The sequence below is a fragment of the Conger conger genome, chromosome 5 (genome assembly GCF_963514075.1).
Source record: "Conger conger chromosome 5, fConCon1.1, whole genome shotgun sequence".
NCBI lineage: Eukaryota > Metazoa > Chordata > Actinopteri > Anguilliformes > Congridae > Conger > Conger conger.
In genome coordinates this window covers 59,221,569-59,798,284 of record NC_083764.1, presented here as the reverse complement: position 1 = coordinate 59,798,284, position 576,716 = coordinate 59,221,569, and the positions used below count along the sequence as shown (strand labels likewise).

Below are 576,716 nucleotides of genomic sequence, written 5' to 3'. Positions count from 1 at the left end.
TCTGTTTCAGGGAACCTGGGACTCTGCATGATCAGGTCGTACGGCAGAGCAGGGAGTACTGGAATGCAGTGCATACTGTGCGTACGTGTGTGCGTGTGTGTGTGTGCACGCATGAGAGTGCGTGTGTGTGTGTGTGTGTGTCTGCGAGTGTGAATGCATGAGTATGTGTGAGTGTGTGTGTGTGCAGCTGTGTGTATGCGTGTGCATGTGTGTGTGAGTGTGTGCACGCATGAGAGTCTGTGTGTGTGTGTGAGTGTGTGTGTACATGTGTGCGTGTGTGTGTGCACGTATGAGAGTGTGTGGGTGTGTGTGTGTGTGTGTGTGTGTGAGTGTGTGTGTGTCTGCGAGTGTGAATGCATGAGTATGTGTGTGTGTGTGAGTGTGAGTGTGAGTGTGTGTGTGTGTGTGTGTGTGTGTGTGTGTATGAGCGTGTCCTGTGCGTCTGTGCGCTCGTGAGGCCTTACGCATCCGCATGTGTGCACAAGGCCTGTAAGAGCCCTATTTACCAGGGCAGGAGCCAGCACCAAACCATTCCACTCACTCATACACAGTATGTACACAGCACACAAGGCTGTTTCAAAGCTACGGTGCAGAAAGAACAGCTTCATTCACCAGTCGCTGTTGTGGAAATCACCCCATGGAAAACTTAATTAGATACCATATTTCCATGACTGTACCCTCCAATTGGCTTTGGATCAATAAAACAGCATAATAAAGCAAAATAAAAGAAAACTAAGGCTTCATAACTACTAAAATGGCTCCACTCAATGGAGCATGTGGAATATTGTAACCAGGCCTCAGTGGTCTTCTTAGCTGGCAGCTATGCAAGCCAATACAAACACACAATAACACACAGCTAAGCAAGTCAATACAAAAACACAGTAACACACAGCTAAGCAAGTCAATATAAACACACAGTGACACACATCTAAGCAAGCCAATACAAACACACAATAACACACAGCTAAGCAAGTCAATACAAAAACACAGCAACACACAGCTAAGCAAGTCAATACAAACACACAGTGACACACAGCTAAGCAAGCCAATACAAACACACAATAACACACAGCTAAGCAAGTCAATACAAAAACACAACAACACACAGCTAAGCAAGTCAATACAAACACACAGTAACACACAGCTAAGCAAGTCAATACAAACACACAGTGACACACAGCTAAGCAAGCCAATACAAACACACAATAACACAGAACTAAGCAAGTCAATACAAAAACACAGCAACACACAGCTAAGCAAGTCAATACAAACACACAGCTAAGCAAGCGAATACAAACACACAGTAACACACAGCAACACACAGCTAAGCAAGCCAATACAAATACACAGTAACACACAGCTTAGCAAGTCAATACAAACACACAGTGACACACAGCTAAACAAGCCAATACAAACACACAATGACACACAGCTGAACAAGCCAATACAAACACACAGTAACACACAGCAACACACAGCTAAGCAAGCCAATACAAATACACAGTAACACACAGCTAAGCAAGCCAGTAAACACACAGTAACACACAGTAAGCTGGCCAGCAATTGAAGCTAATAGTGGATTTAATAAGTAATGCACAGTACAGATTAGAAGTATCGTCACTTTCACAATTTTAGATGGAAAATTCAGCTGAACTGAACTCCTCCTCAGTATTTTGAAATCAGCTAGCTGGAAGAAACAAAAAACATTTTTACATTCAGATCCCTGGACTTTCCACCTCTGCTTCTAGGTAATGAACATGCAGGAGCGGATGCAGTGAGATATCAGGGGTGTAATAGGATAAGTTGGTGGAGGAGGTGGGGGCCATGAAGGAACAAACAAATGGAGTAAGATAGTGTGGGTCAGCTCAGCACTGTAGATGATGAGTTTCATACCACAAATCAAGGGCTGATGTGAGTATCATGTCCCCAATTAGACACAATCCTATTCACTCCTTTAAACCAGCTACTTTCATTCAATAGGGTGGGCTCTCTTTGAACCAGCAACCTTTATTCAAAAAGTCTTACTCTCACATCATTTGACACTGCACACACAACATCCTAAAATACGCACACACTGTAGCATCAGAGCGGGCTTCCTTGTCTCAGCACACTTTTAAAAAGGTATCCCGGACAGCTACATCCAACACGAAACCTTCCCCTCCGACAGTGCTTCCAAGACACTGCACAGCACGCACTCCGCTGGAACGTCCTGAGCTCTAATTAAGCCTGCGTGCGGCTGCCTGGTTTTGGGTTGCTATGTAAACATTTCCGCGTTGCCGTGTGTCTGAGGTTGCCAACCCTGTGGCCGGGTACACTGGCTGCCAGGGGGCCAGGGGCCCTGGGGCCCCCGGGGGGCCTGCAACTCGATCCCGGGCATCACATCTGGTCTGGCACGGCCAAAGGGCCCCTGCGGGGTTGGTCGACCGTGAGCGGAGGAGAGGAGATCGGAGCGGGGGGAGCCGGCGCGCCCCTCCCACAGCCATATACACAGAGGACTGCGGACCAATCGCGTCGCAGCCGTTGCGCAATAAGTTCTTGGCATCACCTCGTCCAGGACTCCGCGGAGTTTAGTGGATACAGATTGCGATTATGACTCTAACCTTTTGTTCGACGTTGCCTCCAGGGCCGGACTCGGGTTTCCACGAACGGCAGGGCCGTCTGAGAGCCGGGGAGCAGTCGAAAAAAAACGAAGAGCAGCCCAGAAGATGAGCGGCACCGCTGGTGCACCGCGCTTTCCGATCGCAAATCAAACTGACGGGACGGTTTTAATCGCTGGCGTGTCCCCGTTCTTTTAGGTGGCGCGCGATTGTTTCACAGCAACAATCCATTTCCTGCAGAGGTAGTGATGAGTTTGAAGGGTGTTTCCTGCTCCTGGTTATAAATTTACACTGGCACGTTCCACACTGGCTTTATGATAGTGACACATAACAAACGGGGAAAATATGCCCTTTCGAAATGTCAAGAAGTAAACCTAATGCAAGGTTTACTCATAGCTTCATACTGTGAATAGGGGATAGGTTAGAATCAGAGGAACATGATACATTTTGTTCGTAAGGAAGACCTAACATTATAAATTGTTCTCCTTGTGCTCTTGAGATAGAGACAGTAATACACTTTGGTAGGAAACATTTTTCTTCCTTTTAACAGATCTTCTGAACTTCAACACAAAGCTTTAACCGAGTTTTCTTGTCTTGCACTTTGCAGACCTCTAAAAACGTACAGGGAGTCACCAGAGAGTACGGCGTCGGCTCTGAACAAGGCGTACCTCCAGCGCATCCGCGGGCTACAGAGCCCAGTGAGGAAAGACATACTGTGGGAAGAAGAAAGAGGGGCGACCGAAGGTTCAGCAGCATCCATCCGTGTTCACTGAAACAGGACATTTTACAGTGTAAAGTATTGTGCAATGACGGCATGGAGGAACGCCTCGCCCGTCCAAAGCGTGAGTCAGATTGTTCGTGGTCACGTCTTTGTCTCCCAAGGACCCTACAGTGTTGTCGGGCGCCCTGCCGGAGCTGTTTTTGGCAAGTCAAGGGAAGAAATTTCTGGCTCCAGCCCTGCCGCACTTTTCTCCCCCCACGTGTGAGTATGTGCGTGTGCATGTGTGTGTGCACCCCCCCCCCCCCCCCCCCCCCCCCCAGTATTTACTTATTTATTTCTTTATCTGCATGGTACCAAAAGCTTCACAGTGGATGTACTTTATAGAGGACTGATTTTTTTGGCGGGGGCCCATTGCATGGCAAACGGGGCGGGGGGGGCACAATCATGGACAGGGAGCGAGACAGTCCAAGTAAGCCCCGGTGGTTCTGGTACTTTTTCGACGTGGAGCATACTGAGTGCCCCAGGGCAGGGCGTTACGTAAGAGCTCCTCTGGCAGATTTAGAGCTTTAATATACAGATGTGATAAAGCGGCCAGAAAGGGTTCTGCGCTCTGTCTTCGTACTTTCAACACGACTCCTTCTCTTCTCCACAGCTGCTCCACGCCTCAGCAGCGGCGTTCATTACTCACCGACAGTGTGGTCACCCAGCGAAAAACATGCAGTGTACGAGACATTTTAACTTGTCTCGTACACTTGTACGAGTGTACATTTTAACTTGTCTCGTACACTTGTACGAGTGTACATTTTAACTTGTCTCGTAACCTCCTGAGACCCAGAAGAAAAAGTCTTTGGAAAATGTATTTTAGATATTGTTTTTTACATAATACAAGTGTCTTGGATGACAAAAACATGTTGCAGTTAAAAATATTTTAAAAAAAAATTTTTTATTTAGTTTTAATTGAATGTCCTTTATGTTAAGAGAAACACTGTGTAGAGCTCAGAGAAGCCAACCTGCAATGTCCTCATTTAAGGACCCAGGAGATGAAAAAAGAAAACTTAAGCTAAAATTAAAACTTAAAATGACAGTAAATTTGCTTCTTGAAGCTAAGGACTAAGGGTATTGTATAGAGATGGGCCTCGCCGGGCTCAACCGTTGCCGGAACAATTGCCGAAAATGCGTATGATGTCACATCCTTCAGCGCGAGCCAAAAACTGTGACTATGATGGAGCAACGCCAGAGAGAGACACAAATCGCCAAATCTTTTTAAACCTGTACTATGCACAAATAAATCAGGAATGATTTAATTTCCCATGTTTTATGTATTAAACAAATAATGACTGACTTTTCCAAAATCTCACTTGTGATTCAGATCAACATCAAGAGAACATAATCAAAAACAGATTTCCAGGCTGTGGATAATTCTAATACGTATGACTCATTGTTAGGTCTCTGCTTATGGAAAGTGCGTGTGGGGGTGGGTGGAGGGATAGATTAATAAATTAGTATAGTATTTTACACCCCATTTCCCCAGAATTTTTTAGTATTTTTTAGTATTAGATACACCCAACTTTCCACAATCAACAAACGTAGCAATGCTGATTCAATTCGGCATTCACATTGTGAGAAAAAATTATGAAATCACGTTCAGAAGAAGGCGCGATATCATCCATTAGCGTACACTTCACAAACTTATTTTCACACATTAATGCTGGCAGTGACAGTGTGAGTCTTACATTATGTAGCATCCCTTTATCACAAAGAACAAACACACACAATCATTAGAAGATCCTAACATCGCAACCAAACCCACAGGTCATGGCAAATCAGGTACTGGAGGTCACGGCATGCCTACCTGTCAGAATAAAATGCTAGCAATTAGCCTATAAAGCTTGAGCCCCTCCAAGAACCTGCTGATACCCGAGACCCCGGAGCTTTTTTTGGCTGGGATCTTATGAGAACATGCCGACAGATCCAACCTGGGCAACAAAAAACCTCCTTTGATTAATTAATCAAATTTCCTTTGAGGTTTTATTTACAAGGGTTTCATGCCATAGCTGCGTCTGTCGGTATTCAAAGAATGCAGACCTTTAAATACTTCTGTCTGAGTGCACTGAGAGAGGCTGTGAATCTGAAGACTGAGGAACAAAAAATAAAGATATCTGGGCCCAAGGGACATTAGTGCTCAGGCCTTTGAACTCAGCCACTTTCTACTTAATGTGGCACCCGTTTTCTTATGAAAAGGCAAAAAAAAAAAAACTACGAATAAATTATATGCCACCTTGATTTAGACAGATGTGGCCTACCAGGCTTTAGACATGGAGTAGAAAGTGATGCACTGACATGCTCATGTGAAGAGGAAAAACAATGCTGACACCAATGATAATGTTCCACAGAAAGGCCTTGTTAAACAGTGAATGGAAAAGTTGACGATGAGCTCATAGCCTTGGTGAGGACAAGAACGCTGGAGATACAATTAGCTTCGCTCACAAACGGCTGCCACGCTCGTTTGCTTCACACTCACCCTCAATCTAGCGTTCAGCATCTTAAAAGGAGCTATTGCCATCTCTGCACAGCTTCTGCATGGGAAGTCAACGCATCTTCCTTGTACACCTATCCAGACGTATTTATCACACCACCATCTGCTGCCAAAGAGCTGAGAGAGACTCTGAACACGACAGAGGATCTGAGAGAAGATTTTGGTTGCTATTACAGTAGATCAAGAGAAGGAACACAGGACATTGTGCACTAGACAAATATGGTTTATGATTTCTAATTCATCTGTTGCATCATTTTAGGAGTCACCACAACCCCTGATGCTTGTTTTCCAGACCTTCCTCATGACCCCCCCCCCCTGCCCCGTGAAAGTTTCCAAGAGGCAGAGGCCTCAAACCCCAAAACCGCAGCTACACCTCAGCTATTGTTTCTACGTTGGGCTTGTTTCCCTCTAACGACGGTACACCGTCTGTCGTGCCAAAACAGAAATAAATTAGAGAGCTGAACATCACCCCACAAATAACATTCCCATCCATCAAGCGTGTACATGCACAGTCGCAACGAGGTCGGAGAAGTCACCGGAGGGAAGTCCGAGGGCTAAGAACGAGGCTGTCAGCAACTTGGAAGCGCCAATGTCTCAGCTTCAGCTATGTGAGGGAGGCTGTTTGGCGGCACACCCAGGAAGATGCAGTTCACAGAGGAAGTCCAAGAGAGCTGTGATTTGTGGAGGGGCTCAACAACAACAACCAAAAAAAAAACTTCTGTCTACGGCAGAACGAATACGCTGTCGTCAGCCGGTCGGATTCGCTCAGTTGAGTTGAGCGGTTAGGCGCCCTTCATGGCCAATCTGTCTGCTGTTCTCAAGTCCCTCATGACAACTCGAGAGAACAGCATGCATGCTTCAGTTATGGCTTCAAATCAGATAGTCATAAAACAGTTCTCTGCGAAAGATGCATCCCCACTTCAAATCCCAGTATGGTCAAAGTGGCTTACCATGAGTGCAGGCTTACTGTAGGAAAAATTGAAGAACTCGGCCAAAATAGTGCACTGTTCCGCTAAATAACAATCCATTTAAAATGAAACATTCCCATTTGAGAAAGTACCTAAAACAAACCCAAATAAAGTAGTCCACACCAACCAAGGAGGAATTGTATGATAGATGGGAAGAGCACAGTCAGAAAACCACCCCTGCTTTAGTGAGGGCCAGGTTCAGAGTGTAGCCTTGGTTTAGACATGTTTGTACTGCTTTATAAGTAATAAAATAACCCTTACCAGCAGAGACCATGCAGCAAAAGGAGAGGACTAAAGAGAATGGGATGACCCGCGCCGTCATAATGTTGAAGCTGCGCGTGTCTCGGGATGCAGAAAATGAGTTCTCCTCGATGGCAGCGTGGCGCAGTTTCCCCGCCGGAGAGCTCAAACTCCACTCTGCGAAGAAAAGCAATGAGACCAGAGTCAGCACACGCAGGGCCGCGTCAACACACACGACAGGAGGGAGTTAGAACGGCACGCCGAAACTCATTAGGACACGCAGGAAGGTCGAAAGGCCCCGCGCTCCGTCTGGAGAGGCCGATTACACCTCGCGTGCGTTTTTTCTCGCGGGCCGGCTGCTTTTGAGCCATGACTAGGGCGCCCTGAGGCCACCGGCACAATCCCGAGGCCGTGACCCTGAACGCGATACTCCGCGGCCATTCCGCGTGACGACAAATCCCACCGGCTGGAATTCACCGTCTCTCCCGCTCGGCCGAGTAAGCTCGTTACACGCCGGGTCTCGCCTTAACCGTCGTGACCACAAACTGGCCCCGCGGACGGGGGTTCACGTCTGGTCGAGCCCAGAGAGGCGGAGCGTTCTGAGCGATGTGGGGTTAAGCGCACACAGACCCCGGGCTGATAGTGTTGGCGCGGCTTCCCTTCATCTTAGCGCTCTTACAAAAAAAAAAAAACAAGGGACACTGTCAAACAATGTGAAGTGTTGAAAAATGTGTTGAGTGTGAGATTCCTTTTGAAATTCTCACATGCCCTCCCAAAGGGGGAGGACAGGCAATAGCTTGTTTTTGGTGAGTCAGTGGCCCTCCAAGGTGCAGGTGAAAGGCTCTGAAACGCAAAGGCTAATCATGGCTCTGCATCTAGGCTTTTTCAACAATCCATCCATGGCCTCTCCGTAGAAAAATGGAACACGCTGCCAATATAATCGCATTAAAATATAATATCGGGACCGAAATGAGATATTGGAACACTTCACAGCATCTGGGAAAACATCCAAATTATGGCCACTTTTTAAATGTTGCAACATATTTTTTAAGATATATCACTGTGAATGATATCATTACATTTTCCCAGTCCAGATATTCACAAATGTATTACATTTCTGTCAGAGCCCATCTGAGTTCTATCATCCCTGTTCCTGTTACAAAAGATGACAACCAGTCACCTTGACCCAGAAGGGAAGAGAGGAAAACTTAAAGGAAGGTCAGGACATCTGAAGAGGGTTTATTCCCCGAAACGTGTTGTAGCAATCATGACTGTGGGTATCTAGCCAATACTGCGTTCCATTGTTTGTGTTTTAGTGCATTTGAGCGGCAGTTGTAGCCGTGAGCAGAAATTGTCATTCAAAAAAAATGTTTCTTGGCTTGTGAACGAAGGTGACTCATTCCCATCTTTGTCTTTTTTGCAGTCTGAGTGTGCTTATATTTCATACGTATTCTTTCAGGCTTTTTCTGCTGCTGTATACAATTGTAACGCTTTTCACCAACACATCACAGAAAGCTTCATGTTTATCAATATCTTTAAAAAAAATGATTTTTTAAAATGTAAGGTAATTTGAGGAAGTTACTAAAAATGAATTATGTACATTATTGGCTGCATGTATTTATATAGCTTTAAGCTGGAATTTAAAATAACATTCAGGACAGTAGCTGTATGAACCTCCGTTATCTTCCATCGCCAGAATTTCTAACTGGAGACAGCACATCTTTCATAAAATCATTTAAAAAATTGAGGTAGAACTTACAGACGATCTCACTAGGAAACAATTCTGGCATCTTTAAGGGGGTTGAAGTTAAGCATACAGTACATAAAAAAAAGATTTACACATTTAGTCCATACTTAAACATTAATTTCAAATCTCACAAGGGCAAAGAGACACTACCAATTATTTTAGAGAATGCACATACCCTTCATTATAATGATATAGAGAGCGAGCATTAATGAGATAATGATCCAGTGAGACTTCAGAAGAATCTAACCGCGAATGGGGTTCTGCTCGCTGACCAGAGTACACATGAAAGTGTGGCTGGCTCTCGCAGTTTTTACAGCGCCTCTGGGATTACCATACAAAAGGCTCTTATGAAAGCGGAGAGCTTCAAGTCAAAAGAGGGCTAATTCCCGCCACGCGACTCCCAGATGTGGAGCTATGTGGAGCTCCCCCCCCCCCGTCAGTCAAATTAGATCCCGGGCAGGTGACCCAGGCTAACCCGCAAACCAGACCTCAACCTCATTTTCCTCATGCCCTGGAAGAGGCGGGTTAGGAGGAATTACGGGATGGCGAGAGTCCCACGATGCAAATAACAGCAGGACGACGACGATAAACAACGACTCCGCAGAGCGAACGGGAGGCTGAAGGAGAAACGGAACCCGGTCCACGGCCGAGTCCAGGTCCGCTCTGCGTTTCCACGGCGCACACCCTGCGCAGAATGCACCCCCGCGACACCCCGGCAGCGCGGCCTGCCCACGGCGTAACTGCCACAAAACACGGCTCCGACACCTGGCCCCTCGCCAGAGGGGTTACCCCGCGAATCCTGTGGAGCCACATCTCAATTGAAAGGTCACGTGAGTTGAGAGAAGCGCAAGCTTCCTGTAAACCGACACGAGAGAGAGAGACGCTCAACGGCGGAGCGAGTCATACTTCCCGCAGCGGCGTCTGTGGCCGCAGCCTGGCACACGACACGATGCCTGGCTTTGCAGTTCGGGAGGGGGCCTTGAAGAGGGGGCGGACTGGCAGCCCACACAGCTGCGGTAACGATGAGCCTCTCGCTGCCGGTGGAGCACTGTCATTTCAGAACATCTCCACAAATATTACACTTTCAGCAGTGGTACGGGGCCTGAGTAGCTGCCCCCTTTTAGCATTTGGGGGAAGAGCGGGGGGGGGGGGGGGGGGGGCATAACAATTGCCACTCTCTGGCTCACCATGTGAGCTGAGAAACAGCCAAGAAATTGCTCTATCAGATGAAACATTCACGTGAGTGTTTGACCAGCAGGTTTTTTTTCCCCGTATTGTAAGAGGGAGAAGGTGAACAGTAAATTTACAAAAAGTCCCCTCCCTCGTATAATCGCCCCTTCCAAGTTGCTACATCGCAGCGGTGCATGCCAACTACCTGCCATTCCCTAGATTTATCACCTGACACCAGCTAAAACCGAGGGCAATGTAAACGTCAAATTCAGCGGGATTTGCTCTCGCCTTACATGACTTCTGCAGCACAGTGGCCAGTCCTCCAATCTCACTTTGCTCTGCTCTGGAATATCCATTAAATAAGTAGCAGGCCCCAGACGGCACAGAGCTATACGCCTCTGTAAGAAGCCCAAATATAAAGGTACTTACAGCAGAAATAAAAGAGGTTTTACACAGCAGCTCAACTTTGTCTTACAAATACAGGGGCTTCAAGACCATTTTTCAACAAACATTTTGGCTAACGATTTGTTGATTGCGGAACACACCAAACTGAGGAAAATAGTTTTTACAACATTAATGTACTCCAGAGCCAAAATTAATCCTTGCCAGATTGTAAAATGAAATCTTAATGAAATCTTAATGAAATCTGATTTAAAGCTTAACTTCCCGGAGATGACCTTAACCCGTCAGTGCCGGAGACTCAACCGCTCTTGACGTGGTTCACATGGTAACAGCGTAGCCAAGAGCTTGTCGGCAGTGATGGTGGACACCTCTGCTGTATTTACCACAACAGGCTGTCACTGATAAACACTGGAGACAGCTCCGACCAGCCCGCCAGGTCCCTGAACTCCCACTGCTGCTCATCGACCCGCGAGAGAAGCAGCGGAGGAGCAAGCGGAGGATGCTACCACTCCGGCCCCAGCAGCGGACAGGACACAAATCCACTTGGCCGCAGAGAGCCTGCGAAAAACAGCTTGACGTGTTGCCTAAGCTCAGCCTAAACAACGTCAGGATTCGCCGTTTTCGGCAGCCAGCAGTTATGCGGGGATGTAACGTGTTTACAGTGGGACATCTGCTCGCGCGATAAACACGGCGCTGAGGCCTGAACGGACTCCGCCGCTCCGGAGGCTGGCCGCTGGGCGGTCTGCGCGGGTCAAGTGTTGCAGCACCTCCCGTCTCTCTCTCTATACAAAAACCACAGAATAAGTCAATCTCAACCAGCGTATTAGTCTTGTACTATTTTTTACCATACATCTACATTTTTATATCATTTGTATGGACACACAAAGAACATTTGTACAAGTTTACTTTTTTCTGGATTCTGCAGGAGGCTGTCTTTGATCTCTCTCTGTTACCACTTTGGGAACCAAGGCAACAGCCAGATGTAGCACTGTCTTATACACTCAGTGAGCACTTTATTAGGTAGACCTGTACACCAGCTTGTTAAAGCAAATATGTACTGAGCCAATCATGTGGCAGCAACTAAATGCATAAGCGCATGCAGACTAGGTCAAGAGGTTCAGCTGCATAATGAGCATATTGGCCTTTTTAAAAATCTTATTTATTTTACTTCTTTGCTAAATAAAACTGCCAAACAAGACTCATGAGTGTGACTCATTTCAAGATTCAAGAAGTCTGCAACACACACCAACACACAAGTGCAGCACACACAACTACAAACAGGGCCCCACACACGCATTAACATATTTTTACTGACTTACTGTATATCTATCTGTCAAACAGCATTGCTTTTCCCTTGTCCCTAGTGACTGTTCTCACACAAAAGCCAAAATAAAACAATATGTGAGTTTTTGGCAATATACCTACAACTGCATTCATGTGATGTATAATACATTTCATAATGTAGGCAGTGCTTGACCCTGAATTATGAAAACACATGGGCCTGAATGATGCAAGTTATTTTCTACCATAAATCTACATTTTTAAAAACACATAAAGAACACTGAACACGTTCACTTTTTTTCTGGTTTCTGCAGTATGCTCTCTTTGATCTCTCTGCTACCTCTTTGGGAACCAAGGCAACAGCCAGATGTAGTGCTGTTTTGGCCGTTTTTGGGTCGGCCACAGACCCTAACCCAGACACCCCTCCCGGCTCTGACCGAGAAGTGGGCGGCCTGTAGCATAGTGGTTAAGGTAAAGGACTGGGACACGCAAGGTTGGTGGTTCTAATCCCGGTGTAGCCACAATAAGATCCGCACAGCCGTTGGGCCCTTGAGCAAGGCCCTTGTCTCCTGCTTAGTCTAATCAACTGTATGTCTGGATAAGAGCGTCTGCCAAATGCCAATAATGTAATGTAAATGTGATGAAAGGGCTGCTGTGTGCTGTCTCAGTCACCCCGGGAGCAGGGAGCAGCTCTCATGAGTGAGTGACAGTGGAGCAGAACAGAGTACAGAGAGCCCTGGTCTCCAGGTCATGATGGGTCATCCAACACCTTCACGAAACTCTGCCACCAACGACCGTTTCTTTGGCAGAATACACTCTCAGAAATAAAGGCACCAAAAGTGCCTAAAAAGGTACAAATGCTTGTCACTGGGGTACCCTATAGGTACATAAAATTGTACCCCTAGCCAGCAATATATTATTAATTTGTACCTTTTTGCTCTGAAACTGTACTCATTTGTACCCTAAGACAAGATACAACACTTGTAGGGTATATTTTGGAACTTTGATCCTTCGTACCTCCATTGTCACTCTATTTCTGAGAGTGTATGTGCAAAATAAATAAATAACAGGAAGCAGAAAGAGGACAGCATGGCGACACAGTCATTTTCTCCTCTCTCCACTCACCCCTATCTGCAGGCTTGACCTTTCTCCCATCTCGCACCTTCTCTTCAAAACCTCATTCATTCACAGAAGGCTAGGGCGAGAGCCCTAATCCCCGCATGCACACATCTGCAGAGAGCTTTCTTCGCACCTAACAGTGGAACAGAGGTGGGTACGGAGCTGAATCGAGTTCATGTAGCGAGTCCCTAAGGCGCCTTTTCACCCTTTACTGTGCATCATTCAAAGGTTTAGCCGCCACAGACGCTGTATTCACGGAACCTACGAACCTTCCTGGGGACGGTCTGATCTCTCTCCATCGGCTGACAAGTTTGCAAAAACAATTGCATAGAGTCTCAATAATGTTTAAAACAGGTTGAGAAGTATTCATGTCTGCGTGTCCATAAGAGTTGGCGCCGTTATAAAGTGAGGGTTTGTGCAATCCCAGAAGTTTCTACAGAGACTTCCCGCAGTGTTCACTTTTTAACGGACAATAGGTACCGTAAATGAATGGAGAGGACCGGCCCATTGATCCTACGTGCAGGCTGGATGACAACGCGACAAATAAAAAAAAGCTATTGCTTCTGCGATGCATGGGTGACAATTATGGAGTTGAACTGTAAGTTAATTAATCTGAACAGATACTGAGGAGGATATTCAATTAAGCTCCCCGCTGCACATTTGAAGTGCCAGCAGACTCCTTCCTAAACCAGTCTTTCTTTACCCTGAAGAGAGACAGCCCTGTAATGCAATTCCGCTTCTTAATACTTCATTTTCCGATTTTCACTTCCTCTTGTTTTCATGAAATGGTATCACTTGAAAAGATAAAAGGGTCTGAATCTCCTAAAAAGATTGATGTTGATTAAGTAGGCTTCTGCGTGCTTAAGTGTAAACACAGGTAATCCCCTAATTATACAAGCGAATGCACAGTCGTTCATTCATGTGGCCAGAGAAGAACCCAGAGAAAGATGTATAACATCCTCTTACATACAGACAAAATGCAACGCTGCAATCCAGCATCAAAAAGCCTATACCGCAAGTTCAGTATTTTATGTAGACTATCAATTCATGTTTCATAGATTTTTAATGTAATGCAATCAATATAGATGCTTGGCTTAAGTTATAAAACAATACACGTTTTACATATAATAATATTTACTTCGGGTAAAAAGGTAGTTATACAAGCATTCTAACTTTCTTTTAAATATACAGCGGCTCTCGTGAATAAGTACTACCACATGGTAAAATGTTGCTCTGAATGTAAACTGAAATCGTCACCATGGCATTTTGCTTATCGCTGGCGTTGCCTCGAAAATATTTGGTATTGAAACATGCTTTTCAATACATTTGGTATTGATGAATTAACTAGCCATTGGCCATATCTACAAAAATGGCAATAAGAGGCAACATTATCTTTAACGGTATAAATGAGAGGACAAGAATAGGTACAAATCTGCAGGTGCTTAAATACCATAAGCTGCTGTAGGGAAAGCTATTTGACTTAATTTCCTTCGGAATTGGAAAGGCTTCTCCTGTGTAAACTACGTTTAGAATCCTTCAGTTTTCAAATTCTCAGTCCGCCGTATACTGTACACGCGCGCGTTAACACACACACACTCCAATGATACTATTGGAACGAATTTTGCATGGTTTTCGGTTACCGCTTCCTTGAACATAAATGACACTATTCGCTTCGGTAGGTTAAATTGCATATGTTCATTGTTCATACAAATTGGTAATTTGTATGAAAATTACCATATCAAATGTCATCGCTGTCGCCCTCACCATTCTTTTGATTTACCTGAAGGCACAGGTCACAGTCCATAGCCAACTGTGCCACCCGCCAACATAGCGATTCAGAGCTATTCATTCGAAGCAGTAAGATGAATTGCAAGTAAATTATTAATTGGAGACATTAAAGGCAAACTAGAATACAGTAAGCATACAAGTTTGCGAAAGTTAAAAATATGGGTAAGCTAGTCTACCTTGACATCGGAGACCGCGAGTCAAAATATTTACGCATCTTCCTTTAATTCATTGTAACTTCCATTTTAACAGATTCCGGCATATATTACATCAACTAAAGTGATATGGAGCGACAGCTGAACGCAAATAACAACATAGCTGAAATATTGCATTCGCCTACTGCACGTAGGGTATGGCATTGATATTTTATTGATCGACGTGGGATATGTCTCGCGTTAATTAACTTATCGTGTATTCCCCGAAATGCATTCATAGAAGCCTAGTTGCTAAATGCGGCAGTTGATGCGTTTTTATCTACGTTAACTCAGAAAAAGTACCTAAGTCTGTCCCACTTAAGCAATCCGTTCATGCGTGTTGGAGGCATGCTACAGTTGAGTGAACGTGTAGTCCTGGTATAAACATCAACGTTGGAATCAGTACAGTTAATTTGTCTCTTTGAAAACATTTAATATGTCCTAACTTACAACGAAAACGAAGGTCGACCCAGTACATAATTCAGAGGACGAGGACGTACCATGAAGAATCTTCAGAAATGTCAAAAGTGGAGCTCAGTTGTCCGGTTGTAGCAGATAGTTCCGTAGATGAAGACAAATCGAGCTGGTTCCTTTCCTTACAAGTTACAAAGCCCAGCAGAGTCTACTTGTACAAACATAAACAGTTCCGTTGAAATGTTTTTTGTGTAATAACGACCTACTCTCTCTGTTAATAAAAGTTGATGTCTAGTGATAACGCTCTGCTTTCACTACGGAGGACTACGGAGGTTGGGCGAGTAGATGATTACAAACTACATCAATCAAGATTCATTTCTGGGTTTCGATTGGAGAAGAGCAGGAAGGTGGGATTTGAAACGAACGCTCCTCCTCTTTCTTCTACCACCGGGTATGAAAAACTCCTTTCCAGATTATTTTTCGAAACAATGAATTCATATTACGCAGCCAAGAATATGCGATTCAAATAACAGCGATCGCAGGCTAAATGCCTCTGATTTGATCAGCAGGCTTCGCAAGCAGTGCGTCAAATACCGTAAGGAAACGTCAGTTGAAGAATGTCCGTTTATCTCCATTTAGATACTCGGAATAGGCTACTATGACATTTTCTGATAAAAGAATGTAATGACAACCTATACGTGATTTATGTGCATTTGCTGTAAGTTATTTCCACATTATAATTATATTTATAACATTATATATATTTTTTATTTCTGCCAAAAACGATTTAATGTTCATTAACTTATTTAATAAGGTGTTCTGAATGTAACTTTCATTGTTCAGTGTGAAATAAATCTAACTCATGTAGTAATAAAAAAAGGCGTTTGTGGTAAATATACAGCATGTAATCACAGGCTGCCCCACACCTTTCAGGGACCAAAAGCTAAAAAATTGTGTGGGCCCCCCTACCCTTTTCTTTGCAATAGATCGTGGAAAACCAACATAGAGAGTTTAAGATTGCAGACCAGGTGGGGGGGTGGGGGATGGGGGATGGGGGGTGGGGGCGTGAGCTGATGGATGGGGTCCAAATGCAATCAGGGACTGGAGGGGTTGCTATCATGGACCTGGGGTGTCTATTTCCAACATTGGTAAAAAGCCAAGAACTACCCCTTTTTCTGTAATCAGGGCCCTACATACAGTGCATATCTTGTAAATAAAATGAGGTTGCACCGACTCTGAGGTAACAGGGTGCCTGAAATCTCCCTCTCCTCTTATGTCTGGGCCTGGTTAGAGCACTAGACTTTTACTTTCAGTTGCTAATGTGCTCATGGTATGGACCACAACCATGTTAGACCATGCCGGTGTCTCCTGGAGGAAATTGCCTATCTACCTGTGTATGACACCATAAAAATCCAGCTTAATACATGGACCACAGAGTATGAAATCAGGGAAGGTAAAATGAGGAGTATTGTTTCAGGACCTGGACTGGGGATCAAAGGTTGCAGATTCTAAATCTGTGTGGGACACCGCTGTTATATCTCTGAGAATGTTCAACAGCATCTGTAAAAAATGCATACATGTACAATATATATGGAGCATTTGGGGGTTAGGTGTCTTGCTCAGGGACACTTCGACACAGCCTGGGCGAACCGGCAACCCCCCCCCCCCCCCCGTGTATATGTATATCCAATATGTATTTTGTAGCTTGTAAAAATATGTCTGTTTAGTAAAGCTATATAACATTATATTTATATAATACTAGCATATCTTTCTCTTCTCAAGTCTTTATCTTTAGTTGTACCACTACATATTGGTACAAGCAGTTTACAAGGTACAGTTTGTTAGAATACTCAAATGTTTTATTTTGAGTTTCCATGACCACAGACTTCATGATGATTCCAAATTATATCCTTGCCAATTTTTGTCAAGAAGCAAAAGAAGTTTTTTTTAGGATACACAAAAGCATGAGTGCGAATGAGATTTAAGACTGGATTTCAGGGTTTAAATTCAAAATCATCAGATTTGACATGCGGAATCTTAGTCAGGTCATGTTAAATCAAAATCTTTATCACATTCTTTGTGATGATCTGAAACTAAACATGCCTATGGACTTTCTGGGTCCACTGGGATTTGCATTTTATTATCTCTATATATATCCCACAGAAAGCATTTCGGAGCCATTAAAATAAATATATCATAGGTGTACCAGGGTGTGGTTTAAAACAAATAATTTGGAGATGAAAGTAAGGTCATTTGTTTACATTTGTGGTTTAACCATTTTGCAGTTGGATTTTTCCTTGAAGAAATACTGAATTTCAAATAAAGGGATCAACATTAAACTTAAAATTACACGTTTAAAAGGTACTAAGCATTCAGTCAATTGAAGTGAAATAAAACTATTTTAAAATGTACTTATTGCCTTGTAATTCACTTTTCTTAAAGCAGCTCAGTTCACAAGCATTGGGAGCGGTTTTTTATCAAGTGCCAATTTACAATCGGCACGGGAAAGTACAGCGTTTCTCCAAACAATAATAAACCCAATGCACAAAAAAAACACATCGCATACCTGTGGTTAAGAGCCTGTCAAAGTCATGCCATTCTGTATTTTTTGCAGAGTGATCATGAAGTATTGCAAATAATTAAACTGCTTGGCTGAATTGCCCAGGGGGAATTGGTTGTTGGAAACTGAGCTCTTCATTCAAGCCAGAAACCACATTCTAGGGGAACCATAGAGAACACACCCCATCACTCAGTGATATCAGTTTCTCGGGCCATGAGTCAACAGTCATGAAACGAGTTCATCCTCCCGCAAGCATATATCAAGTCGGTCTTGACATCAGTTCCAGTAACATGCCGAATTATTCGCCCATTGTTTAATTCTTCACAGTCAAGCACAGCAGAGCGGCAGTGAAGGGCATTGTCGTACAGGAGAATGTGGCTGTTTGGCAATTTTGATGGACGCAATCCAACAGTGCTGACCAATCAGAGAATTTCTTTGGGGGGGCAACCTTGTATTCCAAGGAAGAGCAACGCAACAGAGCAGCTTGCTGTGCACATCGTCAGTGCTGTTGAATTCTATGCACAAGCAGACGCCTGTTTTTAAAATGACCTGCTCAGTTTTTCATCTCAAATGCTCAGTGATCCACTTAAACAGTTTGGCCTTTAAGTAAAAGCCCTTCATCAACACAAGACTGGCCCACACGAAACTCCCTCGTACAGAGGTCAAAGGGCTTGTACTTTATCAGTTACCCAGAAGCTACCCCTGCTAGTCTTACAGGAATGTAAATTTAGCAAATTTGGCTTGCTTAGACAACTCTGGACACAGCTGTGCACTAGCTGTTGCTCAGCAGATTGTTTGTTGTGTGTTTTTAGAAAGGGCGCGCATTGAAAGTGAGTCACCTCTGAACATTGATATCACTCTCTAGAGTCCACAAAGAGTTTGGATCTTTTGGCCAGTGAATCATGTTTTTTGTGAGGAGTGGCATGTTTGTGAAGTTTCTGACCTGTATTTTTGTTTTAACTTAAATCACATACTGTAGGCTGTATAGTACTAGTTATTGGGCACTCACTCTATGTTTCCGTGTGTGTGTGTGTGTGTGTGTATTTGTTTGTTTTAGGATATATTGGATTAAATGGTTTTTGTGCTTTTAATACAAAAGTGTCTATACATAAATATATTTGTCCTTTCAGTGTACATATATTTTTATTTTGTGTACATTTTCCAAAATATGAATCTTCTGGATCTTTAGGAATATTTTTGACTGACTGCAGTATAAACTACTCATAGATTGTAGTTGAACAAGAAAAATAGGTTTTCTTTGAACACTTTCATGCTTTTAACAATCAAGCTTTAAGCATTGCCATGAATTTGTTCATATGCAGTGAGATGGGGTACATTTTGTTGATTGAAACTCAACCTTCTTGGACAAAGCTACAGTACAGCTAGCAATGCGCCAGCCGGCACAGCTGTTAACCATGGCTTAGTACTGGCATGATCAGGATTCAATTCTGGACCTTGGGAGAGCCTGTGCTTTTAAAAAATGACTGCCTGCATGGTTTGTCAATGCACATATTTACCAGTAAAACATTGCTTGCATTGTGCAGCTGTTAATTATGAAAAATGACTGTTTACCAGGCTATAAGATATACAATTTTATTATGACCATGTTATTCTCAGTTCTTGCCACAATAGTGCCCTCTATTCTGTAGACGCACAGAAACTATTTATAATTTGCATGCATTCTTGTGTACTGTCTATACAGTGCCCTCCAGATTTATCATTACTCCTTGCTAGCTAGGAAGCAAGTTTGCCAACATTATTTATTATCAATGTTTAGCTCACATATTGAACTATTCACCAATAGTAACTCATTGCACTACCTGGTCAGATGGAGCCAAACCACTTTCCCTTCATATTTCTAAACTAATTCAGACCCCTAAGGGATCACGGGCATGAGCAAAGCTTAATCCAGGGTTAATGTTAAGGCTTAACCTCACTCATAGCCCATTAAACCTCAAAATATAAATAAAGCAGCGGGAAAGGTACTGTCTGTAGGCTGGATACAAACCAGAGTTCTCATGAGTGAAAATATTGACCAGAGCAGACAATGAGTTATAACCCAGATAAGCTAAAATAATAAAACAGGATGAAAGACAATGACAGCAGAGGCAAAGTGCTGAAAACAACATTGCGCAACATTAATATTTAATGGGGCGCATGTTATTAAAACCAATAGGAAATCACTCCTCAGTAATTCCTTGGCTGCATTTTGTTTTGTAGTTATGTGTACTCAGAGCCATGAGTTAGCATGTGAACATCCGCTACACAACATGAGGTCAGCCCTGGAAAAGCAGAAAGAGGGTGATTCGTTCCCTTAGTGGGGGACCGGTTTCGAAACTCACAGCCGACCTACCCCAGCAACACACGCTGGGAAGATGTGGCTGTTGGATTTTGCTCACTTTGGTTTGATGAGAAGTGGTTGGGATTCTCCGCAGCGACAGCCCTTAAGTGGAAACATAACATGTGGCACAATGATGCAAGTCCCTTTGGGAGCCTTTCGTTTCTTCTCTGGTAGTGATGCAATGGCACTCATGAGTGGATCATTTCCCCCAGCAAATGGACCCCAAGCATAATTCCTGCCATTAAAATGCTGGGTTATGAGAAAGTTTTCTCACTCTGCAGTCAAACTTTACCTCAACTTCTCTCATAAAAAGCAAGGTCAGCATAGTTGAATATCAGTTACTCTGGAAACAGAGGAGATTGTTTTTCACATGAACAGATCACCACGTCTTTTGAACTAAGTCAGAAATTAGGTGTCACTTTTAGCCCTCCCCTGGACATATACACATACAACGTCTCATTAAAATTAGTTTAGTGCCATTCCCGATAACATAGTCACAGCAGGCAAACAAAACTAAACAACAGAAAAGATGACATCACTGCAAAAGTCATTTTTCTTTTAAATATACCAAAAAATGGCCTTTAATGGGGACTTTCCATGGGGTGAGCTCAAGAATGCTCTTAAAATGTAAACGGTAGGCCTATACACTATTTATTTAGAATATTTTGAAATATGTTCTTATTCTTGCTGTAAATGACGGCATTTACCCTACAAATGCTGCCTTTTTATAATATATTCATATGCAATGTATAATGCTGTATGAATTTACAATCACTTGTTTATTGTAGCTATTGATGATTATAACTCGGTTATTAGAGATGCAGGCTTGGACTTCCCAGTAGCCTACAATTACAGTAATTTGATTTGATTCCATTATTATCATGATCAATTTTTTTGATCACAAACCATTACATAGCCGGCATTGCTGAAGTGATATTTGAATATAAACACATCTTGCTACAAAAACAATGGCTGATATTATTGTAATAAATTACAACTACAGTACAAACCCAGTTGGCATTTCTCTGAACCGCTCTAGGCGTTCAGGTGAAAACATGTTTATGCGTGGTTGGTTGAAAATTGAGTTTGCAGTCAACGTAGCCTATATCCGGGGTTAACATAGTGTGCTTATGTCAAAACGCCTCTCAACCCCAGAGTTCCACCTCTCTAGAAGTCTAGTTTCCAGTTTATGATCAGTGGGGTGCTTCATGACACTGGTCTAACTGAAATGATTTCACCACATAATTCCTCAGTTAGTCACGGCAAACCCCTCAGTTAGTCAGCATCATCTTGTTCTGATTGACTTCAAATACGACGTGAACACAAGATTCAAAATAAGATGCTGTTAAAAATAGACAAAAACAGTGTATGAATTAGTGGAGTCCAAAGAGAACCACTGTCTTTCTCATATTTACAGCAATACCATACATAACTATTCCACCAGGACATATGGTGGCTTAATTAGGAAAGAAGAAAATTTTTTTTTTAATTAAATAATGAAATTAAATAAACGTGAATGATCCCTGGTTACTGCTACCGGCAAAAAATATCTGTTTATTATTTGAGAGGTTTGGTGTTTGGTGTCCTCCAGTGGTTCAAAATAAAAACTGCATGCTTGTAGAAACTGCTGAAAGAGCACTTGATATCTTTAATTTATGGCCGGTTCATTTTTAGCAGGCCTGGTGTCAGATAATCATATTAAAATGTTGATTCTAGTACAATCATATCCTCCATTCATTAGTATATACATGTGTGTATTATGTTTAGTCAAACCCCTACCTTCATATCTAAAATATGAGATAATTCATATCTCATAATATAGTATACTGTATATCCCAGGCATGATTTATTCACTGTTTCAGATCTTTCTGTATCTTTTTAGCTATGGTCCTAATACTATGTGCACGTATTGTGCACACTTTTGTCCTGCATTATGCATAAACTAGGTACAGAATTACTTGTAAGGCCAGCTAATGATGTGTAATGTGTATCTCGTATCTTGTATTATATGTATCTTTTGCTCTATCATCCTTCCATACCTGTGCATCATGTCAAGCATGTCTGAATTTACCTCTTGTAAGGAAGGGAACATTCCTGTACCATTGCTACTGTCTGTCATGATTCATGGTCACTAAAACAGTGAATGTACAAAACTCAATACTGAATTTAGTCATGTTTTTTTGTTGTGTCTTCATGAGAATGCAAAATAACTGGGAAGGCTTTGATGAGAAATTTCACAGTAGAATGTTTTTCCTTTCAAACAGTTTGAGCTTGCTTTGATGTTTCTGCAGTCTGTCCTCAAATTAACTTTTTGCTCCATTTTAGTTTCATTTCATAAAATATTTAGCATTAGGATTTTATTTTAGCCACATGTTTCTTTCTTTCTCCCAGTCTGAAGTCAGAGAAGGTGATGGTGTCTGCACATGTCAAATTGTGAAAGCACAGTCTACTTCTGCTCCATCAATTATGACCTACTGTTGTGGATTCCAGGTCCTATCTGTCAAACGTCATAGTCCAGATTCAAACAGGTCATAGCTGTCCAACGGCATAGTTCAGATTCAAACAGGTCATAGCTCTCCAATGTCATAGTCCAGATTAAAACAGGTCATAGCTGTCTAATGCCATAGTCCAGATTCAAACAGGTTATAGCTGTCTAACACCATAGTCCAGATTCAAACAGGTCATAGCTGTCTAACGCCATAGTCCAGATTCAAACAGGTCATAGCTGTCAAACGTCACGTTTCAAATTCAAACAGGTAACAGCTGTCCAACATCATAGTCCAGACTCAAAAAAGTCATAGCTGTCTAACGTCATAGTCCAGATTCAAAGATTGAAATACATACACTTTATGAGAATTAGAATGAATTAAAATGGGATGGTTACAAAATTGTTTTGCCACACCACCTGTTTCGCTAATAGCCAACCTCCCTATCACTTTGGCAAGAGCTGATATGGTGTGTGGTTTGATTTAATTGAGTTTGTGTCATGGGATAATCCGCAATGCTGAAGTATGCTTGAATGAATGTGCTTTTGTGGAGCAGCCAGATGATTCCTGTCACTGTGAGAACAGCAGTCAATCAATAACAACACAAAACAATCTACAAGAAATGAAAGCGAACAGGTCTCTATGATAACACATTGAATTTTCAAGTTCAAGTAGACATGCTTGGAATAAGAATTGTGTCTCGAGAGTAAATTGTAGGAAAGTGTATCAATAAGGTGAATTATTCAATCTCTCTGTTCTCTTACTGTCTTTCTGACTCTATGCTGCAGCAGGGGATGTTAGATTTGCATGGCTTCCCAGAATTCTGATAAGGCAGTTAACATATGCCCAATGATGATGATGATGATGATTAGGATTATTATGCTGCTGCTGATGATGATGAGGATGATGACAACAATTATCATTATTATTATTATTATTATTATTATTATTATTATTATTATTAAGAAGGGCTGTCATGTGTAGTAAGTCTTTTTTATGTCACAGACATTCCTTCTGTCTCTGTCTGTGTTCAAGAGTGAGTGGTGGTGGTGGATATGCCAGCCTATGGGCACTTAGACAAGTGCTCAGAGCTACCAGGTGGAACAGCTGGTCATGTTTTCATGGATATTAAGGTCCTTGTGGAGTGCCTGTGTCAGTCAGAACTTAATGCACATCCGATTTGTATTTGCTCCATTGCTAGTACAGTCCCGGCCAAAAGTTTTGTCGCATGAGTGGACAAAAGTGACAATTGCTAATTATCCAACTCTTAATTAGCTAATACAGTTAGGAAACAACACAAATGAATCATAAGTGTCTAAAGTTTATTTAGATACTAGCAAAACAAAAATTTCATAGATGCTTATAAGGTTTATTGCTTGATAATGATGAACAAGCCCGTTTCTACCTGGACAAAAGTCTTGTCGCAAATCAAATTATAATCAATAAATATTATCTTTCTCAAAAAGTAAATAAAATACCAAATGAAAAATCAGTCTAGTATTTCATCATGGACTATAAGTTAAGAAATTAATATCTTGTATGGGTTCCTTTGGCCTGCAGAACAGTTGCCATCCGGTTTGGCAGAGAGTCGTAGAGCTTGATGAAGTTGTCGAGGATGGCATGGAAGGCCACCTTGCAGGCATCCCAAAGCTCCTCCAAGTTCTTCTGATTGGTCCTTCAAGCTTCCTCCTTCATTCTTCCCCAGATATGCTCAATAATATTCATATCTGGAGACTGTGCTGGCCATCCCTGAAAGACCTTGATCTTCTTCCCCCTGAGAAACTTCATAGTGGAACCTGAGGTATGGCAAGGAGCTCCATCCTGTTGAAAAATCTGACCCCTCTTGTAGTTGGGAATGTACTGGGAGGCAAGAATCTGTTGATATTTGGCACTGTCAATGTTACCATCCACCTTACAGATCTCCCTGGCACCTCCGTATTGGATGTAACCCCAAACCATAATCTTTCCACCTCCAAATTTGACTGTCTTCTGGGTGAACCGTGGGTCCAGACGGGCCCCAGAGGGTCGTCGACAATATTGGCGGCGCTTGGGATGGAGCTCAACTGACGATTCATCTGAAAAATCAATTTTTCGCCACTTTTCTGCTGTCCAACCTTCCGTCAGGCTGTGGGCCTTGGCGTACGCAACACGGTTTCTTAGCTGTCTCTTGTTTAGAGCTGGTTTCTGGGCAGCAATACGACCGTGGAGACCATTGCGAGCAAGAGTCCGACGTACAGTTCTTGACGAAACAGATGTTGCTGGCTCTTTTTTTTTTACAAACAAATAAACAAACAAACAACAAAGCAAAAGTGACCAAACTTAACTATCCAAACACTGCTTACCTAGCCAACTAAAAATACTGATACACAAAGTAAATCACAGAAAGACAACAATTAAGGTTCACAGGGAGGTAGGGAGGGATGGGAGAGGTGCTGCTTGAAGAGGTGCGTCTTCAGTTTGCACTTGAAGGTGGGGAGAGATTCTACAGTTCTGACCTCAACGGGGAGTTCATTCCACCACCGTGGAGCCAGAACAGACAGTAGTCGTGAGTCTGAGGTGGAGGTTTGGAGAGGGGGAGGTGCCAAGCGGCCCGTGGAGGCTGAACGAAGAGGTCTGGCAGGGGTGTAAGGTCTGATGATTTTTTGTAGGTAAGCTGGGGAAGACCCCTTAACTGCTTGGAAGGCTAGCACCAATGTTTTGAATTGCGAGCCATGACAGGCAGCCAGTGGAGGGAAGTAAGCAGGGGGGTGACGTGTGATTATTTGGCAAGGTTGAAGACCAGGCGAGCTGCTGCAAGTTGGAGGGGTCTGATGGCGGACGCTGGGAGGCCAGCCAAGAGGGAATTGCAGTAGTCCAGGCAGGACAGAACCATCGCTTGGACCAGGAGCTGGGTCGAGTAGGGGGTGAGAAAGGGGCGGATTCTCCGTATGTTGTATAGGAATTATATTTAATTTTCCTTTGCATAATATCTGTTGGAAATACAGTATCTCCTGACTGCAGTGATCAATATGGGAGCCAGCTATCAAACTTACTGTCCCCCCCTGCAAATGGGGGGATTCCCCCGCACTTCATTGCCATCTCCGGTGCAGATTTCTGGGTTACGGGAGATTTCTGACCTCTCACAGGTATCAGGGAGCAGGCGACAAATTCCAAGAGACCCCTGGACCTTTTACCGATTCATTGGAGAGCGTTTGACGATTGAAAGAGATGGCCACAGGAGGGCGCCACTCACACTTCAGTCCGTTTAGGTCAATGGTGGACTCGTACAGCAGGGTTGCCTTATTTTCTTTGCCCATGATGACAAGCATTTTGGAACCACTTATCTACTGTTTTGTTGTCAATCACCTCCTAATTGTCACTCTGCCAAGTTAATTGGTGACCGGTGGGAAATGTATTTTTCCCATTTGATTCCTGCGTTAGCCTTTCTCATACAGTATAATACAGTATTCATAAGTTGTACATATCTGCAAATGCCTGCCGGGATCGCCTTGTTGTGCAGCGGTGTCTGTACCGGCCAGTGCTGATAATCTCTTACTCAGGAGTCAGATGGCGGTGTTCAGGTCTCACCCTCTGCTGGTGAACCTGACACGTTATCTCTTTACTGCCAGATAACGGTGAAATCCTCTGTTTTTCTAATGTGTCCTTAGGATTCTTCCCTTCGAAGGGCAAGACCTCAAATACCGCACACAGCTAATGTGGAAGGAGAGGGATGCTTCCGTGGGTCAGCCCGACATCATCAACACAAGCAAGGGTAATAAAACCAACAGGAATTGGCCACACAATATTGTTTTAGTCACTTTTGTGGGGGAAAATAAGCCAGCCAATAGGTGTAATGTGGCATCTGTTGAATTGCGTATGTTTCAAATCATTGATATCAAGACAGAGTTTTTATCTGCGGCTACAGATGAATTTGCCTGTAGACTTTCGAAAGATAAAAACATTTATAATCGTATACAGTACAGTAAGCTTTCCTGGATGAGATTTTATATGAAGTGCCTTAAAAATAATGATAATCATAGCATTAGTGAACATTATTCGGCTTGATTTGGTCCTTCTGTGCATCGTGTCCATAAATGTGTGTTGTTTCATAAAATAAGAAGGGAATAATCCGATTACATCTGTGCAACTGTTCTCGAACGAAACGGTCTGTTCTTTCAGATTAAGAATGTAGGCATACCAGTTGTGTCAGCAGGTTGTGATACTAAGCCTATAGGGGACCGTTTTAGTGAGTTGACACTTCTCCTGTCACGGTTTAAAATGCTTTTCAATTAACAATAATTAATGTAATAAGTGCCCTTTTGAGTAGCGTCGATAACCTCAGTGTGGTATTTGGAAAGCTGGGTTTCTGTGTGCCGTCGTGTTTGGGATTTTTATGGGGAAAAAGCGTTCCCAGTACGATCGTTTTTAGCAGGACTACTGAAATGCACCCCCGTGACTTGTTCATCCTGTCCAGTTCAATCGCACGTATTGCTTGTACAGTTTAGTGTTGGATGCAAGAGGACACTTCTACTGTGGGACAAGCTTAAAGAAGCTGATATTAGGTACGTTTCTATAACGTTTCCAAAACATGCATTCCAATTGCGGAGGGGATTAGATAACCCAGTTCAAAATGAGAGACTCGAAAGTAGGTCAGTCGTGGTGCTGAAATCCTTTCGGAACTTAATCCCATTTTAAAAATGCGTCCACCGAAATGCATTTATCCTCCACTCAAAGCCGCTGGTTCAAAATAGTTTCAGGAGCGATGCTGCTATTTTGCAACGCGCATGCACCATTTCCACAGGTAGCTTCTCGCAAGCGCCCTCAGAAATGGAGGGAAAATTTGAGAGTGGGAGGAGATGGAGATGGGAGGAGTTGGAGGTGTTCTCCCGCGGTCAGACTCTGTTGGAGAGAAAATTTCAAGTACAGGGTGAACAGTCCTCGGTTCGGAACTTACGTTCGTCCCTGGCTCTTTCGGCTCTCGAATAAAATCTCAAAATGAATCTCGTTAATTTTGGTCATTCCAACGCATCAAACTGGATGTAAAACTTTGACTATCCATCAGGAAAATGTTACCCAATATATTTCGCCGATTTTTTTTCCGACCTGTGGTCAATTCTTATAGTACGCCTACTTTCGACTTTTTATTTGCACTTAGATGAGTCTGTGTCTGTGTCTTCAGAGTCCACGCGCACAGTATTATATCACTGTTTAAAACATTAAACGCGAGGGACACAGCCAATGTATAGGTGGGGTCAAAAATAAGTTAATAGACACGGAAAAGTGTGGTAATTGGAAGCTTTTATTGAAACAGTTTTGCTTCTCATTGACACATTTTCCACAATGAAGCATATTGTACAATATGTTACTATGACATATATGGAGTGCTTAGTAAGGACCTATAGGCTGCAGTTCTGTTTGTTAATACATTGCTGTACATACAATAACTTATTTTAAACTATGACGAGATATACTGTAAGTTGAAAAAAAGATATAGGTTTTAAATGTATCCACAGCAAAAAGTAAGTGCTGTTATCCATTGTACATTATTTTAATGTTTGCAATTATGTGACATACTCACGCATTGTATACTGTTTGCAGTGTTCTCACACTACTTTGACTACTTTAGTGTGTTGTATAATTCTGTCCACTCCACTTGGTGGCAGTAAAAGACCTGAATTTGTTTCATATTGCATGCAGACCTTCACTGGTTTAGGACGAACCAGGCTAAATAACATCCACAAATCCTAAGAACTTCAAAGGTATTCTGTGTTCAGTATGGTAGCCTCAAAAAATTATAGGCATTGTAATTTCAACCTGAATATACAGTATAACTTAATGACTCAAATTATGCAATGCAATTATATTCACACTGTCTGCTGTCGTTATCACCAAATATTGCATTGTATCTTTCCTCTGACAAGAAAAACTCTAAAAATGAATTACACAATGTAGTATCAGTTTATGATTATGCTATAATTAGGCTACATGATAGTGATAGTACCCTTTCTTCACTCAGAAAGCAGAGTGGAAAGATGATGTGCAAATTGTGGTGATTTTAACACAAGAGTTCATACAAGAATAGCCACAAAACGTACTGTAATCTCACAGGATATGAATACACACCATGGGTAATTTTATTTTGTCATTTTGTCATTTTGTCATTGGCTCCATTATAGAGAACAGGAAGGAAAATCACATATACCACAGAAAAAGAAACCTGCAAAATGTACCTCACTGGAACTAATAGGCTTGCTGTAAATGGGAGAGAAATAATCCAAGTAGCCCGTCCACAGTGAAACATGCTTTGTCTTTTGTATGGCGTGCTAAGCTTACGTCTGGCTAGCCGGGAACATTCACTCATGCTGCGACCAACAAAGTAACGTTGTCCTGAAAAGGCCCCGAGTCAGTGTCAGCGTGGAAATGATTAATTTTGTTGCAGCAGTGAAATGCAAGAAGCCGGCGAGGAAATGCGTGAGACTGTGAGAAGTGTCCCTTGTACTGCTGCGAGTGGAAATGCTTTTTAATAACGCATGGGAGGTGCTTTGATCTGTCTGTATAGACGATTCGGATTCAGACTCAGGGGTGACATCGCTGCAGGAGACTTGGCTGAAGGCACTTCACATTGTGAATGCGATGTGCATTTGACACAGTTGTCCATGAATGAGACGAATACCGGGAGGCAAACGGAAGAAACTGCAAAAAGGGATGTCAGGTCATTTTTTATCAACTTTCATGCAATAAAAATTATTGTAATTACTATTTCTTAAATCTTACACTTACAGTGTAAGGTTTAAAGTGTAGCCAGTAAGAATGTGAAGTTATAACAGACAAATCAAGATAAAGGTTTGGACAAACCAAAACATTACACCATGCAGGAATAATACAGTACGTGTTATTACAGAAAATTAAAAACAATTCTCAAAAGTGATATAAATCTTGACACAGTGACTAGCCGAGATTTGTTTTGCATTTATCGCAGTTCCACAATCTTGGAGCCCATGGCTCAGCAGCTGTGCCACCTTTGGATCATGTTTTTGGGCAGACAGCAGAACACAATTTTTCAATGATCTCAGAAAGACTTACGGTTTACTGGGGGTCAGTAGGTTCCGGAAGATATTATGTCCGGTAGTGCCTTACAGATATTTCAAATTCAAAAGTATTTCAAATTCAAGTCCAGTCATAACTACGGTAGGGAAACCAGGATAGGCAGACCAAGGAGTTATGTGTGTGTCCTCTTTTTGTTCTAGATAAAACTGGTTTCATGATTCTGAGCTAGGTGCCACCGTGAGAGTCTGGCTATTGATATTACAGAAAAAAAGGATTATATTTCATCATTGTAGCACAGCTCCACCCATAGCTTTTCAATATGTAAATTTAAAAGGCAGCTTGTTTAACTTGACTGAGACATCCCGGCTTCCTTGCTGCACTAATTATGGCCTGGATCCAATTAACACTTGTCCTCATTGATTGGGAAAGAAATGTAAGCGTACTTTCTTCAATTCAAACACATTTCCATTTACTTTAACAACCATGGAACTTGAAAATGCGCAAGGAAGGAACTAAACCATAAAACCTGCAGTTAAATGTCAAACTTTAGAGCAAATGTTGACCTGAATTGTGAGATTGTACTTGTTTAGCTTTAACTTTGTTGCTTTCACATAAAAGTAGACACTTTCCAATCTCTTATTTTCATCTCCTTCTTCTTTGTCTGACCCAGGAATCTATCGAGGTCCACCATCTATAAGGAAATTCCAACCCGTTAATTGTTCCTTCTCAGGGCTAGGAGCCGAAGTTAGGAGAACTTTTCTTGAGCAAGAAAACATGAGCGCATCCTTTGCGGAAGTACTTTTTTGGAATGCGTGATGTATTGGCCCGGGATTCTACCTCTCCTTATCTGCCGCGCATATGCCACGCCTGTAACTGACGTAGCTTCAAAATCATATTTGAAGGAGCAAGGGTGGCCTCTAGCGTAGTGGTTAAGGTACATGACTGGGACCCGCAAGGTGGGTGGTTCGATCCACAATACGTAGCCACAATACGATCCGCACAGTCGTTGGGCCCTTGAGCAAGGCCCTTAACCCAGCGTTGTTTCAGAGGAGGATTGTCTCCTGCTTAGTCTAATCAGCTGTACGTCGCTTTGGACAAACGTATCAGCCAAATGTAATGTAAAAGGACATTTCATTTGCCTAATTGACATTTTCTTGATTTCCCCCATCTTTGTCACCTTTTCTCGCTTCCTTGAGCAAGAAACGGAGCAAGGAAAGGAAGAAGGAGGTGAAAAATGAGCTATTGGTAAGAACCCCGTATCTCTTCTTTCATGCCCTGCTCATTTTCCCTGCCTCTTCCTGACCATGTGACCAGATTGCAGGACTCAGAGATTTATGGGAAGGGAGATCCTCCCCCTGACGTGCCCCACAAAAGTGCATGAATATTTCATTTGCATTTAGCATGCGGATCCTGTTCCCTGGAGGACAGGGCCAACCACATTTAACATTGTAAAAATAAGACCAATAAAAGTTATTTTATTACAAGTGCTCCCTGCCTCAACCCAGCTTAATTGTTTTAGTCCCTTTGAATAATGCCTTGCACTGCCCAGTCATTGCAGTCATTGATGTGTCAGTTGGGTTGTCTAGTTGGGTTTTTGCACTCTGTCTGAAAGTGTGGCCTTCGCGGCCATCTGAAGTTGAAGTTGCAGCTCATGCATTAGACAGCAGGAGATTATATGACCGGCAAAGCTCCATTTTGCATCTTGAATATTTAAAGACTGTCATAAGTATTTTTAAATTGGAAATGTAGATGATGCCAGCAGAGCACCAACAGTGATGTTTTTTAAAGCGCCACAGTGATCGTGTGTGATCATGTGTAGCTATCATTCAGTGATGATGGTATTAATGCTATGGTTAGTGAAGCATTGCTTTTTTAGTATTTGTTTTACCTTGAGGGCTGCTCATAGTGATTGGAACAAATGCCTGCTTGCGAATGGTCGGGGAAACTTCTTTTTTTGCCTGACCACAAAACACAGTTCTTGTGATTATATTACAGAGGTGGATGTTAGTCACCCCGGCCAAAAAATGGTTAGGATTCATACAAAATTGCATTTCAGTTGTTGTCAGTTTCCATTAAGCACTACTGAAGCCAGAGAATCGACCCTACATGTGGTCACGATGACCAAGAGAATCCTATATCTTCATTCATGCTCGGTCAAACTTGAGAAACGCAGTTCAATTTTTTCATTTTTCATTGGAAATTTCCATTAAAGTCTTATATACGTTTACATCAAAAAGCCTATATCAGTAAGCTCTTCCATATGGTAGCAGTGATGCACCCAAATTAGGTTTGCTGTGGAGATCAAAAAGTTTCGGAAAATGCTGTGGGAGATTAAAGATTTACAACCATTCTTTGATAATCTAATCGATGTTCTACAGTGTACCTTGGAAAACATAATCTGCATGCATGTATGAATTGCATGTCGTGCTACACAAAATGCCTTCAAAACATAAGTATGGGATGGGTTGCAGGTGAAATATCCTACAAGAAATGATGGCAAATGTTACTCAAACTTAATTGTTCTTCTGCAGAGCACATGTGAATGTGAATGTCTCTATTTCCTCTGCTCGATGGCTGAAGCTAAATTGGGCTGGGATTGGTAGGATTGTGACTGAATGGGGGTTCTATATAGAAACGGCAGGTTGCAGCCAACAGTGGTACTGATTTAGCAGCAGGGGGCAACCTTTACTTTGGTGGAAGCGAAACATAAATGCCCCGGTAATGACACTTCGACAGAGAGAAAGCCATTTTTCAGTCTTGACTCAAGACAGGGGTCATTAAAGATTATAGAGAAGAGCGTGTTGGCTAAATTCCCCGATTTGCCTCGCTCAGTTCAGGCTATGTAATCATCTCTTAGTATGAATGACAAAATAAATCACACTTTGTTCACCTCCTGCTATGGTGAGATCTTTGGTACAATACGGGATGCTATCCAAGCCATCCGTTAGCATTGGTCAAGGTGAGACAATATGGTCGCACTGTGAAGTGTTGTCAGATCCTAAGATGAGAGGTGCTATATAGGAGAAGGTATGAAAATGCATGGAAGAATGCATTACTTTTCTACCAGTTCTGAGTGCTTGTTTTCAGCTATTCTGTACGTGACAAATTACATAATCTATAAACACATAATGACACAATACTGTTCCAACTATGCATATTGGTTGAAACTGATATTCCTTTTTAATGGTTGTTCTTATCCACATACACACTTCAACTTAATACCAAAATTTCAGTTTAAAATCTTCATTCTGAACACTATCAATACACTCTCTATGTACAGTATGTGTATGTGTGTGTGTGTGTGTGTGTGTGTGTGTATGTTAAAGGAGGTGGAGGGCGTTTATTCTATCCTGTAGAGGTGTGTATGTGTGCCTGTGTGTGAATGCTTACCTGCCTCAAAAATGTCCCTGCCACAAATGATATCAGCAGAAAGATATCAATTGTGATCATGTTTCAAAAACAAGGACATTCTGAGTGGTCTTGTACAAAGTAATGTACCTGCAATGTCCTTTGAGTGATGTGAATGTCAGTTGGAGCCACTGATATGTTAAAACAGGAGATCAAAGTGTCACAGAGTGACATTGTCGCTATTAATCAGACAGCTTCTGTCAACAGCGTTGGCCACCATGTCCACCATTGTGGACAGCATAATGCCAGGCCAAAATGCAATGTTGTCACAGTGTTTCTGTGATGTTGTGAGAATATTATAAGAGCTGGCATAGCTCTATTGATCCCCAGCTCACATGCCAGAGAGTTGTTAAACAACAGGTTCCCTACAGTCTGTTTTAATAAACCAATTTCATTATTTGATGTAAACGTACCATTTAATTTTCATTACTCGTGTTTGTCAGTTGGCCAATATGTAATTGTTCCCTCCACTTTCAAACTTTTTATCTTACAGTCTCATTATATATTTTTTAAATCAGACTCTTTCATACACAGCAAGTTACATGTGTGCCACGCAAAACTTCACGCGCAAATAAACAAGGGAATGAGGTTATTGTTTTGCCCCATTCACTCCGATGCCGTAGCACAGACATATTAGCGGTCTTGGGTTCTGACAGCGCGTCACAGACGTGTTAGCGGTTTGATCATTGTATGCTCCTTTTCTTCTCTCTGGGGCTGGTCACCTCGTATAAAAATAGGCCGAAGTACAGTACGTGATGTGCTTTGAAAATGAATTCATAAATTACATCTGAACGAGGTGTCATGCATTTCTGTAATGTAATGCACCCTTGACAATAAGCAATGAATAAGCCTATAACATAATGGTTGGCTGAATTGCATTTCTAAAAAAAAAAGAAAAAGAAAAAAAAGGATAAAAAAATGCAGGTGTTATGCATTATATAATTGATTATAATGTGCAGGCTCTGAAAGCTCTCACCCAGTTTATAGATAGCAGCTAGACAATATATACAAAATGACAGCATAGGAGTGGCCATGCATTAAGATTATGTTACATTAATAGCCTATGTGGTTTTCCTTTATTTCATAACAGGAAAAAATAATTGAACCCTTTGGTAACAAGTGTGACCTGTTTCTACAATGACAGACATGGAACATGCCTCAGTGTAGTCTTAACACTAGACTGTGTATTGGTAAAAGATTAGACCTACATAATGCATTTCCCAAAGCCTTCCATTTTGTCTTTTTAACTTTAGATGCATGATGCACAAGCATCAAACAAGCATGCAAAAAATACATGAATATATAAAATGCCTACATTTTTTCCCAAGTCTCAATGTCCTGATGGAATTACAGTATTGAAGGATTCTGGATACTGAAGAGAGTTCAAGTAAAGTTCAAGGCCACGGTATGTTATCCTATTCATAAGGGTCTTATCTATTTTAAACATGTACATTTCAGAGCAGCAAATATATTTCATTAGGATGCAGCCAACAGTGAGAAATGTCAATCTGGGCACCAGGCTTTGATTTCAGAATAAATTGTAGTGTACCATGTGGCGTGGAAATACACTGGGAGCAGTTCATTATAATGAGAGTTCCAGTCTCTATGATCTCAGAGGTTCACCGATTTTCTATCAGTGTCTGACCCCAACCATATGTTTCTATCGGGCTCAGTGAAAATAAGGAATGATTGTGTGTGATTGTGCATTAATCTGACAATACATCCACTAAATTACTGTTCTGAACATTAAGCCGTACATCACAAGCGAGCTCACAGAAAAATGTGTCTTGAGGAGCATGGCGAGGTACACTTTTCCTTGCCATCACTTGTGGTCAAAATGTAGGTACATGCAAGTGGAAGTGTGTAGCACTGTAGCAATCATGTGTCCCTGCAGACTCCATTTTCCCATTAAACTTGATTGACATGATTGCTGTGGATTTCTATTTGATCCTGGTGCCAAGCGTTCACCAGTCCTGTCAGCCACCCACAGCAACTGAACTCAATTATCTGTCTAGCTGGAAGGAAAGTTTGTTCTGAATCAAAGACAACGAGGAAAGCGTTTGATTAACACAGCCTGAGAACAGGGCTACAAAGAGGGTTCCACCCCCTCAGTAAACATGCAAAATATGATAAAAGAGACAAATGCGACGTTTTAAACTGTTTGTGCAGGCCTAATAGAGCGGGTGTGGGCAGGAGGTCGTGACCTTCTGTTCTACAAACTGCCGTGAAAGAAACAGCAATGCACCTGCCCTGGCATCCTTTGTTACTGGCTCACCACTTTGGTTCAATTGGAGATTTATTGTCCACACATCCATCTTGTAATGGACCAAAAACATGATGTGATAAATTCCTTCTTCATCCATCCCCATGTATTCTGCCTTATGTTGACAAAAAATAAGAAGCTGAGTAAAGCATTATAAAAAAATATAAAATATGATAATAAAGTCCCCTCCAAAAGTATTGGGACGGCAATATTGCAGCAGCAACAACTCAAATTGGGAGTTTGAGTTCAAAAGATGTACTTGAGATGACAGATCCAAATTTCATCTTTTATTCCATGGTATTTTTAATCTAGATCTGTAAAACAACTTAGAACACCTTTTGTATCAGACAAAATTTTTTAGGTAAGCAAAGGTATTGGAACATGTGATGAAACGTGCTTCATCTCTACATTTTTTTTTGTATAGCTGAATACCTATAATAAAAACCAAGCCAATACATTATAGTAACAGTATATAAAGACAACATTTTAGTCGGATCACAGAGGACTAAAGTGTATTGCACAGCAGGCGGTCTATAAGGCAGGAAAAAGACGGCCACCGGAGATGAGGCAGGACTGCAGCACCCATGTCTAGGAAATGGAAGATTTGAATTACATGCTTTCCAAACCCTGGGAAGCATTATATTGGTACTGGGGGGAGGTACGCTGCGGTATAATGAGGCGATCCGCAGGCTGTGCTCCGCTTGTGCCAGCCCACCATGACACCCCTCCCCCTCGCAGGTCTGCCAGCCATCTGCTGGCTATGTGACTGCATTAAACCGCTCCATCCTCACTCACCCGTGTTCACCTCCGAGTTAATGCACTCTCAGGGTACACAGTGTTTTTCCCTCATAATCAACTTTTTTTTTTTTTTTTTTTTTTACTAAACTAAATTTTATATGGAACCAGAAATGCTTGGGTTAAATATTGCTTGTCAAATGGGGTATAGCTATCTCTAGCATGCTCCATGCGACATCTTACTGTTAAACGGAGACTCTAGTGTTTCCTTCTGTAGGATCGAATGCCAGCATAAACCAATTTGGACACTATAGATCTAGTGTTGTTAGAAATAAACACACAAGAACATAATGTTTGAAGATAACAGGTAGCCTTTAATACCCAGCAAATAGTAATTTGAACTGATAGCTAATAGCAACCATTTTATCTCAAATCATTTTTGGGCAATTTGCACTATTGCTTGACAAAAGGAGCAAACGTAAGCAAGTGCATTTCATAACACATGGTCAAACACTATCTACTCATATTGTTACTTAACAAATCAGGACCAATTGCTTTGACATGATCAATATTTTCAAAAACAGATGACAGACGCAATAAAAAAAACAGAAAAAAAAACAAGTTGTATTTGTAAATCACACTTTCCCATTGCCCAACTAAAAGAACATATGAAATACACAACATAGCTATGACCCAAAAGTCAATCCAACAGAAAACTTGAACAAAAGACATAGCTTGCAACAAAATGATGGCAACTCAACTCATAAAATGCAGAGCTTTGAAATGGTGTCTTCAGGTGGACACAGGTGCACCTCATCAGCAATTCAGGTATTCTGGTCCAACCACACAGAGCACAAGCAAGGGAATGCAACAACACCCACATTTGTTTGCCTGTTTATAAATGTATTCTATCCATATTTTCAGTTCAGATCAGGAATTATAAGCAGTATATTTGCTAATTTAGGAATCATTCAGGAAATAACAAACGGATAGGCTGCTATTATAAACTAAGAATTCGCAATATGATATGCTTAAATACAACGTAACCAAAATTCACCATTGCTTATGTAGTGTGGCCTACTTCTTTAAAAATGCACTCATGTGGTCTGTTTCATTTAATCTGATGTAAAACAAATGCAGTGATGCATTCCGCTAGCCAAGGCAAACGTCCAGAAGCGGAGTGTAGGCTACTTCCAAAAGCCCAAGGCAGGAATCAGGAATCACAACGTGTCACGTGATGCAGGAGGCGGAACTAGAGTGCCTAGTAGCCAGTCGCTGCAAAGGCCAGGCAGCTCTCTATAAAAAAAAGGGAAAAGAGCACGAATAACGGAACGATACAGGATTTATGGAAATGCCTGCCGTGACAACGCTGAACAAGCGTGGAGGTTATGCATAAATAAAATAAAAACAAAGCACAAAGTGGTACCGCGTCTAGAGACAAAACTGGAATTCTACAATAGCCTGAACTGGCAACTGAAAATGGCCTGGATGTGGAAGGTAAGTCTTCCCTCAGATATGCCTTTCTCGGAGACTGCTACCAGAAGCAGTAGTTATTCCACTGTCGCTGCATTATTGGTTTTCCGCATATGCCAGTAAATATGAAAGGATAACGGGTCGAGCAATGATGTTGACTCATTTTCTAATTTCACACAGATCACGCAAAGCCCGACGAGCTTACGCATGAGTCGTATGTCCCCTGCTGTTTTTAGCATACCCTACAGTTCTCCGCTTATCGAGAAACAGCTGCGGAAACAATGTAACGGAAAAAAAAAATGAATTGGGGCTACACGGGGCCCCGTGGCTTTGGTGTAGTTTCGCATTGTTACACCCGAGTGTGAATTCTAAAGGCGGTGTTACGAGGATGTACAAGCAAACGAGGAACTGTGTCCTACTTTGAACATCATCTCATTAAAGGAATTCATCACTTATTTACTAAAAACTCACTCGTGTGTACAGTATTATGTCTTTGTGACCGTAGCCTACTGCTTTTGTTGGTTTGTATACATCAACACCAACAATTGATCGCGTTTCTGAGTAACATCATTTAAATTTACAAACACCTATTGAATTACAATGTTAAATAGACCTTTAATCAAATGCTATCGCTGGGGAACTACCTATGCACTGCATTCTTTCACGAAAAATCCACAAGTTGATCTTTTCAGTGAAGTTCAGTTCCAACTTCCTGGACCCAGGCTGATAATAACTGCAATCCATTGCCTTTACTGTACATTACTACCACCTAACTGAATATGTCCATATTCAGTTATTCAATATTCAGTGATATTGCACCTAGTTAACCTCCAATCCTAACCACAATGTCCACAATTTTAATCTTAAATCAGTTTATGCAATTTATTAGACTGAAATATCTTTATTTGTGTTTGTTCTGGCAGAGACAATGTAGTTAATGTTCATTCCAAACTCAGACATAATGAAAAAATGCAAATTCAAAGGAAAATGGAAGTAAAACGGTTTCATATTTAAAACCTATAGACCCACATGAGATGCAAACATCTGCTTCATATCATACCATGTACCATACCATTCTAAAACTTGGACACATTTTATGAATTATCAGATGTGCTGTATATGGTGCATTATATTGCCTTATCTTATAAGGCTACGGTCTTATTTATACACACACGTTCATAATTTAAGGTTATAGTATAATAACACACAGAATATGATGTATATGTTGGCATATATTGCAGCAGGTATATTTCTTACATACTGGATTTTATTTTATCAAAATGACTTAACATTATATGCAATTAATGAAATAAGGCATTAGACATGGAAATAGGACAATACTTTTTCATTTAACTGGGTGTGTAGTGAATAAATAAAGTGTGACAATAAAATACTTTATTCTGTAAATTACGATATTGGTGTCAACCCAAAAAGAATATGCTGACCTCAACTGTTGCCATGTCCAATTTCTACAGCAGAGCCCATTATATGATATTTTATTTGGCAGACTTGTACAGTAAGTGCATTCCAAAGGTCATTGGAACAATTACAAACACAGGTCAGGTAAAGTACGAGTCTGTCATAACATATGGGCTACCCATAGCCATGAACCCCACGTCTAGTTCACACATTACATTAATGGCATTTGGCAGAGCGACGTACAGTTGATTAGACTAAGCAGGAGACAATCCTCCCCTGGAGCAATGCAGGGTTAAGGGCCCAACAGCTGTGCTACACTGGGATTTGAGCCACCGACCTTCCATGTCCCAGTCATTTACCTTAACCACTACGCTACAGGCCACCCTTAGTTTTGAGGCTAAGTAGGTAAAGCTGTGGCTAAATCGGAAGGTCGAAGCGAGGCATGATTTTACAAGGAATTACAGTGTCGAGATCTTCTGCTACATGGAGGTGCGAGATGATCAAGATATGGTAAATGGTTGGCATTTATATAACGCCTTTATCCAAAGCGCTGTACAATTGATGCTTCTCATTCACCCATTCATACACACACTCGCACACCAACGGCTATTGGCTGCCATGCAAGGTGCTGTCCAGCTCATCAGGAGCATTTGGGGGTTGGGTGTCTTGCTCAGGGACACTTCGACACAGCCCGGGCGGGGGATCAAACCGGCAACCCTCCGACTGCCAGACGACTGCTCTTACTGCCTGAGCCATGTCACACAAGATATGGGGTGAAAGTGTTGCATGAAAGTGCTAATAGATGGGTAGCCAATAGCAGTGTTATAGGTGCTAATAGCAGTGTTAATGTTTGTCAAGGAAAAGTCTGAAGAAACGTGTCTTCAGAACACGACAGAAATACAACAAAAAAATTAAAAACTGAGCAGCTTGCGTAATGGTGAGAGGCAGCCACTTCTTTCAGTCTGGAGTCCTCAAACTGAGTTGTGCATTTGAGGATTTATAATTTATTTTATTATTATTTATTATTATTGCCCTTATACAGGTAGGCTTAAGATGCCTGTTAGCCAGGGGAGTAGACTGAAATCCTTCCTCCCTGGGTGACGCCATAGGCAGTTATGTGCTGCCCCACAATGCAATGTGGCAAAGTGCTTATTTCAGGTGTCAGGATTAAATTCCAGACGGGCGAGGCAAATCGAGGCCTGGTACTTTAATAGCTTGAGGTGCCACCTGACGGCGGTGATGAGATGTGTGTGAGTGTTTTATTTTTGTCCCTGAGAAGCCTTTTTTTCCATGTTCACCTGTACGTTTAAGATGGGTCTCTATTGATTTCTCTGTCTTAAGGTTCTGCAGTGCTGAGGGAATATTGGCATTGGCAGACAAAGGTGTGAAAGCTCAATATGCTGAACTAATACAATGCAACATGCACTGCAACAGTTACCCGACAATCCTCCTTACTGTCTTTTCTCTTGAACATGTGCTTGTCTCCTGGGATGATAAAATGGCAAGAATTCCTTGTAGATGCCACTCAGCTGATGCAAAATGTTGTAAGCAGGTGCTACCTTACCTTCTAATCGACAGCCCTTAATAATGTCCAAGGTATGTGTAGGTAGATCTACTTCACCCTCTTCTAATTTTCGGGAAAACATTATACAACAACGTGCTATCTAAAAGCGGAGCCAGCCAAATGCCTTTATTTAGAAGGTGTAAATATGTTGCTTACCGTGGGTGGCCTACTTATTTTTAACAGGATGCTTTTATAACCAAAGCAAATATAGGTCTAGGTGTAAACTGAAATACATTAAAACGAAGTTTCCTTTTAAAATTCAGTGGCTGCCATGGATAGTGACACACCCCAAAGGTATTTTTGAAATATAACATAAATCCAAAGTTATTTAATTGTAGCAATATTAAATTGTAGATCTACAGCGCATGCGTGAGAAAATAACACACAATTCTGCATTAAAGGAACAAGGGAATTCGCCCTGAATATTTAGTGTATTTTAATGTTGGTTTCCATTTTAATTAGAATGAATTCATCCATGAAAAGCAGTATGATGCTGGGACAGGTCGCTGGTCAGCTTCCTCTGTAAATTGTTCAAAACAGTCAGGCCCTTACTATTATTGGTAATTATACACCAAACGAGCCTGAGGCACTTAATGAGACGGGGTTAGAGATGGGGGTCTGGTGCTCTCGATTTCAGTGGACACAAATGCCTTCAGTGCACAAGAGGGGAACAGTGGCTAATTGGGAAAGATGAGATGCACTCCGTTTTAGCCCCATGATCCCACTTTTCAAAGCCGGACACATCCTGCTGATATTGATGCCACTTGGTCCGATTTTCACCCAACACCGGAAAAAATGTATCATTGATTTGAATTGCTTTGAAGCCCCTTCAGCAGATTGTGAAGGCAAGAAATATTAGCTGTTTCACATTACGAATGCTATAGGGAGTGCTAACTTTGTGAGTGAGTTTGGGTGAATTTCCTTAAACTTTGATGTCTGTGACCATGCGCTCCAACCGTAAACATTCCTTAATTGACAAGAGAAATTCCTGGCGAACAGAAAGCAAATGAAAGCAAGTGTTTGCAGAAACCTGTGCATCCTATAATTGGAAGTGTCACCTTTTTTTACACCGCTGAAACTTTTTCAATAAGAAAAAAAAACACTTTTTGATGCATTTCAGCAGAAATATATTTGCACACAACCTCAAGTCTATTGCAAAGTCTGTGTTGTCACAGATTGAATTGGGTGTATTGACTTTGCATTCTCATTCCATTGACAGGAGGGCAGTGCAGGCCTCCCACTGCCTCGACAGTTCCATGCTGAGTCTAATTTATTCACTGTGTGGCCTTTACAGATAAGGTTCTTTTTTTATCTGAGAGAGGCTCAAGATAGCACCCCTCAAAAGAGGGGAATACCCTCATGCATGGACAGAATAACGCTGAATATGTTCCCGCTCTTTTCTGCCTTATTGTAAGGCAGACCTGTATGTGCTGGGGGCCTTTCACATGAATGATTCAGAGTGACTGGTATTATCTCTCTGGTACCTCTCTCCCTGATGGCCATTGAGCCATCCTTAGTTCCGTTCACTGGGTCATCATTTTTTCATTATGCTAGTCCTGATCTATTAATAATGTATTTACATACATTTATATGTATGTACGTACTGTATGTTCAGTGACTAGTAGTAATAACTTTACCTTCATTAATAAGAATGCAACATTTCATAAGAATAGACATTGTTTATGAACTCACCTTGGAGTAATGCTAATATGGGAGCCATCTGCAATATCAGGACAGGGTACTCTTATAGTTAGGGAATATTGTATGAATATTATATCTGTAATATCAGGACAGGCTACTCTTATAGTTAGGGAATATTGTATGAATATTATATCTGTAATATCAGGACAAGCTACTCTTATACTTAGGGAATATTGTATGAATATTATATCTGTAATATCAGGACAGGCTACTCTTATAATTAGGGAATGTTGTTTAACTCCTCTCAGTGGTCACCCTCATGCCCTCTCAAGCCAGTCACTCCTCAGTTTAAAATTCACCATTAACTGGTTGAGTCTTTTCCTGTTTTATCATAATGCGAAAAGCTTTCATTTTAATGTTTTATTTACTGCTCTGTGTAGCCTCTTGCACTTGTATGATGGTTCATAAAGGCGTACTGAAATGCTGATGTATTCGTGTGCTCTTCCACATTTTATTTTTGTCATAAAAAGAGGTCACAATTTGCATATGCACATAAATGCTGTTGGCCGCATTTCTCCAAATGGCATCAAAAGGTGGATGTGGAAATCTTGTGGGTATGTACATGCACATACTGTATAAATGGTAACATTTGGGCCTCCGGCAGTCTGTAAAATTCAACCAGCCTTCTGTTGGTTTAGACGGGATTAAAAGGTTGCAGTGCGCCGGATTAAGCACAACCTCATTACGCTCTTCCAGCAAGTCAGAAGTTTCTCTATTAAAGGCAAGTGGTTTGTAGACTGCAGTCTACCTGGCAAATATGCCTCATGACCTCAATTACACTGGCCATGATTGCTGGTCCTCAAGAATAGCCCCTAAGTGGGTGTTTGAAGTTGCAGTAAAATGTTCCTGAAATTCAAGCACAAATGTCATCAGTTAACAGTGCCCTATTAAACTAATAAAATTAGTCTTCCACGTGGTCCACAAGGAAAAGTTTGCTAGTGAAGGTGTGTGCTGCCCATGTGTTATTCTGCATTATGTGTCCTTACACACACATGTGTAGATTTATTTATTTATTTATTACATGCATTGGATAATCTGTGAGCAGTGATCACTTTTAGATGAAAACAGAAAACTTGGTGTCTGAAAACAGAAAACATGAAACGGTGCATAGCAGCACTCTGGCTCCTTCAAGCACCATTGACTAACGGAGTATGTACATAATTATTCATTCAGTCAGGACAACTCACGTATTTAGATAAATATTCATACATTTTATTTAGGTTTGCCGCTAAATGAATCTGCTGTAGTGATCTGTGTAAAATTGTTCATGCGTGTACACTCATCCTTTTTTTATAGAGGGTATCAGTTTTTAATTCATGTTAAGATTTTATAGAGATTTTCCTGCGTAACACCGCAAGTTTACGTCAGTGTTGTGTTTGCGTCTGCGCGATTGGTCGAGTATGAGAACATGTATTTGCAGATGTCGAGCATCGGTCTCCAGCAGAAAGAGTTTCCTGAACGTGCACAACGCTCATTTTGTTTGTGCTTTTCTGCGAAATGAATAAAGTTGGTGTAAAACTGCGAGTCGCGTGTGGGGGCGTGTGAAAACGTGTGAGAATGTACGAACCCCAGACTCGTTGCTGGGGTCCTACCTGTCATTCCTGACTCCAGTGTCCCTGGCACAGCGCGGTCGACCTGGTGCCCGCTGGCTGTTGCTCCGAGTCTCCGGGAGGAATGTCAGCTTGGCGCTCGGTTTTTTCGCGGAGCTGACACACGGCACCGGGCCCCTTCGCCCTGTCCGCCACGGGTCAGGGGATCGGCCCGCGTGCTGGCGGCTAGAAGCGCTGCTGGACCGCGATGGCGTGTTTCAGAGCTGGGGGGGGGGGCGCGTGGTGTTGTGAGCGGCTGGATTAGACCCGGGTCCTGCTAGGGCAGCTGTCTCGGCACCAAGCAGCAGGGGGTATGCCACCTTACCAGCGGTGGCAGACGGTCCACTTTTCTGTGCCCTTTTCTCTTGATACACCGTGTAGTTGTCAATGTACTGTAACAACGGCTGAATTAAAACAAAAGAGCTAAAAGCTCAAAAGCTTGTTCAGTAATGGCTTGGGTGTTGGTCACGCACACTAATATTAGAGGAGAATCTTGGGGGGGGGAAAAGTGTTTATAAGGTTTAATTCTTTAAGTGGCATGATCACAAATATACATTCTAGAGCATTGACCTTTGAAAAAAAACATTCCAGAAATCTACTCTTCAAAGGGTTATTGAAGGATTCATTACATTAGATCTGCTGTAGTGATCACATTTGGCAGACGCTCTTATCCAGAGCAACGTACAGTTGATTAGCAAGCAGGAGACAATCCTCCCCTGGACCAATGCAGGGTTAAGTACCTTGCTCAAAGGCCCAACGGCTGTGCGGATTTTATTGTGGCTAGACTGGGTATCGAACTACCAACCTTGCGTGTCCCAGTCATGTATCTTAACCACTACACTACAGGCCTACACTACAGAGTTGAGTAGCTGGGTCAGCTTGTTATGTGTCATCGCCACTGGTGTTCTCACTCTGATCCCACTCTGATTTTTGATCACCAGGATGCGGTAATGTAAACTTAGCCAGCCCACAGTCCTCATCCAGCTTCTACCTAACCTTGAAGCCGTTTGCCACATGCTCCAATGTCCATGTAAATTGCACTAACAATGTTGAGCCTACTATTAGCGCTTCCTGTTAGAGTCCTCTTCAGTTGCCACGTTTGGCCAAAGCCTTGTGTTTTTCCAAGCTCTATAAAACTTTCCAGTATGTGCTGTGCGTTGGCCCCTGGTTGACCACCTAATTGAGCCTCAAAGTTAAAGGCATTGAGGTTACAATTGAGGTGACAGCGCAATGATGGAAAATTCCTATAGGGGAGTTAATGGTGTTGAGCTTTCTGCCATTGTCTTGGGGTCACTGAGCTGGGAACAAAGTGGCTGAATCTACTCCTAACAGACCGGCTGCTGGAGTCACTGGGGCCTGTTTGTTTACTGGGCCCGCATCACCAGACCAATTTTCCCCAGGGGGAAAATTCTGTTTCATTACCTCCTTGAAAATCCACTTTTTCGATTTGAGCTCTCCTACCTTCTCCTCCATCTGTAGAATATATTGTTTGCTGTTGTCTTATGAATAATGCAGTTATTTTCATTGCAGTGATCAAGATTTTTCACGGTTTTCATTTCCTGGGACAAATTTTATCATTTGCCCATATCCATGCGTGCTATGCAAATCACAGAGACTCCCTAAGGCTCAGAGGGAATTTGGCAGTCTGCCATAGTCATATACGTATACTGACTTTATAGTGCAAAAATCTGAATTAAAAATACTGCTTTGAAGTTTCAATGTGGGATGTAGATAATAGTTATTTGGGTATTTGGTTAACCCATTTAAAATGTGAACCAACATCTGGATCAATAGAACATTAACAAACAAGAATGCCGTCAAGACCATCTGAGCTTTTCATAAAAAGACATTGAAAGCTTTTTTCACGACTTCATGATTAAGTCACTTGGAACATAATGTATATTTTGTCAGTGCAAATGCTGAAGTAGTTCATCGACTGTTTTCCAATTATATGTCTTAGTGTCGCAGAATCGGTGGAAGAATTGGAATGAAGAAAACGAGTGAAAAATGAAAATGAAACAAGCTTTATTCACTCTGAAGAGCTTCTTATTTTCATCTCATCATTTTCTTCTCTTGACAGAGATGTTCATACTGTGGATGAGAAAAGGGTCATTTGATGCAGATAAGCGTAGTCTATTTTGGAAGAGTTGGACTCGCATAATGGCAGTGTGCATGATTCTGCACAATATTACATTACATGACATTATTGGCATTTTGGCAGACGCTGTTATCCAGAGAGACGTACAGTTGATTAGACAAAGCAGGAGACAATCCTCCCCTGGAGCAATGCAGGGTTAAGGGCCTTGCTCAAGGGCCCAACGGCTGTGCGGATCTTATTGTGGCCCAGTCATTTACTTTAACCATTACGCTACAGGCCGCATAGTATTGTGCTTACTGTACTATAGTTCACTACATGGCTGCTTGTAGCTTCTGTTGGTTTTATTGTCCAAAAGATTATATCCAAAAACAAAACTATACCCCTATTTTTGATGCCAAAAATGAAATATACTGTATTTTCTTTTTTTAAAACATTCACTAATTCAGAATGACTAGTTACCTGTTAATGAGGGTTAATGAAGGTTACTCATCAGCTGTGTTTGACACCTCTGGTTTAATCCAGAGGAGTTTAATTTGAGGAAGGCTTACAACAGCAGTGAGTGATACCCTTTGGCTTCCACACAGCACTGTCCATCTGGCAACAATCGCATAGGAGCAAAGCTTTGAAACCCTGTGCTCCACTTCAGATCAATAAAACCCACACTGTTCAATTTTAAGGAAAACACTGTTGTTTGTCAATGAAAGACTAATTCCAATAAAGTGGCTTCCCTGTAGTTGTGACCTGTAAATTCGCTAATTAAATGATGTCACCCTCAAGAAAAATGAATTACACATAGTTGTAAGGACCAAGGGATTCTGCATCTGTGTAAACCTTCAGGAAATTACCCAGCCGAAGGCAATTTCTGTTTAGACAAGGACACTGTTTTGTTGTCAAAATGTTTAACCACCACAGCCTGAAAGGAGAAACTGAGGCCAACAACTTTTCTTTATCTTTCATGTATTCCACAGGTTTTATGCGAGATAACATCAGTCGAACATGTAATTTCTTATCAGCTAAATAAACCGAAAAACAAAGAGCAGTAGGCCAGCTGTAGGCCTGTTAAGAGAACATACAGGGTGAAGCAACATCCAGAGAAAGAGAATTCTTGGAAATAGTGGGTTAGCTTGGTTTGGGTGAATTCCTCATACTCATACTCATATGTTCATGTATTCACATGAAATATATTTTTCAAGGCTGTGCCGAACGCAGAATCCAACCAATATATTCTCATTATATATACCATTGCCCGCCACTTGATACACCATAGCCTGCCATGGCTGGATCTAAGTCGGTAGACTGCTTTAGGGAGATGTAAATATGACATAGTTGGTCCAATGTTGAGTATTCGTGGATGTGGTGGGAAACTGTTACACTTGGCGGACTACAGCATGGTCAATATTGCTAAACAGTCTGTTTTGGCCAGCGATGCGTGCTACATATTAATAGCCAGGCAATGTTTTTAGTTTTTTGCCAAATATCTTTCTTCAGTTGTTTCTTTTTTGGCTCACTGATTTAAAAAATATATACATATGGCCAACACTAGACCAGCTGGCTCCTCAGTTTACTGAGGCTGACTGAATGGACTTGACTGCTTCAGTTCCTGTACTTCATGCACGTTTGGGATCGCGTTTACGTCCCGTGACCACCAAGCCATCTCACGTTATCGCCAAGAGTGTGCTTAAAGCAGGCCTGCTCACTTGTGCACACTCGCTGTGTGACCCATAAAAAATGCACTCTGTTTCCCTTCAGCACACTGCCAGCCAAAGGAATGTAAGGCAACACTTTCAAAATCTTAATTAAAAATACAGTATGTGAAGAATATTCATAAACATTGATATTGTTCGCTGTATTCAACTAGAAATAAGTAACTTATTGTGCTTGACTGATTCAGCTCAAAGAAGACCCATGTGACTGTTGATATCCCAAGCTGTTTTGCATTTGCATTTGTTTTATGGCTTAATTAAAAGGAGGCGGTTTAAAAAAAGCATCCATCTCTGTGTGGAAATGGCAATTTTTTGGATTGTTATCTTTTATCATTGTTGATTAATTTTATACTCAGATGTAGGAGAGAAATATACACTTCACACATTTCAATCTGTAATAAAATCAAGATATTAATCTTTGGGTTGGAAAAAAATGTGCAATGTAAATTCTTGAATTTAATCCAAAGATACAACATTATTTTCTGTTTTATTTGTTTACATGGACCACTAACCATAGACATTTGAATGTGCGATAAACATTGTTTGGCACTGCATAAACCCAATCTTATTAGTATTAATCATTACATTAAAAATGAATTGGCAAGTGGTGCAAGTGAACAAATCCCTTATTGAACTCAAAGGAACTTTGTCACAATGTTTCATGGTGTATGCGAAATCATGGATGATATATACTGTAGTTCAGTGTGGAAACTCTACTGTGCATGTTGAAGACATTTCTGCGGAAGTATACCACTGTGAGCGGTATCTGCAGATCCTCTCTATGTAAGCTAAGAAATTGCTGTAGCAGACTGATTGAAACATTGGAAGTACTGCAGAATATGTTTATTTGTCATTGTCATTTTAGTCTGGCAAGTAGACTGGAATGAGTGAATAAATGTGGTTAAAGACTGGAGATAGTTTCAGTGTTGCTTGCGCAGTATGAATTACACTGTAGCACTTTACTTCACGCTGTGTTGACATCTCAGGGTGGACTGTTGCTTTTAATTTATGTAAATGCTTGACTGTGCTTGAGTCAGTTTGTTCGTTCCTCAAGGGATGCATTTCCCTCTTATTTTCCATAATAAATGTATTACTGCCGACTGTTTAAAGGGCCTTAGGAAGTAGTTACCTTGTTGTGGTGCTTCAGCTGTACTTGCTGCGCTGCAAAATGCCCAGCATTAATTAAACTCTTAACAGAGTACATAGATAGAGTGGAGTCCAAAAGGAGTCCATACACATATGCATTTTGAAAGAGTTGATTCAACACTGAGAATTCTACTGGGTGCTGTGGGGAAGTTAGCTAGGCAAGGCACTATTGCTCATATTGTATTAATCAGGTAAATGCACTTCTCTCCTACAGTCTTTCTCATACATTGCAAGTTGTTCTGGATAAATTAATGTAATGGGAGGGGAGATGAATATGGGATAGTGATGATGTAACCTGATTGGAACATTGTTCACGGTCCAAAAGTTGATGACTAGGAAACCCAGAAATGTATTTACTTGGGTTGAGCGCTGCAATGTGTGGTCAGTGTTCATGTTGGCTCCACTATTAGAGGGCTACGCCAAACAAGAGACTCAAAGCTCTTATTCTTACAGTTATTCTTACTTACAACCGTTCCTACTTGGCTCTCCCAGGGAAGAGGTTGGGTCCCAGGAAGCTAGCTCCCACATCTGTCGTTAAAGGGTTTTAGTAGCCTCACCAGAGACAGATTTCCTGTTTGTGGTTGCTTGGTGTGAGAAGGGGCAGGTTTCCAAATGTTTATTTCATAAATACCTTTCTCCCGTGCGTACCCTCCTTCTCTGCAGAACCAGGGCCTTCAATGTTCCTTACTCTGGACATTGCCTCTTTGTAGACACTCTGTTTCCATTTCCTGTGTCCACAAAGTGGTCAAGATAGTCTGTGAACCTTTATTTAGAAATTTTTTTTTTTTTATTGAAGGTAACTTTCATTGCACTGTAATGTCTGCAGACGGTTTCCTTCAAAGAAAGACAGTCTGCTTGCTCTTGCAAGAGCAAGCAGACTGTCTTTCTTTGAGAATTCCATAGCGGGGATAAGTGGATGAGCACGTGGCCAGATAAGCCAGGTTCTGAGGGGATCCCCCTCGCGAGCTGAAACTTATGCACACCTGGCTGGTGAGAGCGTAATCTTATCCAGGCCGGTAGTTCCTGGAGATGTACAAGGAGAGGTGCTGAGGGCCACGGGGTCGGCCTTAGACCACGCAGCTGTGCCCCCTCCAGTCCTCCCCAGCTCCACAGGCCCCACTGGATTAGAAGACCATCTTCTCTCGCCCCTGGCAAAGCCCCTCACCCCAAAAGCTGTAGAGTTGCGGCTGTACAACCGCAGCGGCCAGCTCCGTTGCACAGACAGCATCACGGCAGCTTCTGCCTGACTCAGCACGTGCTGTTCAGCTCCGGTCACATTTTCAACTGAAGAAACCCAAGGGCCACAGCTGTCTGGACTGACATTAAACCAGGGGGATTTATTGTCCGAGAGGCCCGAGCAGCTTAATTCTTTTGCTCAGCAAATTTTATGGGGGCTACTTCTGCTCAGGGTTTTGACCCGCTGCCCTTTCCTGACACACGACGCGCTAAGAGATCGATTTGCCTGCCAAGCTAAAAGGCCGAAAACCTCACCGAGGCGACTCGTCATACCCTTGGTGCGGCTGCAGGGGGTGCTAGACGTTGACACGTTTTTTAAATTCTAAAAACAGCTGGTTTGACCCGTCCACATTACCTAACTTTGATCAGTTGGGTATTTCCGGAAAGAGAAAAGAAAATTGAAAGCCCTGGAGAGAGTTGCTGGGTGATGGAAACGTCAGTAGTGGAGAATGACCCCTGGAAGAATGACAATAGCCACTAAGGACAGGTAGTGTTTTTTGTAGGTACAGAAGTGTTTTTTGTGTTGGGATTTGACCAGTGGTCTTTGTCCTCTTCCGATGCCTCTGTGCCTTGGACAGATGGTGAGGTGACAGGAGTCATTCCCAGTATAAAGTGTCCCAGATCTCAGCGTTGCTTTAAAAAGCGATGATTAAATCAAACACACAAAGTTGGTCGTCTAATATGGCAGGGGATTTTAAGGTCATTCTCAAAGAGAAATCTGGACACAGACTTTAGAGAATGAAAGGATGGCTGTTCACTGTCTGGATGAAACACAATTGCTCTGAGGGAACGATTTCAGGGAAATACTCTGGCAGAGATCAACCCAGAGCAGGTAGCAGATTGTCCTGCTTTAGACTGTAAGCAGATGGTATTTTCATATGTTCTGAATATGGAGTTGGTACATAAACAGCAGTGCTTGCTTTTTACAATATTTTCATGTCAAAGATGATAACCTTCAGGGTTTATGACAAAAGACATTTCCATTTTGTTGGCATTTCTGTATCCTTACTAATGCAGCTGTGGATTTTGAAAGTATAAGTTTTCATATTGTTGTCATTCCCTTTATGATTTATGACATGTCTATTTTGAGTCTATATGCACTAACATCATTGGTCAGCTCCCTACTTTCAAGGCATCTATGCACTTTGAATGAAAAAAAAACCTGGGAAGATTATTGTTTGGACATTGGCTTGCTTCTGTGTCAGTCAAGTTAATTTCAACTTCTGAGGAGGCATCCTATTTTAAATGATCATTGTAACGGGAGATGACAATAATTTCTCATGTGCCTGCCACTGATCTTTGACAGACAATCTTTAACAGTTTTTTTTTTTCTTTTTCCTGGCGGGCTGTGAAAACCGTGCCATTACTTGTGAAAAGCAGTGCGTCGGTTATTTTGAAAAACCGCAGAAATCTCAACATTTGCTCTCCCAGTGTGCCACTGCAGATCATCTCGTAGGTCCTCTGATCTTTCAGAACACCCTGTGAGTCACATAGGAGCAGCGCGATCCGGCTCAGATCGTCTCCAGCTTCAGAGACCCGAAGGAGGATGCTCGGCTCACTCTGCAGAACCTGGGTGTGACACGACTACAGTACCACGAGGCCTTTTACCTAGGATTAGTGCGGCACATTTGAAACTGTAGATCCCTCATGTTAAGTGGTCCACAGTCGTTGGCGAACCATGTCATTTTCTAACTCATTTCACTTATTTATTTGGGCACTTAAATGATGACTTGCTCATTTTTATTTGCTTGTCTTTCCATAATCATATCTTTGGATCAGAGGAAATGTACACCACAGTTAGAAAAGTACAGGGCATGGCCTTTGGATGTACTGGCAAAGCTGGCATTACTATGCTGTTCTGTTTATTCGGAGTGTCTCCATTTGGGCCTTTCCCTCACAAACCGGAGGAGATGAGAAGCCTTCAAATTATCCATCCATCCATCCATTATCTGAACCCGCTTATCCTGAACAGGGTCGCAGGGGGGCTGGAGCCTATCCCAGCATACATTGGGCGAAAGGCAGGAATACACCCTGGACAGGTCGCCAGTCCATCGCAGGGCACACACACCATTCACTCACACACTCATACCTACGGGCAATTTAGACTCTCCAATCAGCCTAACATGCATGTCTTTGGACTGTGGGAGGAAACCGGAGTACCCGGAGGAAACCCACGCAGACACGGGGAGAACATGCAAACTCCGCACAGAGAGGCCCCGGCTGACGGGGATTCGAACCCAGGACCTCCTTGCTGTGAGGCGGCAGTGCTACCCACTGCACCATCCGTGCCGCCGCCTTCAAATTATGATGAATGTAAACATATGATAAATGTTTTTTTGTCATGTCTACCCGCCCAGGGCCATCTGACCTTTCTCGTACCAAATAGACGGGTGTTGTATGGGGAGGGAGAATGGAAGTTTCCCACTTTTGGAATCCACTTCTGGATCCACTTCAGGCCTTCAGAGTGAAGTCCCATTAAAGCCACACAGGTGAACGATGAACGATGTAGCTTAAGCTGTGCTGTTTCGCATTCATGGTACATACAGAGGGTGATGCTTCTGAAACATGGCATCCAGAGACATGAGCAAATCCGGCATAAAACGGGGTATTTTCACTTGACAATGAGGGGGTGGAGGGCTATTTTACAAGGAGTACCTGTAGCAGAAAAGATGTTTCTTGCAAAGTTATTGCATAGCAGACAGTGTCAGGTAATGCTAATCTCGTCTCAATATATTAAATGAAATTAAAGGAAATAATGTAGCCTACAGAAAAATGTACTGTGTGGCAATTCATGGGACTGTGATTATGATATATTACGCACATAAACCACGGTGCATTACTCACATAAAACAGTTGAAACCAGCTTAATGTTTAATAATAAATAAAAATCTAATAATAAATTCTATATACTTATAAATTCTGTTTGCCAGTCTTGCCTTATAATTGTGTTTCTGGCTCATTTCAGATTGTGATTTTGACTGTTAAGGGTTATGGGTAATTTAATTCCTGATGGGCACGTCCCTTCCGGTAATACTGGGTGTATGCTTGATATGGCTAACTCGGTTGAAATCGACCCACAGCAGAACACCGAGCCGCATACAAACGTGTTTACAGCATACCAATAGCGGTTTCAAAGTGTTTGTTTAGATCAGCGCTACTCAATCCACGTCCTGCGGGCCGCAGTGTCCGCTGGTATTTGCTTCAACCGTGCGGTACACCACCTGATTTCACTAATAAGCTTATTTTGTGAACCAAGCATGTAAAATAACTCATGAAATCAGGTGGTGTAGTGCACGGTAGGAGCAAATGCCTGCAAACAGTGAGGACCGCAGGACCTGGAGTTGAGTAGCGCTGGTTTAGATTCTGCGGTTGTGATAAACATGAGAAACATGGCAGTGACGTTTTCTGCAGCATTGTATTTTTATAATTTTTAATGTTTCATTTATAGCCTATTGAACTTGGGTGACTTTGTGTAAACCATGCTGTTGTTTAGGTTTGAATGTCATATTTGTAGTCCTATATTTTGTATTTCTTATGCTATGTTAAAATAAAAAAATAATAAAAGGTTTGCTGCACAAAGCACAGAAAACCATGGCTGTGGTAAGGGAGCAGAAATTTAGGCAGATGGGTCACGTTGAATTTAAAAGTCACTTTAATTTATTTAGTGCATGCAAAAAAGGGAAAATAACAAAGAGAAGATGGTATGTTAAACTAACCAGTTAAACTAAGTGCAAAGGCAGGCAACACTGTTGCTCGTACTGTACAATATTGTGTGATGATCCTTTTAAAAATGGATGGCAGGCATTCTTTAAACTGGAGAAAGAGCAGCTGGAGCGCAATATAACTGTTAAAGTACAAACATAGCCGCTAATCCAAAGTGAATATAAAAAGGCAGTGTTTAATTTTATGTAACTATATTTACAGTTATCCAGCTACAACAGTGTTATTATGGTGAAGACAGTACTTCATTGCTTTTACATTTCTGTATATACATAGTGTAATATTGGGAATTACAGTTGCATTGTTTCTGCATATTCAGGAACAGCACTATGGCAATATCCTTCCAAAGGTTATTTGCTCTTATTTTTACAGTTATGTGGCACGTTGAAACGTTTCTAACTGAAACTTTGGAATTATTTTTTCAGTACCAATGTTGGCACAGTACAATTAAACTTATTCCTACTGAAGGATGTATCGGGGCAATGTGGATGTATTGAAGCTGGAACCTGCTTAGATAAATACTGTTCTTTCATGCAGCTAGCTGGTAGATACATTGCCTGGGGGATCAAAAAAAAAAAGCATTTACAAAGGCTGACACAAGGCTTTTACAGTAAACATAACTGTTAATTACAGTACCACTGCCTGTAAAAAAAACAAAAAAAAAACATGAATTCCCTTTATATACGCAAGCTTGGAGGGCAAATCTATTTTCACTTTCAGACTTCCTTGTGATTAGTGTTTTTACCCCTTTGAGAGAGTAATTGTGTCCGTAAAGGAATGTTAAGCACATCAGAGTCTCTGGGCATCAGAGGGCCTTCAGCTCTGCCTGTATAGGTGACTTTTATACAACCTTCAAATGCATCTCCCACTAACCCATGCACGGAGCGTCTCGGCACTAAAGAGGGACTTTGATGGATTTCTTCAATTCTCTCTCCAGTGTCTGCTGAGTTTTGAGCCTTGAATAAAATCAGTTTCTTTTATTTTGGGAAGGAAAATTGCCTCAACATTAATTGGATTGCCGTGTTTATGGATGCCCAAGCAATCAAGTGGGACATATCTAAAGAATCAATGGAGCTTACGTTGTACACTAACCAGATGTAATTACACAGTTGTCTTATTTCTGCCAGTAGCAATATTGCTCCTTTGCTTGTTTCGTATTTTCAGTGTAGCTGACTGGTCAAAAGATTATGCAGTCCTATTATAAGTTACTTATTTGACCTGCACTGTGCTGACAGTGGTAACCTGTGGTGCCAATGCTGACTGTGGCCTTTTCAGATCCATTGCAGCCACAAATTGTGCCTTTATGAGTCTGAAATGTGGTTGGTTTCTGGGACCTTAGTGCTGGCGTATTTGCTGTAAGAAATGGTTAATGACACACATGAACAATCCCCGTGCCCGTCATTTGGACAGCTACCCTTTCTCCTCGTTTATACAGTCGAATACAAGACAGGGTTTTCTTTCTTTCTTTCTTTTTCCCTGATTTATATGCTTTCATGAAAAATGCTGTGGCAATCACTGCAGAGGTATCTGCTGTACAAACTGCCGTTCGCGGGGCATTCTTCACCATCGCCCTTTTCAAAAACATGACATGAAAGTGGTTTGACTGTCTACACTTGGATTATATCTCCTATAAATGATTGCGGGGCTGGTTATCTACTTGAATCTTGTATTTTGAAAGGACTGTGGGCTAGTCCACCTCTGCAGTGTCACTGCACATCGATCAGCCAGAGGAGAGCCCAGTCAGAGCTGACCCTGTGTTTACCGGCCTCTCCCCGGTGTTTGCTTTCATTAGTGCGGTCGCGGTTGATAGATTTGCGGAAATTCTTCCCACAGCCTTGAGTCATGTGGTCGAAATTGTTTGCCCTTAAACAGAACATCTAAAGAAGCGACACTTGTCAGGTATGTGAAAGGGCTGGCACTCTGGAAAAAGTATAAAACAATCCGTATTGACAAAGTTAGCTCTGTTTCATTTAATGTTTCATTGAGATGATCACAGTGTGATTATAATATCACTTTGATGTTAATATGCTGTAAATATGAAATTACATATACAACTGCAAAGTTGATATCATGCTTATTTTAGACACGAAAAGCGATCGGTGAGTCTGCTTGATGAAGGAGCGATCTACCCTGATAGTGGAAAATGCTTTGGTGTTTGAATTTATTTTGAATTCCCAGTCATGGGGAAAATGATATGTTCAATGTTCACTGATTTCTCTTTACCCGTGAAGGCCTAGTTTGTAAATCAAACTACTTAGCTCAGCTTGAAGGGAGAGGGAATGGAACTGATCTGACTGGCCCAAATGAGTATTTCTGCACATGTTTACCATTAACCCCCTGCTTACTTTAAGCTGTCAGTTTCTCAAATGAATTCCACTGCACTCCTGCAAGTGCCTCTCTTTAAATTAAACAACATGGAAGTGAGCCCCAAATGGTTTTAATAATTTTATTCAGAAGATGGAATAAAATCTGAGAATTCTGGGACATGATCTTCGGAGACCAGTTTTGTGAGGAAGAAAAAATAAAGAATTGTACCTGCTCCTGCACCTTAATTATAGTCGACTACATGTTGCTGCTTTCTGGACACGGAACAACAGAACTCCACTGGTGAGATACAGTAGCGATTACCCAGAAGGCCTTGCTTCCCTCACCGGCACGTTCCCTGAATTCAGTGCTGCAGTGCCAAGCCATCTCAAAATGATATGCGTGCATAAAAATAACTATCTTCTGACAGCACGACCAAATTAACATGCTTCTGTGCTGGGTTTAGTGTTGTCTGCTGGCACGCAACTGGGAAACGGATTTAGGCGTTGGTTTGCGTGCGGTTTTCCTGAATATTCAAATGCCTGCACCTCCAGGGTGGTTTCCTAGGTAGCGCGTACAGTACCGCCACGAAAAGGATCTCCATTTAAATCCGGCTGCCTCTTTTCAGCTGGGAAAAAGCCCGGGGAAGTGGTAAAAGGAACGAGGTTGTGTCTTATCTCAATGAGGTTTCGCTCTTTATGTACCCTTCTCCCGGGCTGTCAAAGTGCATTTTTAGGGTAGCGCTAGGCTCAGTGGTGTGTCGGTCCGAGAAAGAGGGCGGGGCCTGCCGGCGCGTCCGCGCTAATGAAAGGCAGTCGGTCCGGGAGGCAGGAAGTGGGAGAAAGAGAGAGATTCATAATGAGCCTGCCAAGATGGCTTCAGAGGAAGTGTTAGTACGCGGAGATGTGGAGGGCCAGTCCTCAGGAGTTCCTGCAGTGACATGCGGAGAGAACCGTTGGTACGGAATGAGAAGCAGTGAAGCCATCTGCATTTGAGGGCACAGCCAAAATGTCTGACCCAAGTCCAGGGCCAGTGTACAGCCAGGGATATTGCATCCGAAGGAAACACATTTGTGGTTGTCCGCACCAACACAAGCTTAGTTTGTGGGTTCAGGGCTAACTTCTGGAGTCAGTCAACATCGTTCCTTTGAATTACAAATAAATACAGGTTTTTATTCTTATTCACAAAATGCTATAGAGTGAAGAGTTTATCAAAAATGTATAAAATGCTAAACATTTGTATTAAAACAAACCAATGTTTACAAAGCATAGCATTGTCCTGGATTCACCCAATATTCGTCCTTAACTTTGTGTATTAACTTAATACACAAAGTTTCGCTAAAACTTTATTGAGTTAAATTGAATGGTTTACCTCACCCCGCTGTGTTTTTTAATGAGAAGAGTGAGACTGAGAGCGAATGGCGATTGAATTCAGCTTGTTGTTTTGCATGAACAAGGCTGATCCACTTGAGCCTCTGGGAGAACTGTGAAATGCCCTTCAGGGGTAAGAGCTGTGATTGTGTTTTTGAGTGGTGGAGTGGCACTTTTATTGTTAGTCTTTATCAAACTTCCATCGTTTTCCATTGGGAACGGCAGCCTTACAGGGCAGTCAGTGAGCATTAAGTGACCAGCTATTGACTTTGTGAGTTTTTCAGTTGGTCTGTAAACTGAGTAACCAAGCATGCTGGGAGCTGACCACCATTAGCTGCTCAGTATATTCCCACACCATGGCTGCCATTTTATATTTATTCAGTAGAGTTGTACTAGTGAGACCAATCATTGTTCTTGTTGCTGTACTGAAATGTTATCATCTTCAGTTAATGAGGAGCCATCAAATGAATGTTACATATTTATGAATTTATGATTCTTAAATTGCATCAGTCAAACAGATTCTGTCATAGTTGTAGAGCATTACAGCATTGCTGGCTTGTGGTTGACCAGTGTTGTTTTTGCCAGTAGCAAGGTGATTGCTGTTAACAGCAGACTTAACCTTTATCACAGTATAATTGCTTATGGGATTAGTGGGAGGTGTGGATATTGTTAAATGCTCTCTCTTGCAGAAAGAATTTTGTCCTTTGCTTCTGCAGTAAGGTAATGAGGTAATCTTTTTTTTTTTTTTTTAAATAGAGAATCATATTAAGCATGTGGTATTCTTGCTTCACGATGTTGGCACGCACTGTTTCAAGGCAGCTATTAGAAGGTGCTGGGAGGAGGCCATTTCAACAAATGGTTTTGGAAAATTAGCATGTGGCGAGCATATATCCCCCCTTCTGGCAGCGAAAGTGAACAGCGAATGGCAGACCTCGCTCCAAATGGTACTTTACACAATCCTCATTTATCCCGTGTTCTGCCGTACCTATTGCTCAAACAGGCAGTCTTGGCTCTTAAATATAATACTGATAATTCATCAGTTTTTAGCTTAATTTGAAAGTAGGCTGTCATTCGTAGTAAATTAGATTCTCAGCTCGAAGAGGCTCCTTGATGGAATGGACTCGACAACAATGAAAACTTTTACCCGCCAAACCGTTCATTGATTTGACTCAAATCTGAGTTTCACATATGCCAAGGCCTGATAACAAGTTTTATTGCACTCTACTATTTTCGTTTTAAGTTTAATTAGAAGTTTCATCATACCCTTCATTGATTTTTCTGAGTGCATAACATGGCACTGCACTCACTCTGCACTTTTTTTTTCCAGGTTTAATCTGTTTGAGTTTGTTAACCACACATTAACCTGACAGCCCTCCCATTTCTTCTGCCTGCAGATTGTTAATTAAATATAGAAAGGTTGATTTTGTAAGCAGAATGTGTTCCAGACAGAGGACTTTTCTGTGATGTATCACTGCAGTGTAATTTCTGAAATGTACTGCTATCTAATCACAATCAATGTGACATTACTGAGTGGGCTTTCCAACACCCCCAAAGGTCCAAGTCCCTGACTCAGGGCTAGAATCAATAAAGCATGTCCTCAACTCTGACTTACAAACAAATGCAAGTGTTGATGTTGGTTTTAACACAGCAGCATGAAGAGTTGCGTCACTTTCCAAAGAAGCTAGCCAATTCTTTGCAAATGAGAACCTTCTGTGTTTTATTTCAAAGAAGTGTCTCTTAAAAAATCAAATACAGCTAATCATAATGAAGTATGGTTTCAGTTTTTACTTAATAACAAAATATTATTCAGAAATACTACATATAAAGCAGGATTATGTTTACAGTATTAATATGGTGAAGGTATGCAATGTATTCTGACGATTTTCTTCAGCGAAGATGAGCGAGGTGAAATGCATTATTGTTAAATCACACACCGCCTGGATCATGTGCCTTGATGAAAAGGAATGCTATTATCAGCGATTTACAGTCATTGCCAACCTTTGATTGCACCAAGGTTTCCAAGGTTACAGTGATTAAATTTCAGCAGTTCAGTGGCTTTTATTCTGAAACCTAATATTCTCATTCTGTTTCATATCAAGATTTCTGTTAATAATATTACCTTTGGGTCATAGTCACTTGGCTTCCTCTGAAAATGTACATACTTATTAATATTAAATATAAAGAATATATAGTTATAGGCAGTAGCTAATGCTACATGCACTTAAGCCTATATATTAGCCTGTATAATAGGCTAATATTTATAATGTCTTTCATTAGCTTTTTTTGGTGTGTGTATATATAGAATATATGCCCAGAAAACAATGGAAAGGGATTTGTTGCAGACAGACCGCAAACTCAACAGAATGTTAGCATTCTCATTCAATCCATTCCTTGATCTTAGCCAGATAGTCATGGAATAAAATTGCTTATTTGTCTTCTTCAGACTAAAAAGACAGAGAACTCGGCCAATTCTCTGAGTGAATGAAGCATTTGACTCGCTCCCGATAAAGGCCTCTCATTTATTTATGGACTGAAATTCTTCTTCTTTTTTCTAATTTGGTTTGAAGGAGAGAAACCATTTATTTAGTTGCCTTGACGTTGGTTTAAGGGGTAGGTGGTTACGTCACTTTCCAAAAAGACCTTTACAAGTTGTTAACATGCAGGAAACCCTCCGAATGGTGTACAGAATGAGGGTAACATCCCCATAGTTACTTTGAATGGTTAGCAGTAAATAGTCATTTAGATCACGACTAAAATAGAAAACCATATCTACATCATTATGTGATATGGTTTTATTGATGTGCTTTGGAGAAAAATGTGTTCTGACATTTCTCTTGGGAAACTAAGGCGATTGCAATATTTGCACCAAATGAACAGAAAGAGTATCTGCTAAGTGCCTGAATTCTGACTTAATTAAAATTGGATTTTTAGCTGCTCACTGGACCATAGTGGTAGAAATAATGTGCTAAGAAGGCAATGTTTTTGCAATGCAAATGTAATTTTCTATCTTATGTAGCCGGGGCGATATCTGAGAACAGTTAAAGTGTTCTGTTTTTTCATGAGCCGTTTCTATTCGTTTATATAGCTTATTATTTTTAATTCCTCTTTCCGCACCGCCCGCTTACGCTTCAAACTGAGCATGAGTGGGTGGGGGGAGATGAAGCCAGCAGCGGGTAGCGCCATTGCCTCAGAGCAAGAAGGTCCTGGGTTCGAGTTTGCATGTTCTCCTCGTGTCCACGTGGGTTTCCTCCGGGTCCTTCGGTTTCCTGCCACAGTCCAAAGACATGCAGGTTAATTGGCGAGTCTAAAATTTCCCCTTGGTATTCCCCTGCCGTTGCCCTTGACCATGGCACTGGCCTCAGAACTGGGGTTGGTCCCTGGGCTGCCCAAGTAATTAGGTTGGGTTAAGTGCAGAGGACTCATTTTCCTTAGAAGGCAAGGATAAATAAATAATGCCTGGATGGTCAGAGAAGGGAGAGAGCCTTCCAAACAACATAAGGATCAGTAAACCTTCAGTTTTCATCTGCACTCAGTGACCTGTACACAAGTTAATATCAAATATCTAATCAGCCAATCATGTGGCAGGAACTCAATGCATAAAAACATGCATGCATGGTCAAGAGACAGACAGGAAGTTGACCTCTGGAGACACAACATGTCAAACCTTGAAGTGGATGGGTGGGCAAAAGACCAATATGTCTAAAAATAAGTCTAATACAGTAAATGTCTAATATAGTGGTATATTTACCACTTTTATTCTGGTGAAAGGAATACACTTCAGAAGTGGTCTAGATCTGAGGCTAAATACTATACATAAGACAATGTAGGACTGAGAACAAGAACTGTTTTAAAAGACAGAAGCAGCACAAAGTTTTCTAAAGGTCACAGTATCATTGTATAAGGATCCAGCTCCCTTCAACAGACTTTCAGAGAAATATTTAATTACAAGCAAGCCCCTCTCTGGAATTTGGAAAATGGGCTTTACCTCGGCGAGCTTTGTGGCTTCAGAGCTGTACAGCGATTACTCTACACCCGAAATAAACCAGAGTGGGCTAAATCTGCGCTTTAAAGCATGGTTTAATCATGGTTTAATTGAAAATCCTCCCCTCTGGTAATGCTGGTATTATCCTTACGTAACGTTCACGGATAAAAAAAGGCTAACGGTAAGCTTACAAGGGTCTTAAATTGGACTCCTTGATTTGACCTGAATTAAGTTCACCCAAATCTGTATCTGTAATGAATTTCTGCTTAAGACTTTAGCCATTAACTCAGGAGGAAATTGGTTGTCGACGGCAGAGTGACGAGCACTGTAGTGTCAGCGGTGGCTGGTGGTGGAAGACCAGGCTGGACTGCTAGTGGAGCTCTGCATGACAAGCCTGGTTTTAAGAGGCGACCAATCAGATCACTTATTCTCCCTCTCTGGGCTCACGACAGGCTTCAGTTGGAATGCTGCAAACTGACATATTTTTTATTATTATTATTATTATTATTAATACATAAGTGTTGTGATTATTTATAATTTTTAGAATTATTAAGTTTATCGACATACCGTAAGAACCGGGGCACTTTTATAGGAGCTGTAAATGCTTTTGCGACTCTGGAAATGTGCAGAATACAGAGCAGAGGGGTAGTATTTCCCTTTTTTTTATCTCCGCGATGATCATTTAAAACGGACACGTACCGGCACAGTTTTCAATCAGACATTGTTGAACGAAGTATGAAAAATGGGCCTTTTTCCCTTTTAATAGAGGCCCAGCTCATTTGAGATCTCACCGAGCAATTTCCAGCTCCACCGCTCCACCAGACTCCTTACCCTTCAGACGTCAATATTTCCCCATATTTTCCCAAATTCAATCACAGAGCCAGGAGGCAGGGCCCAAGAGGCCGGCAGAATTATGATGCCCCGGTATTCGGGGGACCAGTCCGCGATGCAGTCGTTCGGCCCGCGAATGGCAATGGGGGGGGCTGCGGCCTCGTGCGGGCCGAGCCCAAACCCAAACCCGGGCCTCGGCAGAACAAGACACGGAGAAGTGCGTATGCAAGTCTTCCCACATCCCCGTCTGCTGATAAACAGACATCAAACCCTGGCAGCAGGGTCGTAAAGAGTCTCTCGTAAAATCACAGAATGCGGCGAATCGATTTTCCTGGCCTTTGCCAGGTCCTTGAACTTTGCGGGGAAAGAAGTAATTTTTTGGGGGAGGGGATTCTGCAAAGCCACGGTAATTGCAGTGGGAGGCGATGAGCAAATGTGAACTGTTTTAGAACCGTCTGTCACTTCCCTGTGGTGAAGGCTGTTATAGAATGAGAAATATGCGATGTACACAGTAGAATCTATTCTCCTCCTTTCCGGGATTAAAACCATTAACTGTGATATTGCCGTCCTCCTATTCCGGTGGAAGATGATCTCAATGATTAAGAGTTAAATTCTATTTTAGTGTATGGCCATTATTCTCCACATAGCGGGAAAGTAGAATGAAGCACTGCCGGGCTCACTCTCATTTTTCCTTCTACTATAAGTATGCTCATTATAGTGGAATTGAGACTGGACAATGGCACAGTAGAGTGCTAAAAGTGGAAGTTTGGAAGGTACAGTATGACTCCGGGTTCAGGCAGGTTTGCCAGTGTAATTTCACTGTGGATGTACTTTCTGTCCTGCACTGTTCTCGCCATTCAGCTTCTGAAAAATGAATGTGCAACAAGCAGTTTAATTCATTATAATACTGGTAATCGCAGGAGTTTCAGACCATGCAAATAGTGCCCAAATCCCCTGAAGTCTACCTTGAAAGGTGTGTTGGGGAAATTCGTCTGAAAACATAGTTTTCCTCTACCAATTTCCTCTACCATTTACCAATCTAAAAATTCCTCTACCAATTATTTCACACTGAAAGTAATTGAACCTCCCCGAAAATGTAGCTTGTGACACTGCAATTACTCAAAAAATGTAGCTCAAACTACTGTGTAAACAGTAAAAAGCTCAGTTGGGGAAAGAGAGAGGGGAGGCTGTATTTTCCAAGTTGTTGGTAGTTCCTGTCGTTAATTGCACTTAGAAATTACAAAAAAAAAGTAATTAACCACTACAATCATCACACCCATTTTTATGTGCAGTCATTGATCTGCAAGCAATCTGGTTGTTCTCTTTTGTCTATCAAATAAATAGTGACCTAACTGCATGTCAATATTTGCTTTCTGCTTTCACTTTCATTTGGAAGAGAAGACTGTAACATAGCCATGCCAATTAGGTTGCAGGTTGGTGAATTGGAAAAAAAAACATTGCTATTTACAGTTTATATGAAAACGGCTAATTGGGATGTTTCTTGCAAGCTCAAAAAGGGAGTTTTCAGAAATTCAGTAAATTCTGGCATGGTCCTGTAAATCATTTGCATGTGTTCTTAACTCTTCACACCCTTATGGGGTAGAGATTGCATTGACAAGTGCTCTCGTTCATCTACTGACAACAACAATATGCAGCTGCTGCACGATAGTTGACAAGAGATGATGACAATGGACTTTGCAATATCCCTGGTATGTACATTGCAATCAAGAGGTTGATTGCAATCAATCGATCACAGACATACGCCTGCCATCCTTACCCCCGTCCAGCTGGTAGAGAAGAAAATCAAATGACAATACAGGCCTTGAAGTACTATGAGAATTCAAATACATTTCACCTACTGAATTATGTCTGGTTTTTTTCAGCCAGTCTTTGTCAATGCAATTATGAAATGGAAAATCCATGCTTTTTGTTAGAATTTAATTCAGGTGGAGAAACACCCATATTATTTGTGCCTGTGTGCTATAATTGCACTCTTGTTGAAATACTGAATAACATAGCTAATGAACAGAGGACACACTCAGGCCTACCCAAACAGGTGATTGCCAATCAGATAGATGGATTTTTGTTCCACTAGCCTGTTTGGAAGTTTGTCTATTTTCCTTGAATAAGCTCCTCCATTTTCCATTTTTATCATTCATATTATAGATCATTACTGTCTACTGTGGCCTGTGAATGACTCTTCAGTAGAATCAGTTGTCTTCTGGCACTTCAGATAACTGAATTGTGACATGCTATACACTTGGTAAAGTGCAGTTGGTCTGCCCGCAATCTAACTGGTTCTTTCTTCTGCCAGTCCAGCTTGTTTGATCATTTGACGTAGTTCTAAGAAAATCCACAGTGGCTTTGATGTGGGAGATTCACGTCCCCTTTGACACCCGACACTTTCGCTGATAGACACCCAATTTCTCCACAGCAGATGAAATCCAGAATGACCTACTTCATGCTGTCAAGTCACTTGGCGCAATCTGCTAAAACCTACCTTACTCTTTACCAATAGATTATTTCTATACCTGGAGCTCAATGTCAACATGTTCATCCAGAGAGAGTGTGTATGTGTATGTGTATGTGTGTGTGTGTGTGTGTGTGTGAGATGGGGCACTATTAAGTCTTCTTCAGTCTCCCTTATTCCCTTGTAATCCACACCACAATCGTGGATATCCTCCAATTTGTGTCTTTCGAACAGCAGTTAGGATTTTTATCCTCAAGGCCTGTACACCAAATTGAAGAGTAATGTATTTGATCTTAAAACACAGCCTCTTCCCTTACCCGTGCTTGAAAGACACACAAGTGGGAAAACTTGATCCTTAATCATTATTGCCAAAGACCAAACGTTCGTAAGTGATTCAAATTCGTGTGTCAGTTGCTGTACACCTGTGGCAGGGGAGCAGAGACCAGCCGGGTTCGACAGAGACCTGAAAGGTGATGGAGAAACAGCAGTGAATTGCGCTTGACGAATGGTTGAGTCGTTATCAGAAAAGGTTTATTGTTCCACACATGTGCTGTTCCTTTTCCTCCCTTCCATTCGTGTGTTTAAGATGACTAATGATGAGGTGTTAGCATTTGGCATCCCGGTGGTCAGTCATCAGCTTCGAGTACATCATTGTAGTCCAAACCGCTCATGAATAGGTGTCACAGTGAAAAATGTGCTGAATGCCGTTATCTCAGTTTAGCCCTGTTAACACAAAGGGAGGAAGTACGTACCCTTGTTTTGACCCCCAAGTGTAAAAAAAACTGTTCTTTTCTTTTGGATTTCCCGTTCTTTCACTGTGACGGTAAGAAAAAAACATTGCCTTCGCAATCCTCTTTACTCAAGAACAGGCCTGGGGTTTCGGTAGATAGTGCCTCCAGCCAAGACCCTTCTCTTTTCTTGTGATGGGTGGAGTAAATATGTTAGTGATCATCAGACAGTGACACATTGAGCCTTCACAATATTCGCCTGCCTTTTAGTATTGACTGAATAATATCACTTCACTCAGTTGAGATAATTCCACACTGCACGATTTTAAAAAATCAATTTATTACGCGTTGCACAAGTTTTGAAATGGAGAAAAGTTTGCCAAACCAAGTTGAAAGAGACCGGATTGTAATAATCTATCAACTGGCAGCGGAGCAAATGCACTTCGGAGGGACTGTCAATATTTGAGGAGTCCGTGTTAATTTACTTTGAAGTGAGAAATCAGCGAAATGAAAGATGTCAAACACCGAACATGGTGTCTGGGGTGAGTGATCTCTGCGCGTTTCTCCCATAATCCCACCAATGCTGCATCTGTACAGAAATGTAAATCAAGGCTCAAGTTTACACAAAGGACATTGAAATTCTGATAATAACGCTTCTCCCTGTCTGCGAGAGGAGTCGCAGACTCGCCGCAGTTACGTAGATGTGGATTTAATTGCATTCTCAGGTAGTGTCCGTTTGATTTATTGTCCGCTGAACTGATTGAGAAGCAGGCCTCGCCTTTCCGCCCGGACGTGTTGTTCCCAGAGATTTTTTGTATTCCTCCATTTTGGGGGCATTACTCATCTCAGACATTCCCTCTCCTTTTTGCAGAATTGCAATTCTTCCTGCTCCTGGACAGTTTTACATTTAGAGACGGATAAATCCATTCCGGGGCCATCTCTTATGTCAGGAAACTCGGAAAACCAAGAGGCTGATTGCTTTATCTCACCTAGAATGTGGAATTCTAATTTCTCTCTCAAGACCAAGAGGTGTGTGCGTGTGCCCGCAAATGAGAAAATGGAATTGCGCGGCTGCCATCTTAGGCCCTTCACTTTGAAATATGCAAATCTCAGTATCGGACAAGCCAGGAGGACGCAAAGCTTCGAGTGAATGAATACTTCTGTATTCATTGATATAATCAATTTCCACTTCTGCGTTTGAGTGCCAGTTTAGGCCATGGAGGATTTCCGTGGAGAGGGGAACGCTGAGTGTTTCATATGGCAGCGGGTCTCCCACAATTACCGGTCTCCGTCTCTCATAACCCCTTTTCTCCTCTTTGCTCTTTTTCCAGAAGAAGTCGGTCATAGCCACCAGTCTGATAGTGGCCGTCTCCCTCTTTGTTGTGGTGGTGAACTACGCGGAGAAGCCCTACGTCCTCCTGCAGCCGGTGTTCGGGGAAGCCTTCAGCAGCCACTGGGTGTTCTCACGACAGCCGCACAAAGCCTCCAAACCCCACCCTGGCTATGTCAGCATCCCGAAACAGGAGGTGAGAGGGTGTCTGTGTGTGTCTGTGTCTGTGTGAGAGAGAGTTGTGCATGTGTGTGTGTGTGTGTGTGGTTATCTGTGTAAGGGGTTGGGGTTTCTTCACAAACTCAGCTTGGGAAGTCTTGGTAAGCAGTCACCAAAAAAACACAACATTGTACCAAAGAAAAACAGCATTTACCTGTCAGTCAAAGTTAAGGACATATGTTGATTGAATTCAGGCCGGGTAAATGTTGAATGATTTTCACAGGTGTCCGGACATGTACACCGTGTGTGTGTGTGTGTGTGTATATATATATATATATATATATATATAGAATATGAAAATGCTCATACAACCCATTGCAACCAGAACCATAACAATGGTCTCCATGGCAGTAATGAATGTACAGTACAGTTCATCCATCCATCCATCCATTATCTGAACCCGCTTATCCTGATCAGGGTCGCAGGGGGGCTGGAGCCTATCCCAGCATACATTGGGCGAAAGGCAGGAATACACCCTGGACAGGTCGCCAGTCTATCGCAGGGCACACACACCATTCACTCACACACTCATACCTATGGGCAATTTAGACTCTCCAATCAGCCTAACGTGCATGTCTTTGGACTGTGGGAGGAAACCGGAGTACCCGGAGGAAACCCACGCAGACACGGGGAGAACATGCAAACTCCGCACAGAGAGGCCCCGGCCGACAGGGATTCGAACCCAGGACCTCCTTGCTGTGAGGCGGCAGTGCTACCCACTGCACCATCCGTGCCGCCCAGTACAGTTCAGAACCATTAAACACTCTCTGCAGCCATTCACATCAATGCAACTGGTGGTGCTATGAGCTTCTTTTCTATTAGCGAGAAGGCTGAGTCTATTCAACGCTCCCTCTGTGAAGTTCACTGCCGTCTAATTGTGAGCCCAGTGAATCTCCAGTCTGCTCATTTGTTGTCATCAACCTTTATTCCTGCATTAAAGAGGACATGGCAATAAAATGAAAGGTTTTACAATTTATACCATGGATTCAGTACTCCTCATACACAAGGAGCTGTTATATATTACAGCTGTAAAGAGACCAAATTAATAAATTCAACTACAGGGCTGCCTGGAATGAGAAAAATTAGTCTAAATTTCTCCAGATATAGATCCAGACAGTCCACTTTAATAATGCAATGATTTCAATATACCAGTCTGTTTACTCTGATATAAACAGCTGCCCTCGTGGACCAAATGAAAATACACACAACAGCAGAACCAAATAGATCAGATAATGGAGGTTGTGTGAAATTGGCTGTGTTGCAGCCATTTTAGCACTTAAATATATGTTAACAACAAGGGCGTATTGATTGACGGCCAGGATATTTTCGGTTTCCACGTGTGAAATTAGACTATATTTGGACGGTATTAGTTTTACCGCTGAATGCAGAGCAATGTACCTCATTACTGGAGAATGTCCGTCATTTTAGCCCCATCCGAATACAGCATCTCAGTGATTTTTACAGACGACGTGCGCGCCCACGCCTACCTACTGCAATTTTCACTGGAAAAACAGCCCATGTTAAACCTAATAGAAATTTTTTGCTGGGAAGGTATTGTCCCTTTGTCTGATACGTTCTCGGTGGTATTTAGTGGGTACTTGTTACAAACCTCTTCAAATATTGCCTTGGTATGGTTGTGTACCATTTTTCGAATGGTCATTGGTAGCAGCATTCACCCCACGCTAAGACCCAAGGTCTCCTCTCTACTCCGATTGTGTGTTTCCTGCTACGTGGCGATGACAACAGCGGCAAGGCCGCTCCATCTCTGTAATTTTGGAAACCAATTACAGAGATCTCTTATCCCGTTCGAATCGGTCATTTATATCGCAGACGTCCGGTGATAACAAATAACGTTGTCCTGATCTCGTCCGAAACGGGCTTATGAGAGCCCGGTCCTCTGTGCTCAGACATGCGTTTTCTGCATTGCATCTGCTTTCCATTTTGCCGAGATTGATGTCCCTCATCAGCGCCACATTCCTGCCCTGCAAGCAGCGTTGTTGATGCTTTTCCGTGATTTATCTGCCAACTTGGGCCGCCGTACCTATTTGTTACGGAGAATTACGCCCAGAGAACGTTTCGCTTTAACAAAGTGCATGTGATTACGTGTGATTGAGAAGCCAAATTTAAGGTTCTGACAGAGCTCATAATGGTGATTATGTTCATACCTCCCTGCATAAAGGCAGGGGCACAATCCTTGGCCTAACCGCGGTGACAGATGCCATTCTGTTGATGGGAGCTATGGGAGATGAGTTATGGGTGACCGGAATCCTATTAAAAGCAAAGCAGCGGGTAGCCTGGGTCCACAGATCACGGGCGCGCTGTAGCCACGGTTACCTGCAGAGCTTGTGATAACAATGGCTGACTAATGACTGCATGTGGTGATGGCGGGCGAGTCTCTGCCTCAGACCCATTACTCCTGCGGCTAGCAGTGCGTGCCACCACTGACCTGAGCTCAGGATTCTGCCAACATTTTAATCGTGTTAAGATTGGACCCCGCTTTTATGTTAAAGCGGGGTCCAATTGAGCCCGGCAGTTTAAATAAACACACAATTATTGTAATAGACATATTTTGACATTTTGATTGTTGCCTTCTTCTTATTGTTTCCCAATAAGACATAAATACATTTTTTTTTTTTTAAAGATATTTTTTAGGCCTTTTTCAGCTTTATTGGACAGTATACAGTATAGAGAGACAGGAAGAATGGGCGCGAGAGAGAGGGGAAGACATGTGACAAATGTCAGACGGTCGGATTCAAACCGCCGACGTCGCGGCTCGCAATGAGCATGCGGTCAGTGCTCTACAGGCTGCGCCACTGAGACACCCACATAAATACCTTTTGACATAAATGAGAACCATCTAATTTTAGAGCCTGAGGTACAGTAAGTGAAAGTTTGGCACCTGTATGGGAAACTGCCACCACAATCATCCACAAAGAAATCCGAGATAAAAATAAAAACGGTTGTATATTTTCTTACATTTTATACAGTTACATAGGGTCAAAAGAACTCCACACAACACATTTGCATGCAAAGTTGGTACAGGATTTAGCATAGCAGTATATTTATTCCATTTTTACCATTTAATGCCACCAAATTAGAAAAACCATACTGTATCAATATGAAACAAGGTTAACTGGTTTTTAAAAGATGTCGAACACTAAACATAATAGGAGAGTGAAATAACATAACATATAATAATGGCAAGAACAGACCATTCAGCCCAACAATGCTTGCCTTTTCTTACCACTGAAATGTACCTCCTAATATATACTGTATTTTTGCTTACATATGTTTGGTGCAAATAAAACGATTATATCCATCACCCACATTGTGTGACCACAACACAAGATCGGCACAATTTTCCTGAATGTGCACAATGAAGTGCTCAGTGTAAACTCGTATAAGAGAGTTTATACGAGTCCGGGAGAAAGTCCTGTCAGAGCTGATTTAGCACTGAACATTTTACCGCACGGGCATCAAGAAATAAATAAAGGCCTGTCACTTGGGAGAAGTTTGCGAGAGAAACGCACGCGTTTACAGCGCAGACTCGCGGCGAGCAATAACACGCTTCATTTGCGCGCCATTGCCCGCGCGCGCACCCTCTGCCCTCTCCGGCTCGGACTTTGTTAAAGCTTCTTAACACGCGGCCGCCGGAACATTCTCAATCCCGTTCCGGAGAAAAAGGTCCTGGAGTGACCTGCCTACAAATGCCCCCCCCCCCCCCCCCGTGTCTCAGGGACAGGGGACAGAATTTGCATTGTAGAATTTATGCAAATGTGCCCCGGCATCTATACCCTTCTCCGCTCCTCTTGTCGCAAGCCTTCTCCGCTTCCGCGTTGACCTGCCACTCGTCCTCCTGCTGCTCCTGCCACTCTTTAGGGGTGGAGGTTACCGAGCAACCGCTCGCCTGAGCAAGTAGCTTTTACAGGCCCTCCCATGTGTAAATGTTTAGTAAAAAACAGAATATACTGAAAATATATAATATGTGTTATAGAAAAATGATGCATTGTAGAATATTGTTAGAGAATAATTATTAATATATCACTCTTAGATTAATGACATTTTTTTTAGCATTTTAATTTATATAAAAGGGGCCACGATCATGTACAAATAAATGTTTTCTCTCTGTTTCATTTAGTAGAACATACTAATCAACCTGTACGGTTTTACAAACCTTTTGCATATGGGCTGTTCACTCCAATCTACTGTAGTCTTTTCCCTTTCTGGAATCATAGCAGAAACGCAATTAATGTCCGCGACTAAGTTGACTTGTGGAAGGACAGGTTGAGGACATCGGAGCTAACTGCAGCAGGCGTGATGGACAGATGGATAAAAATAGGGTTCTATTTTAAACTCACGGCTCACTGAACACAAGCTTGCAAGTCTGTGCCTTCTTCACACCTCTCTCCATAGACCTGTATTCAATCAACATTGTCCTGATTCATTTGTGAGCTCAAAGTAAATACCTGATGAATACTGATTGAATCCAAGTATGTCGGAGTAAGTATGTTCTACCTCCGAACAGAATAATGTCAACGGTTACTGTTGATGGTAATATAATTTGATTAACGTCATTAACCCAACCTGACCTTCTCCCATCCTTTCTTTTATGCAAAAACAATAGCCTACAGCACAGGTCACCGGGCTACACTGTGTTAGAACATGGACCGCTAGGAATTAGCCGCATACGTGCTGAAGGCCGATCAGGTTTATGAGCGCGTTGTAAAGAAATCTCTGAGCACAGCTATGAGCAGCTCCTTTGCAACTGATGGCCCATCACAGTGATGCACTGATGAAGCTCCTGGGTTATATTCAAGAAAAAGGTTTTATATTTTGAAATATTTCGCCAAATTGATTTAGTCATTGGCAAAATACAGTACTTTCAAGGAGGAGTCCAAGGACCCTCTTTTGAAAACCTACAATAAGCCGTACTGTAGGTGAATCACAACGGTATTAGTCCATGTTATTCATAATAAATAAATATCCTAGCTACAACCTTTGCAAATATTTTACTTATGACTGCTTTAGCTCATTTGACTCATATTTCTAGAAATTGGTTTTGCAGAGGATTTCTTAAGTAAATGTCTAGGGTACAAGAGAGAGATTGAATAGGACTTTGGTGAATTGAGAGATGAATACATTCTTCATGAAACTCGTAATTGAATAACTGAGAAATGGTGGCTTCTATGACAACTTACGGTCCACCTTCCAACCTTATGGTTCTGGGTCTCTTTAAATTTCACTGGAAAAAAACCCAGTGAAAGATAAAATGCATCCCCATTCCTGTTCATGTAATAAGCTTCAATTTCCTATGGTAAGTCACTGGTCAAGCTACTGGGTTTATGGCTACTGTTTAGGGAAGTGCAGGAAGGAGAGGCATCTCACTGAGGTATCGGGCAGGTATCAGGTCTTATCCCAAACCTAAGAAGAAACAGTGCTTTAGAGCACAGGTGTCAAACTCCAGTCCTGGAGCGCCACAGTGTCTGCTGGTTTTTGGGATGTTCTCGGCACCTGTTGGCTACAGAAATCACACACCTTGTTCTCAAGGCCTTCATTGACAGCTGATTGGAAGGAAACCTCAAAGACCTGCAGACACTGCAGCCCCCTGGGAACTCAGTTTGACACCCCTGCTGTAGAGGAACTGGACTGTGACTCATTTCTGGGTCCCACCCTAAACCTCATTGGGTTTCTGAGCTCACGCAGGTGAGATGTGTCAAATATCTTGCGGCTCTTTGTCCACTTAAGTTTGACCAGCTTTCCTTCCTGTTGTTAAGTGCTACCAGCTGCTGCATCATAAGCCATAAACGTCTCTGATCAAATATCACACAATATTTTGTCTTCCCAGAGTCTTCGATTTAGCAGATTTTTCCACTTATATTACGGTACATTCTCATTTTCATGAACTGCGAGACTGCACATTGACCTAAACTAGATTTCATATGCTCTCACATTACTTTTGAAATGTCTAAATTAAATGGTACTGTTTCTGGATTCAGTCTTTTATGTTTATGTTATGCAGAGCATGATTTGTAGTAAGATTAATGTGGTTTAAATATCCTAATTGCTGTGCCTGTGCATGGCATGCACACTGTGACAGAAATGACAGAGCAGGCGGGTATGGGCAATACTTACTGATTAAAGGCTCAGTTATAGATTTTCCATAATTGCTGCTCTTACAGGAGCAACCAAGTGCCACCCGTTCCAATTCCACATCGCTGTTAATAATAATAGTAATAATAATGCATTAATCATCATCAATCATCATCATTGTAATAGGCTGGAGTAGAATTTCTCATATAACACCCACACAAGTAAAAAATCAAGGTCCCATATTGTACACCTTTTCAGGGTTTTACTTGGGTTTTTCCTTAAGACGTATCCATAAGACGTATCCTCATATCCATAAGACGTTTGCGTGGTATTAATTCCAAAAACAATCTCTACAGTTTTACTGTATGTTCATTCATCTGGCTGTTTTAGTGACTCTGTCTTTAAAGGCTCATTGATGTCAGTGAACCTCTGTTCGCCTGAGCGAACCGCAGTGAGGCCAAATTCACGGAACTCCAAACCGCTTGTTCAAAAACACAATTTCAGATTGTGTGGCTCTATTTTGGGACTGTGTGTTTTGATACTTTCACAGTGTCTTTTAGCACCTTCAACTCTTTTATTATCCACATTAAGGGAAATGTAATTTTCCAGAATATGGGAACTTTAGCTCAAAATACATCTAAGTAAAGAATGATAATGGTAGCATCTGAGTTGCATCATCCGAACAGAGCAGTAAGGGGAACACTGAAAAGGTAGCAAATAAAAAAGGTAGTGAAGCAATAGCAGGCATCTCCACTCTCCTGGCTTGTCCAGGAGTCTCTTGGAATGTGTCACCTGCTCCCTGATATCTGCAAGTGGTCAGAAATCTCCCGCAAATCGGCTATCTGCACCACAGGCTGGGGTGAAGTTTAGAAATTTGCATTATCTCGTCGAATAATGACGAATATTCATTTAGGAACTGTTGTGCGATGGAATCTTCCCCAAGTGGTGTAATTTGCAGGAGTAACCCCTCCCATGGGTCTCCACTCCCCCCCCCCACCCCGGTTCCCATCTTGAGGGGACCCCCGCCCACCCCGCTAACCATCTCTAGGGGACCCCCCCCCACCTCAGTCAGGCAATGTGCTGAGGGGGGAACCCTTCCGGTGGGTCTCCTGGAACGAATGTCTGCAAGGGTGAGCTGTCTTCAATAGCGTGTTTTTATTGTGGCTTATTGAAAATTGTTCACTGACATGTGCATAACTTCCTTTGTATTCAGTCAAATGTTAGAGCAGCATATTAATCCGGGTGCTTGATTGCCCCTTCAGCGCGGTGGCTCTAGTCTAGAGCAGAGACCCACATCCTGTCGGCAAGCCCGTAACCTTTTTCGCATAAGCTTATTATTCACAAGCAGGCCGTTTGCTTTCAGAATCTGAGCCAGTAACGGGAGATGCTGATTCCCTCCGACCGGCCTATTATTGACTCCAGCCACGCAAAAACCACAGGATGTTTTCCTTTTTTACCCCGCCGGTTGTCTTTCACAGGAGCAAGCGGAACAAATAAATATCCAGTACGGCTTCGTGCTGCAACAGCTAGCTCATTAGTATGCAGTTTTTTTTACACCAGGGAACCAAGTCTGATTTTGACATCATCTAGTACATTCCACACATGCATTCACCTGGACCTGCTATCAATCCCATTGATATAGCAACCGAAGGGGAACAAATGCTCAATAACTGGTGATCAGGTAAATCAGAGGACAGGAGGAAAGCAGTGAAGGAGATACTGAGGATGTGGTCCTGAAGGACCTCTGGGCATTTACTTACCTTTCAGGGCCTTGTGGATACCTGTGCCTTTCGACTCTGGTAGAATACAAAGTGCTTTATCGATCCCCAGTGAGAAAATTCATGTTACCACTAGCAGAAGACATACATTCAAGACATATGTTTTGTATTGCTGAACACATGCAATCATCTCAGGAAGGAGAAATGAATCCCAGAAGCTAGTTTCCATAAGATTAATATATACATTTTTGAATATATCATATTGTACATAAAATTAATGTGCCCTATAGTTTATGGATTAAAGCACAGCGTGTCAAACTTACTGTGGTGGATGTGTGTAATCTAGGGCCCATATGGATATACGTTCCTGCTCTGTCATCTGTTTTGCAATAACATTCCATTTGTGCAGTGTTCTGGTCTCAGTTAGGTATCTGAAAATATACATTTGATGTATCCGAGACACACGCATATCGTATTTCCTGGAACGACATTGCCTGTGATACCATTCTGCTGACTTCAAACCGCTTCGAGTGATGTTTATTCCCCCTTCCATTTGTGGAAATGGCGGTATCAAAGCCATCGTAATAACGATGAACTGTGTGTAGCCCGTCAGCCCAAACCCAAAAGCATTTGTTGTCAGAACAGCGGCCAGAAATCGAAATGTCCCAGCAGATATATGCATGCGCACTCATGGCGTAATTTTCATTTCATTTACATGTAGATTTTGCGCTGTCGCGTTGCTGGATGCAGGGCAGCGAGAGTTTCAATGGAAGCCATCACCTTAAATGAGAAGGAAATATGGTCTTTTCCCTGGGCCGCAGGATTAATATGGTGTCTCATACATTGGCACCGTGGGGTTTCCGCCACGACAGCTCCCGAGCAATCAAACGGCCAGACATTCCTTCACCCACATCCCGCAAAAAAAGAAGCCTTTTTCCCCCCAAACCTGCTTTGATAATAAATCATTTTGTGTCCAATCCCCGTGGATGCTCAAACAAATTAGGTTAACAGTGGAAATAAAAAATGGGCTTCCTTCATACCGCAGCCCTGTACCTCTGGACTCTGATTACATTTGCATCTGCTTTAGAATCACCGCAGTCCGTACGCTTAACGCTCAGGGATCGTCCTCCACTTCATTTTTAACTTTTTTAGCTAACGACAAAAGATAAATTCCTGCCAAACCGAGTATTGTTTATGAGTAGTTTTATTAACTATGTGTGTGTTTTTTTTTTTGTTTGTTTTTTTTTCCATTGCAATGTTTACTTACTGCACCATAATCTTGTTCGTGGCCCCAGCCCAGCTAAATCCAGTTGGCATGTCTGGGTGATGTATGGCTCCACTTTAGAGAGATATTCTGAAATATTATGTTTATTTACTTTGTGTTTGAGCTTTAGAGGAGCATCATGTTCAGAATGCTAGTGAGACCCATTAACTTCTACTTCAGTGCTTTAGTGTTGATGCATTGATTTATTCAAAGAGTGTAAAAATGGAAATATGCCTTTTTAAAACATTTTCCATGGGCTTACTTGGCTCTACACTGATTTATTTATCTGAATGGCATTTCATGGTGAAATCCAGGCTGACCAAATATTGAATGTGACCTATGTGTGTGTTCATGGCATTCACCAACTGATACAGCTCCCAGGTAAGTGAATATTTATAAGTACTCTAATAGTGGTTCACATAATGTACAATACTGTTAAATTCATAGCTAATTTAATTAACTAAATTAGTCTTCATCACAGTGAGAGAACAAACTTGGAATTGAAAGGAAAGGAAAGGAATTGTTGCCAACAGATGCAGAAGAGTTACTGTACAGTCATGGCAGGAAAGACTGTATCTAGCACATCTTTATATGAAAATTGGCAGGTGCTTACAGTCAATATCATGGCTCAATATTGTATACACAAGGCACAAGTGTCAAACTTATGAATGTTATCGCAATATTGGAGTGCAGCGAGCCAGACCAGAATAATTTCCATATATTACACTTATACGTTCTCATACACATACACACACACACACCACATGCTCAAATTATGTTATTTTTCTTACAGTCGATTTTCAGTATCAGTTGAAGACTAAATCCACATTTTTAATCCAGTCAGCAACGGGAGATGAGGGATTGAAGTTGCCAGGCCTGAATAGTCCCTGTGAAGTTGAATAGTCCCTGTGACTTTCAGAGCTTGTGGCATTTTGGAGCACATTGCAGCGCTGCCAAACCGAGTCACCTCAGGGGTTAACGCATTCTGTCGTTTTCCTTCATGGGCTTCCAAAAATATAAGTGCCTACTGTATAATCTCACTTACAGTAAACTCACTTCCTTCTCTCTGCCCACTACTGCTCATATTCAAATAATAGTTATTACTTATTAATCAGTAATGCTTGTATTGAAATGAAGCTTGAGGTTAAAGGTGTTCAAAGGAATTATTTATGATGATTGTTTCTACTGCATTGTTGTCGGTGGCTAGATGGCCTATCTTATATTTAATATGGGAACTGTATTCAGCCTAGAGATGTACTTTATTTTCATTTTGCGTGAATTCTAATTTCCAGGAATTCGAATGTTTTTCTGTACGGAATTCCACGCCATACTCATTAAGGTGACTAATTTCAGAACCAAGACATTATTCATTGGTGAGTGATTATTTACAATGCCAGCATTAATGAAATTAAAGACTATGAATATTCATGTAACAACCGCAGGAAGTAAACTTAATTACAGTGTGAATTTCTGCTGATGTGCTACGTGGCAATTTGATTTGAGCCTGGAATCCGTGACCAAGAATACTGGTGCCTGAGATAGGGGTGTTCAGCATGCAGTGCAGGGCATGCTGTCTGTTCAAAAGCACAAATAAACTGAAATAATCACAACAAAAGCAGTATGGTGCTTAGTACATATCATTAATGTGGCTGTTTAATAAGATCGGTCTTGGCAGGAGAGTTTTAGATGTTATATTTCCAGCCATTGCCGTTTGATATTAATAGCGCTGTTCATCATGGAAAACAGCTGGAGGATGTCCATAGCCAAGGAACAGATAATATTTGCATCCAGTCAAAGGGTAGAGATCACTGTTATACCAAGTACTCTGCCTCTGACCTCATTAACACAAAAAAACAACAAAGAACATAATTAAATCTTTCTTTTTAATGTGAGTATGACACTAGTACATTTTGATAAGCATTATATACTGTGTATATATCTTTTTATTGAGGTATAAAACATAGTGTTTTCTCTTGTGTGTCCTACATTTTGTTTTTGCTACTTGCCCAGTGATATTATGTCTGCCTTCTTTAATTATCTGCCTCTTTACCAAATACACTGCCGGGTGACATTTTTATAGGTATGTGGATGTAATTGCTCTTGTAACATTTAGTAAGCACACAGTATCTACAGTCCAAGAAAGAGGAGTCCATAAAAACACAATCTGATGGGAAAACATTTTATCAGACTGGCATTTACAGTAAATAGTATATGGTTCTGTGTCACCAGAGTAAATATCAGCTTCACTTCAAAAAAATGCACGGTGAAAAAACCACGGTCAAGTAACTGCCATACACAAGTGAAGGGAAAAACAACCTCCCTCTTTGAGCAAACCCGTCATTTAGACACTGAACACGCCGTATTGCCAGTGCAGAAGTACCTTGGGTGTGGCCGGACAGTGACCTTGAAAGTCTGGGTTCAGGCACTGTTGTTATCACAATCTTGTTTCCATTCCAGTCGACCGCCTCTTAGAGGTTTTGTGCTTTATTGAAAGGGTTTTGTTCTCTCTCTTCTTTAAAAAAAAAAAGGAAATAAACAGATAAACTGGGAGGTACTGTCAACCACAGAAGGAAGCTACCATTAGCAAGAGCCAGCTATCTGATCTCTTTGCCTGCTAGTACATCTGACTCCATTTAATGCTCAGTTTGGGAACAGAGACACTGCCATTTCCTCACTGTTGATAGTCTGCAGTAAAGAATATAGAATCTTGGTGGTCAAGGGTGGTGTAGCCAGCAGAGGCACTTGCTCTTAATTCAGAAACGAGCCTGTTGGTCTGGATAAACTCTTGGCTGTAGCAGTGACAGTTGTGGTTAGCAGTCTCAAGGGACAATGAATAAAAGGCCATTATTGTTGTCAAGGGGGGGAGCATTTTCTGATTCATCACTCCTTAGCAACGGTGCAGCAGTCCTATAAAACTTACGGTATTGTAGCACGTATGTAGAGAATAGCGGCATTACTTTCTTTACCTTGAATATTCTTTTTTTTCTAGTTTATAAAATCCCTCATGAATTCAGTAAAGGACCACTTGGATTAGGACAGATAAACACTTGGGCCTGAGTTGCATCTATTAGCATACATTTTCGGAACATGAGTAGAAAGAATACAAAAATGTCTGCTGTGCATTGCACGCATTTCACCCAATGTGAGTGCAATGAAAGGCCGCACAGTGTTGAAGATGACATTATTACATTACTGGCATTTGGCAGACGCTCTTATCCAGAGCGACGTACAGTTGATTAGATTAAGCAGGAGACAATCGTCCCCTGGAGGAACACGGGGTTAAGGGCCTTGCTCAAGGGCCCAACGGCTGTGCGGATTTTATTGTGGCTACACCGGGATTAGAACCACCGACCTTCCGTGTCCCAGTCATTTACCTTAGCCACTACGCCAAAGGCCACCGAAGATGAAGGTGGAGCTGCGTGAGGAAGGTGAGCGAGGAATGGATGGAGCTGAGCTGTGGGTCTGAAGGCAGTGATGAGGTTGATCCCGTGTGTGATGTCTGTGGCGGGCACCATGGGCGGAGACCTGCGTGATTCTGTTCAGAACGTTCCCTTATTATGCTCACTTTACTATTACTGCTATTCACAGTACACTTTGGCTGATTTCAATGTAGCTAGATTTTCATACACATAAAAATGGACTGAATCATTGCACACCCAGAGTTCTTGGAATTATATCGTGTGCTTTGCCTTAATTGGCTGCTTCAGTGAGCCATCATTTTCAGCTCTTTTATCCTTGCACGCTGAAGAACACGCACGTATTTCACTTTATTTCAGGTGCCGATAGATACTTGGCAGCCGTAGGAAATGCAGCAATGATCATTTGAATTCACTGCATTTAAATGGACTTGGATGACATGATCCAACCTCCCACAGTGAGGTGAAAGGGAGAGATTTGAGTGCATGCGACTGCGCTTAACAGTACCACGGTTTGATCTGTAAGCCTGCTCCAACCTCATTATAGGAACGTATAGATTAGGAGTCTCTGCGAACAGGCCAGCGCTAACTGATAGCCTTTTCCCAGTGCGATTCAAATAACGGAAATGATTAAATTGCTCTTGGTTTGTCTGTGAGGTGACAGCTGGGCATCTCTAATTGGAAGTGGCAGACAGAGTCGTGCCATTTGATTGGCTGTAGAATTCATTTCATTTGGCATTGGGTCACATTGTGGGGTCTGACACCTGTCACATGTCTTGTTGGGTTTGACGTCCAACAAATTAGTCATGCAAACGGAGGTAGGCGATGGTAAAATTCCTCGATTCTGTATATCAGGGAACGCAATTGCCTGATTTTTTTTTTGGTTTAATTCAGTGTCACAGTGATTGTCCCTACATTATTTTTAAACTTCTGCAGATACAAGTACCCCGTACCTGGAAAAGCTTGACACTTCTCCAACGGCGATGCTCTTGAGCAGAGTTTGGGCTCATTTATATTTCCTTAAAGCCTTTATCTCCATCCATCCCTGATGAAGTGCAGGGCCGATACGCACAGAGAGTAACTGCTCCGGCTTCAGGCCGCTCTGCTGCTGCGCCCGCAGGATTACTGCAGGAGTGAGCTCCGCATTATCTGTGCCAAGCACCAGTGCAGATTCCCCTGGCTTTTATGTGCACTTATCCATTCTGAGTTTATCGCAGGCTCGAAAGGCACACGCCCATACCCCCAACATCCCCCCCCCCCCACCCCCCACCCCGCATATTCGCCTTTTCACATCACCAGGATATTTCCCTGTCCCCTGTCTACACATTGCACGTCTTTTTCTGTTTCGTACTGTGTAATTATTACACCAAATGTCTCAAAATGAGTAGGTGGCGCGGCAGAAGAACCTGTGTTGACTCTTATGGCATTGTGTCTATTTTAAGGTATTTGTTTTCACTGCACGCGGCACAGATGGTGCAGTGGGAGGGGGGGGCACGGGGGGGGGCATGGGGGGGGCATGGGGGGGGCACGGATGGTGCAGTGGTAGCACTGCCGCCTCACAGCGAGGAGGTCCTGGGTTCGAATCCCTGTCGGCCGGGGCCTCTCTGTGCGGAGTTTGCATGTTCTCCCCATGTCTGCGTGGGTTTCCTCCGGGTACTCCGGTTTCCTCCCACAGTCCAAAGACATGCAGGTTAGGCTGATTGGAGAGTCTAAATTGCCCGTAGGTATGAGTGTGTGAGTGAATGGTGTGTGTGCCCTGCGATGGACTGGCGACCTGTCCAGGGTGTATAACTGCCTTTCGCCCAATGTATGCTGGGATAGGCTCCAGCCCCCCTGCGACCCTGTTCAGGATAAGCGGGCTAAGATAATGGATCGATCGATGGCTTTCACTGCTGTAAAGCACTCTGTGTTGTATGCTCAAAAAAGTGGTACAGAAATTAACGTATATACACATATATAAATGGTAGAAATGATCTTGGGTCCCCTCAGCTGGGACCTCACCATGATATAATAGCTTTGAATTGTGGGAGCAAAAGGCAGCCGTGTCATTCAGTTGGACGGCACCCCAAATAATTCCCTTCTGCTAAGCTGCGCTAAGTAAGAGAAAATCCCCCCAACACAATGGATGTCAGGGTCTCAGCCCGTGAAACGGAAGGTGGCTTTAATTGGGGTTAATATGCTCAGTTTGTTTTGAGGAGATTAACTTGCCTAAGTGAATGTCATAATAATGTTTCATTTGCTTAAATTAAGGAGATGTGATGACATTTGACACCCTGAAATATCTTGTTTTGCAACTAGCATTGTAAATGTTCTCACAATCCCCTAGTTACCAAACTGTTAGAAAAAGAGAAGCAAGTGAAAAGCGTGCTGAAAATAACTTGTTAAGGCTGTGTAACCCACTTATTTGAATTTAAATCAGCTTTATTTATAAGGTCAGTCAGTGATGCATGGTGTCTTAGACTACATCTTGAAACTCTGAGCATCTTGTTTTCAGACTAATCTTTTTTTTTGTCTGATACATCTCAATTTTATGCACTTAAATTAATTCTCATCACACAGTCGAACCATACACGGTAATAGATGGAATTAATCAAGGCGATTCCAACTGGAACCCGGTTCCTGGTTAAGGCGAAACCAGGCCCGAAGAGCTTCAGATAAAGGGCGTGCGAAATCCCTGCTTCTAAATCCGTAGCTGTCAATAGAAGTCTCTGTGATATCATGAGATGAGCACATGGCAATACCTTTTTTTTTTCATGATGGAAAGGCTGCAGAAACATCCGGTCTGCAGTGTCTCAGCTGACAGTCACATCATTGGAGCTGGAGCTCTTAACAAGGATTAAGTGAGACAGGTGTAAGATAACTCAATTGCCACCTCCTTTGGCTTGGCACGCGTCCCATCCCCATCCGGCTATGAGATCGACTGTCGCATCCGGCGCGCTGCAGACGAACGCTTGAGAGTCTGAGACGGAATCACCAAACGGGTTTATCCATCTGCTATCCATGTAAATCTTCTGTCAGGCCAGTGCCACGTTTGATGAATCTCAAAGTGATGGGGATTAATGTAAGAAATTACCGCAGAGTTAATGACACACAGTGCAGTGCCAGCCTGCAGCTATTCTCCTTTCTCAGTCTCTGTTTATTTTGTCATTTATCTTGCCAATTGGCGTTCTGTGCAACTGCAGTTTTACCAGTTTACCACCTTTGCACTGTTTGCTGTTTTACACGCGTGTAGTTATAACATTCTTCAGGGTTTCCGTTATGGCGGCACGGATGGTGCAGTGGGTAGCACTGCCGCCTCACAGCAAGGAGGTCCTGGGTTTGAATCCCCGTCGGCCGGGGGCCTCTCTGTGTGGAGTTTGCATGTTCTCCCCGTGTCTGCGTGGGTTTCCTCCGGGTACTCCGGTTTCCTCCCACAGTCCAAAGACATGCAGGTTAGGCTGATTGGAGAGTCTAAATTGCCCGTAGGTATGAGTGTGTGAGTGAATGGTGTGTGTGTCCTGCGATGGACTGGTGACCTGTCCAGGGTATATTCCTGCCTTTCGCCCAATGTATGCTGGGATAGGCTCCAGCCCCCCTGCGACCCTGTTCAGGATAAGCGGGTTCAGATAATGGATGGATGGATGGGTTTCCATTATTTTGAATGGACCTTTTTTTATCTATAACTTGGCAAATGGTGGCGCATATGTTCAGCTGGCTGTTGCTGGCTCATCTGAATGAATAAATGTGAAGAACATTCTTTCTGATTTGTAAAGTTTGGTCTGTCAAATGCCATATTGTTTGCTTGTCAGAAGTTAAGCAGTGAGTGTTTTTGCTGTACTGATGAAAGGCTACGGCACAATTAACTTTGTTAAAATAATTTTTTATATTCAAATTATTTTCCATCATGGTTCACAGATGGCTAGGTGTCAGGAAATCTATGTTTATGTGATTGACACTATTCTCTGAGGGGGGTTTCATCATGCTTTCTTTCTCATGAAATTATGAGAAGAATAAGAATCAGCAGTTAGCATCTCATAAACATGATAAGACTGGCAGATAAGGGTCAGGTTTCAATCAACATTTGCCCTCAAATGTCCACCAAAATGATCTCATAAACACGATAACGTGTGATTGCCAGATAAGGGTCTGCTTTCAATCAACATTTGCCCTCAAGTGTTCTCCAAAATTACCCGTCCTAAAAAAAACCCAATTTTGATTGAATCCAGGCCTTTGGTACCGTACCATATAATTGAATCTTAACTAAAATTTGAATTTGTTTTGTCGGTCGAAGACCGCTGTGCGTTGAATGCACGACCGCGTTGTGAGGTCATCTTTTCCAGCGAGGCCATTGTTCCTGTGTCCTTCCGCAGCCTCTGAAGCTGAGCTGTGACGTGTGCAGCGTGGTGTCCAGCTCCGGCCAGATGCTGGGCCGGCAGGCGGGGGCAGAGATCGACCAGGCCTCCTGCGTGTGGCGGATGAACAACGCCCCCTCCAAGGGCTTCGAGCAGGACGTGGGGCGGAGGACCACTCTGCGGGTGGTGTCCCACACCAGCGTGCCCCTCCTCCTGCAGAGGCAGCAGTACTTTTTCGGGCAGAACAACGACACCGTCTACGTCATCTGGGGCCCCCTGCGCAACATGCGCAAAGACGGCAAGGGCATGGTGTACAACATGCTGCAGCAGGCTGTGGACGGCTACCCGCAGGCCCGCGTCTACGTCACCACGGACGAGCGCATGAACTACTGCGACCGCGTCTTCAAGGAGGAGACCGGCAAAGACAGGTGAGAGATGCTCCGGTATGCACCGTTGGACGCCCAGAACTCCCAGATTTGCCATTCTGGGCGTAAGACTTCCCAATTTACCATTCTGAACATACAAATTCCCAAGGTACCATTCTGAGCGTGAAACTTTCCGAGGTACCGTTCTGAACGTCAAAATTCCCCAGGTAACATTCTGAACGTCAGTCTACCCCAGGTAACATCCTGACAACACAGCAGTAAAGGAACAGGGCCTACAGTAGATTCAGTCAACTGACTAATTAAATACAATATCTTTTCTTCTTTCACAACGGGCCACTTTTGTTCATTGCTGAACTGGTGCTGAAGTGGTGATTTCTAAACTTGTATTTAACTGTAGATCTGTGCAAACTTGGACTGAATCCAGGCCCTCTTGTCTATAATGCAGCGTGATATCTTTAGTCATCTAAACCCCAAAGCTCACGGGTAAAACTGAATTCATGAACAAGACATTTCCCAAGAGCACATTCCAGAATTCATTGTGATGCTCATGTCATTGTAGGCATAGGTTTGCACACTGGTTGTCCTTGAGCTTGACGCTTTTAAAAGCGGATGAGTCAGCATCTCGTCTTAGACTTTCGAGTTTCATTTAGCCACAGCTTATTTTGTTGCATCAGATAAGGCGTGAGGTCAAGAGCTCTTAGCAAAGTGATCCCTACGTATGTTATTATGAAACTGCATTCGGTCTCTGTCACTGTTTACCCTGCAGCAATGACCTGTATCTACTGTACTGTAAAGCATTTCTTGGTTCCTTGCCTGAGCTTAGCCAGTAGGGCATTCCAGCACCTTGTCCTTGGTCTCTTCATTACTCACTCTTTGGCCGGTTTTAAATTGCATAAAACTATGCATATGTCTGTAGCCCTGAGGCCATTATTACGGTCACTGTTTAAACAAGTTTAAAAGTACAATAGGTAAAAGTTTTTGTGTTAAAATATTGGTATAAGACCATTGTAATTCCCTTCCTATCATTGAAAACGGCTAACTGACATGTTGACTCACCCTCTACCTGTGTTTATAGTCCTTAAATTCGGGTTTCAAAATATGCAGTTGACGGGCCGGCACTCTGTAACAGAACATCTATAGCTGTACAATAATTCAAGCTCATTGGTTGAAAAATGGTTCTAATTGCTGCAGCCAATGGCGTTTCAACTTCAGCGTGTTCACAGAGAAGGGGTGGGATAAACAGTGCTGTGGTTTGAGCGTATTTGTTTCTGCAATTCCTCTCTTGACCGTTAGAAGTCTGAAATTACCTATTCTACCTTTAAAGACCCCACATTTTAAAGACCAAAGGGTGGGGATAAATGTATGTAACCAACCCGTGTTAGTGCCCCTAGTACAGCTGTAGGTGATCTTACCCTGAATAGAAAGACTCTCTCCTGCAAAATCTGGTGGAGAATGTATTGCATTGTACACATTACTGGGCACTCAATATTACTCATCCCTTTATGATAATGTTTAAGTACAACTGTACCCAAAATGTGATTTAAAGTGCAGCGTATAATGTTGAACATGAATAGCTCACTATCCTCACCAAGGCCATTGAGCTGCAGGTATACGTATTATCCATTGCTTTCAAATAAAATACAGATATTATCACAGAATTATATTTCTCTATTATTGTATTAATCGTGCTCTACAATCTATATGGTGTACTGTTTATTATTCATGCTGTGCTTTATCCGAATAGCTTTGAAGTCACAGCGAATGTCCCACTTCCAGAAATGCCTATAATCTTCATGTGTCGTTTGTCTCTCTTATATCCGGGTGGAAACTTTGCGAATGACATGGCTGTGTCCAAATGTGCTTCCTCTGTACTGGCACACAACCACATAGTGTCCACCGGCTTCACTAAAAGAAAGACCACAATTCACACAAGATGCACAGTAGAAGTATCTGGACACGATGCATCTGGATCTGTTAGTCCGCTGTTCTGGTTTGGAAAAAGGCATTGTCCTGTCTTCACACCATTCAAACTTTGGACAGTGTTTCAGTGTTGGTTGTTTGGCAAACTCATCCTAAAATCATGTCAGCCAAATTTATTTTGGCTGCTGCTCTGTAATATCATCTGTTTGGCATGTAGAGTCGAGTTTCACTTGTGTCATGTTCTGAAATAACCTTCAGAAGTGCTCAGTGGGGTTGTACACAGGAACCTGTGATTATGTCTTGTTTGGGCTCTCAGTGGAAATTACAGCATTGAAATTCTAATTGCAGCTCTGTCATTGTAACATTGACCTTGATCTTTTCTATACGAGACAAGTAAAGCCAAAAAAGATTGATTCATTTGTCTATTTGCTTACAAAATGATAAAAAGTCAGCTAATTACAAAAGGCGATGGTTTGGTGTGGAACCATCAACACTGCCAATAGGAGGAGAATGTTATCCCTGAAATGAACAACTAAATACAACCGCTCATTGTTTTCTTTCCCAACACAGTTTGATGAGCTCAGCTGAGATTCATTTGCCCATTTGTGGATCAAAATGTACGCATTTGATTCATTTGAAAAACGAATGAATTAGGTGTTTTTAAAAAAAGGATGTCTGTGCAACCCCACTTTCTGGCACGGTACACTGACATGCTATTTTACAGGCATAATATGTGCATCAGAACCCAAACGTACCCCAAAATTCAATTGCCTACAGTAATATGTTACTTTTTAAAATTACATACAAATATGTCTCTGTGAAATTAAATCTTTTGGAAAATGAATATTTGTAAATCTAAAATGTGTTCTCTCATACTAACACACCACCAAAAAATAAACATATATATAATAAAGTCTAGGGTGCCAAAGACTTCTGCACAGTACTGTACTCATCATATGAATGGAAGGTTCACCAGACTTTGTTTCTCAGAGCGGATTTCATTGTACCTCTTCATTCGTGCTGCGCAGTTCCTCCCTATTAAAGTTCAGAAAGCCGCAGGCCCAGGAATCCCCATCTAGAAGGCTTTCCAGGTCTGCACAGGGTTAAATCTGTCTCGCCAAGCAATTAATTTATCAAGGTTATTAATGAGCAGGCCCTTGAAGGATGGCCCTTGCAAGGGCTATGGTTATGAGCCCACAGAGAAAGGGTTTGTGATAACTACCTATCTGCTGAGAATACAGCTTTGAACTGCGACTCTGAGATGGTTCTATTTATTTTCAGAAAGGGCCTGATTCAGTAGGGGGTCACTTTTAACGGTTCTTTAACAAGGGAATTTGTTTAATGCGTATTGACAGTGTTCCCTACCAAATCTGACAGAGTATCACAAAGTATATCCCAAGTATTCGCTGATGCTGTCTTTTCAGTAGCCAGCGCAAAAAGACTTGATCATTAACTGTTTAAAGTGCTGAACACTCACCTATAAATACTCACCCCCGTCAAAGGTGACTTCAGCCGTTACTTCCAAGTAATTAACAAATGGCACTCTGGCAATAATATCTGCTGCACATAGAGCTTGTTTTATCAGATCTTTTCTGATCCACTTTAGTGGCAATCTATGTAACAGCCTAATGTTAGTATTGGGAAATTGGATTTACTAAGACACAGTAATGTGCTGGCAGCGTTATGTGGAATACTCATTCAGTGAAATGTGAAACTTGATTGATAAATCTTGGCTTATCTCATGATTATGCACATTTAGACAAATGATTGTGTTGTTCATTTGGATCAACTCCAGTTGTGATCGCTACAATGGGGTCTGGGCCATCTGGAGATTGGTGTGTCGGTCCAGCACAGATTGGTCCACACTGCTCTCCATCCACACAAAATGCGTTGTTGTGACTCAGGCTAGAAAAGAGCAAAGTTTGTACTCGGACGGTCTTACAGAAAGTTTGCTGTGTCCTAATAGTCATAGAGTAGTACTGCACATTTAATGATCTGAGGGCTAATGTCAGAACTGTTCCACTTTGGAGTTTGTGGATATTGTTTAGACACATCACATACTGAATCAGTTGCCTGAAAAATTGAATATGCATATAGGGTGGTATAATATATAAAGTAAAGATAGGATGGTAGAAGTTGGGTTTCATTACAGTGTAATACTGTATCTGTCTGGTTCAATCAAACTCTTCTATATTCTCATTTAGAGAAAAATTAGCTGCAACATTTTTCCAGTGCAGCCAAGAGGTAGTGTTTGTAGTTGATTTTTATACACATTACTTTAACTTAACTTACTTGGACCCTGCATGCTTTCCTTGATCCTTACCTCCAAAGGAGGTCACATGGCTTTGATGCAAGGACAACACAAGTACATCCATCCATCCATTATCTTAACCCGCTTATCCTGAACAGGGTCGCAGGGGGGCTGGAGCCTATCCCAGCATACATTGGGCGAAAGGCAGGAATACACCCTGGACAGGTCGCCAGTCCATCACAGGGCGCGCACGCGCACACACACACACCATTCACTCACACACTCATACCTATGGGCAATTTAGACTCTCCAATCAGCCTAACCTGCATGTCTTTGGACTGTGGGAGGAAACCGGAGTACCCGGAGGAAACCCACGCAGACACGGGGAGAACATGCAAACTCCGCACAGAGAGGCCCCAGCCGACGGGGATTCAAACCCAGGACCTCCTTGCTGTGAGGCGGCCGTGCTACCCACTGCACCATCCGTGCCGCCCACAACACAAGTACAGAGGAGGAAAAATGGATCCTCCTTTCTCAGTGAAGCATCAGTTTCAAGCATTGTCGTTTACAGACGTGGCAGATGTGGAGAGGTGGATCCACAGATCCTTGGTCAGAGCTCGTCAAATCCTTTGAAGAGCATTTAACGGATATGACTGTCCTTAAAGATGGCGGACCTCGGTCGATTTCCGGGTCAGGAGATAAGGGCAGATAAAATTAGCAAATGGAACAAACATCAAGAATTGAAAGGGTCTGATATGAACACAGCATTCAGACAGGCCTTCACAAGCCCAACAATTATAGGAAACATTTAGTTAGTTAATTTACTGCTGCTAAAGCATGTTTTACCAGTTAGTGAAGCCAGGGGCGCATGCTTTCTTTTTATGATTACTTTATGGTTATTCACAGCAGGAGGTGGGCCTACAGCGGAGATTGTGGGGAAGGGTAGTTGGATGTGAAACATGATTGTGGAGAAGAGGAAGTTGTTGGGAGAGTGGCTGGAATTGAAAGGCTTGTTTGAGAACAGAATCCTGGAGGCCGTGAACCTCCTGCTCGGAGAATGAAGCCCGGAGGCCCCAGCATTCTCACTCTGACGTTATGCGCCCGGCATGTTTCAATGCATCTTTAGACACAGCTCATCTTTGTTAAGTGAGAACACTTGTTCGTGGCTCTCAGCTATGAGTCCCTGCCTCAACGAGGCATTCTGTGAGAGCACAAGGAGTCACGAACCCAGCAACGTGAAGAAAGGCCTGCACTGTTTACAAAGTGACCAACAAGATCCATGATGGAATTCATATTTAAATGAATGATGGAAGCCACATTTCAATTGGGTTTCTTATTTTTATGCATTCATTTTTCTGCATTTTTAGAGGGGTTAACAGCTGAGAATACACAAAGTGTATTGCACATACATACTTGACTGCACATACAATGATTTACCTCAATAAATGATGGTGCCCTTTAACCATAAACCAGGCAGGTTATTGTGAATAAGCTTGTCTGTTAAAGGAGGGAAATATTGTGGTGGATTTCAGAAGTCACAACTCACAAATAGCAGTTTGAATAGAGCTGCTATTCACACTGCTATTCATAGAAGCTGTTATATGCTGGAGAACATTTGTGAGTTTTGGCATTGAGTGTGTTTGCATTGCAAACTAGCCATCATAATCTGCTGTATACACGCGCATTTCTAAAAAGGTAATTGTCATGATTAGCTGCTCCGGAAACAGGGAATTACAGATCACCGTGATTTGTATCACCCTTTTCTTTCCACTGCGGCGTGTCTGGGAGACATTTTCCCAATACGTGGCGCAAGAGAGCAATCTCTAATAGCAGAACGGTGGTTCCGAGGCGCCGTTAGATCGTTTCCACTTCTTGTAGAGAGCAGACTTTCTTCACAGCCGATGCAGAGGTGCACTGCATCCCTTCTGATCAATGGACTGTCAGAACCCACGCCTCTGTAGCGTGGCGTGTCTGGGTGCCGCTGGTCGGTCGAATGCGAGCACGGAGGGGGGGTGAAGATGAGCCGACGAAATGGCCTCCCACCGATTTATCCGCGTCTGTGCTATTTCCCTTATAGGTATATAAATCTCCGACCTCAAAATTGTACGGGCTTAATTAGTTTGATGGCTCTGTGTAACGTTCGGTCTTCAGCCGTCAGCCGCATGACAGGTGCTGTGGAGGACTGCCGCCGGTGTTCTGAAACTCAGACAGAGCCAACTTTTCTCAAAGCACCCGCGGCTAAAAACCTGGCGTCTGTGCGTCAAGTTTCTCATTTTAAATCTGGCACTGCTTATTACAGTAAAGGCTGGCTGAAGAGAACGAGTATGCTAAATTTACATCGGTGTTTTCACTGTTTATACGTTCTGTGATTTTTCTGGAGGAACTGCAACATGGGCTTAAGTCTAGAAGGGGGGTTGATGTATTATTGCAGCACCAGAAGCGTGGTTCTTCTGTTCAAAGTGCACTCTTTGTGTATCAAGAGGTGTACGAGAATCAGCCTTTTGCATAATGCCTCATGAAGCAGATGGGTGTCGCATTTGAGAATCGTGTACCTTGAAATGAGTCTTCTGCCAGATGACCCTGACTGCAGTGAGTTAAACATTTGTATGCAGCGGGGAGATCGCAAACGTCTGTGGAGCCCATTTCTGAAAATGCGGCCCGGTACGTGTAGACTCGTTTCCCCAGCAATCACGCCGCGAGACGCTCGTCCGATTTCTGATGCTCTCAGAGCAGGGCTAAGTGTTTCCTTGGTGATGATTACGATTTTAATCAGCGCTGGAAACGGACGTGGCGGTTAGCGAGTTTGTTGGCGTAAGCCACGGTTCATTTAAAAATGAAACCGACACAAGCTGCGTACGAGGCACCTGCTGAACCCCTCCTTAGTGTCCTATGTCTGGAACCGAATGCTAGCAGTGCTGTAAAAATGTGTCACTTGCTCAGTCCTGCTCAGACCATACAGTAGCAGATGTATTCATGGTATGTTCCAGTAATGCCACCGGGTTTTTAATACACAATTACATTTCCTTGTTAGCATAGCATTAATTCACTCTTCGGGGAAAAAGGCCTCGTCCCTGCCCGTCATTTTTTGTGTCATTAAGCATAGGCTTACAGCGTACTCATTAGTTGGCACGAATATCGCTGGAAATATTCCATAATTTCAAACGTCATATTCCTGATTAGCAGAGGAAGCATCATGGATCTTTAGCAATGGGCTTAATAAAGCACATGACGAATGGTCTTCAGAACTGCAGTGTAGCATCTGTGTGCTGGCGCTAACACAAGAGTGAAGTGTCTTAAGTCATACTTTGATGGAAAAATCCACCCGATCATTCTCATTGTCTTTTGATTAATTTCTTGTATAGCATTGTAGCCCAGGGTGCTTTATGTATGGTATGTACTGTATATTTATTGGCAGTGCTCTTCTGTGCATACATTTTAAAGCAGCTCAAGCTGAGTATGGTGCACTGGTATTTGATGTCTGATGTCCTTGCTGCACGCACAGGACAGACATTTCCAGATGCTGACTCTAAATGGTTAGATTAACCTGTTAATGCATACGTTATTTGCCGGCCAGGGCTCGTATGGTAGCTGTGGCATATCCCGGGGGGCAGAGAGGCTCGTCGGCAGTGGAAGTGCTTTTCATTGTCGGAAAGATGTGCTTTGATCAATGATAATGTACTGGCTTGCTGTATCCAAAATGAAAGGAGCAGCGGATATGAATTTAAAGAGGAATTCAAATAACCCTTTGATGTTAATATTGTACAGTATAAATAAATGCAGCGTGTTAAATAAAGTCAAATTGGCGTCTGTTGCAGTGGGAGTTTCCGTACTACAGATCGTAGCTGCAGATATGTCTGTTTGTAATTGGACTGAAAGAAATAAATAACTGCCTTTCCTCATTCCAATTTTTACCATTTCTGGCAGTGCACAACCCCAGAAACAAGCCAATGGGTTTCTGAGACAAACTCGCAGCCAGATAAGATCAAACAACAGTTCACACTGAGCTACTGACAGAACATCTCCGAATGGCAAGAACATTAACAATCGGACAGTCAGTCTGTGTAAGACTTTATACGGAAATGCATGTCTGTAATTATTTGCTACCACACTTTACATCTTGCACACATGGATATTTTTCATTTAAGCTACAATTGCAAATGCAATTTCTCAAGTGAAAATGACCCTCCCACGCCATTCTTTTCACTCTCCTAATTAGAATGCTTTTATTTAGTGCAAATTTACCGATTATTCATTTTGTGTTGAGGACGTGATGGAGTGCTTTTTCCGGCCATTTTTAAATTATACCTTATCAAGTTAAACAGGCGGCATTTTGAATTCAGCGGCAGGACTGCCCCGGCGTGACAAATTTCCCTGCAATGAATCAAAGGGCCCTCCGCGGTAAAGCAGAATGATTGAATGTATGCTGAAGAAAATGTGCCATAATGAGCCTTTGTTGTCAGACTAAAAAAAACAAAGAAAAAAAACGAGAAACCGAAACAAAGAGAATTAACAACTTCAAGAAATCCAAATTACCCAAATCTGCTGTAAACACACGTCCCATGCTAACGCAGTGCTCTGCTCTCCTGCAATGGGGTGGGTCCTGGGCCTTTACGGCTTGTTTTTGAAAGTACAGAAAGCTCGAGTTGTTGTGAGTAGGGCCTCTTTGTCCGAGTCACCCACACTTTACCACCAGACACAGACGGCTCTCTGTGACCTTTGAGTTTCTCGGAGTATAATTTAACACATCTGCCACTGTCCTGCTACAATTGTGAATCTAGCAGGAAGCTTTTAGGCTGCAGGTCTGTGTGCCTCTAATGATGCCCTCGAGCGTCTTTGTTCATTTCTGTTTCCAGCCGCAGAGTCAAAAAACATCAGCAAATTAATTGCAACAAACAGTAGGAGCTGTTTCCTAAACGAATCCCCCATTGCACCACACTTATTAAAGATTCATTGAGCTGTGGATTTAATTAATACAATCCAACTCTGCTTTGAGGGTGTTGCAGATTTACATTTGGCTGTGCACCTTTAATGCAAACATTGTGGGTCCTGGAGCTGTTGATTAGTTTCAAAGATTCACAACTGGCTTTATAAAAACAAGGTTTCCATGTTATTTTCGGTGTACTTTAATCAGAGGCCAGCAGAGATCCAATGTGGACGATTTATAATTCCTGTCCATAACTTAATGCTGCAGCAATATGCAGGTTATTTAATTTGTGACTTAAATTTATTCAGTGTAATTAATCTCCTAGCAACATGTGCTTGTGCTGTTTACCCATGGGCTCAACATGATTTTTTTTATTTTTTTCCCCCAAAAAAACTTTTGTGCAATGTTGTGTCTGTGAACAGGCTGATCAGTATGCATGCAGGTGGAGTAGTTGGGGAATTGGGATCGTTGTGAGCCTGAGTCCCCAGTACGCACTGCTGCTCTACCCTTCAGCGAGGTGCTTAAGCTGAAATGCCTCAGGAAACATCCAGATGTGCTGTACAGTATGTACCGTACCGACCATCGGGCTACTTCCCAAAATATAAGCTGTTTCTTCTAAGCTGACGTGGATTTGCTCAACCAATATTTACAGCAATTTATAAGAAACTTTGATAGCAACAAAGTAGTCTCATTGATCTTTTTTGCAAGAGTTAACTGAAATGAACTGGTAATACTTTACAATAAGGTTCCATGAATTGGCATGAAGTAATGTAGTTGTTAACTAACTACTGCTGAGAAATTAATCTGTACATAATGTACAGCTTTGTTAATGTATTTGTACGTCATTAATTCATGTTAATAGTGTTTGGATAGTTAACTTTGGTGACTTTTGCTCTGTTTGTTTGTTTGTTCAAAAAAAAAAAAAAAATGGCCCTTGTCCTTATCTTTGTTGTACAGGTAGCAGTTGAAATTGTACTTCCCTCTAGGGTCTTTCAGCGAACTTATCCCTGGTTATGGGTATGCACTTTGTTGTACGTCGCTCTGGATAAGAGCGTCTGCCAAATGCCAATAATGTAATGTAATGTAATGTAATGTAATAACTATATTAGATGTGTACAGTTAGTTAGTATATTTGCTTATGGTTAACTAATTATATGTATCTGGTTTGCAATTGTATAAATACCATGTAAAAAATATGTTAGTTAGTTGTTAACAAATGCATCACCTAATGAAAAGTTAATTGCATGCTTAATTAATGTACAGCTCTGTTAATGTATTTGTACATAATTAATGCATGTTAACAACTACATTAGTTATTGCCAATTCATATTGGAATGAAAAAGGCAGTTAATGTATTTGTTATTTGTTGACTAATTATATGTGTATAGTTTTCTAATGTAGAAATATCATGTAACAAATGTGTTAGTTAGTTAACAAATGCATCAACTGATGAAAAGTTAATGGCATACTTAGTTAATGTATTTGTCTATCAGTAATTAATGTAAACAACTGCATTAGTTGATGCCAATAAGTAGCGATACTGCAGCTGAAGAAGGTAGCCTTCTGGAATGTTCTATTGCCTAGGCGTTTGCCGCGTGCCCGGAAGGTTCTCCTGGCTCCAGGTTCTCATCGCTCACGAATGGCCCAGAGCTGCAGGAACACAAGGTGCCAGATGGTAGCTCTTCTGCTGCTGGACACCGTGCAGGGGGAACACCAGACCAGCCCGATAAAACATCACCACGTTTGTGTCCGATGAAGTTGCCTGGACACCTCACTCTGTTTCGTTTTCACAGTTTGTTTAAATACTTCCCCTTCTTTTTAACCAAAATTTGGAATGCGCCGACCATGCTAATGCTATAGCGCATGCTGCTGCCTCCAATTACTGATTTAGGGCCGTGAGGACGAGTCTGTGCTCTCCCTCAACGCGCGTAACGTCAGCCGCTGCGTGCAACATCACAGTTTACATGTCAGATATGAGTTGGAGGAAGATGGTTGATGTGCAGCTCAACTGGCTAACCAGTGGGGGTTGCTAGTCCTCCTGGCTAACTGGGCCCCTCCTGTCGCTGGGTGATGCTAAAGCTAATTGTGCACCGCCCTTGCTGGGCAGCCAGCCACAGTGCATTGGTATGGCCCAGATTCAATACCATCTCTTGATAAAATCGGCCACCCAGCCGACCCTTACATGAGCACAGTAACTTTAATGTAAAACTGAATCCTGTCCCAGTGTAGCGTCTCTATGGAAACCAGTTGTCAATGTTCTGATATCCGGTATCGTTGGGATTGAATTCTCATAAAGTATGCCTCTGGGTTTTTGTGATAGTGTAAGTAAATGACATGTTGGGCTGTGTTTTCTGCTACATTTGGTGAGTCATGATGAATTGAAAGTCTTGTGCTTGCAGCCAGCATTGGGGGGTCTCTGTGATGTGCATATTCATAAAATATGACCTTCCAGCTGCTGTTCTCCCTAAGGCAGAATTAAGTCAGAAACAATGTTTGAGTCATGTTTAATTCCTAACAATGTCCTACTAGAACCAGCAGGAACATGGTGTACATTCAGAGCCCCTGTACTTGGAAGATATCAGGGCTTAATTACATTTGCAAATGACAGTGGTTGCAAAAGCTATTGCATGACATGCTTAGCTTGGACACCCCATAATTCCAATGGTTAGACAGTTGTCATGTTCAGTGTGGTGCTCTAAACTAGGCATGTGCTAGGCTTTTATGTTGTAACAGTCAGCCTTGTTCAGCTTTTGGTGCTTGTACTGGAAATCTGGGTCCCACTGACAGCCCAAATGGACTTATGGGACCAGTGACAGATGGCGGCTTGATGCAAGTCTGATGTATTTGTGCGCCAAGTTGTCCACACTCATCCTGCACACATCTTTTAGGACTCTGCAGAATGTGGAACTGACAATGCTGAGGAGCATTTGCAGAAGTCCAGCAACTCTTTTCTCCACTGCAATAGCCTAATAATAAGCTTAGCTTCTATAGCTTCACTGCTGATTGTTTTGTTTTTTTGTTACTAATTCCCAGTGGCAGTACATTATGATTATGTAATATGATTAATGAAAGTACCTTCTGAATGATTACTGAAACAATTTGATCTTATCGCTGTGTCATTTCTCATGGTACATTTACTTGTATGAGTTTAAATTGTGTCTATGATAAACTACCGTATATGGCTCAGATTTCTACCCAGTTTTACAGCTCCTATCGTATTCTACCCTAAAAGTCAACATCTAGAGTTAACGTTGCTGGTAAGAGATTAGTTGGGAAGAACATCCTTCACTGAAGCCATTGCTTTAAAAAAATACTATAAAAATCAAAGCATCCAATCTATTAACCACTAATCAGTCCATCAGCCATTGTTTTGATTTTCTTGTGTATCTTACTCCAGGTTATTTAATTCAAGGTTATGTGTTGTGTAAATGTATACCAGTCCAGGATGTTGACAGTGGTTACACCATGGCTGTTAGTGCTGATATAAATTCTACCAATTATTCTCTCCATGGTTGATTAATTAGCTTGTTTTCCTTTCTTTATTTCTTTCAATTTCGTTATGAAAATGTACTTGTTAAAGTGTCTTAAGATGGATAAACCATACAGTTGATGTTGGAGATTTTACAGTGGCCTTTATTCAGTTTTAGTAGATTGCAGAACTCAACTGTTAGTGAAAAAAAAAAACATTCTTCTTTTGAATTCTTTGTCAAAGTGAAGGACGAATGTTGGCTGTATCTAGGCCAGTGTCTCTCTGCTATCGACAGTGTGTGAAGCTGATTTCCTATGACAGTATTTCAGAAATCTCTACATCATTCCTCCACTCCTCTCCCTACAGGTTTGTAATGCATCAGTGCACACAGTCACTCTCTTAATCAGGAATACTGCGTATCTGCTAGCTCGTCAAAAGAAATGCACGATATAATGTGCACCACGATGATGTATTGCAACTGAACTGAATTTTTTATTTCTTTTTTACTTCCGTGGAAACTTTTAAAGTGTCCTAAGTTTACCTTCTGACGGCAGAAGAAAATACAGATGCACATTTTTATCCCAGCCAAAGTTTTAATTTCTTTTCGATGCAAGGGAAATTGCTTGGTGTTCTTCAGGGGTTAACCTTGCTTGCTGGATCCTGTTGTATTGTTTGATTTGGCCAGTTATGTGTAAACCTTTCTGCGGTTTATATTTTTTGCAGCTGAGAACTCAAGCAATCCAGTTAAAACAAAATGCCAGTCGTGAGCGTGTTTAACCTCAATGGTCCCAACGATAGGCCAAAACCAAGTGGGAGTTCTTAAAATGTGGTTTGCATAGCATGAGTCACTAAAATGAATGGTGAAGTTGTCTTCAGAGGAAGAAAATGAAAACTTCAAACTAACCAATTATTAGCATTTGAAATGCTGTTCGACTGCCATGCAAAACTGTGAAGTCGTCATTTTCTCCTTTTTTCTGTTCGATCTTTATTATTAGGGCAACACTCTCATTTGCTGTGGCAAACCTAACCCATGATGAATGAGAGCATTTATACATTTAATAAAGTGGAAGACTTTAGGAAATGGACAAGCCGATGAGATAAGTCTTTGTCTGTCACCGTAAGACCCAGGCCTCTGTTTGAACATTTGAGGTTTCTATTTAGACCTGCTAGCACCCATGATGCACTGCTGCTATCCATAGACAGATAGGGGAGGGGCTGGATCAGGAGTCCATCAGGATGAGATAGAGGCTGGATCAGGAGTCCATCAGGATGAGATAGAGGCTGGATCAGGACTACATCAGGATGAGATAGGGGCTGGACTAGATCAGGAGTCCATCAGGATGAGATAGGGGCTGGATCAGGACTACATCAGGATGAGATAGGAGCTGGATCAGGAGTACATCAGGATGAGATGGGGGCTGGATCAGGAGTACATCAGGATGAGATAGGGGCTGGGCTGGATCAGGAGTCCATCAGGATGAGATAGGGGCTGGGCTGGATCAGGAGTCCATCAGGATGAGATAGGGGCTGGGCTGGATCAGGAGTCCATCAGGATGAGATAGGGGCTGGGCTGGATCAGGAGACCATCAGGATGAGATAGGGGCTGGATCAGAAGTCCATCAGGATGAGATGGGGGCTGGATCAGAAGTCCATCAGGATGAGATAGGGGCTGGATCAGAAGTCCCATCAGGATGAGATAGGGGCTGGATCAGGAGTCCATCAGGATGAGATGGGGGCTGGATCAGGAGTCCATCAGGATGAGAGAAAAGACTCCAGGTGGCCTGGGGAGTCTGCTGAGGAGAAGCCAATAGTGTTGGCTGAAGATGGGATGAACATACTGGAGGGAGAAAACAAGAGAAAGGGGAGGATGTAGGGAGAGAGAGTATAAATTGGAGAGATGAACAGATGAATCTGAGGAGCATCAGGGCTGCCAGAACAGTGGTGTTCACTTTTCATTACATTACATTACATTTTATTTAGCAGACACTTTTATCAAAAGCGATGTACTGCCGCCTCACAGCAAGGAGGTCCTGGGTTCGAATCCCCGTCAGACAGGGCCTCTCTGTGCGGAGTGCATGTTCTCCCCGTGTCTGCGTGGGTTTCCTCCGGGTACTCCGGTTTCCTCCCACAGTCCAAAGACATGCAGGTTAGGCTGATTGGAAAGTCTAAATTGCCAGTAGGAGTGTGTGAGTGAATGGTGTGTGTGCCCTGCGATGGACTGGCGACCTGTCCAGGGTGTATTCCTGCCTTTCGCCCAATGTATGCTGGGATAGGCTCCAGCCCCCCTGCGACCCTGTTCAGGATAAGTGGGTTAAGATAATGGATGGATGGTTGTAAGGCCAACATACTGTATGTCCAGTACACATAGTATATAGGCCACGTCTGTGAGTTCCATACCAAGACAACTACAACTTGAGGAACTACAGTACAGTACGAGACAAATAAAAATTCAAAAGTTATAAGGTATAAAATTCAAGGGGCTAAAGCTAGGCAGGTGAAAAACAGGTGACTGTAGATTAGGGGACTCCTGCAAAGGAGTTATCAAGCTGGTCAGGCTGGATTAAGATCCTGATGCAGTTTCAGTCCCTGAAACAGTCCCATAAACTCAGGTCCTCTGGGATTAATTTAATGTCTCGGTGCACTCTTCTCATATGGCTGCTAACGAATAAACAGCCCAGTCTCCCTGAGTGTCACATTTCTCACACGGATCCCCGGTCTGAACTGAACTGAGTGCGCCGCCATAGCTTTTAGAATGTAATTAAGATTACCCAGCTAGGGTGAAAAATAAGCCATTATTCAGGGGCAAGGAGGCAATGCAAGCAAATCAGGAGCACTGTTTATAAAGCCATCAGCCATATGCTAGGAAGGCTACAGTGAAACCTCCTAATCGCTGAGCGCGGAGTTGATTAATAACTGTGGATTCGCTTACCTTCTGTCGCTATCGTTGTGAAGCTACTGCCCCTTCTGCCAAACCCTCTTTTTGGACCAAGACAACAAACTTATTATTGGGTCCTGGTTCCCCTAACTGGGCCTGTTATTAATCATAGAGTGTGCAGGAGCACACCGTGGGGTGTAAGACCAGTCGAACTGGCAGTCCAGGTGCAATGTCTTCTGCTGTATTAGGGTTTGTGGTGCACAGACCTCAGTTACAGTGCTAACTCCTAGCGTATCCAGATGCAGTTCCCGATCATTTATCCGAGGTTAATAACCGCGCTGTGTGTAAACTCCCATGACGGATAATATAGTATTGAAGACGAGCTATGTGTATTAGGGGTCACTCTAAAGTAAGATCGTACCTATCTGCCACCCGTCACTGAAGCAACCTATGGCAAGAGCAGCGTTTGTAACCATGGTGACAGAATTCCTGTGCTTTTATGTGGGAGTGGCTCCTGAAGATGGGCCCTGTTAACAGGTCTACATTTGTTTATGAAAACATACCATTTGGAAGCTATCAGCCATTAAAAAGCTATTTCTATGACACTATGAAGACAACTGATTATGATAAATAAGACATTAAATATTCATCTGGCATACTTTCTTGACACCTGTTCTTTATTTACTGTTGTCATTGTAGAAACAAATAAATTGGTGTTTACACATAATATAACTGCAGTTTGTTCAGAATTACTTGGATGCTAATGGGTTCACAAGCAGTTTGAAGTATTGCAAAATATTTTTAAATGTTTTAATATTTCGGGTATATTGTGTGGTTCGTTTGATTTTTTTACATGCTACTAGAATATCTTCTGTAGTATTTCTTAGCTATGTTGTTTAATCAATCAGTACCCCCATAAAATAAATTGTATCTAATGATTTTGTACAAATACCTGACCAGTAGTATTTGTATTAAATAGATTTCTTCAACTTATTCCAATTAAAGCACTTGCAGTGAATTCAGCATGTGGTATTTGCTGTGTGCGGAAGGTAGAGGAGGCTACGCGGTTCAGCCTTGTACGTTTCTTAAGGAGTTACGAGGAGAAATTCAGAATTAATTGTCTCCCGATATGGCACAGAGGAGCACACAAAATGACCCTGGGCCGGCCGTGCTTGTCTGCGTTTGAGCTAATGCAGATGGCCTTCGCTGCGAGACGGCTAATGCAGATGGCCTTCGCTGTGAGGCAGACCCCTTCTCCTCCACGTCGACCAGAGGAAACGAATACATTTTATGGTCTATTTCATCCCGTTGCATTTCATCTGGGACATTGGTCACAGTCTTAAATCGCACACCTGCATTGGGAAGTGCGCAATGACCCAAACCCAATTACAGCTAATTGGATCCACTGGCTGTTTGGCTGGAATAATTAGCTTAAATACCCATGTGTTTAGAAACAAAGGACAGAGCACCCTGGGGAGAACGGAGTCTGGGGTAACAAGGGGGGGGGACAGATGGGACATAGCAGTATATCACAGGTATGTGCATTAAAAAGGTTACCGTAGGCCTTTAACATGTTGCTCAACCTTTTAAAGCCTGATTTACACATGCAGTCTGCTCTGGGGAGTGCAATGTGCTCGATGTGTGAATTAAAATTCCAAAGGGAAGGGTGTTGATTCAGTATTTTCGGTTCCCCGGTACTTGAGACACTTTTGTCTCAAGTACTGAGAAGCGACATTATCAAAATGCATTGTAATTTTCAAATGCTGACAGTTTGATCATTAAATAAATGTGCTCATTTCTATCTTTGAAATAAAAAGGCCTTGCATATCACACTGGTACTTTTCTTGAATGGCCACTGCCCAGACTGTTTCCTTCAGCATTTGCAATTAAGGAAGGCTTTAGATTCAAAATATGTACTGATTCAAGATATGGGTAACAAGCTAAGATGGTCAGAGAGTTAATTGTAACAAGCTGTAAACAGACTGATTTGACCTGCTCATATCCTGACAATATTCCAGAAATCATTATTATATTAAGAATAATGTCACATTCAATTTTGATGATACCTTCAACAATAGCCTTCAGTGCTTTTTCTCACTTACTCAGTGATAATAAAACCCTTTTTATCTGTAAAATCTATAAGAATGTTTTTTTATTACTTGCTGGTGGCAACAATAATATGGAATATTACCCAAATAGAATAATGTGTTTTTTGGCAAGAGTTCACCCCCCCCAATGAAATGAAAAATATACACTGTACAGTACACAAAGTCAAGTGTGATCATAGCCCTCTTCTGTACATATTTAGCATTCATTATCACATTTTCCCAATGGCAAGAAGGAGGAAAAAATAGATAAGCAAATGAACTAAAATAAATAAACAACATGGCAACCCCCGAAAATGAATGATGCATAAGTTTAAGTTCCTTCTTCCCCCCTCAGGGCGATACCAGAATACTTTGGAAAAACTGGATCCCATTTCTGGCTTATCTTCATATCTTGAGTGTTTGCCCTTAAAACTCTTTATCCTTAAAATTTCACTGTGACTGTTGAGCATCATTATTCCCCACTATGTTTCCATCCTCCCCTAAGCCAATAGCAATGCAGTTTGTCTTCATTACTTCCTAGAATGATTGCTTTGTTTGTCTTTAATGTCTTTTTTTCCTGCATTGCTATATTACTCTAATGTTCTTCCTGTCTCTGAGTGTTATCGGTAACAGGGCTATTTATAGTGCGAGATGACACGAGGACCATCAAAATGAGAAATATAGCCAAGTGGAACATCAACGTTTTCTTCCTGCCTAAAAAACAATGTTCGCATGGTGTCTGACTTGGGCATCTTTCCCAAGACCGTTTGAGACCATTCCAAAATTATGTTTTTGTTTTAGCAGTGTGTCCAGTTGTACCACAACACTCCCGTTACGCAGTTGCAGTCATAGGAAACCGTTCTGCTGTGTGAGTTGAGGGTTCAATGCCAACAGTCTCTTTGAAGCCGAAAGTAACTTTTGAAAGGAAATCAATACAGACCACTGTGTTGTACCTGTGTAAACTGCTTAGCAACATCATATTTCCTTTGACATCCCGACAAATAGCTCATGGCCTGTTCAATTTTCGTTGGAGTCAGTCATTCGACATCACCAACGACATATTTGAACTGTAATTAAAAGTGTCATTTTTAATTATGCCCATAATTTTATTATGCCCATTTCAATGACAAGAAAAAACTGTTATATCTATTGGGCTCTCTGTGTTCAAAAGCCAGGCTAGAGGCTACTCTGTCCTTCCACCTTGCCCACAGCAGATGGCGAATGTGGTCAGTTCACCGTGGTTCACATAAATAATGGTACATTTCACCATTTAACGCTGAAATATGGTAAAGGCAAATTTATAGCGGAAATTACAACAGCTGTTCATGTGACCATAAACATGTTTGATGGTGAGCCCATTCAGAGCATCTACTGCTGGCTTATTGCCTTGCCTGCTGCATAGAGAGTGTCCACCTCTGCGTCACGCTTGTTCTAGTCCAGTCCCTAAATGGCCAAATTATGATGATAACTCCTGTCTTTCCTGACAAGTTATTTCAGCTTGTCGCATTTATGAATGGTTTGTGGGTTGTGTGGCACCATCCATCAGAAAATATCTGCACTATCATCCCTCATTTAAGACCCCAATTCATTGTGTTTAGATCATTTAACATCCACAATTCTCAGTCTGAAGTTATTATGCAGGACTAAACCAGAATGTCAATAAAGCGTAATGGTTAAGGTACATGACTGGGACACGCAAGGTTGGTGGTTCAATTCCCGGTGAAGCCACGATAAGATCTGCACAGCTGTTGGGCCCTTGAGCACATTGCTTAGTCTAATCAACTGTTAGTCGCTTTGGATAAAAGTGTCTGCTGAATAGTACATAATGTAATGCTGCATGTGTACAAGCAGTCTAGGAGGTATACAACTATTGTAAGAGCCATATTATTGATACATAAAACCAGAGAAACAGCTGCAACAGGTTGTGTAATAGTGACTTCAATAATTACATTCTCTCTTCAATGGAAGCATCTGGTATCAACTTTTTTAAATTCATGTTTTAAATGTTTTCTTCATAGATGCCACTCAGTGAGTTAATCAATCACTAAATAACATGAAAAAAACGTTTTGTATGCTAAAAAAGAAACACCTCGACTTTAGTCTGTCATCCTTTTGCAAAGATTATGATTGAATCCAGAGGCAAAGACACCTTGAATAATCTCTTTTCAGGAGGAGCGGAAGCCGAACTGCCATCTCCAAATTAACACACATTATGCTTTTGTAAGAAAATAGAGAAAAAAAATAATGACTGAGACATGGCCTTGAAGTAGCTCAACGACATGTTTTAGCATATATCTGCAGCTGTGAATGTAATAATAGATTAAAGGGGGGAAACGTACGTTATAACTGAGAAGCAGCTGTTTTATATTCTTTGCTGTCTTTCTCAGAATTCTACATGCTGTTCCTGTTTGGTTTGATGCAGACAAGGCTTTTGACAGAATAAAATGAGCCTTCTATTTCTCTGTATGTTTGTTTGGAAGGAACTTCCATAACCAAATGAAAATGCCATGCTCTTTATCTTCAACGCTGGTTATCGCCAAAAATCATTCACACCGTATATCCAAATCTTTCACTCTGACCTGTCTCTGCTCTGCGACAATATATACTATTCGTTTTTTACCCATACTGAATACAGTCACTGATACTGAATACAGTCAGCGATGCATCTAACAGCTGTAAGACCATTCCACGAACCATTCCATGAATACATGTCTTAGCCATCAAGCTGTCAATACAATCAGATGAGTTATCCATTTTAAATGATCCCACATTGTACAATCTCTTCCTGGCCAGAAAATCACTTTCTCTAAAAGAACCCCCACATCTCTAGCACTGCTTACAGTTTGCTTGGAGGGAAGCTGGAATGATGCAAGGCCAAATCTTTTCATACCTCAGCACAGTCTGGCACAACTCTATATTCACGGCTCATATTAGCCCATTTATCTTCTGGGCCTTGAGTCAAAAAGAAATTATGTATTTAATACACCTCTTAGGCAATGGTACCAAACATTTTACAGCATAAGAGAATTTCAAAACTAAACTGTTCATAAAATATTATGAGGGCCACAATTAAAGACCATGTCACTGCTGAAAACATGACTTAACCCCACCACCTCTCAGGACTGCTGGTGAAAATATATGTTGTACCTTAATCTAGGATTTTTGAATGTGTATTTGTCTCGGTACTGTTTTTCCTGAAGTTATAGATGGTACTGTAAAACCCCACGCTATCCCAATGACGGAATTTAGCGGGGGCCGAAGGGGGTTTTGCGTGCTTGTCCTTCTGGCATTGCTGGGAGAACATTAGTAGGGTTCATTATTAGCCTCCGTACAAGAACAGAGCACAATTATGTTTAAGAATATACTGGGTCCGTTGCCATGGGTTGGATATGGATTGACCTGCCCCATATCCCGCTTACAGCTGGCCAGAAACGGATCAGTACAATTCTTAATATTCTCCGTTCTCAAACGGGGCCGTATTGTACGCTTAGTGGTTACTATAGTTTTACTCGTTTATCTGACTCCATTTAAAATATAATTTAGAAATTTGGGTTTGCAACTTACGCGGACCTCGGGAGTGATTACATTCGACTTGTACCTGCGCCACCATTACTCAATATATGCTCCCGGGATTAGCATTACTGCTGAAATCTCAGTTCGGTGGAGAACTCAGAGGCTGAACTCAGAGGCTGAGGGTCCAGTCAACACAATACATGCAAACCTGCCATGATAGTTGTGAGCCCAGGTCGGCGTAGCATTGTCTGGGCTCCTTAGAGCTAATTTGGCAGGAACCAGCGCTGTAACGCCCATGAGTTCCCTTCACACCAGATTACAAGAGCCGTGCGTCCCCCGACCCTTTAACGGACAGAAACTTGCTGGCCTCACAGCTTAGAACTATCACAGATGCACCACGCCGCCGATTGGTCGGTCTTTAGCCACCATTTCCCCCTGAGTATTCAGTTGTAATTTAGGCTGAAAAGGTACAAGATGAATTAGAGTCATGGAGATCACGCAAGTTACAAACAAAATAGTTTATTCGCAGACAGGTAGGTTATTAGCTTTAGAATATCACAGTCAATTACAAAATACACAAATTAAGAATAGAGATAGAGTACATAATCATACCTAGCCTGCTTGGACTACTCACAAACACAGAGTATAGAATATGCCGTGTGGAAAGTCGAATACGATCTTCCGCTGCTACACATACATACATACATACATACATACATACATACACAAGACATGTTGTGTGGGAAGTCAAATACGATCTTCCTGATACTTACATACGCGTACAATATGCTGTGTGGGAAGTCGAATACGATCTTCCCAGATTGGTCTGTCTCCCTTGCTTTTATGCCAAATCATACGTTTGGAACCAGGCGGCAGTGCCATAAATCAACCTGGAGGGGTGGTCAAATCTGGAATTTAGACCCCCACCCTTGGGGGTTGTTGAGTAGGGAAAATGAGATGATTACCAAGAGAGGACGTGTAGGTTTTCCCTTGAGTTACTGAAACTATGATTTATTAAACTCCATTTGGTATGAAATGTATCTCATCCGATTTCTTGATTTTACCAGATCACATCCATACCAAACAGATTACCCTTATGTTTTATTATGTTGCAGTTATCATGAAACTTCCCTCCTGATTATCCATTTTACATGCAATTCCTGTTACCATTACATAAGACTTAATGCAATAAAACAAGGATCACATGGGCAATGTTTTCAAGGTGTTACCGGGTCTATTTTCTATCTTAATAGCAGTTTTGAATATTTAATCTAGGAGAACAGTCACCGGTGTAATGGCAGCAGTGTCCAAATGAGGGCACGGTGGCATTGTCCGGAGTCTTCCCCCTTGGAGGTGCCCTGGTAGTTGGTCACGATTCCCATGACTTATTGACCCCTCAACTAAAACATCTTCCCCTTATCTCCTTCGGCCTGACAAAGCTAGTTTAAACAACATTGACCAGAAACCCCAGTTCTCAGGCCCCTCACAAATGGCAGCCCTTCCTGACCTTAACCACTATGCTACAGGCCGCCCCATCATATCTATGAATGCTGTAGTTGGGAGTTTTCATGATAACTGCATTATGCTGTAAATATGTATTTGTGCCTCTCATGGTAATATACCTTTTGGATAAACCTGATTTGGGTGAATGAAAGGAAAGGAGACACAACCCCAGATTGCTTGGTTTCTCAGAAATCCAGGCCTTAGTTCTTGCCCCTAAAAGTGAGTCACCCATCTATAATTTACAGCCAGGCCCACCAGGCAGGGGGCTAAAACACATGGCTTCTACAGAGACAGCTTTTGCCCAGTTTCCCCTTGGCTCCTGAATGGTTATGCTATCAAAGGTAGACTGTTACAAAAACTAGACCATTACACCAGTCGCACTGAACCAATCAGAATAACACCAAACATTACTATATTCTGACCTGGGATTATCATGAAACATCTTTATGCCATCTCCAATATTCCTGTGCTCTAACCTGTCAGGAGTGTGAGAAAAGGGGGGCCCCCAGGGCCCAAAAAGGCGCCTCTAATGCCTCTTTTCGACCGGGACGCAATGAACAAAACAAGTACGCAATGAACAAAAGGTTCCTTCAGCCTGCATTTCCACCGGGGGCTAAAGACCCCGGGGAGTTTACGCAAATTAGTCTGAAGAAAAAAAGTGAAAACGTTCCACGTTTTGCAACGCTTACGCCGGTCTGTCTGCTAGCGAGCTAAACTAATAGCAAGCTGTTGTTCTTATGCTACACTGGGTGTGGGTGTGAAACTAATGAAAACCCACCGCAGTTAAGTAGGAGTTGCAAATACTGATTTCGAAAGGAGACAGACTCAGAATTGAATAAATGTAGCATTTATTCACATGTTATGGTTTCACATTGCACATAAGTAAAGCCACAGTCCAAATCGAAAACAACAGTCACACTACAATGTGTTGAGAAACACCATTAGACCTGTACGTGCGTCTACATCGTTGCAAAACGCCGGTCTTTTAGCTATCGTTAAATAGCTATCGCTGCATAATCACTTGCTAGCGGGCAGACCGGTGTAAGCATTATGTGCTCGTACAGTAAATTGAGGAACTAAGGTGTTGTGATACAACAAAACAAGCAAGCTCTGTAGCAGGCATTTAAAAATGCCGCCTGGAATACAATGCACGTAAACTCGCCCAATCAGAAATGACCTGCGCTGCTAGCCACACCCACGCTAGTTCCTGGCCATCAGAAAGCTCTACCTCCTGAGCAGGGGCTTTTTTAGGGCTGAATAACAGCCCCGGAACGATGAGATTTGCCAGGCACGTGGTATGAAAACGCGTCGACTTCCAGCGAAATACCTTAGTTCCGGGGTAAAGTTCCACCGGTGGAAATGCGCCATAAGAATCCTTCTCTAGCTCTCCCCCACAGGCATGTGTGCCAAAAGGTGGGGGCTAACAATGCATGCTCCGGGAGGGGGAAGTCAGCAAGCTGACCAGCGCATGAGACCAAATTTTACTTCTGACTGGCTTACAGTAGGGTATGGTATGGTAGCTAAACTTGGCCCGTCTACCTTGTGTACTAGACTAATGTTCATGGCTTTACAACCGATCATATGTGAATAGTACCTTATCTGATATGTTCTGTTGTTTCTTCTATGGCCTTGATCTGCACTGTTTTGTTTGTCGCTTTTGATTATATATTTGTAATGTAAGTAATATTTTGTTTGTTTAACAGCACACTTGATGAATAAAGTCACATATGCAAAACTACATTTATGTCCCAATGATCGTTATTGGGATTTTACATTTAGGTTTAAAATGATCTTGTGCTGTACCAGTACTATTGTCCAAGAGGTGTATTAACTACTACAAATAACTACATTATTTATTTTTGACTCAAGGGCCAGAAGAGAAACCCTTTCTGAAACCCTTCAATCCTTTTTCAATAACTGTTAACTGTAATCTACACTCACTGAACACTATTAGGAAAACTTAATTTAGACCTGTACACCAGCTTGTTAATGCAAATATTTAATGTCAGCCAATCACGTGGCAGCAACTAAATGCATAAACGCCTGAAGTCATGGTCAAGAGGTTCAGCTGTTTTTCAGACCAAATGTCAGCGGAGAAGGGCCAGACTTCTCCACTGACAGGAAGGTGACAGTAATGCACACATTACAGCAGTGGTATGCAGAAGAGCATCTCTGAACACACTACGCGTCAAACCCCTTAACTGGACAGGCTACAGCAGCAGAAGATCAATAAGTCAAAAAAATAAGTCTAATAAATAGCTAATAAAGTGCTCTCTGAGTGTGGAACTCACTATTTAAAATATTTACACAGAGCCATGTACAGTACTCAAGGGTACCATTTTCTTTGAACTATTTCCAATGCATACACAGTACTTGTTATCCATGGCATGACTCACCTGTAAATACATGCACATTCCTTCCCTAAGCCACTACTCATCTGTTAGGGGTAAGCATCAGTTGTTCTGGCACCAGGTAGCCACTATATTGTCAGTTTCACGGGTCTCCATGTATTTAACCACATTACAGTAATTGTTTTTCAAGTTATGCCAACATGTTTTTTGTTAACGTACTGTATATTTGTCTTATATCTATTTGTTATATATCCATATATGACTAGAAAACCTCAAGTAATCACTTTTCAACCTGGTATAGTTTCCTGTGCAAGCACATATCCCTCAAAAGACTTTCCATGAGCAGGTAATGATAATAATAATTTAGAAAGGATTTAGAATCCTCTTAGTCCTCTGAAAACATGAGTCTGAATGGTGAATCAAATCAGAATGTAATTTGCCATTTCTATCTGTTTTTCTTTTTTGATTTTATTATGTCATTCTCAGTTCATTTTGGTCAAAATATCAACTAGCGTTTTATATCCTGTGTAATTGTATTTGCTTCCATTGTTCTCAATGGATATCATGTGTAAAAGTATGCACAGCCAGTCCATTCCCTGGCTAATCACGTAGCATGAGAAGAGAAAGGCCATATTGCAACATACAGAGCGATACTGTTGAAAATAATCTCGGCGGAAATGATTAATGCACGTCTGACTGCGGCATTGTATTGTGTTTGCAAAGCGAAATGAAATGAGAAGATTTTGTCATTTGGCAGTGACATTAAAAACGGGAAATGAAAATGACAAGCTTATCTCACAATCTGTGCTTCTGCCTGTGAACAATCGTCCATTGAATTCCTTTGAATCTCAGACACATGCCAGGAGTGGCGATGCAAAGAATGCTAATCGTTCCTGAGCTAACACAGGTTTTCATATTTTAGACAGCAGTCAAACGCTTTTGATATGTGTTTATGGTTTATACTGAACCTTCATGGTGTTACACTGTGACTGATGATCAGCCAAAAAGAGATAACTGGGTGGCTTTCTAAATATCTGTCTACGGTATAATATCAGGTTTTCGTTTTTTGTCTTTTTTTACGCAAATTGATAGCTTAGTTATGATTTTGGCTTTCTAATGCGATCTTTTTTTTCGCGCACTGCCGAGAAGAATTCTTTCAAAATAGTCAACTCTTAGTCCTGACATAGAAAGGATAGTATAATGTTTTTATATGCCATATGACCAAAATGTTTCCTGGGATGAATCATCAAGGAGACATGAGGAATTCTTGTACTTAGCAAGCATGTATTGGCAGAGTTGATATAATGCCTGCAAGTTGTAAACAATCCAATTTGTCATTGGTATTATGTGGAGTGGTGAAGCCAAACCGTGCTTTGTGGGTAAGGGAACAATCAGGCCTGTGGCAGTACCAAGGTTGTGGCATTGTAACTTCTCTCCTTCTTTATAATCCCTCTCAGAAGAATAACACAACTGGCTTTTTAATCAGGAGCTGAGAGTAATGCTTCTACTATAGGCCTGGACTCAATAAGCGTGTGTCCTTAACTTTGGCTTATATTCAACCAAAATGTGTCCTTCAGTTTGATTTACAAATGAATGCAAGTGATTTTTTTTGTTTTCATAAACATTGGGACATTATTAACATGCACAATTGCATTGTGTTTGAGAAGCTACATTCACATTTATTTCTAAGGCAAAGTTAAGGACAAATGTCGATTGAATCCTGTCTATTATGTCCTGCAGTACCGTTGTGTACATCCACGTGGTGTTGGGTGTTTGAATTGGGAGTGGTATTGATTGATTGGGAAGAGCTAGTGCAGTCCTTTCTTGGGTGCTGTGGGCTTCAAGAATAATTATTTCAATGAGGCTGCACAGAACACTTCATTTAGCACGGGAAGAGACAGAAATAAGTGATTTATTCAAGTGAAAAAAATTTTTTTTTTAAGAGTACTTTCTAGCCATTGGGTGATGCTTAGATAAGAAGTTAAGAAGAGTGATATAATTTTAATTCATCAGCCCTGCACAATCACTATCCAGGATGAGATTTTTTTTCATGTCCTTACATTTTTTAACGAATTATATCCTCAGGATGTTTACTCCTGCAAGAGAGTTTGTATGTTTTGGGCAAGAATGTTCCCCTCTTGTACTATACAACAGCAGATTGCGCTATTGTGTGCCGCTCCATACATTATTTTATGGAAGTTATGGCATTGTACACTCAGTGACAGTGACACTTTATTAGGACTTATTTTTTAGACTCAAGTCTTCTGCTGCTGTAGCCTATCCACTTAGAAGTTTGACGCATTGTGTTCAGAGATGCTCTTCTGCATACCACTGTGTGGTTATTTGCGTTACTGTCACCTTCCTGTGAGTTTCGACCAGTCTGGCCCTTCTCCTCTGACCTCTCTCATTAACAACTCATTTTTTCCCGCAGAACTGCTGCTTTCTGAGATGCTCAATCCACCCTGTTGAGCACCAACAATCATTCCATGGTCAAAGTCACTTAGATCACATTTCTTTCCTATTCTGGCATTTTCTCTGAAACACAGATGAACCTCTTGACCATGTCTGCATGCTTTTATGCATTTAGTTGCTGCCACACGATTGGCTGATATTTGCATTAACAAGCTGATGTACAGGTCTGAGTGGTCACTGAGTGTATGTACCATAGCTACAAGCCTTACTCCCACTTGTTGATGCAGCCAGGTTGATGTGCTTGTTTTCATTGCATGCTTCAGTGAGAAACAGATTTCAGTATGCGAAACGGGGCGGCGGGGGGGCAATGTGATCTGGTTCATCTCGATAATAAGCAGAGAGAAACCCCCCTCCCCCCACCCCCCATCTCAAACCACCCGGCTCACAGTCCTCTCCCACAAACCACACAGCTCCCCCTCCTCCCCCCCCCCCCCCCCCGCTGACATGCGCAAACCTGGCAACCCTGCCACTGTTAGTCAGCGATGATGCATCCTCTCCTAAGGGTCATCCCCCGCTGCACGTTCTACTTTAGCGGCGTGGCGGCAGGAGCTGTCATCCCCCTCCTGTTGATGCGCTCGTCGTTCCGGGTGGTTCCCGCGGAAATGATTAATGGCCATGTTGAAATTATTGAAATCTTGTGTTTACCGGGTATGTGAATGGCAGTCATTACTCTAAGCATGGGGCAGGGGCCTACAGAGACACTGCTGTATATTTAGCATTGCTTACTGATTCTTAATGAAGCTGGCTAACACTCCTGGCATGAAAAGGGGTTTACAATTTCTGAGACGTGGAGTATTTTATTCCACAAAGTCACTTTGAGCCTACTACCCGATACCCCAAGTCAGTGTTAAAGCAGTCACAACGGTCACCAAGTTGGCTGTAAATATCAATGTTGGCACCTCTATACACATAGGTACCTCGCTTTAACTTCAGACTACAGATATTGCGCTCGCCTTTGGAACAATTGGCTTCACCGGCCAGATTTTCATTGCAAATCGGACACAATAGCAATTAATTGGTGTGCTGTCAACTTCCCTGCCTACTTTATTTGCAGTATGGACCTCTCCATAATAAAATAAATGATAAAGTGAGGTTGGTTTTGGTTGAGAAGGCTCGGGTCTACACACTGGAAATAAGACATCTGGAATGTCAGCTGACTGATCACCTCAGCCATCTGGATCTCGCTGGTTTTGTGCTTTCGTCGTACACTTAAGCTACGTCTCATCCTGCCCTTTACTGTACGGTACTTTTCTTTCTGAAATTAGCATGTTCTCGGAACAACAGACGTGAGTAATGTGGTGCCCGGGGCTGAAAAACAGGCCCACATCACTGGGAATACGGCCATTAGTTTCCTGCCACCATTAACACCAGCGTCTAAAGACCCTGCCAAGGTGCCTGTTTATTAAAGCACCGCACTCAGGAGCACGCTAATGGGAAATAAATGAACTCAGAAAGGCACACTCCATTTTAGAAAAAGGAGAAGAATGCGTCTTTCGTTATTAGGATGCCGAGCGGTTTTCTCTGTCTGTGAAGTGTGCCGTGACCTCTAATGTGAAGGTTTGGGCCAGTTCCTCCACAGCGTGTTTTCCATCGTGGGGCGACATGGCTCAGGCAGTAAGAGCAGTCGTCTGGCAGTCGGAGGGTTTGCCGGTTCGATCCCCCGCCCAGGCTGTGTCGAAGTGTCCCTGAGCAAGACACCCTAACCCCCAAATGCTCCTGATGAGCTGGTCGGCGCCTTGCATGGTAGCCAATTGCCGTCGGTGTGTGAGTGTGTGTATGAATGGGTGAATGAGAAGCATCAATTGTACAGTGCTTTGGATAAAGGCGCTATATAAATTCCAACCATTTACTATTTACCATTTACCATCAGCGGTGAGAAGACATCCACACGCACACGCGGGATGGGTGAGACGCGAGGATCTCGTGCCAGTGCGTCTCTATAAAGTGAAGATGAATACAGGCACTCTCTCAGAACTTCAACTTTTAATTCAGGGTTGCTGGAAACTGGCATCTGCTCTGACAAATGATAGCTGCTAAGTGCTGCTAAGTGGGTTCGAATTCTCATAAAGTTCTGTAAAATAACAAAATACCGAAAAAAAGAAGAATTGCACGGTGCAGTAAAAATAAAACATTCTTTTAAAAGTCAGTAGTGGTGACTTTTACCAACCAAACAAACTGTTGAATAGAATTTGTATTATGTCTACAAAGGTTTATTATGTTGAGTGCTCATGGACTTTTACTGGCAACCCAAATACAGCATTTTCAAGATAAATGGGTCTCTGTTACAGTATTTCTCACACATGCATTTCTTTCCACTTTAATGCTAAATGAAGAACCTTAGTTCAACCATCTTGCTACATTGATTTTACATTTATTTTTAATTTACAGGGAATGAGAATGAGTAATCTGCATTATTTATTAGGGGAATATATTCAAGGCAATCCAATTAACCTAATTAGAGAAAGAGTGCGTAGAGTTTTAATGGGATACAGTGTTGCCTGGGCACTAAAGAGCTTTCTCTAGTGGCATAGCAGACGGACATTAAGACATTAACAACTAAAGTGGAATAATAATGATGGCTGTGTGTTTTTATGGTATCTTTAAGATATCAGTGAAAATGTATTGATTGTACTGATTTGACATACTAGAAAATGTCCCATAGTATTTGCTAAAATAATTAACAGTGTGTGACCTTGGAATTGCGGTATAAGGTTCTGTCAGCGTTCGGAGTGGTTTTAATGTCTTGAGCTTCAAAGCTGCCACATCTGAACACGGCGAAACTGAAATGCAGAGCAGTTCTTCATAGATCAAAATGACAGACATCCCAAAAATACTCTAAATGCACAATATCAAAATCTTATCAAATCGCCCTATAAATAACATTTTTATGACGCAACTCGTTTTCGTCAGTTCGAACCTCATAATTGGAAGGTCCTGAGGAATTTTAACTAATATTCCGGTCACCTATCAATTTTTCATTTCTTAAAACTGTGTTATTGAGATCTGGCAAAAAGCGAAGATCTGTTTTTTGTTTTGTGTTTGTTGTTTCTTCCAAGGTTTTTCAAGGCAACCCTCTTCTCTCCTTGCTCTATACTGTAGATCAATAGTTCCTCAGGCTGCTCGAAGCCTTTGATGTCTGAGAGAGTGGATCATTCAGAGGTCTTTTATTTCAAATATATGATTTCCACAGAGGCATTTAAAGTACCCTGCTAGGAAATTCATGATAAATGGAAACGAATGCTGGGTATACAATGTCAAAACATAAATGCAGATGGCAGATATTAGATTTGCATTTGGAATGTTTTATTGCTATGTAGATAAAGCCACAAAGCCTAATGTATACCCAAAGGGCAAGATTACATTCATGTGTGGAAGGAAGGAAAAACAGCCAAACCAATCTCTTTTGTAAATAAGGATTATCGACATGCTGGGGCCGTTAGCAGATGCTTTCTAAACCAGACTGTGGAGAAACAAAATGGTGGCGTGAGGATACAGACTCGGAAGAAAGATTTTGTCCACTTCACACCATCTGGTCAGGCTGCGACGCGCTCCTTCTTCTTCTACACAAAGACTTAGGATGTAAAGTATATATTTAAAGTGCAGTTTGGAGGGCGTTGAGCGGTGGTGACTCTCTCAGCGCATGGCACATTGCTCCGGGGGCGTTCGTTTTGAAAGATGGCAGCGCAGAATGTGTCAGCTTCAGAACAGACAAAATTAGGGCCCTTCACCGCTAAACCCAGGCTGCTGCCGTCTCGCACGTACATGGCAAACTTAAGGAATGTCTCCTATAGCTGGCCCTAGAAGGGACCTGTCCTTGTTTGCTTATGTACAATATGTCCTCGCGAATAGCATGGGAAATGATCTCTGTATTGCACTCCGCCTCAGATTCTGTGGGTTTGTGGCAGTTGCTCAGGCGGGGGGAAAGCGTGTGTCTGTACGACGGGGCTGGTTCTAGATTTGATAGCGCCTCACCAGTTCTACTTCCTTCACCATGATGAGATCTGCCAGGGAAAGCAGGGGCGCCAGATTGGGGCTGGAGAAACACAGCGGTCCACCGAGGTGCGCTGCACTTCTCCCGCTGCTTTCAATTGACATGAATGATGTTTTGTAGGAAGCGTCTGAGACAGCATTGCCAACCGCAGAAAATCCCCAAATCTCACAATTTGTGTCAACAAAAGCGGCACGGGTTATGGTCAGCGGTGCATCCGCGGGATCATTTAGCCTGTTGTAAGTGAATACTCAGCACAATTCTCCGCCTTAAATCAACTCAAACACGCTTTATACGAGTCCGTTAGGAGCTGCATTGTTGTCTATTACAGTTTGCTCTCTTTCTGAGTTGAATTCACACCGAACATTTGTGCGTCCCGTTACTACAACATTTCAAGCTGTCTTATTTAGAAGGCTGCATTGTTGTAAAGATGTTTCAAAATCAGGCTTTGTTTCCTGGCAATTATGCAGCGAAAAATCTAGCACATGAAGAATGGTTATCAGACTCTGTCAAATCTTGCAACGAATTCACGAAGCTTGCATCACTGGTCAGCACCAAGTTGTTTTCCCCAGGTCCCCAGCATGTGATGGGAAAGGAGTAGCTCAGTATAGCTCTGCAGTCCTGCCTCTCCTGACTGTTGATTCTCAGTGTGCCTTTATAATTGGATTGAGGGAAGGAGATCAAATGCTTTCTCACAGTTCCAGCAGTTTGGCTTGTTAATAAGTGTAGAAAACTGACAGGGAATGTTTTTTTTTTTCCTGTTTAAGGGAGATAGTTTTTAAACTAAGTGCATTTCACACAGGCATAGGGGTTTAAATAGAGCGTGGGTGGATGTAGTAATGAGAATACTACAGTATGACCTGCTGGAAGTATTTTTTTATACTTGAATATCTCACAAGAAAATAAAGCATGTTTTGGAGGTGGGTGTTGTAATTTAATGTGCAATATTCTATGCCAAGCGTAAGTAAAAACATCAGATGACATATTTTCAGCTGACAGAAGCATTCAATTAAAATGTGGCTGACTGTCTTTGGCAAAGACGTTCACTTTTAAAAGAACATTTTCTAGTATGTCAAATCAAATTTGTCAGAAAATATTTTTTTCCTTTTTACTTTATGATCTGTTTACCACAACAAAGTTTAAAAGAAAATTGTAACAAACTTTTTTCACAAACTCGATACATCAAAGAACTATTTGAAGCACCACAGAGCAAAACCAATGCAGAATTATAGCATGCTCAATATATTAGTAATTGGATGCCTTAATGACATGGCGACATAATGATATGGAGAACATTAGCGTACTGTGCTATACGTTCTGAAAATAGACGTGGTAAAAACGCCACATAATGTGCCAGCGTTTAGCACACAGCCATGTCTGGATATGAGCAACACATTTTCTGCTACTTTCAGTCTCCATTGTAACACATATCTGCAACACAAAAAATTTCACTTTGACACAAAATGCGTTGGAAGTAACACGAAAGTGGCAGCAAAAAAGTGTGCTGGATATTAAGGCATAATTTCTTTAGAGTGTGTATATGCATTGCATTAAGATAGTATTCAAGACTGTCACAAAGATGCTTTACAGAGTAGCAGAAACGCAAACACCAGACCTGAACCCCCAAAATAGCAAGTGTGATAGAAAAACTCTCTAGTGGGGAGAAATACCCTCAGACTGTGGTCAGAAAAATCTCCCCTATGGGGATAAATCTCTGGAGGAACCTGACTATGGAGGGGGCATCCTTCGCTGGCCGGCAAGGTGTAACGGTGGATAAAACAGACGGTACGGTATGTATTTATTTTTTATTGAAACGGAGCGATAGCACGTAGTCAGGACGACGCGCGCAGGCTTTCAGGCGCCGTGCGCTCGAGGTTGAGAAGCTCAGTGGTGGATGTACTCATCACTGAGGTGGACCTCCTCCCTCGCCTGAGGGCTAGCGCCTCAGGAACCCCCTGCTGCTAGCACAGCTGAAGCCTCACTCCCACTGCCCGCTGATGCATCTCTGAGTTAAGAGCTTCATTTCCTCCACTCCCACTCCCCCTCCAGCTCATATTGACATTTACTTTAGGGGGACAATAAACCTATTAACCTGAGAGGAAGACTAGACAATTCCCTCAGGGAGGCAAGGCTATTTTTTTTTTTTTTTTTTGCTTATTTGGCTAAACGGGAGAGGGAAGTGCTGCACTAGCCTTTAGCTTGTAGCCTTTTTTTGAATGGATGATCTGATGTTCGGCATTAGGAAAGTGACATAATGTAATTGGCATCAGGTAAAGCCACCGCAGATATTGACAGCTGTCATCATTATGGCGGCATTTAGGGAGCATAAAGTAATTGCGTTTTCTTTGTGGGATCCAGACTGCGGAAACGACGAATGGCTTTGTTTTGTTTTGTTTTGTTTCTCTTAATAATGGTCACTAATTAAGGAAAAGTCCTCAGGCAATGAGAAGCCTTTTGTTTAAATGCTTTTTGTGCTGTTGAGCAGATATAGAGCGGTAATGCAGCAGTTTTTATTCAGCATTCTGCGCTGTTTGCTTCACCGGTGCTACACGGCTGAAAACACAAAGGAAAACAGCGTTTATTTTTCAAGTCTTGGCTGTACTCATAAATGTTTGTTAACCTGACACGAAACCTATAGTACATTTCATTTGAGAATTGTGTTCGGCCAATCGATAGAAACAATTTTATTACAACATACACAGTAAACATTCTCAATGTTAAATCAAATCTGGTCCCAATATGGATTACATGTTATGGTTAATAGTAGGCTACTCTATCAATGTTGGTTTTATGGTGACCATTTTATTGGCTTTATCTTCTGGTACACCTCAATCAGTTGCATCAATTCTGCTAATTTGCACATGCTGGTGTTGCCAAATTTACTCCCTAAAGAACAAACATGTACCTTCGCCGTGCATTTAGTTCTCAGTGTCATTATGTTAGAGGGCTTTCTGCGATCAGTACAAGGGAGGTGATGCTGAGAGAATGGGAAGGGATGTAGGTGACACACAGACAGGAGTCTATATGCTTATTCAATGTCCCCACATTCTATAAATAAAGCTAGAACAAATCATTCTGAAAAGTTTCAGAATAGATATTTAACTTGGTAGGATTTCCCCCTATTAACATTTCAAGCTATGCTGGTCTGGAAGAAAATCAGCATGAATCTGCTGTAATCCTAGCACTTCTGCAGTATCAAGCCCTCATGAGATCCAGGTTTGAGTTTTGAAAACGTACCTTCTGCTGTCACAGGACACTGAATTGATTATACGGAGTGCGAAATTGACTTTCGCCGTCCAGATTGCCAGAAAGACCTCAACTGCATGGTCATTTCCCAATAAATAAATAAAAAAGAAGAAGAACAGAGTTTTTCATGGCGGTATCTTGAATCTTCTCTTTGTTTTTCCACTGGCTCTTCTGTATATAAGTGAGCCTGATGCTCCCAATATATTTAGGATCCATTAGCAGTGGTCTAAGTGCAGGCACAATCAGTAACCTCCATAAAATGGAAACCATATTAATTCATAATGAGGTCGAAAGTACATTAAGGCAAAACACGCCTAAAAGTCTTAAGAGTCAGATGCTTGCATAGTAGAGTTTTCGGTGTGTTTTGTATGCTTCTAAAATCGATGCATCCCATTTAAGTACTTGAGCTGTCAGAGGGCGTTCATTAAAATAGCATTATCTTCCTTGAAACTAATCATGCAGTAGTTTTTCCCTGAGCTCTGGCTGCTTGAAGTGTTCTTCAGTGGCAGTTTCATCAGGAAAAGAACACGTTGATTTAATTGCAGCAGTTCTGAAGTATAGAATGTCTTTTGATTCTGAGAAGGCTCAGCACGGACGGTAACCTGCTACTGCAGTCAATCAGCAGTGGCTTTAAGACTAATGGAACCCATTGGCCAACATGTTCTTCATAGATCATGTTCTAAATGCGTAAATAACTACACTCTTTTTAAACTTTAAAACTGAGAAATAAATTGCTGTAGAATAAGCAGTTATCTCTCAGTGAGACAAGAAAAGTCTACTTGATATGATTTTGTAATAAGAACATAATTCCCTTAATGGTGAAATGCAATTTGATGAAATTATTCTTTATAATATAAAAAGATATGTTCTGATTTATACGTATAATGCAATTTAAGAGCAGTTTTTGCAATATCCACCCAGTGTGCTTGTGCGCTTACGTTACATTATTCCATTATTGCCATTTGGCAGACGCTCTTACCCAGAGCGACGTACAGTTGATTAGACTAAGCAGGAGACAATCCTCCCCTGGAGCAATGCAGGGTTAAGGGCCTTGCTCAAGGGCCCAACAGCTGTGCGGATCTTATTGTGGGATTAGAACCACTAACCTTGCGTGTCCCAGTCATTCACCTTAACCACTACGCTACAGGCCGCGCTATGTTTCTCCTCTGCGTGCTGCTGTCTATTACTGTCAGGTGCGACATTCCCACCACATATTCAAATATGATGGCACAAGCACAGGAACTTGCATGATGAATGCGAAAGAGCATTATCCAAAAAGCTTTGATATGTTGCTCAATATTATCGTGTCAAACAACATTTTGCTTGTCTCCTGGCAATCCTCTTTCTTCAAAATACACAACAGCTTAATTATCTTCTGAGAATGACAAGCACTCAGCTCCTAGTCATAGCTTTGTTTTGAATGCAACTGGCATTAATTGTGGCCAGTCACCACAGATGTGGCCAAATCCACTATAACCCAAAAATTGAGGATAAACACTTTAAATATGCTATAGAACATGTAATATGCTGTGAGCGCCACTAACTCACCATGGCTATACCTAGCTACAGTAATAGAAAAATGTGAAAGCTTTTTCCTTATTAAATAATAGTCATCAGAGAGTTGTAATGAAGTATAAAATTCTTAAATATGAGATTAATAGTTCTATATTTCAAAATAAGTTCATATACAGATGTATTCAGTTTTTTATTGCTTTTTTCTTCTTCATAGTACAGTTCTTTGTCCTTTGAAGGCACACTGGGAGTTTCTTTTATAGTTTTTGCTGGCTAATACATCTTATAATTTGGAAAATAAAGTTTATAAAGATACAAGTGGATCTGGAGTAGAGTGGGGCCAAGAGGGGCACTACTGAGAACTCTTTGAAGAATAATAAAAAAATGCGCTCTTTGCGGGACAGAGAATGGAAACCTAACCACTGCAATGAGGACTGCTACGCTCACACTGTACACCTCAGCTCATGTGAAGTAGATTGCTGGATGGGTACCCAGCTGCTCATGCCAAAACTCAATACCACTGCTCCTCTTACTCACAATATCAGTCATTTAATGTACTGTAGGCCGCATTGGGAAACGGCGCCTGGGTGCTCTTTGTGGAGAAGTATGAATATCGCTTTCATGTCCTCGACTAGGCTTCTCCTAACACTGACAGGGAGGTCCAGCGTGTCTGAGTGGAGCTGGAGACCGGAAAGGAAAGGAGGAGCCCCTGGTGAGAGTCAGTATGTTGTAGTGTTGGCGGGTCAGTGCGGGCCCTCTCACTGCAGGGCGGGTACCGTGACAAGCGGGCTCCATTCTGCGTGGAGACGAAGCCAGGGGCCCGGCTCTTAGGCGTCCGAGATCGCCCTCCGCCCCTGCTCCTCTTCACTCCTCTTCGTCGAGTCGGTCGTCATCACTCCCGCACGCCACCTCTGCGTCACAAAGGAGCGTGACAGGCGCTGATTGTGGAGCCTCGTTTCCTGGCGCCGCCGCGCTTCTCCTCGGAAACAAAAACAGGCACATTCATCCCGCGTCTTCAGAGGCTGCGTTCACACTGCCGGCGTGGACTTGGGTTATAGCCACGCGTATTTCTAGCTTTGAATAATCCATTTTTTTCCCTGAGTCAAGGACATTTTTTTGGGGGGGAGGGGAGGAAAGGTTGGCCGGCGAGAAACGCTTAGTATACGTTTAATTGTCGCGTCGCACATATATAACTGCGATATCCCGCTCAGGGAGTTTGCTGAAATGTGCATTCGCAGCCAACCTTTCGTCCTTCGGCGTGTGAAATGATTTGTTCATTTACAAATCATTCCTCGGAAATGTAATTCCCCGCAGTCCCTAAGGAGCGCCGTGCATTACGGTATTATTCCGTAATTGTATTGTCACGACGATCAGGAAGCTATTTTCTCTCTCCCCCATAAAAGTCCTGAGTTTATCTTGTTTAAAGATCCGACTGCAGGGAAAGTGCCGGGCCTTTGTTGCCGGTCGGGGCCCTTTGTTTCAGCGGCGGGGTGATGGATCCGTCGGAGGCGGTGATTCTGGGAGCCGCGCCGTCGGCCCGCTCCGACTTCCATCACTCTGTCCGAAAGAAGAGCCTCCTGCCTGTGTGTCGCCCACCTTTCCTTTTCTTAGGGAACAAATTTGCCAAATGTACCCTGAAAGTATAATATTGTTCATTTTCGGTACTAGTGAAAAGTCCCTTTTACAAGCAGGAAAGGTATAAATGAATGATGCATTGTTGGCTAGGGGTGCAATTTAATGTACCTACTGTATAGGGTATCACCCCAGTAATACATGTTTATACCTGTATAGGCATTTTTCATACCTTTTTTTCTGAGTGTATGCTCTCCTGAGGCTGCTGTGATGTCATTTTAGACTTTTGAGAAATGTATTTATTTTCAAGATAAAACCCCCTCGTTTCCGAGAGGGTCCTGACAAAAAACAAGAACACACGACATAATATGCAGCAGAAACTCTTCAGTAACACTGTGTGCCGGGCACGGGTGAGTGCACGCGTGTTTGGGTGCCACGCAGCTGAAAGTAGCACACGGCTCTCGCCCTGTTGCCCTCTCCCCCGTCCCCAGGCTACGGGCTACAGCACATCCCTAATAAATAATTCAGAATGATTGTGATGGGCTGACGGGCCTAACAGCCGGAGCTACGCCGCACGTCTGCGCCATCATGCACATTTTCCCTCTGATGAAGGTGGGCCATTTGTCCCGTCCGCGATAACAAATGGGCCGTTTGCGCTCTGTGTGTGTGTGTGTGTGTGTGTGTGTGTGTTGGCAGGATCCAGTCGGGGTCCTACCTCAGCACCGGCTGGTTCACGCTCATCCTGGCCATGGACATGTGCAAGGAGATCCGCATCTACGGGATGATCAACGACACCTATTGCAGGTACGGCCCGGTATACAACCCAGCACCCAGCACACAACCCAGCACACAACACAGCCCAGCACACAGCCCAGCACACAGCCCAGCACACAGCCCAGCACACAGCACACAACCCAGCACACAGCCCAGCACACAGCCCAGCACACAACCCAGCACACAGCCCAGCACACAACCCAGCACACAGCCCAGCACACAGCCCAGCACACAACCCAGCACACAACCCAGCACACAGCCCAGCACACAGCCCACAGCCCAGCACACAACCCAGCACACAGCACACAACCCAGCACACAGCCCAGCACACAACCCAGCACACAGCCCAGCACACAGCACACAACACACAACCCAGCACACAACCCAGCACACAGCCCAGCACACAACACACAACCCAGCACACAACACACAACCCAGCACACAGCACACAACCCAGCACACAGCCCAGCACACAGCACACAACACACAACCCAACACACAACCCAGCACACAGCCCAGCACACAACACACAACCCAGCACACAACACACAACCCAGCACACAACCCAGCACACAACCCAGCACACAGCACACAACCCAGCACACAACCCAGCACACAGCACACAACACACAACCCAGTACACAACCCAGCACACAGCCCAGCACACAGCACACAACACAGCACATAACCCAGCACACAACCCAGCACACAGCACACAGCCCAGCACACAACCCAGCCCAGCACACAACCCAGCACACAGCCCAGTGCAGGGCCCAGTGCACACCGCATCACACCCACGTTCGCTAACACGTGCCCTCCAGCGTCCTCTTCTGCATTGGCTTGTATTTTAAATGGAAGCCATCCAAGAGCATATCAATATTCAATTTTCAAATTCAATACTGGATTATGCTTCAGCATAAGATAACGAAATTGTAGGAGGTCTAGGAGTCAACCAAGGACCTACGCTCGGACCTTTGTTTTTTATTTTTTGGGAAATAAATAAACTAGGCCATTGGAGAAAAATATATAAAATTGTTGAAATATTACAATGAGGGGGAAAATGAGTTAGAAATGATTTCACACTCTCCAAACAATTTTCTGCATTACTGTACTTGCTCCTGATAAGAGTGATTATATACGATTCAAGATTTAAATAATATCGAAATATTGAGGCATTCATTTGAACATGATAAAGTATTGTCTTTGCTGGAGCTGTTTTTGGGTGGGGGTGGGATTTGATTGATGGGTTTTAAATTTTGACCACAGAAGCAATTATATTCTGCTAACAGAGCCAGTGAGCACAGGTGGAAGTTAATTAAAAGTCAATGTCCAAAGTGACACCAGAAGTTATTACTGCACACAGTTATAGATGCATAGAATAATTTGCCAGGATTTTTGGAAGAGTCAGAGGTGTTGAACCCCTTGGACTAAGCTGAACTAAGGTGAACTGAAATTCATGTTTGTTCCTGTTTGTCATAATACTTCATTTAGTAAGTTCTTTATCATGTTCTTATATGTCTGTCACCTATTTCTGAATCAGGGTATTTCACTAGGCAGAGAGTTTGAGGGTTGAGCTGCTGGTTTATTAATGAGGCAATCGCAAAATCAATCAAATTCTGTTTCATCATCGTGCCCTTCATGTTAAGATTTGTCACCGGACATTTACACCACAATAAAGAGAATTTACTGCAAGGTATTAAATGTAGATATAATTCAATTATACTTGCAAAAAGCAGAAGCTGGGTAGCATACACTCCCACAAGAAGTGCATAAGGATAAGGGACAGACAGAAAAAACAGCAATGAGCACTAATAAAGTCAATTGTAAAAAGTCCATTAAGGAACAAAAACGGGATAATGAATTAATGAATGAATGGCGATGAGACTCCGAATAATGCCCTGGTACCCTTTATCACAAAGAAGGCGACGGTTTTATTGTCAAATCGTCTATGTGTTCTTGCTGATGTTTATTTAACCCTGTTCTGCTTCTTGTAAGTACATTTTGTTATACGTGAGTTTTGTGCATAATAGTGTCAGGAAACTCTGCCAGTGATATGGATGGTGAATCTTTTGCTGTTTTGCGTGACAGCCTGCCAGTTGTTAGCAGTTTGTGATTCTCTTGATGTCCAGCACGTTTTTTTTTTTTTCTCTCGCCTATCCCCACGCGCTGGCAAAGAGCCGTGTGACTGTCAGCCCCTGTGACTGCGCGCACGTTTGAAACAAGGGGAGTCGCTTTTTCTCCGGGAAGAGGGGGATATAGCCGTGGTTAATTCTAATTACCAGCCGGGTTTCAGATGAAAGTGATGGAGTATTTAATGTGGACTGCGGAGCCCGTGGTGCTGGCGGTTTCAAAGCTCTCTCTTGTTAGTATTTCTCGCGTCGTTTCCGAGCCTGGTTGCCAGCGAGCCGGTGCCGCAATACCCCAGAGCTTTTAGATCTGAGCAACTTTATTATTTCTTTTGCTTTTCTAAGGTGCACAGAGCCCGGCTAAGCTGCAGTCAGCTTTTTGATGTGTGAATATATCTGAGATGTGAGAGATTTCTCAGGCTCCGTGGCAATTACGGGGCTCCTCTAGAATCTTCCGAGGGTACAGAGAGCTTTAGCTGATGATTTGGGTTTTCTTGCGGTAATGCTGTGTTAAAACTCACTGAGCCCTGCTTTAGCAGAGCTGGAACCCTCTTTTCAAATCATACATGCCAGCCATGGTGAAGTTGACTGATATTAACATATTCGCATGCCAGCCTCTATTTCCCACACAGGGACATTTCTGGTCTCATGCCAAACAACTAGAAACATTGGCACTAGAGTAGGCTATTTATACCTATGAATAAATAATTTGTTATTTAGCTTTTATCCAAAGTAACTTACAGTTGATCAGACTAAGCAGGGAACAATCCCCTTCCTCAAGGGCCTTCCTCAAGGGCCAAACAGCTGTGTGGATCTTATCGTGGCTACATCAGGACTTGGACCACCAACCTTCCAGGGTCCCAGTCATGTACCTTAGCCTACCTTGGCTTGGACACCGGCACCCTTTGTGTTGCACGAGACCAGAGGCTCATTCTGAAAAAGCTATACGGACTGTTACCATCTTCACTCTCAGATCGCGAAAATAATTTGTCGAAATGTGTGTGATTCAATTTCACAGTGCTCTATTTGCAAATAATTTTGCCACCACTTCAGGGTTCCACTTCACAGTTGGGATTTGTGTTGCTTAAACAGAGAAGTAAGAGAAGTTAAATGGCTTGTAATGGAATTGTTCACCTTCCGTGGGTATTGTTCTTTTATATCCTTGGTCTTTGTGCTTTGTCAGTAACCATGAACATAGATCAGTGCATTATGTCACAAGAATAAAAGTTTTGCTTCAACTGCATACAGCATGTGCTGTATTTGCATTATTGAGTCTACTAGGATTCGACACCCATGACAAAATATGTTTTTAATTAAGTTAGCACTTAATATCGAACTTGAATTCTTTGTTAAGAGTTTTTTTTTGTTTTGTTTTTTTGGGTTTTTTTTATCGAAATGCCATTTAATCATCATAGCTTTGTGTAAATCTGTATAGGTAAGAATTTCCATTATTGTCAGCTGCACTGTTTTCTTTTTAGCACAAAATTGGCTGCATTAACCTACTGGCACCTATTCTCCATAAAAGTAATTAATCAAGTCCTCACTTGTTTGCTTATTACCATTGAAACAAATTGAGGCAAGGGAATAAAATGATTAGCGATTCTGTTCAAAGCACTGCGCACGCATATGGAAGGATGAGATTTGCGGTATGAAGATTTGTCTGTGTAACGCTCCAAACAGAGAGGGGCGAAATTAATGCATCTCGTGGATATTAGCCCCGCAGACCACATTTTTGGTGAAACAAACCCCAGCTTGTTGTAGATTATAATGCAGTCTGACTGCACCGGTGCATTTTGTCGCTGAGCACATAACTGTTTCTTCCACTGCGACCACACAGGTGGGTGGCAAATGCACGGCGGTCTTTAAATTGCAATAGGCTGTTTGGCGTTCTTTCATAAATCGAATGGCATTTCCCAGGACAGCGTGTCGCCAGAAGCTATCAGCCCTTTGAATTGTGTCCAATGTAGAGGGAAAAACAACAGTCCCGCTGATTGTACAGTCGCTATAATATACACGTAGAACACGGCAAATGTAATGACGCGATGAGTTGTTCGTAAGGTAGGTATTTTACCTCCTCACTAGGTGAGTCTTTTGTCCCTTGCCCTGTACTTTTCTGAGACAATAGGTCATTTTAATCTAGTGGGATTTCGTGTAGGTAATTTAGGCTCGAAGAAAGTGGTGGTCGCGGTCACGACCGCGAACACGCCGCAGCACACGAAAACGTGTCGGGGAAGTGTCTGTTGTAATGTAATGCATGAATCCGTACCGCCGGCTGACCCCAGCAGACCGCCCTCATAATTGAAATTCAACAGGTGGTGCGCTGAATGTGAAATGGAATTGATTTGTTTTGGTAGAGCGATGTCATAGTTCCTGGAACAGGTTGAAGAAAATAGAATCGTTCACGTAAAGGTTTAAACCAATTTAAAGCTGAACTGCCACCTAACTGCCTATTCTTTTTAGTTAAATGTGCAATGAAACTGACCATGCAGGAAGAACAAAATCACCGTTGTCTGTAAAATGCATCTCATCTTCTTCATTGAAATACTTAATTCTGTCTTTTTCAATTAGTAGCTATTTCATACAGCAGGCTCAGTAGGCCCACACTGTATTTTAAGTAATACAAATATTATTTAATTGCATGTTTAATAAGGACAAATAAAAACCGATCCAGAATTGATAACTGCAGGTATCTCTCTCTCTGTCCCTCTCTTCCTCTCTCTCTCTCTCCCTCTATCTCTCTCATCCCTGTCTCTCTCTCTTTGTTCCTCTCTGTCCCTCTCCCTCCCTCTCTCTCTCTGTCCCTCTCTCCCTGTCTCTCTCTATCCCTGTCTCTCTCTCTCTTTGTTCCTCTCTCTGTCTCTCTCCCTCCCTCTCTCTGTCCCTCTCTCCCTCCCTCTCTCTCTCCCTCTATCTCTCTCTATCCCTGTCTCTCTCTCTTTGTTCCTCTCTCTCTCCCTCCCTCTCTCTCTGTCCCTCTCTCCCTCCCTCTCTCTCTCTCTCCCTCTATCTCTCTCTCTATCCCTGTCTCTCTTTGTTCCTCTCTGTCTCTCTCCCTCCCTCTCTCTCTCTCTGTCCCTCTGTCCCTCCCTCCCTCTCTCTCTCCCTCTCTCTCTCTCTATCCCTGTCTCTCTCTCTTTGTTCCTCTCTCTGTCCCTCTCCCTCTCTCTCTCTCTCTCTCTTGCACAGGACGGAAGGATATAAGAAGGTGCCGTACCACTACTACGAGGCAGGAAGCAGGGATGAATGTGCTGAGTACCTCCTGCACGAGAGTGCCCCGTACGGTGGACATCGTTTCATCACGGAGAAATCCGTCTTCGCCAAATGGGCCAAAACACACGCCATCAAATTCTTCCACCCGGTCTGGTTGGTATCGTGACCCGGCTCATCTGAGACCAGCTGTACCACACTCCTGAACATCGTGTAACCTTGTCATTCCTGCTTTCAGTTCATGTGAGTACACACACACACACACACACACCAGCTTTACAGCATCGACCCAAATCCATCCACTATCACCTGTGTTTTCTCAATTCGAGGAAACGACAAAATAGCGATGTCATTGTGGGATTGGAAACCTGCTTGGCACAGTGGTTGACATTATTGCACTTGTTGACAGAACAGCAGATTTTAAACAATAACTATGAGAATGAAAATGTGCTTGATGAACTCATCAACAGAAAAATGCACCTTGTGAATGTTTTTAAGCTGTGGAAGTCTGGAACAACATCACTGAAGTGAAGGCTACACATCGCAAGTGGGTCCTGGTATTTAATCAAACCAACTAAAATTATCTTGAGTGGGATTTTATTGTAGTATTTGCTGCTGTTGAACATTATGATTGAAAAAAATATAGGACTTGAAATAACACTCGTAGTACAGAGGTGAATGCAATGGGACGTTTGTGAACTCTTCGCTCCACAAGGGAAATTGTGCTTCATTGCCCACTGCTTAATATAGGTTGTGGTTGAATTTTCTTTAATTCATTTTAATAAACAGACAATTTTTCCTGGAGCGTTCAAGCAGCTGATTAAAAGCAGTCGTGAACGTCACCTGAGGCCATCTTTAAAATTACCCAGCCAGCTGCAGACTTGGATCCCCCCAAAAAAACTCCATCCGGCCTCACCCAGGCTAACCAAACTGACGCCTCCACGCCTCTGCTCATAGACCGATTTCAGCCTTCCCCCTCTCCTCTGTGGAGGGCTTGGCTTCAATGACAGGGACTCTGTATCGGCGCTTTGGCCTCTCACGCGTAGTCCGGGGCTCTGGAAGCGGGGCTGAACCCCGAGGCTCCTGCCAGTGGACCCCGCTCTTCAGTCCCACAGCCGACGCAGAGTTCCCCCCGCCCGGTTCAGCTTCATAAGGTCGTCCTCACACCCTGAACTGTGGAAGGTCGACTGCTGTCTCAACGCTGTGGAACGAAAGCGCCCGTACCCCAAGTCGTATTTATCAATAGTTCATTTGCACGTGTTTAGCGTGTTTATCGCGTGCCGTCCTAAGAGGGGAGTAGCGGTAGAACTGACCACTCACGTTCATGGTGAGCAATTGGTGTATGCTATACAATTATCTAAAGTGAATTTTAAATGTTGTGCCTGCACTAGGTTGTACATTAACTCAGTGAAATGCATTCAAGTACGCTCTCTCTCTCATATAAATATAATATTTTTTTGTGCCTATACTTATTTTTTACTTATTATTTCCTTTTTTATTTTCCTTCCTTATTTTCCATTTGTTGTTTTGGATCAAAGACAGTTAATATATTGATTATGCAGCCTTTACAGTTCAAGTCTGGTTATAACCAATGGTATTCATTCATAACGTGATTAACTCATTTAGCTGAAAGTGTCGCGAACAGTATGTTATGTTTATGTCCATGTCTTTCTCATGTCTGTCTCTATATTTAGTGTATACCACTTACGTGTATTGAATACTGCATGTGACATTATAGGAGTATTCTCTCACTTTTCAACAAACCTGTGATTGTGACATCGTCTGGCAGCTGTGCAACTCATCTTTCCACTATTGCCTTCCAGTGTTCCCTGAACCACTCCCTGAATCACTCTCCAACGTTAATATTGCATAAAAGTCACATTAATATTCCATTGCTCTGCATTAACATCAATAACACACCGCCATCCACCCTACAAGCTGCACTTGAATGCTTACATAATATACATATCTATACTGTTTCTTATTATAACTCTTCTTAACCAGCTGTAGGGATTTCAGTCTATGTGCACCAGCAGAGCAGAGCAGACCTGTCAACCAGTTAAAAAAAAGAAAAGAAAAAGAAAAAGCGGGGTGCCACAGGTGCTAGTTTTTGTTCCGTGCAAATTTGGGCCCATCTCATGAAGTTGAATGGAATCTGTGCGCACAGAGCAGGATGAGGATGCAGTTAGAGGCCTGGCAAGTAGTGCTGAGTGCCAGGTGTGTACTGGTGAGGCTTGACTTGTGAATGGCGCGTACCTGGGCTAGCGATGTGTGTGTGTGTCGTGTTCTGCAGGGAGCTCGAACCACACCTGGAGAAGGGGACTCTCACCACAGCGGGCCTTTTTGCACACTGACAGCCGCGGTTGTGGCAGTCTTTCCTGTCACGCGCATGTGCGCTCCTTCCAAAATGCTCTTTCTAATGGCTTTAGCCTGGCTCTTTATAAGTGCATGAGAGATTTTTTGACAATCATTCCTTAGTCAGCAAAAGGTGAACATAATATATAATATAGTGACAATAGGGCACACCCACCAGAAATTACAGTTATTGACATTTTCAAACTGGGTGTGTTTTGATTAAGCAACTGTGTAGCACAGCCTATGGCAGAAGCATATATACAGTCTCCGCCCCCTTTCCTTCTTCTTGTCGCTACCTCCAAAGTGAATTGCTTCATTAGGAGCACTACGATGTCACGTTAACAAACTTTATGAATGACCTTTTCTGGTCAGTCACTGCAGTGGCAAAGCCACATCCTTTCTGTGGGGATCTTGTTACCTGGTGAAGGCCTGGCATGCCAGGGGTTCATTAACCCTGCCATGCTGGGAGGCAAACTGTACATGCCAGAAGGAGATGTAGAGGGTTAGATAAGGATTTCTTCTTTTTTTTTAATGGTCATTTACCATTAAAAAAAATATTAATTGTGGTGATGTACATTGTCATGTTTTTTTTTCCCTGTCGGAAATAGTGAAGTCTAACCTCAGTGTGACTGGAAGTGCTCTCTCAATCTTTAAAAAACCTTATGTAGAGGTAGGTTCGCATGCCCAGTGTACACAGAGGTAAGTTTTCATTCACATAAAGTGGCCTTCCTGTTTCAAGGCCAAGTGGTTATTGTGAATTCTCTTCAAATTCTATTGTGGTGTTATGTGTCGTGGGGCTAGCGTACATTTGTACAATATCATAATATGCATTTACAAATTTGACGATGTCTCTTTAGCTTTCTAACGATTGCGGACCAGCCTATGTACAGAAAACACACCACACTTCTTTCTCAACTGTACTGTATCAGTCATCTACTGTAACATCATTAGTCAGAGTGCGTTTACTAACATAAACTTGAAAGCTGTGCAAATGCGTATATACAAGGGCATAGCATGTTAAATGCACAACATTAATCACTCATTCCCTCCACTGAAAGTGAATTCACTTTTAGGTCAGTTTATTTGAGTCAGGTTTGCATTTCATGTTACGTTGTCGTATTTACCACAAGTGTAATGACAAAGAATGATCAATAATTAGTTTTATACATTATTTTTTATTACTTCTGTCACTTTGTAGTGCAGTACTTGCAAAAATCAATCAGTCACATGGTGAAACTGATGAGGCTGCCAATTACCCTTCAATGAAGATGTGTGTGTATGTATTTACAGTACGTCTGTACCGGGGATGGAGGTCAGTTCCGTCTCATTTCCAAATTGGAAGATGTTGACGTCCTGTAGGGATTGTTGGCTTAATGAATTGAAATGGAGTTGACCTCAGCCCTGCTGTGTATGTACATGATGGGGCCTATGGCAGAAATACCAGCATTCCCCGCAGCCTCAGATTACGAACATAATGAATTAATAATGTATGGCATATCAGTGTGTGGAAACCATTAATATTTATTACTACCAGTTGTTGTGTGGGTTTTTCTAAATTTTTTATTTTAAAATGTATTAGCTGACAGTAAAGTGTTCAAGCGTTAAATTGATATGATTTGATATTTATTTAACATTTAACTTGTATCACTTGTACAAAAGTCCACCTTTGCCTTGTAGTTCTGCATACTGTATGTAAGTGTGTCGCTCTGACAAATATGACTGGCCCTGTGTTTTTCCTGCATGTCTGTGAAATAAACAGTAGCACCAATGTATTAAACCAATAACCTCACTTTCTCAAATGACTTCCGAGTCTGGGTGCAAATGTTTTCTGCAATATGGAATGTATCTAATATTACATGATTGATAGCCATTGTGCTAATTTGTTGTTTGTTTTTCATTAACATGCTAATGAACTTCACGGTAGTAGGGGGTAAAATGAGATTTGTAAAATGCCTCTCCCATTATCTTATATGCATCTACTTTATTCATTACTAATTTCGTTCACACTCTAGTGTTCCCTCAAGTAGAGAAGTGGTTTATTGATGCTATACTTCAATTCTGGATTTTAAATTGCAGTTTATTCATTATATTCCGCGGTATGTGTTCTTAAGTTATTAGAAAGTTAGAATTTTTTTAATACACAGGTTTCCATCACTGAATCCCTACAGTGTGGTGTGTTGGGACAGATTGTGTTCATATAGACACAAGTGTATATGATACAATTATATGGTAAAAATGATGGAAATATCTGAACTGAACTGCGTTGAAGTGTCAGTGGTAAGTGGCCAGCTTCAAGTATATATACCTGTAGGCATTAGTGAAGTGGAATGGAGATAAAGCAATCAAAAGGTATTTCATGTCAAAATGAATGCATTAATGTGACCATTAAAGGCACTTACTAGTGCAAACTGGGTCCTACAGTCAGTTGCAGATGTCAGCCTGGGTTATGTTATGATTTGCTTCATAGCAGTGGGGTAAAATTAACCTCTGCGAGAGATATAAGAGGGACACATTGCTTAAAAAATCTGTTGAGGAGTGGCACTATAGTGTTTTGCAAAAGCATATGTATTATGTACTGTAAAGACAACAAAATGTAAAGTTAAAATGTTTTGCCAAACTGTGGATATTGCCTTGAAAAGGTAAAGAAGCTCCTTTTGTTTCTATGTATGTATGTTTCTCGCATTGTTTACATTCCTGCTGTTTTAATGTGAAACCCATGCTTTTTTTTAAAAAATGCTCTCAGTCATTTTAAACCATGAAGTATATGCGTCCTGTCCTTTTCACTGACCGTCATTTTATGCGATGTCTTTCTTTTAACTACTTTTTTCTTTAACTATGTTTTTAATTTCTTTGTTGCCTGTTGACAGCAACCTTTGTGCAAGGCAGCAAGTACGTTTTGTAAATTCATATTTAACGATTGTTAAAGTGATGTTTATAGAATAAATACATGAACGTAATTGCATTCTTTCCATATTTTCTGCTTTTTTTATTCCAGTACAGTGGAAATGTTTTCAAAATATTATCTGGTATGACACACAATTAAAATGATCCCACAAGCCTACAAAAAGTAGTTTCAGAAAACTTCTTTTTAACATGGTGTTACATGATACATCACATTTTTGGCATGTACCGCTATGGGAAAATCTCACCTCATTGTTGCCCTTAAAACTGAAGTGTTTAATGCTTTCATGCATTATGCATTTATTCATATTGTGTGCGCTGTTTTACAGGGTAAAATTTACTTATAAAATAGCATGGTGCTTTTGAACAGTTTGTAGGTAAGTCGACCTAATCCAAATGACCCACATACAGTAATTTGGATAATTATATTTTGCATATTATCCAGCATACACTACTGTGAGTCAGTCTTGGTGATTTTATAAAATATTAGAAAATAAACTTAAATGGCATTCTACAGTGTATGTTAACACACATTGATTTTCACGACTTTCTTCATGGTGGGTTTCAAATCCTTGGCCTCAATGTTTTTGTTGTCATGTTGTGGAAATCTGTGAGAACCAGGTAGTGTTAGATAAATGTTAGGGAAGAGGAAAAATTTTTTTTCAGTATTTTATAAAATAACATGCTGGGTAACATTTTCATTATGTTCTTTTAGATAATACCGTATAAACCTAAGCTGGGATATTGGCTAATGGGGGTACTGGAATAAGATTCAAGGTAATGAAACAATGGAGTAACATCTTTTAATTTCAAAAAGAACCATTTTTCTTCTTTGTGCAGTGATATGGAAAGGGTTCATGTCACTCTGCAGTGCTAAAGCACTTTGTTACCCACAGAGGTCATTGTTCAGAAATATTTGACCTGAAGTGCCTGAATGCCTGAAGTGACCAATCGGAAATTTAGAATTCCACAAAGCCGCATATTAACTAAGTTACAGTGTAATATAGTACTGCCTTTTTTGCTTGTGGCTTAGGTGCACAGTACGTAATGCATTTCAGCTCAGAGCTGGATCAATTCCTTTGAGAATTAAATGTAACAGAAGTGCCATCTCGGTTTATGAATTCAAGTGCTGTCTTTCACATCTGTTTCAATTTTTTCCATTCCAATATTTCTCAGAAGCAAACAAATCTCCCCATGTAAACAACTCAGCTCCCTCTGGCACGGTGTCCTCCTGTCACTTTGTAATTAGCTGCACCTCTCAAGGTGAAATTACTTTCCCAGCCAGAGCGTTTCAAGGAGACCAAGAAAGCGGCGTCAAACCTGTCAGTCTTTCATGCTGTTTTAGGCACAAAACCCGCCGCCTTTCGCCTGTTTTTACAACCCCATCTCCCCCACCCTGGCCGGTCCATGTGGCGGCGTCCATTTTAAAATGATTTCAGGAGCCGAATGGTGGGAGGGAAAATGTGCCTGGAGCTGCCAGATGCTCATAATGTCCGCCTCCCTTCCCTCTCTGGACAGAAGCAGCCCGTTGTCATATTTTACCGAGTCAGGAACTCCAGGGTCTGCCAGGACTCTGACATGTCTGTTTCCCCTGAGAGGGAGCTCTCACCTGTCACTCAGTGCCTTTTAGACTCACCTGGGCCGCGTGGACGTGGCCTGAGAGTGACAGCCCCCGCAGTGTACACACGCCAACCTGGCCTCACCCCTCTGCGTCGCCATGGTAAGGTGCCGGCCTATCGACGCGGAGGGCACGGGGGTCAGGCCCATAACGGAGCAGGTGATTACATTTAAAAAGTCATGTGTCCAAAGCCAGCGCTTTGCCGTCCAGATTTCCTCCGGCTGGAGTTTGACATACGGCGTTCTCCTACGAGTGTGGGCTGTGTATTATCCAGGATGTGAATACCGTCAGACAGACCATCTCGGAGACCTGAGAAAGCAGCGCAGGCTCGTTCCCTTTGATGAGATCGGCTGACATCCGAACATAGCGATGGCGGCGGTATAATAACAGGCTGGAATATCATTCTTTCGGATTTTACAATCCGTTTGGGAAGAAAGTGTTGCAGCAAATATGAGGCTGCGCCCCTTCCAGGACCCTCGACGGCCTACTCTGTAATCATTAGGTGGAGAAAGGCGGCCACGAGGAGCCTTCAGCAGCCACTATAGAGAGCGTGAGCGCTCGAGGGAGTGTAATTCAAGCTGACAATGTCTCTCCACATCGACCGAGAGGCGTCAGATGTACATTAAGCTGGACAGGATATTTCTCAATGCACTGCGAGCCGCGGGAGGAGGGAGGGAGCACTGTGGAGCGGGGCCATTGTGAGCTGAAAGGTTCGGGCCTGCAGGACATCTGTGTTAAGGGAGGCTTATTGATGTTGTGGGTTTGAAGTCTCTGTGAACAGAAACCCAATGTATTAAAAGGCACAGCACACAACCCGGCATTATCGTTGAGTGAAGAATTTTAAATGATCTTTGATGCGGCGTAGCCCTCTTGCAGTTTGAAAGCAGCGCGCAATTATGCAACTGGAGTGTCAGTTGATGATATAATTACATATATATAAATATAAAATTACATATTTTTTAAAAAGAGAATTGTAGTGAAACTGCATATTCATTTGGTCTTTATAGTTCCCTCATAATTTATATTTCCGTCTGTGGAGAGGAAAAGGCAGTGAAGAGTTGATCATCTCACGGCGACTGTCTGATTGTATTGGAATTGGGTGCATTGCAGTTTTTTTCCATGGTAACAGCAGAGGACTTGGGCGTGAGCACTGGTCACTTCCTGTTATTCAGCAATACGACACCCACATGTAACCGATGGCTCCCTTTTGTGGAGATTCTTCCAGGAACACATCAGAGAGGTCGGAAGGAGGTCAAGTGATTCCAGAATAGCGGCCAGACACCAGGTTAAAGGCTAAAATCCTCTCTCAACAGCAATCAAGCCAATTAGCAAATCAGACTTTTCAACTACAAATGAGTTCAGAGGACAACTCTGTTATAAACTATGTACACATATATACACTACTGTATATACCAGGGGATGGCAACTAAGCTTTTTTGTTCAATTTACTAGTTGGTGGGCCACAACATAGCCACTCAATGAATAATCCTATCATTAGGTCTACATTACAAATTGCACATGAAATGTATAAGGCCTATATACGAAAATTGCCAATAGCTGTTGAAATAATGTTGTCACACCAAACTAACACTTCAACTGGCCGAACGATAGACAAAATAGTCACGTTTTTTCCTTGCCACTGTCGCCCTAGGCTTGCTCTGAGGGGGTCACGGGCCTGGGCTCTTTGTGCAGCTGCATTGTGATAATCTTGTGTTGCAAAAAGCGCTACACAAATACAATTGAATTGACAAAAAAAGCCCTGTTCTTAAACTCCATTGAGAGTTCCATTCCGAAAAACGACGGTTTGTTTATTAAAATGCAAGGAACAGGTGCTTTGCACTAATAAATAACTGAGCAGCCAGCTACTTTCATCCCATGGTGAAGGCACTGCAGTGTATAGACTCCTCATCCATGAAGTGATTTAGTTTAAGAACCACAGGCCACTGCTAAGGGAAAGGAATCTGGTACAGAACCGCTCATTGGGCACATTGATTTTACCGGACCTCTTTTTCACCCCAAGAGGCCAGGGAGTATAGATTCCTTAACTGAACTTAAGACTGTTGCACAGACCTACAGTATATGCCTTTATTTCTTTAGAAATTGAAACGCTGATCTAGCATCTGCCAAGGCAAAATGTAGCTTTGTCCACACTGCCTCATTGAGACTTTTTGAGGGGGAATTCAGCAAGCTAAAAATGTTTGGTGCAGGCCCAGATTTTTCTCCCGAGCCGCCATTCGTCGTCCCAGAGCTGGCAATACACGACCCATACTCTCTATGAGGGCGCAAGCTAACATCATAACCACATATGAGTGCGTTAAGGCTGAGTTTGAAATGAGAACTGTAACGTGCGCTTTCGCTTGCTCAATGAGATCTGTGTCAATAAGCCATTCATCTAACTATAAGGCCGTGGAGACAGCTGTCATCAGCATTTGAATGACTGCCCTAGTCAATATACATTGATGGCAGCAAATGACATGGCTCAATGGGGCAGCGGAACAGCAGCTAACCAGAGGCCGCAGTGATTTATACACGAGAGAAAACCAAGCCTTAATCTCACCCGCAAAATTGTGACTCAGCAGTTTTGCCTTTATTTATATAATTCTTTTTTTATTTTTGTATTTTTCAGGTTTTTTGTTTTTTTTGGGCATTTGCAGACTAGTGCAGCCATTATCTTTGTCACGTTGTTATTTTATAAATATAAGAGCTATTTTTGTTGTGGCTGCATACTAATGGGTGTCTCACAGCTCACTCAATTCAGTGGCTCTTCAGAACACAGCGGTGTGGCGTGGGCAGGAGCAGGAATCAGGACAGGTAAAGCAGAGGCCAGCACTGGCTTGCCATTCTACAGCCAGATATCCACAAGACAAGCCACCCAGGCTGTTCCACAAGACAAGCCACCCAGGCTGTTCCGCAGGACAAGCTACCCAGGCTGTTCCACAGGACAACCCGAATAGAAACAGTGCACACTCAGTCTGTGCCACAAGACAAGCCAAACAGAAACAGTGCACACTCACGCTGTTCCACAAGACAAGCCAAACAGAAACAGTGCACACCCTGACTGTTCCACAAGACAAGCCAAACTGCAACAGATGTCCCCTCCCTCCAGTCCCCAGCCCGGCACCTCTGCCTGTGCATCCTATTCATTTTGTAAAGGAGGCCAGGCGCGGAGAGGGTTAGGAGCAGCTCGAGGAATGTCGGTGAATTACAGGGTGCTGTACAATCGTGTCCAGCTGTGCTGCATTCCAAGGACATTCAATCTCACCCGGAACAAGAGAGGCCCCGAAAATGGGGTGCGCGAGAGCAGGCTCTCGACCGTGACCTGCTTTCTGCCTTCCTCGCTTCTAGGCCAGGATTACCATCAACCTTTACGTAATACCGCACAAACGTCCTTTTTTTAGCACCACGAGCAGCTTCATTATTCTGACAGTAATTGCGCCCCTTAAAAGTTTTTTATCTTCCAACAGGCCTCGTTTTTTTTTCCCGCTTCAATCAATTAGGAGAACGGATGCCCCCGTGTGCCGGCAGCTGCTCCGAATCAGTCCTGGCTTTTAATGAGGCCTAGTTTGAGTAATGACACCGGCCCAAAATTGACAGCATCGTCAAATTCGCGAGTGGGAGAGAACGGCGGTGATTCCCGGCGGCCGCGGTGTCTGCCGTTTACGGGGGTCCGTCCCGCGCCGTTCCGCACGCGAGCCAGCGGCCGGGCGAGCGCTTCGAAACGAGGCTGATCGTAATCCTCTGTGAAATCGCTGAAGATGGCAATTTGACAGGAAGGAACGGCCAACCCTGAGCCAGCCAGCAGTGGGTATGAGCAGCTTTTTATCGACCGCATTCTTGGCTTGTCAGATCACAAGAATCCCCCCCCCCACCCCACCCCACCCCACCCCACCCCCATTTAAGTCTATCAAGGACGGGTTAGACCATGTTGTCTTTCAAGCGGGAATGGGCTCACAGCAACCTGAGGCAGAGCAGAGGTAGAGAGAGAAGTGTTTTAAAAGGAGATCGGAGTGCATTTCCACTGCTTAAGAACCATGTCGTTTTTTTCTCAGGGGTACACGCAAACAGTATCAAGCAGTAACTGGAGGGGAAAAAAAACTAATAAATGATTTACAGCCATCCAGCACCCCCAAGCTGGCTGTCTAATCACTCCCCAGTTTCAACGGATAAATACTGTAAATCCTTGACTCTCTGACTCAACCGAGGTGTGGGAATTGAACTCAGAATATACAGTATGCCCTGTTTGAATCTCAGAGCTCTTACGCAGCTTAGTCTGTTGCAGTACATACAGTTATTAAAATGGCACCCTTAATAAAAATGAAGAAAAAGGGCTGCATATAATAAACAACACAGACAACTGTATGTAATATTCAAACATATGGGAAAACTTTGATTTACTCTCATGTTTCAATGTTTTTTTATTAAGTGAACTAATTTCTTTCTGAAAACCGTAGGTAAAACAATTATTGGCACCCCTAACAATTATTGTGGATAAGTGAAATTATCAACACTATTTTACTTAATTTAACTAATCTCAGTCTAAATAAATTATATTGTGTCATTTCATCACTTCCTGTTTTACTAAGGTATAAATTTGAGGTAACGAGCATGCAAAACCCCATTGTCATCCATCAGCATAGGAAAAGCCAAAGAACTGTCAATTCAGAAGACACAGATGGTAAGTGATGGTCTCAAGTCTGGTAATGGGAACAGAAAAAATACATAAATGGGTAAACATGCCACTTAGCACTGTGAGGGCAGTAATAAAAAATTGTAAAACATATGGAATGATTGCAAACTTGCCAGGAAGAGGAAATGTACATTGTCCCCATGGACGATAAGGAAGATGGTGAGGTGCCAATCATTCTGGAGCCCACTGTTTGTGCTGCTAGTAAAACAAACCGTTATTAGCCAAAGAAATCCCTTCAGGCAGGTGTGCGGTGATGCTCTGGCACTGCCACCCCCTCCCTTCCGCCCCTCCCCCCCCCCCCTGCTCCCAGATAAGGAGCCCTGGCAGAAGGAGCCCAAACCAGCATCAGCGGACGCCTTTCTCCCCCTCCATTAACGCTGGGGTTCCGCCACCGCCTCTCCAGAGAGCCGGCACCATGCCGCGTGGGCGCATTTGCATCTCCAGGGCAGGGGGGAGAGGGGGCCGGCAGGCTGCCAGCCAGGGGGGGCGCGGAGCCAAAGCCTCCGGCAGACATCTGCTGGGGATGCGCTAACGCTCGATGGCCCTCGAAAGTCAGGCACCGCCGGCCCCCGCCGGCCCCTCTCGGGCCCCTGCGGGCTCCAGGGGCCGAGGGGCCGCCTCGGGACCCGGCATCCGGATCTCAAACGCCCCCTCCCTCCCCTCCACGCGGCGCTCTCCCCCAGCGTAGCCCCCGTAGCCCCGGGAAACAGCCTTCCTCAATGCAGAAAGCACATCTGCGGAATCCAGGAAAACAGACTTAATGACATGGAAAGGCGCAGAGCGGTGGATTGCATTACTTTTTTTTTTCATTTTTTTTTTTCAAGACGTGCATCTGAAAGAGAGTATCGTTACAGACTTCGCCCACCGCACGGAGGAGGACCACTAAAAGAGCTTTTGATAAGCAACAAAGATGAGACGACGAAATTACTTCTAATTGAGTGCAATTACAATTAGGCATTAACATGGTATTAAATGGAACAGAAAGACAATGAAGCACAAAGGCTCCAGGCAAAAGAAGCCTGGTCGGGCATGGTGCGGCTGTACAGGGAGGGAGAGAAAATGGAACCAACTATATTACACTGCTATTGATATAAAGTGGTATTGGTTTTATGGCTCATTATGCTGGGCTGCGCTGGATGAACCGTGGGGGCTGTCCACTTCCTCCGTGAAGCCACAGCAATGTCTGCCACACATCTGCTGCACATCTGTATTTCTATTACGTTTAACTCTTTAGATGTCGGTAAAGACTGAAAACGCCACAACGCTCCTGAATTCTTTGTGAACCATGTTACGGACAGAAAGATAAATCTTGATTTTATTACTGGTTTAAAAAAATATATATCGTTCTCTTGTTCCTTGTTAGTAACATGCAGGAATTTTACTGATGTCTAAATGGTTTATGCATTTCAAATAACGGGGCCTGTTCCATAAAGCAGGTTTACCGACCCAGATAACTGCACAAAGTAAAGCCCGGAAGAATAGTTTTTGCTTCAGTCCATGTTCCAGATTTGGGCAGGTTCCGGGTTTTACTCAGTGCAGCTATCCTCCAAACTCAGTAATCCTGCTTTGTGAAACAGGCCCCTGGACTGATGTGTGATAGACTACTAATTATTTTTTTTAAGCTTTCCGTCTTTGTGCCCCCTGTTTCAAAATCCATTTATCCCAAGGGGAGAATTTCATTAAAGGCCTTAAATAAATGCAGGAGAACAATGGGTTTCAGTTGAAAACCATCGCCGTGAAAACCGGCAGAATAGCAGACCTGTCCTTTGATTACGTCTGTGTAGATATACACAAATCACAGCTGGAACCTGCAGCATGCAAATAATTACAGAATACGCAAATGTGCCCAGCGCGGTCGTTCAAACATTGATCCGGCTTGATAACATTGTTCGGCACAGACAGGGGGAAATGGATAACAGACAGATGCTTGTTGGCCGTGGCTAGATTGCGTGGTAGCTACAATATAACCGACGGAAGCAAAACACTCGGGGAGAGAGAGTGAGCCACGGGGCTTTTTAAAGTATGAGTGAGAAGAGTGCTTTCATCCTCCCCAGGATGGTTTCCTAACCCGGTGACCCCATCACACAAATGCAATAAGACAGTCCGGACCACCAGCCCTGCTCTGGAGACCGTTTCTCTCAAAGCACAGACACACACCAATAACTTCAAAGTGCTTCTCTTTACAAATTTTTTAGCTGTGAAACGCGTCCTCACAACCTCGCCCTCCATGAATCCGGTTGAGTGCTGTTAGTAATGTGTAATTGCTGTAGGAAAGGTGAGTAGGCAGAATGCCTATCGCTGTGAATCTCGGATGACTGGGATGGAGCGTGGATCGCAAAGATAATTTAAAGATATTTGTAATTAAAGAAAGTATACCTCACAGCATTTGCTTTTTAAATTAGGTTTCACCCTGCAGACCTTACACAGAATGCAATGACAAACAGCCGGGAAAAGACATCCAGTAATACACACAGTGCGTATTAATTAAATTTAACGATGACCAGACACAATTTAACAGACATAATTCAATTTCCAGACAAGAGGTGGAGAAAACCTTAGAATAAATCATTTTTTACATAATGTCATACACAACATGTACAATTCATTTTTATTTTCCAGGTGGGCATGGTAGCCGTATTGTTTCATTATTTTACTGGATTGTTTGGTAGCACCTTGACCTGAAGTCAGACAGTCAGTTTCTGCAGACTGCAAAGCATCTAATATTAAAATATTAGCTTCCTAAAATGAAGGGAGACCTTGGAAATGTTGAATGAAGGGCATGTTTGCCCATTTGACTTTGTGCTGAATGTTATATGAATGTATGATATTACTCATAATGTTGAACTGGGGTCACACACTGGGGTCATGATACACAGCTGCTAGCGTTACCTTAGGGAATTCTAGCTTGTTTAGCCTCATAATATTAACCTATTCTGAGTGGCATCTCTTTAGCACGATAGACCTGCAATCCTATTCAGTATTCAACAGTTACAGTAAGGGCACTATCTTCATTCTAAACCTGACTTTTTCCCTTGGTGTGCAATTTCCTTTGTTATGGTAGCTAAAAAAAGTATGTGTATTCAGTCTAAGGCTCATTATTGAAAACCCCAGTGATGAGTATTTGAATTCTTAGACATCCACAAAGGTTTGGTGGGCTCTGAAATTAATCTAAAATGCTGCGTAAGAATAAAAATGGAATAATGGCTTAAATGTTCTCCTGAAAGATAAAAAATAAAGCACCTTAGCTGTTAAACTATACTCCAGGTCCCCATTACCTTCAAGCACACAGAGAATCGCAACTGCCTGCTGACAGATACAGAACAAGTATGAGGTGGGCAGTTGCAGATATTGCATTGTTTCCTAAATATAGCAGTGTTCATGACACAAGGAATCATTTCTGGGTTTCCTTGTGCGCCGATTGTCACATTTATGTCAACGTGCTCATAACTGGAAGGGCACTATGCACTTGATGTGGTGGTTCTCCATGGCCATCTGGGGCCTGTTCCACAAAGCAGGATTACTGAGTTACTGATTAATGAGCCAGATAACTGCACAAAGTAAAACCCGAAAAACCTTTTTTTTTTCTTTTTTCTTTTTTTTACTTCAGTCCATGTTCCAGATTTTGGAGAGATCCAGGTTTTACTCAGTGCAGCTAATTCAGTTATCCCGTTTTGTGGAGCAGGCCCCTGTTCATCTCTCTTCCATCTTGTTTGTGCGGGGCCACAGTAGTGCAGTGCAGTTGTGCACAACCAGCCATGGGTCAATGCACAATGAACTGAATGTTCCCTTAAATAACAGAAGTGAGATTCCCAGCCAAAGTTTCCTGTTTGCCGTCATGGGGCGATGTCCCAGAAATTATTACAGAGTCACCACAGGATCCCAGATTAGGTGCGCTGTAAAACAGATATACACTGTTAGCCTGTGGGGCTGATACACTCCACCCAGCCCTCACAAGTTACGGTGTTTTAGGAGCATTGAAGTCCCAATGTTATTGCCTTGATAAACACCAGGTGATCAAAGCAGAATAACAAGCGTTAATTGATGGAAAGTGCCACTTATCTCCCCGTGTTTCCCATACCGCCTGCAGCTAAAGTATGGACAAATTGATCATTATGGTCCTCCAGTACTCCCGATTACATTATCCGTTTAAGGGACGGGGGGTAGTATATTCAGCGAAAATGACAGAAGGGATCTCCATCATTGGCGTGCTCTAACCAGTCACGTCCCAGTTTCCAGGATGCGGCATGTGTCTGGCCCGGCAGACGCGATAAATCGAGACGGATTGATGGTGCCATTTGGCAGTCCGTGGAGCTGGCGTTCGCTCACTCCCCACCACTAAGTCCCATCATCAGGCAGACACTGCAGAGACAGAGACAGAGAGAGAGTAAGAGGATGAGAGAGATAGAGAGAGAGGGGGGGGAGAGAGAGTGAGAGAGAGCTATAGGGAGAGAAAGGGAGAGAGAGACAGAGAGAGTAAGAGAGAGAGGGTGAGAGAGACGGGGAGAGAGAGAGTGAAACAGAGAGAGAGAGAGATCAGTGGATCTCAAGATGCCTGAGAAACAAAGCTGGTCGTTTTCCACACACGTGGAGCAAGGGTGTCCATTACTTATTCATTTATTGTAAATGTTAGGCCTGTAACAGGAGAGGAAATAAAGAGCCCAGAGTGACCGGGGGCTATGAGAAGCCCTGATTAATCTCCCTGCATTTCTCCTGCAGAAACTGGGATGATGGCTTTTGGAAGACCCTGTGGATGTACTTCATTAAAATGAGGCTATGAGTCTAACTACGTGTTAATGACAGCCATGAAAAATGTGCTCATGTACAGCAGTGGGGTGCTCTACACAATGGACCAGCAGTGGAAGGGGGCATTCTGATTCCCACTGCGTGGCAAATTTTGAGGCTGATCTCTGTTTGCCTGGAATGTGCCCCAAATCACACACTCGTCACAGGTTAACACCTTTAGCACAGACCCTGGTAAAAAAAAGGATGCTAACAAACTCTAATACTAATTCTGCCTACAAAGTAGTTATCAGAAGGAATAAACATTTTTATGGCAAAGAAAAGAATCGGTCTGCAGCTTTTACAATGGGACATTATTGAATGAGAGCTTGATTTATTGTTGCATGCTGAGAACACTGTTTGCTTTGCCACTTAGTAAGTACGTGGTAAAGGTCTCTAAAGCTGACCCACAAGCTGACAAACTGTATGTTCGTGCAGTTAAGAAAGCAGTAAGCATAAACACGCTCTGTAGATTCAGCGGAGTGTGAAAGATGTGAAGCCACTTTTCAAGTACAGCACGGATCTAAAAAATTAATTAGTCCAACTGCATGATTACCCAAGAGCTCTACCCCGATATTTCAGGGAGTCTCCTGTCCCAGAAGGACCTCTCTTGCTCGATTAACCATGTCTGATGAGCAGATGCTATTTTTCGTGCGGCCGATGCTCCTGTTCCATATTTCCAATCTGCTTTTCACCGCAATGCACTCTGGGGGCAGGTCTCTGCCGCCTGCCTCCGCGCCGCGTTTTCTGTGACCCCTGCAAGCTCGCACCTGAGCTGGCAGATTTCACAGCGTCGCCGTGCCAACAGGACCTTCTTCTCACACCCCACACGGGGACGTTAAATCTGAGTCACTAACTCCGCCCCCCCCCCCCGCCCCCTCAGAAGCCCACCTCCGCAAGGGTCACGTCTAGTTTATCAGATGCTTTTTTCCCCTCTCTCTCCCGTAAGCAGCAGGGAAGCATTTGCATATTCGCGCGCCACACGGGGAGGGAAATGAGATTGCGGCTTTCATCCGTTAGGCTGGAATCCCATCGAGGTTTCCCCGCTCGATAAGGACTCGGCGCTGTTCATCACCGCCACGTTCCTCGTCCGCAAACCAAACGCGTCGACGAGGCTAAGTTCACACAGAGGCTTTAATGAAAGGCGGCGCGGTTGTCGTTAGCCTTTTTTTACGTGCACGGGACGCGGTGAAACGAGCTTGACCCACAGTAAGAACGGGTAGCCCCTGGAGGCGGTGTCATGATAGCCCACAGACACTCGCAGAGTGCCATGGCAGAGCCACCTCCATGTCTCTCCACACAGTCAACAGCGAGTGTCTTCGTTTGCCTGCCGCAGCTATGGCAACACAGGAGCCTTCCTTAAAACACAAAAGGAAGCCTGACGGAGAAAGGTCTAGCCAGGCATTAGGCATGTTAATGAGGTCTGCCAGAAGTAAAGGTCCTCCCCAGAAGCCCCCACTGCGTTAACAGTAAACGATGCCATCGCTCATGTTTACAATGCCACTCCACCTTAATGAAACGCCTGGCCCCATTGTTTCCATACACCTGAGAGAAGCCCTCTTGATACGCATAACCAGAAATCAGTTCATCCTCTTCAGAGATCGGGACAGTGATGGGCTTATTGTGCAGCCTGAAAACTACTGTAGTCATTGGGCTGACGACGAAGCACTGTGTCACAAATTGCTTCTATAAATGGTGCAAAAGAGGAGCACTGTACTCACTCCAAGATTCATAGACTTCCCCATCTGTCTGGAAGAATAGCTAGTAAAAACACATTTAGTATGCCACTACAAAAGCTGCAGGCTACTAGTATGGAAGACTCACTGACTGTACCATACTCATGAACTACAGCTTCATACATTATCTACTTACAGCTTGAAATTCAATGCGTTAACAAACAGAGCTGGCTATTAGTGATTAGAGTCCATGTAGGAATGCTGACTACAGTGTACTGTACCTGTTGCTGGCTATGAGATAGCTCTTTTGAAATGAGTAGTCAATGAAAAAAAAATTCATGAAAAAATATAAGCACAGTTTGCATATAGTTCATTATGAAAAACCTGAGGCTGGATAAATTGGGTTAATGATTGCTGTCAGAAATAATTGGTTGTAAACCAGGAACATATTAAATGTTGATGTGCTACAATGCATTCTCACACTGCACATCTCGTGTCAGACATGTGTTCATGGTTGTGACATTTATCCAGACGAGGACACCCCTCATTACACACGTCTGCTCAGAGTCGGATGCTTCTGGTCACCAAGACAGGGCGTAACTTATGACAACTGTGAGCTCAGCGGCTTTCATGTCCGCTCCATTGCTTTCAAGTTGGATGAGACTCCGGCAAAATCACTTACCGCATTTGACGTCGTAAAACTGTCTACATGCAACAGTGCTATATGCAGATTTTCTTCTCAGGTTCCTTCAGGTTGTTACCGCGACGTGGTACGGTAGGTTTGCATTAATTTGATCCGGAGTCGGCTCGTGCGTGACGGTTAAAGCCTTGCATCGCGGGAACGGTCTGAACGAACATCCATAACCCTGCGTTTCCGATCCCAGGGCTGCTGGATTGATAACGCACAGCCATCTGTCACACCGATCCAATCCTGTTTGCCGTCTTGTGCTTCCTGCGATCAGAAAAGCACGCTCTTGAGCAGAAATTTGCAACGGCATTCATTACCAAATGCCATGCCTTAGAAAGATTGAGGAGACTTAGATGGGTTAATACTGACATCGACCTTCACACACTCTAGTGGGCCTCTCGTATTCAAAAGATTTAGAAAAAAATTGACTTCAAATAAAAACACTAAAATTAACGTTTGCAAAACAACCAAAAGAGGATGCTAATTTAATTTCACTTCAAAGAAAAAATTGAACATTTGATATTGATGTTTTATGAATGTCACATGAATTAAAATGTTTTCTATCTGCTTACAAATCATATTTGTAAGTCTGCTTTTCCTGTCAATTCACAAGTACGCATGAGAACTTAAGGGCTCATAATGACCAGAAGGGGCCATTCAATGCACCTAGCCTTGTCATTTACCTTCAGACTAGAACACTGTAGGCTATCAAGCACAGCATCAAGCCTGGGCAAGAGCTACTGAATTACCTGTCAAATTGTCTAGTCCAAATTTTCGCTAAACTACCTGTGCCCCATTGTTCTGCTGACAGAACTCAACATGAAAAATCTATTGTTCACCTTGTCATGAAACCCTTCTATGAAACAAAACTCAATCAAATTGCCCTAAATCTCCTTTTGCAAAACCTATAGTATGAAATGTCTAGAGAATTTCCTCATAGCCTTTCTATTTCATACCAGGAACTAATTTAGTTGCCCTTCTTTGTGGTTTAATGAGCTTTTATTGATTTCTTATGACACAATGTCCAGAAGTACACACAATAGTCTAAATGTGGTATAACGTTGGCAATGTTTGGTGAACTACTACTCTTGTTTTCAAATTGAACACATTTTAATTTGGCTCCTCTCCAAACACAATCCTGTTTTAAACGTGGCTATCTCCTGAATGCAGAACTTTACATTCGCCTATATTGAATGTAATTGGCAAGTTTCCGCCCATATCTGAATATCAATCTAGAGAGCTCAGAAAAAAACATATTCTCCTTCAAGGTACTACTGCTAGCTACAGTAATACCCTCTGCTGTCAACCTGTGTCCTGTGTTTGTATTACAGGAGTACTTCTTATGTACAGTTGGCATAGGCAGGCAGGGACAATCCCAGCTCATGGACCCCTGCTTTCCTGGGCATCATAGCAGCCACTCCTGCAGTGCCCTTCAGGGGAAGATCGACCATACCCGGTCAGTGGCACGGTCGATTTTCAATAACTATTACTATGGGGTGTCACAAAACTTTTCTAGAACGAACCATAAATCATGCAGCTGTCTATTATATGAAATATAGATTCAATCCAATGCGCAGAGAGCAAAGCAGGGCTGGCGACGGAAGTCATTGGCGTTTCCCATTTTTCCCTGTGCCCCTGTTGTTGTTACCCTAACAACCAGTTTTTAACAGACCAGAGGGCTTACATTTTGATGGAGAGAGAAAGAAGTATTGAAATGAGAGTGAGGGGGGAAATTCAATCTTGAAGACTGTCTGTGTCATCAAAGCCAAAGATCTGATAACCCTCTGGCAAATTTCAAGCTTGAACCTTGCAACCTTGCATTGTCTCACGCCAATAATACTCACACGCCCTATCTGATTGGGTGATAGGCAAATATGCAGGTTCAGACATGTTGGTGAAGATAGATTCAACCCCACACAGCCTGGTACTAAATATAGGCAGCCTGTAGCACACTAGTTAAGGCGCATGACTGGGACCTGCAAGATCGGTGGCTCGTCTAGATAAATGGCACAACCATGTTTAAGCTCTTTGTCATCTTCGTCTCCCGTCTAGCCTAATCAACTGTAAGTTTCTTTGGATAAAAGTGACGGCCAAATAACATATAATGCAACATAAAATGTAAAATACGCTGATAGAGAGAACAGACACAAGGTGCTGGGCCCCAGGAACATATTGGGAAAAAATGACTTTTACTCAAAGCTGGCATTTATTGTACCATGTGGATAATTGAATGCAATGGTTGTGTTTCGGGCATGATGGTTATTAAATATACAGGTAAAATAACCAAGAACAATACAAATTTGGTTGTGAGTCAGGGCTGAAATGTGTGTCTGTTAGTACGCTCTTCACAAATGAAGTATTGCCGTATTCATTAGTTTTCCTTTTATATTTCCCCATGTCTTTTGTAATAACTAACTGAAATATCAACCCGGGCATACGTTTCTCATTGCCTTCATTGCATGGCAGCTTTATCTGTAATTTAACCACTCCAGAATGACATTTTCTTCACAGTAGCTTTCGAGCATGCTAATAATGATGAATACATATACACAGTTAAAAGATGTAAGCAAATGAATCACAATAAAGATTGCGATAAAGAACAATATTTGAGGTCACATCTCATAATGTACTGCCAACAGGAGTGCTCGGGGGCTCGCTGAGCTGAGCTGACTGCATTATATTGCTTGTGCGGAAATATTGATCTATTTACAACAAAATAGTTCACAGGACGGAAGTTTCCTCATTTTGTTTTGTGGGGGGAAAGTGGTATCACGTTATTAAAGTACGCTCCTCATGAGTCAGTAAGTCATACTTAATGCATCATTTGCACAATGTTTTTTCTTTTTTCTTTTTTTTTTAATGCCACCAAGGTGTGAAGGTTACATTTTCTACCCTGCTTACGTTTTCCTTGGTGCATGTTTAGAGAAATCATTTCACATTTTACCCGTCAGCTTAATAGGGGGCTAGCATTGTTATAAGGTCAAATAGCTTCCATTATGCTCGTAATGCTTGTTTCCACCTGATGTGTCACACAAAAGTATGAACTGAAATTGAAGGCGCCTCTTCAGGATAATGGAACGGTTGCCATAGGATACATTGAATTTAATGAAGTGTGATGTCACTTTCAAGCTGAGGTGATGGCCAGAGACAGTTTCCGGAGACTGCGATCTCGTTTTCGTCACGGTCCAAGTTTTAATTGGACGATTGGATCAGTGGATAGGCTGAATAAATGCAACTGACAGTGTGTTTAAGGTTTCTAATTCAAAGCCTGAATAGATACAGGTATGTGGCATTCTGGGAACAGGACCACCGACCTATTCCGTTATATTTAGAATTAAACTTAAGAAAGAGGGTAAAGTTTTAATACATTCACACATAAACTTGAATGTCTCATCGAGTCTCCTCACGTAGAGTTAAATATAATTAAAGACACAGATCTTCAAATGCTGAACCAATAAATTAGTAAGGAATATGCAATACATGTTCTCTTACTTAGCTTGATTTTTACTTGAAGATGATTGATGAGGAATTCAGTAAAGTAATTGAAAACCATGGTGTTCAGGTATTTCCAGATTAAATTTATATTGGCATAATTTATATAATACTTACGTTCAGGCTGAATGCTCAGCGAGTATTCTCAGACAGAAAACCGAAATAAATTGCGTCTACTTGAATGTTAAGATCCTCACAGCCGTCGGGCCCTTGAGCAAGGCCCTTAACCCTGCATTGCTCCAGGGGAGGATTGTCTCCTGCTTAGTCTAATCAACTGTATGTCGCCTTAGATAAAAGCATTAGCTAAGTAACGAATAATAGTGCACAAATTATAAACGGACCTCTCTGTTTTGAATAACAATTTGTTTCTAGTGGTGAGGCACAGGTTTCCCCCCTGCTCCCTTCCCCCGACACTGTCTAGTGCTGGTATCCCATATCCAATTCAGCATTGTTTATGCTTACCATTACCTCTGCAGTAAAACCGCGGGCTAACCGCGGTCCCTGATCTCCCTCAACACCTCTGCACACCACATGTGAACACCCGCTGCTGGTGGATGATTACCCCGCTCTCTCCAGGACCCCCCCAGCAGAGGAGCCTCATCCTCCCGACTCGGCCCCAAGGTGGTGGAACGAGCTGCTTGTCAACTGTGCGGCTGAATCCGTTGCAGGCTTATTCATGACCAGCTCTTTGGGGAGCGCCGAAGCTCCCCAGAACAAGTGGTGATAATAGATTATCCATATCTGCCTCTTCTGAAATGGCATTCATGTGTAGCCTGCCATGCATTGCATACATTAGCCGTGCAGCTTGCATGCTCTGCGCTTAGTAGCAGAGATGGGGACTGGAGTCGCGGAACGTACAATAACATTAGGACAAACTTCTTCAGGTTGGCTTGACAAGCCCCTTCCATTTTAACTGTCAAAATAGATCAGAGAACCAGCTGCGTTTGCATGGGCAAAGGGTTGCACTATTTTAAAAACCTTTGAGCTCGATATGCAAGCAGGACAGCAAGTCATTTTGCATATCCTGTTAGGTGACGTTATGTAGTAGTTTCGTGGACATTGTTTCTTATTCCAGTGTCATGGAAATATGAACTGTATTTACTTTAGATCGTTTGTAATAGACGTTGACATTAAAAGCTGTAGAACCACCTGAATCCGGACCTGAGGTTTTGGCAAAATGTTGGCATTGGCAGACATGGTAGCGCATTTATATATGAATAAATGCATTGAATACATTTTTTGCCTCTGATAATACTGTTTCTTCAGTTTTCACACACGTGATGTCATATACAAAATGTAATCTACACTTCTGGTTTCTATATGTTCAACGAGCATAGGAATCGTGACTAATTTCTAAAGCCATACTGTTGTTTAGCCTGCACCATTGTGGAGACTTGAGACTTGATTTGGACTCATCCCTCAGAGACTTGAGACTTGACTGAGACCTGCATTTGATAACATGTGAACATGTCTGCCCACACTTGTGCCAAACATAACTATGGAATACAATGAGCATCTCTTTAAATGTACGTATATAGATATAGCTACAAATAAATCCAACAGTAATATCGTTCTATTGACATAGAATGCGTACTGTTGTATATTCGTATTTTAATCGTAAACAATGTAGTTAAATGGGAGAGGTCTAACATTGCCTAATCTGACCAATATAATTTTGGCCAATATGTGATATGCTTATATTTTACAAGTAGGCTATAATTCTAAAATATATTTTCAACTCGGAGACAGGCCTAACAAAAAAAAAAGAAAGAAAAAAGATTCGGCTGAGTGTAAAGTGGGCGCTGTGAAATGTAGATTCCATTGTTTACGATATCCGTGCTATAATCTAAAACGCTGTGCACTTTAAGACCATGCAGACCACTGCGAGTGGCAACATCTGCCTACCGCTCTTAGTCTGTGTATTACAGTGAGAGAATAGGTTTAGTCCATACCCGTGCGAACGGTAATCTGACATAACAGCGATGCACTGTGTAGCGCATCAGATGTGCTCCAGCCGGACTGCGATGAGGATTTTTAGCCTCGTTCTAGCCTGATGTACTGTACTATGAAGAAAAGTGGACCTACATGTGAAGACTTGTGGACATAGCATAGCGCACCACAAAATGAAGACACCGATGGTAACAGTTTTTTTGTGATACTTTTATGAAATGTTGTATGGTTCAGGTAGTCTCCGACCGAGTATCGTTACAAATAACTAATCGTTCTTGGGATTATCGCGTGTCCTGCAGTCCCAAACACAATAGCATTTCGTGACAAAGGAAAGTACATTATAATAATTGTATAAAGAATTGTTTTGCGCACTGAAATGCTTACTGACTGTGAACCGAATTTGACATTAGTGTACATGTGTTGCTTTTATGCACAATATTGCTCCGCATTTAAACTATTAACAATCGGAAAGACGAAGCTGCGATTGACGTGCATTTGCGACTTCACAACTACACTGAAACGTTCCGTCTATAGGCGAATGCAGTTTAAAGACGCATAAGGCTAGTAAACTATTCGCAGAAGCGTAAGCGTTAGCTTTATGCTACATTGCCTTCTTGCATGATCTTTTCAACAAACAAACATGAATCATATCTGTTATTGTTGTATATAAATAAATAAGTAAATACATAAATACATAAATACATAAATGGTTCTGACAAGCAACCTGTCACCCACCTGTAGTAGGCTACCCTACATAAGTAAGGTTTTTTCATGAGATCTTTTGTTTCAGTCAGTCTGCAATGTAGGGTACTCTTGAATAATTAGGGCTTGTAAAGTTTTTATTTTTTATTTTTATTTTTTAAACAACAACTGTAGGCTATGTAGGCTATAGCAGAAACCTCGTATGGGGTGAATGCATCCGAGCATATTTCTTATATGTTTTATTTGTATGCACTTATGGTATGAAAGCTTTCTACAATAGCCTACTTAATCTTTCAGAAACGCAAGCGCCTTAACATTGCTCTGGCGTCCTGGATTTCTCTTTTTATAGACTGCATCCACATCAACATCGTGTCCACAGAATAGTCTTTCTTGCAACTTGTTTCTCAACTAATGTGCATTGCAATGATGATTTCTGTCTCTCCTTTCTCTATTGTAGCGGCATGGCGTGGCTGTGTTTCTAGTAATTACCATGTGTACCAGCTTGTTGTTCGTGTACAACACCAGCTACAACAGCACGTCAAGAGATCGTAATGATGTGGACAGTGGACAAAAAGAACCCGCCAAAACAAATGCCAAGACCCCAAAACCGCAGATATCAACTTTGCAGGGATACAGCAGCATCATCGATCAAAAGGTAAGCTTTAAACATCTGGTCCCTTATTGGAATTAAGTAGATGACCTGGGCAGCCTGTATTGACGATCTGTCCTTTATTAAATTAATCATTATTTACCCCTGACAGCTTTAGTTTGAAGCTGGGTATTTAGCGCCGACAATCGACAGGTTGCTTGTCAATAACGGGCACAGAGCGTTATCGCTGTGATTTGATGCCCTTTGGAAAAATGCAGTCTTTTGTTTATCATTTGTATTCAGTTGATTTATTTCTTTATCGACGTCAAATTCAAAACGCCGGATTTTGGATATTCTTTTTAAGTGCCTTGCACACCCTTGCAATTATCAAAAGTACTGCATACTTTTCCTAGATGACTAGTATGGCTTCATACATAAACTAGTAACAGCTCAGTACTGTAAAAGATGTGCTGTTATTAGTTTCTATAGAACTACACAAAGATAAATTATCCTGGAATTTATAATGTGCCAGTATTATGCTAATCTGGCATTGAAACAACTTTGGTGTTGTGTTGCGAGATTGGAGATCATGGTCAGACTGATTAGGTTTAAAAAGAAACAGATTCTGCAGGATATGCTGTTCAAGGTGTTAGAAGGAGCCACTGGATAGTGTGAAACGCATTTGATTTTCTGTACTGTGATATAAACTATGTTTTTGCCAAGAAGCTCCACATTCCCGACTGTGAGCATCTGTGTGGGACAGTACTGACTTGAACACATTAATGCCTCGCACAGGAAACACTGGCGCATTTTCGGAAAATGATTCAGTAGTTGTCAGCTTTCTGAATCATGCGGTAGGAAAGAAATGTCTGGTTTCGTGGTCACTTTGAGAACCGTGCCAGCTTTTGTAGAGAATAGGCAGATTGCTGCTTGGTTGAGACTGGAGATACTACCCTCCAATCCACTACAGTACAGCCCCCGCAGATCTTTCTGCATTCAGCACCTGAGACGGAAATGATCATTTGGTCATAACTTTCTGGATCCCATATTAATCTTGACCAGTCCCAATCTGTCTACAAGAGAGTTCCAGTCTAGATCACAAAGGGAACCTTTGGGAAAGGGTTTAAATGGGTAACTGACAAAGCTTTTGGAGTTTCCCACAGGTTCAGTGTGACAGGGCTCACCGTTCTTGATTCACCTCCGTTCAGACAGGCATCGAGAATGGACTGACCAAGCACGTGACCTTCAGTCAGATTATTTAACGATTACCGCATTTTCTGTGGCAGTCCAGCTAGCATTGATGTGCTGACAATAGCCCAAGGTCTGCCAGAGCTTTTAAGTGCTGCAGAGTGCTCTGTATGGATTTCATATTGAGTTATTGTGATGATATGTCTGAGGACAGCTGGACATTTATACTCTAGCATGAATGTACTGTAGTGCTAGCCTTCATAAATGCTCAATCAAGAACTGTGCATTATATCACAATTATATTTGAGTGTTCCCCCTCACTGAGTTTGGGTTTGAGTTAACCAATCAGCTAAAAAATGAACTTTCTTTTGTGAGGGAAAAAAAATTGAAACACCTTAATGTATTTGCGAGTCATAATTAAGAATTAATGAGAGTTGAATTGAATCCCAGCCACGGTGTGGGCACCTTTCCTGAGGGTTGGTGCAGAGATTAACGGACATTTCGGAGGGATAGCGTTCCAGTCTTTTTCATTTAAAAAAATAACTGACATGAAAACTACACTTGAAATAACTGAACCTTATGAACATCTATGTGGGGCGGACGGTGGATGCATAGCTGTTTGGAGGAGGAAGTGGGGGCTGGTATTAAAACAGTGAGCTCTGTATCCAAAATAATCTCTCAGACTCTCAGACAGTGTGCTTCTGAGCCACCTGGAACACTTAAGCACCATGTGCCATGAATGTCTCTTTCTGAAATGTATAATGGATGGGTTGCTCATCAAATATTTAGATGTGGATAATTTTCTGAAAGGATGGGCTTCTTTTTTCTGGTATTCTGACCTTTTCTCAGAGGGGCACAGTTCAGTAAAGCTATGTAAGTGCATAAGATAAACACTTACTGGGCAAAACATTACTTGTGTAAAGTTTTCTGTGTCCTCATCGAAAGAGGAATATGTAAGATATGTACATTGATGTCTTCTTTGCAGATGCTGTATGAATATTTTACCAGTCTTACAAAATACTCAGTGAACACATCCTTGAAGCTAGACCTCTGTATATTTTGTAGCATTCCGATTTCACTTGAAGCAGATTAGATACATTTCATTAAAAATGAATTTCAAAACAGTTAGAACATTTGTAATACAGGCTAGCAAAGCCATACAAATAATAGCTCTGTTTCTACATTTGTTGAAATGTTTTCCTCTTATCAGAAAACTCACATTTCTGACTCAATCCCAGGGGGTTATGGGTCGTAGATGAAGCTACAATCTAAAAGTTGTACTGAATCAGCCTGACTGATTGGGTGGCTCATCTTGTCAAGGCACTGCTCTGCAGCTCGGATGAGCTCCAGAGTCTGGTGTTGGTTCCAGAACGTTCCAGTTCCAGCTGTGGCAGGCAGCCCCGCAGGGCGAGGGGAAATTGATTTCAGTAAGTCGGGGATGCGGCAGCGCCCCCCTCTGGTCGACCGGGGGGCTGCAGGGCCACCTGTTTAGCTACACTTGGGGCGTCTTCCGGTGATTCACATCTGGGCCAGTTCAGCTCGTGGACTCAGCGTGACACGAAGCGGCCCGCTGACATCACGCACTCGCTTTTCAATCAATAGCCAACTCTGCAGCAATGAGCGCTGATGAATCCAATTGGACATCCCAGATTGGCAAGACAAAGGAGAAAAGAATGACAAAAAAATGTAATCGGTCTATTTACCCACCTGCGTAAATGGTTTCTTAGTCGGACGTAAGCAGGGGAAGTTTCTCTGGCCGAGGCCGTCCGCTCCGTGAATAAACCTCCGCAGCAGATCGAGCAGGTGTTCGGCGCGTGCCGGCGGGTTCGTCTGCGGGTGTCTTTACGCGGCGGTCTTTGATCCGCGCCGCGTTCGTGGCGGCTGTTTGTAATCGCGACCGAGCGTCGCCCGAAGCGTCAGGCAGCGGGCCCGGTCGGCGTACGCACACCTGCGGATGCGGCGGGGCCTCCGGAGGGGACGTGATGCGCGGCTCCACTCCTCCGCTTCCTCTCTCGACTCGTTTCATGTGCAGATGAGCGGCCCTCCTCGCCCACCTGGAGGAGAGCTAATCAGGCTAATTGGGGTGCGCATCAAATGCACCCGGAGGCCTCCTCTGAACTGCACCTGCGCCCGCCTCAGAGCCACCTTAAAAGGGAAACCTTCAACTTCGGCTTCTCTCTGACGATAGGCTGCTGTTATGCGGGCACGGCGCTGCAGCCACTCAAAGAGCAGGGATCAGTGCACCGATTTGCATAAAGGTGCCCCCGCTGGGTTGAAGAATTCCTCATCTGGTTGGCTTCAGTGGCTCTCCGTCATAGACTCCACTTTCTCCGCAGTGCATCACTTCTTAATCGTCTTCATTTGCCGTCGGGATATAAAAGATACCTTTAGCTTCTTACTTTGAGTGGTGCCAGATTGAATTCAGACACACTTTCTCTCCTCGAAAAAGGCAAATTCATGGAATGCCTTTTTGTTCAGAGAAATACACTGAGTTGCTCAAGTAGTCAGGCACCCAGTGGGTGGTGTTTCACCGGTGCAATGTTTATAAAATTCACAGGTCCGTTTTTATTCAGATAACAAAACCAAGACAGGTACAAGGTCTCCTGAAAATATTTGGTATATAAGGTTTTTGGAATTCCTTTTCCTCTGTCCTCTGTAACAGAATGTTTTTTAGAATTGCTTCTACTCTCTTTGTAACTGGTTAAGTTGAATATTGATGTTATGCACTCAGGTATACTGAGTTGAAATTGTTTTGAGGCTTCTGTTTGATACATGCACAAAATAGGAGTAGGAATTTAGGAGCTCTCCATTGTCCACCAGGGCTCTGCCAAACATGAGAAGTCAGATACGAGCAAAACAAAGCAAGCACAATAAGTAATTGGTTTATCAAAATCAATTGTTTCTGTGAGGAAGGGGGTATTTTTATGTGGAGGCGAAAGATTCACGGCTGCGTCCATGAAAGTGTCTCCACAGGAGGAGCAGCGAGCTTTGCCTTCACAACAGGTGTGACAAGGGCAAGGTGTAACATCTGCTCCAAATACCATTCTGAGGATTGTACCTCAGCACCTGGGGAGAGGGTGTATCTGTCCAAGGTCCTGAAAGCTGGCTGTCCAGATAAGCAGGGCTGCACCCTCCCTAGTTCTGCTCTGTCCCTCTCAGCATTATAGCAGCACCCTGGAACGTGTAGGGTGTAAACCACTGCCACCCATCAGCTGGGGCTACCACTAATCCTGTGTACCTACATGTAAATACAAAGTTATGGATGCCTGGACTGATAGCCCATGACATTCACATGACAGTGTTAAGAACATCTCTAGCCAAATGTTTTGATATGAAATGGAAACAAAATCAAACAGTGGAGTGACATGCTAATGTGTTTTGGGTTGTTATGGCATAGTGGAGGTGTGCTAAACTTGAACGAAACACCCTATCACTTCAATATATCGTTGACTCACACCTCGTATGAATTCAAATGTCGGTTGTGCTCAAAACTGTCTTCCACTTATGGTAAGTGTCATATATACATTTCATAAAATTATGGGAAATGTCCCTCCGTGCCAGCGGCCATCTTTTTTTTGCTGGGCCAATCACGTCCCTGCTAGTTGGTGTATGTGCTGCACTGTTCCGAAGACACCCTGAGAAGGCGTTGATTTGTATAGTGTCAATTACAAGCCTGTCCTTGCACAGGCTATTCCATTAGCTGCTGGGATGGGATCGCATCAGAAAATCGCTCCAATCTGGCCACACGCAAGGAATTTGAGCCCGGGGTACTTGAGACCAGCGTATGCAGTACGCCTGCCCTATGCTAGTCCACTATCATCATTCAGTCCAGTACACCCCAATAAACAGCAAACATTTTCACGCTCTGCAATTTCATCCACAAAAAAAAAAGTTGTGTTTTTGGAATGAAAAGGCCATATTTGCGATGTTTGAAAGCACTGTGGGGGCCAAAAGTAAATTAAAGGCTTGTGGAGTGTGCTTGCTCGGCTTATATACCACCGGTTCCCAATGAGGCAGCTCGCGCAAACGAGCGCAGTGTTGAAGGATCAGTGATCTCGCATGAGGGACTTGTCATCAATAATGTCAGTGTTGCTGAGCCATTCATTGCATTAAGAAATGTTGACATTTGTGTGCTGAAGATGGATTATTCCTTAATGCCACAGTCACATATTATTGAATAATGATTTATGGGTAGTATGGATGGAAGTAGGGGAAAGAGATTGATCATTTGTTTACCCTCTCTTTAGGAAAAGAACATTGTATTTGTCTTGGGAAACTAGCCTTTTTTGGGAACCTTGTACCTCTGATTTCGGTCATTTTCTTTAGTAGAATGCTTTTTGGATAATTTATTATTGACATTTGAGCAGCCTGGATGAAGAATGAAATATCTTAAACATGTCATATTAATTGCATGTTATGCTTTGTATGCTGTCTCCCAGTTTTGCACACCGTACTAAATCATTGGTGGGATGAAAACAGCAACTGTTATGAATGGGAGTGCATACATAATTTTACTGTGTTTGCATCCTAGAGGAACTCCATATAAATAATTAATAGCCTTTTCCCTAATATTTTTTTCCAGCGGATTTGATTTGTTTACAGATGCCCGTTTACAATGTGTAAATGCCTGTCCCATTGCTGCAATGTCCTCAGCCAGTAGCGCACACATCCTCCAAACTCCACTTTAGCCACAGGTACTTTACAGTCTGCACTCTGACAGCTCCTCTGTACGCTCACTGCTCTGGAGGAATCTGCAGGTGTATCTGGCAGAGATGGATGGCAGGTGCCCACTTCACTGAGTTGTTATTGTGTGATGAGGCGAGCGATACTACGTGTTCCATGATACTGTTCCAAGATGAGTTTACTCTAAGCCTCCCTGGGTAACACTGGGGCCAGTAAGTGTCTCCCCAATGGCTAATGGCATGGGCAGGAATCAGTCTACACCAGTTCTGGCCAACGCTCTTCCTGGATTACCTGATTCTAATAATTAGTAGCTCAGTGAGATGTGCTGTCTTCGGTTTGGAGTGAAAAGCTACAGGATGGTAGATCTCCAGGAATAGGGTTGAGCAGCCCTGGTCTACACTGTGCTTCAGTTGCTTATCGAGGTTATACAAAGCATCAGTCAATTCCACTTACGCATCAGTCAATTCATAAATCATTTGAAATTCAATTAACAAATTGAAAAATGCCTATACTGTCTTTGAGGATTCTTCAATTGAATAATCGAATTTCAAATGATTTATGAATTGACTGAAGTGAAAGTGGACTTCATCCCAGGCATGACACTCAGTAAATTGCTAATTTCAATAAAAAAAACTTGCATGAATCAATTAATAAACAGATAAATAGGAAAAAGTGTCAATTGTACAGAAATGGGACTGTTGAGAAACATGCACTGTAATCTGTTCAGGAACTGAAAAATATTTTTTTCAGTCTTCCAAAGCTGGTATTTCACACACAACAGGTAGCTAAAAGATGTGACGCCTGTGGAGCTAGTTTAGGCAGACAGCTCGAAAAGCGTCCGCCCCATCACATGATGCTTACGTCTAATGGGAGGGGCTATACAAACCACCGACCTTAGCTGTTCAGGCCCTTGCTCATTTTGTGAAATCTGCCATCCGATGCTGCATCTGCAGTCATAAAAAACTGCCCTGCTGCCTGGCCTTATCTACACGCTAAAGCCATAGCGCTGCCTGGCTCTATCTGCACGCTGAAGCCATAGCGCTGCCTGGCTCTATCTACACGCTAAAGCCATAGCGCTGCCTGGCTCTATCTGCACGCTAAAGCCATAGCACTGCCTGGCTCTATCTACACGCTAAAGCCATAGCACTGCCTGGCTCTTTCTGCACGCTAAAGCCATAGCGCTGCCTGGCTCTATCTGCACGCTAAAGCCATAGCACTGCCTGGCTCTATCCACACGCTGAAGCCATAGCGCTGCCTGGCTCTATCTACACGCTAAAGCCATATCAATGCCTGGCTCTTTCTGCACGCTAAAGCCATAGCGTTGCCTGGCCCTTTCTGCACGCTAAAGCCATATCAATGCCTGGCTCTTTCTGCACGCTAAAGCCATAGCGCTGCCTGGCTCTTTCTGCACGCTGAAGCCATAGCGCTGCCTGGCTCTTTCTGCACGCTAAAGCCATATCACTGCCTGGCTCTTTCTGCATGCTAAAGCCATAGCGCTGCCTGGCTCTATCTGCACGCTAAAGCCATAGCCCTGCCTGGCTCTTTCTGCACGCTGAAGCCATAGCGCTGCCTGGCTCTTTCTGCACGCTGAAGCCATATCACTGCCTGGCTCTTTCTGCATGCTAAAGCCATAGCGCTGCCTGGCTCTATCTGCACGCTAAAGCCATAGCCCTGCCTGGCTCTTTCTGCACGCTAAAGCCATAGCGCTGCCTGGCTCTTTCTACACGCTAAAGCCATAGCCCTGCCTGGCTCTTTCTGCACGCTAAAGCCATAGCGCTGCCTGGCTCTTTCTGCACGCTAAAGCCATAGCGCTGCCTGGCTCTTTCTACACGCTAAAGCCATAGCGCTGCCTTGCTTTTTCTGCGGCACTGCCTGTTTTGGTAAGCTGCATTGCTCATATTGCATGCTATTGACACATTTGCTAGCAGCATTTGCTCGAATGATGCTGCGTATTCCTAAATCAGACCTTCAAAACTTTTGTGCTCCCACCACCACCACAGCGTCCACCTGTGTGCTCTGCCTCTCAAATCCCCAAATAGTGGGGGGGGGGGGGGGAGTTTGTAGTCACGCCTTGTTGAGAGGCAGAGAGTGAAGAGAGGCAGAGCCTTGACACCAAAGTTTGCATTTACATTAAGCCTCAGTAAACATTGCTGAATTCTGACTGGACTAAAAACCGTCAAGAGCACATCACGCAGACGTTGCCTCTGCAACGTGACGTCTCGAACTACGGAGAGGGGAGCTGTGTGCGTGTCTCTCTCTTAATCAGCTGCCGCCCACCACCGTCTTCTGCTTGAAACTTCGACCGAAAGCGGAAATGGCGAGAGCTCACGGCGAGCAGTAAGTGATGCGCCTCAGCGGGATCCTGCCGGGGTCGGTCAAAGATTTATTTTTCCTCAAGTTTATTTTTGGCTTCCAGCCCCGAGGTCCGCGTGACATAGCGCCTGTCTTCCTCCGCGCGCGGAAAAAGTCCACGGGCGCCGGCTGCAGACATCACTTTCCCCTCTGAGCTCCGGACATCCTGCTGATCATTAGGAACGTTTCCCTCGTAATCTTACCGTCTGAAAACCCATTAAAGCCCGCTCTACAGTAGGTGCTGTCTGTGCGGTCTCTCGTCACCTGTTGGGCAGCGCGGGGGGAATGTATGAGAACTTCCTAAATGATGCGCCTGCCCCCCCCCCCCCCCCCCCAGGTGCCACCGAGACTCATGGCACTCGATAAAAGCGCTAAGGACAGCGAGCGGGGGGAATGATTCAACGGCAAACCCCGGAATCCATTACTGTAATTTACAGATCTCTGCAGTGGGGGGGGGGGGGGGGGGGGGGGAGGGCGGAATTCAGCAATTAAAAAGAAAAAGCCTGTCACTAATTGCCCATTTAATTTGATTGGTGTGCATTGGCGAAATTGCAGGGCATTGGTGGTTATTATAGTTCAGGCAGGAGGAAGGGGGGAGCGGGATGGGAGCTCATATATAATAGATTAAAGGGGTTTTAAGAATGGCTACCTGATGCCCTTTTAATAGACACACAGGAGGATACTAAGGAGAATAAAAGCGGGTGGAAGGATTGTGTTTGAATGGAGGGACCATGTGCTATCAGTCTTATGAGGGTCATTGGCATGCTGTTTGCTTAGCCCTTCCCGCTAAACATTTTCCCTTGGGCCCATTTTAAAACACTTAATGACTGTTTGGGGGACAACTTCAAATATATACCAAGCTCTAATTAATGATATTTTTTTAACATTATAACTGTAAAATAAGCTGCTGCAGAATTTTCAGTGGGCAATGCTGGGTAGGTGTTATTTGGAACAGAGCTTTTCGGTAAACAGAAGGAGAAAGTCTGATTGAGTCAGAGGGTAAAGTGCAGTACTTCCATCTTTACCTGACAGGAAAAGAACCCTTGATGCCATCACCTAACCGCCTCATGCCCCAGTGGGCGGATCCATCCGTTTCTGGCCAGTCAGATTCCTCCCTCCTCAATCAATCTTCCAATCGTGTCCAAACAGGTAGTACAAGGAAAAGAACAGTACGCTCAAAACACTAAACACAAAAACAAGCATATAAAGATACAGGAGGTCAATGCTGGGGATGACCCAGCGCCTCGGATCCTGCTACGGCCAGCACTTTACAGCAAAGCACTGATGGAGCTTATTAACATGCAGGCTGTTGCCTTGCCTCTTTGTCTCATCTTTATAGTCATAGAATCATGAATATGGCATAAAACCGCAGCGCTAATGCAATCACCCCTCCACCCCCCCCCCCCGCCACCCCCCACCCTTCTCCAGTGGCACAAAGAGATGTCTCCCCCGAAGAGCCACTGACCTTTAAGGTGTCAGCGGCACCATCATCAATCTGCGCTGGCCTTTAAACCTGGTAATCACCAGTCCTGTCGACGCAGTAGATCTCTGCCATAGCAGGGTTGCCCCAACCCCCCCCCCCCCATCCAGCATCCTCTTCAAGCACCCCCCCCCCCCCTGTCCTCTCCAGCCCTGTAAGCAGTCAGTGCGAGGCCCCGTGTCGATGCTATCAGTGACGGAGGAAGGGGAGGCGGGAGACAGTTTATCAGATCAGAGGGACAGAAAACAGCTGTGCGGCTCTCCTTTTTTGCTGGATTTATTGCTCGGTCTGAAAGCAAGTACGACTCATAAGGGGGGGGGGGGGGGGGGGGGGAGACGTACAGTGCGCCGGTTGAGCTATCAGATGGGGCGGAAGGACGGTGCCACTGTGTGGTACAGTACGGCCCACTGCAGTGAGATTTACACCGGTGTATTGGTAGCACTGTGCACCAACAACACTCACAAATCACAACTTCATTCTGTAGCGTTTTGTTATCCTGTAATAATACCATCTGTTGGAGGGAATAGGTCTCTTTACTAAACTCAATCAGGGAGAAGCTCTCGTTTGTAAAGCAACTCTCTACAGTAGCTGCATGGCGCTCATGACTCTTTTAAAATGTATGATTAAGAGCCTATTTTCTGCACGTTCGGCAGCTCAGCTTTTATGCTTCACGAAAGAAATGCCTCCAGGTTTCATAATTCAGTTGCATTGCTGTTCATGAATACTGCATACAGGCTAATATGTCACTGTAATCATGGATAAGGTTCAAAGGTGGGTTCCTGTGATTACTGCTTGATTATGAGTGAAGTGTACTTAGCATTTTCTTGACTCTTGAGGTCAGTCAATCAATTTTCATCAAACAAAAACATTAGTAGGTTGTATTAAGAATACACTGCAATGGCATATACATGTGGGTAAGTGATAAGAGATAGATTTTCTAAATATGTCATTAATGCTTATACTTTTTGTCTCATCAAAGCAGTGTTAGATGTGGTTACATCTACAGTATAATGATGCTGGAGAATGATTCATTTCAGTTTCAGTAACAGAAAGACTCAGAACTGAATTTTTTTTGTATATATACATCTTTGTAGCCTGATAACAGGGCAGAGACAAGCTATCCTGCAGCTTTTAGTACGAATGCGGTCACCGGCTATCTTCAACTGCACAGCGATCGAAACACCTTCTGGAAGAATTATGGTTTAAGTGAGCAATTGTCCGTCTGGGGATATCTTGGCAGAAGGTCAGAGTCAGAAACATCTGAGCGATGATGGCCCACAAACCAACTCTGCCCCCGGCACGGCCACTGATTTTGCCCCTCGAAGAGTAGAACACGACTACCCTTTGTGTGGAGGAAGTGTGCTACGAGTCGCACAAAACACAATGATCAGAAAAGAAAAGAAAAAAACCTTTCAAACATCAACCGTATGAACCAACATGGCATGCAACAGAGGTACACAAAGGAAAAATGAAAGTGTCAGGTTTTTTTTTTTCTCATACTAATGCACTCCCCTATTTCCTTTAGTCAGTTTGTGGTTGTGCATACAGTATTATACAATCATTGAAAGCAGTGAAGTTTACATGTATACTTACAGTCTTTGTAGCAGCTCAACCCAGTAGGGCTGGAGAGTTGAGTCTTGGAGGAAGGTCATGTAGGGAAACGCTGGCTCACGGTACAATATGTGGTGAACCTGCTACTCAGGGAAGTGAGTTATCTGAGTGGTTTGAGTAAGGAAGGGGGTTGGGGGGGTGGGGGGTGTGGGGCAAGAGGGTTGCAGCAGACACCAATTAGATAGTTCCTGGGCAGAGGCTCCTTGTTAGTGCAGATCACTCTTGACCCGTAATCGGTTATGATTTTCTGGCCTTCCAGGATGACACATCAGGCCCATTAGATGAACATGACATGGGAAGTCGTTTCTGTTTCTCCGTCTGCCTCTGGGATCGGGGAGCAAGGAGCAGGAGCCCACGTCCTTCCTCCGTATCAGGGCGGGAAAAAAAAAAGTTTTAATGAGTCTCAAGTTGTCAAGCTCTGACTTAATTGGGACAGAGGGAACGGAGTGGGAGGGGATTATTTCCTACACGGCGTACGTGGCCACTGCAAGAGCCAATTATAACTCTTCAAAACAGAATCCAAACTTTGACTCACCTCCTAATCGCGCTAATTAAGGAGTGATACGAGTGTGCCGGTCTTCTGTGCTGGACAGAGAAGATGAAGGTATTTGGACTAGCCGCCCTCTGGCAGTTTTGGAACGAACGTAGGAATGCTGTACGACATACGATCGGGGTCTTCACCTCACCTTTCTGTGGCCCGGATTGCTGGTTGTTGTCTGTGTTTCGCGCTGTTTCTGACGGACGTGCTTCACCCATGCATTCCACATCCTCCCGCTTCACGAGAATGACACTGATCCAGCCCTTTGCAAAACGCGAACACTCGCAGTCATGAATAACGGTGAATGGTATCTGGGGGGCCTTGGGCTGGCTCTACATACAAAGCGTGCCCTGGCCGCTCTCTCGTGGGGTCAGAGGTCGAGTGTGAGAGGCTCTCCGGAATGCGAGCGATGTTGAGCGGCTCGACACTTTCTTCACCTTGCAGACCCCCTTGCCGGGAGTCAAACGGCAACGCACCACGCCGCCTCGTAGGCACACAGAGGAGAACACTGACATCTGTTCGCCCTGGTGAGAGGACACGGGGACGCAAAGGCAGTGGCACTGGCAGGGACAGGGGCCGTACCCAACGGGGGGGGGCCTGTGAGTGAGGGTGTCCGTAAGGTGGGGAGGGAAGGTTTAGAGATGAGACACGGTGCTTCCCAGGCCCCCTGGACTCACTCTCTTCCAGGCAAGCCGAGCCCCAGGCTCCGGCGGGGTAACGCCGAACGTGAAGGGCGTTTCTATTTCAATAAGCACGTTTCACAAACGCCATTCATTTGCATGCTGCTGCTTTCCTTTCAGTGCTTCTCAGGTAGAAATAGTAGGCTGTGACATTGACATTTCACATGCAAATCCATAAGCATGGAGCCACTCACGTGCCTTTAAGAGCAGGATGATTATTTTACATTTCCCAGTTTAAATGTTGAATCGTTACATGTCGTCTTTTGCTAGAGTTTGCTGGATATCGGGCTGAATATTGCAGTATTTCTGCAATCAGAGCCAAAGAAAGAGAAAAGATCAATGCACCGCATGAAAACATTTATCTTCTCTGGTTTGTTTTTGCCTGTGGCAGTTTTCAACCATTTAGTCCTGATTGATGAGTTTTTCTTCCATGCTGAGATAAAGAATGATGAAGCCATTATTTGTGTTTTTGGTGTAATCTTGCTGCAATAAGTCCTTATGTCAATAGTGCTTCCCTGGAGATTATCCGCATATTGGAAGCAGAAGTATTAATTAAAGGTCAGCAAAATTAGTCAGACAAGATTTCTGGCCAGGCTAAATTGCTTTTCTTTTTAATGAAATCATTAATATGACCATTTCACCCAAAAACAAATAGGAAATCTGTTCATATTCACACATGATTAATCTTTAAATATTTGCAATGTGGACATTTGTGTTGACAATTAGCCTAATCCCTGTTGCAAATGAGGCAATAAACAAATTACTAACCCAGAGAAAACAGTTTGCTTCCATTCTGACTCCATATCTGATTCTTATATGTACGGCATAGATTATTTATGATCTGCTGTCTACTGAAGTGAAATTAAGTGAACATGACACAATGACAAGATGTCAAAGTTCTTCCAATTTTCCTCATAATTGAATACTGTAAGAAAATATCTGTGCAAACACTGTGGTGCAGTTGCTCTGTTCTACACACTTGCCTGGATTCAATCAACATTTTTATTAACCTTGACTCAGACAAATAAATGCCTTAGTGTTCATCTTTCCTCGCACTGGTTTGGTGAGTTATGCAGCACATCAATATTTACTTATCAAACAGTGCTGATAAAGTCAAAACAACTCCTGTAAGGACGGTTATTTATTTAATCCAGACCACTGTCTCACTCACATACGGTCGCAAAACTGCCTTGTGGATCCTCCTCACAAAGATATAGTTAAATCTTATTGTCCAAGCGGTGTATTAAATGAATAATAATTGTGAACTCCATTGAGCTGCACTTAGTGTAGGCTATGGGTTGACAATTTCGCTCAATATTACTCAGCCGAGGCATGGTATAAATGCTCCATGATACAATTGAAAATCAGCCGTATTGTACTCATGTTACCCAGTGTGGAACACATTAATGGTGACCTGCTGGACTGCTGTCTCATTATTAATAGCGATGGAGTGGACCAGTTTGTACGGGATCCTTTCCCTCCCCCATATTTACACCTTTTTAGATTTGTTCCACTTAGCCTCTGTATGATCCAGGCTAATAGGCTAATAGGATGTGAGTGAACTGTTATCTCGCTCTGCTCCTCGGGGCTGTCTCTCTGTCCTCCCGCTTGTGCATTGAGCAAATGACCAGGTTTGAGGCCTGACTACGGACGTCATGTCACAGATTGACAGCGAATGACAGAGAGAAGCCCACCCCAGCTTGTCTGTCGTTAAACACGGAGTGTTAAGATTGAGTGGTTTAGTGGGTGGAGCTTTGAAATGCTGTCACAGTCTGATATATTTTCGGCCTATTAAAATACATTCCACCATTCAACCACTCAACTGTGGGGAAAAAAATAGGTTCTCATCGAATATTTGGACCTCAAAAACTAGTTGTGCACTCCTTCTTGCTGTAAAATCCAGCTATGGTCAACAAGCATGGCCAAGCTGGTATGAACTAGTTAACCAGCTACATTGCCAGCTTTTTCAAAACCTAGCTTGAGCTGTTTTTTTTTTTTCAGCAGGGCTCTGTATTGTAGAATGTAACAATGATGCATTATTCTGTGGCTTAGTCACAGTCACGGCCCAGGTTATGTTTACTGATGTTGTAAGCGCATAATGGTACTTTCAAGGCTGCAAAATGGAAATCTGCGATGACATTTGAATCTCCAAAATCAGAAGGGTGATGTTCGGTTGAAATCTCACAATATTGGCAACCGGCTCTGCTCTGTTTATATTTATAGCCTGTGAAAAATAAATGAGACTGAAATCTCATTTACAAAGGCTTTCTCCCTTTCCGTGCTATTCAATAGGCACTAATGAGTACTGGAAAGTGGTTCAGAATCATTCACAACGCCTTGATGAATGTCGCGGGCCCTGGCAGCTGCTGATGTGGCAGACATGACATTGAAACAGTGTTGAGCGTAGCGCGCTTTTTATTTTTTGTTCTTTTTTTCTTTTCTTTTTTTCGGGTGTGAATGGCGGCTGTAAGCCGCCGTCCTCAGCCCCCCGAGCACCGCGGGAAAGCGTCGCTCTGCCGGAGGCGTGCGCTGTATTGTCTGCCTCTCCGTGGCGTGGGGCCAGCTCACAGGATAGACACATCTGGAGCACAATGCACGCCGCGGTGTAAACACTCACAGTCGCCCATCATCGTCCCTGCATCCCACTCGCAATCAAGGTCCCGCTATTGACACCCAATGTCAGGTGTAGGAAGCCCTGGTTTTCATTTGTTTGCAGTGTTAAAAACTCATCTGAATATTTCGACAAACCTCTTTCAATTTTAAAGGGCTCTGAAGAAGTTGATAATGACGATGATGACAATTATTATTATGATGATGATTGTGAAGATGGTGATGATGATGATTATAATTTTTTTAATGGACAACACTGTAGAATCTACAGTAAAATTCACTAAAATGACACTACACCAAAAGCTCTCACTGTAATTTCTACAAAGCAAGATTAAAAACGGAAGCAAATGCCTGTTTGGGGCTGGACATTGGCATTTTTTAATTTGAAGTAGGTTATAAAACGTTCCTAATCCCGTTCCTAATGTCCAGACCTCCACTGAGCAGGTAATGACACAGACATCCCTTCCCTGATTGAATTATTTAATCCTGTTATGATTATTATTCATCAAAGCCCTGCACAGAACTACAGACAGGAGACTGTCTGAGAATAATCCTGACGAGATTTTTTTTTCCCCTTCAAACCATTTCTCTGCCAGGCGTTCCTTTTCTGTTTACCCCTGCCTATCGCCCGCTCCTCTCCTCTCCTCTCCTCACTCCACTCCTCCCTCACCTTTTCTTCTCCGTGATTGCTTTTTTTTTTTCTCGCGCAGCCACGGTTCGCCGTGAAAGGCGCGGGTTATCGCCGGGGCCCATCTCTCTCGTACAAAGCTGGGGATGAATGGTAATATCTCCCCGGGGGCCCCCTCCGTGAGAACGCGGGAAGGCTCCGTCTTTGTTAATCTTCGCTTCAAAAGCGCGGGAGATTTACAAGGGAGCACCCTCTGCATTCAGGGCAAAGAGGCAAGACAATCATCCGGCCAGGGACCCGGTCCGTCGGCGCATCTCCATAACTTCTCCCTTCCCGTACTCAGAGTGGGTCTTTCGACGCACGCCTGTTTTACGGCCTGCTGTGAGCCGGCACTCGAGGGTGGGCTGATTTACTGGGAGACGGAGTGCTGCTGGTCTTCTTCGTTTGAACTAGCATTGTTGTTCATCTGATGTTTGTACACTGATATCTCTTTGATTTCTCATTTTTGTTGCGCACAGATTTGATTATGTGAACACAAACAAGATCGACTTTATCTGCTTTCAAGATGAGAGTTCATTAGCAAAGCCTTCTTTGAGTCATAAAAGAACCAAAATCAGCGAAATTATTCAGCAAAAAACAATTCCGTAAGCGCAGAAACTGAACATATTTTTGGGTTCACGTAGATGAATATGAACAGATTAAATCGCATGGTCTGCACATTATACCAAGGTAATTAATTTAGCTCCAGGTGTAAAGAGGGGGAAGGAGTCCACTGTAAGGCTCTACTGCTCATGATGATGAACCCATGATGAGCATATTGCGCTTGGCTGCTGTTGTCTCCTCACGAATATAAGAAGCGCACTGGCTGAGCCTTTCCAACTGTGTCAGGCCATCTGCCTCCTTTGCTCTCGACTCGGGTTTTTCAGCAGAAACACTTCTTCCTGGGGAGCAGATTCTCTTTAAAACCAGCACATACGGGCCAAATGTTTTCACAGTTTTATTTTTTAAAACCATGATGAATATTAAGACATATTGTACCTGTGTAAATAAAACACCTGTAGACGGCTTCTTAAAATATGCGTAGCTGTGCTTATAATTCACACTGCTACGCTTTACAAAAACAGATCTGGGCAGTCATATTTTTGACTCTTTTTTTAAATGAAAACAACTTCCCAATGAAAAAGTGGCCGTCTTTGTCAGGCTGCCAGTTGAAGAACACTGTATCAGAGCCTCCACATAGCAGAACCCCCAAGGAGCTGCCCCACCTTACCACAAAACAAACTGCGCTTCCCCACTGATCATGTTTGTACTTAATAATAGAAACATTAGCTCTTGCGTGCAACAATACAATGCCTGCCTCAATTACAAGAAGAAAACCATGGCGCTTTCCAAAGCTTTAAAATCACTGTCACTATCTCAACTTGTGAGATTCCTTGTTTGAACATACAGATGTATCTAAACAAATTATTATCTCCCCTGATAATTGATCAGCAGGAAGGTTTTTAAAATCCTTGTTAGTAACTTTTCCCCAATTAGACTCATCAGTGTGAGGCCAACTGTTGTCTAACTTAATGATTTTCCATGGGCATTAGACACATTCCAGCATCTTTTGTCTGTGTTTTGTCTCTGTCTCTTTTGTTATACCACCAGCAAACTGAAATCAGAGATACAAAAGAAAAAGTCCCATTAGGGTCCTCAATTGACTGTACCTTAATTACTACCCTTGCAATGTATCATTATTCTCATTTAGTGCCCAGCATATGCGTGTTGGCTCAGATTTCAGTTAACACTAAAAGAATAATCTGACCAGCAAGAGGAAGAAGCCTTTTATTACCTTTCCCACACATGGGTTTAAAGACCTCTTCTCTAAAGAGGATCAGTATTTACCGTATTTACGAGCTGTCCTGTTCACTTCACAGCCGAGACGTTTTTCATCAGATTACCGACAGATTCCTTAAGGTTCGTAAGAGCTCAAGATTATTTTTTATTTAACTAAACCAACTAGAAGAATGATTGCCTCTTTGTTGTGATAATTCCACAAGCACTGCATCGTATTAGTTATGCATCGTGCAGTTATGTACGAAGAAGTTGTAATCTCAATAAAGATTTGAAGAAGACTGTCTGCCGGAAAATACCATAAAGAACTCATTAATTCTGAGACACAAGTAAATATTGATGCATGTTAATTAGGCTTTACATTTAGATACAGTTCAAAAATGTCAACCTGTACTTGTTTACTTCTACCATATTTCTGTTCCTCAACAGGAATATTCATGGACTTGAATTTCTCCGGTGAAATGGTGTTGCTAATGGGGCACAGATAGCGGATAAAAAACGGGACTGACTGACTGACACCAGTACATCTGATGAAGCAGCTATCTCCCCTCACTCATCAATGTGCGGCTTTTAATTTCCTGTATGACATTTTCATTTTAGGCCACCCACCCCCTTCTCTTTTTTTGCATGGCACTTCCGCTGTATTAGATTGCACAAGGGCGAGGCTCAGTATGGGGTGTGATGGAGGGCCCTAAATTGGGGTCAAATTTGAAGTGTAAGCACAGGTTCTGTTTTGTTGTCTGCTGCGCATACTAACAGACTTGAGCATCTACAGTATCATTTCAAGGACAGGGTTCTAGTTTCGGTACACATCAGTCCCGATTGCACAGGATTTATGATGCCACACGGTTTGTCATTATGTTCATGAATTTCTGAAACTCCTGTCAAATTTAACCCCTGGAGGGAGCAGGGGTTGTAATTACATAATTACTGTAGCACAATAATATACTTAGTTAGAAAAAAATGTCTCTGTATAAATAAATTGCATTTCAGCCAATGCTTGTTTTTTGCTCTTTGCTCTATGAACATATACTGAAGTGTATTCTGGGAAATGTGCAGACGAAAATGTATACTGCTATTTTGACTAATTAGAGCAATTAAGGCGAGAGAATGTTTTCAACAATAACATGTTTACAGGTACCCCGCAGGAATTGAGTCTAACACCACTGCACTCTGCAGTTATTTTTTTCACAGCAGTGTTCATTATTTATCTCTTGGTGAAAAGTAGTCACGTTTCACATTGCAGCGCTCCCGTTCTGTCCTTTAATGTGATTTCACTGTATCTGACATTGATTCTTCCAGTGCTGCTCTTCAAGGCAGCGTTGTGCGTATTTGTTTCATTTCCATAAGCTGTAAATGATCCATGCACCTTTCAAAGGAAACTGCTTATGGCCTTGGAAGCCAGTTAATCTGCACACATGCATTGTGTACCGTAGTATATCCTTTTCAGAGATTTTCCAGAGGTAGTTGACATCCAGGGAGAAAATGGTGAGCATTGTGTGCTCATGCGTGTGCTGAAAGGAGCAGAAATATATCTGTCTTCTTGGCAAAAAATGATCACTGTATAAATTAGTGAGACAATATTATACTGTATGTATTGTGTATATAGAATATGATGTTTGTATATACAATACATACTGTGTAATATTTACTCACTATTTACTACAGTGACTGTTTTTGGTCAGTTAAAAAAGACGGATATATAGGTATTGTATTGTATAATATTTATATATGCAATACATGTAATATCCAGTCACTAAAATGGGGGGACTATGTATAAAATGGGCTGCAATTCCTACATGGTGCATCTGATATGGATGAATAGCTCCTTTCAAATCATAAGTCATTTCAAATCCGTCTGGATCCAAAACAACAAAAATCTTACATTTCACTGTCCAAATACTTACATACTGCACTGTGTTTGTAGCAGTACATATGCCATATGTTCGGGGCAAAGACATATTTTTTTATTGATTTGGCAACAAGTACTCCCCAATTATAACGTTTGTAATCAAAGTTATATTGTCTTAATGACGCCACCTCCTGCACCGTCTGCAGTTCCAGTGAATATCTCCACTCACGTTCGGCTTCCTCAGAGGACTGGAACGTGCCTACCGATCGTCCTTGAGCGCGGCAGCCCAAGACACAGGAGAAATCCCACGGCTCCGGGGCCTAACAGCCGGAAAACGGGGTTTACATCCACACAGCCCTGGAGAAATGAGTGGGCAAACGTAATGGGCTCTGTGGCCAATGAGATGGGTGATGTGCTGGTTAACTGCAGGGAACCCGTGGCGTTGCTTTATGACAGCGACGAGACATTCCTTACGGCCACTCAGCTTCGCAGCTCCAGGACGCTGGTGGCACGAGGCTCGCTCAAGCAAATTCTCCAAGACAGCTGAGGAAGAGCACCGATAGGGAATATGCAGCTTCTCAAAAAGGCCATGGAGATAATCAAACCTGGAGAAAAGGAGAGCAACCTATGATTTTTAACATTACATTTTATGATATTTTATGTAATCCCATGCAGGTCCGGGCGGCACCTCCGCTTAAGCCTTCTAAGCCTTTATGGGTTCATTGTTATAAATTGAACTGAATTAGAGAGTCTGATGAATGTTTGTACCAGGAAATACAGATGACAGGTCCTTCTTCCTTTTCTTGTTATGTGGGGCCATTAAAAGGTCAGTTGAAATTGGATTTATGCCGTTATGTATTTTTAGAACGTGCACTTTCCTACTTCGCCTGTTCGCGCTGGGGTTTCCAAATTGGAAATGTCCTAAGAGGGCTGAGATTTCATTTGTTTGACCCATCAGACACGCTGGAAATCTTTATTTATAGTGTGCTGAAGAAGTATATTCCCCCTTCCTGATTTCCTCCATTAGTGCATATTTGTCACTGAATGATTTTAGATATATGGTATTAGACACAGTTTACCTTTGTCTAGAATTACATTTTGTCGAAAGATTATCAGTTTGACAAATATGCAATAATAGGGGAAATCAGGAAGGGGGCAAATACTTTTTGACATCACTGTACTTACTGTGTGAGTCAGACTGGTCTGGAGGGAATGCATACTTGGGCAAGCAGGACCTTATTAGCACAGCGATCTAGCACATTACGCAGTGGTTTTCCCCTAGCTATCTGGGGTAATCCATCACCAGGGAACAGCCATTGAAAATGCACATGTAAATGCTGCATTAGGAAAAGCGAACACCTACATGAGATATATACGTATACGACGGAGTCCCTATAGGAGGGAATTATCCTGAATGTCAGAGTGACTCTGAATGAGGGCGTGCAGTGATTCAGTGGGGACCGCCGCACCGTACGTGCCGTCTGCCTCTCGGTTCCATAGATTCGGCCTGCTTCCCCCCCCCCCGCATGTCGTCGAGTGCAATAAAAGGATTTTACAGGCACGTTTTAGAGTGCGAAATGATCTCAAAGATGGAAAATAACATTTCGTGTAGCGCGGTCCCATTGAAATGCGTGTTAGTACAGTGCTTTTCTCTGTATAATTGTGCTGTTTTTGTTCCACTCCGAGTGGCCTCATCTTATGCGATCACTTTTGTATCATCCAGAGGTTGGAAAATTATGGCGTTACACCTACCATTCCTGTCTTTTGATAGCTGAAGTGATGAAGAAACACTGTAAGTGTGCAAAGTGATTTCCAGCACATAGAGAGCAGATTGAAAAATCTTGTTGCCGGTCTAAAATTGCCCCTACAGAAGTGCCTTCTAGTATCAACAAGGCCCCCCACGGGAGTGTTCAACAAAGAAAAATGGAACCTAGTTTCATTTATTTATTTATTTTCAGATAACACAATGCTGGGCTCCCATTTCTATCTTGTATTTCAGACTTCTTGGTAATGCAAAAGCACTGCGCTGTCAAAAAAGACAAGTAACACCAATTTGGCTGGAAAACTGGATTTCGTTTTTTTTTTTTTTTTCATATGTTTTACATGTCTCCACAAGCAGGAGTGAGAGCTTGGTTATGAGAACGACATTGAATTGTCACAACATTATCTTGAAAGTTTCTTCTACTGGGACAGATTGTGAAACCCTGCAGTACCTTGTCACGTGGTCCAGAAATTAGTCCATGGTGTAGAGAAAATGTTGTTGATTAACTCAATCCTTTTACATGACATTTTATATCTGAGAAACAGCTTGCGGGAAACATACTGTAATAGCTTTTGCTTTTGCCGTTTCCTTCAGTAAAAGTGTTGAGTGTTTGGCTCAAGCTACAGGTGTTTTCCCAGCTAACACAAAATATGCTGCCATTTATTGACAATGTTATGATATTGACAAAATATTCCAGTAACATTGCCAGAACATCCTGTTGGTGGGTTAGCATGTGAAATTTTATAAGAGAAAAGCGCAGTATGAAAATAACTCAAGCTAGGTTTTGAAATACCTGGTTCTGGTTGACCTGTTCAGACCAGCCCCATACTCAACACGGTTTCACCAGCTCAACCTATGCTTTGAAATAGCTGGTAGCTGGTAATTGTGAGCTAGTCTAGCTGGATCTTACACCTGGGGTGTCCAGTACTCTGCAGCATGGAACGGGCAGCGGCAGAGAGAGAGAGAGAGAGAGAGAGAGAGAGTTGTTCCCCGTGCTAAAGTCGGCCCCTGTCTTTCTCCCCCGCCCCTCCGCAGTCTCTGAAGATGCACTGCAACAGCTGCGCCCTGGTCACCAGCTCGGGTCACCTGACGGGGGGCGGGCGCGGGGACGAGATCGACCGGACGGAGTGCGTGATCCGCATGAACGACGCGCCCACGTCCGGGTTCCTGCGGGACGTGGGCCAGCGGACCAGCCTGCGGGTGGTGGCGCACTCCAGCATGCAGAGGGTGCTCCGCAGCCGGCAGGAGCTCCTCAACGCCAGCCAGGACACCGTCTTCATCTTCTGGGGCCCCAGCAACTACATGCGCCGCGACGGCAAGGGCCTGGTCTACAACAACCTGCGCCTCATGAACCAGGTCCTGCCCAGGCTCAAGGTCTACATCATCTCCCGGCAGAAGATGCTGCAGTTCGACGAGCTCTTTAAGAGGGAGACGGGGAAAGACAGGTGAGAGGCCCCGCCCGGGTAATTTGTTGACTAGATTGTAAGATTTTTTTGTAAGAGGTTATTTTTGACAGGAAACTGTAATTATGTCTTTTAAAATCCACTGCCCAGGATGAAATTACAACAGAGGTGGTAGAAGTATTTTGGCAGTGCTGTTGAAAGTTATTAAATAAACATGAGCTGTCAACTCCAAACATGAAACTGGTTGTTAGGTATGCAGGGAACTGTTTTTAAATATGTCTCCATACAAAGTCAGAGCACAACATGGGGGTTTGTGTGTCAGGACCTCAGAAAACATGCAGCATGCAAGTGTGAGCAGCTGGTAGGGTCAGGAGACTGGAGACGTATGTAACAGATAGAAAAAAAAAAGAAAGGAAAAAAAAAAATGTAGTATTCAGATTTGCCTCATATGTACAGCAGAGGATCATAGCATTGTGATATTGATGTCTCCTCTTAATCCAAAACGGGCCATGACAGTGGTATGGTAATCCAGGCTTAGAATCTGGAAAAAGGGGATCGTCTTTTAATCTCTGCCTCGGCTGGAGAGATGATATTTCAAACACTTCCTGCGCTGGAGAGCTGACAAGTCCAGGGACCGTCACAAAAGTGCTGCCAAACACATGAGAGGACAAGTGCATCTGCGAGCATGCGAGAAAACAGGCAGATGCTATTAAATATTTTCTTTCCTCCCAGCTCTGAGCCAATTAAATTCAGCATGGACATAAAAATCAAGGCCACTGAGGGGCCTCAGTGTAAAGCTGAAACAACGCGGAGAGAAACAGCCAACTCTGCTCAGTACAGTACTGTAGGAGCTGTAATCAGACCACTTTCATCACTACATGTGATATCAGACTTACATGTACAGTGGAATCATAATCCCCAAGAAGACCTCTGAAGCATAATTCAGGAGCGGACCCGCAGATTTCCCGAAAAGCGAAGAGTTAATTAAGGCGCCGTAATTAGCCGGAAGCGTTCGCCCACCGGGGCCTGGGTCTATTTTCTCCACTCCACTCCAAATGGAAAGCCGAGTTTTCTGCTTCCCTGAACCAATCTAATTATGGCTCGGATTCGAAAGGTTGACCCCGTGCGTAAATTAAAGGCTGCAGACCTGCACCTGCAGGTACTTTCTTTTTCGTCAGGACATTTTTACTATTCATTGCCAAACCAGTCATTTTAATGTTGAGACATTTTCGGTGATTACGGGGCTACTGTGGATGGGATGCCCTGGGCCAAAGGCTTAAGATTCATTCTTGTATTACATTCATTTTAAGACCCGTCAACCGTACCAATCTAACTTGGATCTATTAGGCTGCTGAAAATGACTAATAGTTTCAATGCAAACCAGATGAGGATGTGACAGGTACATTTGATTGCTTCCACATGGAAAGGAGAGGGGGGTGTATTCCACCTCTAATAAGAAGATGAATGCATGATACTGGTTGTGACAAGGTAATCTTGATTATTAAACGCATTTTTCTGAAGTAATGAAAGTAGAAACCGTTCAGGAAATGCTGGATGTGACTTCTGGCATGTATTTGGGGAGTTCTTCTTCAAAAACACTTCCTTACAAAAAGTAGTTGGCTTGCTGTGTACTGTGGCAGCGTCCCCCCACTCTAAAGCTGCATGGTGGCCCTGTCAAACCCTTCAAACTACCTACTAATACAATGCTACAAACTAGAGAGCTTGATACATTAGACTATAAAATTTACCAAAAGAAGGGGGATCTCGACGAAAAAGATGTTCATTTCCGTACCATTTATTAACAGCTGACACACCAGCAGGAATTTTGAGGTGGGATGAGGAACACAAGGAGTCTCGATGGCGCTTGTGGCTCGAGGTTTTCCATTTAAAGTCTGCGGTGGTACACAATTCCTAGTGGACCTCTCTCCTGATCGGAGAGGATTTCGTCCAATTTTACCTCTGAGCTACGTAATCAAACTAATTGTTCAATTTACTGCATCAATTTGAGCAGTCTCTCCAGCGCTGAACTTATTAAGAGCCCTGGAAAGACTGGATAAGGACCTGAGTAGACCTGATACTGTCCTTTGTCCAGGCTTAGGGAATCAATATGAGAATTCTTTTTTTCTTTCTTTTTTTTCATAAATCATTTTACATTATTAACAATGAAATGACTGATGATGCTGGTGTGGCTCTGCCATACATTGTCACCTCCATGGCCAATACATTGGAATCTTCCCAAAGGAGGATTTTTTTTTCTGTGAAAGTTGTCTGTGATTCTGGTTGAAATTTAGTATCAAACATAGATAGAAGATAACTCTAAAGGTATGAAATAAAGCAATAGAGCACCTATAAGCTGCAAAGCAATTTATATCATGTCACAAATGTTATTTAAACTAAATAATAATGAATCAGAAATAATTTGTCAGATTTGGGTTTCGTTCTTCCTAGCTGAATAAAATGGCTGCCAGCAACTAGTCCCAAGCAGCAGTTTGTAGCATAAAGCAGAGAGAGAGGGAAGAAAGTCATGAAGGACACACTAGCAGGACGTGAGCATTAACGCAACAGCGCGCATGGCCTACAAACAGGCGATGAGGAGCTTACTGGATTTTTGGCAGACGCACAAGTGTTTATGGGATCCATCTGCAGGGACTGGGCTAGCACAACAAATAACAGAAGCACAGTAAGTGGGAGGAACAGAACAACGATGAGTGAGAAGATGGGAGTAGTGGTCGGCTTGAGAGAAACTATCTGCGATTTTGACAGGCCACTACCAACTGTTAAAATTCCGGGCAAGCTCGACTTTGTAATGCTTGTAGCAGTAATTGTAGCCATATCCTAGTGATGTGACATGTACATTAGTTATTGCAATTTCTCAATTTCTCAAAATGTGTGCTGTGTGTCAGCCCGGATTCCACTAATTCCCCAGAAGCTAGCTTATACGGGGTGACAGGTGCACTTTCAATCCACTCAGCTATGATTTCCAAAAATTGTACTGCGAAATGACTGAGGTATTTACTAATTACTTATCCAAGCCGGACTAAATATCCTCCATGCCTTGGACGTGTAGTCTGGCCTAGGACACTGGCCTGCATAGATGGTTAAACATACCACTTAGCAGAAGGGCAATAATTAAAAAATGTTAAACATACAGAATACTTGTAAACATACCAGGAAGAGGACACAAGGGTACATTGTCCCCATGGATGGTGAGGACGATGGTGAGGGAGGCCATAAAGAAAGCAAGGATCCCGGTTCAAGAAATGCAGAGATTGCTGGAAAAACGCATCCTCCGTACTCTTTGGAAGGGTAGCACGAAGACAGCCCTCAGTGATACACTTAAAAAGAAAACCAAGCATCAGGAGTTCGCCAAACCTCATTGGAATTATGATGTAAGAGATGTGCGATGGTCAGATGAGACCAACATTTTGTCCATACACACCAAAAAGAGGAATGCATATTTATCAAGGGCGCCAATATTTTTGGAGATGTATATCATTGCCATTTTGACCATCTTTCCAATAACATCATCCGTGCATCTGTACCTGATCTAGCACATTGCATATCCTATTCAAGCTCATTATTTTGGGGCTGAAGCACCAAGGTAAATAATACAGAAGAATTTCTAGGTTTCAAACACACAATCCTACAGGTATAGTACTGAAGTAAGTGTCTGTATATCGTATGTGTCTGTGTCTGTTCAGTTTATTCATTTTAAAAAGTGACCAGCATACCTTTGAGACTCAAATTAAAGTTTTGAAGTACACGCGGTGCACAGTCAAGCATTAAATGTTAAACTGTGAGGAGAATGTAATATGAAGTGTTTTAAAGGCCATCATTAGTGCTTGTAGCAGACAGTATGCTACAGCGCCTCAGTCTGAGTAATGATCAGCAGTAAAAGGTCTCTGTATTGTGCAGTTTCAAAAGAGGCTGTTCTCAGCCCACATATTGAAACTTGCTGGCAAAACCTGGATGAATGGCTCCACATTGGTCTTCCAGAGAACAATTAGCAGTGAAAAGAGGCAGATGGCACAGTGTGAATGCTGCTTCCTTCTTCAGAGGAGAAACGCGGACATGTTTCCAGAGCCAATGATTCTAACTGCAGAAAAGCTGCTTCTGGAAAGATGGTTTCAGCCAGTTCCCAAAGGAGGTCTGGGGTATTGGTTGTTAGGAGATGAACATGGCGGTGATGTGTGGGTATGTTAAGCGTTGGGGGATGGGGATAGGTGTTCAGAGGTGAGCGGGTCTCCGGCTCTGTGCTTGGCTGATAAACTCAGAGGAAGACGAGCGTTTTGGTTTGGAGAGGTGTTGGCATGAAGCATTAAAGTCTTGGCAAAGTAAATGTACACACCCCTTTCCTCCAACGGTCTTTCGCTGTTTAGCGGAGAGGAGAACGCGGAAGGGCTGCCTTAGGCTGCTGAATAAATATTGATAAAACTCTCAGGAGTCTCCCTCTGACCTACAAAAAAGGCAGCTGTTGGATCCTTCCACCAGAGGGGGTATCACACCTCTCGGTTAGAGCTATAAACAGGCTTTTTCACCCACCGCAGGTAAAGGCAAGTTTGACACAAAAAAAGATAAGCACATTCTCTTGGTTGGCTTGTGGCTTTTCTCGTTCTGGTTTTTCCTCCAGTGCTCGATTGTTTAGCTTTTTGGCAGCTGTTCTGTTGTTCTTTGCCATTTCTTTTTGCCCCCCAGCTGATGTGGGAATCCACTCAGTAGCCCTGCAGAACAGCTCACAAGACTGTCTCAGAATCGCACAAGGTGCCTGACGCTGGTATGGAGGTGCACTGCGGTTGACACGTGCAAAAGCTGTGATCGAGTCAGCAGTTATTGACAGAACCCAGCCCGTCGACGTACTGCAGAATGATCATATCAGCTTCCATCGCTAATAACTATGGACCGTGCAGTCATGCCTCCTTTATGAAAAATGTTCTTAGATTTAAACTTAAATCTTAATGTAATCTTGAGATCATTTCGCAAATTGCACTTGATTTATAAAAATAACTGAGGCCAAAGGAAGTTGCTTACGTAAGGTTTAACGGAGCGTGTCTGAATCTTACGCACATGGTATATAAATCTCAAATTAATTCAATTTGAACTCCTATCAGACAAGTGCTGCCATGATGGATAGTTTCCTCATGTAGCACACAATTTATTAGCCATTCTATCATGTCTTAAATAAAATACACCTGGGATTGATCATGATTCTTGCACTTCATGCCTAAAATTGATTATCGATTAAATGTTATTCTTAAAATGCGCACACAGCCCACTTCAGTGCTCCACATAACCAGCAGATAATTTATGTTGTGTGTAAAGGTTGCGCAGAGATGCAATCATATCTATCAAAGTGGGATTTCATAATCAAGTACTTAGTCTTAGTTTGTCTATGTACAGTAAGGCACCAATTGAGAGACAAAAGATCTGCAATTTGATCGTAAGATTTTATAAATGAGGCCCCTGGTGTTCTTTGAATATTTTCTTCAAACTATAGATTACCATTATTATACAGGCTAGTAGTCTCAGGGGTGGCAATGTAAATGAATTATAGCGCATTAACTAGTCTTTTGGGCTTCAGCAGAATGGAGGGCACCTGGCAGCCGCCTCTATCTGTAACCGGAGGACACACTGAGGGGAGGTGGGTGTCAAAGCAGCCGCTGACAGCCAGCGGAGAGGGAGATAGAACTTGATGTTTGATTTATTCTGTTAGTCCCAGAGCTAATGGAGGTTGTTTCCCCTCTCGCGCTACGGGATCGGTCTCTAGGCATTTGTCGACGGGTTGTCATGACAGAAGCTAACCTGGAACGGTGCACGCCGCCTGGTCCCCAGGGTCGGAGTGGCTCCCCGCCGGTTTTTAAAACGAATGGAAGTATCAAACTGCACGAGGCAGGGGCTGGGGGCTGGGCGCCGTTCCCAAAGTCCCCCCCTGTCAGGACGGAGCAGTATCTGCGATCTGAATCCCACCGTTTGTAGGCCAGTCCCATCATCCATCACCATATTGAGAGCAATTCTCCAGATCTCTTTTTTTAACTTTTTTTTTTTTTTTTTTTTACACACCCATTCTTCTGTGAAGATCAAAGGCGGATTAAGTAAGAATGGAGTAAAGCCCTTCTCAGATTGAACTGATAAGCACACCTTTGTGTTCTGCATCTGCCTCCGCCTCTTTCATTTGCACAAGGCCTATACCTTCAAACAAAACGGTGATAAAATTAAGCAAATATAATTGAGCTTTACTCGTGTGAGATTCAAGAGGTGTTTTCCATTTGTTCATATCTCCTGGGTTTTGAGTCTTTTCTGATTGATTTCAGGATCAATAGAAAGGACCTTAAGGGCTGCCTAAGCCTCTTCCAGCTGTAGACGTATCTGACCTTGCTGCTAACACATAGGCCTACTTTAAATAACCAATCAGACCTCAAGGGCTTTGAGGAAGTACATAATTTTATCATTATTAATTGATGAAGCAACCTTGGAATTATGTACTTATCACCCTTTATAGTATATCATATTTTCCCTTTCTTTTAAACATCAAGCTGGCTTTGTAGTTTGTATATTGCCCTGTATACGTGACAATAACCTTCACACCAGGCAAACAATTTTTGTCAATAAAGTTGTATGTGGGTGGGAGCAAAAGGAGCACGCTGGAAGAATAGATATGATATACCTTTTGATATCTCAGAAATATCGTGTATACAGTGCGTGAGTAAGTATTACAAACCGCTTTCTGTAAGCTTTGAACCCAAGCGTTGGAGCTTTTCATTTCGAGAGAACACCATGACGCAAACCCCAGGTGGGTAAAAAGGTTCTTTCTCTCCAAAAAGTACTCTCTAAAAGGTGCCAGGAACTGTAAGCACTCTTGGTGTGTGGCGGGTATACGACTATATGCAAACCGATGGAGAAATGTTTTTGTTTTTTTTTCCAGCATGACATCCGCCACTGGAAAGACTCTTGTTTCTCTGGTTTGTTTTGGTTCCATTTTCAATTATCTAGATGTTGTTATTCACATCCTGCTTGTGCCGTTTCCAGGAGACCGTGGGTACTTCCACACCATTTCCCCCTCCCCCCACCCCCGTACATTCTTTACTGCAGCCAGCTACAGCAACTGCACATGAAATTTGTTTACATCTTACAGACCCCATCAACTCATAGACCCACTGTAAGGAAATATGAAGACACATGCTGTTCAGCTGTTTTTTTTTTTTTGTTTTTGTTTTTTTTCCTTAACAATAAAAATGAAAATACAATGCAGAATCTCTGGCAGTCAGAAATCCCTGAATCCCCTGAAGAAGCAATCAGAACCGGCTGGAGATCATATGCCGGCTTTCTGTACACGAAATTTCGGCACACGCAGCGGGAGACGAGGACATCTTATTTTTTGGGCCGCGGTATCCGCGTGGAATCATTTCTACTCTCTCCAACTCTCTCTCGGAGCTCGGAAAGAGCGCTCGGAAGATCCTGGTCCTGAGTGAAATTGCGAACAAAGTCGGATCATTTTCCAAGGGCCCAGCTGCTTCTCATTGTAAAGAAAGAGTAATTAACGGTAATGAAGAGCTGGCTGGGACTGATTCAGCTCTGAAACAAATAATACTGCAATTAGATAAGGGTATGGAGTGTGTAACCATAGTGATGAGCGATGTGGTTATGGCCAGGTGGAGACATGCAGGCAATTTAAGAGTCTCAGAATCAATCACATGTCAAGAATTATTATAAGTAGTATTTTTTCTCCCCACTGGCATAACAGTCCCTTTATTACCTTGTATTAAATTAGGAAATAATGAAGGCTCAGGTGATCCTTCTTAGGACTGAAATGATGCCCCTGTATGAATGATTAAAACGCAATGCGAACAGAGCTGATTCACTGAACACCGGACCTGGGTTCAGTTTCCATACTTAATGTAAAATATCTTAACATTGTTGTCGTACGATACTCCATATTTATGATTTTGGGGTCCCATTGAGAAAATATAAAGTGTCAGTCACAGCTCTATTCAAAATTGACCTTTTGTCCACTTTAGTCATCAGCACCCCCACAGTTGCAGCAGTGTTTTAGTGGGCAGGCAAAGGCTACAACACGCTGCGTATTGGTATTATGCTCTTTGTGAATGACTAAAGATGACCTTTCCATTTCGATCTGTTTTTCTCTCAGGAAGATTTCCAACTCCTGGCTGAGCACCGGCTGGTTCACCATGTCCATCGCCCTGGAGCTGTGTGACAGAATCAATGTCTACGGCATGGTTCCCCCCGAATTCTGCAGGTGAACCCCGCTTGACTTAATGCTTCGCCATTAAACAGTAGGCCCGCAATCAGAATGTGGAGCAGGGGAAGGTTTGGCACAGTCGTTTAGGAACAGAAGAGTTGAGAACACCCTGGAATGACTTCAAACAAGAATGTGGACCCTGGGAAGCCTTGAAAAAGATAATCCTGGTGTTTGTAGTATGTAATCTTATTTACGATTGACCAAAGACTATTACAAGACTCAAAGATTAAGACTAAATTTAAAAGATAAAGCATGTTGCCAGATGAATGTTGTCATGACTTTCAGTCAATTCTCCCTTTTTTATACATTGAACAATGACAGGGAAATACTGTACATTGTACAGGTGATCTATAAGAAACGAATAAAGTGATCACTCAGGAAATGAGTCATTCCCATAAATTGAATGAAGTCATAATAATTCAAATTGATTTGCCAATTGCTGTCTCCAGATGGCCTGCATGTGTCCAACCAGCTGGGCATCCTTGCTACGTACGACCGGACTGTACTTAAGCACTCCATACACTGACGTCGTTAGAGATTTTATCAGAACAGAGTGCCCGAAAGCTCGGTGACAGTCACTCCCCTTGCACAGTGTAGTAAGCTCTTTTGAGAAAAGTTCACCACCGTGTTCCCCGTCGCCCGGGGGCGAAACACGCTAACGCTCCGTTGTCCTTCTGGCGCAGGGAGCCGGCCCACGTCTCGGTCCCGTACCACTACTACGAGCCGTCCGGGCCGGACGAGTGCACCATGTACATCTCCCACGAACGCGGGCGCAGAGGCAGCCACCACCGCTTCATCACAGAGAAGCGCGTCTTCGCCAACTGGGCCCGGACGTTCAACATCCACTTCTACCAGCCCGAATGGACCCCCGGGCCCGACAGCGGGAACAGGACGACCCCCCCGGCCCCGGCCCCCCTGGGGGCCACCGCCGCCCCCGGCAACACGTGACTCTGCACACCGCCAGCCCACCACACGGGCCTACGGCCGGACTAACATGGGCAGGGCCGCCCTCCACGACCCCCATCCACCCCCACAACTGGTTCTTTTGTTTTTCCCTGGTTGGTTTCCCCCCTCTGAAAATCCATCATGGGGGTTAAACGTGAATTTTAACATGTTAAATTAACATGGGCAATATGTGGAGCATGTGTGCCTTGCACTCCGGAAGTGTGGTTTTGTAACATTTGCATGGTATAGTGGTTGAATTACATGTAAACTCCCGTGTGAAACCCATGTAATTACATGTGAAATACACTTTGCATTCTGTTTGGCTCCTTTGAATGTCTCTCAGCCAATCGCACGCGGGGTGCTTTTCACATTTAATTGCATGGGATTCACATGGGAGTTTACATTAACTTCTCCCATGAAAATGTTCCAAAGCCACGTTTCCCAAGTGCAAAGCATGTGTTCCACAAATTACTCACGTGATTTTAACATGTTAAAACTCCTGTTTAAATCATGTTTAATTTTCTGTAATATCCTGCCTCTCATTTCCAAACTCATTGCCTTTTGACCGTGAGTTTATTCTTTCCCAATCCAAGAACAGAGAGAGAGAGCAGTAAATGGTTTACAGGTGATTAATGAGTCTCCCATCTATTGGCCCTTTGTGTTGTCAGGGACAATAGTGCAGTTCCATATATTAAAGCCATCAAGCCTGCGTTTGTACTTCGCAGCAGAGTCTGTTCTCGTAGGATCACCGCTGGAGACATTTTGTTATGTTAGCATTAGGGAAAATGCCATAGGAGTGCTTCTTGCTAGCTGTGCGATGCTAAGACTTCGGTGGAGGGTTGCATTGTGGGAAGAGTGTGGTGAATGTGCCAAATGGGTACTCTTATTCAATTTAGAGAATTCTGGCATTGCTTGATTTAGCCATGCTACACTGTCACGTAATGTTTTTAATGAATGTTTTGTATGCTATTCATTATGATTTGTGGAAAAACACTCAATCTCAGTCATTTCAAATTACGTGTGTTTTTTTTTTTTATGCCTGTATTGTCAGGACAATGCATTGTTTCGTCTAATTACAGGAATGTTATGTAAATATCTGGGGCACAGAAAAAGTGGTGCTTCTTTTCTGACGATACATCATCAGTACAAACCAATATTCAACAATTTTAAGACCATCAAATAAAATCAGTGAAACTGTTAAACAGGGAACTATAAAAAATTTTAGAAGACATTGATCAGAACACCAAATTCTTGTGTTCTTTTAAATATTTTGATAAACTTTTACAATGCTATCCAATCCGTTTTGTCACTTGAACAACCACTGCTAAGATAGCCATATTATAAATAAAAAAAATAGCTTTGTTTGAATGTAAAAATTAAATAAATTTAAATACAATACAAAGAAAAATGCAATGAGTTGTCTTCATCGGTTTTTTGGGGGGTTTTTTTGGTTGGTACACTAGTCTTGCTGGGTTGGACATTCAAAATGAGGACTGTGGCAAAGTTATGGACCCAAATTAAGCCAATATATGTCCTTGACTCACAATTAAACTCAATTTTCCTCAGGACTGGGCATGGGCAACCATAGTCATAACCTTGGATATTCAGATTGTGCACAGGACCCCAATAACCAATCTCACGCTGTACACTCTAAGACTGACACAAGAACTGTCTTAACATTTTAGTCTCGTAATGACCCTTAAAATCATATTTGTTCCTCTCATGTAGAAACTATTACCTTGTTTTAAGTTACCGTTTATAGTTTACACAGTATTGTTTTACTCCATCTTGAAATATTAAATTGTCTCTCCTCATTGCCAATATTTTTGTTTGTACAAAAAAGTAACAGAATTAATAAGAGTTGAAGTCAAAATGTAAGACTAAAGTACTTTATTGTACTGATTTATTTTTGTATTTAATACCTTAATGAGCCCACACACTCTGAAGAAGCAGTAGTGTGTAGGTTGGAAATTTTGGAAACTTGATTCGGAACCAGAAGGTTGCAGCACACAGGAATCATGGGTGTTGGTCACTGCTGATGTAATGTGGAGCTAGAGTCAGCAAATAGCTGTGTAATGGATACAGAGTCTTGCCAGGTTATCTACTGCGATCCGCACAGACTGAAAGTGTCTCCTCAGCACGTATTGTGAGAACTGTCAGTATTTTACAGCAGAGTACATTGGGAAATGCTGTCAAGCAATGGGAATGGGTTGGACAAACTATAGCAGTGTTGACTGATCTAAAGGAATGTTTAACTCGTGCTCAGCACTGACATGGAATCAATCTTTTCCTAATGGCCCCTCAAGATTTCTATAATAGGTAGTAAGACACCTCTTATGCCGCAGTTTTCCTATTATTAAAGGAAGATCCCATCCGCGGTCTTTTCCAGCTTGGTCCCCGATTCATTGTTGTGGAAAATTTCCATTTGAGAGACGAAATAAAGTAGAGGAGGGAGCCTTCTCTTCCTTTGTGGTTTTCTCTATTCCCACCCCAGTTCCATAAATGATGAGGACATAATTAAACAGATTCTCCACTTCGGCACAGAAAGGGAGTGAGCCAAGATGGCAGCATATTACACAGGAATAATTTAAACACGCATAATTTGCGGCAACTGTAAAAATGTGCTCTCATTCCCTCCCTTGCCCGGTCTCTGGGTGAGAAACGGCAGGACAAGAACAATTGTTACTCACAGAATTGTAGGCTAATTGGGTTTATAAGCCAAACACACCATCTACTAATTAGCAGGTCTGAAGCTCATTAAATATTTACAATACGCACATGCCACCGCGTGAAAGCATGTGTCCGCACACGGCGAACATGTTAAAACACGCAGTCAAATATATATCCACGCGCAAACAGCCCAAAATGTCTCGCAGACCTCGAATCGAATCGCTGCAGTCTGCCGTGCCTCAGGAGAACGAAGTGACGTCCTTATTTACGGCCTCTGCAGCTTAGTCCACAATTAATGAAGCGATAAATGAGGCAACAAGGTAAAGCGCCGCGTAAATCCCGCGGACAGGAACCATCCAGACCCATGAAATGTGACATCCATCAGGAATTTGTCCCGAGATTGAAAGCACTGTCCAAGAGGACGACAATAAAGATAAGCGCCCGGCGGTCTATCTTGGCATTGTTTCATTTGTCTGTTGTACATGACAGCTCAGCGCTAGCCTGCTATGCTACCGGTGGGCAAACGTGTCTGGAGAAATACAACCGTATTCAACAGTAGAAAACAGATTTTCCCAGGACATGGTTAAGTGTACTTTAAAGACCTCCTCAGGGACTTATTTTGGTTGTACACAGATGGCGACTTTTTAGTGAAACCAGCATTTGCACACTGATCTAAAGAGGCATTAGCATTCGCTCAATATATGGTCCTTGTGATAAAAGTATACTTTGTATTATGCTTTGCAAAAATATTTCCACTAATCTGTATACATCCAATCATGATACAGAGTCTTCTCTGGGGATCTAAAATGAAATTGAAATGGCATTGACACCTCTAGTATTCTGCATAAAGAAATACCTTAGACAATTTTTGTCCTTTAGAAGCAAACTTGTAAAGCATAAGTCCTGCTCGCATCGTGAGCAGCCATTTTGAGTCTTCATTAAATCAAGTAAAACTACAGATGATGATCGCTCTCAAAGGAGTATTTTGGCTTTTCTTCAAACTCAAGGCTACATTAAAAGACGCTTTGTAGTATCCGTCATTACTAATCACTTACTAATATACATGACACTCGATACATGAAAGGTTCAATGTCTCAAAGAATGGAATTATTCACGGAAATGAATTGCATTCAATAAGCACCTTGTGTGATATTTTCCGAAGTCGTCATGCAATTAAATTATCACAAGACAACGTGCATTTCGATCTTTCGGAGCCGTTTCAGCTGTGAACCCTATTCGGTGCTTACAGGCAGTGGGAGTAAATTGACCTTTCCCAAATAGCTCAAGATGGGCCTAGCAGAATGTGATGCTCTGGCTTTGTTTGCCATTTAAACAACCTCCTCACACTCCAAGGACAGTGTTTTCGCTCCAGAACCGGGCGGCCACGAGCCCCCCTCCTCGTACTGTATTATAAAATCCAGCCGAGAGAAGCAGTTCAATATCTTTTATCTCCGGGAGAAGGCCTTTCCATTTGCAGCCATTAACTCCCAGTGATTTCTCCTTTCCTTTGCGGTGTTGCAATTACCTGGCCTCGCAAACGGAAAAGATTATCAAAGACACGGGGAACTGCCAGGACTTTATCACAAGGGGGGCTAAAAATAATCACAATGATGGGAGCTTATTGGGCTGATGTATTATACCCTTCCCCTGTCTCAAGCCCTGACCCCCTTATGCCTGTGGTGGGATGCATAGAACTGTGCAGTTACCCTCAAATTACATATATTGTGAAATAATAAATACTACAAATACAACAAGAGCAAGTTGTGACATTTCCGATCGCATAGATAGATAGGGTGTCGGCAAAATTTATATGCAGTGAAATATTTTTCCATCGATAGTTATGGCAATTATTAAACCTTAATCTGGGATTTGTTATCTCAAACACTTTGCTGAATTAAGTAATCATACAATGATCCAGTTTTTACACTGTTCTAATTGTGTTCAATAATCTACTCCCAATTCAGAGGCTTTTCTAGATGCAACTAGATAATATGTGCTCAGAATTTTCCTATGCGTGTTCTGTATCCGGATGTACGAAGCAATCATCTTTCCCATTCGGGTAATATGCTGCATTTCTGTAATCATGGCTTCATATGGACCGCCATTTCAAATCAATAATGAATGTTTTTGGAAAAGACTATTTTAGCACAGGCTGGGGCTTTATAACGGTTTCCCCTTTGCTAATTTGGCACGGTTCAAAGCCGCGTTGCCTGCCAAAAACTCACCTGAAAAAGCGCCAAGTCTACGGCAGCACATCTATGTGCTTTGGATCAGTTTTTTCTTCATTCATCTAATTTTTTTTCTCTCTCTTTGTGAATAAAAAAATTAAACATTTTCTATCCCTGGTGATGAATGCCGGTAATGAATAGAGTGACAAAGAAAAAATACAAAATAAATCAAAGAGTGTGTGTGAGGCCAATCGTTTCGAATGGCATCACTTATGGGACCAACAGTGGGAGTGATTGGTCAGTCTGTAGGATTTCTAACTTTTGGGAGGGCCTCTCAACCAGTGTGCACACCAGGTAAGCCCTAGCCCAACCTAACCCAAACTGTCAGGACTGAGCTAGACCTTCCACACAAGCAAAGAACCCTCGAAAGCATGCCGCAACCTAGTTGCGCCAAATGGGAGCTACCTTTGTCATCATGATAATAGTGTTTTTCTGGAATCCTGAAACGTTTTCATTTTCTGGAATCCTGCCCTGGTGTAAAAATCCAGCTATGACCAGCTTGAAATACCAGCTACCAGCTGTTTCAAAACATAGCTTGAGCTGTTCAAACCATATGGCGTATCGAGCTGGTCTAACGAGTAAAGCAGCTTCCAGCTGTTTCAAAACCTAGCTTGAGTTCAGCAGGGTGATCCAACACGATCCCCCCTCAACTTCCTCCAGCAGCCAGACATCAAAAAGCACTTTGATTTGGGAATTGTATCGCTTCAATAGACATTCCTTAAACAGAGACGCCATTTTAACCCCGGCCAGGTGGCTGGTGGCGAAGCTCCCTGCTCCCCCGCTCCACACAACCTTCAAAGGGCATTCCGCCTCATTTATTCACGGGCACCAGGAGGTGTGTGAAGCAGGGCCTCGGTTCAACCCGCCTTACACACAGGTGCAGAGAGGTGCGTTACACCGGGCCTCAGCCCAGCAACAGAGCGTGTGTGTGTGTGTGTGTGTGTGTGTGTGTGTGACCTCACTCAAGTGCGCTTTATGAGAAGAAAGCAAAAGGCCATTGAAGAAATATCAGAGAATATAGAGAGAATGAATCAATAGTCTATTAGCTGGGCGAGGCGTGCCGCATACCGATTCGGACCTTCAGTGTTTACGAACAGGGGCAAAAGCAATATTGGCAGATGTGTTTGTACTACATGAGAGGGCGACTCTTGCTCTACTAATAAACCCCACTTACGCCCAGTGTTTATAGCCACGTTGGTGCCTGGGAGACTTGTCGAGTGTGGCATTTTCCTATTGGGGAGAAATGAGGTGGCTGAAGAGGTACTTCAGATGCTAAAAGATCAACTAAATTAAGAGATTGCTTCATAATGCGCATTTCCTGATGCGCGGTTAGAAGCTCATCTGAACACTTCAACCGAAATGGGGTCGTGAAGCCTCAGATCAGCTTCAGAGTGGATGATGCACACGGGTTGATCAGAACGCGAATGTCCCGTTTAAGATAAATGGATTTCAGTGTGGTTTAACAGGCAGTCATCTGTTGAAATATTAGAGCTTAAATTACCTGACTAGTAGCGAATTGGCGCACAGGAAATTGCATGACAGTAAAAATCAAACTTTCCCCCAATCACGGTTGTATTCTTAAATGCAGCTTTAATTTCAATTCATCTTTCATCTTAATTCCACAGAGGTCTCAATACACAGTAGTCTGAGCACAACACATGCAAAAACTAAACAAACATGGTACAGGCCTGTATGGATTGTGAATGAGAGAAATGCTAATCACTGACAGGCCACTGTAGCCCCTCATTCACGATTTCACTGGACAGGAACCTGACTGGTGCCAGAGAGCACCTTTCGGCCAATTTGTCAATACCACCGCTGTCACAAACAATATAATGAAGTAGGGCTAACCGCCACTCCCGCCCTGCATATCCGTCACGTTAGCCGCTGCCCCGCAATGTTGTGGACAGGCTGTTTAGGCCAAAGATCATTTGCAAATGGGGGGAAAAAAATCTGGAGCAGGTCGAAGGGATTATCCATCACAGAGGTAAACGAGAGCGTCATTCTCCATATGCTTTAGAGGCTTGATGTAATGCAGTTTCTCTCCCACACGAAATGAAACATTCAGAACCCTGTTAGCCTCGCGCTCCCCAGACACAGTGCATTTCATAGAGGCCACACGTATTTCCCTCGCACTTACGTACAAGGTTAGCGCAGAAATACATAAAAAGGGAAGCTTTCAGTGAAATTAAATTTACATCTTTGAATGTTTACCCCAAGCGGCAGGGAGGGAGTTGGGTCGCACCGTCTGACCCAGAACAAAGGCACAGGACACACAAAATGGCAGACAATAAATTACGAGAAGGAAAATAAAATTGCGAACGGGAAGTACATAAAAATTATCACGGGAGCCTTAATAAATAACGTTTGATGGTAAAAAAAAAAAACCCACACGGTGCCCCTGTTCCGTGCCACAGCCCGGCTGCTCCTCTGAGCCTTATCTGCCTGCGGCTACGCAAGGCTTTAATGCTGCTCACATTGCTGCTTCCCTCCCTCCCTTTCAGACTAGTCCTTTCAGCGAACGAACACGAAGGGCACCAAGGACGAGGAGCGGAGGCCCCCAGCAAGCCGTCGTCTCAAAACGGGCAAACTAACATCCACGCCCGTCTCAACGGGGTCTCCTGTGGGGGAAGTCCATCAGAGTGCCCACCGGTGCGCAAATCATACCACCTCACCCGTTCCCATCAAAACCCATTTGTGCGTTCCCATCAAAACCGAGACCAGTGGGAGGGGTGGAGGGGGGGACTAAAAAACCAGAAAGCAGTCCAGTGCAGGGGGTGCACAGCCCCAGGACACACCCCCCAAGTGCTCCTGAGGAAGGCTCAGAAGATGTGCTTGAGGTGCTTGATGCCGTAGGTCTTGAAGAACACCAGCAGGATGAGGGTCCAGAGGCCCAGGATGAAGCCATCGGGCGGGTGCCAGTCCTTCTGCTTGGGTTTCTGTGGGAGGGGGGGGGGGGGGGAAAGAGTCGACAGTCAGACAGTGCCAGCGAAGAGTAGTGTAGGAAGGAACGCGTCTTCCCGGTTAGTGCTGAGAATGGAAACTGCCTGCAGGCGCTGTGACACAGGGCTTAAGGGTAAGACTCTGGCTCCTGTACGCATTAGGAGTGTTATTTCAGTCGCTTAGCAGGCAGTGTGGCTCCGCAGAAAAGCCTAATGTGAGGTTAGTATACGATGACATCAGCTAACGGTACAGTCTCGGAAGTATCGTTGATTTTAAGCGCCGAGTACGTGATTCTATTTGAAACATGGTGTCATAAACATACTTTTCATTTGTCTTGAGCCACATCGTAAACAAAGGATACATTTCAAATTGAAGTATGGTTAAGTATTTTAGTATTTGAATTTGGGAACCCCCTCTGTTGCTTTCATTGCTGGACTGCCCCTTCAAAACAAATAGTTGTAGCTGTACAATGATCACCGGAGAACTGATGTATAAGGACTATTTGTGTGAGTTTTACATCTGCATTCTGGTCTGACTCTTTGATAAGAAACCGTGCTCTGGCACCTCGGTCGTGTCTCTGACGTGGAGGAACGTGCGCAGGGGTTGTTTTTGAAAACTGCGGCCAGGCCAGCGTGTGTGCCACTCTCACTTTGTCACTCGGGCGAGAGCCGGCGGTGTGAGTGGAATTCGAGCTAGCCTTCCCCCCCCCCCCCCCCTCCACGAAGCTGTAATCAAGACGAACGCGGTGCCGCGGAGCTTCACACAGAACCCGACGGCAGTTAATCCTGACGGAGGCCACGTTACGTCGCCGAGGAAGAAATTACAATTGCTGGGGAAAAAGAGCGGCCGAAACCCTCCTACAGAAACAGGATTCCTGATTAACGAGGCGTTTAAAAAGGGTTCCAAAACTCGAAATGCGGATTTAAATCCAGCTCCGCGCCAGGCCTGAGAGCGACGCGGGGAATTAGGAGCCGCTCCTCGGTTAACGAGACAGTTGGCAGACGGAGCTGACGAGGAGCCTGACGGCGTCGCTGTCTCGGGTGACTCGCGCCCACGCACCCACGCGGGGCGGGACCGCGCCTTTCGCTTTTACCCGTCTCCGCGTTTGTGGATTCATTACCATTTCTCACCCACGCGACTACCTGCGGATATTACTGTACACGGCCGGCCGGGAGATGTTTACATTCATTACAAATGGAAGGCCTGACCTTGAGAAATCCTTCTGACTTACATTTCGGAAAACACTAGCTCGGCAAGCTATTGATGCACTTGTGATGAAAGGAAAAAAAAACAACAGCCGTTTCAGTTCCGTTTCAGACAGAGAAATGAGAAGCTTAGACTCTCCATTATTAGCATATAATTATACAAGTACAGTTATAGCAGAATATAGCAAACAAACCGTTCATCGCTAACATGCCATGTTTGACCTTTTCACACTCGTTCTGCAGTAAGTGAAGGCTGCGCAATGCACGCCATATTTAGGTTGGCCCTCGTACTGTACAGCAGCACAAACTGCAGCGACACTCACCCCTATAGAGACCCTCATTGGGTGAAAGCTGCACCGGGAGCCCAGAAAGCATCTGGACGCATACAGCAGCACGCCTGCATCTTCAGCCGGATGGGTGAGGTTGGGAGCAATCTGGCCTTTGCGTGACCCAGCACTCTGCAGAGTGCAAGGGTGTGGGGTGGGGGGGGGGGTGGGGGGCGGCGGCACCATCTGTTTGTGCATGTCCTCCGCTTGAACCCGCAGTCCCTTACTGCCGGAATCGCAACCCCAACCCCAAGCTTTCCCATGGCCCGGCATCAGAGCTCAGCCTCACCAGACGCCCGAGGACATCCCCCTCTGCTGATTACTCAATCTGCTTCCACCAGAGTGTGCCCGCGCCCACCCTCCCCGTCCCGAACACGAGCCCTGCTGTTCGAGGGGATCCTCAGTCTCCCATATCTGCACCCGTCCCATCCCAACTGCGGGGGGGGGGGGGGGACACGGGAGGAGAGACCCCAAATCTGCTCCCAAAACAAACGCCCAGGCCCACACAGGGACGACTAACGGGAACGGGGGTGATGGTGGAGATTGCTTCACCATCACATTTTGTGGGGAAACTAATTCACACTAATTTAGTCACTGTAAAACCTCACGTCTGCAGGCAAGAGCCCCCCATCTTTGTGCTGTAGGAGGCCACTTCTCCATCAACTTTCATTTCATACTTTCACGTGTAGTGGGTGGCAATTATCACTGAAGATTTGCAGTATAGCTCAGTGACAGTAACTTGGTCGGTTGTCTAATCATCTTACATGCAGTCCTAATAGCCTTTTCTAGTTCGTTTCTGCGTATTACCAAAAGCAACAAATCAGGCAGAAGGTAATGAAGCTTTGCAGTACACTTTCATGAAAGAGCTGCGATAAAGTCACCATTAAAAGAAGCCGAGTTGCCTTTTAAAGGTTCTAAAATTCATATTAATTTATCAATTTCAACAATTTCAATATTTTGTCCTTGGTTTTTTTTTTTTTTCCCACATGCTTTATTCACACGAATCTACAAAATGCGACTTCGTCCACAAAACCATGACTTGAGCTTGAGCTTGAGAGAGAGAGAGAGAGAGAGAGAGAGAGAGAGAGAGAGAGAGAGAGAGAGAGAGAGAGAGAGAGAGAGAGAGAGAGAGAGAGAGAGAGAGAGAGAGAGAGAGAGAGAGAGAGAGAGAGAGAGAGAGAGAGAGAGAGAACAAGCAAAAAGACAATGAGAAAGAGAGGTTCAACTGTCAATGCCATCTCTTCAAACAAGCAACGCGCAATACTCCACTCCGTACAGCGCCCTGGTCCCATTGCTGTGTCTACATCCTCAGTGCTAAATGTGCATCAGCAACAAATAATGAAAGTCCAACACAACGCACAACACAATGCCAGGTCAAGCCCTGAATTTCAAGAGTAAGAAAGAAAGCTGTCTGGCAGAAGGGAAGGTGGGGGGGGGGAGGGGTGCTGAAGAATACATACAACACGCTACACATTCCCAGAATGCACAGGGAAGCCTTTTGAATTTCTCTCGCCCTTCCAACAAGGTCCTTCTGCAAGCCCAGGGCCACAGCAGTAACAGGCCTGTGGGAGAGCAGCCATGGCAGGGACTTTCTGAAGGAGAACTTCTTGCGGTACAAGGATGCAGCGGCCCTGTTAGGCTATAAGGACAATCGGGATCGTGCCTGCCAGAAGTTGAGCGATTGAGCGTCCAATGGAACGGGAGTGGCCTGTTCCAGGCAAGAGAACGTTCTGGTGTGGGGAAAACGTGACCAGACGCTGGGCGCCTAGGAACCGGCTGATGGATGAGGTGCGATGGGCCACGGTGTCAGCTGACACGACAGACCGAGATGGAGGAAGCCGGAGAGAAAGACGGCTGCACAGGCCAACAGAATGTGGTCGCCTGCTGTGCTTTCATGGAGAGGTGGCACGAGTGCCTGAATGGAACATCTTTCTCACCGATGTCATTTCTGCATTTCTTCAATTCAAAACCGCTGCCTCCAAATCACTGACCTTTTAAACTTAATTAAGCCTGATTTCCAAATTCATCCCCGACGCAAGTGTTGAAAAACATGCAAATTGCAAATTGGTGCTGTACACAGTCAAGGGACTAGCTATTAATGCAGCACGTGCCCTGTACTGCAGACAGGAAGCCTCATCATGCCAGTGGCAAATGCGGCCCAGAGTGCAATAATGTCGCCCAGGGACTGAGGGCTTAATTTGGCAGGATATGCCCCCCACCTCGAGGTGCAGTGCACCCAGTATGCAGACTGTAGCAGCACAACTGAATGAGTGCACGTGGTGGCTGCCTGCATGTAAATTGGATTGGGGTGCTGGTGTGTGTAAAGTTTGTTAGTCATGAGGACTAAACTTGAAGTTAGTTCATTATTTAATTTTTTTGTGTTCACAATGTTGGTCTTCACGTCGCAGAGAACGTCGCGGGCCATTAGCGTCAAATCGGCGAAGTCGTCCAAACATGACGACGGCGGTCTTATCGACGGCCACAACTCTCAGAAGACAGCCTGTAAAATGTCAAACTGTCAGGGCAATAAACAACACCTGGATATCACGGAAAGGAGCTGTGAAAAGAAACCGTCAGAGGAAGACAAACTAACAGAAAAAAACACAAAAAAAAACGTTGTAGCTTCAATGGAGAGGCCCACCCCCACCCGAGCGCAGCATCGATTCGCACGCGGAGTGCTCCAGGCACAGCGAGACTAACCTCATCTCCTGCATGAGACAGCTGTCAGCAAGCCGGCACATTAATCAACTATTTATTCAAAAAAGGAAGGGTGGGGGGGGGGTTAGGGGGGAATAAAGAGAGACAGATTGAGAAAGTAGTTACCACGGTGACACCTTGAATACTCGCAGGACTATATTTTCCCGATACTGCCGGCGTTGAGAAAGGAAATGACGGGCGTCTCGCGCATTTGCCTGATTTAAATGGAAGTTGAGGAATTAAAAGCATGAAAGCGCATGTTGAAAGGAAACCCAAAAGACGGCTCTTTCCATTAACTTGTCATTTCGCAAAAATGAAAGACCCCGGTTTTTTATTTTTTCCATTTTTAATCGCATTCAGACAGATTATAAATAAAATCCTTGGAGGGGGGAAACAGAAGTTAACATACCCAGTAAATACACAGCAGTAAGTAATGAAATAAATACACACATACATTATTCAATAAATAAATCAAGTTGCCTTACCAGTTATAAATTTCACATGCATAGAACTCATTTTGACTCCAACTGAATATTTTTTCCTACAACTGATTTAAATAATGCTTAAGTTGTTCCATTTGTTTGCTTTAAAATAGCAGGGTATTACATATATTAAGCTCTCGACATTTCTATTCATTTTCTGCAGATAAATATTTATGATGATTGAGTATAAAAGGTTGTTTCATAAAAGGTTCAATCCCAGACATTTTCTGTCACAATGTTTCAACCCTGGGAATTGGTAGATTACTTCTACTGAAGTAAAAGTCATGAAATGAAAACTATTCATACTATAAAAAGAAGCACATTTAGAGAGGCTGATCAAAACACATAAGGAAAATTAATTCCAACTATATGAATTGGATGTTTACTCTTAATAACCTGGTTTTATTAAACTAATATTTTGAAATGATACCAACGGCAGATTGACTGGTTGGTTTCAGATGCGAAAAGAAGTTGTTTTAATCGAAAAGCTAAACATTTTCTGAATATTAAAAAATGAGTGCTGTCTTGCTGGCATGGATTATTGAGAAGCAGATGGCTCTCTCCACTCTTGTAATGACGGTCTTTGTCGTGACCATGGCAGATCAGACTCCCTGGAAATTCACTCCCGACGTTCTCCACGTGAGCAGCACTTCAAGCCCCATTTCAACATTGTGTCATTTCAAAAACCACAATGCTATCCGCGGTGCATGAATACGCCTCGCAGATGTGGCTACTTCAAGAATTGTGCTTCAAACGGAGGGAAATCTAATGGAAACTGAAATTATGAATCCACTCCAGTCTGAGAATGAAAGCAGATTGCTCCCCACGGTTCTCCCTCGCCGTTGAGAAACCATTGTTGCAATAAAATCGTATCCGAAAGCTAATAAATTACAGCGAACGTGATTCTACAATGAGTAACTGGGCAGGAGTCCCTTCCGAAAAGGGAATTGGGGTGACATTGGCTCAGGCAGTAAGAGCAGTCGTCTGGCAGTCGGAGGGTTGCCGGATCGATCCCCCCGCCCGGGCTGTGTCGAAGTGTCCCTGAGCAAGACACCTGACCCCCAAATGCTCCTGACGAGCTGGTCGGTGCCTTGCATGGCAGCCAATCGCCGTCGGTGTGTGAGTGTGTGTATGAATAGGTGAATGAGAAGCATCAATTGTACAGCGCTTTGGATAAAGGCGCTATAGAAATGCCAACCATTTACCATTTACGTTAACGACGGCCGGCGCTAACCGACAGAGGAGGCCACAATAACGGCATGATCCTAGCGTGAGACTGGGGAAAGGGGGGGGGGGGGGGGTTAATCTCCTGGATCAAGTCCTCACAGGTCTTTGCTGGACGCAGTGAAGCTCATTCACGTCAGAAAACAGCCTGGGAACAACGTATTTTTGTTCAAATATTAGTGTTAAATATTGGCTGAGCTTACAAGCTGAGCTTGTGAAAACAAAGCCCGTGTCCCTTAAAAATACAGGGCATAAAGCTGGCCATTAGCAAAAAGAATCCGCCAAGGCGCCAACAACCCCCCACCATGCGCTAGGCCTTCCTGCCAAACTCTATCATTACAGGCTCATAAACATAGCATAGTATTTATTACATTATTAAATAACATCTAGCAGAGATGGGGACTCGAGTCAGCAAGTTGAGACTTGACGAGACTCGTCGACTTGGGACTTGACTTGGACTCATCCCCCAGAGACTTGAGACGTGACTCGGACTTGCATTTGATGTCACATGCCTTGACATCTAGTATGTACTGGTACTGTGAACATAGCACCCTAAAAAAGAAAATCTATTCTGTGACCTAGGCCAGAAAGTTGTGGTTTTTAGTGGTTATGATTTTGTTCCCTAGTTGAGCTCAATTTCCAAAAAAGCTTTTCTGAGCATCGAAAGTTCCTGTGGGGTTAAATGACTTTTGAGTTAATTCTACAGATGGGCAGTGAACGCGAAAGATCTGGTCTCGTAATCCTGAAGTTCTAGTACAGATGGCACACAGGCAAAGATTTAATTCTGTCCCAACAGAGATTTTGGGAAGTGGAGCGTCACAGCTTTCTAACCTCAGGACTCGGGAGAAAAACGCATTTAACACGATTGAGAGAAAGTGGTTCATCACAATTGAATCCTGCCATTTTTTTTTTTCTAGCACTGTGCCTTCTACTTAGGCCATTGTGGTCCCAAACCTCTAGCATTGTAGGAAAAATCTACGGACCGTATCACTAAATTACTCTCGGCATGTAGTGTACGGTAGAGAAAAGTACATTTCTAGGACTCAGTTTTCTCTCCAGGAAGCAGCAGGGATACTGTAGCCCTCCGTCCTTAAACAGATGCGAGCAACATTTCCGTATGATTTGTGAAGTGGAAAAAGGTATCTCTTTAAAAACACACACATGAAAGTTGAGCCTGACCTACAGAAGTTTTTTACGATTTTGCATGTGGGAGGCACTCATGTTATATAAACCCACACAGGCCTTTCATCCCAGTTCTCACAGGTAGGGCTCTGTGCTGCTCAAACTGCCCTTCAGCTTGGGTAGGATCCATGCGCAAAGACAAATCTCAGAGCCTGTTACGCTCCATGCCCACAGGACCAATCACGCACATCTTTGGAGACAGGACCAACCTACCAGGCTAAGCTTTGGAGAGAGGAGCAACCTATCAGACTCAGCTTTGGAGAGAGGAGCAACCTATCAGGCTCAGCTTTGGAGACATGACCGACCTATCAGGCTCAGGATTGGAGACAGGACCAACCTACCAGGCTCAGGATTGGAGACAGGACCAACCTTATCAGGCAACTTTTCAGCAGCCAAAATACAGCCCGTCGGTGGAACATTTAACAGCTTTATGTTGCAGCTCCTTAAAGTCCCAGTGAAATGGAACATAAAGCAGCACCAGCTCGTATATGATGGATATGTGAGTGAAACCAATCTTGTGGGGCGAGTTTTGAAGGGCGGGGAGTCTGACGTCAAATGGGGAAGGGGAAGAATGTGAATTGCTGCATGAAAGGGCAACGGAAGGGAACGGAAAACTGGCATCAACATTACACGCCCCCCCAGTACTTGATGATGTAAAATAGTTTTCCAGGAAGTGGAATAGGTGGAAAATAAAAAGCTTAAGTGTGAAAATACAAAAGTTTATGGAACGTATACTTAAAAACGTGTTTGTATGATTATGAGGAATTGACTAAATTGAGGAAAAAGTTCATTCTGATTTCAGCTCGTCTTTAAGAGTCAGAGTGTCTGATGAGTTCAGTGATGGAGCCTGTTTGTTAACAGATAAGAGACGGTTGCAATTAAGAAGGAAAAAAAGTGTTAGGTGTTCAGGACAAACTCCTGAAGATTATCGCACTCAAATAATTCTTGGGTTTTAATTGCATCTATCCCAGCTCCGATATGGCCAGAGGCTAGTCTGCTTAGGTCAAAGTAATTCAGAACAGAGTAAATCTTCAGTCAGTAAATCTGTCAGTTTCACCCGCTGCAGCTCAAGCTAATGAATCTGTTTGCTCTCATAAAATATTCTCTCAGGCTCTGATCGAGCCAAGTGGCAGCACAGGAAAAGGATAAAGCCAAAGGTATGTTGGGTAACGGAGGCGTAGAATTTTGATGAGGCACAAATTGTCTCAGGATGTGGGACACGGCTTATGTCCTGGAAGGCCCCAGGGTGGCAGAGGCTGTGTACTGGTGCCCGTTCCCCTCCATTACATTAGCATACAGCGCACCAGGGAGAGGGAGCTGCACTCCCAAACACATCTGTATGGAGGCCTCTCTTCCACACACTTTCTCACTCAGGAAAATGTGACCGTTTGTCCTGAATTGCTTCCTTGTTGTCCGCATTGCAGTACAAATGCATGCTGCATACATGTTTTGAAATATAAGAATTAAATTAAAAAGAGTAAAGAATAAAAAAATAAATTTCCTGGAAACTTCTCGTTCAGTTTCTGAATTTGACAATAGCTGTATTTGAAACCCTATACTAGCATACTGCGCGTACAAAATTTCAGGCTGATTGTCATTGAAATGTAGTATGAGTAGAATGTTAAGTATGCGGTTTTGAACGCAGCCAATGTTATTTTTTTTGCCCCATGAAACAGAGCAAAAACATGCATTGCATTCTGGGAAAATGAGGCAGCGGGGAAAAGGAAGTAAAAATATCCACTACCCATTCTGTGTAAAATATAAGGAACATTTATTTTTCTCTATGCATGTAAAAGGGCCAGTGTGCCCAGGAAAACCGTTTTGCTCAAACCATTTGCTATACAGAAGGCAACAGTAGTTTTAATTGAATCTCTGTCTCTTTAAAGAAACATTGCTCTCGTCAGTAACATGATGTGAATGATGTAATGCACACTGTACGACCCTTTACGGTGCTTCGTGACCTCACGTAATGCATCACACGTTTTTTGGGTCACGTACAGATTGCAGAAATATGGACAAAACATACGACGGCGATGTTGACCTTGAACGTGAAGATCTCTCTCTTTGCAGACGCAAAAACATCAAGAAACATGACACATAAACCTCTAGCTCTTTGCACTGGACTCCCACGGCGGTGCGTACGAACGGCAGACATTGACACTGCCGACGCTGATGTTTGACGAACCCAAACTATTCAATTACCCGGAAGTCACGACCCATTAACTCGATCGGGCGCGATCGACTTAACTGAGCGTTACGATTCACAGTCGCGAGAAAGCAAACTGAGCTCCTCGCCGCGGAATATTCCACAGGAAACGTAGCGCGTCAATGTAAACAATACACGAGAGCTCGTGAATAAAACGGGCGGACACGCGAGTGAAGCGGCAACTCACCTGATGAATAATTTGGGCGACAGGCAGTTGGTCCACGTAAGACTGGGCTTCAGTCGCTCGCCCTCCCATCGCAGACCTGAAAAAACACACAAACACAAGCCCCGGCGTGATCCATCACGCTCAGAGATGGCAGACCCAGACGGAGAGTCCGGTGATGGGCTCGGTAAAAGGCCCAGGACTCAGAGGAAGCAGATTTATGGGCAGCGCGCTTGGAAGACAATGGTGCGGGAAGCTCGCAGGGGAGCGGCGCATTAGGCCTGCTTCTATTAGCCCAGCCAGCGTCACAGTCGAGCAGGGCCCTGGGAGACGCAGAACAGCCCTGTCCTCTCATCCACCTCTTCTGCTGTGTCTGTGTGTGTGTGTGTGTGTGTGTGTGTGTGAGAGAGGAGAGTGTGGGTGTGTGCGTGTGCGCATATGCATGTGTGCACATTTGTGTTTGTGTGGGTGCATGCATATGTGCTTGTGTGCATATATATGCATGTTTGTGTGTGTGTGTGTGTGTGTGTGTGTATGTGTGAGCGCCTATGCATGTCTATGCACGTGTGTGCGTGCATAAATGTGTGTAAGTGTGTGCGTGCCCGCAGGTAAGTGTGTGCATATGCATGTGTGCACGCATGAGCGTGTGTGCATGTGTGAGTGTGTGTGTGTGTGCGCGTGTGCCTATGCATGTCTACATGTTTGTGTGTGTGCATGAATGTGTGCGTATGCGTGTGTGGGTGTGCGCGCGTGTGTATGTGTATGTGTGCGTGTATGTGTGCGTGTATGTGAATGTGTGCGTGTATGTGAATGTGTTTGAGCCAGCAAACCAGCTCAACCCTTTCTCCCAAACCCAGCCAGTGGAAAAACAAGCAGTGGCTCCCCATCTGGCCTGGCCCCGCCCGTCCCCAAACATCCACCCCAGACTGGCCCCTGTTTACTGAATTACAGCGCACCCTCTTTCCCAATGAGCTCTGCAGATAATCTCTCCCGGCTGGGGCCTGCTAAATCGCAAGGTGTAGACAGAGTGGAATTTGCACCGTCCCAACTTCATACTCCAGCAGTTTCTTAAATTAAAATCGTGGCTCAGGCACTGCGTGGGGAAAATAAAAAAAGGTAGGACTTTCGGTGTTCTACAATGAGCAGAAAGCAACAGTTGCTGTTGTTGTTGTTGTATGTTGCAGCCTCCCAGGGTACGCTACGCTAACCTTGTGCTGCACTACACCCCCTGTCTCCCAGCTTCCATTTTTTCCTAGTCTTTGAATCCTCACAACGTCAATAAAGTTTTTTTGTTTCTTTTTACATTTTTCCACTTGCGTAGTCCTCGCTCCAATGACTCGCAGGGAACAAAGCAGTCTGCAGCAAGCCACAAAGGTATTGCTCCCAGAATACAAGAAACCATATCGCATTTGGGCTGATATACAGGTGACCTCTGAATAGCAAAGCCCTCCAAATAAATCACTCGGAGCAAAATGGATATTCCGGCTCTGACTAACTCATCCTTGTCTGGCTAAAATGTTGCAAGCAAACTGCTTTGGGAGTTGTGTCATGGTGAGAACTTCTGCTTCCCAAAAGACAGAGAAACTCCCCCCATTTCGTAGTCGATGTGGGTAGACTGTTTAGATCACGGGAGTGCAGCCATCCGCATCCGCCAACTGTTACTTAAAATTCTATAAATCCAGTGGTGCCATTGCCGCACCAATTTAATTTAATGTATCCACGACGATTTTAACATTACGAATATTGGGCCTGCACCTCCTCGAGTTTGAATCGTTGCAGCAGCTTGTCAAGCCATCCGAGTTTGTCCTCTTTCCAATTAGCAGGAAGCTGCTGCGGGGGGATCTCCACAAAATGAAAACCAAAAAAAAAAAAAAAAAACCGCACCTGTGCCAGCTTCTCAGCTCCGGCTTCCCATTACAGACGGAGACGATTTAAAAATTCTGCCCCTTTCCTACAAACCACTGAGGGAGACGCTTTCACACCTGAGCTAGCTCATTATTCCGGATACCGCTGCTAGACCCGAACAGTCTGCGTCAGCTGACTAGTTTCGTACACCAAACTTTTTTAAGGAGTTTAAAACAGGTGGCAGAGCGTCTGGATATAATGCTGTAAATTACAGAAGGCCATGTCTCTGCCTTTCTGAAAATCATTGACAACGATTTAACCATTCAAGGTGTAAGACAAGAAATGCAAATACGCAATGAGAATGTCCTTAACTGGGCATTCTAATGGTGATGTAACCATCATTACTGACGTGCACTCAGGACAGCGAGTATTCGTGGTGAACTACCTTTGCAGCAAACAGTTAACGTTACAGTTGAACTATTTTAAATGAACATTCCATTTAGTTCGCCACCAACGCCCTTTTAATACAAATGGTCGCGATTTAGGTCTAACAGTGCCAGCTAGCTGATTTGTAGCTTATCTGGGATTTACTTTTAATGGTAAGAACAAATATGAAATTGATTAAAGTGTATTATAACAGCCAAATGATTGTCAGCTTTTGCTCTCTGCGTTTTCCAGCCATTTTTGTTCGCTGCCCACTACCCTTTTCAAATTGTTATCTAACGTTGGTGGCGAACAACACGGCGAATGTGTTGAAAAACGATAGCTAAGGTTAGCCAGCTTGAACACACTGGAGCTAACTGAAAATAATGGAATTCTAGCACCAACTTTTTAAATGGATTACTTTAGTAAATTACTCTTCTGTCATATCCTCCCTCCCGCACAGCATGTACCCATAACCATAGTCCACTAGTTTAACTTTTGCCAAGGTTTCTACATGTCACCTTGCTGTGGGATGAAATCTAATATGATAAAATCTCACAGAGCACTGCCATCAACCACTTAAAGGGCCCCTTGTATTCACTTTTCTTGCCCAACTGCTAGGAGCCATTTAGATCTGAAAAGCACTGCAAAAGCCCCACTTTGCTCCAGGCTTCAGGCTTTTCTAGGACATTTCAATGACTTTTTTGGATCTATGATGCAGCAAGGGAACAAGGCTGACTTGCTGTTAATGTCTACATTGATACAATTAATGGACAAAGGAGATGCTTGATATTCACCACCCATCTCCTTCCACACACCAGCAGTTCAAACGCATTGCTTCTGATATCACTCAAGGTGACTTCACCGTTGGCAAAATATGATTACACTTCCCAATGCACTGTATATCCACATCATATTCCATATAAAACATAGTTTTATATGGAATATGACCACACAAGGACCATGTGGCAATGCCTTTGTGAGGAGCACTATATTAAATGAAATCCCAACTTGTTTCTTCCGGGGGACTGTTGCCAGGGGAGACCTCAACAATGCAATGAAGCAGACACTAAAATACAGAAGCAAATAAATAAATAAAACTACTGAACATGACAGACATTTCCTGATTGTGCAGGTAAAAAAAAAAAAAAAAGAAAAAAAAAGAAGAGAACTTTCTTAATGCCATTCTTCTGTGAGGCCTCATGAATAAAAAGTCATTTTTAGGAAAAGATTTCCCCTTGTCTGCAGGAGATGTTTCTGCCAACAGGTTGCTCTTGCATTTCAGACATAACAGGAAGCAAATCCATGGTCAGCTTACTCTCGGGCTTTTGGGGCAGACACTTTCCTTAACCAGTCGAAGAGGACTGTCACTCTCACCGCCATGCACTGTACCAAAGTTCCACCTGCATGCACTGTGCTTTTCTGACCTGGACAAAGCCTCTGCATCTTCACGTCGGACTGGACTGGTCGAAATTGGGACACATAATGGTCCATTTAGATGAGGGTTGTGTTAAGTGTGTGAACAACACTTCACGTTTGGGCACACTATGCAGAAAGAGCTGGATATGGCACACTGAAGTGAATGGAAAAATCTGTAAGTGCTACACTATGACAAAGGAAATCTTGTATACACCATTGAATACTGTGCAAGCACAGCTTTTCTTGGCATGCTTCCAAAACACATCTACTGTAGGCACTGGTGCCTAACTTTAAATGAAAATGGGGCGGCAAAATCCAAATTCAGACAGAGGGTTGGGGGAGAGCATCCTGGTTTTGATACCTGGGAGGTAGCCAATAGGCTACCAGTCAACAGCACAAAGCTACATAAATTTAAGTGTTCGCCAGAAGTGTGTCTAACATCCAGGCCTCAACTTGGCCGAGAGCTTATCGACGTGCCGCTTAAATTAAAGTCGAATTTGTTTAATCAAACAGAGTTTCACAGTTCAGCTCTTTACGGCTGCTTGTACAAATTAAATGACAAACATACACAGGCTAATATGAGGCAAACTCCTCCTCAAAACGCAAAGGTGGATAAAGAAGAGAGGCAAGTTCCCTCCTTGATATTAACACATCCATTTGAACCGTTACAGATGGCGGGTTTCTCCCCTTCTCAGAGTCGCTCTGTAAGCACAAACGGTCCTTTCTCTTTCAACGCACAGTGCCAGGCGCTGCCATGCAGAAAGTCTGTGCTGGAGCACTGAACAATGCAATAAGTGCTGAGCTCAGACCCAGCCCAAAGAGGAGAGCCAAGGCCACCACCTTAAAAACATCAAACCGCAAGTCAGCAGGTTTGAGTCCTGCAACGTACTAGCAGGCTTTACATTTTTGGGGAAAAAAACATGATATTCAAGTAAGTCTATGATTAATGTCATGTACGGGGTGGAACACCAAAATGTGCCTTTACTTATGATGCTTCATGGCTCTACATGCTGCAGCTGATAAACAGGACTTCTTTCCTAATGTGACACTGGGGGCGACATTGGCTCAGGAGGCAAGAGCAGTCTTGCAAGTCTGAGAGTTGCCGGTTCGATTCCAACCTGGGTGTGTGCAAGTGTCCCTGAGCAAGACACCTAACCCCCAAATGCTCCTGATGAGCTGGTTGGTGCCTTGCATGGCAGTCAATCGCCGTTGGTGTGTGAGTGTGTGTATGAATGGGTGAAACATCAATTGTACAGCGTTTTGGATAAAGGCGCTATACAAATGCCAGCCATTTACCATTTAATGCCACCATTTTACACCTCATTGTGTTTTGTTTTAGTACATCCATGTGATGTATGCATACCAGCGCGGCCTATAGAAACCTGCCACGCTTCCCAATGTTGTCTAGAAGCCCAAGGGACATCTAGCCATTTTACACAGAGCGATAAATCAAATAAATGTATTTATAAAACACATTTTAAAACAGCCAGAAGCAGACCAAAGTGCTGTACAAAAGAAAAAGTAAAATAAAAAATATATTAGAATAATCTTGTCAACAAACTTCAATTTCCAAGTCCGACTACCATAATTACTTGTACTTCAATTCTCTACTTCCGACAGGAAGAAACAGTGGATCTACACTGGATATGGAACAAAGGCTGTTCTGCTGTAGATGCCTTCAGCCATGCTGATGATCAATAAGACTGGCCTTCTGCGTGGGCTTCACAGCGTCTGCACAGGATGCTGAATCAGCCCGTCTCCAGATCCACGGCTTTTAACAAACTGCTGAGACCCAAACATCAAAGGGAGGCGGGACCATTTGAAGGGGGGAAAAACATCAATTTGCTCCATTTTACGTTAAAGTGCATGTGACAGTGCAGCTCTGCCATTCTCCCCAGCTACAAATCACTCAAAGCTTTGAAGAAAAGCACAATAACGTAACTCAAATGGCCATGAAATACGAGCAAAGATGTATTGTCAATTATTAATCAAAGACAACTGCCGTTAAAAGATTTATATGGTCTTTACCCACAAACGGATGCGAGAATGACGCAGAATGACTGCAATGGCAAAATAAGTACCACAGGGCAATATATTTCCTTACAAGCAATATGTAGTTAAAATTATGTATGATGCAGATAAAACTGAAAAATGTAAGATTTATCTTTGTAAGGATTTTCAAAGAAGATTCTGCATCATATCCAGTTTCAATACTTTTCAAAAACTTCATTTCATGAAAAATCTCTCTTTCAGAGTGCCATTACTGTGGTCATGGACAGTGATCCCACCTATGGGAGACCATAGCATAAATTTAAACTCATCTCACCCTCGAAAGGAAGATAAAAAGGAGAGAGCTCTATCATTTCTAGACTTCAAAAAACCCTCCACGCAGAACTTGAAACTAGAGCGTCAGCAGGTTCCTCGACATAGCAGAACACTGACGTCCCTGGCTGCATGTTTAATATCATAATGATACTCTACGCACAAATTAAAAACACAAATGTTTTCAAAGGGTGTAAAACAAACCCTTAGCCGCCCCTTTCTGGGCAGGCAAACGGTTTCCTCTGTAACTCCATAGCCTCCCCTCTCCCCATTTAGACATTTAGAATGTGTTTGAATTATTCAGTTTCTAAGTCAGTACAATGGGGGGTGGGGGGGGGGGGGGGCGGCGTAAGAATGAGAGCATCTTGTTCATTAACAATCGTGCCCTGCGGACAGAGCTGTTCAATGCAACCAAAATCTAATTTGAGATGCTAATTAGTTGTAACCCTTCTCTGATTACCTGATTAGTACAATACATTATTTTCTCAGCAAACACCCCTATCCGGGCCCACTTGCATCGCCCTCCTCGTGTGTGTGTGTGTGTGTGTGTTTGCTCATAGGCAGCCAGCGGATTTCTACCGGAGCAATTTAGGTTTAGTGTCACGCTCAGGACTACCATAAACCTGGGGCCCCTTGGCTGGTGCACACTGCTCCGAGCTGCTGTTAAATAATCCACAAACATGGCGCACAGCCAGGGTAGGGTAGGGTAGGGTAGGGGACAAATCCACACTAGCAGGAAAACGCCCCTTTATGGGAGCGGAGACGGTTTGCGAAGAGTCCCTCATGAATGTCATTTGGGTTCTTTCTTTTTTTCTTGTATTGATTTAGCTTTTCGTGAGCCCAATTTGAATGTTAAGTGTGTTTTCTCGTAATAAAAGTATTTCTTAAATATGAAATGAATATCCGTAGAAGAGTGTGTTAAGTTTGGATTACACAAAACCGAAGCAGCGATTCTGCGTCACGAGTAAAAGTGAAGTTAGCAAGCCGCTGCAATCGCAAACAGATTAATGTCGCTTCTTATTTTCATGACCTTCGCATTCACTATGAATAAGTAGAGCCTTGAAAACGGGTTTACCCTTGGTGCAAGTCTCCGAGGACGGATTCTCAACATCTCTTTGGGTTTCATTTATCTTTTTGTAAGCATTTCAGAAGATAGCATTATGGAAAAAAGAAACCATAAAAATACATAATTCCACTCACACTGAATAAGACTATAACATACAATGAAAACCCTGGTCACCCTGGAGAGAGAGCGAGAGCAAGAAAAACTTAGCGTACTCAGGACTGCAAAATTAATACAAGACACACTACTGCCATCTGGTGGTGAACCGTGCAGCTCGTTGGCGGATTATGCAGTGCCATCCAGCTCTCCCAAACAATATAAGCAGTCACGTGATCCATTTAAGATGTATTTTAATCATCATTCAAAACCACTGATTCAAAACAAAGTAAATCAGCGCTTTGAAAAGGGTCAATGAGAGCTACAGTCAAACTGAAAAATGGTGATTGAAACTTTGTACTAAAAATAGCAATAAATCTAATTAAGCAACTCTGCTGATTAACATTTTCAACTGACATGAACAAATGTGGCATTAAACTAAGTGCTAAGAGAATGCAAGAATATAGCATCGAGATCTAGGTTCGTATGGAATATGCATTTTATTTTTCCACACTATTGACCACACACTGACATCATGCCTCATGCCATTTATTTTGAAATCAGTGAATTTTTTGTGGCACAAATGAAAAAAGAGCCATTTGAAATGGTGAGTGCACAGTCCTGTTAATGCGTTAAAGAACTAAACTAGGAATACTTTAGTAACTAAACCACATGAAGCCTAAAACAGTGTGTCTAAACATTATGACTAAAGCTTCAGCAATTTTGTTGTGAATCTAAAAATGAAGTTTAAAATAGTACTGGCTGGCTGAGGTCAGCTCTCTGCACGTGTTGCCATAGGGAACCTCGTGAATATACTCCAATCCATCCACTTTACTAGTCTCAACAAATTTGGTCAGGGTAAGGTTTAGGTTTAAGGCCACTTAAGACTGTATTGGCTGGGGCAGTCTGGAAGCCAGAGATAAGTTGTGCCAAAAGTTATCCCAAAGACAAGCCAAGTGCACCTCCAAAGACATGCCTCAACTGCAGAGAGGATATTCCTAATACAGTGGAGTGCGGAGGATTAAATGATAATCTCGATAAGACGACAGCACACAGCACGACATCATCACAGCCAGAAAGGCGGGGGAGACCTGTCACTTTATAATCCTGTTTATAATCAAAAGTGAGCCAAACGCTGTATCGTGTGAAGGAATACAAATACTGCATACAGCGAGTAGACAATTAGCCGTTTTCATGACACAATGGATTTATTTAGCATATGGACTGTTGCAGTAGCAACTAGTATTTAGTAGTACCAATAACTAAAATGCATACTTGGGGCATTTACTAATGTGATTGTCTTTATTCATATATACAGTGAGCTCCATAAGTCTCCACACGTTCAGATTAATTATCAAACCATTCACGGCACTGGTCCTCATGTTGACAAATTCCAATAACTGTATACAAAGGAGACTAGATACTGAAATCTCTTATACCTGCACTAAGGAAGTGATTGAACACACCTAATTAAACCTAAAACCTGTGAAGCCACTTGTCCCAAATATTATGGTGCCCTGAAATGGGAGGACTATGTGTAAAAAGCGTGAACCACAAGCGGATTGATTGAATACAATCCTAAAACAGTACTGAGCCAAATTCAGAAATAATGTCTTTGTCCCAAGACCTATATAGCTCACTGTACATATGGAATTAAAAAAAACAATAGTGGATTCCACGATTATACCTTTTAGTCATTACTTGTAGCAATCAGTACTTACTAACTAGTAATGACTACTACAATAATCCATATGCAAAAAAGTACATTCTTTCATGAAAATGGCTCATTTAAAGTGCTGAATGCAAGGTCAGTGGGTTTAGAGTCAAATCCAGGAGGACACCTTCAGGTTCAGCTCAATGAACCCATCTATCATCAAGACTAAGCAAACACATTTCTCAAACACCCCCACTGATTAAATTATAATTAACATAGTTGAATACATAATCAATAATCAAGTCCTCTCATCAGATGTGGATTATTATAATTAGCCATCTGCATCTTTTCGCACAGCTGAAATTGCATATTATGATAACCCTGCAGATTATTAGCACTGCTGGTTGCTAACGGGTCATTAGGAAATCAATATCCCCATTAAAGCTTCTTACTAAACACCGTCAGGGCTTCTAAAGCGGAAGGCCACACACATTTTCACAGTGCCGTTTCCATGGTGCTTAGGGTACTGTGTTCATTTCTAAACATGGCCTGAAAACAGGCTAATTACAACTTCCTTTTTCAGCCCTGTTCCCTTTAGCGGGAGGGCTAAACGTGTTTGCTGGAGGGCAACATTTGTTTTAGTTCTAGCACATTCCCTGATGGCATATCAGGCCTTCTTGCTTTCATTAGCAGTGCACATCAATACTGACACAGTTGCATAGCATTGCCACCTAAACTGACTTAATGATAAATTGGTATAAATCCTTTCAGACCTTAGTTTGTCCTCTGGGTTGGAGTTACCACCGTATGCGAGTGTGCAATGGCCAAAGTCACTGGCCATTTCATTTCACTTCAAAGGTTAAACATTAACATTGAAAACAACATTGTTGTGGATGATTTGTGCAGTATTTTGTGATTGTAAAGATTACTGGGGAAATTCACCATTAGACCAGTCCTCCAAACACTCCATAAAGAAGTGACATTTGAAACATACATTGTGAGGCGAGTATCGAAAGGCCAGAATAGAAATCTACACCATCACACTGAAGAAATCACGGGGCTGACTTACTGATCCTCCAGAGGAATTATGGGTGATGTGAGATTGACGGTCTCCATGGTGATCTCCACCTTGCGGACGCTACCGAAGAAGTCCGTGATGAGGACACTTTCAGGATTCCTCTGGAACAGGTCAGTACGGTGGCCCGGTGTGGACACACACTGACTCTTTGGGCATACCTTAAACTGAGACACACAGAAAAACAGTTCCCTTCAGATTTGGTGAGACATCAGAAAGGGGCCAGATTAAATGTTGGCTACCTCTTCACGTTTCATTTAAAGCAGCGGTTGGAATTATGTCAAATATGATATAAATACACATTGAGCACATCAAGATCCTTTATTTCTCAGACTGCATCACAAATTAGAGCTTCAATAGTTCAGTCATGGTTGAAATTTGTTATGAACCATCCAAAAGCCTCCAATATGGATTTTCAGTCATTTTCTTTCTGTTTAAATAAACAGAACAGTAAGCACTGGAGATAATGGGACAGATTGTGCCACATTTACACACAGAGAACTAGCCTCGCTGTAATTTCAGCCCCTGAAACTTCAAAAGGGCTTGAACAAACAAACAGCATTACAAAAACTAATCATTGGCATTGTTGAAAGCAAGCTGTGATCTTTTTTTCACACAAAGAATAATGAAAAAAATAAAAAATAAAAACAGTCTTGTAATGCATCAGTGAAGTGTGTTCGTACACTTCAAACAGCTTGAAAAAATAAGTGAAGGTTGACCAAAGTCATTCAGTAGTTTTACACCTAAAAATGAAAAAAACCTGTAACATTTATTGTAAATAATGAGAGCACAGACTGGTCTTCAAAGTCACCCAGCCATATAGATCGGCACGCAGGTCATATGTGCATATCTTTCAAAGCCCCAGAGCATGTTACGAGAGCAGCTAGCCTCAAGTATTCATAAGCAAGTCTACTAAATAACCAGATCAAACCCCCCCCAACAAAGCAGCTGATCCCCAACATCAACTCCAATTCCACACGATCAATGAGGGAAAAGTCCATCTCCGAGTACACCACCCAGGCCAGAGAAATGCCAATTAGCCTGGCCACAGTGATGCGGGCTGCGTGGTGGAGGCCGGGCGGTAGGCAGCTGTGGGAACGGAGCCATTTGATCTGGAGCCTCATCTCTCCATGGCCCGGGGGCTGGCCAGGGTGCCGGTGGATTAATGGAACAGAAATTAAACCCGGAGCCCGGGGCCGCCGTCCTCCGCCTCGCCCCCCCCCCCCCCCGTTCTCACAATCGACCTCGGCCAGCAAAGAGAACGCCACCGCCTTTCAAAGTCCTTTCAAGACAGGCCGCCTCTGGTCACCAGCCTTCTTCTGGATGCGGGATGACTTCTGAAGGCCTGGCTCTCTGTGAACGGTGCGCGAGGAGTCAGTTCTCCCGCGGGCGCCAAATCCCATTTTGTCCCAACAGAATTAACAAAAAAAAAAAAAAGGTTGTTTCTAAAAGCCGGGGTCTTTTCTAAAGCAACACGTCTCGCAGTGGCCCCAAAGAATGATCTGGCGTCTTCCGATCCGCAATTAGCGCTAGCTAATCCTTTATAAAACACAGGATCACAATGTCCATTAAGCCTCATATTTTGTAAAGATTTTATTCCTGTTTTTATGTTTGGGGACAAATCGACCCCAAGAGTTTGAATCGACACAAAATGATTGTAAAAGAAAACTCTGCGTCTCTGCCTTCTTATGGTATCTCAAATGACTAGCCTTTTATCCCAAAATATGAAAAATCTGTGAGAAACATCTCATTTTTGAGCCAGAGGTAAGTAAAAGAGCTTGACACCAGCTTGGGAAAGTGCCACCAGAATCATCCACAAAGAAGTCTGTATCAAAATAAAAATCATTGTATATTTTCACGCATTTCATAAAGCTACAGAGGGTAAAGCTAACCCCACACAACACTTTCATATGCAAAGTCTGTACAGGATTAATTAAACATTAATCCCACCAAATAACAGAGGAAAAAAAAATAAAACAATACTAACATTAACTGGTTTTTAAGAGATGGCAAACAGTGAATGGGGTCAAACAGACCAAAAACATAATAAGACGGTTAATCAGACACTAGGACTTCTGTGCCTGCTGGTCCCCATTGTTACTCTGTACTGGGATTTTAAATCTACACGTATATAATGATGGAAGTGACCAGAGGGGACAGCTGATGTGTCCCCTAATTGTTGGTTAATTGAACCCAGAATCCTTAAAGTCACCTCTTATCAAGTGACGTACCCAGGGAGTGTGTTCTGTACGATCCGATTAATGCTTGTGCCTGCTAATGAAACAACGCAAGGGTAGGATGGTGACCTCTTCGAAAGGGAGGCAAATCAGAGATGTGAGGAGAATTTCACTCTCATTACGTTTCTTCGCAAGTGCAGCAAACCTGGCTACAGCTGTGAAGAAACAGAAAATACAATATATTGATGGAGCGGTTAGTCGGGCAAGAAGCCATTAGCTTGGTAAAGAGGAAGATCAAGACGCCTGGAGATTAGAGCAGCCATTTTTTTGATGCCAGGTCTAAATGTAGGGGCAAATCAAACATGGAACACAATCAAACAAAGGAGAAACAGGTCGAAAAGGTGCTGGCTGGCTCCTTATATACAGGCATACCGAATAATACAATATTTTGAGAATGTTTTTACTGTCGCTCCTCAACAATAGAAAATGGGGTTGCGTCACTCGTCACTGAAATTGAGCTCTATTGTGCTGTCGACAGTGTCTTCCTCAGAAATATTCATTCAGACGAAAGAGTTCCTGGATCCTCTATTTAGACGTAGGCATTGCAAAATACATGGTTTTGTTGTAAAACGTTTTTGGCATAAAATCACAAGAACTGTTTTTGCTGAAGCACAACAGTCTCAGCATGGAAACGCTACAGTTTCGTTATGCGGGCGAAAGAATGCTATTGAATCAATACAGGTCAGAGACGGTCAAACTTCAGCTCACCGTGTTCAAGAGAGCCTATGCAAAACGTATATAATAGCATTTCTATGTACAAGTACTTTTGCATAAGTATACTAACTGTTGTCGCTATGGCAATAGCATCTTAAAAGAAGTTATAGGAGCCACCAACAGAAATTAATGACTCACCTGTCCTTTTATACATTAAAAAAAAAAAAAAAAAATGTAAGCAATAAATAAAAAAATAAAAAAACAAACAAACCCTTTGCCGGGTTCAGATATAATCCTCAAATATGACCAATCTGAAAAGATAGTGAAATAGTCATACCAGGGAAGGACTACAAGGCATTCTGCCAAAAAAAAGGCAATAGACGAGCAATTGTGGCATAGCATTTAGGGCAGTGCCGTACTATTCAATGCATCTGGGTTTCAAGCTTTAAATTCCATTTGGCCGCTTTAAATCCATTTAGGTTTTGTTGTGAAGCTAATAGCATGGGGGGAATGTGGCCTTCATTCAGTGCAATCAGTGTGTGTGATCTTCTCTAGTGTCAGCAGAAATACTCTGATGACCATCTGATGTGCTGAGTGCATGTGCAAATGTAGAGAAAATGTCCCATTTGTATGCCGTTTTTTTCCACAACTCTGCAAAATGTTCAGCGGTTTTGTCTCATTAAGCACATACAGTATATTTGCATTAGATTAAAAGAGGAATCAAGCACATTTTCCACTCCATCAGTGCACAGTACACACTCCTAAAAAGACTTCTTAGGCAAGAAATAGTCTCGGATGTATAGAAGAAGAAACACAGGCCCAAGGTTCTTGAAGAAACATAGGAAAAGAGATCGTATTACTTCGGCTGATTTAGTTTTGCGCGAAGGAAGTTTTAACTCGACATAGCTTTGAAAAGGTTAAGGGCTTTGTTGTTACAGAAGTATAAACTGAGAAAGTACATGCTTTTTTCCGTATGGAAAATGTTTTTTTTTTTGCAGAGATAATGGGGCGACATTAGCTGAGGAGGTAAGAGCGGACGTCTGGCAGTCAGAGTCGGCGACCCTGGGTTTGTCGCCCAATTGACTGGCATCTTTTCCTCTCCCTGTCCCTCCCCACCTCTGTGTAAACCTTAATTGTTGCCTTTCTGTGATATTTACTTGTGCATCAGGATGTTTAGTTTGGCTAGGTAAACCGTTTGTTCTTACATTTGCGTGTTGCAGTATTACGATTAAAAGACAAAACAAAACCTGATGATCAAATGGGCCCTGGTCCTTATCTTTGTTGCACAGGTAGCAGTTGAAATTGTACTTCCCTCTAGGGTCTTTCAGCGAACTTATCCCTGGTTATGGATATGCACTTGGCATTTTGTTGTACGTCGCTCTGGATAAGAGCGTCTGCCAAATGCCATTAATTAATGTAATGTAATGTAATTAATGTAATCTTTTGTGGCAGCTTTTTGCAATTGGTGTTCGCCAATGAGTGAATGAGAGAATTGTGTTTGTCCATTTACCCTTTTCCATAAAACTTAAGACATCCCATATGAGAAATGGCGGGCTTCCCATACAAGAAATGGTAAATGGTTGGCATTTATATAGCGCCTTTATCCAAAGCGCTGTACAATTGATGCTTCTCATTCACCCATTCATACACACTCTCACACACCGACGGCGATTGGCTGCCATGCAAGGCGCCGACCAGCTCGTCAGGAGCATTTGGGGGTCAGGTGTCTTGCTCAGGGACACTTCGACACAGCCCGGGCGGGGGATCGAACCGGCAACCCTCCGACTGCCAGACGACTGCTCTTAGTGCCTGAGCCATGTCGCTGGGTTGGGTCGACACACATCACCAGGAGTCAGTGTGAAGTGCTGGGGACAGGGCGAATGGCTGGGCACACTCACCAGGTCATTCATGTTGGCCTGGCTGGCAGGGTGGATGTCCTCCAGGAACTCCAGCAGGTAGAAGGTGTACCTGTCCATCAGGTGCACGCCGATGGCCAGGTCGGGCTGGTGCTGAGGGTCAAACCAAGTTCAGTTTGTGGGGCAAGTTTGCACCTCACAGATTAATGACTTTAATAAGAAAATAACATTATTTATGAAATTGCATAAATTACTGTGGAGGTTAATGGCAGCGCGCTTGTGTTTGTTGTTTATTCTTCAAATTTCTAGAACACATTTCCTGTTGTACCAAGTACCCATCTGGGAAATTACGAGTATATGTACCCAATGTATAATTAAAGAGCAGCATTGCAGTTGAGCATATTCCAGTGCCACGGCAGCCAGGGTGACATACTGGACGGGGAGCGGAGAGAATCGGCACAAGCCCTGAAGTGGCCCTCGTTAGCCCACCCGGGTCAACAGACTGGCCTTGAACTGGGCCGGGGAACCTCCGCCAGCGTAGCAGAAAATAGCCGGCGCGGCACGTGACCAGACCTGATCTCCAGCGCCGAGCGGAAACCTAAAGGCTCTGGACCCCTGCGCTGAGCGGGCGATATGCGGGTCTCATTAACTGGACCGTCCCGAGGGTTGCAACGCGGCCCATTCGGACTTTACTCAACGGGCAGGGTAAGCACACGGCTCAAGGCGACGTAGTCCAAATGACACAAAATGGCGGCGCCACTAAACGAGCTTACCGAGAGGGAGTCTTCCCCCACTTGGCTGCTGGCCAAGGCCATGAGGTTTGGGGAGTAGAACCTCTCGTACATGGAGGCCCCCTGGCAGGTGTCGATGATGAACAGCAGCTCGTTGTATCTGCGGAGAAAACCCCCAGAGAGGTCAGCCATTTCTTCCCCCACCCCCCCGGCCAAACGCAACACTACACGGACAAAAGCCCCTTCCCTCCACATACGCCGGAAGTTACCATGGCAACTGAGATTGGCCTAATATTGAGCCTCCAACAGAAATTAAACATGACTCACCTGTCCTTTTACACATTCAAAAATAAATAAAAAAAATAAATAAATAAATAAAAAAACAAACAAACCCTCCGCCGGGTTCAGATATAATCCTCAAATATGACCAATCTGAAAAGATAGTGAAATATTCATACCAGGGAAGGACTACAAGGCATTCTGTCAAAAAAAAAAGGCAATAGACAAGAGCGATTCTGGCAGATAAACCAGCACAGACTCAATTAAATCAGATTGAATGTCAAAAGCTTCATCCACAGCAAGCAACAAATATTCCCTAAAACAGCATGAAACATTACATGCAGTAAAAGGGTTGGCAGGGAAACCGTGATACTCATTTACTTCCCTCACTAATTACATACGGACGGATAGCAAAGGTATTACGGGCCAATTTAAAAGCAAGTAATTAGATACAGAGAAGGCCTTTGGCCTAATTTAATGAGCCATCCTTCTCCTAAGGAGTCCAAGTCTTTATTGCAACGGAGACACTACAGAAGCCCCAATAACTGTCAAGCCAAAAAATTAATTCTTCACTATGCCCTCCAGGGTTATTTTTTAGCAGTTACCCCCACGGTCTCGGGTGGCCCTCCCATTAAATGAGCGATGTGCTTATTAAGATTGTTTTTGGCAGAAGTACATCATGTTTACCTACAGTAGCTCAGGCACAGTGATTTGAGCTTGTTCTGAACAGCTGGGACTGAGGGCTGAATTCTATCATGGCTACAGGTCCGTTCAGGAGGAATAATACTTTGTACTTTCTGTTTTTTGCTGAAATACAATACAGCAAGCTTTTAAAGGATTACATTTCTAAATTTGTAACTTCTTAGGCAAGACGGGTTAAGAGAGCATGGTTAGCTTTAATGTGAAACTGTGATAGCACAGCACTCAAGTCTGATGTGCAACCTTTTGCCATTTTTACTGGGAATGTTTCAGTCTGTGAACCACTTTTGACAGATAGGCAGACATTTATATCTTTTTGTCAGCAGGGCGGCTATAACCGGACTACTTGCATGAATCACAAATCCATTGTGTATGATGTTGCACACACTGATATTTGTTGCACATTTTATCCGTGGAAAAAATTCTACACATTCTCATGAGCAAGGTTATACGCACTCACATATGCATATAATGCACACCCACATGACATGTCACGGGCAAACAGAATGCGGTATTTGCCCTAGGCGTTTGGTTATTTTTCCAGTGTCTTGGTATAATGAAGAAATAAACCAGGCTGATGCACTCGGGGAGATATATTCAGATCTCATTATGAAGGCCAGGAGGGGAAATGGTAGTGGCAGGGTCTGGGTCCACTGTGCCCCGTCTTACTGAGCGCAAGAGCGGTCAACGTCATCACACCCTTTCGCCCATTCCCAAAGTCAGCAACCAACATGAAGCCTTGAAGAAGCCAGCGGCAGCATCTAAAGCCCCGCAAATGGCTTTCAAACGCCGAATCACCAGAGACAGTTTCAGGCATAATCACTCTATGCGGTCGTTTAGGGCCACAACCATCCAGGCAACACATAATAGAGGTTTCTTGTGAAGACATTTCAGTCTGTAATATTTACAGGGTTTGAGTAGTTTTCCCCCTTGATCACTCCTGTTTAGGGCAATAGTTCACTGTCCCTTTCCTTTGCCTTGAATGAAACTCGATTTTGAACTGACAATTAATTTACAGGAAGACTTTGCGGCTGAATTCCTGCGCCTGCGCTCACCTTCTTTTCTGCCACATCTGCTCGAACGCGTCGGCCAGCTCCACGTTACTTATTTCCTCAGAATCCTGGAACTTCAAGAAACCGTTTCCTCCGTGACCTGCGACAGCGACACAAAGGAGGCAGACAAATGAGACGAAACGAATGAGAAACTACATCCTGGAACCTTTGCCCCTGCTATTTCCACCAAGGAACTACAAATCCCAGCAGCCTACCGGTTAGATAAATGAGGATGTTGCTGCGGTCGTCGGACAGCAGCCGTTTGGACCGAGGGGTGCTCGTCGGCAGCCTCCCGGTCAGAACGCGGAGGAAGTTCTCCACGGTAACCTGAAACAGGGCAGGACAAAGTTTAATTCGGGGCACATTGGCTCAGGCGGTAAGAGCAGTCGTCTGGCAGTCAGGGGGTTGTCGGTTTGATCCCGCCCCTGGGTGTGTCGAACTGTCCCTGAGCAAGAAACCTAACCCCTGATGAGCTGATTGCTCATGGTGCCTTGCATGGTGCGTGTATGAATGGGTGAATGAGAAGCAGCAATTGTACAGCGCTTTGGAGAAAGGCTAGTCTATAAATGCCAACCATTAACCATTTTACACAACAGACCACTGGGTGTTTAGCATAGTGCTAAATAAGCACAGACAGCATAAGGAAAGGTCACAACAGGAAAAAAATAAAAAGAAATCACAATTTATTAGTTTACCGTGTGTCCATTAATACAACATGCTACAGCTACATTCATATGGTACAGTGACGACTGAAAATTTCCGCAATTCATTTCTGTTGTACATTATTTTTTTCATAATTCATATTTAAAAATAGCTCACCTCGTATCCCCGATAATCCACCTCCACGTCGTCTCCGTAAACGTTCAGCTCCATGTTTTTGTGGCTGAACACCGTGGCAGGCTTAGGGTTTCGGTGACTGCAGGCCATGTCGTCTGCCAGCATCAGCACAATATGGCTGGAAAGCAAAGCGGCTTCAGATTAGCCACAGCGGGGCTCCACTACGCTACGTTAAATTATCATCGCTGCATTTCGCAGGCACTCTTAGCCAGAGCCACATAGGCAGATTACATTTGTTTTTCTGTTCTGAATATGTTATGCTCACAATCCATTTATGCACCCATTTTTTTTATTTTTTTTGCTGAAGCGATTGAGGTTAAGTGCCGTACTCAAGAGGAATCCGCACCTCCAGCTGGGATCTGAACGCAAAACTTTTGAGACACAAGCCCAGCTCCCAACTCTCCCTACCTACCACTCAACTGCTGAATGCAGCTGCAAACACATTTTAACAGCCAAATCATGACAACTCGCCAATATGTAACATGCTAATGTAAATCTGACAATAAAACAGATGAGATCAGATGAAAAGCATGCACTTCCTACTCAAATCACACTTCAAAATACGCACACACAGACAGACACACACACACACACACAAACTACTAAGACTTGTGAACTCAGAACTATAACTTAAAGTGGGACATTAAGCATGGGACTCACAGTAGCACACACTGATATGTTTACTATGACACCCGAAATGGTTAGGTACACCCATGACAAATGATGACATTCTCAGATGGTCAGATTATAAATGACACCCAATACACGGAAAGTAAAAGTTGGGATTTGTACTTGCAGAGACAAACGAGATACAAACAGGCGTTGACAAAAGGTTGAAAACGTGCTACACATTCCTAAACGCATTCTGGCAACACTGGACAAGAGGCTGGAACAAAGGGATTGATCTCTGTGATTAATATCATATCACTCCAAACTAAAAAGGTATAAATAAGGTATAACTGATTGATTTGCTAAAAAACACATGGTTCAATCTTTTCTTTCTGAAAGCTACACTGAAAGCATCTATAACCTTGAAATTTCAGTTTCAGAACATGCCTGCTTTTGGTAGATATTCCAACAGGGATTCTTCTGACCATTCAAAATAAATCCATCATAATGTGATATTGATTTTATATCATACATCCATTTCCAACTGTGTCACTGGGGTACTTGGAGATAAATGTCAGCTTACAATTGTAAGAAAACGTCCTTGGGAAGAAAAATGTTAGGAAATGGTCCTTTTTCAAGAGCCAATTCGTGTTCCTCCATTGAAGGATACTGGGGGTGCATAGTAACACTAGCAAAGCTACTATATCACTACACACCAGAGGCAGCTAGAACAGGCAGTTGTGAACACTGAGAAAATACGCAATAGGAATGAATATGGCGGCCTGTAGCGTAGTGGTTAAGGTACATGACTGGGACCCGCAAGGTCGCTGGTTCGATCCCCGTTGGGCCCTTGAGCAAGGCCCTTAACCCTGCATTGCCCCAGGAGAGGACTGTCTCCTGCTTAGTCTAATCAACTCTATGTCGCTCTGGATAAGAGCATCTGCTAAATGCCATCAATGGAATGTAATGAATGATATTAAATAGAACTTGGCCTGAAACGGTAAAACAGCTGTTCTGGGGTTTACTCTTCAAATTTATCCAGCTAGCGCAGTAATCCTACTTCATGATATACCCCCGGATCCCTCCTCCCTGGCTCTGGAGCCACACCCACCCCTCCACGCACAGAAGTGAGGGCCACACTCAATATAGGCAAAGCTGTAGGAACTTGGAAGGCGAGCAAAGACAGAGAATGCCAGTGCGTCGTAAATATGCCTTAGCGTGGTCACAAGGTAAAATCCTGCATAGCATGCGCTTAATTATTAAAAACATAATAAGAAACCATGTTTTTCCTCCAGATATACTTTTTGTAATGTACTTGCTTGTAACTTGGATAACTGGGCAAATTGTCCTTATTGCATCATAATACATCATATCCATATTATACTTGTCCTTATAGACCACTGTGGATTGAAACGTATTCCGACATTGTCCACGGGACACCTCTTATAACCATACGTGAGGCATACATACTGTTTCTTGCATGCCATCATACTGGTACCTTAATTACTTTCTTACAATGGTGAAACATAGACTAATGTCAGCACAATGCATTAATTTATTCTTGAATAAAAAGGAAAAATGAAAATAAAATTAGAAAAGACTGTGGTACTACAGGACTGATATATGGTGTTACATAGTTACCTGTCAGGGATACCCAGCCTCTTTACACTCCGGTACACTGAGAGAGTGTTGGCCACATGTCGGTAGTTAAACCAGAACCTGGATGTGCACACCTAGGCAAAGGAAAAACAAACAGGACAACAACATTTAAGTCTTAAAAGTGACTAAGGCCCGGTAGACCAATTTTCATTTTTGGAATCAAATTAAATCTTGGATTTGAATCACAAGCATGACTGCAAATGCAACCGCCTACACTGCCACCTACACAACACATTGGGCCTTAAAATGGAAGCTAAACAAGTTGCCACCTTATAATTGGGCCTTAAAATGGAAGCTAAACAAGTTGCCATCTTCTGTGAACTAGTGGACAAGCTGTGAAAATGTATTAGAAATGACAACGGGCGCAACAACATTTCAGGAGCAACACACCAATACAAGTAAAACTTGGAATTTTACAAAGCAGAACATTGAATAAAGGGGAAATTGGTTGTAAGAGGGAAACTTAATTTGATTCTCTGAGTCAGAATAAGACTGTACTGAAGATAATTAATAAGGTCTCGATGGTAGAACGATAAACATTAGAACGAGAAGTAACATGTTTATGTTTCGATGTTTACTTGGGCACTGTCATGCAAAGATAAACAATAGTAACTAACATACTGCACTACTAATGTGGTAAACTATTTTTAAACGAGTGTTTAATAAGCTGAAGAAAGCTGGAGAAAACGGAGACCTGTACCCATATCAAATTAAACCCTTGAAAATAATCCCCTGCAATAAAAAATAAATAAATCACATTTCAAGCTTGATTTCAGTTGGACTTACCAAAACAGCCCAGTTATTGGTATGTCCACTGCTGAAGAATGTGGCTGCTTTTGCCTTTGAAAAGGATTTAAAAAAAGAGGGACAGAACACATGAAATTGTTCTGGTTGCATAAAGGAAATCTCGTACGATCCCGCAAGCACATCTTTTAAAGGGGTTAGAATTTACCCGGATGTCCAGTGATTTAGCTACATCCATTCAGCTGACATAGCTAGCTGCCCACTACAGTAGGCCGATCATCTTTAATGGGACCTTCAAAGTGCGTGTTGAGGAAGCTATGATGCTACATAATGAATATATCCCGTTTGGTTCCAAGAAAAGTAAAGGACTCGCAAAAAGGATACCCTAGACAAGTGAACCCACGGTGCATTGCTGTTGTGTGTAAATTAACAAAAATGTAAGCCATTTTTACCAAATGAGATACTCAATGAGTCAACATTTTCTTTCCACATTTAACGTTCATTAGAAAAGTCAGAACTTGCTAGGTACATTAATTTAGAACCTGTTAAAATGTTACAATGATGCACAGCAAAAGCTAGTTTGGGTTGACACTAGCCATCTGGTTTTACTATCGGCAATATAACGTCAATTCCCCAAGGGCATAGGAGTAAACTAAAATACAATATTACCGAATTTCTCATTGTGTAGCGAGTATTAAGTAGCCTAGCTGTTAACTTGCTAACAGACTACAAAATCTGAGACCTACATAGCAAGTAGGCTAAGCACCAAACACAACTAGCTAGATTGTACTAGACGATTTGGAGTCAGCCATAGGATTAACCATATGAGCAACAGAAGCAGCATTAAACAGAATGACAGTAATTTACCTCAATGTGATCACCAGCAGCTGGCAATAAGTGGAGAAAAAGTAAAGTAAATATTTTCAAATACAAGAAACACCTGCATTCAGCCATTTTTTTCATTGCCAAGCCAGAGCTCTTCCTGTGTTTCATAAAATAATGTCCGTGTAGCAACACGATAACAGGCAAAGGGACCATAGAGCGCAATAATGTCTATGAAAAGGACTAGAGTTCTGACAGATACAGGAATTAGCTGAATATGAAACCAGACCCATAGCTGCCAAAACTTGTTATTGTGCAGTCTATTTGGGTTAGTTTATGATTTCATTAATTATCATTAGTTTTATACTAATTTCACGTGTCCCCATACGTTAGATGGACTGTCATCAGGCTGTCGGTCTTATCGTCTCTCTAGCTGGCCTGTTCAGATTTCACCGGCAGGCAGCAGTATAGAGTACTTTATAAAGAGAGATGGTAAATCAGTGAAAGTTGTGAGATGTGAATCAAATGCGTTGGGTTTGATAATTACGCAAATATGAATCCCTGTTGTTATACATTTGAACTTTTAGCTCTATGTTTTCTGGAAATTTAAAAAAGAGAAATACAACATATATATTTCTCCCTATGCGATATTTTTCTGTTATATAGGGATAGGCCTTATGCTATGGATGAAGGGAGATTATGCGTGAATATTTACTCTAGTTTTCCGAGTAATTGACTAGCCGACATATATTATCTGCACCAATGTCATAAAAAAAATTTCAATGACGTTATAGTCAATACAGTTAATGCCCATGCCTACGCTGGTGATGCCAGTCCACGAACGTCTACGTAATCAATGTTTTCTCATACAGCCTACTTTTCTCCTTAAATCTCTTGAGTTCGCTATCGTAGCGTAGCCTACGTGTGCTCCAGTCTTGTTTGGAGTGTGCACAGACGCGCTACTTAGAAATCGGCATGTTCGAGCGCAGCCAGTAAGCGACACAAGGAGATAGGCTTGTCTTTTGGTATCCGCTTTCTGCCCGCAGGGAAAATGCTCTGAGGTTCGAACCAGCAGCGCGCGAGTTTAGGGGATCCAACAGTTCAACCTTCAGCGAAATTGTGCATGAAACAACAGCACATAACTGAATACAGGAATACATAGCTATTTCTTCACTTGCAAGAGGCATGAATACCAGCGATGCCAAGGAGTATCTCGCACGGAGAGAGATACCTCAGCTCTTTGAGGTAAGATAAACGTAGTTTGCCTGTGGTAAAGATTGCGTTGTGGATTTGAATTCTTACTAAGCACTGAGGTATGTGTTGTGGCACTCTTGGTCTGCAGCAGATTTTAAATTAGTTTTTAAGAAAACATTCAGTTATAGTCTGTATCATGTACATGACACTGACATTGTTTAGACAACGAAAGTAGGTTGCGTTTAATGAACGAGACAATAGTCGAATAGCCGAAATATAAAGCAGTCATATTTTTTCAGCAATCCCTAATTTTTGTTCCTATAGCTTCTTATAAAATGCTAATATTCAAAGGCAAATGCAAAATTAGGTTGCTGTTTTAGATTATCATTATTCGGAGCCATTCATTATTTTGAATTATTTGAAGCCATTCATGATTATGTTTGTTATCATATGTACCAAACAGTATTGTTTGTTTCCTTAGCATTTAAAATGTATAATGAATCAAGGTTATTGAAAATATTAATGTTACATTAAACAATTTTATGTAACATCAAATAATTTATTTTTGATCGTGTTTGATAATATTGCGTAGTCAACATGTGTTGGTCTGCTTGGATTATTCTATTGTCTTTCTCAGAGACTAATACATTATAGCCTAAAGGAAATTCGTCGTTAAGCGTATAGTATTTGATAATCTGACACATTTATTGACAAAAATGTCTAAGATTATCTGATGTAGCGAATTGTACACAGTGATGTGCGAAGTGTTTATGGTCTTCAGATTTTCCTTAAAACCTTCACCGAATCTGTCATACCAGTCCATAAGATGACAGTTAAAATATGATTCACTGTAATCCTAGCTGTAAATTGAGAGCACTTGTTTTGATTGTGTAGTTTTTGAATATTACAGAACTGTGAACTTACACAACATGCCGCCATACTTTCCATACATAATTCAAGATGAATATTGAACAGATATATGATACTCTGAATATTGTATGAATGCTTAGGAAACAGCAGCCTTTGATGTAATGCAGTTTGGGATTTCTTATTTCTGTTTATTGCAAGTAAATACTATACACAACACACGCACACTGAAAGGTTAGGAAAGCGGAATTATTGTAGCAACTGAGCATATTTGCAAAAACTGATATACAGTTGCCTTCACGTAAATAAATCCTTGATAAATCAAATGCATAATTTAATGAAAAAAAAAAATTCCCAGGCACATCCATTGTTTGTGCCTGGGAATGCAATACATTTTGAACTTGGGGAATGTGTTGTTGAAAAGGGTGGATGATGGGTTTTATCCCTGGGGAACACATTGCTCACGCACACTTCAGGGTCAACGAGCACAGTAGCTCCAAGAATGGAATACATTTGTTAAGCAGGGAAGGTTTTCAGTATGACAAAGAAATCACAATTTATTAAATGCTGCAAGTATAATGCAAGGATGTACAGTAAACAAACAAAAATAAACTGTCACATAAAATCTGAACTATGTGTGTATTTTTTAAGTTGCTCTATATGTATGTGAATACACCAAATTAAGTTCAGAGATTAAAGCAATTAAAAAATTGATGTACTTTAATCTACTTGGGTAATGTTTACTTTTGAGATCAGTGGCTAAAGGTGATTTTATGAATGCAAGATATTATTATTATTATTATTATTATTATTATTATTATTTGTTTTCTTGTACTATTGTTGTTTTTATTCAACATAATTCATGCAGCAATGCACTGTTTTTACAGAGCTTGTTAACAGGTTTGATGTATTATCGGCCGGAAGACCCAGTGGAGTATCTGGAGACCTGTCTGAAAAAGGTGAAGGAGCTGGGGGGGACAGATAAAGTCAGGTGGGACACCTTTGTGGGCCAGGACAAGAAGTCCCTGCCCCCCCTCAATGGAGGCCAATCACGAAGGTCCTTCTTCAGAAACGGTAAGCCATGACAAAGCCTGGAAGCTGGGCTGAAGGGAAAATGAGCTCTATTAATGTAAGGTGCCTCGAGATGGTAGTAGACTCAACCGCTGCTTGATAAGTTTACCTGCACTCAGACAACAGCTTGTCTCAGGTCAGGTCGGCATATGAATATGTTGTGCAAGGGTACTGTCTGTGGAACTATACCTGAGTGACTTACATTTACAAAGCAGATTTTATGCATGGGATGGAGAATCAGGAATAAAAGTGTTGCGATGTCTGCGTGCTGTTCACCATCCCAAGCTAGCAGATATTTTGGTCTTATGCAGAAGTCTGTTCTGTGTGGAGTGGCAGTTCTAATCCTAGCTTACACAGACCGGTATTTGATGTGTCTCTCAGCTTAACCTTGACTCATATTTGATGTGCTAAATGGGATTTGCTTCCACAGTGGGAAATTTTTATCCTAGATCTGAATGCCTTCTGGACCACTGTTCAAATGTTTACTGTATTCCTAACTGACGTGTGAGAAATGTGGATCCAGGTACACTGTTGGGGCTGCATGTGCCTACAGTATATACAAATTATGATAATCATTTTTGCAGATACTACAGGGATACTGCCAACAGCAAATAGGATTACCGTAAAAAAGATGTATGCAAATTTATAAAGATTTCAGCAAGAACGTAAGTTTAAAAAATGTAGTACGGTTTAAAATTTAAAAAAAGAAATGGTACAAATGCTTAAAAACAGGATATGCCTATTTAAAAAGCTCTTTCTTTGGGTCTCATTTCAGTCTTAATGTGTGTGGAGCTTTAGACCCGGTGATATACGTAGCATCTGTATGTTGTGTCTGCAGTGTTGCCAGAGAGTCCCAACTTTCCTTACCGGAGGTACGATCGTTTGCCGCCCATCCACCAGTTCTCCATCGAGAGCGATTCCGACCTATCGGAGACTGCCGAGCTCATCGAGGAATACGAGGTTTTTGATTCGTCCAGACCGCGGCCCAAAGTCATCCTCATCATTGGTAAAGACTTGCCGTTCAGCTTTAAAGATGATGCGTCACCGATTTGTATGTAGTAGTGTGAACCAATGCAAAAGTGCTAAGAGTGTGAACCATATTTTTTTAAATCATTTCATATCATTTTCAGTGGGTAGCACTGCCGCCTCACAGCAAGGAAGTTCTGGGTTCGAATCCCGGTCGGCCGGGGCCTCTCTGTGTGGAGTCTGCATGTTCTCCCCGTGTTTGCGTGTGTTTCCTCTGGGTACTCTGGGTACTCCGGTTTCCCACAGTCCAAAGACATGCAGGTTAGGCTGATTGGAGAGTCTAAATTGCCCGTAGGTGTGAGTGTGTGAGTGAATGGTGTGTGCCTTGCGATGGACTGGCAACCTGTCCAGGGTGTATTCCTGCCTTCCCCCTGCGACCCTGTTCAGGATAAGCGGATTAAGATAATGGATGGATGGACGGATGGATGGATCTCTTTTCTCACAGCAACTACAAGTTACATACACCTCGTCTGCTTGTGCGTGCGTGTGTGTGTGTGTGTGTGTGTGTGTGTGTGTGTGTGTGTGTGCGTGCGTGCGTGTGTGCCTGTATGTGTGTGTGCCTTATGGTGACTGCAGATATGTTGCCTGAGTCACCTTGTTCTGAACACTAAAATGTCACTTGCAAAATGCTGTCATTATAATTGTAACCACAAAATGGAGTTGACTGGTGCCTTTTAAATCCAGTCATTTTTTTTATTTCATACCGGAAAAAAAGGTTTCAGTTCCAGACCTAATCTTATTTCAAAACAATATCACTGAAACTGGAATGGTTTTTATCAGCTTTGTTATGTTTTTAGCTCCTCAACCATTAAATATATATTGCTGATGAGCATAGCAAGTAGGGTTGTAGGCATTACTGAATTTTAATTTCTAGGGGAAGTGAGGAGAATTGAGAGGATCGAGTGCTTTCTTATGTAAGCCTCTTTCTGTCCCCTACACAACAACCAAATTGGATTCAGACTCTAACCAATGATCCTCTGCTGCCAAGCATTTCTGTTCATTGCCATGGGAGAAAATGGCTAACTGCAAATTAAATTGGAGGATTCGAGTCGCAGCGAAGGTCGCGGAAGCTCAAAACCTCCTCTGTTGACTTTGCTTTCAATTTAAACTTGCTCAAGTTGCAACTGAATGAATATACCAATGAATCAGTGTGTTTCATAACAAATGTAGGACTGTCATTTAAGATAAATACTGTCGCTGGTAAAACTCCCTTCACACACTGTGCTGCTTTGAATAATTTCTTGTTGCAGAGGATTACCTCTGAATATGTTACTAACAGGCCTGTATAGAAACCAGTCATCACGGTTTAATTTGCCCTTTAGGTGCTGTATAAGACCTACATGCATTAGAGTGAATTAACAGTTGTTAATGGCTGACAGATAATGAGTTCATTATTTCAGCATTTTATTAAATAAAAAGGTGTGTCATTTTGGATTGTAAAATTGTTGTGAGAAAGTGTACATGGTCTTTAATCTATTAACTATCAGTGGTTGTACATAATTGAGATTAAGTTTAGGAAGATTGCATTTCGGAAGACGTTGAAACCTTTCTCCAAATGTGTTAATTTCCTGCCACTAAAATCCATTGCAGGTTACATGCATTGCTCTGTTTTTTTTGATGAATTATACCAACTGCTGTAAGTAATTTAAAAAAAGTGCAGTTCCAGACTGGAATCCAAATGATTTTCTCTCTTTTCATCTCACAAGACAGATATACCCAATTTACATCGCTGTGATTAAAACACAGCCTGCAATATATCACATCAGAAATGTCCCCGTGCCCTTTTCCTGCCACAGCCTGCTTAATTATCCCAACTTTTACGGCTTCAGGGAGTGGAGACTCTATCTGTATTGCGTTTTCAGTCAGTCTCGGTCTCAGTCAGTCTCTGTTTCAGTCAGTCTGCTTCCGTCTGCGTCCTTCATTGTCACAGTCGGGGATGTACCGTAGTTGGCCCCTGAGCCAAAGACAAAGGAGTTTAGAAAATGGCCGCTGGTTTAGAGTTCAGAAACCACAAAGACATGGGGCCCAATGGGAGGGCCGTTTTCACGGCTGGCCGCGGCCGCACTGATCTTTAAAAGGCCGATAGGTGCTGGTCTCTGAATATTTTACGAAGGCGGCATGTAGCATTTGACAGAGGTTCGGGCTATCGACAGCGGGGCCCAGCCGACCGCCCTGACCTTTTCTCTAATGTCCAGCGCGCCTTTGAGCTTTTGTGTCTCCCAGAAAGAGGTCAAGGCAACGGTTCCACAGACGCTTATGTGAAGTGTAAAAATAACCCCCTCTCTCGCCTGTGACCTTCTGAACCCCCGTCCCCCCAAACCCCCACCCCACCCCACCCCCCGTCCCCAATTCTTGTCCTCGCGCAGGTGGGCCAGGCAGTGGCAAGGGCACCCAGAGCTTGAAGCTCGCAGAGAGATACGGTTTCGAGTACGTGTCGGTGGGGGAGCTCCTGAGGAAGAAGATGATCCACAACGCCACCAGCAACAGGAAGTGGAGCCTGATTGCCAAGATCATCACCAATGGGGAGCTGGCTCCACAGGTGGGGGTGGGTGGGTCGGAGATCGGCTGTGTCAAAGCACTGTATGTCCCACAGGGGCCATTAGCGCAGCATCTTTGCTAGGAGCAGCCAATTAACCGTCTGTAATCTGCGGCATGCTGTGCAGTGGGTTGTCAGGATATTGGTTGCTAATGCTAAACGGGCGCTGTTCTTTGATTAAGAATCCTAAGCCCTCCCCCTCAAGCCAGCTTCGCTTGAGAAGCAATAATGAAAAGCCGTCTCTGCACACTTACAATGATGCTGCCAACACAGCACAATGATTAATTGGAGGATTTATTAATAAGAGGTTGGTTGCCTGGTCACATTTTTTATAAATATTCCCCAGATGTTGTTTTTTTAAAAAGTGGCTGATGCTTCAGTGTGACTCTGTGGAGTTCTCATTGTGCTAACACATTACTCTTGCTATCAGGATGTTTATGGAAAATATCATTTTGTCATTAATCTAGTCAGTATTGTAAACTAGTTTAATCAGCGGGTGGTGGTGGTTATTTGGACAGGGTTGTTTGATTAGGCAATAAAAGTGGTGAGGGTTGCAATTTCACGACCACTAAAGGCACATGAGTGATACATTGGTGTTTACAGGTGTCTGTACAAGTGTCTTTTAATGGTTAGTTGGGCACTGCAGGTGTCCAAATTCAGACGTTCACAAGGTCCTGTTCAGCTGACAGCTGCAGCGCGGTGTGCAAATTGGTGGATGTTTTCGGAGCAGTCAACACACTCAGCGTCAGTGTGATCAGTCACAGCATCTGTACAATAGCTTTGCTATTGAGCATGGGGCCTATATTTGGGTACATGGCTGTCCAGGCAAGCAATGTGTCTCCCCACTATTAGTTACCGTAGGGCATCATAGGGGATTCAGCAAGTTTGAAAAATTCACCTATCTAATATCCATTTTCCTAGGTAGTCTTTCACTAAAATCACTAAGGACCAGATGCACTAATCCTTTTGCAATGATTTTCAGGCGCACATATGATGCATTCTGCCCAGGAAACAGGCATTATATATATATTAAACTGCCACGTGGGGCTAGAACCGCAATGTATGTGTGGCCTAGGTGAGTCATCGCAAGATGCGTTTCTGTCCTTAATGCAAATGCATTTAAGGGTGGATCGAGCAAATAAAGGGTGGAAATATTATAAGTGTGGCTGATTATGTATTTCATTGAATTTACTAAAGTTCACGCAATTAATGAGGGTTGAATTGTGCGTGAAATTTCTCTGCCTCTAAAGAGCAGGTGTAAACCGAGGCGCAAGACAGAGACTGAAATAATCAACAATAGCCACCATTGATGGAATATGTGCACATTTTGTCCTGCACTGGATATGCTTTTATGTGGCAGCCGATACATGGATATCGCCACGCACAATAAAGATATTCAATGCACGGTTTTAACTGAGCTGTTTCAAATCTGTCTCTTTCGCAAAATGCGGTTCGTAGGCAGTCCCCATTGGCTGATTGTGTAATGAGCTGTAGCCTTGGTAAAAAAGACTGACAAAAACTGTAAGCATCATGTATTGGCCCAAAGTCCGTTGCTACTGCTTGTCATTCTGACACTGCTTAGCCTTTGAAAGATGAAAGCTTTTGCTTAGCCTTTGAAAATGAAAAAATGGCCACTGAAAACAGCAGCATGTGTCATGAAATCCACAATTGTTTTTCACAGTTTTGGAAATATCTGTCTTGACTTTGCCGCCACCGTTGTCAAATCGACACAGTGCAATGTCAAGGTTCGATAGGCATGACACATCTGAGTCATTCCCCGTATGTCTCCACTGACAGAGTGTACATTGGCTCTTCCATCAATGGTGAAGTGGAAAAACTGATTTAGCGGTGTCGACAAAAGTTTCTCACAGCTGAAAGAACGTGGGCTCTCATACATTATAAAGGAGAAGATGTGAGCAAGTCTGTGCTCACACTTATAGTGTCCTACCTATTATTATTATTTTTTATGTGAGGAATATGGGGAATTCTACAGTATCAACAATTGTCAACATAAAGCGTGTAGAAATTGGTTCCACAAAATGTTTTAATTCTTTTAGCATCCAGCTACGTGCATGTACATGAATAACATTCTCTGACAACTGAAATGGTAGCACTGCGATTGCAATATTTCTGACTGTTGACTATATATTCCTTTAGGAAACCACTATAACTGAGATAAAACAGAAAATCATGAAAATCCCAGATGCCAGTGGTATTGTCATTGATGGATTTCCTCGTGATGTCGGGCAAGCTCTGTCATTTGAGGATCAGGTGAGCATCACTACTGGAATGTATATTTTTACGTTGAGTGAAGTACTACTTAATGCTACAATGATTGAATGAGTCAGTGAGATTGAAGGGAAGAGTGTTTTCTCATTGTAAAAGGATAATCACAATCACGCTAATGGGCACTCTTTGTAATATAAACGCACTAAATTCTCTAAATTCTCATGTGAATTTCTCGATGAATGTATAATGTCAGAACAGTATGTGGAATATGGTGGAATGGTCTTCTGAATCCCAAAGTGGGTAGATTTGAACCTTGATGCATAACCCACCCAACATATTTGAGATCCACACATACCTGTACAGCAGGGATCATGAAATCATGGTCCTCAAGGTTTGAGAACCACTGGCTTTCCACCCTCCCTTTGCCTGGGAGTCAGGTGTGAAAATAGTCTGGCCAATTGTTGAGCACTAATTGTTCAGCCAATTACCTGGGAGAAAAGACAACCAAGGCCAGATTTGGATTCAAGGTCCGTATTTGATGGTTGCTACTGTACTGCATGGGACACAAATATCATTGACAATTCCACCAGTGCTCCTGTCACCTTTCCCACCAATTCCAAAAGAATTACATTACATTACATTATTGGCATTTGGCAGACGCTCTTATCCAGAGCGACGTACAACAAAGTGCATACCCATAACCAGGGATAAGTTCGCTGAAAGACCCTAGAGGGAAGTACAATTTCAACTGCTACCTGGACAGCAAAGATAAGGACGAGGGCCAATTTTTATTTTTTTTGGTGATGATACTATATGTCACATACTATATAGTATCATCACTATATGTGATGATACTATATGTCAAATCTTTGAGGATCCACTTCTTTGAGGATTTATTTCATATGGTCAGCTTTGGAAATCACTGTTGCAGATAAATGTTTCTGCACGTGGGACAGGTCTGGTGAAATTAACTGAACCGTGCAAGCTGGTTGCCTGTCAGGTATGGTAATTAAAACCTCTATACAATCCAATACTTCCTCTAATGCATTTTCTGTCAAATGCGCATTAGCATTGTTTTCAAAAATTGTTACTTTTTGCAGAGTTGTGACATTGGCAGAAACTGTAACAATGGCAGAATGTTGTTGCCAAAACAAGAGCTTGATTGGTTTGAAGAAATAATGTGCAGTGAGCCAGAATACCATGTACACTAATCTGTTATGAGGGTTTCTTTTTATTTAATGATACTGACACAATGTGTACTTTTCCAGTGAAGAAATTAAATGGCAACACCTCTTGAATTATTGCTTGCCGTTTTATTTGCCCTTAAGGGGACACGTGTGTGACAGGACATAGAGACACAAAAGGAGCTGTAAAACATTACTGAAATATTGTTCAGACACACATCTGGCAGCAGCAGATGGAAATACCGTTCAGATTTGCTGTTTACAATATATGGGCTCATTACGACAGGTTTTCAATCACAATGCCTGTTATCACACTATCCATCTCACTTAATTTTCTCAACCAATGGCAAATACAAAAACCGCATGTATATACTGTATATATGCAGTGATGCTGGTTTTCAACAAGTGCAAGATCATTAGAAGCTCTCCTGAAATAGTGTCTCTGTAATAGCCTGGCTACAACAATCTTTCTGCATTCCCCAGAATGTGAAAGAACGGAGAGAGAAAAACAAGGTCGAGATTTGCCTCTAAATCCAGAATTTATGGAAGACCTAACATGCATGCCGTAGACGGCAGATGGCATGGTGAGATGACCAATGTGTCATTTGTTTCTCAGTTTTTCCAAAGGGTATTACCAGCGTAATTTTGACTTCCATTTCATAGCGTACCCAACAAATTATGTGGTGCTGCTACTTCACCAGGGAATAATGTTGCTCAGGGAAAATGAACTGTGAGACGAATGGAAGTGCTTGAAAAGCAAGTGGAGGTATGTGTCACGCTTCTGTGAACCACCTTGTCTATTACAACCTCCGGTGTGTTAAAGTGCTGCTCCCAGCCTGTTTATGTGACGGTCTGGGATTGCTGACTACATTTGGCGCATTGCACTCAAGCTCCTGGTGTTTGCCTGGTGATAATTTTGTCATCAGCCAGTTGAGTTTAAGTCAGGTAAGGTATCTTGTGATGCTGTTTCATTCGTCCTGTCCTCACAAGAACGAACCAGGCGCATGAAGTCTATTGGCAGTGAGATATGCTTCTCCTCCAATCAGCGATAGCTCTCCTGTAGTACTCTCCAGTCTGTACTGTAGGTTTGTATATGGTGACATGACTCTTTATAAGCACAATTGGTCATTCTGAAGTGGGGGGGAAATTGTTGAAGGAAAAAATGGTTTCGGTTCCCTTCTAGTGGTGCAATGCTGTTTGTTTGGTGGCTACTTCTTTATCGTTGATTCAGTAAGGTCTAAATGTACAAGTATGTTGTCATAACACAAGTTTATGTGGATGTACTTCAGTCTACACTCACTGAGCACTTTATAAGGAACACTTACAAGATCATGCGATTATCTAATCAGTCAATTAAAATCATGCAGAATAGGGGAAAAAAGTGATCTCAGTGATTTCGACAGTGGCATGATTGTTCGTGCCAGATGGGCTGGTTTGAGTATTTCTGTAACTTTCTGTCTCTTGGGATTTTCATGCACAAGAGTTTATTAGAGACTTCTTTTTTGTAAAACAAAAGACATACAGCTAGCGGCAGTTCTGCCAATGGAAACACCTTGTTGATGAGAGAGGTCAATGGAGAATGGCCAGACTGGTTCGAGCTGACAGAAAGGTTGTGGTAACTCATGCAGATGAGGCATACAGATGGTAGGGTCAGAATTTGCAGCTGACAAATCTGCAGAAATTGTGTGATGCAATTATGTCAACATGGAACAGAATCTCAAAGGAATGTTTTGAGAGAAAAGGGAGGCCGTACCCAGTATTATGTAATGTTCCTAATAAAGTGCTCAGTGAGTGTTAGTCCTGTATATGTATATGAAAGTCTGCTAAGCCATAGATCACAGAGACAAATACATTGGCCAGGAGAAAGCATTAGAATGCTCATAAATCGGCATGATATTGATGGCTTACAGTATGAGTTAATTACTCTATGCTCACGTGAACAGGGAACAGTCTTGCACCTTCTCAGTTGGAGCAGCTTGAAATCATTAAATACTTTAACCCTGACGGAACAAAATGTTAAGCCCTTGTAGCACACTCCAGACAATGGCTGGCTTGCCAGAGTTAAGCAGGAAATATTTTAACATGGGGGAAGAAGATAAACAATTATGCACAATGAGTCTTGCTTCCCCTTTAAAAAGCACAGCCTTTCAAGATGAAAATAGCTCTGGGAGTGGACTCCACTGTGACAAATAAAAAGCAGTGAGAGAGAACAGGCAGCCCTCTGTTATACAGTTTAAAACACTGCTGCTAAGGACAGAGATTTGTATTTATTTATTGTTGTTTACCTGTGATTTCTTTAAGGGAGCAGAACAAGCTCACATTTTGCTTGTTTTGTCACAGCAACCAGGCAGCCAGTTATAGGTACAAAAGCTAAACATAGAAAATGCTGTGTCTGGGGAGGTCTTATTTTTAGGCCTGTCTCATCCCTGTCCAACATTAATGTCCTCCGCAATACCCGCAGCCAACTCCGGCTGCATCTCACTCTGCCAACCACCAGAGGAGTTCATGCAGCTGGTGCAATCTTACTGAGGGTGCCTGATTGGCTAGTGGGGTAACAGTGTCACAAAGACGCAGAGATACCCTATTCATCTCAAACCTTCCCTCTTTTGATGATGTCATAACCAATTATCCCCTTTGGAATTCCTAGCAGTCTCTGAATATCTTTTGGAATTTGAAAATGTTGGGCTTGAAAACACAATGGATCAGCAACCACAATGCTGGGCAAATCCCCTTTCAAATTGTATGACCATATTACCAAAAATGAGCATTCTGCATTGCTTTTTCTAAGTTATGTCTGGGCGGGTTTTTCCAGAAAGACCATTTGGAGACTATGAAAAAATAAAAATGTAAAAAATAAATAAATGTAAAAAAAAAAACATACACCATTGGAAATAAATGCTTAAATGCTACTCAGTCATCACTGTAATACCATACCCCTAGCCGGTTGTATGCTGAGCAGAAGTTATACTGTAGTCGCTTGCATTTGATGCTTCTCCACATTTTTGGAATTAGAACCCATTATGGATTTGGTTTGCTGGACCCTTGCCCTGAAAAGAATACTGACTTTTGGATTTCCAAAATGCAGAACCATTGTCGCTAAAGCAATATCAATGCTAAATAGTTTATACAGATAAAACCGTGAGTATATAGCATATAGTGTGAAAATGTCACCATGGCAAAAAAGGAATGAATGCAGATAAACCCACTCCAGCCCGGCGTGACTCACAGGGTTAGCTATGTAATCATACAGTATACATAGACTCACACACAAAATGGGTAGTTCAGCACATCTGAAACCAGTGCCTAAGACGATTTATTAGACAAAATTAGGGCAATCATTTGGTATCTATGGAAACGTGTATTTTTATTGCGCACAGGTGGCTGCTTCGTACTTGTCTTCATATTTGTGATTGAAATGTAAATGTACTCCCATATACATATATACTGTAGCTAGTTGCACGCAGTATGTTTAATGCCTTCTGTGTCTCATGGGAAAAGGTGATGAGAGAAGAGAAGAGAAAGAATATGAAAGAAAAAAATATTTCCATGGCATTTAACAACCAAAACACAAATTAAAATGGTGCTATTTATATTCAGTGACACTGTGGCACTGTATGTTTTCTCGCCTGCTCTCAGACTGGCATTAGATGACTAAGACCCCGTTATTCAGTATGAAGACAATACCTCACCTTTCCAGGAAAATTCTGAATATTATTGTGGATGTGTGAATGTGCGCGTGTGTGCCTGTGTACCTGTGTGTGTGTGTGTGTGTGTGTGTGTGTTCATCCTACACACCGTCGGTGTGCACTGTACCAAACTGACATCCCCTGTGCCTGCCTGGTCCTCTCTCTCTCTCTCTCTCTCTCTCTCTCTCTCTCCGGAGCAGATCTGCACTCCAGACCTGGTGGTGTTTTTAGCCTGCACCAACCACCGCCTGAAGGAACGTCTGGAGAGGCGCGCAGAGCAGCAGGGTCGCCCCGACGACAACCCCAAGGCCACCGAGCGCCGCCTGACCAACTTCAAACAGAACGCCGTCCCCCTGGTCCAGTACTTCCAGGAGAAGGGCCTCATCGTCACGGTGAGTCCGGCCTGCAACGGCTTACCCAGACAGAGAGGGCCAATGTGACCGGGTTCACAGGAAACAAGACGGGCTGCTTTCCTGCAATGCTGAGATGTAGTTTGTGTTCAGGCTGAATCTGAGCTGAACCAACTTGTTCGATCTGGTATGCTCCGTTCTGCAAACTAGGTGCTTTTGACATTGCATTTGTCTTTCAGTTTTTAAAAAAAGGCAATTTCCCTGCAATTTCCTCAAAAACAAGGCAGGGAATCCAGTCTGGCTAGAGAATCCAGCCTTCCCTTCGGCGTTTCCCAGTCTTCTGCCTGCTGAGCTCATCCATAATTTCGGCGCGTGAAACTCTCCGCATCTCTCTTCACTTGCAGCGGGAGCCGTGTAGGTTTTGTGTTGTCGGCCGCTGATCGTGACAAATAGGGATGAAGGAAGCCGCTTCAGTTCCGCTGGCAGGCTCGTACGCTGGGGAGGCCGGCTGTTTTGATCTGGCTGGCCCGGATGGTCCAGATGGAGTGGGAGATTTGGGCCATCATCACTCACTGCTGGGGGCAGTACTGGTGCACTAGAATTATTACCCATTAGGCAGTTACCAACAGAGGGAATCCAGACAGTGAAAGCAGCTATTTCAGGGTTGCATGTGGCCCGGTTTAACCAGGCAAGGCATCGTTACTAATTAAAGTGTTGACAGTAGTGTTAATTACACTGCTGTGTTTCTGATTATCTCCTGCTCGCTCTCGTTTGGCAAGGTGGTCGTACGAGAAAGCTGGTGGGTGTCCTACCGTGCCATTTATCAAGGCTTAAGCCCCAATGTTTTGGTTTACACCAAGTCTTGGGTTAAAGGGCTGACACTGGGTTAAAACTGGTGTTAAAATTGATTTCATTAATTCATACACATTTTTTGAACCTATTAGCAGATCCATCTGCAAGCAGAAATATTTATCTGTTGTAAGTGATGAAAACAATTTTTGTCACAAACCAGACTGCTTCCCTTTTAAGTATTTTATGGACATGTAATGTAGTTTGAGAGATGGACAGGTGAGTTGTTTCTGAAAATTTGAATAATGGTGATTGGCTTGTAGTGTCGCCTGTTTGGAAAATTAGTGCGCTTTCATCCAGCTGTTTTTTGACAGACTGCCTTAATTACTATATAATGCTTTTTTACAGCAAGCTAATGTTACAGCCAGGTAGACATAAAAGCTAGCTGCCTGGATAGGTCAAATCAATTAAGCACAATTATTCTGTTGCTCCATTGTTAATAACAGGTTTTTCCCACAGGCCACTGTAAAGTGTGTCATAACTGTCTAATGTATTTATTTATTATATAAATTTTTTTTTTGCTGTTGTAAAAACACTACATTTTGTACTGAAAAGTTTACTGTTTGTTTTACGCAGGCAAAAAATCTATATGCCATTGGAAACTTAATTCCATGCTACTCAGTCTCTGTAATACCGTAACTGTCAGTTCTATGCTGATCAGAAGATATACTGCACTGTAGTTGCATGCGTATGGAGAGGTTATCTATACAAAATGACCGCGTTACCAGTACTGCTTAGAGAACCTCGTACTTTAGGCGGGCTGATCGTGAGAGCCCATACAAAACTTGAATAATGGTATTCCTGTTTGGCATTCCTGTTTGGAAAATTAAAGTGAGATTCAACCATTCTAAATATGTATGAAGCTCTAAGTAGTGAATGATGGTTGACGGCCAGTTCAAGGATGAAATATCACAAATATTAAAACTCAGTATATGTAAATATGTAGTCATGGCGATGTGTAAGTCACCTAAATGCAAAGTGAGTCCAGTAAACAAGCAAATGCCTGGATTATTATGGACTGCATGTATATAGGACGTGGCATTGGCATGAAGGGCCTGGTTACAATACTGTAGATGAAAATACACATCACTTCTTTACGTAACGTCACTGAGCCTTGGCAAATATCCAGCGGCATAAATGTATTATTATCGAAACATAAATAACTTTGTGTAGATTAAAATGTATGATATCTTCTAGCTGTCCTTATGCACGGTTCATTTCTCCTCCATAAATAGGTATATATCCATTAAGCAGTTTTTACATAAAATATCTTTACTATCATATCAGAGATTTCCTAAAAAGAAAGCGAATAACCCGTTTTCAGCTTGGGTCAAGATGTCTTTATTTTTCTTTCTAAAAATAGGCTATCCTAAGGGATTAAATAACATTTTAGTTGAGCTATTTTAGTTAAAGATAAAGGTGTCTGTCACTGGTGCATAATGTCTCTCTTGTACATGAAAACATGACTTTGGTTCACAGTTACAGTCGAACCGCACAAAGCCAAACAGCACAAAGCCTAGCCCAACATTAATTTATATGGTAATCGCTTTCAGGGAATAAAATGGCAAGGGCTAAATTCATAATTAGATGATATATTTGTCATAAGACACTGGTATCTGATAAACGCACTGGTATCTCTGACATATGGCTACTCATTGACATGCATTTCCACCTATTACCTACAGTAATTCCAGCTCACTTAGGCTGCTAATTTATTTCCCAGGTTTTTAGGAATCAATCCTCAGGTGTGAACCCTGCTTGAACTGATTTGCAAGCGTTTCATTAAACTAGATGACTAGGTGGACTGCCCTGGATGTCGTGAACTGAGGAGTCAGGATTTGAAACGTCCGCAATGAAAGACTGTGATAAAGATGATGTACAGTACAGTATACTGATGGGGTGTTTGTCAGCGTCTGTGTTTGTTGTGAATATTTGAGCAGGGAAGCCATGCCCGTGTGTCACTGTTACTGGTGTGGAATACGTGCCATTGAAGTCAAAGCTGACCATGTAGCAATAGCAGGCCAACAAATTAATTGACCAGTCAAAGCATCCAATCAGATTTCATGTACTGTAGCGTGCGCAACCTTGGTAGGGAAATGTCACAGACAGCTACAGAGCCTGGCAAAGGGAAGTCAATAATAATTATTCTTTTTACAAAAACATGAATGGCAGATGGAGAGAGTGTGCGACTGCAGGAAACACAGCTGGGGAATTGAGCTTTTTTTATTTTTTATTTTTTATGAAAGGGCTTATTTTCCCTGAAATGATGGTTTGGCATGTATTACTGGCGCAGTGCGTGATGACGCGAATGTTCTTCGCTGTGTAAGGCCCGGTGACATTTAATCTTTTCCAGACATGGCACTGGTAGATATTTCTGAACTTATTGCGCGTCACAGATTCTAATTCGGTAGCTGATATATGAGATATTGTTTCAAATCAACAACTGAAAAAGTGAACTGAACTGAATCCTTCAGTTTTCTAGTGTGGGAGAGAGCACTATTTTAGGTAAATAACCAGAGTGTGATTGAGTGGCGGAGTATGAGGGAGTCGATTGATTCAAGTTCTCCCTCAGCTCTTTGCTAAATTTGATTGGTCTCCATTTATAATAGCCAACATTTACTTCTCTCTGAAAGCTAGGAAATAAGCAATTGTCAACACTTGCTGTCAGAGGAATTTAGAGTCTCCGGAATGGACTCCGCTGTGGCATTGTAAATGCTCATGACCCATTGACTGTGAAAAAACAGTAAAACTGAGATTGGTTCATCTCTCTCGGTCGGGTTATCTCTGTCTCTTTCTCTTTCTCTGTCTCTCCGCTTTTCACGTTCAGTTTCTCACCTCCCTTCACTCTCCCTCCTTCTCCATCTCTTCCTCCCCCCTTCTGTCTCCTCATGGCAACACAATTTCTTCTGTTTCTTTTTTTAATTCTTAGAAAAACAGGCTGTGTACTGTATGTCTCTGATAGGTATATCTGGTGTGCACAATACAATCTGTTAAATGACAACCGTTACTCTTGTTGCTAAAATCCTTTTTCATTCTAGATTCATCACTAGTGTATTTGTATATTTCTATAATATTCCTGCATGGTTTTTTTCAAATTATTTTATGATCTGTTTTCCTAGGAATGGGATTTGAGATACATCTAATACTACTGAGTGCTGGGAAAGCCTTGTCACTTATCCACTGTAGTTGCATACAGTAGCTATCTAGAAAGTGTACAGAAAGCATTTACATGGAAATTCACAAATCAAAAGTAAATAATTTATTTCCGTAAAAAATATTTTTTTATCCTCCTGCAGCGTAAATAAAGACTTTCACATTTTATGCATCAAAATGGAGGCAATGGGTTTAAATATCATAAATGTGTTGAAATATTCCACTTTCTTAAGTTACTCTGCAGTTGAATTTCAGTCACAGGTTCTGGGCCCTGGTGCCAAACTGGCCAGCAGTGGTTTCTCATCGCTGGGGAAGAAATTGCACACTTTGTTCTTTGTATGGCTTAGTCATGACAAGACTTCCAAAACAATAGCCTCTGCCCTGTCTCCTTTGTTTTTTCATGTGTGGGCTGAAGAACTGAACAGATACCCGTTGCTGGAAAACACCACCCACAAACATGTGAAACTGAATATAACAAACAGCCAAGCATTTTATCGCAAAACAATGTTTGCATTTTAACAGGTTTTTTTTTTTCTTTTAGGAAGGGAGAGAGGGCTTCAGTCTTTTACAGTCCTTTACAGTATATGTTTAAATTGGTGGCAACAACATTTGCCGTGAAAATACCCCATTAGCTAAGCTTCGATAGTTTTTTTCATACAGATCAACACTGCTGCTCAGTTCTGAACGTACTGTAAAAGCTAACACACCAATTTGTGTTTCATGATTTGGTTTAACTAGAACATTCTGGTGGCCTTTGTAACAAAGCCAGAGCGTGCCTGTGGAAAGCGCATCAGTGAAATGCATCGTAAAGGTGCAGTGGGAAAATAATAGGCGTCTAGTGCTCAACATTCTTTTTAGAACTATGCCATTATTTTGTCATACAGTGCTGTCATCTCCTTGGAAATGGTTGGGAACACCGGTTAGAACATTACTTACACCTGGACTGAATACAATACTACTTCTCAAGAGTATTGGAGGATTCCTGTCACTTCTAGAGCAATTAAAGAACAGTGAAGATGAATCCATGAGCACTATTAATATCGCCCGGCACCGTTGAGTATGTAAATGCCTTTGGTTTTAAGACTAATGCAAATGGGGGAGAATGGGGAAGAAATGTCATGGAGCTGACAGGAAGGTGACAGTACTGATATAACCATGCATTACAACAGTGGTATGCAAAAGAGCATCTCTGAATACACAACACGTCAAACCTGTAAGTGAATAGGCTGCAGCGGCAGAAGACCAATAAGTCTAGAAATCAAATCAAAATCAAAAGTAAAAAGTCTAGTAAATACCTAATAAAGTGTATTTAAGGGAATCAATTGGACTCAAGGGATTTTTTTTATTTAATGCAAATGTATTTGAATATAAAGATGTTCAAAGAATTTATTCTCTGAAACGCAGTGATGCATAACCGCATGGCTACTGATAAAATTATGAGAATGAAATGTCAAATTAATTCGAAAATGTGCTAAAAGGGGCTAAAGTATATAAAGTACATATAGTACCAAAATCCTACTAGCTGACTTCTCTTAGCCATTCCTGTGGCATCTACATCTGTGGGTTTGTACTGTGCATTTTTGCTACGCTTGTGCACAAGTCATACTCCTTGGATATCGGCATCCCAGCCTTGTGGGGAAGATGATAACCATTACTATTTTATATCTCCTAATGATAACAGGTAGAATAGCATACTTAATGCAATAACCACTATAAATTGTATGAAAAAGAGCTACATGCATATTCCCTGCATATACAGTATAAAGATGGCAGATGCAAAGCAGGGCCCCCCCAAGTATACTGCCTCTGGCTCTTTTGAGTAATCTGTGCCACTCAGTAGCTAGAATGGCTTTTATGAGACGAGAAATGCAGCGTGTGCCAGTCCCAAGAGCCGTTTCATTTCTTTCCTACTCCCTTGACTGCATTTCGGTTGTGTAACAGTAACTCGGCTTTATAACTAATTACAATTTAATTAGATTTTATCTGCAAGTAATTAACTTTGCCAATGAGTCATGAGATTTACAGAGAGGTAAATACAGTCGTGTCCCTGGACTGGACTGAAAGCGCGGGGTTCCCGTTGTGATCCCGCTCGCTGACCTGCTGGACAGAGCTCGGGAGTGTGACGCAAGCCCTTTCTCCGCAGTTTATGATTCTGACGGAACAACCTTTGAGCCAATGGACGGCCATGACCCGGCCCATTTAGAGCAGGACTGCGGGCTGCCTTTTGCCAAGTAGAGCACTAAAAAGCAGAAATGAGATCAGCTGTCATGCATCTCTGTTGCCACACACTGCAGTGCGACTCTCTTCACCTCCCAGCAGCATCCAGCAGGCCCATCCGTCCACACTGCTTCTGAGGAAAACCTACTGTCGTACGGAGTATTTATTCGATTGCATCTCCTGATATTACGTTACATTACATTATTGGCATTTGGCAGACGCTCTTATCCAGAGCGACGTGCAGTTGATTAGACTAAGCAGGAGACAATCCTCCCCTAGAGCAATGCAGGGTTAAGGGCCCAACGGCTGTGCGGATCTTATTGTGGCTACACCGGGATTAGAACTGCCGACCTTGCGTGTCCCAGTCATTTACCTTCACCACTATGCTACAGGCAGCCCCTATGTGCTCTGTCAACTACAGACAATTGGAATTTTGCGTTCATAGCTGCTGTTTCTCATTTAGACCAAGGACTACGTTCAGTCAGCATTTGTGCTTTGACTTAAAAATAAATGTTTTGATTTTACAAACACTGCGCGGCGATAAAATGCCCCTATGTATAAGTCAAAGTGAAGGACAGGTACTGATTTAATCTAGGCCCGTGTCTGAGATGCAGCCAGACTGCCTCGCGCATTACCATTATATTTGTAGAATCTGACTGCCGTGCTTCCTACCCAGAAGGTCTTGCTATACACACACAGGGCCAAAATAATCAGCATGTCCAACAGTGGCGCTAAGAGGAAGCTTAATATTCCAAGTGGATGTGCCTCCCAATTAAACAATAATACGGAAATTTCAATTCAGCAGCGATTCTTGGCAGAAGCTCTCTCTCAGACCAGAACCACAGCTTTCAGCTTATGCTGCTTGTGTCGTGTGTCGCATGCCTTATACTTTACCCCTAGAATTGACATGCATTGCATCTGAATGTGGTGGTTCCTTGATGGATATGGTCGAATTGTGTGTAGGCAGCGTGCTAGACTGTTTTATAAGAGGAACACCAAGCCAGCTGAGCACCCTCAAAGCTTTAACACATTTTAATGTCCAAAAGCAAAATGCAATGGTGTGATTTATACTTGGTAAAATGTGCTATCTTTGAAGACAAACATTTGGTTTATTATGAAAGTGACCACTGTATTGCTTACACGGCCAAATAAATCACTTGTGACGTGGCCAGCAGTACTGTTAAGAGTTTACTGGCTGAAGCTACAGTACGGCACTTTTCCTCTTCAGTGAACTCCACATGGGGTGTGTTGGCACGGGTGACTGATTGTCTTCCTTTTGTTAGAAACCAGTCGCTGTTTGCATTTCTTTTTACACTTTCACCACTGTGCTTCTTTCAATAGGCACTTTAGAAAGTATGATTGATTGTGTTTTTTGTCTGGTTTTTCTATGTACTGTAAATAATGCTTAATGCAAGTTTTTCCTAATTTCATACTGTGATCTTCATAAGATGGTGGATCCAATCTGTTCCCATCCATTCCTATTCAATATTCGCTCTGCTTACATCGCTGTTGTTATGAATAATACTTGTCCTTTGCTGTAAACTGAGCTGTACCAAGACTGTTTTGTTTGTTTCAAAGGATATTAATAGAATATATGGGAGAGTTGAAACATTAATTAGTACACATTCATTACTGCAGTTACCAGCGACTAATCTCACACTTTGTGTGACATAAACGTGGGTGAATTCACACACCTCCGTTATCACTTATTACTCACTGACCTTCATTCGCACACCATTTATAATATGCATTCAATGTTTCCAGCTTGGTGACAGGTGTTGTTTGCAGTGCTGCTGCATGCTTAATTGTGCTAATCTTTAACTGGTGTGACTAAAATTTGCAACTCTCCAAATTATCATCCAGTAACTGATTTTTCCTTAGTGTCCGTAGCTACCTGGCTGTTAATATTCACCTGGCTTGTTAGCTGGGCGGCTAATAATATGGAGGGTTTTCTGTATATCATTTTTCTTTTTGTTGCTGACTGTTTTCGAGCCAAGAAGCTTCAGCTCTAAGGCAGTCGGTCTTAATCTAAAGCCTTGGTTCATGGGATGCTGGTGGCTCAGACTGACCAGACAATGTTTCAATGTGTTGATGGGGCACCATGGTCTAGTATCAAACCCAGCTGTGGGCCACAGATTTGTGGGGTGATTCCTAATAGGTTCCACAGTCACCCAGGGATTGGAGGGTTTCAATTTGGGAGGATCGCTGAGTTTCATCTCACACCAGCAACCCCACTGGTCGATCAGGCAAGTCCGCCTGTTAAGTCGGACATGGAATGTATTCCTCCTGTTCGCGTCTGTGCAAGCCATTCAGAACATTCACATTCTAAGAAATTAGATTCACTCACAAGCTTATTTTCGGTGAGCCTACATGGAACTCCCTCAGCATTAAAGCAGAAAATGTCCCTTGTGGAAATTAGCCTGGCTGCTTTTGCACAAGAAGTATCTTGATTATTCATTGAAGATGTCAGCCCCTCCTTTATCTTGGCTGCAGACTGAGATACATTAAGAAAGTTAAGCAGATTTGGAGTGGCTTTCCTAACAGCCCTTCTATAGTCTACAATTGTTGTCTGTTTTTTTTTTTTGGAGAACATTAGTGTCAAGAACAGTCACATTTTGTGGCATGTATAATGCTAATAGTAAAAAAAAATGCCCTTATATTTTCCTGGACTGGAGTCACGCTCTTGTCCACATGGGGAGGGCTGAAGCTGAGTTTCATCTCACACCAGCAACCCCACTGGTCGATCAGGCAAGTCCGCCTGTTAAGTCGGACATGGAATGTATTCCTCCTGTTCGCGTCTGTGCAAGCCCAGCTTGAAAAATGTGGTGTGATAAGAAGTAGCTGCTGATTTCATGTGCTTTGGAGGAGAATGCATACTTGTCTACCCCTAAGTCGGGGTTGCTGGGAGCAATGCGGCGTGAGTTTGATTGGGAATTCCAAACGTTTCCATAAAGATTTATTGATTGGCCGTTTGAGGGTTTGCAGTCTGAGATTTGTAAAATGATTGTTTGCAGAACTCTATCCATTGCTGGCTGTTTGAGCACGTAGAAAGCAAGATGCGTGATAGTAATGAAGTCGTAAGAGTTCCAGGAACTCGTTAGTACACGCTTCGGGGAGATGGTGTGCATTCCAGAGATGCCAATTACGGCCATATCTGGCCCATGATTCTTAGAGCAGGGGCACTGCTGAGAACCAGGGCACCCAGGAGACCTCGCTCTCCAAGGAAAGGTGTTAATGATTGATAGGGACTCAATTTATAAGGTGGTGTAAACAGTGCAGTGTGACCCTGCCAAACGGTGCATTGTCTGCCTGGGGCCCAATTAGTAGACCTCGTGCAACATGGGAACAGTCTCCTGCCAAAGTCCAGGAGGGTCGAGTGATCGTGGTTTACATGGTAATTAATGACTCAGGCTAGAGTTGATTCGAGGTGTTCTTGTAATTTTGCGAGGTTCCATGGTTGAGAGCCGATCCCCAGCTGCGGATGTGGTGTAGAATACCGGCAATTAAAATCCAGCCGAGCAAGATTTTAAAGTGAGATTTGACAGGTGAGCGGAGGTGGATGCTGGTGACAACCCCCAACAGGGAAAAAGTGCTTAATTTGCACCAAGGGATCTTCAAAAAGGGCTCTGTTAATGACTGGACTGCTGGCCTAATTAACGGGGAGGGAGGAGATAGAGTCATGCACAATGTACTGTGCGCACCGTCACGCTCCATAATTACCAGTGATACGCGACCGCATCTCAGCCAGGGAGGTCCCCTTATTAGCGATATTACCTCAGGAACAACAGGTTCCTGGGATGGTATTCAGATCATTCGCTCCTTTTTTTTAACGCTCAAAAACAATGCGGTGCCGTGATGTGTCTGCAGGTGGCTTTGTGCGGACAGGAGCCGCCGAATTCCGTTGTCTGTGAGGGTGTCTTTTTGAAACTTCTATTGAAACTAATGAGGTCAATCACGCCAAGACACCAAGATGTTCTGACATTTACAAGTACACACAGACTTGAAGATGCAGGCTGAAATGTCTCGGCGTGTGTTCGTTTAAATTGCATTCTAATTCATGTGGAATTATTCATGTGTATACTGTGTGCCTGTACCTTTATTAAAAGCATGTGCGGTTATTCACATGCTTGATAAAGACGATAAAGACTCAAAGTGCGATGCTATGTTTCAATGCTCAAACGTGTGAAAAATATTATACTTGAATACTGATTCAAGGTAGTCAACCAAAATAACACTTTTCTCAAATTATATTTATTTAATCACAGTGTCACAAGTATTCACACGTCTTTTCAGTGATATTCAATCAAGATCAATCGTACATTGATTAGACCAAATGCCTGTGCAACAGCCACTCCCCACACAAATCATGGCTCTTGTGATTGTTACACAGAGAAATGTTGAATAGAATGAAATTAATTAACCTAGAGTATTCAGAACATTCACATTCTAAGAAATTAGATTCACTCACAAGCTTATTTTCGGTGAGCCTACATGGAACTCCCTCAGCATTAAAGCAGAAAATGTCCCTTGTGGAAATTAGCTTGGCTGCTTTTGCACAAGAAGTATCTTGATTATTCATTGAAGATGTCAGCCCCTCCTTTATCTTGGCTGCAGACTGAGATACATTAAGAAAGTTAAGCAGATTTTGAGTGGCTTTCCTAACAGCCCTTCTATAGTCTACAATTGTTGTCTGTTTTTTTTTTTTTGGAGACAGTCACATTTTGTGGCATGTATAATGCTGATAGTAAAAAAAAATTCCCTTATATTTTCCTGGACTGGAGTCACGCTCTTGTCCACATGGGGAGGGCTGAAGCTGGATTGCATGTGCAGTCCTGAAAAGCAGCGAATTTACACAGGACACACAGTACTGGAGCGGAGGCACATATTTCACTGATGACTACTGATCGCCGATGGGCGCTTGACATCATCGGTAGGAATAGAGCAGCAAACAGCCCAGGGAGCCCTTGCCATGTTAAACTAGGCCAGCGTTGCCCTGCCGCTGCAGTCTGCCGGTCCCAGCTGGCTAATGGCAAAGGCCAGGCTCAAACCCCGAGACTTCAATAAACAACTCAACCGGCTGGGCCAACTTCCTTTTCTAAAAATATCTGACTCTCAATCTGTGGATTGTAATGGAAGAACATGTGGGCTCACGCCCCCCCCCCCCCCCCCCCCCCCTCCCCCCATCCCCCTCACAGCTACAATGGAAGGAATAGCCTGAAGGTGTCTGGGCCTTAGCAAAAGCAGCGGACACACCCTTCACAACCCCGTTCCTTAAAATGGACACACGGGGGAGAGTATAACTGATGTATTACGTTTCACACGGCGCAGGTGAACAGACCGTAGCTGCAGACTGCTGCCGCACTGCGTGAGCTCCACACATTAACATACAGCTTTAGTTTTGACGCTCTGTCACTCTCCGTAATGACTTTGAGGGAAGATAAGACGCTGTAATAAGGATTCCCGCCTGTCGTGGCTGTGCGTTTAAGGAGTACGCCACGGCTGAGAGCATCTTCAGAGACAAATTTGCCTTTCGACAGCTTCCCAAAAGATGCTTCCTCTTGCACAGATTAAATGTATTTACTGTTTCAAAATGGCAAAAAAAAAGAAAAAAAAGCTTTAAGCTCCTCATTGAATTAATCGTATATGAAAGAAAGAATATTATCTTTTTTTTATCCTTGATTTTTTTTCAGCAAAATAATAGATCATTAGCGTAATCCCCCTTTTCATTGAAATGCTTTTCATGGCTATTATTGTCAGTAGTAATTATATAAGTACTGTATTATGCGCTAAGTACAGTGAAGGAAAATTCTCAGGAAATCCATGCTGCATTTACCAATGAGGAGCATCAGACTTTAAATACAGACTGATTAAGTACACATTGATGGCTGTTTCACTTATATGTGAGGTTAAGCTCTTGTTGAGATGATAATAATTTACTAATGCCTTTCCAAAAAAGTGTCTATTAATACCACCATGGCAATTGAATAATATCGCAGTCTAATTAAATTCATGAATTGATAAATATGCTTTTTAATATGATGATGGATGAGTGTAATATATTGCAATATCTGAACACAGCAATAATTAGTATACTTGCCCATATTGAATTGTTGCAGCCACTTCATAATATTCATGAAAATGCTTTGATAATATATAATATCTATCTCAATGTTTTCAGTATGTTCTATTTCCATCCAAGGGAGAGAACTTGTAACTACAGCACTTTACGACTATGAAATGCACAGTTGTTATTTTGTAGTTGTCCCTTAACCAAAGAAGATGCCTAACCTTTTTGTGTGTACTTTTGTAATCTGCTAACATCTATATCTGCTAGCTCACTAAATTGAAGTTGAAGATTAGTTGGTATAATATGAATGCTTGTTTTGTGCCAAAGAACTGAAAAGTTCATCAGTAGGTGTTCCATTAGGGCTCTGACTAGGTAGCCTTGTTCTTGATTAACATTTTGAATGTAATCGTTCTGTTAATTATACGATATCTGGCCACGGAGTGATCACAGCCAATTTATTTAGACCACTGAGGTAGGACAGTGGAGCCCCCCAAGAAAACCTGATCACCGTGACCCCCATTAGATCCTCAATACGTTCAGTTCCTCTTCATGCAGAGAAAAGCACAGCCTGCCTTGCACACGCTGCAGTCCATTCCTGTAGGCCTCTCCCTAATGAGAGTACTGGTCTGCCACAACATCCATTCAGAGATTAGCCTCCTATTCTTAGAAGACCTTTCCCAGTAATGATACTTTACCATAGTCCCTGTATGCCTCCTCTTTCAGCAGCTGTCACACACACACACACACACACACACACACACACAGCACAATAAGAGGATGCTCAATATATTATGAATATAAGCCATGCTCGACTTGTAGGCATGGCCCAACTTAACCTCTTTATTTCACTACCGTACGCTCAGTGTTTTCTTAGGTGAGGAGCTAATCGGTTATTCTTTAGCAAACCAAATTAATGAATATTCTATGAAATAATGTTGTCTGTCTTTAATTATTGCAGTCTGCAGTCTCCATTTCATGGCTGTATGCTGACAGTTTATGCCTGTATTGCACACTGTTATCTGGAGCATATCCAGCTGGTGGGCTGTAATCAGTTATTGCTTGCAGGTTTTACCCTTACTGGCCTCAGCTGGTTTTAAATGACCTTGTACAGCAACAACTTGCATTGACAACGTCAGTGAAAAGGGTGTAGATGAAACACAGAAAAGAAAGCAGTTTTGGAGTTCACCAAGAGCTTCACGGCTTCTCACTCTCCTGCTTTCAAAGTTAGATGCATTTTCTTTCCTCTGGGCATTTTCCAGAGCTTACAGTAAACACGGTGAATCCCTGAGAATCAGGCCACTTCCAAGTAACTTGGTATTAAAGTTTGGAGTGCTGCTGCAATCCTCTTGACAGATATGTGAAAATGAAAGACCGCAGAGATGTGGCTACACGCCATTCACTGGTTTCACAGAGCTTGGTTTTAAAACAAAGAGCTGCGAGAGTGGCTGGAGACATATTGATCTTGGCCTTTTGAAACTACACTTCTGTCTAATCCAGAATCCATGCTGAACATTGAAAGGGATTCCTTAAAGGAAGGATGCAGGCCTCGGCGGTTTGTTTTATTATTATTGACTGTCTGCAGAACCGTATTTTGAAGATAGGGATAACGGCACAAAGCTCGATCCCAGATCCCACCAGTGACACCAATTATGTCAGGCCACTAAAGGGCCGCGGTTGCGTTAGACACCTGCCTGAAATCACGACCTCGTGTATCCTGGTACCCCAGTCCAAATGAATTATTAAACTATTTCTTTGTATGCTTAGACAGTCATTGCATTGGTCACGCTGCTGCATGCTAAGCACTAGTCACAGATTGCGGTAATTGATGCTGCTGTCAGTGATTGGCTTTGTCAGAGAGCAATTTAATCAAGTTAACTTGGTAGTGGAATTAATTTAAAAGCCCCTATTCTTCCAAGAATCAGTCATTTTAATGAACTGTCTAAACGCACCTGGCGCGTTGTTTCGCGCGTGTAGTGTAAATGACATGGAAATGTGGGACTAAATGTCAGCCCGCGAGGAAGGAGAAGGTCAGCGGGGAATTGCCTGTGACAAACAGGTAGCATAGATATGTAATGGTATGCTAATAGGATGCACACCAGAGATATGAGAGCGAGGACTCCGAGACACCTGTAGAAGACCGAGCCTGTCGTTCGCAGCGAAACGGGCGATACCCAAATCCTTTCACAAAGCTCTCAAGACTCCGCTCTGCAGACCCACTGAACTACGCGGCGGCCTTTTCATGTCTGTTACCATGGAGACATCCCGGGTGGGCGTGGGGGGGAGGTGGGGGGGGGGGGGGGGGGGTGGACGGGTGTGGGTGGGTGGCGGGGGGAGCTCCCACCTCCTCTTCAGATAAATCTGCAAGATTCTTATTTTTCAGAGCTGTATCGACTGCAATAGAAAGCCGTTCTGTGCCCCTCAAAGCAGCAGCAACAGCAGATCTGGGCTGTCGCATGCTGGGCTGCTCAAGCCTGACAGGCTCCTGGCTCTTCAGACGTCTGATTTTACTGTGTGGCAGCGCAGCGGGACCCTGATTTTAGGGAGATACTGTATACGTCTTTCTTAATTGCATGACATTCATTTCCCAGAATTATGGAAACCCGTTTGACGTATTATGTCACACTTAGGTAACCGCGAGCCTGGTGATGTTTTAGCCAATTGAGGCCGGAATAAAAACGGATGAAATTAAAAGTAGAACAGTTCGGTGGTGTTGGTGCAGAAAACAGGATTCAGTGGCTGTCAGACATATGCACATCATTTGGTCACTTACAAAGTGGATGATTAGGCAAATAATTGACCTCACAGCCACTGATGAAAAAATGTTTTTGCTCCTACAGCTCGACGCAGACAGAAACGAAGAGGAAGTCTTTGATGATATCAGCGTAACCGTTGACAACAAGCTCTTTCCAACCAAAGAACCAATAGCCGGTAAGTAAAGTGATCTACAGTGTTTCCTGAAGGGCTAAATGAAATAGTAAATGGCAGGCATTTATATAGCGCCTTAATCCAAAGCGCTGTACAATTAATGCGTCTCATTCACCCATTCATACACACACTCACACGCCGACGGCGATTGGCTGCCATGCAAGGCCCCGACCAGCTCGTCAGGAGCATTTGGGGGTTAGGTGTCTTGCTCAGGGACACTTCGACACAGCCCGGGCGGGGGATCGAACCGGCAACCTTCCGACTGCCAGACGACTGCTCTTACTGCCTGAGCCATGTCACTATAGTGAACTTGCATTGCACTGATATGGCTCTCGTGTTCAGGGTCGGCGCTCTGGAAGGTGCTAACGTGCTAGCGCTGGGCTCGTCTGCAGGAGCTGGGAAGCAGTGAGCTATAGAGGGAGATGGACCGTTTGGGGAGTGGGGGAACAGGGTAGAGGGTAAATAGCCTTCTGATATGTGTTCTGAGCGTAAACATGAGCCTCACAGGAGGTGCCCGCAGTGACCCTGATAACTGATAACCCCCCCCCCCAACCTCCACCTTCTGCGTGTACTATATAGGGGCAGTTTCAGGCTACGGATACTGCAAAGCTTTTCCCACTGGCTCACGAGACCGAACTGGAGAGTGGAGTGTGCGGCTTTTGCAGTGAATGGCATTCCCCAGACTGCCGAGGTGCTTTTATGAAGCGATAAGATTTTTTTGTGGGTGCACAATGCAGTGTATATTTCCAGGAAATGGTGTATACCATGAATAGCTATTCAGAATGAATATATACGATATTATGTTTGAAATATTAATCTTATTGCCCTTCATCTACATGTCCTCCTCCCTCTCTTCATTATAGTGAATGACATGATGGGGGCAATTTTCCATCCAGTATCTCAGTCAGTAATGATAACATATCACAACCATTTCACAGTTCCCATAGGTGTTTTATGTGATACAATGAAGAACTCGGTGTAGTGATGGACCCCACAGTCTGGCGTCGAGTTGTGCCACTGTGCCTGGCTGCCAGTCCTGCAGGGCGACCCAGTCTTCCACTCAGCTCAGGAGCCTTTGCCTCTTCACCCTCCGCACTCCTCTCAGTCAAGGTTTAGAAGCACATTCTTTTGCCCGAATGCCTCGCCATTTTACGGCTTGAAAATCACAAAGCAAAAAGAAGCTAAAAAGAAAAAGTGTTGTCAGACACGTACCAGCCCGCAGCTGCCATGTTGTCAAGCAGCGCCAGAGGGAGTTTGTCATTCGGGTGGTTGTTAATGGCGTGGAACGGATAGTACGGGAGCCGATCCTGACCGTCCCCAGAGAGACCCACTCGGGCTGGGCTTGAAGAGGGTGACAGCCTGGAGATGTGAAACAGATGTGACTGTGTAGCTGTGGCAGGGGGACACCTGGGGGGGGGGGGGGGGGGCTGGTATCACAGGCGATACCAACCTGTGGCGTGTGGTTCTGCAAGCCCCCGCAGACACACTGTCAGGACCGAGTGTCTCTCAGAAGCTTCTGGAAAGGAAATAAAAAAACATCACACGGAGAGCTGGCGGTAGAGCCCCATAAGGAGCCAGGAACAGTCCAGAAGAATTTTTTGGCAGCCGGTCGGTATAAGCCGGTTTTTTTGCCAGTTTGGTTTTCTCCCATCAAATTATATCATTTATTTTAGTTTTTTTAACATTATTTTGTTTTGACACTTTCATATGATATAACCGTCATACCTGGATGAAATGAGTATTTGCGATACTCATCGCAGTGCTATAACTCAGACTCCTACTTTACCTGGCTTTCCTCCATATTAATAATAGATCGGTCCTTTCTTTTGAGGGCTTTTTTCCCTGAGACTGCATTAAATCCCAAACTGCTTCCACTCCACCTCCGGGAGAATGGTGTCATTATGACAGATGATTCACTTCAAGTCCCAAAACTCCCATGATCCAATTCTTATTCCTGTTCTTATCTCCCTGCCGTCAGAATACATCCGCAGATCAGAGCTTCACACGATGGCGTGCAGTGGCTGCCCGATCGTTCACTTAATGGCCTCAGTTCTGAGTTTCAGCCGTTTGCCAATCCCAGGAGCTTGACTGATTTGGCCCAACATTGTGCTGAATAGAGACCGTCTGCGGCCATCTGCGCCTTGAAGAATGTAATTAAATAATTCATGCAGGAAAACAGAGAGCTAGGCTGTTTGTGTGGTAACGTTGTTTCTGCAGAATGGCTGGTCTGATTTCTCTTTAAAATTATGCTTTTGTGCTGGCAGAGCCAGGATCTCCATAGGGTGTGGTATGAATAGGCTCTTTAAATAGCCAATGACAATGGATCGACCCTGTGGTCTCTGAACGAATGCTGACTGTGGTCAGTAGCTCCGTACTGGAGGGCCAAGCACAATTGGCATTTGCATGGGCCACAGTTCATCTGCCTAGTATCCCCTGCTGATCAATTATTTGAGTTTCAGTTCTTAGAGCAGGGAAAATGTATATCATTTAGGATGTATTGGAAATTAATGAAAGTCAACTTTGTGTTGGACTATGTAAAAAAAGGTACCTTATTGCCATTGTTAATAGTGTAAGAGTTGTATCTGGTAAAAGCCCAGCTTGTTAAAATATGCAGGGAATAAAATGGTCCACTTTTTGGGGAAAAAAAGACCCATCCCCGCCAATAGGCTGGCTACAGCCCCATCAGTCTGCCTGCCCAGTTCTCTACGCTCTAGCCCAGAATACATAACAAATCGTCAGGTAAAATATGTCTGTTGGTGATAAAACTGGATTCGATTCTAGACCTACTTTACAGCTGGGTGCCAAAATGAACACCTTTGAAATATGATTGTGTAATACGACCAGTAAGTGTGCCACGTTTGAGCATTGTCAGAACAACCTGTGGATTTACCCCCAAAAAATGGACTTCCAATTTCCCTAACAGTAGTAATCTCTTTTTTGAAACCTCATATTCTTACATGGAGATTCTATAGCTGGATCATTTTCCTGGAACACAGTTAATGTAGACTTGATGTAACTTCTCATTTTATTTGACTGAAACAATTCAACAAAGGTGATGAATTGTCTGTCCGTAACTGACGGTCTGTGTTGAGACTCCATTCTGTCAGTTTCTTGTGCGGGAATTTGTGCGGCGCTGCCCGTGGAGTTTTGTGAATTGGGTTGAAACCTCTTGTGGATACACGGGACCAGGCGGTAACCCCCCAGACTGACTCCCCAAGGCAGCTAGACTGTGAAATCCACTTAGCCTGAATGGGCCTTGCGCCTGGCTAAATTGGGCTTCAGAACCGAAGCCGTTTCCAGTGTCCCTCGCCATAGCCGTATGCCAGCAAGCAATTCTAAAATGTGCAGCTGGTCTTACAGAAAACAGGACTATCTTTGTTTGATCTGAACCGCGGGTGCATTCTCATCACTTTGCTGAAACTTTCCAAAACAACTGCCAACTTTTTTTCCTATATTTACCTGCGGTCACGGACTCATCTCCACATACCGTGCGTTTTCACATGGAAATGTCAAACGGAGGGTCACGTAGCAGTTTCAGTGCCCCCCAAGCTAAGAGGTAGATTATTTCTGCAGCGTATTTATTTCAGTGTGAATTGGTCCCTCTCAGTTCAGGGTGGCGGCACTGCGTCTCTATCAGTGTCAGTTTTAATTTCAGGACATTACATTACATTAATGGCATTTGGCATTGACTCTTATCCAAAGCGACATACAGTTGATTAGACTAAGCAGGAGACAATCCTCCCCTGGAGAAATGCAGGGTTAAGGGCCTTGCTCAAGGGCCCAACAGCTGTGCGGATCGTATTGTGGCTGCACTACATTACATTACATTACATTACATTAATGGCATTGACTCTTATCCAAAGCGACATACAGTTGATTAGACTAAGCAGGAGACAATCCTCCCCTGGCGCAATGCAGGGTTAAGGGCCTTGCTCAAGGGCCCAACGGCTGTGCGGATCTTATTGTGGCTACACCGGGAGTAGAACCGCCGACCTTGTGTATGCCAGTCATTTACCTTAACCACTACGCTACAGGCCGCCCCCCTGGACTGTCAGTGAGAGCAGCAGTGACCTTTCACCTTTCAGGGCTGCGCTGCCGATGTCTCGCCAGGCTGCTGTCAGTCAAATGTTACACAGCACAGAGTCTGTCCTCCTGAAGTTCTCAGGTGGGCTTACCTGTGTTAGCATTCTTTTGCCCTGTTCTACCTGTTTTAGGATTCTTTTGCCCTTTTCCCCGTGGAATAAAATGCGGGACAATGAAGAACACGCCGATGACTACTCTCAAGAGAACTGAGATGTATTAGCTTTGAAGGGAGAAGTAGCTGCCAGGGAGAGTGAAATGCGACACTTCGGGCCAATCGCTGAGTATAATCTCTGAAAGCTAACGTGAGCGGGGTGTTGAAATACAGTCCATGGTCACAGATATATAAAAGAATTGAGACCAAGTGGCTGGCTACAGACAAATGGTCTTGACCCTGTCTGTCGGAGCCCATTTACCGAGGGTGTGTGAGACGTACAATTTACAGGAAATTGTCGTGTCTGCAAAAAGAAACCTCATGCAATTTAATCGTGGTGCTGATAAAACTGGTGTTAATAAACCTGGTGACCTTTGACATGGTCATGTGACCTCTGTCCAGCGATGTGTTTCCTTACAATGGCGGGGTGTCACCTGACAGGGGGTGGCAATCCGCTGGTCATTCCTTTGTGTACTGTATATACACCGCAGGTTAACGTTTGTTCAGAACGCTAGTTCACTGGATTGAATGACTTAATGAAGTCAGCGGAAATCCCTTTAGGCTGAATCCAGCTTTCTTTCACATATTTACAAAGTAGGCTGACATTTGTCCAGAAATGTGTTTCACTGTATTGAATAATAATGCATTTGTTCATTCAGAGATATTTTCTGACATGACTGACAGGCTATTTACTGGGTAGCGTTTGAGCTAGCTGTCAAGCTCATTGTTATGCTTAATGACTGTGTTCTGCATTAATGTTCATGTACATATTTATATATTCTGATTATTCAGTCTCAATGCGTGTCCATTCCCTGCAAATCTGACTATAATTTCTCGATGCTATTCTGCATGTACTTTATTCATATTACTCATATTACTTTACTTTATTATTACACATGTATCTTGTTAGTTTCCTACACCATCTTTGAAGTCCCACCAAACACATTTTTCTTTTTGACAAATTTGACATTACATTTGTTCAGCAGATGTTCGTATCCAGAGCAACTGAAAATATATGAGAAACAGAAGTGCATTCATCTTAATGTAATATATTATTGTCTTACATTTTGGTGGAACTGGGTTACAAGTTCCAGATTGTAGCTAGTTATTATAATGGTGCATTAAATGATAGCAGTGCTATTTATATTCATGCTTAATAATAATAATAATAATAATAATACATTTAGTCATGATTTATAAGAGGTAGTTGTTTGTTTACTCACCGCTAGCTGATGTATGCGGTTAGATTTGTATACTTTAATGCTGGTTGTGCACTATATTTTGGAGAAAACATACATAATGAAAACTTGAAAAGTTTTGAAAAGTTAGCACTTTCAATAACGGGTTGCGTGGCACCACCATGCCAGGTGGCGAGTGTGAGTCAGGGGGCAGTGTGCTTTATTGTACGTTCTTCTGAGAGAAAATGGACAAAATCAAAACTAATATTTGGGAAACTGAAACTGAAATGTATTTGGTTTGCACTACAGTTAAGAACCTAACACAAATCTTCTCCGGAGATTCCTCAAACAGTCTGTGCTTTCATGAAAGGCCGAGTGAAGGAAACAGCACTGTTAATCCATCAGTGTGTTCCTGTAGGTGAGGTGGCTCCTCTGCTGTGTCCAGAAGGCTTTTAGAGACTGCGTAAAATGAGACGAATAGCTCAAGACGAGGACCAACTCTGTGCTGTATCCCAACCTTTCCTGGCATCACACATTAAAAATAAATAAACTGTTGCGCTTGCAAGGCCACTGTGAACAGTATGAATCACATTGACAAGTGTTGCTTTTCAGACGAGTTGCCCTGTAACTCCACATCTTTGTAAGATTAATCTACCCATAAGCCTTTGTGGCTGAGTAGGATATTGTATACTGAGTGAAGATGTTCTACTCTGTTAACAACAGAGTCTGAAATGAAACCCTCTGAATGCTCATTGTGCGGAGCACATGAAATAGATTTAGATTGCTATTTATGCACTTTATCTGCTTGCTCATTGGCGTAGTATTCCTTGTGAGCTTTAGAATCTTTTTAAATTGTACAATGATATTTCTAATTCATTCAATATCTTCGCAATATGGTAGATTAGAGCTTGAAATACTATAAACTATAATGTTTCATCTCGAATATACTCTTAAATCAATTATAACATGGTAATATTGTAACATTAGCTGTGCCAGAACAGGACAAGTCAGGAACACAACTGCCAACAATCATTCCACGGTCAAAGTCACTTAGATCACATTTAATTCCCATTCTGATATTTGCTCTAAAAAACAACTGATAATTGTTCCTGGTTTCATATCTTGGAAATGACTTCTGGCACCAACTGGACATGACTGCGATGTTAACCTTTACATCATCATATTCCTTCTGCTTGGAATTTTTCTTTTCAGATAATTGTACATTTTGTGCGTGCTGGTTTCCTTTTCTAAAGCCGTAGTCATGCGTCAGCCCCCCGAGCTCACTAACAGAGAAATGCACAAATCCAAAGAGACAAAGAGAGCAACTGTGAGCGCCTAGAGCTACGATTAGCATGTGGCCAGAAACAGACAGAAATATGTCATATTGTTGCGGACGAAACCCACCGAAGCACTGACATGCTTTCACGTTTGAAGAATCGTTGTTTTTTTTTTTGGGGGGGGGGGAAACGCACAGTCACCCAGAGGCTTCAAAATCACAAGTGACTGAACCCGCGACACATTTTGAGTGGGCTTCTGCAGAACCGGGCGATTAGGGGTTGAGACAAGTTTCAGGGAAATGTGCTGGCACCACCTCAGAGCTGCAGTGATTACTGTCCGACTCAGAACTATGACCTGCTGACTGGAAATGATGCTGGCCTAGATGTTTATGATGCATCAATCACGAGTCTAGGCTACAAAGTCACTAACTGCTTCTTTGAAGCTGGCTGGATATTTTTCCACACTTTCTTCTTCAGTCAGTAGTGGTGGCTGCAGACCAATTAAATGCCCACGCTCTCTGCACAGCTCAGTCAATTCCTCGTCTTTGACTTCTGAACACTGTCCATTCCCTGGCTAGCCACTCCCCTCTTTTGCATTGAAACTTTCTTGTTGGCCCTGGTTTTTTTTTTCCCTTTGGTTCATTTCGACACACTAATAGATTTTCACCTTAATATCGTACTACTTAATAGATACACCTTTCAACATGGCAATGTGGAATAGGTTTTATTTCTATTTTTAAACTGTAACATATTACCATGGACATTATATGTTCTATTACTGTTCCAGTACTGTACACTCAGTGAGCACTTCATTAGGTAGATCTGTACACCAGCTTGGTAATGCAAATATTTAATCAGCTAATCATGTAGCAGCAACTAAATGCATAAAAGCATGCATACATGGTCAAGAGGTTCAGTTGTTCTTCAGACCAAATGTCAGAATGGGGAAGAAATGTGATTTAAGTGACTTTGACCGTGGAATGATTATTGGTGCCAGACGGGGTGGTTTGAGTATCTCAGAAACCACTGATCTCCAGGACATTTCACACAGAGTTTGCAAAGAATGGTGCAAAAACTAAAAACATCCAGTGAGCAGCAGTTCTGCAGGCAAAAACAGCAGCAGAAGACCAATAAGTAAAATACATAAGTCAAATAAATACCTAATAAAGTGCTTAGTGAATGTGTATGTTTCCATTGACCATTAGAACTTATACTGAATTCTGCATAAAAACCATCCAGCTGGGCAGTCAACCACGCAGGACAGATTGGAGCTTGTTGGGGATCAGACATGCATTGAGTCCAAACAATCATAATATCTGAATATTTTTTAAATATTTCATGACTTGTCCTGTTCTGGCACAGCTAATGTTACAATATTACCATGTTATAATTGGTTTAAGAGTACATACGAGATAGAGGCTCAGTGAGTATATATTCCAATTTCATTGAACTCATTATGTTACCAAATGTAGTTTCACATATGCAGTGTTTATAGAATGTCTATCACAGTATACTTTCTATAAACACTATTAAATCAGAGTTTGGGGGGAAATGTAGATTACATGAAAAATGTATTTCTATTTTCCCATAATTCCATCACCAGACTCATAGCACTGAAACTCATAATGCTTGTTACACAGCTATGGAGCGGTGTTAAACATTTTTATTAATAACACTTTCTTATTCAGAAGTGAATGTGTGGTGGCAGATACAGTTTTCAACATCCCCCATTTGTTATGAATTCACTGTTGGCTGAACGCCCTGACTTCCTGTCCAAAAAGACAACTTGCTCCTTGGCTGGTTGTCATCCTCCCAGAACGTGCCCCTTCTCGTCCCTGCTAGGCTCCTCACTGTAACCCGATTCCTGGTTGCATTACAAGCAGGAACTGCTGCTCGCCAAACGGGCAGTCAAGGGCACTGCTCTTTTTTCGTATTAGCCATCCATCATGTCCTGTCTCAGATTGAGCGTTTTGGCCACGTGCATCAGCGGTAGGTTTGGAGTCGGAAGAATGGCGCTTACGTTGAAAGGGTCATTATACCTACGGATGGAAAAGATGTTGGTAGATATTTTAGCCAAAAACCTGGCTTCCACCCCTTGCTTCTGCAACACAATATCCCCTAATGTACCTCAAAATCAGACAAGAATTATTGACTAACTGGTCAAAAATGGTTTTGCAATGGCTGTCTCAGTCCCCGTGGTAGTTTCTGTTCCTGTTGTAGTTATGCACATTCCTCTTCCTAATGTAGCACATTGCAGAAATAGTACACTAAGGTCTGTACTTATCAGCTTGTACCCTGCTCTCGTTGTTCTGAAAGCAGTTAAGGCACAGTCATTTGCTAGTGGGAGAGATTCATGTATTGTCTATCATCATTTCTTGTGAGTCAGGTGTACATTACTTAAGAAAAGAACAAAAACTAGGCCAGGTATACATCACATATCACTGTGTGAACAATGGCTGACCTCTTTCCTTCTGAAGCGTATTGAAGATGATCTCATTGTAACATGGCTTGTTCTCTTCCTCCAGGCCCCAGTGAGCTCGACCTCAGTCTGCTCGTGGAAACGTCCAGCCTGGCAGATATGTCGTCTGAGTTTGAAGAGCAGGTAATGGCAACATATCCTTCTTGAACATCCTGAACATCCCAATCTGCCTGAGTCCCTTTTGGTCACTTTCCAGTGCTGACCTCCACAAAGGATTGTATGGATTTCCTTGAGTGGTTAATTGTGCTAGTCTTAAAGTGGCACTTAAATTACTTGGAAGGGGAAAGATGCTTGGCTTGGTTGCAACAGGGACTGGTTTGGTGGTACACAGCCATCGCTGATGCTGACACCAGGGTATTAGTTGACATTCTCTTTTCTTCCAGCATCCTGTTTTCAAGCTTTTGTCAGAAATTGAGAGTTTGAATTCCATTTGAGTTGAAGCCAAAGCACCTCGGGTCCCAGCATGTAGGATTTCAGAGCCACAAGTCAGTGCTACAAGTCCACATAGATGCTTTATTTAAAACGAAAATGCAATATGTTAATCAACAACAACAACAACAACCATGTCCACTATAGTAATAACACTATATACTGCTGCTACTCAGTCACTGCAGAAGCCCATGGCATTCTTGGAGAACAGGAGTGAACCTCGAGGATGGGGTGCGAATTTCTGGTGGATCCGTTGTTTATCTCCTCATTAGTCCTTGTCAATATAAAGCATTTCTCAGAAGAGCTGACATCGGCAGAAGCTGAAGATCCCCCGGTAGTATATGATGCCTTTATACCCAGCTCCAGTTTATTAGCTGCCACAGGATAATGTCAGTGGCTGGAACATTTAAAAAAAAAAAACAATAATCTCCCTTTCATCGGTCTGTCACTCTCCAGCTCTCTTCCCTTCTGGAGATACAGGTGAATAAAGGATCACCTGGTAGCTGTAGGTTGCTGAGAGAACTGCAGTTTAACAATAAACCTTCAGGGCTAGGTCTTAGGATCTCACAGCCTTCATCTTAGCATCTTAAAGGCATTGTCTTAGAATCTCACAGGCTTTGTCTGAAAATCATAAGCTGGGTATACACTGACATTTCTGCAGTCGCAGACCAGATTTCCATATCGTAGAAGAAATCTTTTGTCACGAGCCATCTTGGATCGTCCATCTTGGATCTCTCAGTGTGACATGTTCGCAGAAGGCCGATTTAGTGAATCTTTGCCTCCGATGGAAGACTGGCGGTGTCAGATATTTCGGGCGAAAATCATGCAGTGTGACAGGTGCTACGATCTTAGACAATGTACGTCTAGTGAACAACTAATAGGAGCGTCGTAATACTATACATGGCGTACTGTAAACAATCCACGTAGCACTCTAACCACAGTAAACACATTGTTTTAACATTAATTAATTCAGTCACTATTTGAAGTGTCATCTTCGATCCTAAAATATTACTGGCATGTGGATAAAGTAGCCTTGTTAAGGATTGTGATTAAGTTCACTGTTAAAATGGTATCGCTTTTGCTTCCCCACTAAAGAGCCAATGTTGAGATAGCCGTCAGTAACAATGCAGCTAATATCCAGATGGAAAGTAAGAATGGGCGGCCTGTAACGTAGTGGTTAAGGTAAATGACTGGGACACACAAGGTCGGTGGTTCTAATCCCGGTGTAGCCACAATAAGATCCGCACAGCCATTGGGCCCTTGAGCAAGGCCCTTAACCCTGCATTACTCCAGAGGAGGATTGGCTCCTGCTTAGTCTAATCAACTGTATGTCGCTCTGGATAAGAGCGTCTGCCAAATGCTAATAATGTAATGTAATGTAATGAAAAGAAACCATGCTTAGAAGACTTTTTTGGGGGGCAAAAGAACGCCATGATTAGTCTTCAGCTTATTGCTCCACCATCCTCAAGTTCTGCGTATGGATGTCAGATGACGTAGCCACTGTAATGATAGGTTGTTCTTATTATAGAATTCTTGGATCTTATCGAACAGTGTGACAGCAACGAAAGATTGTCGTAGCTACAGTACTGTGCAGAAGTCTTAGGCACCTTGGACTTTATTATATATATGTTGTTGTTTTTTTGTGTGCGTGTTAGTATAAAAGAGCAAATTTGAGATTTACAAATATTCATTTTCCAAAAGATTTAATTTTACAGAGACATTTTTCGTATTTAATAAGTAACATATCACTGTAAGCAATTTACTACTTTTTACATAAAAACTTGATCAAGGCTGTCTGAGATCAGAAGCAAGGACCCAACCAAAGTCTGCAGAAGAACTGTGGCAAGTTCTCCAACATGCTTGGAACAACCTCCCTGCTGATTGTCTTATAGAACTGCAGGACAGCGTTGGCTGTTGGCTCAGAGAACTGATGCAGTTTTAACGCCGAAGGGTGGTCACAAAAAATATTGATTTTATTCTGTTTTTAACGATTCTACCAAATGACTATAGTGTAACATAAAATGTATAGTACATTTAATTTAGGACCTTTCATTGAATTATTTTTGAAAGAATATTATCTGTACAGAATGTTATACAGTACAGTATATGTTGTACAGGTGCCTAAGACTTCTGCACAGTACTGTACATCGCACAGTGTGACAGAAATTAAAGGCGGGATATTGTCGTAGTTACATCGCACAGTGTGACATGTAACAATCGTGAAAGACAGCCAACATTACAGGCTTAGTCTCAGAATCTTACAGGTTTGCTAATTCTGAAGTTTTTCTATATCCATATAAAAGCCCTCCCATGACTGTCCCACAGGTCCTCTACAGAAATGTGCCTGCCAAGGCTAAATTTTGATTTATTACTAAGACCTTGAAATGTGCCACCTTGGTGGTCATGTTGGTTAGGATCTAATTGGAATCTTCACAAAAAATTCAAGGGAAATTTAAATTAGCAGGTGAACACATGAGTATTGACAGGGCCTCAGCTATGAATTCCCATTCTCATGAAAAAATTAGGAGGGGCCCCCCAAATATATTTTGTCGCAAATTCGTTACACCCAATATCCTGGGCCGCCCCCCTGAGATCAGAACTAAATGTCCAGATTGTCTGCCCCTATCTGCAGCCCAGGGTATCAGTACCAAATGAATGAGTAATTACATGTCATGCTGTAGTACATGAAGCAGAACATTTGCTTGGTATATTGGGGAAAGTTCCGTCACATCGCTACTGGGTGCAATTCCTTGCAGGTGTGTTACATTAACTAACGCACTTGTTAGCCTGGGTGATTCTGCCCGGTCTGTCTCCATTTCACCATGACTAGTGAAATTCTTTTTTTTTTTTAAGATATTTTTTAGGCCTTTTTCAGCTTTATTGGACAGTATATAGTATAGAGAGACAGGAAGAATGGGAGCGAGAGAGAGGGGAAGACATGCGACAAATGTCGGACGGTCGGATTCGAACCGCCGACGTCGCGGCTCGCAACGAGCATGCGGTCAGTGCTCTACGGGCTGCGCCACCGAGACACCCACGATTAGTGAAATTCTGAAAATGACAAGCCTGTCTGGGTGACAACAACACCCACCCCCAACCCCACCCCCACCCCCGGCTACAGCCCAGACGTGCCGCGGCCTCCATAACGCCCCAGTCCTGAGGTGCTGACCACCCCATCGCTATGCTGAACACACAGCTTACCCTCCTGCCCTTCCCAAAGCTGGGTTAGTAATGGTGTAATTCAGGTTAAGCACCAGCTCAAGGTTACGACGGGTTCCTCTGCCCTCCTCGATGATTGCGGCTGAATTGCTCTGCCCTACGATCGTGTTTCATGGCTCTCAGGGGAACATTGTGGTGTCTGAGTAAAAACACTATTTTCAGACCGGAGCAAATGGGTTTGGGAATCTAAAAATCGAACAAACTGAGGTATTTAAGCATTTCTACAGCCTTTACACTGCTGTATGTGCTGTGTGTGATTAATGTATTTACGAATTTTGCTTTTCCAGAGAACAAATACAGGCAGACATTACCATGTCATAAACTACTAGAGAATATTAAATCTAACATTCTTATGTAAAGTATGGAAGAATAGATCCACAATTTGAGTTGGTGAGTTAATTGTTATTGCATGATTGGTAATTTTGTGTCAGAACAAACTGGGAACTGCACTAGCAAAAACAACCCCAACATAAGACATTGTCTTCTGTGGTGTTTCTATGAACTGAATTCCAGTTGAATTAAACAGAATTTCTGTCTTAAAAATAGAATATACATATACTGCAGTTTTAAATGCATTCAGTAAGTATCATTCTACTTTTAATACATATATTATTGTTGTTCTCATACATGTACAGTCAGCTCCAGAACTATTAGCACCCTAAGTTTTTTCCTCTAGTGTTTACACACTAACACTGGGACTTGAACACAATATCCAAAACCTTGCCCTCATGTACTAAACCCCAGTACCATTTCTATACAAATACAAGCACATTGTCTGCTTTCCACTCAGATCACAATTCTAAATCACACTTTTTTCGAAACTTTACACACTACAATTCTCTACTTCTGGCACAATTTTCATAAATGGCATTTCTCTGGAAACACAAATTACCAATTGGCCGCATTACTTCCTCACCAGTGTAAACGCACACATTTTCAATTAGCAGTCACAACTTAAATTAGATGTTGTATTGTTGCACTCGGGGTATTCTAGCTGCCAACCGTGGTATGTTAGTACATAAGTTGATGGGGGTTCCGATTGTATCTATATGGTCAAGCTGGGACTCGGAACCGTACTGTCCTCTCGGGTCCTCTTCACACTTGTTCCTGTGTTCGATCTGCACTTCGCTGTACATCGCTCTGGACGAGAGTGTTTGCTAAATGCTTTGTAATGTAATGTAATGTAACTACATGAATAAAGGGGCCTGTGCTCTCCTGTACTGGTGAACAATGGATGCCAATGCTGCAGTGAGAGGAAGAAGAAGCGGTGGAGGAGGAGACGGAGAAGTAGGGGTTCTCGTGAATGTCATTTCTTGTATTCACACGCAAAGCACTTCGATTGAAAATGATAAACAGAAATCACCACATTGACCGCATTATCTGATCGCCTTTTTGGACACCCTCCACAACATCTTGTTCTTAAATCCCATCAGAAACTCGCAGTCTGAACAGACTGTGAAAAGAACTGTGTGGAGGAAAGCTCCCTCCAAATGTTGGTCCCATTGAACATTAATAAAGCACACTGCTTTCCACCTGTTGGAAAAAAAAAGCTTATGTCAATAACTATTATTTTATTATTTTGTCCATATTTAAGGGCGCCAATAATTCTGGAGCCCACTGGATAACTCAGACTTAGGTTTGTGCAACCTGAGATTGCACAAACCTATCTGCCAACTAACTAGCATCCTTTGCCTACCACCATCTCAAATGCAACAGTACTTTCACAGAGACAATGTCCTGTGTCAGAACATGATATCAGCCTCATTATGTCGCACACTATGTGAAACCGGATCGTGCATATTCATGGGTATGCACTCCTAGAGGAGATGAGGTGGCAGATAACCACTTTTGCATGTGGGAAAATGTTCAAACACAATTCAGCTGCCATTTATGTGACAGCTGTACCTTGCCAGATATCCCAGGCGGGTTTCTTTGTGTCTTTTTTTCAATTACTCTAGTTCTCGAGTGCTAGAAGTGAATGAAAAATAGTCAGTGGATAGTGGCTGGTCATTGCGTATGATGAAATGAAATTAGGAGGGAGGGCTTCTTCTTCAAAGGGCATAAGAAACTAAGAAAATGTGACATCTTTGGTGTGTCGGAAATGTGATTTGTACCTTCTTAATTCACAGCTTCATAAGCAAACACGACTATTCCAAATGGCCTGAAATGATGCAATGAGTCTTATTTAGTCTTTTCAAATTGGTGACTCATCAAAGTCTGATGCATTCTGCATTCTAAAAAACTAAACTGCAAACCCTCCAGCTCTGTCCAGCAGCTGGATGGGCTGTGTGCTCCTCTGTCCAGTTTGTGTGTGTGTGTGTGTGTGTGCGCGCATGTGTGCAAGTGTGTTTGTTCATCTGTGTGTGTGTGTGTGTGTGTGTGCGTACAAGTGTATATGTTTGTGTGTGCGCACACACGTGCACATGCGTGTGTTTGTTTGTGTCTGCCTGTCTGTCTCTGTGTGTGCTTCTGGGTGTGTGTATGTGCATGTGTCTGTGTATGTGTTTGTGTGTGTGTGTATGACTATATGTCTGTCTCTATGTGTGTTTTTGTGTGTGTGTGTGTGTGTGTGTGTGTGTCTGTCTGTCTGTCTGTCTCTCTGTGTGCTTCTGCATGTGTGCGTGTCTGTGTGTCTGTTTGCGCTTGTCTGTGTTTCAGTATGTGTGTCTGTCTGTGTGTGCATGTGTGTCTGTGTGTATTCCAGGGTGTGTGTCTGTGTGTGTGTTGTGTGTGTCTGTGTGTTTCTGTGTGTGTGTCCGTGTGTGTTTCAGTGTGTGTGTCTGTCTGTCTCTGTGTTTCAGTGTGTGTGTGTGTTTCAGTGTGTGTGTGTGCGTCTGTGTGTGTGTGTGTGTTTCAGTGTGTATGTGTGTGTGTGTGTGTGTATGTGTGTGTATGTGTGTGTGTGTGTGTGTGTCAGTGTGTGTGTGTGTGTGTGTGTGTGTCTATGTGTGTGTTTCTGTGTGTGTGTGTGTCTGTGTGTGTGTGTGTGTGTGTGTGTGTGTGTCAGTGTGTGTGTGTGTGTCTATGTGTGTGTTTCAGTGTGTGTGTGTGTGTGTGTGTGTCAGTGTGTGTGTGTGTGTGTGTGTCTATGTCTGTGTTTCAGTGTGTGTGTATGTGTGTGTGTGTGTGTGTCAGTGTGTCCTAACCGTCCCTCCTCTCCCTGAGCTCTGTGAGTGACTCACCCAGGCAGGCTGGCGTGCCCACATGACAGCCTGGCTCATCTCTAGCACCATCTCCAGCACTCTGCCACACACCACTGCACCTGCTCACACTCACCCCCTCTACTGCCATAACTTTCACATTTCCCAAACTTCCTTCAAGCGCATTCTCTAGAAGAATCCCTACAAAAAATCTGAGACCTATGAAAAATTTGTTTATCTCATGAATGAATCCTTGGACTATTTAATCCCTCAAGTATTATTCTGTAACACAGTATTCCAGAGATAGTTTGTATAAATATTTGAACAATGGGGTAATTCCCTTTTACTATATATATATATATATATATATATATATATATATATATATATATAGTACCTGGCAAATAAAATTAGAATCAGAAATCTAATTGTCACATCGTGGCAGTATGACTCCTCATAAGAGATAATTGAATGAGCCAATTCAATATGTTTTCCCATAAGCCAATTTGTAAAAACAAAACAAAACAAAAAAAGTTGTACTTCAGTCCTTAGCACTGAAATTTCAGCCCAATGTCCATTTTAGCCTCATATTGTCCCAGCGTTTGCTCCCTCAGATGTGCATGAAAATTATGCTACACCTCGATAGCTTGCCATGGCAACCAATCAGCTGAGGCTCCACAGGACATTTCAGTTGGCTGCTTGGAATCAATTAAATTTTTTCCATACACAGTCTTGTGCAGAAAGACAATGTGAAGGGTATTTCAAGACAAAGACCCACCGGAGAGTCCCCGCACAACCGTCCGGCTGTTGAGAGCGCTCTTTCCCCCAGTGCCCAGTCGATACTGTGTGTGTGTGTGTGTGTGTGTGTGTGGAGAACATGACTATGGCTTCATCACTCTTCTGTGTGGCTGACCCCCTCTCCTAGCCTAGCAAAGTATCGATCACGCCAGTCTGAAGTTCTCCTGTTCGGCATTGTAATAAACTAAGAGTCTATTTTTCATTTCAGATAACATCTGAAGGTCAAGTCTTTTCCTCATATATTTCTGCCTGTACGTACATATTTATATGCTCTCAGCTCAGCTATGTGTCAAGTGAAACCCATATTAGTGTACCACCCCTGGGCAGTGAACTACACACTGGCACTCGCATAACTATAGTAGTCATAGATACATGCAGGGCGCATTGGACTTGAACAGAAACAATATGAAGTTAAAGTGCTGGCTATCATGTTTAATCTGCAGGTGTTTAGATCCTTATAAGGTGAATCATGTAGGACTTTCAGCCATTTTTATACATACTCCCCCCCATTTTGGGGCTTATTTTATGACCAGCTGTATGTTATTGCATCATTAGTTCATGCTAACAAAAGGTCTAGAGTTGCATCTACACTAGGTGTGAAATTTGCATTTGGAGTCTGGTGCTGCTGTCTGTTGGCCAGACTGTTTCACTAAAAAAAGTACATTTAAAAAAACTGTTGAGTTCTGGAAGAAATTGTTTTGGACAGAACTGTTTACTGTCCAAATACAAATACGGACTGCTCTGTAAATGTATATATGGAGCAGCAACCCCCCCCCCCCCCTTTGGTACACAGATACAGTAGTGTGCAAAAATTTGGGCACCCCTAGTCAAAAAGCCTTTTACAATTAATATCTAAGTGAACAGAAGCAAGCCTGATCTCTAAATGGGACAGTGTTAAACATGACACATTTCTTTTACAGTTTCAAAATAATTAAAAAAGGAAAAAGGCCCTGAGCAAAAGTTTGGAAATCCTGTCAGTTAGTACTTAGTAACTTCTCTTAGGGCAACTATAACAGCTTGTAAATGCTTCCCGTTGCCAGCTATTACAATTTTTCCACATTCTTCCTGTCAGAATGCCTGTGGCTCAGTATTCTTCAGCCTCCTTGCATGTATGCCATGTTTGAGATCTCTCCACAGATTTTCAATAATATTCTGGTCTGGGTACTGTGGTGACCATTCCAAAACCTTCATCTGTCTTTCCTGGAGGTACTCCATGGTTGATGTCGAGGTATGCTTTGGATCATTGTCTTGCTGGAAGACCCTGTTTTCAACTTCAATATCTGGACTGACCTTTGTACATTAGCCTCTAGAATTGCTTGATATTTGGTGGAATCCATTCTTCCTTCCACAATATTTCCTGTACCCCCAGCTGCCACACAACCACAAAGCATAATGGATCCACACTTCACAGTTGCCAAGGTGTTCTTCTTGACAAAGGTTTCACCCTTTTTTCTTCAAACATACCTTCTTTGGTAGTGGCCAAAAAGTTAATTTTTTCTTCCGTCAGTCCAAAGCACATTGTTTTCAAAAGGCTTCAGGCTTCTCAATGTTTTCTTTTGCATATTTCGGACACTTAATTTTGTGTTGAGGTTGTTCCTTCTGGCAACTCTGCCATGTAGGTCTTTGTTGTTCAAAGTATGTTATATTGTTGCCCTGTGAGCGGCTCTTTTGCAGTGACGTGAGGGTTCTTCTGAGCATTTCTCACCGGGTCTCGGGCCATTCTATCTGAAATCTTTTTTGGTCTTCCAGACCTTGCCTTGACTTCAAATGTTCCATTTATCTTCCATTTTCTAGGGTGTCTCGGTGGCGCAGCCTGTAGAGCACTGACCACATGCTCATTGCGAGCCGCGACGTCGGCGGTTTGAATCCGACCGTCCGACATTTGTCGCATTCTTCCTGTCTCTCTGTACTATATACTGTCCAATAAAGCTGAAAAAGGCCTAAAAAATATCTATCCATTTTCTAATAATGTTTCTGACAGTGGAAATATATTGTTTGAAACTATATAATTGAGAGTTTTTGTAGCCTTGGTGCTTCTTGGTGTTTAGAGGGACCCATGATTGTTAACACCAAACAGAACTACTGCAGTTGGATACTTTAGAAGGCATGGAGTTACTTAAGAATAAAAAGATGGAATTATACTCACGTGATTCATTGAAGCCCTAAGGAGTACCTGGGTCTGGGCCTTAGTAATCATCTTTTTAAATAGTAACAAAGAATAATCCTAAAGGGTTCCCAAACTTTTGCACAGGGCCCTCTTCCATTTTTTATAATTTAGAAACGAAACTGAAAATAAAAAGCAATATAGCTTTAAAATTTGCAGAACGATCTCGTATTTCACTCTGTACCATTTAGAGTTCAGGTTTGCTTTCGATCACATGCAGATTCATCGTAACAGACGTTTAAACCGGGGGTGCCCACATTTTTGCACCCCGCTGTGCGGTGTCACTCCAGTGAGACTGAGATAATAATATAATAATAATAATAATAAACTTTATTTATAAAGCACATTTAAAACAACCATGGTTGACCAAAGTGCTGTACAAAACAAAACCAGGCAATAAAATTAAAGATAAAATGAAATAAAATGAAATGAGATAAAAAGAAATAAAATTAAGTAAAATTAAATAAAATTAAATAAAATTAAATAAAATTAAATTAAATGAAATAAAATGAAATACAAGTACATCATCTGGATTCCCCATTTATGTCTGACATAAAGGCCTCACTAAAAAGGTGGGTTTTTAACAGGGATTTAAAAATATCTATGTTTTGGGCAGATTTAATATGTGGCGGTAGGCTGTTCCACAACTTGGGGCCAGCTACCTCAAAGGCCCGGTCACCCCTCCTAGCTCTCCTCGACATAGGGACATCCAAAAGTTGCTGATTGCATGATCTAAGTGATCTAGCTGGGGTATACATATTGAGGAGTTCAGACAAGTATGTAGGTGCTAGACCATTCATTGCCTTAAAAACAAATAATAAAATTTTAAAATGTATGCATTGTTGTCCCTCTGCCCCTCAGGCTTACGATGAGCTGGCTGGATATGCAGTGGCGAATGTGACAGGTGAATATATGCATTTTTATTCACTAAAAATTATTATGATTGTGCGGTGTCTGCCTAAATAAGGGTGGAGGTGTATCTGGAGGAGGTAATATTTTATATTTTTTTTGCAAATAAAACTTGTGGCATGATTCACTTCATTAGATTTAAAATAAGTGCTCCATCCTGTTGTGCCGGGTAGAGATGGTTTTAAAAAACAGTGCGAGACAGCAAATACTGTTGTGTTACTGACTCACTGGAAGTAATGAAATGAGAGAAAAAAACATGTGTAAGAAATTAATAGCTCTATTAGTTTGAAGAAAATTAACTTTCTGACCATGTCTAGACTTTATCTAATTTCTATGGCTCATTCACCTTACAAATTATATGCGCTCAAATTACTAGCAAATTGAACTGCGAGGTCTCAAGCAGGAAACGTCATTTGATTTGACTGATTGAAATGAACTGACGAGAGTCTCTAATGGGAGACAGGGGCAGACCGCATTTGGCTTAATTCCACACAGCACTTCACATTAGGCCTGTGGTTCTCAACCCTGTTCTTTGAGATCTACCTTCCTGTATGTTTTCATTTCAACCCTAATGTGGAACACCTGATTCTACCAATAAACAGCTCAATGAGATTATCTAGCTCAGGGATCATCAAATGGCGGTCCTCGAGGGGGGAGAACTGCTGGTTTTCCACCCCGTCTTTACCTGGGAGTCAGGTGTGATGGCAATCAGTAGCACTAATTGAACAGTTAATTACCTCGGACAAGAGAAAACCAGGGCTGGATTTTGATTTGTGGCCCAGATTCGATGATCCCTGCTCTGCCTGCTTTATGACGTGTGCTTTGATAGGGTTTGAGTGAAAACCTACAGGATGGTAGATCACTAGTAACAGGGTTGTGGAATAGACAGGCATAGCAATAGACTTCCAATAGAAATCCAGGTTTTTAGTCCTCCCCAGTATTCTGTTTGTTTGTAAGCACAATTCTTCAGCCAGGAGGTAGAACTAATGAGTCAAATGAACTGGTTGAGTTCATGGAGTGAAGAAACATGTGGCTCGACTTCTCATTTCTGACCCCTGGACTTTCCATCTCCGAGACTAGAGACAACAATGTTGTTGATGTTGATGCTGACATACATAGATTTATAGGTTTCATATTTTCATTTTCTGTTTTCTTCCGTCAGGGTTTCTAGACGAGACGAAGAAACAGAAGATCATCTTTGTTATCGGTACGTTAAGCTTTCACATGGTGCATTCGTGGTAGAAACAGAAAGTCTGCTGTAGCATTCCAACAGCTTTCTGTCAGCCAGCAGAGTTTAAACGATTGTGTTCGCTTGCTTATTTTATTTCTCTTTTTCAAGGGGGGTGGGGGGGGGGGTATTTCTCTGCCAGGGAATTAGAATGAATGCCTGTGTGGTCATTTTGAAGATAAGGTCTTTAAGTGTACATATGGTGATCAACTGAGCGCAAAGAGAGAAGGCTTTTTTAGATAAAATAACATTGAATATGGTTTGAATCCTTCAAAGACATAGCAGGTACATACTAGGGCAATTTGTGTTGCTGAAACATGACACTGATTATACATTGGTGTGTGCATTACTTACCATCGCCCTTAAAGCTGGTATTTACTGATATTTATGGAGGGGTACAACTGTACATTATGCTGCAAAGCCTCAGAGTGCTTCAGGCGTGCCGAGTGTGTTGTAAATATATACTTTTATTTAGCGGATAAAGCTTTCATCGGGGTGTAATTGAATGGATCGAAAATGGATCATGCGAGACAAACTGAAAAGTGAAATGCATTATGGGTGACTAAAAAAAGGCCACAGCACTGGCTCCTTTCAGTTTTCATCGGTTACATTCTGAATTAATGAGTGTTTCAGCAAGTGATTTATGTAGGGCGGGCTTCGCCCATTTTGTTCTTTTTCTAAGTGGCATCCGAAAGGGTCTGAACTGAAAACTGAATTGTACACCCGTAAAAGAGCAGGAGAAAGGGAAATGAATTAGGGGCCTTTCAACAGAGACACACAGCCCCGCGTTTTTTCCACAAGTTTTTATTACTCAGCTAATTACAGTGGCCGAGGACGGCGAGTGAAAGGGCTGCTTTTTTCCCCCCTCCATTTTCCTGACACCGTGCAGCTGCGTCTGTGAGATAGAATATGTGACTCTGCGTGTCTGTGAGATAGGGCTGAGTCTGTGGTCTGTGACTCTGCGAGTCTGTGAGATAGGGCTGAGTCTGTGGTCTGTGACTCTGCGAGTCTGTGAGATAGGGCTGAGTCTGTGACTGCGTGTCTGTGAGATAGGGCTGAGTCTGTGACTCTGCGTGTCTGTGAGATAGGGCTGAGTCTGTGCCTCTGCGTGTCTGTGAGATAGGGCTGAGTCTGTGACTCTGCGTGTCTGTGAGATAGGGCTGAGTCTGTGACTCTGCGTGTCTGTGAGATAGGGCTGAGTCTGTGACTCTGCGTGTCTGTGAGATAGGGCTGAGTCTGTGACTCTGCGTGTCTGTGAGATAGGGCTGAGTCTGAGACTCTGCGTGTCTGTGAGATAGGGCTGAGTCTGTGACTCTGCGTGTCGGTGAGATAGGGCTGAGTCTGTGACTCTGCGTGTCTGTGAGATAGGGCTGAGTCTGTGACTCTGCGTGTCTGTGAGATAGGGCTGAGTCTGTGACTCTGCGTGTCTGTGAGATAGGGCCGAGTCTGTGACTCTGCGAGTCTGTGAGCGCGCGTGCGACGCTGCTGTAAGAGCCAGCGAACGGTGCCGCGTCTCTGTGACCGCTGGGTGACTGAGGAGCTCTTTGTGTCTGTGAGTATAGGGTGTCAGAGGCGTACTGGGTATCCCTCAGTCCGGGGCGTCGCCGAATGTCTCCCCGCCCGCCCCCCACGCCGCCCCGGGGACTCTGCCCAACTCCAGCCAGCCTGATCGGGCCGCTCGCAGCAACAAAAGACAGATTTTTGAACCAAAAGTGTTGTTGGTGAGCTATAGTAGCAGGAGGTGTAGGAGGCACTTGTCCTCCCAGATCAGTTAAATTACATTTAACTGCGCAGTACTGTCGGTACTGTGCTGTAGGAGGAGCCAGTCTCCTGACTCACTGTCTCCCTTAGACCGCTCCATGGCACTTAGCAAAATGGTAGAGGTGTTTGTCCTGATGCCCTGGCATGGTTTCCAGTCTCTCAGTCAGCACCCATCCGGCCGCATAATCTTCCTCTCCTACAGCCGTGCGCCCACCGGAGATCGCTTTTTCGCTTTTCCGACTTTCACGTCACGCTTCACTCGCCGGCCTCTCGCTGGATTCAGGAGTCTCTCTGAGAACGTACGAGCGTTGTGACGTCCGCAGGCCCTCTGTGTGCCTCGTGCTTCCTGTGTGCTGTGCGCCGCTCTCTCCGGTTCCTTTCAAGACCGTCGAATCTACCTGCGGAAGAAATGTTTTTGGAAACAATTCACAAGCGGCACTTGGAGAGGAGACCGTTGCTAAAACAAAGAGGAGCGTGTCGCCATTTCCCGGACTTCACCTACCTCTATTTTTAGCAGCCTTTTTAATTTACAAGGAGGGGATTTGGGTGTGGGGGTTGCTCGAGGGGAAGGTGCAGTGCATCGGTTAATCCCATAAATGACCACGAATGTAAAAAAAAAAAGCCAAGCGTTGGTGGTCGGGAGGATGCCAAGTTTCCCCCCCTCAGAGAGGAGCGGAGGCTCCAGGATGCTGTCATTGAGATTCAGGGGACGTCCTGCACACTTTGGTCTTGGCCCACTCTCCTGCCGCGCGCCACTTAGAGAACAACACGCGGGGGCTCAAAGTGCCACCGCTGCTGTCTCGCTGCCCGAGTGCGCTCCGCGCGTGCTCCTCTGTCGGAGCGGCTGTCAGTTCTCAGACGTCTCTTCAATAGACGGAGAGAGAGAGAGGGAGAGAGGGAGAGAGCTGAAACGCATTGAAATATGCAGTGTAAAATTATTCCCCTTTATTCAGGAGGGTGTCTCGCCCGGTGCTCATAATGAGCTACTCCAAATTTGCATTGTGCATTGTACATTGTAAGAAATGATGAGAAAAACGAAATCCAGCGTCTCTCGGAAGTGATTTATTTCGAATGCTCAGTAAACAATGTTCTCGGGAGCAGTAGAATGCTGTAGTTTCTGGGTCGGTATTCTTCAGTTTATTTTATGTTTGTTTACGTGGATTTCAGTTTCAGTAGCTGTTGGCCTGCGCGCATGTTTGTGTGCAAACGTGCGTTCATGCATACTGCATGTGAAGGACTGCAGGTGCAGTGTTTTGTGTAATGTGTTGTGTTGTGTTGTGTTGGGAAGGGGGGCGGGGGTACTGCAGTATCGTGGCTCTCCGCCTCACAGACGTTTGGATGCGGTTAAAATGAAGTACCTCACTGCCCTCCACCCTGCCCGCCCCCCGATACAAACTAATACAAATCACAGGCCTCCGGTCTTTCATCAGCCTCCTGTCACAAAGCAGGCAGGGGGCCAGTAACTCACTTTAGGAAATGAAAATTAATACTGGACTGCCGTGGGCTAGTACCCTGGTTCTCCCTCCTACAAAATGGCTGAAGCCAAGCAGCCGTAGGCTTGTGTAGTGCTTGGATGGGGAACATCTTGGAAAAAAAAAAGACAGATTTTTTAACCAAAAGTCTTGTTGGTGAGCTATAGTAGTAGGAGGTGTAGGAGGCACTTGTCCTCCCAGATCAGTTAAATTACATTTAACTGCGCAGTACTGTCGGTACTGTGCTGTAGGAGGAGTCATTCTCCTGACTCACTGTCTCCCTTAGACCGCTCCATGGCACTTAGCAAAATGGTAGAGGTGTTTGTCCTGATGCCCCGGCATGGTTTCCAGTCTCTCAGTCAGCACCCAACCGGGCGTATAATCTTCCTCTCCCACTCTTCATTTTCAGTGTAGTCCCCAGCTCGTCTTCGACTCTGAAGGCACCCAGGAGAAGGCAGCGGAAGACAGTATCTTGCCTGTTCATTCGCCCGCTGGATATATTTAGAGCTTCTGCGCATCAAAAAGAAATCCCATTGTTCCCCTCCGAGTCTGATCGCGTGCGGTCCTGGCGGATCTGCGCTCGTTTCAGAATTCCCAAATCTGTATCGGACACGCGCGCGGAACAGGCGTAAACACAGGCCGCATCCTGTTAGCAACATCGTGCGTTGGCTGCTCTCCACATGCTATTTTTACCTGGAGACAGACTACCGACTAATGTACATCACAGAGATGCAGATGAGCTGTCAATCATTTTGTGGGAAGCCGTATGGTACCACTGACCTGATGAGACTTCCATGTCTGCCCACTCACAACTTACAGTACGGCAACCTGGTGAAGCATGATCTCTCTGTTAGTTGTAGTCAAGGGAGTACAGTTATGAGTACGGTGAATCAGGCTCTCCACTGTGCTGTGAATTTTCCCTCGAAATGTAGCCCTGCTGTACAATCCAGCTACGTCAGCAGGACCAGTTTGAAAATTTAGTTGGTCAAGCTGGTCATAAGCTGTTTCAAAACATAGCTTCGAGCTGCGAGCAGGTCTGAACTGGTCAACCAGCTAAACCATGTCGAGCTGGGAGCAGGACTGAACTGGTTAACCAGCTAAACCATGTCGAGCTGGGAGCAGGTCTGAACTGGTCAACCAGCTAAACCATGTCGAGCTGGGAGCAGGTCTGAACTGGTCAACCAGCTACCAGCTGTTTCAAAACCTGGCTTGAGCAGTTTCTTCCAGCAGAGAGTTTGATCTGAACTCTGACTGCAGGCCAGCTGCAGCTACTTCCTGCGGCCGGTCTGTAACATAGTGGTTAAGGTAAATGACTGGGACACGCAAGGTCGGTGGTTCTAATCCCGGTGTAGCTACAATAAGATCCGCACAGCCATTGGGCCCTTGAGCAAGGCCCTCAACCCTGCATTGCTCCCGGGGAGGATTGTCTCCTGCTTAGTCTAATCAACTGTACGTCGCTCTGGATAAGAGCATCTGCCAAAATGCCATTAATGTCATGTAATGTACCTCGAGGGTTGCCCAGGGACTTGCGTTCATTGCCTGTCCGTGCTGGTCATTGTGTGACCCCATCCTGACTCCGCCTAGCACCATATCACCTTACCACATTCCTGGGCTTATCTGTGGTAACTAACATTCCACGCAGCTGCTGGAAATCCGCCCAACCCTTTTGATTATTTGTACAGATAAGTCCCTCTTTACATTTCTGTTCCCAATCATTCGATCTTTACTATTACACGGAGCCTGCCACCAGAGTGTGGGCTCCCCCTCTATAGCCGGGCTCCTCCTTAGATGAAAATACCACAATTTGAGTGTTTTTCTTCCCAGTAGGGAGGGTTTTTTTTACTCTATTTGTTCACTTTTTGCAGCTTCTCGCCTGGTTTCTGTCCAATTTTCCTTTCCGTTTCCTCAGCACGGTGTCTTTGTGACAGTCCTTGTTAAAAGCACTGCACAAGTAATACTGAATTGGAGTGAAATTGAATTGAATAGAGAGATAATGTAGAACATGTTAAAACGGCATTTCCAGGGACTTAAGTCTTTCCTCTCTAAGCGGCCTGTGTGTGTGTGTGTGTCTCTTGTGTGTGTGTATCTGTGTGTGTGTGTGTGTATGTGTGTCTGTGTGTGTGTGTGTGTGTGTGTGTGTGTCTCTTGTGCATGTGTATCTGTGTGTGTGTGTGTGTATGTGTGTTTCTGTGTGTGTGTGTGTGTGTGTGTGTGTGTATGTGTGCCTCTGTGTGTGTGTGTGTGTCTCGGTGTGTGTGTGTTTGTGTGCCTCTGTGTGTGTGTATGTGTGTCTGTGTGTGTGTGTGTGTGCCTCTGTGTGTGTGTGTCTGTGTCTCTTGTGCGTGTGTGTGTGTGTGTATGTGTGTATGTGTGCCTCTGTGTGTGTGTATGTGTGTCTGTGTGTGTGTGTGTGCCTCTGTGTGTGTGTGTCTGTGTCTCTTGTGCGTGTGTGTGTCTGTGCGTGCGTGTGTGTGTCTGTGCGCGTGTGTGTGTGTGTATGTGTGTGCGTGTGTATGGGGCGGTCCACAGGAGGTCCGGGAGCAGGGAAAGGGCTCCAGTGTGAGAGGATGGAGGAGCGATACGGGTTCCGCACCCTGTCCCCGGCAGACCTCCTGCACAGCGAAATACAGGCCGACACCGAGCGGGGCCGCTTCCTGCGAGACGTCCTGGAGAGAGGAGAGCAGCTGCCTGTGGTAAGGCCTGACCACACCACACCGTACCTCACTACCCACACGTGGCAGGGGGGGGTTTGGGCGGGGGCTGACTACCCTGAGGGAGACTAGAACCCCCTTGAAGAAAGTAAAAACAAAAAAGGTTAGGGCAAGGCTCTGAAATGCTGAAATAATTCTAATAGTACAGGCGAATGTGTTTCCCCAACCCTGTCTAGGGTACAATTCCGCAGTTTTGAACACCCCTACAGGGGGTCATGCCATTAACTGTGAAGCTGTCTGAGCAAGCTTGGCTCACTCATTCCATTAGCACATTAATTGTTGAGAGAGATTGTGTTCATTTCAAATTAAAGGGGAGCCACGGGGAACTCAGCCCCCCTGAAGGAGACCTGACCCCCTCCTGCCTACAATTACAATCTCCCCAACACCCAAACTCTAATGAAGAAGGGTGCAGCTGTCAGAAATATACTCTTTCCTGACAGTGCTACAGACACCTACTTTTCATTTTCAAGTGTTTTTGAAAATCGCTACACTGATAAAAAATTTAATTTAATTAACTTGAATACTCCTGTATCTCTTCTGCTTCGCCTCCCAGGAATGGTATTTCCATTTTGCACTTGATAATACCATCGCTAAAAATAAAGATTGTGTTTCCTGGGTGACAGGCTGTTTGGTTTTCGCCAAAAACAGCTCTTTGCTTTCAGGCCGAAGAGCTCAGTTTTAGCCTTTTCTCTGAAGTTCAAAGTATTAGCTTGTTTAAAGTTCCTGTTTGCCTGACAATATTTTTTACCTGTTGGCAAATTTTGTTGTTCAAACTGTCTCATTGGCATTATGTCTCATTTAGCATTCAAAATGAGCAATATGTGTTTATTAAATCTAAATATAAGACTGAAGTGCTTGTAATTGATGCTTTGTTTGGTTTTTGCAGCGTGGCAAACTCCAGCCGTGACTTAATGTTGGCCTTTCTCAGAAGTGTTTCTATCTAGCCACTCTCTTCACAGAGGCCGAATCTCTGAAGGCCTGAAGAGATTGTTGATCTCTGGGCAGTTTCTCCATTTCAGCCAATGAGCTGTGTGACTCTCAGCTGGCCTCCTGGTCACTCCTCTTAACAATCGCCCTTCTCATCCGGTTGGCCGATTTGTTACGATGGCCCGGCCGACAGATTTATAGATGCAGGCACATACGGGGTCATGAATATCAGGACTAAATAAAACCAGAGTGCCGTTTCTGAAGTGGCAGAACAGACATCGCTGAGGTGATTATAGAGATGGAGCGCAGCGAGGCGTTATTAGTTCCAAGCTCCCCTGACCTGTCCTCGATGGATTGTGATTGGCTGCAACATCTTGCCAGGTTAAACAGCCGATGTCTGTCAACAGGCCGGTCGCCGGGCGACGGGGAACGCAGACCGCCGTCCAGCTCCCAGCATAATTAGCGGGGCGTGTTGGCTCCTGTGAGACTTTCTTTCTTGTGTCATTTTCAAACGTCACGACATTCAACGGGGCAAATCACCTCACCTCCCCCCGCCACTGTGTCAGGTCTGAAGGATATAACATTTTTTTTTTTTTAAGTCCAATTTGCTGCCTTGTTAAATCATACGCAGCGTGAACATGCTGCCCACGGCTCCGAAATGAAGATTGTGCGCCGTCTTTAACTGGTGCCACGGGAGGCTGTGCGGAATTAAAGTCTCTTAAGGTCATCCGTAAATTAGTCCGGCATCTAGATGACTTCTAACCGCACGGACTGTGACTTTTTTGAAGTCTGCTGCATTATAGATATCCCGACACATCAAAATCCCGAGCCCCTCTCTGTGCCAAGCAGCAGCGGACAGTCTCACGATAGTTAAGCTCATCCCAGCAGATGACGTTTGAGCTCCGCTGAGCAGCTTGCCGCGGATGTGAATCACTGCTCTCTGATCCGTGAAAGACTCGAGCAAAACAAGCTGTGGGTTGGCCTAGACTTCATTATGAGTTTTGCGGGCTTATGCTCTGATGTCACGCGTATATGTGGGATTCTTGCACTTTTAATCGTTGTTGCCTTTCTCGGACATTGTGCATGGCGGTCACGGCGTTCTGCTTCTTTCGGTATTAGTTCTTCACACAGCGTTATGATGTGTTGCTGGCAGCTGACCTGTGGCTCGTAGTACATTGTGTTTGAATGATCTGCGGTTCATCACATTAAAGCTCGCCGGGAGCCATTCGCTGAAACATAAAACATTTGACTTCATTGTGCTTATGGCTCAGCACAGATGTCAAATTGCAGCTGGGAATGGTCTACTTCCAAAAAGATTTTATGCATTTGACAGTGACCACTGGGGAGAGAGTTTAGCAGTCCTCCAAAGAACACGTTTGTAAACATAAATTAAAGTTATTGACCCTTACCAGAAGGACTTATAGTTGCTTGCTATCACATTCATAGCTGGTATCCACTATTAGTGCAACCAGCTTCTCAGAGACTTTTCCCATAGAACAACATTGCAAAAGGACTGTTTTTGTACAGATCACTTGGTTGGCTTTTATTGAGATGGTCTCAGCATTGAGGACCAATTACTGTGTGTCTCCAGGATGGAACAGAAGTACGGTCATGTGACCATTCCCCCCCCAAATCCATGCCTCCAAGGCTGACTGACAGGTGGGTAACGGGAGCCTTCTCTAAAGGCCTTGGCATGACTCAGCAGATGACTAAACTCAGAGCTGTCTCTCGCTGGGGGATATGCTCTCACCAAATGGCCACAGACAGCATGGTCAAGGAGAGAATATTCCGCCATATTATGTGCACGTTAACTCACTCATCCTCTGACGTTGCGACAATGACGGCATTCGTTCTCGATTCACATGCATATTTTGACATTTAATGGATGCTCCTATCCAGTACGCAGATTAAATTATTTTTTTGAAATTTTACTGAAATAGTTTAGTTTGCTCGAAAGGGACTTTTGTCAAAAGTCACAACTGCTAGCCTAGCGCCATGCTACATTTTGCCTGTCCAGCCCCTGTCAACCTTACGCCGCACAGTGTGACCTCATCAGTGTGGGACCGGGTCTGCGTTGCATTATTACCCGACAGCAGGGGAAGAGCGATCCTCACAGAGAAACCTCTATTAACACAGGTCTGTGCACTTACGAGTCTCCCCACTCAAACCACCCTAAAGAATCTAACCCATGCCACCGCCTTAGTGCGGGCGTCCGCATTAGACGTACCAGTAGGGGGAGCTCCTGAGCCGTTCGCCACATCCGCAAGAGACGAGCTGTTCGGGAGATCCCTCCACTCCACCAACGTTGCTCCCTCTGTGGTCAAAGAGCATGAAGTATAAATGAGCTGAAGGAACAGACCAAGCTTTGCTCTGACAGAACAATTAAGGATTCAGCCATCTCCAACCTCAGCAGCCCTCCGGCCGGAGAGGTGGTTTTCAATGCACGGTATGTGGAGTGATGTGAAGGGACATTTCATTGGCCAAGAGGCAGGTTAACGCATTGGGCACTGCGCACGGAAGCCCTCAGATCCACTCAAGCGGCCAGCGGTAGTCAATGGGGTGTCAGGATGAAGCTGTCACCTACAATGGCTTTGAGACGCAGCAACGGCTTGCAGCTCTGCACAGAATGTCAGAGTTCACGGCAGAAAAAGATTTGTTTCTTACTTCTGACTAGTTTCTGCGTCCACAGATGTGACAGTCTGTCTGTGTGTCTCGCGTGTCCTTCCAGGATTTGATGCTGGAACTGCTGGGTGAAGCCATGGCCGCCCCCTTCCACGGAAAGGGATTCCTGATCGACGGCTTTCCCCGAGACGTCCGACAAGCTGAGGAGTTCGAGGCCAAGGTGGGCACCGATAATGTTTAAGGGGAAATGCATTTTAATGTCCCCTTCTTTCAATAAAACCTTTTCCTTTCATGGCTGATTTATGTCCTGCTCTAGTCCACACAGTACATCAGGAGAGGACCGCAAATAATTCATTAGCAAGTGTTTTAATCTTGTAGTGAGACAAGATAAAAATAATATTATTTCTCCTAAGTAGATAATACTCGGCTTGTTAATCGGTTTGTTATAATGTTTGCTTGACAAGTGAACATTTCTTTCCCCATTGCCAAATCTTGAAATGAGTCAAAATATCTCACCTCTTTGTTAACATCTTTGTCTTACAGCATTTAGATAAACAGTAATAGAAATAAGACTTTAAGTCTAAATTTGATTAAAATATTTGCCTCGGCTGACTCATCTTTTGGTTTTGGCAGTGAGAGCTAATGCTGATGGAGTCTCGAGTTCCTTGTTCCTTTTTGAGTAATGTTGAGATGTTGTGTTAAAAACTTCCTGCCACTCACAGTAGTGTTGATTTATGGTGGAGCTGTAATATGCATTATGTTGTCTAGACTACAGAGCATGGAGGGTATCAGAGACTGGTGTTCCTGTCTCTTTTTCAGCAGTTTGAACTCTGAACTCTTCAGATGTCATCATTACATTCTCGCTGTCTTTGCATCAGATGTGTTGGTTCAGGGTGACTTGCATATCTTGCATGCAGAGCACAAGTTGGCTTTATTCACTGGTAATTACTAATTTGCATAGCTAATTAGCTAATAGCTCCTGTGGAGTTATCCTTCTGCTTCTGCTTGTTCACTGAAGCATTTCAAACCGGAAAATACTGGCCACACAGGACAGCACTGCGTTTAGCAAAAACCCTCTGGTCCCAAAACCATAACATGCACACTCACTCAAAATGACTGTCGATGTGTCTTATGCACCTATATGGAGAAGGCAATTTCTCCTCAGCCCAGGACCCACTGCTAAGCAAAAGGCAAGGCAGATTTTTTAAGGAATATTTTATCCAAAAAGCAGAAATGGCACATTTAAAGAGATAGTTAACTTGAGTTTGCTATTATTATTTCAGGTTTGGCATATGTTTTCATGACTGTGATAAATTTTATGTTTACAGAAGAATCTGTATATCAGCCACTGTATAGCCAGCAGGTCCACAGATATCTGTAAACATCAAAAATATCTGTCATTGCATACAATCGCATATTGGGTCACATACAGTCTGGAAAACATACAATAAAACTGAAGTAATGTTTCAAAAATGCATACGCAAGTTACAGTAGCACCCTCTGGTGACAAGTCGCAAACTTTACCTTCAGAAACCCAGAGAGAATCAAAGAAACACGGGTGAATGTCCAATCAATCGCTTCAGTCCCATCCGGCCAGAACATCACTTCCCATCAGCATCATGGTGTTTATGAAGATGGACACTTTACTGTTGCGCAACCAGACAACGACCTTGGCCCGGAGGACTCGGCGGGTGTGCCTTGCACACGTGGCTCGGGGCGGTGACAGTGTGTCTCCTGGTTCGGGGCGGTGACAGCGTGTCTCCTGGCTCGGGGGGGTGACAGCGTGTCTCCTGGCCCCGGGCGGTGACAGCGTGTCTCCTGGCCCCGGGCGGTGACAGCGTGTCTCCTGGTTCGGGGCGGTGACAGCGTGTCTCCTGGCCCCGGGCGGTGACAGCGTGTCTCCTGGTTCGGGGCGGTGACGGCGTGTCTCCTGGTTCGGGGCGGTGACGGCGTGTCTCCTGGCTCGGGGCGGTGACGGCGTGTCTCCTGGCTCGGGGCGGTGACAGTGTCTCTCCTGGTTCGGGGCGGTGACAGCGTGTCTCCTGGTTCGGGGGGGTGACAGCGTGTCTCCTGGCCCCGGGCGGTGACAGCGTGTCTCCTGGCCCCGGGCGGTGACAGCGTGTCTCCTGGCTCGGGGCGGTGACAGCGTGTCTCCTGGCTCGGGGCGGTGACAGCGTGTCTCCTGGCTCGGGGCGGTGACAGCGTGTCTCCTGGTTCCCGGCAGATCGGCGAGCCCAGCCTGGCCCTCCTTCTAGAGTGTTCCACGGACGTGCTGTCCAGGCGTCTGCTGAGGCGCGCCGGGTCGAGCCTCAGAGCCGAGGGGAGCAGAGACACCGTCTGTAAGCGGGTGGAGGCCTTCTGCGGCACGTGCGAGCAGATCAGCGCCCGCTACGAGCACAGGAGGCTCCTACACAGGGTATGACATCGTCCGCAGCGTGGGTGGGACGGCACCGGCCGGGGTTGCCAGGCAGCGCCACCATGGCAGTTGGCTTGGCACCTCTCTGATTTTCAATTGGACTGTCTAGTTACGGTCCTGGTGAAATTTTAAAGTACAAAATGTCTTTAACAACATTACAAGTAACAAGTTATCAAGTACAAGTCCTGAGTACAAACTGTAAAACTTTTGTATATTATTTTTTCAAATAAATGGTATATTATTATTACCATTATTATTATTTTATTTTATTACAACAAAACTTCAAATAGCATGTAGGAAAGAAATGACTGACTCCTGACTTATTCAGTATTCCCATACTGAAAGACTACTTTTATCCCTGAGTAACACTGGGGGAATAAGTGAATTTATTTTCATTAGTTTACATAAAAAATGAATATGCTCAGATTGGCTACAATGTCCATTCTTCATTTGTTGGAAAAGTGATGTAGGCGAGCAGTTCAAGACTGGTCATCATTTAGAGGTGGGCTATGGCTCTCGATTTTGGTATGTGGCCAATAGCCATATTTATTTTATAATGGCTTTAGAGATTTTGTTGTGGGTGTAGATCCAAATTATTCCAAATTAATAATCCAACCTGGTTAATGCATCATTTTAAAGTATTAAAGTATTAAAGTATTATCATGCATTTTGCACCTAAACCAAAAAACATCTTTTGCACATCCAGATCGATGCAGAAAGGCCACCGGACGAAGTGTTCCATCTGATCTGCCAGATCCTGGACTCCTGCTAAAGCCCCACCCAGGACCCTCAGTGCTGCCACCCAGTGGTCAGGATGTCTGATTGATGTGTATGGACCCTGAAAGCCCCTGAAGACCCCCCCCCCCCCCCCCTCCCCCCTCCCCGAGCAAACCCACTGCCACAGTCCTCCTCAGCCTCACCTCTGAAAGGAATCCGGACAACGCGCTGGCAAATCTAAGCTCGGCTGGGTCAAGGACCGAACCGCAGGAAAGCCACTCACGAATGACGACGGATCGGATCGTGCCACTGCGGTGAAAAAAGCCCTCATGCCCATCCAATGATTGTTGTCCTGCGCCCCCCTCCCCCAAAAAACCACCGCCTGCTGTTCGGGCGATCCCCCCCTGCTTTAACACGACGGAGCTCAGACGCCCGGCATTTAAACAGCCTGCCACTCCGCCGGCTCGCAACCATAGGCAACAACATTGTTATTGATCATGTCTGTGCTTTGTGCTTCTCATGCATGACTGACTGTTTAACAAATATTAAGTGAGACTTTGCTGCTGGCTGTTTGTCCGGAGGGATCTCATTTTTCACACTTTGTAAAACAGTATTACCGCAAGTACCATTTGGACTCAATAAAAGCTGTTACAAATTTTACTTATTGTTCTTTTTTTTCGCAGAGACTGCAGGATGAGAAAAAAAAACAAAAAAACACAGGAAAGACAGGTGGAGTTTCTTTCAGACGGAATAAAGTCTGAAAAGTATATTTTAGAAAATGTATTGAGCAAACTGGACAAGCAACCTTTCGAGTGGGTGAAAAGCGGATAACGCACGGAGTCGGGTTTAAATGGCCATGCCTTCAGGGCTCCGCACATCAATGCAGTGAACACGGCCGCCTCCACCTGCTACCTCTGCACAATCCAAAAATAAAATACTTGTACTTAGATTTTCTTTGCACAGGACCCCGGGGATTCCCATATCGCCTATCAGTGTCCGTCTCGGTGCCGTTACCGGGTGAGGCCCGGCTTCTACAGCGGTTATTGGTTAGTTATTACAGAAAGCACTTGGGGGGCAACAGGTGGTCCCTCTGTGACGCAGGTCGAGGACAGCGTTAGGAGTCCTGCGCCCCCTGCTGGATGTGCCTGGGTAGTGCGAATACAGTCCCTGGTGCGCAATGGGCAATGACTAATGTGGAGGTGGCAGGACTCCTGTGTCCGCTTTAATCATCAGCTGCGTGGACGCGCGTGCTACTGTACGTTCACAGGCTAATTCGGGTAGAGCATGACGCTTAAGTTACGACATGGAGCCTGTGTGTGAGCAGCGGCAAAAACGGATTTGCCTCGTCGAGCAATCGTGCGATCTCATCGCACGGTTCTTTCATTTTGAATTGGTTACGGCACCAAGAGCCAGAATGGCCGCCGACCCAATAAGTCGTTCCCCCTCAAGGACACCCCCCGCATTAGAGAGGGCAACACGATGTACGAATGATCTCCATAAAGGCCACACCTGAGGCTGCCACCTTCCAAAGTGCTCCAACGCCCGCGGCCTGCTCAGGGCTCATCTAACACAAATCTAATGGCCGCCTCGGCGCGAACCAATGCTCTGAGCGCGTTTTAATGAAAGCTGGTAAACCCGGCTTAATTGCAGCCCTTGGGGAGACCGAGGTACCACTGTTGTGGCAATAAATCGTGATGCAGATGCAGGGCTTACCAGGACATGGGACAAGACAACCAATTTCTTTGTACGCATCGTTTGGTCATATTCTTTATGCTTCTCATCAACCTTGCCTTTTCGTTCACTGCACAGAAATGCACACTTCCTCCAACCCCGCTGTGCGTGTGAGAGACATCGCACCAGGTTGTTTTCCGAAAGACGCACGCACGTTCTCTCACCCCAGTAAAAGGAGGCAGATGACAGATTTCCTGTCACATTTATTGCTAAAGCATCCCTGTAAATGTCAGAGCCTGCATCCGGGCACTTCATTAATGAACATTTTTTACCCAGCCAAGTAAGACAGCCGTTTGCCATTTTGCTGGAGTGCAGATTGGCTACATTCTTCCCCTCAGTTCATTTCCAGACTGTTTAAACTAAAGTTTACCCTGTCTGACATTAAGGATAACATAATAGAAACGGTCCTTACCTTTATGAAATATATTCATCCTGAAACTATCATTTAGCATCAATTTAATTTACAATCATGTAGGGCCCTCCTCTTCAAATCGTGGTCCACAAGGACCGAGAACTGCTGGTTTTCCACCCTCCCTTTATCTGGGAGTCAGGTGTGAAGATAGTCTGGCCAATCAGGAACCCTAATTGCTCAGATAATTACCTGGGAGGAAAGAAAACCAGGGCCAGATCTTTACTATGCTCGCATCTGCCTCAGGCCACAGATCCCAACATCTGTTCTTAATCCCTCCTCTTCAGTACAGATTCGTATCACCCTTTATAAAAGGTCCTTAATTGCTCACAGACTCTAAATAGCTCTGTAGCCATAGTTATCTTTCTGAGCTATGCAGTTTTAGTGTGGGATTTGCATTTACAGTACATCAATACATAAATAACATTGTCAAATATCAAAGGTGCAGCACCATCAGCATTGTAGTGCATTTCTGTGGTGCAGAGGCCCAGTTATAAGGTTAGAATTGTACTTGGTTGAAAAAGAAATTACTCATAAATATTTCAATTACATGCAAATGCTGCCAATTATTTTGGGCTATCCTCCGTATGCCCTTTGAAGGCTCATATGGATATCTGCCATGCAGTTAATCACACATGGCGACATGGCTCAGGCAGTAAGAGCAGTCGTCTGGCAGTCGGAGGGGGTTGCCGGTTCGATCCCCCACCCGGGCTGTGTCGAAGTGTCCCTGAGCAAGACAGCTAACCCCCAAATGCTCCTGACGAGCTGGTCGGTATCTTGCATGGCAGCTAATCGCCGTTGGCGTGTGAGTGCGTGTATGAATGGGTGAATGAGAAGCATCAATTGTACAGCGCTTTGGATAAAGGTGCTATATAAATGCCAACCACACTGATATAGGAGGCTCCGTTTCAAAATGTATACCGCCGAACGCGATCACGAAGCCAGTCTGGGAAACGCACTTACCTCACTACCTACCCCGGCAGTCACTCCTGTGAACAACACTTAATCATAGGTGAGAAACGGCGAACGGCCGCGGAGGAAAAGCACAGCGGCAGTCTGTAAGGCTCCAAGGGAGAAGACTCGCGTATACATTAAGACTCAATCGTTTAGAAAGGGACGTACCACTTCCGTACGGAGAGGCACATTTTCCATTTTATTGAGGAATTTTAAGCACTAGACCAGTCACTGCACAACAAAAAGCATGTCTGCTTTAATAAACCCATTTTTTTAATCGTGGCATCTCATACGAACACCAACACTACATAAAATCTGTAAGAAAGGTACAAAACATAATCGGTCAAAATACAGACATTAAAATGGCAGTAAAAAAATAAATTCCTAATTTTTTTGTTGTTGTTGTTACCTTCTGTATGCGTTTATCCATCAAAACAAACACTTAAGACAATTTAATGATTTTTGCGACTGAATTATTAAAGCATAAGGGATGAATCGGAGGCGGTCGTGGCTTCTACGCTGACGTTCGTACCCGGACACAGAGCCCCGGCCTGCCGTAGAAGCGATGCACAGGCGCCTTCTAGTGGCAGCTATCGTTCATTTCACATCGAAGGCAGTCAATTTAACGTTGCCTCAAACAGAAGGGGGATAAAGGGGAGAAAATGAAAAATATCCTTCAGTTCAATTACTACTCGAGCCCGGCCCATATGGTGACGATACCGCCTTTATTCAGCCTATAGTGACAGGTTACAGGTGTGCGACTATATTTCGGTTCAGAAGCATTCGATCCACCTGGCCATGCAGTACAAGGACCCAAAATTCATACAGTTGCCGTGCAGTCGGGTACACGGGGAGAAGGGAAGGTGGGGGGGGGGGGGGGGCGGGTTGGGAACTCCGGCTTTCGTATTCGAGGTTAAGAAAGATGCGGGACTCATGCCAAATATAAAGACTATTTCCACATACTTTTATTTCCACAATTCTCCTGACATTTTAACATTATTTAAGAACAGACTGGTATACACAAATATTGAAGCGTGGGGGGGAAGGGGGGAGGGGGGAGGGGGGAAATAAACAAAACCATACAAAATGGTCTACTCAAAGCACAACAAAATCTACCTGTATAAAAGAATGTGGATGTGCCTCTGCGCACTGCACCGACTGCCTCAGATCTTTTTTTTTTTTTTCTTAAATAGGTGATTAAAAATACAATCGTTCGTTGATCTTGCGCAGACTGCAAAGAATTTGGGAACCGAATGACGGGATGACGGGAGGGGGGGGGGGGGCAGATTCACGGACAACGTTGCCATGACGACGTTCCTTCGAGCAGAGGCAGAGACAAAAGTAGACCGAGGGTTTCATGGGAGGGAAGTCCAGACAAAATGGCACACTTACTACCACTGGCTACTGCTTTTTCACCATAATATTTGTATACGCCACATGATTACAACAGTACACACTGAGAAAAGAGTATCTCTATGCTTTTCCCATTCCACAAGGCCCATTCGAAGCTGTGAGAGCCTGCAGGCTTTCCCTTGCTTGTCTTCTTGGTGCTGTAGTGCTTCCGTGTTGGTAAGTGAAAGGGTTTAGTGATGAGGTTTAAAGTTAAAACAAAGAAAAACACAACGGTTGGGAGGTGAGGATAAGCAGCTGTGATAGTGGTGGTCCACCGTGTGACAGACATCGTTGGTGCCGTCCATTGACAGGAGTTTTCGCACAGAATTTGTCATTTTTTGTTTTGTTTGTTTTTTTTTTTGTTGTTTTTTTTCTTAAACTGTATTAGCCAACACTGATTGGTTAAAAACCTAGATTGAATCAAAGTCACTGGTCCCTTTTCCCAGTTCCTTTCAATTCCCGGCGAGACATCGCGCTGGTTCGTATATAAATACTCATCTACAGACATCTAGCTATATCGTGTTAAGTGTTATGATACGAGACCAGACTCCTGTCCCAGTGAAATTCGGTTGAACTAAAGGTCTACGAGACAGTGAGCTTGACTACACAACCCTTACACGTTGTTAAAGCGGAGGTTCGCAGGCGTTTTTTCCGCCCGGCCGAAAGCCGCGGTGGGGGGGTGGGGCGGTGGGGGTAAGGGGGGTGGGGTTGAGGGCGCCTTCAACTTCTCGGGTCGGGGAATGTCTGGTGTGCCTGGTTCGCTGTGTTATTTCGGAGACCTGTTGCTACGACGACCGCGGTGACCGGTGGGTCGTTTCCCGGGGCGGCGCCCGAGCCCCGCCGATCCCCGGCGCCGGACGACGGCGACGGAGCCCGAGGAGAAACCCCCCGGCTGAACGCTGAGCCCTGGTGGAGGCCTGCTCGCCCCTGTCATCTGTTGGCAGGGAAATAGTTGGGGTCCAGGTAGTTGTAGCCCGTGCCCTGCGGCAGGCAGTAGTCTCTGTCCAGGAAGGCCTCGGGCTGGAAGACGGGCTCCAGCTGGTGGTCCGGCTTGTGGGTCTCGGTCTTGTAGAGGCTGCGGACGAAGACGGACACAGACCGTGAAGCAGGTTATTACATTAATGCCATTTGGCAGACGCCGTTATCCAGAGCGACGTACAGTTGGTTAGACTAAGCAGGAGACAATCCTCCCCCTGGAGCAATGCAGGCTTAAGGGCCTTGCTCAGGGGCCCAACGGCTGTGCGGATCTTATTGTGGCTACACCGGGATTAGAACCACCGACCTTGCGTGTCACAGTCATTTACCTTAACCACTACGCTCCAGGCCGCCCAGGTTATCTTTCGCCTAGCAAGACTGGGGTGTTGTTCGATAGATCTGATCAACTCATTTTTTGGTGTTAAATTGATTTTCTATGTAAAGCGAATTAATTTCTTCTTTTTTTAAACCTGCATTAGTCCAAGTCTGATGATAACTGGGAGGCTTACATTGCGATTGTACTCTTCAAGGGTTCTGAATTTCTGTATGTTTACACTAGGACTCGGAACAGTACTGTCCTCTCAGGTCCACTTTTGCACTTGTTCTTGTGTTTGATTTGCACTTTGCTGTACGTCGCTCTGGATAAGAGCGTCTGCTAAATGCCATGTAATGTAATGTAATTACAAAAAAAATTGTGCAGTCTGTTGGCTGCACAACTTGCTAGGTCAGTTTGAAATTCTATGGCTGGGCAAATACTTCCGCAAAAAGAATAAACAAAGCATTGTGTGGAAAGCCTTTAATCACGCCCTTTAATACCCTTACATTTTCTACGTTAAAAGCACACATTGTAAAATGTCTACGACAGGGCTGCCCAACCCTGCTACTGGAAATCTCCTGTTCTGTAGGTTTCATCTCGACCCTAATTTGGCACACCACATTCGACTAATTACCAGCTCGACGGGATCTCTAGCTGTTGTTTAGTGAGGTGTGCTTTGTTTGGTTTGGAGTGAAAACCTAAAAGGAGGGTGAATCTCCAGGAACAGGGTTGGGCGGCCCTGCTCTACAATAACATGCAGGAACTCAGGTTTCAGTTCATTTCCCAGCAAAATAACAAACTTCCCAACAATGTGGAAAACACATGGTGCAAGGAGTCGCACGGTCCGTGCCCTGTATATCCATACCGCCATGTCTTTTTACTGAACGGTCTTACTTTGCACAACCCCAGTGAAGCACAATTTGCAGCGCAATTAAAAACCTGGATACGATGGGACTTGCTCCTTTCTTAAACGACCAAGTAATCACGGGCCGGTTTTGCGCACACACAGATTAAGCCTAGCCCTAGGCTAAATTGAGTTTCCTATGGAATCCCCATTCGAAATTGAATTTGGTCTACACAACTACGCTTAATCTGCATCTGCAAAAATGGGCCAAAATCTATAAATAAGCAAAGCTTAGCACAATTATGGTTGCACTTAGTCTCCTGCTACATGCAATACCCTTTCCCCGTAATGGGAAAAAAAACCTTTTGCGACAGAAGACATCTAATTGGGGCTTCTGGAGAACATTACACTAAGCACGCGGACGGGGGGCGAGCCCATTCAATCAAAGACCGCCTCATCCTAGCGCAGAGACGTAGCCCTCCTCCGCGGTTAAGCGGCCCCTAATTTAAAGCCCTCGAGCTGAAGAGGGGCCCGATAAGGGCTCGGTGACACTGCGGCTGGATGCTCCAGTGCTGCTACAGGAGAGAGAGTGAGGCCCCCCGGGCTTTAACCCTTTCAGTCCCAAGCCCCGAAACCAAGCAGCTCCACCCAAATCCCAGGGGTCTGAGAAACTTTAGTAGGGGGGGGGGGGGGGGGGGGCTCAAAACAAAAGCATAGCAGTCCTTTTGATTGGTTGAAAAGGTAAAGGTCGAAACGTATGCCATACGGCGCTCTAGGCATTTTACGGTAGTTAGGCTAGAGTGCCCCTGGGACTGAAAGGGTTAAAGAGAATACCCAGCTTTCGCACAAGAGCTCGTCCAATCGGAGCTCCTTCCGCGCGTTCGCACCGATGGCCTCCCGCGTGTGAGAAGAGGCGAGCGAGCCCTGCCGAGCCCCACACCAATCAGCACACTCGCCATGAGGCCGCCACCCCCTGACAGGCCGAAACCGAGCTGCCTTTCCCAGCATGCACTGCAGACCCGGCGCCATCAACGCCAAAGCCTGCCCGCTGACTTCACAACACAGGGAAAGGATGCGGGCGGGGGGTGGTTAAGTGTAGTGTAGCGGTTACGGTGCATGACTGGGACACGCAAGGTCGGTGGTTCAATCCCCGGTGTAGCCACAATAAGGTCCACACAGCCTTGAGCAAGGCCCTTAACCCTGCATTGCTCCAGGGGAGGATGAAGACAATAATGATGATAGTAGGAAAAGATACTAACGCGGGTCATTTACAGAATGAACTGCAGAAAAAATTATTGGAGGAAAAAAAAAAAAGTAATAATAAAAAATCAAACCGGAAACGTTACGAAATCACGGCTAAAAGCCCAAACAAACGACGGTGCTTTCAAAAGGTCAATCGAAGTAGGCGACAGTTCTTTAAAAGCCTTTGTAAAAAAGGATGAATGTTTTCAGCACAGGCCGTGGGTAACGGGCGCAGGTCTGAGGAGACCTGGGAGAGCAGGGCGGACTGAGTCAGAGGCTCCGCCGAAGGACAGCGTGAGTGATGGAGGGCGGAAGGGAAGGAAGAGGACAGCGCAAACACGAAAGGAGAGAGAGCAGGAGAACGCAGAAGGAGCCAGGGGATTGGCGGTTAAGGGAACTCTGCTCCGAAGGTGCGGGTCGGACTCCCGGCCGGGGTGGGCCTTCTGCACCCCGGAGCGCGGCGCTTAACCCAAACTGCTTAAGTGCTTCTCCAGCTGAGAAAATGGATAATATGTCACTGCCAAACAAAGGAAGCCGGAGCGTAGGAGAAGGTCTGCCCGGAGGGTAGAGGAGCGGAGGTGTTATTGGCAGGAGAGCGGAGGAGCGGAGGTGTTATTGGCAGGAGAGCGGAGGAGGGGAGGTGTTATTGGCAGGAGAGCAGAGGAGGGGAGGTGTTATTGGCTGGAGAGCAGAGGAGGGGAGGTGTTATTGGCTGGAGAGCAGAGGAGGGGAGGTGTAATTGGCTGGAGAGCAGAGAAGGGGAGGTGTAATTGGCTGGAGAGCAGAGAAGGGGAGGTGTTATTGGCTGGAGAGCAGAGGAGGGGAGGTGTTATTGGCTGGAGAGCAGAGGAGGGGAGGTGTTATTGGCTGGAGAGCAGAGGAGGGGAGCTGTTATTGGCTGGAGAGCAGAGGAGGGGAGGTGTTATTGGCTGGAGAGCAGAGGAGGGGAGCTGTTATTGGCTGGAGAGCAGAGGAGGGGAGGTTTAATTGGCTGGAGAGCAGGGGGGAAGGTCTTACCAGTCGGAACAGTTGCTGCAGAAGTCGATGGCGACGTCCGGCGGGCATTCCCTGCAGTGCCACCTCACCCCCTGGATGGGCTCCGTCCCACAGCCGTCACACTGCACAACAGTCACTGTGAGAGGCAGGCGCACACACACACACTACAGCCCACACACCCACACACACACACACACACTACACCCCCCCCTACACACACACACACACACACACACACACACACTACAGCCCCCACACCCACAGACACACACGCACACACACACACACACACACACACACACACACACACACACACACACACACACACACTACACCCCCCCCTACACACACACACACACACACACACACACACACACTACACCCCCCCTACACACACACACACACACACACACACACACTACACCCCACACACAAACACACACAAACTGCACAAGAGTCACTGTCAGAGGCTTGCACTCCACCCCACACACACTAATCTCACACAGACAAACACACACACATGCAGACACAGACACAGACCCACCTTGTAGCCCATGTGCTGTGCCAGCGCGTTCTCCGCATGGATCTCCTGGATCTTCTGCTTCTTAATCTTCTTCAGCTCCAGCAGCTCCTTGTACTCCGGTAAACCCCGGTATTCCACGGGAATGCCTTCCTCATCCTGCAGTGGCGAGGGGGTGGGGCGGGGGTGGGGGGTGGGGGGGTAGGCAGTGACACAGCCTTAATGAGCCATCCTGCTTCACTACGGTAACGGGGCAACAAGTCACACTTCCCATGGGGTCTCCTGACGCGTCCAATTATACCGGTCGACACCGGCACGTTTCCCCGGACTTCCCTCAAACCTGTCCCACAGTCCCCAGCATCTGCCGCCTCAGAAGTGGTTCCGCGTGCTACCTGCTAGCTAACGGCTGTCTCAGCTCCCACAGCTAAACGTTGGGGTTGGCAAAATAAACAAGGACAAATAAAAAGTAACGATGGCAGTAATTGGACACTGTTTGAGAACCCCACTGGGACTGAGGTACAGTTAAGAGAAAACGTTTTGATATTTTGAAAAGTGCTGCAATATGTGCTAAGGAAGGAAATCACAGAGGGCGTGCGATCGCGTGCGTTTTGCCAGGTGCATCGGGTTCAGCCACCCAATACTGACGGAAGTGCTGCTGGTTACCAGTGAGCGTAACAGAACTAGCCATGGTTAGACTGGATTTATAATAGTACACAAGTCATATTCAGCAAGTCTACGTCTTAAAATCAAGACGTTTTGATTTTAAAAAGCCCACCTCTGAGAAGTCAGAGGTTTCTACAAACTTCAGTCAAAGAAGTCTCCTGTTTTCTAATGACACGAGTACCCACAACAAAGGGTGTTCCCTCTTGTGGCTGAAGCAGGTATGACCATGGAATTCCGTAATTCCCACTGGCTGATAAAGACGGTTTTGTTTCAATAAGAATGTCTAAAATAAAACGAAATGTTCTGCGTTTGTACATGGCGTTTAAACTCCCGCGGTTAGAGGGGAGTTTTAATAGAGGCTGCTGGCCCTGCACAAAGCCCAGTTCTGCCATGTACTATTAGAGCCAGTCTGACACTCAGAAACTACTCAGAACAGGCTGACCCTTCCTTAAAGGTCACACGCACGGCACGGCGTAGAGAAATGTCAACTGCGGCCGGTTTCATTTATTGGGTCTGGCTGACTTGCAGTCCGCAAGTCGCAGGTCATGCTAAAATGATATTTCTCAGGAAATGCGATTCTGGAAATGTCAAGGCATTTCAAACGGCTCTCTCTTCGGCTGTCACTGTAATGCGGTAGTCGCAGCTCCGGTGTGGATCAAGCCCTCGGTTGGGCTGCGAGGGACAAATTAGCTCTCAAGAACAAATGGAATCAAATCGTAAAATGTCTGCACTGAGAAACATAATGGTACATATGCACTAAAATATGCACTTATGATGACAACTATGTTTAGAACAGCATTTCATGTGTATTTTGCTAGTTTCTGGATGTGATGCTTTGACTTATGGTAGAACCTATGCACTTGTAAATCGCTTTGGATTAAAAGCGTCTGCCAAATGACTAAAATGTAAATGTAAAAAATGTAATGAAAATCAACAACACTTTGCACCCTCATTTGGTATCTGCCCAAGTGTTTCTCACTGGTAAACCTGCCGAGACCCATAATTACCCTGCGATTACATCATTGTGCATGTGACTAGACATGTGACCAAGGACACAAATGAGCATGAGCAGTGAGCGAAAACATGACATTTCCAGACGACCTGTGTGGCCCAGTATTTCCCCATAGATATCTACTGGTGTCGCAGACTCTATACATTATTATATAATACACACAGAAACACTGAGTGAGAGCAGTGTGTGTTTTCCCGTGGCCGCAGCGCCCCCTGGTGGCCCCACAGCGCCCCCTGGTGGCCCCACAGCGCCCCCTGGTGGCCCCACAGCGCCCCCTGGTGGCCCCACAGCGCCCCCTGGTGGCCCCACAGCGCCCCCTGGTGGTCCCACAGCGCCCCCTGGTGGCCCCACACTCACAGAGTCGTCGGCCGTGGGGTCCTGCAGGCCGCTGTAGAAGCTGGAGCGGTCGTCCTCGTCGTCCATGTACACGGGCGGCTCGTACGACGTCAGGAAGGTGGAGGGCCGGTACAGGTGCTTGTTCAGGTGGTGCTGTCTCTTGCTGGAGGCCTGCGATCACAGCCACAAAGTCCCAAAATCACATCAGTCTGAGCCTGGGTCCAGGTAGTGGGCACACAGTAAAACTGAACCTCATAACTGGGGTTTCCAGCACATATATTAATATGGGAGTCCTTTAGCTGGCTGGGGCTCACAGGGTCATGCAGAGAGAGCACAATAACTACTCCAGTGAGGTAAGATGGGAGATCAACAACAATTTAAAAAATCATACTTTTTTAGGTTGGACTAAATCCAAAATCAGCCTGCAAATTCATGTACAAACGGAATAATCTCTCAACAGTCTTAGCACTAGCACATAGCCAGCGTCATGAAAAAAAACCTGCAGCATTTTTTCATCACTTCATTTCAGTTTTCTAACACACATTAGAAGTTATAATCCAGCAGTGTTCTCAGTACATTTTCTAATTGCAAAATTGGTGTAGTCTGAAAGAAACGATTCTGTAGTTTTGGACCCAGCAGTGACCTGCAGCCTGTGACTGAAGGTAAGGTTAAGACAGAGAGGCACAGGCCTGGGTTTACCTTTTTGCTGTACATGCACAGGTTGGGCGTTCTTCCAGGCACTGGGATTCCTGCTTTTGTCAGTTTTATGAAATACTTCTGCACCCTGCTCGCCACCTGAAAGCAGAAAGCAGCATGTTAAATAGAAATTGGCAGTTGGATAAAGGGGGCGGCACGGATGGTGCAGCGGGCAGCACTGCCGCCTCACAGCAAGGAGGTCCTGGGTTCGAATCCCCGGGGCCTCTCTGTGCGGAGTTTGCATGTTCTCCCCGTGTTTGCGTGGGTTTCCTCCGGGTACTCCGGTTTCCTCCCACAGTCCAAAGACATGCAGGTTAGGCTGATTGGAGAGTCTAAATTGCCCATAGGTGTGAGTGTGTGAGTGAATGGTGTGTGTGTGTGTGCCCTGCGATGGACTGGCGACCTGTCCAGGGTGTATTCCTGCCTTACGCCCAATGTATGCTGGGATAGGCTCTAGCCCCCCTGCGACCCTGTTCAGGATAAGCGGGTTAGGATAATGAATTAATGAATTAATGAATGAATGAGTTGGATAAAGGTTTAAACAGGCGGCTGGAGGGGTGCGGAGGGGTAGAGAGGGGTGCGGAGTGGCGGAAGGTGGGGGCACCTGTTTGGCGGTCCTGTTGCCCAGCTCGTCTGCAATCTTCTGCCAGCGCTTGGACTCCACCTCCTCCGGGGGGAACTTGAGAAGCAGCTGCTCCAGACGTTTCTGCAGACACAGGCAGGAGAGCGATGGGTAACCAGCGAGATGGAGACGGCCCCTACCACCCCAGACCAGCTGAACTCTCATTTCAGCGGCTAAGTCCCGCAACAGTGCCTGCTCAACCTGTTACTCTTACATCTGCTAGGTACTGGTTTGTTCCTGGGTTTTCAACAGGGGGTCCACGGACCACTGGGGGCCCCTGAAGATACAGTGGGGGCCCCTGCGCAGACTGGCCATGCAATGGCTATATACAACATATCAAATATTTCAACATATAAAAACAAAAAATAAAATAAATAAATCCCAAGAATGGCCGCTGAACCAGGGGATGAAAGTCTTATGGCCCCCGCCTACCTGCTCCTCCACGGTCCACAGCTGATTAAAGGTGTCTGGTTTATTCTGATCACAAACCCGCCCTCTTATCATCTGCTGCAAGAAAGAGATAGAAGGGGGAAAAAAAAAAACATTACAGTGAATGACAGGTCGATGATGTCAATCTACTGCAGTCACCACACAGAGGGCTACGGTGAAACGGAACTAGAACATTTGCTCTCAATTGAACCAAATTCCTGCAGGAATGAATGAAGCGTTTCTTTTGGGGCCCTCCTGCGTAGAGGCCCTTGCGGAGATGAAGTGCTTTCAGACGTTTTAGTAAACACGCCGTGTCGGCCTCTTCCGAGCGGAACGAACGGGCAGGATCCTAATCAATGGGATTCTCTATCGCCGATGACGCCAGACGGCGGTGCTGAACAAAGGCGCAGACATCAGGAAAGCCATTTGTAGCACAGAGCTCGGAGACAACACAAACATTTACACAGAGAAAGCTCCCGACGGCCAGACCACGGTTCGAATGCTTTATTCTGAGCCGCCTTTGAGGGATCGCAATTCAGCCCGTCTGAAGAAACCGTACGGGGAGAAGACGCTAGTGTTGTAGCGCTGCTAGCCGTGCTGACCAGCCGGGGATTTAGCGTTATTCACGGAACCAGACATCAGAATAATTTGAACCGTGCGACCCAATTAAGCAGAGGACATGAGTGGCACTCGCATTACGAAGCGATTACTCACCAACTCTGATTCGCCAATTAATTTTTGAAGCGGATTAACATGAATTGCTCTTCTGTGTGAGAATGCGTGCTTTCACCAGACAATATTCTAAGCAGCACACAAACGTAATTCTAAACAGTCTTGCGGGTAATTAAACCGTTGTCCGTTTGACATTTATTTTCATTTATTTTCCCTTTATCCTTTGCTATTTAATCCATTCTTCACTTGTTTTGTTTTCCTTCTTGTTCCCACAAGGTTATCTGGTGATTGTTGTAGGGTTGCGTTTTTGTTTTGCACACACTACTGAAGGAAATGAATAAATGAGCCACATCAAGAACAGCACCTTTGAGGGAAACGGTATAGTTGTTTGAGGCAGGTGTGAATATCGGTGCCAAATGTCTGTGCGTAAGAACAGTTTGCAAATGTAATTTAAACTGGCAAATGTGGAAAAGAAATGGAAGGACAGATTGCTTTTAAAAAAAACCTATCTGCATTTGCCAATTGTATTTTACACATACAGACTTTTGGCACAGAATTAGCTCAATACATGAGACTGGAGTAACAGGGTCAGTTGTGGTGGGAACAGAAGCAGGGGAAAGAAAGAAAAAAAAAGAAAAGAAAAGCACAGTTTCCCTGGAGCTGCTCAATCTGTGGACACATCAGTCTCACTGCACTCGTCCCCTCCATCTTCAGAGAGCACGGAGGAGGAGGAGGAGAAACGCCATCTCCCGCACCCCAGAGACAGAACATCAGGTTTCCATAGATACCATCGCTCACGCTTGCACGGACTGCAAATGCACTTAAATCAGCACTAACTTGGGGAAATGGGGACGGGGACGGGGGGGGCTACATGACTTTTTCCCCAGGAGGAAATGCGAGCTGTCAAATTTCCTGAACACACCCGGTGGATACAGCCGCCGTTCGTTTGAATGTCAGGACGCGTCACGCTGTTACGCAGTGCCGTACAGGCCGCTGTGCGGAGTGTTGTTCCGTTACAGACGTCAGCGTCTTCAGACGCAGCGCTCCACCGCACAGCCAAAGCTCACTGAGGGTAGCGAGACCTTCAGCTAAAATCGTACAGTCTGATTGCTACTGGCTGTTACAGTCCGATTGCTACTGGCTGTTACAGCGTCTCGCCTGGAGCAAGCCGGTGAGTGCTTGTGTATTCCGCCCTGACAGAGACCAGCACATTCACGCACAGCTGAATGACAAGCACTGCTGGGAGAGGATTCAGGAATTTATGAACCCCTACATGGGCTATGTCCAATCAGGGGCTGTGTCCAAATCAGCACACTTGTCTACCATTGAGTATAGCTGTTCAGTACACTGGATGAGAAAATTGTTATGTATTCAAAATGTTCTATAAATGTAGTGCAATTAAAATTGCAGGAGGACATACTCATTTCTGGGGTTTTGCAGAGTATATGCGGGAGCACCTTATCAGGAAGTAAAGAACCATTCTGGTCCCAAAAATTCTGATGCTTACGTTTAGTTTGAAAAGGAGGCGCAACTTCGCTGACGTGCAACGATAACGACACCCGAGCAAGGCCACACAAGGGGCGGAAGTGCTTGCCACTTACTTTTCACATACCGCCATCGCGTTCTAAACTGTACACACTAAACAACACGCAGCATGCTTGGTCGACAGTACCGAGGAGGGTGCCGTAGTTCAGAGGCTGATTCGGATGCAGCCAGTGAGCCAGACACACAGTTCTGTGGGGGCGAGGTCTGGCGGGCGGCCGGCTACGGCGGCTGACGGTTGAAGCTCGGTGCGTTGAGGCGGTGCGGATACCTGTGTCCGGCTGCTGGAGGCGCTGTGCTCCGGACCGTCACTAGAGGGCAGAGCTGAGTACAGCGCAGACGGCTCGCCCTCCTTCCGGGAATCCAGAGGACTTTTTGGTCGAGCGGGCAGCCCCACTGTACAAGACAACCCAAGGGCGGGGAGCACATTTAAATCTCATTTAATGACATTTACAAATGCTAATTCATTCTGTGGGTGGTAGCAGAGTAAATATAGCAGAGTAAAGATGGCAGATGTAGCAGAATAAAGATGGCAGACGTAACAGAGTAGAGATAGCCGATGTGGCAGAGTAGAGATAGCCGATGTGGCAGAGTAGAGATAGCCGATGTGGCAGAGTAGAGATAGCCGATGTGGCAGAGTAGAGATAGCCGATGTGGCAGAGTAGAGATAGCCGATGTGGCAGAGTAGATAGCTGATATAGCAGAGTAGAGATAGCAGATGTGGCAGAGTAGAGATATCTGATGGGCCGAATAAAGACAGATGTAGCAGGGTAAAAACAGCAGCATGTTTTTCAGAGGCACTATGTGTTGTTGCACCACAGGTAAGTTTCCTTCCCGTTTCTTCGTTAACGAAGGGGCTGCTGTAATGTTCATAAATCGCGCCCCATGCTACCTTCAGCCCCTGCGCGCAGCAGAACTGACCTTTATCGAAAATGAGCTTCAGCCTCCTGGTGTTGCGCTTCTTGTCGTGGAACTCCCTCTCGAAGTCCCCCAGGCCCGAGGTGTATTGGTCCCACCCGATTTCTGGAAGCTGCACCACACGCTGGGGACAGGGCAAGCCCAAGCCAACCTGGGAGGGGGGGGGGGGGGGGGGGGGGGGGGGGCAACCGTCAACGTGCAGAAAGGGGCGTCCAGAAAACATGCGTGTAGCAGGGAGGGGATTCTCCCAAGCCCTTTGGACAGCATCTGTCTTCCTGTCATTTACTCTTCTGTAAACACACACTGAGGTCCAGGGCTCCCAGAACACGCATGCAAGGGGGTATCAGCGATTGTGCCGAGTCCCGTGTGCGCACCGCATATGCCTCCCGCCGTAACCAGCACCGCTGCCGGGAGGAAAACAACAACAACTGCCAAATGTGTCGCATTCACACCTCACAAATTGCACAGAGGCTTCAAGTGCCTACAGACGGATGATGAGTGTTACCGACTGCTAATGCCTCGACGTGGCAGGGAAACTAAATGGCGGCAGGAAAACTCCCATCGATCCAAACGTGCGCATTTAACATGGGCGCGTGTGGGCAAGTTCACTTTTCCTGAGGAAAACAAAATGAACGTGTGTAAGCGGAGGAAAAATGTTACGCCCTTCTCCCTACCTCACCTCTGTATCGTCCTAACCCCAGCGCTTGCAGCCGATCCCATCATTGGTTAGTTCTACATTACATTACATTATTGGCATTTGGCAGACGCTCTTATCCAGAGCGACGTACAACAAAGTGCATACCCATAACCAGGGAAAAGTTCGCTGAAAGACCCTAGAGGGAAGTACAATTTCAACTGCTACCTGTACAACAAAGATAAGGACGAGGGCCTTTTTTTTCTTTTTCTTTTTTTTGAGAACAAACAAACAAACAAACAGAGCAAAAGTGACCAAAGTTAACTATCCAAACACTGCTTACCTAGCCAACTAAAAATACCGATACACAAAGCAAGTCACAGAGACAACAATTAAGGTTCACAGGGAGGTAGGGAGGGATGGGGAGAGGTGCTGCTTGAAGAGGTGTGTCTTCAGCTACATCAGAGCAATCATCTGCCTGATTCAACCAATTACACTCTCTCTCTCTGTCTGTCTGTCTCTCTCTCGGTCTCTCCGCGTGAACACAGACCACCTCAGAGGAAACCCAGATGACTCAGACAGAAGAGGCCGTGGACTGAGAGAGGCAGTAACCGACACAGGATATGAATCACCCCGACCCCGCTAAGCCCCTGTCCGACGGGACACTTGGGCTGGGCGCCGGGGATTTGAGGATGCAACACGACCTTTGACCTGGCTGAGAACTGCCTGGGTTCAGGAACAGTCACCGCCCTCTTGGGACATCATCATACCTGGTGCTGCAGGGAACTCACATCAGGGAGACCTGCCTGGGAAGAGGCGCTTAAAATAACGCACTGCACCTTGCAGCTAGGCGTGAGGTATGCGTCATCCACCAAACCAAGAGCTTCAATAAATTTAGCAACGCTGAGGAAGCATTGCTAGAAGTTGCTTCTCACATTTTTGCAGCCACCTACAATGGCCCCTGGTTATCCACGATTGATAACCAGGCCCAACAAGCACATCATTCTTATTCTAATGTGTTTTTCTACCACCTGCCATAATCACAAAAAAAATAGAAATTCAAAATAGAGAGGGTTACTCCATTTCATAACGCATAACACCAATCTCACAATTAGTTTCAATGAAGCTATCAAAAGAACAAAATGAAAACAAAGGCACCATAATACACGACTAGTACTTTGACTCTGCATGCAACAGAACCGCTCGTGATTGGTTAAGGGGTCAAGTGAGGCAGGGCCACAGAAAAAGAGGGCGAAGTAAGTACCTGCTTCTGTAGCTTCTCCACAAAGCTGATGGGGTCTCTCAGTGCCTCCCTCTGGTGGCAGGCCAGGGATTCCAGGTCCAGGATGGCTTGTGTGCGCTGGGCCTCCAGCACGCTGATGGTCTGCAGCAGCCTCTGGTAACTGGACAGGGAGGGGTGGGGGGGGATGGGGGGGTGACCAAACGTGTTACTGAAACGGACGGTTTACCGCGATTTACCACCGTCCTGGGAGCGCGCGTCGGAACATTCTAGAACACCGTGTCCGAGAGGGAAGAGAGCTAATGTAAGCCGGAAGGGAAGTGCAGCGTTTCGACTCGAGCGGACAAGCCAAGGCGGGGAGTTATTGCAGCCTGGGTCTGCATAAACCGAGGGTGTCCGCATGAATCATTTTAATTAGTACGCAGAGTTTTTTCGCTGCCTCTTATCAAATTAACGGCCAGGGTCGGCGAGGGAATTCCAGAAACCTGCCAGGACAAACAAAACACAGGGGCCTAGCACCCAATACGTGGACTAGAAACAACGGAACAACCAGGTACGCCGGGACAGCGCAGAGCGGGATGGAAAACACTGAACTGTGACACACTTAAGTTACTGACAAGATGGAAACCACAGCAAAAAATAAAATATAACAGGAGCGGAAACACTGATCCAAGCAGGTTTACAATGTGCTTGGCTCGTGACTTTGGTACCTTGCACAGGTTTACATCAGCCCCGGTTAAAATTCCAACGCGCCGCCCGCGCCCTTGGGTTGCCGCGGCGATCGCGGTGCAAGTTAAAAATTATCTTACGGAGCAGAAAGAGGGCATGCGTTGACCTTGGACTCGGGGACCTGGGGAGCTCGCTGAAGCGGCTATGGCGAGAGCCCTTTTTTGGAAGAAGCCGAGTGCGCTATAGTGCTGGGCAGCGAGGCGGCTTTTGTTCGCGTGTGAAAGGAGCTGGCAGGCAGCCCAGGTGGGTTCTGGGGCAGGTGGGGCCTTCGGACACGGGGGGGGGAGGGGGGTGACCCTGCCGAGGGGTGCACAGGGATTCGGTCCTCCTAGGAGGACATGCGGCTCGTGCTGTGGCGTTGCACCAAATTTTACGTTAATGTCGACCACAACAAGCACCTCTGAAAAGCCATTATACCTGTTCTATGAGAAAATGAGAAAACAGAAGTGTCTGAATGGGCGTGAACTTGCATGGAGCAGAATTTAATACCTTCCTCTGTGTTCATATGCAAATGCTCAGTAGACTTCTCCGAAGAACCATTTCGCGCCATATTCAGAGAAATATACATACGTCAGATGGCTACCTGACACTACAAAGGAAGTTCCTCTGTAGAAAAATAATTCTAAACTAATCAAAACTATTCATACAGTTCGTTGATGCCTTCTAGCCAGTGAAGACTCATATTCTGACACTAAAATCACACACAGCACCGACTGAGTTAACCAATGGCACATTAGGACACGGATCTGATTTGTGGTGGAGGTGCCTCACTCCCGCGAGGGCCAAACTCTGTAGAGGATCTCCTGCAGCATAGCCAGATAAAGCTGCCTCAATCCCATGGTGCACCGGGAACTGTCTGACTGACCGTTTTACAGGATTGCCGCATATTCTGCAAAAACCTGACCTGACAAAAAAAAAAAGCTATCAATCCAGGCACAGGCAGGGACAAAAAATAACAACATCATTGTCACTCTAGATTAGAGCTGATGGTTGCCTTGACATTGCACTAGAATCCATTCTGTGAAAGTGCCATTTGCAGGAACTACAAATTGAGAGGGGTAAGAAAAAGAAAAGAAAAAACACTTCAAACATAGCATCCGCAGATCATCATTTGATGCTTGTGCCAATAATCTAAAACTACAGCAGATCACATCATAACCGGCCGTTTTAATGATGTAACATTCAGGCATTGGCAGACATTTCTGTCCGTCTTTGAAGTCGCCAGCCTTACATTTTCAAAGCCTTTCAGGCTATGCATAAATGTTGTTCTTACGGAGTTGTTCTTATTGATAAAGCATTACCAGAACAAATATGGTGCAACTAATAAGCAAGGATGGCTCCAATTTTCTGTGGGTGATAACATTAAGCCCTAGAGCACAGTTACCATGTCATCGTTTATTTCCTGATGATTCACGCTGCATACTCACAGTAAACATGTATTCTTCCAATACAAACACGGGAATGAACGCATGGTCTGAGATGGGATGCACCATTAATTCCTAAAAGTCCTGTTTGTTGAATGAAGCCCAGTGCTTCATTGCTGGCCGTCACTCAGATCTCCGATCACATCAAACAACAGCTGCAAAGAATTAAACGGCAAAAGACCTTGTCCTTCCCTAAAAGACTGCTTAAATATTAGCCAGAGGTAAAGAGAGAGGTACAGAGAGAGTGGGAGACCAAGGGAGAGGGCGAGCGCAAGACAAATTGAAAAGATATTTCATGTGGACGATGCAAATCTATGTGTAGCAGCTTTGTCCGTTTACTAGACATGAAATAGATTTTTTTTATTTTTTAGGTACATTTCCAATTACCATGCTAGCACTGTAATGGCACAAACTAAAACGCAGACATGAAAAGGACAGGAAGCAGAAGGCACTCGCAGGAGAAGCACACAACAAAGTGAAGGCACACAAAAAAAAAAAGCTGGGAGAGGATGCGGGTTGCCATGGTTTCACATACTCTTTGTTGTGTTTCAAAGCCAAGTGATCAGACTCAAAGTAATACACGTCCGGGTCCTCTTCATCCTCCTCTTCCTCAGCCGCCTGGCTTCCCGCCGGCTCTTTGGTGGATTTGGAAACACTGGGCTCCGACACGCCGGCCTCCGACACGCCCGCCTCCCCGCCCGCCGTGTCCGTCCCCCGCCCGGAACATTCCGTCCCCGGCCTGCCGGCCGGGCCCCGCCCAGCGGAGGGGAGGAGCTCATCCGCGTTCGGGGAGGCCTCCTCCTCCGCGCGCCCCGCCCGGCCCTCGCCCTCCTTGTGCGGGCCATTGCCCAGAGAGGGGGAGGGCGGCTTGGAGCAGGTCGGTCGCCGGGGCGAAGTTCTCAGTGTGTATCTGTGTTCTTGAGGTTCGGTGAAAGAGGGGGGGTCAGTGAGGGTGGGGCTTGGGGCGGGGCTGGGGGCCGTCTCGGGGGCGGGGGTGGGGTTGGGCGGCGCCGGGGGCCGGGCTTCTCCTGAGATGTGTGAGCCGTCCGGCGCCGGTCCGAGGCCACCGTTGGTGCCCTGGGGCGCAAGCTCCTGTGGCCGGCAACCGGCGTCCCCCACAACATCCACCTCCTCCTCCGGCTCCCGGGCCGCGGGCGGGGCCCCCGAGGGGGCGGGGGCGGCGGGGACGGGCGGCTCTGGGGCGGCCGTCGCACCGTCCGGCTCCGAGCGCTCAAGGTTCGAGTTTCTACAAGGCACATGGGGGTCCGGGGGCGGCGACGAGTCCACCTGCCGCCCGTTGGGCAGCGGCGGGGCGCTGTTCCTGTCGCCCGAGGGTGCGCCCGGACTGGGCCCGGGGCCCTCAGGGCCCCCGTCCGCCGCCCGCCGCCCGTCCAGCCCGTTGGTGACCTTGTGGGGCTCGTCCCTCACCTCCGCCCCGCTCGCGTTCTCGCTCTCGTCCCGGTCCGGTTCCTCCGGCGGAGGGCACAGCCTGTCCGGCCTGGGGGTGGGCGGGTCGTCGTCGCTCTCCGCGGGCGTTTGGGGGGGTTCCGTGGGGTCGCGGGCGGGCCGCTCCGCCCTGCCGGGGGAGTCCTCCTCGGACCCGGGCGTGTCCCCCGAGCGGGAGCAGCGCTTGGGCCTCTTCTGGACGGGCGGGGCCTCGGGGCAGTCCCTCTCCGAGCAGGACAGGACCCTCTTCCTCGGGCTCAGCCATTGCTCCTCCGGCGCCTGCCGCCCGGAGAGCGGGCCCTTCTGCGGGGGCTGCTGCTGACCCTGCGGACACTCCTGCCTCTTTTTGGGCGACCGCGCTCGGGGCAGAGGGCCGGCCTGGGACTCTTCCGGCGGGGCGATGCTGCGGTTCCTAAGGGTCCGACCGCAGAAGTTCTCGTCCAATCCATTTAGCCCCACGGATGATCTTGTAACGCGTGTGGAGCGAGGAGCAGCCATGCTATGGCAGAAGCCTACAGTCTCCACATGGCGGTCTGCTCCTCTCCAGCAGATTGTGGGCACCTGGAGGAGACCCGGAGAGAGAAGACGGGAGAGTTAGTCAACATGGAAGCTGGGACACGTTTCTAAGATGGATGCCTACTGGTGTCGGTTCTCCACGCCTTGGTGTTTCACTGTAGGACAGGGCTGCCCAACCTTGTACCTGGAGAATATACCCGTCCGGTAGGATTTCCCCCCTACCTTAAGGAAGCACACCTCATTCAACAGCTAGAGAGCTTGTTGCACTGCCAATTAGTAGAAATCAGGTGGGCCAAATTAGGGTTGAAAAGGGTTGCAGGGTTGAAACCTACAGGACGGTAGGTCTCCAGGAACAGGGTTGGGCAGCACGGCTGCAGGAGATGACGGGGAACCCTTCTTTACCACAACAATCCACCAGCTCACCCACTACAGCTAATATGCCAGAGCAGTGGTCCTCACTCCTGGTCCTGAAGAGCCGCAGGGGGTGCTGAATTTCTGTTTTTGCCTTAATATCAGCAACCAATTCTGACCCAAGAAACCAGATGAGCAGAGTTAACTGCGTAAATAGCCGCTTTAATTGAGCGATTAAGTGCACAGTAACAACAAAAGCAGGCACGCCCTGCGGCTCTCCAGGACCAGGAGTGAGGACCACAGCGGCAGAGACCAGGCCACCGGAAACAGACAGATCTCAGGGACCCGGCCTACCACAGGAGTTTCAGAGTAATTCGGACATGTTGCTCGCTAACTGATCCATCTCCATCTGTAACAGAACGACAGCTCTGAATAATGTCGGACACAGTGTACAGAACTGAATTCAATAGACTCAACAGCCTTCCTGAGACCTTGCATCACTTGTCAAGCGTTCGTTTAAAGCAGCCCTACTTTTAGCTTTTAAACTCCCAACTCACTGATTGATGTGCCACTGTAAGCTATAAAGCACCGGACCACACCACAGGTCCCCTGTCACAGAAATAAATATGAAATAATATGAAAACTAGCATCTTCATTAACAGCTATGTACACAGTGGTCTCGTTAACAGGGAATTCCTCCTGAATTTTAAAGAGAAAAAAAAAAAAAAACAACATTCACTGTATTCTATAAACGCAGACATTCTCAGGTCTTGTTTTTAAGATTACAAGCGGCAATGACCCAGCGTTGAGCCACAACAAAATAATTACTCCTGTTTCTTTGTGCCATTCTTCTTTCAGTGTCTGATATTTGCGTAGATTGATCATAATATTTACACAGTCATTGGTAGCATTGCAAGACTCAAAGAGAAAGCACTACATTTTAATGAAAATGAGAGGTCAAGTTCTAGTCAGCTCGCTCAACATTAGTATAATAAAATAGAAATTGCTCCTCAGGTTTTACAAATATTTAGTCTGGTAAAAATCAGTTTTTTGAGCACGCCAAAACATTTGTGGCTCATTTCATCCCGCTTCTGTTGTTACAAGTGCCATAAAACATACATACAAAATGGCCACATGTTAAAAACTAAAGGGGCAGGTCAGGGTCAGATTCTAACACTCTGATGTGAGAAATCTGCTCATTCCACAGTCCAGTCACATCTTCACTGAGATGTGTGAGCTGTCCGGTGTCGGTCCGAGGCCACCGTTGGTGCCCTGGGGCGCAAGCTCCTGTGGCTGGCAACCGGCGACCCCCACGAGGGGGCGGGGGCAGCGGGAACAGGCGGCTCCTTACTTTAAGGCTTCGCATACAATGCAACAGTGAAAACGCTGAGAGGAAACCCCTCTTAGTTTCTGACAAGGGAAAACAGGGATGTCGCCGTACCAGAAATTTGGTAGTCGACACTCCATACCATTCATTCATTCATTCATTATCCTAACCCGCTTATCCTGAACAGGTTCGCAGGGGGGCTGGAGCCTATCCCAGCATACATTGGGCGAAAGGCAGGAATACACCCTGGACAGGTCGCCAGTCCATCGCAGGGCACACACACCATTCACTCACACACTCATACCCACGGGCGATTTAGACTCTCCAATCAGCCTAACCTGCATGTCTTTGGACTGTGGGAGGAAACCGGAGTACCCAGAGGAAACCCACGCAAACATGGGGAGAACATGCAAACTCCGCACAGAGAGGCCCCGGCCGACGGGGATTCGAACCCAGGACCTCCTTGCTGTGAGGTGGCAGTGCTACCCACTGCAGCATCCGTGCCGGCAGCACTCCATACCAATAATAGTGAAATTCCACAATTCTTGATAACCAATTCCCATGGATAATAAATCCCATGTAGTTCTGCAACCAACACTCAAATTAAAAAGCTCTGTATGAACATGAACAAAAAAAAAAAAAAAAAAAAAAAACCTTGTACAGTGGCATGCAGCCTTCAATGATTTACCAGTTATGTGAGCTTGACAATAAATTTCTCACAGAAAAAGTACTTTGCTGACTTATTTCACTGCAGTGGTGATAAAGCTCATAGGATGTAAGTGGAAATTCTAAGGTGAAAGCCTTGACATGGTTATTAGTGTTCAGATAATGCAAGCTGAAGTTGTCATAGGAACTTCCATAGATGTATAGGATAGCTAGAAGCACTGAAGTGTTTTATGAGGTCACTTCCTCACAACACTGAAGACTCACTTGTACACTGTGCACACTAGTTATCAAGTAGGTTTTCATCCACATCAATGTTGATCATACACTCCATTGTTCAGTAAAGGTCTGTAGTTGGCAAACACAAACTCCTCAACATTTGACTGGTTTGCACAGAGAAACCACTACCTCCACGTTGAGGAAATCACACAAAAACACATCTACACTAATCTGCGGTTTAATTTTATCTCAACGGAACCAAAGCCGTTCCAAAGGAACACAAAGGATTTCTGCTGCCAGGTTTTCTGCTCATCCCTCTCCAGAGAATCAGGACTTAACAGCTGGACAGTTCTTAGCCACCAAAATAAATACACAGCGGCTAAGCTATGAGAACATCATCGTAAATTACTCTCTTCAACAAAAAAACCCCCCAAAAAAAGCCTGTCATCCTTCTGTCCCCTTTCAATTTAATGTCTCTGAAAGCAGACAGTCATGCGTCTTACAACTTCAAGCAGACCGGACCTGATAGACAGGAACCAGGCTGAAATTAAATTGAAAATCCAGCGAGTTATGAATAATGGTCATGACAGGAGCCGACAGTTTCTCAGCTGAGAGGAGCATTGTTTAAAGAACACACTAATCACCCCCCTCATCAGCAAACCCAAAAAAAAAAAAATGTGTGGCAACCCTACCCTGCCATACTGTGCGGAGGAGGAGCCAGTTGCTGCCAATATTTTATTTATTTAGTTATGGCCAATGACAGACCTTCCCCTGGAATTCGATATAAAACCAGGGTGTAGCCGTCGCAACACACAACACTCTTTGAGCAGCATAAGCCTACGGGCATTCTTGATTCCTCGTTTTAACTTCAATGCTTCCTGCATATTAAAACAAGACATCCACTGACACCTCTCAACATTCAAGAATGGCCATTTAGCGTGGCGGTCCCCACGGGTAGCCGTCCGGGGCTCTGACAATGACTCCACGCGTCATTTCAGGCCGTTCCCTCTCTGTGCGTCTTGGTGGCCTGTAGCACAGACGGAACTGAAAGCCGCAAAGAGATTAAAAAGGAGAGAATCTAAAGACATTTACCACACAAATAAATCAAAAAAACAATTGATAATTTGACACAGTACCTGTTAATGTATCGAAGCGAGCTTGTCATTCTTAGCTGTATCGAGAACCAAATTAATGTTCAAAGCTCAAAAACATGCCCAGGCTCTTAGCCCGGACACCTTAAGATACAGGCGAGCCCAGCGAACTGTACAAATGAAAGCGGATAACAATTTCTCACATCTTGAGAGGCTGTTCCTTCCCTGCAGAGCATGGAGGTTCTACACTTGCTAAATTGTAGTTTAGCAGGAATAGGACAGCGCAGAGCCAAGGGGTCGTGTACCGAGTATGTGTGGACAGTCCACACTGACTATAGCACCGACACCTCCACCGAGTGTATGAATTTGCGGATCTATGGACCGTGTGCTCTAAAGTCAAGCCCATATAAGACTATAAGACATAGGGTAGTAGAGGTAGCAGCACATTTTTTTTGGAGCTTGGGGTGGGAATCATATATATCATATATCATATATATATATATGTCCCCAGATCTACTGGAGTGCTTGTGTTGTTCTAGTCATGCCTTGTCTACAGGCGTTTAAGTCAAATATGTAAAGGAGAAAGTTATGGTCTGATCAGTGAAACAGAGTGAATGTTTCACATTAAGCAAAAGAAGGTTACAAGTCCTATAAAGCCATTAAACACCACTGGCCTACATCTCTGCTTGCTACCGCATAATCAACTGGTCGGACATCTGAAAGTTATTGAAATTATACTCAAGGTTTTTCAGGCTGACCCCAAACTACCACCTCAATTTTACAAAAGCGTAAAGAGAAACCTGAGCGTACACATGGTTACGGAAGGAACAAACATGGTTACAACTAACCAAGCATTCAAACCACAAGCATTATAAAAATAACAGGCAGGGTTAGCATGCCCTAAAAAAGCACTACACACAAACAAAGTGGGGCCTCACACACAGAAGAAATCTTGGGCCGTTACAACAATGACTACCACATGGGTTATCACAACACAGCAGGTGCTCTCCCCCACCAGAACATCCTGACAAACGACAAGTCTCAAGTGAAAAACAGGCTGGATACCAGAGGGGGGAAAAGTCCAGGGGTCAGAGAGTGAAAGTCCTGGCGTGCATTTCTTTCTCCAAATAGGTCCACCTTCCTGGCTGAAGAATTGCGCCAATTAGCAAATCCAGGCGATTGGGACAAAATACTGAGGACATTTTATTTCTGAACCTGGATTTACCCCATCTCTGGTGGAAGCTGAGGCTACAGGGATGCATGCGACACGTACAGTAGATCTTTGAGTCAGGCCAGGTGAGGCAGGTCAGTGCACTGTGTGGAAACCACGGTGAGCAGCATTCCCGGCTGCCTTCTGCCGAGACCAGGAATGACTCAGACTGCTCAGCACGAGGGGAGCCATTTCCATCTCTGCACTAATTTCATCTCAAGAAAAAAGTAAACAAATTCTATCAGATGTCATAGTAAAAGAACTGCCAGGAATATTTCCAGCTGAATGAGTATACTCTGGCATATGAATTGCAGCATTTAGTGTTGACAAGTTTAATAAAAAAGAAAAAAAAAGAAAATGTATCACGTTTAAAGTTCTCGAAGTGGTTATTAGATCTGAAAGCAACCAAAAAAAAAACTGGAAGCTTGAGTCTTTCATCAAAAGCAAACCCTCCCTTGAGCTCCTGGTAAGGCTGGCCCGTATCCGGCTTGGAAGACATTTCCAAAAGCAATGCAAGAAATGTGAACAGTAGGTGGTGAGCTGTGAATGGACAACAGCAGCAACATGTGGACTTACTGCAAAGCAACACAACTCTCACAGAGGCCGTGGAGCCCAGAAACGCAAACAACTGTGTGGCCAGAGTCCGCAGCTCTAGTCAATCTCAGTGCCCTTTAAGCCATTAAAGATGAAATGCAGCGCAATCTGCCCATCTCTTGGCCCAGCAGGAAACCAGACTTCATTTCCCTCGTTCATAATTAGCGGTTTGCCTAGTTTCCAAAACAACACAACGTCTGTAGTTTAGTTGTTTTCCTGCTTGTTTCACAGAGAGGGCAGCGTGTGGAGGGGGGGGGGGCTTGCTTATTTTCGAATTCCTGATTCAAGGCCCAAGGTTCTTTAGCCATACGCTACTTAGGCGCACATGTCAACGTGAGAATGCGAGCGCTCGTTACTGCAGTTCACTCATTGAGCTTTGAGGCATCTTTGATTAATGTGTTGGCAAGGTCGTCCGTTAATAAATAAAACAGGAAGCAGACTCGTAAATCGCTGATGGAAATTTGAATTTAGAGTGCACCGGCGCTAAATGAAATTCAGCCCGCGCGACTTCTCGCAACAGCCATTTTTTGCGCGCGAGGAGGTAAACCGGCGCGGCTGCACCTGGACGGGGGAAGAGCGAAACCGCCCTTGACCACCTGCGACACACATGCACTGACACTCACGATTTCTTGGGAAAGGTCACGCTGCGAGCAACGCCACGAACACATCCGTGACAAAAAAAATAAAAAGTGCTTTCCATTCACTGCTGGTGTCACCGAGACAGCTTATCTTCAGCCCGGAAACAGACAGATAACATTTCAACAATTTTAAGGTTCACCCGTTCCTGTTGGGAATGTCTTAACGTGCCCCCAGGCACAAAACGGCGCCCTACACAGATTCTACGTATGTTACAGGGAATCAACTAACGCCTGTCCAGTAATGCCTCCAGGAACCCAAGGGCTTGATTCACGAAGACCTTCAACATGCGCAAAATGTTTGGGCACAAGCAAACACCAGGAACATGAACAAGGGTTGGTCAAGGTATTTGTTTGTCACCAATTGTTGGTTGTGTGGTTTTGCATGCGCATAAAGGTTTAGCATATGCTAAAATTAATTATAAATCAGGCCCTAAATGTATATCCAATATGGATACATTTCAGACCGAATCTGGGACCATTCGCCATACATGCACAGATTGGCTCCTCTGACTCCAGAACATAAGAGTTTCCCTTGTTTGGTTTTTTTTTTTTCATACTGTTGACTGGACAGCTAGTTACTGACAGTGGAACACAATATAGAGAATGACACCCACATCTGGCTGGCTCCGTTACACTGTGCTCTTGTTATTAGCGGCACCTAGCAAATAGTGCTGGACTGCTACAGAACAAGAGCTGCAGTGGAAAAACTTCATTAGAATTAAAGTTCTTGAAGTAAAATGTTCTACCAATCTCATTCAGACCCTTCACACGGCCATTTTACTGAATAGCAGTACAACACTCGAGCTTGGATTGCACGCTGCTGTCCATTTAGCGTTGTAATTAGTTTTGATGGGAGCCTGTAGGAATTCATCCAGCTAAGAAAGTGGGTTTTAGAGTATGGAATCAACACCCAGCTGCAGCCACTGGTCCCACAGGGCAGCGTAGTGCACTGTAGCCCAGAAAGGAAGGGCTTCATCTGGCAGGGCTGCCCTGAGCTCAGCGCTCAATACTGATTAATCTGCTCAAATGGGTGCCAGTAGTCTCCATACATCAACTGCGCATTCAATTTCAAAACACCGACTGCACAGCGCACGTACTATGGCAGCGAGTGCTTCTGCGGAGAGTGTGTTATTGTCGAAGCTCTCGCGAGTTGACAGCCATTTGTATACCTACCTAAAATTACACTCTCCATCTTGCCACTCAGCCATGAAACACTCATCACCTGGAGAAGATTCTACATTTATCCCACAGTCCACTATTCACACTCCAGTTAGGAATTACGCAGTGATCCCCAGAAACCTAATGCGATTTGACCATGCATAACCAAATATGACAACAGGGGGCACATTGTCTGTCTGGTGCATTCATAATTAGAGCAAAGAAAACGGGCAAAATATTAAAACTGACCAGCACTGGAATAACAGCCACTTCACCACATACCCTTGATCAAGCTTCTTCAGACATGATTGAGTGGATTATAAGCCTGTTACCATACATGTTCATAACATGCCACTACCATATACGCTGAGCACATACTTCAATGATCAACGCTAGCACTTTCCTTTATTTCTTCAACCAGCTGCATATAAAAGCTGCTTTGGCAAGCAAGAACTGTGCTCAGCTGCGATTTGAAGTATATTCTCCATTTATTTACAAAGGTGCTGGCCTATTGCACAATATTTAATTCATCAGAGGAATATCAGGAAGCTCAAAGCTTTGAATAAACAGGCTATTTGTAGATGTATACAGACAGACACACATGCACGCACACAAACTCAGATTCCACTCATTAATATAAAATTGGAACAAATATTGGGTCTTGCTACCGATTCTCACAAAATGCTTTTTCTCCAGGCATTAGGAAACCGTCCCACGCTCAGGGAATCAGGCTTTGGTTGGCACCCAGCCTCTCAAACAGCGCTGGATTAAATCAAAACAATCGGAGGTCAGAGGTCATTCTCCCTGGTCTACAGCAATGGCCTCTTCACAGATGAAAACTTGAAATTTGTCATTTAAAATACCAACTGCAGCAGGACTCTTGATAACTCTTAAAATATGCCTTTGTTTGATCAAGCAGAAGCCAAAATCTAATCTTTATTATGCCATTAACTATGCTTCACAACTAAGCCTGGCCTGGGATTGTAAATGTTTGTTATGGGAAAACTGAAACCAGATTAAACTCTTAAATCACGAGCAAATGAGATGAGACCACACAAGACTACAGCCTGGAAAAATTACTCTACACAAATTATATAATAATGTAAGAAGAATGATACATGCCCAGTCATACACTAGGACCAGTATTTGACTATTCCGGCAGAGTCTAGGATCACGATGACAGGGAAAGCAATGTGGAGCAAGACGTCCTACCAATAAGACATTGTATGCATAAATTGCCAGCTCCTTTGCCAAACAGGAATTATAGGCCAGGAAGTGAATGTCAGGCCAATCTCATGATTGGGAAATATAATCAAGACAGGATTAACTGCAACAAAATAAATCCGTGGTAAAACTACAATGTGCACGTGAGCAGGCACGGACAGCCCAAAGCATCCTGTCTGGTATTCCACTGTACGACTTATTGTTTTTACAGCCAATGGCCATGCATCTTGTTGAAATGTGGCAGGGGTGACCAGCATGCAAATCTGGGCAAGATCCCCTGCTTAGAACATTCTTGAGTAATATGAATAAATAGCACAGTAGGGTGTAGTAAACTAAGAGAAAACCTGCTAAAACAGTAAGCTAGTCCTCGCTCAGCAGTCTTCTCTGACCTTGGCATTTAATGCATTAAATATTAAAAGCACATATGGTGTTTTGTTTAACTGGAACCGTTGACTGCGCGCTGTACACGGCTCCTTTTAATTAACAACGATATATGATTTACTGCACAGTTAGGGAAGCGTTGCCTAGACATCTCAACGCACAACTTTGTTTTGCTAATAAAGTAAGCTAACGTTGATATGGCTGGCTCCGTTTTAATTCCAACTGTTTCTACGAGTATAACCTTAAGACCCACCAGCTTTATAAGATGCATCAAGCGACTTGTGTAGTTGGCTATCAAACTAAACTGTACTCGGTGGTCGCAGAGAAATTAAATGGCCACCAAAAGTGTCAATCTGGAAAAAAGTCCAGTCCTAGCTAATGTTGGGTATATCGTGTTATGATATTGAGGTTGATAGCAGTTTAGTTCAAACATCCCTAGTTAAATCAACACTTTTCTAGATCACAAAATGTAGACAATGTTTCACAAAATATTGTTTTGTTTTGACACAGCCGTCCAAGGGAAGTTAATCGTGGACAGGCAGAACTGAAGCGTGAAAGAACTAACGTATTATTGTCAGCTATGAACATCAAATGAGAGATCAAAGTAATTGGCTAAATGATTCTGTATGAACCCATGGAATCCCACGTGTTAGAGAGCTATCTAACTTGGCTAACTAGCTAGCTGAGTAACTTCCTGAGTATTTCCAGCAAGCTAGCGGTGCGCGTGGCGAACATGAACTTTAAAATTATCATTACATTACAATAGCTAACGTTAGCGCGCTAACTAGCTAGCTACATGCCGTAGCTAACTTACTAGCCGGTCGTTGCAAGAACGTGTCTGGTTTTAGTGGTAGCTAGCAACAACAACAAACCCGAAAAACACGAAAAGTGTGAGCACAACATAATAACCACGGAGAAAAACAATGTTTGCTAGTAAGCAAGTTATGCACATGTTAGAGGTTAGCTAGGTTGTTAGCAATTAGCCAACTAGCAAGCTAGCCAACTATAGATTAATGAAGATCAAAGACAGATCGTAGTACCCTCCTTTTCTTCTTCGTGTTACAGGGGACCTTTTGAGCTCTGCAGTCTCGGTTACGTTGAGCAAAGGCAGCTTTCCCCCTCTCCTTTTCACTAAAAGCGGCCCTTGGTGGCTAAAGGAAATACAGGGAACAGGCAGGAATTTGAGCCGGTAGAGCACTGTCTACCCCGCCACTAGAATCTGAGCTTGACGTTGTTGAACGGTAGCTAGCTAGTGTCTGTCTATGTGAGCTCATATTTAGCTAGCTCACGCTAGCTAGCTAGTTACTTATGTAACACGACTGGTTTCTCAATTGAACAAGCTTCTCTCTATAAATCGATTAGTAAGATCGTTTATTTAAATCCAATAATAGTTGCTGGATAATAATCTACAGCTACATAAATGGAAGGAGAACGTGCAAAGCTTGGTCGCACCCTTCTGCATGATGCACCACACTGACACAAATTAAGGTTGCTGACTGGATAGCCAGCTATGCGTTTTTCGTTTCAACTCTCATTTGCAGCTTCTAAAAGGCTGGTGAAACAAAAACGAACCGGAAAACTAGCTATATTTTACTTCAACTGAAATCCTATCGGGACAGAGATGAGGAAGTGTGTTTGAAATGTTTACATATCTGCAACCTTTTACTAACCTAATTTAAGGGACCAGATGGCCTGATCGTGATGACTGCAAAGAGGGAGAAACACGCAAGGAGCAGGAGCGAGGGGCAGCTAGACGATTGTTTTAGAGCAACAACTTTCCCAAAGCGCTCACACGTCAAATGACTGACTGCTGAACCACTTATTCTACGTCTACAGTATGCTCGAAGTTCTAATTTTACTCGTAGATGTATTTGATGACAACGGCGGGTGCGTTTGATTTCAAAAATGGTATTTAAAGCTCGAGAATTACACTTACCTCACTTCCGCAAATGGTTTGCAGCACACTCGGCCGCCGCCATGTTTTCTATCCCCTGGCTCTTGTGTGAGCAGCCGAATCCCGCCGCGCTCTACACACTGCGATGCATTTTTTGCAACAGCCGAGCTTGCAACGTGCAACAGCGAGACAAGCATGGTGCATATGCAGTCTCTGAGATTGTTGTTGCAGCAGCTTCGCTGGAACGGCTTTATTATTTCTTACATCAGCTATGTTAAACACAACACATTTTATTTGCTTTAATCATCATAATTTACGTTTCCTGGTCGAAAACGGTCACATATTTATAGCTGAAGTGCGGAGGTACTTTCAAAAGTACGTGGAGGTTGCATAACCAGTGGATTACTTGATATAATTAAAATGCGGGTTTGCATGTGTGGGCTTGAACTTATATCACATATGATATTGTAGTGGAGATGATTCGTGAACGAATTCTGCCGAGACCATGATGACACATAAAAGTTGGGAACATATTTCAGTTATTCTATGCAAAGCTCACAATTAACACGAATTATAATAAAAGAGGAAAGCCTACAGGTGTCTAGCTAAACCAAAAGAACAACGGTTTTAATAATCACATTTCAAACACCGTTTCTGAGCAATGCATGTATTTATATAAACAGGTGCTCTGCCGCCTAGTGGTTCCACAACTAATGAAATTAGCCGCTAACACCTCTATTCGACAAGAGAGGTATAAATTGGATACATTATAAGCTTGTAACCTGTATTAAAATAGCAACATCTGATGCGGTGTATTGTTGCAAAGCATAACGCAATGAAGCGCAAAAGCTATAAAGTTAAGAGAACACCATCCATTCCACCTTCCTGTGGGTGCACAGTGCAGCTCGCGTAGGCTAGTATGCACGTGGAATACAAATCTGTAGAACACCAAATACAATCATTTCCACTGTTGAAAGATGGTCAGTGAACAAGCAAACTTATTTATCTATAGATACTAGGTTTTCCTGTCTATTTTTCGACAACAAATCGTTTTTACTATGTACATTTGTTTTCCAATCTCTTCTCACATTCTTGTTTAAACCATGCGGTTTCATTCTTTATAGCCTTTGGCATCTGCTTTCGGGAATACCAGTTTTATTTGATTTATGCATTTGACCCCGTTAAAAACATTCTTCAGAAGACAAACACGTGGGCCATTGTCTAATACAGTTTTGGCCATTAAGACACAGGAATAAAATCATTATATATATATATATATATATATATATATATATATATATATATATATATATATATATATAAAAAAAACCATAGAACACCAAAGCTTAAAGGCTCTCCATATTTCTACGATTCTGACCATCAGTCTTTTGGCAAACAAATTCCAGGAGTGATTCAATGCAAAGGAACCACAACATCGATGGTACCACAGAACCAAGCCATTCACGCCAATCAGTCACAAGCCTATATAGGATAACCAAAGTCTCTCTTTAAGATAGACCTCCGATGCTCCTTTGACGCATTACATACGTGTGCCAGGTAAGAGAACAACTGAACAAATAATGGGCTTAATGATGTAAAGTGTAGGTAAAGCTCCTGCTGGTCAAAATATGAGCTTGTAAACAATATTCAGTTTAAGCATACGGCCACTACAGCTGCATCTTGGCTGTAAAACTAGATGGAAATGTGAACAAACATCGACACAGACTCAGTTAATATATTGTGATTATTAGTGAGAGTCGGCTTAGATGGTTCCAGTAATTTATTTGCAACAGAAGAGTCATCACACCTCATACTAGCACAAAGTATTCCAGGATTCAACTGTGAGATTTCAGGTATACAATTATTTGAAAGAGAATATTAATTTGTTTGGTCACACTCCCCCCCCCCCCCCCCAAAAAAAAAAAAAAAAAAAAAAAAAATCGGATCTGGTTAATTTTTAATAGTGTCAGCCAGCTAAAACAGAACAAACTGTACTTATCGTTTATGAAGCATTCACTTGCGTTTTCCCATTACAGTTATAACATTCATCACATTGTCTTCACCACCTCTGAACACTGAAGAAACATCATGCCCACTTACATAAAATGCCTTAACTTGAGATAGCAACGATGAAATTGGTTGTATCTGGACAGATCGTTATGTATAACATACATATAGTTTCACAGACAAGACAGTTACACATTTGCTGAGGAGTACATTTTGTAAGCTAGCTGCATTTACATGCAAATCAGTGTAAGACCCACTAAATCCTGGAAGTAAGGGTTCCGTTTAAATTCACCTTTCTATGTGTACAGCTTTCCAAACATGCTTTTCATAGGTCCACTGGTTGCCAAACATTCCTACAAAAAAAAAAAAAATCTATAAACACCATATTAAATCTCACCCTTCTGGGATAAATAACAGAACGAACGGAGGGACTCGACTTACAAACTTTTTTTTTTTTTTTTTTTCTTTTTAGTACTGGTACATTCAAAAGTGAATCAGGCATCAGTCTGGTGAGCATGCTCCTTTTAAGTCTACAGTACAGTGCAAAATAAGAACCCTTCCTGAGACTACCTAGTACTTAATATCCCTTGATAACCTTTTGAGTTTGATTCATTGCAGAGAAAAACATCAGGTTATTTTAACCATTCACAAGGACAATTTTACCAAACGGGTAAGAGGATTACCCCTATGTTGAACATGTATTGTTATTCTTTAATATATTCATAATTCATTACTAATGTTGACATTTGCTCCATTTTGGTCAGCAAAAGAACAACACTTCTTTCAGTAACATCTTCAGCTGCACGCGAGTAAAATTCATGGGTATCGTCACACTTACTGTGGTCCTCTGTGCCAACACAAATTTAGCATATATACAAAGTTCTTGTGTGATGCGTGTATGCCTTCCATCAGTTGTCGAAAACTGTCATTTAAAATGGGAGGGTGGGTACTTCTTGCTCATATGCATTATAAATAGTCAAGTGCAAAATAAAAGTGTATCCATTCTTATTTTCCGTTGGGGGGGTTTAAATGGAGCGGGTCTCCACCTCCACCTTCTCTTCAGCCTGGGAGGACTCCGTCTCCTGGTGCCCGACGTTGGGCCGCACCGTCACCACCGGGCCTCCCCCGTGGATCGAATGCAAAAAGTTCCACGTTTCCTCGGAGATCTGCCCCGAATCAGCCCCTGTTGGGTCAGGGAAGGGGAGAGGAGGTCAGTCTTACCTTTCAACTCACCAGAATGGTAAGGATTCTTCTGGCACTGTTGTCACATAAACAGTTGTGTTAATATTAATAATATCACATTCTTAAGCTGAGGGGCACATGTCATCTATATAGATCTATAGACAGACAATATAATCCTTTTTTAAAGCCTATCATGCTAAGCACCACTCTTCTTACCATACACATCTTCTAAGTCAGTCTCACACAGATACGAGTTGGAGGAAGATGCTCCATGTGCATGAAACTGAAACTGAAACACTGGGGGACGCTAGAACCAACTGTGCATCGTCCTGGCAGCCAGCTACAGGCAGCACCTGGATTCAATACCAGACTATGGGGCCCAGCCATGCATTAGAACTTAGCAGGATGATTTATGGGAATTGTAGTCACCTCTGGTAGTCAGGTTTGTAGCATGTCTGAATAAAAATAAATCTGCTCTAAATAATAACTGTGTAATAACTATGTTCAGATAACGACTGCAGCAAATACTTGAGCAGGTGACCCATTACCTGGTTTCAGTGTCAGATGCCCATTCTTGTTGATCGCAATTTTCGTATTGTCAATTGGTCCAGGAGGATCTTCGAGAAAAAATTAGAATACATCACATGAAATATAGCCATCATCAGTTATTACACAATATTAACAAGCACATTAACCCTTACCTAAATCTACCTGTGATTGGATTCCGTAATCAGTTATTGTATTGGTTTTCGATTCTGAAGATTTTCCGAGGCAGAAACAACTATGCTTTCAGCAGTCGCTTCGCAAGAGGAATCCAGCAACTTTCGTTTACTCCTCCCAAAAGAAAACATGTCCCAGCACAGAGGAACAATAAACCCGCATTTCTTTACCGAGTTTAATAACTGGGACAATGCGAAAAGCTGAGCAGCGGCATGTGTAAGCATTATGCACAGTGGGCCTGTCAATGACTGACTACTCTATTTATAGTCAGCTGCAGGGGATACAAGAACCAACGCATTGGAGAGGACTGTTCCTACGGTACGAAGGGCGGGCGGGCGGGCGGGGCGCGGCGTTTTGGGGGACCCACCGTTGTCCTTGCCCTTGACGAAGGCCTCCCACTCGCGGAACCACTGCATGCTGATGCAGTAGATGACCACGGGGGACTCCTCCTCCTGGAAGGCTTTGTTCAGCTGCGGACGGAGAGGGACCACGTTTAAACCACGTCTGAACGTTTCAGTGACTCCTTACGGCTACGCCATCCACCCACCGGCCCTCCAGACACCAGGTGCGGTTCGTTTATTAGATACACTTATAAAAACACAAAGTCTCGCACTGCCAAGGATGGCACAATAAAGTAAAAAAACGTATTTCCATTGCGGTCCGTGGATGGTTAATAACAGCAATGGAGGCAAGATGACGACACAACAGTAAAATACAGTCAAATATTGGATTACCTGACACAGCAGATTACCTAATAAAAAGTTAACAATTTCTACAAAATAAGATTACACCCATTTTTTTTTGTTGCAACTTATCTAGCAACCAGGCAGGATGTGGACGTTATGAAAACAAGCAATCTGCTTGATCGTCCCTGGGGGGTGTCTCTCCACACCTCAGTCCGGTTCCCAAACGGGCCAGCCCACTGAGACCTGCTACATCTATTCCTATGAATTGGTTATCTCCTTCATTTTCTCCGGGCTGACTTTTGATCTCCAGTGATGAAAGTACAGGGAGGGCAGCTGTGGGGAGGGCACAAACCCCGCAGATCGATACGTTTCAAACAGGAGGAACCGGAGGGAGACTTCCTCACCACTTACGTCCTTATTCCCTATATTTCCACAAATGTGTGTCTGACACAACCGTTTATGAGCCAGACCTGTGTCAAATACATATTTCATATGCTCCTTCCTCTTCAGATGCCGGGAATAAAATTGAAAAGCAGTCCTAAAGGTCCCTGGACATTTTCCAAAAACATATTGCCCACACGTACGGAAAGAGCCACTTTGTTGTGAATATAGGTGAAAACAGATGGGTGAATTCTAATGACTGGGTAAAGGGTTTACGTATTTCAAATAATTATTTGACCCTAGTTTGGAATAAACAGATTGTACTTTCATCACGGCAGATTGAGTATCAGCAAGGTCGGTTTACCATTTCTTTGAAGGAAGGGAAATACAACATTAAAAGACTAAGCAGGGAAATCGAAAATTTAAGTGAGGTATTTGTTTAAAAAAAAAAAAAAAAAGGCCATACCCGAACAAACATGTCCAGCTCAGCTTTACGTCTCTTCTCCAGCTTCTCGATCTCCGTCTGGCAGGTGTGGCAAATGTAGAGATGATTGACAGCTGGCCCTCCGCCATACCTGACAGGCAACAGGTCCACAAGATGGCCGTTAATGCCACGGCTCCAGCCGTATGAAACGTTTCATAAAAGCGTCTGTGTAACGGTGGGGTGAGGGCGTCTCACCTGCTGTACAGGTGGTCCCACACGTTCTGCGGAAGCATCAGCACCAGGTCATCGATGTACGTGGCTTTGTGTGGTGGGACACCTGATGGCAAAAGTGACAGTCACACTCTACAATTCAATAATTAAAATGTAAGACTTTTTCCCTGTCGTCAATGAGCAGATTAAATCTTTATTACAAATCCCCTAAATTATGGTCAATTTCCTATTGTTAATTGTAATTATTCTTTATAATGTTTATGAGTCATTTTAGACATTATTATTTGTTTTTAGTCTTACAGTATTGCACCCAAATTGCAGAAAAATGGCCTTTAATAAAAATAGATAAAGCCTGAGGGTTGGTAGGTACTTCATAGACCTTTATCCCTGGGCAGGGTGAAGTATACAGTGCAGTTTGTACAATTTCAGTGTTTTTGTCTTTGTCGTCCAGCATATTGGATTTGAAATGAAACAATAAATGCGAGGTTAAAGTGCAGACTGTGCCCTTTAATTTAAGGGAACCTGCATCCATACTCCACCTTCGGGAGATGCGTGTAGGAATCACATCTCTTTTATACGTAGCTCTCCCCCCAATGTCCTGGACTACGGAGCCGAAAGAACGGAAACTGTCCAAATACATAGGAACTGCACGCACTGTACGTCCGACTGTGTGGCCGATTCAGCGCCTCGGTGTGGATGTGGGGGAGAAGCGGGGGGGGGGGAGGGAGAGAGAGAGCTACCTCCGTGGGGGCACAGGAAGTCGTGGTTGGAGATGGGCCCAGGCTCGGCGAAGGTCTTGAACTTGTTGAGCCACTGGCGGGAGATGTAGAACTGCAGCAGGCTGGGCTCCATCATGTTCAGCAGGCTGGAGACCCGGCGCCGCTCCTTCTGTGCGTCCTCCTTACTCTTCCTGCACGCGACACGGGGAGACGCCACGTCACCGACTCACCAGCGCCCCCCACAGGGAGAGGCCATACAGTGGCAGTGCAGGGATCATCAACTGTGCCGGGTTTCCACCCTCCCTTTACCTGGGAGTCGGGTGTGAAGACAGACGGGCCTAATCAGTAGCACTAATTGTTCAGTTAATTACCCTGGAGAATAAGAGAATCAGGGCTGGATTTGAGGGCCAGATTTGATGATCCCTGGTGTAGTAGTTATGTACCTGGGCCTGTAATTCAAAGGTTTTGGGCTACTGTTATACCCCTGAGGATGGTACTCAGCTGGAGTTGTTTGAGTAATCATCCAGCTGTATACATGGGCTGCATGTAAACATTATGTTTAAGTCTCTCTGGATGTGAAACGGCTTCAGAAAAGCTGTATACATGGACTGCATGTAAACATTATGTTTAAGTCTTTCTGGATATGAAGCAGCTTCAGAAAAGCTGTATAAATGGACTGCATGTAAAAAAAAAATAAAAATAAAAAATCACTCTGGATAAGAGTCTGTCAAAATGCCAAAAAGCTGTCTGCTAAATGTCAAAATGTAAAGTGATGCAGTGAATCACAGGTCTGTTTTATAGCAGGGATCAGCAACTCACAGACCGTGAGCGCCCAGAACTGCTGGTTTTCCACCCTCCTTTTACCTGGGAGTCGGGTGTGAAGCCAGACTGGCCTAATCTGTAACATTAACTACCCGGGAGAGAAGAAAACCAGGGCTGGATTCGGACTTGAGGACCAGAGTTGATGATCCCTGGTTTTGAGCAAACTACGGGTCTCTCTCAGCAGAATGAACACCAAGGGCTTTCCACTCTTCTCCGGGCAAAGTGAACCACAACAGCTTTCGCTGGAATAACTACCGAGCGATTACCTCAATGGGCACATTAGCACGCACGCACGCCTCTTACTTGTAGAAGAGAACGTAGGCCTCCGCGTTCTGAACACAGGACTCGGGGACCTCCGTCACGCTCTGGTCATCGAACTCGTACCACAGGTTGTTGAGGTCGTTCCTGCAGTACGCGATGTAATGCCCGCCTGCGGCAGACAGGAACGCGGACCGCGGTGAGCGCCAGGAAACTGCCACGGTTTATGTAGTCATCCTCAAATCTCTTGACAAATTACAGTGGCTATTTTTAGGCCTGCTGGAAGCCTTCTTTTCAGGAAGTCGGCAAGGCCGGCGTATCCACAACAAACAAACAGGCCTGCGCAAAAACTCGGCCCTCAGAATCCTGGCCTGCCCAAATTTGTTCAAACTTACTGTACACAGTCTGTTTCAACCTCTCAAACATAAAAGGGTCCATTTCCACATTCAGAGATGAAGGAACTGAAAGGAGACAAGGGCCCCATTTAGACCTGGTCGTTTGAAGCGACTTGTATCCAGATTTTACCAGATCAGATTTAACTGAATTGCATTTACACTTGATAGTCGGGTGCGTCCAATCCGGTTATCCAGATTGAAATCAGATTACCATTTCGCACGTAAAAATGCAAAACTCAGGAAAGTCCTAAAATGCAAAACCCTGACACTTCTCGAGAGCTCTGTCTGTCTGTTGTAACTGAGACGCTACACTACATGTTCCACTTTGGGGGACAGCTATGTCACTTGACATAATAATTTGCATACATGTCCTGGATTGCTTGTCACAAATGCACCTCAGATGACCTCCTGAAGTGGTTTAGGCGATCGGATTTGAATTGCTTCCGAATGCATCTTGGGCCCATTATGCATTAAACAACCTGCTGTAAATAGCACCAAAGGGCATAACTGGACTTGCTAATGGACACAATAGACACATTTATTGTAGCTCCCTTTGGATAAATAATAATAAATGCAAAGTAATGTCAGGTTATAGGCTTGTCTGTAGCTAATGGTGAGTAACCATGGGTGTAATATATAACCAATGACTGAAGGGGGGAAAAAAAAACAACACTGTGTACAATATGATACGACAATATTACTCTGTATCACAAGGAAATATACAGGAGCGAAGACAACCGACATCTGAACTGGCTTTTCGAGCGTATTCACCATATTAATCCCTTCCCTGGAGGCGTGACTTACTGCTGGCAGTGCCATGGTGACAGATGACGGACAGCAGGTCGTAGCTGGTGGTCTGGGCGGAGCTGTCCTTGGCCAGGAAGGGCTGCAGGTCGAGGGCGCTGAGGGGGAAGGAGACGTGGGTGCCGATCTTGGTGGAGAACATGAGCTCGTGCCTGAACCTCTTCAAGTGAATGCACAGGATCTGGAGGGAGCACGGGGCTAACGTGATTACAGGGAGCGTGTAATGCAATTTCCGAGAGCCGACAGAGGACGGAACGGCGATGATGGCGCGGCGTTTAGCGGCTATTTCACAAAGCCCGGGATGTAAGCACGGGGAGCTTAGCCCTCTCTGTAGGGGGGGAAGCAAAGATAATGGCGCGGCAACAAAGGGCTTACCTCTGGGAGGGACTGCACTTTGCAGAACTTAACTCCGTTCCGCAACCTAGAAGAAGACAAGAGCCGTGCAATTTTACTTAAAATGTCATGTTATGTCACAATTAATTTTTGCCTCTACACAAAGGACACACAGTTCATTTATGTTGCATATTATACAGTAATGGCTATGTATGTTGTTTATATTACATTTACATTTCATATGTATTTTAATTATTATTAGGTAATGGACAAAACAATTGGTAGGAATGGCCTTTAATAAAAAAATCATATTTCTTCAGGCAGAAGCACGACAACATGACAATGACGCTCTTTAGCATTATTCCCACTAGCAGACAGATTAGTTGAAAATATGCTCTCTCCCCATTATTTTTGCGAATGGGTCCAGTCAGCCAGTAAAGACATCGGGGAGAAGCCAATTAATTTGGGCTGTGAAATCTCACCCCAAGGTCCTCAGTCCAAATTAAAGTAAAAGATCCACGCGTTTAACGAAACTTGATATGGAAGAGAATGTAATTGTAATTTTAGGAAAAAATGTTGTACAGTTAGCTTCAAAATGCACTAAGGTAAAACTGTGAGAGTCTTGTGCAGTGCTTTGCCAACCCTACTGTTGGTTTAAAAATCCATTGTCATTAAGTTTGAAAAACACTCACTTCTTGCATTTCTCACAGCTGTACATGTTATCTCCTGTGAAACAAAGAAACAAGCATTTGAGTCAAAATCCAGCACACCTCAGACATACTGAACCGCAAGTAGTCTAATTCTTCCAAACTTTCATTAAAAAGAAAAGCAAAGCTTTTACATCTACTCTAACAAGCAAATACATCTACTTTTCATTATTATTCACATGAAATGATTTCAAAATGGCTTCCCACAAATTACATGGCATTATGTCTCGACTGAGCCTCCAGTTAATAATGTTTGTAAAAGGAAATCCATTACTGCGATCACTGCACCATTTCACCCAGAGTTTGGTTCTCACTGAAGCAGTCTGATAATGAGAAACAAACTACGCGGTTCTAAGAGATGGGAGTCATTAGCAGGGGAAGCGCTAGCAATTAAGAGTTCATTGGTACTGTATCTTAGTGATATTTCACACATTTAGGCCAATGTTGGGAATGCCAAAAAAAAACCCAGCAGAAAGGCAAAGGAGTGCGTGACTGGAACGCCATCTTCTTACCCTTCAGTTCATCTCTGGCAAAGAAAGCAGCCAGGCAGTCTTGCAGCGTGACCACAGGGCCCCAAAACCAGCTGAAACGCAGAGGGAGGAGGATCAGTGACACGGGCCAGCTCAGCCGCAGCTGTCCGGCAGAACCTCCACAGGATGGCTTCACCACGTCCGACACGCAGGAGGGGAAACGCCAGGCTGGCCCCACGTTTTATTCAAACGCTTCCTCTGTATCCTACGGGGAGGAACTGGGGGGGTGGAGGAACACTGGGGGGTGGAGGAACTGTGGGTGGAGGAACTGCGTCGGATTCGCCGTTAGACCGGGGGGGACTGACGCACCTCTTGATGTACTCCATGACGAAGGCGATCCAGCCTTGGGGGGCGTAGGCCTCTCCGCAGGACCCTGCCTTCACCAGGGCGGTCTGGTGGGAGGACGAGTGCAGCTTGGCCAGGTCCTCCTTCCCGGGGATGGGCAGGGAGATGTCCTGGAAGGTCTCCAGGATAACCGACACCTAGGGAGGAGTAACGTCACAACACGAGCCTGTCAGTCCTGAGCACTGCAACACTGTCACGACTGAGAGCCGACAGTACCCAGCACTGTGACACTGTCACATTACATTACATTATTGGCATTTGGCAGACGCTCTTATCCAGAGCGACGAACAGTTGATTAGACTAAGCAGGAGACAGTCCTCCCCTGGAGCAATGCAGGGTTAAGGGCCTTGCTCAAGGGCACAATGGCTGTGCGGATCTTATTGTGGCTACACCGGGATTAGAACCACCGACCTTGCGTGTCCCAGTCATTTACCTTAACCACTACGCTACAGGCCGCCCCAACTCGGCAGCCCCCAGCACTGCAACACTGTCACGACTGATAACCAGCAGTCCACAACACTGTGACACCGTCACAACTGAGAACCTGAAACCCCAACCACTGCAAAACTGTCACAACTTGGAACCAGCACTGCTACGCTGTAACCACACACTTGACAAAATAAAACATAAAAGAGAACTTCAGGCCCACAGAATGCGGCTGACATTTTGGGTAATATTACTGCAGGACATTTTCAGTTATTCACAAGCTTTTTCTGTGATCTGCATAGTTGAGGCGCAGTGCAGCAGCAACAGAACAAAATGTGAAGAGCTCAATTATTTATGAAAAAGAGTGCGGGGAAGAAAGCAGAGCTCGGTACAGATTCAGACAGCCCGCGTTTGTCCCCCACCAGCACCCTGCGCGCGGGAGCGGAGGCTGAACGGAGGAAAGGGGGTCTCACCCGGTCGCACGTCAGGCACTGCACGGAGCTGACGATGGTGCCGTCGAACAGGTCCGAGATCACGCTGCGGTACCTCCTCTGCACCTTGGTTTTGGGCGCCGAGAACGTGGTCACTGTCACGCAGAGCAGAGAGTAGCGTCAGCGTCCTTTTCCAGTCCAGCCCCGGCGGCGATAACGTTTACATTTATTACATTTAACCTTTATTTGCCAGGACAGGTCCTAATAAGCATAATCTGTTTTTCAAGGTGTTCCTGGCCAAGAGGACCGATGAAATACATCCCATAGAGGTTACACCAAATTAAAGTCGAGTAATAACACACTGTTCGCGATAATGAATGCGATGCGTTTGACTGCGACCTGGCACCCATCTCCCGCCCCCTCGTTCCCTCACAGTCCAGAAAGGCACCCTGGGGAGGCAGGCTCAGTGGAGCGACAGAAGCACTTCGACACACTGGGCGTTGCGGCGCATCGGACATTCCAGCGGGGCGCCAGGCTCGGACGTTCCCCCGAAGTCCCAGCCGCCTCTGGCCTTCCCCTTGTCTCGCTTTCCGCTCCATTAACAGTCAAAGAGCGGAGGCAGGGGTGCTGGGCTATGACATTTTATTTTTCGTGACATTTGAGTCTCTGCCACTGTGCTACAGGGCAGAGGGGAAGGAGAGGGAGAGGGGTACCTTTCTTGTGAGAGGAGCTGATGCCGGGCCAGGTGGGCACGGTTTTGGGGGGGCTGCTGGACATTTTGGAGATGATCCCTTCGTTGGGGGTGGGGCTGTGGGGCCTGGAGGTGCTGGTGACCTGGACGTCCGGGTAGCATTCTGGGGGAAAGGCAGCAGAGGGAGGAGAGCTACGTTGGTGCCAGCAGTCCCCTCGACGGCGTGGAACCACCAACATTACTAATTCATGCAGCTGGGCAACATACCAAATGGCACAGCTCCTGGCTTTAAATTATACAGATCTACAAAAGCACAATTACTGATAGAGATGTGACCCCTAAAACTCCTACCAGCAAAGTCTCTACCGCTTCTCAACAATGTGTGTACTTGTGAAATTCTATGTCTTGACGTAGGGTATAAGATGACCATAGAAGGAGATGTGGATATAAGATAACCATATAAGGAGATGTGAGTGTAAGAGGGTCGTATAAGGAGATGTGGATACAAGATGACCGTATAAGGAGATGTGGATATAAGGTAAGCATATAAGGAGATGTGGGCATAAGAGGGCCATATAAGGAGATGTGGACATAAGATAACCATATCAGGAGATGTGGGTGTAAGAGGGCCATATAAGGAGATGTGGATACAAGATGACTGTATAAGGAGATGTGGACATAAGATGACTGTATAAGGAGATGTGGGTGTAAGAGGGCCATATAAGGAGATGTGGATATAAGATAACCATATAAGGAGATGTGGATATAAGATGACCATATAAGGAGATGTGGATATAAGATGACCATATAAGGAGATGTGACGGGCGGGCCTGGTTACCTGACAGCCGGCTCTGGATCTGCACCTTGACGGCCCCCTGGCTGCTGATGACGGGGGAGGGCTCGGCGGCCGTGTCGATGTCCTTGTCCAGGTCCTGGTTGGAGCCGGCGCGGTACAGGTTGTTGATGAGGTTCTTCTCCTTCTGCCAGTCGCGGTTGGCCTGGGCCTCGTCCGGGATGAGCATGTCCGCCTCGTTGGCGTCGTCCTGGGCGCGCACGGCCTCGTTGTCCGCCCGGTCGCTGCTCCCGCACGACTCGCACGACTGGAAGTCGTTGTCCGACTGGCTCTTGTCGTCCTCGGGGCAGTCGTCGATGGTGATGGCGTGCGAATGGTCCTCGGGCTCCACCAGCAGCTCCTTCAGCTCCTCGTGCAGCTGGTCCATCAGGCAGCGCAGGAACTCCTGGGAATCCTGGGTAGTGGAGTTCAGCACATCAGACTACACACGTTCGGCCCGGGTTCAACGAAGAGCTCTCGCAACAGATCAGTGTGCCGATGTTTTTTTGTTTTGTTTTTGGGTTTTTTCAGTAATCCTGGGTAATGGCCCAGGGCGGGTGCAAGGCCATACAGAAAGAGCATCATTAAAGTCACACTCTAAAATAAACAACAGCTTTAGAAGGTTAAGACCAAAGATTCTGGGCTTTTTATAGCCTCAATTGATGCTTTTAATTAGATCCAGTCGAGTTTTAATGTGTCAAGGAAACCAGACATGCCAAACTGCCCATCCTGGGGGAACACATACACTCACACAGACGCGCACACACAGACGCGCACACACACACCCACACACAGACCCACGCACACAGGCACACACACACAGACACACACACACACACACACACACACACACACACACACACACACACACACACACACACACTTCAAGGAATTACATCAGCTCGTCTACATCAAGGGATAAACATAACTTTTGAATAGGACATCAAACAAATGTTTTTAGGAATGCCTCTCTGTGCAAAGTTTCATCAGAAGCTTTGGCTGAATTTTATTCCCAGGTAAATAACTGCAGACTCGGTTGTAAATCCTTCTGCAAACACAGTGTTTGAACATAGTCAGAAAAACAACCTCAAGAAGACCCAAAAAGAGCCGGGCCCGGGACACAGTGTTCCGTCTCCAAGCTCATTTCACAGCGTTCCTCTCTCCCGGGTTCCTGGCCGATACGTGAGATCAGGTAGAGCCGACTGCCGGCGTCCAGCCCAGCGGGGTGAGGGGCCCAGCGGGGGTAGGGGTCCAGCGGGGGTAGGGGTCCAGCGGGGTGAGGGGTCCGGCGGGGTGAGGGGCCCGGCGGGGGTAGGGGCCCGGCGGGGTGAGGGGCCCAGCGGGGTGAGGGGCCCAGCGACGTGAGGGGCCCAGCGGGGTGAGGGCCCAGCGGGGTGAGGGCCCAGCGGGGGTAGGGGCCCAGCGGGGTGAGGGGCCCGGCGGGGTGAGGGGCCCGGCGGGGGTAGGGGCCCGGCGGGGTGAGGGGCCCAGCGGGGTGAGGGGCCCAGCGGGGTGAGGGGCCCGGCGGGGTGAGGGGCCCGGCGGGGTGAGGGGCCCGGCGGGGGTAGGGGCCCAGCGGGGTGAGGGGCCCAGCGGGGTGAGGGGTCCAGCGGGGTGAGGGGCCCAGCGGGGTGAGGGGTCCAGCGGGGGTAGGGGCCCAGCGGGGTGAGGGGCCCAGCGGGGGTAGGGGCCCAGCGGGGGTAGGGGCCCAGCGGGGTGAGGGGCCCAGCGGGGGTAGGGGACCAGCGGGGTGAGGGCCCAGCGGGGTGAGGGGCCCAGCGGGGTGAGGGGCCCAGCGGGGTGAGGGGCCCAGCGGGGTGAGGGGCCCAGCGGGGTGAGGGCCCAGCGGGGGTAGGGGCCCAGCGGGGTGAGGGACCCAGCGGGGGTAGGGGCCCAGCGGGGGTAGGGGCCCAGCGGGGTGAGGGGCCCAGCGGGGTGAGGGGCCCAGCGGGGTGAGGGGCCGGTCTCATAAGTCTGCCCGAACACTTCCGCCTGCGCTGCCTGCGTCGCTCCTCTCATTGAAATGCTAATTCTCCGAGCGCGGCTCGACTGTGGTGTGACAAATTAAGATTCACTGGCTGCCGGGGACTGAACAAACACAGGCATTCTGAGGGATCCCGGCCCTAAATCGCAGCCCTGTTCGGCCCCGGCTAATTTGCAGTCGTCCCCCCCCCCCCCCCCGATTACCGCCGAAGAAAGGCAAGATAGGACGCCTCGTAAAAAGGGCAGCTCTTTGTGCTGTTTTGGAAGGACGTACTTGCGAGTGCCATAATGCAATCAAACAAGTTTTTCCCCCCCCCCCTTGGCAAGCTGGTAATTATGAGCGAGAGGTTTTTATATTCTGGTTGGGCGGCTTCATTCTGAATTAATTAAATGACAAACGACGAGAGACAATTCTGCCCCTTTCAGACCGGCTGAACTCGGAGGAAAAGAGCTTTGGGTGTGTCCTCATCTTTCTCAGGGATTAAAGACCTCGGGGTTTCTGAAAGGGCCGTTAACACCGGGCGCAATGGGCCGGGGCTATTAATCCAGCTCCGAGGCACAGCGACCGCACGACCGTAGGCGCACATACAGGGAACAGCCAGGGCTAAACGGGCGAGCGCACAAACCTGCTGAGAGTACCCGCGGAACATCGGATTGACCGATTTTATCCCCTGGAACAGGTTGGTGGGGACCACGTAGCCGGGCCTGAAAGAGAGCAGAGGAGCGCAGCGTGTGATAGGTGCTGCAGATACAGTGAGCGACATCACAGGAACACAGCCTGGTCTGTTACTCAGCTGGGGATTAGCGCAGCTGTAGCTAATGGTGTCGCCATGGTGACCGGGGGACGGGGGGAGCTACCTGTTCTTGTGCCAGAGGTCGGACACGAGCTTCTGATAGCTCTTGCAGAGCGCCGGCTTCTTGTCCGTCCGCACCAGGCCCCCGCAGTCGATGAAGAACTGGGTCAGAGGAGGGCTGCGGAACACAAGAGGGAGTCGATGAGGAGGGCGCGCGGAACCGGCCCACACGCGGGGTCTTCAAATTAATTGCTTAATCCCTTTGAAGAGCAGGTAGAGAAACCCAATATTTCATCCAGTGTGGCCTTCCTGTGCCCTGCATGCTTGCTTGTTTGCTCGCTCGCTTCCCCACACCCACACCCACACACACACACACACACACACACACACACACACACACACACACTCGCTCCGCTGAGTCCTCTGTTCCTGGTACGATGGCGGGCCCATTAGCCGCAGTGACTCTCCACAGTCACTTTGCCCAGGAGACCACATCACCTGTAATAACCCGGGACGGCTCACAGGGCTGACAGTGGAGGGCAGCTGCAGTGAGAGGCTCTGAGACAGCACAGCCTGGGCTCCCGTTCGCCCCACAGCCCTGCGAGCCTGCCTGACGGATCCTGCAGGGCTCCGAGCCGAAAGCCAGAGAACATCATCCCGCCCCCCCCATCCGCTTCCTCTTTATTACCCTCATCAGCAAATACTACAAATTCACATTATCATCATCATCGCCGGCTTTCTGAGTGGGAGGTCTCGTCCGGACTTACAGCTGCTCCAGGCACTTCAGAGTCCAGTGACGGAAAGCGGTTGCGGCAGAAGTTGTGTTTGCGAGCCTGTGATACCCCCCCCCCCAATATCAGAGGCTCTGACGAGCCGGGTCAAGCCGCAACAAACCTCCTCCCGCGAGCGGGACGAGGCTAAGGCCACGAGAGGCGGCGAGGCGTCCGGACGGCCAGCCGCGGGTCTTACCAGTTGGAGAGGGCCTGCAGGGCGGCGTTCATGTAGCAGGTGTTCCCGATGTTCTTCAGTCCCGTCAGCCCTGGGGAGAGAAGCGCAAGTGAGGACGGGGCCCCCGGCCGCCAGGGAAACGTCATCGCCACGGTGACAACACGGAACGCGGCCGCAGCCGCGGTTATCTTATCGGCTGACCTTTTCGTGCCACGAAGGCGCGAGGCTCCATTTTCTCTCCGCACCCTCGGTGAAAGTTTCCACCGACCCAGGCAAAGCAAGGGCCGCCCGCGCCATAGCTTCCACGTTTACATTTAAATAGTCTAATGAGATTCAAAGCAGGGCTGCCGGGCACACCGGGGGGGAAAAGTGAAAATAAACACTTAAGCGGCACAAGAGCGTGTGCGCATTAAATTATTCCGCAGGCAGGGTAGGAGTGCAGATTAAAATATAATTATATTAGAGGCAGGCTAATATCTATATGTGTCAGAGAAAGGCAATTAATTCAGGCGGCCAATCACGGTCTGCTCTTTATTAGCAGTGCAGTAATAACTCTTTTGTTTAATTTCTAATTTACTTTTCCACACAAATGTTAGTTAACCCTGGCTACTTTCTGCACTTTCTGAACGCGGGGGTTGAGACCCCCCACTCGCCCCCCTCCTGGGAGTCAGTTCAGTAGGCATAGAGGGTACGGAGTGTGTGTCCCCCCCCCCCCCAAACCCGGCTGCCCTACCTCGGGTGCGGAACTCGTCCTCCTCCTCCATCTCCATGTCCAGGTCATCGAAGGCGGCCGCGGGGGGGGCCCTCAGGGCGGCGGGGCTCCCGGGGGCCTTGGCTTCCTGCCGAAACGGGAGAGGGAGAGACGCGGCGTTTTTAATGCGAGCTCGCGGGCTGCCAGACCAAACAGACACCTCCTGAAACCTCTCTCCGGCGGGGGCGGGGGGCGAGGGGCGAGGGGCGAGGGGGTAGGTGGAGAAATCTCACGCCCTTTCATCTGAGCGCACGAGCGAGATGCCACTACTTGCGCCGTCCGCTCCAGACGCTAATTAGAGGAGCAGACTTCAAAGGCTCAGCCAGGGAGAGAGAGAGAGAGAGAGGGGGAGAGGGAGAAAGAGAGAGAGAGGGGGAATGGGAGAGAGAGAGAGAGAGAGGAGGAGAGGAGCCTCGACATTCCCCGTGTTCGCCCGGGCGGGTTCCTCAGACGGTGCCAGGCTCAAACCGTGACACTACTTATGGGACACGCGAAAAACCTTGAGAGCTGTCCCACAGGGACCTGCAGTCCTCCAGGGACACGGACAGCAGGCTAATTATGGACCACATAATGGCGCCTGCAATGTCTAAGAGGGCCTGAGTAGGCCAAACGCAGAAATACTCGATTACATTTCACTTGATATGTACACACGTGTGCATGATGTCATGCGGATGTTGCCACAGGGAATAATTGTTTGGCTTTCCACAGCATGAGTGGCTGCTGCCATCGCGGATGAGTAATCGCACTCCCGTCGACGTGGAATTACAGATGCACAAAGATCCATGTGGTCGTGATTATTGCTTTTTATCGTTCGATTATGTAATTGGATATCCACTACATGGAGCCTATTAGAGACCTACTCTCAAAAGGCACTTCGCCACATGGTGACATCACACACACATGCATCAGTGAAGATCAGGAACTTTATCGGATTACAATGTACAATGTACGTTTAGTGAATGCAAGGGATAACTTACCAGCCGTTTTATGTATTTCGTAACAAAAGACCACATACCAGGCTTAGGCATAACATTACGACTGTATACACACACAAATACATAGATACACAATGAATATTTCAAAATGTGCCAATATATGAATGTCTGACTTTACATTTTTCAACAGGCCACAACAACTCCCAGGATCCTCACATGTTCTCATACCAATCTGCTCAGTCTTTGGGTCTTGGCTTCCATTTTTGTTTACTGCATTTCTTCGCTGTTCCTGCAAACGGCTCCATTTTATAGGCTGGTGGCCACGAAATCTGTAGTCTCTCCCCACGGCTAAGAGCAAAATCGTAAACATTTTATTGCTGCTCTGTTACTCTATTTGTAGGAGATACTTTCATTGTCAACAGATATTTGCCATTATACAACCGGCCAAAATCTAATTTAAAACTGCAGGCCTACGAGTTCAATTTACTCAATTTTCTTCTCTGCTACACCAGTGACCAGGCAAAACACAGAGAATTCCATTATATTAGCTACGGTGCAGGCTTCGCATACAAGTGAATTTACAATTGCCCAGACCAGCCCCTGTAGAGCATTTTTATGTGAAATAAAGAAGGTCTCCCGCCTTTTTTTGTTTCTGGCTCTCTCAGTCTGGGTTTGACAGCAGAAAACCGCTGAGAAGAACTGAAGCATAAACTGCCCAGAACAGCGAAGGCATAAACTATCCAGAAGAACTCAAACATAAACTATCCAGAAGAGCTAAATCTTAAAGTGCCCAGGAGACCTAACGCAAGTGTTGGGTGACACACGCTCCCGAAAAGCAAGAGACAGGAGAATGACTTTTAACACTGTTACCATAAAAAGCAAGAGCGTAGTTTTAAGCAAATTTGCCACTCCATTTTTAGCAAGCAACGCTAATCCTCGTCTTGAAAGCCTGTATTGTTGCACGGAAGGCTTGGTCAGTCAGAGAGGGTGTGCTGGGCCTCAGAAAAGGGACAGGCCCGGGGGCTGGGGCGTGAGGCTTACCTGGGCAGTGGGCTGCAGTGGGGAGTGTGGCTTGCTGACGGGGGGCGGAGATCGAGGGCCCAGCTTCCGGTCCAGGAACACCTCCTTCCCACAGGCATAGCACCAGACGCGCAGGGTGGTCAGGTTCACCGTCAGGTTGTGCCGTGTGTCCTAACAGAAACAAATCCATGTTAGTTAAGACTCTGACAGCCAGATAAACCGGTCTGACCGCAGCACTTCCGTGCTAGACCGGTCTTATGAGAGAACAGCCAACTCTGACCGAGAATAAATGCGTCCTATCACGTCGCTGCCCTGCTAGACCCACGCTAAACCGGTCCTATGAGAGCACAGCTACACTACACCCACAAGAAAGTGGTCCGATCAGAGTACAGCCATGAAAACGCCAACAGTAACCCATCAAATTTTGGGAAAATAGACAGAGAAAGTGAATCAAACAGATTCCAAGCAGAACACGGCCATGCTAGAGCCCCTTATGTCATGGGTCAACGAGCAGGCCAAATTAAGAAAAGAAACAGCCTGAATATGACGCTCATGGTGGTCAGGGAGGAGTCCTCTGGCACCAGCCAACATTTTTTATTATTGCAGCCGTGTAACTCCAGACGGTGCTATTTCAGACGGGCTGAAAGCTTGCAGAAACAGCTCAATGCCATCCAGCCGGAATAAGCGTGCGCCGTTTGTGCCAGCCGGAGCGTCTCGCACGGCAGCCGGGTGCAGTGAGCCCCTGTTCGTCCCCAGAGGGACCGGGGAGGAGAGGACTCACAGAAACACGGCTACAGGGCGCTGCGCTCGGGCTAGAGATGCGCTTCGCCTAGCGCTGCATTCGGGCTAGCGGTGGGCTCGTACTAGCGCTGCGCTATGGCTAGCGCTGGGCTCGGGCTAACGGGCTAAAGGTGCGCTCGGGCTAGCGGTGGGCTCGGGCTAACGGGCTAAAGGTGCGCTCGGGCTAGCGGTGGGCTCGGGCTAACGGGCTAAAGGTGCTCTCGGGCTAGCGGTGGGCTCGGGCTAACGGGCTAAAGGTGCTCTCGGGCTAGCGGTGGGCTCGGGCTAACGGGCTAAAGGTGCGCTCGGGCTAGCACTGGGCTCGGGCTAACGGGCTGAAGGTGCTCTCGGGCTAGCGGTGCGCTGGTCTAGCGCCGGGCTGGGGCTAGCCGTGGGCTGGCTGGCCGTGGGTCTACAGCTGTACAGGCAGATGGCTCGGGAGCCCCCCCGCCTTAAAGCACCTCAATTATTAATGCCGCAATATTAGCTTTCAAGAAGCCATTAACGGGAGAAATATCGGCAGGCCGAAGAGTGTGGCGAGACGTTTTTTGAGGGAACTTCGCCGGCCGCGTGAACAATGGCCTTCGCTCTTGCGAATCAACCTCGGGTTTTTGAGATATATTAACCTGCGGGTACAGCCAGACTAATTACCTTGCTGCCGCTTGCAGCCTGTGAGGAAATCGATGGGTCACCCAAGCCCCTGCCTGCAAGCAAGTGCTGGAAAGAGCTAGAAGCCTAAATTACACTATAAAGACTTTGCCTGAGGCTGCAGATCTAACATCTCATTCTAAGTCATTGATCTCCGATTGTCTCTCCGGGATTCTCACTATCCACAGTATGCAAAGTCTAAACAATTACATTTAATATCGCCTCATCAATTAATTATCATTCTTTCCAGCGCACAGGTATCGATTCATAGACATCCAAACAAATTATCTTTATGGATCAAACTCATCAAATTAATGATATTGGCCAGAGTAGAAAGTGGTAAAATGGAAGTGGTTCCTCTTCAGGAAGGAGGATCTCGACGGCGGAAAAGGCTTTGTTTGCTCAAACGGCGGAGCGCTGGTTTCAGAGGGCGTGCCAGGAGCTCCTCAGCCAGCGCACGCAGAGGAACAGATGTGACCACACCGCCCGCAAGTCCAGGTTATTGACATAACCAGGTCATTCGCTGCATGACGGACCACCGAACAAAAGCCTCGACTCGAGCAAAGCCGTGGGATTAAGTGCAAATAATTTTGCATTCTTGGGTCACTCTCCCCATTCACGGTAATCCTTTCAACTGTGAACCTGCTCTGAACCCGCCCTTTCAGAAACCCTTTTCGCTTTCTCCTCAACAAAGGCCTTCATGCTCTTCCCTGACATCTCTCACACAGTCAAATAAATATACATTTATCAGTTCTCCAAAAGGCAAAAATGGACACAGATATTTTCAACAAAGGATGGCACAAGCCACAAGCCAGGTTGAATATGAATGGGGCTGACTGCTGTGGCTTGTCCCAGTATAGGGGGATGAATTATGGATGAACTAACATGTGAGTTCTGCTGGAAATGCAAACAGACGCCATGCTGAGCCCTTTTAGCTGGCCCTCTTTGGGATGGCATCAGGCATTCAGGCTGAGTATATATGAACTGAGCTCCATGGCCCTTCAAGCAACAAATAGGAATTGGCCACTCCGGAAATAAGCTGGCTGTCCTGTTTGCCGGAGCGTGCAGGGGGTTCAGGATGAGAGGAATTTGATGTGCATTCGATCTTCTCGTACAGCCTCTCCTGTCCATCTCTTCACAGAAATACATACACACACAAACACACACATAAACACACACGCACATAAACACACACACACAAACACGCACACACACAGAAACACGCACACGCACGCACGCACACGCCCACGCACACACATAAACACACACACATAAACACACACACACGCACGCACGCACACACACACAAACAGACACACGCACGCACACAGACACACACACACACACACACACACAGACACGCACACACAGAGACACGCGCACGCACACATACAGACACACACATGAACACACACACACACACGCACGCACACATAGACACGCACGCACGCACACACACACACACACACACACACAGAGACACACGCACGCTCATATACAGACACACACAAACACACACAAATACGCACACACACATACGCGTATGCACGCGCACACACACACACACACACAAAAAAATACAAACATACGTCCAAAAATACACGCATACGCATACATGCACACAAACACACACAGTCATGCACCCTTCCCTCAGGGCACACGCAGGTCTTCGCCCGAGTTGCACGTTCACACACACAGTACAGCGTGTACGTAATAAGCAGGACAGTAGCAGGGATACATACCTGGGAGTGGACAGTGCTGTGGTCGGCATGGGACTCCCCACAGCCCACGTACGCACATCCATTCTGCAGAGAATGGGACACAACATCCATGTGCAGTTCAGAAGCGCTGCATTAAGGTTTAATGAAGCCTATCCCCCCACCACATTAGCACGATGCTTCTCTGCCAGGCTCTACCCAAGCATGAGAAAACTATACAAGGAAGATAAACATTATTCAAATGGCAGCCATCGCGTTGGTCTGCCAAAACAAATACGGCACGTGCTGTAATTTGCGTGCCGTTCAAGATATTCTTAAGTGAACGGCATCGAATAGCCAGTCATCATACGTAGTGACACCACTGACTGCAGTGCATGAACATAATTGCTACATCAGACTTTTCTAACACCCACTCTGTTGAAAGGGAATTGGTGACAGAGTTGTGAAGGGATGTCATCTGTGAAAGTAATGGGAGCTATTATTACCACACGGCAAGTTAAGTTGCCCTGCAGAAGCTCATGGGAGAACAAGAGACACTGAAATCTGCGCTTACATCACCGGGGGCCTGCCTGGATCGCCCACTCACCTCTAAGCAAGCCCACAAGTTTGGTCCACTGACTTTACAGTCCAGGCACTGACCCTGCAATCACAGACATGGGGGTTACGACGCGTCGGCCCGCTCCTAGAACAAGACGGGCGGGGAGGCGAGGGAAGCTCGGTCGCCGCGGTTACGGCGGGCCCGCGCGGGGCTCTTTCGGGCGCGGCGGTGACTCACGTGAGACTTCTGGATGAGCTCCTCCTTGGTGATCTCCCCCACGCACTCCAGGTGAGGGCAGTCGCCGCTGGCCCCCGATGGAGACATCTCCCTTGCTTAGCTCTGCGGTTGGCTGGGCCTTCTGCTCGAACCAGGTGTCGCTGTGAGGAGGGAGACCATCAGAACTCAGAGCCCAGGACGCACAACCAACAGCTAATACACTTACTTCTGCTTATATACTTACTTTCTTACTTTTTCACATTATTCTTACATACTGTACTTCATTTATTCATTCGATAACATCTTACTTGTGCTGCAATCTTATTTTTACACACTGTCTTTATTTTTACACTGCCCTGTCTTTATTCATTTCTTACTATGATACCGGCATATTTATGGACTAAACGGCTCACTTACATCTAGACCTACTTTGACACTTTGTAACTTAAAGGTACAATAGGTCATTTCAAACTCAAACTAATTTTTCAAACTAACAGTGAAGAGAAGAGTTGCAACAACAGACAACCTCAAACCACAACACCGTTTATGCTTCCCACAGTCGATGACATAATGCGTAATATAAAGCGTGATTATACAGTTCAGGGTTCTCATGCACTGTTTTGGAAAGCTGACAGTGACCAATGTAGAACTAGTAAGAAAATGTTCGCCGAACATTGGTGTGGTACACAACACTATTTATAGTTTTCACTTTAGCTAACCAAATATATTGTGCGCAAGCAAGTAATTTGGCTGCGTAACTAGCTGGCTATATAACTAAGATATGATAGTCTACCACAAACGATGCAACTGCAACATACAGTTTGAGAGAAATAAAGGTTTACAGATGATTGAACACGTAAAGAGACAAAAGGAACATGTAGCTGTCCAAATTGCACTCTAGACAAGTGATCACTGAAACTCTGTATACTATTGATTATCAAGTTAGAAAACAATACCAGTTCGCTATAACAAGCAAATTAGCAATTAGCTTCCCGAATGAACAAATATCCACCTGAAGTACAACGCTTGTGCAATCGCTATTATGTTCGTATTGCTTATATTTTATTGTAAGTGGATATTTGTAAATTCTTCAAGCTAACTATAGCTAACTTGCTTGTTGGTACCGATAACAAACTGGTATTGTTTTAGATAATAAGCAGTAGTACACAGAGTTTCAGTGATTGCTTGTCTGGAGTGCCATTTGGGCAGCGATACAGACAATCAGAATAAGCCCCCAGAATGCCATTGGCTGTGGCAGTTGGAACCATTTTTCAACCAATGAGCTTTAATTGCTGTACAGCTGAACAATGCTTTGACACATTTCATGGCCGGACAAATGTACACTTTGAATTTAAGGACTATAAACACAGGCAGAGGGTGAATCAACATGTCAGTGAGCCTTTTTCAATGATAGGAAGGGATTTACAATGGTCTTGTAACAATGTTTTAAAACAAAAATCTTACCTATTGTACCTATAACTGCACTTGCATGCTAATTATTACAGTAAATACTAGTACAGATACTAAATATAGTAACTAAGTTTATTTCTTTCCAACATTCCGTAATTACCAGCATTTTTACATATTTTTTTTACTTTCCTACATGCATACATTACATTACATTTTATTACATTATATTGCATACACATGATATGTATACACTTAGGGCTTTTGAACTTACTAGCAAGGCTGTTATTTTTCATTTGTATTTGAAGTTTATCCCACCTCCTCGCAGGGCAGGGCACCCTACAGGAGCCCAGCTTTTGAGCCTCGGTATGACTGCAGCGCTTCATTTCAGGGATCTACAGCGCCGAGTCAAAACCCTGGAGGGAAACGAAGAGCCCGGGACAGTCCGAACGGGCACATTCCACACTGCTCACCGTCTCTCCAGGGCTGACCGGCAGGGCCTAAGCCTCCTGCCTCCTGCCTCCTGCCCCCTGCCCCCTGCCCCCTGCCCCGGATCCCAAGCAGGGGTGGAGGGAGCCTGTCTCACTGACAGCCGAGCAGACGGCCCGGACGTGACCACGTCACCGCAGCCATCAAAGTCTGCCACGGCCCTGCCTCTGTGCCACTGCATTTTAAACAAGACCGTCTGCAGCGGTCCAGCTCACAATGTGCTACTGTGTGTGCGTGAGTGTGTGGGTGTGTGCGCGTGTGTGTGTGTGTGCGCGTGTGTGTGAGCGATGTGCTTCTGCATGTGTACATGTGTGTGTGTGTGTGTGTGCGTGTGTGTGAGCGATGTGCTTCTGCATGTGTGCATGTGTACATGTATGTGTGTGTGTGTGTGTGTGTGTGCGTGTGTGTGAGCGATGTGCTTCTGCATGTGTACATGTGTGTGTGTGTGTGTGTGTGTGTGCGTGTGCGTGCGTGTGTGTGAGCGATGTGCTTCTGCATGTGTACATGTGTGTGCGTGTGTGTGTGTGTGTGTGTGCGCGTGTGTGTGTGTGTGCGCGTGTGTGTGTGTGTGCGCGTGTGTGTGTGTGCGCGTGTGTGTGTGAGCGATGTGCTTCTGCATGTGTACATGTGTGTGTGTGTGTGTGTGTGTGTGTGTGTGTGTGGGAGAAGGAATCACAGAGCATAACCACATCCAAACACAAAATATGAAATACAACGAATAACAAAATGCAGCCCAATTCACGCAGGGAAGAAAGGAATATGCCTGTGCAAAATTTCAATGGACCCCGTCATTAACTGATAAGCAAACATCATTTCCACCAGGTGTCGGAGAACACTGAGGGCCAAAACATTATTGAGCAATGAAACTGCGAAACGAGAGCGCGCATGACTAAGCAGGATTCCGGTTTCAAACGCTAGTTCTTTCTCTTCGTCAGTGAATCCACACTGCATAGAGGAGCATAGGAAAACAGTGTATAAAACAAGTCTGCGGCTTTCCTTTAAGCCTTCTCCGACTTCTCATGCTAGTGGTGTCCTCCACAACGCCTGTGGGACGAGCCAAGGACACTCAGCCACAAAGAGCTCAGGGAGGAACACACCCCGCACTGCTAGCCAACCCCGTGCTGTTGCTTAAAGTCCCGGCATTGTGCAAGAGAGATAACTGATAAGGGGCCTTGTTTATTGTGCGCGCTGCTAGAGTAGAGTTCGTACAGAAACGGCGTTTCAAAAACACGCCGTTTTTTCGTGCGAGGTCAGGAGGAATTCCGCAGGATCGGATGGCATTCCGACCGTCCTGGACAGTCACCAAAGGGCCCCGTTTAAACCCAAATTCTCAGAAAGAGGCTTACAAAAAGCCGCAAGCAAATACTTGGCACGAGAACAATGATTTCGTCACCATAATGGGCGCGTGGAAAGACGCTTATTTTTCGGGCCCTGGCACTCCCGCGAGGACGGCGGGAACGGAGCCTGCCGGTGCGGTTGGCGGGGCGGGCGCGTCTCCGGGGCGAGGAACCCAAGCCCGCTTCTGCTCAGGACTTCAGAGTCCTGACTTTTCTTCTCAAAATGGAGACACGGCAACCATCTGTCCATAAGCCACAGGGCACTCCATAACCCAAAGTGTGGGGAAAGTGAGGCTGGGAGCAGGCTTTCACAGCCAGTGCGGGGCAATTATTTGCAGGGGGAAAAAAAACAAGAGCAGCGCTGGAAAAACAGACACTAACAGAGCAATGTGGTGACAAAAGAAAATTATGGCCTTGAACTAAATCGCTTTAAAAGGCAGCAGGGCCGAACCAGTGACAGAACACAGTGAAAGTGTTGGAAAGGCAGTGCAAGGCATTATATAATTGGCCTTGTAAGAGTCAAACTAGTCAATGTGTGCTACGTCAGAAGTTCCTAAACTGTCTGCTGACACCTACTAATAGGTCACTTGAGCGGTTAGGGCGGTCATGAGATGCATGTGGGAGAAAAATCTATACATCAGCACATATTACACACTCCGCAGAGTCACACAGACTAGTCAAATGAAACATTGTGCAAATGACGTGCACGCTGGTAGTCAGTCTCAACACTGTTTTAGGAAGATAGGATTTGAACTTTTAATGAGATATGGGTGACAAAACATTTCCTCAGGAAATAGGGGTCAGGGTCAGGGGCTCAAGAAAGTATCACTACACAGCACAACACCACCAGAATATTCCCTGGAACTCACTTGGAAGTAAAAACCAGAAGCTGAAATATAAAAACCTGAAGCTGAAATTCCAATCAGAGGTGATGAATGATAGTCGCTAGGCAAACAAAGGATTTCAGAAATCAGTCAGAAACACCCTTTAAATGCAAAAGTGCACCGGGGGGAGGGGACCAGACGTTCTTAGTAAAGTCATTTACACTCCCAGTGCCAGTCCCGGTGGGACCCCTGCTTTCGGTGGGAGGAGAGAGGGGGCGGATGTTCCATGTAGGGCAGGGGCTCGTATTCAGCGCAGCTCAAAGGAAAATAAAAGGAAAATAATGGATTATCGAGGGAAATACGACCCACCATCCACACAGGCGGGCTACGCATGGGGAAAGAGGACAGAAGATGTCACAGGAAGAGGAGAGAGGAGCGGAGATGGCTGAGGAGAGATGGGGGGGGGGGCGGTTGGTCCGTAAACGCTTCGGCATTTAAGTGTCAAAATCAGCGTTGGGCGTGACAGAGAGAAGCCAGTCGCTCGCAGAAAACCCGCCACGTGACCCGCGGCCCACGCACAGGGTCAAGGTCTGCGCCCAGGCAGAGATAAGAGAGGGGAGAGGGGCATCACAACAGGCTTCACCTCTGCACAGACACCTGCATTCCTCAGCACGGCCGCCGCTGCGTTTCTAACGCGCGGAGATCTTAATCTCCGCACGTGCTCCAGCCGCACAGCTCCACACCCGGGCGTGGGCGGCTCCAGTTCCCAGGTTATTCAAAAATAACTATGCACTTCCTTACAGGCGCACGAAGTGGAGCAAGACAGAAGCTAGGCAACGGCAGCGATTAAACGCCGCATCTCGCGCAGGCTTCCTCATTTTTGCTACTGTAAAGTGACTTTGTGACAGGTCACTGTAAAAAGTGCTGTACAAATAAAATTGATGCTCTTTTTGGCTTCGCCAATAGTCTGAAAGAAACACACACACACACACACATACATACACACACATACACACACATACACACACATATACACACACACACACAAGCATACCCAAATGATTTAGATGAAATATACCATGGGCGGCATGATTTACTGTATTTTCACTCATACGGGAGCATGGGTTTAACAGGAGAGACCGAGAGGACCGAAACAAAAGGGCTGCACGCTCAAAAACAGGTCTGGGCGTCGGTCTACAGCGATCGATATCAGCATTTCCTCAGCTCAGCGGAACCAGCGGACGATATCGATCACGGCGATCCAACCGGGCCGTTTCCAGCCCCAATATTAATTCAGCCATGCCGTGAACACCCTGCGCAAACAGCTCGCCGTTTCCACGGCTGATAAAGACACGGCATTGTGTACAGCCATTCCTTATGACACACACGCAGGGCGGGATGTTAGGAGCTGGGTCTGTGTTTGGGAGGACCACGTTGGGTAATGGGCTTTCCACAGAGAAAGGACCCTGCATGTGAAACCATTTACATATAGACTTGGATATTCTTAAAAGTGCTCTACCAAAGGTTAGGCCATAGGATGAAATGCTTGCAGTAATATATGTAATCTGCTGCCTCAAATAGTATGATGTATTCAGGCAGATATAACAGAATTCAGTTTTTCTGAGATTTAAAGACACTAGGATGCAGAAACTTGTCTTTCATCCATTTAAAGGCTCAGGCGTGCTTGGTGATCTTGAGAATCCTCTTTTCAGAATTCATGAATGGAAATGTATTACTGCTCGGACCTAATTCATCAGCCAAATAGCGACACAAGGCCTAAATGACAATGGACCCAACATCGTGGAACCACTTCTATACAGGATACAGTTCAGGAGCCAGTAAGTGTGCATTCTACTCCATGCATTAGATCAGGGGTGTCAAACTGAATCCCCAGGGGGCCGCAGTGTCTGCGGGTTTTTGTGGTTTCCTTTCAATCAGCTGCCAATTAAGGCAAATTAAGGCCTTGGGAACAAGGCGTGTGGATACTTTAACCAATCAATGACTTGAATGAACCCAGAACACCAGAAAAAAAACCCATAACAAAACAATAAAACTGCTGGCTGATTTCTGGCCTTGAGCAAAGAAATCAATCCACAGCCACCCATCCAAAGCATGTCACCCTGCCTTTAACTGGAGTAAAGTTCCTTCTTTTCCCCTTTGCTTGGGATCTTTCCAGGAGAAATCAATACCTCCAGCAACAACCAAAGGGGATGAAAGTGCCATTTTACGAAACTGAGCCCTTGCAAAATCTTTAATGCTTCCATGACCGTCTCTGGAGAATACCAGTCCTGTCAATGGCAGCTCTGCAGGACTGCAGGACTGAACTCTGCTGCCAGAAGGAAGGAGGACTCGTGAAACCAAACTCAATTTCAATGAAAGAACAATATCCTGTTCATTATTATCACAGATATCCTCAGCCCGCCTGAACCATGTGTAACTCTGAGATATGGCTGCTCAAAGCAGTACATCAATGTTGTCATCTTGGGCAATGAAGTGATTCATGATGATGAATGGTTGAATGGTTGAAGTAAACTGGAACCTCTGTAGTATGCAGTTTTACAGGGTTTGGCCACCTGCATATCACAGGGATGTCATGCCTCAGCACCTGAGTGTACGGGTAGTGTTAACCTCTTAAGAGTACAGGAGTGTGGGCAGAGAGTGCCCTAACCCTAACCCATCATTCCCCACCAGAATATCAAAAACATCAATCACACACTTTGCACTTTTCTCTGGAAAATACCAATCACGGAATGTCAATGGATCACAGAGGCCAGATAGTTCCGAATTATTACTCACTTGTTCTGTATCATGGGGGCAATGCACACAAGTTGACCAGCATTGCATTGCATTTCACTGAAGCCACTGCGGCTATGGTTCCACGGTCTGCTATGCTAAGAATTGGCCTATCTGGGCATCACGCATCCAGTCCACTACCCTGGCAGGAGATTCACTGTCATGCAGTTTAATACGCAGCTAGAGATGCCCTTCAGAAATGTAATATTAGATTGTAAGATATATTCTTCACGCAACAGGGCATATTCCTGTGATATAAATGTACTGAAAAATTATGATAGCATTCAGCAACATTTCAGTTCTATTGCACGTTGCACTATCAACATTACAGCCCCCCCCCACCCCTCTGTTTGCAGTTCAGAAATTCATTGTACAAAATATTTCAGAAATACAATTTGAGTTGTCAAACGTACATGGTCCATAACTGGAGGAGGTACAAAGTTAACATCAGCCACAGGCTATTAGGCTATTTGAGAACCAGCCAAGGATTTCACAAACTAATATTTAATCTATTAGATCAGTTGTACCCTATTGCAGATGCAAGGAGACAAAAAATATAGGCCTATTGCCACCGTGATTAAATAAATAAATACAATTACATCATCTCAATAAGACAATGGTCTTACTCCAGTAGGGAAATTATAACTAGGATTACTTACAGACAAATTGACGTTTAATGCAATCACAGTGAAAGCAAATACACCAGAGAGCTGCCATGGTTTAAATGGGAGATTAAAAAGCTAGCACAAAGTATTGGCCATTTAGCACAGCTACTGTTCAGTAGACAACCCAATTATAGCAATCTAATACAATGGCTGCTTCAGTGCATTCGCATCAATGGGCCATTGATTGGATTACATCAAGGTGTAGTACAGAGTACAACCAAGTGCTATGACAGCATAAAAAGGACACAAACATGTTATTCTACTGTTTATCCACTTGTTTTAATAGAAGAGCCAAATTTTTAACCTCCATTATTCTCTCCCCAGAAGCACTGAAAATATAGCGACACTGATTTATTTTTATTTTTTGCAGCAGTGGAGCAACTGTTGTCCCACTCTGACAGGAGGATAGGAAATGTCAACAACTAGCATGAAAACCACCCATTTTCCTGAAAACAAACCCAGTTCCATTTAAATGCGCTAAATTAATTATTGATGCCCGTTCTGCAAGCAGTCCATCACTGCACTGGCGGCACTTCAAGCAGGGCAACAGACCGTGAACTGAGGCGACAAGACATTCATTTGTTGTCCTTCCGAGGAAGACGCCTGGTGGATTCTTGGAACAAGACAATTTCAGCCTGGGTCCCTTGTCTGTGATCAGTTCACGTGATTACGACAATGGTTACGACATGTTCACAGACAACCAAGATACTGACTGGCTATCAGTTGAAAAATTGAATATGCCAATTCCAGTCCAATGGAATGCATTACCAACTTGGCCTATCAACTTTGAAAATGAGAACTCCAGCAGCAGAATTACAATTGCTAGCTACACGACACATAGATTTCACAAATTGATTGCTTTTATTTTAACTGTCCATTTTTAATTACAACCAGCAAAGCATCGTGAAACAGCTAATATGCTCTGGGGAAGACTCTTAGTTGAACAAGTAAGTGATGCAATCAACTATTTTATTTAATCTTTAAAAAATGTGGGAACTCAGGTGGCTGTCTAGCACACTAGCAAGATGTTTGCAGAGATACACCTTCATGGTCACTTTGCTAACAATAACTTATTTACCCTGACGTTAGTGTTACGAGATCCACGACCCAAACGGCGACCTAATAATAATAATAATATTATTATTATCGTTATAATATTATATTAACATTAGCTATGATTTAAACAGCAAAACGACATAATTCGCAGCAAGGTTAGCTAGCGCCACCTCTTCTTTCGTGAATTAGGTAATTTCCACAATCTCTGGGTTATACAAGAACGGCACATCCACTGATGGCAGATTTTCTCTGAGCAAGTCAACTATGTTAGCAATGTGTCTTGATAGTTAGCCGCGTAACAACCTCGCTGTATGTACTCAGAGATTCAGTTTAGATTAACGTTAAACAAGCGGTTTTGGCCACAAGAAACATCGATCAGATAGATGTCAGCACCATCGCACCGTTGCTAAGCGATACGTATTTATTGTAGCTGGCAAAACAGCTAGGCAACGTTCTCTAGTGAGTATCTGTCAGCGACAAATTAACTTATATGGTCCCAGTTCGCTGATTAGCTTGCTTAATAGCAAAGTAGCTAACTCATTAGGGAGTTAGCCGGTATAACGTCAGCTAACAAGTTAGCAATTCAGCTAGGCGAGTTAGCATGCTAGCAAGCTAGATGGATATAACTACACGTTAATGAGAATGCTGTCCTTCTGCATACGTTACAGCAGCTGATAATAAAATCAAATGATAGACCTTTAGATTTTTACATTCGAATGCCAGTGTCATTATAATCAAATCAACGATCGCTACAGATGTAGCTAACATTAGGCTACTGACACTACAGAAAATGGGACTGCCCTCTCTGCACCAACCGACACAGCAAGCTAGCCTAGATTGTTAGCTATCTACCTAGCCGACCTTTCCATCTTACCTTGTCAAATGAAGCTGTAACGATGTTGTTAAATACCTTTCGCCCAATTGTTCTTTAATTATCCGGTCAGACTTCTTCGATATATCCTTCAGCTACATTTTTAAAAACGCTCTTAATTGCCAACGACAGAACGCAACCAAAGCACTACTCAGCTTCCAGGTTGGTCTGCTCCGCCTTGTGATGCTACGAGACAGCTCCTTCCGGTTCTATGAAAAACGAAGTCGGCTGACGCCGTGCCATCTAGCGGATAATACTTGAACTTGCACAACTAACGGTTGCGCATTGACAACGGTGAAAATGAAATTGAGCTCATGCACCCAATGCACACCCCAGCCCCAACGCCCCCGTATGCCAAATAAGTGAATTACGCCATTAGGAACTTCAGTATTCGCTCACCCACCCATGTTTAAAAGTGAATCAGACAAAGGGGCGTACAAGGTGACTACAATATTTCCATTCAATGCTGAACTTAAGGGAATTATCCTTTCAAGGTTTGCAATGTGTTTTCAAAATTCTAAGTCAGTGTTCTAGATGATTGTTACATCAGCATTTGAATGTTTTGTTTAAGGTTCAGTCAAATCTATCACGTCTTTCTGATGTCTCATTTTTTCATGCTAACTGCATGTGCTAGTGTATCGATAAAAATACAAATGAATTTTTAGTGACTGTAAAGGTAAATTCATGAATGGCTTCAGACTACATTTTATTGGGTTATTATGGGACGTGTTAAGCATCAGCAACAGGAGAAAAATCAACTGCGTTGCAATATTGAAAGAAACCTTAACCATCATAGACTTTAACTTATAAATATTTCTACACTTGCACTGCTGTTGAGACCTCTGCCACCTCCATAAAATAGTTGCCACGGTAACTAGGATCTATTCCTTTTAAGAACTTACGACCATATTACCCCTTCGAATAGTATTTTTTTTTCATGTTTTTTTTTTTGTTCAGAATTCTATGCCCGTGTTCTAGAACTCCATTGCTTTCAGTTAGCAGCAGGGATCGTTACATCAGCTTCAGAATGTTCAGTTAAGGACATTCTAATCACATATTTGTGATCTTACACCGTCAAGGGATAAGTTATGAAACTTGCTCTACAGCCATTGGAGCTGTGAGGACTGAGACCTGCCAGAGTGGTTCCTTGGATTCAATCAATTTCAGTCAATTTTTAGTTGCATAGTGCTTTTAACAAAGGGCTTTTTTCACAAAGCAGCTTTACAGAGAAACCAGTCCCCAAGAGTATGCCAAGGGCAACAGAGGCAAGGAAAAACTCCCTGACTAACAGGAAAAAACCTTGAGCAGAACCCAGTAGGGGAACCCATCTTCCGCTGGTTGACACCGGATTGTTGAAAGAATGGTTTTAAAAAGAAAAACAGATGAATAAAAGTACATAAATGTCCAATTAAAAAGTCGAAGCGGAGATAGAGGGATGGCAGGAACACCAATGGGTGGCACTGTCAGCCAAGGGGACTGGCTTGGTGCTACAGCTGAAATCAGCTTGGCAGGAGGGACATGCACAGCTGGTCTTGGGCTGGAGCTCTGGGCCAGGAGGTGGTGCTCAGGAAAAGTTGGGCTAGAGCTCCAGGCAGGTGCCCAGAGCAGGGAGAAGAGGAAAGTAAGATTGTTAGGGGGGTTCAGATAGTAATTGATTCAGACCTAGTACTACTCAGTTTGTTTTGTGAATACCTGAAGTTGAATTTTTAAATGTGTGTTCAGGCCACTATACAATTACAATGGCTAAATAAATGGGTAAATATACAATGGCTTAATCATGGCAACAGCAGATAAGATCTCATTTTAATGGGGGTTGGGGGGGTTCACTGATGTTGCTGAGAAAAAATAATTTCAAATTATAAAGATGAGCATTTCATGTTGTGATTGGGATATACTGTGATAGTATTAAATATTTTCACCAGAACCCATCATTCCACAACTGTTCTTAAAAAAAAACAACTTCCGAGCGGGTTTACCTGAGGATTGCACACCACCATAGAGGGTTGCAGTTCCTTGCCCCATCTCGAATATCCAAGGAAACAGAACAATAAATTGTTGTTGCATTAAACAATAAAACAATCAGAAATATTCATTTGTCATGTTGTACATCTGTAAACTGAAAACCCAGTCTCCTTTGACCCAGGAAGTATTTGTTTTACAGGGGAAGCTCATTCTGGATGTTGTCTATCTGTGGTGGACTGCAGAATTGCAACGCGAGGGTCATCGTTTTAGCAAAGAGGTACTGACCATCGTGCAAGGACGGTTAGCTTTGGTAAGTCTCGATTTCACGTCTCATGGATTGTGTTACCAAAGACTTTACGAGAACGACTTGCCAGAATACACGAATGATTTTCATTTTTGGTTAACCGCTGACATTGTAAAATGAGTTTATTACTAGATTACTGATTGATTGTGCAATCATGCTCTGAAGTGAAAACATTGCGAGCTAGCGTGCTGAGAATCACGACAGTAAAGTTCGAGGTGTATGTACACATAAGTATTTCATTATGTTTTGTACAGTTGACATTGTTATTATTATGATCATAGCTACCATGTGATCAGTCTTCGTAGGTAGTTAAAATACACTGATCTGTCTTCATGGTACTGACTCGCAGCTAGCTACCAGCTATGGCAAACCAAGCTCTCACTGACTATGCCCAGTTGTGTTAGCATGGGCTTTTTTATTGTTGGGTTATATTATTGTTAAAACAATGGAAAAGTGCACGTGTCAAAAGGCGACCATCGTTTCAGGGGGACGTAGTTCACTAGGTGGCTAGTACCTAGGCTATGGAGTGCTTCATTGACGCAGTTATTGTTACTCATGACAATGAGCAATGTGTAGCTTCCTCGGTGTACTTCATTGCTTTCATACGCGACTGCGTGGTCAACTTGTTTGTCGCTGGTCGGATTAAAGCGAAGGAACTCATCAGCTAAGCTGGCTATGCAAGATGTCCTTCTTTGTATCCCTAGCTGCAGCTGCAGTTTACTAGATCTGTCAACGTGCATATTACATGTCAGATGTACAAAATTGGATACGGGCACGAGCGTATTTTACACATCTAAGTTACCAATTTACTAATGTGTTTTGGGGCATTACACGCAGTCACAATCGCTGGTGAATATAGTCAGTGCACTCCCTGGTGTAAAATCCAGCTATGACCAGCTTGAAATACCAGTTGTCTCAAAGCATATCTTGAGCTGGTCTAATTTAACTAGTCATCCAGCTGCCAGCTTTTTAAAAACAGAGCTTGAGCTATTATTTTCAGCCGGGCGTACTGTACATGTAATATTGATTTGTGCATTTTTCAGCACGACAAACGTTGACCACGTTTACCATTGAACTTGTAGAAATCGGAACATTTATAACAATTTGTTATAGCAGTGCAACCCGCATGAGGCGTATCGTCTTCAAAAACATTGGGCTAAAAGTAAGAAAATTAGACGCGCATAATTATACACAATCTTACTAGAGCAGGGTTCACCGGCCCTGGTCCTGGGTGGCCACAGGGCCTTCTGTTAAAAATCAAAAGCCAAGCAACCTCTTAAACCGGCTGAGGTGAGATCATTGTGCTATCAGGTGGTATAATTGATCAACTTTGTACATAAAAATCAGGCAGATCCAGTTCTCCAGAATCAGTGACAAAACCCCATCTGTGAAAAGGCAATTGATTGGGTGTGTTTGGCATGTCCTTTCCAAGGAAGTTTTAGGACTGTTTCCGTCTTTATTTGAGAGATCCATCCAAACACTTTTCCTGGGTTTATGTCATGCTGAGAGTCAACGTGCCCTTTATCTGCCTGAATTTTCTTTGCACGCATCCTTGCCTGAAGGGGACTAATGAGATTGAGTCTGCTGTGTTGTTCTTAGCTCTAAAGGAGGATGCATCGCAGGGATAATTAATCATGTGATGCCACAGACTTCACGGTTCTTGTCAAGGAGTACATGATTGGATGGAGTTCTCCCCTCAGTGCAGATGTAGGAGCGAAGAATTTGGTCTCTATTACCCTTTCTATGTACAGGATGAAGATTTTAGGATTGCTTCCTAAAGATGTTAGCGTTGCAGTGTGTTGTATGTAATTATTTTTATTGTTTATTTATATCCTTCCCCAGGCAAGCTTTGGAAAATAATAGATCATTTGTGTAGAGGGATAGTATTTCACAAATATCTGGTTGAGGACACAGGGCCATACCTGGCCAAATTATTAGCACGTTTTTGTCGGTTACTTCCAGCAATGGAGGGTTTCAAACATGGTTCTGCTTTCGGCTTTCACGCAGCACAGAGAAAGCAGCGACAGGTCAAACTGCCATTCTGAGAGTTCCTATCCCCGCCCTTCCTTCACAGCAGGAACGCTTGCGGGCAGGATGGCCGCCGGGTAGATCTCTGATGTGGGGGATTATGGGAGATGGCCACAATGACAGAAGACACACTCGGTGACCCCCAGTCGTCCTTCAAGGCGGTGGCTCTGCGTGTGGTCGACCTCCCTCTCTCAGTCTACAACTCCTTTTCCCAGGTAACCAGACCTCTGGTGCTTTGGATCCGCCATTTTGTGATGTCTACTGGATAACTGGAACTTGTGAGAAGTGTAGTGGCTGATAAGGCTTTTGTCGATGTCATCTCTCTCTTGCTCTGTGTCCTGCACACTGATATTGTGTCTCTCTGCCCCCTTCTCTCACTGGTCCCGACAGGTGACTACTCATTGCTAAAGCTGGCATATCAATACAGTTGTAAAACAGATGGCTATATTACCCTTATGAACAATTGAATGCAGGCTTGCAATGCTGTGTACAGCAAGTCGTACCGTGCTGCCAGTTCAACCCCCGTGGCTAATGCAAATAAATGCTAGTTTATGGGATTTACTCAGGAGAAAGCAGTATTTTCATGATGGTATCCATGGCAAGCACAACCAGAGTTGGCCCAGAGGTGTCATAATGGTTCAGAGGGCCTGTGGAATGTGTCATGTGACAATCACTCTAGTGTAACCTGGAAACCATTGTCATGTGACTCCTGAAAGCCTTGCCTCTCTTCCAGGAGTGAGCCTGTACAGATAAAGTGGCCAGACCTCTTCAACACAGAACTGCAGAGCATTTTAATTTCACAGGCTTATTCATATAATGTTAATGTGTAGTTAAATAATCTATAAAGGGCCAGTAAAATAAAGTAATATATTGATAATATGTTAATAATATCTGGTGTGAAGTCTCAGTGTCATCAGGGTTGGGGTGTGGAAAATGCAGTATTCTCTAAAATACCTATATTGAATCTTTTCTGTGAGGTTATTGATGAATTGGAAGAACTCACATTGCGATGCACAAGATAGATTTTTTTCCCCCTGTATTTTCTAATTAAGGGAAAACCATTTCCTGTGGGCCACAGGGACTGCTGTGCTTTGCATAGGAACACGGTGCACCCTGTAATGATTGATTGAGTTCGTGCTCCGGCACGCAAGCCCGGCTGCGGAGGGCCAGTCTCACGCTGCAGACGTGAAGGTGTGTCTATGCAGCATCAGGAGGCTGACTCACAGCGGTCCAATTAAAATTCAGCGTCACACTCCCTGTGATCTGAGCTTCAAAGCCTGCCGGTCTGCCCTACATGTATCCGCCCACTCCCCTTGATCTCATTGAGCTCTCTGGGACGATTCGGGCTGAGCTGTCTCCAAACGCCCCCCCTCTCCTCCTCTCCTCCTCTCCTCCCCCTCCTCAGGTGAGCCTCAGCCACAGCACCAAGAAGCTCTTTGCTGTCACTGCCTTCAGCGCCGTCTCGCTCCTCTTCCTCGCCCGTCACTTCAGGAGGAGGAAAGGGAAGAAGAAGGCGCAGTCGCCGTGGGAACCGGAGCACTATGAGTTCCTCCCCGCTGGCCCCGCAGGGAGAGGTACGGTCTGCTCCCGCTGGAGGAAGGGCTCTGTGAGACCGTGAATCTGCTGGGCAGAGTGTGTGTGTTGTATGTGTGCATGGCTGTGTGATTGAAAATGGAAAAAAATAGAATCACATTTTTTTTTCTGTTCCTAAAAATAAAAATTGAAGACACAAGATTTTAGCGTAATGCTGAACTGTAAAACTATTGTTGCAACCTTGCTTCGAACTATATGCATCGTCTAATTTATACACCAAAGTGCAATGATACAAACCTCTATCAGGCCAACAGCCAGCCCAACTGCCACCGTCCCTGTTTCCCACAGACCTGTGTCACACCAGCAGTCGCCAGAACCTCAGCCTCTCGCTAAACTCCAAGACCTGCCCGTCCTGCAGCCTGCTTCCCAACAGCAGCCTGTACAGCAGGCTGTCAGGGTCCCTGCAGAGCCTGGCGTCGGTACGGCCGTGCACCTCAAAAAACACACCCCTGCATCGTTTATTAATACCCACCATTTTAGTTAAGGCAAAATGTTCCACTGTATTAATGAAGTGCGTTGTGATTCAAGATTATCGCTGTTCGTATAAAACCTTCCAGAGTTTCTCAATGTCGTTATGATTTGGATGCTAATTGCCAGTGCTTGTCATGTACAGTGTTCCTGTGCAGCAGGTTTAGAGTTTCACTAACTCATCAAAAATGCAGTGTTGTCATGAGTTTGCTGTATTTGCATCTGTGCTGTGCGCTGGTATTTCAGCAGCTTTTCAGAACTGAGGTTTGTCTCCTTTTCCAAGGTGAAGAGTGTAAACTCCTCAAACAGCTGCACCTGTGCCAATACCTCCAGCTGCTGGGACAAGGGGGAGGACAGCGACATGTGCAACGTGGTCAACATCCCCGTCACCACCCCCGAAAACCTCTACCTGATGGGTAGGAACCAAAAACAAAAACACACCGTGTGCCCCAGCCCATAGTCGAGGAAACAGTAGCTTTATTTCTCCGTGGAGATTCTCTTGTCCTTCTGATTTAATATCAGTGCTATATTTAAGCTCAGTTATTTAGCAGGAGTAGTCTTTGGGATGTAGATCAAAATGGCTCCATGTCAAACCGTGCTGTTTCCCCCAGCTTGTCCGCGCTTGCTTCCCTGCCCGTGACCCGATGTGTGGATTAAAAACATGCGCGGATGCTCTAAAGCAGCGGTCCTCACTCCTGGTCCTGGAGAGCCGCAGGGTGTGCTGCTTTTTGTTGCCACTCAGCACTTCATTAATCAACTGAAGCTTCATTACACATTTAAACTCCCCTCACGATCACCTGATTTCTTGGGTCTGAGTTGGTTGCTGATATTCAGGCGAAAACAAAAAGCAGCTCAGCCCGCCGTCCCCCAGGCCCGCTGCACTAAAGCGTCAGGATTAGCGCGCTGTTTCCCGCGGTGGCGTGACGCCGTGCTCCCCGCCGCAGGAATGGAGCTCTTCGAGGAGGCCCTGCGCCGCTGGGAGCAGGCCCTCACCTTCAGGAGCCGGCAGGAGGAGGAGGAGGCCAGCTGCGGCTCCGTCAAGCTGGGGGCGGGCGACGCCATCGCCGAGGAGAGCGTGGAGGTGAGAGGGCCGAGACGACCTGCGTCCGGGGGGGGGGGGCGTCCGACTCCGCCTCGTGGGTTCGCGTGGATTCCTTTCCCAGCGGCTGATCTGGGCCTGGGGAACGAGGCGCTTGGCCAGTGGCCAGCCGGTGACTTGAATGAATCGCTTAAGTGCTGAAGCGCGCCCAGAACCGCCGGACGCCGCGGCCCTGAGGAAGCGGAGTCCGACAGCCCTGACGTAGTCTCGCAGGCAGAGTGAATGGTGGCACTCGCTGTACCATGCACCTATTGACACAGATGGGAAAGAGAGCTCAGGGCTATTAACATCCAGTAAATGCATTAGCGAGATAAATACACGGACAGACACCCTGTTGTTGCTGTCTGCTGCGTTGAATTTAATAACTGCTTGAACGTGGTCCAAGAGGCTAGCTCACAGCTGCAGTCGGCCTGCGTGAGTACTGGTCATGCCTCAGTGACAACTTTTGAGTTATTCGAAATGCGAACATCTGTCTGAGGTAGTGCATTTGTTTGAAGATAGGAGATTCATTTCAGTCTACTTTCACGTCGCGGCTGATAGTTTATTCGCCCATCCCCCCGACACACACAAATTGATACCGATTTGTGCTTCCAAGTCTTTAGCTTGGCAATAGAATGGATTCCACAAGAGTACAACAGAATAATTGCAATTGTGCTTTCCAAATAAAATAAGTCATTGACTGACAGAAATTAATTCTTTGTGATACTGATAAAATAGCATGCATTTTTAAGTGCCGATCCAGACATTACGTACTCTGTGAAAATGTGAGATTCTTCTTTGAAGCCAGACCACGGAGAGCCTTGCACGTGCTGCTCTAAGACAGGAATAATTTGTGTTAATTCAATTAATATGCATTCAAAATGACTAGTGGGAGCAGCTGTATAGTCACTGAAAGTACTTAACCTTAGATTTACTGTATATGTAAAAGGAGCCACTGAGTGTACATGATAATGAATACTGAATCCAGGATTATTTTACATTACATATTATTTTGTTGACGCTTTTATCCAAAGCGACTTACAGTTCATGAGACTTGGTAGGAGACATTCCCCCCTGGAGCAATGCGGGGTTATAGGCCTTGCTAATGGTCCCAATGGCTGTGCAGATCGTATTGTGGCTACACCGGGGATCAAACCACGGACCTTGCGGGTCTCAGTCATGTACCTAAACCACAAAGCTTAAGTGTATGTTTGTGTATGTTTGTGTGTGTTTGTGTGTGTTTGTGTGTGCTTGTGTATGTTTGTGTGTGCTTGTGTGTGCTTGTGTGTGTGTGCGTGCGTGTGCGTGCATGTGCGTGCGTGCGTGTTTGTGCGTGTGCGTGCATGCGTGCGTGTGTGCGCGCGTGTGTGTGCGTGTGTGTGCGCGTGTGTGCGTGTGTGTGCGTGTGTGTGCGTGTGCGTGCGTGTGTGTGCGTGTGTCTGTTACCTCCAGGACATCATGAGCGCTGAGTTCATCCACAAGCTGGAGTCACTGCTGCAGAGGGCCTATCGCCTGCAGGAGGAGTTCGAGGCCACTCTGGGAGTCACAGACCCCGCCAACGACATCGGTGAGTACCCGCCACAGACCCCGACTACCACGGGTCATCTGCATGCGCCCAACAGAAACTGTAACATTCACCTTTATATGTACTGCAATATAACTGCAAACTAAAGCCACTGAATCTTACACTTACCCGTGAATATAAACAGCAGCAGGGGAGTTGGTCTACTGACCCAGGAACACAGATCAGGGACCCATCAAATACACATGCATACACTGCATAGTGTCTACAGACTCATTTCAGGACCCTCCTCATATACTCCCTTAACCTATTTTGGGACCTTTGAGAGGTTTGAGAAACGCTGGGCTCAAGCTATTGAACTAGTAAGACTCAATGGCCTTCTCCACTGAGAGAAATTAGTGGTGTTAATGAGAGAGAATCTTCTTTATGGAAAATAAACCACGACATCAACTTTACCTCCCTTAATCGGTAATCTCATAAACAATACCAGTTCGTCTCTCTTAATATAATTTGGATATGAATAATTAATGCAAATCCAATGGAATATAAATACATAAATGTAGCAACCACAAAAAAGCAGTGCTGTTTGCCAATATATTCCTTCATTGTGCTGCGTACTCTTGATTTAAAAAATAAACGAACAAATAAATAAATAAAAATCTAGAAAATGTTCTGCCACATTATGGTTTTATTTTTTTCACACTGCTACGATGTTCAGGGCTACTTTTCCTCACCACACTCGGGGAGCAAACCTCCCGTAACTGGGAGAGTTCTGTATGCACAGAACCAGCTCACAGCCCTCTGTTAAAACGCACAGAGCCTCACAGGTCTACTGGGCATACGCAGGCCAGGTGCCGTGAGCGCGACCCCAGGCACTGAAAGGCGAGGGACCGCGCTTTCACACCGCTGTGCGTGCTGGGGTCACGTTTCATTCACCCTGCCCTTTGGTGAGTAATGCTGATAGGCCACTTGTCAGTTGTCAGGGGCTTGGTTTTAAATCGCCGTTTCCACGGGGAGCATGAGCAGGGGGTTAAAAGCGCTGGGAGCGGGCCTTGCTTTGATCCAGACCTTTGAAATACAACTTGGTACCAAAAAGCAGCAGTAAAACAGATTCCACCCCCCCCCCCCCCCCACCTCTGTCTGGGCTCTGGTCCAATCTCACGGAAAGATTCCCTGGATAAGGTGAGGAAGCAGACAAGATGTATTTACGAGCATTTTGACTCTCCCCCTGCCCAGATCACACATCACCAGGGCAGGCTTCACTCCTGGAAGGGAAATTACTTTTTGTTTTGTGTTTTTAAAGGAATACATCGTTACCTGTATTCCAGAAAAACTGGGCCTATGCCCAGTCTTTTCACAACCAGACTTTTACTAACTAATGTGGGTTTAACTTGACTTAAAATTTGACCTTATCTGACCAGACTTGTTTCTGGTTAATGGCTTTTATGTTGGCACTTCCCTTACACTCCCCCGCCAAAGCCAGTAATGTTGATTTCATGCCATTAGCGGGACTGACACCCCTGCACAATGAAGGCAACATTTCCGTAGGGAAATAAAAACGGAATCAAAATGGCCTCCGTGCCACTGTTTGATGGAAGGCCACTTGGAGTAGGTGCTGATGCACGACAGGCACATGAAAGCAGCAGACTTTAATCATCCGAGCTCCTCGTCTCCTCATGCCCCATCACGGCCCGCTGCGGCAACAGTTGCCGAGGATATTAAGAATAGATTGCAGTGCCGCCTCGGGTTTGCATGTCAGGAGATTAAAATAAATCTGCCGGCCGTTCACTGTCATCTCTCCTAACGCGTTTTTTTTTTTACCGCGGGACACGTTCGGGAGAGAGGCGCTTAACCTCCAGAGACAATCCAGTTTTTACCTGCTGGATTAGGTACAAACAGCCCACACGTTCCTGCTAAAGAGGTCATCTACCATACATCTTTACTTTTGTGCCAGTATGCTGGGCACCTCATTATTTTTCAGTCTTGTTTCTTTGTTTGGAAGTGAAAATAGCACATTTTTATGGCGGTTTGCTATCTATCAGTTTAGAGGCTGTTGTAAATCTGTGTCCGGCCCTTAAGCACTGGCGGGAGGACAGTAATTCCCTGGTGAGAACTGGAATTGAGCAGTTGGTCCTGGGAATGAAAGCATGCACACGCACTTTGGTCCGATCAACACTAGAGGGCGCATTGCTTTGGCTTTACTATCTCTCTGGAAACTTGGGTGTGTGTGTGTGAGACAAAGGCTACACCCTGAGATTAGAACCCGCCCTTATGTTTCCTGGGGAAAGGGGGCCCGACTGCAGTCAAGTCAAACTGTCCTTTGATTGGCTTTCTTTGAAGTCTGTTTATCATCAGTGTGGCAGCCATGGTCTCGGGTGTTAGTGCCTTCCCTCTCAATGTTGTGAGATTAGTTCTTATTCAGGTTACACCAGAGGTTTCAGAAAATAAAATAATTTATATTTATGGAATTATGAGTAATTGTGATAATGACTGTTGGTCTGGAGGGGGGTACGATTAGTTTTATACAGAACTTCACGCCGCTGAAATGAGGGTTTGGCCAGTGTTTTGTCGCATTGATTAATAGCTTGTGTGAGCGTATCAATTTTGAGAACAATGTAATGCTGTTTACATTAGCCTGTGAACTTAATATGTTCTTACTGATATAATCATCAGCACAGAAGTCCTATTTATGTACTGCCATACTCTGTGATCTTTGTTTTCATCATCTAAACTCAGTCTGGACAGGGGACTGAACCAACATCTCAATTCTCCTGTACAAGTTCCACTGAATAAACAAATCACATTTTAATAAGCATCATTTCCTAACGTAGAGCGGATCCGTTTGACCGATCTGCGGTAATGCGATATGGAACAGAGAGCACGGTGAGATTTGTTGTTGCGCTAAATTTGGGATTGACGGGGATGACCTTTTGCAGCTGTCTAATTGGCATTGTTCGGATTGGCTGGAGGGTTTTCGAGCTTCGCCATCCCTCATACAGGCGATGATGTTCAGAGTTATTTATCCGTGTTCCTGGGTCAGTAGGTCCATGTTCTACTGCTCTGTGACTGGCCAACACTGCTGACCAACTCCCCGGCTGCTGGTTACATTAACGGGTGGATTTCATGGGGACCGAACACCGCAGGATTTAAAATATGCACTTAATTGCAGTTTGTTCGTAATTAAATGCGTATTTTCCCTGCCTTCCCCTTGTAAAAGTAATCCACTATTTCGGATGAGTGTTGGCAGAATCGTATTAGCGGTGTAAGAACTGAATGGATCAATGTCGCGGTGCTGGCTTCATGTCTGTGGAAAGGCTGGCTGGCTGGGGAATATGGCAGGCTGCTTGTTGGAGGGATTATGAGTGTAAACGGAGGGAGCAAAGCCTGGCAGTGAGTGAAATCACTTCCTACATAATGTATATCATTCTTTTGTGTCGCGTTGTATAAAAACGGTTTCACAGATCTAATCCATTGTCAGATTAATCTACAAGGCCCACGTCCTTATCTTTGAAACTGCACTTCCCGCTAGGGTCTTTTGACGCTCTTGTCCCCGGCTATGGGTACGCACTATGTTGTACGTCACTCTGGATAAAGGCGTCTGCCAAATGCCTGTAATGTAATATAATGTAATGTAATGTAAAAAAATCAGGAAATTCACCAGTGAGTCAGACTTTGGCTGTTCAGCGTGGTCACACAGCACTCGTGCTGTCACATGCTGCTGTAGTCCCAGGGCGGCCTGTAGCGTAATGGTTAAGGTACATGACTGGGACCTGCAAGGTTCGATCCCCGGTCTAGCCACGATAAGATCCTTGAGCAAGGCCCTTAACCCTGCATTGCTGCAGCGGAGGACTGTCTCCTGCTTAGTCTAATCAACTGTATTTCGCTCTGGATAAGAGCGTCTGCCAAATGCCATTAATGTAATGTAATGTTTAAACCTGTTTAACGATGGGGACGGGAACAGGTGATGTACAGGGAACAGCTGTATGCAGTGTTGTTTTTAGCACACAACCTGTCTGGCATTCACGCCCGGCCCCAGAGGTCACCCCCCCCCCCCCCCCCCCCCCCTTCCCATGGTGCCAGGTGCCCCCATACGACGCACGATTCATGACTTTCTCTTTTTTTAGACATCCGGGTTTAGGTCTAAGGCGAATAGAGGCTTCCTCTTGGCTCCCTGGTACCCTGGTTAATGTTGCAACCACAATCTAAATATGCATGTACGTGTGTCTTATATTTTAAGGTGGGAAGTATTTTTGTTACTGTACATGTACATGCGCTCCGGATATAGCACTTCATGGGTGGACATGTGTCTCCTCACAGCAACAGTCCATGTCATGCCAAAAGTATATTTCAAGTATGAAAAAAATTCCCGGATTATTTATTTCCATTTAGCACAGTATATATTTGTCTCCAGCTCAAAGACAGGGCCCTTGCTGTCCCACAATGCACTAGTTTAAATCACGGGCACAGTGATTCGGTATTTGTTCAGTTGTAGGCTTTTGGAAGTTGCATGCAGAAAGTATCATGTGGTGTGTGGCAACCACATGACACAAGTGCATGATGAATTGTCTTGGCTGCCAGTACTATCAGGGGTTCTCCTGGTTAAATTAGACACAGCTGCGAGGTGTTTGACTTGGTTCACAAGAGGTTACAGCCAATAAATTAGAGAATCAAATATTTCGTGATTGAGGGGCCTTTCAGAGATTAGCGAGCGTGTGTTTTGAAATGTCTGCCACGAAACCGTACGTGGAAAAGGGGATTAAATCAGATTTCGACATTGTACTTCAAAGGTGTACACGGTAATAGCATTGTCAAATGCAGTCGGCACAATTTACGATCTTAATTTCGCAAGCGCACATCGAAGCACATCCTAAAAATGTCCAACCTAAATACTGTTAAATCTCCAGTGTCTGGTTTGTGGCGGAGATCCACAGCGGGGCCTGGGAGATGTTATTCTGACCCGCCTCCCGACCTGAGATCACCAGGACGTTATCTGGTCTTCATGAGCAGACTGTTCCATTGACCCTTTTGGCTCGCCGCCCATTCTCGCTCATCGGGAGGTCTTAATATAGCCGGACCCCGGTAACCGATAGCAGCGTCGCGCGGTCGCCGTCGGCTCTAAGCCGTAAGCTGATATGGAGAGGAAACTGGCTCTCTGCGAGACGTCAGTTGGAGCCCCAGCGTCATTTGAAATCTGCCCGAGCTCCATAGTCCCACCATGCTCAGCGGTTGTTGCCCACCGTGTAGTGGCAACAATAACTCCTCATAACTCCTAAAATGCTATGGCTGTGTGTCATAAAGTGGGTGCAGGACAGTAATGGGACTTCTAGCTTGGTTTTGATGGTGATGGTGATGGTGATGTTGATGTTGAGTTTAGGAGCCCTGTTTCTGACACCATGTTGCACTGTAAAAAAACAGAAATTAAGTCTTAGCAAGTATTGCAGCCTTGTATTTTGACAGAAGTCAAATAAGGCAGAGAGACGAGGTGAGACAATCTTCCTCATTTTGGGATTTGCCAATGGGTAACGAAAAGCAAAGCTAATATTTTCTTTGAGAGAAAAATGTTGAGTGTCATTACAAGACTAAAGACACTTTTTAAGACGGTGAGCAGCTGACCTAGCTGGCTGTTTGGGAGATCAGGGCCAATGAGAGGATTGGGAGGAAGGTGTAATTGGTCTATGAGGAGAGTTACTGTTGCTCTGGATATTCCCCACAGCTGTACATACACTTTCTCACTCCAGGCCATCCTGACGAGGACGCTCGGCAGTCTGACGTGTCCACATTCTGTAGTCCTCACGTGTCCAGTCCTCCCACCATAACCTTGATAAATAACTCCTCTAAATTTAGCAGATGAATTGGTCTGCAGCACCCACAGGTCTGTGCAATAACGTAACTGTTGGAAAAATCCCATCCTTGGAGCCTGCTCCCCTTCTGGGCTTAATTATGCCGTAATAAATCAGATATCAGCCTCTATGTAAATGAAATTGAGGTTTGCTTTGCGATGCTCCTCCGATTCCAGGGAAGATTATGAGAAATGACTGTTGTTCGGTGCCGGACGGCATCGGTCACGGGCGCGCAGATAAAAGCTGAAAGCCAGGCCCCCGTCTCCTCCTCTTCCTCGCAGATAAGAACACCGACGTGACCGTGAGGGAGGACGCGGACGCGGACGACCTCTGCCTGAGGGACACGATGAGCATCGCCTCCACCGACTCCTTCGTCTCCGCCGCGGAGGTGAGTGCCGTTTCTACGGCGACCCCGATGCGCCGTTCCCGTGGGGATATCCGCGAGCTGTGGGACACGGGGGAACCGCGATGCTTGCTAGTGGGCGGTTGTCACGGCCACCAGATGCCTCGCTCATGCGGACCCATGACTACAAGCTGCTTCCCCCACTCTCACCCCCCCCCCCCCCCCCCTCCTCCTCCTCTTCGCAAGAGATATGGAACTCTTTTTCCATGGTCTCGAAGTGCTGAGCAACTCTCAGATTAGCATTCCGCCATTTTGGCTCTCGCGGTGCCTCTGTGTATTCTGGGAAGTTAATCTGCCGCCAGCAGGGAGCAGGTGGCGCCGTTCCAGGCCACACCTGTCTCATCGGTGCACTGACTTGCCCCTGTCAGCAGCGTGAAGCTTCACAGATTCAAAAAAGCATTTTGAACCGCGGGAAGGAGAGTCTCTCCACACACGGCACTAATTGAAGACGCATAACGAGCTCAGTGAGACTGTGCTTTTACAGATTCCGGTTCCTTTTTATCCCCGACTCTCCCAGTCTGTTTCGGGAAGGCAGACAGTGCAGAAATTGGAACTGAGCCATGATGGAACAACCTTACCTGTCTCATTATACCTGTTTTTAATACTCGCCCCTTCTGCCAGTAACAGTAATGGTTTCTCCAATGAAGAGCCAATGAATGTTCCATGAGCTGATCTATATAAGTGGTAATTTCTGTAAGATATTCCTGGTTAAATGCATTAAAAAAACTTGTCAGGTTAAAAAAGCAGTGTGGCATTAAAGTGTTATAGTGGATGTAAACATCCTTCATTATCGTTTGAAGATGCACCTTTCTAATCAAGAAAGAGTAAACAATTGCATCAAAGCTCTTCAACATGGATGGCCTGTACTGGCTGTTGGGGTGAAGTGTGGGAATTACCTGGTTGAGTGGCATTTGGGGCTGCCAGATTCAGCCATGGCACCCCTCAACTGCCACTTCCGAAGCCTGTAATTCAAACGTACAGAATTAATATACATTTGGAAATGTATATGTTATTCAATGTATATACATTTCCTTTCAATGTATTTATTTCATGACATGAGAATCCGGGCTATTCGAGACCCTGTTCCGAATGGATCTGCTAACACTAATGGTAATACTAAAAATATTAGATCTTGGAAATGTAACCTACGACACCCATGTGACTGGTGACCTTAGTGTTGAACTTGTTCTTCATTGAGTGCAGTAGATTTTGTCTTGGGGGTAAAATGTTTCCATATGTAGCTGTGTGTGGAGTGGTTGCACATAGTGTATCTATATGTGGGGTCACTGCACCTTTTGTAGCTGTGTTTGGGGTAGCTGATCCTGATGTAGCTGTGTGTGTGGGGTGGCTGATCCTGATGTAGCTGTGTGTGGGATGGCTGATCCTCGTCTAGCTGTGTGTGGGGTGGCTGCTCCTTGTGTAGCTGTTTGGGGGGTGGCTGATCCTAATGTAGCTGTGTGTGGGGTAGCTGATCCTGGTGTAGCTGTGTGTGGGGGTGGCTGATCCTTGTGTAGCTGTGTGTGGGGTGGCTGATCCTCGTCTAGCTGTGTGTGGGGTAGCTGATCCTGGTGTAGCTGTGTGTGGGGGTGGCTGATCCTTGTGTAGCTGTGTGTGGGGGTGGCTGATCCTTGTGTAGCTGTGTGTGGGGGGTGGCTGATCCTCGTCTAGCTGTGTGGGGGGTGGCTGCTCTCTGTGGATGAGCAGTCAGCGGGTTTCCCCTGGCAGGCTGTCCGGCTCAGCGGGGGGTCGGTTACAGCAGCTGAAGTTCCTGCTCGGCATGTCGCCCTGGCGATGATGTCTGTCCACAGCTGAGAAAGAGGCAGCCCTGAGCCCGTCTCCCTAACCAGCCCCCACCTCCCTCCTAACACCCCCAGCCCCTGCCCTCCCTCTATGGCAGGGCTGACCATCCCGGTTACTGGGGATCTACCATCCTGTAGTTTTTCATTTCTACCTTAATTTGGCACACCTGATTCTGCCAAGTAAGATTGGTAGCTATTGAATGCAGTGTGTTTTGTTAGGTGTGAAAACCTACAGGACTGTAGATCTCCAGAAACAAGGTTGGTCAGCCCTGCTCAAAGGGCTTCTTGAGGTCAGATGTTAAAAGGAAATGGTGAGAGGAGTCCTCAAAATTAACTTATGCTTTCCTGAAACCTGAATGAACAGTTTTTTTTACACAAAGAAGTGGGTGCACGTGCAGTGGCTCCACAGAATGACCTTGGCATATATTTCCCCGGGGACGACTTTCACATTATTTATGGCCTGCCTCGTATGATATTGAGCTGCACAGCAGAGGAGCCCTGACTGTAATCCTCTCATCTCTTTCAGACAATGTAGGACAATCCTTTCCCAGTCAGATTACAGTTCTTAACGTCTGTGGCTATTCCCACCTCTGTCTGTCTGTGAGATGACTGAGAATCCCTTTGGGTCTACAGTGAAATCAGTGTGGGGGAAAAACGCAAGCTAGTTTTATATACAGTAGCTATGTTTTAAAAAATTGTCACTTGGGGATATCCAGACCTCGATTCAGCAGTTTATCTTTCACACCGCCGGATCATAACTGCGTTTTAATGAACGACCACCGGCTCCCAAAATGAATCTCTTTTGCACCTGACGTGACTTTTATAAGCGAATCGGTGCGATGGAGGCAATCGATGGCAGCTTCACGGCGCTGTGCGTGACCTCATTAATCAGGCTGATGAATATGGATTCATGTGTGGTGAGGCGCCGTTTCCACCGTAATGTGTGTTAACGCTCAACGCTCTCGCTCCCGTTTCCCGGAGCTGTCGGTTGGAGTCATGTCCGTCACGCGACAGCGATTTGCTCCATTTTCTGTGCTGCTGGTAAGGTGTTGCAGAAGTGGGGGGAAAATTTTACAGAGCTTGCAGTGTTTTGTCCTCCCGCACAATCTCAATGTCTTGACCTTGACCTGGAAATCTTTATTTCTGTTTGTATTTTCTTCTGAGAGTAATAACACTCATTTTGGTTTAAAATAGCTTTATACCCAAATTTTACCATCCCATATTGGGGTAAATTGGGACTGAAGGCCTGTTCTATTGTTCCCCTCTCCTCTGTCAGTGCGCTGAAAACTAAGAAGCCAGACAACTCCGTAAACACCACCCAGGAGTCCTTCAGAGCTCAGGTGCTCAGGACAGGCGCCGTTCACAGGCCCAAACGGTAACAAGATTGTTGGGAAGGGCACGAGCGCGGTGGCTGTCTAAAATAACACAGTCACTGCCACCTCGCTGTCAGGCGAGGCGCTGGTGTTTGTCCGTCCACTGTTAACCTCCTGGAATGCAGATAAGGATGCATTCCAACGGTCAGAGAGCACTGGCGACCGGTGTTAAAAATGGGTCAGTGCCCGTTTGAAAACACACTACAAATAGCATTTACACCTTTATCTGCACAGAGACTGCGTAGCATTGCATGCCGTTGAGTGTGTAGCCGTTCTCCTCAACCCTCTGGCCCCACAGACTTGGGAGTTGATGGCCGCTTCTTTTCGGTTACCTGTTCGGACGTGGAGAATTGGCGTGACGGAGCGCAATAAAGAGATTGCCAGTCAGATGAGGCCCGTCCTTTCCCCCCCTCCTCAGGCTGGTCGTTCTGCTGAAGGGGCCCCAAAATGGATCCAGCAGCTGGACCGGTTTCATCCGGTTCAGCCGCAGACAGCCTGCCCTCAAATCGAGCCTTCGGCTTGTCCGAGACGATTCCATTTCCCCTCCGTAGCGCGTCGTCGAGGCGTCGTTCCGTCGACATTGTCGACCGACTGTGTTTAAACGCGATTGGGGAAATACACTTGAGTTGATTAAATAGGCCGTAATGAGATCACTGTAAACGGCCTCATGGGCCGTGGACTGAAAGGCCAAGTCGATCGGCAGCAGCGCGGCCGGAAGCTAAATTCAGAAGGGAGCGAATGAAGTAAAAGCTAAATGTGCCAACCCATAATGCTCTCTGATTTAATTACGGGAGATCTCTCAGTCCGCAGGCAGCTCCTTCGTGCAGGTGCCCACCTGGGCGTGGGTCCAGGCCCGTCTCCCCTCGCTCTACAGTGGAGCCCGGAGAACGAGGGTCGGCTTACTGCTGACTGTGTGCAGCGGGCCGTTGGCAGTGAAGGCCTGTGGTTTCGGTGTAGTGTGGCATCGCTCTGGATAAGAGAGCTTCTGCCAAATGTAATGTAATGTAATGTAATGGCGATGGCTGCTGATGCCTCCTTCCCGTTTCTCCTGTGGCAGCTGTCGGAGCACCGTGAGCTGAGGAGCGCCTATGCACTTGGCTCGCTGTGCCACTACCCCCTCTACGAGGAGGCTCTGCAGCTGGCCGAGGAGGGCAAAGTCTCCTGCAGGGTGCTCAGGTAAGGGGGGGGCACACAAGATGCCCCACACCCCGTCTGCGAGTCTCCCCGAGGGCCATCAGATACATAGTCCCCTAAAAACCACCACCTGAGTGAGGTCATTGTCATGTCTCCTTAACTGGCGTTTAACCTGAAATGAGGATTACACGACGACCCTTGACTCTACTTTTCTGCGACAGAACTGAGATGTTGGAGTGTCTGGGTGACAGCGACTTCCTGGCAAAGCTGCACTGCGTGAGACAGGCCTGTCAGGTAACAGATTATAGCGCAGATTCAGTGCAGTCACCATGAACTTTGTCCTGAACTGTCTTTCAAGAGAGTAAGCAATTAATTTTTGTAACAAACCAAGTAGACCATATAATATGTAGTACTTAAATTGGTTAAAATGTCATATAGTGTATAGAGGCGTTTGTGCATCACACTTTTAAGCACTCAAGCCCTCCCTCCATTTTCCCAGGTTATTCTGTGCGATAGAGCCACCAGAACATTTCTGGCTGATTCGGGGAAGCAGATCCTGTCGTCCATAATCGTGAAAGCTCGCAAGGTAAGCGTGTGGGTTTCGCGATCGCCTCGGTGCCCTCAGTAATGACAGCAGGTCGCGTGGTGACAAAGGCTTGTGATTGGCAGAGCCCAAAGAGATTCGAGGAGGTGTTTGAGGAGATGATGAACTTCCTGGAGCAGACGGACCACTGGGAGAACACGGAACTAGAACTGGCCACACGAGGGGTGAGGGAGAACATCATCATTGATGAACTGAGCCGAGAATAACTATGGTTACATTTTTGTCTTTCCCAAAATTTAACTTTATTCATCCAGGTTGTGTATTCTGTGGCCTTTTACGTGACAGGTGAAGCATTTGAACTTCTATGACGTAGTCCTAGATTTCATCCTCATGGACTCCTTTGAGGACCTGGAGAATCCTCCCATTTCCATCCAGAATGTGGTCAACAACCGATGGCTCAACAGTTCCTTCAAAGAGACGGTAAGTGCCAGTGGTGTGTTGCAGTCTCATGGGGCAGTGTTGACCTGATTAATGCTCAAAGAACATGATATGGGTTCCATTACCCTTTAACAGTGACTACTCTAGGTCTGGGTCAATGTTTTATATATATATATATATATATATATATATATATATAAAATTGTACCATTTATCATCAATTCACAAGTGTTATTGAGGAAACGGCATCACAACCCCACCGGGATGAGAGCGACACGCCTATTTCAAGCCCGTCCGTCTCTAACCCCAGATCGTCATTCTGAGGCGATCAGGGACGCTTGCATGCGGCGATCCTCCTCGTCGATTCTGTTTCCCCCCCCCCCCCCAACCCTCCCTCGGAGCGGCAGCCCAATTATGACCAATCCCTAATACGCCAGCCGTACTCCGATCTGTGTGCATACTCGGTCCTTGGTGTGCGGCTGCATTGAACTGATGCAAGCATCAAAGTCAGATGCCTTAATCATGCGCTGTCACGTACTGGTATTTAATGAATGTGTCTAGATGTTGTTTTCCACAGCAGCAGTCGAGTGAATGTTCTGGTTTCATTTGTATGCGGAAAGAGGAAGTGTCTCATCGTTGCAAGCAGAAATGACACAACAGAGATGTATAACTATGGCCGAAATGTTACATTTCATTTTATATTCATGTTTTTGAAAAAAGAAATCTCTTTCTATTGTTCAAAAAATACCAAAGTACTGCATATTCTGCCAGGCTTCTTGCTATCCTCTGTGATGTGTTTCTATAATTATACTGCAGCATTTGTGTTTACAAAAGCAGTGTGAAGATTCCTTTCTATTGGCTACATGAATCAGTACTTTTGAAAAGTTACATAAAACAGGATTCTAGATGTTACTTTGACATTAGAATGAATTCTGCGTCAGGGAGCTGGATGGAAACTTTGTTGAATCAGGTTATTGAAATGAAATTTTCGGCATTGCTCAGAGATGCGTTTTGGCTTTGATTACTTATTGCCTTATTTGGGAAAGCTTTTAAAATTCCTTCTTTTTTTTTTTCTTTCCTGTGTGCAAAAAACACAAAGTATTGCTTCACATAAGAGCTTACATAAAGTTCTGTCTGGAAGCAGAAGTTTCCTATGTTTCTTCTCCAAATACAGTAGTGTTTTGGGGGGGGTTATTAAGTATTCATCGCAGACTGCTTTGTGTCTTCTGCAGGCTGTAGCATCGAGCTGTTGGTCAGTGCTGAAGCAGAAGAGGCAGCACATGAAGGTACAATTCAAGGGAGTGGAATCCACATTTGGAGGTTTTCCCAAAAATTCTCCCCTGTAGGAGAATGGAATGCCATTGTCTGAAGACCACATGTTACATTAAGAGTCACAATTTCATGAAGGATCCAAAATCATGATTGGCTTTGAACTTGAATTGTGCTTGAATTTGTAGAAGGCATAGGCCATGGAACACACAAGTTCTGGTGGTCTATCTGTGCAAGCATAATAAAATAAGCAATGTATGAAATTAAGTGGAAGCATATTAAGTCTTTTAATGACATTCAGAGAAAGCAAGTTCAGCTGACCTGAAGGCCTGACATAGAGTATGTGTTGTAACTTGAGTTCTATAATGGCTAATATAATAATAGGAATATTCATTAGACATCTGTGGCCCTGAAGGTGTAGGGGAGTTATGGGCTTTTTAGTGCAACATAAGGAATCTTAAATTGTCAATTCTAGATAGCTTTAGGTTCTTTTATCGACTGTTTTGAGGAGGCATATGTTTCAGTGTTGACTTTGAAGTCGTAATTCTTGTCTTTTCAACAGGTGTCAGATGGATTCATTGCCCACTTCTACACTGTCTGTGAGCACATAAGCCCTGTACTGGCCTGGGGGTTTTTGGGACCAAAAAGTTCCCTCCACGATTTCTGCTGCTTCTTCAAGGTGCGCCATTTGAAATAGAGAGCAATTATGGAGAGTCATTATAAAGTTGCTAAATTCTCACAAAACCAACACCCCTCATTTCCCACACGAGCCAAATGTATGTATTTTTACACATTCCGTACAATGCAGTATTACTCTTAGGGTTGAACATACAACACATATTTGACAACTTAAATGTTGTTTTAATATTGTCTTGACTATTAGCAATAAATTAGTGTTACTGAGAAAGATGTGGTTTGTCTTCTATCTAAGCCCAGTTAATCTCAAAATTCCCAATACCAGAATGAATCCGTACCCTGCATAAAATGTTGCCTGGGTCTGCCCGTGTAGACAGACAGAAAACAGTGGGAACTGCAGTTCAACAAAATTCCTGTTTGGGGGGGAAGCATTTTTAGGGTGGCAGCTGCAAACCGCGCTTGAGAATTTACGGCATTTTTTTTTGAAAGGCTTTCGCTTCACAAGGGTCTGTTAGAGAGCTACTGTTAAAGACACTGGCTCTGTCAGCCACCACAACCAAAATGGAGGAAACTGCCAGAACCCCATGCCAAGCAAACCGCATGTCCCAGGCACACCTGTCCCAGTCAGGTCCGGAGACTTGGCTCCCGCTGACCCGGTTGTTTTTCGCTCCGTGTCAGTTGACACTGCCTTTCTGGTGTGTGGGAGTTGCTTACGGCGTGGAGTATTAACTGGAAGGTCTCCTGTTTCTCTAAACTGCCTTTCACTGTTATTGCAAGGGGGCTCTAATGCTAACTGTTTTATCTGTTTACATGCCATTCGCTGGTTGGGCACTTTGCCTTATGAACTTGCTTACTCCTCGTTAAGAATAAATACACGGACGACGTTCGCGTATAACGGGTGTCGATTTGCGAGTTTAACGTGTGCCATGATTTTCAGGAGGGAACCCTGTATTTGTGTGCAGTGTTATCAGAATGAAACCCTGCACTCGTGTGTGCAGTGTTAACATTAAACTTGGGCGAGGTTGATTCTAAGCTTCCCCGCTCTCCCCTCCCCGTGCCGCAGGACCAGGTGCTGTTCTTCCTGAAGGACATCTTCGACCTGGAGAAGGTGCGCTACTCGAGCGTGGAGAGTCTGGCCGAGGACATGCTGCAGCTCCTGCACCGTCGGTCCGAGCTCCTCCTGGCCTACCTGGGGGCCGACTCCCTGCGCCACCTCAGCGGCTGCGTCGCCGCGCAGGGGCCCCTGGTGTCCAGTGCCCTGCTGGGGGCCCGGGTGCAGTGAGCACCCCCCCCCCGCCTCCTCTTCCACAGTCTCTCAGCTCCACCTTCTCCAGACTCCGCCTTAACATAAGACCATCCTTTTTCTCATACCAGAAGCTCCGACCACTCGCGATGCTTCCGGCAGGCAGCCCCTGTTCCCTATGGACTCTCACCCCACCTGCCTCAGTTATCCCTTTCAGTCAGACCCACCTCCATTGGGATGCAGTTGTGATGTCTGCCTCATAGCATGGAAATAAGGGAGGATTCATGACACAATCCAGTGTTATGAACCCATTACAAACGTGTGTACTTCATATACTTATGCCATGTTCTTTTTTCTTTTGTTTTAATAATCACAATGGACTGGGATGTATGGGGAAATGGCTGCTTCAATTAACTTATTTTGGTCAGTATTTGGGGAAAAATGATCTGCTGTTTTAGTGGCTATATTTATTTTAATTGTACTTAATGTAGCACCTTGTGTTTCGTAGGCGGCTCCGAATAATCCTCTAACTATATCCATACAAAATAAGTATTGATTCACAGTAATGTGGTTCGGTTAGATGATGATTTTGTTCTTTCAATATATTGTATTACACCACACTGCTGCTAAAATGTCTCGTCAAAACATACATTCAGACCTCGTTGCATTAGCCGACCATGATGCAACGGCACCAGGCTCTGTGGACGAAACTACTTGCATCACAACACACTGGGCCTCGAGCTACAGGAACTTCCCATGTATTTCCCATAAGAAAACAATGTCTTGCATTCTTTACACAAGTGAAAGGCTATTCTGAATGTATTCTTTCCTCCACAAATGGGGAAAATGGAAAGCCTCACTTTAAGCACATACTTTTTTTTTTTTGTGCCCTGTCTCCAGCTACGGTTAGCTTCTTCCTGGCAGGTGTTGCGACAGGTGCTGGAAGCATAGTTGTGAAGCCCCCTGGCTGAAATTCGAATTCCCTGTGAAACCTCAGAATACCAGGTGCCAGTTACCCCAAGCCTGGCTTGCTTAAACTGCATGATTTGTTAATCTGCTGTTGCAATCAGTGAGCAGGTTTCAGTGACAAATGTCAGGTTGACTGGCGGTCCACCCCCTCCCCCCTTCTCTTTTTGGGACTGAATAGCTGTGATCGCACATGGCCGTGTAACTCAACAAACCAGGAATGAAATTATTTTTTTCAAAAGTATCCTCCTTGTTATTGTTAAACATGGGCGCAGATGAGGATGGAGACACACAATGATGAACTGAGAGCAAGTCGTTTTTATTTACGTTACATTTTATTTACATACAATTGCATTTCCTCAGTGTGTACTGAGCTGAACAGCATTTTGACCATCTGTGTGCACATCTGTAAGCAAATAAAAGACTATCAAAGTGTGGGCATCATTGCATTTTTCTAATCACCAGGTTAAATGGTTTGGCTTAGGGGTAAAGCATTTGGGCCCAGTGACCCGATGGATTCCAACTGTACTCTTAGGCCCTGCCAGAATCATCACAGCAATTATCTGTTGCGATTTGGAGAGGACCATAAATTACTCTAAAATTAAATATAATCTCTGAATCCTGTTCCTCTTCTTGTTGGAACGACTTTGTACCAGAGTCCTGAAAGGAAGGGTTTCAAAAACAAAAAGTTACTCGCAGGTTTTACAAGGGGAAACTGAAGAGCTACATTTGGTCTTGGCGATTTACCAATATTTCACAGGATTCCAATGAAAACCTGTCAAAATAGAGGCATAAATGGGAAGACGGTTAGAATGAAGTGCCTAAGTGTCACTAATGTAGCCTACCGAGACAGCTAGTGGCGACACTCCAAAAAGCGGTCACACATTATTGCTGTCCGTTAAGTGTAACGTTTTGAATGAGCCGAACGTGAGCACTTGTGTCGGGTCTCGTGGACGTTTTTATGGCTTCAGTGGGGGCAGAGGAGTCGGGACAGACAGGAAAAGCTCGCGTGCGTGTGTGTGTGTGTTGGAACAGCTGAGACAGGAGCTGGAATGCGGTAGATAGGGAGCGCAGTGGGACATTTATGGAAACCCCGTCCGAGGAGATGCGATTCTCTCTCAGGACATTAAGCGCATGTACAGAGAAGGGAGTGCACGCGTCTGCGAGTTTCAGTCACCCTCGGATTAGCGTCTATTTAGTTTCACTGGATTGTACTACTTAACCGAGGATTTTATTTTAAAAGTTGGGAGATAGAGCAAACTGAAGGTAACTCACGTTTTCTTTATCATTCCGTTATGGTCATGCCGAACAGTTCATGAATTTTGTTTCTCTTTTCACGTTCGTGATGAATTAACGTTACATTAAACTATTACATAGTCTACATAGTCTGATTTCAATAGCCCACAAAATTTGAGGCTCCAAGGACTTAAATGTTTCCAGGTTCTCTACGGGACTTGGGCAAAAAAAAGCTTCGATTTATCAACTACTCGAGCAGAACAAATCAACTTTAATGTCACCGTATAATTCTGTCGGAGAAAAGATACTGCAGCCTTCGTTGTGAAATAATACTTTTATCTATTCAGGCCCGTGATTTTTGAATACCAAAACAATTACCACCGTTTTCAGCCCTTACAGGAAATATTAACTTGTGTTATATTGCATTGTGTGTATGTATTTCGCCTAGTATATGTAATATACTAATGTAGACTATGTCGTTCATTAAGGCTAATATTGGTCCTATATCTAGAGTAGCCTAAAAAAGTTCCCCGTCGGTTTCAGAGTTAACTATTGGCTGTTTATTTTCAGCTGTTGGCTTCATTTAGAAAGTGACTGAGAGGCCTCTTGAGATTACCGCAAATCATTCTGGCGGTGAGGTGGAAATAACTGTCGTATTTCAGTCCAGTAATATCCAATAAGCAGGGTCCTTGTGGCCTCTCATTTAAAACGATTAATTACTTACATCTTTAATTAGGTGACAATTTACATTTTGTGTTTGTTTGTTGTTTATTTGATTCATCATCTTTCTTAACTGGCAACAATAACTATCGGCGTGGTAGGTGACTTATGTTTGATGCTAGAAATGACGCACTTGTTGTGGCATGCGACGAATAGGCTACCACAGAAAAAAGATGAAGCGGATAACATAGTTCAAATATTGCTCATGGAACTAAAAGGCCGCGATCCAATCAACTGGATGTACATGTCAATCAAAAATGGTGCTTGAACAGGAGTGACTCATGTGAGAAACAAGTCTCTTGTCGGTGCAGCTGTTGTGCTGACCGCCAGTGTCCATGCGCCCGTCCTTCGCCACCGCGTTCTGTGAGCATTGGTACGTACTACGCGGAGACCCGCGAATAACTGGTATCCCCAGTGTAACAGCGGACAGAGTAACTTACGTTTGCTCTACAAGAGGCGTAAACTCACGCTACAATATTGTTTTTAGACAATAGGCATGTAACTATAGCCTACTAGAATTATTCTAGTCCATGGTTCTTGTACCGTTTAAGATAGATATATTACTGAAGAATCATGTTTTAGGAAATGAGGTAAATCCTACACATTATGTCCAAGAATCATCTGTAATGGTCACCATCTGGCTCGAATAAAATCGGTGAGTTCAGTGCCCACTAAAACATGAAACATAAAACAGGCCATGCTTCGTTTAGTAGACAGTGCAAGAACAACAAATCTTAGTATGGGTACTTATTCAAGGACAGATTTAGTTGGGGCAAGAGCCTCTGGCCTTTGGGGGGAAAAAAGGGAAAAACAGCCATGAGTGCCCATCAAGCAATGTGATGAGGACCTTGTGTTGAAGCCGGTACATAAACACTACAGGTACCGTAGGTAACCAAGCTAAATGAAAACATCCAGTGTTCAACTTGTGATTTATTTACCTGTGAATGGCCACAACTCTTTCCTGCCAAAGTAATAGAAAAGAAATATATATAGTTGTCCAAATTATTTTTTTCCATGGAGTTAATGTAGTTTCCATGGACAGTAAAGAACATAACATGGTTTTTTTTCCAGTCTGGCAATGGGATCAGTCCAACTGTTTGCTGTTCAGCAGTTTAAAAAACAATTTGTCAATTTCAACATAAAAAGAATGTTTTTCCACAAAGTGGACCAACAAAACGGTTGAGGGAAAAAAGTTTATAACTAGGAGCACAGAGCACAGATTACAAAACAGTGCTTTAGTTACTAGAGATGCAGGCATGTATTATCTGCTGAATGAGATGGTTGCGAGAACATAGATCATCATGCCTGATGACACAAATTAACTCTCCATGTAGGTTCCCTCCAAGGTGAAGCTCACAGACAGATCCCAGGGCCAAGTTTCAGAGAGGAGTAACTATGGCTGACGTGGCAGAAAAGCAAGAGGTAAGGCCCACAAATCCCTTCTGACACTTCAGAATAGCACTCGCGCTCAGTTCAACTTCTCCCTTCACTTAAATTCTCAATATTTGTTCTCCTCCGATCCCTTATATGCTTCAATTTAAATTCTAATTCAAATTCCGAGAGTTCATGAATTAGGCTTACTTGCTTCATGATCAGTTTTGATGGCTAGCAGGGAAACTTGTATGAACTGTAGCAGAAGAATACACGTATTAAATCTGGTTAAGTCGGATACATATGGAATATTGTGGCAGTCTTAAACAAGTCTGCAAATTGGACAGTGCATAGAGTCACTGTTATCTTCACTGCTGTTCCAATATGGCTGTCAGTAGTCTGTAGATGGATACACTGTAGTAATGGCGTATTTGCTGAAGCATTTTTATGCTCGGAATATTTGCATATAAAGTGTATGCATGGTATTCTGTGGGCGCAGAGTTGAATGGCTTTGAAAGTAAACCGTTAGGTGCGCAATCCTTCCCTTTACATCCTTTTCTGTCTTCTTTCTTCTCTCCTTTCCCCACAATTACCCGTGGCCTGCCCCCTCCCCAAAAAAGATCCTTCTTTCCGCTTCCAAGCCGGTGGCGAGGAGCTACGTGCCCAAGCTCGGCAACGGGGACGTCAATAATAAATTCGAAGCCATGCAGAAGGCCAGGGAGGAGCGTAGTAAGAGGCGGAGTCAAGAGGAGCATCAGAGGAGGAAGGAACAGTACGTTAGAGAGAGAGAGCGGAACCGGAAGAAACAGCAGGTCAATGACGACCACGCCCCCCCTACCCGTGTCCTGCATGGCGTGGACCCCCCCCTCGCAGAGATCATGAAATGTTGACAGAACCTGTGTGGCATGCTGGGGAATTCAGCACAGTGCTTATCTCCTTATAGACGTAATGAGTGTTCATTTCCCCCAGGGTTAACAGACTACTTGATCCCCAGCATTTGTAGATAAAATACCACACTAACCCAATTATTTGTTCTTCTTACAATGACACTGTGGCCAAGAAGCAAGTTATATTGAACCTAGCACAACGCATTGTGTCAAATCTTAAATCAAAGGGGGGAGATGCTTTGTTCTCATCACCTGAACAACTGTGTGCATTGCATAGTGCCTCAGCCACTAAGATTCCTTTGGCTCCTTAATTTTCCTAAATTAATTTTACACATTTTATTCATGAGCCACTACTCCAGCCAGAGCAGCATGGTGTGGCTCTGGGGAGCACCGTTGCCTCACAACAAGAAGGTCCCAGGTTTGAATCCCGGGTCTTTCTGTGTGGAGTGTGCATGTTTGCCTCAGGTTTCCGTGGAGAAACTCTACTTTCCTCCCACAGTCCAAAGACGTGAGATTAGCCTTATTAGGAGTGTCTAAATTGGCGTGTGTGCCCTCCAATGGATTGGTGACGTGTCCAAGGTCCAAGGTGTATTTCTGCCTCTTGTCCAATCCATGCTTGGATAGGCTATAGCCGGTCGTGACCCTCACCATGGATGGATGGAAAGGATAGGGCGGCCTGTAGCGTAGTGGTTAAGGTAAACGACTGGGACCCGCAATGTTGGTGGTTCTAATCCCGTTGTAGCCACAATATGATCCGCACATATTGAGCAAGGCCCTAAACCCTGCATTGCTGCAGGGGAGGATTGTCTCCTGCTTAGTCAAAAAAAAATCAACTGTAAGTCGCTCTGGATAAGAGCGTCTGCCAAATGCCATTAATGTAATGTAATGGAAGGAAACATGAGCCAACCTGGAGCACCGGTCTTCAACCAGGATTAGCCTGCTGGAACTAACATGGTCCCAGAGAAACTTAGATGATCCAAGTACTCACCTGTAAACACCGTCTGTCCCTCTGCAGATAAAGGAACTCCTTGACTCAAGTGATGAAGAAGACGAAAAAAAAACCAAGCCCGAAAAACTGTACGTCCCCAAGATTACAGGTAGAGTGAAAAAAAAAAAAAAAAAAAAGGCTTGCAGGTGGGATGAGTGGGGGTGGAGGCGGCAGAAACACCTCTTGGCAGTTTAAGAGCAGCATCATTCAGAGGCTGCAATGTGTTTAACAGGCAGCGTGAAGGGAAAATTTGCCGAGATGGAGAAACAACGGCAAGAGGTGGAGCGGAAGAGAACTGAGGAGGAGCGGAAGAGGCGCCTCACCCAAGACGCTCTGGAGAAGACCAAGATCCAAAGGGAGCTGGCAAAGAAGGCGGGACAGGTGAGTCGCCCGTCACCCACCCAAAAATAAAACTAGCACACAAACTGCCGCGCACAGACTAGGCGTGACGTCTACCTTCTGGCGGACTTTACGCCTCAGCACCTGTAATTCATTCATTCATCCCCCGCTGTCGGGAAGAGTCATTTCGGAATGCGGCCCGATTCCTCGTAGTAGGTGCAGACGGGCCCAGGTCCAGCAACAGATTGGAGGAGGAGGCCCGGGCAGCACTGCTGCACGTCTGTGGATGAAAACTGGGCCCGGTTCCATCCCACACTTCCTTCCCGAGCCCCTGTGCTCCAGTAAACCACGAGGACGCTGCGAGCAGCCGGCAGAGGACATATGCTAAGTTAATTTGTTTAACTCTGCGGAGGCCCATCGTCTGCGTCGCACTCATCGAGAGTACTGTGTGCTGACTGCCTTCCCTCCTTTTAAAAAGGCTCCCAGACAATGGTTGCTCTTGGAGAGGAGCCAAACATGAATTCTCACTCTCATTACAAACTGCGTCTGGCAAAAGAAGACTCTTTCTTTTTTTGCTGCTTATCCCAATGCTGCCATACGAAGCAAAAAGATGAACCAGCAGTCATCGGTCATAATTATCAAATAAAGTTGTAGCAATTGGGTCACTCAAATAATATCTCTGCTGCTACTTGAATTTGATTTCATTTATAGAACCCCAGATTCATGAATCACCATTAGTTAAAGAGTTGTCAGTTAATTTAACATCTGCTGCCAGAAGTAGTTAGTCTTGTGTTCCACCATTCAATACCAAAATGAATGTAAAAAAATGTCTGATTAAATGTCAAATTACTTTCATTCACAAGATGGATGACAAAAGGACAACCGGAAATAGCCCAGACACAAACACTTTGTAACAGCACATGGTCAATTACTGCACACTAATTCAGACATTTTTAACAATTAGCTCACAGGCATGATGACAGGTGATAAAAAGCAGATCAGGGCTGAAATCAAAACCTTACTGTGACTGCTAGCCCTAAGGGCTGATACCCAGCTTATCAGCATTGCGCTGATTAATTACATTGAACGGGCTGCTACAGCACAGCTTGTGACCTGCACTGTAAAAAGAAGCAGTGGCTTGATTGTACAAGCTTCCTCAGACAAGTATGCTAATTTGTGATCTGTTGAGGTAGCAAATTGGGAGATGTTTTAGCATATTTAGCACTCTGTTTAATCCAATGACATGTTACATACAAAAAAGGGCACTGCAGAGCAGTCTGGTCTTTTCAGACAATGTAGTTCATATAGACACGGCACTGGAAGGCACGCTAATTCACTGATTAAATCCCACGCTCTTGTCCAAGGCTGTCAAACTCATCGCTTCTACGCACATTCATTCATATAGTACCTCAATGTGGAGAGGCCCTATTGAACCTTAAAGCATTTGGTTTGAAACCAACAGGATGGAGACGATGGCCTACTTATGGAAGTGGCACCTGCGAAGCCATCCACAGCTCCGGGTAAGATCAAGATTAACTTTGAGGACCTGGGCAAGGCCCGGGAGGACGAGGAGAGGAAGAGAACGGTGGAGGAGAAGCAACAGCGTTACGAGGAACACAAGCGCTCCCTCAGAGAAGCAAAGCGCTGCTCCATGATTTCACTGGTAAGGACAGACACAGGCTTCCGGAGGCCTGCATTTTCACTTTGTAATGCATTTGTGCATCCCTCCAACAGATTCAGACGTCATTGCATTATATGGGAGTCATATACAGTGCAAAAAAAAATATTGTATTTAATCAGAAACTTCAATGGCTGGACACCGGTTTGTTGTAAAAATGGATTAAATAGATTTAATCCATTTAATCAATTTTTACAACAAACCGGTGTCAACCAGCAGCAGATGGGTTCTGCTCAAGGTTTCTTCCGGTTAGCCAGGGAGTTTTTCCTTGCCACTGTTGCCCTTGGTGTACTCCTGGGGGGGGCCGGTTCTATGTAAAGTCCCTTTGTTAAATGCGCGATACAAATAAAAAATTGACTTTGAAAAACTACTGCTCACTGTCCCAAGGACGATGAGGAGCCCCAGCAGAAGGAGAAGGAGCAGGTGACGCCAGGGAAGCTGAAGCTGACATTCGAGGAGCTGGAGAAGCAACGGCAGGAGCAGCAGAGACAGCAGGCCGAGGAGGAGGCCCGCCAACGGCTCGAGGAGGAGAAGAGAGCCTTTGAGGAGGCCAGGCTGGAGATGGTAACCTCACCGCACCCTCACAAGCCTCTGACCCGTCACTTGCCGTTCCTTTCACACTGACACCGTGTGCAGGGTCGCCACTAATGTGAACCGTCATTTCAGGGGGCCTTGGACGATGACGAAGAAGACGCCTCGCCCGCAAAGGAAGAGGTCAGACCCGGGAAGCTAAAGCTGAGCTTTGAGGAGCTGGAGAGGCAGAGGTTAGAAGGGGAACGCAAGAGGGTGGAGCAGGAGGCCAGGAGGCGCATCGCAGAAGAGAGGAGAGCATTCGCCAAGGCCAAGAAAGGCGTAGCCAGCAACGGGCTTCCAGGCAGCCAGAACCAGGCGGGGAGGTCCGGGGAATCGGAGGGCGACGGCTCGGAGAACCAGCACGATGCCCCGTTGCAGATAGTGGACGAGGACGAGGACATCCTGGCGACCACGATGAGCGCGGAGAGCGACCGGCCGGGGAAGCTGAGCGTCAGCTTTGAGGAGATGGAGCGGCAGAGACAGGCGGAAGAGCAACGGGCGGTGGAAGAGGAGGCAAAGCAGCGTCTGGAGGAAGAGAAGAGGCTGTTTGCCGAAGCACGAAAGAGCATGGTAGGCTGTGAAAAAAAAAAAAAAAAAAAAATTGGAAAAGTTCACACTAAAAAGGGCCATCCGAAATGCAGGAGAAAAGGCACGGCTCTCCCATCTCTTTCTCTTTGTATATCATGCATCCGGGTATTATTTGAGCTTGCCAACAAAAAGACAGAAAAGCAATCCCACCCCCTCCCAATTTCTTTGAGTACAATGTAAGGTGAAAATGTAAGGTGCCTGTACGAAAACCTAGACACATAAACCAATGTCGTATGTATATGTAGGCAGCCTGTATGTTACAGTACATAGTATCCTGGTCAGGTTTTACAGCTGGAATGCAATGTAAACACCGCCTGATTCCACGGGCAGGTCAACGAGGAGGAGGAGGAGCTGGCGGCGTGTGATTCGCTGGAGGCACTGGCCCCCGGGAAGTTGGAAATCAACTTCGAGGAGCTGCTCAAACAGCGGGAGGAGGCGGAAAGGAGACGCACGGAGGAGGAGCGCCGGCAGAAGATGGAACAGGAGAAGCAGGAGTTCGAGCAGCAGCGACAAGAGATGGGAGTGGTGAGTGAAATTTAGCAAGCCCGCTCTCGGTTGAAGTGTGACCGTTAAAATTATTTTGAAGCAAACTCTTGAATAGTTGTTATTGGAAGAAGCTGTACAGCCAAGTATTCATACCAAAGTAGAGCTCAAATATTTCAACCAAAATAGTCTAAACAGATTTTGAATTTAATTGGGCCCCTTTCAAAATGTCCCTACACTTGAATTTAATTTGTTTATAACCCTGTGGCTTCAGCCTGGTATTTCTGTATAAAGCCATTATTTGCTCCATGGTGCCACCTAGTGAATCCACATCTGTGTAAAATATATTTTCCACTTGTGAGCCAAAAATGTGACAAGAGGAAAAACAAAACCCATTTGTTCTTATGGATTCCATCAAAGGTACAACAAGTAAGATTTGTGTGTTAAAACATTGTTACAAGACAATTGTAAATCCCTTCTGATCATTGAAAAATGGCTCACTGACATGTTGACTCACCCTCTGCCTGTGTTTGTAGTCCTTAAATTCTGGTTTCAAAATATGCAGTTGACGGGCCGGCACTCTGTACCAAAACATGATATAGCTGTACAGAAATTCAAGCTCATTGGTTGAAATTGGTTGTAACTGCCACAGCCAATGGCGTTTCAACGTCAGCACGTTCACGGCGAAGGGGTGGGATAAACAGCGTTGTGGTTTGAGCGCGTTTGTTGCTGCAATTCCTCTCTTGAACGTTAGAAGTCCGAAATGACCTATTGTACCATTAACATTTATAAAAATGTTAACATTTCCTGTCCTTCGGAAACAGGATGAAATCAACGAAAGCTCTAAAGCGGTGAGTACGGAGTACAAGGAACTGAACAAGCTGAAGAGGACCGGCTCCATACAAGCGAAGAACCTGAAATCGAAGTTTGAGAACATTTCACAACTCACCGAAGAAGAGATATCGAAGAAAGTTGAAGAGGAGAGGGCGCGGAGAAAGGCCATGGACCTCGAGATCAAAGAACGGGAAGCGGAGAGATTCCAGGAGGTACGATCGATCTTTTCTTGCGATTCACAGGGAACGGGGTTTTTAAAAGTAAGGCTTTGTTCCATCATACAGTCAAAATGGTTCCTTAAGTCTGCAGACCTATTGCTGATACTTTGCAGCGGGGTGCCTTTGCAGTGGTGTCATTTATAGATTTTCGAGTAAGATCTCAAAGAGGTGCGGGATTTGTAAGAATTGCAGTTATTGATCTGTGGATTCTACATTGTAAGATGTAAAAATGCTTTTTATTCTGCAGCAGAATATATTCACATCCGTTTCCAACCACTCCTTTCATAGCCTATAAACCCTGGCAGCATTAAGCAGTAGGTTTTGGTTTCCAGAACAACTAATCTGCCGTTTCGCTTACTTAAAGGATGAGGAGGAGGGCGGGAAGGAGGCGAGATCTGAGGAAGCTTCGTCTACGCAGAAGGTGGACATGCGGGCGCGTTTTGAACAGATGGCGAAGGCCAGACTGGAGGAGGAGAGGAAGAGGATAGAGGAGCAGAAAATGCTGAGGATGCAGTTTGAACAGCAAGAAATCGACGCAGCGCTGCAAAAAGTAAACCTCTACTCAGCTCCGTCAATCCTAGGACACCCCATATGTACAATGAAAAAAAACTCCAAACCTTCTTTTTTTGTGTTTGTTTCAGAAAATGGAAGACGAAGGAGGAAGCGTCATCAGCGACTCCATGGTTTACGAAGACGACCACGAAGGATCCGGGGCTCCGTCGTTTAAGAAGGCCCTCAAGAACCAGTCCGTCGTCGACTCGGAACCCGTGCGGTTCACCGTCAAAATCATGGCAGAGCCCAAGCCAGAAGTGACCTGGTGGTTTGAGGGTGAAATGCTTGAAGACTGCGAGGACTACCAGTACATTGAGAGGGGAGAGACATACTGCCTTTACCTGCCAGAGACCTTTCCGGAAGACGAGGGGGAGTACATGTGCAAGGCTGTCAACAGCAGAGGCACGGCGGCCAGTACCTGCCTTCTTAAAGTAGAAAGTAAGCAACAATCCCTCTAACTTCCCCGTTTCCATAACCTGACCTGCCGTCTCCTCACCGCTTGGCCCTCGTTTCTGCATCTGTAAAAACCTTTTCTTCCCTTTCCTCTTCTAGCTGACGACTACTGATGGCCTTCACTGGAACTTTCCCTGTCCCTCCCTCCTGTCTTTTCCTCTCCCGTCTCCATTTCTCATGGTGCGGCAAGAAGAACCACACAATTTTAGCACAATTTCATCCAGCGGATAAACATATTCAGGATAAAAATACATTGTTTACAGATTGGTTGTAATCAAGAGCTCCACTAGCCAGTCCAAAAGTGGTGAATGCTCAGACATACTAAGTGCCAAGCCCAATCGACTAATCTTAATTGTTTTCAAAATGATATCTGATACTGTCATTATGATCACTCGACCCAATGAGAATTTTACTTTTTGCTTTTACCATTCCCTATTTTTCCCCTGCATTTTCTGTTTGTTGCTTTAGATACCTTCCTTCAATCTACTGCCTTTAGAATGTATTTCAATAAAATAACTTTCTTGGAATCCGTTGCCTTTATTCCATTAGCCTTGTATGACTTGTATTTAACAAATGAGCTTGTAATCAGCATTAAAGGACCTGGACAAAACCAATAAATGCAACCGAACACTTCTGTGGAAGAATTGTAGCCCACTTTAGCCCAAAATTGCTTTCATTCAGACCAATAGGTAGGCTTTCAAGCGCGAGCTGGTCGTTTCAGGTCCTGCCACAACACTCTGTTGTGTTGAAGTCAGGAATTTGACCAGGCCACTCCAATACCCGGTCCCAATTCTCCCCAATGTATTAACACTCAGTTTTGAATGTTTGAGAGAGCGACCGCCTTGATGGTCCCAATACTGAGCGAGCCAAATTTCAGTGAGGGGGGGGTAGTCCCAGTTTATCCCTCCGACTCTCCCTCAACAATGAGGAAACTAAAGTGCTGGCCCAGCAGGCATTGTGTTGCTTAATGCTGTTACAAGAGTCGTTTAACCACATTAAAATGTAATGTGACTGCAATGTCATACCTTTTCAAAGGACAATCATCATGGCCGTCGCAGTATGGTTAGCAAACCAGACTCGTCTCAAGTGATGCTCATTTCATCGATTAAAGTGTACCGACGACAATCTGTATGGTATTCATTTGGAGTGTAAATGTGTGACTGTTCAAAGCAGCTGTTTAATGACATTTTGAGTGTTGGTGATTTAATTCATTCTTTGTAAATTCTGATTTTGGTCGTCAGAGCAGACAAAGTGCATCCCACACCTGCTTTTTTTTTTTTTTTTTTTTTTTAAATGCTCCTCATCACCTCAATGTTTGTCCTGACGAGCGGGTTGGTGCCTTGCATGGCAGCCAATCACCGTTGGCGGGCCAGGGTATGTGTGAATGGGTGAATGAGAAGCATCAATTGTACAGTGCTTTGGATACAGGCGCTACATAAATGCCAGCCATTTACCATTCATTTTTGCAACCTTTTGCAATCTTTTTGGCAGCGGCATTAACCTTCTCGCTCTCGCATGAAACCCCATTTTTACCCAGTTTCTGACTTATTGTGGAGTTCTGAACACTAACCATAGCTAGAGGCTAGAGGCCTGCAGGTCCTTGGATGTTCTTCTGGGATCTTTTGCGACTGCCTGGATGAGCAGTGACCGAGCCTATGGAGTAGCTTCAGCAAGCCGCCCACTCTCGGGTTAGAATTATTAGTGTTCACCTTAGGCTCTTACAACTTTTTTTCTTCACTACTTGAAATTTCTGGAAGTACCTTTGATCACCGCCGTATGATTATAGAAACCGTGGTGACGACTTCACACTGATGCTAGTGTTCAAGTGAGGTTGAGAATCGACAGGAACGACTGGCTGCAATCAAGAACTGCTGTGTTCAATCAGCTGAATCTAATTGTCAATAAAAATGTGGTTAACTTGGTTGAGCAATTAAGGGGCAAATTTTCAATTTTTTTTTTTTTTTTACATTGGTGTTCTAAAACCTTCTCATTAAATAAACAATTAAATGGGTTGCGTTTTGCTTTGAGTAATATTACATTTCATCGAAAGATCGGAAACCATTCAGTGACAAATATGCAAGAGGAAATCAGGACGGGGGCAAATACTTTCACAGCACATGGTGTCAATGGGCGTGCAAATCTGATGCAAGCACGAATTGCGCCAAAATCTGCATGACAGACAAACTCGAGTTTAGAGAAGCACCAAAGAATTTGAGAAGCACCAAATTAGCATCCTCATATCCACACATTTGACAATGTATTCGATAAATGTCTTAATTTGATTAATAATAAAAATCTGTATGAAGAGTATGTGCAATGAAAATTGGCAGATTTACACATGGGAAATTGCCAAAGTGGCGTTAAGAAACTGGCCGGTTCCTCTTCAAGCAACCATAACACTTGACTGTTTAAATGGTCATGAAAACCACCTAACCACAGAAATGCATTCACTTTGCTGTTCCATGTACTTTGTTCTGTAATCAATCTACGTCAAGGGTGCACAGCAAGGGCCGATCCGTTTCAGGATTTTGTGGTAACCTCCGCTCTCAATTATGTCATTCGCTCAATCGTGTCTAAATCTCATATGTATATAAGCACCAGCTACAGTCACAGAGTGCAGGTATATCCTAAAGATTTTACTGTGATCCAGTACAGCAGTAAACCGGTGTGTAACAAAAATTAAGGCAATTGCTCACAACAAAAAATAAATAAAAATAAAAACCGCACGTAGATCGGCCCTGCGCCCCCCCCCCCCCCTAGCCTACATAGTGGACCGTAGACGCAGTTCAGTCACACTTGATACCACAACCAGCCACGGTGGCAGTCTTCTCTACGGAAGCACCCATTCCTAAGTGTTTGTGGGTCAATCAATTTAAAAACCGGTATTAACAGATCTTGAATGCAAAAAAATATTTCAGCATTACAAGTTTATTTATTTTTTTTAAACATGGTAACATTGTTACAGTCAAAAATTTGAACAGGCATGCCTAAAAAGTACAGAAATATACACAGCACATTTGAGTATTTAGTTTACCTCTAATGCATGCTCCCCTTTTCCATATTTCTCAGTTAAGCTTCTTTTTGTCTTCGTTTCTACACCCCCGCGAATATGCTGTTGAGAACACGTCTCGGAAGGAAACACCATCTCATCTCATGCATGTGAATTTATATACGCACACCCAAATGAGGGGCTACAGTTTATACTTGCAAGTTTAGATTCGATACAGACAGCTTAAAACTATCGAATTTACGGCCAAAAACCATCCTGTCACTGATTAAGTCAACACAAATAAAATAAAAACACAGTACCTATTTGTCTAAATCCAACATTTATGTGAATATTGAAACCCTATTCTTGTCATCGTCATTAGAAAAAAGCAGAAGCAACATTTAAACTAATTTTAAACTGCTGGGATTATGGAATTTAAAAATCATACTACCGTTAGTACAGTTTAGACTAAATAGCAAACTTTTGAGTTCAAAATTGACGACATCACAGTCCCTGAACATACAGCATCATCATCATCACTTTTGCAATCACAACAGTTCCTCGAGTTTACCTTAGAACTGGAGGCCTTGATCGGTCTACGTTCACCAGTGGGAAAGATTCAAAGGATTCTTCCTTAGGGACAAACTAGCTCACGGGCCTGATTCTACGAACTATGCTTGCAGCATCTTCAACACTGTGTGTGAAAATGAAGGCAGCATTTTTAAAATATTGGCACTACAGAAACGGGGCATCAAAAGCTTTCACACTACATCACAGGAGTCATGATACAGCAAGGTCATGAGAATTGCACGGTCGTCGGACACATCATTAACAAGCACAGGGCCAACTTAGATACTGAAAGCTCCTTACTGCATGCAGTACGTTTCAGGGACATTAAGGAGAGAAAGCAATGCCTAAAGCTCTATGCATCAGGATCACACAACACAGAATTGGACTTACCGGGAGCTAATGCACGTACAATACACTTTTTATCATGGAAAAGCTGATCTATATGAAATCATACAAGAAAACATACTGATCCAATATGAAGACTATGTAGTTCACAATCCTAAAACTTTGCCAATAATCACGCTCGGTCTAGCATTTTATTGTCTTGTGTAAAACTTGCTTCCAATAATGTAGACAATTCAACTGCCATGCAAATAATTCCTGAACTAAAATACATGAAGGCTGCCGCTATGTTGCAGTCGCAGTAAGTTGAACAAGGCTTTTGACAACTCTTCTTAAATTTGTCCTACACATTGCAAAGTCGACATTGACCGTTACTTCGAAAAAGGCAAGTCAGAAACAATTCATTCACAGGTCAAACACTGGTGTCCTTAGGTTATGCTTACCTGTATTACTGCAGCAGAACCTAAGGTGCAAGGTCTGGGAGACACTGCAAAAATTAAATATTGCACTGTTTGCAATCAGTAAAAACTCATCAAGTCAACAGCCGCCAGTACAAAAAAAATGCTCTATAACTTAATGGCATCAGGCAGGTTGAGATCAAGTCAATGCGCGATGTCTTGCTAAAGCACTTTTCAACATACCTAACCATTTCAAGGACTACATGCTGAAATCATACCGACAGACAACTTCACATGCTAGAACATGAGCTAGACGTACAAGTTTATGTAGTTGAACTGAGAACAGAATAAGGGAGCGATTATGGAACATGGTGACACTAACGATTTCAGGACTTTAATACTTTTTACATTTTAGGCAAAATACTTTTAATTACATAAAATTCAGCATTCCCTGCAAACAGATTCAGCGAAACTGTACATGTATTTATCCGCAATTTGAAAGAACGGGCTTCGCATGGGTCAACTCACATTTTGGCGTTCAAAACAGTGGTCAGACCTGCCAGCTCTCCTAAGAAGCAGCAGTCTAAAAAAACAGAACTACAATGCCAGGTTTTCAGTTGCTTGACAGTCTAAATGCACATGACAGTCATTACTGCAAGGCAAGATCAAAACTTTACAATCCAGAACTTTAACAGGTATTACTTTAAAGTTCAGGAAATCTGGTTAGCAAAATCGGACGCAATTCGTTGCGGGAATATTTTTGATACTTACCCAACAATCTACAAAAAAAATTCCAATTCACTTTTCTCTAAACTGCATTGCATTGAAAGAGAAACAGGACCTGCTTTGGGAACGACCCACAATATTGTACTTACAGTGGTAATGCCCCACGGAGGGTCAAATCATGGGTGACAAACAGCGCATGGTTCCTCACCCCTAAAAACCTACAGGCCTATGCGGGATTCACTTTCACAGACAATGGCAAGAGTAAAAATCGATTTTGCATTCAGAATTTTTAATCATACGGTTTTTCTTTTTAAAAAGAGAGAAGCCAGCAAATATATACAAAAAAACAATGGCTTTTAAAATGTTAAAATGGGAACAACAAATCATTTGCAAAGAATGATCAATTGGAACACATTTACCTGCGCTGTAAAAAAAATTATAATAAAAAGCAGCACACCAACTAAAATGTCTGTAACAAAGTCACATTTCAGGGAACATTTAAAATGCGCTTGCTTACCGCTTTTCTAACCTTGCCTGTGAGGGAAGAAGTCGTTCTCATTATGAACAGTACAGCCTTCCTCACGTTAAGAGACCAGGGTAAAATACAGTACAATCAAACACTACAGTACTAGGTTATTGCATGTGTCACAACTCGCCGTCAAAGGACATTTATGGCAGATACGTAGGCCTATGCCTGTGAAATCGCAACGCTAAGCAGAACATTGAACTCAAGTCCGTTACGGAAATGGGGGCTTCACTTGTCCCTGCAATTTACAAGCAGCAGTTCTCACAAACCAGGCTAAAGATTATACAAAATAAGAGCCACGTTGAAGACAGACAGGATACTAGAACTTTCAGTCAAGCAAATTTGGACAGTCAAAATTGAAGTCTGCATTTACGCTTTCGGTCTACCAAGGAACTTGCAAGATTTTCAGTTAACCCATACTTTTTCAACCCAACTTACCAACACAGGAGGTTTCATTTTGTTTTATTGCAAAACACAACAGGCATGTAATTTTAAAACTGAGATGATTTACATGGAAATTACTACAGTTTATAAACATGAGAATTGACCACAATATGAAAAACAGGAGCTGGAATGTCCAAAAGCCATCACCACACTAAAAACAAACCGTTCAATTTTTGTACAAGAAAAAAAAAAAAAACTGCCTCCGGAGCATATGTTTTTTTTTTAAACACTTTATACCAGAGAAATTAAGATCTTCATCAAGACGTCTGCATCCAAACATTTAACAAAGGTTTTTCGACAAGGAAGCATATACTCTATGTCCACTTCACATTACTGGCCCTGTGCAGAAGAAATACATAAGAGATACAAATGAGGTTAACAACAAGGTCATCCAAATTCAGCTCAAAAACAAAAAAAAAATTAAAATAGAAGCCTGTATTGGGGGGAAAAAGGAGTTACTTCTAGAAGCGCCAGCTCCTATGGCGTTCTGGGACACCTATAGGGGGGGAAAGATTAGCGCAGAACAAGTACTACGACATGCCGTTTCATTACCGAGAGAGACGCTGACACACACACGCGCGCACACACACCGACAGATTCAGCGGAGAAACACGCACTACCGAGAGCGGATGTCTTATGGGGAGTGTACCTGCTGTGCTTGGGGGGTCCCGGGCATGGCCTGCGGGCTGCCCTGGCCGTAGTAGGCGGCCTGCTGCCGGTAGTACTCCGCCCAGGCCGCGCTGTAGTCCGGCTGGCCGCCCGTCTGCGGGGCGGCTGCGGCTGCTGCTGCCTGAGGGGCTGCCTGACCTGCGAAGCACAAAGAGGCCAATCAGACACGGCCCCGGCGTAAGGGCCAATCAGACACGGCCCCGGCGTAAGGGCCAATCAGACACGGGCCCCGGCGTAAGGGCCAATCAGACACGGGCGCCGGCGTAAGGGCCAATCAGACACGGCCCCCGCCCATGAGTGGGACGAACACGTTTATGCAGGTAAACTGAGAACATACGAGAATAAGGGAGAGACATGGGGCTGCCGCATCACACTTTGGGGGGAAAAAAACCCCCAAAAAAATAAACCACCATTTACCTTCGAGACTAGAAGAGAATTAATGGAGCACAACAGTGAATTAAGGGCAAATTTTAACTCTGATGTGATAGGACGAGTTGACGGCACAGCCAATACAATCGAAATGGGTGGTAGGAATATGGTAATGTGGGACCGCACTTTCGACAGGATGGGCGAAGGGGGGTTTGTAAGGAGGGGAACGACCCCGCCGCTTTTCTCCCAGGGGCGGGACAGAAACCTCCTGTATTCCTGTGGGGCAGCAGTGTCTGCAGAGCCCCCACTGGTCAGGGGGTCTGCACTCAGTCACAGGCTGCCCTGCTCACTTATTCAGATTGAGCGGCTTTTCTCACCTTGCTTTTTGTAGTACTCCTCCCAGGCCTTGGTGTAGTCCTGAGGCTGCTGACCCTGTTGACCTGAAAAAGGCACAATACGCTTCAGCGCAACCCTCACCACACTTCCCAAACAGCTACTTCCTAAAAAATGTTTTATGAAATGATCTACAGCTTTGCCAGATCTCCTTTCAACACTGCACATCATTCATTGCATGCACACAGAAATGAGCCAGAAATAGTTCAGAATGGAAACGTACAGGTCGGTAGTCACACAGATTACTACAGACGGATAACATCAGGTCAAGTGTGAATATTAGGCACGAGGTTAGCCAAGGTTAGGCACAAAAGAACAGAGGATGAGGCCGGAGCAGAACACGCCCAAGAGCACAGACACGACGCATGCAAATGAAAAGAACGGGTTCTCCTGCAGTAGCTGTGCCCCTCCCCCCCCTGGCCTGCCTGTGGTAACCAATGGAGCTCCTCAGTCTATCCTGGCCAGGCTACTCCCAAATCTATGTTTGGCAAAATATTATACCCAATTTCTTGTAATATTCCTCCCAGGCCTTGGTGTAATCTGCCTGTCCACTCTGACCTGGAGCCTGCTGGTCACCTGTTAAAAATGGTACAATTTAATTGATAACCATTCTCCAAAACGGTGCAGTTGTAGTCTTCTGCCTGGCTAAGTGTGCCTGGTCTTGCAGGGCAAAGGCAGCAGTCTGTGTGTGTGTCCACCCCCCCCCCCCTTATAATCAGTGCACTATGGCACAAAATAGTGGACCTACAAAGCTGTTGATGAAAACAGCAATAGGTGAGCTATGTCCTGCATGGAGACTAATGCTTCTAAGAGGCGTGGGGGGGTGCAGCCTCACCTTGGCCGTTGGTTTGAGTGGTGCCGGGGGCGGAGCTGGCTGGGGCCATGGGCGCTGGAGGCTGCTGCTGCTGGTACTGAGAGTAATAAGCTGCCCAGGCTGCCGCGTTCGCATCGGCTGCTGCTTTACCTGTGCCACACACACAGACACACACACACACACAGACACAGACACACACACAGACACAAAGAGAAAGACACACTGGTTACTGTGGAGCCCTGCTCTGGACCTAAGGACTAACCCATTGCCAGGTTTGTGAAATAAAGATTATGGTTATCATAGATGTAAAGCCAGCGCTTTTATGCCAATTCACAACTAAATGGTGATGATCACATGCTTGGACTTAGCATAACTGAGTATGGGCATCATTGATTAATGACTACAGTGACTACAGCAACATGAACAAATAAACTAATAAATACAAAAATAAAGTGATGAGGCAGATGATGGCCACTAGAAATGCTTATTACAAGTAATATATGGATCATAATGTTGAACATATGTGAAAATAGTGAATGTAGATGTTTTAGGGATTGGTTGTTGACATACACTCACCAGGGTCCTGCTGACCCTGTTGCCAGTGGGGGAAGCCGTTGCCCCAGCCTTGGGGTGGGTATGGAGCAGGTGGACCACTGCAAGGAGAAAAATCCAAACAATCAATTAATCATCCAGCTCGACGAACAGGGTTCAGTGACACTGCAGTTATCACAGCAGAAAATACATCTAAAGGCTGCTTACTGAGGGCCAGGAGGACCCTGGTTATAGGGTCCAGGGTTGTATGGTCCCATTGGTGCAGGTGGCCCAGGGGGACCTGGGGGCCCGTGTGGACCGGGACCTCCATGGGGGCCTGGGGGGCCGTGTGGACCGCCCATCGGGCTGACTGGACCCTGGAGGAGAAGACAAGATATTTCAAAAGGACCATCTCCATCAGAACGCATTAGTGCCAATGGACCAAGCGGGGGTTGTGCCTGCAGCTAAACCCCGCCCATACTCACGCCTATCTTCTCCTCCACGAGCTGCCTGGCGTAGTCGATCTGCTGGTGCGAGCCGCGAATGGTGAATATCTTCAGGTTGGGGTCGGCCCCAGGAGGGGGGTTCCTCTGGAGCTCTATCCTGGCTCCCGACTGCTGGCTGATGCTCTTAATGGTCTCTCCACCTGGGAAGAATGACCACGGCAGACCGCGTTAGCTACACCCGCCCACGTTCCGTACGCAAGCAAGTCTAAAACAAGCACGCGCGAGGACAGCGCTCCACACCTTTCCCGATGATGAGCCCGGTCTTCATGGCGGGAACGGTGAAGACGAACTCCGGCAATCCTCCAGGTGGGCCCATGTTCCAGTTGCCCTGCCCCCGGCCCCTGCCCCGGCCGCCGGGGCCTGGTGGGCCCCCGGACTGCACGCTCCTCAGCAGCTCCGAGATGATCTCGGCCGCGTGCTGACAGCGGTCCGGGGGTCCCATTATGAGGGCTATCCGCTCTGGCGTGGAGCCATCATCTGACGAGTGGGAGAGAGAGAGACGAATTTGAGTTAAAACGGTAAAATAGGAAATGTACCTTTAACAGGAATGAATGAAAAATTGCACGCATGTCAACATTTCAGGAATGGATATGGATCCATCTCCGTACCTGGTTTAAACTGAATCCTCACTCCAGTATCATTTTGGATCTTCTTGATCATTTCGCCATTTCTTCCGATCACTATTCCCACGGCGAACCTCGGAACTGGGACCTACCAGAAGAAAGAGGTCACCGGGTCAAAAAAAACAAAAAAAAAATATCTTTCACCAATCTACAATCAAGCTCACGGCCACTTGTGTAGCACAAGAACAACACTGCAGGGGATGTTCAGATGAACTCTTCACTTACATCCAGGTCTCCTCCTCCTCCCCCGCCACCACCGCCGCCGCCTCCTCCTCCTCCTCCTCCTCCTCCTCCGCCCCCACCTCCTCCTCCACCGCCGCCTCCTCCTCCTCCTCCTCCCATTCTAGAGCCATACTCATTCCGCTGCTCCCGGAAACCCTGATCATGTATTATTTCCATCACCATCTCTTTGGCTTGCTGCAGTTGGGGAGAAAAAGAAAAATTTATGAAGTTCGCCTCGCAGGTCCACTGTAATCCCCATCATCTCCTCCCGGGTGTCTGAAACATGAAGGTTCATGTTCCTCACCTCCAAGGAGGTGAAAATCCAAAATCAGCAGATTTTTTAGGGTGTGGCACTCAGAATCCGTTGCGAGAAACTGAGCTCATTGTGGCAGCAAAATACTAATTTTCCTTAGCAATGCAAATGTGTAATTACACAGAAAATGATTTGACTAATAACAAGTATTTGCCCCAATTTGACTATTCCTGTAGTTTGTTTTCCATTTACTAGTCCCTTCCCATTGATAAAGACCCAATGTGCCCCGTGAAAAAGTTCCTACCTGAACTTTAAAAGGCTCTCCGGAAATGCGAAGAGGTTTGTCTGCCCCTGTGTTTTGCGGCCCCTCTTGAATCATCACCATTTTCACTCCAGCACGTTCCTGGGCGATGAGACAAAGACTGTCAAGTGAGACCGGGGGGGCACTGCATGCTGGGAGATGTAGTGGGACCAGGCCCCTGTATGCCGACTCACCTGTAGCTGTTTAATGGTTTCTCCTCCTTTTCCTATCACGAGTCCAGCTTTGGAGGCAGGGACAAGGATCTCCTGAACCGCCATTCCTGGCCCGCCATCGTTATGGTGGAATGATGGCGCAGGTCGGCCCTTCTCAACAATCTCTGTTAGCAACCGTTTCGCAGTCCTGAGAACGGAGAGCAAGGTGTCAGGCGAGTGCTTAAACTTTTTTTTTTATTGCATATATACAATTTTCAACAGCAACTTCATTTCACCATCTTCCAACAAGTAGCAGAATAAACTGTACTTACTGGATTGAATCTGGAGAACCAGTTAATGTCACAGACCTCTCTGGCATACCACCACTGTCTGGAAATTAGAGTGAGAAGAATGCTGTTAAATGATAAATTCAGATTACACAAGTACAGAAGAAAACCAAAACATATAGCCATTAAGAAAGACCATTATTAGGAAGAGAATCTTTTTGTTGTACAAGAAGCTAAAAAACGTATTGGAACAGCCACTTTTGGGTTCACACAATGTTCGGCTGTCCAGTTAGTCAACAACTTGGGAGGCCTATATCTTTGAGCTCTGACTGCACTACCCAATTACAGATAGGGTCTTTGGCTTGAATTAATGTACCAGCATTTCCCAAATCCAATCAGCAATGACTTACCGGGAGCAATTTGTATTTTGCAGCCGGACTCCTGCTGCAGCCGAGATATCTGCTCCCCTCCCCTCCCGATAACTACAAAAGAGAAGTAGTGTTTAAGTAAATAAGACTTTCCACACTGGCAATGGTGTTCCCAAAGTAACATGCCGTTAAAAAAAAAAAAACTCACTGAATCCAACCATCCCGTCTGGAACCTTGAACTCTTCTGAGATGGATCTGAAAAAGGAAAGTACATCAGTCAAATTAAATATCATCTGTCCAGAGAGAACTTGTTAAGAATAAGTATAGCGACTATAGTTTAGAATGACATGATACTGCTTTAACATTATTACTGCATCGTCTTACCTTTGAGGGGCACTCATTCCTCCCATCATGGATGCGTAAGCTGAAAGAATAAACGGTTCTAGTAAGACTGGCAAATCCACTGGTATGGGACATGTCCCATATTATAAAGTGACCCTTAGACTACCTAGCTCACAGGTTACAGAACGTAGGCTAGTACTACAGGGGCACAGTGTTGGCCGGTTTCCTGCGCATTTTAGCATCAGCGTTTTATTTAATTGATTGGCAACAAAATCCTCAATTTGACACCACTGTGCCACTGTATTAGCGACACACAACTCTTGAAAGATCAATGCAGATTTGAGAAATTCCACAAAAAAAAGCTTGTGATATGATACTTACGGTCCATCTGAGAGGCAACTTTCTTTGTTTCTGGTTGATCTGAAATTAAAAACATTAGTTTAGAAAAACGTCACCCACTTTTTATCCAATCACTCAACTGAAGAGCCTCACGAAACCATTACAAATAAAAATGTTGAACAAAAAATATACATTTCTTAAATCAAGGACAATAAAATAAAATCAAAACATTATTGTTTCTTATATCAAGGACATCACAGTCATTTATGACTTCAGAAACTCAAGTGGGAAAAACAGGGTACTCTGGTCCTCTGATATAGGCCTGGCATTGCCATCTCTCTGTGTAACTAAAGAATGTGCTCTTCTGATTTAATCTGTCCGTCGGTTACATGTCTGTATGAAATTGACCCACTGGGGTCCACCGGTGCAAAGAACTGATGTCCCTCAGTGCGCGATGAATGGTGTTGAGGGACATTAGCACAGACCAACCTGCATCTTCCAATGGCCTTTTCTGGCCTCCATAACCAAACTCGTTGGTCGTGGGAGGGGGTGCACCACCAACATCTCCTCCTATTTTAGCTGCAATCTGCGGGGGGAAAAACGTTTTCATCAGATCAAATGTAACAAACACGAACTACTCACCGCCAGAGATGCTCTAGAAAGCGACCGCTAAATTCATAAAGAACGGCCTTAGCCGGCTAGCAAGCCAAACACTTCCTGTATGCACCCACTGAGTACGGTAACGTTAACTAACGTTATGGTTGGGGGCTGTTGATGTGGGCATAGGTAGCTACTCCGAGCCCCTCCACACAGCGCATGTACTGAAACGAGTTAATTTACAAATTAGATTTAGTCACATAAGCAACGTTAAGCCAATTAGCCATTTAAAATATGTTCCGAGTTAACTTAGATCCTACCCACAGACACCGCCTAACGCTAGCCAGTTAGCTAGCAGGCTAACAGATACGATGGTAAACCGGGTCATGGTTGGAAGTAACGCTAACTTTAAAAACAGCAACATCAACGTTGGCCCGCTGTTGATCTCTCGACCAATGAATCATCAAGTAATGTTGACGTTATTTAGATACACATATCCGTGTACATTCTGGCTAGACAGGTTCTCCTTGTACTGCGTGTACTCTTTGTTTGCCTTGTGACCTTTTCGCGCTATTTAACTAGGCTAACGTTAGCTAGCTCGATATTTTAGCAACGGGTCTAAAAGTAATACAGCTGGCTCACTAACGTAACAACAGCCAACATTTAACTTAAATGTAAAATATACGTAACATATATTACAACCGGCCAACTAAGGTGAGGTTCTTTCATTAACTGCCAGCCATCTACATCTTTTGTTCCGTTTGCCAAGTTAGCTAGCAACGTTAGCTAGCTTCTTCAACTTCCGTAGGCCTGCTTAGTCTAGGTAAGTAACGTCCGTATTTCACGAGCACGAGTCATAAAACTATTTAAACAAAGTACACCATTGTATGCTATACGCAGACCGGTTAAAAAAAACAACTTACTTGTCTCGCCCGTTGCAGGGCGTCTTTAAAAGCATCGTTCATTCCACCCCCAGCATTGGGCGGAGGAGCCACGCTGGAATAGTCAGCCATCCTGCAACAGTTTCAATATCTGCTCTCTAAGTGGAGAAGATGGCTGCTGACTGGAAATGATGAACTAAACTGCGACACAGAAAAGGGAGGAACATGTTGGGAACCTCGCGAGATTCATTAACAAGAATTCGATTGGTTAACCCGGACATCAATCCTCTTCAAGGGCGGGCTTAAAAAGGGCGTGTCTCAAAGTGATACCGATACCAGAGAGGAAGAGGCGGGGCCATATAGAATCTTTGTCGATACCCACTACAAACAAATAGGCCCAATTACTTTCGTCACATCGAACATTTGTGTGAAAAGTTAACACAGTAATACGTGGTTAAAACCTTGTTTGTAACTATAAACTGTTGGTGACATGATTTAGAATTTCAAAATATTTTAAATACTGACCGTACTGTAACAGAATTATATAATCAGCTAAATCCGTCGTGCTTGTATCACGCAATTGAGTTCCTACATCTTGCATTGACACGTTTCATTTCGTACCATTTCATCATCATCGTACCGCTTCAGGCTGGCTCTTGTATGTAGCCCACAGCATTTCATATACCTACACTCACACATTTCATCCCTGAAATCTAAAAGGAAAAGTATGATATGTTCAGCATTAAGGACAGACAAAGGTATTTCCTTAAAACAAATGTTTGTTCTTTATTTGTTGAAAATATTGTAGTCTTAATTTTTTTCAGTCATTAAAATGTGCCTTCAATAAATACAACAATAGCATCTTTAAAAAACGGAACAGTGAATAAGTCAAAACAAATAAATGAATCTGTCATAATATATCTGAAACCAAACACACGCACACCTTCCAAAAAAAATAAAAAATAGTTACCAGGGGAATACGTTATAAAATTTCACAACATCTTTTGTATGCAGTCGTACAAAATGAAGCCTATATTTTGACATAAATTGTTACTCAAAAGAAGAAAGTAACATTTCAAGTTTTGAGGATAAAGTGTAGTTTAAAAGGGCACAAGGGACAGCTCGCACAAAGCTTGCCCCCATTCCACTGTAAAATCCCCTCAGCCCGTGCTTCACATAGGTATCAACAAGTCCTTGAACTGCACTTGACGTTTGTGGATTCATATTGAAAGCTGAAAAGAAAAAGAGAAAACAATTGCATTGCTTCTGTGAACATTACCTTTTTAAAATATAGCCTACTTTTCACACTTCGATTGTAGTGAAATCTGCCGCAACCAGTTTTTGGGAAAAGAGAAAATGCAAGAAGGCAGCTACACTTACAGGCCAGGAACAAATTGAGCTGTGTCCCAACGCCAGAGAGATATGATTTTGCATGACAAGTAACCAAACTTGAACGGAAGAAATGTGAATATAATTGAAATAAAATGTATGTTTCACTTACATGGCAAGGCCATGTTGCTTTTCATCAAATACATTTTGTATATCTAGAAACCTAGTGGACATAGGTTAACTATTACCCATACCATTAAGCCAGCTCCCGCAAGAAAGAATAGTTTGTTGCCGGAGATGTGATACCATTTCTTTAAGCCGACAGCAGGGAGCTCCTTCACTTCTTGCGAACTAGCCAAGCTAACCCTGCTATACTGGCATATGCTTACATTGTAATACACCATCAGCATGGCTTAAATAGTAACAAGTAACCTATCAGTGGGGTCGTTTTGTAGCCACAAGTTACAACAGTTTTAACTGAGCATGTAGCCTGGCAAATAATTTAATGTCCATCGTACCGCTTCAGGCTGGCTCTTCTTGTATGTAGCCCACAGCCTTTCATATGTTAGCAAGTAATGGCAAAGCCAGGTGGGGAATTCTTGTCGAGAATGAGATCTGTTAACATTGTTGTATTGCGTGGTTATTTGCATTACTGTCACCTTCCTGTCCACTTTGACCAGTCTGGCCATTCTCCTCTGACATCTCTCATTAACTGCTGAACTGCTGCTTACTGGATTTTTGTTTTGTTTTTTTGCACCATTCTTTGCAAACTCTAGAAACTGTGCGTGAAAATCCCAGTAGATCAGCAGTTTCTGAGATACTCAAACCACCCTGTCTGCTACCAACAATCATTCCACAGTCAAAGTCACTTAAATCACATTTTTTCCCAATTCTGATGGTTGATGTGAACATTAAAAGAAGCTCCTGACCCGTATCTACAAGATTGTATGCACTGCTGCCACACAATTGGCTGAGGTGATAATCACATGAATAATTAGGTGTAATAAAGTAAAAATGTTCCCAATAAAGTGCTCGGTGACTGTATTAAGGAGGACTCTATGCCCAGTTTGCAACTTGCTTTGAGAATAAGTCCAATCAGGCTGAGGGTTTAGAGGCTGCAATATTACATTTTCTTGCAAACTGGTTGGCATTGTGAACAGAGACCTCTCAAAGGTAAGAGGTTGTGCTCACCCTGAGCCTGTTGCTGAGTTCTGATTACTGCCAAGGGGTAGCTGGCTGTTTGTCCTGATGCAAAGGCTACAAAGCTGAAGAAAAACAGCCTGGCATCACTGCTGTTGGCCGAATCTGTCTTTGCCCAGTTCATTATTGACTGCAAACACAGAGAGAAAAGTGGCTGATAATTTGAGTGTTTCACTAACTTCAGAAAGAGAGTGAGTAACATTTTCAACAAGGGAATAATATGTCTCTTCAATCAGTGATGATTATTTTAAAGATACCTTCGTGGAAATAACACTGGATGGTGGTCTTCTCACTTTTTGATTTACCTTTGAACACCAAATTCAAGACATTGTTTTCCTTTACTTGCCACAACACGGTTTCATTAAATCTCAATGAATTATCTCAATAATTATCTCAATAATTATCTCAATAATTATCTCAATAATTATCTCAATAATTATCAATAAATCTCGCTTTTTGGACCGGGATGGAATAAGCTCTTTAGACAGGCTTGGTGGCATATCAGAGTTATTTTACCTGATGGACAGCACACTCCACCCCTGCATATGGAATCATGCAGAGGATGCTGGGCTTGAAACCTCTGTACAAGGCAAGGACAGATTCATTTTGGTAAATGGACTTGGCACACCTTAACATCCCACTGTAGGCATCCCTCTGCAAGAGGTTCAGTCTCACCTTTAACACCTGCAGCAAAGAGAGTCAGCATTTTCGGCATTAGAAAGCTTGACCAACCACTGATGCAGCTACTGGTAAATATAATAATTAACTTTGATTCTATCAAACACTGAAATATACATTCTAAACAACTTTTTCATGCAACATGTCCCCTGTCTCACTCCCCAAAAAAATGACAGTCTAATTTTCATTGCATGCCGTCATGGCATCACAAATATGCAACAACATTGTAAACGTAAACATGCCATTGTAGTTTCACAGCACACAAAGTGCACCACATTAGCACGGACTGACATGAACGAGGCAATTCCACAAACAATTCACACTACGCACTCAGACCTGGCAATGCGGTCTGATACCTCGAGTGGGTAGAAAACAGCATGGGCGGCTGCCCCAGACACACAGCCCAGTCCAAACCTCTGCTGCACAGACAACCTGTCCTCTGGACCCTGATAGCGCACCTTCATCTTCGGGCAGAGACACAGTCAGACATGACATACATCATTTCTCACGAAATAAATCACATTTTGTTTTTCCCAATCATTGAGAAATAGCCAATGATTATACCGATGCATGCCAATCCCCAAGTGCCAATTACCCAGAGATATGTGAACTAATTACGTATTTGTAATTCATACCTATCCAGTATGCCTGGGTGCAGAATTCATCACAAATAACAAAACACTAAACCACAGTAGATTAGAGTGTATGGTATGGTTTCATGCTCATCGTGTGGCCAATATTGCAGCATGCTACATCCTGTGAAGTAGCATGTGATGCACAGTGAATCTGCAACACACCTGAGCATAGATGAAGCACTGGAGGGTTGACTGGGGAGTTCCTTTCAGAACATTCACGCCATTCCCCTGCCACATGGACTTAAAGCCCCCTAACTGCATTTCTCTGAATCCTCGGGACAAGGATTTAGAGCCATAAACCTGAAAATGCGCAAAGTAATCCAATTATTCAGAATATTAACAGAATTTTACTTCAAACACAGGCAGTGGGTACCCATCTGAATAACTTCTGATAACTTAGTTTTAAAAGGTATGAGTTAATGGTTAAACAGTTTATTTCAACAGCATATTTGTATTTAATAGTCATAAAAATAAGAAAGTATTGCATGATCTTGTCTATACTAGATCATGCAATGCTTAAAAGGTATGAAAGTACAGTGAAAAATCGACAGACTGAAACTTGTCTGGGCATAAGAAATTTGCTTCTCTCTGTTCTCTCTTTCCAAAGTTAAAAATATGTTGGTCTAAACTAAGCAGATTCTCTGTTTTCAGTCTTTCGTAAGGACAAGGTGCATATTATGACAAAAGAGACCTTTGTAAATGAGGACGTTAAGCAATATGGGATGGCTGTAGCTTGAATCCACCTGAAGATGAGTTTTTAAGAGGTCGATTGGTGCAGTGGCAGTCCGAGACACAGCATCTGCCATCCCTGCTGCCAAAATATACTTCCTCCAGGCTCCCGATTCCGTCTCCTCTTCAGTGAACTCCATCGGCATTGCACGACTCTCGCCCACATCAAACACCTGAAGCACCACCCCAAATCACAAGACAAAGACAAAAGTGTTAAGCATTTAATAATAATAATAATAATACATTTTATTTGAAGTGGCGCCTTTCTAGACACTCAAGGTCACCTTACATTGGGCAAAATACAAAATAAACATGGTAAAAACATGATACAAAATATCCAATTAAAAATCATCAACAAAAAAAAGAAAACATTTAATGTAATTTAGCTTATGTTTAAAAACAAAAAAAAAAATGAAGACTGAAATCTCAAAGTGTAAACCATCACGTGTACCCGACTGTAATTGTGCTGTAATGTGAGTGTGAGTTCATGCAGATCTTCACCATGCTGCGCTTCCAGGATGAGACCAGCTCTGCTATGTCCTCTGCAGGGTTGATGATGATGTGCTGAAGGAATTCTCCCCAGTCAACCGTCATAGAGTTATCTTTATCCATCCTGATGGCAACAATAACACACAATCGGGCAAACTACAAACCGATTAACCACAAAATAATACAGTAAGTGGTAATAGTCTTCCAAAACTTTAATTATAATGAAAGCATTCATTTACAGTATATTACTGATGATTAGTATATTTTACGATCGGCAATGAATTATTTCATGAGAAATGGTGTGATCCTTGTTTGAAATAACCAAAGAAGAGATTATGAATGCAAAATTCTTTTAAAAAGCACACATGTAAAATGTATGTCAAGGGATGTTATGTCAAGGGAAGAAAAGGAAAAGAAGAGATCTTACATTTGTATTATTCGCTTTGCATTCTGCTTTGAAATGTTCAGTCCTACCTCCTGAAACAAATGTATGATTTCATCCTGATCAATGGCTCCTAATCAAAGAAGAAATGTGAAAGAAAACAAAAAACATTAGGCTTCTAATATTTTGTTGATTGAAACACACACGTTTCACGTCACACACACGCACGCAAAGTGGAAATGATACCCTATTGATAAACCTATTGGCCTGCCATCTGTAGATGGATCTCGCTTGGACAATGTCCTACATGTGACCCAGAAGTGTCACGTTTACGCTGGTTTTTTTTCCCCTGTCGCTTATATATCAACAAATGGCTTCTTCTAAAGAGCAACGCTTCGACCTTGACAATCGTATTATTCTACAGCAACAAAAATGCACGGAGCTCTCGTTGTCATTAAGTAGCATACAACCTGAAATGGAACAAAACAATTAGGACGAAAACAGAAGGAATACTGTGAAGTGGTCTGGAACACTGGGGTAGTTCAGAAGGGCGAAGGTCTTTGATCAATGCAGATATTCAGGCGAGGAAAATAACTCACCGCATTTATTTTTGTCAAGAGCCTGAAAATGTATTTTCCATTTCTTTTCTCGGTCCATCATGTAGACGAGGAACTCATCATAATCTAAACGCCCATCGTGGTTTTTGTCGTAATTCCGCACAATAGCCTGGAACAATATATGTATAAAACTCATTATTACAAAAGAAAATGCCAAATCGTAAATTTCCAAGTACAAATAAATAAGAACAAATTGTAATCCCGTAGACTGTCGCCATCATCAATTTTTAATAGTTGGTAAAATAAAACTAGCCTATATACCTGGGCTTTCTCATCCACAGATGAAATGCCAATTTTCGTCATCTCCTCGTGCAGCTCGTCAACCGTAATGTAACCATCCTGAGTTTTATCCAGTTTAAGGAACAGGTTTCGAAATTGATCCATGCTCCTGGAGGAAATGTAAAGACAGTATAATTAATAGGTTTACTTTTTAATAGGATTACAATCCTATGACCACGAAGGCTAACCATTACTGCATGCAGCCTCAGCGTGCACGTCTAAATGATAACAGCATACCTTTACCCTGTGTGCGGGGTATGCTGAGTCACTTTCTTGCACTGCCTGTGTCTGGAGCGTTCTGTAGCCTATATTGCAGATGCGGCCCCTGCATTATCACGCTTTCCGGTAGGCAATTTTACGCTCTTGACATTACAGTAGCGCTTTCAATACTGAGCGGTAGATGGCACTCTCCGATTAATGCGCCATATAGCGGAATTTAACAGTCGGACACCGTGATACATTTTTAGCGTCCTCGATGATTCTAGCCTGATAAGGCAGTATGGCTTCCCAAATGGATAGTGTTTCAAAATTAACTTGATTAGTGCTTAAAAATGTCACAAAATGGCAGAACTGCCCTTGGGTGATTGACAGCTCGCGATAATTCTCACAACTATGCAACTGGAGGGTGGAATTCGTATTTTGAAAGCTTAATTGAATGGAGTTGGGCTAGCAAGCTTTGGTGTTAACTATTTATATTATTTTGTTGGTTACATAATCAAGTAACTTAAGTAACTTAACCGCGGTGCATGAGAAACTGTCCTTTCTAGAAAATCAAGGGTGTGGGCTCGTTCAGCGTTACTTGCTTAAGCGGCACCAGATACAACAGCTGTGCCGTTATAAATTACAAGTCAGGCTAATTATTATGGAGCACGTTTAACTCACGTACCTTGCTATTTGCTCTAAAGAGTCACACATACTATACACATTTAGCCGTGTGTGTGTAATTTAAAATAATTATGTTTTCGTTGTAAGATACGTTTTTAGTGTCTAAAATGCGATGAAATGAAATCACTGACGGAGCTTTTTAGTTTTTGTTACAATAGCTGGGCAAAAAGAAAAAAAAACTGATCAGCATATGGACTGGGAAATGACGTGCTTCAGCACCTACTTTCTAGAAAGAACCACTGAATTCTAGGGGAGGGAGTAACGTTATTGGCTATTTAAAGAGGGCGGTGGAAGGACCGAACGCACTTGAGTTCAGAACAGCACTCATAACACGCATATCAGCGGGCATACACTGTAGGCTACTCTTAGCTTGCACGCTAAGCTACCAATGTTTCTGAGCGCAACGGATTCCAACTGCTAACGCCATATTCTGGGATTTCGTTTTCGGGAGCTGATCAGCGCCCAACAACAGTGCTGACAAATCTGTTTTTTTATTGCAGTGGAGAATAACGTTAACCGCTAGCTACTCTGGGCCGTTTAGGGGAAGATGGGGAAGGATTATTACAAAATACTGGGGATCCAGAAAGGAGCGGCCGACGAGGATATAAAAAAGGCATACAGAAAACAGGCTCTGAAATGGCATCCTGACAAAAATAAAGCGGCCAATGCAGAGGAGAAATTCAAGGAAATCGCCGAGGCATACGAAGTTCTGAGTGATCCAAAGAAGAGGGAAATCTATGACCAATATGGAGAAGAAGGTAACATTAGCATGGCTTAAATTTATATAAGGCTACACATGTATTTTGTCGGCTGGGGACTTGCTGTGACATCCTTATTCACGCCATGTCTTTTCAGACCGACGTGATGGTTATCTAATGTGAAGAATGATTGATTTTCATATTATTATTATTATTATTTATTATTATTGTTATTATTATTATTATTATTATTATTATTATTATTATTATTATTATTAGAAGTAGTAGTAGTAGTAGTATTACTATTCTTCTTATTATTAGTACTAGGCTATTAGCTGTAAGCCAAGGTGAAAAATAATTTACATTTGGCACCCTATATTGTCTCCATTTGGTCTCGATGCAGTCATGCAGGTAACCATATTACAAGACTGTCTGCCACCGTTTTTCTCCTTTATGTGTTGGGATGCATGCGGTAGCCTATTTTTGGAGGAGCTACATATTATTGTCCCATTACATGGCGTCAGAAAAACGCGGTGTCAGTTGTTTATTAAGGTGACAGTTTTTGATTTTGAAGTTGGTAAATTATGAAATAAAATATTAAATATCGGAAAACAGTTGATTGTCTTGCATGCAGACATGAAAATGCGCTATAACTGTTAAATCGTGATTTAGGGCCCAAGGCATGCTGTCCCTTTGTTTGAGCAGTGTTGTATACGTTAGCTATGTAGAATGTAGTGGTAGCTTTCCTGTAAAATTGACACGAAATTGGACTCATCCCATGCATTCTGTGCGCATGTCCCAAATGCACATAGCGAGAACGCCAGTTTTGAAAGCTGTGAGATGATTGGCTTAAACACAGACGGGTACGACTCATGACCCTACATTCCCCACAAAACCATGTAGACTTCCACATCTCACAGGGAGAGGAGGGAACATAAATCCTTGCCTTTAAAGGGCAGGGCACTGGGCTATTCAAAAAAAGAAAAAATAATAAACAGGCAAACTGCATCACATTCTCTCGTCATTTGAATGTGGCGGGAAAATATTTACAGTAAAATTTATGGCCAGTGCTGGAACATTCTTGCATGCTTACTTATTCCCCGTCAGTACTTGTACGGGGAGTAACAAAAAGTCTCCAATTTTGGGCGCTCTCAGGTCTCAAAGGTGGCGGAGGAACTACCGACGGACAAGGGGGCAACTTCACCTACACGTTCCACGGGGACCCCCACGCCACGTTCGCCACGTTCTTCGGGGGCGCCAACCCCTTCGAGATGTTCTTCGGCCGGAAGGCGGCCAACGGGCGCGACGAGGAGGAGATGGAGGTGGACGGCGACCCCTTCGGCTCCTTCACCAGCTTCAACCTGAACAGCTTCCCCCGGGAGCGACACATGGGCGGGGGGCCGGTCCGGCGCAAGCAGGACCCGGCCATCCACCACGAACTGCGCGTCTCCCTGGAGGAGATCTTCCACGGCTGCACCAAGCGGATGAAGATCTCCCGCAAGCGGCTGAACCCGGACGGCCGCACCATGCGCACGGAGGACAAGATCCTCACCATCGAGATCAAGCGCGGCTGGAAGGAGGGCACCAAGATCACCTTCCCCCGGGAGGGGGACGAGTCGCCCGGCACCATACCCGCCGACATCGTCTTCGTCATCAAGGACAAGCCCCACGCCCATTTCCGGCGAGAGGGGTCGAACATTGTGTACCCGGTGCGGGTTAGCCTACGGCAGGTGAGAAGCTGTTTGACTTGTCGTTTAGGGCAGGTAAGGAAAGGAATACACTGTGCGTTTATGTGAGGAGTAGCTGGGTGTGATGATCCAAAGACAAACGGGCCAGATTTCATAGTTGTGATAGTCGCTGATGGTTATGTTAACCTGACATCACACCCTAACTCAGATTACTATTATTCACACTTTTACAGTAGCCAGGAAAATACTAAGGCGTTAAAAGAGAATTAAAGTCTCGGTCAAAGAGCAAAGGAAATGAATGACACATCAGTGTCCGAGACACAAATCAGTTTAAAAATGCATTGTTGTAAAGATGTCAAGTCAACAGAAAGCAATAGTTAGAAATGAATAAAGCGGCCTACACACTGGGAGTGAATTTCACTCTGACAGAAATAGTGAGCTGGCTGCTGTTTATAGTGCTTCCAAAATGGCATAGTTGAAATCATTGATATGTAGCTCTCCTGTGTCCAGGGACAGTATGCAGTCATAGTTGAAGCATTATGCATGCCCATGAACCCAAACATGAAACATGAGCCCAAACACTTGTGGGCTGCCAAAAAGCAAGCATCCTAACACCCACATACAGTACAAGATGCTGTGTTATGCTTACTTGACTGCCAACACTTTTTATAATTTCATTTTAGATTCCCTGTCAGGACAGTGTTAAGTCTGACTGAGGTTCAAATGCGTATCTTTACCTATGGAAAGACAACCATATGTTACATTTACGTTTAATTTATTTAGCAGACACGTTTGTCCTAAGCGACTTACACTGTCTGTGAAACTAAGCTACAGTGTCAAAAAAAGATCAACCAGATTATATGCAAAATTAGCACAAATTTTGCGAAGAGGACCTTCAGCAAATGTCAAGTGGCTACCCAGAGAAATACAATGTACCAAAAGATACACACCACATGTAATTTGTCCCAAGTTGATCAACTCCACTTAAAATTCAGTCAAAGTGGGGTGATATCAGTGTTATCACAGTCCAAATGTATAATTATGTTTTGTGAATTAAATCCTGTGGAGAGATTTTGTGTTGCGTAAAGTATTTTGCAGTGGCCAGTACATTAATGTCTCATATTGTGTTTTTTTTTCTTCTTATTCCAGTCATTGTGCGGCTGTTCAGTCACCGTATCAACAATAGACGGGAAAACATGTAACCTGAAGGTAACAGAAGTCATCAAACCGGGGATGAGAAAGACTGTTGCGGGACAAGGTCTTCCTTTCCCCAAAAACGCAGACCAGAGAGGAGACTTGGTGGTAGAGTTTGATGTGAATTTTCCCGACAGCCTCCCATCCAACGCAAAGGATGTTCTGAAACGTCATTTACCAGCCTCGTAAACGGAGTGGACTGGACAAATGGGTGTTGCCATGGCAGCACACCATTCCTTGGACCATTTATAAGCCCTTATAAAGAATGTGCAATTTATATTTTTATCTATATTGTGTTTATTTTTAAATATTCTGCATGCAACAGTGGTTAAGTGCAAGTAAAGGTTTTGATGTCTGAATGTAATCCTTAAATGTGTTTCATTTCCCAGTTCACTGATATTTTTTGTTACATCGGTAGTCAAACACATGACATTAAAAGCTGAATAACAATACCGAGTTAAACAGAAATTTCATCTTTTGATTTAGGCAGTGGCTCCAAATAAGCTAAACCATGAACATGTGTTCCTTAATGTAATGACAATGTAACTGGCTAATTCACCTTTAATGATATAAACATAAAAATGAGTTCTGAAACTTTCTTTTACACCTTTCAATTTTAAATAATTTGCCATTTTTTCACTTAACTAGTAGTGAGATTTGATCAGTCAAAGTAGATCAGCCTAAAATAGAGTACACATGTGTGGTACTAGTAAAAGAGTTGAAAAGGTCTTATTTCCAACTTTATAAATGGAACATTTGACGCATAAAATACGATTCCAGCGTAGCCATTACCAACACTCAGTGAGCACTTTATTAGGACTTATTTTTTTGACGTAAGTCTTCTGCTGCTGTAGCCTATCCACTTAGAGGTTTGACGCGTTGTGTGTTCAGAGATACTCTTCTGCATTCTACTGTTGCAATGCATGGTTATTTACGTTACTGTCATCTTCCTGTCAGCTTTGACCAGTCTGGCCCTTCTCCTGTGACCTCTCTCATTAACAACTTGTTTTTGCCTGCCAAACTGCTGTTCACTGGATATTTTTAGTTTTTTGCACCATTCTCTGCAAACTGTTGTGCGTGAAATTCCCAGGAGATCAGCAATTTCTGAGATATTGAAACAAACTTGTCTGGCACCAACGGTCATTCCATGGTCAAAGTAACTTAGATCATATTTCTTCCGTATGCTGACATTTTGTCTGAGAAACAGCTGAACATCTTGACCATATCTGCATGCTTTTATGCATTTAGGTGCTGCCACATGATTGGCTGATTAAATATTTGCATTAACAAGCTGGTGTACGGGTCTACCTAATAAAGTGCTCACTGAATGTATATTAATGAAGCCTAAAAATTCTGATCAAAACTTAACCATATAATTGAACAGTGTATAACTTCAGCACAGTATAAGCTTTTCAGACATCTCAATTTATTTGCAATGCAAAATGCAGTAATACTACACATTTTAATTTATCTTCTGCAAACTTTCGTGCGAAGGAGAAAGGATGTTTTTTGGGAAGTTTAAAATAAGTAATTGGATCTGACATAGGCTAGTGCCACATCCATTGTACTCCATTTATAAAATGGATGAAATAAAAGACCTCAAAACCTTGAGCAGAGGAAGGGTGAGGTGCAACACAAATGCAACAGCCACACTAGTGTCTCCAGAAATTAGTTTAATGATCCAAGGGCTAAAATAATGTGATGTAATGTTTATGAGCAGGTATGTAACTAAAATAAAATGGCTAACATATATTATTTTGGGGTTCTACTACCAGCAAAGATGGTTCTAGTTTCATACTGCATTATGAAATAGTCAAACAAACATTCAAACCTGCCACTCTTTTCAGGGGGAATATTCTCTCACAGAGTTCTAGTTTGGCGGCATGGACTCGATCGAACGATCCGCAATTATTGACTCAAAAGAATCCTATGAATAGGCATTTCCAGTATGGCCTGTTGAGATTTGTGTTGTCCTGGTGATAGTAACAAGAGGGTTATTTGAGCAATGAGTGTCCAGTGATGAAAACGAGGTGCTTGTCAGATGGCAGAGGGCGGCTGTAGCGTAGTGGTTAAGGTAAACGACTGGGACACGCAAGGTCGGTGGTTCTAATCCTGGTGTAGCCACAATAATATCCGCACAGCCGTTGGGCCCTCGAGCAAGGCCCTTAACCCTGCATTGCTCCAGGGGAGGATTGTCTCCTGCTTAGTCTAATCAACTGTACGTCACTCTGGATAAGAGTGTCTGCCAAATGCCAATAATAAATAATAATAATGGAAGGCATGTAGAGTTGATGTTGCTGAGGGCACTGTAAGTTATTGAAAGGATGTGGGAGATAATTTTGTGGCTGGCGGGGGGAGAAGAAGAACAGAAGAGCAGGCCAGGAGAAAGGAGATAAATTGGCATTGGATAAAGATTTCAGAATGATGTGGGAGGGTCAGTGAACCTTCAACTGGGGTTTTACAATTAGTGAGAAAAGACAGCATTCATTCCATGTAGGAAATTAATAACTTGCGAGTGCCAGTACGCCAATGGCAGGGAAATGTGTTGCCAGTTGGTACCTTAAAGTAGCTACCATCAATTTGGTTTGCTGTAGTCGAACTCATTTAGTTACACTACACCCTGTGGAAAAAGAGCATGTCGGGGCAATATATATATTCTGTAAATGTGCATGTAAATTGAGGAAACCGCTCACGAGTGCAGCTTGAGGTACCACCAGGGGACGCCACATCTTTCGTCATTAACGTTTTTTTTTTAAAGGGCAGTGTTACCTTGGAAACATCCACTCAGTGAATCAGGGTCTTGTATATGTACCCACTGCGGGAGGGATAGACTTGGATTAATTAAAATTAAATAGCATAGCCCACATTCAGACCGGCATGACACAAACATGGTGTGAGCGGCCTACAATAGCAATATCATAGCCATTATATCAATGTCAAACATGTACTCGTCGAACTATATTCCTAGATTAAGTATTGACCAGAAAGTATCCTGTGCAAAACCACATTACCTGGACACATTTATACCTCGTCGTTTACATTTCATATAATAGGACAATGTAAGTTATACATAAAGCCTACGGATGGGTTATTATGCATCCTTAAATATAAAGTTAGCTTCGAATATCAATAGAAAAACATGAAATCGCACGGCTAAATCTACACGAGAAGGGACGGGGCGGAGAATGTCTTCATGGATATGATATCACCTTAGACAGGTAAATACGTTTCTGCATGACGTAGGCTATTCATGTATGTCAATCTTTCTATGGACTGTGCTTCCTACTGCGCCTGCGTTCCCACAATGTTGCAACAGTGTAGCTATTGTTTGCCAACCAGTGTTCGGGAGAGTTTTCCGCAGATAAGGAAACTGGGTAACTACGCTCTTAGCTCGCCACCCACCTGCTGAATATTTAGAATTCTCAATTTGTAAGTGAGGGTTGAGCCTCTAACGAAGAACAAAGTCGAACCTGGAAAGAAACTTTGCATTAAGAAAAGGGAGTCTTGCAAGAGGGCGTCGTTCAAATGTTTTAGCCGACAAAGTTCCTTTCTGAAAAGTTTCCCTCGTCAGCGACGGATTTACAGCAAGCGCAACGATGCCTTTGGGACTTAGGAAAAAGAAGAACAAGATGAGGGAGAGCTCGAACTTGGTTGAAAACGAAGAGCATGTTGGAAGCGGTGCTAAGTCTGTGGTCAACGGAGCTGGACTGCCACCTCCGCCTGTCAATCTCCGACCCAAGCTGGTGTTTCACACGCAGCTAGCCCACGGTAGTCCCACCGGCAGGATCGAGGGCTTCACAAATGTGAAGGAGCTGTACTCCAAAATAGCAGATGCTTTCAATTTAAGCGCACCTGAGGTATGGTATGGATTTATTTGTCACGCATATTAAGGGATGTTGGATGGCTAGTCCTAATGCATTAATGTGAAAGTTGAATAAACGATGCTGATTAAAAATAGGTTTTGTGGCAAACTGTAAATCGAAAGCGCCCAGCCCTCTTTGAAACAGTGCCTCGAGCATCAACGTTGCGTAATGTGCAACCTGCTGGGACAAGTTACCCTACACGATCCGAAATCACAGGTCGCATTCATTTATCTCCCTCAGAATTGGTGAACCTGTGCGCATTTATATTGGTCGGTTTAACATCAGTTCAGCTCTGAATTTGTTGACTATGAAAACTTTTAACCATACAAGTAAGAAGATGGGTTGCTTATGGACTCTGCCACATCTATAAAAGCAGACTTATGCACAACGGGGGACGTGTCTTAGTAGTGCAGATAGAAATATGTCAGCAGCACCTGTGGTTGACCAATATGTATTGTCCAATTCTACGTCATATTCAGGTGCGTAATAGTGTTAGGATTATGGCTTTTATTTAGATTGTTGTAGGCTACTACTGAATCCATGATGTTTCACTGTCATTGTAGCCAACCCATGCGGTGCCCATCACGATAAGTGATATGTAGAAAATCGTTGGCTACTTCTCGTTGATCGTGAACTCGTGAAAACGTCCTCCGTTCGTCGACTTCGATAAGCAAAACTACAAGCACGAGGCCTGATAAACAAGTGTGAGATCAGCGTTTCTGTCTGGTCCCAGACTGGCATTTTTCTTCTTTTACAAAGACTTTGAGAGTGACAGGCCTGCTTTGTCTCGTGCTGCAGGATTATATATGCAGGTCAAAGCGTTTCCTGACTGGAGTGTATCGCCACAGGAACGCAGGGGAGAGTCCATTGGTACAGTCTAGATTACAAAAACCAGTCCGTCAACTGCCGCACAAGAGGAGTGTTGGTGAACTCATCACTGGCAGTAAACATAGGGCCCTGCCCTGGTGTACCATGGTTTCCCATTTTGTGTAATTATCCAGGGAGAGTTTCCAGACAGTGGTGCATAATTGCGGATACTGTGTTTGTATTTAAGTCATTATTTAATTCAGACTCGCAGAACGATATCCATTTTTTACGGATATTTCCCTTGTTTTAGTCAGGATAAAATTGCTCCATAATTTGTATTGTTCGGGGGAAAGAGTTTGCCACCTTGTCACACACAAGACGGACTCTTCTTTTCTGAAAATGTGTCAGATTCTAAAAAGAAATAGTGCGAGGAAAAAGTATATTCATCCACGAGAGGCTATTTCCTAAGCCTGCCGGGGCAGGAAATTGCACAGAATGTATTTTATTATTCTGTATGCATGTGTGTGCGTACATAATGCAGCACAAACGTGCATCCCAGCAACCCGGTTTCTATGCATACAAGATATGATGCTGTGGTTTCCATTGCCTGTGCTCTGTAAATCCATGCGAGGGTAAGCGAGTCACAACCTCAGTTAGAACCAATACATCACAAGGCGGCACACCTAGGAGACAAAATTATCATATATTTGTAAATCTAATTTTTCTAACAATGGGAGTTTTTTTTTTCTGCCAGCATAGTAATAAGCAGAAACTGCAACTATTCATTTCTGTTTATGGCCGAGACTTTTATGCACATATCACATGTGAAGGGACTTGCATAACTTAGTTCTACAGAGGAATGTACTGTATAGCTGTGCTCTTCTACATTGCTTTATTGCGTTTGAAGTGTACATAGGTCCAGGGTCCCGGAACAAGATGAGTACTTGTGAGTTCTGTGTGCTTGCATGCCTGTGTGTCCATATGCTTTCCGGACTGACTGAGGGGGAAAAAATACCTCCCAAAATGATTCACATCCTTGTTATAGATGGAAGAAACACAAAGAAGACTATAAACAATACTAGTAATGAGATTCAATTCTCTAAAGCAGAACATATTCTATTATAAGAATGATTCCGTGCAATCCTCCAACTTCTCTACATCTCGGAAAATAAATCTCCAAAAACAATTATTCACACCCGGATTCGGTACTCATTCTCTTTAGAAAGATAACGCTTCCCTTGAGCAATTGCATAAGTATAAATTAATATAACTTTCCCATTTTCTGAATATAGCCCTCTAACTGTTTTATTTATTTTATACAGTCTTCTTAGCACATCTTTATGAAGAGACTGAATAATGTACTGCACTGTTACTAAGATAATTCCATTCGCTGGTCACTGGTGTGTCGGCTGGAGTGTAAACAAAGCAGATATTGCTGGGGCATACTTTGCATGTCAGATTATCTTCGTGGGTATTCATTTCTGAGGCACGGCAGGCTTGTCATGTGAGTGAGAGCTATTTTACCACTTTGGGCAAAGTCTGTTTACAGCAGCAACGGTCAGAGCGTTTGGCGTAGGTGTGGCTCTGAGTCTCTACCTAGTTAGGGTGCCGCTTTGTTTGGTTGTGACCAGCCCACAAATAATTTGCCCAGAGTTTGGTTGTTAAAACTGTCTGCCATTGGACAGATCTCTGTGCTCCTGCCAATGGTCAAAGTGCACTTGTTACCTGGCTTCATTCTCACAATGAATGCAGGAGGCTGTTTCCGTCCATCTTTGGGAATGTAAACCGAGCTGTTGCTAGCAGGCTTGTTTCTTCAAAATGTGCAGAAATGAGTTTATTTGAATTTAGACCTACCCTCTTGAGAAGGAATGAAGTCCCATCATATTCCGTACTTGTACATACACGCATGAATATAGAGAAAAAACAAACTATTTGTGTTTTTGTGCACAGTCCTGGTTACAAAAAGAAATTAATCAGAAAATGTGATATGAAACTATATTACTGGTTTAAAAAAGTACACGTAAAATAATAAGACTATAAATGAACTATTACTTATAAGATCTGATTGTTTTAAGTTTGCAGAATTAGACCTTGTATAGTCTTATTATACACAAATAAAGTTGCCTCGAAGGCTATCTTTGTGCGTACGTACGTGCGTGCGTGCGCATGTGCGGGTATCTCAAACGTCAGCTGCACAGCAGGTCTTGGGAATATCATAAAGGAGGAACATCAAGTGCCCAGAAAGGCGCAGGACATTGGCTTAAATGGAAAGCGGGCTGACATGCTTCATCCCTGCCCTCCCCCGGAGGTCTGCTGAACAGCTTGGCTCTGTGTGTTTTCAGCCTGGCCACACCGCTCCCTGAGTGTGTGGAGCACCCCCCCAGCCCACGGGAGAGGCGGCAGGCCTGACTCAGTTGAGACCTGATGCCTTGTAATAGCGCCGAATGAGCTGCCCCTTGTTTGCCCGCGGGGACACAATAGCCGTGTGAAGCCACCCTTATAGTTTGTTCTGTTCCGACGGAGGAAAACAATTCGGCAGCAGTAATTGAGCCCTTCTAGCAGCTGCTCTGGGTACGGGGAAAATCTGCCGTCCTGGAAGAATTACCTCAGAGAGCCAGTCCGCTGGGTTTCCACTCAGGTGAAAAGCTTCCCCGGGCACCACCTGATGAGCAAAGGCAACTCAATTATCCTCGCAAAGCGCCAGCACTAGACTGCTGCGAGACCGGGCTGAGAAATGTAACGTGGCATTGCTGTTGTCTGCTTATTGTTGCAGTATGAATTTCCTGTGTTTATGAATCCGCTCGATTAACCTATGTGGCAGTTGCTTTACTCTGGGTTAATTTTGCTTCATTGAATGATCTGCTGTGTTCTGTCCCTGTGGGCCTCCCCCTTGGCATCATGTTTACTCCCAGAACTGTATTACTCTACTCTTTCTCACTTTCCTCCAAAATGTGGAATGCCTCCTAACTTGCCCCAGTGTTTAAACCTTTTCAGACGTTGTTGTCATGCAAAACGCAGAAGCAAAAAAAAAAAAAAGAATTGGATGAACTGCCTGAGGTAGTTGTGAACAATGCCTGTTTCCCCCCTGCCACATTATTTATCAACAACGCAATTAGGCTGGTGTGTGTACACACAAACTGGGCATGTGAGTGCAGCCTTAACTACAGTACGTGCTTGGGTTTTTGGAACGCTGCAGTTGACTGTGTTGCCTAGGCAACAGTTTTTGAACACGTGCTGCCTGGTTAACGATTGCATGACTTTGTCCCAACACGGTAACTAGCCTCCCGGACGATTTCTGTTAAAAAGGGCTGAGGGCATCAGATTTACTATGATTATGCGTTTGTTTTGGTTGTTTCAGAAAATAATGGGCAATTCAACAGGCCCTTATGCATGTATACCCAACAGCTATTTGAAAAATCATCACGAGTCCTGGAGCTGTACTGGTATCTAAAACATCTAGCTACACAAAAGGGTTTGTTTGGACATGCCAAGCATGTTTTCAAAACCTGTGGTTTTCAATGAGGTATTTCCTGTATAATGTATCTTCCTGCGACTTCATTGGTTTTTGGGTCAATGACGTGACGTGTCTATTTTGATGTCCGAAACACATTCATGGTTTAAAATAAGTATTTTTTTCATAAGAATTACATGAATAAACAATACTATACATCATGAGTTCAATTATATAAAAGACTATTGAGAGTTTTAGAAATTTAAGGAACTATTATACTATTATAACTATTAAGAATGTCATATGGGTTAACTGTCTAACATGCTGCATGCAAACATTCTACAAAAATAGTTTGTAAAAACTTACATCTCTCCCTTGAACGTAATGATATGGGTCTTTCTACGAAATGATCAAGTTCAATTGATTTTTAGGCTTCAAAAATCAACCAATGTCATCCAGCATTACAGACAATCTGGAGCTACTTTATGAAACATTTTATATTGATTATTCATTCAACAGAAAGTGGCATCATACAGAGGTGTCTGAAGGACCCCCCACGCTGTGGTAAAGTGGTTAGTAAGTTAGTAAAGTGGTTAGTAAGTTTCTGGTAAAATACATATATCTTTACCCTTTTTACTCACTGGTACACTATTTTGCAAAATCCTGAGTCATCCTGGACTCACAACTGTTTAGAGCTACTTTTATCTTGATATATGTCTTGAAAAGAGGCACGCTTTCTGAGCAGTAACCAGTTGGTACAATGTTAATAACCCAACCCTAAAGATAGAACATGAGCAAAAGTGTGTGTAATGTAACAGGGCTGTTCTATGCCAACTGGTTGCAAGGTTGCACCTTGTTGTTCTTTCCGTATGTTGGTAATGATAAGGTCTAGAAAAAAAGTTGAGCTTCATATTCCATCTTGTTTTGCCTATAGAGCCATTTAAATTTCACTGGGTGTTGCGTTTGCGGTATGAAATGCGTAAGTAACTTTGTAAGGAAAAGCCCAAAATCTTAGGGTTAGGGTAATCTATGGTAATCTATGTTGACATGTAGAATACATATCTGGCATCATAATGTATTCTTTCATTTTAGATATTTGGCCTTTAACTTTATATCTCATGTGACCTTATCCAGGGTAAATTACATCACTCAAATTTGGTTTATGATTGATTTATGTAGTTTGATATTTCCTATTGCAGTTGAAGCGTAGTGCTTGCTTGAGGATATAATGCCCATACTTGATCTACACCTGCAACCATCTGAAAACACAAACCCATTCCTTAACCACATTGTGCTGCGTAATTTAAGTCTTGTCTAAATTTAGATAACTATCTTGAAGTAAAATGCCTGGTTTTTTTCCACAGTATTAGAGCCATCAGCCCCCACTCCCAAAAAGTTAATGATTATGGTAATAGAACGTCATACAGCATGAAAAGTCCTCATTTTAGGAGTTAATATTTCTTTCATATGTAACTAATGTAGGTTGGTAATCTTTAATGCTTATAACTCATTAATGTCCTGGTTTAATCGTGAGTGGAAAACATATTTAGTGGATTTAAAAGAAGAACAAAGAACATTTTGTTGTCTGATCAAGATGACCTTGGATCCAGTTACCATTATATATAATATCCTGGCACTAGATCTTTTTTAATTTTATTTCCCTGAGTGGGAGTATTTGTGACTGAACACTGATGATGTCATGTTCCGACTATGCAGCTGTGCACCATTATGTCTTTGAACCCAGTACAAAGTGCAGTGTACAAGTGGCATAGAATAGACTGAAAACTGCATTCACTTGCTGAATAAACAGCTTTCTGTAACTTTGGAAAGCCCATGACATTACTGGATATAAAAAAAATGGAAAAGAAAGATACGGGGAACGTTGAAACTGGTCTATAATTAGACTGTGAGAGTACAAATTCACACAAGAACGGCTTCCTGAACTGTGGAGTACAGGTGGTGGAATAGCTTGGTACGTAGGAGTGGCAGGCATCGAGAGTCGGGCCAGCGGATGTGGGCGGTGTTTGTGCCTGGAGGAAGTTCTATGCGGAGAGGCGTCATGAGTTATTTTAGTGGGAGGGTTGGGGTAAGGGGGGGGGGGGGGTACTGTGTGATCCGGTTGCATCCCCGGTAACGGTAGGTAGGCGTTTCTTCCTACCAAACGGGGCCGCTCCGGTCTGTTTCAGCAGAGGCTGGGCTGAGGGAGCCACCGGCTCTGACGCTGCATCCCCCCCCACCCACCCCCACCCCCACCTCCCCTCTTAATCCAGACCTTTATACAAGCTCCGTAACCAGGGGCAACGTGCCTGCGCTCGTCAGCTGATGTGTGCTCAGGGCCTGCGGCGCTCTAACGGAGCGCGGTGGAAAAGCAGGGCGCTCTGGGTCGAAGCCTCGCTCCCCTCCCCAGCTCCGTTTCAGAGCCCCCCCCCCCCCCCCCCCCCCCTACTGCCGCTGCCAACAGCACGCCGGGTATTTTTGTAAACCGAGCGCATGTGCTTTCGGAGCTATACGCGTCTCCAGATTAGTTCCCAAGTAAATAGCGCTCCGTTTCAAGCCTTACTTGGTCCCTCCGTGATGCAGCGTTAAGTAACGGAAGTTGACTTTGAAGGTCCCCACCCAGCCGAGCCTGTGGGAGCAGGGTGTGAGTGAGGCGGCCATGTTATGTTCCTGCCAGTCATTTCTCCCATTTCATGGGAAGGGAAGGGGAGGGGAGGGGAAGCGGGGAGAAACTTCTAGAAAAAAAAAAAAAAAAAAAAGCTTCACTCTGAGGCCCCACAGAACGGAGATACCACCCATTTAAACAGGGAATAACGGTAGCAATTTGGTACAGTAGCATTGAGACTCAGTGTGTGGCTCCCGCAGTAGCAAGATAGAATCTGTCTCTCTGTCTCGCTCTGCCTCTGTGTCTCTCTGGAAATCTCTCTCCCTCTTCCTCTAAATGTTGTGCAAACACCAGAGCGTGTATAAATATCAGAGTTTATACTCACACCCATAACTCCATTATGCCTGACTCATTGCGTAAGGCTAAATGAGGCAAATGTAGAGCTAAAATGATCACCACCGAGATGGTGGTGTATGCAAATTACGACAGGTGTAAAAAGAAGTTTGCATTCTCTGGACAATCCTGTACAAAGTAGACCAGTTAATGGGCGTAATTTTAAAATTGTAAAAAGTAACTGAAATCTATGACAAACTGTGGGGCTCATTTCAGATAGAGAGATTCGATCATGATCAAGTTTCCGCTATTAATGGCATTTGGCATCTCATTTTGGATAGATTCGCTGAAGGTGAATAGTTTCTTTGTACCTTGTAGTCGGACATGGAGGTATCTGTAGCTCTGAGCTGATCCTGGGCAGCCAGACTGTCCCAGCATTCCTCACGATGTGAGCAGTGGCTCACTATCCCCCCTTCTGTCCGCTGTGTAGTGCGTAGATAAGGTTCAAACTAAACAAAGCCCTTGGAATATAATCATGGGAGGGGACCCACTTTTCTCATGTTTACAGACTGGCTGGCCCAATATGTTTGAAGGCTGAGACTGGCCACAGGGTATTGCTGCAAAATATGCTGTCTCTCCAGTTTTCAATTGTGATTAAAACATAACAATATTAACACAATAATATGTTAATTGGCTTGTGATTCTCATTTCTCTGTTTATCAAGGTTGGCTGCTACCTGGTGTTAAGCACATATTTCTGTATTGCTGTACAGTGTAATGTAATGTGTATTCTTATAAGATAAATCAGGTAGCAAAATGTCTCATGATTTTTTGCTAGAATGGACTTGGAGAAACAAAATGCTCATGTAATTTCCTTAAAACATAGCATCGCCCCTGAATTTGTCTGTACTCATTTGTACTTGAGCAGATTCTCTTCTGCACCCTGAACACTCACAAGATTGACATGGAGAAGCTTCTGGGGGGACAGATAGGCCTGGAGGACTTCATCTTCGCCCATGTCAAAGGGCTGAAGAAGGAGGTGGAGGTGTTCAAGGCCGAAGACGCCCTGGGCCTCACCATCACGGACAACGGAGCTGGATACGCATTCATAAAGGTACGCTGAGTCCAGGCTTGCCAACCGTTCAGCATAGGCTGGGACCTCCTGCATTTCAGCCAAACATGGTTTGTGTCTTAACACATTTTATCTCATAATATTGAGCTTTGGTGAACTAGTTTGCGCACTCAAATGGTTGAATGGCTATCATTCGCTTCACAAATAATTAGGTTGGCAAAAAATAGTATTAAGTAATAAAGGATATAAAGCAATATCTTCACCCAGCATCCTCGTCCCAGTGCAGGAGACTCGTTCTACAAAAGGTTTGTTTTGTACTTTTGGAGTACAAGTAGACCCGGAAATATTCTGCTCCACAAAAGAGGCTTCATCATAAGGACACTGTAAAATCGGCTCAACTGCGCCCTCTGTGTGGCATTGGCAGCAGCACACCTGATGATCAGTTTCTGCACCACAGGAATAATCAAACCGGAAGGCTTGGCAAGAGAGCTAGAAGTAGGTATAAGTAAATCATACATATTCAGAGATAGGAAACCACACAGACTGCTGAACCTCGTTTTAGAAAATAGATCTGAATTGTAAATTTTTCTGAAGGGGTTGGTCATTAAAAATGCATTAAAGTGTGGTTTTAAAAGCACGCTCTTTCTTGCTAAGCGCGCAGCAGGATTCAGTGGGAGGAAGGTGGAGGTAGGACAATAGACTAATTATCTACACGGAGGTATTTAATTGCATACTGAACCTGTTGCAGTCTTCGGTTGCAAGGATTTCCGCTATTATACACGTTTGGTCTATGCTGTGTGTTAGACAAAGTAAAATAAGTCAAATATAAATATTCTAACCAACTGTTTTTTTTGAATTTCAAATGTAAAACTACTGGTTTTATTGGAAATGGTATGCACAAAAACGATTTGTTTTTCCTCATTAAATATTTCCGATGTCTTTTGATTAAATACTGTAACATATAATAATAGGTGTATGCATTCACTTGCATTAAATCATTGACTTGGAGTAAATGCGTTATCTGGTGAGAAGACTGATATCTCCTTGTCAATATTCTTTTTAAATGACTGGTATTTAGAATAAGAATTCAAATATAGTAGAAGAATGGAAATCATAACCGATGGCTGTTCAATATAAAAGACCACTGTAATAATTTCACGTCCTTATCAAAACCTGCTTCAGCATATTAGCTTCACACAAACAACACTGAAGGGTTCTGTGCTGTCAGCCATAATGTTTATTGAACGACATTGGCTCCAGACAGTGCCCTTATCAAGGGGACCCAAACCTTTGACTGAAGGGCTATTTACAAACCTACCTTCCTGACACACATCATAAATTGTTCGGAAGAACCCCTTGTTGTGATTTATGGTCTTTCAGACTAACTGGCCAGTGTTTGTTGTCAGGTTGGCATCAATATGGAAGGTGATGATGGGCCATTAATACCTAATGGATGTTGAAGTTCTGTTTAGTTACCGTGCTAGGTAGCTAGCTGTTCACTGAGTGTAAACAAAACATATACTCTCTTACCATGTTCAATGGGAAAGTTTATTCCAGCAATCCGGGCCTCAGGTTGCGTGTTGAAGTTGCGTATACTTAAGAAATGAAAATTTACCAAATGACTTGCATTTCTTAAGTATTCGCACCGTCATTGCATTTCTGTTTAATTAATTTTTATTGTAATTAATGTATGTAAACACACATACGTACACATGAACATTAAACACATACGCATCTTTGAGTGCACTGTCATTTAAACATTTAGGATTTATGATTAATTTACATGAAAACAATTAAAAGTTACATTTCACTAGTGGCAGTTATTTGTCCTTGGTGAAAATGAATGAGTCTCTCAGTGACCTGCGGTGTGTGTGCGTCCATCTCCTACCGCCATCTCCTCCGGACTCTGCCTCTGTTCTGCACTTTCACCAGTGGGTGTCACTGGTACCCAAGCACACAGCCCTTCTGTCTGCTGTACTGCATCAGCACAATATAGCTTTCAGACCTTCAGAGAGGAACGGCTGGGGTCTGACCCCAGCATGCTGAGTGGAGTGGGGACAGGCATTTGATTGAATCACTTCCAAATGCTATATTATTGGCCATTATTGGCCATATCTTTTGTTAGTTTTGTTTATTGTTTATTTACCAGGGACCATGCGTAATTAAAATGAATGTATATCTGTAGAGGTGTTGATTATGTAGTACTGCCAATGTGATTCCGTTTGAGAGGGTGGTTTATATTGTTAAAACCTGCTGGTGAAAGGGTGAATTTTAAATTTGGTCATTTTAAATCTTAGGTCAGGTTAAAATGGAATTTATGTACATTCAATCAGCAATGGCTTCACATCTTCATTGACAGGCAAAACAATAAGCAAAATTGGGATTAAATATTTAGCAGGACCTCAAATGTACTGTATGTGAAGGCCAGGAGGAGAGGTTGTACGTCTGGCTTTTACTTCTGGATTTTTGCTCAATATTTTGCTTTGAGTTTGATCTCTCCAACGGAGGGCCTGGCTTAAGCTTCAGAGAAGTAGCAAACCAAAAGCCAAGGGCCCTGGTTCATGTTCTCACCCACAAATACTCCGGAGGTCAAACTGGTGTTGAGGGAACTCATGTGACCGCAGGCCTCATGGGGAATGTGTTTTGGCAGTTGAGGCGCCACCGGCTCTTACCCGCGAGCCTAAGCGCACGTGACCCCGGTCCCTCTCGCCCTGTTCTCCTGTCACAGCGCATCAAAGAGGGCAGCGTGGTGGACGGGGTGAAGGTCATCTCCGTGGGCGACCACATAGAGTGCATCAACGGGAGGACCATCGTGGGGAGCCGCCACTACGAGGTGGCCCGTATGCTGAAGGAGCTTCCCCGGGAGCAGGCCTTCACCCTAAAGCTGGTGGAGCCCATGAAGGCTTTCGGTGAGTATTCCCCGCGTAGATTCGCTGTGGATTAGGGCTGGGAAACGTGACCGGCGCTGATGCAAGGAGGGGTTCATTTTCCCATACGGGATCCGGCACTCTGTGGCCCTCTCGTTCTTAGTTGAATAAAAGTTTTTTGAGCACTCCATGTCGAATGCTGGATATTGATCCAAGAGCGAGCCCACCAGGCTTCACGATTCCAATGAGTGATGATGATTAATGGTTGTGAACGTTGGCAGCAGCTAAACTCAGCGCCGGTCGATGGGAGCCTCACCGCTGGTGAATATTCATAAGCACCTGTGCGTCATGGCCAGCGTTACAGAGACACAACGTCCTCCGCAGCGTACGGGGGGGACGAAATGCCAGGAAATGTTTCCGTGCACGAACGCCATCATCCCCCAACGACACACTGGAGTAAAGAGCGCGTGAAGGCACACGAATCCTCTTCCCTTTGAAAGTAGTTGACCCTGAATCGGCGGCATTCATTTCCACATCGCAGTCTGGGTTAGGGTTGCTGTCGGACAAACTGATCCCAGATCAGCCAGCGGTGTTGAGGGAATGCTGTGTACAAAAAGCCCATGCACCCATATGTCCCACAGATGGAGGGCGATTCTAGTGCCAAGAGGAGCTTTACCGTTCCATTCAGCGCTCCACCCCGGGAGTCCCAGAAAGCCCCATACGTCTGATTCTGGACTGTCCAGAAAAAACACTGCAGGGATTTCACTTGTGTGCGAGTTATGCACTGAGTTGTGTTCCACACATGGGCTGTGACTGCACCGGATTAGGTTTTTCTTGGCCTGTTGGTTTCAGACGGCTACATTTCTTGGCGTCAGTGGGCTTGGCGTGTCATAACCGACTCCTCAGTGTACGCTGCAGACGCAGTCATACGTAGTGCATCTGGAGCCCTCCGGGTCATCCCCTTTCATTCAGAACACACACACAGCTGTTACCCAGCCTGCCTTTGAACATCTTTTTATAGCCCGATCACGCCGCGTTTCGTAACACCGCCGTAGCTCCGACAAGCGAAAGTTCACTTTCCGTGACGTCGAGGCGGAAGATTTATGATGCGGGTGTTCGCTCCTCACCTGCCGTGCCCTAAAAAAAGGTTCCCTGTTTAAATGCTCGCAAAAGTCAAAGTCATGTCCTATCGTTAAGCCCAACTTTATTTCTCAGTCCACATTCATTTCCCAAGGACATTGCACTTGATTAAATTTTATATTATTCTAACCCGTATCTGGTAGTCTGGAGTTGTTTTAGTGCACATTATCCTATGGTGGAGGTGCATATGGGGGCAGAAAGCACAATAGATATAATTGGGCAAGGAGGCATTACTGGTGCTGGCTGAATGCGGTTGGTTTACTGTCATAACTGCCCCCTGCCGGCTATAGATATGGAAGCAGAGACAGAATATCTGTGAGGACATTAGCTATACCATTATGCTTTATGTCCCTGCTGGTTATATGCTGGGCTTTGAAGGTGTAATACCCAGAACAATATTTGGCTATTAGGCACGTTTTCAGTTACAGACTTGTTCTTTACAACACTCTTTCAGACAGTCTGCACTGATTGTCTGGAAGTGTTTTTTCTGCAACACCATTTCCACCTCCGCACTTTTGCTGCCCTCTTTTGATAATATTGTTGTGTGGGAGGATTTGTTCTCTTATTGCTGCAATTTATGCATATTAATAACTGTTACTCATCAGTGTCACATACAAGTTCTATTTCTATGCTTGCTCCCCTCATTATTTTGAGAGATAAAAGACTTGTTCATAGATACCCGTCTAAATAATAATTGTGGAAAAATAAAACCTTTTTTAAAAGTAGCCCTTAAGAACGAACAATCCAGGAACATTGAATTGATGGAAGTTTTGCATAGAACCACAGTAGCTTTCATCCACACAGTATGGGTATTGCTGAGTTTCCCGTTGAATATTTCAACCAGCTTTTGAGTGCATACCTGGCTGTAATGTGTCTGCTTATGTGGAGAACTGGCTTACCCTCACTTATCTTACTTAACTCAGTCACACCTGTACTTGAAGGGTCTCTTCACTTTACCGAAGAGCATGAATCGTTCAATCAAGACACCTCCATCTACTGTGACTGGGTTCAGAAAGACACACGTTCACAATCGAATGGAATCGCCTCCACCTGAACGTGCGTGCGGCTGGTAGCAGGGTTATTACCATGCTGTAATAAACCACACGATCCTTCAGCGAAGCCTTGGCTTCTGAGGGTGCAAACAGGAGCATGTAATTGAGGAGAGCCGCCTTTCCGGGTGATGACTGTGACCATAACCAAGTCAGAAATGCGGTCACACGGCAGTAGCATGCACACTTCTGTAGCATCTTCACGTCTTTTTTGTTTTGTTAGCTCCTCGTGTTATCTTAAAGCCAGGCTCTTTTGCCACTGAAATAAAAAGATACGTTCCTGGCCTGGCATCACGGTCACGGTGTCCCTGCAAAAAAAGTGAGCACTCTGCACACAGCCATTATCTGTGGGAGAATCATGGCTCATTTTCCAATTGAGGCCCCGGGGGGGGGGGGGGGGGACCTGAGGGATGTTCTGTGCTTTTTCCTGCCAGCTGAGGGAATGACTTCTGAAGGAGTTCTGTTCTGCTGGGCCGTGCCATGATTAAACCGCCAGCCACGTTTGTCCTTAACGGCTGATGATAAGAGTTCTGACACAAAAAGGTTGCGCTGATGATACAGTTTCTTACACACGAGGTTCGCTTTATTTTAGCGACAGCCACATTTGTGAAGAAATTTCAATGCTGAGAATCGCGGTTTAAATTGATATTTTCTTCTAAGCTAATTACCAGTCATTATGGGGGAGTTTTGTACAGTTTTGTTGTACTTTCAAGAATGCAAGGAGATCTGCGTTACAGCACTTTCCTTCTCTCGGGGTAATTTACTCGTTCTACACTACAGGTGGTGTCTAATTGGCGCTGTTTTTGATTGACAGATATGCTTGAGCCGAGGTCAAGGGGCTCGAAGCCTGGCGGAGAGGGCAAGATCGGCACTGGTCGGGGAACGCTCAGGCTGCGGTCGAAAGGCCCTGCGACCGTGGAGGAAATGGTGAGCATTATTTGCATGAACAATTCGGGCAAGACGCCCCTTCTTCAGCATGCCAAAAGTAAATTAAGCAAAATGGAGGTTCCATCGAGCGTAAAGCTTTTACCTGGCACAACAGGTATGGTAATGTGGTACATGGTAGGGGCCAGTCACGTGCAAGAAACACAACAACAAGCAAACTCCTCATTAAGTCATGTTGGCATTAGTGTGTCCCGCTGATTAATCCAAAACCATTCCCTTTGGCAGAAGATTGGCAACCTAAATAGTGTCCATGCCCCTGTACTTTCATTATATGAAATTATGTTTGCAGCTCTTAAAATGTGTAGCCACTGCTGATGTGTCATCCTTGTTACGTTCATTTAGCTCTCGTTTGCTTTTACCGATCTAATGTAAATTAAATGGACATTTAATCAGATAAACCACAAACGGAGTATTGCAAGTGATTCCGCCCCCTTACTTTTACCCCGACCTCCTGTGCTAGGTTTAATTCACTGACTATACTGTTTGTAGGTCCTGTGCCAAGGCACATTTCACACTTTTTAGTTGAGCGTGTTTCTTTCAGTGACTAACAGATACGGAAGACCCTGTGAAATTGAGTGCTGCCTCGGGAAGCCATGTGAACTCACGCATAACATTTTCGTGATAGAAATAAAAACGGAACTTGATGATTTTGTTTCAAAGGGGTGTCACAAGCGGTACTAGATGATGCAGACGTGCTTGTGTACCTGCGAGGGGGACTGTGTTGTGGAGAATTTATGGAGAATGTTGCATTCACGACGCGTCCGTCTTTACAGCCCACCGAGTTCGAGGAAAAGGCCGTGAAGAAGGTGGATGACCTTCTGGAGAGCTACATGGGAATCCGTGACATGGAGCTAGGTAGGTTAAGCTCATTACAGCGACTCACATTGTAATTCTTAAGTCAATGTGACGTAGGACCATATGGAGTTATCTAATGGAGCAGGTCTGGATGATCGGTCTGCCTGGGTGCCATCGACTCTGTCTTATTCAAATAGACTTACGTTTCCTCGTACCAAAACCGAACCAAACTGATCAGTGTGTTTTGGTACGGACAGCAGAATGTGTCCACCCACTATCGAGTTCATGGATCCTCAATAGCACCCCCGCCCTGCCCCAACAAACACCCCTGCCGTGTAATTCCACGCCCCCCCCCCCCCCCCCCCCTACATCCCTGATTGACCCCGTTCCCTCCGCCTCTGTCTCCCCTCCCTCAGCTGCCACCATGGTGGAGGTGGGCAGGGACAAGATGAACCCGGACGAGTTCGCCATGGCTTTGGACGAGGCCCTGGGGGACTTCGCCTTCCCGGACGAGTTCGTCTTCGACGTGTGGGGGGCCATCGGAGACGCGAAGCAGGGCCGGTTCTAACCCCCCCCCCCCCGCACGCGTGGACGGGCCTCCGCCGAAAGCTATGGACAGAGGGGCGGTCTTTAGGGCGTGCTTTTCGCATCACACACTTTAAAGCTTCTAGTGTCAGTTCTGCAATGCCACCACAGGGATAAGGTACAAAATGTGCTTTTGGGGTTATTTTTTTTATTTTATTATATATTTTTTTGTACTCATACGGTACTAGCTGTCTGGTCACCAAAAGTACTGCTGCTCTAATTTCATTCACTATATTCCCTTTTTTTTTTTTTCATTTGATAATTGCAAGTAAGAGGCACATATTTTCAGAAAGCTCCCGTTGTATTTACAGTTGTCTTAAGACTGATTTCCTAAGTCTTCAAAGCACCCAGGCTGCCAGCTTCTCTGCTGGTAAACCCTAATGGTCTGTATGAACAGCTGCCCAACCTTTCCCCCTCTCTTACTTTATTAGATGATTTGATCCTTATTTTGGTCATTTAGAGATGATCGATGTGTGATGAAATACAGTTTGGTCCCGTTTGAAACGTTTTGTTTCTGCCATGCCAGGCCTGGTCGACCAGGCTACGAGACTGAGGAGGGGAGGACCAGGACGGAAAGATGAAAGGGTTTATTTGTGAATTCTCTTGTGTCTCGCGGTTTACCTTAATTTGCTGGGTGTTGTTGTGGCCTTGCGGGAGTCAACTTTGAATATTACAAAATATTCCAAATAGAACATTCCTCTACAATTATGGTGCATTTGCCATATTTCAGTAAAACACTGGCTATTTAGAAATGTGATAATTTGACTCTCACCAAGCTCATTGTCTTGTTTTTTATGGAAATTGTAACTAGTGAGAAGTAATGGCACATTTATAATTTTAGATAACACTCTTCGTATTTTTATTTTAGTTGCCTCTTGTACAGATTTCTTATATAGAATTATACTGTGATAGATATTTTTTCTTAAATTATTTGTTTGATGAATGGTTTTGTGATGACTGGAAAATATTTCTAAGATGTCAATCTTTAGCTTTAGAATGAATAAAGGTAATCAATATTTCTCTTAGATTATTTTAATGGCTTTTGTACAAACAGGGTTGATGTCTTGTTAGGAGGAAATTGATGAAGGGCAAAATAAAGTCTAAGGTGAGTGGAATTGGTACTTCCAGTGAAGCACCCTGTGAAATTGAGCGCTTCCTCGGGAATGGCTCATTACAATGCATTTTTTCACCTGCATATTTTGCTTTGCATTTTGCAATCAATAAAATACAAAGCTTAGGGGTTAAGGGTCCGCTAAAGGAGTAAAACAAATTAATTTCACATGGAAGAATGGAATTTGTTTGAAAGGAACTGATCTCATCTGGAGGAGGAACTGACCCTACATTCTACCTACTCCCCAAATACTTTTTTCCTGTTATTGTTCACTTGATAATGACGATTATATGTTCATTATGAACAATGAACCTTTGTTTCATTTGGATTCTCTTTCTCAACCGCAAAATGGTTCAGCTCCTAAAGTACCCTTTATTTTAAATACTTTAACCCTTTAAACACCAGTAAACGTCTTGCAGATTGCAAGTAGCATCCATTTTCATCAATTCAGAAAATGCATTTTATGAGTACACCTTATCTTTACACAATGAGAAAGTTCTCTCTGATGACTCTCATTTACAAATTGATATATGTTTACTTTCGGAAATATTGCCCTCCAAAATTGGTCACCATTATAATAAAGTGCAGTTTAGGGCCTAATCTCCAAAATGAAAGTAGATGCATGAAGCCAGATATGAATTCTACATTAAAAAAAGTATCCTTACACGCAAATCTACAAACACCTAAAAATCACATTCTGTACAATTTTTCATTGCGACACTCGACGGAAATGGCGCTACCGGCAAACCCAAATGGAGTCAGGAATATTGGATCTCATCATTGGTTACCAAGAGGTGCTTTGGTACAACCTCCTGGAGTTGGCATAGAATGACCCGGGGGAATTAAAATGGCACCGGAACAAGAGAGAAGTTCCCAACAAATCATCATTATCCGGTGCATTTTTAATGGGGTTAGCCTGGGTGCCACTGTTTGTAAAGCCATGCTCTTCCCTAACCTGATGAAAATGATTATTCTTGCGCTTCATAAATTCTACAATTTCTTCTGTTCCTCTCATGTATTTTTTCTGAAGGTAATAAGCAATGCAGTCACTACTCTTACGGTCGTTAAATCATTACCATTAAGAAAGTATGAGGCAATTTGCAAGGAGGAAGTTGTCATTCATGCATATCACAATTACAGCAAAATACCATATCATTTTGTTGATTACTGGAATTTTGTGAGCAACCTTCTAAGCTTGTAAGCAAGCTTAGAAGCATCCAAAAATACCCTGTCTAAGGAAGAAAGCAAAAATTGCATCAACTATTTCCTTCAGGTTGTTGGGTAAACACACTAACGAGATGCGGTCATTGTAGCAGCCTGCATTTCACGAAACCATCTAGAGAGACAGGAGAGTGGGAATAATTGTACTGTCACAACATGTTCACAATTTGCATCCTCTGATGGGACTTTAACACTTTATGCTATTGCTTGTTATGTTTTAACACCTGCCAGAGTGTATTATTGCGGGGGTTTCAATATTCATGGTAATAACAATGTATGTTCATGAAACAAAACATCTGATAAAAAACACAGAATGTTCCTCTGTCATATTGGAGTAATTTGTTTTTGGATTTGTTGTGAGGTCATTTGCCGTTTATCTGTTGTAATTTTATTTGATTAGAAGAGTAATCTGATCATATTTTGAAACGGCTCTATTTTGGATGCATTTCTCAAGTGTGTCCCCTTTGTTATTTCCTTTCCTTCCACGAGTATCTTCAGATGTGTTGCAGTCTTTGAGAAGTTAGCAGATACCCGCTCACTAGCACATCTGATCGGCTCTGTAAATTTGATGATTATTTAGAAGTGTATTTTACTTCTCACAAACAATACAATGATGTATTCACTATGTACAAAAGTACCATAATTATAGAATGCAGTTCAGTCTCTGATGGATTTTCTTCCACACCACTATTTAGCTGTCTCCTCTTTCTCCTCATGCTGATTCTTGTCATGACTACAGCTTCACAACATCGTCTGTGGTCATCCTCTGCCAAGGTGCTTGCACTTCTGTATCATGGCTCAGCCAATGCAAAGTCCCCGCAGTGGATAACGTCCGATGTCAAATAACAATGCACAACAGCTGCTGACACTGTTTTGTTTCCAAGGGTTCTTGGGCTGGTTATTTTCAACAGGCAGGTGTTTCCAATAGTTCCCCAGTTCTGGGGAAATCAAGGCAATTTATGATACATTGATGGCGGGCTCTTCAAATAGCCAAGTAAGGTCAAATAGAAGATTGAAAGCACGCCATTTAAAGTAATGTTTTCGCAGCTGTGTGAGTTCTAACTACAACCAACATATTTTAATCTAATCACTACTGTAGTATTCCTCTTCTTCTTCTCCGTAGCCCATTTTCCTTTCCTGTTTCTCTCTTTAATTTCATCAAGATTAGCAGAATATCTGTCACACAGATGGCCATGTTGTTTTTGAAGATTCCCATCTGAAATCAAGTTTTTCAATCGGTCTTCAATTAAAATTTGTGCACCTCTGTCACTTGCAATGGGAGTACTCTGAAACCTCCTCTAAGGAAGGGGATTTCAGGAAATATTTTGTATTGCATTTTCATTTTTGTAACATGACCCTAGGTTTCCACTAAATTATTTCTTGTTTGTAAAACAATGATTTCCACTAATTCAGCTGTGCTAATTGTCAACACTCAGGTTTTTTTCAAATACAGTATATGCCTTTAGAGATCTTTGCTCTTAGCAGATTTTCCACAAAAAGCCACATTTGCTAATATAATTTTATAAGAAACAGACTGCGCACATTTTGTGAGATCATAAAAGATAAATGACCAGTCACAACATGTAATGATTTTATTTTATTTTTCCCACACATTGTGGCTCTCTGTGACCAGACTAAAGACCCTGGCTAGGCCTGAATTAATAGCTATCCTCTGTTCTCAGTCTAAACACTGATAGACATCATCACCTGAATTCCCCTTTTCCACACCTTTTTAAATTAAATCTAGATCATCCTCAGACAATGTGAGTAATTTGTCCAATTTATTATGATAATATATTAGATTGTGTTCACTGACCTAAAGTATAAAATACCTCTCTTTGAAACTGAACATGGTCTGTTTTTTTCCTCATGATGGAAAACTACACAACGAATTAGGAAAACTATTTGAAGTGTCAAAATGCATTCGTCATTGCAACCAGTGAATTAATTCCTTGATAACTCTTATCTGCCATTTTTTCATTGCAATGCAACAAACCATTATACACTTAATTTGTACTTACATGATAGAGAATAATCACAAAGTTTACTGAAAGCCAGCAATGGCAGCATTAATATTACATGGAAGCCACAAAACTGCATAGGCCACTGATTCTCTCACTTTTAACAGTCATTGCTGGCTAGTCCTGGGAGGGAGGTTTTTGGTTGGTAGGCTATTCCCTGATTCATTGTGCAATAGTGACTATTGAGGTTTACTGTTCATGACTATTGTGGTTGACTGTTCATGACTTGTGGTTGACTGTTCATGACTATTGAGGTTGACTGTTCATCTGTTGTCCGCCTGCAGCAGCTGAAGGATGTACAGTCCAGATTAACTGCTCTGGAGCGCTCAGCTGGACGACTGCTGGCTACATGCAGCAACCCCCCTCATATTTACTCCCTCTCCATCCCCCATAAATCTTTCTCTCCCAACCGGATACCAACTCCTTTCTCTTTCTCTCCTTCTGTTTTGAATTGGATACAGGACAGTGTGTACTAACGTCAACGACGTCTGTGGCCTTCAAGAGCGTAATTGAATGAAGGTTGTGGCCACATGCTTTGCATGTATATGAGGTTGCATGTCGCACATTGCATAGAATACAAAATTGAACAAAAATGAAAGAAATAGTATATACACTATTTTCTCTGCAACATGTTTTTTTGTCATTCAAAACATTAAGTATTATGCCAAAACAATCACAATTACTGCTGGGTCTCAGGTAGATCTTGTGCAGCTTAGCTACCTTGTATTGGCTACTTGGTATCCCCTAAAAGTAGCTGGTCTAAAAAAACACCCTACAAATATATATGAAGAGTCCAGACAAACAGCTGAAAAAGTAAGGTTTGTCCAAATATGCTTTGAAGAGATACAATTGAAATCCACGCAAAAGCATGCACCAAACGGATACAAATTACTATTTTTCAACATTCCAGTAAAGTACTGGAAGGATTTATAGAAGCAGAATTATTTATTGCATTTACAACAGAGCAGATCTATTTTGAGGGTACACAAAAAGTTAAGAACTTTACTCACTAGTTCACTATGTCTCATAGTTTACATATCCCAGGGCTCATCTGTTCCTGTGCCACTGATGAATAAACGCCCTCGTGCCAAAGCCTAACAGGAAAAGCAACAGAACATTCACATCTATCTTCATTTAACATTTTCCCAGAAAAGCCATGGCAATGTAAGCACTTTAAGAAAGAGCTATTCAGCGAGTGACCCAGGGGACAAGTTTTACATGTGGTACATTTGGTTTTTTTTAATGTGAGGTTATTTGCATTTATTGTCTCCTTCCTGTCAGCTTTCACCAGTCTGGCCATTCTCCTCTGACCTTTCATTAACAAGACATTTCTGCCCACAGAACTGCTGCTCACTGGATGCTTTTTGTTTTTTGAACCATTCTCTGCACTGTTCTGTGTGAAAATCCCAGGAGATCAGCAGTTCCTCAGATACTCAAACCACCCTGTCTGGCACCAACAATCATTTCACAGTAAAAGATCAAATTTTTCCCCCATTCTGGTGGTTGATCTGAACATTAACTGAAGCTCCTGATCTGTATCTGCATGATTGTATGCACTGCACTGCTGCCACACAATTGGCTGATTTAGATAATAGCATGAATAAGTTCCCAATAAAGTGCTATGTGAAGATTATGTGAAAAACTTCCACAATTTCAATTTGCCAACATTTATAAATACATTATATTGAAAAGTATATGGTGGCACGGATGGTGCAGTGGGTAGCACGGCCGCCTCACAGCAAGGAGGTCCTGGGTTCGAATCCCCGTCGGCCGGGGCCTCTCTGTGCGGAGTTTGCATGTTCTCCCCGTGTCTGCGTGGGTTTCCTCCGGGTACTCCGGTTTCCTCCCACAGTCCAAAGACATGCACTTTAGGCTGATTGGAGAGTCTAAATTGCCCGTAGGTGTGAGTGTGTGAGTGTGTGAGTGAATGGTGTGTGTGCCTTGAGATAGACTGACGACCTGTCCAGGGTGTATTCCTGCCTTTCGCCCAATGTATGCTGGGATAGGCTCCAGCCCCCCTGCGACCCTGATCAGGATAAGCGGGTTCAGATAATGGATGGATGGATGGATGAAAAGTATATGCCACCTGCCTTACAGCAGTCTTATATTGTGGAATATTCAGTGACAGAGAAGTCAAATGGCCCACATTACATAGTGTAAAGTTGCAAAATTGTACCCTTACGCAAAGTGTTCATTATCACCAGTGAAGGGAAACAGGTTCTGCTTCTATCCCCAAACAGGAAATGACATAATAAGGGTGGCGTAATGTAGTAGTTAAGACCCTGGACCTATAACCATAAGCTTGTAGCCACTAAACAGCTGAATGAATGAATACACTTCTTATAGCAGTCTGTTGAAAAACATAGGGATGATTGTAGCCCTGACCAACTGCGTAGAGTGTTTACACCAGCAGCCAGCTCTGCCCTTCAACAGCTGAAAGGGATGAAAACATTAGTGATAGCTGCATTATTCACAATTTCTACAACCTTTAACGGTACCTGTCTTTTCATTCCAATGCTTTTGTTGTCATTTGTTAAAAATAAAATGGAATAAACGTTCTGAATTATGGATGTGCCAATGCCCAAAAGAGATGAAAGGTATATATTTTACAGTGCACCTATCATCTATTTGGGTCCATCTATGTCTACTGTCTTTCAGAGAAAACGAGGTTTTACCTACGGAACAGAAAGTGAACAGAATAGCATCAAGCACCGTGTGACGGAAATGCATTATCCTTTAGGCTAGTTGAGACTTAACTTGGCCTGAATCCTTCCATTGCTTCGAATAAAAAGTGTATAAGAAATTAACCCATACGAAATTGCATCCAAATAAAAATACCACTTTTCTCTCCTGCGGACAGTTTCTCTCCTGGGGACAGCATTTATTTCAGTTGGTACACAGTGGGATATTTGAGAAGGTAGTCCTTGGCAAACCGACTTGCAATTTGCATTTTCAAAGCTATTATCAGAAACCGTCTGTGAAATTTGGCAAGTCGGGTGCTCAGCATAAGCAGAACAAATTGGTCCCATCATTTTTATGCATGATTTCATACATCGTATTATCATGTAGTGTCTTTCCACCTGACCACAGTGAAGCTGCGTGGGACAGTCGTTAAAAGTTGTTGCACTGTCACTATTCAATCGTACATCTGCATGTAATTGGCAACTTAAACAATGTTTACTTTGACCCGATCTTTTGCGGTCTCTTTCTTGTAAAATTACTTGAGATACACGCTTAGGCGTCGGGTTCGCTATTTTTATTTTCGTCTATGGATACATTTGGATTTTCTTCCGCTCTCATCTGTGACGGTATGTAAATTGCATATTCGAGCCTAAGTGATCCGGGCACTGAAACATCCGTTTTGAGAGGGCTGCAGATTACGCGAAGTTAAATACTGGACCCCAATACGCCGCTTTCTCAGTCTGCACTCTGTCTCAGTCGAATTTGGAGTTCATTTCTGAAGAACAGCTTCAACAGGGGGAGGCAAAAGCCGCCTATACCACATTGTGGTGGACTATTTGGGATACTATACGGGGAAAAGGTGAGAATTCTCGCTTTTGATAGCTTATTTGGATGGTGTGCAACAATCTTTTTTTTGGGATGTTACTTTACCTTAATTTGTGGTAAAGTTCCACGAGTAGGCTTCGCTATGTCCATTTACATGTTAATTAATTCAAAAACATGTATGTTTATCATTTTTATATAAAACTTTGTATTTATCTACTACTTCTTAAGGAATAGCCATATGTTATTCGTCTCCGTCGGCTACTTTGTATTCTGTGGTCGTGTGCTGAAAAGTACGATATATAACAATATCCGGCTTTCAGTACAATAAATAATCCATAAATTCCATAAATAATCTACTCTACTGTACAAACATATGTTACTTTGCGGAAATTGGAGATCTGCTTCTGTAATTGTAATATAAAAAGAGATAAAAATATGGAATACTAGCTATTCATAATTAAATTAAGGTATTGAGTATGGTGTGTGTATGGTGGACAAGCTCTCTTCTGGTAAAAAAAAGGGGTGAAATAATGCATTATAAAGATGATGTCAGTTCTAAATATTATGAAGTGAATACTAAAAGCAAATACAGTCCACATTATTTGATAGGGAAATTGGTTTGAGGTCTCAGAATGCCAAATTCAAAGATGGACAGTGTCAAGTGGGCATGGAAAATCAGGGCTGTGATCAAGACTGAAGTCACGCTTGCAAGAAATTCAATTTATTTTCTTCGACTTTCTTATCAGGCATAGAAGTAGAACTGAATTTTTTTGTCTGTGCCCTGTGAAAGCAGCCCGATACTGTCCAGACTGGCTACCTCACACAGTAAGTGGGCAGGTCTGGCAGTAAGGACACTCAGGCTCCACCTGAGGCTAAAAGTGCCAGCAAAGGAGAGTGCCTGAATGACTTAATAGTCTATAAAGCAGTGGTCTTAAACTCAATGGTGGCCGTGTCTGCTGGTTTTTATTCCAGCCTCAGATCTTGGTTATATGTAATTAGCTCAGTTATTTGCTGAATTGGGGCTGTATGTTCACACGTATGAAGTGAAATGTGTTATTTGTGTTGTCTAAATAACATTATGTCAACTGGTTCTTATTTGCTGTCCTTTAATGCAGTTAAATGCTGAATGACTAATTGTAATCAATTAAGGCAGCAGTAATTGGTTGGAATGAATTACTGCCCCCCGCCAACGAGTTTGAGACCACTGCTATAAAGGCTCTCATTATGTGCGAAGGTTGGGTTTTATAGGTGGAGGATCAAGGCCCAGCCTTGTGATTTGCTGGAAATAACTTGGGCCGGACGCAAATGAGCTTGTCTTTTGTGGGGCGGGCGGGCTGGGTGGAAGTCATCAGGGTTCCTCCCAGCTTAGCAACAGAGACCTCAGGGTACCAGCTGAGTGAGAGACATTACTTCACCAGGACTCATTACATCACATTACATTTTGTCATTTAGCAGACGTCTTATCCAGAGCAGCGTACAATAAAGTGCAAATCTTAACCAGGGACAAGTGCACTGAAAACCCCAGAGGGAAGTACGGTTCCAAGTGATCACATAGATGAGCCCTTGAACCCTTGTAGAAAAATCAGATAACTGACCAGGTAGCAACACCACAAATAGAAAAATAATGAAACGCAAGTGTGATCATTTTATATAGCATACATATTGAAGGTGGTCAAAGACTTCTGACCTCCACAGGATGGTCATTCCACCATCGTGGGGCCAGAACAGACAGCAGTCGAACAGACCGGGAAGTGCAGGTGCGGTGAGGGGGAGGTGCCAAGTGTCCAGAGTTAGCGGAACAGAGTGTTCTGGCCGATGTATAGGGTCTGATTAACTTGGATGTACGCTTGGGACGACTCTGCAAGCGCCGATACGGGCAGAGACCTGTGTGTCAGATGGGGGAACTCTTTCAGAGTGAAAGAGTTTGGTAGTCATCAGCTTGACATGCCATGAGCAGAGATAACAGGGCCAAGGGATCTCATGTTGATGGAGAAAAGGAAAGGGAAAAGGACTGAGCCCTGGGGAACTGCATGAGGTTAATGCAATGGTTCTCACTCCTGGTCCTGGAGAGCCGCAGGGCGTAACCAAGAAACCAGATGAGGTGAGTTAACTGTGTAATTACCTGCTTCAATTGATCAATTAAGTGCTGAGCACACCCTGTGGCTCTCCAGAACCAGGAGTGAGGACCAATGGGTTAATGGAAGCCTACTGCTGAAGCAGTGTAATGCTGAAATGGTCTGTCCCATTGCAGGCTGACCACTTTCCTGGTCATGTCCAGGAATGGGACAGCCAGGGACGGATGCAGCTCCTCCAACAGCACTTCTGACCAGACGCCCCTGTCTGTCAAGGACTCCGTCATCTCCATGAGCGTGGGCATGCTGTCCAACATGCTGGCCCTCCTCATCCTGGCGAGGGCCTACCGTCGCTTCCGCCTGAAGACCAGGGCCTCCTTCCTGCTCTTCGCCAGCGGCCTGGTGACGACCAACTTCCTGGGCCACTTCATCAACGGCTCCCTGGCGGTATACGTGTACAGCGTGGACATGGACTGGGGGGCGCTGGTCCACCGTCGCCTGCTCTGCGACTTCTTCGGCGCCTCCATGGTGTTCTTCGGCCTCAGCCCCCTGCTGCTGGGCAGCGCCATGGCGGCGGAGCGCTGTTTCGGCGTCACCCGGCCCCTCTTCCACTCGGCCGCGCTCACCTCCCGCCACACCAAGAAGCTGGTGGGCCTGGTGTGGCTCCTGGCCGCCTTCGTGGCGCTGCTGCCCGTCCTCACCCACCGGTCCTACCACGTCCAGAGCTCCCAGAGCTGGTGCTTCTTCCGCCAGGAGGGGACGCAGCACTGGCTGGACGTCCTCCTCCCGCTGCTCTTCTCCGGCCTGGGCCTGCTCTCGCTCTCCGTCTCCATCCTGTGCAACGCCGTGACCGGGCTCACGCTGCTGCGCTCCAAACTCCACAGCACCGGGAGCTGCAAGCGCACCACCCAGCACCTGGAGATGATCTGCCAGGTCCTGGCCATCATGCTGGTGTCCTGCGTCTGCTGGGCCCCGTTCCTGGTAAGGGACCTTTATTCAGCTAGTCCCATTAAATGGTAAATGGCAGGCATTTATATTGCGCCTTTATCCAAAGCGCTGTACAATTGATGCTTCTCCATTCACCCATTCATACACACACTCACACACCAACGGCTATTGGCTGCCATGCAAGGCCCCGACCAGCTCATCAGGAGCATTTGGGGGTTAGGTGTCTTGCTCAGGGACACCTCGACACAGCCCGGGTGGGGGATCGAACCGGCAACCCTCCGACTGCCAGACGAGTGCTCTTACTGCCTGAGCCATGTCGCCCCCTTAATCCTGATCTCCAGGACATGAAGGTGACAGCTCTCCGCCTTGAAGAATTTGGGTTTACCTCTTATCTGGAGGGCAGCTCGCTCATTATCTTTTGGCATGGGTCATTGAGTTGGCACTCAACAGATTCCGAAGTGAATGCCGTGAAGCCTCAATTTCCCCTGAGGGAGAGAAAGGTTCTTTTAATTGTTAAGAGGTAAAAGTGCAGCACTTAAAATGCATTAAAGGGATATTCATTTTTAATTACTTTGGCTGAATTTATTTGAAGTAAATAGATGAGAGGGGAATAGTAATCAAGCTCCACGGTCTTGAAGTGCATCCCTTCTCGCACACGAGGGCTCCAAAGTAATTTGTGACACACTGCGATATCCACCGGAGACACAGGTTTTCATGACAGCACCTGTTTGAGTGATTTAATTTTGGCCATTGAATGGACAAAATCTTGATTCATTGTTGTAGCAGATACCTCTGCATCAGATGCTGGTGGAAAGTTTACCCTTCAGATCACAGAGGCCATGGCTTGCTGATCATGGATTCATTATTCGTTCAGTTTTTTTTTTTTTTTTAATGACATTTTCTGAAATAAAAAAGTTAAAAAATAAGTATGAAAGTATGAAAAAGGTCCTGTCCTGTCATTTGAGGGCTGAAATGAGAGTTACTCATGAACATCTTATCCTGTCAGGAGGTTGTACGATGATGTGATGCACGATTTCTTCGAGCTCAAAGGATCAACGTTGGCTTCAGTTGGTGAACATAAAAAATAATTTAATCCTAAAACAAGTGAAGTGCTCACGACTTATTGGGTTCTTGTTCCCATTAGCATGGCATCAATCTCAAATGACACCACTTTCTATGCACAGCACCAAGCACTTGGAAATAAAATTGATCACCGAGTGGTAAATTGCGCTATGCTCTGAGTACTACAAAAACAGAACAATAGATTCATGGGCTCTGCATTCTCATGGTTTAATCTGCTTTATATACCACGCCAGACCTTCTTATGTGACACTTCATTATATCCAGAAGGTACTGTATGTGCTTATATGCTGTAATTATTGCTGTTATTCCCCTTTTGTTGTTGAATTTGTTGCTCCTGTGACGCATACAGTATTTAATTATAGCATGTATTTTTCTGTATATTTACAAAACAAGTACAGCATATTAAAACATTGAAAAAACAAGTCAAACATCATGAAGCATCATTACGTTTCAATAATAATAATAATAATAATAATAATAATAATAATAATAATAATATTCTGCTTTTTTTCTTTTAAACACGTGGCTTCATTACATTCAATTTTTTGTTGTTGTCATTCAGACATGCTACTTTTTCGGGTGTAATATGTTTATTTATTCCATTACAATAAATAAAAAACTACCCACCTGGACTGTGGGGAAAGATACTTCGTCTCCTGGCATGTAGTAAGCGTACCCGTTTCTCTGGTCACTCCCCCCAGGTCACCGTCACCATCCAGACCACTCAGCTCCAGGGCCGTCCCTGCTACGGGCAGATGCTGTTGGTGGTGCGCATGGCCGCCTGCAACCAGATCCTGGACCCCTGGGTCTACATTCTCCTGAGGCGGGCGGTCGTGAAGAAGCTCTTCCTGGTGACCCGCGGGTGCTGCGGGCTGAAGTCCCTCTACAAGTGGAACTGCAGCACCCTGAAGGGCTCCATGCGCGCCCGCAACTTCCCCCCGAGCGGGACCTACTGCGGACGCCTGGAGACGGGCTCCCTGCCGATGACCCCGATCAAGCCCGTGCCCTGCACCTGAGCGTGGGCAGGGGGAAAATAAATCCAGCCCCAGGCTTGCCTGCAAGTGAAGGCCCCATTACCGAAGACCTCCCCGAGCTTTAACGTAGAGAGGGGAAGGAGGAAGACCCGGAGACATAGGAAACAGGCTTACATATTGTTTACCCTCATTCTACACTGTGATACTCATCTGATGGAATGTGAGTTTTTCCATGGGAATGCTGCTGGTACACTGGGTGGGGGAGGCATGGGAATGTGACCCTTCCTCCCTGGGCAATGCTATGGTCAGCATTCCCCCCTCGGGACTTCTGGCCACGGGTGATACTGGAACAGTCCGGAAGCTCCTCCAGACAGCGGGACGCATTAATGATTGGGTGGAGAACGTACAGGCGAGGAAATCTGCTCTCTTTCAATTGCCATTCTTTGACAAGTTGAGGCATGAACTGGTTTTGTCACCGGTTTTGAGGTATAGGATCATGATTTGTTTTAATTGACAGAAAAAGGCCCTGGTGGCGCAACACCTTTGTAATTTTCAGTGTTAATGTTGTAAATGTGGTAGCTGGTGACGTAAATATTTCACTGTCAATGTCATTCATGAGTGAGGTAGAGCTGTGAACTCATATTAAAACATTTAAATAAAGTACATTAAAGACTCATTTAAAACTACCAAATGCCAACCCTGGTGTAAAATCCAGCTTGGAATTACCAGCTACTAGCTGTTTCAAAAGATAGTTTGAGCTGGTCAACCAGCTACCAGCTGTTTCAAAACCTAGCTTGAGTTGTTTTTTTTTCAGCAGGAGGGATACATTCCACCTCACTACAAAGAACTACAAAGAATAGTTTTCTTCCATATCACTGTAGGCTTGAATGTGTTGTGGGCATACTTGTAAATATTGTTCATTGTTAAGCTTATTCAACATCTGAACTGTGTGACAGGTGTTAAATGTTCATGTATACCCTTGGTATAAATTAATGTGAAATTTCTGCCTACTTGTCAAGTTGATATTGAGTATTTAAAATGGATGGATTAAAAATGAATAAATTCATATGGCGTTGATTTTGAAGTGAGCCTCATAAACACATGCCATTTCAAAAAAAAAACAAAAAACAATCCTTATCAGATTAATGACAGCATGCAGTCTGGAAGTAAGTACATTCTTGGCAGTCGGGAAAATGCCTTTCTACTTACTTACCCAGAGTAGTTTCTGTCCGTCTAGATTTCACTGGGCCTGTTTCTAAATATTTACTGTAGTTCGAACAAGTTGACATCAACCAAAGTATACCGGCTGTGTAGCAGGTAGGCGAGGCAGACTAGTATGGAACTCGAGTGGTGGTGACGGGAGACGGTGGAATGCAAGATTTTGTAGTTTTAATAAGACAACGTATTCGTAACTTACTTTATTAAAGCACAAAACAGCTTCGAAACTCGTGGTTGAGACATTAGGAGGACATAAATTTATGTCCGAAAAAACTTCTGTTAATATCTCAACCGTGACTTTTAAAGCAGTTATGTGGTTTATTAAAATAAGTTACAAACAAGTTGTCTTATTAAAACTACAAAATCTTGCATTCCACCACCTCTCATCACCACTTGAGTTTGCCTGACCTCCCTGCTACAGAGCACGTATACTTTGGTCAATGTAAACTAGTTTGAACTACAGCAAATATTTAGAAAAACGCAAGTAAAATAAAGAAGTAAACCAGTTAGATGGAACCTCACAGAAAATAAATTCTGCGGATGTGCTTGCTTAACTACGGGATTATACTTAAAAAGTGTATAATCCTACATCCATCCCTGGCTAACTCTCTCTCTGTGGTAACAGGGTCGAGTGTAGAATCGGTGTTGGTTAGTTGATTGAGTGATTGAATGTGATTTAGTGTCCCATGTGAAGACAAAACACAAAAACCTCACAGTTCTAATTTGGTAAGAAAAAAGTGGGCACATTTATTGATTCTTTATATATATTTTTTAAAGCCTAGAAATATAAACGTTTGAAATTCAAAACCATTTAGTATGTGCATTTTAGTCAAGTCACCTCCAGTTCGCTACTGTGAAAAACTCCATTTGCAGGCAAAGCGTGTACCGAAGAACTCCAGAGGTCAGGTGTTGTGTTGAAAACTTTATTGAACACTTGGGCCATGTAAATATACATATAAAATACAACATGGCATGGCAATGATACCATTTCATTGCAAAGGCTATTCCTCACATTCAAAAATGTATTTATTTATGCAATATGCAGGTATAAATCACATACTGTACTGGCTCATATTTCACTTTTTTTTTTTTTTACAAAACAAAAGAAAGGATTTTATCTTCATACATTTTTTTTGAGATTCTATATCTCAGTGGCAAACTTCCCAGGAAGTGACAAGATAGGATTCAAGAGTCAATTATCAAATATTACAATGTGGTAATTCGGTATAAACAGCTCAGAGTTGGCTGATTGACCTGCGGCCACGTCAGCATCCCGCGCGGTCGCGGTGAGCGTATGAGTAACCGGGGCCCGTTAGCATGGCTACGGAAACGTATCGAGAAGAGCATGGAAGCACAAAGGTTTAGTGAATGTAACGTTACGCCCTTGTTGTCAGAACATAGTGCAGTGCTCTTTCTCTTGCAGCGCTCTTGTAAAGCATGGTGGTGGTGGTGGGTAAGGGTGTTTTTAACTAGAACTTCTTAGATGCGGTTTCAAAATCTTAGGATGGATAAAGTGTGAATTTTAAACTGAGGGAGGGAGCCATGAACAAGACCAATAAAAAAAACAAAAAAAACAACAACAACATATGACACTGAACTGAAGGAACGCCTGATTTCCAGTGTGAAAACGGCACTGCGCCTCATGCGGACTGTGTGTCGAGGGAGCGCTCCGGTGCCGTGGATACTCTCTGGGCTCATGCAGTTTCAAACAAGGACGATTCGTTGCACAATGACCTGGACGGCTGACTTAATGACGTTTTTTTTTTTCCTGACTTAAAAGTTGAATAATTTGTCCTGCTTTTAAGGCAGTATACGGCACCAAAGCAGACAATGACTGGTCTGGAAACCGGAGGGGTTGGACGCAGGCTGTGTGGGAGTTTGGGGGGCGGTGTCGCGGGGCGTGAGGGTGACCGGTGACGTGGGGGTCGACCTCCTCTCGGGTCCCCGTCACCCTTGGGCCCCCGGACCCCGGCCCACGTTCAGGCTCCCGCCGGTCTCACAGCTCGTCACCCGCGTGCGCCTTCCGGAAGGCGTCGCCGGTCAGCTTCTCCTGGGCCTCCTTCATCACCGTCACCACTGCGGAGAGAGCAGGCGCGGCAGTCAGATCACTGTACTCCGCAGTGCAAACGGATACTGACCCCGAATACATTTCCGCCTCCTCCATATGCTGTAGAGTGGGAGGAAGTACTCAGAGTGTGCTGTGCTGAGCATGTTGTTCTATTTCTAGTGGTTTAGATCTGCCACCTACTGGATCCTTGTAGGCACCACAGTTTGCGGTTTTGTATCGTTCCCAGTTCCGATAGTGTCCCTGAAAGGCTAAAAATGGCCGAATTGCAAAGTAAAAATATTAATGAAGCACGCCTACCTTGGTCTGCATTGCTGAAGAAATACTTGTAGTTGGGGTTTCCAGCCTTATTGCTCAACTCAGGGTGGACTGCTCCACTGGGATCTGATGATAAAATAACAGAAAAACCTGAAACACAGTATCTAGACTAAAGCCCTTCTAGCAATTACACTAAATCCACATTAAAAGCATGGTTAAAAACCACATTTGAGAAATGAAATTCCTCCCTCACACAATAATCGGTTTATAGGAGATTAAATTGTTTTGATTTCACAAAGGCTTGTGTTTTCATTAATACAGGAGATCTGTCCATCTGCATAGAAACCTGTGATTAACACACAAACCAAGAGAAATTATAAAACTATCCGTCAGATTTAAAAATCAATCTTTCTCAAGATTTTCAATGACCTACGGGACCACTCCATCTGCACAAATTAATGAACCAATTCCTCAACAGCCAACATACTAACAAATCCTCAAAATAATGCAAATATAAAATGTTCAGAGCCAACAGACCAATACAAATGTCACCCTCCTGTTAGCTTCTCTTCAGTGTACTTACCCAGGAAAAGGATTCTAGGAATGTACCCTCCATCTGGACTGAACGCATCATCCTTAGGCTCCTCCTCGTCCTGTGGACAAACAAGTTTTCCTGTTAGGCCATCTCTCTAACTCATAACAGGCCGTGTAATCAATGAATTCAATCTGTGTAATGAATAATACGTAAAAGTACTGAGATATTGAACTGATGTGAATTCAACTCAATCAGAACATTTCGGCTGAAACAGCATTGTAGATAAAACCTCCTCTTGAACAGGCATCCTCACCTCCAGATTGACCATAACAAAGTTATGAGCCAGCTCTGAGATTTCCTTCGATTCAGCAAACTTTGGCTTCAAAGCTTTAGGAAAAAACAAAATTAAGAAGTGGTCATTTACAAACAAGCCAACCATACAGACAGACAGAGATATAGGCCTTTCTTTTGGAGACGCAGTAAGTGAAGATCATGGTGGGGCTATACAGTCTAGATATTTTGAAATGGCAAATTGTTGTTGCCAGGGGTCGGCAACCCTGGTCCTGGAGAGCCGCAGGGTGTGCTGGCGTTCATTGGTACTTGGCATTAATTGATCAATGAAAGCCGTTGATTGCACAGTTAACTCACCTCACCTGGTTTCTTGGGTCTGAATCGGTTGCTTATTTTAAGGTGGAGACGAAAGCCAGCACACCCTGCGGCTCTCTGGGACCAGGGTTGCCGACCCCTGTTCTATGCCAATCTCCCCACTGTAATGCCCTCTCTCCAAGGGCAGACAATTAGGCACGCTCCTAAGAAACACACGCTGCCAACTGCCACTCATTTTCACTTCACCAGCGGTTACGCAGTCATTGCTTCAAGGTGCAGTTCATCAGTAGCAGGTGCCTACAGAATGCTGCTCCCTGATTCACCAGAGGGGGCAGTAGAACAGATGGAACGTGAACACATTCTCACAGCCAGAAACTGCACCTCCCTGGGCAAAGCTACAGCTAATAATACACTGTCCTGGTGCTGTCAGCCATAGTGGGTCAGGATTTCGGATAAACCTGCTTTCACGTGATGTCGGGTCATTAGCTTTGTCCGAGTCGAGAATGCAGCACAACTGGGCCGCGCGACTCGTTCACATGTCTTATGGTCAGACAATTGAAAGAAAAATGGAGGGGATCGATTATGTGCCTTGTGTATATCCTCTCAGGGTGTTTGTGTTCTAGGCTAGGAAGCTTTGCTACAGTTTCGGTCTTGAACGATAGATTTCCTTCCAACGGCGTGCAGCGTTTTGCAACAGGCTTTGAGGTATGTTTGCTCCCGTTTGATAGAGGGTCCCGTTTAATGCTATATATATATATATATATATATATATATACACACACATATCAAGGCCTATGCTTTAAAGCCCAGAGAACACCCTCTGAGACGGCATAGGAGCAAACCGTACTACGTCAGTCAGCCTGGCCACAGTTCAACAGGATGTTCAAAACGCCACCTTTTCTGTTTAAACAAACGTTTTGCAACATTGACTCTGGGCTGAGCGTGGCCCTGGCGGGAAATTTGTGTAGACCAGTGGAACCCAACCCTGTTCTGGGAGATCTACCATCCTGCAGATTTTAATTTCAGCCCTAATGTGACCCCCTGACTCTACTAATTCACAGCTTTAGAGAATCTCTAGTTCAGGGATGTCCAATCTTATTTTAAAAAAAGGCTGGTGCCTTTTCAGAGTCGGGTGTTTGGCTAAAACTGCTCCCACACTGGCTACTTTTTGGATTACATTACATTACATTACATTCATGGCATTTGGCAGACGCTCTTATCCAGAGTGACGTACAGTTGTTTAGAATAAGCAGGAGACAATCCTCCCCTGGAGCAATGCAAGGTTAAGGGCCTTGCTCAAGGGCCCAACGGCTGTGCAGATCTTATTGTGGCTACACTGGGATTAGAACCACCGACCTTGCGTGTCCCAGTCATGTGCCATAACCACTACGCTACAGGCCGCTAAGATTGGATAAGATTGAACACCCATGCTCGACCTGTTTGGCCTCTACCCCTGGCCTACAGTTTCAGGTGGATGAGACAATCAGTAGCCCTAACTCATAACCATCACTGTTGAGCCTGGGATTGGCTGTTAATTGTACCTTCCCATAAAATAAATGACAATATTGCACACAGAGGAGAGGTTCAAGTAAGGACTCCCTTCAATATTAAAAGGAAAGTTAAACCCACCTTTGCATGCTCCACACCAGGTCTTGTGGATGATTACCATCAGTGGCAGGCCACTACACAAGAATAAATGACCAGCAGTCAACAACTGGGAAAACATGCAGTACCAAGACTTGTAAGTGTAGTGGTACTGAGTGGAGAATTCTGCACATTGCAGCTACCACAAATGTGTATCTGTTAGGGGTTAAAAATTGACAACAGATTCATGATTTTATTTTATTTTTGCCCCTCTGCTTACAATTGGCTCTAAGTAAGAAAGCATACACTTTCTTTTTGGACAGGCAAAACTGCCCATTTTGAAGAGTGGCAAAGACTATGACAGAAAGGGCAGAGTAGTAATCTAGGCCAGTGAGAAAGGTGGTGAACTGAAATGGAATGTCAAATAATCTTTTTTAAATATTTTTTATAACTTATTTTTACCCCCCCCCCCCCCATTTTCATAGTGTTGAATCTTTGAAGTACCTATTATTGGATTTCAATTTCAATATGGTGTTTACAGTTGGTTGAAAGAAGGATTATTCAAAGTATTGTACTGGATATGTCTACCTATCTATCTATCCATCTATCCATCTTCTTGTAAAATAGGTCAACTCTATACACATATAAACCATTCACAGTTGGGAGTTTCTTCCTATAATGCTGGAAGCTTGTATACCTGGCCTCTGCCTCCTTCTTCCCATCATCCAGGGTCCTCCAGTGGATGTGATCTCCAAACCCTAAAAGGAAGCACATAGAAGCAGTCTCAGGAACCACACAATAACACCAACACATCCATTCTCTTTACATAGTTCTCAAACCACTCTTGTTCACTGGCACACTGAACTGCAGTTTTACAACTATGGCTATATTTAAATCACTTTATAGATGATAAGATCGGGTTTATTTGCAGTGTATTCCTTTCACCAGGAATAGGGATGCAGGAAGCATTTTCATGTAAAGTGTGTCCACCAAATTGCAAAGGCGGATACACTTTTTGTGTCATCACCTAGGAGCTATTTGCATCACATGAATGAGATTTGCATGTAGGTATGTTGAATAATGAAAACCTAAGTAATCATTATTCATCCAAAATGAAAACTTTTGTTTAATAAAAATATGGCCATTGTGGCAATGAATAGTACCAAGCATTATGCTCAAGAGTTATGCAATTACCATCTCATTTTACATCCTTGTGTCTCTCTGATGTAGACCTCTTGTTTACTTAAACATGGTCTTGTTTGCTAAAATAGTCTTGAAAGTCACTCTGGACAACATGAACTCATGGTCTAACTTGGGGTTAGACATAAATTGTCTCCACACAATATCATGTCCCAGTACTGTTAATGGCTTCTAAACCACAGATAGTGTAATGCCTTCTGGTTTCCCATTTAGATGCTGAACAAAGCACAAGAGTGGGAGTGGCAATAGTAATCACCACCCAATTTGCCTAGAAAACTTCCTGCTTTGTCATGTCGGTAATTATAATTTTACAGTAAGTGTAGCTGTGCAATATTGAAGCATTTCTGATGTCAAACCCGAAACTCATTTGAGGCGGAGGTAGAAACACTCACTTCAGTCTAGAGTCTAGAGCAAATAAAACATTACAATGCCACAGGATAAATGTGGGAACACTAGTGTAGAAGGTGCCCTCAAGGATTCAACATGATCAATGATACAGTAACTACATGTAGGTCGTGGCTCAGTGTGGTTATTTAAAAAAAAAAATCTCTGGCCAAATTCCCGCCCTACATAAAACCTGGAGAATCCGGTTAAGTGCAAGTAGGAATCGAGTTCCCTGTTGACCTACATGGTTAAAGGTAAAATACAACGAACTGTATGAACATGATGAGACTTTATGCAATCTTGGCCCAGTTCGCTTCGGCAGTGTTCAGACAAAGGTATCAGTTTAACAAAGGCTAGCAGAAACAAGCTAGAGAGCGAAATTTGAGAAGTTATAAGGCGCAGTTATCCATTTAGCAGCACATTCAGCAATGTCAAAAGCACGAAGCAGTTTAGCATTGACGTTTCGGAATATAATTAATATTAATAAGACAGCTTTTTTGAATAAGAGGCTGCCGCTCATTCAAAACACAGTTCGTCATTTCAAAACAAAACTAAGGGTTGCAACAGCTGTCAGTTCACTGGAAAACTAAAAATGAATGAGACAGGCTGTCGAGAATATATGTAATATAAATTATGAGTGAGCTAGCCAGCAAAAAATCATGACAAGGTTTTACATGAAGATACAAACCCTGCCTGTCTAGTGTCCGTATACATGTGGCTTACCTTTTCCACTCACCCCCGCAGCAGTTACCTCACAAGAAATAACAAAAAGAGCGACGAAATAGGAAAGCAATGCTAAGCGAAGAAACTGTGTTACCGTCTCCATTGTGAGTTCCAGTGCAGGGCGAGCGAAGCGAAACACTCTCGGCTCTCACATCCGGTTACATGTTCCGACACGGAAGTGACGAATATGGTGGGATTTGCATGTTCCATGCTGCTGACAATGTAGCGAAGGTATCAATATGACACAGTTTAGAATTGTGTTATCGTGTCTGCAGATGGTAGTCTATCTATTTCAGTATGTCCAGTAATTAAACCATCTCTTTTATTGAGTTATGAAAGCAAGCAAGCGTTTAGAATCGTCTCCTGTATTATATCAGTGTATTGTCATATGTCCGTGTTAATTAAATATGTTTAAAAGCGTCACTGCAGGCGTTTCATCTGTTGTATAGCAAAATGACACAACAAAGAGCATTTGCATGTGAAGCATATACTATTTAAAGCAATTTTATGACTACAATAAAATAAAAGCGCAAATGTATGCGTTACTTTGGTCACATCATATTATTGCGACATCCAAGTTTTGTTTGGCTTGATCCCCCACAGACTGGAATGTAGACTATATAGCGCACAATCTGATTTATAGATTGCAGCAGCGGTGCACTAGATGTCACGGACTGCGAGGATACTGCGTATTCGTTTTAAAACCGTGTTTTAATGCATGCACACATTAAATATAAGCCAAATAGGAATGCATTTGCTAATCTATGTGAAAACAAAACCAGACAAGTGGTGCTTTACGCATGTCTAGAATTTATGTTTGGATTGAGTTTAATGCTCTGAATAGTCAACAGATTGCATTGTTATTGGCCCCCGCTTCTTAAATGAGATATTCGCACCAATGAGCGCTGAATGCGCTGAATGTACGATGTCTACAAGTTTAACTAAGGTTTTGTAGTCACATGGTCCACAATACAAGTTCTTCATCGGATCCGCCATCTTTCCTCGCCGCGTGTTGCTGCTTTGGGTTTCGGTGTGGAGCGGTCTAGTGAAAGAACAGCTCGTCTGTATTCTATTTGCAGGTAAAACAAGAATGACATGTACCCACGTAAAAAGAGCAATAGCTAAATGAAGCAACTTATTAAAGTAGTTATTTTGTAACGTTTTTGTCTCGCAAGTTTTTATTTTGTTAGCTGACACTGCTTTTTGATTAAAAAAATGATGTAGGCTATCCTAGATAGCAATTGGCTAGTTCGCTAGCTATTGTTGTTTGTAAGAAGGCAGTGATTGGGCCTTATGTTACATGGAATGTATTATATGTAATTAAGAAAGTTTCAGAAGCATAGTCGTTGCGCTATCAGAATGTAATTCTGAAATGGTTATAGCTGGAAAGCTGTCGGTAGGTAACATTGCCAGCTGTGTGTAACGACATTTTTGGTTAGGCAGGGAGCTAGCTAACTATCTGGCTAGCTGGTCTAATTACCAGCGAGATTTTTATGTTAACATGCATTAGTGTTCAGGTTATCAGTTAGTGTTTCTGCTTTATAGCTGCTAACGTTACTGTGAGCACGCAGTTGGAATTGGTATTTATGGAAACTCGCAAACCTGCTTGTCACATTTTATTTTACTATGCTTATCGTAACCTGAAGCTGCCTCAAGAGCTTTTTAATGGTTTTAATAAGCAAACATGCAGTTACGTGTTTCTGACAAGATCTGTCAAACCGTTATTTTCTTATCACTTGAACTTTGGAATCCACCAAGATGCCATCTGAGGAAACTAGCGCATCCTATATTTGCAGCAGGGTGGCCAAAACCGTGAACATATACATGCATCTCACTATGTACTTTGTTATGACGGTTGTTATCAACTGTTACTTTTTCCATTTCCTTTACTATTGCACTGCGGTGGCTCGCTTCATACGTTGTGTGGATTGGAGTCAAGTATGTTGCAACAAAGTAGCTTGCATATTTGAGTGTTGAGGTCACGCGAAGTACGCTTGAACAAATGCGATTCGTTTCTAATCCTGATGTCATGTTTCCTTCTTTTTAGATAAAATGAATCAAGAGAAATTGGCAAAACTGCAGGCACAGGTCCGAATAGGTGGAAAGGTATGGCGTGTGGTTCTTTTGTCTTTTCCCCAAAGCAGAATAGAAATGAATTGTGCAATCCATTGGAATCCAATTGTAATCTAAACAGTTCCAACTATAGTACATAGAGTATTTAGTACTGTCAAGTGCCATTTCAGTGTCATATTTATATCTTTTATGTATCCTTGTTGGAATGATGTACTGTTAATAAGAACCTTCCTGTCAAGCTTACCATGAAACTTAGTCAAAATCTAGTCTAATTGTATTATTTTATTACAATTAAAATAATACACACACACACACACACACACACTCACAGACAGACATGCACATGCACACACCCACTTCCCCTTATTTGTATGAACAAAGGCTTGGTTTGGAGGTTTGTGCTTGGTTGGATTTTGATGTCAGAAAACAGCTGCTAACAGATGGCAGCGCCGTAGCGGTTCCCCTGACATCAGCACTCCTTTTATAGAGAATTCTTTGACCCGCTCAACTGTAGTAGTGGCATTGTCCTGAAGTTGAAGAGGCTCCTGCCTCCTCTCTTGTGTCAACTGAGCTTAAAACTGCTTAAAATTTCCCCCCCCCCTCCACACAATTTCCATGTCTTTGTCGAATTTTCTGATCTGTGTACTTTCTTAACAAATGAAATAATGTCACAACACCATCTGTACTCGCTTCCCGGTGGAATACTTGTCTCATCAACCATTTTGCCCTTTTGCCTGACGTCGGGCACATGCATGCTGTGGCATGACCACACGTTTTTGGTTTACAGGGCACAGCTCGGAGAAAGAAGAAGGTTGTACACAGGACAGCAACAGCTGATGACAAAAAACTGCAGAGTTCTTTAAAGAAACTGGCTGTGAATAACATTGCTGGTATTGAGGAGGTAAGTTGCCCATGGAACTTTGTATTTGGTATTGCAGAATATGTATGAATGATATTTATTTATTTGGCTGATGCTTATTTTAGAGCCTTTTACAAGTCAATCGACAATGTCAGGTCTTGAGCGACGGGCATTGGATCAGAGCGACTTTGAATACTTTGAATGGAAAGCTCTCCTTACATTTTGAACAGTTTGTTAGTCATTGATTTGTATGTGTAGGCAATGAATGGAATGGAATTGCCATTGACCGAATGAGATTGTGAGTGTTCGAATCCCGCCGTAACCGCTAGTTTGCTTCCCCCTCGCCAGGTGAACATGATCAAAGACGACGGGACCGTGATCCACTTCAACAACCCTAAGGTGCAGGCCTCTTTGTCCGCCAACACCTTCGCCATCACGGGCCACGCCGAGACGAAGCAGCTCACAGAGATGCTCCCGGGCATTCTCAGCCAGCTCGGTGCCGACAGCCTGACCAGCCTGCGCAAGCTCGCTGAGCAGTTCCCCCGGCAAGGTGGGTGGAGAATTAGTTAAGCAAAGCAGTACTGAGCCCTGGGGGAAAACAAGCTGGCCCCCGCTTAGTGGAGGATCAAATTTCAATTTGAGTAGACCCCAGCTAATTCATTTGAATGCTACTTTAGAATGAAGAGAAATACTTCAGCTTTTTATGAATGAGAATAGACTTGTTGCTCGAAGCGATTATGGATTTGGTTCTGTACATTTCCTCATTGGTTTTCTTTGGTTGTTGTTTTTTTGGGGGGGGTTTTGTCCATGTTCGAGAATGTAATGTTTGTTTTATATGAAATAACTCGATACATTACTCTGGATGTTACTCATTTAGTTCCTGTCAACTCTCATTTGTAGTTGTCAACATATCTTGTCTGACCATCCACAATTGACTAGAGCATGAACATGTGTGATAGTCTGTTAATATGCTTCAAAAACCAGAAGTACAAAGCACAGTTTTTTTTGTGTTTTTATTTTGCAGTTCTTGATAACAAAGCCCCCAAAGCAGAAGACATTGATGAAGAAGATGATGATGTACCAGGTAATTTATGTGGATGGACATTCATGTGATCGGTTGAATTTGTGGTCACAACTTGTGCTTATTCTTAAGGCTGTCTGATTCGTAATGCATTGAAGTAAATATTAAGGGTTGAATGTTATTATATTGCGTGATGTTAGGACTTTGTTTTGGAACAAAAACAGCCGATTGTAGTGCGGGAGTATGTGCTGAATTTCCTTGGTTTTAATTAATATTAATATTCCCCGGACTGGTGCTGCTTAACTGACCATTGTATTCTCTCTCTCTCTCCAGATCTTGTAGAGAATTTTGACGAAGCCTCGAAAAATGAGGCAAACTGAAATCTCCCCGGTGAAGAGGGAACACATTTGTGGGACTGCATTCAAGAGGCAGCTTGCTCCTTGGCCCATCAGAAAACCTGATGTAGCTCATCACCTCCACTACCCACCAACTGAAGACTTTTTTTGTATTTTTAACAACCAGCCTGCTTCTGGATCTTCCTTTCAGAAGGACTTGTGCTCTTAACAGCAAAGCCCCAAACGATACCCAACGGTTAAAATTGACCTCAGAATTGCCGGTCCTGGCTATTGTACCAGTGGCCCGGAAGAACGCTAGTCTTATTTAAGTTTTTTTCCTCTTTGTGAAACACAAAATAAAATAAATTGATTAACCTTTCCTATATGGTGCTGATTTTGTTAGGTATGCATCCAGCATGTTTGCTGTTGTCAGGGATGGATCATGTGTTCTAACCTCAGATTCATACTGGGAGCTGTATACTGTAGTACCTGCTAAGCATATCTACATGGGAAATCATTCGTCCTTCAGGTTGAAATACTAGCTTGGATATTGTGGCCGCATCTGTTTGTGCATGTGCAGGCATGCACACACATGCATCCCAGTGGGTGGTGGGTGCTGTTTCCCATAGGGAGGGGGAAGGGAAAAGGGAAATGCATCTGATCACATCACATTGATCATATTGTAATGCATGATAAGGGCGACATGGCTCAGGCCGTAAGAGCAGCCGTCTGGCAGTCGGAGGGTTGCCGGTTCGATCCCCCGCCCGGGCTGTGTCGAAGTGTCCCTCAGCAAGACACCTAACCCCCAAATGCTCCTGACGAGCTGGTCGGCGCCTTGCATGGCAGCCAATCGATCGCCGTTGGTGTGTGAGTGTGTGTATGAATGGGTGAATGAGAAGCATCAATTGTACAGCGCTTTGGATAAAGGCGCTATATAAATGCCAACCATTTACCATGAGTTGATCTTGTAACTCAAATAACCTGTAAGATAGGATATAAGTAAACAAGCACATGCATGATTATAATATGGCATCTGATATGTATTTCCATAGTCCTGTTCATACTTGACAAGTTGGTATCATTACAGAGAAGTTTGTTACTGATGATCCATTCAGCAGGTATCCATGCAATATTTAGGAGCTGTATCACAGGATCTGAAGAGGAAACTTACAAATACATGCAAGCTAGTTAATGTGAAATACATTTCTCACATTCAGCTAATTCTGTATGTTATTTCTAGGTTGGAGGTACTGCTTAAAGGTCCATCATTTAAACAAGGACCAAAAGTGTGATTTAGTTCCTTTACCTTTTACAGGGTCATGAATGCGTTTGTACTGCACACGCTAATGAGTTTTTGTATGTACATTGCTCATGGTACATGTATAATGCATTTGGTTGAAGGGTAGAATTCAAGCACCTTCTGGCAAGTTAAAAAAATGAACAAAATATTTCTGCCGTTTGGCACGCACTGCATTCGTATCTCCCTAGCGCAGAGGGCGCTATCTACCCACTACTTTGATCCACAGACCCTAATTTGTGAAGATGGAAAAGTCGGGGGGGATTATGAAGCTGATGCCATTTTGGTTCAAAAAGCGAGCTGCGATGACTTGTATTCCTCACCACCAGAAACGGCTAGGGAGCCAAGATGGATCACACTGTTCCAGCTTCGTAACCCTCTATAACGTTTACGCTAAACCTTGGGGGAGGGTGCTCTCGCTGAACTATTCGACTTATGCCGAAACATAAGACATCGGAGTTCACTCGCTCAGAGAGGTTTACAAACCTGCAAAGAAAATAGCTGGAAGACGATCGGAGCGGTCATATACATTAATAGCTAGACTGTGATAGTCTAGTTTGCGCGTTTAATAAAATATGCTGATCTTCAACAGAGGAATTTCGTGGTACCTGTGTGTATGAAGATGATGAATCCTCATGTAAGTGCCTATGCTGCAGTTTGTTTTTATTTGGCCAAAACAGTGATGTTTAACAAGCGTGGTAGCTAGTTGCTTAAGTTAGCTAGCTATCCATATTGCGGAATGCTAGGTGTGGTGTACATTGAGCATGCTACCAGTCGTTCGCAAAATGTAGCTAGCTCACGGTAGCGCGAGGATTCCTCGAAACTGAAGTCTAGTTATCTTGGGTAGCAAACGGACATTTGTGAATCTAGCTATTGCAGGAGTCGCAAGAAATTATAGGCAGTGTAAATTCTGAAGTCGTTGCAGAGCTAGGCTAGCTAGGTGAAACGGTAGTTGCACGTTATCTAGCAAGCTAGCTAACTGCTTATTCCATCGGAGAATAACATATTTGCTGCATAGTTTACCGACGAGGTTAGGTAGTTACCAGCCCGGAGTTGCCTATCAAATTGCGATCCAATAATGTAGCTAGCTAGCTAGCAGAATATTTCATAGTCACTGCTGTTCTGGCTAGGTAACGTTAGTATGGATATTTTAAAGTAAAGTCCTAGCCTAGCTAACTGGGATTATGGTCGTCGGGAATTATTGGGACTCGACCGACATTCCATAGCAGTTGTGTGTTGACACAACCATAAGTCACTGCAGGGCTCGTGTTTTTGCATCAGCTCAGACTTTGCTAAGTTTAGCAAAACATTTGTTCCCAACACTACTAGACTTCAAGCAGGTTCACTATGTATGTGGCCAACTCGCTAGCATGCTGTTGTTGATTGAAATGTATTCCAAACGATTATTCGAAGATAGGAAGTAAGTTGGTACGATATAGCTAACATTGGCTTACAGCAAGCTATTTGCAATGTTGCTCGAACGTTCAGTTCAGTGGATTGTTTTCACTAATAATTAAGCTGGCTGGGTAGCTAGGTATCTGCAACACTTCAATATGGCCTAGTCAGCTACTGATTATCAAATTTGGGGGTGGTTGTTAGAGCTATATTGATTCCATTGAAGGACAATAATTTATAAGTTGCATATAAGGTATAAGCTACATGGATATTAATATCTGTTGATGTTTCATTTTGTTTTCTGAGTATCTGCAATCTCAGTTTTCAGATATCAATTGCCAGATTTGTTTTTCTTATCTTCACTTTATAAAGCTGCTAATATGGTTTAGAACAGTAACGTTATTCCTTTGAACAAAATCTGGTCCAGATTAGATTTAAACAAAGAATTTTGGCTCAGGCAGTAATGGGAAAGCCTGGGACTTGGTTATAGTTCTGACAAAAATGTAATCAATAGTTTTCTCACTAGGGCTGCATAAAGTGTAATTCTGATGTACAAATTCGCAAGTTGCAGAAATATAATCTTGGAACTTGGAATCGTGGAATCATTGAATGAAAATAATCTTGGATATTTACTCCTGGAAAAATGTAAATGTAAATGTAAATGTAATCAAAGCTCAAGTTGTGAGCGCCCTTATCTGCTGTTGATTGCCACAGATGTTCTCTGAACATCTAGTGTAGGGTACTGTGAGTGGTGATTTGCATAAGCTTGGTAGAAATGTAGGGGTCCTAGAGTAGAGTTCTAGCATAAACATCAGATGAAGTCAGCCAGAACCATGTACAACTTTCCACACCTGTCAAGTCATGTGAGCTCTGTGACCCAGTTATGGTAACCCCCCCCCCCCCCCCCCGCCATACATTTTTCCCCCCGCAGCTTAGTTCCTCCACGTTGGTGTGAAACACTTGGGCAGGGGCAACCTGCAGAATCGTTCCAGATCTGCAAATTGAAAGCTTCCATATAGACAGATTGCTTGAACATGAGCCATATTTCGGCATTCTTAATGCTTCTTGCTCCCAGAAGCACGGTGACTGCCAGAATCAAATCTAATTCTGAGGTTGAGCACGGACATACCCAGAGCCTGAACAGCTGAACGTCCCTGTAGCATGTCCTGTTGCTTTACCCATTGCTTGTCTTCCAAGATGCAAGGCCACTTTATTCTGTCAGTACTTATAAGATCAATTGTGGCATGTGTTTGCCTGCGCTTGGTGAACCACCCCCCCCCCCCCTCTCCCAACACTATCCTTTTTGTCGTTTCATGTTAAATTCAGATAAAATCTCTGTAAATAATCGTATAATGTCTGAGGATGTCTGCGGTGGAGCGGCCCTGCAAACATCCTACTCCGTGACAGGCGGACTGCTGCATTCTCATGTCCTCTTCAGCTTCAAAGGAGAGATTACATTCTGTGCTGTTCATTGTTCCCCTTTGCGTATCAATGCAGTGATCGCATGTTGAAGATGCCATCGCTGCCAACAGCCATGTCTTTACATTTGCATCGCTTATCGTCTAGCCTGAGTTGTCGTGCTTCGCATTGGCCCGGAGCTGCAAGGGGCTCATCGCTAAGCAGCATGCAGGTCATAGTGTTGTAAAAGGAATATTTCATGGCGTGTAATGCAAGCGTTCCATCAGCGATGGGTTCTCGCTATGAGGATCATGGGTGGGTGGAAGCTGTGAGTTCGTCCGGCAGTAATTCCAGGAGCGAGAGAGGAATTGTGTGCTGTGCTCCAATGACGGAAATAATCAAACATTTCCTGGCACCTCCCCTCGTCCGTGTGGCCCGGTCAGATAGCAAAGGGGCGCAGGAACAATCGCAGGAACCGTAGCCTAAGACCGCTGGAACTGCCACCGTGCTCCAGCATTGTGTGGCTGCAGCAAGACGCAGTACCCCTGAGATGCAGCGTCCTACCTCAGGCTGTAAGCTGGGTGGGCTGGTGGCTTCGAAAGCAAAGAAACCAGTTCAGCCAGCCTCTCGCAGTGGGGAAAAGGATGCTGGCACTCTGGGTCCCAACGTTTATTATTTGATATTAGAAAACATTATTATTATTATTATTTTTTGTGATTTGGAATTTGTCTCTGCTGCCTTTCCATGAGAAACGGAAACGGGACAAACGCTCCGCAGTCTTCCAAGGAGTGAGAGGATTCGCTTGTTTACATCTGGAGAGTCACTTAAAAACAATGCCAAGAATTTCCATGTGACATTTCCGCAGTCACGGAATGGACTTGGACTTAGTTTTTTTTTCTGGACTGTCTGATGTACTGTACTTGACTTTGACTTGCCTTGCGCCAGACTAGCCCATTCGGAAAATGAACTTGCTTCAGTCCGGTGGTTTGAGGTTAATTAACGCAACAGTGAAATGAAAGAAGCATCAAGAAGGGGCTCGTTGCCCAAATGAATTGGTACTGGGTGAAGGAAAACGAACACTGCTGTTAGATTGAATCTCGGAAAGAAGGGAAATTAGGCTTGTTTTGATTTCCTGTTATTTCTGACACAATGCCGCCTCTCAGACCACTATTATTTTGCATTTTTCTGTAGAAAGATGATTGATGGCTTTTGCATCGACCACAAAGGTGAAGTGTTCTTAACTGTGCTAAAAACATTTTCCCAATTTTTTATCACTTGGTGCGTAATTAAAGCTCCTTATTTAAAGGCGGTTGATGTCATTGTGTTCGGCTTAGGCCTTAGGCCTAGTGACTGTATATAGAAGTAATTTGAAGTTAATCACATCTTCGGTACACTTTGCATGCATAAATGGCATTGGTGCTGTAGATGTGTCAGGAGCTCTGACATAGATAGATTAAACCTGAGTCTGTGCTGTGTGCCAGCATTTGACTGGCCCTTTTTGATAGAATCGGAGTGAATTGCTCCGTATGCTCAGATATTAACTTCAAGAAAATGCTTTTGTTCCATTCTAAATGGTAGCTATGAATGTATGATATTGTTATGCTAATTTGCTAAAGAAGACATTTGGACACATGGCCATTGCAGACTAAGTGCCCACCCTTGATATAAATGCTAATTCGTGAGTATGAAATGCTAAACGTTGAGCATGTAAAATCCTTTTAAGACCTTTTGACGGGAAAGGGTGCTCATCAAATGATTTCCTGTGAATGTACGAAAAATGTACCATACAGTCAAATAGCTAAAGCAGATCCTTACTTCCTCTTTTAAAATGGGAAATGTGCAGTTCATGTGCGACTTTGGCCTGCCTGCCTTAATGTTGTCATATGGGTTATTATTTAAGCGTTCAGGTCATTCATGTCTATTTTTGGATTGACTTTTCAAGGAAAAAATTACTTCACTTTGGGGTCAGAGACCCCTTTCCTGGCTGTCTCTGACAAAGGAAAGTTAAAATAAGACCATACGCAAGAAAGGATTCCCCTGAGCTGAGATGAAATGCTAAAAATACTGAACCTTTGGTTCTTTTGCGCTCATGTATTTTTCAGGCAAATGGCAGGGTAATTAAATCTTAATGAGCAGGTAGGCAGGCAGGTCCTGGATGGGTTGTGTTACCCTGGTTAGTCAGGGACTCTCAGGCCAGAAAGGTAAGGGTAGACTTCTAGTGCAGTGGATACACTCATAATTATAAATTCCATAAAAGTGCCTTGATCTGTGGTCAGAATTCTAACCTTTTAAGCAGCCCATCAAGAACTTGCTTTCATTTTGGTAGAAAATGTTTGCAAAAGCAAACCAGCAGCCTGAAACTGGTGGTCTAATTGTGGCTAATACCGGCTAGTTTCAGGGACCTTAACCGCAGGACTGTTCTGTGAGGTGTACGTAGCCAGTTTCAGATTTCAGCTTTCGGAACGGCCGCTGGGCAGACAGGTAGACAGTCACTCGAAACACTCAAATGTTTTGACAGGACTCAACAGCCCCAACAGCACCAACAGCACCAACGGACGTGATTTTTTCTTTTTTTTTTTCCCTGACTCTGTTGCCATGGAGATAGCCCACAAGCTTCGGCTGAGGGAGATGGGGTGATGGGGTGTGGTCAGCTGAGGCTGGACGCTGTGATTCACTCCTCTGACTCAGGGCTGCATGAGCGAGCCGTGGGCCAGGACGGTGACGGACGCGCTGTTCCCTTCCCTGGAAGCGGTGACGTACTCTCGCATCACGGCTCCGGCCCACGGAACGATCAGAGTCGGCAGCCGCGCAATTCGGCCCTAATTATCACGGGGGCTGCGGCCGGACTAGGCTAGCATGGCAACCGCTAACCTTCGTCGATATCCACCCTTTTTCTCGCCTGCTTTGCACGCCCAACGGTCCGTACAATAGGTCCCCTGGCGGCTGTGTACCCAACAGATAAGTATGCGTGGACGGCAGCGGAGGAGAGAATAGCCTTCTGTGTGCCGATTGAGCAGGTGAATCACCCGTTGTTTTTCATCGGTTGACCTTTTGCGCGTACGTCGTCTCATTCTGGAGGACGCTTGTTGCCCGGCGGGATGATGTCATCTCATACCAGCGATATTTGGGTGACTTATTGCTCTGTGGCATAATTTAATTAATTAAGGCCCCCGCGTTACCGCGCTGGACAGATATTCCATTATTCCCAGACATTCAGTGACGCCACCTGTCCTCCACCCAGATGCGACGTGTGCCTAAAGTAGTCCACCAGGGCCTGCTGGGTTATTATCTAGGCTAATTAAATTCTTAGCGTTATGATGTGCTCGGTTTTAATGATTTAGGAACAGCCATTAGTGCACACATGACCTGGTTTGATCCACGGAAACCTAGTTGAGGGTGTTCTACACCCCCCTTTCAGGCGCTCAGAATAGAACAGCTCCCCCCCCCGTTTTCCGCGATACGGGCTGCTCCTCGGCTCTCACTCGCCGTATCTCCTCGGCGTTTGTTCGGTTGGCGTGGTACGCAAACTTAACTAAGCCCGGAAATGTGTCGACTCTGCTGCATTCCCAGCCCGTACAGTAACTTCCCTGTATATCTGTTGACGAGCATCCTGTTCTGCGGCCGTGAATCCGTAAAAATGAAACTCTGCAGTTTTGAGCTCCCTGACGTCCCTGTTGGTAAAAGGACTCTAGTCCCGCGTGGTCCTGCACTGCGGTCTCTTCTTGCTGCATCCACCATTTCTCTTTTTATTTATTTATTTATTTATTTATTTATTTATTCCCACATGCCCCTGTTCTCCAGCCGATAGGAGCTGTGCCCTGACCCCTTCCTGCTCTCCGTTTCCCGTTTCCCGCTGCAGGTGTGGTTACTCTGCATGTCCGTGATTTGGAAGGAGAGACTACCCAGTGAGAAGCCCAGCCCGTTCCCCTGCGACTGCTGAACAGGACCTGTGAGCAGGTGAGGGAACCAATCACGGACACTGACCAGTTAGCAAGGGCCAGTCATAGCCGGGTATGAGATGGGGCATGGAGATCGCTAAACAATACAGGCGGCACAACGTGTTTACGATCAGTGCTGTGATCGAGCAGTAAATTGTGTTTCCTGTGTTAAAATGAATTGATCATTTTAACAGTATGGGAATCTTAATGTCCATTTCACGCCTTTCATTTCTTTGACTTTTAAAAAATAATTTTTTCAAGTTTGTGCTGTCCCTTCATATATGTATTTTTCTTTATGAATATTGACGGCACCGTTTTTCGGCTCTGCCCTTCTCCGTAGCGTGTAGCTGAACATTTCTCCGTTTGTTGTGATCATATGGCCTGTTACAGTGATGTAATGTTCCATGTCTCTGGTCGTCCATCTGTCTGTGTTTGGAGCAGTTGAGTCATCCCCCTGCAAATGTTTCACTGTTTTCTGTGCTGTCACACAGAGCCAAGACAACTGGTTATGCTAAAGAGTAACCATGACACCTCCCCAAGCATTCAAAATTCCTGCTTTTTAAAATAATATACTGAACAATGGAAAACGGTCAAAAAAAACCTTTAGCAATATACATGATGATGCAGTCTGTCTGCTATTTTTAAACACCTGTTTTGGTAAGCTGACCTCAAAAATATAGTCAGAACTAATAATAGGTGAAAAATTATTTCCGACCGTCTGATTTAAAATTCCCCAGAAGACCTCTGATAGACTTTAGTGTATTGTAATTCCCCTTGTAATGTGTTTTGTCATCACAAAACACTCGAAAACGGTGTGGCTTCCTCTGTTCCCTTTCCCCTCTGCAGTCGGGATTTCTGTTCATCCTCAGCTTTTCTGTGGTTCTCGTCAGTTCTCGGCTCGACCAAAAAGAAGAACTTTTAACCAGGCGGCGATGTTCCTGTTTCGGGGCACGTGTTCACTCCGAGTTCATCTTATCAGCTCAGCTCTCACGCCTAGGCTTTTGAGATTTTGTGACTGGTAAATTGTGCAACTGATTCGCAAATATAGTGTTGCGGTGAAGTTTTTTTTGTAGGCCAACACAACAGCTTCTTCTGTCATGGGTTCCCTTGGTAGGTTTTTTTTTTTCCCCTTGGTAATAACAAAACATGAAACTCTTAGATGTACATTACCGACCTTATATTCAGCAGGAATCAAAAATCCCTATGGGGAAAAAATAATGGGAAATCTTTTGAGGGAACCCATGGCTGGAAAGCTCCTAAAACTCTGGGTTTTAGGACTACAAACTGCAGCACTCTTATCTATGGACACATGAGCTTACAATAAGTCCTGATATTGTTCTCTGCTGCCGAGGTACCGTTTCCCACATCGTGGTGATATCTCACAGGCCTGGTTGCTGGGCAATGCACGTGCGGTCGCACGCGCGGAGTCGCCTGCCATATGCGCTCTTTCTCTCCCTCAGCGTGGCACTAATTACTGCCGCTTGCCTCTCGCTGTGGGGCTCTGGCCAAGCTACAGTAGGCCTGGGAGCTTTGGCTGGGGCGGGCAGCGCTGCACTCTGACGCATTAAAGGAGTAAACGCAGTCGAGCCTAGCTTTTGGGCGGAAACGTACGCAAGCCGGCGAACCGCTTTACTCCTGACGGTACGCACAGAACTGCAGAAGAGAGGTAGCCCTTGATTGGCTGAAAGGTGTACCTGTTGCTGGGCAGCTGTGTTGGCGGGAGCCAATGAAAGGTACGGGAGGTTTGAGGCAATGGAAACAAAGGCTTGTTTCATACCAAACTAACAGACATAGCTGAGGCTCAAACCTGCCGTGCTATAGGCAGATCCTTTAGACAAGTGTGGGCCATATGGGAGTTTCGCTGGTTAGCATGTGCTCTTCTCCTAAGAAATAAAACCACAAGAAAGCAGGAACAAATCCTGTCAGTCAGATAGTGCACAAGTGTCCGGGCTTCCTGTGGCACCCTGGCTGGGGCTTACGTGCGAGGTAATGCACGCGGGCATATCTTCCTGGAGGACTGCAGTTCCTCGGCAGTGACTTTCCGAGTTTCCGCTGCGCTGTCCGCGAAGTCGAACGTGCCGAGACGTGTGCGTTTGGTACCGAGAGATCCGCGTCCCTTAGCGTTCTCACAGCGATCCGTAACGCCGTCTCCCTGGTGACACACGGTTGCATGAGAAAGGCAGGTTGGGATTTGAGTTCGGGCAGTGATGGAGAAACGCTGGCCGGAGTCGTGACGCTGCAGCGTAACCACAGCACAAACAAGAGCACAGCTCCGGCTCCCTGTAGCAGCAGCCAGAGTGGCCTAGCCCTCGAAGCAGAGCTGACCTGCTGCGTTACGTCGTTCCTTGCAGGAGCACACCCGAGGTCGATGAGTCACTCGCCCCGCCTTGGACCACAGGAACAGGGCGGGGTCACCGAAGCAGTCAGCTGTATTCGGGCGTGGACCCTGAACCCCGCCTCTCTCCCTCCCCCCTCCCCCCCCCCAGGTCTGGACGGCAGCTTGGCAGGGTGGAGCTTCCTGACCCATGGAGAATTACTTTCAGGCAGAAGCCTTCAACCTCGACAAGGTGCTGGACGAGTTCGAGCAGAACCAAGGTTAGTCGTCTCCACAATCGGGCCTTGTGTCGGGCTGCCTGGCCGTAACGGCGGGAATGGCCTACTTTGAGAAGCTGGCGCTTCCCCTGGCTGCCTCCTTATCCTTTTTACAAATCTGTGTCAAACGCTCAAATCTGTGGAAAGTAAACCGTGTGCCGCTAACCCCGTGTGGGAAGTGTTTGTTGACAGTTAATTAAGCCGGTGTGTAGCCGCCGGCTTTCAGGTGACAGAGAGGATGATATTTGCAGCTGTAGTATTTGCAGTTCTTTTGACAGTCTGTAGTGAGGATCAGCAAAAAAAAGTGTCTTTATTTAGCGCGCGGTGGAAACAGCACGCACACTTTGTGCATGTGGCCAGTGACCAGGGATTCTGTGTGAGCAGTACTGTGTGAGAGGGGGGATCTCCGGTGCTGTACTGAATATTTCGGTTTCGGTCAGGTCCTCGGTGAGTAAAGCAAGCTGCCATTAATCAAGAGTTTTGCGAATGTTGTAATTTTAGAAACTCTGCGAGTGCTCTGCGGGAGGCTACTGGGGACCGCCGTGCCAGGCCTCTGCTGCAGGGAGCGTGCGTCGCTGTGACATCGATCCGCGAGGCGCTTTGTGATGGCCTGGCACTGCAGGCTTGGTGCTGGCGGCGGTACAGCTGAAACGCTGGCTGCCATTTTAATTCTGAGCTTGTAGCGTTGGGTTACCCGATCCACCCCGTGTGTCTGTGTGTTTTCGTGTGCGTTTGTGTCAGTGTATGAGCACGTACGTGTGTGTGTGTGCGCGCGCGTGTATACGTGTGTGCACTCCGGGCTGACTCGCGGCGCCATTTTGGCTCAGGAGGCAGTGGAGTGTTGCATTCTTGGACACCGCTGAGGGAACGCAGCTGTGTTTTTACTGTGTGTGTGTGTGCGCGTGCCCAAGTTTTTGCGTTCGTGTGCGTGCGTCTCGTAGCATGCAGACTGGAATGTCCACACCCACCGTGAAACATTCAGTTGTCGGGGTGATGGATGGGTCTCGGGTTTGGGACAGGGTGGGGCGGGAGAGATGGGGGGGTGGTCTCGGCTTTGGGAAAGGGGTGGGGCTCCAGCTGTCGGTGCAGAACGGGACGGGGCCGGGCCAGAAGGGGGCCGGGCCACAGCGACCGGGTCAGCCCAGGGCCGAGAGCGCACTGCAGAACTACGCTGGCTCCCTGAGGGAACCTGCTGAGCGCGCACACTCATTAATCCAGCCTCCTTACGCCTGACGCCCAGCGCAGGAATAACTGCACAGGCAAGACTTAGCAAGCCCCGGGATCAGGGAGTTTACTCTCGCTGGAGATTAATTTCCTAACCGGTTTCTCCTGTCCCTGCTCATTTCTGGTGAAAATAGCTTGGCATATCTTGAAGAGTTGTTTTTAATGCTAATGTGAGTCTGGTTGGGTTGGGTTGTTGTGTAAATCCCGTTTCAGTCCTGTGTGGGTTATGCGATTGAGGAAGCTTTGTTAGGGCCTGTTCTCGTTGGTTTTCACAGATGAGACGGACACCCCGACTCTCTCGGACGCGAAGTGGACCCAGATCTTGGCGCCGCCGACCCACCTCCTGTCCCTGAACCCGGCCCTGACGCAAGCGGACCTGAGCCCGCACGAGCCCCCGCTCCACTTCAAACCCTTCCTGCCGGAGAGCCCCGGCGGGACGGGGAAGGAGCGCGCCCCCGCCGACGCCGCCCCGGCTCTCCGCAGCCCCCTGTCCCCCCAGCCCAACATCGGCAAGCTGGTGAGCGGCAGCGGACGGAGCTCTCCCCCCTGCCCCGGGCGGACCCTGCTCAGGGGGGGCTCCGACAGCCCCCCTCCCCCCGCCCTGGAGAACGGCGGCCCCCCCAGCCCCGACCTCAACGGCTGCGCCCCCGTTAACGAGCCCCCCGGCGACAGCGGGACCCCCCGGGAGGAGTCTCTCACCAACCAAACCGGGGCCCCCGACCGCTGCCCCAATGCCTCCTGGGAAGAGACGGGCGGTTCCGCGGAGCAGGCGGAATCCCCTTCTGGAGGTCCGCGCCGTTCCCTCCAAGAGGAGGAGAGGGACGTCTCCGTGACGGAATCGGGCTCCGTGGAGCCCGCTGAGTTCAGCGGTGTTGCCGGGTCTCCTACGGGACAGCAGGATACAGAAGTGCCCGGCCCAGCCTGTGGCTCTGGGCCTGGAGCGAGAGACGCTACAGAAACAGCGCTCTGTGGGGAGAGCCCCGCTTCTCACGCCAAAGCTAATTCGGAGAGCGTTTCCAACGGCGGGATTATGGGCCGGAGCGAGGGGGACCTTCCGCCTGGGGAGGGCCGCTCCGAATCCGGGTGGGAGCAGCAGGAGGGAGACGGAAACGACGGAGGGGAGGGACAAGAGGGAACTTTCTCGGTCCACTCGCCCCATCCGGAGGGCTCCCTCTCTAACGGCGTGGACGCGGAGGAGCGGTCGCCCCAGACGCCCTCGTCGAAGGAGGACTTTGTGACGGAGGAGAAGGAGGTGGAGGAGAGCAAGCAGGAGAGCGGCGACCCGGCGCAGCGGCTGAACAACAGCGGCCTGCAGCCCGTCAGCGTGCCGTTCGGCGGGGCCCGGCCCAAACAGCCCGTCAGCCTGAAGCTGCAGATCCCGCGGCCGCTGTCCGGCCAGGTCCAGAACCAGCTGGGCGCCTTCAAGAACAAGAACCTGGAGGCCCAGAACCGGGCCTGCGGCAACGGCAGCCGGGAGGGCGCGGGCGGGGCCGGGGCGAACGGAGAAGGCGCGGGCGGTTTCGACCCCGGGGGAGGAGGGTCCCTCGCCTCCCCCACCGGCCTGCACCCGCCCCCGGAGAGCCCCGACAACGACCTGCAGGCGGGGGCCACGTCCAAAAAGCCCCTGAACACCCTGGGGGAGGTGGCCCCCGTCTGGGTCCCAGACTCTCAGGCCCCCGTCTGCATGAAGTGCGAGGTCAAGTTCACCTTCACCAAGAGGAGGCACCACTGTCGGGCCTGTGGGAAGGTGGGTAATAAAGATCGCCTGCATCCCCCCCCCTCCCCACCGCTCTCAAACAACAACATTTTGTCACTTGTGTAGCAAGCGTTTCCACCGCACTGGGGCCTGTATCACAAAGCAGGGTTACTGAGTCCGTGACCGCTGGATAACTGAACTGCAAGTAAAACGCAGAACAGTTATTTTTACTTAAGTCCTTGTTCCAGATACTCGGTGCCGTTGTCCAGCTAACTCCGTAATCCTGCTTTGTGATACGGGCCCCTGGTTCTCATTACAGCTGAAATGCACACTGAAAACACCATTTCAGACCAACAGCCATGCAGTTGCTATTTCTCCGCTGTGTTCGCCTTTTCTTCGGATGTGTAATTATGATGGATGAGTCTCTATCTTATGTTGTTCTCGGGAGGATTCCTTTGCTTCGTCAGGAGGGCACACCGTAGCATTGTGCACCTCCCAAAATCAGTTTGGTTACGCAAATATTTTTTCAGTTATATTTTAAAACAATGGCTTATTCAGAGGTCGCGTGGATGTTTGCTGACCGAAGCCACACGGTCGTTTGGGTGGCTGTATTTCGGTGTAACCCAAACTCAAGCGGATAAACAAGACTCTGTCTTGTCCCTGGGGGGGGGGCGTTTGACCCGAGGTCAAAGGTGTCGTGTTGCTGACTGTGTGTAAATAGTGGGACGGGTGCTGTAAACAGTGCTAATTTCAGCGGCCGGCGTTTGGAAAATCGGGTGACGTGCGGTCTGGCAGTTGCTGGGGCTGCCGGATAAGCCCTCATTAGGCTCAGCGCTGGCTTTCACATCGATTCGGTGAGCTTCATTATGCTCATCCCCAGTGCGGGCTGATAAAGCACTGATAACCAGGGCCTGGGATTATCTCTGGGGTACGGCGCTGCCTCGGCACTGTCAGGCCGCGTGCTGCGCCGATGCCTTCTGCGTTAATACACTCGCACTTATTCTCACCGTGCGTGTGCGTGTGCGCGGCTTAAGGTTTCATGCATTCTGTTCATAAATCTGTCACGGGGCTCCACTTGCTGATGTGGTGTTGCTCAAATAAGGCGGCGGGGGTGAGGTTTTTTTTTTTTTTTTTGCGCATGGATGAGGCCGTTTCCCCCATCTCTTATATCTTTCGTACGTCATCATTACGGAGTTTGCGGTGCTGCACAACCCCCCACCACTCCCTCTCCTTCCCAGCATCCACCTCTCCCCAGCAGAGGAGACCCTTGTTATCTGGTCATCTCTTTGCCGTTCTCCTTGGGCGCGTCCTTCACTGGCCCTGTGCGGAGTGGAGCTCCTCAGCCTTTCCCTGGGAGCTCCACCTCCACACACGCAGCCAATCAGGGCTCCCCACAGCCTGATGACATCACAGAGCCCAACGCCAAGAAGCGCCTTCGAACACGCACAAGCGTTTATCTGACCTCACAGTCCGCTAATGATGGTGTGAAGCCAGAGATCCTTGTGTAAAGCCAGAGGTCATTGTGTAAAGCCAGCGAACATCTCGGGGTAGTTGAGGTTTGGTTACACGGCTCTTGGATAAGAGCACCTGCTACATGTCTAAATGTAAATGTAAAAAAAGAATACAAGTGGAGCAATGCACTATGAGATTGCTGGCTCTCTGAAAAGCCTCCATTTCTGTTGACATCAAAACAGACCAATAACAACTGCCGATGCTATAAGTATGTTTCGCGTATCCCTGAAATGTCTGAAATACCCGTGATACGATTTATGGGCACATCGCCCACCCTTATGGTTCAGCTGGTGTCCTCTCCCTCTGCTGAATAGTTCCCGGCCAACGGCTCTCAACCAGGCTACAGGGAACGTTTCCAGAAGGTTCTGGAGAAGGCCCATATTCATTGGTGGCTATTATAACACTGCAGTAAATATTAAGTTTATTAATATTCTCCAGGAAATTCTGCTCTTCGTAGAAAGGGTGAAGCTAATATTTGGATGTATAACTTGGTATTAGTAAATTAGGAATTTTGGTACAAAGATACAAAATGAGTGCTTCTCAGTCTGTTTTTAGGATAATGACTTGTATCCTTGCTGTTTTGGGTAATAGACTCAAGGCGATTCTCTGTAAAAATCTCTTGCATTCGTTGCCATTGTGTTTAGTTACCCATGCAATAGTGTGTTAAATTAGTGCTTCTTAATTGCCAACTGTTGAGATTACTGATGTTATTGCAAAACATTTCCTTGGATTTATGAGACTTTCTTCTCCCGTTTCCTGTGTTGTTTGGGCCTTTGCCTGTAATAAGCCGTGCTCTGTGTTTCCAAACTTCAACTGAAAATTGTTATTTTTCCTTGGTGGTGCCATGTGGTCTGAGCATTGTTTTAAGAGACCCAAAACAAATGATTAAAACATAATTCTGCTGATTAAATGGAAGGGAAAGTACAAAAATAACCAAGCAAAAAGTACATTAAATGAGTCTATAGCCTGCTATCGCACTGCTAGTAGGATGCCTGGTTATTGCTGTCTGAGCCCTATATTTTTAATCTTACTCTACACTTCCTGGGATTCTGGAGAGCAGTAAGTTCAGTTCCAGTGCTCAAATTGAGTGACAACTGTGAGCTTTTAAAAATGAAAATTTTTTTTAAAAGGCAGGCTTTTTTTTATTTTTTATTTTTTTTGGAGCCATGGCAGCTAAATGTACCTACACAAGACGGAGCTTCAGAGACAGCTTCAGAGATATCTCACACACCACTTACTCGCTGTCTAGTAGCATCGCTCTTTAGCTGAAAGTGGTTTGTTTGCTTGTCTGGGAGCAGCTGGCCTTGCCACAGGCAGTATAATGTAGCGATAGCTTTGCGTTAACTAATGGACCAAAGATTCGCCTTGAACCGGCCCAAGAGAGACGGGCTGCCGGTGCACCAGACGGTGAGGTTGTGTGCTTTTAATAGCCCGCGCTGCTGCCAAACGTCAGTTGCAGACCTCAAATTCCAGACCGCCCCTTCCTTTAAATCGGCAATGTGATTTAGCGGCTCCTGGCTGCCTGGAAGTGAAATCGCTTTAATCAAGGCTGCGATGGGCCCGGTTGACCCAGGCCACGTTCAGCCCGGACGAAAACGTAGCAAAGCCTTCGTTTAGACAGAAACGGCGGTGAGGTGAACGTCCTGTTGCAAACTGTGGGCAGACTGGCTGACATAGTCCTGTTTTGCCCCTGCGGTGTCTGAGAAGACGTTCTCTGGTCTTTAAAGCACGGGCCGACCTCATTCTCTATTCTGGCTACACCCCCGACGCGCCCACCCAAACGGGAGCAGACATCAAAACGTCGCAAAACATTCTCAGATTGAACACGCCCCAGATCAGATATTCGCACACCTTGCTGCCCTCCACAGCAGGGTCAATCCTTGGGCGGCGTCACGGTAACGTCACGGCAGCCGATCGCCGTCGGTGCGCGAGTGGGTGTATGAATGGGTGAATGAGAAGCATCAATTGTACAGCGCTTTGGATGAAGGCGCTATATAAATCCCAACCCTGGTAACCCCAGCCTCTGGTCTCTCTTGATTGGCAGGTGTTCTGCGCGGCCTGCTGTAGTCTGAAATGCAGGCTGATGTACATGGACAGGAAGGAGGCCCGCGTGTGCATCACCTGCCACTCGGCTCTAATGAGCGGTGAGTACCACCTCCGGGATTGATGACGCTTTATTTTTACTTTCAAACTTGAATGCGGGAGAATAAGGACAACCCAGCGCTCTTGCTTTGCTAATGCCCTCATTTATTAAAACTGTACAGACATCGATTCGGCCCTCAGGCGTTCGGGACAGGTGTACGCATCCGATGAGGAACGGAGGGTGGAAAACGTACATCAATCAAGATGTAGAGGGGATTGATTGTTCAAGGGAGCGCTGAAGACTAATCGGCTGGGTATTCCTTTTTGGAAAAAAATTACCATAATACATTTCCTTTGCTTTTGAATTCAACTCCAGCACCTACAAAAAGGACTGGGATTGATCTTTGTTCTTTTTCTGGTACTCTCAGTCTTTTTTTGCCTTGAGATTCCTCAGTTCTTGTTTGTTTTTTCCCCCCACGGTGGTGCTCATTTGGGCTGTCGTTTGTACCTGCGATTTGGCCTATTGTAATGTTGCCAGCACAGATGGTGCTGCATGAGAAGTGGAAGCTGTTATGCGCTGTAATCTGTAGCAGCTCTGCTCCTGCTGCACCTCACTGTCATCATTTTTCCACAAAGACACACGCTGCATTACCCGAGTGCTTGTTCTTTCCGTCTTAAACACGGCTCCCCAAGCTGTTCCGTGGTCCGAGGACATCGTTTTCGGTAACCTCCGTCTCCCTCTCTACTTCTCTCCCTTTCCGTTTTCTCCTTCTCCCTCTGCCCCCCCATCCCTCTCTTTTCTATCCTTCTCCTGCCCCCCCCCCCCCTTCCCTCTCTCCCTCCATCCACAGCTCGTTCGTGGGAGAACATGGTGAGCGGCTGCAACCAAAGCCCGAACCCAAACAACCCGGCGGAGTACTGCTCCACCGTCCCGCCCCTGCAGCAGGCTCAGGCCTCCGGGGCGCTCAGCTCGCCCCCGCCCACCGTCATGGTGCCCGTCGGCGTCCTCAAGCACCCCGGCAACGAAGGTGACCCCGCCAGGACCCCCCCCCCGTGCTCTTTTCGATGACTCATCACATAGAAGGACAACCTTGCCTTCGTCAGTGGTTGATGCAATGTCAGAAACCGTGAGCTAGTAAGCCGTGGAAAACTGGAGCTGTTGTAATCCTTTACTTTTACGGTTACCGGAATGCGTGTGCGTTTCAAAAACTACACCTTTGAAGAGCCGTGGAGGTTTGAGCAGACGTGCGCGGACGTGGTTGAGAATAACAACAGTCCCTTCAGCCTTGCGTTGAGTTATGTTTTATATGCACCTACTGTACAAGGGTGTATGCTGGGTAATGGAAGATATTATGTTAAAGGACTGCATGCGTCATTACATTACATTACATTTATGACATTTGGCAGGCACGACTTACAGTTGATTTTAGAGTAAGCAGGAGACAACCTCCCCTGGAGCAATGCAGGGTTCAGGGCCTTGCTCAAGGGCCCAGCGGCTGTGCGGATCTTATTGTGGCTTCACCGGGGATCGAACTGTGACCTTGCGGGTCCCGGTCGTGTACCTTAACCACTACGCTGCAGGCCGCCCTAGCATTCTGCATTCTGTTCTTGGTTTTACATGCATGTGGGCCTTTAAGATTATTCTGCTTGAATGGAAGTGACTGGTAAATAAGTTTTAAATTCTGACTCTCTTGCTGTAGCCTCTTGGATTATCTTCTGTAGTTAAGTAAGCTCATTAGGGAGGCGGTCAAGTTGACCCTCTCCTGCTTCTGTGTCCCTTCACCTGTTACTGCAGGGTCGTTGCCGCGGGAACAGCGGAGGGTGTGGTTTGCGGACGGTATCTTGCCCAACGGCGAAGTAGCCGACTCCTCTGACCTACCCGACATCGGCCCCGACCCCCTCGGAGATCCAGCGGCACCACAAGAATGTGGCAAACCTGCTTCGGCCAACATGTCAGAGGTCATTTAACCTTCCTTCGTTAGTCTAGTTGCGTCCTAAATGTAGTTCACTGGCAGAGCAGATGTGCTTTTTGCGGTTGCAGTTGCTGTGTTGTTGAGCAGAGGTGGATAATACAGCTTCAGGATGTAAATGTCCTGCCCGGCGTTTTGTTCCAATCACCGGGATCTGCTAATTAGCACAATTCCTCGGCCAGGAGGTGGAACTAATTAGTTGAAATCGGCTGGCTTGGATAATGGGGAAAAAGAAACGCATAGCAGGGCGTTTACTTTCTGACCCCTGGACTTCCCACCTCTGCTGTTGACGTTATGGTGGACTTTTTCCTGATGTCTTGGCCTCACCTTAGGCCGTGGGCTCGAGGCGTTAGTCCCTGGGACAGTGGTAACCTGGTCTCCCCTCCTGCAGGCGGCCCCTGCGCCCTCTGCCCAGGGTTCGGGGGCTCCGATGGGCAGCCCCGTGGGAAGCTCGGTCAACCTCATCCCCAAAGACGGGCTCCCACCCATCCTTATCTCCACTGGCATCAAAGGAGGTACGGGGAGCCAGCTCACAGGTGCTTGTTCATCCTCACCTCTGGCTACCTCCTCAGTGTATGTGTGTGGGTGTGTGTGGGTGTGTGTGGGTGTGTGTGGGTGTGTGTGGGTGTGTGTGGGTGTGTGTGGGTGTGTGTGGGTGTGTGTGTGGGTGTCTGTGGGTTTGTGTGTGTGTGTGGGTGTGGGTGTGGGTGTGTGTGGGTGTGTGTGTGGGTGTGTGTGGGTGTGTGTGTGGGTGTGTGTGGGTGTGTGTGGGTGTGTGTGGGTGTGTGTGGGTGTGTGTGGGTGTGTGTGGGTGTGGGTGGGTGTGTGTGTCTCTCTGTGTGTCTCCAGTGCGCATATATGTGTCTGTCTGTCTGTGTGTCTGTCACTGTTGACAATGGTTGCCAGGATACTCCCTGCCAGTGTTTATGTGCAGTGACCCTGGGAGGGGAAATTCGGGGGTGTAGCAGTGTGACCCACCGTGATAAGTGTGGAGGTGCCGGTGGTGACAAGCTCCATCTCTTCCTCCCCCAGACTACGCGGTGGAGGAGAGGCCCTCTGAGATCGTGCTGATGCAGCAGCTGGAGGAGGGCGGTCCTGACCCCCTGGTCTTCGTCCTCAACGCCAACCTGCTGGCCATGGTCAAGCTGGTGAACTGTGAGTGCTCCAATCGTATTCACTTCCTGCGCAGCTGAGTGGCGGATTTCATTGGAGAAGAGACTATGGTGTCTCTCTTGTCCAGTGCAGCAAAGAAACCCGTTATTACTCTGTGTGTTGAGGAAGTCCAGTGTGACTCACACCTGTCTGTTGTCAAAGGAGAGCGATTGACTCTGTTGGTCTGTGCTTGCAATTTTATACCTGGGTGAGAAGGCGTCTGTTCGTATTGCACCTCTAATTACTCAGCTGGGAGTGGGGTTACCGTGTCTCGCCTGCTAACGTTACCGGCTACATATCTCTACCGGTCCAACGACATGAATAGCTGCCCTGGCTTTCGCCCTGCAGTATGTTTCGCTCCAGCTGTATGCGCTCTTAGCTGTGAGCTGAGAAGTGCGTGGTGCCTGAATCCGGTGCTGGAAGCTTCCAGAAGGCGGGGCGGGCCTTCACAAAGCAGAGCTTCTCTGTGGAAATGCTTAATAAAGCTGTTTTTCTCCAGTCATGCTGTGCTTTGTGAGGCCGGTGGTTTGTAAACTGGGTTCTCACAGGAAACCGTGGAAACCTTGAAAGTGCTTGAAATTGAAAGAAAAAATATTCATGGGGGGGGGGGGGACATTGAAGGTTGTGAAAGTATTTGAATTTTTCACATGCCTGTACTTTTTTCAGAGTGCTTTCTCATAAATTGATTACATTGTTAGAGCAGGGGTTTTCAGGCTTTCTCTCTATATCTCTCTTTCTCTCTCTGCATCTGTCTCTTTCTCTCTCTGCATCTCTCTCTTTCACTATTTCTCAAATTCACAGTACAGTAGCATTTCCGAAGCGATTGTTCATTTAAACCAGTGAATAGCAGCAACAACAACAGTATCTTTCAGAATCTTTACAGAATCCCTCTCTCCCTCCCTCTCTCCCTCCCTCTCTCCCTCTCTCTCCCTCTCTCCCTCCCTCCCTCCCTCCCTCTCTCCCTCCCTCCCTCCCCGCGCTCTCTCCGCTCCACTCGCTCAGACGTAAACAGGAAGTGCTGGTGCGTGACGACGAAGGGCATGCACGCGGTGGGGCAGGCGGAGGTGGTGGTGCTGCTGCAGTGCCTGCCGGACGAGAAGAGCATCCCCACGGACGTCTTCAGCCACCTCGTGCAGCTCTACCAGGAGGCCCTGACCGGTGAGCGAGGCTGCCTCAACGTTGCCCCCTGTGGCCTCCCCGCGCCGCTACGCTACGCTAACTCTAACTCCGACTCTGACTCTGACGCTGCGCCCCCCTGCCAGAACCCTGCGTTCTGCCTGGGCGGGCCTGTCACGGCGGCCCGAAAGCCGCTCTTTGCTCCCCGGCAGCGGAAACCTCGGATGAACTCCCATGTCTTGTTTACACGTTCGCGGCGCCTCGGCTGCGGTCAGGTGATCTCGAAGACATCTGGAGAGTGATGTAACCTCGCCGAGCTTCGCAGTGGAGCGCGGAGGAAACGGTAGCGGCTCGGGGAGGGAGGAGAGGTCGAGATGCTCCCTAAATATGAAGTATGCAGGGGTGTCGGTTTGAATGGCCATTTAAGTGTCCACCTGTGAACGCTTAGGGACTTGAAATGGTGCGATTAAATTCCCATTAAGCAGTCCCATCTCAGAGCCGCTGTGTGTTACGAAGTGAATCATTTCATCCATCAGTCACTGATAATGCTAATTTCCGTGTTATCGCCCTGCCATTGTGCAGCACACAGACTAAACCACAACACAGAAACTGAGTCATGGTAGCTGGTACATTGTTGGCCTGAGTAAGTTGGCAAGCTTGTTTAGACGTGCTTTTTCAAAATCCCACGCTATGCTGCTGAAGCATTTCGCTGTGAGTATTCGCTGCTCAGCACACCCGTTACCCAGGTGCCATGATCAAACGTGTTCCTGTGCCTCCAGGTTTGACAATCTGCTATTCTCACACACCAAGAGCAGACTGTGCTGTTAGGCTGTTATTTTCTTAAAGGAAGTACTTGAGCATTGCATTCTTGGACTTGGGATGTGACTAGTATTGGAGTTGTATTGATGTACAGGAAGTCTACTCTCAGCGCACACACGCATACACCCATTTTGACTTCCTTTTGTCGTTCACTAAACTGTACTGTGAGGTTTGCGTGTACGTGCGAGCGTGTGTGCGTGCGGGTGTCTGTACGTATGTCTGTGTACGTATGTCTGTGTGTGCGCGTGTCTGTGTGCGTGCGTGCGCGTGCGTGTGTGTGTCTGTGTGTGTACATGTGTGTACGTGTGTGTCTGTGTGTGTGTACGTGTGTGTCTGTGTGTGTGTACGTGTGTGTCTGTGTGTGTGTACGTGTGTGTCTGTGTGTGTGTACGTGTGTGTCTGTGTGTGTGTGCGTGTGTGTGTCTGTGTGTGTGTGTGTGTCTGTGTGCGTGTGTGTGTACGTGTGTGTCTGTGTGTGTGTCTGTGTGTGTGTGTGTGCGTGTGTCTGTGTGTGTGTACGCGTGTGTCTGTGTGTGTGTACACCCTCTGCCCGGGCCCCAGTGATGAAAGGCCCCTCTGCGTGTGTGTCTCCCCAGGGAACGTGGTGAGCCACCTGGGACACTCCTTCTTCAGCCAGAGCTTCCTGGGGAGCAAGGAGCACGGCGGCTTCCTGTACATCAGCCCCAGCTTCCAGTCCCTGCAGGACCTGCTGCTGCCCAACCCGCCCTACCTCTTCGGCATCCTGGTGCAGAAGTGGGAGACCCCCTGGGCCAAGGTCTTCCCCCTGCGCCTTATGCTGCGGCTGGGGGCTGAGTACAGATGTGAGTGGCCCTCCTGACCACTAGGGGACTTACAGCCGTGACCGCTGCATGCAGGGTTTGGAAGCCATCACTTGGCCAAAGTTGAAACATTTTTCAGATTTTTTATCTAGATTGGACCTGGGATTTGTGTTCTCGGAGCAGAGCAGGAAGTGGCAGTAGAAGTAGAAGTAGTTTGTAAATATGGCTATAAATACACCCCTCTAATACATTTCCAGTGAGTTGTTGCGAGTACAGGTGGATAGTAATGGCTGTAGTGGCAGCTTAAGGTGGTAGATCGGAGTGTAAAACCTGCTGGTTTGAGCAAGCGGATGCGCGCGTCTCAACAGTCCTGTGTTGGCTCCAGTCGTTGCAAAACATTGACATTGTGGCTACGCCGTTCCTCACGGCGAGACTAAAAAAAACATTCTGAAAAGGGTTACGCGTCTGGCTAAATGCGTGTTACCGGAACGTCCTGGCTGTCTGGGCATCGTGACGGCGGGGTTTTGAGTTTGCCGGTTTCCTGGCAGCGGGACGGTGACTCATTGCTCGCTCTCGCTGGGTTATTGGCGGTCTGCGCTGTCTGCTCAGGGCCCTGTCTGTTACCCAGCTGAGCCCTCTCCCTCTCCTGCACACGGCACGCTGAGGCCACCGCACGGGGCACAACGGCACCCCGCTTTAGGGGCTACTGCATCAGCCAGGTTGATGAATTGGCTGAAGTTTTTGCTTAGGAATTCATTTTTAGAGAATTAGATTCAAGATTCAGTTTTAGGTGCAATATCCTGGGCGCGAATGTGAGGACGGAAGCAGTTTTTCAATTAAAATCCAAAGAATTTATTATTGTTTTCCAAGTGACGAGCCTGAATGAATAACGGGTTCTGCTGACACTGTTTCCTGAAAACACACCTGTTGGCGTGTCGCTGTTTCATTGCTGAATGCCTCAGATTAATCAAATGTAAACGCTGATTCAATGTATTGCACAGAATAGTGAAAGAGAAGGAGCTGATTAAGAAATTAAGTGCTGCTGCCTCATTAAGACCACTGTAATAGGTTTCCATAAATGGTGAAAGTGTGCAGAGGTGTGGAGGCAGGGCGTGTGCATTATGACCACTGTAATAGGTTTCCAAAATGGTGACAATACAGAGGTGTGTACAGGCAGGGCGTGTGCATTAAGACCACTGTAATAGGTTTCCTTAATGATGACTGTACAGAGGTGTGGAGGGAGGGCGTGTGCATTAAGACCACTGTAATAGGTTTCCATAATGGTGACAATACAGAGGTGTACAGGCAGGGCGTGTGCATTAAGACCACTGTAATAGGTTTCCTTAATGATGACTGTGTACAGAGGTGTGGAGACAGGGCGTGTGCATTAAGACCACTGTAATAGGTTTCCATAATGATGACAATACAGAGGTGTACAGGCAGGGCGTGTGCAATAAGACCACTGTAATAGGTTTCCTTAATGGTGACAGTACAGAGGTGTACAGGCAGGGCGTGTGCATTAAGACCACTGTAATAGGTTTCCTTAATGATAGTACAGAGGTGTACAGGCAGGGCGTGTGCATTAAGACCACTGTAATAGGTTTCCTTAATGATGACAGTACAGAGGTGTACAGGCAGGGCGTGTGCATTAAGACCACTGTAATAGGTTTCCTTAATGATAGTACAGAGGTGTACAGGCAGGGCGTGTGCATTAAGACCACTGTAATAGGTTTCCTTAATGATGACAGTACAGTGGTGTACAGGCAGGGCGTGTGCATTAAGACCACTGTAATAGGTTTCCTTAATGATGACAGTACAGAGGTGTACAGGCAGGGCGTGTGCATTAAGGCCACTGTAATAGGTTTCCATAATGATGACTGTGTACAGAGGTGTGGAGGCAGGGCGTGTGCATTAAGACCACTGTAATAGGTTTCCTTAATGATGACAGTACAGAGGTGTACAGGCAGGGCGTGTGCATTAAGACCACTGTAATAGGTTTCCTTAATGATGACAGTACAGAGGTGTACAGGCAGGGCGTGTGCATTAAGACCACTGTAATAGGTTTCCTTAATGATGACAGTACAGAGGTGTACAGGCAGGGCGTGTGCATTAAGGCCACTGTAATAGGTTTCCATAATGATGACTGTGTACAGAGGTGTGGAGGCAGGGCGTGTGCATTAAGGCCACTGTAATAGGTTTCCATAATGATGACAGTACAGAGGTGTACAGGCAGGGCGTGTGCATTAAGACCACTGTAATAGGTTTCCTTAATAATGACAGTACAGAGGTGTACAGGCAGGGCGTGTGCATTAAGGCCACTGTAATAGGTTTCCATAATGATGACTGTGTACAGAGGTGTGGAGGCAGGGCGTGTGCATTAAGACCACTGTAATAGGTTTCCTTAATGATAGTACAGAGGTGTACAGGCAGGGCGTGTGCATTAAGGCCACTGTAATAGGTTTCTATAATGATGACTGTGTACAGAGGTGTGGAGGCAGGGCGTGTGCATTAAGACCACTGTAATAGGTTTCCATAATGAGTGTGGAGGCAGGGCGTGTGCATTAAGGCCAGTGTAGGTGGGCAGTGCGGCTCGGCGAAAGCTGATTGCCAGAACAAGCAGTTCCAAACCCTCATCGTAGCCGAAGAGTGGGAGGAGCCGCCGTCAGTGCTAACATGCGCTAATCTCTTCCCGTCGCCCATGGCAACACGTAACAGAGGGGTGGGGTCGGCGGCCCCGCCTCTGGAGTGCACTGTGTGGCAGATATATGGGTGAGGCTGTGAGCCGATTCTCTCAGGGCTGAGGAGGACCGGGCCTGCTGAGGCTAGCACTCCTTCCTTGTTACGGAGTGGGATATATTAGCATAATGAGACGCGCCGCGGTCGTTTTCTCTGACAGAGGTTCTCATTCCTGTCAGATTTCTGCAGTGAAATCCCTGTTGGTGTTTAACTCTGTGTCCACACTATCCTGTTAGTGTGCTGTAGCTGGAAATTAACGAGGGGGCTGCTATGTTTTGGCAGCAGTGTGCCGTGTGTGTGCATGTGCGTGCGTCCGTGCGTCCGTGCGTGCGGCTGTAGGTCCATGCTGTCCCCTGTATACGAATGGAGGAGTGCTGCAGTGTGTTTGGTGTGTGGTGTGGTGCTGGGTCCTTCAGGGTCAGTGTGCTGTGGTGTTTCTGTGGATGGTGCAGACCGTATGACCCTCGCTAAACTCTAGGCCCTCTCTTTGTTTCAGTCTATCCCTGCCCACTGTTCAGCGTGCGATTCAGGAAGCCCCTCTTCGGAGAGACCGGCCACACCATCATGAACCTTCTGGCGGTGAGAACTGACTCTCTCCAGTCTCTCTCTGTCTCTCTTGCTCGCTCTCACTCACTCTCCCAACCACCTCCTCCAAAATGTCTGTATTTGGAGGGACACAGTTTTGTTGTTTTCACTCTGTACTCCAGCAAGCAAACAGATTAAATAAAACCATCGCTATGTGGTGAAAGTGCAAACTTTCTACTTTAATTTGAGGGTTTTTACATCCATAATGGGTGAACCATGTTGGAATTACACCCATTTTTATACATTTTATATACATTTTAGGAGAGAGCATTTCCTGACAATTTTTGTCATCAGTGGCACGTCCTCCCCAGAGTATTTTACTCCTCGCTTCATTTTCAGGATTTCCGGAACTACCAGTACACGTTACCCATGGTGACGGGACTAGTGGTGGACATGGAGGTGCGGAAGACCTGCATCAAGATCCCCAGTAACCGCTACAACGAGGTAGGTGCTACCTCAGGGATTCAGCCCCAGTGGAGGATTCTGGGACCAACCACTTCGCCCTGAACCTCACGCCATCAAAGTCATGCCTGTACAGATAACTGTCACACAAAAATCTGGGCTTTGTCAATCCAAAAAAAAAAAGGCTTTAGTTCATTTCTGGCTTGCAGATTGCTGGGACCTTTGTGGGTTTTAAGCGGTCTTTCATGAACAGAACTTCTGAATGAAGGAGTTTTCACAGTTGTGGGAGATTTGAATGTAACATGGCTGCCGCAGTGGTAATTGGGCTAATGGGGCTTCTGTATCTCACCAGATGATGAAGGCCATGAACAAGTCTAACGAGCACGTGCTGGCGGTGGGGGCCTGCTTCAACGACCACGCCGACTCCCACCTGGTCTGCGTGCAGAACGACGACGGAAACTACCAGACTCAGGCCATCAGTATCCACAACCAGCCCCGCAAAGGTAGGGCAGGTAGGGCAGAGAGGCCAGGTATAAAACCGGGCCCAGCCTCAGCTCTGGGTATGCTGGAGTTCACGTCACCTGAAATATCTACTCTTATCTGTTGAGAGTAAATGATTGTTAAATGAGTCAGAATTTTCAGTGAAAAGCTCAGGCAGAAATAGTTGTGTACGCCATGGAGAAATTATAAAATTTTGCATGTCGATAAAGGAGTTACTAATTCATCAGATGATATCTTGAGCAAATAATGCAATGTGTCATGTGCCCTTGGGCAGTGCTGGTGGATGACTGATTTGATAGTCTGAAGGCATCATGCTGGAGTTGTAAATCTTGTGTAAAAAGTGCAAGGGGGTATTTCGCACAAAGTGGGATTAACTCAGCCAACGTTCATAAATATATGGAAGAACCGTATGATTTATTTCACTGATTTATTGATGCTTTCCTCTGTGTTGATGTCTTCAGTTACAGGCGCCTGCTTCTTCGTGTTCAGTGGAGCGTTAAAAGCCTCATCAGGATACCTGGCCAAGACTAGCATTGTGGAAGGTCAGTCTAGTGTGTGCGAGTGTGTGTGCGAGTGTGTGTGCGTGTACGGGTGTGTGCGTGTATCTGTGTGTGTACACGTGAGGATGCAGCGTCTCGGATCAGCAGAGGCGTAACTCTTCCTCGCTCCTCTTCCTCGCTCAGACGGAGTGATGGTGCAGATCACGGCAGAGACGATGGACTCTTTGCGGCAGGCCTTGCGGGAGATGAAGGACTTCACCATCGTCTGTGGGAAAGCCAACCAGGAGGACAGCCAGGAACAGGTCCAGATCCAGTGGCTGGAGGACGACCGCAATTTCAACAGGGGGTGAGCCAGCAGGGGGCAGCGCAGAGCTACATCATCCGGCGACTGACTTTAGGAAATGCTCCCCATAAAGGAAGAGGCTATGTGGGCACATATTGTACAGCCTGTGTATTAACTTGAGTTTTAGAGCAGGGCTGCTCTCCTCCCAGTCCTGAGGGTCCCAGTGTTCAGTGTCAGTGTCATTTTACCCGCGTGGTTCAGGAGGTAAGCTCATTAGGGAAATCAGGTAGACGACAGCTTAGTAATACCCAGACTCCACACACAGACTAGCTTTCAAGGTCTCTTCAAGGTTTTGGGGGGAAAAAAATAATGAGGGGAAAAAATTTTGATTTGCTGCTTGGACACAACAAAGAAATTCACAGATGCAGACCCTCAAGGATATGCTGTGACAATAGTGCTTCAAGAGACAAATAATGAAATATGCGTCTTTCAAGGTGGTTCTTTGAACAGATGTTGGTCTATCTCTTATTCTATCCTGCTCTGTCCAAGTACCTATCACCTCAAGGTGATTATTTTAGCACATCCATTCATCTGCTGCTTTATCTCCAGAAGTGATGACTTCTCACCAGACACCTTGAGATGTTTGCATTCAAATCTGTCAGTGGGTGGTAAAACTGAGTTGAAGAACAAAAGGCTGATGATCAGGAATAGATGTGAATTGACCCAGGGTGCAAATGGGGGGGGGGGTCTCAAGACAAGTTTGTGTACTAGAAAGATGGATAGATGGGATACAGTGTTTGAGTGGATTACTTTGGAACTGGTAGAATATCTGTGCTTGCTCTTACAACATCATACAACATACAAGGCACTATTGAGTCTGAACCTGGCCTCTCCGGTGTGTGTTGGGCAGGGTCATCAGTCCCATTGATGGAAAGTCCATGGAGTCCATCACCAGCATTAAGATCTTCCACGGCTCAGAGTTCAAGGCAAACGGGAAGGTCATTCGCTGGACAGAGGTACTGTACATTGCCTCAAATATAACCTTCATAACCATTATTAAATAATTTGTTATTTAATTGATGCTTTTATCCAAAGTGACTTACAGTTGATTAGACCAAGCAGGGGATAATCCCTACGCTGAGGCTTATGCCACCAAACTTCTGGGTCCCACTCATGTACCTTAACCATCATTCCATTCTTGAAATGTTATGTTATTGGGGGCGACATGGCTCGGGCAGTAAGAGCAGTCGTCTGGCAGTCGGAGGGTTGCCGGTTCGATCCCCCGCCCGGGCTGTGTCGAAGTGTCCCTGAGCAAGACACCTAACCCCCAAATGCTCCTGACGAGCTGGTCGGGGCCTTGCATGGCAGCCAATCGCCGTCGGTGTGTGAGTGTGTGTATGAATGGGTGAATGGAGAAGCATCAATTGTACAGCGCTTTGGATAAAGGCGCTATATAAACGCCTGCCATTTACCATTTACCATGTTTGTCCTTGACCTTTGACCTCTGACCTGCGTTGGCCACAGGTGTTCTTCCTCCAGAGCGAGGACCAGCCCAGCGGCCTGAGCGACCCGGCGGACCACAGCCGCCTGACGGAGAACGTGGCGAGGGCGTTCTGCGTGGCGCTCTGCCCGCAGCTCAAGCTGCTGAAGGAGGACGGCATGGCCAAGCTGGGGCTGCGTGTCACGCTGGACTCCGACCAGGTGAGGGCGCCACTGCGCATCGGCAGGGCTATTAACAGGGTTGGGTTCGGGTGGTTTTCTGTGTGACCGGGGTTTGGCAAGACAAACCAGGATTTTCTATTTACAGTGACTGGGGCCTGCTCCTAAATTAACCGTCCGTAGGTTTATAACCAAGTGGATGCAGGCACAAGTCAAGCTGTGCAAGACTTTTATTTGAACTGAAACTGTTGAAACCTTTGATTTGTGGTTGGGTCCACAGAGTAGTCACATTCAGGTGTACTAAGGTCCTTAAGCCTGTGTGTGGGTAGTGTGGTTGGTAGGACGTGATGCAAGAATTATGTGCTGTGTTACAGTTTGGTACCTACAATCATGGCCTCTTGCTCAATCTCTTCTGGCTAAGATGAGGTTTAGAAGTCCTTTCAATAATTCCTATGCCTTAACTGAAAATCTTCGGTGGGGGATTTTTTCTGAACATAGTTAATCATTTTGGTTGAAAAGGCTGAAATAAGAGCGCAGTGTTTGTGTTGGAACAGGTGGGGTACCTGGCGGGCAGCAACGGGGAGCCCCTGCTTCCCCAGTACATGAAGGAGCTGGACAGTGCCCTGGTGCCCGTCATCCACGGAGGGGCCTGCCAGCTCAGCGAGGGGCCTGTGGTGATGGAGCTCATCTTCTACATCCTGGAGAACCTCTCCTAACCCCCCCTCCCACCCTCTCTCCGCCTCATCCCACCAGCTCGCTCACTTGCACTTCCTAGAGCCTAAAAGCTGTGGCAGAAAAGCTCTTCTCCGGGTCCTTCTATGCACCGCGTCCATCTTCCTGACGGGCTGGGGAAGGAGGGGGGGAGGGGCAGCGGGGTTGGGCAGCGGGTGTCGGGGACCCCCCGGGTCTTCCTCCGAGACTGAGACCCTTCCTCCCTCAGCCGCTCACCCCACCGGGCTTCCACACGACAACGCTAAGCCTCAGTGCGCCCCCCCGGGGTCTCCGTTCACAATACTCCACCGGAGGGCCCAGCGGCCTGCTACTACGCTGGTTAAGAATCGAGGGGCCGAATGCTGTTGGCGTGCATCGCTGTAGCACCCAGGGGTTGACGTGCTGTGAGCCCTATAGCTGCTTCAAGGGACAGTCTGTTACCAAGAGGACTTCTAATTCTATGGTTAAGGCAAACAAGAAAATAATTATTTGTTTCATTTCTGGTGCTCCGTGCCTGGTAGTCCAGGCTTTTCCGGCTGTTTTCCTGGCTTTGTTATCGAATCGTTGAAAGGCTTTACTTAGCGGGGGCGAGTGGGATTCCTTTCCAGGCAGTGCATCGGCCCCATAGCCTGTCCCACCCACACACGGCCCCCGGACACTGGGCCTGGAGCATGAGCTCTGCAGCCCAAGGACTGCCTGACGGAAGGAACCCCTTCAGGAGCTCAGCGTAAGCATGCGCACATCGGGAGTTACTGTTACAGATTTAGGTCACGTTTTGAACCCGCGGTTCGCATCCGGCGGCTGTGCTTGGCCGCACCCACCGCCGTCGGTCACGGTCGACGGACGCGACGGTCTGCCTCAGGACACCTCTTCTCTGAAACTGAAGTTGCGGGGGAAGAAGGTGTCGGCGTGTCCGTCTGCCTCCGAGAGCATCGGAGCAGTGGGCCGCTGAACGCTGTTTTAAAGCGATCTGCATGGCTGACGCTACAGAACCTTCCTCCCCAGAGCCTCGTCGTGGGCCCTGTTCTCAGCCGCTCCCAGCCCAGTGCTGGCTTTCCTTCCGGTGTGGGACTTCAGACCCACTACGAGTCAGGAACTCGGGTCCCAGCACTTAATATTTAAACAACGCAAAACTCGAGCGGAGGAACCGGAACAAAGAATATAATGTGGTTTTGTTGGATTAAAGGGGGTGGGGAAACTATAAGGAAAAAAAAAAAAAGAGGTGGTGGAGATTGAAGGCTTATTTCTGCAGTGGGTTTGATTGTGTTGGGAGAGTTTGTTCATTAGCGGGGGTCTCCCTCCATTGCAGCAGGGACACGCCCTCACAGGCATTAAAAAAAAATCAGGCTTCATCAGTGCTCTTCACCCTGCTGTTTCTGGAAGCGCTTGTCTGGCCTTCCTGTTGTCGTAAAAATCTCCACAATCACACGTTTGGCAAACCTTTCAAATCTCACACCAGGCCTTTTGTCCTCGCACAGGGCTAACTACTATTGGGTTCTGTAAGAGGTCAGTGTAAATGTGCTAAGAGGCAAACATGTCAGGGAGAAAACAGAGGGGGACTTGGGTTGGCACTGGTGGCAGCCATTCTTGTCAAACACCCCGAATAGATTGATGACACTACTTACCATTGATAAACCGTAAATATATCCTGCACAAACCATGCAAAGTCATTTTTTAAGCTTCAGTGAAGTTTAAGGTAGGTAAATGCTGCTGCCCGTGTAGTCGTTTAAATTGCAATCAGCAATCAGCCAGAAACGTATCCTGGACGTAGAATGTTGGTGGACGGAGTCAAACTACCACAGATATTTGAGTAGGCACCTTTACATTAGCCACTAGCTGCTGCTGAGTGGCAGCTAAGTTTATCATTATCATTGCACCATTCAGTGGACCTGCTTTACCAGGACACCTACAAGTGAATGTATTTGTTTCAGGAATGACTCAATCAAAAGATAATTGCAATCAGCATTATTCAATTTGAATACAAAAAAAAAATCAAAAGGGAACAAAATATGCAAGCAAATGAACAAACCAATTCAGTTTAGGTTTTTCCCAGGGAAAGGAAATCGAAAGAGAGAAGGCAAGAGGCAAGTCTAACAGAAGGCAGTGTGTGTGAAGAGAGGAAAGCTAGTTGACTACTGGTCCTGACGACTTTGTTACACGCAACACAAACCGACAGACTGTGCTCTCCTTGAGATTTGGACCTGCTTGTGCCTGGTCTCGGCTGTTACGCACACAGTACTGTGATTTAGGGGCCTGGAAACATCACCCTATGGGAATCTCCCCTAATCTCTGGGTTTGGGAGGGTGGGGGTGGGGTGGTGGGGACTCGTACTGTCGAGCAAGGCCCTCTCCCTCACCTCATTCCTCCAGCCGTTTGGCGCAGAAGTGTTTACACGCCCGATGTAGCGTTTCATGGGCTTCAGCTCCTAAGTTTAGCATGTTACAGGGGGAGTGAGCCACCGCCACACGCAGGATGAACTGCTTGGAGTGACTTCTCCCAGAATGCAACGCTGCATAGCCGCTGAGCCACAATGGAGCTCTGTGCGGCCACGCCTGACAAACATTCTGCAAAATCCCGTGTTTCTGCATTTCTGCCTAAACTTTGGTAAACTGAGGAATACCTTGTATAAAAAAATAAAAAAATATAAATCTTGGAATTCGCTGGATACATTGAATTACAAAGACAAAAATAGCAAATGTATTTAAAGCCAAAAACTGTACATCCTTTCTTTAATGTACACTACAATGTCAATAAGAGCAGTCTTCTTTCTTGAAAACTGTAGTATCTATAATAAAACTTCTACAAAATGAAACGCATGCCTGTTTATTTTATCACAGTTTACTTTTACTTCATTTAGCTAAAACTGATTTGGCAGAAGAAAAAAAGGCCACACTCATTCAAAGTAACTTTTATTGAAATCCGTATGCAATAGATTTACAGAGTAAAGTGTCAAAGCCATTTGGAGTGCAGTAGCATTATTCTAGGGCAGCAGAGGGCGCTAAAGAGCACAGCACACTGGCTGTGAGCTGGGGTGTGGTTGGCGTCATGTCTGCTGTTTGCGCAGTCTGTCAGCTGACGTCACCGATGTGTAAACACAGGGCAAGTCCCGGCTACTCGTCTCTTTCTGCACACCGTACAACCGCAGCAGTCTGTGGCATTAGCACATTTACACTCCACACTGCTTCGCCTGAACTAAATGTACATGTACCCCCCCCTCTCCGAAATTCACAACCTGCTCTGTACAAACACACATGGCTTAACATCATGGTAACAATGTAAAGATGAAAAACTGGATATACAGCAACCTGGAAATAGTGAGACAAGAACATGCAATGAAGCATTACAATACTGCTGCAGCCTTTGCTATAATGGTCTGAAATATACAGAAATAAAACATAGGAAATGTTATTACATTTTTACTGTTAATGACCTGTATTCCCTCTAAACGCTGGGGTCTGTAGAGACCAGAAGTAAATATTTTCTGTGCAAACTCATTTCTAAATAAAAGCAAGAATATCATTTCCATTTGCAAAGTCCCGAAGAAAAAAAAAAACAAAAGAAAAATTCTGTAAACTGTTAAAAAGTGCACTTGGAGTGGGGTTGCACTAGGAAGGTCTATCGGTTCCTGAAATTTAAATATTAGAGACAGCCCAATAATAATAATTTAATGACATATTTGGCAATACTTTGTATGGATGCATCCATTTGGCCATGTTAACCAAGGCAATCGGCACACAAACCAGTTCTCCAGTTGAGCACTCCTCTCTTCAACTCTTAACTCGATTACTCCAAGGCTGATACTGGCTAGAGAAGATGAATTTAGAAGTGAACTGTAGCAGTTCTTCCTTTCTGAATGAAAGTACCGGTCCCTCGCTCCAAAATTGCTTTCCCTGATTTCGATAAGATACATAAAGTTGATGGCTTTAAATTACGTACTGGCACACGATCTCAGCCAAGCGCGTTTACCTGAATCTCAGCAGCACGTTCAGTGGTTGTGTTTGGTGACATTCTGTGTGTCCAGCCAGCTTTGTCCAGTTGAAGTGAAGCAAAAATCACACAAGTGAAATGTATGCAACATTAAAAGAAAACTGATCATCTAGGTGGACTCACACACGGTATTGATAAACTTTCAACTGCAAAATCGAGAAAATAAGAACTTGCATAGATTAACAGCACCAACATAATTCACGGTCTACGAACTGGGGTGCTTTATGTGTATCGCCAGTTTGGCAGCTAAAGTCGTTTATTAATGTTTATTTTTATTTGTATTAATACAGCAACAGTGATTACTTTGGTTTTAGTGCTTAAGTGCATATCAAATCACATCCACGTTCAACTCGTAAAATCTCCCAGATAGGATGCTATGGCTAATTTGAAATGCCTAGAAAAAAAAAAAAACCCTTTGCACAAGGCAGCTAATTTCTAAGAGCTTCTGTTTAACTCCTAATCCTGAACCTTGAGACTAGAAGCACTGAACTTCTTTCCGAGGAGACATGCCATTTCCGCCAGGGCCCCACCGCTGTGTTCGTTCCGTGTGCAGGAGGTTTGTCAGGGGTCGTGTGGAACAGCGGATTCTGCAATCGCCGTCTGGACGATCGAGGGCGGTTTTTATACCACCGACAGCCACACTCAACATCCGCCTTCCCAATGTGTCCTCTCGCCCCTCGCCTAGGGCCTCTCCAGCTGCAAGACAAGAGGCCCAGTCAGCGGGGCCTGCTTTACCGGCTGTGGCCGAACCGCGGAGCGGACGCTGAGGAACGGACACTACAGTAGTACATACCTTGTGAGAGGGTTTCTGTACTTTGAGGAGCAGCTTTATAGAACAACCTGCAACAAAAAAACAAAAAACGAAAGCAATGTTGGGCTGGGGTGTCAGAGGAGTGTGGGGGGGTATTGCAAAAACTCCAAAAAATAAGTCAATCTCAAGTATTTCAGTCTTATATTTTGAGTCTTATTTCCAAGTATAAGATCTTATTTCTAGTACAAGTGAAGAGTTCTCATTTGGGATTACATTACATTAATGGCATTTGGCAGACTCTCTTATCCAGAGCGACGTACAACAAAGTGCATACCCATAACCAGGGATAAGTGCGCTGAAAGACCCTAGAGGGAAGTACAATTTCAACTGCTGCCAGTACAACAAAGATAAGAACCAGGGCCTATTTGAATTTTTTTTTTTTTTTTTTTTAACAAACAAACAACAAAGCAAAAGTGACCAAACTTAACTATCCAAACACTGCTTACCTAGCCAACTAAAAATACCGATACACAAAAGTAAATCACAGAAAGTGATCAGTTTAAGATCTCATAATGCGTCAGGTCAGTGTGTGGATGCATAGATCATCAGCATGCGTGGTGTGACACGGGGCCCTGGTTCCAGACGGCTCTCCGTACCTGGGGCTGCTCCAGCACCACCCAGCGCTCGCAGATGGTTTGGAGGTCCTGTCCACTCAGCGGCTCCCGCAGGCGGACCCTCACCTCCACCCGCCCCCCCGTGGGCTTCCGTCCGTCAATCACCTGGGCCCAAACACCATGTGGACCCTTCAGTACACTTTCAGCAACGCTTTTACAAGCTGCTGGACTGTCACAGCAACACTAATATTTCAGCTGCATATGACTCGTTCGGTGGGGAGTAGATGTGGTCTGGCGTTTACATATACATGTCCAGAGGACTAATGCAAATTCAGGTCAGGTCTGTTCTTGTCCCTCTGAGGTAGAAGCCCCAGAGGGGGTGGCCATATTTCTGATGCAGCCTGACCCATTTGTGGCTCCTCTACTCCAGCCATCTCTAGCACTTTCACCAAGCCGCAGCACCTGATCAGGTGCAACGTTTTGTCATAATTTAGTTTATTGTTCATTAGGCCAGTTACATTTTTGTCTCGTGTTCAACAGGCTTGCTGACAAGCAGTGGAAGGAATCTGTACTTCTTGCGGTAGCCCGATTCAAACCTGACTCTGAGCCTGGACCCAGGCCTTACCTCCACGATCTCCCGCACTTCACTCTCCGTCTCCAGTTTCTCCAGCTTCAGGTGGGCCGTCCCCACAGGCTTGTCACTCCGGAGGAAGCCCCTGTCAATCGCAGCAAGTGAGGTCACCTCTACAGTACAGAGCTGAATACAAGTTGGACAGACCCGGCAGAGTGTGATTTGGACAGACACAGCTGAATGTGGATTGGACAGACAGTGGAGTGTGGTTTGGACAGACACAGCAGTGTGAGTTGGACAGACCCGGCAGAGTGTGATTTGGACAGACACAGCTGGATGTGATTTGGACAGACAGTGGAGTGTGGTTTGGACAGACACAGCAGTGTGAGTTGGACAGGCACAGCAGAGTGTGGTTTGGACAGACCCGGCCGGGGTTTGGGGCGACTCACCCTTTGTGCAGCACCTCCAGTTTGAGGCCCTTAGACTGGACGATCCTGCGGAAGCCGCGGTGGTTGCGGTTTATGTTCAGCGTGAAGCTCTGGTTGTACTCTGACGGGAAACAAATCGGGGTCAGCCACTTCACCAGGGCTTCACCGAAGATCACTGAGACATTTCAACAGACTGCACACTACAGCCAGTCAACACAACATCACATTCAGACACAACAGGCAGTTGTTTTTTCAAGTTTTCTATGCTTTACTGAGCTTGTCTGGTGTGTTGGAACCGATGAAATACGCTCAAAAAGAGCAAACCCCGCCTTCTGGTCGTCTTGATTGGCTCAACTGCACCAGGCCAGATTGTACTGGTAGTGCAGTGAACAGTGAGTCTGCACTTTACCTGGGCAGTTTGTGTTTTTGATGACATTGGTCTTGAGCTTCTGCGGTTGGTCCTGAGGAGGAAAAAGGGCAACATAAACCTTTAACATAAACCAGGAACATAAAAACCTTTTTTTGGACCAGGTTTTAAATTACAATAGAATATAAAACAGCATCTTTATACGGTTTTGTGTTATGTTATATAAAGGCTCCTGTCTGCAGACATCAGTACCTCTCCCTCATTTTGGCTGCTTCGCAATTTTCTTTACAAAAAGCAAAATCTATGTCCAAAATCAACAACAGGCCACACAAGGAAGGAATGAATTTTAGCAATGGACACATTAAAAGAAAAGCTTTTTTTTTTTTTTACTTCTGCTAGAATATGAGGGGAACAAAATCTGGGCCTGCCACTCACTGTGCTGGGGTACGGGAATTCGAATTTGACGTAAGCGTCCAGGTCGTTTGTCGCTATGCCTGTGTACGAGGAGTAGGAGCGAGAGAGAGAGAGAGAGAGAGGGGGGGAGAGAGGGAGAGAGAGGGAGAGTGAAAACCTCGGTCGGCAGTGGGATTTATTTACGGCATGTCATTTGATTAACAAATCCAGTGGACCCGGAACTTTCCGCGACGATGGAAAGAAGGACAAACAGTAAACGGAGTCGAGCGCTCCCGTAATGAGGAGGAGAAGGCTTACCGTGAGGGGCTGGGAGATTCATCCCTTTAACTATCACCACCACCATCTCTGTACTGCTCAGATCTGGGAAGATCCTACATAGAGAGATAGACAGAGAGATAGAGAGGGATAAAGACCTTTTCGTATATACTCCTTCAGTCGTAAACAGTAAATGGACTGCATTTATATAGCACTTTTCCCAGCAACTAGGGCTACACAAAGCACTTTACAATTAATGCCACCCGTTCTCACACACACACACACACACACACACACACACACACACACACACACCAACGCCGAAAGGCTGCGATGCAAGGCACCAACCAGCTCGTTGGGTGCAACTGGGGCTTAAGTGACACACACGTCACTTCAGGGACACTTCGACACACCCAGGGTGGGAGATTGAACTGGCAGCTCTCCAAACTGCCAAACGACCGCTCTTACCTCCTGAACTCATGTCACCCCTACGTCCTTGTGTTCAGGAGAAGCAGTGTGCGCATGGAATGTGTGTTTTATCACTGCCTCAGCGATGTGACAATCAGATTGTCATACCCATCCTAGGACTCACCCGAGTGCTTTGGTGAAGGGGTGGAGTGGTCGATTACATAACAATGTGATGATAGGTTTTGTTATTTGATAATGAATACTTCAAATGAGGGAAATAAGAAAATGCAGACATAAGGCCCATTGTTACCAAATTGTAATGATAACCATACATCCATTTGTTTTTAAATGTTCCAACTCCACCTAATGGAGTGGCGGCCCGTAGTGTAGTGGTTAAGGTAAATGACTGGGACACACAAGGTCAGTGGTTCTAATCCCGGTGTAGCCACAATCAGATCTCCACAGCCGTTGAGCCCTTGAGCATTACATTACATTACATTATTGGCATTTGGCAGACGCTCTTATCCAGAGCGACGTACAACAAAGTGCATACCCATAACCAGGGATAAGTTCGCTGAAAGACCCTAGAGGTAAGTACAATTTCAACTGCTACCTGTACAACAAAGATAAGGACAAGGGCCATTTTTTTTTTTTTTTTTTTTTTTTTGAACAAACAAACAAACAGAGCAAAAGTCACCAAAGTTAACTATCCAAACACTGCTTACCTAGCCAACTAAAATACTGATACACAAGTCACAGAGACAACAATTAAGGTTCACAGGGAGGTAGGGAGGGATGAGGAGAGGTGCTGTTTGAAGAGGTGTGTCTTCAGCTTGCGCTTGAAGGTGGGGAGGGATTCTATAGTTCTGACCTCAACGGGGAGTTCGTTCCACCACCGTGGAGCCAGAACAGACAGTAGTCGTGAGCGTGAGGTGGAGGTTCTGAGAGGGGGAGGTGCCAAGCGGCCTGTGGAGGCTGAACGAAGAGGTCTGGCAGGGGTGTAGGGTCTGATGATTTTTTGCAGATAAGCTGGGGAAGACCCTTTAACTGCTTGGAAGGCTAGCACCAATGTTTTGAATTTGATGCGAGCCATGACAGGCAGCCAGTGGAGGGAAGTAAGCAGGGGGGTGACGTGTGAGTATTTGGGAAGGTTGAAGACCAGACGAGCTGCTGCATTCTGGATGAGTTGGAGGGGTCTGATGGCAGACGCTGGGAGGCCAGCCAAGAGGGAATTGCAGTAGTCCAGGCGGGACAGAACCATCGCTTGGACCAGGAGCTGGGTCGAGTAGGGGGTGAGAAAGGGGCGGATTCTCCGTATGTTGTATAGGAAGAACCTGCAAGACCGGGTCACCGCCGCAATGTTCTCGGAAAGGGACAGTCTGCTGTCCATCACCACGCCGAGGTTCCTTGCACTGGGTGACGGCGTGAGTGTGGTATCCCCGAGGGAAATGGAGAGATCCAGATGGGGAGAGGTATTAGCAGGGATGAATATCATTTCAGTTTTACCTGGGTTGAGCTTTAGATGGTGGTTGTCCATCCAGCTCTGGATGTCCCTCAGGCAAGCAGAGATACGGGCTGAAACCTGCGTATCAGACGGCGGGAACGAGACGAAGAGTTGGGTATCGTCCGCATAGCAGTGGTAGGATAGCCCATGTGCAGTGATCACAGGGCCAAGGGAGCGAGTGTAGAGAGAAAAAAGAAGCGGGCCAAGGACTGAGCCCTGGGGAACTCCTGTGGCGAGGGGCCGAGGTGTCGATACCGAACCAGCCCAGGCAACCTGGAAGGAGCGACCAGAGAGGTAGGACTCAATCCAGTCCAGGGCTGTGCCACAGATGCCCGTTGCTGACAGGGCAGACAGGAGGATGGAGTGATCCACAGTGTCGAAGGCAGCAGAGAGATCTAGAAGAATGAGGACAGAGGAGAGGGAGGCTGCTCGTGCTGCATGAAGTGACTCACTGACGGAGAGGAGCGCAGTCTCTGTCGAGTGGCCCGATCTGAAGCCAGACTGATGGGGGTCTAGCAGGTTGTTGTTAGAAAAGAAGGAAGAAAGTTGAGTAGAAGCGGCTCGTTCTATAGTTTTAGAAAGGAAAGGAAGAAGAGATACCGGGCGGTAGTTCTGGATGATGGAGGGATCCAGGGTAGGCTTTTTTAGCAGCGGAGTGATGTGGGCCCTCTTGGAGGATGCCGGAAAACAGCCGGAAGACAGGGAGGAGTTGACAAGGGAGGTGACAAATGGGAGAATGTCAGGTGTGATAGTTTGGAGAAGAGAAGAGGGGATAGGGTCAAGGGCACAGGTTGTAGGGCGGTGGGAGAGCAGGAGTTGAGAAACATCAGAGTCTGTAAGGGGGGAGAAAGTGGAAAAGGAAGGGATGGGCCTAGAGGGGGGGAAGGGCACAGTGAGGGGGGCGGCGGTTGTAAAGGATCTGCGGATGACTGCGACCTTCTCATCGAAGAAATCAGCAAAGTCATCAGCAGCGAAGGAGGACTGAGGAGGAGGAGGCGGTGCGTTGAGGAGAGAGGAGAAAATGGAGAAAAGTTTCCGGGGGTTAGAAGCAGAGTTCTGAATTTGCGTTTGATAGTATTTTGCTTTGGCGGCAGTGACATCGGAAGAGAATGCCGCCAGGAGAGACCGGTAAGTCATGAGGTCGGAAGCGTCTCTGGATTTCCCCCACTTCCTCTCCGCTGCGCGGAGGCTGGCCCTGGAGGTACGGAGGGTGTCAGATATCCAAGGACTGGGAGGGGATGTGCGAGGTGGCTTTGAGACAGGGGGACAGAGAGAGTCAAAGGCGGAGGAGAGAGATGAAAGGAGGGTGGCAGATGCAGAGTCAGCGGGGAGTTTGGAGAAGGATTCGAGAGGGGGGAGTGAGGCGGTGACGGTGCTGGCAAAGGAAGAGGGTGAGAGGGAGCGGAGGTTACGGCGGGCTGAGGAAGTGTGGGAGGGAGGAGGGGGAGGAGGATGGGGAGGAAGAGGGAGGGAGAATGAGATGAAGTGGTGATCAGATGTATGCAGAGGGGTAACCGTGAAATCGGAGCATGAGCAGTTCCTTACAAAGACAAGGTCTAGGACATTGCCCGCCTTGTGGGTCGGAGGAGAGTGTTGCAGGGAGAGGCCGAAGGAGTGGATTAGCGGTAGGAAGGCAGCAGACTGGGAGGCTTCTAGGTGGATGTTGAAGTCTCCAAGGAGAATCAGTGGGGTGCCATCCTCAGGGAAGGAGCTGAGAAGGGTGTCTAGCTCATCAAGGAAGTTTCCCAGGGGCCCTGGAGGACGGTAGATAACTGCAATGAAAAGGTTAGTAGGGTAGGATACTGCAACAGAATGGAATTCAAAAGTGGATATGGACAGGTCAGAGAGGGGGAGAACAGAGAATTTCCACGAGGGGGAAATTAAAAGACCAGTACCACCGCCACGGCCGGAAGGCCGGGGAGTGTGCGAGAAGGAGAAGGAGGATGAGAGGGCAGCGGGAGTGGCGGTGTTGTCAGGTGTGATCCAGGTCTCAGTTAGGGCAAGGAATTGTAGGGACTGGAGGGAGGCATACGCAGGGATGAAGTCAGCCTTCCGAGTGGCAGACTGGCAGTTCCATAGTCCCCCTGTGACAGCAAAGTCCTCACAGGGGGTCAGCGGGGGATAGCTGAGGTTTGAGGGGTTCCGACGCCGTGGAGGCCCACGTCGCAGAGGGGGTCTTCGAGGGAGAGAGCAGACTGGGATGGGGAGAAACATAACATCACAAACGGGGACGCTAGCGTCGCTCTGACACGCCTATTTAAATGGCCTACAATTGCTCACAAGCAATACCAAATCAAAGCTAATCTACTGATAAATTCCACAGCTATTTAAGTTACCTAAGACAAATGTTCAATCACTCTACAGGTATGCAACCAGTAGAAGTGATTAACAGGTAATAGACAAACAACCTGGCTCAAGCCCTAACCCTTGCTGTTCAAATGAGCAATTTAAAAAAAATCTACGTTACCGTGTCAAGAGGAAAACCCGCAGCGATACTAAACACCTGGTCAGAATGATGCACTTACTGACTAAGGACAACTTTCGCCAGTCTAATATACGCTAGCGTCGCTCTGACACGCCTATTTAAATGGCCTACAATTGCTCACAAGCAATACCAAATCAAAGCTAATCTACTGATAAATTCCACAGCTATTTAAGTTACCTAAGACAAATGTTCAATCACTCTACAGGTATGCAACCAGTAGAAGTGATTAACAGGTAATAGACAAACAACCTGGCTCAAGCCCTAACCCTTGCTGTTCAAATGAGCAATTTAAAAAAAATCTACGTTACCGTGTCAAGAGGAAAACCCGCAGCGATACTAAACACCTGGTCAGAATGATGCACTTACTGACTAAGGACAACTTTCGCCAGTCTAATATACGCTAGCGTCGCTCTGACACGCCTATTTAAATGGCCTACAATTGCTCACAAGCAATACCAAATCAAAGCTAATCTACTGATAAATTCCACAGCTATTTAAGTTACCTAAGACAAATGTTCAATCACTCTACAGGTATGCAACCAGTAGAAGTGATTAACAGGTAATAGACAAACAACCTGGCTCAAGCCCTAACCCTTGCTGTTCAAATGAGCAATTTAAAAAAAATCTACGTTACCGTGTCAAGAGGAAAACCCGCAGCGATACTAAACACCTGGTCAGAATGATGCACTTACTGACTAAGGACAACTTTCGCCAGTCTAATATACGCTAGCGTCGCTCTGACACGCCTATTTAAATGGCCTACAATTGCTCACAAGCAATACCAAATCAAAGCTAATCTACTGATAAATTCCACAGCTATTTAAGTTACCTAAGACAAATGTTCAATCACTCTACAGGTATGCAACCAGTAGAAGTGATTAACAGGTAATAGACAAACAACCTGGCTCAAGCCCTAACCCTTGCTGTTCAAATGAGCAATTTAAAAAAAATCTACGTTACCGTGTCAAGAGGAAAACCCGCAGCGATACTAAACACCTGGTCAGAATGATGCACTTACTGGAGCAAGGTCCTTAACCCTGCACTGCAGAGCAAGGGAGGATTGTCTCCTGCTTAGTCTAATCAACTGTACGTCGCTCTGGATAAGAGCCTCTGCCAAATGCCAATAATGTAATAATGTAATAATGTAATGGAAAGTCTCCACACTCCAGTGATAATTATAGAAATTAGACGGACGGATAAGGACAGGAGCCAGTTGCTCTGGTACGGTGTCCTCTGGTCATCCCCTCGACCCACCTGACTGTCTTGTAGGTCCTCTCTTCAAAGTGATGTTTGGGGGGGTCCAGCCCCCGTGCTTGGGACAGCTTCAGGATCTCCAGGTTCTTCTTACACCTCTCCGCCATCTTCTCAAACCTGGTCAGGAAACAAAAAGCAACAACAATTAAAAGGAACGCCTTGGTCAGGTAAAGAGAACACGCACACACACACACATACCTACTGCGCTGGAGAATTTGCCTGGGGTCAGTGATGGAAGGGCAAAGCAGGCGACTCTTATTAGCATAGAAATGCAGTTTTAGCAGCGCCTGGAAACGCGCAGTACCTTGCTGAGCAATGCAAGGTGAAGTTCAGATTGGAGTGCTTTTATCGCACGGGCTTCCGATTACACAATTCCTGGAGGGGACCTTAGCTCCACTTAAACGGAACAATAAGAGTAATAGACTTAAGGAGCACTTCATCTTTCCACAAAGGAACTTTGTTTGTGATCTCAGATGCACAGTTCGAAACATAAAAAGATGTCAGCTCAGGAGCATGTACTGTGGAGCAGAGGAGCCCAATCGCAAACCAGCTCCAAGCAGGCTACTCTAGCCCCGGAAATTGTCACAATAAGCTTCCTTCTCCCACAGGAAGTCGTTCATCACAGTGAAGTCCATCCTTGCTCATTTATCCAGCGGGAGCAGAGCTCCCCCTCTGTATTAACACTACCTCAGGCGGAGATGGAGCCAGCACTTACTTGGTGGTCTCCGTAATGTTCCCCAGGTGAGTGAACTGCTTGGAGTACATCATGCTTTTCTGAGAAGGAAAGGAGATGACCACATTCATTCACAGTCCAAATCAGGCCAACTTTGACCTAAGAGTACAAGCACTGTTACTTTTTCTTAAGGCAACAGTACAAATATCTTTTGATATATGATGTCTTACAAAAATGTCAATATTCATGCCCCTTAAGGAGACTGGTCTGAGTGCACACCTCATACTGTTCCTTGAGCAGCTTGGCGAGCTGAGCGTAAACCTCCTCGGCCTTCTCCGAGAGCTGAACATCGCTGTGGTGCACCATGATGAAGTCTTCATCTTCATCCCCGGGAGGAGACGGGACCTGGAGAGAAGCCATCATTCCAAAGCCGTTATTGCGGGGGTCCTTTCGACGGAAATCAATCCCGTTTCTTTCTTAGAAGCCTCAATGCCTACCTTGGAGATGTCGACGGCTTTCCCGCTCTTGGCGGCCTCGATCATGGGGTCGAAGCCCTTGGCGGCGCGCAGGAAGACCTTGGCCTGCTCCATGTCGTTCTTCTGCTTGGCCAGCAGGGCGGCCTTCATGTACTGCTTCTTCCGGCCCTCCAGGAAGTCCACCTGCTGCTGGGCTGTGAGGAACCAGGGAGAGGAGGTTCAAGCATGAGTTCCAGCCCACCGCTAATGCCCCGGAACTCAGGGCCGAGGCACCCGCACCTCTGGGGACCGAGTTCACACGTACTCCAAGGTCAACCAAGGCATTCAGCCAATCGCCTGGAGCAAGAAGGATGGATGGGCAGGACTGACCTGTCGGAGACAAGCCCTCCTTTTGGGCAAGCCTCTCGAGAGAGGGCGAGGGGGACTTCTGACGACCCTGCACTGTGGGGGGTACAGCCAGCATGGGTTTTTTGGGCGTCTGGGCGGCAGGAGGCTTGGTCTATGGGGGTCATACAGAGTGCAGCTGAGTTTAAGGGCAAAGCTTACAAAAGTAATGAACAATGAGTGACAGCCAAGCGGGAGCTTTCCCACCTCTTTGGCCTCCTCTTCCTCGCCCTCCTCCGCCTCCTGGGCCTCGTCCGACACCAGCTTGGTTGCTGCGTCCAGCACGGCAGCAAAGCCCTGCTCCGCTCCTGGATCCGCTTGGCCGGGGATTGGAGGAAAACCTGCCAATCAACCAGAGAGCCAAATCAGCACTGGTGCTCGTATGGGCGAAAACCACTCAGAATAAATTTGGACATATGGACTAGAAAAACCAAACACTCGGTATGTAAAGTACTCTCTGGGTTTCTGGCGAGACTCACCTGGCGGGACAGGCAGCTCCTCGTAGTGCACAGGCCTCCCCGCTTTGTGTGCCCGGATGGCACTCTGGTATTGCTGCAAGGAGAGGAAAAGAGGGTCAGAGGTCAAGGCTAAAATGGATCCCACCCAGGGCTCTAAACTCTTGACAGTTTCTTCAAAAGAGTACATGTGCCCTTAGGTTTACATTTTAGAAGCACACAGTAATGCATCCCAATTGAGTAGTTTGCGCTCCTAAATCATTCTTTCAGTCAAAACACATTTTCAGGAGCAAATGCTCCAAAATGGAAGCTCCATACACCCAAGGTGTTTCGGGGAGGACCGACTGGGCTATGCACTCACCTTGGCTATGCGCTCATGCATGCGGGCTTTGCGGTCATCTCCTGCAGCCTTGGCCTGAGCGCAGGCCTCCTGGTACTTAGCCATCCTCTGCTCCAGGGCCTCCAGGACATCCTTGGGCTGAGGAGGAGCAGCTGAGAGGGGGGGAGGAGGAGAGAGAGAGAGGGAGAGAGAGAGGAGTGGAGGTTACTTCTCTATTATTCACATTTTCCCCATGAAGTGTGTTACAGTGTCTCTTTAAAAAGCACTATACAGATAAAACTTTACAGAGACGAATTGTCAGGGCAGATGGAGGTTATAGTGTCTGTAAAAAAGCGCAATACAGATAAAACTTTATCGAGAAGAATTATAAGGGGAGAAGGGGGAAGAGACCAAAGAAGGTAGGACCAAAGAGGAAAGATGTAGAGGAGAATAGAGAGAGAAAGATGGGGGGGACAAGAGGGCTGGTATAATTTGATGAGGTTTCTATCAAATTACAGCCGTCAGCCTTTGCATAGCTGCTATTCGGCACCATTAGGGTAGAGTGGCAGGGGGGCTGGTCACCTGGGGCGACAGAGGCCGGAGGGGCGGGCTCCTTCACTGGGCTGGGGGTGGATGTGGTTTCCTGGGCCTCCACTACTGGGAAACAAGATGAGGTTACTTTTCTTCTTAGAATTGAAAGCCCATTTTTTCACATGCATTTAGAACATTGGAACATAATTTGCTTAATGACAACAGGCCATTCAGGCCATCTAGGTTAGCCATTTCCTGTTTATGTTTCGTTTTCACAAGGTCAGATAGACGAAATGGCAGCAGACACAGAAATGGAACAAGTCGCTGTATACCCACTGATGCCTACACTGTGAGAAACATTAGCAGCTGCTGGACCTCCCTTGGACTGAAAATGTTCTTCAACACAGACAAATGAATCGAACAGACAAGATGTTGAGGCCGAACTGAACCTCCTCAGTTTTTGCCCACCAAACTGCTGCTCACAGGATGTTTTTTGTTTTTGGCACCATTCTCTGCAAACTATACAGACTGTTGTGCCTGAAGAATCACAGAAGATCAGCGATTTCTGAGATACTCAAACCACCCTGTCTGGCAGCAACAATAATTCCATGGTCACTTAGATCACATTTCTTCCTCATTCTGACATTTGGTCTCAACAACAGGTGAACCTCTTGACCACGTCTGCATGCTTTTATGCATTTAGTTGCTGCCACATGATTGACTGATCAAAGCATTAACAAGCTTATGTACAGGTCTACCTAATAAATTGCTCACTGATTGTACAAAGTAGAGCCTTGCCTTACAATCGATCGTACTGTACCATCCATCCTTCTACCTTAATTCGCTTCCTTTCAGCCGGCTTTTGAATTTCCCTACCAATTTATTCTGGCTTTTGTCCTGATTAGAGATTGTTGTGACTGGTAAGACCATGTTTGAACCCACACACTAAGCCAACCAGAGGAGAATGACTTTTCACCCATTTGAATCTCGTTCCTCCCAAGGTTTCTTCCTACATTCCATCCAGGGAGTTCATCACAACGAAACAGTGCATTCTTCAACAAAGACCACCGCAGAAGTGTACATGTTTAACTGTAGAAATGCTACTGAAATACCTCAGTCTACCTCAGATTTCACCTGTTATGGACCTGAAATCCTTACCTCCAGGAGGCGGTGGCATGTTGCTCAGGTCAACGGGTTGTCCGTTCTCCAGGGCCTCTAGCACCGCTTCGAATTTCTGGGCCAAACACAGTACAGCAGGGCTCTTGTTTTTACCTCCTACATGCTTGTCATAGTTTGCATATTTCAGGCAAGATTTGAAAAGCAGCTTCAAGAATGCATTGTTGACCAACTGGGTTACGATGGACTTGAGCTAAACTACAGATTGGCAAGCAAGAGGCTGCACTCTAGATAAAAAAATAACGTTATCCTATCCAATATACAACTTAAATGTATACATCTGTGTAAACTGCATTTACACTTTATTTGCCATCAATTTCAGTACCAACTTTGAATGTTGGTGTTTTGATTCATCCTACAACCACAGAATAACTACTTGAGTATCTGGCCAATAGCATCAGGAATCAATGGGGGAAAGTACTTCCACAGAACCCATTTTGGTTCCTGCTGTGAAAAACATCAGATTAAGAATAAGACATGACAATGGTGCAGATGGATGAGGGTCACTCATGAACCCGTTTGCCTGATTGAATCAGTCATGTAATGTTGTTATCACTCGAGTTCACAGGCAGTATTTTAGTGTTTATCAATATTTAAGGTGTATCAATCCTTTTTTGCACACCTTACATTGTGTACATACAACGGCTACAAATGAAATATGTACAGTACGGAAAACTTAACAGAAAATTATTTCACGTAAAGAGGACAGCAGCAGCTTTCTAATTGTTTGACCTTCATGCAGCCTGAAGAAAGACAGACGGCTGAAACTTTTCAGATATTCAATGTGTCTGGAATACAAACGACAGCTGCACAACAACCCTACACTGCTACCCCCCACACATACACATGAACCAAAATGTTCAGCCATAGCGGTGTCGACCGCACGTATCTGATAATAGACCAAACATCTCCATGTGCAGGTATTCAATTCAATTCAATTTTATTTGTATAGCGCTTTTTACAAAGGGCCTTTATCGCAAAGCAGCTTTACAGAGAAACTGGGCCCCAAGAGTACGCCTAGGGCAACAGTGGCAAGGAAAAACTCCCTGGAAACAGGAAGAAACCTTGAGCAGAAGGTATAAATAGGAATAGCTGTTTGTTTTGGGGGAGGGTAGTTGTCAATTTGCAAATACGTAAAACCGGAAAAGTGAGTCAGGGACCAAAACAACACGGAAAGGAACATCCCCTTTTGCCATTTAGGAAACTGAAAGTATCAAAGCACAACTGAAAGTTGTTCACAAAACTGATTAGAGTTCACAGCAAGCAAAATGTAAAACAAAATTCAATCAATTTGCCAAAGCATGAGAACAACTTACACCAGATACACTGATCAAGCCTCTCTACACAATTACAATGACACTCAGCAGTGACACAGCGATCCACTTAATCCCAACAAAGACCAAAGCTCAGTAGCATAAATCAACAAATCTCCATTTAGCACCTTCTCCCCAAATCAAACTCAGAAGACACGGGCTAAACTTTACCTTGCTGGTCCTGATGAGCAGCTTGGCTGCCTCGAGGTCTCCTTGCTGCTTGGCTTTCAGGGCTGCCAGCTTGTATTCCCTCTGCCGCCCCAGAAGCATCTCCTTGGTAGCCTGCTGCTGGCTGGCTGTGGATTCTGTGAGGCAGAATAATACACAGCATTATATTCATACGAGACAATACAAGGGCGGGATGTGCAGCAAAGCATCAGGGGAACGTAGTCTAAAACACATGCACAGTCAAAACACAGACAATACAATTCAGATACAAAGGCGGATCGGACCCAAAATAAATCAATTGAGTTCTGCCACAAGGTCCCTATTACTGTATCTTTTTCTTTTTTTCTCAAGTATAAGGATACCTTGGTACTAGATGGAGATTAAATCATGCCTTTGCTCTACCATGGCTTTTAATCTGTGGTCCAGTTGAGCTCATAGTTCTTTTGATTTTACCTGTGTGAGATTCTGCGGTCTCCTGTGGGCCGTTCTCCTCAGCTGGGGAGGTAGCGCAGCTCAATTCTGGTGAGGCTAAGGTGGAGGAGGCCACGCTGCTAGGCCCGGTCTCCGGGGAAACGGCCTGCATCTCCTCAGGCGCCTCCCCCGCTTGTTCGGGAGGCGCTGGCTCGGGCGCACCTGCAGCTGGGGGGGCACTAGGGGCCCCACTGGCCACCGGAGGAGGGATACTCCCTTCCTCAATCTTCCTCCCTTTCTTGACAGACACAAGCATGGTCTCGAGGGTCTGTGTGGCAACACGGTAATGTATCAGACGAGTACGGTTCCTATCCGCGCCGAGCTCTTTCAGACACAGTGGGAAGAGTATCATCGTCCCGCCCATTTAGCTACAGGCTCCACCCACCTTGAGGCCTCGTTCGTATCGGCCAGCTTTGGAGGACTCCCCTGCCGCCTTGGCGTTGGCGATGGCGGTCTTGTACATGCTGATCCGCTCCTCCAAGGTGTGCTGCAGACTGCCAGGAGTGGCTGTGACTGTCACTTCCTGCTGAGGAAAACAACCCTCTCACTGCAACACTTAATCCCAGGTGAAACCACATTTCTATGTGCAATTTTTAGGCTCCCTAAAATACAAGCTAGGTATTTACTGCACAACCCAAAGTTAAAATAGAAAACTCTTGTGTGGGTTGGGCTGAAAAAAACTCAAACAAGGAGCTTATTCATTCGCTACCGTCTGCTTGGCAGGAAACACAATCCAGAGAAATAACATTTTAGTTCCATTTTTCCTAATGTGAACCCTCTCTGCATTCAACCAGCACACATCCCTAGCCTGTATCCTTGCCAACATCTGTACTGCGTTAAGACACCCAAATAGCATTGAAGAGATAACACATCTTTCTGTGATTACACATGCCTAGCATTGCTATTGTCAATGAAACATTTAGACAACCTTAGACAAACAGTTTTTGGAATAACCTTTGCTCACACCTGCTGTGACGATTCAGGCGTTTCTGCCAGAGAGGTTGCCGTGGAGACAGGTGTAGGTGGTGTAGGTGATGTAGGTGATTCTTTCCCTTCATCTTCTACTTCCTCCTCGCCCACAACTTCCTGTAGCTCTGCCTGGTGATGTGGCAGGCCACAAAAACATACACATTCATCAACAGGTTTCCAAGTATGTGATGATCCTATCATAGATCATCACACATCATGCTGGTCCTATCATAAAAAAACTGCATGTTAGCAGATGAAATTACACCACACTAACCAATAAGTCTTCGTCATTTTCCAGATCTTCATCATCATCTTCATACGAGTCTCTCATGCATTCTTCCGCCATTTTCTCTATATCCTCCATTGGTAAGGGGGCTGCAAAGACCATTTCAAAAGGCCTTTATTTGCTTTATAGGCACGCTAATGCACAAGGATTCAAAATAGAATTCAGCATTACATCGCGCACATTCAGTAAACGACTTACCAGTACCTAGCTCCCAGACGACCCAGATATTGTCCAGATTGCAAAAATGATGGGATTACACAGATCAGCACTGACATGTCAACAATGCTATCACAAAAAATGTATGCAGCATAACAAAGATGAAGTAAACAAAAACATTGTTCACTCACTCTTGCCTTTTGGTTTTGATCTTCCACCAGCAGCGGCGGCTTTACTTCCACCAACAATAGCAGCAAACTCTGCTTCCAAGTCTGGGTCATCAAGATTCCCGTCCATGTCCATCATCATTTCCTCGGGGTTGAAGTCCGTGAACAACCCCATCTGCATTTGCGGTTTCCATTGAAACAATATTTACATTTACAACACACCGTCCTCCGTTGAGTGAACTTTTCATTCATGTTCATTTCTATATAGGGGCACACTGCATTCACGTGTGAAATATAATTACAGCCAATAAAATAGTACATCCATCCATCCATCCATTATCTGAACCCGCTTATCCTGATCAGGGTCGCAGGGGGGCTGGAGCCTATCCCAGCATACATTGGGCGAAAGGCAGGAATACACCCTGGACAGGTCGCCAGTCCATCGCAGGGCATTAAATAGTACAGTAGCCAGCTAATTAACTACCATTACTACGAGTCTGTCGAACGCTCCCTTTTAACCAAAGATTAGATCCGCTAATAATTCAACATGGTTAACAGTACTTTCTAACCCCCGTTGTATTGAATTTCCGTGTAGCTAGGTAACGTTAGCTGTCTGGCTCAAGCCTACCTGTTTCGCTGCAGCAGCACCCTGGCCTTTGGGCGCTGGTGGCCTCCTGTTTTTTCTGCCCGGCATGTCGCCCTGCTGCAGCCAGGCACCAGCAGACGAAAAGCAAGCCTGTACCAAAAACTAGGTATCTGTTGGAAAGTGGAAACATAATTTGAACAGCTAGCCATATAGCTCGAACAAATTCCAGCTAAGTTAGATAGCGGAGGCGAATAATTAGATAGCTAGCACGGAAATATGGCGTGGAAGCGTTCCCATCCTGCAAGCTGTCACTTTTAACTAACGTTAGCTAAGTTAGTTGACTAGCTACAGCGGAAGGATAACATTAACAATAGCTAGCTAACATAAATGTACACTTTATAAACACACAGACAGAAAATACAATGAACGTTAGCTAGCTAGCTAGCTAGCAATAGTCTACATGCTTTTCAGTTGTACAAATATAGCTAGCTAGGAAAGATTGGCTGTGTAACGAACACCTATATTTATCAGTTCGCTTGACATCAATGCGGGGTGCAAAGGCACAAAAACAACAAACTGCTTTGATGTATGCAATATGTTAACACGTTAGCTACCATGATTGTTTACAAGCTAAGATTAGCCCAAGGTACTGTAAGGTTATTGCTAAAGTGTAGCTAACGTTTGCCATCGAGTTCAACCACAAACCTAAAAAAATCAATTAAGCTAGCCTAGACAACATCAGGCAACAATACTCGCTTGTAAACAATGTAACGTTAGCAAGGTTTTCCAACATAACCCACCGAAAAAACTAGCAGTACCTCCTTGTCAGGTAATGCAAACCCTCTCTGTTGTTGTCGATGGCAGTTTGAGAAACGAACACAACCCACCGCGGAAACATGTGATCTGCAAATTACATTACGCTGTACCCACGTGTTCACTGCATTCAAAAAGCATCACGCCAAAGATTTTACAGGAGCACGTAACAACTACGTTTCTTCGTATGGGAGTAATATGTATAACTTTACAACACTTTTTGAATGATGACTACATTACTTTCCAGCACCGATGTCGTCGGTTAAACATTTTGTATGACAGCCCTTTGAACGTACCAAAAGAATAGCTCACGTTCTCGTGTGAACCACTGCGTCCTTTCAAATCAGCATTTTCAATACATTTCAATAAGCAGACTTTAGTCATGCAATTCAAGCTAATTTGCCTAAATGCGTTTAATGTTGCCCCAAAGGCATAATGGATAGCTAGATGAACTTGAGAATTACCTGAATAAACGGAGGTAAATGATGGTAGGTGTTTTTGGTTTTGGGTCTGTTTTTAGTTTTACTGAACATTGTTTGGCTAAACTTTTTCTTTAACGATAATAATAGATTATATGATGTTAGTCTAGTATAGTATGTTGATTTAAAATTAAACTTGGTTTAAGATATTTTCACAATGTATCAAAACACTTCCCAAACATGTAGCCAGGCGCTTGCAAGCCAAAGGCAACAGTAGCGGACCGAGGAAACACTCCCTCAGGGAAATTTTAAAGAAACATTGGGTGCATGGGTTTTGGCCACATCTCAAACCCTGCGTCACCAAACGATCGCTTGCGAACAGCCAATCAGCTTCAACAAATGCAAGCTGCTGCTGTGGTAACCGGCAAACATATTTTGAACGCGCCAATCAGGACAGTGCAACAGGTCATTTAAAAATGGTCTTTGCCTGAGCCGTTGCAATAAGATGTTACACTGGGAGTACGGTTGTATGTAGGTTTTGGGAAAGAGATTTGTGGTATAACGCGCCGGAAAGAAAATTGAGACGGGATCAATAATTCATCTTTGAAGCTTTTCTTCACATTCAACGGAGTTGGCAGTAACTCAACTAGGTATTAACGTTATATCTAACTTCTTCATGGGCTATACATTAACTAATGATAGCTACGTTACATGGTTGGTTTCGAATCTTGTGTGAATTTTCAGAGCGTTAGGCATCTAGCTAGCAAAGTAACGTTCACCTAAATCTTTCTTTAATACTTGCTAAGCAGCGACTGTATCAGTCAAAGAAAAGCGCCCGTTCAGTAACTAATGGGCATTGCTTAAACGCTTGGGTTTTAATAGTTCGCAAGTTTAGCTAGGCTACTACTAACGCTAGCAACTTTGCTAACCGATTGATTTGCTTTGTATTGGCTTCCGTTGTGAGCTCTAGCTAGCTTAGTGTATTTCTTGACCGTTTTGTCACTAAATTGCATGAGCCGACATTGTTTAACAACGTTGCTGCAGAATAAGTCTCCTTCATTTGCTAGTTTTGTAGTAGATTTCGGCTTAAAGATGTATAATTTAATGTTAACTTTACATTGCCGGTTAGCTTTAGGTGGCTAATTGGCCATCAACGTGAATAATCGAAATCTAATGGTGCCTTTCTTTTGGTAGTGGAGGACTCGTTAACAGAATGGCGCAGTTCATGTTCGAGAACGATGTGCACAGCCTTCTAAAGCTGGACATGCCAATAACAAATGCGCCTATGGCGAGATGGCAGCGGAAAGCCAGCGCGTCAGGGTCGGCTTCTGCCAATACCAGCGCCCTTTCGCCAGGGAAATCTGGCAATCGATCTCTCAGCATATCCAAGACTCCAAGTAAAACACCAGGTAATTGCAGTCAGGTGGCAGTCATCCCTCTGCCTTTCGTGGGTTATTGAAAAGGATTGGCCGCCATGTGTTTATGTACAGCTAATTGGGTGGGCATTTCACGTTGACCATGGTTCTGCAACTGGTTGTTTGAGATGGTTGATACTGGGTCGCTGCTGTGGCCTCAAGACTTGGTGATGACTCTGGTCAGGCATGTTCAGGCTTGTCTTCGGTCATGTTTCTGAGCTGGTAATGTTTCTGTCTTTTACAGGTAAAAGCGGAAAGAGCCAATGTACTCCTTCCAAAGCAGGTGGAGACCGATTTATCCCCTGTAGAAATGGCAAGCAGATGGATGTTGCCAGTTTCCTACTTGCTAAGGAGAATGAACCTGTCGACCCAATTCCAACAAATGTAAGCATGGTCTTGGGGGATTTATTAATGCATTGTGCCTTTTTGAATGCCTGATTTAATCGGTGTTTCCTTTGATGCAGGATAAACAGAAGGCCTGGTCTGTTGCCCTCAATGGTTATGATGTTGAAGAGGCAAAGATCTTGCATTTGGGTGGAAAGCCCCTGAATGCCCCGGAAGGTAACATGGTTATGAATTAATCTCTCAATTTGAGGAGCAATAGCTGAAATCTGAATGTGCCTGGGTAAATGAGGAATGCCATGTTTTCTAAACGCCTCTTCTACACCAACAGGTTATCAGAACAACCTGAAAGTTCTCTACAGCCAGGTTCACACCCCTGTATCAACCAAAAAGAGCCGCTACATCTCCACTGTGCCTGACCGGATCCTCGATGCTCCTGATCTCAGAAATGATTTCTGTGAGTGATTTTGGAGTCTGGTGTTCATGCTGTGGGCTGTGTAGCCCTCCTACATTTGCCTAATTTATTGATGTTTTCTTCTTCCCCTTCATTACCCCATTCATGCATCTGGGCTTTTGGTCAATGTTTGTCTGCAATGCTGTGAACTCAAGCATTTTGAATATCACTACTGGTACTACGATGTTTCTTGCCCGTTGCACGTTTGATGCCCAATATTTTACCTATTCACAGATCTGAACCAGATGGACTGGAGCAGTCAGAACCTCCTCGCTGTGGCTCTGTATAACAGTGTGTACCTGTGGAATGCCTACCAAGGGGATATTACCCTTCTGGCCACGATGGAAAGGGAAGAGGACTACGTCTGCTCTGTTTCCTGGATCAAAGAGGGGAATTTTCTAGCAATAGGCACAAGCGATAACAAAGTGCAGGTAATTAAGCCCACCCCTTCAAATTGCTTTACTGCAATGGAAAATGGTGCACTGATTCCACTCTACCTGTGTGAATAGTTGTCTTGTGTACTTTTTTAAATTTTTATTTATTTATTTTTGTTCTGCCTCTGCCAAATGAGCCCAGTATCTCGAGGGGTGACATGTAACCTAGTGCTTAAGATGCATGACTGGGACCCGCAAGGTCGGTGGTTCGATCCAGTGTAGCCACGATAAGATCTTTCTGCAAGGCCCTTAACCCTGCATTGCTTCGGGGGGGTGTGGGGTGTGTGGTGTCTCCTTAGTCCAATTAACTGTACGTCACTCTGGATAAGGGTCTGCCAACTGCCATTAATGTAATGTATCTAGTCAAATGACTTCAACTAATTTTGAACAATTTCCAGTTATGGGACGTGGAAAGCCAGAAGCGTCTACGTAACATGAGCAGTCACAGCGCTAGAGTGTGTTCTCTCAGTTGGAACAGCCATATACTGTCCAGGTAAGGGGGGTGCTTTTTATTTTGGGGAGGGGGGGGGGTTTTTGTTTGCTCTGAATTTGGTTTCATGGAACTGCCTTCCTCTGCTCTAACGCATTATTTGTGTAAATGTGTATCAGTGGCTCCAGGTCGGGTCTTATCCATCACCATGATGTGCGGGTGGCTGAGCATCATATCGGCACGCTGCTCGGGCATTCCCAAGAAGTCTGTGGGCTCAAATGGTCCCCTGATGGAAAGCACTTGGCCAGCGGGGGCAATGACAATCTTGTGAATGTGTGGGCGGGTTTGCAGACTAGTTTCCGCCATAAATTCAGTGATCACCAAGGAGCAGTTAAGGTGAGCAATGATTTGATTTACTTTTTTCTTTAGTGATTTCGGTGCTGAGCTAACTTGACTAGGGTCTTTATTTTAATTCATTTTAATTGGAGCAATCCTACCTCAAGTCTTCAGAGTGGAATGTTCATGTTGTCCAAACTGCAGGTTAAAGGGTCTGGGGGGAAAACGGGCTTAAAGTTGGATGACTTCTGCTGATGACTTTTAAATGAAGTCTGTTACTACAAACTTGTAGTAAATGCCTCTTGGATTATCATTTAAATCTCATGGCATTGAACTCCAAGTCAGTTTCTCAGACCTTTTAAGAATGATCTGGCTGCATTATATTTGTCTGTAGTGGATTTTCTCATGTCCTTTGGGAAATGGAGCTTGGCACTACTGTGCATAATCCCTCTTCTGAAACTTGTTGAACATTTGAGTTTTTTGTAAGACCCTGCTTGGACAAATGTAGAGGTGTATTTTAATGGCCTTTCTGCTTTAGGCCCTAGCCTGGTGCCCATGGCAGCCCAACATCCTTGCGTCAGGTGGTGGCACAAGTGATCGGCACATTCGCATGTGGAACGTCAACACCGGTTCCTGTATCAGCGCTCTAGACACCATGTCTCAGGTAATTTTAACTGCGGATTAACATCAGGACTAGAGATGCGTTTGGTCTCTTGTGTTTAGGCCGAAACTAAAACGTACGGTGTACCGTGTCAGATTTCCTCTTTAGTGTTTGCACCGAACTACAAGGAGCTAGTGTCCGGCCATGGATACATGCACAACAACATGGTCATCTGGAAATATCCTGCCATGACTCAAGTGGCTGAGCTTTTGGGTGAGTGAACGCACATGCCATTCGTCTTGTCACTTGGATTCAATTGTAAATCTGCGTGATGCATTTGCATTGTAAATTGGGTACAGGTGTTGCAAATGGGATTTAAGTCAAAGCTGATCAGCTTTTGCACTGCCTGAACAGGGTTTACGGAGTTAATTTGCACAAAAATGGTCCCCTCCCTGATGGCTGGTTTTAATGGTGGCCCAAATGATTTTATTATTTAGCGGACTTGTCCCTAGCGAATTGGTTCATTAGACTAGAGGAAGCTGGGGGAGCATCCCCCCCAGAGCAAAGTGGGGTTAAGGGCCTTGCTCAAGGGCCCAACAGCTGTGTGGTGCCTTGCATGGCAGCCAATTGCAGTTTGTGTGAAATGAGAAGCATCAATTGTTCAGCATTTGGGAAAGGTGCTATATAAATGCAGACCATTTACACTGGCGCTTGAACCACCAGCCTTCTGGGTCTCACTCCTGTACCTTAGCCACTGGCTAATTGCTACTCAGTCCAGTAATCAAGCTACTGGTGCCTCCAGAATATTCAAGGATTTGAGTAATGTGTGAATCTTGTTTTTTTTTTTTTTTTTTTTTACAGGGCACGATGGCAGAATTCTGAATCTGGCGCTGAGTCCGGACGGTAACGCAATCGCTTCCATAGCTGCAGACGAAACGGTTCGACTGTGGAACTGTTTTGAAATGGATCCTATCAAAAAGAAGAGCAAGGAAAGGAGTGGCAAATCTCCCGGTGGCATTCACCAAGGAATTCGATAGCTGGACTATGGGACGAGGGTTTTGTACAGTGATTTAATGTATTATGTTTGTACTGATTTTAAATGAAATAAAGGATTATGTACCCACAACTAGTGATTTGGTAGGTTTAAGGTAGTTTTTTGGGCCAACAGGCAAAGGGTGTAAGCATTAACTCTGCAGTTTGGCTAAATGACTAAACCTCAGAAAATCTGGGTTCTGGGGCCTGCTTGGACATCCATTGTAATGATGCAAGTCTTTGTTCTGAAGTTGAATGGCATAAGATGGTTAATTTTAAATTTGAAATAAAATGGCCAGATATCTCAATTTAGTGAACTTGTCAATGGTTGAAAGGCATTTTGATTCTGTTAATTCCACTTAAGGGGAAACACTGCAACATTTTTGGGAAATATACCTTTTCTGACTTACCCAGATGTGTTTGGTTTCATTTTTGTGCATTCACCAGCTCAATTTCCATGTTTGCTGGGCATGAAGACTTGAAGCCTATAGGAGTCAGTAGCCTACCTACAGTGAAGAAATGCACCCTAAGTCTTATTTACACTAGGCATTTTAAATGCAGGAAAATTGTAGGACCTTCTATACACTGTTGTGCACAAACTTATGTCCAATCCATTCAATTGTCCAGAGATGGACTTTAAGTTCTAGACCAAAGATGATTAATGCAAATGCGGTACATTTTAGTGACAATTTGTGAATGATTTCATTTTGATAAAAAAAGCCGTTGTCATTTTCGCTTGACCAATAAGTGTAGATTGGGCAAAAATGACTTTCATCCATTTAAGTCTGCAATACAATTGTCCCTTAATTTTCTCCTTTATCCTTTCCTTTCCTTTGCCCTGTAGCTCCACATAGCTAGGGAACAATTAACAAAAAAGTAAAGCTGGGGAAATCGAGAATGGGAATTGGGCAAATGGAATGCCCTTGCTCCTTCACATACCAGCTAAACGTTCCCGATTGGAGAGAAGTGGGTCCACAGGTTGATCATTTATACATCAGGCTTGCTGGAAAAAAATAATCTGCAAAGGATGTGCTTGCTAAAATGTTCCTTCTAGGAGCTAGAAGTTAAGGGGTTGGCATGTCCTTAAAGAAAGTAAAAAAAAAAAAAAAGGAAAAATAAATGATTGGAATGAGCTCCTGGACCCAGGCATGTAACAGGCTACCGTTACCATCTGATAATTCAAAGTAGGTAACATTTACAAAAATCTTTGCCTACTTTTCTCATTCAGCGCAGTCAACATATATACACCACACAAGGCAAGTAAGCCATTTCAGACACAGCCTGTCTTTTGTCAATTTGATTTATTGCATTTTCCTGCATTTGTAGTGGTGCTGCAGAAATGCATGTTCTCCCTGTGTGTGTGAGGGGGGTTTCCACTGGACTGGAAGAGGAAATGCAAGTTGCCCTTAGGTATGAGTGTGTGCATGAATGGTGTGAGTCTGACTGATGATCTGTTCAGGGTGTATTCCCGCCCCCCTACCCCTGTGACCCTGACCAGGAATGAGATGGGTTTGATAATCTACTGCAGTCCCACTCTTGCTACAAACAGCTTTCAGATAGTATTTAACTGGAGTGGTTTAAAATTCAACAACTGATAATGTACAATTTTGGATTTGACAATAGCTGACAAACGTAGGCAAAAATGCATTTAAAAAGTAGGCAAATTTGACCCCTTAATTTAAAATTAGTTTTATTTTGGCATCGTTGCATTTATCTTTACATACAGTAGCAAAATCTATCAGGTCTCAGCCAAACCATTCCTACTGGTTAATGACTGAAGTTATTTACAAATCGAGTTCAAGTTATCGACAGGAACGGTGCGACCGCGCTCTCTGATCTGCCAGTCATACCTGCCAAATGGGAGGGGCATAGATCAGGCAAGGAGAGTCTCAGTGGGGGGGCCTAGACCAGCAGTTTTTTTTCCCCCTGGGTTCAGAGGCAGAATCCGTGAAGATGACTTCAGGTGGAGGTCCTCTTTTCATACGTCGTGCTCCACATGGTCCCCATTACCAAAGAACACCAAGGTGGAAGGACTGCAGAACATATCTCCCATTTGTCAAACAACAGAACACATTTGGGAACCGAAAAAAAAAAAAGGTAAACGGGGGACAATCCATGGTGTTCTTGTGGGTTAAAAAAAAAAAGAAAAAAATGTTTTAAAGTGTACTCTCTCCGGGTTGAAACTCAGACTTCCTTCACTTTCCCATGGAGGGAATTACCATTTACATGGTGCGCGACCCCGTTCTCTGTGTGGGTGCCGTTCGATTCGATCTTGGCTGCCGTGCCGTTCTGCTTTGAGCAATCCGTTTCCTCCATCCTCTTGGGTAGTCGCTGGCCCTTGATGTAGGCCTTAATCCAGAAGTTTGAGAAAAGCACAAAGAAGAAGGTGCCGTAGATCCAGATGAGGTGGATAAATAAGGGGACATGGTAGTCGCACTTTTCCATGAAGTAGTACTGGGAGATGTGGACTGACACCAGCACAAACTGGAACTGGGGGGGGAAGAAAAGAGTGGAGTGTGGGATATATGCTTCTTTTAAACACGTCCAATTTCCATCACAAAATCAGTGGGTATGAGGGCCACACCCTCAATCATACATTTAAATATTCTTAACTCATAGGGTCTAGTCCAGGAATGTCCAATTTTCATAATTAAAAAACTGATATGAATATGGGAAATGCAAATCACACAAATTATGCTACGCATGTCCTGTTAGCTACACAGGGCCATGGCTGTAATGCTATGCAATGCATGGTGTAAGCCAAAATACACATACTGTTGCTAAAGTATATATTCAACTTTGGAGCAGGACATTTTTATATTTTGGCCTGCAAGTCATTGAGATTTTGGTGCGACTAAGCTCAAAAGTTGGCACTGCGTTCTCCAAGCAATCAAAATGACCCCACTGGCACAAATGACTGTGCCAGTCCCTCACAAATTAATTATCTTGGTTCACTAATATAACGTTCAGATCCAACAAAGAAGTACATGTAAAGCTTTGGTAATGACACTGAGGGAAAACATTGTAGTATTTCACACCAAAAACGAGCCAAAATCCAAACATACCAGCTGTATTGCGGTCAAGTATTTTTTCCACCAGAGAAACTTCTGGAACCTGGGTCCAGCAGCAGAGAGGCCATAGTAGAAGTACATGATAACATGGACAATGGCATTGATCATGGCGTGCAAAGAGCCCATTCCTCCTACTGATAAAGGACAAATATCAATCAATTAATTAATTAAGGGTAAGCAAAGGGTACACAGGTCCCTCAGACAAAGAAAAAGGCATCTTATCTTTGAGATATAGTTACCCATACGGCCACGCCATCAATATTTGTGAATGACCCTCAATGTTGAGCTCAACGTTGAAACTTACCAGGTGTCAAGGTGATTCCCCACCACCAGGTCCAAGGCATGAAGGAGTGGTGAAAGATGTGCAGGAATGTGATCTGGCTGTGCTTCTTCCGCAGTACAAAGAACATCTGGGGAAAAGGGACGGTGCATAATGTCACCACAAGAGGGCGCCATACAAGGAAGCGCATTCCTAAAACCCCAGCTAATGCATTTAAGTCTCAATTCAATATGGCAACAATGCCCTTCATTCTAAAACTACCTTAAGTTTGCCACATTACTCATTAAAATTGTTTAGTTCTGACACATTTCAAGAGAATTAGTGCTTTCAAAAATGTATGACTTATTACTTAAAAAGATACAGAATGTACAGAATCTCTATTATTCCTTTAAAACTACTTCAAAACTGGAATTAGTTTTTTGGGGGAAAAAATTATTCTTACCGTGTCCAAAAGTTCAACATATTTAGAGAAATAAAATAACCAGGATACCCGAATCATCTGAAGAGAAAAAAAGAACCACTTTAGTAAGAATGAAAACGAAAGCTGGACACACAATATTTACGCTACATGTCTTCACAAGACTCTCCCCAAGTAATAATTCCCCTGCCTGAACCTCCTAAAATGCAATCGTGCTTGATCAAATTCTCAGTGACAATATTTTGTTATCACACTCCATTTCATCATTTCGTAATGCAAAGTGAATTGCGAAAATGATTTTCAAATAATGCATAAAATGTGCATGTGCAAGTAAACGTAGGATATCATTATGTGCTCCCATACTCGGTACTATAAAGCTTGCTTGTTGTCAGAACTATCACAAGTATCAAACTCTAGGCCAATTGAAAAAAATACACCAAAACTGAAATAAACCCCCTCGCACTAGAACTATCACAAGTATCAAACTCTAGGCCAATTGAAAAAAATACACCAAAACTGAAATAAACCCCCTCGCACTTTAAGGCCAATCATTTTAGGATTTGTATGAGGACTGCAGCGTAAAATCGAGTCATGGACAGACCAGAAATAATGACGAGGACTTACTCTGAGTGCTTCAGGGCTGCTTGAGAAGTCGCACAGGTCACATCGCCACGTGTAGGTCGTGCCCCATCCTGACATCAGGAACTGTGAAGAAAAACCATCAGTCAGTGGGACACACCTGCGCACAAACACCCAGTGCAAACATCATCCACCATCCGTTCCAAAAAGGACACTCTACAAACATCATACATCATCCGTTCAAAAAAGGACACTCTACAAACATCATACATCATCCGTTCCAAAAAGGACACTCTACAAACATCATCCACCATCCGTTCCAAAAAGGACACTCTACAAACATCATACATCATCCGTTCAAAAAAGGACACTCTACAAACATCATACATCATCCGTTCCAAAAAGGACACTCTACAAACACCATACATCATCCGTTCAAAAAAGGACACTCTACAAACATCATACATCATCCGTTCCAAAAAGGACACTGTACAAACATCATCCATCATCCGTTCAAAAAAGGACACTCTACAAACATCATACATCATCCGTTCCAAAAAGGACACTCTACAAACATCATACATCATCCGTTCAAAAAAGGACACTCTACAAACATCATACATCATCCGTTCCAAAAAGGACACTCTACAAACACCATACATCATCCGTTCAAAAAAGGACACTCTACAAACATCATACATCATCCGTTCCAAAAAGGACACTGTACAAACATCATCCATCATCCGTTCAAAAAAGGACACTCTACAAACATCATACATCATCCGTTCCAAAAAGGACACTCTACAAACATCATACATCATCCGTTCAAAAAAGGACACTCTACAAACATCATACACCATCCGTTCCAAAAAGGACACTGTACAATAGTGTATGATGTATGATAACACATTCAATAATATTTGACTGTTGACTGTGGGTCAATAGTCACTACACATGTGATTTGAATCCCTGATTGAAGTGGCCCACAAAAGGGGAAAAGTTTAGGGTCTCACCTCATAGACAATATAGGCATTGAAGGCCACCATTGAAAAGTTATAGATGATCATGGCTTCTTTGAGTTGGAAAGGCTTGCGTTTGGCCATGCAGCGTGGTCCCACATACAGCATTACGAAGACGTAGCCCATCAGAATTGAAGTCATTTGTACAGGGGCCTGCATCAGTGGGTAGTCCTTCACTCTGGCATCTGAAAACACAAGGGACCATAATACACACTTAACCCTCAATAAACAAACCAAACCTCCATCAGTACAGCAGCATCAAGCAACCAATCCTCAATCCATTACTGGCCAATCATAGACGATGCCAATCAACTGCTGGGAGGAAACGAGATGTCTCTTGTTCTTTGGTAACTGATCTATAATGAGATGATGCCCTTACCTGTTCGCTCCACAAGATATTCATGGAATTTCAAGATGTTGGATACTACTTCCTTTAGCATTGTGATCGCCATTCCTTCTCCTATTTACACTACCTGAAATGAAAGATAAAGATGCGTTTTAGTCCAGTGCAAAAAATATAGATTAACATCCCTGCAGGAATATACCACTAGTCTGCTGCACCATTTTATGCACTTGAGAGAATTCAGTTTTTGCTTCTTTTGGTTTATTGTACCAATATTTTTACCACATGTAGTGCAGCTGAGTATCTGGGACTGCTGATGACATGCATTGCCTTTCTAGTTTACTCAGTATTGGTGTATGCAATGCAAATCTACAGATCACTGCAAAGTAGACCCTGGCCCACAAAATGTCCGAAAGCCTTTTTTACTCATGATGGCTTTCGGTCAACACCTTATATTTTTATTTATTTCACCGCTTCAGTGTACATCTGCTATTAGAATGGCATCAGTTCACAGAATATAATCATTTACAGAGCCATGGTTAATAATACAGACCTGAAATACACACTCGGTTCTATAAATGACACCGGAATTGTGACCCAGAGGAGCTGGGGATCTGGCTGTGTGAACTGGGAGACTGATGTATAAATCATTTCACCTCCCTTCCATTTTTGAGGAGCCCATTTTGGCACTGTTACACATACAAGCACAGAGAACAATCCCAAATTCATTGGCGAGCCATCGTCACAGGTATGAAGGAAACGGGTGATGGGGGCACTCCTATAGTAAGCATGTCTGGCCCGGTTACCTTTGCTTCTGACAAACGGGAATGTTGTGAAATTCCAATACGTTTGACACCGATGCGTCACTACTGTGAGAAGTGAAACGAGGAGATGGGTGTGGCCGCTTGTTTAAATCACAACACGCAGGGCAACGGGATCATACACTTGGCGGCAGGCATTACAAACCCATTGTCCTCCAAACACACCACACTCCACGTCAGCAGAGGGGAAAGGCCCAGGCAGACAAAACCAGAGAACACAACAAAGAGGGGGTGATTTACAAAGTTGGTTGTCCTGCGGCAAGGTGTCAGAAAGAGGAAGCCAGTAACTGTTGGCAATTTAGGGTCTGGTTTTTCTGTAAAAAAGCAGATCTAAAACAGCATTGGGACCTAGGAATGCCAAGTATGAGGTCAGAGGGTGGAACTCAATCTGATGGATGGTTTGGAGTCCAGGTCCATCACCAAGCTATTCATCACAAAATGCGGTGACAGGAAACAAGGAAAATACAACAGGAACTGAGGGGAAAAACACTGACTGGCAAAATAAAATGCATGATGGGTACTGCATGACCAAATCAAGGGCCCAAATAGTCAAGCATACATCAAAAACAGAACTGCAACCAAAATGCATTATATGAGCCGTTATTCCATGACAAACCTGTCCTGTGAAGTTAATTGATTCTGGAGATAAAGAAACTGAAGGCAAGGATTGAAACAAAAGCTAATCATTTACCCATCTACATGGAAAGATAAAATGATTTTTTAAACATAGCAAACAAAAGTTGTGGACTGGTGTTATTCAGCCAACCACCATATTTGGTTGGATAAATGATAAATGTCATAAGAGGACCATTCTAGTGCCCCACAAATTAAGTCGTTAAGGTTTCACTGTCAAAAATGGTAGTGTGTGGCCAAGTCCACTGATATACAATGACAATATTCCTACACGCTCAGGATATGTTTAAGACGAGTCCAAATACTGAGAGTCAGGCGAACACAGGCCAAGGTTCAATTTCTTACACCTGTGTAGCCTGTGGGCTTCACACCCGCAGATGTCCCTCAGAGAGTTCCTAAAGATTAAAGACAATTCCAGGTAAACAGGAAACGGATGCTGAAGATTTCAGGCTAGGTTAGACTGATGCTAAGTGCACCGCTATCGGCTTGCTGGCTTCAGTGTCACAACAGAATCCTAGCAGACACACATAATTACATCACAGACCCACTTCAGAAAATACCCCCTTACAATTATCTACAAATGTTACGCTGCCCATTCATTCCTTAGGGGCAGAATATGGAGGCAAATCCATGCCTTTAGCTTGAAAAGGGGTAAAAGTGAGAGCTTTTTGTAAAGGAGTGTAAAGGAGTTTCTGGGCCGCTTGGCTTCACTGTGAGAAGGCTCAAGCCACACAGTGCCTCATCCCTGCATTCAGTTGGTTGTGCTGTAAACTAAATAAGACCATTGTCTCAATATTCCTACACAAATTATCCAACCCCTCTTCTACCAAAGAATGAGATGACTCAGCAGGAGTGCCAGATAATTGTTCCAAGGCCAAATACCATCTATTGTAATGACTGTTCTTCTAGTTTGACATTAGCAAAAAATGTAAAGCAATGACTAAAGTGAACTTTATCCTTGTATAAGCACAGAATACACAAAAGCGACCAAAAACATGAAGGTGTGGGCATGTTCAGTTCATAAGTTTCAATAATTGCACACCATAAACCTAGCCCCAAAATTGAAATGTGAATAGATTTACTGCTAAAAAGCTATGGATGAAGTGCATTAAATTTCAGTTGCGACACTCACAAATGACTACAACGATCTATAAGCTGTAAAACATTAATCATACAACCTTGCACATCTCGGTCAACACCCACAGTGTATTGACCAGTGTACTCAACCTGACCCGTAGTTGTGTATTAACATACTATAGCTGGTGGTAAAAGCGATGTGAATGACATACAGGGGGCAGACCTAACAAACTGAACCCTGTAAAACATCTGCGATGGAGAGAATGTGTTGGTGGCGTTACTGAGTACAGTAAATGAGTTGTGTAATAGAGATGTTTAAATAGGCCCTGAATGAGTGCATTTTTCTGTAATGGTTCATTTTACTCCGGTCACGAAGGGCTGCCACGTCCACAGCTTGCTGTGGTTTTATGGGGAGCAAAAAGCTAATCAATTACTTAAATGTACAATAGGTAATTTCAGACTTCTAACTGTTAAGAGAGGAATTGCAGCAACAGATACGCTCAAACCACAACACTGTTTATCCCACCCCTTCTCTGTGAACGTGCTGAAGTTGAAACGCCATTGGCTGTGGCAATTAGAACCAATGAGCTTGAATTATTGTACAGCTATACAATGTTTTGGTAGTGCCGGCCCGTCAACTGCATATTTTGAAACCCGAATTTAAGGACTATAAACACAGGTTGAGGGTGAGTCAACCTGTCAGTGAGCTGTTTTCAATGATAGGAAGGGATTTACAATGGTTCTGTATTTTATTAACACAAAAATCTTAGCTATTGTACCTTTAAGTGCCGAAATGCAATAAAAACCAGCCATGGATGCAAAAGATGCTGGAAAGTATTTCAGCTGTGAAATGCTGCGTACAGACACAAGGTGAAGCTTAGACTAGTTTCTTTTCCCATCATCATCCCCCCAACCCATCTACCTGTGTGGCACAATGTTGCATAACAAATCATACACTGAAACCCAGGCCTGCTCAACCCAGTCCCTCAAGATCCATCGTCCTGTAGGTTCTCACCTCAGCCCCAACAAAGCACAATTCAATTCAATGTCTAGAGATCTCATAGTGCTGCTAATTATGAGAAACAGGTGTGCCAAATTAGGGAATAAAAACCTATAGGACAGTAGGGCCGTGTCTGAAAGTACGCACTACACACTGTACATGTACACTATAATTTGACATACATAAGGCGGCTTTAATATACAAGTAAAAAGTAAGATGGTGTTTCAGTATACTTTATCAGAACGTCACCACTTTAAGCACAGTACATGCTAATGACAACAGCTAGTCGACGTGACTTTGTGGAAGGAAAACAGAAAAACGATTTTAAAAAGTACATACTATCCATTAATTTTAACTACATCCCACTAAGCATAGAGGAAGCTAATACTTGCATTGAAATTGTTCAACTGTTAACTTTAGTTAGAACACTGGCCCCCGATTGCTTGGGTCATGTTCTAGAGCAATGCACTGTGGGATACTCATGCCAGTACGGTGTCCAGTGTTCGCATCCTATGGTATTTCCCCGATTGTAGTGACATTCGGGTAGTTTTAGTACACTATTTTTTTATGCAGCTATGGTTTTGGACATCCTAAACATTAAGAGAGTACGCGATTTTGGACACAGCCTAGATCTCCAGGAACAGAGATGGGCAGCCCTGCTGTAACCCAATGCAACCACGACCACCCAATAAAATCAAGCCCATCTCATGCTGGATGGAGTTCAGATGGTCATTTTTCCCTACTCACTTGGAGCTGCGTGCACCAGCAACACTACAGAGCACTCTTATAATAGTCCTGCATAGTGTTGCTAGTGCAGGCAGCTCTAGGTAACTGAACCAAACATAGTCACCTTATTCATTCATTCCTATTTCCAGTTTGACAGCAAGGAGTGACTCATGAATAAGGTGACTATGTTTAGCCAAGTCACCTTCCATTGTGCTGAACCAGTGCAATTTGTCCCTTGTGAGAGGGACGGTAACCCCTATAATGCCAGTTCATAACCCACCCCATCATTAAGTTCTTCCATACTGATTAATTAATTTGCGACATTACATTAAATTAATGGCATTTGGCAGACGCTCGAGTTGACATAGAGTTGATTAGACTAAGCAGGAGACAATCCTCCCCTGGATCAATGCAGGGTTAAGGGCCTTGCTCAAGGGCCCAACGGCAGTGCGGATCTTATTGTGGCTACACCAGGGATCGAACCACCAACCTTGTGTGTCTCAGTCATGTACCTTAACCGCTACGCTACAGCCGGCCCTAGCACTCTCTTAGTATGTACAGAGAAGGAAGTTACAGCTCTACAGAATGGACATTGACACTCCTCGTCAGCCTCCCTTTGCTGCTTCGGAGAGAAAAATTAAGCTCGATTTACATAATTATTTTAATAAGCCTACCATGGCAACGATCAAGAAACCAAATGCTGCAGCTTCAGAAAGTTTTTTTTTTTTTTTTAATAAAGTAACCTTAAACTTAAATTACTCCCTCAACATGCCAAGGAAATCACTGTTGCTTCATCCAAGCTGATGGTCTGCTGATGATCACACCACTTACATTACAAGCCTAACTACTTTAAGTACTGAATCTACCACTGGGCAAAGAAATCCATCAATCAACCCTGTCCCTTTTTAGACCAGAATGTACATTCTTCATGTTAAACGGTGTGGTTCCAAGAAAGCTTCAAGCCCAACGCCATGACGCAACCTAAACATACCGATTTATCACTGTGCTCCTCAGACCACCACATAATAATACATGTCTTTACAGCTAGTTTAATACCTCAGGCTATAATCTTTCCAACCGCTATGATTATTCGCTAGAGTGCCCATTTGGCCTATCTTCAGCTGGCAGGACAGAGGATAGGCTCCCTCGATAGCCTTTCTTTCCACACTGGACTGTTTATTTTTGTAAACTCAATTGCCGTTTTTTTTTTTTTTTTTTTTGGTGGAGGCTTGGTTTTCATAATGTCCCTATCTCCTGTCTTTGCGACAGAGTCTCTGTAAAAAGTGCCATACATATAAAATGCCACTGAAAACTTAACACTGAAAAAGAGAAGGAAAGAACCCAAAGCAATCAGATTCAGTCTTTCTGTCATGTCAGCCTACACACAGCCAGCTAAGCAACACGTGTCCACAGGGTTGAAGGTAATTGTGAACAGAAGGCAGGTAATTACATAGAAACCAGTCAGAAAGCCGTGTCAAAGCAGTCAGAGAGACAGACAGTCAGACAACCATATCCCTCTGATTTACAAGGAATACATACTGAAAGAATGAATGGACACGGCATCCTTCCAGAAGTACTACAGCTGGTTAAAGTAAGTAAGCCTGGCTTGACTCCAACACATGGAAACTGAGTGGTTGGAGCAGGGAGGTTTTTTTAAGCACTAAACCAAGCACAACATTAACCAAACTAAGAAATATTGTAGCTATTACAGTGCATCTTTAAGGCTTGTATGTAAATGGTCTCTCTCTTCTTCTTTTTTTTTTTTTTTGAGAAAAAAAACCTACCTGACAACTTTGTCAGAGAAGCTAACCCACTTACAAAACACTGAATTTATAGCTCCAGAACAGATTACATGAACTTGGAAAATCTACTCACAAGAGGAGATTAGAAGGCACAACAAGCCTGCAGATCAATGGAAAGGCAAGAATGAAGTGAACAAGGCGCTGCCATGTTAACGGCAGGCATCTCCCTGTACACTCCGGTAAGAGTCAACTCACCTGCTACTGTCCTCCAGTCACACGGGAACCATAAAACCAGCACTCCAGCAGGAGACCGCTCCTGATCCTTTCTGTTGCAGATGAGCCAGGCACAGGGCAGAAATGTCACCCCCAGACAGAGAGAGAGAGAGAGAGAGAAAGAAAGAGAGAGAGAGACGGCAGAGAGAACGAGAGGGAGGGAGAGAGAGAGAGCGTGAGTGGCCAGAGAGAGAGAGAGATAGAGAGAGATAGAGAGAGAGGGAGTGAGAATGAGAGAGTGAGAGAGAGGGGAGATCGAGACAAACTGACACAGTGTGACTGGTACAGCCGGCCTCAAAGCCTCCACCCTAGCAGAGTTCCTCAGAGCGGATGAATAACTGGTTCAGACATCCAGGCGAGAGAGAAAGAATCTGAATAAGCGAGTGGGTGAGAACGCAAAAGAGAATAGGCCAGGAACTCCCAAATTTAAACGTGCATGTACAGCGAATAAGATGATGCCGCCCAGTTTCTGGCCCACACCCTGTTATGAAGCAGATGGGCCCCTCCCCCCTCTGCCTGCCGGGTGACGATTGGCTCTATGGGGATAGGTAGTTTTTGCTACTTGTCTGGCTTTCAGTTGGGTGTGTCCAATCACTCAGTGGCTAGGTGAGAAATCAATAGATATAGACTGGTTTCCTATAGCGCCTTCCCATTCTGAATCAGCGGTCTACATGCAGATAACAGAAGCATCCATTCAAAAACTAGGCGGCAAAATATACATTTCTGCTTCATATGAAAATAAAAAAAATAAAAAAAATAAATAAAAGACAAAAACAATACAAAATCTTAAAAGAAATCCTTCAAGGGACCTGTATTGCTCCACCATAATATCCTAATGACCCAATTTATAAATATGACTTAACTTAACCTCAAAAAACAATACAAGCTATTCAAAAGAGAAAAGAAAAACAGCCAAATAAATAGTGTTACACAAATCTGTGTATGCAGAAAAGCCCGTTTCACTGCTTCGGTTGTGTCCGTGATTACATTATGTCATATGGACGTACGGCCATTCATCAAGAACTCGTGTGCTTCTAGAACGACAATGAGACCAGGACAAGTGCCACATATAAGCACATGTAGTACATGACCATGTCATTACCATTATTCTTATCCAGAGAGAAGTGCATTCAAACGGACTGAATCAAAGAGCAGGAACACTACAGGAAAAACTATCAGCGACAACGTGGCAAACAAGTCTGCGAGAACACGCGCGACCATGAGGCTTCATTCAGACAGTTTTCTGAAGACGGCTACAGTTCGTGGCACGACCAACAAAAGGGAGACAGCCGTGTGAAATTGGGTGAGCTCATCCCATCGATAGAAGGCTGCTGGTTTCACGACAATCCAGCAGAGCCTGTTCAACCTGTTGCTCAGGCACTGACTGGTAGAGAGGAGCAACAAATCAGAGAGGAGCTCTGAGCTCGACTCAGCCCTGCCTTCTGAGCACTACGAAAGTCCCGAGCGGAATGCCAAGAATCCTGGGACAAGTGTGGAAGACATACCTTCTTGTATCGTAAGCATGGGCATTTTAGAAATGTCAATTCTGTTAGTCTGTAACTGCAGCTAGAGCTTTCTCTCCACTGCGGATACCGCGCACAGGTTAAACCACCTTTCCTAATTTCATAAAAGACTGCCACTTTCTCCAAAGGGCTTCCAGAAACTTCTGTTTAGCTCAGACAGTTTTACACCTTGCCCATCTCCTCTTTCCAACCGCCCTAAAATGTAGTGTCATAGTTTGAAACGCATCAAGACGTGCTGGTTACTTGTTAGGCATAGAGTTAGCACAGGCCTGAATCCGTCTGGAATTCCGGGTAATATGTACGATATCAACTGCCTCTCATATAGATCTGGACCAGTCCTCATCACGACAGGGGGAGTCCAAGGTGAGTGGACAAACCTACAGAGCACGGTGTCCCAACCCGGTTCCTGGATATCTACCATATGTATGCCTGTATGCTTTCACTCCAACCTCAAGAAAACAACACCTCATTCAGCAGCTCTTTGAGATGTTTATTCGTTGAATGAGGTGTGCCAAAAGAGGGCTGACATGTCGACCTGCAGGATGGTAAGATCTCCAGGAACAGGGCAGGGCAGCCGCGTTCTAGAGGATGGTTTGCCCTGAAGGCAGATGCAGTTTCACTCTGCCCACCATTCATTTCAGAAGGGTAAAATATATATTTTTTTGCCACATTAAAGTGTCTTTCTGAGATTACAGCAGTAACAAATTGACAGTGCCATCATCACCGATTTTTTTTATTAGACAAATGTTGACACCGCAGGGGTCAAGTAGGGGTATTCCACCTACAGGTCACGGGGATGTCATAACGCCTCAGGAACTGAATATAAAGGTGTTAACCTCTCAAGAGCACAGGAGCGTGGACAGATAGTGACTGGACATGGGCCAAACCTCCCCCATCATTCGTCACTAGAATATCAATCACAAACTTTTCTACGGCAAATTCCACAAAAGATCTGAGATTTTAGACGAAGATCCGTCCTGGTCAGTTGCATGTACAGTATATCAGCTGTAGTGAAATGTATAAGATACCATATAATAATAAGGCATAATATATAATAATACATTTTAATATATGTAAATGGTTTCAAGGACAAGAGCATTTCCCCATTCTCGGAAATCCAAGACAGACTGTAAAAGTGTCAGTCTATAATTTCCAACATTGCACACAACTAACATTACATTACATTAACATTATTGCCATTTGGCAGACTCTTATCCAGAGTGACGTACAGTTGATTAGACTAAGCAGGAGATAATCCTCCCCTGGAGCAATGCAGACTCAAAACACACCTTTTCAAACTCTATCTTAGTCCTCCCTCCTGATTCCCCCCCCCCTTTCTGATACCCCTATCCTTGTCTAAACCCCCCAAAAGAAAAAAAGAAAAGAAAAAAATTGCACTTATGATGACGACTATATGTTTAGAACAGCATTCCATGTGTATTTTCCTAGTTCTGGATGTGATGCTTTGAATTGTGGTAGAACCTATGCACTTGTAAGTCGCTTTGGATTAAAAGCGTCATGTAAATGTAAATGTAAATGTAAATGCAGGGTTAAGGGCCTTGCTCTAGGGCCCAACAGCTGTGCGGATCTTACTGTGGCTACACCGGGATTAGAACCACCCAGTCATTTATCTTAACCACTATGCTACAGGCCGCCCCTCAACTACATGTGAAAGTGTGGTCAACACCCCAGACTCCTTGCCTTTCTCACCTCAGAGTACGACACTGAGATTCCCTCCAGCTCAAGACGGAGACAACTCCAGTGGAATGTGAATGGGCTGTATGATGTGAATGAAGTGCGACAGACAAGCCATTGGACTTAATTTGCTTCAAAAATGTATCTCCAAGGGCTTTGTCCATTTTAGGTTCGTAAATAAGTCCCTTCATAATTGCCACACATACAAACAATGGAAACGGTGACCATTACATATTAGGTGAACAGGATTGTTTTACTGAAATTAGTATATAAACCTTCATTTGAATACAACTAATGGGCTTGTGATACCTTTATCTCCTGGGGCAATCCATCTCTAATAAAATGTGAATCTTACTTCAAGTCTTCACTGGCTGCCTTTTTACTCTTTTGTTTTGCAATGCATAACATTTTTTTTGGCACACACATACGTGGCGTAATGCAAATATATGGCAAGGTTAAATTTCACCTCCATGTCTGTCAATGAGCACTTTATTAGGTAGGCCTTTACACCAGCTTGTTAATGCCAATCATTAATCAGCCAATCATGTGGCAGCAACTAAATGCATAAAAGCATGCAGAAGTGGCCAAGAAGTTCAGCTGTTTTTTAGCGAGCTGAAACGTGTTGTTAATGAGTAAGGTCAGAGGAAAATGGCCAGAGTGGTTGAAGCTGACAGGAAGGTGACAGTAACACAAATATCCACACATTACAACAGTGGTATGCCTCTCTGGGGTAAGAGCATCTCTGAACACACAACGTGTCAAACCTCTAAGTGGATAGGCTACAGCAGATAACAGAGGGGCTTAAGTGCAGAAGACCTAAGACTTAATAAGTCTAAAAAACAAGTCAAATAAATACACAATAAAGTGCTCACTGAGTGTATATACCTTAATGAGACCAAGCTCATTTAATTCCGTTTGGAGAATTAATTAATTAACGTAAAAATAATCGTGTTTCATCAGCCCGCAGCAGTTGAAACAATGCTCTTAATTTTGAACCCAAGCCCGACCAGGACGGGATGGCCTTGCCTCTGAGCCACCTAGAGGAGATATCGAGATGTTCCCCGCAGCCTCCAGGAATGTCGCGGGACGAGTCTCAACGGCACATGCGTTCACCTCCGGAAGAGCAGGTGTGGGAACGGGGGAGGTCCACCGCCAACGAAACCGCCCAGACAGGGCCGACCACTCGCCCCACGCCCACCAGCCCTTCATTCATTCCCCAACAGCCGATTGCACAACACCACCGCGCACGTCACGGCCTGAAACCCGGAGCGTTCCCCTCAGAAGCCTCCGCTCCTCGCCGGGCGATACCACCACGCGGCGAGAGAGCCGGACCTTAAGCGCGGAGCTAGTGCACAGGGTCGTTTCCCAGCGTCTAATTAGTATCGGGCACATGGGGGAGCTACCATCAACCGCTTCAGTGAATGTTTATCAAATCAATCAATCCCATTTTATTTACGTAGCACATTTCGTAGAGAAAGCAACTCAATGTGCTTTACACAACACTACTTGAAATACAAAATAATAAATAAAATATTATTATTAATATTGCTACTATAAAATGTAGTTGTGTGAATGGCTAATAGAAAAATGTACACACCAAATTGCTCCAGATGAGGACATTAATGAATTATGGGCCGTCTCAGTTGATCTGAAACTGAAACCCAATTAGCATATGAATTGATGAGAGTGTGAACGAGGGATCATCCTACCTTCGGCACATCAGGCCCTACACTCTCGCTAAACGGATACGGGCGTGTCTGGGCCCCCAGCTGAATGACAAACATAGTGTCAGCCCACGGAGAGATTATTTTCAGTATAATTATTAGTGACAGTGTTCTTATTATATAGTACATATAAAGGATGGCTTTCAGATTCTTGCAATGAACATTCTGGGAAACATTATACACATTAAGACAAATAGCATGTGGGTACAATAGAAACAAATTTGAGGGGTACAAGCTTATTTATTTATTTATAACAAACCGTCAGCTTGGACAATCCATAACTTCATTAAAGAAAGCCCATTTCATGAATCGTATTCTGCAAAACTGAGCCATAAACAATGTATGCAATCATTCTCATTTTGATTACACATTTTCAGCATTTTTCCAATATTTTGAATGAAGCACTAAGTAAAAACTGAACTGAAAGGACTAGATAAAAATCAGCAAAGTTGAGCTACGATACGATAAGAGATCCTGTGCACGCATGTAGATAAATATACGTCTTAAGTCTTACCTACGGTCCTAGTCACTCCCACCAAAACATTTCCATAACAATAACAGATAGGCCCTTATACAGCCAGAATTTGTAACTATGAAAACTCAAGAGTCGGATCACAGTCAAGAGTTGGATCATGGCCAAGGGTCCGCAGTGATGACACTGAGGTCCAGGTCTGCATCCCAGATTTAGGCCAACCTGAACAGCCACAGCGTTCCTACAACCAACAGGCACCAGTGTCCAGCGATTTACACCACTGTACCATTCTAGTCTGCAAGGCTGGAGTCTCTTTCCGATTCTACATTACTAATTTCGAGGCTCAAGTCCCCTGATGATTCATACATTTTACACAAGAATCCTCTTCTGCTGTACCGTGCCCCAGGGGACAACTGCTGTGTCCAAGATTCAAACCCACACTAAGCAATGGTCTATTGTTGCACCAGATATAAAGGAACATTTGTGCAGCATCACCTTCAAATAACCATACATAATTTAAATAATGTACATTACAGTAGTAATAATAAGAGAAACAATAGAGTACCAATTTTGCAGAATATGCTGAAAATGGTTTTACCATATTAAAAGCTAATCTGGAATAAAATATTCAGGAAGTATGGCTGCAACCCAGAAGTAAATTCAGAACAACACATTCCTAATATCAGAGCTTGATATTTTATACTTAATAAGTGTTAGCCGTGTAAACATCACATGCAATTGACATTCTCAGCACAGTCTGAATAACTGACCCAATGAACACAATTGTGCAATTTTGAGTTCAGTTGACACTGGAATCTTCGGATAACATCTCTGGCATGAGAGAAAGGAGCAATGTGTGGTTTCCTCAGGGTTGTGGCATACAATGAGTGCTTCTTCCACAATCCAGAATAAAAGAATAACACATTCCTAAAGCCATGGGCTGTCAGTGGGTTTAGGATTGTGGCACACACACACACACACACAGAAATGCTTTTCAAGAATGCATTTCTGCAAAACAAAGGAGATATGTTGTCGACTGCGGTTATGACTATGAATTTCTTTTGATGCACTAAATTTTTCACTTCTTCAACTGCTGCAACTTTCTCAGGATGGAGTGACTAACACTGCAGTTCACTCTGATTGACACAGCAGCATACAGGCTATGACTTGGAGCCACAACGTCTGTGGTTCGAATCCCGGTCGAGCCACAATAAATGATCCGCACAGCCGTTGGGCCCTTGAGCAAGGCCCTTAACCCCACATTGCTCCCCGGGCGCTGCACTGTGGCTGCCCACTGCTCCTAGGCAACTAGGATGGGTCAAATGCAGAGGACAAATTAACCCACAGGGTTCAATAAAGTATATCTTACTTTGTACATGGACAAGACCTTATTTGGCATATCAGTTAAGACTTTATCTGAACTACTAAAATACATTTTTCACAGGTCTTTGCCGGAGACACATTTAATTTTATTTAGATAATGCTACATACACATGCATCAATTGCTTCATGAATCCACAAATTTAAATCAAAGGACAATATTCAAAAGGACATGTTTTTGGTGACTTGAGATGTTTTAACAGTGGTCCTCAGATTGAGCCTGATACTTATACCAAAAAAACCCTGGTTTCCATGTACAAGGAGGCCAGAACTCCTGGAGGGACAAGTGTGCAAAGAGCACGGAGGCTCAGGGAAGCGTAGCCCGGCCTCAAGACTTTCCCTGCGGTTACGAGAGGACAAAGAGGCGAAAGATTCTGCAAAATTAGATTGACTTAAAAAACAGTCTCTCCATCATGTCCTGTTGATCACGCACGCAGAGGGATGGTGTGCAGAAAGTCCAGCCTCGTGACTGCTCAAATTCAACTGATCAAATTCTTTCCCCCATGATGCTAAACATTTAACATAAATTGGGCGGGACAAAGGAGGCTCAGACACACCAAGTCGAAAGGAACACAGCTGAAGGTGGTCAGATGGTCATCATCGGATCGGTTTCCTGGCAACCGTTTTCTTGGCACACTTGCAAAACTATAAAATGAAAAATGAACAAAGACTCACAAGACTACCAAAGAGGTTTCCTTAATGAGGCCAGAGTGACTCGGTGCCATCTAATGACCTGTTTGGAGAATGTACCAGCTGCTGTTAAACAAATTAAATTAGTGTCCTTGCACAAAATACTTCAGTGTTGGTAAATTCACCATTTGCTGACGGTGACAGGGATGGAATCCTGGGATTGTGTCAGCACAATCTCTGACAAACAAGGCATGGCTGACTACACACCTCTGTTTTGCCAGACGCTTTTAGATATACAGTACATTTAAGGATTGCTAATTTTGTTTTTGCAAAAATTATTGCCAACACCCGTAGCCGGCTACTTTCCAAAATGGGCCAACTTGATTAATTAGATCACGCAAAATAATGGTCAGTATCCACAAAGCTAAGCATCATCTAATTTCCCCAAACATCACCAATTTAAAAGAAATGCAAAAATGCCACACAAAGGAACATCAGCTTAAATATCCAAATCAACAAGACAACCTTGACCACACCAATATCATATGGTATCAGGATCAGCAGCACACGTGGTATTGGGTCACTCAGATGAATAATGGCATGGGAATGGCATGGCTGTCCTTGCGCAGTTTTGTGCTGCACAGGAAGGGTCTGGAGGTTAAATACTTAACCTAAATGTCAATCACAGGTCGGAGTGACACTGGACATTGAGCTTCAGAGTTGCGTAACTTGACCTGGACAAACAAATCGATAGATTCGGTTACAGTTACCGCTACTGTAAGTGTCATGGCCCCCTTGAGCACACAAAGAGCTCAGCCTCGAATTAATGAAATCATTTGATCAGATATAAAAGATGACTGAAAGATGAATTTGGAGCCATTACTAAATACAATAATGAAACTCTTAACTCCATTAGGCCAATGGTGTATTGACAATGTTGCACACGTCAAGCAGATATTGTCCAAATACATAAATTACATGAAACGTTTATTTACTGGATTAGCTAATCATTATACTGTATGTGCTGTGTGATTGGGCAGCAACCTTTCAGGAAACATAGGGAATACATTAAAATAAATTAATAGTAGGCTTAATAGCCCATGAGCCTATAATATGACAAAGTGGGCCGAAGAACTGATCATGTCTATAATGAAAAGTAATGACAGAACGATTGAAACAAACCTGGTTTGGTTTTCCAGAGAATGTTTGAAGAGAGCGTCAATCATTGGACTAATTAATTAATAGTGCGAAATACGACGAGATCATACATACTGAACAAAACGAATAAACAGTACCTGGGCAAAAGACAGTTGAAGTACCAAGTTTTAAAATACTATTAAATGACATGCATGACATAGTACTGCATGCATGAACACAGAATGGCGTATCAAGACAGCAAGACTTAGCATTTGTTAAGAATTTTCAATAAACACGCAGAAAAATGTGGGAATACATTTTTGGCGAAGCCAATTACTATGGAAAACCATACCCACATAAATAAAAAGCCACTGTTTTCAGAGAAAGCAAGGTGTTGTCAACGTGACATATTTTAATCAAACAGCAGCCAGAGCGCCTTATGTTAAATCAGCAGTTGCATAAAATAGAAATACACAGCATATTATTAAGCGTTTGCCACATCGCCGAGTTAATTTCCTATCTACCTCATAGCAGTTGGTAATAACCAATAATACAACCTTACGACGACACTTTACCGTTTCATCAGTACGATAGCAGTCATGCAGGTATGGGGTGGATAGTGTCAACAAGGCCTTTCAATAGGAAAACTTCTATCGCAAAACCACACGACTGCGGCTTAATCAAACCTTACCGTCAGAACGCCGTACCCACGTGTGAGTCTGAGATGGAAACAAAATACGGGAAGTCCTTCGTCCCGCTCTCTCACCTGTAAGAAAGTCCACCATTCCGGATCTTTTGAAAGCTCCTGACCCAGCCCTCTCGGAAAGGTGGGCGTTCTCCATAATATTCATATGCAAGGATGTGGCTTTTAAAAAAAAATCGATTATCTTCTCTCTCAAATGCGGATACGAAAATGGGAAATGGCTACAGAAATAATATGGAGGAAAACGAATAATCTATATATTTTTAATTGGCCGTAGTTGACTATCATTCTTCTATGATCTGTGGGCTTATAGGTTTCATTGAAAACAAATTATAAAACAATTTCAAAAATAATGCTCATCAGATTTCCTAAATGTAGGACTGGCTGCCAAATTTCAGCGTTGCTGTTTATGGAAATACAAACGGACCTTAGTGCTACACAATTTACTTTATGTTTCGCGGTTATCCTGTATAAATATAAATGTTTAACTCAATAAAGACTTAAGGAAACAACATAATATTTAATAAGCATAGCACACAGAATGTATAGCAATAAGTAGAACAAACCATCTAAAACGATCATTTTGGAATCAATGCCTTTTAAAAATCACGTCAGATACAAGAGGTTTGTATACTATACTATACTATACTATACTATATTATACTATACTATACTATACTATACAAACTGCCATAGACTGCTGTGTTGCGGTACATAAATATTTTTCTATGTGTCAGAAATTGCATTTGACAGCTTGCAGGAAAGTGACTGAGACTGGGGAGTGATTAAGTCTTCAAAAATGAAACGACAAGCAGCCAGAAGAGTCCGGTTCTCCCACACATCAAGAGAACAAACACGCACGTCATTTGTCAATCTCCTTGCGAATAAACACGCCTTTCTAAGTATTTACAGATATTTTTTAGGAACATCCATGTCAGTTTTGTATACACTTTGATGTTCATTTTCAACATTCACTACATTTACTTGAATTATTCCATCTTCCCTCATATACATTTGCTTAGCTTTGGAATGGGTGTTGAATGCATTGCATCTGAGGTGCAGTGATCCGGATTGGTACCATATTTGATACCATTCTTCTTCTAGTTGCAAGCTTTCACAGAATAAGAGAAATGCGAATACATTAATTTTCTCTCATTCTGTGCATTCTATAGAAACTTACATTCATCACTGATTACACACTCGACAGACATGCCAAGGATAAAATATTTGCACTCTGATGAAGTTATAACAAATGAAACACAAACAAAATAAATGTGGTTTGCATACCTGAGCTACCTATCTGTTAATTCAAATATCTGAGACAATCTCTTTCCGATGAGCCATGGATCTGATGACAAATTAATGTTTTCACTGTGGATGTGTGCTGAATTAGAAGAGCAAGACAAAATATATCTAGTCTGATATATACCAAGACCCTCTATGCCTTTGAAATTTGAAAAAATAAATAAATAAAAAAAATACTCTACTCTGTATGTCCTACTCATATTTTCCAGATATTTGCTCTTTGTGCACTTGGCATCAGAATCATTGTGCTGTTCCCCAAAAAAGCTAAATTCACTTCACTTTCAACTAAATGCGACATCACTGCTGTCAAACGATTTATTTTATCTGAACGTTATGCTGTGAGTCAGTCTGGTGACAGGTAACACGGAAAAAGTTCTTATAAATGACATCATGGAAGAAGACTTTTGTTATTTGTGAATGTCTTAGACTGCACGCTATTTTAAGTCCCCGTTGCCTCCTGGATGCATGGCTGAAAGGGGAAAATTGAATAATGCAGATGGAGAGAATTTCATTATGTTTCTGTTTCTATTGTTTTACATGTTTCTATTGTTTTACATGTGAGAGAGAGAGAAAGAATAATTAATTGAACGAAAGTTCACCTCTTCAGAACACAGAGAAAATATAAGATTGAAGTCCATTAATGAGGAAGGCAGAAGAAATGGAAACCGGACTGAGACACGTGCTTTCATGGGGGTCTCCAGCGGTGGCTGCACTGGTGAAAGTTTACCGGGGCAAAACCAATATTTGCTGGGGCATGCTTATGTCAGTGCACTTTGTAGTTCTGTTATTTATTAGTTCTGTTATGTATTAGACCCTTATGAGCTCTTATGAGCAGTTGCTGAAATCAAGGGGTAAAAAAACTTCTCAAAGTCATATATGTTACCACCACAGGTATTGTTGAAACAAAATGGATGACCACCACTTCTGCTCCTTCCTTTTGTGAAGTTAAGCTTGGAAGTCAGAGGCTATGCTAAAAGATGGTTATGAGTGTAATGTTATGTTATGTACTGAGCTGTTGGTTAATTTTTCCTGATGGTATGCAAAAGTATGGGCACCCATTTTCATTTACAAAGTTAAAACAACCCCTACATGTAACACACCTACACATGACACATTTCTGTAAATTTTAAAACACAGTTACTTTTTGTTTGCTGAAATTAACAGATTGAAAACACTACATATGGCCTGTGTAAAATTTAATGCCACCATTCTTGTTGATTTATTAGTGCTTCAAGGTGTCAAAACTTTATTGATTTCTTTATTGAGTTAGTACCCTACAGACGTTGTGTAAACTTCTTTTCATTTAGACAGAACATTCAGTGTGACCAAACCTTTGTCATCACAGTACCTACTGAAACCAGCAGGGGGAGGTGTCTACCAATTAGTACATGGTTGACAGCTCCCAGCATGCACTGTAACACTACTTCAGCGTCAGTACGCCCATGTTTTCACATAAGGCACACCTGGGATTCAAAAATCTCAGCCTCATTGTTACAAGGGAGGATTTTTATCCATAACTGTACCTACCTGCCAGATATTAAAAGAATGACACTTTTACAAGGCACCTGTCATTTCAGTGACTGCCTATGTCTTCACAGCACCTATGGATTACAGCGCACTCGCTACAACTGGACACTAACAGGAAGTGTGTGCATCGATGCCCAGCGGTGTCTTGAAATCACATGTATTCATTCTGTTCAGCACGCACTCCTGAATAATAAAAAAAGGTATTCAGCAACTATACCAAACCCTTACCTAGACATAGTGTATATCTCATTACATTACATTAATGGCATTTGGCAGACGCTCTTCTCCAGAGCGACGTACAGTTGATTAGACTAAGCAGGAGACAATCCTCCCCTGGAGCAATGCAGTGTTAAGGGCCTTGCTCAAGGGCCCAACGGCTGTTTAGATCTTATTGTGGCTAAACCGGGATTAGAACCACCGACCTTGCGGGTCCCAGACCTTATGCACCCATAATATCCCCCTCATCTTGTGCATGCAGAGTTTCAAAAACCAGCTCATGGTCCGGTTGTGAAACGTAATTAAAACCAATGTCACGAGGTAGGCCTCTTGGGTTTGTGTCATCCTTCACTGAATGGCCAAAAAAGGCATTAAAGAATCAAGGAATTGTCTCGCCCACAAGCATTACAACTGGATCAAGAGCTCCTTAGTTCACAGGTTAGGACAAACTGTGCTAATTCCAGTATTTAAAATTTCACATTTGACCTGAGTGTCATATTGCTTTTCATTCTCGGCAGACTCATTCATCATAAAGTTTGGTAGCACCCTAATCACCCTTATAGTACAGATAATTATATTGTGCAATCACAGCACAATCAAGTCTGAACTCAAGTGGCTTTAAAGTTTCCACACCATCAGCTGGGACGAGGACTATGTTTATTCATGAGGTTTTAAAATCTCATCAGCAGAGCCATTGACAATGATGGTACATTTGTCCGCCCGAGGTGCTGTGAATTAATTGCTGCCCGTAATGATAGCCTCATCTCTGCCTTCCCAGCTCCCGGTGCACGTTTTTTTATTGCAGGTCCAGCCATTTTGATAAGGCCGGCTGCCTTTACAGCAACACGTCAGTAACGTTAATTAGTCTGGGCACGTGCAAAACCCGTCTCGCGGATGTTCAGTGTGTGGGCAAAATAATTATAATTTTTCTGTACACACGGATAATGCACAGGGGTAATTATTTTTAATCGGGTGTGATATAAACTTCCATTGCGCATTTGTTGAATTGGACATCAGGATATGATCCGATTGTCCCCATCGTCCTGAAAGAACATAGGTTTGTTGTCTATAAATGCGCTGCTTTTTACTGCCGATGTACTGACGTAAGAGCTTTTTATATGAATCATCGGACAGTCGGCTATCAGTTGGAATACAAAAGAGCTGTTCCACATCTTTCTAAGCGATTAATTTCAAGTTGAGTAAGTAAAAGAAAAGAAAGGTCGGCTGCCATGTCATTCTCTAAGTCCCTATCCTTCACCTATCCCATTCATCCAACCCAGCGCCTTCAAGGGTAAGCTGTCATCATCGCGGATTTATTGCGAACCATGGCAGGCCCGCTAAATCACCCAAGGCAGCCTTTGTAGAAATGAGGAAAAAGCAGTGAACATTCTCCATGCGCACACAATTTATTGGAATCTGGCAATGTTATATAACAACTTACACGGTCAGAAAGGATGTACCACTTTTTTCACCTGAGGAAAGAATCCCTGCATCTTAGGTTTTGTCCTCCATGGTATTTTTGTGTTTGCATCTGGAGGATGCAGAACTGGCAACGACTGGTACTGTTTGGTGCCTGTTGACATAGAGTGGGAGGAGTTGGGTGTTTACGCGCCAAGCACTTGGCAGTGTTTCGGCGCGAGGCTTGTACTGTTTACGCAAAAGAATCCTCTTTCCCTCTGCACTCTCTATTTAAAATGAAAATTGATTTGAATAAGCGCTTTGAGGAGGCAAGCGTTGCAAATCGGGTCCTTTGTTTCTTTCCGAGCTCTTCGTGGAAATTAGAATCTTTATCTTTGCTTTGCTTTCCCCCCTGATTATAATATTCCACTCTACAGGCGCTTATTTCCCCTCTTTTGTCCCATTAACAGTCTCGTAATTATAATTATGACTTTTGAATTGACTCGAATGCTCCCGTAATTGTAAGCTTTCTTAAAGATCTTCCAGTAGGTTGAGAGGCTGCTCATGACCGTCCTTTTTTTTTTTTTACGAATCACTGGCCACAAGTGCCTGCTTTTAAAACGCTTTTAATTTCATGGACTTTTTGTGATGACTTGGTCACACTCACTTTAAAGGGTGTGAGAACCGGGAAAAATCAGTTGAAGGTACAGAAATGGTAAACTCAGCTATCTTATGCCTCATCACATGTCCTCGCAAGATCCAGTAGGGGGCAGTACTCCACTCTCTGAAGTACTGAACGTAAACCCGCATTTCTTGGTCTGTCTCTTTTCTTAAAATGAACTGTGAATCTGCTGTGGTAGGATTTCAGTCTGTCGCGCACACATGCTAGACACTCTTTCCATGTCCTGTTCTGCACAGTATGCTACAGTCAGTGAGCACTTTATCAGGTATTTATTAGACTTATTGTTTAGACTTATTGGTCTTCTGCTGCTGTAGCTTATCCATTTGAGGTAAATGGTAAATGGTTGGAATTTATATAGCGCCTTTATCCAAAGCGCTGTACAATTGATGTTTCTCATTCACCCATTCATACACACACTCACACACTCACACACCAACGGCGATTGGCTGCCATGCAAGGCACCAACCAGCTCTTCAGGAGCATTTGGGGGTTAGGTGTCTTGCTGAGGGACACTTCAACACAGCCTGGGCGGGGGATCGAACTGGCAACCCTCCGACTGCCAGACGACTGCTCTTACTGCCTGAGCCATGTCGCCCCACAAGGTTTGACACCTTGTGTGTTCAGAGATTCTCTTCTGCATACCACTGTTGCAATGCATTGTTATTTGTGTTACTGTCACCTTCCTGTCAGCTTCAACCAGTCTGGCCCTTCTCCTCTGACGTCTCTTATTAACAACATGTTTTTGCCTACAGAACTGCTGCAGAATTTCCCTACCAATTTCTTCTGGCTTTTGCCCCTCATTAGAGGTTGTTGTGACTGGTAAGTAACAACATGTTTCTTTACCTTGTTCATGAGAACCTAAGCTAACCAGAGGAGGTTCTTCCCATGGTTTCTTCCTACATGCCATCCAGGGAGTTTTTTTTCCTGTCCATGGTCGCTTTGTGGGCGCTTTAGGCCAGGGTAAACCATGAAGTGGATTATGTCAGTCTCTGTACAGTGCTCTATGTAAATAACATTTGATCGATCAATTCAATTGATTGAATTAGACTACAAAATTAAAATGACAAATGGCTGTTGAAATATCACCTACTGATGACAAGACAATACAATAAGGATACATAGATTAGATTAATGACAATTCGATTATTCGGTATGGTTGTAATGTAGAGTAGGCTTCCGTGATAAACTGCACGGAAATGTATGCCTAAATGTTAAGGCATCTTGGGAAGGCTGGCGTGACGAGCTGTTGTCTCCGACATAATACATTTAGTTTAAACAAAGTGCCCCTAAGTACTGGGTCTGAGATCAGTTAATCTACCCCTCACCTAAACACGAACCAATTGAGTTTATTTGGCGGAAGTAATACAGGATCAATGCTGACAGGAACACACCTGATATCTGCATTCACCACAGCAGCCCCCCGGCAGGGGCCCCAGAGGTTAATTGAACACGCAGGCTGGCATTTAAAACAAATTGCCTTTGATGCTGTAATGTCAAGCGACGGGGCTCCCGGGCGTCGACGCGGCTTCTGCGCTGTGCTGACGGGTATGCGCCTGAATACAGATCGACCAATCGCAAGCCGCTTACGAGGCAGCCGTTACGTCTCAGCGCCAGGATCGCGGATTCTGCTCTCAGATACAGTCGGCTCCGGGAATTACTGAGATGCGAAAAAAGGAGATTCGCCTCACAACCAACGATGAAATATGGCGCTGGGTCAGTGATGTTTTGGGGATGTTTTAATTCCAGAGGTCCAGGGGCACGGGTTAAAATCAATGGTTTAATGGATTCCACCAAGTATCAGGGAGTTTTTCCTGACCATCTGGTTGCCTCTACCACAAGGCTGAGACTTGGCTGTGGGTGGACTTTCCAGCAAGACAATTTCGCAAAGCAGACCTCAGAATCCACCCAGAAATGGTTCCTTGACAACAAATTCCATTTATTCTATTCTGAACTGAAGAGGTCAGTTGATATGCACAAACACAAGAATGTGAAGGATCTTGCAAGGATCTGCATAGAAGAATGGTCTACATTCCCTTGAAATGTGTTCCTTAACCTTGTCAAGAATTACAGGAAAAGACTCTATCCGTTATCCTTTCCAGATGTGGATGTACCAAGTACTAAAGCAGGGGTGCCAATAATTATGGAACCTTGATTTTGGTGAAAAAAATGTTTTATCAATTCAATTAATGTTCGGTTTTGGTTGGTTCCATTGAAACATTTATGAAGCACAGTATTTTTTTCTTGTTGGCATTTTTTCAGTGAATCTGAATAATTATATTGTTTCTAGTTTTGTGCATTGCCAGTAAGGGGTGCCTCTGTGGATTTCATCGATTCTGTTTAACAGACCCAGAGTTCACTGCTCAGTTTCACACATATAATAATGTTGCCCAAGGCGAATTGCCTTGATACAATGGTGCAAGAAAAGAAGGCAGCATCTCAATGGGAAGCCTGTAGCCTGTAGTCTGACACACAGAAAAAGGGAACGATTAAAGTCTGGCAGATCAAAATGGCTCAACAGGAAATGTATTTGGCTCCTAGGGCAGATTAATTGATCCTTTTTCACCTCTGAAAAATCTTTCCATTGCCACAGCTGGAAAAAGTCAACTCACGGGCAGTTTTGAGCAGCATTCGCAGACAGATATACGCTTTGTTTTGGGGCTTTGTTTTGTTTTGTTTTGTTTGAGTATCCCTAGAAAACATTAAACATTAACAAGTGTTCTGTTCCTTAAGGTAATGTTAAATTGAAATACAATGTTGACACCCGGTGTGAAACTGCAGTATTGTTACCCCTTCTGTATGACCCAGTAAAATCTGAAAATACGCATGGCAGCCTGATGCGGATTGGCTAAGCTACATGACTCGGATACCCTTGAGCAAGGCCCTTAACCTCGCATTGCACCAGGGGGGATTGCCCCCTGCAAAACTGTAAGTCGCTTTGCATAAATGTGTCGGCTAAGTAACACATGAATGTCTGAACTGTTTTAACACTGAACTGAGTTACTGTGTAGATTGTATATAATGCTGACCACGTGCACTGTTCCAAAATCCATCCTGTTTTGTGAAGCCAAAGGTCCTCATTACTCAACTATGTCCGTAATAAGTAATAAACCTACAGTATGTCAAATGTTTGTATAAATCAGTATTAATACATCAAAAAATTGAAGTCGGGGGGTGGTGGAGGGATTAAAAACAAACAAACAAACAAAAAAAACATGGCGGTTAGAGACACAGCAGGACTGTGGGAGATGAGGGAGTGACCTGGCGTTCAGATCTTCAAATAGACCCGGCAGACACCTTTGATGCGTGCTGTTGGTGTGTGGAGGGTTTAGCGAGCCCCAGGATAAACAGAACGCCGTCTCCTCCGCCGACGGCCGTAATTACGGAGCCTGTCACAGAGAGCCGTCTGCGGGGAGTCAGGGTCTCTTCGGCTGTCCTTCAGTCCTTAATTACATTTCATAATTTAATTAATCTCTCTCCGCCTCTTCTTACCCACCCACGGAGGAATAGAGCGCAGCAGAAGACGGTTGATTAAGACGCCAAAATCTATTCAGATGAAATGAGAGCTCAGTCAGGGGAAAGTACGTACTGTAGTGAGCTGTGTGGACCTGGAACAGGCTGGTGGGACCTGATACCACATACACACACACACACACGCACGCACGCACGCACGCACACACACACACACGCACACACGCACACACACACGCACACGCACACGCACACTCACACATACACACACACACACACACTCGCGCACGCGCACACACACACACACACACACACACTCACACACGCGCACACGCACACTCACACACACGCACACGCACACATACACACACACACACACATACACACACTCACATACACACACACACACACACACGCTCACACACACACGCACACACACACACACAGAACATGGCAGGCATTGGACAATGAATCCATTCCAGCCAGTACATGACTGAAGGCCGCGTTTTTGTGGGTCAGCTCAGCTGTGATGTCCACGAGCGATTCAAAATAATTCAGCTCTCGCGATCTTACCTGCCAGCTTTCCAAATCCCCCTCTTGGTCCCTCTTGTAGTGTCTGTTCTTTCAGTTTTGTAATGTGCAAAGACTGCCATTATTAGGTGCTTTCCTGAGGCTTTAAAGACTCCAGCCGAAACTTGCCATAAACCCCCTTCATAAGGATAAATTGGTTTAGGCACAGCCATCATCTCCTCAAAGGGCAAAAAAGTCCCCTGATTTATGAGCTCTGTCTCGTTCTGCGGTAGGATAGAACAATGGTGAAAATGTTGAACTTTGCATAATTTAGATGCACGACCAAGAGTATTGTAATACAGTATTTACTATGTCACTGACACCTGTATCAAAATGTTTTCTAGACGGAGTCCTGTAAAGGACATTCTTTACCAATGTCACACTAATGTAGCAATTCATCTTCATTCAAAGAGAACATCACCATAATTGAGACGTTTTTCCACTTGCAATGGCACAGGATATCGCAGCTTGGCTACCACAGCGTTTGTATTTTTCTGTTTTACTTCATTCAGATAGGGGGGAACAGAGCAGGGATCAGAGAGCCATGGTAGGGGATTGAACGCATTGGGGGATTGGCATAAGTCAGCTGCCCTATGGGCTTGGTGATAAGTAATATTTTATGTCCACTGTACTTCCACAAGTGCACCTTGCTACTAGTTTTGGGCTGCAAAGAAAAGTGATGAAGGCACAGTGGCTTAATTTAGGTCTTGCTATTAAATCCCCATGCTATTAGGTGCCTAGTCATGGTTGCTTGGCAAAAGGCAGTTTGTGATAATGATGGTGGTGGGTGGGACTGTTAATATTAATGTTAATAGCCAGATATTACTCAGAGGAATACACTTGTATTGCTCCTATATTATGTTTATCCTGCATCTGCAAAGTTAATGTTATGTAATGAGGAAGAATTAATGTGACTAAGATTATTTACTCTTTTATTTGCTTACAGTGTGCAAAGTAACATTTTACTGAAGAAAGCTCCTCCATGAAACTATAATTTGGGTTTTCCTTGCCTAATATTCCTTGACTTACATGAGTTGTTTTGGCTTTGCTGAACTCAAATGCAGAGAGAACTGCAGTTCCGGTTTCCAGTTCTCTAGAACTGAAATTATTATCCCGAGGAATAAATTTCAATTTATTCAGACGATACATTGGCTACTCTCTGCGTCCAATATCTTTGTCCAAGCCCCAGTACTTAATGAAATTATGTCAGTCAATTGGGCTTTATGAGAAATAAATTGGATGCATGCATTTGGCTGTGTGCAGTGGGGTTTAATTTCCTGCTCCAATCGCTCCTCTCAGGCATGATCACGCATGTAATTGAGAGCAAATATATCTGTGTAAAATAGGCAATTCTGATGTTATTGCGCTGCTGCTCAATTTGCATGTGTAATTCCAGGGCTAAATGCCAAGAGGATTTATTATTCTGCATTTAAATAACTGTTGATATCGTTGTGACCTGTCCTTTATTTCTTTATTTCTTTTTGCAAAGATGGAGGAGGGGAGACTGTCACGTCCCGTGCCTCTGTGTCATAATTCACTCCCTGATTTCTTCGCTTCTGTGCGCTTTCTGTGTCAGTATTCCGTTTCATGTTTTCCTTGTTCCCTATTACGTGTCCACGCCCCCCCACACCATATATGTATTTCCTCTGTTGTAATTATCTCACCTGTTCCACATTGTCTTGTCAGCAGCCCTACATATAAGCTCACCTGTTTCTCTGTTTTGTGCCAGATTGTTTTGTGCACAGCCTTTGTACTTGCGGTCATTATGGGCCGGCATTATTGCATGCCTGCTCCTTGCCTGTTCTGAGTCCCCGTCTCCAGTCCCCTGTTGTCCTGCTCTGCTTCTGTTCTCATGCCTGCCTTGCCTGTCTTTGTCCAGCTCCGATCCTGTCCACCTCCCAGCCTATCCAACCCTTGCTCCAGCCGTTCGCCCTCCTGTTTTCCTGAGTGATCTCCTGGTTCCTGCCTCTTTCTGGACTTCGCCCTGCCTATGTATTGCTCTGGTTGCTTGGACTTTACGACTCTGCCTGACCTGCATTGTTCTGTTTGCTGGAGATTGACCTGTTTCTGTGTACCTCTCATAAAGCCTGCTGCTTGCTACATCCTGCTGTCAGTGTGTGGTTACAATCGGTTCTCTAACAGGGAACAAAGGTGATAACTGACTCATAAAACAATACTATACATCTGGAAGTTGTGTACATGTCAAATTCATCTTAATTAATGGTCTTACATGTAGTATTAACAACTGTAGCATGCCATTACATTTGCTTCTAGAAAAAGATTACGATTCCCTTCCCTTGCTGGTTTGAAGGTAGATAACTTTGTCAAGATAATAATTAGGCATCCATCTTGACTGGTGGCAGTGATGACCATATTTTCAATAATTTGGTACGGTTCATGCTTGGGTGGCTGCTGGCATGTCAGATGGTGACAGGCAAATTGGCAGTTTTTCGGAAAACTAATCTCTCTCCTCTTTGTCCCTCAGGCTCCACTATGACTCACTTGTACGAGCAGAAGATGACGCCGGTGGTACTTTGTCGATGCTGTTAACAAAGTCTTCAACAACACTCTTATATAGAATGAAGCCTATGGGCAGGGCGCCCAGTGCACTGCCTTACTTGTTCTCTAAACTAGCTCTTTCTGGACCTTGTAGCTGGTCTTCTTGTTTAAATGGCTAGTCTTCATTTCCTGCTCATTTGCCAGAAACATTTTCCTGTAATCTTGGATGTCACAGAGGGTTACTTCACTGTATCAAATGTTCTTATAATACATTAGACGGTATGTCATTGTAGAAAGTCATGCTGCCTAGTTAAACAAACTATTATTTGATATGTTTTATTGTAGTTTGATATAGTGTTATTAGAATTGAGTCCATTGCCGGTTTAGCTACCTTGGAAAATTAGCTTTCAGGCAGTGCTCCAGTTCAGTTCAACCTTGCGGTTATACAAAGCAGGAAGAAGCTAAAATGGATGTGGCAAATCGTGCAATAAATGCAGTATATAATGAAGTGATATAAATCTATCATGCATCATGTAACAGCATGCGTTTGTCAACGCTGATGGAATGAACTGTCCAGATCAGCTAAACAGTGCTGACATCGTTATCACACTATTAGCTTTGGACTGTGTTGCTCAGAAGACAGAATGGCATCAGATGGTGTATTGGACAGTGTTAAAAACAATCTATCAGTGTTGACAAATGCACACTGCTGCATCATACACGTGCCAGACCCAATGGTGCTTTCTGTTTAGACCGATTGATTTTCCTGCTCAGAGAGCTGAAGAGATATGATATTGGAATAAGGAAAGCATCATAAGAGTATATAGCCAGAAGGCAACATCACTTGACATTCTATATTTTCAGTGGTAAGAGTGATACTGGGAGTTGTGTTGTTGTCCATAGTGGATAATGGCGGAAGCACAACGAAAGTACAATGAAAATCACTGCGGTAACTTCAATTTCTGTTGACTGATCATCTTGGCCTTCAATGGTTTAAGGTGGCTTCTCCCTAGCCTCCTCCGCTTCCCAGTGGAGAGGGATATTTGTCATCAGTGCATTTCCCTCAGACAGGAGGAGCAAATGCCATTATTCATCGATTATACTCCAATGCGGTGACCAACACCCCCGGAACAGAATCATTGATAACTGGTTTTGTTTCCGTTTACCATTCAGACAAAGCATCACAGCTATCTTCTCTTCCTAGTCTCCCCAGCCGTCTCTGGGATACTGCGCCATTTGCAACTGTGTGGGCTTCTCCACTCATACACTCTCGGAGATAAAGGTACAAAAAGTGCCTGAAAAGATACCAACGCTTGTGGCTGGGGCGGTGTCCTAAATAAAAATGTACCCATAGCCAGTAATAATAGGGGCGGCTTGTAGCGTAGTGGTTAGGGTAAATGACTGGGACACACAAGGTCGGTGGTTCTAATCCCGGTGCAGCCACAATAAGATCCGCACAGCCGTTGGGCGCTTGAGCGAGGCCCTTAACCCTGCATTGTTCCAGGGGAGGATTGTCTCCTGCTTAGTCTAATCAACTGTACGTCGCTCTGGATAAGTGCGTCTGCCAAATGCCAATAATGTAATGTAATGTAATATATAACTAATTTGTAGCTTTTTTTGCTTTTTAACCAAAGAGAACATTATTTGGGAAATTAGATCCTTGTAGAACGAAAATGTACCTCCACTGTCACTTTATTTCTGAGTGTGTACCGGAAGATCTAAACCATCCTAGGAGTGAGAGTATACGTGAGCCCCAGTACTCCACATGCAAAAAACTGATTGTAAATTTAATTTGCTTGAGCAGTGGCATTTACACAGGGAGGAGAGTAATGAGCAGGCTCCCCGCTGTGTTGTCACTGGGTTTATTTTCTAATCCTTATTTCATTTTTCAATTAACCCTTGACGATTATTTTCCTATTTAATGGAAATTATAAGGGAAATGCTGCTGTTTTTTTGGGCTTAAAAACTGCCATTGGCCCTCTCACGCCTAGTTCAGACAAAACCAACAATAATGACTTTCCATTTCTTTGTGATATCATATCTAAACTTCATCAGTTGAATATAGGAATACAGTCATATGCAGGAATTTTGGCACCCCTGGTCAAAAAGCCTTTTACAATAAATATATTGGAGAACAGAAGCGAACCTGCACTGTAAATGTCACACATGAGTTAAACATGAGACCCTTCTGCAAATTTAAAAGCAATATTGCTTGTGACAGAGTCGGACCCCATTTGAGTCGAAGAAAAAAAAGTCCATATAAAATGTGTGAATATGAGGTTGGTGCCCTGTTTCAAAGCCATAGTTCATGGCAGTCATTACATGCAAATCACCCTGTTCAGTATTGGTAATTAAGATGTTACTCACTCTGACACCTATTCTTGCGGGAAATGCCTCTTTGTGACTCAGTGCCTTGTGATTTGAATTACAGCGGCTGTGGACCCTGTAATGTGTTCCCTAATTATGCGCCCGTTCTCAGGGGCTGTGCCCAGCACACCTTTTGTAAACATCGGCATGCTTAATGGCCAAAAGAGACGGCACGTTGCTTTGCCCTTTCACTGTAACATCTGACAGAGTGCAGTGATTGAGAGCCGTGTTTAGAAAATTGTCATTACGGCATTGTCTGTCTAATATAGATTTTTTTGGAGCCTTTCCGCTTGCCAAATAGTGAGATTGTTAATGGCCTTTCACTAAGGCTCTGGATGACACTGCTCTGACACTCTCATCTGACACTTCCTGTACTGTTTATAACATCTTTTACAAAGCTTGATAATGACGATGATGTTGATATTAATAATAGAAGTCGTAGTACATTGCGGTGTGGTTGTATGAGTGGTGGTGGTGGTATTAGTGGTAGTAGTAGCAGACATTGCTGCAGATGTAGTAGTAGTATTAGTGTACATGTAGTAGTATTAATGTAGTAGTAGTAATATTTGTAGCTGTAATAACTGTGGCATGCTCCTGCTGATTGTGTGTATGACCCACACGGATCAGAATGGGAACCTCTGCGTCTTATTTCTGTAAAAGCATATCTGTTACTGCAAGAATTTTGAGTGATCTTCTGTAGTCTTGCCAGTACAATAGGTTCACGATAATCACGGTGAGCAGGTGTTGCTCCTGCTGGAAGATTCGGTTCTTTGTACGTCTTCCTTTCAGATTAACTTGGAGCAATTCCATAGTTTTGAATTGTGGGGAAATTCAGAGAACATGAAGATTGCTCAACTACATTTTCTGAAGCAGAGCATAATGGTTCAGGGAGGTGGGGACTGATACTGGAAAGAAAATGGAAGATGGGAATTAATGTTGACTTTCATTAAAACAGCCATGCAGCCAGGGATCTGTCTGATAAAGTAGGCAATATTGTAAGCGCTGGGAAATATTCTCTGAAATTGTATCGCCTTTCAGCCTGTTAGCTTCATTTGTTAGCCACCTCTAGTGTAATTCACATGAGCCTGAACTCGGTTGCCATGGATACTTCATCCCTATAGCAACTAGGAGCCTTCATAAGTGGCTACCAGCCCAACTGAAAAAGACTGTCAGAGCCCTTGATTATACGCAAGTTCAGTCAAAACGGCTACTGTGGGTTTAACACTCCTCTGGGTGTAGTAGCACAAACGGGCTGAGAGAGTCTATTCTTTGAAGTGTGTGATCGAAGCCAGAAATACTCCCAAGGCTCAGAGCAGATAGATGAGTTTTGTAAACATATGGTGTTGCTGTTGAACTGCCCTGGTGAATTCATGCAGCGAGCTCAGATTGCTGTTCCTGTAGCTAACAGCGCACCAGCTGCGCTGACAAAGATCGTGAAAATCCATGCTTTTCGTCATTCGCAGTACAGGCAGGACAGACATCACACATCTCAGTTACTAAAAATGCTACTTTGCTGTCACAGAAGAAATTTAGAGCACGGTCCTTACAGAAATGGAAATTTCTGTAATTTATTTTAAATATGTGGGCTTATGATTATGTTGGGATAAACATGATTATGTACTAAATACATCATTTAAAGATTATGTATTTATGGATTAGGCTGGAGGCAGCTTGACTGGGAACTGGATGGTTGGTGGTTCAAGCCCCAGTGTAGCCACAGTAAGATCTGTGCCTCTGTTGGGCCTTTGAGCAAAGCCCTTAAACCCCACATTTCTCCTGGGTGGATTAGCCCCTCTTTAGTCTAATCAACTGTAAGTCAATCGAAAAAGGCAATACCCTGTATATTTGCACACATTTTTATGTGGCAATATTTTCATAATATATTGCGTGTTTATTTGCGTGTGGTATATTTTCTGTGACTGAATACGAGGCAGAAACTTCAATGAGGGACCCCTGTAAGAATGCCTGGTGGACAAGCAACTCATGCATCTCAAAGTCTAGAAAACAAAACGGTGATTATTATCATAGCTCGGTCTTTATCATTGCTTCCCTGGACTGCCTACATAGACACTTTAGAATGATCAACTAATGGAGACCGTTGACATAAATGTATCGCGATGGGTAAAGTAGGTGAACTCCTAATTTGATCTCTCCTCACTGCACTTTGCGGGATAGTGTTGAGCGAGACGGGATCGCTGAGTCAGATTTCACGTTGATCTCCCGGTCCCGTTAGTGAAAAGAGCCATCTCCCTGTCGTAGCCTGAGTGGCACTGTGCCCAGCTGGCAGCTCCATGCCCCAGGCTAAAGATCTCAGCTGGCAGGCATATGCTCCTTGCCCTCATGGCCTCGCTCTTCACCCTAGTGTTGTCTTTAGGGTCAAAAATGACCCGCCACTATGTTTAACAGCAGAGAAAACCCCCAAAATGATCTTTAAATTTGATGACAAAGTTTGTGAGGAGGTTGTGTGACAGGTTGTTTTTTCATGCAAAATAGATTTGGGGTTTAAAGTTCAATTAAGCTACTTTATTTCTGGCATTTAGTGAAGGCGGGTCATTTTGGACCCTGAGGACAAGGGGAGTACACAGGGGTTAATCCCCAGGGTTCACCTGTCAAAGCCATACTTCTGATATTAACTCGTGAGCAGAGGCAGACATTTCAGCCTTTCATAGACTGTAGCCAACCGCAGATCAAAATGTACGTAGCATTGCCTGAGTTGACCAAGTGGTTTCATCAATATTGTTGCTTATGAAAGTACCTTCATTCACGATGACCAGTGGTCTGTCTTGTGCATAATCCCTGCCATTGTGCCTCAGAGAATGGAGGTAGATTGGCATCTGACTGCGGGTCTGCCCCTGTGCGGTTTCTTTAGCGGGGAAAGCGGATCTGCGTCTTCAAAGATTCATGAGGAGCCTTGAGGAGACGGCGAGCGTGTTTCGGACAGCGAGAGTTTGAGTCCCCTGTGCTGGTGGAGAGGGGGGTCTGGAGTCTGGTGAAGTCGGGGTTCCCGGGTGCGCGGCTGAGGGTCTTGGGCGCAGGAGGGGGACGGGGGAGGCGCCGGGTCCTGCCGGATGAACCCTGTCAGCGCCGGGGAGTTCCACGGGCTGCGGGTGGTCTCCGCTCTGGTCAGCATCGTGGCGGGGTGCATCATCATCGGGGTGTTCAACGACTGTGATGCGGACGCCGTGGGGGGCATCTTCCTAGGGGCTGGAGGCCTGGGTGAGTACTCCAGAATCCGGACGCCCTGTGTCCCTGTTAACTCTGCCCGCTTAGGCAATCTCAGAAAAGTGTACCCTGAAAGTACAGTAATGCTCTCTTTGGGTACAAATTAGTATTCCAAGCATAAAAGGCACACATGAATTATATATTGCTGGCTAGGGGTACAATGATATGTACCTATCGAGTGCTGCCCCAGCGACTAGCATTTGTACCTTTTGAATTTTGTATTTCTGAGAGTGTAGGCACTAATGCAGCACCAACATGGATGCTTCCAGTTTTAGAACATATTATAATTTATGCATGTATTGTGTGTATTTTGTACTATATTACCACGCTGAAAAACCTGCAAAGACATTTTTTTCCTCGTGTTTTTCTGCAAAGTCTAAATGTAATATTTTTTGCTGTTGTTTGCGCGAGGCGGCGGAGTTGGAGACCTTTCGTCCACGCCGCATGCGGCGTTCTGTGCGCGGGTCGTTTTTCGCGAGAGCGGTCGGCGTTTGAGGAGAAAGAGCCCCGCGGCGGCGTGTGGATTTGTGTCGAGAGGTTGTCCGAATGGCAGCTCAGCAGGCCGTGCCATTTTCCATCCGGCTACGTTACAAGCTCGTGGATCATTTGATCCAGGCGTGTAATCTCTAGATGCCTGTGACAAGTCGCAGGTAATGTAGACAAGGCCTGCGAGGGTCAACACACGATACGCTACAGTTTTCTGATCTGGAGATGAGAGTCAAGTCGCCCCACAGTACAGGCGATGTTTGTAATAGAGTCGTTTTTAATGGGAAACCCCTGGCGCAGTGCCACCTGAGGGGCCATCACGTCAGGATGGAGACAGCTGAGCAGGGCGGCCTGTGGCGTAGTGGTTAAGGTACGTGACTAGGACGTGCAAAGGTCAGTGGTCCGATCCACGCTGTAGCCACGATAAGATCCGCAAGGCCATTGGGTCCCTGTGCCCTTGAGCAAGGCCCTTATAACCCTGCATTGCTCCAGGGGAGGATTGTCTCCTGTCTAATCAACGGTACATCGCTCTGGGTAAGAGTGTCTGCCAAATGCCATTAATGTAATATAATGGAACTTCCACATTTTGGCTCAGATTATGTCACAGTAACTGTACTCCATTTCCAAATTCATATATTAAAAAGCTAGCTACGCTTTCCTGTTGCCATGAGTAGAGTAGTTTTTTTATCTCGGAAATGGTTTTATCTCATTGCTTCATATATATTGCTTCACAGTAGTATTGCTTGCCCATATTCACACACCTTTATAAGAGGTACATGATGAATTGATGATGACGATGAAGGCTGAAGGCAAAGGACCCTGAGTATGTAGCAGAGTCTCTCCCTGACCATGGATGTCTGCACTGCAGCAGTTAAGCCATTTTACTCAGGCTGGCAGACGCAATGGAGAAGAAGGTGAATAAGGTCTTGTGCATCATTTAGACCCGGGGTGTCAAACTCCAGTCCTGGAGTGTCTGCGGGTATTTGTGGTTTCCTTTCAATTAGCAGCCTATTAAGAGCAAGGTGTGTGGACACTTTAGCCAAAGAAAGACTTAGATTCATCATTTATGTATATCAAAAACCAGCAGACACTGCGGCCCTCCAGGACTGGAGTTTGACACCCCTGATTTAGATGTTCCTCAAAAGAAAGAATTCTTCTGGATTTCATCTTGACTGCAGCTGTCTGTCATGTGCCTAAATTCTGACCAGCAATGCGAGGCACAAGGTCAAACGGAACTGACTTTAGGACATAACAACAGCAGAATTATGTCTAATTTTGATAGAACATCAAATTATGTAATAGGCCTACACATGGATCATTACATCACCTTTCAATTTGTGAGCCAGTCATTTAGAATAATTATTCATGAGTCATGTCTGTGATTATATTAAGTTTATCTTGTCCCATCATTTCCATTGTGGTTCATAAAAAGGCATTTTCCTCTGCGTATGACTCACAGTCATTATGCCGTGATAAAGACAGTGCTGTTCCCCTTCCCGTGTGCCTCAGGTCTCGTCATCTCGGTCTACCCCTTCATACAAACCTGGCTCAACTTCCACCACTTCCTGCCCACTCTAGGTAAGACTCCCACGTTTCATTTCAGGACCACGTTTCATTTCACGGACCACGTTTCATTTCAGGACCACGTTTCATTTCAGGACCACGTTTCATTTCAGGACCACGTTTCATTTCAAATAAACCAGAGGAAAGTTTTCAGCGACACAGAATTGGTTTGGAATTGGAATCAGGCAAAAGTGGCACAGGTCCAGGTGGACGTCTTTGTTTTTGATAAACTTAAATTATTATTTCACTATTCTATTATTCTACTATGTCCAAATAAATAATAAACACCGTCGAGTTTAGGGCTGGCACAGTTCTCTTCTCGGAGAAGTCTTGCCAACTTGAACTTTGCGTTCAACTGCTCTGAAATGTGGGGCACAACAGTGGGTTGTAATAATAATAATAATAATAATAATAATAATAATAATAATAATAATAATAATTATAACTTTATTTCTATAGCACCTTTTAAGCATCAGCAATGAAAAACAAATACCATAAAAATAGACACAATGCTAACACATTACTAACAATACAAAATCAAAACAAATAAAGTTTTAAAAGACAAAATAGACACAATAATCATAGTATAAATAAATAATAAAAAAATAAAATGGGGCCACCGCTGTGTTTAATCAAAGCCTGTTCTGCTGCCAAGTTGAAATTTATAATCAACTGATCTGCGGCTGTTTGCTTATAATGTCTTGCACTCATGCATGCTGTCTTCACCTTAGCCGAACCCACCTGGTTTTTGTTTTTGTTTTTTTAAATACATTTATTTCTGATTTTTCCCTTTTCCTCCCAATTTGGTAGCCAATTGTAACCCCCTCTAATCCAATCAGAGTTATTGTTAGATACACCGCCCACTCTCTGTCCCTCAGCGGCCCGGAGGAGAGTGACACGTCTTCTTCCAGCCGTCCCGTGTCATGCTCGTGACCATGATTCTGAGGTGCCCGAGGTGCTTTACTGTGCGGCGATCAGCTAACCCTGCCAAGCCCCTCCCTCTGGAGCAGCAAGCCAATCATGGCACTCCACATGAGCCGGCCAAACTTGGCTTTTGGCAGGACCGGGAATCGAACCCCGGTCCCCGGTGTGCAACTGCAACCACAAGTTCACCGCATCTTAGCCTGTTGCGCCACCACGGCACCTCCCCCCATGGTTTTTCATAGTGTCTGAGTTCCTGCCTGTACATTAATCTCAGTTCCTGCCTGTACATTATCTTGGTTCAGACCATGGTACAGCATAACGCTCATATTTGTAAATTCACACAATCTATTAATTGCAGATAACTTCAATGCCACAGAAATGGTAGCCTTTTAAAATGTATATTGAACAAGAAGCAAACCTGAAGTGTAAATGTTACATGGTTAAGTAAGATTGCTTTTGATTTTAATTTTTACTGTTTACTGATAAAAAAGGAAAAGGGCCCTGTGCAAAAGTTTGGGAACCCTTTTGGATAATTCTTTGTTACTTTTTAAAAAGATGTACACATCGCTAAACGCAAAATGCATCAATCCTCTCAGTGGATAGGCTGCGGAAGACCAATAAGTCTAATAAATACTTAATAAGGTGCCCACTGAGTGTATATCTGTAAATGTCAGGGAAAATAAATGGAAAAGAATCAAGAGTGATGAGGAATATACTGTCAAAGCAGATTTGATATATGCTGCTGAGATTGAGAGAGAGGGAGGGAGAGAGTGATGAGAGAAAGAGTGTGAGAGGGAGGGACAGTGAGGGAGAGCAAGAGATAGAGAGAGAAATTCAGGGAGAGCTACAGGGAGAGTGCGAGAGAGTGAGAGAGAGCGAGAGAGAGTGAGAGAGATTTAGGGAGAGTGAGGGAGAGAGTGAAGGAGAATGAGAGAGTTAGAGAGAGTGAGGGAGAGTGAGATTGAGGGAGAGTGAGAGAGTGTGAGAGAGTGAGGGAGAGTGATAGAGATAGTAAGGGAGAGAGAGAGATTGAGGGAGATTGAGAGACAGAGAGTGTGACGGAGAGTGAGAGAGAGAGATTGAGAGACTGAGAGAGAGTGAGGGAGAGTGAGAGAGAGAGAGAGATTGAGGGAGAGTGATGGAGAGTGAGGGAGAGTGAGGGAGATTGAGGGAGAGTGAGAGAGTGAGGGAGATTGAGGGAGAGTGAGAGAGTGAGAGAGATTGAGGGAGAGTGGGGAGAGAGAGAGATCACTGGTGGGACTGTTCCCTGATCACTCTCTGCAGGCTGCCAGTCCTCCAGTTGCACAGCCCACTGTGTTCCCATAGTAACCAGCACAGCTGTCCACAACTGCTATTCCAGGGAACTTTCTGTCATTTCCATACCATACCATACCATACTCATTTTTCCGCATTGGATAATTGGATTTTATCAGCTGTGATCTGCGGAAACACAGCTCACATCGACCGATCCTTAAATGATCAGTCACGTATTTCAATAGGTATATGGTATATTTATCATCCAGATAAAAGTGTCTCAAAAGACTGCTTGAGCTGCAATTAATACTATTGATTTAAATTATAAAATAAATAAATAAAAATACTGATTTTTCTCTGTGCTCCCAGGGACGCTTTCCTAGAAGAGCAAATATTAGCACAGGGCATTAGTTTTAGCGTTTAGCGTGGTGTGGAGATTTAAGCGCTCTCGGAAATTGATTCGGCTTTTGGGGTTGAGGGGGTTTATTCTGGAGCCATGGCGATGAGCTGGGTCGGGTTTCACGGTCACGGCTCCGTGACCGCTTTCTAATCAGCCAGCCTTTCCATGAAAAAGGCATGACCGGGGTCCCGGATAACTATGCAAATGTCCCGCGAGGCTGTTGTTCCGAGGGGCAAACAGATGCCGAAGGAGGACAGCTTTCATAACACATTCTTCTGACCGGTCCATCCAACCGCTGAAAACACAGTTTGCGGTTCCGCCTGTGCGCTGCCTGTTGCCAAAGAGCTGCAGAAAAGCACGTAAGACCTCAGGGTGGAAAGGTTTGTTTGTTACCATTCAAACAGACAATTTTTTCCCCTGAAAGAAGTGGGTTCATACGGACTGTTATATCAGCTGAAAGGTGGCGTATTGACTAAAAACACATTGCGGTCGGGCACCGGCCCTCCTTACCTGGTCCCTTGTAAAGACACTTCATTAAATGGCCTATCAGACCTGAAATGACTGCCTTCGTGACCGTCCTTGCTTCGGTGATTTTTTCTTTATTCATATTGATCTTGGTTCCTCTCATCCTGTTTGCACTTCCTAATTGTCATAATGACGCATTATGTAATAGTGGAAATAACATATTGTAAAGTAAATATACAGTGTGCAGTGATGATTATGCACCACCATGTTTGTCTAAAAGGCGTCCTAATATATTACTGGTATTGTATTGAAATGTATTGAACAATACTATTGTAGGCAATGAGAACAAAAAAAAAACATTCCCACAATTACATTGAGGTAAAACTATGGCTAATAAACAGAAACACTGAAAACATAATTTTACTTTTGCATAGCATGAATGCATGTTTGAAGGCTCATTCCATGATTGTTGATGCTAAAAATGAGTTTCAACTGGTTTAAAACAACATTATTCTGCTAACTTACTTCTGATGGTCAGTTGTTCCAGTATTTAAGGTAACACAAACTTTGAGCAGTGTCACAGTGTTAAACATGATGGCACGATGGAAGGAGCTCTCTGAGATTGTTCATAGCCGCATTATAGCCTTTCATGATGCCGGTTGGTCACTTGATGAAAAGAATCATCTGGTGACATAAAAGTTATGACTTGGCCCACTCAAAGTCCAGACCTTAATCCGATTGAGCAAATCTGAGATTCGCTGGATACCGAGATAAATAAATATGTTGTAACATCGAAAGAATCTCTTTGGAATGACTTCAAACCATATGAAATGAGTGTAGAAATACAAAAATATGTGATCGATTAAATGCAAAGCAAAGGGTGGCCACACTAGATATTGCCTTTTTTTCTCAAAAAGAGACTATTATTTTTGTTTTCACAATATATTGTTATCTGTTTACTTATTTTCATCTACATGAATCAATGTTACATTAAATAAATACTTGAATGGTACTTAGTTTCTGATTTATCTTCATTGTGTTAAGTGTATAATCATCACTGCACACTACTGTATTTTTTATAGACCTAGGTAGGAAAATGCAGGAAGTGTATATAGGACTGCATATATGACTTACTGAGAAGTTATGAATTGTTTCTCTAAAGCTACAGTATCAAGAATAATTTTTCAGTTACGGTTCAAGTGTGGCAGCGGACACAGTGAAGCTTTTGCTATTTTGATTAGATCCGTTTTTGACACTCGTATCCAAACACCAACTGCAAATAAACACAATTCTTCCTCATAATGGTTAGTGACATGAGCAGGTGAAGTGATTGATTGGAGGGAAAACCTGCATACTCCCGCTGAGGCACGCGATTGGTCACCCGCCTCTCTGCTGTTATTGGTCCAGTGTGTCACGCTCCTCTTTCCTCTGCTCCTCAGGGAACCTGCGGATCCACCCCGCGCCCGTGAACCCCACCATGGAGCTGCCTGCAGAGGCCCTGCGAAGGGAAGGTCAGCTGCTCCCACTGCAGTACATATCTTACCTGTACACAGTCCTGGAGTAAATCACGTTTGAGCTCCACTTTCATCTCAAGATCGATGTTCAATGTGAAGATTTTTGAAAATTTTCTCTCACAAGTGCAACTTGGTGAAGTAATTTTAGTGGTTGTTGAACTTAAAGGTACAATAGGCAATTTCAGACTTCTGACAGTCAAGAGAGAAATTGCAGCAACGAACACGCTCAAACCACAACACTGTTAATCCCTCCCCCTTCTCTGTGAACACGCTGACGTTGAAACACCATTGGCTGCAGAAATTATAACCAATTTTCAACCAATACGCTTGAATTATTGTACAGCAATACCATATTTTGGTACAGAGTGCCGGCTAATCAACTGCATATTTTGAAACTTGAATTTAAGAACTATAAAGTGAGTCAACATGTCAGTGAGCCTTTGTCAATGATAGGAAGGCTGAAGGTCACACAATGGTTGTGTAACAATGTTTTAACACAAAGATCTTACCTATTGTACCTTTAAACTAATTCTGCTTAGCCTATAGAGTCGTAGGCCTACTTCAGTTTTTTTTATAGTTAATTGATCATGCTGTTGACTGGGCAGATATTCGTGAGCAGTAGGGTGTGTGCTGTATGTCTATGGAAAGATCTGGAACTCACACTGGACACATACCAGGGGCTGGCTGTGTTCACGGCTCCTCCAGGTTAAGCACCTTCTCTGTGGCGTGCTACATAATAAGGAGTGAAGTCTACTGTATCTGTGGGCTGAGGACGCGGGAGTCCATTAAATCAGAACAGCAGTCACACCCTCCAGTTCCACTGCCGGGGTGGAAATGCTCTTTTAAAGCATTTATTGAGAGTCGAAATCAAATATCGAGAGCGATGATGGATTATTGCAATTCACAGACCTTTTCACTGGCTTTAGGGAGGCACATAAATTGAAAGATTAATGCATGCAGTGGACCTGGGCAGGGTGGAGGCCAGAGTTATGGACAAGCGTTATTATGCACCATCCCCCAGAGCTGCCCGGGCCTGAGGCCCTGAACCAGCAGGTCCAGAGCATTGTGTGATGCATTTATTTTTCACCTCCTTTGAGGTGTAATATTGCAAATATGTGATTAAAATGTTCTGAACCGTACATTAGAATGTTATTTAATGAATGATGTCACAATCATTCATTCATAATGCGACATGGCTCAGGCAGTAAGAGCAGTCGTCTGGCAGTTGGAGGGTTGCCGGTTCGATCCCCCGCCCGGGCTGTGTCGAAGTGTCCCTGAGCAAGACACCTAACCCCCAAATGCTCCTGACGAGCTGGTCGGCGCCTTGCATGGCAGCCAATCGCCGTCGGTGTGCGAGTGTGTGTGTGAATGGGTGAATGAGAAGCATCAATTGTACAGCGCTTTGGATAAAGGCGCTATATAAATGCCGACCATTTACCATTCAATCACTGCCGGCAATTGAAAGCAGTGCAGTTCTAGAATGGCGACTTTGAAAACAGAGAAGCGCCCAAAAAGGGTTTCATTTTCGCCGTTTCACACCTCCAGCCACACAGAGCCAGCTGAACCTGGAGCGCACCAAGAGCAGAATGGGCGCCCTTCCGGACATGCCCACGGCCGAGCCGTCTGTGGAGGAGGGGTGAGACACACGCAGCCCCGTCATACACCCCCCTGCTGGCTCACAACTGTACTGCACAATATGCACAAAAAAGAACAGCGTCTGTTGAGATACTGCCGCAGTGCACACTCCAGTCCCAGAGAATAACACGGGAGATAATGCGTTTTAATTTGGATATTACATGCAGAGTTTGTTCCTCAGCATCACTCAAGAAAGTTGGGAAATTTGGCCAATGGGATTGCTTTGTTTTAAGAACAGAGCGGGTCCCGGAAAGGTCACATGACGATGTCACTCGATGCTGAACAGTGTAGAGCTTTTCCCAGACACGAATTGAACATTAATACAGCCGGATGTTTGCCGAAGGAGTCCTAGTTCCTGGTTTGCGTCCTTGCTTAGCGGCGTACTCAAGATTCTCAGCCCGCTGTTCGGTTCTGATGCTGGAAGGTCGTAGTCCAGGGCATTTGCAGAGCCTCCACACAAGCCTCTACTGCAGTACTCGTATATATCAGTGATAAAATGAGAATACTGTATAAATTTTGGATTATGCAGGTGCTTGCGGCTACCGTCCTGAACACGAGCGCAATTGAGCAAGCCTGCAGCTGTGCTCGGACATACTGATTAGGTGAAACATTGAGAATGGAGACTAACGGAGGCACAAACACACACTCATAAGTGCACATGATTAGACCAGGGAGAGCAGAAATCAACTGAGTTATAAGCCCAATAATCTATACGCAAGCTGTGGTTCTGTAACGTTGCCCAATTGCTGTTTTTTTTATTACCACAAGCATACAAACATTCATGTAATCAGGCTCGATAGCATTTTCATCCGCACGACAACTGCTCCCTCGATTAGCAACACTCAGGCCCTGAGTGTACATTAAACTAATGGCATGATTAGATTGCAATCTGCTTCGGTGAAAATGCTTGTTGTCGTTCTCCTGTTCATTCCGCTTTTAAAGGATCGCTTTTAAATGATTTTCCAACTTGGACACAGTTTTCTGCGCTATTTCCACCGCGCTGATGGGTAACGATGATAATTTTGTCACATCTTTCTTTATGGAGCTTTGTTCGCCCCGAGATCGCTTTGCAATGGAGTCTAATGGGTCCATGCCAACGAGCCTTGAAATGCCTATAAAATAACCTCCTCTCAAAATAAACACAGAGCTTGAAGGGGACGATTGTTTACTTAGTTGTCCATCGGTCCATTACCAGGCATTTGGCGTTTCAGTTGAAAGTCTATTTGTTTTAGCGGAAGCATACATTGTTCTCAGTGGGAGCCAGGGGAAGCAGAGAAGCATGTGATGCACCCCCAAGGAAGTTACTGAAGTGAACAACTCTACCAACAACCCCCCCCTGTGCGCATGAATACAGCCTGTCGCAGTGCAAGCAAGCATTTCTAGAGGTCAACCAAGTGCTGAAAATGAACATTACTGAAGTTTGGAGCAATAACTGCTCACAGTTATTTGTACACGTTAATCAAGCTTTTATTTGGCATTTGATGGAAAGCCACGTTCAGAAGGCATTTCAAGGCTTGTTCATGTGGCACCAGTAGTCTACAAAGCTGCAAAGCTGAATGGAGAGCTTCTTGGGGAGACTGATCAGCGTGCTGGAATTAATTAGGAAAAGAAAAAAAATCCTGGCTCCTATTTTCGTCTTCTTGCCAACATAGATCTAAGCGCAGCTGGATATAGACATGAAATGCTTCCGGATTTTTTTGTAATTCCACGCAGTAGTTGTGTCTGTGTACTGTAGATTTCCTGACAAAGAGCTGCTAATGGAATCACCAGTCAGTCAGTATGCGTCTGTGTGCCTGTTGTGCTAATGGAATCACCAGTCAGTCAGTATGCGTCTGTGTGCCTGTTGTGCTAATGCTACCATTGCCATGATCCCGAATGCCTTTCATGCTCTGGAACCCCTTGGCTACCTCTCCCTATGCTGTATTATAAAACTGACAGCAAAACGTAAGTAGTGTCCAAACTTTAATCCCCAAGGTCACAATCAACCGAATACTATTTACTCCAGAAAACTGCCTTCCGACTCTGCTGTTCACATCATCCAATCAAGTCCACCAAAATCTGTTGCCTTGGTTACTGAGACTGCCTGTCTCATTCACAAGCATCACTCACGTCTCTTGCAGGGTAGTCGTGGACCTCCCAGCCTTTATGCAACCGCTGAGGGTTAAAACAATATGCAATGGCGTAAAAATGGAAACACGTGCACTCACAGATTTACATGCATGCATGTGTATGCAAACAAAGGCCCATGTTCCATGGTGATAAAAATATACACACGGCACAAAGCATATGGACAAATAAAACATGGATACACTAACAAACACAGGCTCATACTTGTGTGCATTCTGCTATTGGACACACTTCATAGGAGGGGCACACAATGGAAATGTATGTATGCTGTATATATACCATATACTATCTGTAACTCTAACTATTGTGCAGGTACCAATTAATATAGGAATGAAGTGGTATTTCTGTGTTTTGTGGGAAAGAAAAAGAAAAGAAAAGTGAGAAACGACCTTGTTGCTCCCAGGCCTTCTTCCGACGTCCCTGACATCATTGCTCAGCGGAAGCCCAAGCAGTCCTCGGATATCGACGTGTCGTGATCCCCTCTCCTGCCCCTGAGCCGCGGCTGTGAAATCGCCATCTGAGGCGTCCTCTCTTGGAGTAGAGTGTGACCGTACAGGGCTTGAGAGGCTCCTTTATACTGTATCCTTTTTTTTTTTTTCCCACTTGTAATTATTCATGTCGTCGAGTATAAGAATTTCACTTTGTGTAAAGGACAGCTGACTGTACCCATTCTCTTTTTAGATATGTTTGGTGTTTTTTAAGACTGTGATTTAAGACCCGGCAGTTGACCATTTAAAAATAATGTTGATGCCTTCACACATACACCCACACTTTTCCCTAGGCTTGCTTTGTTTTCTATTAATCGTGAATATTTAATTAATTGGCACACACATTATTCCAGATAAGCAGCTTTCCACTGAAACTCCTGTATGTCTCCTGTAATACGCAAATGTTATGGTTAAAAAGATTGTTCTCAAACCTGTGAAATTAAATTATGCACAGTATTACTACAGACACTGCAGACGTTTGATGGTTTTTGTTACTCAGATGCTAGCAGCTATGCCACACTTTGGTCAGCTCAAAACAAAGCAGTTGGTAGTTGTACTTGGTGAGTATTTAGATCGTAGAGTATTTAGATTGGATATCCTGGAAATTGTGAAATTTTTGAAAAAGCATAGAATGAAGACTAGTCTGAATACTGAAAACAGGTCCCCTAAAATGCGGATGTATTGCCTACACGGATCACCCAATATGGATGTATATACAGTCAAATTAAAGGTTGTAGTCTGCACTTTAACCACATATTCAGTAATTCATTTCATATCTAATGTGCTGGGGTACAGAGCAAAAATAACAGAAATTGTACCACTGTCCAAATAATTACAGACTGCTCTATTTTATTTAGAAGTTCCTATGGCAGACAAAAGATGTCATTTGTCATTGAGAATTACCATGGCAACCCTTACAATACAGGAGAATACAGAATGGGATCTTACATCTAGTGTGAAAGACAGGTGCAACCTCATAAAATGCAAGAATAATAAATACAAACAAAAGGCATTATAACCCTCCAGACCGCCTCAGAATATTAGAAAGCACCTCAACAAACAAAAACAGTAAAGCCATCACGGCTGACCCCTTGGGTTGTCTGTACATTCATGAATGCCTTTTGTTATTGTAAATAAACGATGATTCTTACTTTTGAATGGAGTAGAGGAGTGAATGGAGTTTTCTACCCAAAACACGGAGAGTGTTCGGCAGACGTGTTTATCTATCTGTGTGTGCATGTGTGGGGTGGGTTGTGTGTGTTTATAAGAGAGAGAGAGAGGAAATGTCCTTGAAAAGAAATGCACCCTTTCACCCTGTCCTTCCAAGGGAAACATGACTATAATATGCTCGCTAATCACAATTCCAGGTGACGGAGAAAGGAGAGAATGACATGGCTTTCTTGGATGTGAACTTTTGAATTTGCATCCACTTCAGAAAACCAAGTCTTTCATACCTGATTGTGGCAATCCAATCGGCTTGACCAATATCCTTTCGGTAGGCCCTGTCCCTACATATCTCACTGCGTGTTTACATCTGTGTGATCTCAAATCTTCAAAGAAATCTACAAATAAGGTCAAAGTTGAGGTTGTACTCTCACAAATAAAGTACACACAAAGATGGTTGGAGTTTTTGTTCAGTACCAAATCATCTTTTATCATACACTCGACACTCAACTGGTGGGAGATTTGCGGAGATAATTAGGTTTTGTTTGTTGCTACTTAACAGAGAGCGAGGATAGAGTCCTTAGTGGTAGAACAAACAATAATAACAACAACAGCAGCATAATAATGAAGTCTCAGAGATGATGCGTTTCATATGGGAAGCGTTTCTAGCTGGTCTCGACATGAATAAGAATCTGAATACACGCACTGTCAGCTCTAATGATGCACGCCTGTCCATGAAGGACATGCTGTTGCCACAAACGGATACTAAGTATGAGTCACACAAGCTAGTTTCTGTAGGAACGTGGCAAGCCCTCCCCCAATCAATCAATATCGATCAAGAATCAATCTACTTAACATAGCACACTTCCAAAAATCCATTGCTACATAGGGCATAATAAGCAGTCAATGCTAAATTGTAAGATGCGTATGAACTTCAAAATCTCAGAGAGAGAAGGAGAGAGGCTCACAGCCATGTAAGCAACATAAACTGTAACATTCACTAAAATAATAAATAAAAATAATCATGCCCCACCTGCACTTTTAACGTTGGAAATGGCCTGAATATCACCCCAGGCTGTGAGAAGTGGCCACAGGTAAAATTGGAGGAAATACATTTATGTAACCTTGGCAATGTCGGAACATCCAGTAAACACAGAGATAGATGCATCACATTTATGAATACTTATGAGGGAACATAGTTGATTATGTATGTGTTCATGTGTAGGTGACCGTTGATAAAGTGTCACCTTCCACTTTGGCAAATAACAGAAGCGCATATCCAATATCTTTTAAATGTCATCTATACACACTGCCCCCCTACACACACACACACACACACACACACGCTCACACCAAAAAATCATCAGTGGAGAAACACTGCTCCACATACACACACACACACACACACGCGCACATACACACACACACACAGACACACACACAGACACACACGCAGAGACACACACACACACACACACACACACGCACACACACTAAACAATAGGCAGTGAGTAATAGCTGCTCCACACACACACACACACAAGCACACACACACGCACATACACACACACACACACACGCACACACACTAAACAATAGGCAGTGAGTAATAGCTTCTCCACACGCGCACAGACACACACACACACAAGCACACACACAAGCACATGCACACGCACACACACACACACGCACACACACACACACACGCGCACACACACACACGCACACACACACACACGCACACACACACACACACAGACACACACACACACACACAAGCACACACACAAGCACATGCACACGCATACACACACACACGCACACACACACAGACACACGCACACACACACACACACACACACACACACACCAGACAATAAGCAGCGAGTGATTGCTGGAGGCCCACACTCTGCCCTGATAACAAAAGGAAATGAGGCATCAGCCACCTTCTGTTTCAGCGAACAAGAGCATCCTGCACCTCAGTGCCTCTGCCAGAGTTCCCCGATGAGAAGACAATTAGGACTCGGCTTCACTACTGCGCAAGCCCCTCGTCCCGCGAGCAGAACGCACCCCCCCAATATTCACCTGCACCACGGATCTCTGTTTTCCACCTTCTCTGTTCAACATGCATTACGGGGGGTTGTGAGTAACATCATGGATGCAGCTATAAGGGACATGGCGACATGGCTCAGGCAGTAAGAGCAGTCGTCTCATTGGCTCAGGCAGCAAGAGCAGTCGTCTCATTGGCTCAGGCAGTAAGAGCAGACGTCTGGCAGTCGGAGGGTTGCCAGTTCGATCCCCCGCCCGGGCTGTGTCGAAGCGTCCCTGAGCCAGACACCGAACCCCCAAATGCTCCTGACGAGCTGGTCGGTGCCTTGCATGGCAGCCAATCGCCGTCGGGTGTGTGAGTGTGTGTATGAATGGGTAAATGAGAAGCATCAATTGTACAGCGCTTTGGATAAAGGCACTATATAAATGCCAACCATTTACCATTTACCATTTACTATAGGGAGAGTAACAGCTTGTGGGTCCTGCTGTCATTGAAATGCCCTCTGCTTGCTGTACAGTCGGTGAGTTCCTGGTAACAGCCTGGAGGCGGGTTGAAGAGGTCTGCTGATGTGCTAGTAGACGGTGCTGAAGATGGCAGGAGGGGTTGGAGCGGACTGTCATAATCCTGAAGCAGTTTGAGCCAGTTGAGGTTTTACTAGAAGCAGGTTTAGCGCACTAACTGAAAAATTGCATATTTATGGTATGCTAGTTATGGAAAGACTCAAACTGCTAGGCGATATGATAATGTAAAGGCCATATGAATATCGATATGGGAAAACTTAACACAATTTCTGGAAAATGCTAAACGTAATTTTGTTGAATACAATGCAGCTGACTAAGCCTCCATCAGTCTGTCATGGCACTCACACTGCAATACTGCAATTCACCAATTAACTGCAATCTTATCGCCACACTCCTAATTAAAAAAATGACCAAAGAGGGATTTTATCACATTTTAACCGTATTCCATAAATGCAATGACACAATGAACGACGCCTGGAATGGGACGAGCCTACTTCACAAGTTTCAGCACCAGGTGCTGTTCACTATTGGACGAAGCAGCCCCCCCTTTACCAGTGTAAACCAACAAGCGACTGCTGTCGTACAGGGAAGGGGTGCGCGCGTGCGCGTGCACGTATATGTTAACTGAGAGGGACGATATGTGCCAGAGAGTGAGCGGCTGGATCAAGGACCGCTGCACTGAGAAATGCCTTTAATATGGTGCCAATTAGGATGCCTTCAAAGAACGTTGTGCTTTTTTTAAAGTGCCATTTCTTCAAAGATAATGCCTTTGTTTAACTCCGAGTGCTTAATCCTTCAAGCAGTCAACGGAAAAGGAGAACGCTTTGAGAAATATGACCAGTCTTTCGTGTTATAAATGTACGTGTATCAGTTTGCCAGTAATCAAGGCGGGGGACAGTTTAAGTATACACGTGGTAGACAACAGTCCTGAATTAATAATACCGGCTTTTAGGACTATTCGAAGATTCGCTGTATGTTCACCAGTATTTAGAATGGGTGCTTATGCCCCACAAAGAATGAAGAAATGGCGCTTTAAGTCTTAAGTCATCATATTATTTGAAATTACTCGATGATTTATTTTTATTTTTGCGATGGGTGAACGATACATAGGTATGATCGGGAAACTCAGCTATCGAAAGACAGTATCCTGTTGAAGTAGCGTGACCATCCTCTTGTGACTCTCTTGGAACGTTTCTTGTTCAGATGGAAATCATAAGGAAAACGCGTGTTTAAGGGGAACAAAGACTGCAAACAACTGGTTTTCCCGGAATTATAGGAATATATTTTGGTAAGTTGATATCAGAGATTTTCTGTATGTATACCCTCTGTTGGTTTTCAATTGCGTTACACCTTCCAAAGAAAGCACATTTTTCATTACACAGACACCCTGGTAGGATGAAAAATGTATGCTTTCTACATCCCGCTCTATCCATAAATTTCGTTGACAACTCGTAGCGTTTACGTAATTCTGAGAGGCTGCGCGTAGAATGCACAAATCAAAGCGACACAATGAAAAATTAACTTGTGCGTTTTCGGGTTAAAAATCTATAGTTGGCGGCATCGTTGCATGACACCGATAGTTTCAACCGTTTATTGAGCGGAAAAAAAGATGAACGGATGGATTCAAATCTACGTGTAAGACAAAGTTTATACTGCACACTTTTGCGTTCTCCACTGTGTTCCCCCCTATCCGATGTTGGATAATGTGGTCTATTTGTGTCAATAGGCTGTTCAGTAGGCAAAAATGCCATGTTAATGAAAGAGGTCAAAGCTAACAGGAACGTGACAGTTAGGCAAATAACCACACAATTACCAATAGCGGTATGCAGAAGAGCATCTCTGAACACACAACGTGTCAACCCTTTTAAGTGGATAGGCTACAGCAGCAGAAGACCAATCAGTCTAATAAATACCTAATGAAGTGCTCACTGAGTGTACATACACTGTATATTCTGGCTTAGCCGCCAGGCGTTTGGGGTTGCTGATGACAAACGCCATCCGAAATCGCTCGCAATGCCTCCGTAGCCTGTCCGTCCATCACCCTCGGTCGCACGACGGCTTAAGAGATCAGAAGAGTGCATCGCTCTTCCTCCGTCTGTGACCCTGGGAGGTTTGGGCCACCTGAGGCCCCTCAGCTGCCTGCACTCAGGGCAGGGCCCCGCTGGACGCCACCTTCCATCAAAGCTTTTAGCCTCACGCTGATCCTGAATCACAGGCCAGTCCCTGGTGGGTGGGTGTGAAACATCACAATAAAAGACCCGGTGCCCACTGAATCTGTTCAAACACGTGTGAAGAGAAGCTTATACACAGCGCGCGGTTGATAGTTGTTTAGCATGCAGACGGAAGTATCAAACAGGAACATGTAAATAGGATGGAAACTGGTGGCCCATATGTATAAATATTAAGAACAAGCTGCCGCCCAGAAGGAAGTCATTGAAAAAACCTGCTGTAGACCGCGCCGCTCCTGTACTCCTGTGTCCAGCACCGGAACTTAGACACCCTGCCTCTACACCAAGACCTGTTCCACTCCCTCTGTAAAGGGAAAAGAAAAAACCTGACATCCATTAGATATTTTGTGTGCCTTTATCTAATTCCTTCGTATTCTGTATTCTCTATTCTGTTCTACTGACAAAATTCAATCTGCAAGATCGTAATGTCATCAGTAATCGTATCAGTTTACTACTAGTAACTACCACAGGGGCTGACTGTGACTTACTTTCCAACGGCAACTGAGACACAACGTGTGTCCAGGTACTGTAGCTGAATGGAACTAATTTTGCTAGGGTTTGGTTTTATGCTCTTACCTTGCCTTGCTCTTTGTTTGAGTTTGAGGATGTCTCTCAGTTAATTTCTGTGCCCAAAAAATAGATATAGCAAATAGTAGCATGCTCCTGTACTGTACCTTCACGTACTCATTCTGAACTAGGGTCAAAAAACAGCTTGTCTGATCGGCGACTTCTATTGACTAGAAATGAACAGGTCGAGAGTGTACCGCAATCTGGCAACCCGCAACTCGCAACTGTTATCCCCCAATAAATCATGTCCCACACAGAGACATGTCAGACAATGACTGGCTTTCATACGGTCCCCTTTATCCACTGTTGCGCACATTTCCCAGAAGATTTCCCAGATTTTATTTTAATAGGATGATGCTCTGTGGCATCCGTGTTGCATTGTGCGCACTGAATAAAAAAAACCCCTAAAAACAAGGTTTATTATATAAATTATGAGAATGTTATAATTGAAAATACAATAAATATTCAGAAAACAATGACTGGGACTGACAGTACGTACGGCAAGGTCAGTTCCCATAAGGTTTGCGAGACCAGCACCCTATCATTTGGGAGGAGTCAGAGGCCGTTTGAAACAAAACAGGGGCTGAGCGTTGCTGCGGAAACAACCAAATCCCCTTTTATTGTCTTGTAAAATACGTGGTTTGATTGGACTGGACAGCGTAATTATTATGACATTACTGTTGTGTTATACGCACACCAAATCGCGAGCTGGGCTTCTGGTTTATCTCGCCTGTCTTCTCGAATCCTTAATTAGAGGAGACACCATGGGTGACATGGCGTTGAGCACAACAGCAGAGTCAGAGCATTCTCCTGCTGTCCATTTATGTCTCAACATGCCTTTCCCTCTTCTTCATACACAGGGCGATAGCTGACATTGACGGCTGCCCCCCATGGTAGGTAGCTAGCAGGCAAAATTATAATTATTTCTTTCTTTCCCTTTTCATAACTATTAAGTGGGTATTAATTGTTTTCTCTCACATCATGCTAGCAAGCTTTCACTACCCATGACTCAACACGCTGTTTTCCCTGAGACTTTGGCCGGCTGAATTAGTACATTTTTTCTCCCACCTTCTTCTTGTGGAAGTGGAGTCGGAATGACCTTGGCTGTAGACCAGCATGTGTCAGAAGACAGAGAATGCTGACATCCCGGCCTGTGTTTTGAGTGTGCCGCTGTTTCAGATTTAACATCTGTAGAAGCAGCAACCCTTCTTTGTGGTATTTACTGGCGTGCATTGTGTCTGTGCATAGCTGTATCACATAGACAGGCCAGGCTGAAACAGACATGGTGAAACTTCAGACCGCATTAGTTACACTGCATGGGCCTCTTTGTAATGTAGTGTAGCGGCAATACTACAGACAGTAATTTGCTTGTTTACTTGTCTTGTACCTACAGACAGTAATAGTACAGCTTAGAACAGGTATTACTGGCAGTATATATATCCTTGCCCAGGGATGTTTCTGAAGTTATAACTTAAGGTCAAATGTTATTAACAACTTCCTTTTTAGCCAGCAGTTTTCTAGAAAATAGCTGTTCATAGATTTATCTGCAAGAGATCTTGATACAGCCCCTGCCCCTGCCCCTGCCCCCACCCCATACATATGCATGGCACTCACCCACGCACACATACATATGGATGGCATACATCCCCCCTCCCCCAAACACACACACACACACGTGTGTTCATACATTCACACACAAAAACATTGACAACCCTGGATACAGCTCCTACATTTCCTTGACTGAGGACCATCCGAGTATGAAGCTGACAATTGCTATCTTTCACTGGGAAACTCATTTCTGTAATGCCAACATTAATCTACTGTGTGTTGTTTTAAGCCTGAGATGCGTCAGTCTGAAAGATGAAATTATGTTCACAATGCAGCTCTCTAAAACTTCCGTATCGACCTTGTAGTACACACACACACATGCGCTCACACACATACACACACGCATGTGTGTGAGCGCATTTGCATTATTATACACACCATATATACACCTACCCTAGCCATAAGCACAGACAGTATTTACTGTTCTGCATAAAACCAAACTCATGAAACTCTCCCTGCCTGCTGGTTGCCTGCATAGTTCTTATACATTTTCATCCAAGTGAACGAAGCGGTGTCATCACTGAGTGCCACTCTTTCCAATTCACTCACATGTTTCCTGCCCTCAGTAAATGGTGAAATGGAAGCATCTGTCAGGGCCCCGTCACTGTATTAGTCTTTTTCTCCTCGCTGTGCCCACAGTGGGAGTTTGTTATTTGAGTGGCTAACCACTGCACCTGGAGAAATAAAGAGCAATTTCTCCTCACAGTTCAGTCCCAGAGCCCCCAGTCACCAACAATATGCTGCTGCTTAGATTCTCGCCCCGAAGGCGTAGCGCTCCATCAGGAGCGTCGCACTCCGCCACTCGCCTGGAATAACTGAAGGCCGCCCAGCTGAACTGCGCTCACGTCTTCGTGTGAGTTTGTGTCGGGGGGTTCATAAGCTCCTGCAGCGCGCTCCTGTGAATCAATGAGAGAGGCTTTGTAATTCTGCAGCTTCCTGCAGATGAAAGGGGGCCAGGCGGTACAATTTTCACAGGCAAAGTGGTTAGTGGCCTGGTTAGTCACAGTCTGCACACTGCACTGTAGATACGTCCAAATACTGTGAAATGAATAACACCTGAAAGTCATGTTTCAAGCCTAATAGCTCTTCATCAGACTCTTCCATTCCTTTTTTTTTTTTCTCCAGTTTGGCACCTGTCTGAGTTTTTTTGGATGTGCGTGTCAGCTCTGTGTTTCGTCGACTCGCGAGTCATATAATTTTTGGTTTGTTTTTATTTTATGCTTCTGCAGCAAGCGGGCGGTGGGCGGGGGGGTTGGGGGTGAGGAGGGAGAGAGGAGGCTGGGTCACGCTATTTCTGAACAGCCTCATAACCTGTTAAATGCTGAAGTACAGATGGCCTCTCTGTTCCCCTTCCAGGAGATTAGTCACGGCCAGGAGCGCATGCCTGCCGCACGATCCTGACTCCATTTCCGAAGGACGATCCCGACTCCATTTCCGAAGGACGATCCCGACTCCATTTCCGAAGGACGATCCCTACTCCATTTCCGAAGGACGATCACCGACTCCATTTCCGAAGGACGGCCCCCGACTCCATTTCCGAAGGACGATCCCGACTCCATTTCCGAAGGACGATCCCCGACTCCATTTTCGAAGGACGATCCCGACTCCATTCTCGAAGGACGATCCCGACTCCATTCTCGAAGGACGATCCCGACTCCATTTCTGAAGGACGATCCCCGACTCCATTTCCCAAGGACGATCCCCGACTCCATTTCCCAAGGACGATCCCCGACTCCATTTCCGAAGGACGGCCCCCGACTCCATTTCCGAAGGACGGCGGCCATGATGTTCACGGACAAGAGCTCCGGCACGGCGGTGCCCAAGAAGGCCCCGAAGAAGAAGACGCGGCCTCAGGGCCTGCCCTCTCCGGCGCTGTGCTGCGCCTGCGGCCTCTGCATCATGCTGGCGGGCATCAACATCACGCTGGTGGGCGCCTTCGCCTTCGGCACGCTGCTGCCCGCCCACAACCCGCCCATCGTGATCGGGCCCGTGCTGCTGCTGGTGGCGCTGGCGTTCTTCGGCGCGTGCTGCGTGTGCAGCCGCCGGCCGGCCGCCGCCGGCGCCCGCAAGCCCAAGTCGGGCGGCGGCATGGGGATGTCGCGCCTCAGCGGCACGGCGTTCGAGATCGAGACCAGCGAGCACACCCTGCAGGACACCACCGCCGTGCAGCTCAGCCCCACCAACTCGCCCAGCTCGTCCCGCGCCTCCAGCCCCGCCCACGAGCCCCCGCGCCTCGCCCCCAACCTCTTCACCATGGAGACCGACTGCCCCGCCTCCGCCTGCTACTTCGCCTCCGCCTCCGACTCCGGGGGCGGGGCCGTCAAGCTCAACCTGCCGCGCGACCCCCTACCGCCCAGCGCAGAGGGGTGCTGAGTGACGCCTGCCATCCCGCCCCCGGCCCCGCCCCTTCCTGCCTCTTGGACTTATGGTGTTTCATGGGAAAATCTGCCACCAGCATTTTTGTGTTTTTTTTTTTCTTCTTCTTCTTGTGCACAAGGGCGTGGCTCGGTGGACTGCTAGGTCTGCAGGGGCTCAAGTAGAAGGATTTGTTCCTCACTGTGCCTCTGGAACATGCCAATGAGAAGCAGTGTGAGCTCAGGATCTGTTGGTAGTACAAGTGAAGATGGACAGCTTTGAGGGGAGTGAAAGAGACGTGTGAAGAGATGACTATCATGACCCAGTGACTTGCAAGCGCCGCCATTTCAGTTTGAGCGAAATGACTGTTGCAAAAGCATTTTTATCGTGTTGTCACAACGTCACAGCAACATGTTTCCTGTTAGCTGGGCCTCTGTTAGTCTGCTGTTTGGTTTATCATACACTGAAAGTCATGTCACCTGTCAGAGTGTGAGGACTAGTACTTTGAATTGTTATCCATCCAGATTTAGCTT

General features: G+C 44.4%; 22 protein-coding genes across 38 annotated transcripts in view; 13 read left to right on the top strand and 9 right to left on the bottom strand.

The window, feature by feature from the left end:
* LOC133128683 (transforming growth factor beta receptor type 3-like) overlaps positions 1 to 17,842 on the bottom strand; it is an 83,592-nt gene extending 65,750 nt beyond the window's left edge. For 2 of the 3 annotated variants that reach the window (XM_061242400.1, XM_061242402.1), the window contains exons 1-2: positions 15,261 to 15,498; positions 7,084 to 7,239 (exon numbers count right to left, since the gene is read on the bottom strand). In XM_061242400.1, coding sequence (XP_061098384.1) covers positions 7,084 to 7,144 — 61 coding nt within the window. In that variant the 5' untranslated portion in view covers positions 7,145 to 7,239; positions 15,261 to 15,498. Of the gene's footprint in view, positions 1 to 7,083; positions 7,240 to 15,260; positions 15,499 to 17,740 lie in introns of those variants that run through there. The other variant, XM_061242401.1, reaches the window with a different exon arrangement.
* A 19,535-nt stretch (positions 17,843 to 37,377) lies between these two features.
* st6galnac3 (ST6 (alpha-N-acetyl-neuraminyl-2,3-beta-galactosyl-1,3)-N-acetylgalactosaminide alpha-2,6-sialyltransferase 3) lies at positions 37,378 to 128,730 on the top strand. Its single transcript, XM_061243609.1, has 5 exons — positions 37,378 to 37,490; positions 66,659 to 66,853; positions 83,714 to 84,123; positions 122,461 to 122,568; positions 127,851 to 128,730. Exons 1-5 carry the CDS (start codon positions 37,473 to 37,475, stop codon positions 128,038 to 128,040), a joined length of 921 nt encoding a protein of 306 aa, XP_061099593.1. The 5' UTR covers positions 37,378 to 37,472; the 3' UTR covers positions 128,041 to 128,730.
* A 23,282-nt stretch (positions 128,731 to 152,012) lies between these two features.
* On the top strand, positions 152,013 to 186,529 carry st6galnac5a (ST6 (alpha-N-acetyl-neuraminyl-2,3-beta-galactosyl-1,3)-N-acetylgalactosaminide alpha-2,6-sialyltransferase 5a). The gene is made up of 5 exons (XM_061243094.1): positions 152,013 to 152,205; positions 153,177 to 153,374; positions 175,564 to 175,973; positions 184,075 to 184,182; positions 184,869 to 186,529. The coding sequence occupies exons 1-5, from the start codon at positions 152,191 to 152,193 to the stop codon at positions 185,131 to 185,133; spliced, it is 996 nt and encodes a 331-aa protein (XP_061099078.1). The 5' UTR covers positions 152,013 to 152,190; the 3' UTR covers positions 185,134 to 186,529.
* Positions 186,530 to 191,598: 5,069 nt separating this feature from the next.
* pigk (phosphatidylinositol glycan anchor biosynthesis, class K) lies at positions 191,599 to 224,722 on the bottom strand. The gene is made up of 11 exons (XM_061242834.1): positions 224,578 to 224,722; positions 223,753 to 223,806; positions 222,949 to 223,040; positions 220,681 to 220,816; positions 220,077 to 220,188; positions 219,865 to 219,961; positions 217,874 to 217,991; positions 217,143 to 217,253; positions 212,348 to 212,520; positions 202,481 to 202,556; positions 191,599 to 192,967 (listed from the first exon to the last, which is right to left on the bottom strand). Exons 1-11 carry the CDS (start codon positions 224,701 to 224,703, stop codon positions 192,851 to 192,853), a joined length of 1,212 nt encoding a protein of 403 aa, XP_061098818.1. The 5' UTR covers positions 224,704 to 224,722; the 3' UTR covers positions 191,599 to 192,850.
* Positions 224,723 to 225,416: 694 nt separating this feature from the next.
* Positions 225,417 to 288,227, top strand: ak5 (adenylate kinase 5). The gene is made up of 14 exons (XM_061241140.1): positions 225,417 to 225,777; positions 227,481 to 227,667; positions 228,503 to 228,670; positions 231,057 to 231,229; positions 233,384 to 233,497; positions 238,526 to 238,717; positions 253,799 to 253,889; positions 263,101 to 263,177; positions 273,666 to 273,708; positions 274,876 to 274,920; positions 280,704 to 280,867; positions 284,541 to 284,654; positions 286,659 to 286,850; positions 287,557 to 288,227. The coding sequence occupies exons 1-14, from the start codon at positions 225,718 to 225,720 to the stop codon at positions 287,620 to 287,622; spliced, it is 1,686 nt and encodes a 561-aa protein (XP_061097124.1). The 5' UTR covers positions 225,417 to 225,717; the 3' UTR covers positions 287,623 to 288,227.
* Positions 288,228 to 290,809: 2,582 nt separating this feature from the next.
* On the bottom strand, positions 290,810 to 320,817 carry zzz3 (zinc finger, ZZ-type containing 3). 4 transcript variants are annotated; one of them, XM_061243743.1, is made up of 12 exons: positions 320,618 to 320,817; positions 308,399 to 309,870; positions 305,735 to 305,873; positions 303,840 to 303,987; positions 303,190 to 303,314; positions 300,708 to 300,782; positions 300,258 to 300,359; positions 299,657 to 299,752; positions 298,979 to 299,128; positions 296,971 to 297,105; positions 296,448 to 296,548; positions 290,810 to 293,128 (listed from the first exon to the last, which is right to left on the bottom strand). In XM_061243743.1, the coding sequence occupies exons 2-12, from the start codon at positions 309,805 to 309,807 to the stop codon at positions 292,984 to 292,986; spliced, it is 2,625 nt and encodes an 874-aa protein (XP_061099727.1). In that variant the 5' UTR covers positions 309,808 to 309,870; positions 320,618 to 320,817; the 3' UTR covers positions 290,810 to 292,983. The 4 variants fall into 4 exon arrangements, with proteins under 4 accessions (XP_061099727.1, XP_061099730.1, XP_061099729.1 ...); XM_061243746.1 differs by having other exon boundaries at positions 300,708 to 300,779; XM_061243745.1 differs by lacking the exon at positions 320,618 to 320,817 and adding an exon at positions 320,352 to 320,467.
* Positions 320,818 to 322,495: 1,678 nt separating this feature from the next.
* On the bottom strand, positions 322,496 to 353,443 carry usp33 (ubiquitin specific peptidase 33). Its single transcript, XM_061241308.1, has 24 exons — positions 353,276 to 353,443; positions 343,852 to 343,991; positions 343,663 to 343,716; positions 343,101 to 343,163; positions 339,952 to 340,101; positions 337,958 to 338,063; positions 337,246 to 337,315; positions 336,341 to 336,454; positions 336,109 to 336,187; positions 333,506 to 333,914; positions 332,690 to 332,830; positions 332,019 to 332,131; positions 331,084 to 331,256; positions 330,757 to 330,827; positions 330,230 to 330,263; positions 329,580 to 329,625; positions 329,205 to 329,385; positions 328,051 to 328,177; positions 326,947 to 327,116; positions 326,231 to 326,312; positions 326,018 to 326,126; positions 324,852 to 324,954; positions 324,313 to 324,381; positions 322,496 to 323,765 (listed from the first exon to the last, which is right to left on the bottom strand). The coding sequence occupies exons 2-24, from the start codon at positions 343,936 to 343,938 to the stop codon at positions 323,608 to 323,610; spliced, it is 2,709 nt and encodes a 902-aa protein (XP_061097292.1). The 5' UTR covers positions 343,939 to 343,991; positions 353,276 to 353,443; the 3' UTR covers positions 322,496 to 323,607.
* Positions 353,444 to 355,433: 1,990 nt separating this feature from the next.
* Positions 355,434 to 378,307, top strand: miga1 (mitoguardin 1). Of its 2 annotated transcripts, none has more exons than XM_061241309.1 (16): positions 355,434 to 355,544; positions 357,613 to 357,781; positions 358,972 to 359,140; positions 359,448 to 359,578; positions 359,911 to 360,043; positions 360,572 to 360,708; positions 362,158 to 362,272; positions 368,349 to 368,455; positions 372,700 to 372,818; positions 372,998 to 373,070; positions 373,276 to 373,362; positions 373,446 to 373,544; positions 373,666 to 373,800; positions 374,991 to 375,044; positions 375,590 to 375,706; positions 376,727 to 378,307. In XM_061241309.1, the coding sequence occupies exons 2-16, from the start codon at positions 357,674 to 357,676 to the stop codon at positions 376,943 to 376,945; spliced, it is 1,803 nt and encodes a 600-aa protein (XP_061097293.1). In that variant the 5' UTR covers positions 355,434 to 355,544; positions 357,613 to 357,673; the 3' UTR covers positions 376,946 to 378,307. The 2 variants fall into 2 exon arrangements, with proteins under 2 accessions (XP_061097293.1, XP_061097294.1); XM_061241310.1 differs by having other exon boundaries at positions 355,456 to 355,544; positions 357,616 to 357,781.
* Positions 378,308 to 378,794: 487 nt separating this feature from the next.
* LOC133127942 (nexilin-like) lies at positions 378,795 to 390,803 on the top strand. 3 transcript variants are annotated; one of them, XM_061241080.1, is made up of 13 exons: positions 378,797 to 379,138; positions 381,163 to 381,250; positions 381,820 to 382,011; positions 383,102 to 383,183; positions 383,307 to 383,455; positions 384,876 to 385,076; positions 385,479 to 385,655; positions 385,758 to 386,234; positions 386,583 to 386,777; positions 387,560 to 387,781; positions 388,152 to 388,337; positions 388,429 to 388,777; positions 388,892 to 390,803. In XM_061241080.1, the coding sequence occupies exons 2-13, from the start codon at positions 381,224 to 381,226 to the stop codon at positions 388,903 to 388,905; spliced, it is 2,271 nt and encodes a 756-aa protein (XP_061097064.1). In that variant the 5' UTR covers positions 378,797 to 379,138; positions 381,163 to 381,223; the 3' UTR covers positions 388,906 to 390,803. The 3 variants fall into 3 exon arrangements, with proteins under 3 accessions (XP_061097063.1, XP_061097065.1, XP_061097064.1); XM_061241079.1 differs by lacking the exon at positions 388,892 to 390,803 and having other exon boundaries at positions 378,795 to 379,138; positions 388,429 to 388,797; XM_061241081.1 differs by lacking the exons at positions 381,820 to 382,011; positions 388,892 to 390,803 and having other exon boundaries at positions 378,795 to 379,138; positions 388,429 to 388,797.
* Positions 390,804 to 391,704: 901 nt separating this feature from the next.
* Positions 391,705 to 402,638, bottom strand: fubp1 (far upstream element (FUSE) binding protein 1). The gene is made up of 21 exons (XM_061241883.1): positions 402,477 to 402,638; positions 401,446 to 401,542; positions 400,999 to 401,037; positions 400,660 to 400,699; positions 400,484 to 400,530; positions 400,318 to 400,389; positions 399,953 to 400,010; positions 399,663 to 399,828; positions 399,472 to 399,570; positions 399,007 to 399,109; positions 398,918 to 398,958; positions 398,678 to 398,780; positions 398,310 to 398,546; positions 398,049 to 398,209; positions 397,792 to 397,940; positions 397,609 to 397,685; positions 397,054 to 397,182; positions 396,720 to 396,794; positions 396,203 to 396,265; positions 395,437 to 395,594; positions 391,705 to 395,126 (listed from the first exon to the last, which is right to left on the bottom strand). Exons 1-21 carry the CDS (start codon positions 402,564 to 402,566, stop codon positions 395,118 to 395,120), a joined length of 2,013 nt encoding a protein of 670 aa, XP_061097867.1. The 5' UTR covers positions 402,567 to 402,638; the 3' UTR covers positions 391,705 to 395,117.
* Positions 402,639 to 403,388: 750 nt separating this feature from the next.
* slc25a24l (solute carrier family 25 member 24, like) lies at positions 403,389 to 409,131 on the bottom strand. 2 transcript variants are annotated; one of them, XM_061243518.1, is made up of 11 exons: positions 409,010 to 409,131; positions 408,755 to 408,881; positions 408,476 to 408,602; positions 407,922 to 408,009; positions 407,507 to 407,618; positions 407,020 to 407,178; positions 406,439 to 406,576; positions 405,998 to 406,105; positions 405,480 to 405,647; positions 404,955 to 405,093; positions 403,389 to 403,666 (listed from the first exon to the last, which is right to left on the bottom strand). In XM_061243518.1, the coding sequence occupies exons 2-11, from the start codon at positions 408,875 to 408,877 to the stop codon at positions 403,485 to 403,487; spliced, it is 1,344 nt and encodes a 447-aa protein (XP_061099502.1). In that variant the 5' UTR covers positions 408,878 to 408,881; positions 409,010 to 409,131; the 3' UTR covers positions 403,389 to 403,484. The 2 variants fall into 2 exon arrangements, with proteins under 2 accessions (XP_061099502.1, XP_061099504.1); XM_061243520.1 differs by having other exon boundaries at positions 409,016 to 409,060.
* Positions 409,132 to 409,460: 329 nt separating this feature from the next.
* On the top strand, positions 409,461 to 414,527 carry dnajb4 (DnaJ heat shock protein family (Hsp40) member B4). The gene is made up of 3 exons (XM_061243734.1): positions 409,461 to 410,415; positions 411,511 to 412,085; positions 413,193 to 414,527. The coding sequence occupies exons 1-3, from the start codon at positions 410,205 to 410,207 to the stop codon at positions 413,424 to 413,426; spliced, it is 1,020 nt and encodes a 339-aa protein (XP_061099718.1). The 5' UTR covers positions 409,461 to 410,204; the 3' UTR covers positions 413,427 to 414,527.
* A 2,023-nt stretch (positions 414,528 to 416,550) lies between these two features.
* On the top strand, positions 416,551 to 433,770 carry gipc2 (GIPC PDZ domain containing family, member 2). Its single transcript, XM_061244005.1, has 6 exons — positions 416,551 to 417,094; positions 425,221 to 425,406; positions 428,093 to 428,273; positions 431,235 to 431,347; positions 432,139 to 432,220; positions 432,577 to 433,770. Exons 1-6 carry the CDS (start codon positions 416,834 to 416,836, stop codon positions 432,726 to 432,728), a joined length of 975 nt encoding a protein of 324 aa, XP_061099989.1. The 5' UTR covers positions 416,551 to 416,833; the 3' UTR covers positions 432,729 to 433,770.
* Positions 433,771 to 440,535: 6,765 nt separating this feature from the next.
* Positions 440,536 to 446,544, top strand: ptgfr (prostaglandin F receptor (FP)). The gene is made up of 3 exons (XM_061244004.1): positions 440,536 to 440,639; positions 442,857 to 443,658; positions 445,410 to 446,544. The coding sequence occupies exons 2-3, from the start codon at positions 442,876 to 442,878 to the stop codon at positions 445,722 to 445,724; spliced, it is 1,098 nt and encodes a 365-aa protein (XP_061099988.1). The 5' UTR covers positions 440,536 to 440,639; positions 442,857 to 442,875; the 3' UTR covers positions 445,725 to 446,544.
* A 1,265-nt stretch (positions 446,545 to 447,809) lies between these two features.
* Positions 447,810 to 454,413, bottom strand: txndc12 (thioredoxin domain containing 12 (endoplasmic reticulum)). The gene is made up of 7 exons (XM_061242448.1): positions 454,256 to 454,413; positions 452,646 to 452,706; positions 451,994 to 452,046; positions 450,072 to 450,145; positions 449,807 to 449,876; positions 449,266 to 449,349; positions 447,810 to 448,976 (listed from the first exon to the last, which is right to left on the bottom strand). The coding sequence occupies exons 1-7, from the start codon at positions 454,356 to 454,358 to the stop codon at positions 448,897 to 448,899; spliced, it is 525 nt and encodes a 174-aa protein (XP_061098432.1). The 5' UTR covers positions 454,359 to 454,413; the 3' UTR covers positions 447,810 to 448,896.
* A 781-nt stretch (positions 454,414 to 455,194) lies between these two features.
* LOC133128061 (transcription factor BTF3 homolog 4) lies at positions 455,195 to 458,922 on the top strand. Its single transcript, XM_061241297.1, has 6 exons — positions 455,195 to 455,334; positions 456,303 to 456,361; positions 457,116 to 457,229; positions 457,536 to 457,737; positions 458,212 to 458,271; positions 458,542 to 458,922. Exons 2-6 carry the CDS (start codon positions 456,308 to 456,310, stop codon positions 458,586 to 458,588), a joined length of 477 nt encoding a protein of 158 aa, XP_061097281.1. The 5' UTR covers positions 455,195 to 455,334; positions 456,303 to 456,307; the 3' UTR covers positions 458,589 to 458,922.
* A 1,201-nt stretch (positions 458,923 to 460,123) lies between these two features.
* Positions 460,124 to 491,193, top strand: LOC133129387 (zinc finger FYVE domain-containing protein 9-like). Of its 3 annotated transcripts, none has more exons than XM_061243440.1 (19): positions 460,124 to 460,477; positions 466,493 to 466,590; positions 469,058 to 469,166; positions 470,663 to 472,134; positions 475,640 to 475,739; positions 476,529 to 476,705; positions 477,473 to 477,636; positions 478,039 to 478,162; positions 478,680 to 478,802; positions 479,802 to 479,957; positions 481,331 to 481,555; positions 484,746 to 484,828; positions 485,174 to 485,278; positions 485,589 to 485,739; positions 486,199 to 486,279; positions 486,421 to 486,583; positions 487,431 to 487,536; positions 488,045 to 488,221; positions 488,734 to 491,193. In XM_061243440.1, the coding sequence occupies exons 3-19, from the start codon at positions 469,097 to 469,099 to the stop codon at positions 488,893 to 488,895; spliced, it is 3,639 nt and encodes a 1,212-aa protein (XP_061099424.1). In that variant the 5' UTR covers positions 460,124 to 460,477; positions 466,493 to 466,590; positions 469,058 to 469,096; the 3' UTR covers positions 488,896 to 491,193. The 3 variants fall into 3 exon arrangements, with proteins under 3 accessions (XP_061099424.1, XP_061099422.1, XP_061099423.1); XM_061243438.1 differs by having other exon boundaries at positions 478,039 to 478,183; XM_061243439.1 differs by lacking the exon at positions 460,124 to 460,477 and adding an exon at positions 463,732 to 463,859 and having other exon boundaries at positions 478,039 to 478,183.
* Positions 491,194 to 491,782: 589 nt separating this feature from the next.
* Positions 491,783 to 510,957, bottom strand: cc2d1b (coiled-coil and C2 domain containing 1B). Of its 4 annotated transcripts, none has more exons than XM_061243104.1 (26): positions 510,859 to 510,957; positions 510,101 to 510,228; positions 509,497 to 509,647; positions 509,138 to 509,238; positions 508,861 to 508,992; positions 508,280 to 508,420; positions 507,877 to 508,162; positions 507,427 to 507,560; positions 505,925 to 506,000; positions 504,818 to 504,892; positions 504,278 to 504,408; positions 503,941 to 504,013; positions 503,669 to 503,802; positions 503,447 to 503,576; positions 503,099 to 503,271; positions 502,881 to 503,006; positions 502,644 to 502,702; positions 501,929 to 502,045; positions 496,320 to 496,393; positions 496,044 to 496,102; positions 495,651 to 495,702; positions 495,263 to 495,362; positions 494,868 to 494,958; positions 494,285 to 494,407; positions 493,671 to 493,717; positions 491,783 to 493,573 (listed from the first exon to the last, which is right to left on the bottom strand). In XM_061243104.1, the coding sequence occupies exons 2-25, from the start codon at positions 510,164 to 510,166 to the stop codon at positions 493,706 to 493,708; spliced, it is 2,616 nt and encodes an 871-aa protein (XP_061099088.1). In that variant the 5' UTR covers positions 510,167 to 510,228; positions 510,859 to 510,957; the 3' UTR covers positions 491,783 to 493,573; positions 493,671 to 493,705. The 4 variants fall into 4 exon arrangements, with proteins under 4 accessions (XP_061099088.1, XP_061099091.1, XP_061099090.1 ...); XM_061243107.1 differs by having other exon boundaries at positions 504,818 to 504,889; XM_061243106.1 differs by having other exon boundaries at positions 508,280 to 508,417.
* An 824-nt stretch (positions 510,958 to 511,781) lies between these two features.
* Positions 511,782 to 516,428, top strand: cdc20 (cell division cycle 20 homolog). Its single transcript, XM_061242996.1, has 11 exons — positions 511,782 to 511,940; positions 512,485 to 512,699; positions 512,950 to 513,089; positions 513,170 to 513,266; positions 513,379 to 513,504; positions 513,736 to 513,932; positions 514,334 to 514,428; positions 514,545 to 514,761; positions 515,240 to 515,365; positions 515,458 to 515,575; positions 516,164 to 516,428. Exons 2-11 carry the CDS (start codon positions 512,504 to 512,506, stop codon positions 516,337 to 516,339), a joined length of 1,488 nt encoding a protein of 495 aa, XP_061098980.1. The 5' UTR covers positions 511,782 to 511,940; positions 512,485 to 512,503; the 3' UTR covers positions 516,340 to 516,428.
* A 1,579-nt stretch (positions 516,429 to 518,007) lies between these two features.
* On the bottom strand, positions 518,008 to 537,639 carry elovl1a (ELOVL fatty acid elongase 1a). Of its 3 annotated transcripts, none has more exons than XM_061243861.1 (8): positions 537,569 to 537,639; positions 522,081 to 522,174; positions 521,696 to 521,886; positions 520,728 to 520,808; positions 520,128 to 520,184; positions 519,710 to 519,815; positions 519,400 to 519,539; positions 518,008 to 518,824 (listed from the first exon to the last, which is right to left on the bottom strand). In XM_061243861.1, the coding sequence occupies exons 2-8, from the start codon at positions 522,151 to 522,153 to the stop codon at positions 518,519 to 518,521; spliced, it is 954 nt and encodes a 317-aa protein (XP_061099845.1). In that variant the 5' UTR covers positions 522,154 to 522,174; positions 537,569 to 537,639; the 3' UTR covers positions 518,008 to 518,518. The 3 variants fall into 3 exon arrangements, with proteins under 3 accessions (XP_061099845.1, XP_061099844.1, XP_061099843.1); XM_061243860.1 differs by having other exon boundaries at positions 537,453 to 537,582; XM_061243859.1 differs by lacking the exon at positions 537,569 to 537,639 and adding an exon at positions 528,299 to 528,780.
* A 17,041-nt stretch (positions 537,640 to 554,680) lies between these two features.
* Positions 554,681 to 565,678, top strand: kncn (kinocilin). The gene is made up of 5 exons (XM_061242742.1): positions 554,681 to 554,828; positions 556,830 to 556,898; positions 561,366 to 561,437; positions 562,986 to 563,076; positions 565,606 to 565,678. The coding sequence occupies exons 1-5, from the start codon at positions 554,681 to 554,683 to the stop codon at positions 565,676 to 565,678; spliced, it is 453 nt and encodes a 150-aa protein (XP_061098726.1).
* Positions 565,679 to 575,610: 9,932 nt separating this feature from the next.
* Positions 575,611 to 576,201, top strand: LOC133128933 (transmembrane protein 275-like). Its single transcript, XM_061242741.1, has one exon. The coding sequence runs from the start codon at positions 575,611 to 575,613 to the stop codon at positions 576,199 to 576,201; it is 591 nt and encodes a 196-aa protein (XP_061098725.1).
* The last annotated feature ends 515 nt before the right edge of the window (positions 576,202 to 576,716 follow it).

What these genes read in the sequence shown, in the direction of transcription:
- st6galnac3 (XM_061243609.1), top strand. An exon ending in TCAGCATCCCGAAACAGGAG is followed by an intron (nt 66,854 to 83,713) that starts GTGAGAGGGTGT and finishes GTCCTTCCGCAG; the next exon opens with CCTCTGAAGCTGAGCTGTGA. An exon ending in GAGGAGACCGGCAAAGACAG is followed by an intron (nt 84,124 to 122,460) that starts GTGAGAGATGCT and finishes GTGTGTTGGCAG; the next exon opens with GATCCAGTCGGGGTCCTACC.
- st6galnac5a (XM_061243094.1), top strand. An exon ending in GCAGCATCATCGATCAAAAG is followed by an intron (nt 153,375 to 175,563) that starts GTAAGCTTTAAA and finishes GCCCCTCCGCAG; the next exon opens with TCTCTGAAGATGCACTGCAA. An exon ending in GTTCCCCCCGAATTCTGCAG is followed by an intron (nt 184,183 to 184,868) that starts GTGAACCCCGCT and finishes CTTCTGGCGCAG; the next exon opens with GGAGCCGGCCCACGTCTCGG.
- pigk (XM_061242834.1), bottom strand. Translation starts at nt 224,703, where the DNA reads ATGAAACACAGGAAGAGCTCTGGCTTGGCAATGAAAAAAATGGCTGAA. An exon ending in CATCCTCATTTATCTAACCG is followed by an intron (nt 219,962 to 220,076) that starts GTAGGCTGCTGG and finishes TCGCTGTCGCAG; the next exon opens with GTCACGGAGGAAACGGTTTC. An exon ending in AGGCCAACATGAATGACCTG is followed by an intron (nt 212,521 to 217,142) that starts GTGAGTGTGCCC and finishes TGTGTGTCTCAG; the next exon opens with TTTAAGGTATGCCCAAAGAG.
- ak5 (XM_061241140.1), top strand. Translation starts at nt 225,718, where the DNA reads ATGAATACCAGCGATGCCAAGGAGTATCTCGCACGGAGAGAGATACCT. An exon ending in AGAAGGGCCTCATCGTCACG is followed by an intron (nt 238,718 to 253,798) that starts GTGAGTCCGGCC and finishes TTGCTCCTACAG; the next exon opens with CTCGACGCAGACAGAAACGA. An exon ending in CGTCTGAGTTTGAAGAGCAG is followed by an intron (nt 263,178 to 273,665) that starts GTAATGGCAACA and finishes TCTGCCCCTCAG; the next exon opens with GCTTACGATGAGCTGGCTGG.
- zzz3 (XM_061243743.1), bottom strand. Translation starts at nt 309,807, where the DNA reads ATGGCTGCTCCTCGCTCCACACGCGTTACAAGATCATCCGTGGGGCTA. An exon ending in CCTCCAGCAGCCGGACACAG is followed by an intron (nt 300,783 to 303,189) that starts GTATCCGCACCG and finishes TCTTTCTTGCAG; the next exon opens with CAGATGATAAGAGGGCGGGT. An exon ending in GCAACAGGACCGCCAAACAG is followed by an intron (nt 299,753 to 300,257) that starts GTGCCCCCACCT and finishes TTCTGCTTTCAG; the next exon opens with GTGGCGAGCAGGGTGCAGAA.
- usp33 (XM_061241308.1), bottom strand. Translation starts at nt 343,938, where the DNA reads ATGTCTCCATCGGGGGCCAGCGGCGACTGCCCTCACCTGGAGTGCGTG. An exon ending in ACTTGTGGGCTTGCTTAGAG is followed by an intron (nt 343,164 to 343,662) that starts GTGAGTGGGCGA and finishes CATTCTCTGCAG; the next exon opens with AATGGATGTGCGTACGTGGG. An exon ending in TGCCAGAGATGAACTGAAGG is followed by an intron (nt 330,264 to 330,756) that starts GTAAGAAGATGG and finishes TTTGTTTCACAG; the next exon opens with GAGATAACATGTACAGCTGT.
- miga1 (XM_061241309.1), top strand. Translation starts at nt 357,674, where the DNA reads ATGGCCACAATGACAGAAGACACACTCGGTGACCCCCAGTCGTCCTTC. An exon ending in AGACCCCGCCAACGACATCG is followed by an intron (nt 362,273 to 368,348) that starts GTGAGTACCCGC and finishes TCTTCCTCGCAG; the next exon opens with ATAAGAACACCGACGTGACC. An exon ending in GCGTGAGACAGGCCTGTCAG is followed by an intron (nt 373,071 to 373,275) that starts GTAACAGATTAT and finishes CCATTTTCCCAG; the next exon opens with GTTATTCTGTGCGATAGAGC.
- LOC133127942 (XM_061241079.1), top strand. Translation starts at nt 381,224, where the DNA reads ATGGCTGACGTGGCAGAAAAGCAAGAG. An exon ending in GTACGTCCCCAAGATTACAG is followed by an intron (nt 383,184 to 383,306) that starts GTAGAGTGAAAA and finishes TGTGTTTAACAG; the next exon opens with GCAGCGTGAAGGGAAAATTT. An exon ending in TCGACGCAGCGCTGCAAAAA is followed by an intron (nt 388,338 to 388,428) that starts GTAAACCTCTAC and finishes TGTTTGTTTCAG; the next exon opens with AAAATGGAAGACGAAGGAGG.
- fubp1 (XM_061241883.1), bottom strand. Translation starts at nt 402,566, where the DNA reads ATGGCTGACTATTCCAGCGTGGCTCCTCCGCCCAATGCTGGGGGTGGA. An exon ending in AAGGCCATTGGAAGATGCAG is followed by an intron (nt 401,038 to 401,445) that starts GTTGGTCTGTGC and finishes TTTTAATTTCAG; the next exon opens with ATCAACCAGAAACAAAGAAA. An exon ending in GGAGTACTACAAAAAGCAAG is followed by an intron (nt 395,595 to 396,202) that starts GTGAGAAAAGCC and finishes TGTGCTTCGCAG; the next exon opens with GTCAGGCAGCCCCTCAGGCA.
- slc25a24l (XM_061243518.1), bottom strand. Translation starts at nt 408,877, where the DNA reads ATGGATCAATTTCGAAACCTGTTCCTTAAACTGGATAAAACTCAGGAT. An exon ending in GCAAAGCGAATAATACAAAT is followed by an intron (nt 407,619 to 407,921) that starts GTAAGATCTCTT and finishes TGTTGCCATCAG; the next exon opens with GATGGATAAAGATAACTCTA. An exon ending in CTGTTTTCTACCCACTCGAG is followed by an intron (nt 405,648 to 405,997) that starts GTATCAGACCGC and finishes TCTTTGCTGCAG; the next exon opens with GTGTTAAAGGTGAGACTGAA.
- dnajb4 (XM_061243734.1), top strand. Translation starts at nt 410,205, where the DNA reads ATGGGGAAGGATTATTACAAAATACTGGGGATCCAGAAAGGAGCGGCC. An exon ending in TGACCAATATGGAGAAGAAG is followed by an intron (nt 410,416 to 411,510) that starts GTAACATTAGCA and finishes GGGCGCTCTCAG; the next exon opens with GTCTCAAAGGTGGCGGAGGA. An exon ending in TGCGGGTTAGCCTACGGCAG is followed by an intron (nt 412,086 to 413,192) that starts GTGAGAAGCTGT and finishes TTCTTATTCCAG; the next exon opens with TCATTGTGCGGCTGTTCAGT.
- gipc2 (XM_061244005.1), top strand. Translation starts at nt 416,834, where the DNA reads ATGCCTTTGGGACTTAGGAAAAAGAAGAACAAGATGAGGGAGAGCTCG. An exon ending in GGAGCCCATGAAGGCTTTCG is followed by an intron (nt 428,274 to 431,234) that starts GTGAGTATTCCC and finishes TTTGATTGACAG; the next exon opens with ATATGCTTGAGCCGAGGTCA. An exon ending in AATCCGTGACATGGAGCTAG is followed by an intron (nt 432,221 to 432,576) that starts GTAGGTTAAGCT and finishes CCCCTCCCTCAG; the next exon opens with CTGCCACCATGGTGGAGGTG.
- ptgfr (XM_061244004.1), top strand. Translation starts at nt 442,876, where the DNA reads ATGTCCAGGAATGGGACAGCCAGGGACGGATGCAGCTCCTCCAACAGC. An exon ending in TCTGCTGGGCCCCGTTCCTG is followed by an intron (nt 443,659 to 445,409) that starts GTAAGGGACCTT and finishes CACTCCCCCCAG; the next exon opens with GTCACCGTCACCATCCAGAC.
- txndc12 (XM_061242448.1), bottom strand. Translation starts at nt 454,358, where the DNA reads ATGGAGACGGTAACACAGTTTCTTCGCTTAGCATTGCTTTCCTATTTC. An exon ending in AAGAAGGAGGCAGAGGCCAG is followed by an intron (nt 452,047 to 452,645) that starts GTATACAAGCTT and finishes ATTCTTGTGTAG; the next exon opens with TGGCCTGCCACTGATGGTAA. An exon ending in CTGGTGTGGAGCATGCAAAG is followed by an intron (nt 450,146 to 451,993) that starts GTGGGTTTAACT and finishes TTTTTCCTAAAG; the next exon opens with CTTTGAAGCCAAAGTTTGCT.
- LOC133128061 (XM_061241297.1), top strand. Translation starts at nt 456,308, where the DNA reads ATGAATCAAGAGAAATTGGCAAAACTGCAGGCACAGGTCCGAATAGGT. An exon ending in AGGTCCGAATAGGTGGAAAG is followed by an intron (nt 456,362 to 457,115) that starts GTATGGCGTGTG and finishes TTTGGTTTACAG; the next exon opens with GGCACAGCTCGGAGAAAGAA. An exon ending in ACATTGCTGGTATTGAGGAG is followed by an intron (nt 457,230 to 457,535) that starts GTAAGTTGCCCA and finishes CCCCCTCGCCAG; the next exon opens with GTGAACATGATCAAAGACGA.
- LOC133129387 (XM_061243438.1), top strand. Translation starts at nt 469,097, where the DNA reads ATGGAGAATTACTTTCAGGCAGAAGCCTTCAACCTCGACAAGGTGCTG. An exon ending in CGAGTTCGAGCAGAACCAAG is followed by an intron (nt 469,167 to 470,662) that starts GTTAGTCGTCTC and finishes TGGTTTTCACAG; the next exon opens with ATGAGACGGACACCCCGACT. An exon ending in CATGGTCAAGCTGGTGAACT is followed by an intron (nt 478,803 to 479,801) that starts GTGAGTGCTCCA and finishes CCACTCGCTCAG; the next exon opens with ACGTAAACAGGAAGTGCTGG.
- cc2d1b (XM_061243104.1), bottom strand. Translation starts at nt 510,166, where the DNA reads ATGCCGGGCAGAAAAAACAGGAGGCCACCAGCGCCCAAAGGCCAGGGT. An exon ending in TGCTCAAGGAACAGTATGAG is followed by an intron (nt 502,703 to 502,880) that starts GTGTGCACTCAG and finishes TTTCCTTCTCAG; the next exon opens with AAAAGCATGATGTACTCCAA. An exon ending in GAATCTCCCAGCCCCTCACG is followed by an intron (nt 496,103 to 496,319) that starts GTAAGCCTTCTC and finishes CCTCGTACACAG; the next exon opens with GCATAGCGACAAACGACCTG.
- cdc20 (XM_061242996.1), top strand. Translation starts at nt 512,504, where the DNA reads ATGGCGCAGTTCATGTTCGAGAACGATGTGCACAGCCTTCTAAAGCTG. An exon ending in GACTCCAAGTAAAACACCAG is followed by an intron (nt 512,700 to 512,949) that starts GTAATTGCAGTC and finishes TGTCTTTTACAG; the next exon opens with GTAAAAGCGGAAAGAGCCAA. An exon ending in CTCTAGACACCATGTCTCAG is followed by an intron (nt 515,366 to 515,457) that starts GTAATTTTAACT and finishes GTACCGTGTCAG; the next exon opens with ATTTCCTCTTTAGTGTTTGC.
- elovl1a (XM_061243861.1), bottom strand. Translation starts at nt 522,153, where the DNA reads ATGGCGATCACAATGCTAAAGGAAGTAGTATCCAACATCTTGAAATTC. An exon ending in GCAGCCCTGAAGCACTCAGA is followed by an intron (nt 520,185 to 520,727) that starts GTAAGTCCTCGT and finishes TTTTCTCTTCAG; the next exon opens with ATGATTCGGGTATCCTGGTT. An exon ending in ACTTGACCGCAATACAGCTG is followed by an intron (nt 518,825 to 519,399) that starts GTATGTTTGGAT and finishes TTCCCCCCCCAG; the next exon opens with TTCCAGTTTGTGCTGGTGTC.
- kncn (XM_061242742.1), top strand. Translation starts at nt 554,681, where the DNA reads ATGAACCCTGTCAGCGCCGGGGAGTTCCACGGGCTGCGGGTGGTCTCC. An exon ending in CCACTTCCTGCCCACTCTAG is followed by an intron (nt 556,899 to 561,365) that starts GTAAGACTCCCA and finishes TCTGCTCCTCAG; the next exon opens with GGAACCTGCGGATCCACCCC. An exon ending in AGAGGCCCTGCGAAGGGAAG is followed by an intron (nt 561,438 to 562,985) that starts GTCAGCTGCTCC and finishes TCACACCTCCAG; the next exon opens with CCACACAGAGCCAGCTGAAC.
- LOC133128933 (XM_061242741.1), top strand. Translation starts at nt 575,611, where the DNA reads ATGATGTTCACGGACAAGAGCTCCGGCACGGCGGTGCCCAAGAAGGCC.